Source organism: Caretta caretta, chromosome 4 (assembly GCF_965140235.1).
Source record: "Caretta caretta isolate rCarCar2 chromosome 4, rCarCar1.hap1, whole genome shotgun sequence".
NCBI classification, from domain to species: Eukaryota; Metazoa; Chordata; order Testudines; family Cheloniidae; genus Caretta; species Caretta caretta.
Window position 1 is genome coordinate 39,402,465 of NC_134209.1, and position 576,716 is coordinate 39,979,180.

At 42.1% G+C, this 576,716-nt stretch overlaps 9 protein-coding genes and 1 long non-coding RNA gene across 20 annotated transcripts; 3 read left to right on the forward strand and 7 right to left on the reverse strand.

The window, feature by feature from the left end:
* The first annotated feature begins 319 nt into the window (after window positions 1-319).
* NFKB1 (nuclear factor kappa B subunit 1) lies at window positions 320-94,798 on the forward strand. Of its 5 annotated transcripts, none has more exons than XM_048846864.2 (24): window positions 320-635; window positions 18,669-18,722; window positions 21,251-21,335; window positions 30,920-30,960; window positions 34,694-34,792; window positions 52,196-52,344; window positions 54,267-54,430; window positions 55,328-55,486; window positions 58,766-58,870; window positions 60,968-61,059; window positions 61,655-61,793; window positions 64,270-64,398; window positions 66,279-66,368; window positions 72,173-72,367; window positions 75,212-75,353; window positions 78,801-78,915; window positions 81,513-81,714; window positions 86,360-86,529; window positions 87,498-87,600; window positions 88,880-89,004; window positions 90,307-90,373; window positions 91,731-91,903; window positions 92,080-92,257; window positions 93,897-94,798. In XM_048846864.2, the coding sequence occupies exons 2-24, from the start codon at window positions 18,678-18,680 to the stop codon at window positions 94,073-94,075; spliced, it is 2,946 nt and encodes a 981-aa protein (XP_048702821.1). In that variant the 5' UTR covers window positions 320-635; window positions 18,669-18,677; the 3' UTR covers window positions 94,076-94,798. The 5 variants fall into 5 exon arrangements, with proteins under 5 accessions (XP_048702821.1, XP_048702816.1, XP_048702818.1 ...); XM_048846859.2 differs by having other exon boundaries at window positions 499-630; window positions 18,670-18,722; XM_048846861.2 differs by having other exon boundaries at window positions 499-630; window positions 18,670-18,722; window positions 30,923-30,960.
* A 19,893-nt stretch (window positions 94,799-114,691) lies between these two features.
* On the reverse strand, window positions 114,692-125,561 carry LOC125635231 (alcohol dehydrogenase 1-like). Its single transcript, XM_048846631.2, is given in 8 exon segments — window positions 114,692-115,432; window positions 115,434-115,498; window positions 115,917-116,177; window positions 116,363-116,409; window positions 116,412-116,513; window positions 116,516-116,736; window positions 123,498-123,811; window positions 125,224-125,561. Coding segments are annotated over 6 exon segments (606 nt in total). The 5' UTR covers window positions 116,574-116,736; window positions 123,498-123,811; window positions 125,224-125,561; the 3' UTR covers window positions 114,692-115,359.
* A 138-nt stretch (window positions 125,562-125,699) lies between these two features.
* Window positions 125,700-201,676, reverse strand: MANBA (mannosidase beta). 3 transcript variants are annotated; one of them, XM_048846629.2, is made up of 17 exons: window positions 201,410-201,676; window positions 187,664-187,758; window positions 187,062-187,167; window positions 184,226-184,396; window positions 180,214-180,337; window positions 169,970-170,145; window positions 166,111-166,221; window positions 158,240-158,391; window positions 156,340-156,457; window positions 152,431-152,517; window positions 151,447-151,614; window positions 142,424-142,642; window positions 140,802-140,966; window positions 140,033-140,177; window positions 132,353-132,495; window positions 129,945-130,202; window positions 125,700-127,768 (listed from the first exon to the last, which is right to left on the reverse strand). In XM_048846629.2, the coding sequence occupies exons 1-17, from the start codon at window positions 201,491-201,493 to the stop codon at window positions 127,544-127,546; spliced, it is 2,547 nt and encodes an 848-aa protein (XP_048702586.1). In that variant the 5' UTR covers window positions 201,494-201,676; the 3' UTR covers window positions 125,700-127,543. The 3 variants fall into 3 exon arrangements, with proteins under 3 accessions (XP_048702586.1, XP_048702587.1, XP_048702584.2); XM_048846630.2 differs by lacking the exon at window positions 201,410-201,676 and adding an exon at window positions 199,937-200,067; XM_048846627.2 differs by lacking the exon at window positions 201,410-201,676 and adding an exon at window positions 199,271-199,653.
* An 18,530-nt stretch (window positions 201,677-220,206) lies between these two features.
* UBE2D3 (ubiquitin conjugating enzyme E2 D3) lies at window positions 220,207-249,311 on the reverse strand. 3 transcript variants are annotated; one of them, XM_075127548.1, is made up of 8 exons: window positions 248,925-249,311; window positions 229,722-229,785; window positions 229,599-229,630; window positions 225,648-225,725; window positions 225,165-225,270; window positions 223,478-223,571; window positions 222,871-222,920; window positions 220,207-221,678 (listed from the first exon to the last, which is right to left on the reverse strand). In XM_075127548.1, exons 1-7 carry the CDS (start codon window positions 248,946-248,948, stop codon window positions 222,872-222,874), a joined length of 447 nt encoding a protein of 148 aa, XP_074983649.1. In that variant the 5' UTR covers window positions 248,949-249,311; the 3' UTR covers window positions 220,207-221,678; window position 222,871. The 3 variants fall into 3 exon arrangements, with proteins under 3 accessions (XP_074983649.1, XP_074983650.1, XP_048702590.1); XM_075127549.1 differs by lacking the exon at window positions 248,925-249,311 and adding an exon at window positions 248,761-248,810; XM_048846633.2 differs by lacking the exon at window positions 222,871-222,920 and having other exon boundaries at window positions 248,925-249,288.
* A 586-nt stretch (window positions 249,312-249,897) lies between these two features.
* LOC125635233 (uncharacterized) lies at window positions 249,898-253,998 on the forward strand. The gene is made up of 2 exons (XR_007356180.2): window positions 249,898-250,018; window positions 252,617-253,998. It is a non-coding gene; the product is annotated as an uncharacterized LOC125635233 (long non-coding RNA).
* Window positions 253,999-266,039: 12,041 nt separating this feature from the next.
* CISD2 (CDGSH iron sulfur domain 2) lies at window positions 266,040-284,571 on the forward strand. The gene is made up of 3 exons (XM_048846942.2): window positions 266,040-266,247; window positions 281,760-281,974; window positions 284,168-284,571. Exons 1-3 carry the CDS (start codon window positions 266,145-266,147, stop codon window positions 284,255-284,257), a joined length of 408 nt encoding a protein of 135 aa, XP_048702899.1. The 5' UTR covers window positions 266,040-266,144; the 3' UTR covers window positions 284,258-284,571.
* Window positions 284,572-286,438: 1,867 nt separating this feature from the next.
* Window positions 286,439-317,789, reverse strand: LOC125635345 (sodium/hydrogen exchanger 9B2). 2 transcript variants are annotated; one of them, XM_075127550.1, is made up of 12 exons: window positions 317,716-317,789; window positions 313,333-313,435; window positions 312,475-312,655; window positions 308,938-309,108; window positions 305,053-305,195; window positions 303,597-303,724; window positions 302,728-302,903; window positions 299,161-299,267; window positions 297,878-298,027; window positions 296,667-296,775; window positions 295,783-295,919; window positions 286,439-293,103 (listed from the first exon to the last, which is right to left on the reverse strand). In XM_075127550.1, exons 2-12 carry the CDS (start codon window positions 313,423-313,425, stop codon window positions 292,861-292,863), a joined length of 1,638 nt encoding a protein of 545 aa, XP_074983651.1. In that variant the 5' UTR covers window positions 313,426-313,435; window positions 317,716-317,789; the 3' UTR covers window positions 286,439-292,860. The 2 variants fall into 2 exon arrangements, with proteins under 2 accessions (XP_074983651.1, XP_048702898.1); XM_048846941.2 differs by lacking the exon at window positions 317,716-317,789 and adding an exon at window positions 317,214-317,483.
* A 3,503-nt stretch (window positions 317,790-321,292) lies between these two features.
* BDH2 (3-hydroxybutyrate dehydrogenase 2) lies at window positions 321,293-340,389 on the reverse strand. The gene is made up of 10 exons (XM_048847454.2): window positions 340,264-340,389; window positions 337,271-337,350; window positions 335,119-335,197; window positions 332,444-332,540; window positions 331,568-331,676; window positions 328,433-328,493; window positions 326,799-326,912; window positions 323,864-323,922; window positions 322,900-322,992; window positions 321,293-321,523 (listed from the first exon to the last, which is right to left on the reverse strand). Exons 2-10 carry the CDS (start codon window positions 337,340-337,342, stop codon window positions 321,470-321,472), a joined length of 738 nt encoding a protein of 245 aa, XP_048703411.1. The 5' UTR covers window positions 337,343-337,350; window positions 340,264-340,389; the 3' UTR covers window positions 321,293-321,469.
* A 3,963-nt stretch (window positions 340,390-344,352) lies between these two features.
* Window positions 344,353-417,773, reverse strand: CENPE (centromere protein E). 2 transcript variants are annotated; one of them, XM_048847325.2, is made up of 46 exons: window positions 417,625-417,773; window positions 416,124-416,218; window positions 415,156-415,245; window positions 414,954-415,072; window positions 413,131-413,250; window positions 407,886-407,967; window positions 407,617-407,684; window positions 407,466-407,534; window positions 405,818-405,869; window positions 403,803-403,890; window positions 403,403-403,529; window positions 401,948-402,067; window positions 394,464-394,622; window positions 393,656-393,800; window positions 392,431-392,522; window positions 392,045-392,101; window positions 391,795-391,962; window positions 390,320-390,394; window positions 389,948-390,070; window positions 389,402-389,536; window positions 388,458-388,635; window positions 387,489-387,643; window positions 385,095-385,409; window positions 383,127-383,438; window positions 382,766-382,924; window positions 382,074-382,286; window positions 379,103-379,261; window positions 377,511-377,732; window positions 375,780-375,923; window positions 373,124-373,345; window positions 371,775-371,924; window positions 370,863-371,084; window positions 367,676-367,825; window positions 367,185-367,406; window positions 361,222-361,422; window positions 360,989-361,135; window positions 355,824-356,036; window positions 354,201-354,410; window positions 353,306-353,515; window positions 351,737-351,958; window positions 350,468-350,671; window positions 348,937-349,049; window positions 348,346-348,443; window positions 347,187-347,349; window positions 346,422-346,681; window positions 344,353-345,099 (listed from the first exon to the last, which is right to left on the reverse strand). In XM_048847325.2, exons 1-46 carry the CDS (start codon window positions 417,678-417,680, stop codon window positions 345,002-345,004), a joined length of 7,002 nt encoding a protein of 2,333 aa, XP_048703282.2. In that variant the 5' UTR covers window positions 417,681-417,773; the 3' UTR covers window positions 344,353-345,001. The 2 variants fall into 2 exon arrangements, with proteins under 2 accessions (XP_048703282.2, XP_048703283.2); XM_048847326.2 differs by lacking the exon at window positions 390,320-390,394.
* A 2,658-nt stretch (window positions 417,774-420,431) lies between these two features.
* LOC125635745 (radial spoke head protein 6 homolog A-like) lies at window positions 420,432-435,847 on the reverse strand. The gene is made up of 6 exons (XM_048847804.2): window positions 434,913-435,847; window positions 433,403-433,637; window positions 430,884-431,642; window positions 427,674-427,815; window positions 421,339-421,456; window positions 420,432-420,778 (listed from the first exon to the last, which is right to left on the reverse strand). The coding sequence occupies exons 1-6, from the start codon at window positions 435,737-435,739 to the stop codon at window positions 420,544-420,546; spliced, it is 2,316 nt and encodes a 771-aa protein (XP_048703761.2). The 5' UTR covers window positions 435,740-435,847; the 3' UTR covers window positions 420,432-420,543.
* Between the last annotated feature and the right edge of the window lie 140,869 nt (window positions 435,848-576,716).

The following is a 576,716-nucleotide window of genomic DNA, read 5'->3' on the forward strand; positions in this document are numbered from 1 at the left end:
CATATAAATAATTAACAATAACGCTAACGGCTTGGTTTTTTTGTTTGTTTGTTTTGTTTTAAATCTTCCCCAACTCGAATCCTGGCCACAGCGGGTCTCAGAGCAGGGCCCTGCCGCAGCACTAACCCGCGCTACCCGCTGCCGCCGCAGGCATCCCGGGAGCTGCTCCGCCTTTGGAGCGCCTCTCTCGTGTGCAACCTCCCCGCCCTTCCGCGGCGGCCTCCGCTTCTCTCTCGCTCTCGAAACGTCAGTGGGAATTTCCAGCCAGGAAGGAAGTGAGAGCAGCGGCAGCGGCAGGGGAGGGAGAGGGGAGGTAACTCGCTGCGAAAGGGCAGCTGCTGACAGGTCTGTGGGACGGAGCCGCCCGGGCCGCTCTCCAGCACACGGGGGAAAATCCCCGCTGCGCTGGGGCTGCAGGGGAGGAGGACGAGGCGGCTGCTCCCGCCGGCCGCTCCGCTTCGCAGCCTGGTTTACATGGCGCCGCGCTGACTCTTGCAAAAGGCGGCGGCGGCAAGCGACGTGCAAGGCTGAGCGGCTGCCCCGAGCGGGGCTCACCCCCTGCCGACGCACCGGAGTGCGGCCAGCCTGGAGAAGGAGCGGGGCCGAGCCGGAGTACGCTCCCGCGTGAGGGTGAGTACATACATCAATGTCGGGTCTTTGTCCGCCTAGGCTGGAGCCGCCCGGGCGCTTGCTCTGGTGCCTTTTTAAACATTCACCTTCACCAGCTGCTTCACTTCCTCATTCCTGTTCGGGCTGCCCGCCCGCCCATCCGTCCGTCATGCGTGTGAAGAGGGATGAGCTTCACACCAGTCAGCTGCTGCGGGGAGAGTGCTACGCTCCCTTTAACCGGTGCCGCTGCGGAGTAACTCCGGATTGACGCTGGTACAACTGACAGCAGGTTTTGGCCTGGCGGGATTTATAATGTAAAAGAAACTGATTGGGGGAGGGGGTTGACGAGAAGGTGTGAGGCTACTTAACATGGGGAAATAGATTCAATTTGTGTAATGACCCAGCCACTCCCAGTCTCTATTCAAGACCAAGTTAATGGTATCTAGTTTGCAAAATAATTTAAGTTCAGCAGTTTTTCGTTGGAGTCTATTCTTGAGTTTTTCTGTTGCAAAATTGCCACCTTTAAGTCTGTTACTTAGTGACCAGAGAGGTTGAAGTGTTCTCCTACTGGTTTTTGAGTGTTATGATTCCTGATGTCAGATTTGTGTCCATTTATTCTTTTGCATAGACACTGTCCGGTTTGGCCAATGTACATGGCAGAGGGGCACTGCTGGCACATGATGGCATATATCACATTGGTAGATGTGCAGGTGAACGAGCCCTTGATGGCGTGGCTGATGCGATTAGGTCCTATGATGGTGTCACTTGAATAGATATGTGGACAGAGTTGGACATGTTAAGTATCCTCACAGCTGCTTGTCAACTGTCTGAAATGGGCCATCTTGATTATCACTACAAAAGTGTCTTTTCTCCTGGTGATAATAGCTCATCTTAATTAATTAGCCTCTTAGAGTTGGTATGGCAACTTCCACCTTTTCATGTTCTCTGTATGTATATAGATCTTCTTATTATATGTTCCATTCTATGCATCTGATAAAGTGGGCTGTAGCCCACAAAAGCTTATGCTCAATAAATTTATTAGTCTCTAAGGTGCCACAAGTACTCCTATAATGTTTTTAAGTTCTCATCCAAAAGACTGATATACAGTAAACGGCGTAGAGCTATTTCTCCAGGGTATATCCAGATTCATTAGTATTAGCTTTAAAAGCAAACAAAGGAGAAAAAAATGGGGAATTATTGTTAAAATAATCTGAGCAGGTCCAAAGCAATAGGTGTCCAGCAGGTGCTGCCTGCTAGGAGCACATATGGCTTGGGACACTCTACAATAATGTAATGTACTGAACCTTAGGTGAGTTTACAAAATGAGAGCTTAAGTGTGGTGTGTTTCTTATTCTGAAAACCTCATTGCTTGTATATGAGAACCTGTCAATATGATTGATTGACCCCCTTCCCTATCTCCCTCCTCCATCGATTTATGGAGTCATTGGACCAGAAATGAAGTGTTACTGGTCACTTAACTAGTCTTTCAATAAATGAATGACTTATTGTGAATGACTGTGTTGTGGATTTTCCTTAAAGGGTGACTGTCCACTTGATTTTTTTTTTCAATTATGCAAATTCAAAAATTCCAGTTTCTGTTAGTGCACACTTTAAATTTCATGCTGTGATATTTCTTCGTCAAGAATATTGTAAATAAAAAATGTATATGGTTTTTCTACTCTTTTGTTAAAGTTTGTAAAGGTTCGTAAGCTCGGGAGAAACTCGCTGTGTATAAAGTGCTTTCAAGTCCACAAAAGAAACAAACTGAAAAAGGAAAGGGAGAGAATTATTTTTTAACTTTGTAGGGGTTACTTGTAACTAGAGGAGGCACAGAATTTCAGTCTGAAAATACAGTGATTTTTCAAATGTCCCTTTGATTTTACATGTGAAATTCCTACTTCATCTGAAAGAAAAATCACGGTTTCTACTACATTGCATTGTTTGGATTCCCTTAAAAACTAGTCACTTACCAGTATGACTGGTGTAAGCATTATTTCTGATATTTTCAATAATTCCATTCTAAGTATAGGGAATACTGCAGCTAATTAAATAATTTCAAAAGCAGTAAATGGGATCTTCAGTACTAAATAATGAAAATGAAATTATCATGGATGAAAAATAATAGCTATTTAATTGTTTGTTACATTTGACCCTAAAAAATAAGAGGATTTCAGCTCTCCATTATTTTTTATTTGAGTAGCATTTGTTGACATGAATGAATGAGCATTTTTAAGTTACTCACTTCACGTGAACAAAAAATAGGAAATAGTTTCTGAAACTTACATACAAAATGGAGTCTGCATTAAGATGAATTACATTATGTGCCCTGATCCCCCAAATGCTTCTGTATATGATCATGTATTATTCAGACAAGTGAAATTAATTATGCATGTAAGAGTTTGCGGGATTGTGGTTTTATGAATTAAGCATTGCTATTAGTTTAACGATACATTTCAGTTTTCAGTTAAAAATGGTAAATTTTAAAAGGCACTAGTCCTTGCAAAAACTTATACACACTTGTTAAAATGAAAAGTTTGAGAGGAAAATATAGATAACATAAATTGACAAATTTAAGTCCTTTTTTCCTCTCTTTCTCTTCCGAAGAAGAAAAATCAAAGCAGTAGTAAAGGGTTTGATGCTCCACTCCAGTACACCAGATTTGTAGCAGTGTTACTCCACAAAACTGATGTAATGAGTGAATAATGTGACCAACTGTTTCATTTTGAATTCGGGAACTTATTTGCAGTTTACTGTGAATTTGTTTACTTTTCTAAATATTCTGCTAGCCAAAGAAGGGGTTGGGGTTTTGTTTTGTTTTTTTTCTGGTTTAGAGCCACACTTCTGTCATTTGCTGATTGGGGGGGGGGTTGCAGTATTTTGTCATCTATATCAATTAATGAGCAATAATTGAGTTGCTAAAATGCAAAAACAGTATGCTATTTAAAGACTCAAATGTGGTTCTTCAGATGGTGTAAATTGTCATAGTTCTGTGATTCATTGACATTCAAGCTATGAGGCAAAGGGGGGAGGGGGCAGTGCCTTGCCCCGACCTTAGTTTGCCCCCCACCCAGACTTTTCATAGGGCTATATGCTCCATTATGTCTTCTACTTCCTCTCCCACGCTTTCCTGCTCCCTCCCCCCCCCCCCCCGCGACTTTTCAGGCTACAATATAATAACATATAATGTTATATATACTGAAACACAACTTCCTCCTGCCCCCCCGCCCAAATATTTCTGAAATGGCGCTCCCAGAGCTATGATATGCACACTAGCAAAGGATCTGTCCACAACATTTATACACTTGAATTTTTATTTAGCCTTCTAAGAACTAGCTTTGGTAAAATGTCTGCAAGAACTGTGAATAATTTCAGACTGTAGTATTGATTTTAACAGGTGGAAAGCTTTTCTTTTCCCTTCCTGCCCAGACCCTTCCCCCCCCATATCCCTTTTAATGGAAGAAATTTACATTAACAAAAAAAGTCGTCACAAAATTAAATTAGTTTCATTAATAACTAGTCAATAGGTGCTGGAGAGAGTTAACATTATGAAACTGAGAATGATTTGGTTTCATTTTGGTGAGGAGTTGTGTAGCTCTAAAAAATACTGACTTCCTCAGTGAAGTAATTTTGTGACTGACAGGGAACCCTGGGTTATCTCAATCATTCGGTGAATTTTGAAGCTGTGTTGCACAGTGAAAAATGCCCTGGAAAAAAGTACTTGTGATTGAAAAGGAAAATGAGGAAGGATTGGGGGGGGAGGGATGGAGAGCGCTGGTTAATTTAGTACCATCTTTTAAACATTTCCTACTTCTTACAATTATATATATGTAGTTTCACAATGATTTTAGGTATTTTTCTTTAAGCTTGATTAAAGCTTGATTAAAGCTTGATTACTCTTATTTGGCTGAAACTATGTGATTTCAGTAATGCTTAGCAATAGATATCTATAGGGAAGCATCACTACATCACAAACTCAACACTTCGTAACTATTGGAATTTTCATGAAAAATCAAGTTCCCCTTTCTAATCAGTGTTGCTTTGTCCTTTTTTGCTTTCCATATGCTGCTACATATATAATGGTCCATGAGCTAACCCAGAAAATGCCCTTCAATTGTAGGACCCCATGTATGGTGTTTCTTATGTACAGTGGACCTGTTCTAGGAGCATGGGAACCAAATTGGCAGCCCTTTCTGTGTATGAGGGTTATGGAGTATGTTGTTATAATTATTAAAATTCATAGGCTAATTTATGGAACCAAGTTTTCCCTTTTAGTTACACACATATCCTACCCCACTGACTCAGAGGTTGAAAAGATGTAACTGAGAAATGAATGTTTTTATTCATTTATTGTTAGCTTTTTGTGCCAAGAGAAACTATGGCTCAGAAACCTCTGTGGTCTGTGGACACACTGTGTTATCAGACGATCATGTGTCGTGAGAGACCACTTCAGAAAAGAAATTAATCTGAACAAAACGTTCCTGCCTTATAGATCACTGTTGTTTCCCAGCTATACATTTACATTTAAAAGTATCTTGAAGGGAGAGAGAATCTTATTTACTCAGTTAGCAAGCAAGAACATTTCCAAACAACTTTCTGTCAATTTACTGATGGATTTATCCTGCAGGGGATTCCTGCTCCAAAGGTGAAAATAGTGGAGTTAATTATTTTTAAAAAATGGAAAAAGAGTTCTAGACACTCAGCTCTAGGTCACTTTCAGCCCCAGCCCTTAAAGTTCCCATATGATGGCCACTATGTGGACTGTGTGATAGGCTTAGAAAAATTTCTGCCTTGCCAAAATCATAATCACAACAGTCACTAATTATGAAGTTATTGTCCAATATTGTCTCAGTAATTATGTCCTCATTTCCAAAGGTACTTAAGCACGTGCCTAGTTTTAAGCACATGAGTAGTTCCATTGAAATCCATGAGACCACCCCATCTTTAGTTCAAGCGTGTGGTTAAGTACCTTGTTAAATCAGGGTCTGTCTTCGTTGACAATTTCATCTGAGAGGCCAAGGACTAAACCAGCGTGTTTCTGAATTATTCTGTCTCTGTCCCATTTTATAAGTAAAATCTCTAGATTAGTATTTAGCTACACTGTCAGACTGAGCACCAGTGAAATCCAGCACCAAATTAATTAAATTCTTCCTGTTGTAAGGCCCAGAATTAGTTAAGGTAAAACACTGTGGGCTAGACTAACAAAGAAATGTACATGTGGTAAGGCTGAGCATTACCATGCCTAATTTTTAGGCAGCTAGAAGGTTAGGCACTGAGGTTCCCTGTACAATTAATGGGGAGAGATGGGTGCCTCAGAATGGGATTATGCAGAAGCCAGCACGCTGGGTGGCTCGTTGTCTAATTTACCTAGGGGGAGATGCCACGTCAAGGGGTGTGTGCTAAGCCCTGCTTCTCTCTTGGAGATGGGTGCCTAAAATCAGGCTGCAGGGATATATCTCCCTCTCATTGAGATTCCTTGCTGCCAGTCTTGTCCTCAGGTTAGCCTCCTATGCTGTTTTAGCAAGATGCCAGGGACCAGAGGGAGAGACCTCCCTTTTAACGTTTAGACCAGTGGATAGGGTACTCACGCAAGATGAAGAAGACTTCCCTCCATGCCCCCCATTTCAGATCCCTCGTCCTGATGGGGAGAAAGGTGGCAAATCTCTCTTCAGAACCTCTCTCAGGCGAATGCTGTAACCACTGGGCTAAGGGATATTCTGATGTGGGTCTCCCTTAGTCTCTCCTGTTGAAGCTGTCCCACTTTGGATTAAATAATGAAAGAATCACTGGGCAAGAGAGAGTGTGTGCAAACGTGAGAAGGACGGTAACCTGGTGATTAGAGCACTCACCTGGGAGAGCCAGGATCCAGTTCCCCTGCTGCAGTGACTTTTTTTATTACTCACAATGGAATAGCTTCAACAGGAGAGATTGAGGGACCCCCCCACCCCCTCAGAATATCCTATAGCTCAGTGGTTAGGGCACTTACTTGAGGGTGGCAAAGCCCAGTTCAAATCCCTTCTCCCCTTATGTGGAGGGTGGACTTGAACTGGGGATCTCCCACATCCCAGGTGAGTATCCTAACCACTGGGCTAAAAGTTATGAGGGTGGTCCTCTTTCTTACCCTCCCCCTTCCCCATTTTGTGTGAGTTCACCTACTGGGGCCCCGATCCAGTAGACAAGGTCTGAACACGTTCACTGGATGGGGCCCTGCAGGCGAGTTAGGTGGAGGAATGCCTGTCTTCATCCAGTTTGTGAATCAATTTGGGCCTGAGGCCTCCATAAGCTGGCATGGAGCTGTGGTGTGCATGCCCAGAGGCTGAAACATAGTTCCTTGGAAACTTTTACTGCACAAATGTAGGCGGAGAGTGATTTTTCTAAGCACTAACAAGGTGTGGGAGGCAGCTGAGTGGGGGTTTTGTGAATCCCAGTGGAGCCTGATTCTGGGATTTAGGGATACATTCACAAAAGGATTTAGGCACCTATCAGCTTCAATCCAGCGAGTGACTCCTATTGGTATTCCAAAGGTTGAAGAACACATGAGGCCCTAGGTAGGATGATGTTCTTTAAAATCAGATTTCTTGCCTCTCACAGACCTCTGGATTCTTTGAGGCACATAAATAAAATAAGCAATAGAGGTACTCCAGTGATTTTCTAATTTTACTAGTGATGTTTTGAAATATTTTATGTTGTATAATATGAATTATACTACATACAATTGCGGCCTAAGCGACTGTTGTCATGTGTTTTGTTTTATGTGAATTAAATCCCAGACAGCCTGAGTTCTACCTCCCAAATCTCATTTTGAAAACAGGTTTCAGCCTCCCCAAACCCAGACTTTTAAAACTCACGTTGCTGTCCTGAGTTTTACCTATGTTATTTGCGTATTGACATTGCACCACCAACCAGTCAGAAGGTCAGCACTTCCAATTTTCAGTGGTCAGCTTTCAACCAAGGGCCATTGAGAATCCCTGGCCACCACCACCACGAAAAAGAACTGATGGAGCTCTTGCTACCTCCAGAGCCCGCTACCTCCAGAGCCCCCTCTCTCCACAATGTATGTCAGTGTTCTTGTTTAAATGGGGAATCCCACCCTGTCTGTATTACACTCCAGAGCCTGCACTGAAAGTGCAACTGGTGGTGCATGACAGTGTGTTGGAGCTTAGAAATGTGTTGGACGGAGGGGGTTTGTTTTGTTTGTTTGTTCGTTTTTAGTTACTTGAGAAATTATTCATTCGCCGTAAATGATCAAGTTCGACTCTGGATACTCATATGCAATTCTCATTTAGAAGAAGGGGAAGTATGTATGTTTCCTGGGTTACAATTTGACTGTTTTACAAAAAAATTTAATATCATACAATTACAAACAGGGCCGACCTTAGGGAAAATGGCGCCCTGGGCAAACTTGTATTTTGGTGCCCACTGCCCCCCCCTCCATTGCCTATCCACTGTGGATAGTTCTCTGAAAACATCCACTTGGTGTGCAATGGCAGTCAAAAAAGCTAACAATTTTGGGAATCATTAGGAAAGGAATAGATATAAGACAGATAATATCATATTGCCTCTATATAAATCCATCGTACACTCACATCTTGAATACGGCATGCAGATTTGGTCGTCCATTTCAAAAAAGATATATTAGAATTGGAAAAGGTTCAGAAAAGGGCAGCAAAAATGATTAGGGGTATGGAACAGCTTCCATATGAGGAAAAATTAATAAGACTGGGATTTTTCAGCTTGGAAAAGAGACAACTAAGGAGCAATATGCTAGATCGGGGGTGGCCAACCTGTGGCTCCAGAGCCACATGCAGCTCTTCAGAAGTTAATGTGCAGCTCCTTGTATAGGCACCGACCCTGGGGCTGGAGCTACAGATGCCAACTTTGGCCATGAGCGACGATGGGCAGGGATGGTGTCCCTAGCTTCTGTTTGACAGAAGCTGGGAATGGGTGACAGGGGATGGATCACTTGATGATTATCTGTTCTGTTCATTCCCTCTAAAGCACTTGGCATTGGCTACTGTCAGAAGACAGATACTGGGATAGATGGACCTTTGGTCTGATCCGGTGTGGCTGTTCTTTTTCTTATTTTACTCAGGATCAATATGCTTGAAGCACAATTTATGTGTGTAGAGCAAATATTAACATATCGCTATCTGTCATTAGGTCACTACTTCATTTTTTATTCCTTCCCTAAGTGCTAGTCATAATCTAGAAGTCCCCTTAGTAAGGAAAGTCATTAGGTTTCCAGGGATGCTCAGTGAAGTAAGATTAATGAGGGAACACTGCCCATTCTGCAGGAACAAAGCAAAACACAGGTGTAAGTTACAAGAACTACATATTCCTCACTGATTTTCACATTACATTTAGTGCCAGTTATTATTTACAAATTTTATCTTAAACAGTTGGCATCAGTCGCACAATATCGGGGCAATTAACCTTATTAGGCTCAATGGTGGAGCATATTCTGCAACTTTTATGTAGATTATTCCCAACCTGTCTTAAACCTTAAAGGCAGCAAAAAGTTTGGTTGTATTGTACATGGATTAATTATACAGATAAGACAGCCATTCCCACAGTATTATTACTGTTTGTCTGATAAATTTCCCCATGCTATCAAATGTTTAGCTCAATAAAGTAATTGTTTCTTGTAGAAAATCTATGGCCATATTTTCAAAAGAGCTCAGTCAGCACCCAGTTGCGCTCATTTAGATCTTTTAAAAAGTGTCTACATTTTCATAAGATTTCAGCTCCCACTTAAGGTACGATATTAAGTGGCCATATTTTCAAAAGTGCTCAGCATCCAGAAACTTCTGTTGAGAGTAGTTGTGGGTGTTGAGCACATTTGAAAATGTGGCCCCTAGTCTTTGTTCATCATTTTATTGTCACAAGCACTCACAGACTTTCTGTAGGCTATAATTCTATGCAGATTCTGTGGAAAGACATCCTTGATGGCTGGTAATGCATCCTTTGCTGAAAGAATTTTTAAGATGGAGTGTAAAATTATTGTTTAAAAAGAACTAAAGTATTATCTAAGATCCCAAATCAAGAGGAAAAATCATTTCCATCTGAAATTTTATCAGTTTTAAGATACACAAGGCCAAAACCTCCTGAGTCCCATCAAACAGAAAATCATAACTAGCCATAGCAAATAACAAAGATTGTGTTAGTAGAAAAACCAGCGTACGATGTCATCATTCTGGGTTGACGTAAAAAAATTAGACGATCTACAGATTTGTTAGTGGCTGGAGAAATGTAGCAATTTAAATTCTGCAGCCCCTTAACAGCACTGGAGAAGGCTGCCTCTCTGTGATACAGTAATATGCAACTATTTTTAACGTATTTTCTTTTCAATAGCATGTCTAAAACTGTACATTCAGTATAACACTCTTTTAAAAAAATCTCAAACACACCCAGTACTGAAGTCACAGAGGGGGAAAAAGACATTAGTAATATGTAAAAAAGGAAAGGATCTGCTGAGAGATTAAAAGGATGATGTCAAGTTGAGATTTAAGCAGTTTCTGTAATGTAGTTTCACATGTTTCAGCTGCCTCAGAGACCCCCGTCAATTTTTGTGATTTTTATAAACACCTTTCATGTTTTTTAAAATGTTCTTTCCCCTCTTGCTGTATAAAAGATCCAGTCATACGATGAGTGTAAGAGTGAAGTTGACTGTATACAAAATGATGTTAAGAGCAAACAAACCTAAAAATTGAGGAAAATAATTTTGCATCTAATCTCTTTCAGTTATAATAATTTAGGGGGTCTCACTTGTAACAGTAGCAGTTAGGTGTACATATAAAATGTGTAATTATGCATGCCATACTGGCGAGTGTGCATGCAACTTTCAAATTCCCAGTATTTCCAAAGCCATTCCTCAGAACAATAGTTTACCTTAATGATCACATCTTATTCTGCCATTACCTAGGTATTAGGTAATACTGCCAGGTATTAGGACTAATACAAACCAAATAGGTAGTGGGATACCTGTGGAAACAAAATGACTGCCACAGTGAAACCTTCTCTGCAACAGACTTTTTTTTCCCCTGAATAATTTCCCATTAGTGCAGCTCCATCGGTGGTAGCAATGATGGGAGTGCAAGACACAGATAGCTGCCAGCGATTCTACCTCTTTGTTGTATATACCTGCTTTAAGTAGGTTTAGACAACATGGTCTTTAAAATGCCAGCGACTGCCTGGAGCTCTGCCTGCGCTAGTGTTTCCACTGGTGGTCCCACTCATGGAGCTGCACCAATGTTGGCAAAGGGAATTTTTTCAGCGAAAAGCCTTGTGTAGATACAGTCTAAAAGTTTTACAGTGAGCTAAAGGCCAGACATGGTTAAAACTACAAAAAGCAGGTTCCTCTGTGTAGCTGTTGTACATTATGTTGATGACCTATCTTGCCCTATGAGTATCCTCTCCAGGAGTTTAGAAGGCCTGAGGCTTTGTGCATACAATAATATGATGTGCTTCTTATCAGTAGATCTTAAAGCACTTTACAAAGAAGGTTGGTATCATTATCCCTGTTTCACAGATGGGCAAACTGTGGCGCAGAGCAGTGAAGTGACTTGTTTAAGATCCCCCAATCTGCCAGAGGCAGAGCTGGGAATAGAACCCAGGTTTCCTACACTGAAATAAAACAGTTTACTATATACAGACATGGATTATGTATCAGTAGAGAAAAATTAGGACTAAGGATGATACTGAGGTTACAGAAAATAGGGTGAAGAGGAAGTCCTAGTGGAGGAGGAAGAGATACAGGATGAAATATTGTGGGAGGATTATGTAGTACAACAATTATCATTTGTATCTGCAGAATTCACCACTAGAACTTCTAAGCCCGCAACACCAATGGGCATATCTCCAAAACCACAGTCATCTATAAGCAAACAGAAAGCCTGCCATATTTTATAGCTGTGATGTAGTACAACATGATATATATTTCTGGTATCACTCTTGTGAAATAGTGAAATATGACTTCAGTTCAGCTCCCCATTCCCTGTTTTTCCTTATTTTGAGTAAGCAAAAGAAACCTGCTAACAGGATTAGTAATGATGGTTTATCTACAGCAGCTATTGGTTTACACGTTTTTATTTGGAAAACCTTTTTTATATGTAAATACTAGGGAAGGACAAACACATTTGAATAGAAAATAGAATTGACACACACGTGTGTGAGCATCCCTGGCTAGAAAACTTGCAGCAGGAGCTGTTCTTTCAGGATTTCCAGCCAGTTGAGGGTGGGAGTTGTTTGTCGTTATGCTGTATTTACTTTCTAGATTCCCCTTTCTGAAAGAAGAGGGTGTTCTTAAACACACCAATATCAGGAGAGAAAAACAAGCTGTTCTGTAAAAGTCTTGGGGGATTTAATAGAGGTAGATATCCTTCTTATAGAACTTTTAATAAACCATCTGAATAATTCTGTTGCAGAGATATTATCTTTTACAAAGTGTATATGAAGGAGACATTCTCTATTCAGGTTTCAGAGTAACAGCCGTGTTAGTCTGTATTCGCAAAAAGAAAAGGAGTACTTGTAGCACCTTAGAGACTAACCAATTTATTTGAGCAGAGCTTTTGTGAGCTGTAGCTCACGAAAGCTCTGCTCAAATAAATTGGTTAGTCTCTAAGGTGCTACAAGTACTCATTCTCTATTCAGTTACATAAATTTTCAGAGTAACCTTTATAGAATTTTACTTAATTTCTAGAGATCCCTATTAGTTTAATCTCTATTAAATTCAATAGGACATATCTATTGGACTGAATTTAAATATCTTGGCCTAGGAGTTTCTAAAATAAAATAGCAAGAAACCCTTCTAAACAGGAAGGGTTGGCATGTATGTTCTCTGAAGAGGCTGTCAGCATCATGTTAGCTTGTAATTGACTGTTTTAATGTAGTTTAGGTGGCACAGAAAATTTGAGAAGAGAGATCAGTAGCTGCTTAAAATGTTTTCACCAACTATCACTCTTCACGTGACTAGGCTTTAGATGTAAAAGCCCTAGAAGGTGTTACAGGGGTGTTATTGGCACTGTTTTTCCTTGGTCTTTCAAAACTGAGTTCTCAAGAACACTTAGACCATTTGTACTCAAACTGCATAGACTAAAAGCAGAGACCTTTCGACCATATCCCTTCTTGCAGGGTGGGATAAAAGAAGCATATGTTGTCTGGGGGTTTTTTCTGTGGTTTCAGGACCCATTGAAGTATGAGTCTTACTCATAATTTACGCTTCAAAACATGAATAGGTAGATCTCTGGGAATAAATCTAAAATTAGTTTTGTTTTAACTTTAACTTTTGGATCATACTTTTTTTTTTCCATGTCTTTACTTCCTGTTTGGATTTCCCAATTCATTAATACATATTTGCTATATACATGTTTCCAGCAAGACCCGTGTCATGCGACCAAAGCTAATAAGTAAACATGAAGTTAAAAAAAATAGAAGGGAATTTTGAAAAGCCCCAGTAGCTGCTTGAGAAGACCTTTGTAAATGTTTGCTGAAATGACTGGTAAACCAGCATCTGCATCATCATCAAGTCTGGTTCCTCCCAGACTAAGAAGTCAATATCAGGTTCTGCTTGTTCTCAAAAGGGTGAATATTTTTTAAAAATCCAATCCTGGTCAGTTTCTATTGTGTATGCCAGTATGGCTACTAATGTAGAGGATAGAAGTGTCTTTGCTCACCTTTTAAAATCCAAACCTAATAATGAGACAGCAACAGTAGCTGGGAAAATAGTAAAAGCGCTTGCTGGCATTGTCTGGAAAGGCATGTCTTGTTTTGTTTTTTAAAAGGCTACATCTTGTCACATATAGTCATCAAATACAGAGAGATATGTAAAATATACTGAACGAGCTACAGCCGCATTTCTCAGGTTTTGGTTATTCTTATTGGCTCGTACTCAAGCATTAGTTCCAAGCCTTAACACCAAGTAATAGTTGACATTATATTCCATACTCTTCCCTCAGTTAGAGCCATGCAGTCCTGTTAGCTTCAGTGTACATTGTAGAAACAGATATTTGTTACTTTATTGTTTAATACCAACAAAGCCATAAATGACTTTTCCCTGTGAACTTCCCTGAAAGTGTCTAACCCTTTCCTCTTCCCCAGTCACCTTTTCCTACATCTAAAAATAACACTAAAGGGCAACATTTTCCCCTCTGCTTCTATGAAACCTTACAGTAGCCAACCTGCTATGGAGACAAGGACGAAAAGTAGAGACACAGAAATTCAGCATGGGTCTCAGCAGCAGGGGCCTCCGGCCCATGCTCTAAGGGAGTAAATGCTGTTCCTCCATCCTCCCAGGGAGCAGTCAGAGGAAAATTCCATGAGTTCAGAACTCCAATCCCCTATGTGGGAATAACCCAGAAATGATTTTCCCCAAATTGAAGGAGTTTAAATTGTGCCGTCTTTCTCTTTCGCTAGACACCTCTCTTTCACATCAAACCCATTCATTCATCTGCTCTCTATATTGGCTTCCCACAGAATATTGAGTCAAGTTTAAGGTCTCAGTCCTTATCCTAAAGGCACTCAGTGGCCTGGGCTCAGGATACCCAAAAGATCATGTGAGGTTCCAGGATGAGGACTGTGGTTAACAACTCTCCCCCTCAGGCATATTGGAATTTTCTACCACAAAAGTTAAGGCTTGTCTGTGCAGGAGATAGAGCTTTCTTAGGGGCCAGTCCCAAACTGTGAAACTGTCCCACAGGAAGTGAGGACCATTACAAATTTCACCACCTTCCACACTGAGTGCAAGGCACGGTTCTCTGACCAGGCTTCTCTAATATAAAAACATAGCAGCATATACATTTACAGACAAATTCCCTAAACAAAAACACTATACTGCACATATAGTTTTCTTTCTAGGGAGAAGTTGAGAGAGTGAATGAATCACACATGACAGATGTTAGTCACATCATTTAATATACATGTGGAAGGTGCTCAGATACTACAGTGAGGAGGGCAATGTAAAAATTCATTGGGGAGGAGTTATTCTCAAAGTCTCCTATTTTTGGTGATGTTATTGGCTTTGCTCCAATTTCCTGAATATATAGAAAACCTAAGAGATGGGTTAGAATTTATTTAGAGAACAAAAATCTTGTATACTGGGGAAATGTTCTAAGGGCATTTGCAACATTACTTTGCTTTGAAGATGGATGAAATGCTTTTAGTTTGAAACTGAGAGTCTATTAGTCATTTGGAGGGGATTGTTTTAGACTTCTTGGGGGTGAATTTTTAGCTAGTCCCTGAAAAAGCACCCAATCTATTTACATACATAAAGCAGAATGTTTGCATGCCCAAGTCAGCATGTGTATGTACCACACTGCCTGTGTGTGTGAGAGAGAGATCATGTTGCGTTTTACTGCTACTGAGTACAAAAGAGCTTGAGTGAGAGGCACCTGTGTAGTTGGTGCCAAAGAACTTCTGTATGATGCCTCCTTATGAGCATGGCATCTGTGTATATATAGCCACAGAGTAGTCCATGTGCAGTTTGTTCTTGTTTAGCAAAATCTGTATTTTTTTAAATTACTTGTCTTCCTGGCATCATGTCAGGATCCAAATAGCTACTCATTAGTTCTAATGATAAAGCTATCCATTGCATCATTTCAGGAGATCTTTTAATTTTTAATAGCAAAGTACAATAAATGGTAGCTATTTGGAAAATACACTATATTGCCCCTGCTTTTGTTTATGAGTCATGTCTGATAAAAGTTCTAAATATGGATTCTACATGAAATACATATTACCATGAATCAGAAAAAGGAATATGAAATAACCACATTTCCTGCATGAAGTTCTCTTGTGAGAATAGGTGAGTGAGATAATTTCTTTTACTGGGCCAACTTCTGTTGGTGACAGAGACAAGCTGCTGTGTGTTGAACCAGCTGGAGCTTATGTGTGGCCTTTGTCCGCCCCAGGTAGCGAATGATGGTGGAATCAGATCTGTAGGTGATAAATGCATGGAGCTTGTGCATCATAGTTCGATCATCCTCCAGCGGCAATGAGCTCAATTGCCTAGTTAACCAGACTTGGAAGGAGGCATTACATGTCTTTCCACTCTTTCTATGTACATGTTTAGGAGTAGTGATGAATCCAACAGGACCCAGAGACTACACACTACCTTGACAATTGGCAAGCAAACACCATCGATAGAGAGAGAGGTTCACATTCTAGCCATCCCCTCAAAGTGTTTCCTTCTTCCTATCAACATCATTTCTATTTTGCTTGGCCTTGAAGGACATTTTGATCATCACTTTGCTTAGAAGACTCATGGAATCATAATTTGATTGAGTTAAGTATTCTTCGGCCAAATGGGGGAAAATGGTTTTAGACTTTCAGAAACAATTTTCATTTCACTTCTGTGAGTGGAATCTGGCATTTGTATGTACGGTTACCCACTTTGGGAAATAAGTAATTGTGCAGATGCATTTCTGGTGGCTTCCTGAATATTTGGCCTTTTGTGCTCTTCCAGTTTCTACTTTCCACTACTTTGTATCTAAATAGGAAGTCATTACATGGAAAACTAAATATTTATTTTTAGTAAGTATTTAGTCAGCTGGGTTATATTCCTCTATAATCCAGAACTGTAAAAAACAAAACAAAGCCTACTTAGAATGCCTCATTGTTTGAAGTAGCTGTACTAATTTTGAACACATTTGTTGGAATGATTAATGGTATAAATAAATAAAGTCTATTACACAAAAGAATGTTGCATACAGAGAGGCTACAGATGCTCTGTCTGCCAGGCTTTCTTCATAAAGGGTTATAATGTCAATAGCAAATTATAAAACGTAATAGAAAAGACAAGGCTTATCTTTCTGAGTTTTGTACGGTTATATAGTTGACAGACAGTGCTTTGATTACTAACATCTTGCTGTAATAATTGATCAAATACAATTTATTGTTGTATCCACTATTCATCTTTGGCTGAATTCCATTTTCAGTTATTTGATGTATGACCAATACTGCAACTAGACATTAGGTACACTCCCACTTTAAAAAAATCTCTCCAATGTTTAAGTTAGGGGAAAAGCAAGTTTGTACTTGCTGTGCTAAGATGTAGTTTTACCTTCATGAGCTCCTGTTTTCTCAAAGAAGGTTTCTGTTTTTCCCGTTTTGATTTTCTCTCCCTTTTACAATGGTGCTGGAAGGCTGAGCCACATCTCCTTTGGACCCTGTCAACACACCAGGTTTACTTTCTGCCCAAAGAAAGTATGTGAATGTTCCAGTTTTTCTTTTCAATGCCTGCCTCCCTAGTGATGTAAAGGTCACTCGGTGACTCAGTTTTCCTTACAGATTCTTAATCATTTCCCACATTTTTGCATGACAGTAGATTTTCATAATTGGTTTTTAGCTCACTGGAAAATATTGTTAATAATATTTGTGATGAAAGGTGAGAGCCATTGACTCCTGTCTATCTTTGTAAGGTTATTGTCCTTTATTTACAACATGTTTGCATGTTACAGTCAAATGACTCTTTTAGAGTTAATACATTTCATTAGCTACATTATACTGTCTACTCACTCATTTCCCTGAGAAGTTTTTTTTTAATATTTTAACATTATAAAGGAAATTTAACTACATTTAACAAAGTTAAAATAAAAAAAGCAGTCTTTTGTCACAATTAGACTAGAGAACTAGGAGCCAAGATTCCGAGATTCATTTCCTAGTGACTTGCTCTATGGCCCTGGGAATATCACTTAGGCCCAAATTTCCGAAGTGTCCACCAATTTTGGGTGCCTCTCTTTGGGAGCGCTCACATTAAGACATCTGGCAAGTTAGTTATTAGAGGTGCTGAGCACCTGCAGCTCTTATTGGCTACACTTGCAGTTGTGGGTACTCAGCAGAAGTGTTAGTTAGGCCACAGATGTCTCACATTGGGCATCCAGAATCAAAAGCATCCAAAATTAGTCAACACTTTTGAAAATTTGTATTGTACCTTCTTTGGTCCTCATTTATACTGTGCAGGGTTTCTGTGAGACTTAATTCATGAATGTTTGTAAAAAGTTTTGAGATCTTTGGAAAATGGATTCTTTAGATGCACAATGTGTGTTTATTATTGCTTAAAATATGCTAATAGCTTTGCTTAAACTGCCAAAGCTCAGAATATTCAGAGTAAAAACCAGGATAAATTGATTTAAATCATCAAGCAGAAAGCCTTGATTTAACTTGGTGATTTTAATCAGCTTTTCCATTTGTGCTTCAGTTATTTTGATAACGAAAGATGCATTCTCATTGGTCGATATAACAATTAAAACATGGCTATTCACAACTAAATAGAACCTTTACATTAATCTTTTTGCTATATAGGAGGGTACACGATATCTGCATACATTTATTTAAGCAATTATGTAGCTTAATATTTTCAGATTCGTATTAATTGTACATATTTAGTATGTTAGAAAATGGTGAATGCTATTGCTTATTTACTAGATAATTAACTTTTTGCTCATGATTTGCATCAAGTTGCATTATGATGATAACTGGAATTTAATTAAAAACACAATAGAGCATATTTATTTTTCATTTTAATATTTTAAGAGAGTATAATAAATTTGGGTCTAAACATATTTTATATTAAATTCAGATTTCATTTTAAACAGGTCTATTTTTAAAAAGAAAAACTTATAATTTAAATACCTCAATCAAAAAATCTGATTTTTTTCAAAAAATTCAATTTAAATTAAAAAAATTGATTTTTATCCACCCTGGGTAAAAAAAAAAAAAATTTATTCCTGGTTTTAATGACATTACAAGGGGAGATGAATTTTGACCCTAATACTTCGTCTGGGATTTTCAATTCAATGGGAGTTGAAAGCAGGAAACCCCAGTCTTTGTTCTGAGTCCCACCCTTTGGAGGTGCTGAGCAATTTTAAGGGTATCTGGGCAGTGGATGATGTTGCTATTGCAGTTGGATAGTTCAGAGATGGGTTGTCAGAGCTTTAACAGTGAATGCATGTGACTTTTCATTTGAAAGCAGACTAATGTTATTTTGATACAGATATTATTATTATTGTATACTGAAAAAAATGCGGTGGTCAGTGAACAATCATCCTCTTTGTGCTTTCATCATTTCAGCTCTTAAAATGGCAGAAGAAGATGCATATATCATGGGAGTATCTGATCATCAAGTAAGTATTAACACACAGTTTATATGCTCTCAATGTGTCAAAAGCATATGAGTTTATGCTGTCTGGCTATCTTAGCTATTTGTCAGGTGCCAATTCCCATAGTATCTAAACTTTCTGTAGTCTGACATCATCAACGAGAAAAATATCAGAATAAACCTGTCTCAGTAAGAAGCCCTTATCAGTAAAATGTAAATTTCTCCCACTGTAGGGCCTACCCTTTGACATTGCCTGAACGGTGTAAGTGTGGCTTTAGAAGAATTTCCTACATTTGTTTTTATTTCCTAGCTGCCCGATTCAAACTTACACTGAAATTAATTCAATGATGGCCATGACTGAAGTTAAAATAATATATAAAAATGCTGTGTTATGTAATTATCTGAGGTTTGTTGATATGATATTGACCTCAGTGTTCCTTCATTCACAGCCATTTTGGTGGGACTCCAGAACTCCCAAACTGTTCACTGATCCAAAATGACTTTAGGTCACTTTCCATATAATTAATTCAAGTGATGAAAACTGTGCTTGATTCAAAGGCTCCAATTAAAAAATATGTTAATCTCCTAAGGCTTAATGTATGTAAATGCATGCTAAATGGATTACGTTTGACATTTGGATCTGGCTTTGCCCAGGGCAAGAATACAGTATTGCCAGTCCCAAACTTTCAAAACTCAGGAGATTGATTTAAAAATAATGAGATTAAAAAATTACATTGGATGTTTTTATTTGCCTTCTGGTTTTGGAACTATCAGGTGCATGGTTACATTTTTGTGCTTTTTTCCCGAGCCATGAGATCTAGAAACATACTTTTTTAAAATAAAAGCTCAGAGTCTCACCTATTCACCTGACTCCAGAGATTTAAGAATAACACCAAATATGGTGAAACTTGCAATAAAATCACTAGAGTTGGTAACACTGAGAGTAGGACAAACTTTTCTTAGAGTACATAAAAAAAGAAACATGAAATCCTGGTCCAATTAAAGTAAACTCAGTGAGTTCAGTTGGCCGGGGTTTCACTATTCAGGTCTATTTTCCCCTTGAAATACTCATGTAATCCATCATGAGTGACAGTGAGGAATATACGTACATATAGGAAGGGGAGAAGAGATCTCATAGTTCATGAAACCTATTGAGTTTAATCCTAAAATCAGGGAGCTGATTTGTGTACATAAATGCACCCCCTGGAGAAACCAGTGTGACTGAAGTCCCCTGTCTTCATTGACGGGCAGTCACCTTCCTTTAAGAAGACAGTGAAAGCCTTCACCTACTTATCATGGGAAGGGCCCTCCCTACTCCTTGTTGACCACAGCTGAGAAGGACGATGAAACAGTCACTGATTACAATGCAGTTGACTCCTGACTCCGGTGTTTTCCCCTGCTGAGGTCAGTGGGTCTGGACACTGCTGCGGGGGAGAGGAGAGAGAGGAAGGAGAGAAGAAAAGCAGGGAAGGACCGTTGAAAATTCCCAAACCCTGTCCTTAGAGCTCAGAGCAGAGTTTGCACAGCAAGCTGCCCCTATGGGTACAGAGGGAGCAGCCTGGAACCATGATGCAGTCAGGAGACTTTTGAAGGGAGATGTGTGTATTCACCGCCAGTGAGCTGTCCCTGTGGTCCTGTACTGGCAGAGTCAACCCAACAATTTGCTCCAAACTAGTGAATTAATTGTGATGAAAATAGAGTAAGACTTGCTGCTTCTGTGTTAATTGCTAGACCAATAACAAGTACCACATCATCCAGTCCAGGAAGATTCTCTCTTCTGTCATATTAAATACCTTCTGAAGCAAATTTGGTTTTTTGTTTTGTGCTTATCGTCCAATTTGAAAAGTGATGAATTTAGATGTGGTGCTACTTACAGTAGATCAAAAAGACTTTTCTATATTTTTTTAGTATTCAATGAGAACTTTTTAAGTTGAGCCCACAGAAGCTGCTCGTTTGGTACTGTCATTTTAACATGGTGTGTCCCTTGTGAGTATGTTTTAAACGAAGATGGTGGCTAGATGATGGTTAGATAAGGGGATTGGAAGTTGGAACTTTTTAGCTCTGTCATTGACTCTGAGTATGACCTTGGGCAAGTCATCTGGGGCTAGATTTTCAAGTGCTCAGTAGCCACTATTGGGGCCACATTTTCAAGAGTTCAGCTTCGAAGTGCTTTTGAATATTTGGCCTGTGGTACATGCACACTGCCAGTTTGCACTGCTCAGTAACGCCTTTTCATGCTTGCTACAGAGCTACAGGTTACACTGGTCAAAATGCTGAGCCCTGTCTACACTACCAGGTCCACAGGAGCTAGCACTGGTGGAGTTGCACCATTACAAGAATCATCAAGGAGTGTTAGTGTGGACAAGTCTTTAAACTCTTTGAGCTTTGATTTATCCCACCTGTGAAACATGAATAAGAATGTGTACCTATCTCCGAGATATATTGGGAGTCCTAATTAATATTTGCAAAGTGCTTTGAAATCCTTAGTTGAAAGATACTGTATATGTAGAAGTATTTTTGTGTATTAATAATGATTAACTCTGTTCAATACAGATGTTTGCAATGGATCAGTTCATGGGAGTGAATGCATTATTTAATAATACAGGTTTCATTACCTCAGATTTACCACTACGAACAGGTAAGAGCCACTGCTATTTGATCATGGTGATTTGTCTTCCTAGTGTTTCTTCCAATTGTGTGTGTGTGTGAGAGAGAGAGATCTTTCAAAGAGAACTGTTTGTTTATATTTATTATGTTCTATTAGAAAACACCTTGAAGTTTTTAACCTTACTTCCTCATATTGTTGTTAAAGTGCCAGATTTTACAACACCTTTAAGAATCCCCCCAACCTCACTTCACCTGTGAGAAGAATCTGTGACTGTTCTACTACCAAGGATACTTCTGTGCCTAAATATAGAAACTAAATGTTTTAGCCAGTTAAATGTTCTGATTGACCAAACATCAATAAATGATGTGTTGAATTTTTAAAGGGACAATAGCATTTTTAGATTCCTCCAGTTGTTGTATTTCCTGCATAGTGTAACAGATACATTTTTTTGCATGCTATCTTGTGCTGTGTTTCACTTCTTGCCGTTGTTTTTAAGGGGATATGTTTCTCACTAATGAAACCTAGAATATATTCAGCTTCCTGTATCATTTTGAATCTGTTTTCCTTCTCAGTGACTTCTGTATTTCCTATAAAGTGTCAGATTGATATTAAAAGCACTTAACAGTTTCCTGAATGTTAACACAAAGTTGAAAATGCAGAGCTAAATTCTGGCATTCCCCTCCCCTCCCAATCTTTGCAAAAAAAAAAAAAAAAGAGTATTTTGAGTCAGTATGTGGATCAATTATCCTCAGTGTGGGACTAATTTAGGGGTGTTGAAATGTCTTGGCAGAGATCAGAAGAATAAACATATATTGATTAATATTACCTGGAATTTGTTCTTGGAGGTTTTTGCAAATGTCATTTATCAATATTACTTTTAATTTGAAAGTAGGAGTCCTGAGCCTCCCCTGTCTAGTCTATTGGATTAACAGATTTGGAGAAGAAAAGAACTCTGAGTCCTTATTTATAAATAATGTTGTTAGAATTTTTCTCTGACCTATTGTTAATGTCTTTGCTGCCGATTCTCCACTGCAGCTTACATGCTGTCATCATGTTCTGTTGATGATCTGTTTAAATCCACAATCTGTCAGGATATATCTGGTACTTTTGGCATCACAGGTTGCCTTGTATCACAGAAAACAAAAGTGCAGTTTGTTGGATGCATTTGCAAATTTGACAGCAATAAAGGGCATAAAAGTAAAATCCTTGTGCAGAGGGCTGTGTAAATCCCATTTAAACTCAATTTTAAGGGCTTAAGTGATGCTTCTCTGCACAGGGATAAATTTCACCCCAAAAGAATAATATATACATATTTTTGAGAATGCCGTAGAGGTTTACAATTTGTTGTTCGTTTAGCATGTCCTATTGTAAATCACTCTATTTTTTCCTGGAATGAGTATGAATACATTAGGGTCAGGAATTGCTTACAGTGCCAGTGATATTGTTTCAAGAGAAATTATTTCTCTGAGCAGCAAATCTCTTAACTCATTAGCATTCAATAAATGGATTTTGCCATCAGTTGGTATAGCAAAAATGTTTTATTAACACAGAATGGAATTTGCCACTAGGATTTAATTGTAAAGCACAGAGGCTTGCTACAGAACATACCCTCCCCCTGAATTTCCCCAAGTCTCTGTGGTCTCTAGTTTGAAACAGTTTTAAGTAGCAGGTCCTAACTCTGGCATGATCAGTGTTACACATAACTCTGGGTCCTTCTGCCGTGATATGCTTCTCACCGCATGTAGCTTTTTAGTTTACCTGATAATCTTCACTGCTGGAGCAGCCAACCTCACTCCATACAGATGAGTTAACACAACTATTTCAGGATCAGAAAAATGATTTTCAGATATCTGGGCCCTGTTTACACTAGAAAAGGATGTTTTAAAAACCATCTAGACCAGCGTTTCTCAAATTTGGCCACATGGAGCCACCATGGGGTTTTCTTGTGGCCACAGCCTCCTCGGTGGTGATTGGGGTGGGGAGGCAAAGCAGCTGCCCCTCCCCAGGGCCACCAGCAGGGGGCTGGTTCTTGCTCCCTTCTGGAGCCACTAACACTGTAGGAGCAGGCGACCAGTGTGAGTCCCTACACTCCTGGGGGCTGTAGGGCTCGGGCTTCAGCCCTGGGGTGGTGGGTGACAGGCTCTGGCTGGGTGGCAGCAGGCTCTGTCCCCCAGTCGCAGGGCTTCAGGTTCTAGCCCCAGGCTCACCACCCCCCCACCCCGCATGGCCCCTGGCTCTCCCCGCCTCCCTCCCCATCTAGGGCTGAATTTGTCCCCCAGCTTGCCTGAGCAGAGCAAATCTGCTGTGAAAAGTGATTTTAACAAATATACAAATATCACTTTTCACTGTAGCAGATTTACTAGCTAGCACGTCTTTTAAGAAAAAATCAACCAAAACCAGCAAAACACGCAAAGCACCTTGTGTTTCTACTCTGTTTAGATCCAGTAAAGAACAGAGACAACTGGGCATTATTTTTATTATTGAGTCTGAAAAAAAAAAAAAACCCAAAACCCTACATAAATAAATTACAATGATTTGGACATGTATATGTGCCTATTTATTTGTTTTTCCTAAAATTAATTATCAGAGTGGCCACCAGCAAGAGTTGGTGGCCACTCTCTGAGGCCACCAAAAATTTTGTTGTGAGAACCCCTCATCTAGACAGCTCACACATGTTAAAACTACAACTCATCCTCTAACTGCGAGCAGTTTATTTGGTGACTGCATCCTCCTCTTGCAGTTCTTTTCTTTGTGCTGTCTGTTACTGCAAGATTATTGACAAGTTTGCTATGCTTATGGCAGGGGACTGATTGGGTATTTATCACAAGCAAACATTTCAACTGAGTTTCAGAAACGCTGCTTACCCACAGCTTCCACCAAGTCACTCAACTTCTTGAGTAATGTCACCATAACAAATCATGGGACATTAATTTCCTGCTGTTGTCACTGCTGTAAGTCTGCCTTTTAGCCACATTTTAATGTGGTATTGTGAGATGGGGATTGTATTTTAACCACTGAAAACAGAAACTAATGCTCTTCTGTACGCAGTTGAGATTACTTGCAGTTTTGTAGTGGGATTTTCAAAAGTGCTTATCCTTGGTTTAATTCAGCTCTGATTGAAATCTGTGGGGTTTTTACAATTTACTTCAGTCAGAGCAGAGATAGGCCAACACAGAGTGCTTTTGGAAATCCCACCCTATTTTTGTTTGTTTGTGCGTGTGTCTGTCTAAGAAAGCGATCCTCAAACCGGCCTGAGGAGCTTCCTTGGTAGTCTTCAAAATGAAGCACTTTGACAACCAAGTAGGGAGAACTGAGGTGGGAGGTGTCCAAGGGAGAACTTCTCTCACAAAGTGGTCTGCCGAATGAAGAAGTTGGAGAGCCAAGGCGGCTAATATCTGCCACTGATGCAGCCTCAGCACTTAAATCTTTCAGGCAACCATGGACAATGGCTGAGTTACTGATTTGACAAGGAGCAGGTTTAATGTATAACTATGGGTTATAATGCCATGTGAGTGTCCTATAAACAAGTAATAAACAACTAGGGCGTTTAGGGACTTTCTGACAAGTAGTCATGCCTATGTGTGTAAATATAATGCAATGATGTACTGCTGTCCCTCCAGCTTCATTGTGGTGTATGGTAGGGTATGCCCTGTATGAATAATACACTGCACTGCTCCATGGGAAGCGTTGGGATGCATTCTGCCTTGGAGACAGGGTCTCCAGCAAATCCTTGTTGTTTAGAGAGTCGAGGGAGCACAGGCTATGACACCCCTGAAAGAAGAATAATTTACTCACCCAATGTGGCAAGCCACTCCAGTCTAGTGTGGGGTGGAGTGGCAGAGCTGTTGCTCGGTTCACTCCTTGGCCCCTTTTTTGGCAAGTTACACCCAGAGTGCATGGGCTGCAATTGCGGCTGGTTCCCTACTGCCTCCTCCTCACTGCACAACCATTCGCAACCTTTCCCCCAACATATAGGAAAAAATCGGGTGCAGCAGTGTAACAGTTTGGGGAATGCGTCTGCGTCAGCATAGGGAAAGATGCCATTTTATGACCTCTGTTTAAGACTGTAGTCTTCAGTGCGGATTAAACCTTCCATTGTATGGCAAAAGACAGACCATGCCTGCAGATCTGAAGCGGGGCCATTAACAACTGAATAACCACACCCGGCAGCTGCCAAGGACTATTATCTTACTAATGACTCTTCCCCACTGAACCCTGCTCTGTGCCCAGCAGCCATGGGGCATGTATGTGTGTGCTGAAGAATGGAAAATCCCCAGGAGAAAGCCAGAAGGAGAAAGGTGTGATAGACTGATTGTAAAAAGAGACATGTTCTCGAAGCAAGGAATCCATATCACCACCAGAAAGAGAAGACACTCTGGAGGGGAGGGGCAGGACAAACTTATCTTCTTCCAGCAGAATAGCCAAACCTCAAAAGAGTCTCAGGAGTGAGGAAGACTCTGTGGGGGAGAGGGATTGCATGGAGGTTTTGTTGTCTTACCTAGATCTATATCTCTTGTGCTCTCTATGAGTAAAGTGTGTGTGTGTGTTTAAGAAGTTCCTTGGCTTTAACTGTCATGTGGTTCCTGAAGAGACAAACTATAAACCAGAGTGCCCACAAGGTTAGACCTCTGGGGAGAGCATTTATAAGATACAGGGGCAATCTGGAGGGCTGAGGCACTGATTCCAGAGTTTAGGCTGTTGGTTGGTGGGGCCCCACTGCCAGTGGGGCATCAGACAGGAGGTGCTCACCTGGGAGTGCACATGAGTGACCCAGAACTGGAGACAGTGATCAGTCACTGCCCAGACCCAAGGAACTTAGCAGTACATGGGATCCAAAGGTTGGGTGCAATACAGCAGCCTGATCACCATCCAGAAGTCAGGGCTATCTCGGGCTAAAATTAATTGTTTCAGGCATTAACTAGCTAGGCTGTTGGCTAGGAAAATCCACCGGTCCTGCAACTCTGCCAGCCTTGCCTGGGTAGTGCCTGAATGAAACCCTCCAATCTCACAAACCTCATTCTCCTTGGCATTTCTGTGGTGGGAGGGATTAAGGAAGTGGCCCTATCCTGAAGATTGGTACTCCTCCAGAAAGTGTGTGCAGGAGCAGGCTCTGATAGAAAAAGGAGGAGTGTAGCAGAGAGAGGTGGCAAGAAACATGAGGTCTGTGACTCAAGAGTGAGAGGAAGGAAGGAGAGTGAAGAAACACAGCAGTTGAAGGAGATGAGGGAAGTAGGCCTATGACTCAGGCAGGAGGGCAGGTAGCAGAACAGAAGTTAGTCTGAACTGAGTGAGGCGAGAAGAAGGAAAAGGAAGCTAGGTAAATAGCTAGGTTCAAAATGAAAATGTTGCCAGTCTGCCCCAAAATGTATCTATGTTAGGTGGCTGTTAATTTCAAATACAAAGCCCTCCTGTTTGCAGCGGGAGTGTCAGGCAAATCATGAGGAATTGGTGATGTTAGAACTTGGCCTTCTGTGGGAGTGAAATTCATCCCTTTGAGGAGGGCTAAAGCACTACTTAAGTGGTGCATTGGCTGCACAGGGGTGAATTTCATCCAAACAGCACAGAATTCTGGGTAATATACACTAACTATAGGTTATGCATTTTGAAAATGTAGGAAAGCAAACAAAGATTGAGATGTTTAGTGTTTGATTTGCTGCTGTGCTTTTTTGTGCCCGATTAACATTTATAAATTATTTGTTTGTTAGAATGAAATGTGCAGGAGACAGAGCTTTCTTGATAGCTGGTACCAAATCATCAAAAAAAAAAAATCTCACATGAACTGAAGACCATCACAGGTCTCCACACCTTCTGCTCCAGCACACCTCTTCGGTGTGTACCTATATTCTCAAAGCAGCTTCTACATATTAAAATAATCAAAACTCAAAAACTCTTTCCTAAACAAAATACTCCACTGCACACATTCTCTCCCCAAGAGAGAACATGAGAGAAAGAATGACCTACACAGGACAAATGTTAGCCACGTTGTTTGATGCATTTCTGGAAGGAGTTCAGACACTACAATGATAAGCGTGGTTTAAGAACCTGTATAGAATAGAATATAATCCTCTCTAGCATTCAAAATAAAATGACTAGGGCATTAATGTTTGAAAGTCAATTAACATGCTTGCTCTTTATTTTTAAATAACATTTCTAAATACACATAACAGTACTACATCAGAATGACTTATTTCTGCAGGGCTTTTTTTCCCTTCAGTTAATCCGGTTCAACAATCTAATTTTTATTGGTGGTAAAAAGGTGCAACTCCAGGCCTACTTTGTTTACATGAATCATAGTTTTATTTAATCTGACTAGGCTATAACAAGCCATTATGCCAACCTTTCTATATTTCCAATAGCTTTTTCTTTTAGCTTTCTCTCAGTATTAATATGTGAGGAGTCCAAAGTCATGTTCTGCCTTGGTATTTTTGTCTACTACTATTAGAACGTAGTTCAAAAGGGACCCACTGTTACAGACAGAGAATAAGCAAAATGGTATATCACTCTGTATCTGTTAAAATTTTTAGTAAGCAAAATGTTCAGTTCTGGTTCTAGAATGCCAGCAAAATGTTTAATTGCATAGGAAGAATATAACCCAATTTCCATATTTGTTACTTTGGCCAACTTAAATATTAGTTTGTTTTATAGTTAGTTGCATGTAAAAGGAGCTTTAGATTCAAGATTGTCATTGCTGATCTTTGTAACATATCTTTGGCATGAAGGCGATTGCTGAGTCAACTGATTTTGACAAATAAGCAATGAGGGCTCCTAATATATCTGCCAGTTAGAGTATTTACCAAGATTCCCTTTTTTATTTTGAGAAGATTGTGTGATATTTTTATGTAAGGAATAAAAAGCTATTTTACTAAAATTGAATGTTCTCAGTGCCACAATCGCACTACTACAAATACATGAATCCTATAGTATTTCAACCAGTCAGTGAACATCAGGTTGCAAAAAGATTAATGGTACTCTTCTAAGATTCCCTCACTGAAGATGTCAGAACAACATGCCACTTGTAGTGGATTGTGCAGTTGTTCAGAATGTGGTCATGAATGTTCTGATGAGCTCCTGTATCTTATCATCTCCTCAGTGGGGTATGGGTATACCCATAGGATCTGCTACGTTACTGTGGTTTGGCTCCTTTGGTGGGGTTCTGGTGTCCTAGCGGGCTCTGTTAGACTTTTTGGACTTGTCTTTCTCTTGGCTGTTGAAAAAAAAAAGAAGATGGTACCCACTTGTGGCACCAAAATGATATACAACTCATTGTAGATTGTGCAGATCTTCCTGAAATTATTCTCTTTTAGTACAGACTTTGATAAACAGCTGATTGATAACATTATTAACATTTAAACGTTACCATTGGTCATATGAGTTAACACCTTGTTAAGATGAAGGGGCAGTTTACACCTCTCAGAACTGTTTTTTTCAAGCTCTCTGGAAACTCCTGAAGACATCTCTGCATCAGTAATACTTGGTTCACATTATTAAAATTATCTTCACAGCCATAAGGGCAAGAGATGAGCTTTCTCTTTTCATAACTGAGAATCTGAACGAGATGGCAGGCAAGGGGTGCTCCTTAGCTCCATGTAACTTCTTCCAATTTAAGCCCTGATTAGACCGAATTCTGCGCTCAGATGTCGTACAATGAATGCCTTCATGGAGAATTTCTCACGTAGGGCCTGCTCCAAGGCCATTGAAGTCAATGGAAAGATTCCTATTGATTTCAATGGGCTTTGGATCAGGCTTATTAGGGTCAAATTGACCTCTCTTCAGAAGACCAGCACAAGCCAATGCATCGCTTAGGTCCTCCAAACCGGGCTTGGCTTAAGTAGGATTTAAGTGGTGCATAGCCCTTGTACTGGCCCAGTGCACAGGGTGGCTTTAGCCCATTGCATCTGATTATGGACCGTTTAAGTCAGTTGGAGTCTGACATTATTAGTGGAGCAGACCCAAATACTTGATGTCAGAAACTGGCTCATGAGTAAAATTTTTGAAAGTGTATACATGAATTAGGCTCCTAAGTCCCATTTTCAGGAGTGAGTTAGGCACTTAGAACAGGATTCATAAGGGGGACATAAGGACCTAAGTCCACTTTAGTAAACTTAAGTTGAAAATTTAGATCCTCAAAAATCTGGCTCAACTGCATCTAACCCTCTAGGTGCCCAAAGTCCCTAGGTACCTATGTTTCCACTGGTAAAGTCCCCACGGTGCTTACATTTCTAGTGGTGGGTAAGTGCACAGCCACCTAAACCCTGACACCACCGAGCAGCTGGGTACCTAACTCACACTCCAGTGGGATTCATAAACTAGGCGTTCCCCAGCCTATCTTGCCTACGGGACCTGATCTGGTGGACATGCTCAGATGCTGCTTTAGAGGCTGTGCACAGGATCGGGCTCTACACAAAACAGAGCTGTAGGAGGAAGTGGTAAGGTGTGAAATACTAAAATAGTCATTAGAGCAGAGACTGGTACTTGCGTCTCCTACCTCCCAGGGGAGTGCCCTGTTAGCTAACCTCTCATTTTCTCTGATGCAATGAATATTTAATTATTTCATACCAAGTAGAATCGCTTCAACAGGAGAGACTGAGAAAGCCCCTCCACAGGATGCCCCATAGCCTGGTGGTTAGGGCAGTCACTTTGTGGGTGAGTGACCTGGTTTTAAATCTCTGCTCCACATTAGGCGGGGGGGTAATTGAACCAGGGTCTCCCACATCTCTAGTGAGTGCTCTAACCTGTAGGCTAAAGTTTACAAGCAGCCGCCTCTGTTTTTCTTGAAAAATATTTGACATAGAATATCTGCCTAACTCCAGGAAAGGGTTCACAGCTGTTCATCCCAAATCCAGGGAAATACCACCCTTCGGCCTGGAGTTGAGATCCTTAACTCCTTCGGGGCCAGGGCTTCGGCCACCCACCTCTCTTTGGCATTTCCTACTAGCCTGCTTAAGCAGCTTCCTGCTCAGCTTGCTGGCTTCTGTGAATCTCTTTTTAGGCACCTCGCTCTCCCCGAGGCACTGTGTATGCAGGCTGCATGCCTAGCTCAGGACTGTGAATTCCACTTGCTGGCAGGATGCTAAAGCATTGCAAGTCTCAGCCTTAGCTCCCTTTGGGAATCCCACCGTTCAAAGCCTAAGGCGATGTCTACACTGCACACCTACCAACGGCGCAGCTGTGCTGCTGCAGCCGTGCCAGTGTAAGGTGCCCTGTGTAGCTGCTCCTTCTCCCCAGGAGAGGGCTCTCCCGGTGACAAAATAAAACCACCTTCAACAAGGGTCGGTAGCTTCATCTATGGAAGCTTGACTCCCGCTGACGAAGCGCTGTCCGTGCTGGCGCTTTTCATCCTTAAAACTTTTGTCATTCAGAGGGGTGTTTTTTCACACCCCGAGGGACAAAAGTTTTAACAACGAAAGTGCCAGTGTAGACAAAGCCGCAGTCTCATTGAAAGTCAATAGGATGTCAGCTCCCAACTCACTTTTCAAAATAAAACTCAGGTTCTTAGGCATATTTGAGAATTTTACCCCATGACTTTTTCGGAGATCTAATTTAGCCCTCTGACTTCTTATATGTGATGCTGATGTAAATCAGAGGTGTGTTATTATTTTTCTTTTTTTTATTAGCAGATGGACCATATCTTCAAATCATAGAACAGCCTAAACAGGTAAGGGGAATACTGCATTTTGAAAATCTTTTGGGTAGCTGTGGCAGCATATTGTCTGAGTACAGCTGTAATCCAAGATGGAGGGATACTAAATAATGTTGTTATTCACCTCCATTGATATTCACCTTTTCTTGTCAACTGTTGGGAATGGGCCACATCCACCCTAATTGAATTGGCCTTGTTGGCACCGACCACCCACTTGGTAAGGCAACTCCAATCTTTTTGTGTGCTGTATATTTATCCCTGCTTACTGTATTTTTCACTCCATGCATCTGATGAAGTGGGTTATAGCCCACGAAAGCTTATGCCCAAATAAATTTGTTAGTCTCTAAGGTGCCACAAGGACTCCTCATTGTTTTTGAATAAAGTGTCTCATTGTAAAGCATTTTGAACTAATAAGAATTGTGGTGCATTATTAGCAGGGTTCTGTTTTGTTTTTTACGCTTTTATAGCAAGGTTGTTTCCTGTTTTGTTCTGTTCTTATCTCTTGTCATCTGTCTGGAAGTGTCACAGGACAAAAAAATTCTGAGGGTTATATTAAATGTATTTTATTAAAGGTAGAAAACATTTCCATCTAGGAAAGAGCCTTAAAATAGGTTATGAGAGGAAAATATCCCAATGTATGAAACAAATATGAGTCAATGAAATATTTCTGGAAAATTTGTAGGGTTTTTTTTCATATTTCTTGCTAAAATGAAAAATAAAAATAACGTATATAATGGCCCTTTTCCGCACTCTTTTCAAAACCCTTGCAGGAAATTTTAACTCATAATTTGTATAGCCCTGTGGGATTCCTTTTGTCACACGCTTGGTAACGCTGAATATCCCAAGAATAAATTAAGGGTAATTTTGGGATGCAATTTTTGTACAAGTGTAACACCGACAGACCCCAGTTGTCAGCAGGTGGGATCAAACCTGGAACCTCAGTGCATGAGTCTCTACTGCATGAGCTAGAAGCCACATGGCTCTTGCTAAGGCTGTAGTAGACTCATTAATCTCTAAGTGGTCTCGGTGCCACTAGAGGGGACAGAACACCACATCCAGGAGGTGTATGGGTTACACAAGCACAGAACAGCACTACTTTTCACTCTTCTGTCAGTATGATTTTCATCTCAGTGCACTACTTGGGCTTCATGCAGGTAAAGTGTATGGGAATTGCTGGGGATGGAAACCACCTTCCCACCAAGGGCAAAGGTGCAGAGTGCTCACTGTGATTGATACTCCAGCCTCTCTGTTGGAATTGTGGCTTCAGCCCTTCTAAGGCATTTGCACATAATCCTACATCCAGTGATTCCTCCCTTGGCCAATACAATACTGAAACCCTTTTCCTACCCCTCCCACACAGTCACATACAAGGCCAGATTGTGATGCTCTTGGGTGGGTGCATAGGGAGATGGAAGTGACCAAAGATTGCTCCACCCCGGGCATACCCCATGTAAAGGCCTGTCACAATACAATCTGTGCACTCGGGAATGCAGTGACTGCTCACTCCATGCACATCTAAAAACATACATCAGCCCAAAGGAAGTTGGGGGAAGGTGGGTCCCTGACCCCACCCCTAGCTTTGCACTGGGCTGGCCTGGCACACCAGGGGGGTGCATGCTCTGTGCACCAGGAGCTCTGGGAGCAATTCTGCTTCTCATGTGGTTCTGAATCATCCCAAACGCCAGGCTGTGCCTTAAATACATGATTGGGTCTACAGTGTGCAATGGCTGTAAAATGGCCAACCCACCCATGGCTCCCATTGTAGAGAGGCCCCAAGGCGCACCAGACAATTTAAGGTTTGTAGTGTGGCTGTGCAGGGTGAGTCATGGACAGAGCACTGTGCAGGCAGTCTCATCACTGGCCCCACATAAGTCAGTCATGGGGGCAGGACAATGCCGGGTAGGGAAGGTTATACAGGCAATTACATGGATCCAGCGGCCTTGGCAGTTTGCAGTGGCTTTGGTGTGGCTGTTCTGCAGCCCTAGCCCTAGATTCAGGAATGAATTTCAGTCCTGGCTCCCACAACCCCAACCCCTACTTGGGCACTTCACAGGCAGAAAGCCCAATTGCTCTGCCTTAATGTGTTGAAGTGAATTTTAACCTTAGTGTTTCATGAGTATCAGTCTGTTCTGTGGGTATGTAGTGAAAGTCAAACATTGTATGAGGCACAAGTATTTAAACAGCAAAGTCTTTAGCAGGATAGATATTGCGGGGGCTTTGAGGTTGATTACTCATTTTAAGAGCAATTGTGTGAGCGCTGTGAATAACTGTGGGCTGACAAACACTTATATTCAGATGAACCTGGTGTCAGATGTCTGCAGCTTGATCCTACCATGCAAATGTTGTCTGATTAAGGTTACAACCCAATAGTTGACATTACTTGGCAGGCTGCTGCACTTCCTAGAATCACACTGAACTCAAAAAAGCTCTGTCAATCACAGGATTGGGGCCAAAGAGGAGAAACCTTCCTGACTGAAAGTATAAGAGAGGTAGTGCCATTTGTAATACTACAGTGAAAGGTGTGTTAACGTTTCTTTGTAGTAGATCCTGCATGCATCTGATGAAGTGGGCTGTAGCTCACGAAAGCTTATGCTCAAATAAATTGGTCAGTCTCTAAGGTGCCACAATTCCTCCTTTTCTTTTTGCGGATACAGACTAACACAGCTGCTACTCTGAAACCTGTTATTAAACACTACTCTCTCCCAAATCCCCTCTCCCAGGTGGCTTTCATTTTCAGTAGTTTTTTTCATCCCTGGTATGTCAATGACTATAGCAATGACTTAGAACCATCTTGTTTACATTTCTCTTTGATAGAATAAATCCTTTGAAATCTTATGTTTATTTACTTCACTGGGGTTATGCTGATTTATACATTTTGAGGATCTGACCCATGTGTATAAGCTTAACCTTAGAACCGCAGATAAATTGTGTTATCTTGGTTACGATGGTGTGGTTATTGTTGGTAAAGGCTGACTTTCCGGTGGCAATCACTGTAAGCTGGCAAAAATTTTCAGTGTCCACTCATGTTTTATGTCTAGTGTAAAAGTAATCTAATCATAAAAGTGAATTATTTTGTGCAACTTTCTCAACTTGGACACTTCCTACTCCTTTCCCCCACTTACAGAAATAAATAAAGGGAAAGTGTTCATAAATACAGCACACCGGATCTCATGGATTTCAGTTCACCAGGGCTTTCTGTATTTTTGAAATTGCTTTTGTTCCTATATGGAACAAATTTCTTGGAGAACTGAAGATCCCTGGAAAACTTCTTTTAGAAATACCAAAATATGATGTTCCTGAAATGAAATGTGAAATTGATATTCTTGTTGGTTTCATGGCTGCTATTCTGTAAGAGGGAGAAGAACTCTTTCTTTCCCCGCCCCCTTCACCTTCCCTTCACTGTTGGGGCTCCTATTCTATCTCTCCCCATCTCTTGACTACTACCATGATGAAGAGAGTGTCTTCACTATTCTAAATCCTTCATCCACCTTTTGACTGGTTTCTGGGGTGAAAAGGGATCTCTGCACCCACGTCCATTTTGTATAATCACAACAGCATTGGGAGAAGAGATTCCTACTGCCACTACGTGTGTGAATAAGAATAAAACTGTTTGCCACCTATTGGAAGTATCCAGAGTGTGTTTCAGGAATTAGCAGCCATAACATTTCAATTTGTCAGTGGATAGTTGTTTTAAAATGATGATTTCCAAAGGTTTTTTTGTTTTTCTTTTTCTTTTCAATCTCCACAGAGAGGGTTTCGTTTCAGATATGTGTGTGAAGGGCCTTCGCATGGTGGACTTCCAGGTGCTTCTAGTGAAAAGAACAAAAAATCATACCCTCAGGTCAAAGTAAGTTCATAAATTATTATATTTAACAATATGATTGTGAGTGCCGTACAAGAAATCCTTACGTAGGATTCATTTGTACATCACCATGAATCTATTTGAAGTTATTGAGATGAACTATGTATTTCAATGCCAGTTTTTAAATTGAGAGACTGTCATGCACATAAATAAGGCACTAGCTGGTTTTTTGTTTTTGGCAAGTGAAAATCCATCCTGTGAATTAAAAAGAATCTGCTGAATGTCTCTGGTTCTTCACAATCCAAGTTTGTGTGTTTGAACTGCTAAGTTTTTAGGAGTGGAAATTAGCACAGGGCTTCTGAAACTACTTTTTTCCCCCTTAGAAGAAGAGGTAGGTAGTTTTTCCAGATGTTTGCTTGTGCTCACTGTTGTGGTAGTGGTTGAAAGCACATAATGCAGCTAGTGCTCCTGGGCTCAGGTTTTTAAAAAATGGCTGCCTAAAGTTAAGCTCAGTGCAAAGACAGATTGACTTCAACAGGAGTTGGATCAGGCTTATAATGCAGTATTTCCTAAGAAGCTTTGTCTTTATTATTAAAAGCCATCAACCAAAGAAAAATACCTATGCTAATGCAATGTTAGGGTTGAGATTATAACAGAACTAAAGTTAGGAAACCTCCAAGTTTAGGCTTCCTCAGCAATCATGTTCTCCTTGCACTGCAGGAGAAGGATATACTATATTTTATTTGAGCTTTTTGAGCTCATGAATTAAGAGCCATTGAGGTTAGTGAAGAAAGCATTAATTTGCTCTTCACGAGGTAATATCTAATGCAGTGGTTCCCAAATTATCCTTAGCAGTACCACTCACAAAAGTCTGTATCAATATGGCAGTGTGTACTTTCTGAATTGTTCCATTAGAGATTTCCCCATTAGGAACGAGAATTAATAGCTTTTAATTCATGAGTTCTTTCTCCTTTCCTACTCCTTAGTGTGCTAAAGATGAGTTTCTGTACTGGACTGTGCTCACCATCCATTCAGGTGCATGTGCTCTGTTCTTCTGTGAATCTTGGGAGAGACTAGGATTTGGAACAACTATATCTCTACCATGAGTTAGAATGAGCATTACTCAACGTAATCAGCTCTGGCTTTTATAGCCTCGGATATTAGTCTGGTAAATTAGAAATCATAGATTTAATGTAGCCTTGCAAAGCTATTCTGAAAAGTTACCAGCCCTGGCAAAGAATCTACTCACTTTCCCTTTCACATGGTGATGAGACTATGAACAAGGTATCATTTCCTGGTTTAAATATAAAATTACTTATCTGAGTAGTGGGATCTTTTTTTCCTGGTACAAGTCACCACCCAACAATACCTTGTGGGAGAGGCTGGCAAAGGAACGAAGTCAGTTCCTCCTGGCCACTGCCTGTTAGCGCATGTTTTTGATTCAAGTTGTGCCAGTAAAGAGAGACGTGTTTCACTCCTTTTCCCATAAGCCTCCTTTGTGTTTTGCCTCCTTTAGTTTTCACAGTTGAGCTGATCTCGATGAACCCAATTGAATATTCAGGAACAACAGTCTATAAAAAATAAAGAGGGAGTGCCAGAACCTTGGGTGTGCTGCTGCGGTAGATGTGAATCACTTCTGATGTGCACAGCTGTCTGAAAGCATCTGCAAAAGCCTTGGCCAGCTCAGCGCTGGTCCAACTGCAGTAATCTATGCTGATGAGCAATAGCCCCTACAAGCCATTCTGACAGCCAGAAATTGCCAAGACATAGGGGAACCCCTGCAATACCCCCATTTGTAGAATCATAAAATTGTAGATTTTAAGGCCCGAAGAAGGAGCATTACGTTGACATAGTCTGACCTCCTGCACAACATAGGCCATAGATTTCACCCAGTTATTCCTGTATCAAGTGCAAAACTTCCAGCTGAGCTGAAGCATATCTCTTAGTATACAGGGCTGGCCCACAACATTTTGGCACCTGAGGCGGGGAGCTCAAATGACTCCCCCATTCCCCCTTGCTGGGGCCAAAATTTTGAAAGGTCTCAATTCTGCCTTCTTCCTGTTCTACTCCTCTCATGGTACTGCTCTGCTACCTACCCTAATAAAAGAGAGCTAACAACTTAAAATGCCTTGTTCAAAAATTTTAAGTAACACTTACATTTATCGTTCAGGCGTTTGAAAGTTAACTTTCTTTTCTTCACTAGCATTTTTATCTGTTTGAATCATCAAACTGATGCTTTCCGTGCCTTCTTGGTTGCAAAGATTTGAACTGCTTCCTGAAGGTCCACACTCTGGGCCAGCTCATGCTCTTTTGAAATGGTTGCAGGACTGACCAGCCTCTCCTGTGTCATTGTGGAGCATAGATGTGTTTTTATTAACTTCAGCTTGGAGAAGCTGCGTTCTCCACTGGCAACTGTTACAGGAAGTGTTAGAAGTATGTGCAGAGCAACAAAAGCATTTGGAAAGAGGGTGGTCATTTTATTTGTGCACATATATTCCAGAACAGCCTTTGGAATTGATCCTGCTGAAATGTATCTTGAAAGGGCTTTTAGTTCATCACCTAAATCACTCGCATCAGTATCACGGATGTCGTCGGGTGTCAACACTGTCTCTAGTGCCCTGCATTGCTGGTGTAGATCTTCTTCAGGTATAGTGAGGAGTTTTGGAATATCATACAACATCCCAAATATACTGCTGTGGTCCTTGAGCTGTATGAAACGTTCTTCAACTGACTGTACTGCACAATATAGCAACCTGGTTAAAGAATTCAACTTTGAATTGTTGTTTGCGGTCTCTTATGGGATTATCCCGTGCCTCGTAATCAAAATGTTGTCATCTTTGGTGATTCTTGTATTGTTGAATGGGTGGGAAAATAGCTTCAGTGTGAAGTTCCTCTGTCAACTTCTGTGCATTTTTCAGAACATTTTGAAATCCCTCATCTGACCGGTAAGACTGTAGGTATGACTTTTGCTTTTTCCAGTTGATCCATTGCTCCAGATATATCAAGGTCAACACCTTGGAGTCTCTTGCTTACTACATTTATTTCAAACAGTATGTCATGCCACCACACTAAGCCACACAGAAATTTGAAGTTATGTATGTTTCTGGTGATTCCATTTCCCTCTGCCACTGTTCTCCCACGAACAGTTCCTGTCATAGCATTATCCTCCATAATGGCAACTATGGCATCATCTATCTTCCCAATTTGGTGTTTGATAGACTTTATCGCCTCCACTCGACTTTCCCATCATGTGGCACTCAGTGGTTTCAGTGTCAAAGAGGATGTTCCCAGATGTTGCTTCAAAATTTGCCGTTGATGAGCTGATGCAGAGAAAAATACATAGATGCTTTGAATTACATTAAAAAATTCAGCAGCCTCACTAGAAGCTGATGCTGCATCACTGACCACTAAGTTCAATGAATGAGAACTGCATGGGACAAAAAAAGCTCGAGGGTTTAACTCTCGGATCCGTGTCTGCACTCCTCTGTTCTTTCCTCTCATGTTGGCACCATTATCACAGCCCTGTTATACCAATAAAATAAAAACCAGCAGGATCTTATTAAAGGGGATAAGACAAAATGTCGCATTTATTGTGAATACAAAAAGAATCATAAGTAGGCAGTCAGTTATAGCTATAACATTTCATTCAGTTTCACATTCATTCACACATTCGTTCATACACACACACAGGTTCTGCAGCTGCTGTATAGTTACCAGTCATGAATGTAGCTTGAGTTCGTGGCTTGGGTTCATAGCTTGTGACCGCTAACTGGCCAGGAAAGCTGGGCACAAGGAAGAGCTGGGTCTCTGTTGGGCATGCACCGATGCCCTTCCATGTTGGCAGCAGAATGTTACCTTCAAAGTCTTCGATCTCACCCATCCTTTTTGTAGGCTTTAGTTGAATCCAGAGTCTATAGGTCTTGCTGTATCACGCTACCTCTGGGTCCAGTGTGATTGATCACCCGTCAATTGCAGACATGACTTTCAGCCTGGGACCTGGCTTTGATGTTTCTTCAGTTGTACTTTTCTTCTTTTCTTTTGAGGATGGACTCCTCTTACTTTGTCAGGGCTGTTGTCTGCATCCTCAGCCGTTGGGTGTTTACACTTTATTTCATCAGGACAGGCTGGGGCTGGAGGTTGATTCCATCATCCATAAATACTTCATTCACACATCTAAACTAAACTAATGAGATTACAGGCTGGTTTTGCAAAAATGAAGGTTGCAGCAAGCTTTTACAAAATGAAGTGAGCATTTTAAAATGGCGTTTGAATTACAATATGGACAAGTGTAAGGAATGGCAAACAGTGCACAGAAGTTACCATGTTGAAACAGTGTAAGTTTCAGTGATTTGAGCAGCAATTAGATTGAAAGTGAAACTCAATTAGCCAGTTATTGGGGTAACCGGTTTTATGAATGAATGTTGTTTCATTCATAAAACTTTGCTTATGAAGTTATATTAATAAAGTGAACAATTAACAACAATTTCATTGATAAGTTTTACGTGACCTCTCATGTCAGCTATCGCAATTCCCATATCTTCCAGCTTTTTAAGAAGCACATTTGTCATACCAGCTCCTGTAGTATCATCCATGTCAATAAATTCTAGAAAATGCTCTCTGACAGTCACCATTTGCAGGGACATTTTCACTACGTTCTGTTGTTGTTACAAAACGCACCATTAAAGTCATTTGTTCTGTATGGCCGATGTCAGGTGTGCAGTCCAGAATAACAGAGTAATATCTTGCTGACTCCAGATCTGCCACAATCTTCTGTTTGACTTTTGTTGCCAGGAACTGTATGATCTCATTTTGAATGGTTTTTCCAAAGTAGTGGTGTGTGTACATTTCTTGGGTGGTGACTCTTCTTAGATGCTCCTGGAGTACAGCATCAAACTCAGCCATCAGCTCCACAATTTTAAGGCAGTTTCCATTGTTTGGCACCTACAGCTGATCTGAAGTGCCACGCAGTGCTAGGTTTTGGGTAGCAAGCATTCTCACAATGGCAATGAGCCTTTTCAGAACATTTTACCAGTAAAGAGACTCCGATGCAATCTTCTCTTGATGCTGATCATCTATGGTGGCCTTTAACCTTAGTCTCATCTCAAGCTCTTTCCACCTATGGAATGCTCTCTGGTGATTTGCTGCCTTCTCATGGCTTGCCAGATTTCTAGCCAGATTTTTCCAGTCCTTTGTTCCTGTAGAACCCAGTGTGGCTGGAACACTAGACTGGAAGAGTTTGCAACAAAAACAGTATGCAGCATTCTTGGGTTTTGAGTACATAAGCCATGGTCTCTCCACTTTGTCACCATTGGGGATTTCATGCTAGTAATGTGTTGGATGGACTCTTCTGTTTTCATTGTCTTTCGGGAACATGAAGTTTTTCACTTGTTGTGGCCCATGCAGAACAAGGAAGTCCCTCAGGCTACTGCTCAGTGGGTCCACAGTCCTGGATCATCTAGACTTAAGGAACTAAACTTACCAGCAGCTGTTTCTTGCACCTCCACCACACTCTTCTCTGATCTACACTTTTCTTCAGGAATGGTTACATCCATTTGAGATGGAGATATGGATGCTGCAGTAGCTTCCAGGTCACCTGCACTCTGACTAACTGGAAGATCAGGCATCTCCTCATCACTCACATCCCCACTGGGGCCAGAAGACTCACCGTGAACGTTTGTGTCTGTGTATCTCAGGAGAGCTTCTTCCTGCTTAGATAGAAAAGCTTCCTTTGCTTGCTTTCTTTTTCTGAATGCTGCCCCAGAGGGGCATTTTCTTCTTTCACTCATGACTGCTGTTCTGTGCCAGCTATAGTGGCTCTCAACACTCAATTGAAGGGGGACAAATAAGCAGGCTGGTAGCAGGGCCTGAGTGAGGGAAGATATCAGCGTCTTAAGGGTCTAACTGGCTCCTACTAATTCAGTTGACTGCCTGTTCTCCTCAGTTGGGTTCAGGGAAGCAGCAGGAAACAGGAAGCTTCCGGAGAAGCTGGTGTTAATCAGTCCAGGCTCCTGGAGGAGCTAGAGAGGTGCTATAAGAGGCTCCTCCTCCTCTCTCTCCTTGCAGCTGCTGCTGCTTTCTGTTATTCCCCTCTCACTTTTTCTCCTGCCTGCCTGCCTGTTATGTCTCTTGTGCCCTCCTTCCTCCAGCACAGCACTCCACCATCTCTGTGGATCTAGAGCAGAGAGAATACATATGCACCAGCAGCAGACATAATTTTCTACACTCTGGGTCCTAGTGGCACCCCCCACAGTCTGGCACCTGAGGCGGCCTCCTCTGTTTGCCTCATGGTAAGGCCAGCCCTGTTGTTATTTGTCTACGCTGCAAATTTAACTTTGGTTAGCTCACCCCCATTAACTAACTCCAGTTAAAATAGCTTTGAATACATAGTGACTTGGTTTTTAACTCTGGTTAATGGCTCAAGTTAAAATCCATTGGTGTGCCTGGGGTTGAACTGGAACTGTTAACTGAGTTAAAAGCCAAGTTGCCATGTCTGCACTGATTTTTTTTGCACAAGTTAGCACTCACAGATCTGGCACTTTAAGTCTATAAGAAATAGAAATCGGTAACATTTGTATTGTAAGACAAAAACTCGTGTGTGTGTGTGTAGCCTTACATTGTATGGCATTATATTTTTATATGTACTGTTATAGTTTTAACAACAACAATAATAATAGCACTTACAGAGTATATTACATTTTCAAAGCACAGTATAGTTTATTATTTAATTATTTGTGTGTATCTACAGTGTAGGGTATGAATATTAGACATATTACAGTAAAGTTGGATTTCAGAGCTACCTAAAGCTACACTGGAGAGCTACCAGTAATACAATCTAAAAATCTACGATAATTTTAACTTGTGTCTACTTAATACAAAGAATTTAACATAGGAAAACGATGATATATAGAACTCTACCGCTGCCATCTGAAAGCTGTTGAGCTTCATATCCATGATTACAGTTTTGTCATCTGGAGAAAAAAGGAGAGAATACATACTGTGCTGATCACTGAGTATAAGGGGCTATGCACACCCTGCAAGGTGTTCTTACAAAGAAGTGGTAACCACCACAAGAATGAAACTTGATTGGCTTGTGTCATGACACCTGTTTGGCCTATGTTATCATCAGTTCATTGAGACATCTGAATAGCGTTATTCATAATTTTTCTTTACATACTTTATACATTTGGAAGGAAAGACTTTACAAGAATAGTCTACACAAAATGTCCTTCTGCCTTCTTTCATGTTTATTGCTCAGGGAGATCCTGCAACAGAATCCTTGCCGATGGACCTGTAAGTTCATGTGGACCTGTGTGTTATTCTTTGAAGAGCCTAACCCAGTTGGGGATGCTATAAGATAATGTGCTGAAAAGTGAAAATACTAGAAAGCTTTCTAATTTTAGTTGTCTGGGATTATTGTAATTTACAGCCCGATTCAGGAAAGTGTTCCTCTGGAAGTCAGTGGGATTTTAGCATGTACTTAATTTTAAGTCTTAGTAGGTGGTTTCCATGGGAATTCACAGAACAATAAAGCTACTCAGGTAATGTGCTTCCCTGATGAGGAAAGGAAAAATATATTGTTTTTCTTTGGTAGAAATTAAATTCTAGAATGATTGATTACTGATTAATATTAAGAACACATGTTAAAAAATAATTAAAGTTACTCTTTATTCCCCAATTGCTTTTAAATTAAATGATCAGTATTCAAGCATGAACATAACTTGTTATAAGTCTTTGTTTCCTTTAAAGCAAAACACATTGGACCAAATTCATCCAAGGCTGAAATCAATGAGAGTTGCATCCATTATTGCCAGGACTGAATTTGAGCCACTGACTTCCTTTAGGCCAAAATTGCCAAACTTGGTTTCTTCTTCGAGTGCCTGCTCATGTCAGTTCCATTCTATGTTTGTGTGCGCCCATGTGCACAGTCAGAGATTTTTGCCTTAGCAGTACCCGTAGGATCGGCTATAGCACCTTCTTGAGTTCCATGTTCTTGCACTGGTATATTAGGTGCTGCTGACCCGATGCCCTCTCAGTTCCTTCCTACCGCCCATGACGGTTGGTTGGAGCACCTTGTCTGGCATCACAAGAGCATTAGCAGTTCTTACAGTCTATTGTTCTGTCTCCTTTGTTGTTAGTTGATAGGTATTTAGTTAGACCTTTAAGTTAAGTGTTAGAGTAGTTGTTCAGGAGTTAGAGTGATTGGCCCAGCCAGGGACCCATCTCCGACTTCTGGGAGCAGCAGGGGGTTCTGGCCCCTTGTAGGGTCATCCGTGCCCGAAGCAGGCCCAGTGGAAAGGCCGATCGGCACTGCAGACATCAAGCCAGGCCCCGGCATCTAAGGGCAAGCCAGTTATGGGGCTGCCAACTAAAACAGCAGAGCATTCCCAATCCCTGGACCACAGGTGTTGGTCCGCATCACCGCAGCTTTGGTCCCTGATTAGAAAACACAGGTCCCTGAAGCCAAGGTCTCCGCCTGCAAGGCACAGGACACCTGAGTCACAACGCCAATCCCCGTACCCATCGTACTGTCAGGCATCCCACCAGAGTTCGCCACTTCACAGATCTCCATCACCTAGGCGGTCTCCCAGGCGTCAATCCCCCTTGGTGTGGGATCGTTCCCAGTTGCAACACCAGTCTCCAGCTGCCTGGTACCACTCTTTGTGCAACATTGGTCCTCACCCTGTCCTTACCGGTCACCAGAGAGGGGCAGTTGGCAGACTCAGGCATCTATGGCTCCTCCCTGGTCACCAGAAGGGCAATGGTCCAAGCCTGAAGGGGAGTTCAGCCCCTCATCTATAAAAGGCAAAATGCCACTGACCCACAAGAGCAGTGCGGCTCCTGCAGCGGTGGCATGGAGGTAGGGGCAATGGCCTGCTCAGTGGCAGTAGTGGAACCCATGGGGGGTACCTATTATGCCGGTCCTGTACTCCCACCATTCCTCCCAGGCTGCATCAGACAAGCTGCCCCCGGCACAGCTGGCACCTGAGTCAGCACAGTGCCAAATCCGATGCAGGGACAACACAGTGGGCCCCAATGAGCAAGAGGCAGCCGCCCCTCCCCCTGCCATGCGATCATCTTCTTCGTCTCCGGACAAAGCGGTGGCGGGCCCCTCGCTAACGAGCAGTGCCCCCGACGACTTCCGGGAGCACCAGGCCCTGCTCAAAAGAGTGGTTGCCAACCTGAACTTGGAGGTTGAGGAGTTAGTGGAGGAGTCCAACAACTTCGTTAATGTTATACCCTCCTCCACCCTGGGCTGGATCGCATTGCCCTTCCACCCACAGGTCCTTAAAATTGCCTAGTCGGTGTGGCAGACCCCGTCTTCCATTCTGCTTACCTCCAAGAAAGCGGAAAAGAAGTACTATATCCCCACAAAGGGGTTTGAGTACCTGTACACCCATCCTCCAGAGGGATCCTGGTCATATCTGCCGTGAATGAAAGGGACAGGCGAGCAACATGCCAAAAAATAAAGATGCCAAGAGGCTGGACTTGGTTGGCCGGAAAATTGATTTGACAGCCAGCCTGCAAGTTTGGGTGTCTAACTATCAGGCCCTGCTAGGCAGGTACAGCTTCAAACTGTGGGACTCCATTAGCAAGTTTAAAGAGGGCCTTCACAGGACCGAGCCAAGGAGTGAGCCGCCTTGGTGGACGAGGGCAAAGCGGTGGCGAGAGGCGCCTTCCAGATGACCTGGGACGCTATGGACTCAGCGGCCAGGGTAGTCACCTCTGCGATGGTCATGAGATGCAGCTCTTGGGTATAGTCCTCTGGGCTGTCCCAGGAGATGGAGACTACCCTTCAGGACCTTCTGTTTGAGGGAGCCGTGCTCTGACCGACGCACAGCTCTACGGCCTTAAAGACTCCCATGCCACCCTCCGTTCCTTGGGCCTTCACACCCCTCAGCAGGCTAGAAAGCCTTTCTGTCCGCCTCCGTTGAGGTCCTGGGGTGTCTCCTGGTCCATCTGCTACAGGAAGAAGGACAGAGACAAAGGATTTTAATGGCTTCACCTTTCATCTTCCTGTGCCTCTGCCCAGCTTGGTTCTTCCAGAGGCCAAGGAAGCCAGAAGCGGGCGTTATGAGGATGCACCCGAGGATGGCGCCCCAGTCACTTCCCAGGATCCTCCCCCCTTTCCTCAACCGGCTGCACTCCTTCCGGTCAGCCTGGACGTGGCTGACCTCGGACCGTTGGGTGCTCGACATAATATCTTCACCCTGCAGTTCGTGGCCAACCCTCCCTCCCACTCCCCTTCCCCGTCCCTCTTCAGGTACCCTTCTCACGAGCAACTCCTTGTTCAGGAAGTCGAGAGCCTCCTATGCCTGGGGGCAGTAGAGGAGGTCCCTCCAGACTTGAGGAAAAAAGGGTTCTACTCCCGCTATTTCCTAATCCCAAAAGCAAAAGGGAGCCTCAGACCCATTTTAGACCTGCACCACCTCAACAAGTCTCTCAGGAAGTTAAAGTTTTACACGGTCTCTCTGGCCTCCATTATTCCCTCCCTGGGTCCAGGAGACTGGTATGCTGCCCTCCACTTAAAGGACTTATATTTCCATTTTCCTGGGGCACAGGCATTTCCTCCATTTTGTGTTGGGCCACTGCCATTTTCAGTTCACAGCACTGCCCTTCCATCTCTCGTCAGCCCCAAAAGTGTTTACAAAGCGCATAGCGCCAGTGGCTGCTTATCTGAGGCTCTGAGGGATGCAAATGTATCCATTCCTCGACGACTGGCTAATAAAGGGCTGGTCCCGGCATCAGGTGCAGCGGCATCTCAATCTGATTTGCTCCACCTGTCACAACCTGGGGCTGTTGATAAACGAGAAAAAATCAACCTTAATGCCTGTACAATGCATAGAGTTTATTGGAGCAGTCCTTGACTCTACTCAGGCCAATAGAGTCTTCTTCCCCGAAGCTCAGTTCCAAGCCCTGGCAGACCTGATCTCATGCAAGCTTACCCTCTCACCACCGCTCTCACGTGCCTACAATGATTGGGCCACATGGTGGCCTGCACTTAGGTAGTCCAGCACGCGCAGCTCCACCTAGACCGCTACTGTTGTGGCTGGTGTCGGTCTATGTCCCCAATAGACACAGCCTGGACTGTGTGGTCAGGGTCCCAGTCCACATATTATCGTCACTCACATAGTGGTAAAATCCTGCATCAGGGTTGGAAGAAGCCACACAACTCCCCGAGGCCAGGAACGCTTTGGCAGATTGCCCTCAGCAGGACCTTCTCATCCCGTCACGACTGGTCCCTCCATCCGGAAGTGGCCAGCTTCATCTTCCATAGGTGCAGAACTCCCCAGGTGGACCTGTTCGTGTCCAGGCAAAACAGGAAATGCCACGTTTGCAGCGCAATTCGGGGGATCGACAGAGGCTCCGAGCCTGTTGGACACTTTTCTGCTTCTGTGGTCGGGGGCTCTGTTGTACGTCTTCCCTCCGGTGTCGCTGATTCACAGAGTCCTCATGAAAATCAATCAGGAGAAGGTGAAGGTAATCCTCATAGCACCGGCTAGGCTGTGCCAGCATTGGTTCAGCATGCTGCTGGACCTCTTAGTGGCTGTTCCATTATGGCTGCTGCTCAGGCTGGACCTGCTGTCCGAAAACCATGGCAGTCTTCTGCATCTGAACCTGGCCGCGCTGCATCTGATGGCTTGGCTGCTACATGGTTAAATGTGGAGGAGCTGGAGTGCTCAGGGCCTGTTGGGCAGCAGAAAGCCCTCCACCACAGCGACTTACCTGGCCAAATGGAAGCGGTTCACTTATTGGACCTTGGACAAAGGCAGTCGACCTGAGCGGGTCTCGCTGCAGTTGATCCTGGACTACCTTCTGCATCTCAAGCTGCAAGGCCTGTCCCTTTTCATCTATCAAGGTCCACTTGGCTGCTATTTCGGCCTTCCGTCCACTGCTCGAGGGCAGGTCAGTTTTCGCCCAGGACATAACTGCCACGTTCCTCCAGGGCCTTGAGTGCCTCTACCTGCACATCAGGGACCCCATTCCACCCTGGGACCTGAATCTTGTGGTGTCACAGCTCACGGGACCCCCTTTGAGCCTTTGGCTTCCTGTTCTCTCCTTCTCTTGTCCTGGAAGGTCCCGTTCCTAGTTGCAATAACATCCGCCCGCTGGGTCTCCAAGATGAGGGCGCTTACCCTAAACAGTCTTATGGAACCACCCTAAACGGTCTTCTGAAAAGACCGGGTCCAGCTGCGGCCACACCCGGCTTTCCTGCCCAAGGTGGTCTCGCAGTTTCATACGGGCCAGGACATTTACTTGCCTGTCTTTTTTCCAAAGCCACGTAAGGAGGAGGAGGAGGAGCATCTGCAGCATTCCCTAGATGTCAGGAGAGCACTAGCCTTTTACATTGAAAGGACCAAGACATTCTGCAAGTCAATGCAATTGTCGTCACAGTGGCCAACAGGATGAAAAGTCATCCAGTGTCCGCTCAAAGAATTGCTTCTTGGATCACTGCCTATATTCACTGCTGCTTTGATTAGGCAAAGATGCCACCTCCAGCAATTGTCACCACCCACTCAACCAGTGCGCAAGCCTCTTCGGCAGCTTTTCAAGCCCAAGTGCCTATCCAGGACATCTGTAGGGCGGCCACCTGGTCAGCCATCCACGCGTTCATGGCCCATTACGCATTTACCCAACAGACCCAGGGATGATGCAGAGCAGTATTGTAAGCCGCTAAACTGTGGACTTTGAGCCCACTTCCAAAGACACTGCTTGTGAGTCTCCTAGAATGGAATCGACATGAGCAAGCACTCGAAGAAGAAAAAATGGTTACCTACCTTTTTGTAACTGTTGTTCTTCGAGATGTGTCGCTCATGTCCATTCCATTACCTGCCCTCCTACCTGTTGTGGGTTGCCGGCCAGAAGGAACTGAGAGGGCATAGGATCAGCAGCGCCTAATATACCAGCGCTTGAGCGCAGCATTCAAGAGGGCGCTACAGCCGACCCTATGGGTATCGCTAAGGCAAAAATCTCCGACAACTGTGCGTGTGGGCGTGAACATTCCCAATGGAATGAACATGAGCAACATATCTCAAAGAACAACAGTTACAAAAATGTAGGTAACTTTTTATTTTTTAAGCTGAGCACCTAACTCTGTAATTTGGCACCCAAATAAATTGATTTTCAGAGGAGCTGAAGACCTGCAGCTCCCACTGACTTCAATCAAATTAGGAAGTCATTTATATTTAGATGTAGAAGTATGTACGCAGTTGTCTAAATTTTAGGCACCCAAATTTTAGGGACACTGTCAACTGAAAATATCACACTGTGGCCTAAAAATGTTTTACTTCTAAGTAACAGCTAAGGCTGTGCAAATCCTGCAGACACCTACACAAGTGAGTAACTTTACACCCAGATATAATGGAATTACTCACATGTGTAAAGTTACTCACATTTTGAAGTTTTTTCAGAACTTCGGCCAAATGTTGCTATAACTGAAAGAGATGTGAAAGAAGGGGTGGCTTCCCAATTTTTAGTTTATTGACTTCATGCATTTCACAGCACTTTGTATAGTTAGTTTTGCTGTTTGGTCTCTCTAATCAGTAAGTCAGTTTCACTTGCTTGTATGAGGTACAGAAAAACATCTTTAAAATAGGAAAATGTGATTTGTAAAGCATAAAAACTGCTGAGCAGACTCATGGAGCTGTGAAGCAGTTGAAACTACTTTCAACTTACGTTTTGAAATTCACTAGCTCTCAAGATGTCCCTTTAATCTCTAAAACAAATCTGTCTCTTAAACAGAAACATCAGATAAATGTGACTGTGCAGCATTTTTAACTTTATCAGATTAGGTGAACTGAACACTGCTTCCCTATGGTGGATGCACAGCAAATTCTGCAACTATACTCTTCCTGGGACTCCTTATTTTCTTTTTCTTGTCTTTGATAGTAATTGGCTCCTTAGAAACCAAATATTTAGTAATTTCCTTGTTAAACAATAGGCTTGGGTTTTTTTAACTGTACATTTAGTGACATTTAGATATTCTTGTAACAGCTGAACACATCCTTCTTGCCACATTTTATTTTATCTTTCTTGTTATGTTGGCACAAATCACTGTAGTATCTGAATGTCTCTAGATGTTCAGCACCGATACATTTTGTATAACTTTCTAGAAATAATGTACTGGTCAGTAATTAATGTCTGTGGCTGTTTTTGGAGTTCTTAGTGGAAAAAAATTGACAAATACATATGCAACTGATCTATTACCAGATGTAACTTAGAATTAATTGTGAAGTACTGTGAACAGTGTCCACAATTCAAGAAGGATGTTGAAAAATTGGAGAGAGTTCAAAGTAGAACCGTGGGAGTGGTTAAAGGCTCAGAAACCATGCCTTAAAATGAGAAACTCCAGGAGCTCAAGCTGTGTATTTTATGAAAGAGAAGATAATGGAGTGATCTGTTTATTTTATCAAAGAGAAGATTATAGGGTGACTTGCATCAAACTCTGTAAGTAGCTACATAGGGAACAAAACTTTTGACAATGGGCTCTTCAATCTAGCAGACAAAGGTATAACATGATCCAGTTGGTGGAAGTTGAAGGTAGACAAATTCAGACTTGAAATAAGGCACACATTTTTACCATTGAGCGTAAATAACCATGGGAATAACTTACTCCGAGGTTTGTGGTGGATTTTCCATCATTGGCAGTTTTTAAATCAGGAGTGGATGTGTTTCTAAAATATATGTTCTAGTTCAAACAGGAATTAATTTGGGGAAGTCTATCGCCTGTCTTATGCCGGAGGTCAGACCAGATGATCACATTGCTCCCTTCTGGCTTGATGATCTAACAATCTATATACAAGTTACGTTTTAGAGAACTTTGGCTTCTCTCCCTATGCAGATTACAAAGACTGTGTTGAGCTGAGTAAACCGTTTGAAGATTACAATCTTGATACTGCGTAGTTAAATGTTCTGCTTTCAGATGTTTTGGAAAGTCCTTAAAACCCAGCAGCGCTAGATACAGTTTCCCTGTGGTTTGAACAGCTGATACAGAACTGTCTTGAGCGATTTTGACACAAATACGGAACATGCACGTTATTTATTATTTATCATTTATATAGCAATATAGATACACAATGCACCTTATAACAGTGAAAATGCATATGTCAAAAAGAGGAAATAATGTGTCCTAGAGAGTTATTAATCATTATCGTCATCATCATCATACTTGGGACATAAGTAGCAATTTTCATTCTCAAATCATTTTGTAAATGTTAATTAATCATCATACCTCTTTGAGGTTGACAAGTAGGTATTATCACACCCATTTAACAAACGAGGAAGATGAGGCAGTGTGACTTGGTCAAGGCTGTAGGTTGATTCACTATCAGAGCTGGGGTTAGTTCATGTGAGCTAGACATATGTTTAGACCACATCACGCTCTCAAACTAGAGGCATTTTTATTGTACGGTACAGGTAAAACAAGTAGCAGACAAGTGGGTTATGAGAGGATTTTCACAGACACATGCTTCCTGGAAACTGGTTAGCTTTAAGTAGTGAGTAGGAGGGAGTCGTGTGGGAGTGCACTTGGCAAATGTTGAGACTGTTCCAAGTGTAATGGGCTGAAGAAGAGCTAAAGGAAACAAAAAAAGTAAGCAACACATGTTAGAGTGGTGAAATAATGGTGAGTTCTGATTATCAGTCTTATCAATACAAGAAGCTGAAGTAATTTAGTCATCACTCTTACTGTACAGTAGAACCAACATTTACAAACTCGTTGAGGATTGAGGAATTCATCAAATCAAAAAGTTCATAAAATTGAAAATACCAAAAATACAGTAGGTGCAGTGAGTAACTGCAGCATGGTTTACTGCATCACTTTCTTCTTGTCTTTCTAACCACTGCAAAGTGATTTCCAGTGCATTTCAGGCCTGAGAATGTGATGGGATGTCAAGTTGTTCTTCATCAACCTCACTTTCGTTATATGATTGTTATTTTTTCCTTCAGGAAGAATGGTTTGTAGAACTGGTTGTTTGTCTGACTGGTTTGTGCATGCTTATCCTTCGGTATCCTGGTTGATTAAATATACAAGTTCACCTGAGGCTAAATGTGAGAAAAGACTTCTTGATAAACTGGTTAGTTAATTAAGTGAAACTGTGGGAAGGGCGTTTAAGAAACAATGGGTATGGGTTTGAAGATTTTACACTAAGTATAATTTAAAATATGTAGATAACTGATAATCAGCTGGTGAACTCATCTTATGAGAGCTGCTAGTCAGAGATGTGAATGATGTCATGGATAAAATAAAGCCCTTATAAAATTGCTATTTGGGCAGTGCTTTTTCATTTGTACAATTTCTGTGGCATCACTTATTTTTATAACCATAATTTTTAACATTGTGTCAGAAAAAAAGATGTTGTAAGAAGCTAGGAGACAGAGTTCTACACAATTCTGCACCAGTGGTCCTACACACTCAGTTTACCATTATCCCAATCCCGCAGAAACTTATGCATGTGCTTATCTTTTTTTCTTATGTGTAGTTCAGTGGAACTATGCATGTGAGTAAAAAAAAACAAACCATGTGCATTCGTATTTTCAGAACCGGGCCTTGTGTGTGAAGTGGAAGATGGTCTGGTTGTTAGGGTGCTATCCTGAAACCCAGATTCAATTCCCTGCTCTGTCACAGATTTCCTCTGTGATCGTTGGGGAGTCTCTCTGCCCCTCAGTTCCCCATCTGTAAAATGGGGACAGTACTTCCTTGTCTGACAGGGGTGTTGGAAGGATAAATGTGTTGATTGTGAGTACTAAGATACTATGGTAATGGAGGCTATTGTAAGTGCCTCAGATCGATGCAGTTTTTTGAGCCAATGTAGAATACTTTCTTATGAATATTGAATGAATTCCATGCCAAATGTCTGTCTGTAAAACCTCTGCCAACGGGGATTATTAGAATGAGAACACAGCATTGTAAAGAAAATGCAGTCATCTATATGATATTTCAATCTTAACTTTTTGAGAGCACTTTTACATTCAGCAAAACAATGCACTTTCTTAATGCTAAACACATACCATTTCGCTGAACTTCTTAACATGCTTTAATGTCTACTGAGAATGCAATCTACTGAATGAATTTAACCTACTTAGCGCAAAAGGCCAAAGTGAAATATTTACTTTATTTATTTTCTGAAAAATGGGTTTAAGTGCCTCTCTTGAACTGTTTTTCTCATTATTTCTGTTTACACTCCTGCTATTTGTACGTTGAGTTTAATTTATTTTTGTTGCATTTAATTTGAAAAAAAATAAAAGTTAGTAAATGGATTGATAAAACTCTCCTCTTTGGTGATACGGGACAATCATTTTATCTTGTTTGTATTTTACAAAGGAAGGAATGAAAACATACGTGTTGTATGCAAATTTGTTTGTGCTCAGATATCAAAGTGACAGAAAATACCTACTTAGATTAATGATGATGTTCTGTTTTTTTAAAATATTTGTTATGCTTGTTTACAGATCTTCAATTATGTTGGGCCTGCAAAAGTAATTGTCCAGTTAGTTACTAATGGAAAAAGCGTACACCTGCATGCCCACAGCTTGGTGGGTAAATATTGTGAGGAAGGAGTATGCACAGTTAATGCAGGACCGAAGGATATGGTAGTAGGGTGAGTACACTGATATATTTGGCAAAGCTAGTGGGCAGAGAATCGAGTATAAAAACTGTAACTGGTGAGACGAAAATTGTAAAGGTAAACCATTAAATGGAGCATTAGTCCTTCACTTTCTGCTATGTACTTTGCTCATACCTTAAAATGGAAAAATAAATGTGGTCTCAGTTTATCCCTATTTAGAAGACACTGACATGTAGGAGATAGAGGGTATATTTTGGAATTATAAGAATCTGGAAAAGTTAAAGAGATATAAGCAAATAATTTTTAATATGATTTTTGGAGATCTGCAAACAGACACCTTCCAGGTGCAATCCAGATCTGTATTAAAAGTTTATTTAAAAATGTATTTAGAACTGGTCAGAAAATGGGTATGGCAGAATTGTAAAATTTTTCTTGACCTCTTGTTACAGTTTTCATTAGTTTTCCATTTTCATTTAAATTTGCCAATCATCTCTTATAGTAATCCATCAGAGCAGAAAAAGAATTAAGAAAATAGAAGTTAGTAAAATGGAAATTAAAACAAGACAAGTATAAACATAAGAACATTAAATAACTAAAACTGTTTAATCAATAAAGATCATACTAAAATAACAGTCTGGTCTTGGTTTAAAAGAGTAAATGTTAATATCACTATACGATACTCAGGCTAATGTCTGATTTCAGGTGTGTATCAGGTTTCAAGGAGGCTCTTAGTTGTGAGTTTTACTCCCATGATCTCCTGAATGTCTTTCTTAGTGAAGATGATGAAGTCTAAAAAGTAGAGAGGGGGAGTGAGACTTCTTTTAAGTGCTGTAACTTTTTGATGTTAAAGAGCAGTGTGCTAACTTGGCTTGTTGTAGGCGTTTAAATAGTTTTATCTGAAATAATCCTTTGGCATGTTTCCTATTAAACTTCTGTGTAGTTTCTTGTATGATATTTAGAAACAGCCTTTCTGTCCTCAACTGACCCATATGAAAATTGGAATATCGACTTCATTCCATGCTAGTTCCAGAACTAATTGATCATTTTTAAATGTGCCAACAGCTCTTTTGAAACATAGGTCTTATATTTTGGACATTTTCACTCAACTTGATATCTGGGGAAAAAAAACAGGGGTCCTTGTGGCACCTTAGAGACTAGCAAATTTATTTGGGCATAAGCTTTCATGGGATTCATTTATACCTGTTTACTGTATTTTCCACTCCATGCATCTGATGAAGTGGGTTATATCCTGCGAAAGCTTATGTCCAAATAAATTTGTTAGTCTTTAAGGTGCCACAAGGACTCATTGTTTTTACTGATACAGACTAACATGGTTACCCCTCTGAAACTTGGTATCTGCAGTGTTTCACTGAATGCCTAATAAAAACCATACTAGTAAATTTCTTATCCTTTGGAAATCGTTGCATTGTTTTTAGCTTGCTCCCATAATCCTCTAGGACTCTGATTTAGCTTATCTGAATAGGATTTTTGCACAGTAGTTAAAAAATATAGAAGACCACTAGGGTTCTTTAAAAGCTAACTCTTCTCCCTACAGAATTCATGAGTTTGAACATCTCTGGTTATGACATTACCAAGATAGAGCACACATAGATAATGAGAGCCAAATTTTCAAATATTGTTTCCTCGGTTGTATCCACAACATGAACACATGCACAAAATCAGTAACTGCTCATGCAAATGGTTACTTGTGTGTCAGGTTACCTGTTTTTTGCACCCACAGGACCACTGGCACACGGTGATTTAGGTTTTGCATATGCAGTGGGTGCCCACACATTTTGTAAGTACTGCTCGATCACACACATTTGAAAATTTAGTCTTTCCATTGACTTCGGTGGACTTTGGATCAACCCCAAGTGATTATGGTTACAAAGAGAGACTATGGGCAACTTCTGCATAAGGGACTAAGAAAATATTTCTTCAATCATATTGTGTAGGTTTCCAAATCTAGGGATACTTCATGTCACAAAGAAGAAAGTGTTTGAAACTCTGGAAGCACGAATGACAGATGCCTGTAAAAAAGGATACAATCCTGGGCTCCTAGTGCATCCTGAACTCAACTATATACAAGCAGAAGGTGGTGGAGAGAGACAACTAACAGGTGGGTGCGATGTTATTCATTTGATTATCATGGATCTTGAGAACATGTGTTGTTGATAATAGATTTTGCTCCAAGAAACACAGATTCTCAGCCAGGATGATGTCTTAGTAGGCTCCCTAGGTAGTCTGCCCTCAGCTGTGCGTTTTGAGAGGTCCTTTGCTTTTGGGATCTTCAGGCATGCAGAGCCAAACAACCCTCTCTCATAGATTTCTACAACATTTACTCCTGTGCACAAGTTCCACCAACAATGCCTCCATCTTCAAACCCTGTTCAGTACCCTCAGGGAAACTGAGTCACTTTGTATTACCGTGGAGTGCGATTGGACCCTTTAAGTGGTTGTAGGCAGAACAGAGATCCCTCTGGGGCAAGATCATCCCTCCAACCCCTGCTTGACACATGTACCTGCAAAACCTTGGGCCGGCATTGCTCCCAGAGAATTAATGAAGGACTGAAGGGCCAATCCAGCTCTGACTACGGGACAGCCAGAAGTTAGAGAATACTTACTTATTTTACTGCTGGTTAGTGCCAGCTTCTACAGGTGAACTTTGCTTAAATAGCTGCTGTGTCTTATCATTGTCCTTCTTTATTGTATTTCCACCCATTGTAAACTCCGCAGGGCCAGGAGTGTGCCTGTTTTTGTATGTTTGCGAGGTGCCTGGCACAATTTTGGGTGCAATAGAAATAATAATTTGCAGGCAACAAATTGCATGTCACTCCATTTATTACAAGTGCGGAATGCAGTGAATTACCCGTTTACTATTTTCCAAATAAAAATAAGAATTGAAGCTCATGGTTTAAAAAAAAAAAAAAAAAAGCAGCTTTTATCAGTGCTTTTTGGAGGTAGAATTGTTTTTCCCCTTGTTGTGCCAATTTATCTCTGCTATTGATTGGTTCTAGAGCGGGAAAGAGAAATCATCCGTCAGGCAGCCCTTCAGCAGACTAAAGAGATGGACCTCAGCGTGGTGCGACTCATGTTCACAGCCTTCCTCCCCGACAGCACTGGCAGCTTCACAAGAAGACTTGATCCTGTCATATCAGATGCAATATATGACAGCAGTAAGTACATTTGGCTTTCATGTCCTTTTTAACAGGCACGGTCTTACTTTCCTTTCTAGGAACGTAGGCCATAGGAATCGCCAGACTGGATCAGACCCAAGGTCCAGTTAGTACCTATCCTGTCTCTGACAGTAGCCAGTGCCCCATGCTTGAGGGAGGTGTAAGAACCCCACATTAGGCTGATGTGGGATAATCTGCCCCTCACATTGGGTGTCATCCAGGTCTCTAGTAGCAAGAGAGTGGCCTAAGCCCTGAAGCATGAGGTTTAATATCCTGTAATGGGGTTCTTGGTGGGCTGAGGGGCCTAACGGTTAGCATCCACTCAGTTGTAGAGCAGTGGTAGGAGAGCCCAGGCTCACCCATTCCACTAGGCTCCAACCCAGGGCCCTAGGTAGATCAGCAGTGTTTGGCCTTTGGGAGGAGCCCTCTGAGCAACCTTTTTTGGGTTGCTTCCTACCACCGCTTCCTTCCCTCAGCTTCTGTCCCCAGATAAGGAGAAAAGAACAAGGAAAAAGGAAACTAAACTGCCAGCCCCAGCTGGGCTCTGCATACAGTCCTTTTTCTTCAAGGAGGCTTCTTTAGCCCCTTTTGGCAGGCGTCTTCAGGATAGGTTTGCACTCCTCCCCATCCTCCCCCTTCTGAGCTGGGTTGCTCCCTTTTCAACCCTGTCTCCAGTTGGAGCTCGCTCTGCAGGGTTGGAGGGGCAGGGATACCTGGACCCAGTATAGTCCTTTAACCCCTTCAGCTCCAGTGCGGGGTTTGTATACCCCATCACATATGTCTTCCAAAATAATTTTACTATTATGACAACCTTTGTTATTCTTGTTATTCATATAAATGTCCAGTTCCTTTCTGAATCTTGATAAGTTCTTGACCTCAACAACTTCCTGTGGCAAAGAGTTCCACAATCTAATGGGTATCCCTAGCTTCTGTTTGCCAGAAGCTGGGAATGGGTGACAGGGGATGGATCACTTGATGATTACCTGTTCTGTTCATTCCCTCTGAAGCACCTGACACAGGCCACTGTTGGAAGACAGGACCCTGGGTTAGATGGACCTTTGGTCTGACCCGGTATGGCTGTTCTTATGTTCTAGTTGTACATTCTGGGAAAAAAGTATTTCCTTGCAGCCCTTTTGAATTTGCCATTTTATAATTTAATTGAATCTCCCCTTGTCCTTGTGTTATGAGATGGGAAGAACAGAAGTTCTTGATCTACCATCTCTAGACCATTCATTATTTTATATACACTTTTATCGTGTCCACTCTGTTCATCTCCTTTCTGAGGGAAACAATCCCAATCTTTTCAATCTCTCTCCATATGAGAGCTTTTCCCATTCCATTGCCCTTCTCTGAACCCCCTCTAATTCTGCAATTCTCCTACCTGCTACTTATGACTACCAATTTAGCAATATTCGTGCAATAATAATCCAGAAAAAGTATGTACTTTTTTTTGCATTATATTACTTGCATTTTCTGGAAGAGTAAAAGCCCCAGACTCTTCATCTGGAGGGTGATGTGAACTACCAAGTGGTGTCTTTGAGGAATGTTGTTGGTTTACTTTAGTATCTGTTATAATTCCAATATGCTTTCATTACGGTAACACATATCTGCATATTGATACAATAAGCAGAGGGGGGAAGTTACAGTACAGACTGAGGTATAGTGTATGCCAAGCCGCATTGAAAGGAAGTTGAATGTTGCTTTATGCTTTTTGTTGTTGTTTTTAAGTCTGAGCATCAGAGTCTATCTTCCATTTGTGGGGAAGGTGGACGAAATAGATGCACCTATCTCTCTCACTGTCTAGGTTTTCATGCCACTGCCAGTGACCAGAGTATCTGAGACCACCAACTGAATTCATTTATTTCAAAAGAAACAGGGATTTTTTTTTCTTTTAATTTGTTTTTAAGTGAATCTAGTGCACTGCAGTACGGGTGCAGCATGTGGCAATGCAGGCTTCTGCCATGCTGTCCTGCCGTTGTGTCTCACACCTCACCTGAAGCTGCTATCTGTAATGGTGTGAGGACAGTTCTGTGTCCAGGGCCCTTTTAACTCTTGACATATCTACTGAGACTGCAAATAATCGCCAGTTTTGATGGTGGCGATGTGGACCCCAGTCCACTGTGAACTGGACAGGGACTAACAAGCTCTTTTTAGGTAGGCCACAGAGCAGTAAAGAAACAGGAGATGTACAAGTATATAGTGATGTACACACACACACCATATCAAGCAGTTAGTGGTGCCACACTAACCGATTTCAAGAGCGCAAGAGAGAAAATGTGATGCAGTTCTCACATGGCTTTTTTTTTTTAACCTAATTAGTAACAATGGAGGGTCTTGAGTCCTGATTCCCCACTGCACTACTTGACTGGTATAGTGCTCATACAGGACTAACACAGTAGTGAACAAAGAACAGGAGACTTGCGGCACCTTAGAGACTAACACATTTATTTGAGCATAAGCTTTTGTGAGCTACAGCTCACTTCTTTGGATGCATCCCTTATTTGTAGTCCATAGTCAGGCAAAATTTCTACAGAAGTTAATGGGAGTTTTGCCTGCATAAGGAGTACAAAATCAGGCCCTTAAGTTGAAAAATTAGTGGTTCATCCTTCACTTTCACAAGACAAGGAATCCAGTCAGTACCATGTGATTCTTGTTTGAGGTTTGCCTTTTATCCCATTTCTGTGCTTTCTTGTTCACTAGGCGTGGCAGAATTTTATATTTTTTTCTAATTTTGACGTTTTTTTCTCCATTTCTGTTTTTAACTATGTTTAGGGTTACAGCTGGGATGGCAGGGTTGGGGTTAGAGTCAGGGCAGTGCTGACAGTGGGGCTGCAGGGGGCTCTCTGTGCGGCTGACGGGCCAAAGACACCAGAGTGCAAGGCGGGGGAGGAGGCTCTGGTCGTCCTGGCCCTGTGAAGCAGAGAACCCCCTGGCCAGGGAGGCCGAGCCCTTGACCACAGGGTGCTGCTGAACATGTTGCTGCCTGGGGACAGCTCCCACATTCCTGGCTGGTGTGCAAATCGGGCCGTGACAGTAGAGCTGAACAGGGCTCCCTGCACAGCTGCAGGGCCAGTGGCACCCAGTCCCTGCAGGCATGCCGACCCTTACCCATTGATACGTTTTTCGTCGATTTCAGTGCATCAGCCCAAAGTAATGTTTACTGACCATTATGGATTAAAACCAAACCCTGACAAACCAATTTTTAGCCTACAGCTGTCAGCAGAGTCAGTACTGCTGTCAGCGGAATAACATCTTGTTTCAACTCTTCCCTTTTGACAGAAGCCCCCAATGCATCCAATTTAAAGATTGTAAGAATGGACAGAACAGCAGGGTGTGTGACAGGAGGAGAGGAGATTTACCTTCTTTGTGACAAGGTTCAGAAAGGTAAGAGCCCCAAACTGTCTGGTGTTCTGAATCGGCCCCTTTGATTGGGATTATAAAGTAGCTTTGCTATGTTTCTCATGGTGGCCTAGCAGTCAAAGGTCCTGTGCCAACACCGCTCCCATTAACTTCGGCAGAATTTGTGAGTTCTCAGCATTTCTGAAAATCAGGCCAGCAGTGATTAGGGCAGCGATTAGTGATCTTACACCGCTCACCCACGAGTAATTTGTAGGGGGAACAGCCTGGAGAGTTGGGGGAAAGAAATTCACGTACCCTTTTCCCTCTCCTCCAACCAGCAGACTGACCAGGACGCCACCCCAGCCCCTCTGAAGTTTCTGTTCTAGCCCCCCAGGTTGTCAGGGTTTGTGAACACTGGATATGTGCAATTGTGGACCCATGACCACACCCCTATGGTGCCTCTAACCCCTTGTATAATGTGTAGTGGGAGCTGCAGGTGCTCAGTACTGCCAGTAATCAGGCCATATTTATGTAGATGTCAAAGGGAATGAACCTGTAAATAGTTACTACCAGGTGTCAGGCTTGTGCAATGTGAGGCATCCTGTGGACTCACAGTTGTAAACATTATTCCTGGAATGAAGTGTTTGCAGGATCAGGCTCTAAATATGGATTTGGATGCTTAATTTAAGATGCTCAAATTTTAACATATTGGCCTTTGTTTATAATATTCTGGTTTCCTATTCATAGATGGAAGTAAACAGAAAAGAAAAAGGGGGCTTGGAGTGTTTCAATCTGTAGATTAAAACAAGGACCCACAGATATACTTTATCGCTACAACAGCATGTACAGTTCTCTACCTGACTGTAGAGTAGAGTTGTTAAATGATTCAGGCATCTTCTGTTATTCCACGCTGCAGCAGAGAAGGGTGTGGGAGAAGACAGCATACTGTGTAGTTCTGTAGGGAAGAGAGAAACTGGTTGAGTTTTGGGAAATGTTTTTTTCTCCTTAACACTGTAAATCCACAGCCTTTCCAGGGGATTAAGTAAAATGCAATTTTTTTTAAAAAAAGTCTGAATAAATGGAAACTCCGAAGTGGGGTTTCCCCTTAGTCTGAGCGGGGTTTCCCCTGACACCGTCACTCTCTCAAACCTCTGTGCTCTCGGAAACTTGAATGCACACAGCAGCAACATTGGAAGGAGTGTTTCTAAATCTGAATGCTGCCAGATTGGGGATCAGGAGGAAGCAGCCCACCTACCCCAAGGCCCCTTCCCATTGATTAGGAAGATAGAGTTCTTTGCCATTAGCCAAAGGCAGAAAATGGGCGTTTCGTATTTCCCCTCCCCAGGATGCCAAGGAAAGAGTCCTCAGGATGGCCTGTTTTCCCCACCTCTCCAAAGAGGTCTATGCAGAGGGCCCCCAGCCTGACAGAAACATCTCTACCCCTCGCATTGCTTTGTGAAGGGGAGAGGAAATGCATTGCTGGAGAGCACTTAGCTCAGGACTGCTGCTGAAAGTAGCTGCTGCCACTCTAAGCAGTAGCTGAAAAGTGGCTTTTTGCCAGCAGTAAATAGAACTTGAACCTGAACAGTTCAAGTTTCATTCAGTTTTCAGAATTCAGACTGGTGGGCTGGGGGTCCTATATTTCACACCATAAGTTATCCCATCCCTACAGTTATTCTGTATTGAGCTACTGCACTAATCCTGTTTAACCATAGAACAGGAAGAAGAAGTGAACCTGATTCCCCACTCACACCAGTTTAAAACATGAGTAACTCCACTGAAATCACAAGAATTACATCAGCGTAAAACTGGTGGAAATAATGTTCATATAAATCTTCTTAAATTTATCATACTTGAGAGGGGTAAAGTTCTTGATGTTTAATGTATTCTTCTAAATGTAACACATTACCACAGAAAACAAATACTGGGTGAAATTCAGCATCAGAGAGAATTATTTTCCTTTACCAAAAATCATTTATTGTTGTTTATAGTATACAGTATGAATCAGTGCTAGGAAAAATATAATCTCCCAAAATGCACTGTTAGAACTGCCATCCACCATATTATTTTTTATTCGAAATTGATTTAACCAAAAGCTTAAAAAAAAACCTAGAGGAATTAACACTCTCGCACTGTTTGCAGATGATATTCAAATTCGTTTTTATGAAGAGGATGAAAATGGTGGTGTATGGGAAGGCTTTGGAGATTTTTCTCCTACAGATGTACATAGGCAGGTAAGTGACCAAATAGCTGTCATTTGCTAACGGCTTTCAATTCTTTAGCTAGTAGGGCCCCATTTGAACCAATGGCTTAGTCGTGAAAGGCTCTAAATCCCAATACTAATTTTCGCAGTCACTATCTTCCCTCTCTTACTTCAGAAGAATAAATATGGCCCAGATTTAATTTAATCTGTAAATCATAGTGCCGATGAAAGTTACAAACACACTAAAAGGAAATTTGAAAACTATGGTGTGAAAGTAATGGTAAGGGAGAGATGTAAGGCACGTCTTTGGAAAAATAGTACAGGGTAAAATGTCTCCAGAGTTCCTACAGGAATACTAAGGACACCATGAAAAAAAGATAAAGCAAGAGAGAAAAATACAGTACCTACATGTATTAGATAAAAGGCATTTAAACTGTAATTAGCTCCAAACTAGAAGTGAAAAATAAAACGGGAACGTATAGTTGTGGTAGCCTTCACGCAAGTGAGATTTTCCTCTCAGCTATAACTAAGTAAAATGCCCCCAAATACAAAAAGTTAGATGTAAAGCACTATCTTATTTCAGAAAACTCTATTCCTGACAACCTGATGATCAATGTTTTTCACAGTTTGCTATTGTATTCAAAACCCCGAAGTACAGAGATGTCAATATCACAAAACCAGCATCTGTGTTTGTCCAACTACGGCGGAAATCTGATCTGGAAACAAGTGAGCCAAAGCCATTTCTGTACTACCCTGAAATCAAAGGTAATTCATTGAACCTGTTCCATGCATTACAAAGGGGAAATATCCTGTTTGTGAAACAGCAGAGCCCTCACCTATTTCCTAATGTTGGGTAATGTCCTTGTTCTATGGTTTTTTACCTCTAGAAAATACTGTACTTGACTGCTCATATTGGGCAGAACTAATGGAAAAACTGGTCAGGGCAGAACTAGTCAGGGCAGAATGTGTTTACTTCGATATTTTATGTTGGACTGTTGTGCAGGAAACACACAGGTCCCTACAAGGGATTAGTGTCAACTGGTATCTTATACACCTAGAATGTATATATGCAGTAGGTGGCGCTTTTTTCCTGGTCACTTCTGAAACAATACTCGAGGTTATTGTACTGCCCGTGCTGCCTTTCAGATGAAACATAAAACCAGGGTCCTGACTAGAACTGGTGAGAAAATAGAAAATATATTTTGTATTTCTCTTTCTTTGACCAACTCTAGTCCTAAGCACTTGTGTTCATTAAATAACCCCCTGGCACCCTTTGCAAGAGGAAGGGTGGTGTGATTGGTGTGGTTTTTTTCCATGACAATATTGTAAATCTTTTAGGTGAAATGTAACAGTTGGAATCAGACCCGGTGACTATGTTGTTCAGTGTCAGGAAGCTTACCCAGTGGATCAATACTTTTTAAATCACTATGCTGTGAATTAATCTGACTGAATTATAATGTTGTTCTTCGTGTTCATGTTAGCATTAATAATAAATAGTAATAAAAATATTTGTATGATGGCCGAGCTCAGGGGTCCCAATCAGGGATCAGGGCCTGTTCTGCTCAGCACCATACTACGCAGATGTAATAAAAGGCAGTAGCTTATGATCTTAAGCCCTGATCCAGTAGCATATGCATATGTGCTTAACTTTAAGCGCAGGAGTAGTCTTATTGAAGTCAACGACTACTCGTGTGCTTTAAAGCATATACATAAGCATTTGCAGGATTGAGGATTTAGCTTGTGACAAGAGAAAACAGGTGGACAAAACAAAGACATGTGCGGGGATAGTGAGTTATTTATATTTTCGTATAATAAGCAGCAGAAAGTGATGTTTGCTGAGAAATTTCCATGTTTTCAGGTGGATATTTGAATTTAGGTGAACTCTATTTTTAGCATCCAGGAACTCCTTGACCAAATTGTATAGAAACATTTCACACTGCTCCAGATATAGCCCACCAATTTTGAGGCTGACTTTTTTGTGGTTTTTAGAGGGGTGAAAATAATTGAATGATGATTTCTGTAAATGCCTTTTCATAAACTCTATCCAACATATTATGAAGGCTGGCATTCTAGCAACTGTATGGTATTCTAGCAACTGTACTGTGCTATTTCCCTGTTGAATAGTGCTCACATGAGCTCAGAAATGTGTGTCTTTTTTGTTTCCTGGGCCAGATTCATTAGCTGCTTTTTAGGGTTTTCTCTCTTCCTGGGTGTGAGTATATTTGATGCAGGTACACTTATCTATGTACTGTATATGTCTGTAAGTGCATTCATATATAGACTATTCATTATATTGGTTCATATGTTCAGCGCTTGGGTTTGATGCATTGATTGATACTGTTCTGCATGCAGTTTCCTTACCACGTTTGGCATATGCCTGTCAGGAATTATTACATTGTTTGTTGGGGGATATTTTGTTCTTTCCTCAACAGTGTTGCTGGGCTTCCTCTTTGCTAGAATTTTTGTGTCACTTTTTGATAGCTCCTCTTTTCATGACTCTTTCATTTTCTGTATGTTTAACTTTAGAGTGCTGTTTTTTTCCCCAGAGTCTTCGGAATATTTTTGATGGAGCTGGGGACTCTGTTCTACCTTTATTTGTTGTACTTTGTGTAAGGCTAGTTCTCCTTCTACTGACCTGCATGAGTTTTTTATGTCTTGCTTTAGACTCATTTTTGTTTGTGGCCTTTCTGGTACGAAAGTATGCTTCATTTCATCCTCTGATTCATCGTTTTTTGAGCACCTTCATCCCCTCTTTCTAAAGTGTATTTGCTTGGGAGAGAAAATTGCCCTTTTGTTCCCAATGGGTAAAATTTTCAAAAGCATATAAGTGACCTAGGCTCCTAAGTCCCATTTTCAAAAGTGATTTAGGCACTTAGGCGAGTCAGCCATGTCCTGTCCTAGTCATCTTTATTTGGGTATTGTGGCACCAGATACAGCATTAGAGAAGCCATATGGACTTATGTACGTGATTGTGTCTTTGGTTCAGTGGTCTGTCTGAGAATGTCGCTCTGATTGTTACTTACTGGAAGGTTTCACCAATTTTTGCTGTACAAAAATAGTTTGTTGTTTGGAGCTGAAAAAGTTTACCCTACTTACAGCACTTCTGATTTCCCCTTAAGCTATTGTTTTTCAGTAATCCAGTCAGTACCAATGCTCTTTTCTGTCCCCAGCTGGTGATAGAAGTGACTCATCCTCTCCTTTTGCTGTTTCTCTTTCATTCTCTCCCTCACCCAAAACACAGATAAAGAAGAAGTTCAGAGGAAGCGACAGAAGCTTATGCCTAATTTTTCTGATGGTTATGGTGGAGGCAGTGGTGCTGGAGGTGGAGGGAGTGGAATGTATGGAGGCGGAGGAAGTGGTGCTGGCTCAGGTAAAGAGAAAAGATCATTGATCTGAAGCATGAGATTTAAACTGTAACATGTGTGGTTTGTCCCTCTAGGCGATGGAGAAAGGACATGTGTTTATTTGTTATTGAAATTGACATGGCGAATCTCTGTATTTCTGTAGGTATAGAGGACCTGAATCTCATTTCACTTACTCTGATATGGAACTAGTGTAACTCCATTGACTTCAGTGAAGTTACTCCTCATTCTTACTGGTGTGAAATGAGAATCAAAGCTGAAATATTTTCAGTAAATCATCTTCTTTCCTGTGGGACACCACATAACCCCCTCATTATTTTTCTTCCTTGAGGTTGTATGTCACAGATAGCTTCCTTCTGGCCAAGGAAGACTGGGCAGAAATCGTTCACAACCCATCATTGTCAATGCCAATTAGTTAACGGCAATCACTGTTGAGAAATTCGAGGAGCTAGGTGCTCCGTGAAATGCCTCTGCACTGCTGCCATTCCTGCTCCAGTTCCAGCTGGCCCACAGAGCAAGGGACCAGAATCTGATTCTATATCTACTATATGGCATTGAGGAGCAGTATGATATGTTATCACATGGTGATCATTTTTGTTTCTTGCAGGAAGGTGGTATACTGTAGAGTAGCTAGGCATCATTTGAACAGTGACGTCCTGGAAGTCATTATCAGCATAGCTTTTCTACTAGAGAAAGGGAGAGAGCAGCTGTTCTCCAACTGTGGAACATGTACCACTGGGGGTAGAAGAGTTAGTCTAAACCAGCAGTTTTCAAACTTTTTTTCTGGGGACCCAGTTGAAGAAAATTGTTGATGCCTGCGACCCAACAGAACTGGGGAGGAGGGGTTTAGAGTGTAGGAGGGGCTCAGGGCTGGGGCAGAGGGTTGGGGGGTGGGGATGAGAGCTGGGGGGTGGGGCCAGTAATGAGGGGTTCAGGGTGTGGGAGGGGGGTCTGAACTGGGGCAGAGGGTTGGGGTGCAGGAAGGGGTCAGGGCTCTGAGCTGGGGGTACAGGCTCTGGGGTGGGGCGGGGGATGAGGGGTTTGGGGTGCAGGAAGGGGTTCCAAGTTGCTCAGGGCTGGGGCAGGGGATTGGGGCATGGGGTTGGGGCACGGACTTACCTCCGGCAGCATCCAGTCAGCGGTGCAGCCAGGGTGCAGAGGCAGGCTTCCCGCTTGTCCTGGCACCGTGGACCGCGCTGCGCCCTGGAAGCACCCAGCAGCAGGTCCGGCTCCTAAGTGGAGGCGCGCAAGCAAGTGCAAGTGCGGAGCTGGTGCTCGGGGCAGGAGCAGTGCGCAAGCCCCGTGACCCCCCCGCCTAGAAGTTGGACCTGCTGCTGGCCACTTCCGGGGCGCAGTGTGGTGTCGGAACAGGTAGGCACTATCCTGTCTTATATGGGCAGCACTGCCAACAGGACTTCTAACGTCCCGGTCGGTGGTGCTGACCAGAGCGACCCAGTGCCTGACATGCCACGGCAACCCAGTACTGGGTCACGACCTGAAGTTTGAATAACGCTGGTCTAAAGAACAGTATCAGAATAAAAATCCATTATAACTACACTAATTACAATTATTCAGGCAGCATGCCAAGTTCTTTGTTGAGCAGTAGAAGTGGTATGCTACCTCTTAAATTTTGAGAACTGCAAAGATAGAGGATGCTGCTAGCCAGACGTCTAGACTTTCCTTTGATTGACATAAAGATGGGAGGTGGGGCTTTCATCCGGAACATGTTATTTTAGTAGGGCGGAAAATCCATAGGACAAAATACTAAAGGAGCTGCATGTGAAATAGTGCTTTTGTCTGAGCATGTGATTTTCATTGTATTGCTTGTTTTTGTTCTGGAGAATAATTCCAGTGATTCCTTTTCCTTTTACATTGCTGTTGTTTTTAGGGTACGGCTACCCTTCCTATGGGTATTCTGCTTATGGAGGCATGCCTTTCCACCCAGGCCCCACGAAGTCTAGTGCTGGAATGAAACATGGTAAGAAACAAAATAGCGTGGTTGCAACAGTAATCTTTAGTTTACCATCTTTGCTTCACTAATCAGCAATTACTGTTAATGACTATCAGAGTTTTGGAACTTGGTCGCTCTAAATCCTCAAACAGGATTAAAATAGGTGTGTAAACACTCACATGTGTTTACAGTAATCACTAAACGTCAGCATTAGCCAACAGAACCCCTCACTGCTGTCCCAAATACCACAGTTTCCCTCTATGGTTAGAATAGACAATAATTAGATGGCTAATGCTGACATCTTAATGGTGAACTATATATGCGATTGACTGGATTTAATGTTTATAACCAGCAAAAACTATTTTCCCCCAAGGACTTAAAAATTGGCCAATGGACTGTGGCTTTTGTCATTATAGGCCACTGGAGGCCACTTTTTTAACCTGTAGAATATTCATTTTCTCTGAAAATGAAAAATTCCAGTCTTCAGAAAAACTGTATTATGTGATATCACATGACGTACATATTACATGAGTACAAATGCAAAGCAAGACATATTTGTACATTGGGTAAGCACAATCAGTGGGGTAGATGGTGTTAAAGTGACAGAACCACAGAGAAAGGGCTGGCCCACAACATTTTGGCACCTGAGGCAGGAAGCTCAAGTGACGCCCCCATTCCCTCTCGCTTGGGCCAAAACTTTGAAAGGTCTGAATTCTGCCTTCTTCCTGTTCTACTCCTCTCATGGTACTGCTCTGCTACCTACCCCAATAAAGGAGAACTAACAACTTAAAATGCCTTGCTCAAAAATTTTAAGTAATACTTACATTTGCTGTTCAGGCATTTGAAAGTTAACTTTTCTTTTCTTCACTGGCATTTTTATCTGTTTGAATAATCAAAGTGGTCCTTTCCGTGCCTTCTTGGTTGCAAAGATTTGAACTGCTTCCTGAAGGTCCACACTCTGGGCCAGCTCATGCTCTTTTGAGATGGTTGCAGGACTGACCAGCCTCTCCTGTGTCATTGTGGAGCATAGATGTGTTTTTATTAACTTCAGCTTGGAGAAGCTGCGTTCTCCACTGGCAACTGTTACAGGAAGTGTTAGAAGTATGTGCAGAGCAACAAAAGCATTTCGAAAGAGGGTGGTCATTTTATTTGTGCACATATATTCCGGAACAGCCTTTGGAATTGATCCTGCTGAAATGTATCTTGAAAGGGCTTTTAGTTCATCACCTAAATCACTCGCATCAGTATCACGGATGTCGTCGGGTGTCAACACTGTCTCTAGTGCCCTGCATTGCTGGTGTAGATCTTCTTCAGGTATAGTGAGGAGTTTTTGGAATATCATACAACATCCCAAATATATTTCTGTGTTCCTTGAGCTGCATGAAACATTCTTCAACTGACTGTACTGCACAATCTAGCACCTGGTTAAAGAATTCAACTTTGAATTGTTGTTTGCGGTCTCTTATGGGATTATCCCGTGCCTTGTAACCAAAATGTCTTCTTCTTTGGCGACTCTTGTATTGTTGAATGAGTGGGGAAATAGTTTCAGTGTGAAGTTCCTCTGTCAACTTTTGTGCATTTTTCAGAACATTTTGAAATCCCTCATCTGACCGGTAAGACTATAGGTATGACTTTGCTTTTTCCAGTTGTTCCATTGCTCCAGATATATCAAGGTCAACACCCTGGAGTCTCTTGCTTACAACATTTACAGTAACTCCTCACTTAACATTGTAGTTATGTTCCTGAAAAATGTGACTTTAAGTGAAACAATGTTAAGCAAATCCAATTTCCCCATAAGAATGAATGTAAATGTGGGGTTTAGGTTCCAGGGAAATTTTTTTTTTGCCATACAGTACAGTACTATAGTTGGGAGGTGCCCCTGCCTTACCCCACACAGGCACAGCCCACTGGCACTGGAGACAATGAGGCAGGCAAGGATGCTGAAGGTGCTGTAGGCTAGGAAAAGCACATTGCACAGCAGCAGCGGCAGCTTCCCCTACTCTGCAAGCACCAGGGGTGGGGGGCTCAGCTGTCAGCCCGCCCACTCCACCCCTTCCCCCAAGCCCCCACCCTTAACCCACCTCTTCTTTCACCCCCTCTACTCCCCCTTTACTCTGCACGCAGCGTCCTTGCTCCTCCCCCCTTCCTCCCCTGCCTCCTGCCCGCAGCAATCAGCTGGCTTGCGGCGTTCTGGAGGGAGGAGCAAGGACACGGCACGCACACTCCCCCTCCCTCCCCTGCCTCCTGAACACTGCAAGCTAGCTGATGGCAGAAAGGAGGGGAGGGAGGGGGGAGGAGCACTGCGTCCTCGCTCCTTCCTCCTGCCCGCAGCAATCAGCTGGCTTGTGACGTTCAGAGAGCAGGAGGGTGTAGGGAGGAGCGAGGACTCGGCGAACAGCCTCCCCCCTCCCTCCCCTGCCTCCTGCCTGCAGCAATCAGCTGGTTTGCGACATTCGGGAGGTAGGAGAGGGAGGAGGAGCCTGCACGCCGAGTCCTCGCTCCTCCCCGCTCCCTCCAGAATGCCTCAAGCCAGCTGATTGACACAGGCAGGAGGCGGGGGGGAGGAGTGGGAAGACGCTGATCCACGGGGTCTGCCAGCAGGTGGGAGGCACTGTTGGGGGGGGGGGGCGAAAGGGAGCTGATAGGGGGCTGCCAGCTGTGGACAAAGCAGGCAGCCAAACGACATTATAGCGAAGCATTGCACAATTTTAAATGGAGCATGTTCTGTAATTGAGCAGGGACGTAAGATTGAAACAGCATTAAGCAAGAGGACGTTAACTGGGGAGTTACTGTATTTCAAACAGTATGTCATGCCACAACACTAAGCCACACAGAAATTTGAAGTTATGTATGTTTCTGGTGATTCCATTTCCCTCTGCCACTATTCTCCCACGAACAGTTCCTGTCACAGCATTATCCTCCATAATGGCAACTATGGCATCATCTATCTTCCCAATTTGGTGTTTGATAGGCTTTATAGCCTCTACTCGACTTTCCCATCTTGTGGCACTCAGTGGTTTCAGTGTCAGAGAGGATGTTCCCAGATGTTGCTTCAAAATTTGCCGTTGATGAGTGGATGCAGAGAAAAATACATAGATGCTTTGAATTACATTAAAAATTCAGCAGCCTCACTAGAAGCTGATGCTGCATCACTGACCACCAAGTTCAATGAATGAGAACTGCATGGGACAAAAAAAGCTCGAGGGTTTAACTCTCGGATCCGTGTCTGTACTCCTCTGTTCTTTCCTATCATGCTGGCACCATTATCGTAGCCCTGACCTCTCATGTGAGCTATCGCAATTCCCGTATCTTCCAGCTTTTTAAGAAGCACATTTGTCATACCAGCTCCTGTAGTATCATCAACGTCAATATATTCTAGAAAATGCTCTAAGAGTCACCACTGCAGGGACATTTTCACTAGGTTCTGTTGTTGTTACAAAACGCACCATTAAAGTCATTTGTTCTGTATGGCTGATGTCAAGTGTGCAGTCCAGAGTAACAGAGTAATATCTTGCTGACTCCAGATCTGCCACAATCTTCTGTTTGACTTTTGTTGCCAGGAACTGTATGATCTCATTTTGAATTGTTTTTCCAAAGTAGTGGAGTATGTACATTTCTTGGGTGGTGACTCTTCTTAGATGCTCCTGGAGTACAGCATCAAACTCAGCCATCAGCTCCACAGTTTTAAGGAAGTTTCCATTGTTTGGCACCTACAGCTGATCTGAAGTGCCACGCAGTGCTAGGTTTTGGGTAGCAAGCATTCTCACAATGGCAATGAGCCTTTTCAGAACATTTTGCCAGTAAAGAGACTCTGATGCAATCTTCTCTTGATGCTGATCATCTGTGCTGGCCTTTAACCTTAGTCTCATCTCAAGCTCTTTCCACCTATGGAATGCTCTCTGGTGATTTGCTGCCTTCTCATGGCTTGCCAGATTTTTCCAGTCATTTGTTCCTGTAGAACTTAGTGTGGCTGGAACACTAGACTGGAAGAGTCTGCAACAAAAACAGTATGCAGCATTCTTGGGTTTTGAGTACATAAGCCATGGCCTCTCCACTGTGTCACCATTGGGGATTTCATGCCAGTAATATATTGGCTGGAAACTTCTGTTTTCATTGTCTTTGGGGAACATGAAGTTTTTCACTTGTTGTGGCCCACGCAGTACAAGGAAGTCCCTCAGGCTACTGCTCAAGTGGGTCCACAGTCCTGGATCATCTAGACTTAAGGAACTAAACTCAGCAGCAGCTGTTTCTTGCACCTCCACCACACTCTTCTCTGATCAACACTTTTCTTCAGGAATGTGCATGGTTACATCCATTTGAGATGGAGATATGGATGCTGCAGTAGCTGCCAGGTCACCTGCACTCTGACTAACGGGAAGATCAGGCATCTCCTCACCACTCACATCCTCACTGGGACCGGAAGGTTCACCATGAACATTTGTGTCTGTGTATCTCAGGAGAGCTCCTTCCTGCTTAGATAGAAAAGCTTCCTTTGCTTGCTTTCTTTTTCTGAATGCTGCCCCAGAGAGACGTTTTCTTCTTTCACTCAGGACTGCTGTTCTGTGCCAGCTATAGTGGCTCTCAACACTCAATTGAAGGGGACAAATAAGCAGGCTGGTAGCAGGGCCTGAGTGAGGGAAGATATCAGCGTCTTAAGGGTCTAACTGGCTCCTACTACTTCAGGTGACTGCCTGTCTCCTCAAGTGGGTTCAGGGAAGCAGCAGGAAACAGGAAGCTCCCAGAGAAGTTGGTGTTAATCAGTCCAGGCTCCTGGAGGAGCTAGAGAGGTGCTATAAGAGGCTCCTCCTCCTCTCTCTCCCTGCAGCTGTTGCTGCTTTCTGTTATTCCCTCTCACCTTTTCTCCTGCCTGCCTGTTATGTCTCTTGTGCCCTCCTTCCTCCAGCACAGCACTCCACCATCTCTGTGGATCTAGAGCAGAGAGACTACATATGCACCAGCAGCAGACACAATTTTCTACACTCTGGGTTCTAATGGCGCCCCCCCACAGTCTGGCACCTGAGGCGGCCGCCTCAGTTTGCTTCATGGTAAGGTCAGCCCTGCCCATAGAAAGCACTGAGAAGCATCCTGTTTCTGTGAAGCAAAATGCCTTTCAGAGGTGCCTTATTGCTCTGCAGAGAGAGTGATCTGCAATAGCTCTTTAAAAGATACTGCATGGTCCTTGCTATTCTCCTTCCCTTTCCAGTGAGTTGCTCCCAGCTGGCCCTTCCTCTCCCTATTGTCTGGCTGGGTTAAGGGAGAGCCACAGTCTGGCCCAATGTGATAAACATGCATGGCCACCTCAAAAATTAAGTTAACAGTAAGGACACACTCATTCTTTGTGCCCAAAACCAGGGGAAATCACTTCAAACCCAAAAGCCCCAGAGCTTTGGTGAAAAAGACAGGTGGGGCCATTTATTTCCAACATCTGCTGGATAAATTGTACGGTCTGTTACACCAATATCAATCTGGAATAATCCTGTTGGCTTTGGTGGAGATACTGCAGATTTGTAACATTGCAATTGAGATCAGAATTCATCCCTACATTTACTGTTAGACAATTGGTTTGTTTAATTTCATACTTTAATATGGGGGTCAGTACAGTGAAAATCTTAAATAATTTCAGAGCAAGTTACATTTCTCTCTGGGTAATGAACTTGAGTGCAGTGACTCTGTAGCATTTAATGATATAGGTCCTGATCCAGTGCCAATTGAAGTAAATGGGCGTCTTTCCATTGATTTCATTGGGGTGTGAATGAGACCCACAGAGCATTATCATTTGTACAAAAGAATCACAGTATCAAAAGACTAATGCTTTTCATTTATGTTGTAAGGAATTGCAAATGACATGGCTGAACAGGATGGGGAAAGCTGCAATAAGCACGATGACAAACCAGATATGAAACATAACAAGAAAGTGGAAATCACAGAGAGGAGTGAGTCCAGAGTTTGTAGCGGTGATAATAAGGAGGAGGATGTTACTTTGTTATGTACAGCTGAAGTAGCTGAAGCAGATTGTAGGTTACAGGGTAAGTGAACCAATCAGTTTATTTAGGGTCATTCATAGGGCCAATCTTGCCATGGGAGAAGTCTGTGTTAAGGACTGGAAATGTCAAAAGTTCCCGCTCACAGAGTTTCCATCTTTGCAAGGGTGGGAGGGTTTAATTTGCTCCTACTTGGAAATGGCAGGAGATCAGTCTCCTAAACCTGGGATCTCCCAAGATCCATGTATGCCAGGGCTCTCTATGCAGAAGCCTTTGTCCCTCTGCACTGTCTCCCAGTGACTCTGTGATCCCATTGAAGTCCATAGAATTGAACAGGTTATAAATCAGCAAAAGATTTGGTCCTTAATATTTAACAGGCTTCATTATATGTATGGAAAGGTGTTATTTCCAGGTATGTAATTGTTGCATCATTGTTCCATGCAATCAATCAATGCAAATCTATTTCTAAATTGCATGCGGAGCATTTTATTAAAAGTTAAATTTAATATAAACTGCATCCATTGCCAAATAAAGAATAACTTCAACGATCAAATCAGCATTGCTTCACAGCAAAGTCTTTATACAAAAAAAAAAAAAACAGAAAAGAGAGAAGGAATGGTTGAAGGAAGTCTTTGTACTAGGATATTAGCCCTCTGGGGATTACAAATTTACACCTTTGCCTTGTCAAGCTTCCTTTTCTTGACAGTCTGATCAGTCCATATTTTGAGGGTTAGATAGCCAGATTTTTAGAGGTCTTGAGTGCCCATAACTCCCATCACAGTCAACATCTATCAAAACCAGGCCATATGTGTCTTGGATCATTCACTGGAGACGTGCTGTTGGTTGTTTGTTATAGTAGAAATGACAGAGAAGGAACTTGCTTTTCCTGTCCCATGTATAATGCGATATGTAGCTCTTTCATGCAGAACACTCCTCCTTTCTGGAATGGAAAAAGGGACATATTATGTTGTGTGCTGGTTTCGTTATGTGTCATTTACTATAACAATTCGACAGGCATTGGATTGGGAAAACAAGTTCACACAGTAATAGAGTTTCAGTATTGAAGCCTTCCCTAAGTGGCTTCTTGGCACTTGAGAGATCATGTGGTGCCCTGAAGAGAAATTGCTGCTTGCTGGCTCTGAGAGTCAACTCTTGGATTAGTTCAGAAAACAAAACTAGCAATTGATGGGTGTGCACTTGTGTGAGGGCGTGATGTTGTCTGTCTGTTTCCAATGAAAGGAAGGGCTTGGATTGTTGAATCTAATGGGTGAGTAAGAGACAGCACATCAGGAAGCTGACAATTATTTCTTTATCAATTATACAAAAAGAAAAAGGAGAGAAACAGGAACTCCAATTTGTGTGAAGAATATATGCAGAAGAATTGGGTCTGTGAAGTGCACCCATTTAATGTAATCTGCACAGTTTTGACAACTGGGTTTAAGGGAAATGTATCTTCTCTTATTCCAGTGACAATATAGTAGGCCTTTTTCCAGAGCTCATTATGACATTTAGTGTCCTGCTTATACAAAAGTCTGGAACAGAGTTTGACGAGAAAGAGACCATGTTGCTTGTGGTGTCCTATCTTGACACACAAGTAGTGTGTTGATTGCATTAGCATTAGACTCTAAATCTGTTATTTAGTGCTGAGAGGTAATAATAAGTTATAATTGTCAGGCTAATCATGTGTCTACAGGAGCCACTGTCCTGTGCAAGTTGCAATGTCAGCCTGACGTGGGTATAATTATGTAACCCCTAGTGAGTGGCCTACAAAAAGAACACAGGCATTAATACTGACCGCAGTTGAAGAGTCTCTTTTATCCCAAGTGTTACAGTGTTATTTTTTACATAGCAAAAGATCCTGAATTCCTTTCCTCAATGTACAGATGTGTGTTTTAGCTCGCAAGTGCTGTTTTCCTTGCTTGCTCATACTAATTTGTTACAAAGTCCCATGAAATCTCACTTTGGAATGGTGAGGAATATAGACTGTCTGGTACAATTGACAGTCCTCTCCAGAATGGTAAATGTGGTTTGAAACTTTGTCTCGCCTCACCCTCTTCACCATATTCCCACTCATTTGGAGCTGTGGATTTTATTTGGTCAGCAGTTTGTGACTTGGTTCCACCGATGACATGCGCAAATCTTTCTTTCCTTTTTTTTTCCTGTAGTGTATTTGGTAATTGAAATTGCTGTGTTATGTTGCTTTGACACTAATCTGAAGCTGTCGTTTAATTTTAAAATTCTCTTTGATGCATTTATGAAAGGAGGAAAGATGGTATAATCTTGCGGTTAAGGTACAGGACTGGCTGTTGAGACCTGAGCTCGATTCTTGACTCTGCCACAGATTTTCTGTGTGACCTTCGACGTCAGTTAACCTTCCTTTTCTTCATCTGTAAATTATGAAGGTGATGTGTCACGAGGCTGTTTGTAGAGCAATTTGAGATGCTGAGAATGAGCCAAAGAAACATGAAGTATTTCAAAGTTCTGTGAGCAGGTTCTCTTCCGAAACTGCTCTCAAATATAATCCACTATTATGCATAGTCCAAATTTACCCCCTTCACAGAGTGCAGCTCAAGTCTTCTCCTCAGATGTGGTTGCTCCTAGGATTTCTCTCCCCTGACTATTCAGCCCATACACTAGTTCATCTTTCTAGAGAGCCACTACCTCCATCTGTATGTGGTAATTAGCTGTAGGAGCCTCTGTGAGTCAGCAGAATGTACTTAACAGTATGCGCTTAGCATTCCCCAGGCAGAATCAACACCTGCCAAATGGTGTGAAGTGCTTCAGGAAAACACTGCCAGCCTGTTACAAGCTCCACACCTGCTGTCTTATGTCTGGACATTGCACTGAGATAATTTGTAACTCTGATGAATGCAATGATTTGTGTTGCAGATGGTCTGTTCCTGGAGAAGGCAATGCAGCTTGCTAAACATCATGCCAATGCTCTTTTTGACTATGCTGTAACTGGTGATGTGAAGATGCTACTAGCTGTTCAGCGACATCTTACTGTCGTCCAGGATGAAAATGGTGACAAGTAAGTAGCGAGAAATCTACTTTTTCAAAACTAAATCCAGTAGATGTAACTCTCAATACAGGTCAAGAGCAAAGCTATTGAATAAGAAGTTACCATGTTTGCACTGCAACTTTTCAAAGGATGACTGTGTTTTAAATGACATGGAGGGCTTGGGCTAGAGATTTCCTCTAAATTGAAGCATAACATACGGTAGAAGCTGTTCAGAGCTGACAGTCTATAGCTGCCACATGAGAAATTACACATGACTAACACATACTATCAAGTGTTTTGATAACCTAGTGGGAGGCTGCTATTTTTGTTCCAGTTTCTGTGGAAATGGATTTCAGATTACTGAAAAAGCAAGGAACATTAAGTGTTTCAAAATGATGGCTAATTTATTGTTAGAGACAGTGGTTATTTTAAAGCACTTTGATTGCCCAATTTTGGGCAATCCAATGTCTGCTTTGAAAACAACAGGAATAAGAATGAGCAGGAACTAGCAATAAAATTGTTAGAACTTTTGGTGATGAATTTTCTGGGTGAAATGAGTTGTTAGTCTCAGTCCAGTTCCCAGTTAATTTATTGACAGTTTCAGCAAAGGCGAAGAACTGAATGATCCGTGGAAAATAAACTACCTAGAGGCAGTCCTTCTGGATCAAGGTTGTGATCCATGGCGTGGGAGCTTACACTGCGGCCCCCAGACAGCTGTTTATCCCCAGACATGCTGTAGCTGTCATGGGGATAAATAGTAAATTTCAGTCTCCAGGATCTTGAGACCTACTTCCTTTCCTGAGCGCTCAGTTCCTATGCACACTTCAGAAATACCAAGTAAAATAGCAAACTCTTGATGATTTTGGCTGCTAGCTTTCCTGCAAGAGTTGTTTTACAGCACAGAACTGCAGACTCTAGGATCAATACCCATAGTTTTTCTACTGAAATCTACTGTTTACAAATCTGATTGCCTTTAATAAAAATATGTAAGTGATGAAAGTATCTTTAGATGACCCTAAAAAATTCTTAAATATGTTGAATTTGAATTCTGAGATAAAAAATAAAAACAACTTATTTAATAAATTCAGTAACATGCTTCAAGAAAGACAATTGTACTGGATACCCACAATTCCCTGGATACCTGGCGGCCTTGTGACCTTGTGCCTTTCACTGTAGTGCCAAAAGATACATTGTTAAAGCTGCCCACCTTATTAGACCATTCGATGAATTAATGGATTTTTCATGGAATGTATATTCAACTATTCTTTACAGAGTTAAATACAGTTACAGGGTAGAATAATAATATTAGGAGAAGGAAAGAGAAATAAGGAATGATGGGCAAAGGAGAATCAGTATTTTTGAGATATGAATATAGGCAGACTGTCAGCGTTATAAGAAGTCTGTTCCATTTGGCAAGAGCGGCAGAGGAGGCAGCTCTTCTATAGGAGTGGTGAGACAGTAAGAGGAGGCCAGTGCTAGACAAGTGGAGAAAGAAAGGGAAGAAGTAGCACAGTATTGCCAACCCCAAATGTTCAAAATTAATGAGCCACCCCCCCCACCTTCCAAAATCATGAGATTGGCTTTAAATAGTACATCTGGGGAGGGGGCATCATAAATATAAAGGGAAGGGTAAACACCTTTAAATCTCTCCTGGCCAGAGGAAAAACCCTTTCACCTGTAAAGGGTTAAGAAGCTAAGACAACCTCGCTGGCACCTGAGCAAAATGACCAATGAGGAGACAAGATACTTTCAAAGCTGGAGGGGGGGGGGGAAAAGGGTTCTCTCTGTCTGTGTGTTGCTTTTGCCTGGACCAGAGCAGGAATGCAGGTCAGAACTCCTGTAAAAAGTTAATAAGCAATCTAGCTAGATATGCATTAGATTCTGTTTTGTTTAAATGGCTGATAAAATAAGTTGTGCTGAATGGAATGTATATTCCTGTTTTTGTGTCTTTTTGTAACTTAAGGTTTAGCCTAGAGGGATTCTCTGTGTTTTGAATCTGATTACCCTGTAAGGTATTTACCATCCTGATTTTACAGAGGTGATTCTTTTACTTTTTCTTTAATTAAAATTCTTCTTTTAAGAAGCTGATTGCTTTTTCCTTGTTCTTAAGATCCAAGGGTTTGGGTCTGTGTTCACCTATGCAAATTGGTGAGGATTTTTACCAAGCCTTCCCCAGGAAAGGGGGTGTAGGGCTTGGGGGGATTTTGCTGGGAAAAACATTTCCAAGTGGGCTCTTTCCCTGTTATATTTGTTAGACGCTTGGTGGTGGCAGCAATAAAGTCCAGGGACAAAAGGTAAAATAGTTTGTACCTTGGGGAAGTTTTAACCTAAGCTGGTAAAAATAAGCTTAGGGGGGTTTTCATGCAGGTCCCCAGATTTGTACCCTAGAGTTCAGAGTGGAGAAGGAACCTTGGCAGGAGGTGTTTACCTTCTGGTTTCTGAACTTTTTGGGTGCACTACATTAACTGTTTCAAGCTTTTCTCCACAACCATGAGGGCAAGAAACTTTGTTTTTTAATTAAAGCTTAGATTTTCCCTTATTAGAGTAACTCCAGGAGCTGGGGGCTTAAGAAATTTTATATATTGCAAGAGACACAGTAAAACATGAGAGCCACGGAAGAGAGGTTCAGAAATTAGACCAGAGCAAGTCCAGGCAGGGGTTCAAAACAAGCAGGACAGTTTTGAACTGAATCTGGAAATGAACGGAGGGGCTATTAAGGCATTTTATGGTTTGGGTGATAGGATTGTACTTCTTTGATGCTGTTACAATGTTGAGAGACCTGGGACTTGGGAAGAAAGTAGAAAATGGAGTTATAATAGTCTGAGTGGTCTTGTGTGGTCACTTATATATTAAAGGGTTTTTCCCTTGGGCGTGACATCTCCAGCTAACTTTGAGTCTGGGGGTCCTTAGTCACCTTCTTTTTGAAAATGAAGACAAGAAGAAATGACAAAGTTGGGGAAATCCCCATAGGAAAATCTGCTGTAGTTACACAGAATCCTGTGGAAATTCTGTATGCAGGTTCTGAAAGTGTGAAACTTTTCATGTGCTTTATGCTTCTAAAACAGTGGTGGGCAACCTCCAGCCCGTGAGCCGCAGGTTGCCCACCACTGCTCTAAAATATTCCAGGCTTTTTAACATTCAGCGTCTCTGTGATACAAAGCTTGTTATAAATAATACTAGATTTGGAGTAAGAGTCTTCTTTATACAATACACTGTCTTTTTAATAACACTCTATTTTGTGCACTAAGGCAGGTATTTAAGTCTTGGATTTCAGATGTGAAACCTCATTTCCACTGAAATCAATGGGAATTAGGTACCTAAATACCTTTGAGGATCTGGACCTTAGAGCCCAGTTGAGCTGTCATGACAATAAATGGAAAAACACCTGTTGTCAATGGGATTTCGATCAGAACCTTATTAGAAATTATTTGATTTTTACAATTAGAGTGAACTTGGTTTTGTTTGGTTTCATTTCAGTGTCCTTCACTTAGCAATTATCCACCTTCATTCTGAGCTGGTGAGAAACCTCTTAGAAGTGGTGCTGGATTTTAATTCTGATGACATCATCAATATGAGAAATGACCTTTATCAGGTATGCCAGAATGCAGTGATAAGTGATACTAATCATCCAACTGGTAACAGAAATTTTCTGCAACTTATTTTTCCCTTTTATCCATCACACAAAACCCAAGTAAAACTATAATGCAAGCAGTTCAGAAGTTCGTAGATGGTGGGACACAATGACAGACTGAAAGGTGGTAACAGAGGGTGCACGCTCTCATTGGTGCATATGTGTAACTTCAGTCATTGTTACGGAATATGTGTTTATTGTAGAACAGAACCCATATTTTATACCATGTATCTTGTTTTCTGTTCAGTCCCTTTTTACCAGGCTTCTCTGTTACTAAACTACTGGTATCAATCGCCGTGTGCCAACCTTGTCAACATGTTTTGAACTTTCAAATGCCATACTCCTTCAGGCTGGAGGATCAGTTGCTGGGTCACATATAGGCATTTGTAACAAATAATGCCCTTTACAGTAGCCACTTCAAGTCAGTATCAGCACACAGAAAATGAGCTCAGAGATTCCCCTTTCCTTTCGTCGTTCACATGTGCAAAAAAAGAGATGATTAACCCCATACTCTCTTCATTTAGAGAAGAATTGTTAGGTCCTGGAAGCATGAGCCTGAGATTTTCATGTCCCCAGCCCAGAGATGTTCTAGAAAGCGCTGTGGAAATCCTCCTATAAAGTGTCTCTTTCCGTATCCCCTACTATAAACACTAAAGGTCTAGGCCTGCTAGGAAAACACATCCTACTCCCCTGGGAGAGGTGCACCCATGATAGGAAGAAAGAAAAGCAGACATGGTTCGGGCAGTGTTCCTGTTTTATTGAGCTCCGCTCAGAGCTGCACCAGGAAAGTGTTTCAGGTCTGATTTTCTCCTGCGTAGATAAACCCAAAGGGCTTGATTTTTTCACTTTCTTACACCTTTTGTAGTTATTTTCACTGGTGTAAAATGAATCTAATGTTGGTATAAATGAGTGGAGAACTCTGGCTTGGTAGTGTTTTATATCCACTCCCTTTCTACAGGTAGAATGGCGATACAAGGAACAAGGCAGTAGTAGGTATCAGGTTCTCAGCATCTACTACAATCCCTCTGTAAGCCTTCAAAGTGTCCGTAGAGCGGGTATTTTGTAAACCAAAGGCTGGAGAGGGTATAATACTTTAAATCTACAGTATGGGCTGGGACTTCATGACAATACAAATATAGTGGAAATGGATTTATACATGTGCTCCAAAATAATTAACAACTCCAGACGTGTTTCTGTACTTACGATTCTGGTGACATTCACAAACAATTCTAGCCTCACCCCCATAGTTTACATTATCACTAGACTCTTCGGATGAAATTAATCATTATTTGTGTATAGTTGAGTATACACTATTCCTTAATATAGTAATCAGAATATGAAGTTGGGTTTGGGCTTGATTTTGCTATTATATTATTTTATATTATATTATATTATATATTTTTAAAGGCTAAGAGTCTGATTTCCCTCACAGTAAGAAGGCTCGCTGTACAAATACAATAATATTTGTATAAAAGTTTCAGCATGATCTTGCTTACCCACCAGAATGTCACTGCTGTAGTATACAGTCCCTCCTGTTGAAGTATGAACACAAATCTTAGTTACAGGTTTCAGAGTAGCAGCTGTGTTAGTCTGTATCCGCAAAAAGAACGGGAGGACTTGTGGCACCTTAGAGACTAACAAATTTATTTGAGCATAAGCTTTCATGAGCTACAGCTCAGTTCATCAGATGCATCACAAAAGCTTATGCTCAAATAAATTTGTTAGTCTCTAAGGTGCCACAGGTACTCCTTTTCTTTTTGCAAATCTTAGTTAGAGGCAGTAAAAGCCTTGAAGTCTAATGTTGGTGTTGCAGCTGATAGCATTGTTATGCTAATGGAGAACATGCAAATTACATCACCTACCTAGACAGACATTATATAAATGCAACGTTCTTCTGTGCTTTGTCAGGTTTTAAAAAGAAAACAGCAGATTTACATTTAATGTACCTAGTCATTTTAAAGGATTTAGGGGACATATCCATAGAGTTTTTCCTAGGAATGGAATCAGCAGAGTGTCTCAGCTGCAGATGGGAAGGCTGGGTTTGGGTTTATACTCCCTGTGTGACACAGAACTCAGGTCCTTTTGGGTCCAGGCAAGCATAGGGACTGGTTTTAGGCCAGAGAATCCACTTCCACATGGATCCTTTCACTTCCTAAGTCCTCCACCCTGTTCAACTCCATAAAAGCTTGACTACTTGGTCTCGACGATAGGGAGTGGATTTACCTCTTAGAACCCAGTCCTTGCACACCTAAAGCTCCCATTGACTTCACTGGGAGTTTTGAGAGCCTGAGGAACAAATGATCAGTTCCTTAATCTGAATGCTGATACTGGGCTATGGGGATTTTATGACCTTTAAGTACAAGTATGAATCGTGTTCACAGTTCAGTGGAAGGAAATATATACTAGTTTGCATCGAGCATTTCAATTATCGTAGTACCTTTTTTTGTGTAAGAATAAAACATTAAAATTGTGGATCACTGTAATTTTTAAGAGGCTTCTGTGAAAATGACATATATGTTGCTCACTTTCTTGTGGTTACTTTTCCCTGCCTTTTCTAGACACCATTGCACTTGGCAGTTATCACAAAGCAGGCAGATGTGGTAGAGGACTTGCTGAGGGCTGGAGCTGATGTCAGCCTTCTGGATCGACATGGCAATTCTATCTTGCATCTAGCTGCCAAAGAAGGAGATGACAAGATTTTAAATATACTCCTTAAGCATGAGAGGACATCTCCAATGATCAACCATACAAATGGGGAAGGTATGGAAGGATCACAGCGATTTTTCATATTATTTCTTGGACAAGCATATTACCATATATACTTGTTTATAAGTCGAATTTTTTTTGTAAAAAAGGGAAGCATCAGAGAAGGGGGTCGGCTTATGAACGGGTATAAAGAGGGGAGAGGTGCGACACGGCCCCTCCTCCCAACAGAGGGGGCAAGGAGAGGCAGCACAGCCAGCAGAGCCAGAAGGGAAGAGGCGGGGCCAGAGTCTCTCCACTTCTGGCCACGCTGCTCTCCCCACCAGCCTCCAAAGCAGCTGCAGCTCTGGGGCTGGCAGGCTGCAGCCATGCCGTTCGGCCCTTCCCCCCAGAGCAGGCTGTGGCCGCACCGCCCGGCCCGCTGGAACGTGATGCGGCCGCGCCGCCCGGTCTGGCCTGGTGGAGCAGCTCTGGCCAGGCCAGAGACATCCTCCCCTTGCCCTCCTCAGCTAAGGTGGAAAGGGATGGGATGGGGAGAGTGTGGGGGTCACAGGCTAGTGGTGGGGTCATGTGGGGGGTGGTCACAGGGGTTACTCCCCTGACCCCCAGCATCTCCCCCTCAAAAAAATTTCCCCACCGGTTGCTGTCCCGGCCCGTCAGGGTAAGCAGCTGGCGCGCCGGGACACTTTGTTTACTTAGGTTTACCTCCGTGCCCTCGGACGCTCGAGATAAACAAACCATCTTGGCCCGCCAGCAGCTTATCCTGATGGCCCGGGAGCCAGAGTTGCTGACCCCTGAATTATAGGGTTGGCTTATGAATGGGTCATTAAAAATTTTCCATTCTTACTTATCCATCTTGCGGAGGTCGGCTTATAAACGAACCGGCTTATGATCGAGTATATACGGTAATTAGGCTTCCAGTTCCACAGGCAAGGCCAGTTAGACAGAATTGCAGGGTCTCAATGTTTGGGGAGATGATGGTGTTTGAGGAGGGATTTAGGTTTAGTAGGAACTGGAGAACCTTTTGGGAAGGAAGGATGGGCTCCACCTAAACCAAAACAGAACCAGATTGCTGGCATGTAAAATTTAAAAGTCATAGAGGAGCTTTTAAACTAAGGGGTGGGGGAAAGCCGACAGGTGTGAAGGAGCACACAATTGAGACAGACACATCCCTTAGGGAAGGATTTATTAAAGAGGATACTCTGTATCCTAGTAAAGAGGAGATGATAGAAGTTGATAAAGTATAGGTAGGAACTGAAGAGAAACAGTCAAACAAAAAAAAGTCCCATTCAATTACATCACATAAAGGCAGAAAATTAAATGTTGACAAATTTTTTAAGTTCTTCTATACAAATTCAAGAAGTCTAAATAATATGGGTGAACTTGAATGCCTGTTATTAAATGAGAATATTTATATAATAGGCATTACAGAAACTTGGTAGAATGATGGGACATAGTAATATCAGGGTACAAAATATATAGGAATGATAGAGTAGGTTGCATTGGTAGGGGGCCGGGTCACTCTATGTGAAAGAAAGCATAGTCAAAAAGAGTAAAAATCTTAAATAAATCAAACTGTACCATAGGATCTCTGGATAGAAATTCCAAGTTTGAATAATAAGAGTATAGCAGTAGGAATATGCTACCAACCGTCTGACCAGAATGGTGACTGTGATTGTGAAATGCTCAGGGAGAATAGAGAGGTTACAAAAACAGAAAACCTAGTAATAATGGGGGGTTTCAACTGTCCCCATATTGACTTGGAACATTTAACCTCAGGATGGGATCTAGATATAAAATTTCTAGACACCATTAATGATTGCTTCTTGGAACAGCTAATTTTGGAACCCATAAGTGGGGAGAGACAATTCTTGATTTAGTTCTAAGTGGCGCACAGGACCTGGTCAAGAGGTGACTATAACTGAACCTCTCTGTAGTGACAACCATAGTGTAGTTAAGTGCAACATCCTTGTAGGGGGGAAAATACCAATGAAACCCACCACAGTAGCATTTAACTTCAAAAAGGGCAACTACACAAAAATGAGGAGGCCAATTAAACAGAAATTAAAAGGAACAGTCATAAGAGTGAAATGCCTGCAAGCTGCATGGGAACTTTTAAAAAACATCATAATAGAGGCTCAAACTGTAGGTATACTCCAAATTAAATAAAACAGTAAGTGGACCAAAAAATGCCACCACAGCTAAACAACAGAGTAAAAGAGGCAGTTGGAGAAAGAAAGGCATCTTTTGAACATTGGAAGTCAAATCCTATTGAGAAAAATATAAAGGTACATAAACTCTGGCTAGTTAAATGTAAAATTATAATTCGGCAAGCCAAAAAAGAATTTGAAGAGCAACTAACAGAAGACACAAAAATTTATAGCAAACATTTTGTTTAAGTACCTCAGAAACAGAAAGTCTGCCAAACAGTCAGGAGGGCCACTGGACAATCAAGGTGCTAAAAGAGCACTCAAGGAAGACAAGGCCATTGAATCATAGAATATCAGGGTTGGAAGGGACCTCCAGGAGGTCATCTAGTCCAACCCCCTGCTCAAAGCAGGACCAATCCCCAATTTTTGCCCCAGATCCCTAAATGACCCCCTCAAGGATTGAACTCACAACCCTGGGTTTAGCAGGCCAATGCGCAAACCACTGAGCTATCCCTCCCCCAAAACCACTGAGCTTTGCATCAGTCTTCGCTGCAGAGGTCGTGATGGAGATTCCCACGCCTGAGCCGTTCTTTTTTTTAATGACAGATCTAAAGAACTGCCCAAGATTAAGATGTCAATACAGGAGGTTTTGGAAGAAATTGATAAATTTAACAGTAATAAATCACCAGGGCCAGATGGTATTCACCCAAAAGTTCTGAAGAAACTCAAACATGCAATTACAGAACTACTAACTCTGGTATAAAACCTATCGCTTAAATCACCCTTTGTACCAGATGACTGGAGAATAGCTAATGTAATGCCGATTTTTTTAAAAAGTCTCTAGATGCAATCCTGGTAATTACAGGCTGGTAAGCCTAACTTCAGTACCAGGCAAATTGTTTGAAGCTATAGTAAAGAAAAGAATTATCAGATACATAGATGAGCATCGTATGTGGAGAAGAGTCAACTTGGCTTTGGTATAGGAAAATCATGCAACATCAATCTATTAGAATTCTTTGAGGGGGTCACTAAACATGTGAAGAAGGGTGATTGGGTGTATCCTGTACTTGGACTTTCAGAAAGCCTTTGACAAAGTCCCTCAGCAAAGGCTCTTAAGCAAAGTAGGCAGCCATGGGATAAGAGAAAAGGTCCTCTCATGGATCAGTAACTGGTTAAAAGATAGGAAACATTGGGTAAGAATAAACAGTTTTCCTGGTGGAGAGAGGTAAATAGTGGGGACCCCAAAGGTCTGTACTGGAACCAGTACTGTTCAACATATTCATAAACGATCTGGAAAAAGGGGTAAACAGTGAAGTGCCAAAGATTGTTGATGATACAAAATTACTCAAGATAGTTAAGTCCAAAGCAGACGGTGAAGAGATACAAAGGGATCTCACAAAGCTGGGTTACTGGACAACAAAATGGCAGATGAAATTCAGTGTTGATAAATGCAAAGTAATGTACATTGGAAAACATAATCCCAAGTAAACATACAAAATTATGAAGTCTGAATTAGCTGTTACCGCTCAAGAAAGAGATCTTGGAGTCATTTTGGATAGTTCTCTGAAAACATCTGCTTAGCTAACAGAATGTTAGGAACCATTAGGAAAGGGATAGATAGAAAGACAGCAAATATAATGCCACAGTATAAATCCATGATATGCCCACGCCTTGAATACTTCATGCAATTCTAGTCACTCAATGTCTAAAAAGATTTATTAGAATGTCAAGAAGTGCAGAAAGGGACAATAAAAATGATTAGGAGTATGGAACAGCTTCCGTGTGAGGAGAGATTAATAAGACTGGGACTTTTCAGCTTGGAAAAGAGACAACTAAGAGGGGATATGATAGAGGTCTATAAAATCGTGATGAGTGTGGAGAAAGTGAATAAGGAAGTGTTGTGTACTCCTTCACATAGCACAGGAACAAAGGTCACCCAGTGAAATTAATAAGCAGCAGGTTTAAAATGAACAAAAGGAAGTACTTTTTCACACAGCGCAGAGTCAAGTTGTGGAATTCCTTGCCGTGGGATGTTGTGAAAGCCAAAAATATAACTGGTTTCAAAAAAGAATTAGATAAGTTCATGGAGGATAGTTCCATCAATGGCTATTAGCCAAGATGGTTTGGAACACAACCCCATGCTTTGGGTGTCCCTAAGCCTCTGATTGCCAGAAGCGGGGGCTGAACGACAGGGGATGGATCACTCGATAAATTGCCCTGTTACGTTCATTCCATCTGAAGAATCTGGCAGACAGGATACTGGGCAAGATGAACCATTGGTCTGATCCAATATGGCCATTCTTATGTTCTTACATTCTAATTTTTAATACATATTACAAAGATGGATAAACTTTATACTGGTGCTGTTCATAGCTATCTTCACAATTTTCCACTCTTGCTTTCTCTTTCACACACTCACAGGGAAAGAGAGAGAAAATAACAAAACATATTTGTATATATTCATTTTATATGTATTCGGATGAAGTGTTATAAAAACTTATTACCACAATGTTTCCATATTTGTCAGTGTTCATGTGTATTTTGTTCTGTAGGTCTCAATGTGATTCACATGGCAGTGATGGCAAATAGCATGCCTTGTCTCAGACAGATGATTGCTGCTGGAGCTGACGTCAATGCTCAGGAACAAAAGTCTGGGCGAACTGCGTTGCATCTGGCTGTCGAACAAGAGAACATCTCTTTGGCAGGCTCCCTTCTCCTTGAGGTGAGTGCTGTGCTGCCATAATTGTTTTTTGTAGTTCATTTCTCTTTGCTATTTAAGAAAGCTTTATGATAAATTCCTAACAGCTTATGATTTTGTTGCTTACCCTGGCTGGCAGAATGGCAAACAAATGCTGTAATAATGAACAATAATAGTGATAGTTTATTTGTTTAGCACTGATAGTGAGCTTGGTGTAGTGCCTGAGAAATTTACAGTCCAAGACCCTGATCCTGCAAAGACGTTCACATGCTTAACACGTACTGTGAATAATCCTATTGAATCGAATGGAATTACTCACTAGTGTAAAGTTAAGCACATCATCTTTGTAGGGTTGGGGCATAAGCAGACAAACAAGATAGAGAATATACTTTGTGCGTGTACACCCATGCACATATACTCAATCATATCCTCCTCCCATTCAAGAGCAAAATTCCGGTTGATTTCAGTGGACACTGGTTTGGACCCATAATAGAAATATCATAGAATCATAGAAGATTAGGGTTGGAAGAGACCTCAGGAGTCATCTAGTCCAACCCCCTGCTCAAAGCCACACAAACCTCAACTAAATCATCCCAGCCAGGGCTTTGTCAAGCCGGGCCTTAAAAACCTCTAAGGATGGAGGTTCCACCACCTCCCTAAGTGACCCATTCCAGAGCTTCACCAGTAATATTACATTGGGTGGAAAGTTTAAGCTTTTTAATAACCTATAATATCTATCTGATCCTTCTTGGACTATATACTGTGCCTAATATCTGAGCACATAAACACCATCTCTTCATGTATACCGAGAAGTAATTTGTTCATTATATTTTCCAACTCCTTTTGTTCAGGGTATGATTAAAGGTTTTATGTGCATAGGGATAGAGGTGCTTATTTGCATGGTTACAGTGTTTATGCAGACATGAGGCTCCAGCTGTATTCTCTGCCCAGGTAGCGTTACTTTTTTATTTCCTCCCTCAATAAAATTTTAGGGTGATGCAGATGTTGACAGTACTACATATGATGGAACAACTCCACTTCACATAGCAGCTGGAAGGGGGTCTACAAAACTGACAGCTCTTCTCAAAGCAGCAGGTATGAGGGGTTGGAAGTATTGTGGAGAGTACATTTCTACTCGAATGAAAATGTCACTTTTGTTGCTAATTAAGAATTTAGATTTGAAGCTTGGAGCCTTCTCTGTTGGGCACAAGGGACTCATTAATGAGTGTGACCCCCTCCCACCCTTTCAGCCAGTAGAAATGAGATGTGTTAGAGATATGAGGAACTAATTCTATGGGGTAGAAGGGGAGTTTGTTGTTAACTGTGCGGCTCTTTACCTCTATCTACTGGCTAAATTATGATGATGTTAGTACTTGGGATGGGAAATGGGCTGAATCTCACAAGCAAATAATCTCATATGAGGTTCTGAGCTGTGTTTTGTTTGTAGCTTCCTGTGGCTGAGGAGATTTTTCCCTGAATGGTTCAGTGTTACATTAGTTTGCTGCTGGAATGCTTTAAGAAAAAAAAGAGAGAGATCACTGAAATTTTACCACCATCTCTTATCCTCTGAACAGCCTGGAGAATGGCACACTTTTGGTGATGAGGATTCTTATGTTTTTGAGTTTTGATTTTTGCACCTTTCGTCTTAAACTATGATGTTCAGTGAGACAGTCTCTATTTCTCTCTGCCTCACCTCAGATCTCTAGCAATGCTAGTGTTACAGCTGTATCTATCTTTTGGAATAAAAATCCAAACCTCCCTATTAATTCAAGAGCAAGACAGAACTCTCTGCCTACCATCCTTTGATTTTTCTGTCTGATGGTCTATAGTGAGACATCCCATATCTCAATTCACCATAGACACATTTATTTTTCGTGATCTGAGCTCATGATTTGGAAGCCAGGAACTTCCAAGTTCCTATCTCAGTTCTGATGTGATCATGACTCCTTCTGTGGCCTTGGACAAAGTGTTTAACCTTTCTGCCTCCATTTTTCCCCTCTGTGTAGCTGGGATAATTCTTACCTCACAGGTCTGTTGTGAGGCTTAACTTTTTAGCTCATATTTGCAAAAGCATTTTGAAGGTGCAAAATGCTCTTTGGTGTTATATGCTTGATTAAAATATATGTATTTATTTTGCTTATATCAGTTCATCAATAGTGTATGAAATAGCACATTTTCTATTTAAAATCTGGAGACAAATTGTCTAAGTAAAATGAACCCATGATAATGTCTTTTGTACAAGGATGTGTAATGAGACCTCTTTCCACCCCCCACCTCCAAATAAGACTTAATTTTGCATAGTTGAGTATGATCTAATGTAGTGAAGTCTTTGGAAAGCCTTTAGTTGTTGTAACTGCGCTCTGTAATTCTCCAGGTGCAGATCCTCACATTGAGAACTTTGAGCCATTGTTTGACCTAGAAGACATGCGAGACAAAGACAGTGAAGATGAAGGAATCGTACCTGGAACGACACCTTTGGATATGGCCTCCAGTTGGGAGGCAAGTGATCTGTGTGGTTTATCAGTTATTTGGACAAACACAAAAAACCCACAAACCCTATCTTTTAGTTTAATCTGAAGAGGAAGGTACATGACAGTGACACGTTTCTGCAGTCATTCATTTGTTGAAGACCTTGTTCACTATGAAAATCTAGGGAACTCCACTGTTTTCACAAATCACAGCTCTTGGCACAACTCACTGAGTGCGTCCACCGCTGCAATGCTTTTGGTTCTGTTTTTTGAAGAGCATTGCTTCATTAGGAGTCTTGGGTAATTTGTCACTGCTGAACTGATGCAGGCGGCTGTGCACTCACTGTGGCTGGAGCGATCTCTGTTGTCTCGGAAGGGGTTAGGAAAAGGACAAATTAGATTAATGTGGGCTTTAACGAGTAAGAATATTAATAGACTGCAAACTCTTGAAATGTCACACTTGAGACTTCAGGAGGAAAAACAGAATATAGAGTTTGGCTGAAAGGATTGTGTATTCCAATTCACCATGAATCCTTTTCAGGGCATCAGTCCATCAGGATCCATCTCTAGTATCTGTATGGGGCAACTTTCATGAGTATTTTTGTCATGAGTTCTTAATGTCACACTTTATAGTATCCCACTTAAAAACTTTAGATAACCCCCAGATTTTCAAACTTGGCTCCCTTAAATTAGGCCCCTAAATCTGTATTTTGGCAATTGCATGAGTGAACCTTATTTTTCAGATGTGATGAACACCTGTAGTTCTCTTTGGGTGTTCCTACAGCACAGTCAGAGGGTGTGATTATATACAAAGCAGTCATACCTCCTGATGGCATTTAGACAGACCCTGTGACCTCAGTGGGAGGTGTAGATACTCAGCACCTCTGATAATCTAGCCACCTTGTTCAGGTGCTTAAATATGGGTTTAGAAGCCTAACTTTAGGCAGCTACGTTTGAAAATTTATGCACAATTTTTGTTTTAAATTTTTAGTTTTCTTGGGTGCAGGTTACTGTGCTTGAAGGATTTTCCATCTCCCTTAAAGAATCTCTGGACCTTGGGGACAGTTGCTATTTGCCAGATGAGCGACTTAAAGGGCAACAGAAGGCAATCTCTCCATTTCCCACTTGGGCAGAGGCACCACTCCTCTGCAGCACTTTTAGTTCTGTTGACCCTACAACAAGAAAGAAATGTGGCTGTTGATCTATTAATACATAAAGTATGGAGAATATAGAGCAGTGTAAACATGAGGGTTGGATTTGATGAAATGCAGGATAAAGACCAAGTTTCTTCCAAACATTGATATTAATGACTAATTCTTTTCCCATACTACAGGTATTTGACATATTAAATGGCAAACCCTATGAATCAAAGTTGACTTCTGATGACTTACTGATGGAAGGTAGAGTATTTAAAAAAGAAAAGCTGCAATAATACCCATTTATTAATTGAGGAGTACTGACAATATGCTCAGAACATAGAGGAGAAACAGCTTGCAATATAAATAATAGAACAGGGATAGCCATGTCATGCTGTCTGGAGTGCCTGTTGACCTTGAGTGCCAACCTCAGGGCAGATTGTCAAGAAGCAGAACAGAGACTCCAAACTGGCTGCATGTTCTAGAATTAGATTTCATCAACCTAGTAACAGATGTAAACTCTTGAAGCACTAGAACCATCTTATCGGGCAAGCTGAACATAGTGATAGTTGGTTGCTATACACTGAAGATCACAAAATATTCAGGTTGCTTACAGTTGCAAGAGACCTGTCTCTTTGACCCAGGTCAAATTGTATCTTAGATCTCTCACCAAAGACAGTGCTTGTATCCAACCCTGTGATAAATTAACTAAAGATATATTAACTAGGAAAAAGAAGTGAGAGAGTTAATACAAGGTTAAAAAAGGCAAACTTATATACGCAAATGAGTTACAGTCTATGGTTTTAAAAGACGATGGAGTTGTCGTAATCTGTCAGCTCTGAATGTCTTTCAGGGCTAACCCAGGTTGACCCTGGTGAATCTCTGCTTTTGTTTCATAGCTCCAGCTCTGTGAGAGTCCAAACAGCAAAAGAGAGATGAAAATTTTTCTTGTCAGCTATTTTTATTTCCTTCTTCCAGAATTCAAGCTGATTGGATGAGTCCTTTTGTACGTAGCCTTTTCTTGAGTGAGAAGACGCAATTAACAAAGTCTTTGTATTGTGATGTCCCACAATGGCCCGTATGGTTTTGATAGGCCTTCTTGATGGTTAGAAGACAGTCCCTCCTGACTGGGTTCATAGTTCCAGAGCAAACATTTTTTACAGTCATAAAGCAAAAAATTAAATATTTCTTTGTAGCATGTGATAAGGATGTTATAAGCGAGATTAGTGCATTCAGCAACTTACAGGCAATTCATAAAATCTACTCACATTGTTATAAATGCAATACCCATCTTAACCATACTAACACAAAGGTGAAGCAGACTGGTTTCCAGTGCTCAGCTGATGCCTAAACTGCTGGCAAGAGCTGGCACCTGGTCTGCCAGCGTCACAAGCCATACATCGGAAGTGCCCCTGCTTGTAGAATAAATATGGTTCTTTTTATGCTCGCTGTTATGCTACAGTGTGAGTAAATATATTGAGTAAATACTTTCACGTCTACCAATCACTTTTTAATTAAACAGTTTGCCTCTGCTTCGGGGCAAAAAATGTGACTGTGATTGCATAAATAGGTGCAGGGTTTATGTATATAATAAACTTGGTTTATTTCTCTGTTTCACCAGGAGATATGAAAAAATTGAATGAAGACTCCAAGCAGCAGCTTTACAAGTTACTAGAAGTACCAGATGTAAACAAAAACTGGTGTACACTGGCACAAAAATTGGGTCTGGGCATACTTAGTAATGCCTTCAGATTGAGTCCTACCCCAGCCAAAACTCTGCTGGATAACTATGAGGTAACTCTTTTTTAAAAGATGTTCTAAAGGACCAAGGGAACACAAGGTCATTTGTGACACATGCAACTGCCCTTGTTAATGTTCTCCTGCTGCATGGATAGATGGTGCCACACTTTGTTTTGTAACAAATCTGCCACAGTGATATGTATATTATTTTCCTTTCTGTTTTGTCATAGGTTTCTGGTGGTACAGTGAAAGAGTTGGTTGATGCCTTGAGACTAATGGAGTACACAGAAGCAATTGAAATCATTCAGAAAGTGCTCTCCATCCCATTAAACCAGTCTAGCAATGAGGATCATGCTGTGAAGGCTCCACCATCACCACCATCTGCCTTCTCCAACAAAGAAGAGATGGGTAAAATAGATAGGCATAGATAATGTGTTTTGAAAAGTGTTTTCCAGCAAGTTTCATGTGATTCTAATACATTTCAAACCAGCTACCTTTGCACAGAACAACCCTACTCAGTTGCCTGTCTGGGAAGTACTAAAATATGTAAGGATTTCTCATTTTAGACTTGCCAGGCCTAAGAGTGAGGGGAGATGAAGCAATGACTCAGGGCAAGGGTTATTTTAGTCTGTTTTCTAAAAATAGATATTTGCCATGTCATCGGTATTAATTCATCCTTGCCCGCAGCAAGGGACTAATGAATCTCCTTTGCCCATGATTCTACATCATTGTCCAGACTCCCCTGTGTTTGTACAATACCCCTCAATTTTCTTTTACTAGTTTTTTCCTATGATCTTGATTGGACTTAAGTGTTTTGGCCTCATTAACTGCTCATCAAAGTAGTTAGGCTATACAGCTTGATATTACAATTAAAATAGTTGCCAATTCTACGGATTTCAAATGCTACATAGAGATGGGTAATGCCGTCCTCTAGCCCCATCTTACCAATAGGGAAACAGACGCGTGGAGGTAAAATGAATTGTCTACGGTCACATAGTGAGTCAGTTTCAGAACAAGGAATAAAACCCAAGTTTTCTGACACCCAGTCTCGTGCCTTATTCATTGACCGACACTGCCTCCGTAGCCCATGTACAGTTTAAACTGCATGTCTATGTATATGCTATATAAGAGCAAGGTATTATTCTCTCTATGTGTTCCTGAAGAATACAAATATCAAATCTAAATTGGCAGCACCACCAGTGAAAGAGCTTTGCCACTTAGTCACATTAATAAGCCACTCCTTATTCATTGATTTGAAAATGTGTTTTAAAGAGTTAGTAATTTAAGATCTTAAAAATTCCAAAATGTGCTGAATGATCTGTTTCAATTGCATCAAGCCCTTTGTTGCCAATGATGATGGGTCTCTGTGCCATAAGCACCTTCAACTGAGGAGACATAACCCACATAACAATCAGTTATTCCTTTGTAGCTCTTGCATGGATGGCAGCTGTCGCTGAACTTTTCAGATTTCATACTCACCTTTACTAGATGCAAATTATTTAAGTACTTTGACAATCCATCCTTTGTTCTTTCATGTAAAGATGTCTTAATAGCAGAGCGGCCTCAATCTGGACACTATAGTTCAGCAACAGTTTATACTTCTAAGATCCAGATTGCCTTTATCCTGGTACTGAGAACACTCCTTTGGGCAGTACCAGTGTGAGGATAGTAGTAACTTTTATGGATCAATATGGCTGCTAGTTATTCTGCATGGAATCACGATTAAATACCAGGTGTCTAACCCTATCCATCCTCCCACCATTGATACCCATTTTTGGCCACTAAACAACCCTGCAGATTCAATCAGCATAGTGTGATAGAAGGGCAGCAAAGTAAGTAGGCTTTGGTCAGTTCCTAAGCAAAAACAACCAACACCTTCCTACTGCAGTACCGAACCCAAAAATTGCAGTATTTTGATTGTGCTTTACAAGTGCCTTTGTCTGTTGGACTGTATTTCTCATGGCTCTTGAGGACATTAAACTAGCTTACAATGTTTTTAGTGCAGGATGAAAAACAAATGTGTATTCTTTTCTGTTTTCTTTCTCAGGTGAACTTTATAATGTAAAATTACAAGACAATGAAAGCATGTGCGATAGCGGCGTGGAGACCTCCTTCCGCAGACTTAGCTTCACTTATTCTGAGTCCCTTAACAGCAAGTCATCAATAACACTTAGCAAAATGGCCCTGGGATATGGACAAGAAGGCTCAGTTCAAGGCAAAATGTAACCAGTTAGCAACATGCAATTATATGAACCAAAATGACAGTTAAAATTATGCCTGTATAATTCTCTTCAGCAGAAGTGATCTTACAACCAGAAGTGCACTGGAAAATACTTGTCTGAAGTGTTCAAGATTTGAAAACATGACTCATGAACATTGCTTCTTTCTTTGTTTCTTAAGTACATTTATTTTTGTTCATTTACAAGCTGTAGTGTTACCAGAACCAGTAACCAGTGCCGCATAGTACATAGAACTGGATGATGTGACTGATTGAGCTTTTCTGGTTGCCAGCATTTTCTGTATGGATGGACGTTGCTACTTCTTGATAATGTTGAACACCAACTCACCTTTCATAAAAGATGTACTGCACACAGACCAATCAGAGGATGCATCTTCTAGCAACCCATTCCCCAGTTTTAGCGTAGCTACATGGAACGGGAGCTCATAAACCAGTTAAAAGGATTTCCCTGATGTTAAAGACAAATTTTGGTTTTCTCAAAGTAGTCATGGTTGCAATTTAAAAAAAACTACAGAAAAGAGATCATGTATATTTCAGTGAATGTATTTAAATTTAACTCTGGTGCCTATAATCATTCAAAGCTTTAAAAAGTTTGATATTTTACTATTGTAAATATTCTTTTTAGATCAATTCCTTTTACAGAGGAAATTTGTGCTTTTTAAATGCTTATTTTTATTTTACTTTTATAATAAAAACAAAATTAAATTAAATCCTTCATCTTCATGAACCATTTTGACTTCCCTTTGTAGAGTCATAGTCATAGTCATGTGTCTTTTTATTTTTTCCCTCTGTTCACCATTTCAGTTATAGGATCTGAGAGCAGATAATACAAGATTAATGTGATGGGTTGTTTTTTTTTTTGCATTAAAAATACCTAGGAGGCTGAAAACAATTCCTCTTCAAGCATTGCCCATTTTTACTTGAGAAATCAGGGGGCCTGAGGTATAGCTGAGCAGAGGTGCCGTGTGCAGGCTGTGGTTTGTGGTTTTGGAACTATGACCTCTAATGCTAATCCTCTTTACTCCCATTTGTGTGTCTGTCCTGTTGATTAATAACAGTGAAGGAGAGTGCTCCATAGGAGGATGTGCACACGCCACAAAGTAGGGCTCACATCTGCGCGGAGCCATTCCTCGTGCTCTGAATGAGGGGGATATAGGGAGGTGCAAGCCTGCAGTCACTCAGTTCCATCTGGGCTGCAAAGCCAGCGACACCACAGCAGAAGAGAAGGAAATGGGGAGGTAGAGCCCCAGTAGGGACAAAACAGAGAATCATAGAATATCAGGGTTGGAAGAGACCTCAGGAGGTCATCTAGTCCAACCCCCTGCTCAAAGCAGGACCGATCCCTGACTAAATCATCCAAGCCAGGGGTTAGTCAAGCCGGGCCTTAAAAACCTGAGGATGGAGATTCCACCACCTCCCTTGGTAACCCATTCCAATGCTTCACCACCCTCCTAGTTTCAGAGTAGCAGCCGTGTTAGTCTGTATCCGTAAAAAGAAAAGGAGTACTTGTGGCACCTTAGAGACTAACAAATTTGGCATAAGCTTTCATGAGCTACAGCTCACTTCATCGGGTGCATACAGTGGAAAATATAGTGGGGAGATTTTATATACACAGAGAACATGAAACAATGGGTGTTACCATAGAGACTGTAACAAGAGTGATCAGGAAAAGTGAGCTATTACCAGCAGGAGAGCTGGAGGTGGGAGGGGATCTTTTGTAATGATAATCAAGATGGGCCATTTCCAGCAGTTGACAAGAACAGTAGGAGGGGAAATAAACGAGGGGAAATAGTTTTACTTTGTGTAATGACACATCCACTCCCAGTCTTTATTCAAGCCTAAGTTAATAGTATCCAGTTTTCAAATTAATTCCAATTCAGCAGTCTCTCGTTGGAGTCTGTTTTTGAAGTTTTTTCGTTGAAGAATTCCCACTTTTAGGTAATTGAGTGACCAAAGAGATTGAAGTATTCTCCGACTGGTTTTTGAATGTTACAATTCTTGACGTCTGATTTGTGTCCATTTCTTCTTTTACGTAGAGACTGTCCAGTTTGGCCAATGTACATGGCAGAGGGGCATTGCTGGCACATGATGGCATATATCACATTGGTAGATGTGCAGGTGAATGAGCCTCTGATAGTGTGGCTGATGTTATTAGGCCCTATGATGGTGTCCCCTGAATAGATATGTGGACACAGTTGGCAATGGGCTTTGTTGCAAGGATAGGTTTCTGGGATGGTGCTTTTGTTGTGTGGTGTGTGGTTGCTGGTGAGTATTTGCTTCAGGTTGGGGAGCTGTCTGTAAGCAAGGACTGGCCTGTCTCCCAAGATCTGTGAGAGTGATGGGTCATCCTTCAGGATAGGTTGTAGATTCCTGATGATGCGTTGGAGAGGTTTTAGTTGGGGGCTGACGGTGATGGCTAATGGCGTTCTATTATTTTCTTTGTTGGGCCTGTCCTGTAGTAGGTAACTTCTGGGTACTCTTCTGGCTCTGTCAATCTGTTTCTTCACTTCAGCAGGTGGGTATTGTAGTTGTAAGAATGCTTGATAGAAACCCTGTAGGTGTTTGTCTCTATCTGAGGGGTTGGAGCAAATGCGGCTGTATCGTAGAGTTTGGCTGTAGACAATGGATCATGTGGTGTGGTCTGGATGAAAGCTGGAGGCATGTTGGTAAATATAGTGGTCAGTAGGTTTCCGGTATAGGGTGGTATTTATGTGACCATCGCTTATTAGCACCCGTAGTGTCCAGGAAGTGGATCTCTTGTGTGGACTGGTCGAGGCTGAGATTGATGGTGGGATGGAAATTGTTGAAATCATGGTGGAATTCCTCAAGGGCTGCTTTTCCATGGGTCCAGATGATGAAGATGTCATCAACGTAGCACAAGTAGAGTAGGGGCATTAAGGGACGAGAGCTGAGGAAGCGTTGTTCTAAGTCAGCCATAAAAACGTTGGCATACTGTGGGGCCATACGGGTACCCATAGCAGTGCTGCTGATTTGAAGGTATACTTTGTCCCCAAATGTGAAATAGTTATGGGTGAGGACAAAGTCACAAAGTTGAGCCACCAGGTTTGCCATGACGTTATTGGAGATACTGTTCCTGACAGCCTGTAGTCCATCTTTGTGTAGAATGTTGGTGTAGAGGGCTTCTCCATCCATAGTGGCCCGGATGGTGTTTTCAAGAAAATCACCGATGGATTGTAATTTCCTCAGGAAGTCAGTGGTGTCTCGAAGATAGTTGGGAGTGCTGGTAGCATAGGGCCTGAGGAGGGAGTCTACATAGCCAGACAATCCTGATATCAGGGTGCCAATGCCTGAGATGATGGGGCATCCAGGATTTCCAGGTTTATGGATCTCGGGTAGCAGATAGAATACCCCAGGTCAGGGTTCCAGGGGTGTGTCTGTGCAGATTTGTTCTTGTGCTTTTTCAGGGAGTTTCTTGAGCAGATGGTGTAGTTTCTTTTGGTAACTCTCAGTGGGATCAGAGGGTAACAGCTTGTAGAAAGTGGTGTTATAGAGAGCTGCCTAGCAGCCTCTTGTTCATATTCCGACCTATTCATGACGACGACAGCACCTCCTTTGTCAGCCTTTTTGGTTATGATGTCCGAGTTGTTTCTGAGGCTGTGGATGGCATTGTGTTCTGCACAGCTGAGGTTATGGGGCAAGTGATGTTGCTTTTCCACAATTTCATGCACGTCGGCGGAAGCACTCTATGTAGAAGTCCAGTCTGTTGTTTCGACCTTCAGGAGGAGTCCACCTAGAATCCTTCTTTGTGTAGTGCTGGTAGGAAGCTCTCTGTGGGTTAGTATGTTGTTCAGAGGTGTGTTGGAAATATTCCTTGAGTCAGAGACATCGAAAATAGGATTCTAGGTCACCACAGAACTGTATCATGTTCGTGGGGGTGGAGGGGCAGAAGGAGAGGCCCTGAGATAGGACAGATTCTTCTGCTGGGCTAAGAGTATAGTTGGATAGGTTAACAATATTGCTGGGTGGGTTAAGGGAACCACTGTTGTTCCCCCTTGTGGCATGTAGTAGTTTAGATAGTTTGCTTCTCTACAAACAAAAAAGGACACTAAAGTGTGTGTTGTAAATGGCTTGTCTAGTTTTTGTAAAGTCCAGCCACGAGGAAGCTTGTGTGGAAGGTTGGTTTTTTATGAGAGTATCCAGTTTTGAGAGCTCATTCTTAATCTTTCACTGTTTGCTGTAGAGGATGTTGATCAGGTGGTTCTGCAGTTTCTTTGAGAGCGTGAGGCACAAGCTGTCAGCATAGTCTGTGTGGTATGTAGATTGTAATGGATTTTTTACCTTCAGTCCTTTTGGTATGATGTCCATCTGTTTGCATTTGGAAAGGAAGATGGTGTCTGTCTGTATCTGTTTTTTCATGAAGTTGATAGATTTCCACTCCATACAGCTAAATTCAGTGCCTTGCATAATGACAGGTTTCAGAGTAGCAGCCGTGTTAGTCTGTATCCGTAAAAAGAAAAGGAGTACTTGTGGCACCTTAGAGACTAACAAATTTATTAGAGCATAAGCTTTTGTGAGCTACAGCTCACTTCATCGGATGCATACAGTGGAAAATATAGTGGGGAGATTTTATGTACACAGAGAACATGAAACAATGGGTGTTACCATACAGACTGTAACAAGAGTGATCAGGAAAAGTGAGCTATTACCAGCGGGAGAGCAGGGGGTTGAGGGAGGGGGGAATTAATTTGCAAACTGGATACAATTAATTTAGGCTTGAATAAAGACTGGGGAGGGATATGTCATTACACAAAGTAAAACCATTTCCCCTTGTTTATTTCCCCTCCTACTGTTCTTGTAAACTGCTGGAAATGGCCCACCTTGATTATCACTACAAAAGGTTTCCCCCACCCCCTTCCCGGCTCTCCTGCTGGTAATAGCTCACCTTTCCTGATTACTCTAGTTACAGTCTGTATGGTAACACCCACTGTTTCATGTTCTCTGTGTATATAAAATCTCCCCACTATATTTTCCACTGTATGCATCCGATGAAGTGAGCTGTAGCTCATGAAAGCTTATGCTCCAAATAATTTGTTAGTCTCTAAGGTGCCACAAGTACTCCTTTTCTTTTCATCCTCCTAGTGAAATAGTGTTTCCTAATATCCAACCTAGACCTTCCCCACTGCAACTTGAGACAATTGCTTCTTGTTCTGTCATCTGCCACCACTGAGAACAGCCAAGCTCCATCCTCTTTGGAACCTCCCTTCAGGTAGTTGAAAGCTGCTATCAAATCCCCCTTCACTCTTCTCTTCTGCAGACTAAATAAACCCAATTCCCTCAGCCTCTCCTCGTAAGTCATATGCCCAAGCCCCCTAATCACTTTCGTTGCCCTCTGCTGAACTGTCTCCAATTTGTCCACATCCTTTCTATAGTCGGGGGCCCAAAACTGGGCACAATACTCCAGATGTGGCCTCACCAGAGCTGAATAGAGGGGAATAATCACTTCCCTCGATCTGCTGGCAATGCACCTACTAATGCAGCCCAATATGCCATTAGCCTTCTTGGCAACAAGGGCACACTGCTGACTCATATCCAGCTTCTCCTCCACTGTAATCCCCAAGTCCTTTTCTGCAGAACTGCTGCTTAGCCAGTCGGTCCCCAGCCTGTAACAGTGCATGGGATTCTTCCACCCTCTGCACTTGTCCTTGTTGAACCTCATCAGATTTCTTTTGGCCCAATCCTCTAATTTGTCTAGGCCCCTCTGTATCCTATCCCTACCCCCCAGTGTATCTGCCTCTCCTCCCAGTTTAGTGTCATCTGCAAACTTGCTGAGGGTGCAATCCATCCCATCATCCAGATCATTAATGAAGATGTTGAACAAAACCGGTCCCAGGACCGACCCCTGAGGCATTCCACTTGATACCGGCTGCCAACTAGACATCAAGCTGTAGATCACTACCCATTGAGGCCGACGATCTAGCCAGCTTTCTATCCACCTTATAGTCCGTTCATCCAGTCCATACTTCCTTAACTTGCTGGCAATCATACTGTGGGACACTGTATCAAAAGCTTTGCTAAAGTCAAGATATATCACGTCCACCGCTTTCCCTGTATCCACATAGCCAGTTATCTCATCACAGAAGGCAATCAGGTTGGTCAGGCATGACTTGCCGTTGGTGAATCCATGCTGACTGTTCCTGATCACTTTCCTCTCCTCCAAGTGCTTCAAAATGGATTCCTTGAAGACCTGCTCCATGATTTTTCCAGGGACTAACAAAGAGTTACAGGGATCTCACAGGGATAGAACTCCCACCCCCAGGTGACAGCACATTCCACCAGATTTTTTTATTTAAATTAAATGCATTTTCCTTTTTAAAGATAAACCTATTTAAAAGTACATTTGAACCTGTGACAACATATGTAAAATAATTTACATTAAATAAATTACTATTAAGCAGTACATGTTTGCTGCTGAAGTTTCAAAGAAAGTCAAACCAAGAAAATGGTGCAAGTCACTGGCTAAGCATCTGCAACCAAAGTGTTTTCAACTGCTAACCCAGTTTTTGACAACAGTAACCTCTTCTGCAGGTGCAAGGATTATGTATGTTTCATGTGAGTTTATTCAACTAGTTCAGTTCAATGACTAGTTCGTTCAAAGTTAAGAAATGATTGGGGAGTTGAAAAAGCAGAAAAGTTTATTTTCCTCTTCCTATCTATGACTAAAAACTCAATGTGAGAGGATGAGATTCTACTAGTCCTAAAATCTTGAAGGACATGGTGACTAGAAAGAATCGCTTCAATTCATTAATTGTAGATCATACCTTCTTAGTTTAATAAATCAGTTTTAAATGCAAAATGTGTTTGGATAACTTTTTTTCTTATGTACCCAGCACATTGAAGTAATAAAAAAATTAAATGCTGTTTCTGCACATTTCTATTTTGAATTCCAGTTTCCATCCAAACAGAGCTTGACATAAATCACAAGTTAAAAAAAATTAATAATCCAACAAATAAGAGATGCATCGTTCACCATTTTCTAACATAAAAATTAAGAATCTGAATAAATGTATGTTAAGGTAAATGAACGAGTATAGCTTTTGTGTATCCTCCTGGTTAGCAAAAAGTAGTACCAAATTTAGTAAAAGGCTCTATTTAGTTGCAAATCAATTTGTTTTAATGTTTACCAACCGCTGAATATCAACTATTGTTTAGCAAAATAACAAAAAAACACACATGAAAACAAGATTAAAATTCATTATTTCAATCCAGGTTTCCTGCTTGCTCATTTAAATCATAATTAAAACCCTTGATTGAAATCATTTTGCTTGAAATGGTATGGAAACACTGGTGCTGCTGGTCTCAGTAGCAAGAGTTTTGGAAACAAAACCCCAAGGGGCAAACTGAGTCCCCGTACTCAGTCCTGTGAGCTCATTACAGCTCCCAGAGTTGAGCCCAACACGCCAATGCACTATGCTTCCTCATGAAGTAGAATTAATTCTTATTTTAAACACATCTGCAGCTAACGCCATCTTCATCCTATAAACTTGATTTTTTCTTCCCCTTCCATCTTTGCAGATGGGTATCATGCATGTCACATTGTACAAAATGTTCTCTTGTTTACATTGCCGTATGGTATACGGATAGGGCACTGGTTGTTTTTTATTATTTTTTTGTAAGGGTGAAAGTTGAAAAACTCTCTCCCTCAGCTGGTGTCTGATGACATGAACAAGAAAAGCAATGCAGACGCATTAATAACCCACACTTTGCCTTTTGATCAAATCAGTTAAGGATTTGAACTGCAGCGGGGATGAAGAGGTGAGATATTTTATTTACTCATCTGAATAATTTTGTCTGATTGTAGGAATTTCCAGAGAAAGATTCTGCCATTTCTTTACCAGATAAGATAAGAGATGGATTCAAAATGGAAATTGGTTCAGGCCCTTTTTTTCCACAAACTTTCAGAACGTTTGTGTCTGGATCTGAACACTGAAGCTTGTCTCTGTCTCTATAAGGAGTTTAAACAAGAATCCTGAATCCAATCACTCCTGAAACTTGAAGAAACCTGAGATCAAGAGCTGAAGCTCATGACTCAGGTCCATCTGTCCTATATAGGGCCCTACCAAATTTGCAGCCATGAAAAATGTGTCATGGACCGTGAAATCTGGTCTCCCGCCATGAAATCTGGACTTTTGTGTGCTTTTACCCTATACTATACAGATTTCATACAGGAGACCAGTGTTTCTCAAATTGGGTGTCCTGACCCAAAAAGGAGTTGTAGGAGGGTCACAAGGTTATTTTAGGGGGATCACAGTATTGCCACCCTTACTTCTGCGCTGCTTTCAGAGCTCGGTGGCCAGAGAGCGGTGGCTGTTGGCCGGGTGCCCAGCTCTGAAGGCAGCGCCCTGCCAGCAGCAGCACGGCAGTAAGGGTGGCAACACCATCCCATGCCGTCCTTCCTTCTGCGCTGCTGACTTCAGAGCTGGGGGGCCGGAGAGTGGCGGCGGCTGACTGAGGGCCCAGCTCTGCAGGCAGCAATGCAGCAGTAAGGGTGGCAATACCACACCGTGCCGTCCTTCCTTCTGCGCTGCTGCGGGCGGCGGCTCTGCCTCCAGAGCTGGGCTCCCGGTCAGCAGCTGCCGCTCTCCAGCCACCCAACGCAGAAGGCAGTGCCTCCCCCAGCAGCAGCGCAGAAGGAAGGGTAGCAGCACCACAACCCTCCTTACAGTAATGTTGCCCCCCCCCCCCACTCCTTTTTGAGTCAGGATCCCTACAATTACAACGCTGTGAAATTTCAGATTTTCATAGCTGAAAACATGAAATTTACAATTTTTAAAATCCTATGACCATGAAATTGACAAAAATGGACCACGAATTTGGTAAGACCCTAGTCATATAAATGGTAGAAATAGAAAGACAGTGGTCTGTCACGGTGAGAATGATGAGTGCTTGGAAATTCTGAAAATCAGGCCACTTAGCTAAGAATCTAAATACTTAATTTAGGTGCCTAGCTTTAGGTAAATTTAGCAGTACAGCCCACATGAAAATTGAGGAGAAATGATCCTTATTCTCTGGACAAGGGTTACTTCTCTGTCTGCGATCAGTTTGCAAGTTGCACAACCAACAGTGGAATTGTGAAAATAATTGAAAGGAGAATGGGCTTTTTGTAAGAGATATCCAATGTCAGCGCACGGACGATTGTTCTCTCTGGAAACAGGGGGCATGATTTATGTGTACGAAGTCCATCTTGATGTGCGTGGAGCATTGTTTGGCAAACGTTAATTCTTCCATTTTCTGTTTCAGTATTCGCAGCATCCTGTTGTTTTAAGCGCCTGAGTGATGAGGAATGGGGTGTTAGCAGCACAGCGCTTCTCCTCCAGAATCACCTGTCCTTCCCCTTAGTCAAAACTTTTATTAGTGTTTTGGATTTACAATATTTGCTTCTAGAGCTGTGTAAATTGGGCCTATCTGAACCTGGAAACATCTGAATATATTGAGGAATCATTTTTGTTTTGGACTAAGAATTCAAACCTCCATCCATAGCTTTGAGGTGTGTGAAAGAGAGCAGAGCATGTAGGAAGGAGTTTATCCTGGAGATGGGTTCTCCTCCAAGTTATTCAGAATTAAACTAAATTAGCCATTCTATCAAGTAATTGCACTGGGTCTCATGGAACCTCTCCCAGTATGCTTCTCAGCTCCATTGTCTGCCTTCTTGAAGTTGCTTTTTAATCAAGACTCCTTTGCCTCTTTCTGGAATCCACAATTTGGTGAAGAGCAAGTCCCAACCAAGCTGCAACCAACAGCACATAACTTCTGTGTGTATCTCACTCGGCTTCTCCTGAAACACAGATGTAATCTGAGAAGACATTTATCAGCTGGAAAGAGTAACACTTTTGTTAGCCTGGGTTTCCCATTCAAACTGAATAATGACCTTCTGTTACTGTAACATTTCATTAAATGCATGAAACTAGTTTTCTAATTGCTTCTTGCTTTGCTTTGCATGTTCTCTTGTGATCTTTACTGCAAAGTTTGTGTAAATGTATCAGGGTCGAAAGTAAAGTTAACTAATTCATACTTTGTGTTTTTCCCTCCTAAACAGGTGGAGAGATCAAGAATATCGATCTGTACTTGTTTAGGTCAGAGTGTACTGACAGTACTGTAAAGTGACCATCGATGTAGAAGGGACACCACCTCCTTTTGCCTGTTGACATAATGCTACTATTCACTCTCAGAATATGGAGTTCGACAGCTGATCTACAGTTTCAGATGTAGACTCCTCCCCGCCCCGTGTGACCTAATCTGCCCTGCCTGTATAGATTATACCCAGGTCTGACGGGATCCCATTGATCAGTGTCATTGCACCATAGTTCAGCAATGCATGTTTATAGAGTCATAGTCATAGAAATGTAGGGCTGGAAGGCACCTCAGCAGGTAACCTAGTCCAGCCCCTGAGCCACGACAGGAGGTTGGCAGGGTGGGGTGCAGGCCCTTTGATCTTTCTGTTTAGAAGCTGTTGTCAGCCAGGGGGCTGAGCATCTCCAGTAACCCTTTTCCTCACTTGGCCTCCCAAGCCATAGTGAGGGTGAAAGCTGCTCGGCTCTGGCCCTTGTTCGCCATGCAACAGCGGTCGCTGGCTGAGAGCCTGGGGAATTAGCTCCAGTGGTTGAACGCTCACTTTACATGTGAGTGGCAGCAGGATGGAGGCCTGCATTCTCCAGCCTGCTCTGTTGCAGCAGGGGGATTGACATCGGCACCTTCCAGATTGTGGGGCAAGGACTTTCCCCCACACCCTCCAACGTAGCCAGCCCCTATCCTTCCCTTTTTTTGCCCCGTCTTCCCATTGAAGTCAGGTAAAAGAGCAAAAGCCACACTCCCCAGGCCCACAGTCACCAAGTGACCACCATGGGGAGTCAAACCCACAACACAGGCATTATTAGCACCACACTGTAGTCAGCACACAAGAAGCACGCTCCCCCTGGATGTTTGGAAAGGAGCAACAGGCAGCCAAGGGAACTTTGTGGTCTGTGGCATGACATGGGCGTGGCGGGGACAGTCTCCGGTCAGGGGTCTCAGTCCACATGATAGAGCCATTGCCTTCCATGCAAAAAGTAGTGTGTTCGATACCTGTGTTCTTCAGTCACCATGTCTCACACCACCTTTTTTGCCCCCCTGGCTATGGCAGCGAGGGAACAGAGCAAGTCCTTTGCAAAGCCTCAGCTAAGGGAGCCTCCAGGGGAATCAAACCCACCATCTCAGGAGCTGGAGTAGGCACTTGTGATTCGGTCACCTCACTAGCCTGTTTTTGGTTACTGTGCACGGGTTACAATGTCAGGTCAGGAGGCAATAGGCTATACAGGAGTAAGGACAGAAGAGTCTAGAGGAAAAGGGGGCCATAGAAGGGTGAGGCTGGAGTTAATTGTGTCATGCAGGGGGAAAAGGGAGGCTGTCAGGGTCACACGGAGTCAAGGAGAGCAAGTTTAGGGGAAACGGAGACAGACAGGGCTCACAGATGAAAAGCTAGGTCGGAATTGGGGTTCAATCAGGGACTACTGGGGGGTTACAGAGAAAAAGGCTCGAGGTAGAGCCGGACATGCAGAGATCAATGAGGATAGCTGTGCAGGCACTGGGGTAAGTGATGCCACAGCAAGCAGGGCTGGAGGTAGTGGGACGCCTTCAGGCGGTCACTCAGGATCAATTCGGAGGCAGTGGGGTCACAAAGAATGAAAACTGGAGACAATGGGGTTGATACAGAGGACACTATGGATCATTTTAGACTCAGTGTGATCACATGGCCCAGAGAAAAGGGTAGTATATAGTGGGGTTTATATAGAGATCAATGAGGCTCAAATGGAATGCGAGTGACAGAGACCAAGGTTGGGATCATGGAGAGTTCACAGAGGCTCAATTTGAAGACACAGAGTTCACATGAGGGCACAGCCAGCAGAGCTGGAGGTAGTGTGGGGTCACACAGGTCAAGGAGGATCAATTTTGATGCAGAGGGGTCAAATGAGGACACAGAGACCAAGGGTGGGGAAATTGAGAGGTCACAGATCCAATTTGAATGCAGTGGGTTCTCACGAGGTCACAGTGTGCAGGTCTCCAGGAACTATTGGGTCACAAAGAGGTCTATGAGGATCAATTTGGATACAGAGGGGTCAATGAGGACACAGAGAACAAGGCTGGGGTCATTGAGAGTTCACAGAGGTTTGATTTAAGACACAGGGTTCACATGAGGGCACAGAAAGCAGAGTTGGACATAGTTTGGGGGTCACACAGAGATCAATGAGGCTCAATTATGATGAAGAAGGGTCAAATGAGGACGCAGAGACCAAGACTGGGGTCATAGAGTGTTCACAGAGGTTCGATTTGAAGTCAGAGGGTTCATATGACGTCACAAACTGAAGGGCTGACGGTAGTCAAGGTTCATGGAGAGGTCAGTGAGGATCATTTGAATGCAGGGTGGGTCAAATGAGGACACAGAGAACATGGCTGGGGTCATGGAGTGTTCACAGAGGATCAATTAGAAGGCAGAGGGTTCACATGAGGTCACAAACAGCCAGGCTAGAGGTTGGCTGGGATCATGGAGAGGTCAATGGGGATCTATTGGGCTGCATGGGGTCAAATGAGGACACAGATAAGAAGGTTGGGGTCATGGAGAGTTCACAGAAGCTTAATTTCAGACACAGGGATCACATAAGGTCACAGACAGCAGACCTGGATGTAGTTTGGGGTCACAAAGAGGTCAATGAGGCTCAATTAAGACGAAGCGGGGTCAAATGAGGACATAGAGACCAAGACTGGGGTCAAGGAGAGTTCATAGAGGTTTAATTAGAAGGCAGAGGGTTCAATTGAGGTCACAAACATCAAGACTTGAGGTAGTGTGGGGTCATGGAGAGGTCAATGAGGATCAATTAAGATGAAGAGGGGTCAAATGAGGACACAGAGACCAAGAATGGGGTCATGGAGAGGTCACAGAGGTTCAATTTGAAGGCAGAGGGTTCACATGACGTCACAAACAGCAAGACTGGAGGTTGTCTGGGGTCATGGAGAGGTCAGAGAGGATCAATTTGGCCTCAGAGGGGTCAAATGAGGACACAGAGTACAAGGCTGGGTCATGGAGAGTTCAAGAGGTTTTCTTTGAAGGCAGAGGGTACACCTGAGGGTACACAGAACAGGGATTGAGGTAATGAGGGGTCATGGAGAGGTCCATCAGGATCAATTAAGATGAAGAGGGGTCAAATAAGGACACAGAGACCAATACTGGGGGTCATAGAGAGTTCACAGAGGTTCAATTAGAATGCAGAGGGTTCACACAAAGTCACAACAGGAATACTGGAGATTGGCTGGGGTCATGGAAAGGTCAATGGGGATCTATTTGGATGCAGAGAGGTCAAATGAGGACACAGAGAGCAAGGCTGGGGTCAGGCAGAGTTCACAGAAGCTTAATTTAAGACACAGGGTCCACTTGAGGGCACAGACAGCAGAGCAGGACATCATTTGGGGTCACACAGAGGCCAATCAGGATCAATTAAGATGAAGTGGGGTCAAATGAGGACACAGAGACCAAGACTGGGGTCATGGAGAGTTCACAGAGGTTCAAATTAGAAGGCAGAGGGTTCACACGAGGTCACCAAAAGCACGGCTTGAGGTAGTGTGGGGTCGTGGAGAGGTCAACGAGGTAATTTGAATGCAGGGGGTTCAAATGAGGACACAGAGACCATGGCTGGGACCAAGGACAGTTCACAGAGGTTCAGTTAGAAGGCAGAGGTTTCAATTGAGGTCACAAACAAGGGGACTGATAGTTGTTTCAGGTCATGGAGAGATCAGTGAGGATCAATTTGGCTGCATGGGGTCAAATGAGGACACAGATAAGAAGGTTGGGGTCATGGAGAGTTCACAGAAGCTTAATTTCAGACACAGGGTTCACATAAGGGCACAGACAGCAGATCTGGATGTAGATTGGAGTCACACAGCGGTCAATGAGGATCAATTAAGATGAAGAGGGGTCAAATGAGGACACAGAGACCAAGACTGGGGTCATAGAGAGTTCACAGAGGTTCAATTAGAAGGCAGAGGGTTCACATGAGGTCACAAAAAGCAGGGCTTGAGGTACTGTAGGCTCGTGGAGAGGTCAATGAGGTCATTTGAATGCAGGGGGTTCAAATGGGGACACAGAGACCATGGCTGGGATCATGGACAGTTCAGACAGTTCACAGAGGTTCAATTAGAAGGCAGCGGGTTCACATGAGGTCTCAAACAGGAGGGCTGGAGGTTGTCTGGAGTCATGGAGAGGTCAATGGAGATCTATTAGGATGCAGAGAGGTCAAATGAGGACACAAATAGGAACATTGGGGTCATGTAGAGTTCACAGAGGCTTAATTTCAGACACAGGGTTCACATGAGGGCACAGACAGCATAGCTGGACATAGTTTGGGGTCACACAGAGGTCAATGAGGATCAATTAAAATGAAGAGGGGGTCAAATGAGGACACAGAGACCTTGGTTGGGGTCATGGAGAGGTCACAGAGGATCAATTCAGAGGCAGAGGGTTCACATGAGGTCACAAACAGCAAGGCTGGCGGTTGTCTGGGTTCATGGCGAGGTCAATGGGGATCAATTTTGATTCAGAGAGGTCAAATGAGGACACAGAGACCATGGCTGGGGTCCTGGAGAGTTCACAGAGGTTCAAGTTGAAGGCAGGTGGTTCACATGAGACCACAAACAGGGGGGCTGAAGGTAGTCTGGGGTCATGGAGAGGTCAATGAGGATCAATGTAGATGCAGAGGGGTCAAATGAGGACACAGAGCCCAAGGCTGGGGTCACTGAGAAGTCACAGAGGCTTAATTTAAGACACAGGGTTCACACAAGGTGACACACAGTAGATCTGGACATAGTGTGGAGTCATGAAGAGGTCACTGAGGATCAATTTGGTGCAGAGGGGTCAAAGGAGGACACAGAGAGAAGGCTGGAATCATGAACTGTTCATGTGGTTTAATTAGAAGGCAGAGGGTTCACTCGAGGTCACAGAGAGCAGGGCTGGAGGTACTATGGGGTCACGGACACCAAGGATGGGCCTATTGGGCCATGTAGGTGTCAATGAGGATAAATTTGGATGCTCTCAGGGTCACAAAGAATTCAATGGGGGCTGGTCTGGAGGCATTGCAGTCACAGAAAGCAAGGCTACAGTTAGTGGAATAATTCAGAGGTCACTGAGGGCCCGTCTGGAGGTGGTGTTGGGTCACAGAGAGCCAGCCTGGATGCAATGGGGGGTCACACAGCTGTCTAGGAGGATACATCTGGAGGCCATCCGGGTCACTCCTGGGTCTACAAAGGTAAGTATCAAGGCAATTGATTTTCCTCAAGGAAGGGTTCAGGTCTTTACTTTTCTAACTTTGTTTGGGCCTTTGGCATTTGCTGGGCACATAAACCACCCTTTATCAAGGGAATGGAGATCTCTTCTTTTCTCTACTCTTGGCTCTGGTGTAGGCTTGGGACTTAATCAACTCCTCTCCACCCCCAATATTAAACCAGCCTCAGGTGAAATTCAGGGAGTTCACCACTAACATTGAAAAAAATTATGCTCTGCAGCTGGTAAAGCATCCCTACCTCAGGAATGTCCCTAATGAGTTATAACCACCAAAGTTGTAAAGTAGAGACACCCAGGCTCTGGGAAATTTTAGGGAGGATACAGAGACTCAACAAATGGTAAGATAAGCTCTGACCAGGGACTTTATTCTGACCATCTGCACAAACAGCATACCACAAATAAGTTACAATTTGGGCATGAAAGAGAAAATTAAAAAAAAAACTTGCGCAGAAAGAACACATTAGTACTAGCATGTAATTGGTTAATTTTTTTTTTTACTTAGGGGTGTGGGATAATGTGATAGGTTTAGTAAATTTGAAGGAGGTAGTTAGTTTTACCTATATAATGTAAAAGGAAAATAAAGCTTTTTGGGAATCAACAACAAGCTGCAAGACATCACACCCCCTGCACAACTGTGATGTGTACGGGCACCAGGAAGCCCCAGACAGGTGGATCCTGACAGGCCATTGGGTGAAATTTGTCCTGGAGTGGTGAGCATCATAGATTTGCTTGGCATATATATTGTATGTGTGTTGCTAATAAATAGATGTTTAGAGCACAGCTCTGTAAGGCTCTTTCACTGGGAAAAGGTCCTGCAGACTCGTAGAGCCCCAAGTCCCATGGGTAAGAGCAGGTAATTAAATTGAGCAGGTTTCTCTCTGAGCGCTGTGGGTTAGTGTAGGCGCCTTTCACCCCAAGCCCTCGGAAGGGAAAGGGTGGGGGTACCTAAATTGACCGTGTCACGCTAGAGTGCTCAGTAGGGTATAGATGGAGTGTCCTAGAATGTGTGGGTAACACTGGCCCATTGTAATGCTCCTTGCTTAATAACCACACTGTAAGTAGGGTTTGGGTCTACTTTTCCATGCTTCTTCAGCCACTGTTCACTTTGACCTGCCCAGCAAAAATGATTGCCCTGAAAACAGGGTCTTATCCCTTTCAATCTTAAATTAGTGGGGACTTTTGGTGCTACTGTTAGAGACAGGATACCAGACAGATAAGGAAGGGTAATACTTATTTCATTATTTCACATTTGATGCTGGACTGTACTGTTCTTTAATAAAATGGTAAATCTTAGCATGTATGTTGATGTTAGGATGTCTTTTTTTTTTAAACAAACAAATAGCAAAATAAACATCCATGTAAATTTTGACACAATGGTCAAAAACACAGAGCTGAGTTAAATCAAGCTCACTCATGCTCCTTTTAAGCATCTTTTCTGAATAAAAAGTGTCTCCCATAATACCAATTTTATTTTGCATTACAACATTTTTCAACATCTCAGAATCACCAACTCTTTCCTTTTCCACTGCTTGGTTCCCTCACTCCCACCACTATAGCCCAAGACTTTAATCCACCCTCCCTTCCTCCTGGCATGCTCTCTTCTTCCAGCTAGAGACATGACTCATGCTGCCTGGTATTGTGCATCAATAGCCCAGGGATCTGACAGACCCCTAAAGTAGTTTGTTTCTGTATCCCTAATGGAAATAGACCCATGGTTTTTTGGCACTCAGATGCCTTGCAGTAATACATAATGACCCATCTGAATCTATCCCCCACAGTAGCACAGATTTATTGACAGATCACAAACACAGTTTTGCTATGAAACAGCCCAGGAGCTCTTGTGAGCATTTTCTGATATTCCCAAGATGGAGCCTGAGGCAAAAATCTTTTTATTTACATAAACATTGGAGGAAGACAAGTAAGAACAACGTTACAATTAACAAACATGTTGGTTTGAAAAACCTCTTCAGCCTCCCTATGCCTTACCAACCAGATCAGTGGTTCTGCATCATTTCTGCTGTGTGACCAGCAAAATACACAGAAAATCATCCTGAGACTCACCCTATTCTGCAATCCTTTGGTGATAGAAAAGCTCATGGGATTTGGGACACCGGAAGAAACAATGGGAAGTTTTGGGGTACTGTAGGGTAGGAGAGAGGTGGCTGGGTAGTATAGAGGGATGGCTGGCAGGGATGCTAGGTTTGAGGCTGGTTCTGGGTTTGTAGCTAACATCTCCAGTACACCCACCACAGTTCAGCTTTAGGATAGTGTCAGGTTTTACCTTAGCATGTGGTATCAACACAGACTATAATCTCTGGATATAAGACCAGAGAGCAAAAGAAAAGATGCCATCTCTCTACTCATATCCATGTAGGTACGATCAATTACAAATTCAAGGCGTTTCACAGTTCCCAAGTGTTGGAGATTCTGGCTACTGCAATGTTCATCTGCATACATGATTTGGATAGCTGGAGGTAAAAAGAGGTAGGAGTGGAGTGAGGGGGGATCAAGTTCATTTAAGGTCACATGACAAGACACAGATGCACCTCTCTCACCATTTCACAGGCCTTGAGGCTACAGGATACATTTTAAAACATTCTTTACCCCCCAAAGATGCTTCCTTATTACTCTACAAATCTTTTCAGGTTTCATCAGGCCCATTTTTCACAGCTCTCGATGTCAGAATCACCCAAAGCCTTTCACAGCTCTCTTCATGTTACCATAGTAAAAAAAGAGATCACTGAAGAGTAGATACTGGATATGAAACGTTGAGATGTTAAGACCCACATATCTCCCGTTGCGCCGAACCTTAAAAGAGAAGGACACTGCCAATACTGAAATATAAAACAAAATAATTAGTTACAAATGCTGACATGCAGATAAAGACCAGCTAACATCTGATTTGTTTTTCAACAATCTTATCTTGCTTCTTGTCAAACTCTGTTAGCAATGCAATGCAATGAATGAATCCATGATACACCCAAATCTTGATTTCTCCATGCAGATCTGAACACCCCATCTCAAAAAAGATATATTAGACTTAGAAAAGCTGCAGAAAAGGGCAATGAAAACAGTCAGAGGTATGGACAGGTTTCCATACAAGGAGAGATTAAAGAGACTAGTCAGGTTAGAAAAGAGACAGCTAAGCAGGGATATGATAGAGGGCTATAAAATCATGTGTGGAGAAAGCGAATAAAACTGTTATTTACCGCTTCTCATAACACAAGAACTAGGTGGTCACTCAATGAAATTAATAGGCAGCAAGTTAAAAACAAACACAAGAAAGTACTTCTTGACGGCACACAGTCAATCGTGGAACTCATTGCCGGGAGATGTTGTGAAGCCCAAAAGTATAACTGGGTTCAAAAAAAGAATTAGAGAAGTTCATGGAGATTTGGTCCAAAAATGTCTATTAGCCAAAATGGTCAGGGACACAAATGCATGCTCTGGGTGTCCCTAAGCCTCTAACCCAGTAGGTCTCAAACTTTTGTACTGATGACCCCTTTCACATGGCAAGCATCTGAGTGAGAACCCCCCCCCCCCGTTATAAATTAAAAACACTTTTTAATATATTTAACACCATTATAAATGCTGGAGGCAAAGTGGGGTTTGGGGTGGAGGCTGACAGCTTGCAACCCCCTGAGGTGTCCCGACCCCCAGTTTGAGAACCCCTGCTCTAACCAGAAGCTGGGACTGGATGACAGGGATCACTTGAAATTGCCCTGCGCTGTTAGTTCCCTCTGAAGTACCTGGCCCTGGACACTGTCTGAGACAGGATACTGGACTTGATGGACCATTGGTCTGATCCAGTATGAGCATTCTTATGAATGAACTAGCTGCCAACTTCACCAAAGAAAATTGCTCAGAAGCATGAAGTAACATATCTTCTACTACATCTCTTTGCACTCCATCTTCCCCTTTTCTTTTGTGTTCTTGTCATTGTCCCCTTTTGGGTAGCCTTTGTCATGCATTTGCCTTCACCTGAACTTTTAATAATAGATAGATCCTAAGAAGGATCTTTGTTAGTTTCTGGCATTGGTTTGCATTATTATTATACAATGCATGGTTATTATACAATGTAACACCAGCCAAGTTTCATGAAAACTTAGCTGCCTCCCAGCAGAAATCTGATGACCATTCGCTGAGTAAACACTCATTCTGAACTCTAGCAATAACTGCCATAGTAATGGTACAAAACTGGGTTTTATTTTCTTTTAAGTCTGTGCACCTTGACATAAGACAAAATTCCATTACACAAGTTTTCCACTGCTTTAATCGTTTAAAATTCACAATATATTGAACTATACTGAATTTTACATGCAAGTGGCATTTGTTACATGTAATACTAATAAGTTAAAATCTCACCTCTTTGCTGAATGTAACAATTCAAATCCTTCATTGATTTTGTCCAATGGTAATGTGTGGGTTATTAGCACATCTTGATTAAATTTTTTCTTCATATAACTAGACACTAATTTTGCCATAGAATCCTTGGTCTTCCCACCTGGAAAAACAAACAAAAAACCCCATACACAATGCACAGTTGAACAAACACAGTTTGAATAAGTAATGGTGAGACTCCTTGTCTCATCCTGAAGCACAGTGAGGACTTAAGGCAGTGGGACAGGTGTACGTGCTGAGAGAGGTTCAGTGAGCAAAGGAAGTCAACACACATCCTTCAGCTTGTGGACACCTAGATATGCCAAGGAGCATTATGCCATACTCTCCAGTGCATACACAGGACCGGATGCCTGAGGTGCTAGAACTCACAGATTTGCCCATGTTTGTCCACCTGTCACATCCTGTGTGACACCCAGACTGTAAGCTCACAGGGGAAGTGGCTCTCTTCTTTGTAATATGTCAATACAGCTACCGGCACAGTGAGGCCTGATCCCTGACTCAGGTTTACAGCTATTACCATAATACAAACAACATTACATAATACACCAGCAAGCCTGCAAATACAGGCCAAATTTTCAAAAGAGACTAGTGATTTCAGTGCCCAACATAAGCACCCTCCCTCTGAAAATCAGGCCTCTTTAAAGTGTCTGTCTTGGGCCCTAAAAACTGAGTTCCATTTTTGAAAATGTCAGCAACTGCAACTAAATGCAATTATCTGAATGTCTAATTATTAAAACACAGCTCAATGTCTGTATATTTCCAGATACATTTGTGTCTGCATCTATCTGGTACACCTCATGATTATTTTATTAAGAAAATGTGCAGAATGCTATTTTTAGTTGTATTTCTCTTTAAAAGGCATCAGATGACAAGTTGGAAGTTCTGAAACACACATTTTATGATTAAACAAAGCATAAAACACACTTTGTAAACAGGAGATTAGTGAATAATGAATATCAAACAAATAATATTTTGATTAGAGTACATTGGCTCCCATGAAAAGACGTATATTCGTGTGGCGTGTGATCTACAACCCATTGAAATCAATGAGCCTCTTGAAGAACAACTATTCTCCAAACATTTGGGTGGGGAAAAAAAAATCTATTTGCAAGAATGTTCCTAAAACAGCACATAAAGGGGGCACAAATGTGGTTGAACGGAGCAGCCATTTGGAGTTTGCACGCTGTTTTCATGGTATTTACTAGCACAAATATTCAGATAGATATTTAATAAAATCATGGAAGGGAAAATGGAAATGTTTTATGATGTGCATAATAGATTGTACAAAATATGTGGCTGTGAATATGAGCCAGCTTTTCAAGCTTAGGCACATGCAGTTACACATGTACATATCCATATTTCTAGGCATAATTGTTTTTTTTCTTCATGCAAACTTGGGTTTTCGTGTTCTACTCTGGCAGCAGCAGAATTACCATTCACTTTTGTATTCCATTATATACAGCAATAAAATAGCCAGACTAAACATTTCACAAGCAACTGAACAGGTTAACTAAGATGGAAATGTTCATCCACTTTTGGCACTTTTGCTTATCTCCATGCGCCATTAAGACTCTCTTCCCAGGGATGTCCAGTGAATGGCAGCATAGGGTCAAAGGATATCTAAAGAATGTGTTCCAATCATCATACACCTTCCAGAGCCCATGTGGCAGGATGCCAAGGTAGCTGCCTGGTTAAAAAATGAATTAAGACATCACACAGGTTATGAAAAAAAAAACCTCCCCTCAGTATTACAGTGTAAATTTTGCCTGATGAAATAAATCTAAAGTCTATTATTTGGAGTCTGAAAATCTTTTATATATAAAAAATTAGCCTATCAAAAATACATTTTATCCAGCTCTTATTTATATAGCAAAATGCATCCTCCTCTCTGTATAAAACGCAGCCAAGACTTTGCCCTTGTTTCAGGGAGCTCTTACTTGAACTGGTCTTGAGGTTGGCCTGCAGATAAGGAGGCTCCTTGTTAGGAGTCTTGTGAAGAATACACAAATACCAAGTCCAGCCATCAGATGAAGACTACATTCATTAAGTCTGCTCTAACATTGGGCCACTAATGAGCAAAGAAAGTATGTGCCAACCTCACATACCATAGTAGCTACGCATCCAGTAACTTCAAAAGAATCGTCCACACCATGCCCAGTCATCTCAACCAGCACCTCCTGAATAGGTTTCTTGAAGTCCTGAGGATTGATGCATTCAGTGGCTCCTAACTCTCTAGCCTTGGCAAATGTATCTTTGTTGATGTCGATCCCAATGATCCGGGAAGGACCAGCTGCCTTACAGCCAACAACAACGGAGAGGCCAACTCCTCCCAAACCGAAGATGGCACAAGTTGAACCAGGTTTAACCTGCATAACAATAAAACAGGGGACTCCGTAAGAATCCATCCATAAATTGTAGTCCTGGAACACAGAGGGGAAAGTTTTCTGCTACATACAATGCATTAATATGCTAAGAAGGCAATTGTGCCATTTGTCCTTGAAAAATGTGTGCGCAAGTGCACCTGCACGCACGCACACACACACGTACTCACTTTGGGAGTATTAATGGCAGCCCCATAACCAGTGGAAAATCCACAGACAGACAGAATCCATCCCGAGGAGCAGCAACAACAATTCTTGCTAGGGCAGAATCAGGCACAACTGTGTATTCTGAGAAGGTGCTGACGATCCACAGGAAATGGTGAATCTGCTGGTCTTGTGTGGCATGAGGTTCTGTGAATCAGAGAGGCCGCCAAAAGACATCTGGACTTGTCAGTAATATAAGGCATGACTAATATTGTCAGAATCACTGAGGGTGGGACTCAGGTAATGGAGAAATTTAAACTCATTGTGTCTTCTGCCAGCAGCTGGTGTTGGGATTCAAATAAGAGCAGTGGGGGAGGCCAAGAGGAACAAGACTTTGCTCCTAGAAAAAAAAAAAAAACACGGAACAAATCTTGTCATAAGCATCTTCTGAACCACAGACTCTATATTAACCCCCCAGCAAACAAGTCTGCTGTCTTTTGCAGCTTTTCAATCAAGTTTTCAACAGACAGCATCATACATAGAATAATCTGCTTCATCTATCAGCTGGAGATTGAGAAGGAGAGGTTACTTACCTTACAGTAATTTGAGTTTTTTGAGGCGTTTTGTCTCTACGAGCGTGCCACTATAGATTTGGACATACCTGTATGCTCTCAACTGGAGACTGCAAAGTAGTATTTACGGGCTTGCACCTGCCCAAAATGACGCCTCGTGCTCTAAATGGGGACATATAAGGAGGTGAGATCCTGCCATCCCTCAGTTCTCTCTCGATCATGAAGCCTCACTCCACAGCAGAGAGGAAGGAGGGTGGGAGATGGAGCATCCATCAGGACCAAACATCTCAAAGAACTCAAGTTACTGTGAGGTAAGTACTCTCTCCTTCTTTGAGTATATATCGCTATGGGTGCTCCACCAGAGGAGTCTCCCAACTCAGTGAGGAGGTAAGTCCAGGACAGTTCGAAAGACTGCATCATCAAAGGCTGTATAATTTCTGGAAGCAAGTAAGATAGTGTAATGCTTGGTAAACGTCTGGAAAGAAGACCAGGTTGAAGTCCTGCACATTTCTATTATCATGGTGGTAAGGTATCAGTGGATGGAAGCACTCTTTTTCTTGACATCCTATAGAATTTGTTGCCAAAATGGCCCCACAAGTCCTAGTAACCCCACTAGGGAGGGGATAGAGGAAGGGTCTCCAATGATAGTCATACTTTCTGGGCCTCCAATGTCTGGTAGGATACCCAGGACCCTCTTCATTAGAGGGACTCAGAGGAGTACGACGGTATGGTGTTGGGATGTACCAAGATCTCAAGTCGGATGAATCCTCTCCTGAGCTAAAGTGATAGGGTGGGGGCTTAGGTGTCCTGGCTGGTATATGGAAGGCTAGAAACATAGACAAGTCTCAACTTACAACTGTCTGGACGATACCAGTGAGGGTGCTCTGACAAATCTCTGTAACAGTGGAGACTCAGGCTCATCAGAAATTACAAGATCCTCTGAAGACAGAAATCTTGAATGAGTCATAGGACTCTAGTAGCATATAATCAAGACTTGGGTCAGTACTGGAAGTGGGACTATCAACCTGTGGAATGGAGACTGCGGTGGTATCAGGCAGGTCACAAGATCCTCCTCACCGAACTGTGGTAAAAGACTGGTACTTGTGGTTATCGCGGTGCTGCAAGAGATTGGTCAGTACCGCTGCAGTAGGTGCTGTGGTGGTAGAGGGCTTTTTCTTATGTGGTACCAATGCCTTGGTACTGGACTCAGCTGAGGCATCCACTGTACCCTTTGAGGGACATGAGGTCTCCCAAGAGTGGGTCTTATGGGATGATCTACCCCTATTCTTTGTTTCTCTGGTTCTTTCAAGTCTTTACCTCCAGGGTCACAGATAAAGCTGTAACAGTAACTGAAGCAGCCTGTGATATTAAGGGGTAGTGGACCCCTCTAAAGTTAGAGCACGTTCCATTAAGGAGCTTTAGTCTAGCCTCCCTGTCTTTTTCAGACCTGCCTTTGAACCAGACAAACAGACAGACTTTACCCTTTGAGGGGATATGGGAGCCCCCCAAACACCACAGGAAACTTGAGCGTCCATCATTGTGGGGAAAAGATCCGTGACAGGTCTAGCAGGGTTTAAACCTTGGGGGTTGAGACATAACATTGTGCTCCAGCACAAATGAAAGGTCCAAAACTGGGAGGAGGCATCCCCTCCCCACCCAAGAGCACAAACGTGTTAAATAAATAAAATAAAGTTTAAAAAGGGGGCTTTCTTCAGTGAGCAAAAAGCAGGGAGCTGAGTATGGCACAAGCAGAAGCTGCAGGCAGTTGAGACGGAACTGAGTGGTGAGAGGCACGTGCCTTCCGGTATTCCCTTGTTCAAAACATGAGGTGTTGCTTTGTGCAGGCCTGAAAGCACTACTTTGTAGTGCCCAATCAAAAGCATGCATCCTTTGGTAGAGCACCCTTAGTGCCATGTTTTCAAAGAAGAAGAGATGGTTTCTTCAAGAAATAGCCAATTTTGTACCTCAGAGGGCTGATGAGATGGCTGTGCTTGGATTGTCATTCAGAGCTAAAATTCTTGAATATCTCCAGTTCCCTGGCAGAGTTTTTCCTCAGATTCTGTTCATTCTATTGGGATCATTGTCTGTCTTATGAATTACAAATTTAAAGAGAATCTGGAATAGTTACTAGATTCCATAAAGAAAATCAATGGGCAGGAATACACTGACCATGATAAACATTGCTTCATTTCTATAATTAGGACAGGATCATGGCAGCTACCTGAAATCAGCAGGATGCAGCATTGGTGGACTCAGTTCCATGGATGCAGTTCCTGCTGAGGTCAGAACCCAAAAGAAAATCTGCATCCTTATTTTTATCATATCTGAGTCTCTTTATTCAGAATGCAAAACGTAAGCCTTATCTATTGAATAGCTGTGATTTATACCCAGATAAAACTCCTGACACATTTCTATATGAACAGTATGTACAGTGGTACAAATCTCATTCTCTATTATTTTATATCTCAATCTAATGGCCTTTTGTCTTAAGTGTTACAGCACTTGTGGCGCTGTCTGTATAGATAAGTTATTAGTTCAATGAACTTACCCGTTATCAGTGGTCTCTTTCCACTCTAGCTGTGACAACCTTTTTCTGAGTAGTTGGTTAGAAGGGCTTTCCTGTTGCTGGCATTAGTTCTATCCTGAATTCTGCTGCTGTCTGAGAGAAATTCACCTTCATGTCTCACAGGATTTTAAGCATAAATCAAAGTGTTGCCAGACTTCTTATCAAGGTTTCTATATGTGACAGGTCACCAGGAGCAAGTCTGTCATTTGTTAGCACACCTAGTCTGTTAAATCTGATACTTCTCTGCTTTAAAACCAATAGAAGGTATCTACTCTGTATTTCCCTAAGTGCTTTGTGACCAAGAGCTGCATAATAGCTATCCATCAGAACAATGATAACTCAATGAACAGCAGAGAACCTGTCCTAGGCCCCTGTATTCAGGGACCTGAATGCCAACCATTGTTCTTACCAGTTACTCTGCAGCAGACATGTTTGAACCTGTTTCAGACTATTTAAAAAAATAGATTTCATTCCTCTTTGGCTTGGAAATGGAAACATTTTTAGGATTCATACTTCTGCATCTCAATAGCCCAAACTGAACCATTAAAGGTAAGTTACATAAAAATATAAGGATGGTCTTCCCCATCTCTGTTAACCCTTAGCATCCAGAGCAGTTGCCAGGCACACATCATCTATGACCTAAGGGGTGGATTAAAGTGGGTCCAGACCCCCCCGGGTAAGGTAGGGGACATTAGACAAAATGGTGTGGTATAAAAGAGGATAGCTAAAGTGCTGCAATATCCTAGCATAGACAGGGCAATATATTAGCTATCTCCTTGTACATCCTTTTCCCTAATGTAGACATACTCTAAGCGTATGCCTGCACTTGGAGCTGGGGTCGGTGATTCCCAGCTCAAAGAGGCATAACACAGGGCTAGCTCTGATCGAGCTACTGTGATAAAAATAGAGTGCAGCAGCCTGGGCAGCGGGACACGTACCCAGCTGAGACGACAGGCACGTACTCAGGGTGACTAGCCCGTCCCACAGATCGTGCTGGGTGGGTCTGTCTTCTCCAGCTGGCCATCGGACAAAGGGAGCCCGGTCTCGGAGGCAGAGTAGCAAGTGGCAGAGATAACTGCTGCCTCTTGGCAGGTGCTAGGTTGCCTCCCCTGGGAGGAAGGCAGCATATGGAAGGGATACGTGTCCATCCAGAAATAGTCTGTGCGGCAGGGACAAGGATTTTCTTCCCTATAACGGCGTTGTAGAGCCATCCTGTACATGTATCTACACCCTTAACAGGTGGCATTATACAACTCTACCCAGATGGGTAATCTATCGCATTATCCAACCGATGTGTGTGGCCCTTATCATGGTATCTGCCCACTACAACTGTTAGTGGATTTTCTTTTCAGAATACCCCCTGGGTGGTAGGGAAGTATTAATGGGGGCCTAAGACATAGAATACAGAAAGAAACTTGCCAGTGGTCACACTAGCAGTCTATGGATGGGGCAGGACCTGAACCTAGGTCTGAGTAGAGCTGATGGAAATTCTGAAAAATTCCGTTTAGAAAATTTCATTTTTAAATGAACATTTCAAAAATATTTCAAAATAATAGTTTAAATTTTTATTTTAATGGCTTTTCACGTTTATATTATCTTTTATTTTTCCATTATTTCATGACACAGCAGTAGTATCAGTAGTACATAATATATGCCATGTCATAATGACATAAAATGAAAATCTATTTTATAAAAAAAATTAAGGGCAACTGCTGCAGTACAGACTGAAGCATCTTATTTTTTAGATCAAAGCATCTCCTGTTTCTGCTGCAATGGAAGAGTTCAACACATTTTCAGGAAAATTTGTTTTCACAGGAATTTGCATTGAAATAGATACAATTTCCTGAAAACTTTTGGTTTTATCGAAACAGCGTTTTGTGACAGAAAACTGTTTCAATGAAAATTTTCCAACCAGCTTTGCTCCTTAGTTCCACTGCAGTGCCCTATCCACTACTATCCTTCCTACCTGTTACTTGTGCAATGCTGTTAGAATGAAAAAATCCATGCTCACGCTGGTCACGGAATCCGTGCAGCAAACCTGTCATCAGCCATTGTCCAGCCATGCCAGAAGACAGACAGCAGGCAATGTATGTGGCCTAATTAAACCATAACATTATTCACTTGTCATATCTGGGAGGACCCGACAATAGTACAGTGAAGGTCATCATTGTCTCCTAAATCTTTGCCACATACGCCCCAACCTTGGTCCCAGCCATCCTGTTGCTAGGACCTCGCTGCCCTTCCCTCATAAGAGGATTAAGAGGGCTACAAAAGGAGGGGGTCAGCTTGCCACTGTACAAGATACAGGAGTCCCGAACCCTCATTCCTCAGCTCCCTTTTGGGATGCTTTCCTCTACATCCTTTTCTAATGCACATTATCTGATAGCCATATCCCTTTCATCATGAGTACCCGCACTGGACATTTGCCACAAGTTTTATTTTCTATGTGTTGACATTGTAACATAGCCCCCCACCCCCACCTTACCCTGCTGGGTCTCAAACCTGCTGTGAGGAAGGTGGAAAAATCCAGCCTGCTTTGGCCAACGCCCGTGGGAAAAGGGTGACTAATGTGATTCCCACAGTGGATCATGAAGGAACCAGTCCTTTGTTAGACACGATGGGTGAGAGGGTGGGTGCTGCTGGCCTGATCCAGGGGCAAGGAGGCTTCTCTGGGACTGCATGGGATATGAACACCTCCCCTTCCAGTCAGCAGAAAGGGCCGTTTCCCCTCACCCAGGTGGACCAGTCACTTGCAACTCCTCCCCGCTCTGTACAGGTAACCTTTACCCCTTCCTTCACTGCTGCTACCAGTGCCGGTGGAGCCCTTAAAAGGGCAACAACCCCTTTTCTTCCAGCCAGACAAACAAGGACCCACCGCAGAAAGTTGAGGTGAGCACATCGTGAGAGAACACGGTCTGGTCTGCAGTAGCAAAATATTAAAAAGGAAACATCTCTCGCCCCCCTTCCACCAAATATATTGTGTCTCTCCAGCCAATTTATCTTTGTCCCTCTTTTCAGCTCCCACTATACCCTGCACTCCCAGAAGCCATGCTCCATCAGGCTATGCTCTGCCCACCAGTATCCCTGCATCTATTCTCTGTTCTTAATCAATTCTGTTCCCCCCAGGCTACTACTTCTCTATCCCCTCCCTTCACAGACTCCAAATCCCATTGCTGTTACCATCCTTCAGTTTCCTGTAGGACTCCAACCGCTCATCACTTGCCCCTTTGAGACCACCCACTGATCCTATGCTGCGCTCTGCACTCTCCTCCCTACAGCAAAACTGATGTGTCCTCCCTTTGCCCCCGGCCCTGTTTTATTTAACTGGGCGGGTCTTTGTACCAAAGAAGGGCTGATCTCAGACTCAGCAACTACCTCCCTCATTCCTATGGTTGGAAAGCCATGAACAATCCCGTTATTGGTGCTCCCCGGCTTCCCCATAGGAAGAGCCAAAACAGAGGAACCATCCTGCTCCAGGCTCCCTATCATGCTTATTGCCTCGTAGAACAGTCAGAGCAGCTCCACTCCTGCAGTGAGGCAGAAGTGATCAGTGGGGGATCTGCTCAGCAGCTGCAGCAGTTGAGACAGAGCAGAAGAGCTGAGTGTTTCCTGCTATATGGGAAGAGGAGCACAGTGATTAAGATCCAGGCCTGGAGGTAAGGTAGAGTTCTATTCCTATCTCTGCCATACCCAGGACCACACAGGAAGACTAAGTCAATTTGTGGCTTGTCCTATGCTAATATGCAAGAAAGGGAAACAAAGAGCCTTCCCCCCTCATGGAGAGCAGCTCCAGTCAGTCAGTATAAATCTCTGAGCGCAAGGACAGCTCCATACTTGTGTTGCTGGTGCAGCTAGCTACCTTAAAGGACGGGGAGCCACGCCTGAAACCCAGTGTGAACATCCACATGAGAGAAACTGGAACTGGAACCCAAGAGCATACTTTTTATGCTGCTCAGGTACTTAAGAACATTGAACACAAAAGGTTAAATTAGAAACCACTGGGGTGAGGGAAGCACCTCTTACCTGTGGAATCTGCAAGCTTTTCTGCTCTTCCAGTCAGTCAATTCATCATAGCAAAGCCAGAAGAGTCAGCTAGTTGTTTTTAAACAGCTTAAAGATGTACCACAATGCCACAGTAAGGGAAGATTCAGGAAATATAGGACTAAATGCTTTACTCAAGAGATCATCATCATCATGTTCTTATTACGCCTCTGGTGTTTAGGGCCATGACGAAGCTCCTCCACGCCTGTCTGTTTCTTCCAAGTCTTTCAATGGTTCCCCAGCTGTGCCACAGGTATAGATGCATTAAAAGACTGAGGTTCTCAGATACTGGGGAACTGCAGGGATTGGAGGGGCAGAGAAGTACTTAAGATAGATTTAGGCTCCGATTGTGCAAGTAACTTAAGCATGTACACTTTATGTTAGGCATGTGTTTAGTGTCTTACTGAATATGGGCCTTAGTTCAGTGGTTTTCAAACTTTTTTTCTGGTGACCCAGTTGAAGAAAATTGTTGATGCCCGCGACCCAACAGAGCTGGGGATGAGGGGGTTTGGGCTGTGGGAGGGGCTCAGGGCTGGAGCAGAGGGTTTGGGTGTGGCAGTGAGGACTATGGGGTGGGTCCAGGGATGAGGGGATTAGAGTGCAGGGGGGCTCAGGGATAGGGCTGGGGCAGGGGGTTGGAGTGCAGGACGGGGTCAGGGCTGGGGGTGCAGGCTCTGGGTGGGGCTGGGATGGGGGGTTTGGAGTGCAAGAAGGGGCTCCATGTCTGGGGAGCTCAGGGCTGGGGTAGGGGATGAGGCACGGGCTTATCTCAGGTGGCTTCCGGTCAGTGGCGCAGCGGAAGTGCTTAGGCAGGCTTCCTGCCTGTCCTGGCACCGCGGACCGTGTTGTGCCTCGGAAGCGGCCAGCAGCTGATCTGGCTCCTAGGTGGAGGCGCACAAGTGGCTCCGAGCTGTTCTTGCCTGCAGGCACCGCCCCTTCCCCCCAGCTCCCATTGGCCAGGAACCAGCCATTGGGAGTCCGGAGCTAGTGCTCAGGATTGGGGCAGCACACAGAGCCCCATGGTCCCCCCGCCTAGGAGCCGGACCTGCTGCTGGCTACTTCCCGGACGCAGCACAGTATCAGAACAGGTAGGAACTAGCCTGCCTTAGCCGGGCAGCACCGTCAACGGGACATTTAACGGCCCAGACAGCGGTGCTGACCAGAGCCACCGTGACCCAGCGCCTTACATTCCATGACACAGTACTGGACCCGCAGTTTGAAAACCACTGTCTTAGTTCATAGTGGCTGCAAATGTCCTTTTGATCAGTGATTCTGTTCTCATCTGGGCACTGTCTTCACTCTACTCCATACTGGGTTTGTAAGACAAAAATCTAGAAAGGCACTCTCAATTAAAATCTAAAAAGTTTGGGTATTCTTGTGCATACACAGTATTTTACAGGCATATAAGCAACAACGGCAGAAACCTCTGGCACCATGCGTATTATTTCATTAAAATATATTAGAAGCTCTTTCTGGGCAAAGTGTTACATTTTAGATTTAACTGGAGTGTAATCAAAACCCGGCACTAAAACTATTGCAACATTATGAAGAGAAAATACTAACTAGGGCAAGGTAGGTGTTTTGGCAACAGGCAACTGTAGCATGTTATTTTAGCATTTCTAAACATAAATGTTGCTGCAGACAATGTGGGGGTGTTTTTTCTTGTACGTAAAACAATTTTAGGGGTGGAAATATAGTTGAAAATCACCTGACAAGTTCAAGCAGATCTAAGGTGCTGCTTTCGTGATTTCTTTTCAATAGTGCTGATGTCACTGTTCCCATCTATAGCTGCTGAAAATCTGTGCTTTTCATGGAGCAAGGACTCCTCAGACTAGTTTGTTAAAGGCTGCTTTTTTTCCGGATTATTATTTTCCACAACTGATCAATAGTTAAATGTGTAACATAAGATAGGCCATAGGGAAAAAAAGTGACGTTTAAATAAAGACTGTAGTGAGCTGTAAGCTTAACGCATCCTTAACCAAATGACATTTACTTTTAAATGAATTACAGGTCAGGACTGAAAACTATATTAATTAGAAGGATTATTTAAAATTTTTAAAATACGCTCTTCAGATCATTTCAATTTGCAATATTGTTTGTTTCCTCTGAATACTGTAGGAACATAGAGCGGGCTCTTTTGTAAAATACACACACACAAAACAAAAGCCCTCCGGATTCACAGAGCACAGCACAGATCCTCTTTATTCCAACGCTTCACAAAAGGCTCCTTTGATTTCAAAGATTTCTCAGGAAGTTGAAGTGCCCTTGTTAACTCAGCACTCTGCAACAAAGTGCATTGCTCACTCGTGTTACACACTGGAATCATGTTGGGGGTGTTCCTTCAAGTCTATGACAAACACCAGAGGGCGCTGCAGTGCTGAATTCTGAACTTGTGGGGCGTGTCTGAGTGGGGCAGGGTAAAGGTACAAAATGGTGTATGAAGAACAGAAGAGTGAAAAACCTCAGGAACTTCACATAAAACCATAGTTAGATTCCTTGGGGAGGTGAAGGGCTGCTTTGCTATGGCCAAGGGTACTAGAACTAGCTGAAATTTTTCAAATGACAAATACTGTTATAATAATAAAAAAACGTTCTGTTCAGTTGCTGTCACAGCCTCATCTCCTCCTCATTTCCGTGCCTTTGTTAACAATTCCCTCTTCTCCCTCACTCCCAAGCTGTAGGTCGCAGCATGGAGAGGAAAGGCGGTCTCCCGGGGTCAGGCACAGGTGTCTAGGTAGAAAGACACTGTCTGGCACAGGTGTCTAGGTAGGGGGCAGGTAGTGATCTACACTAAGAAAAGGGATCGCACTGGCGACTTTTCCCTTAGATCAGGGGAGAGCCAGGGACCGATTGGGACTCGAGTCACTGTCTGGTCCCTGGTCTGCTCCCAGAGTGGCAGGGTTGTGCTGGTTCTTTTCTGGGGCTTGTGACAAATCCACGAGACATTAATTTGAAGTGTATCGCCTCCTCCTGAGATCCAGAGGATACAAACACCGATGTGAAAAATTAAGGCTAGAGAGATATTCAAGGCTCTAAAACTATCACAGATCCTACTTGCATCCTGGTAACCAGGAAGTGAGGCATCAAAACCCCTTGACATATATATTTTCAGTTACCTGAGAAAGCAGCCTCACCCTTGACATATGATCTATATCAGTGGTTCTCAAAGCCGGTCTGCCGTGTGTTCAGGGAAAGCCCCTGGCGGGCCAGACCGGTTTGTTTACCTGCCACATCCACATGTTCAGCTGATTGCAGCACCCAGTGGCTGCGGTTTGGTGCTCCAGGCCAATGAGGGCTGCGGGAAGCGGCGTGGGCCAAGGGATGTGCTGGCCGTCCTTCCCGCAGCCCCTATTGGCCTGGAGTGGCCAACTGCGGCCACTGGGAGCTGTGATCGGCTGAACATGTGGACGCGGCAGGTAAACAAACCAGTCCAGCCCACCAGGGGCTTTCCCTGAACAAGCGGCGGACCGGCTTTGAGAACCACTGCTCTATATTATATGTAAGTTTTTCTGTTGACATCGTTTCATTACACCAAGAGCGAGGAATGTACAAATGACAGTGTGAACTACGCATTCTGTGGTCAGTTTATCTGCTCTCTCTTAATCTTTAGTTATATTTAAGGCTAAGATTTAGTCACGGGTATTTTTAATAAAAGACATGGACGGGAGCTGGGGGGGGGTGAAGAGAGGAGACGGACTACAGGGGAAGGGCCACTGCTGTGGGCACGTGTCTGGTGCGGGCTGCTGCTGGCCCAAGCAGCTGGCTTCAGAGCCTCTCCAGCAGCAGCCAGCGTGGCTGTCCCTGGGGCCACCTGAGCAGCTGACCCTGGAGCCAGCTGCTTGGGCAGCCATGGGGTCAGCCACACTGGCCACCACAGAAGTCATGGAGGTCACGGAAAGTCACCAAATCCGTGACTTCTGCGACCTCTGTGACAAACACGGAGCCCTAGTTATACTCCTTTGAAGTTTTCCAGTTTCTATTCTACTACCACTACAGGAAGCATTTCCAATAAAGGACATGAGATTTCCTCAGTAAATGTCCATCAGTGAAGTCAAGCTGAGTGATTTTTCGAGTTCCTCAATGCGGATAGGCTCCCACGGATAAAACACCACAACTTTTCTCTTCTCAGTCATGAGAAAGCCGTTGTCATTAAACCTCCCTGGTATATTCCCTACATCCAGCCAAACAAAAGGAGCGATTGCTGTGGTCTGCAGAACAAACGTATACAGGTCACCTTGCTGAGAAATAGTGGCCTGAAAGAGGAAGAAAAATAAAGTTAGTATTATTACAGAAGTCTGTGTAGTAAAAACAACTTCACCAATCAGTGTAAAAGTTGTAGGCCAGTGTAATGGAAGGTATTTTGAAAATACATTTGTTAAAATTATTTTTCTCCTCTCCACCTCCTTTATGGAATGTTCTATATAATTTAATAGGGATAAAGCCGATAAGATTCTATACAAAGCATCCCAGAAACCTACAGAACTTAACAGAGATTTATGGCCTTGCTACAGAATACTATAGGCTGGTTTAAAAATTCTATCGAATGTTATCATTATTTACTTTCCATAAGGACAGTTCCTCTAAAAATAATGGGATAAATTCTATACTGACTTACACCCAGTGCAATCCTATCAAAGTCACAAGGTGCTAGATAGATTTATTCTCGTGGCAAAACATTTCTCTCAACCCATACATTCAGATATTAAGGTTGTTGTCCCTTCTTGCTACATCAGTAATAAAAATCCGTGGAAGTAAAAGAAGAATAAATCAGGGCAATGTAGCAGGTCACCTACTGCTAGTGTAAGAAAGGAGGGTCTTTAAAATATATTTAGAATTGACACATAAGGCATGCTGTGAGATCTCAGAAATAGGTTTAACGTTTTACTGTAAACTTTTCAGTAATAACACTCTACACAGTCTAAAAACACAACTAGATACATTTTCACTCAACATTTTTCTTTTACAGAAGCATCTCTCTTCTGAACATTAATGGTACATAAAAAATCAGCAAGTTACATATTAAATATATACTAAATAAATGTTATGACAAAAAAACTGCTTTTTTTTTTAGTTCGTAAGAGAAACAGCATACTCTGGATTTTTCTGTTTTCACAGTTAGATTTGCAGTATATTTTAAATAAGCTTTTGAAGTGAAACCTACCCCAAAACAAAGATACAAAAAGTAGCATTTGTGTTAACAAAGATATTTTAAAATGAGATTATGATCAGAAAAGTGACACTGTAAAAAAAAAAAAAAGCGCCACCTTTTTACCCAACATATCTTCTACGTACATATACTCTAAATCATATTTGCTTACTTTACTGACAAAATTAATGCTATTATGTTTTTCTCCTGCTAGACAACACAGCTATGGGAGAATGAGCAGAATTTGCATAATCACGAGACTCATAAACTAAATTCTAACTGCAGAGCTTTTATTATTGGCGATGTCAGCTAGAAAGAATCTGTCTTTTCAGATTCCAGATTGAATCTGTAGTCCTGTCTGGAAAAAAAAAAAAAAAATGGGCCAATTCTTTTCCTGTGCACGTTGGTGTGAGAGGCGAATCAGACCCACTTTTTTATTTGTTAACTGAACAAATCTGATCTGGAATCAGAGGCAACACAGTGTAAACCCATCCTGCTTTTTAGAGTGTCTTTTCTGTGACTACTGAGGAAGAGTTTTCGAGTAAGGGGGCACGGAGAGCAGCAGCAACGACAGTCAGAGTAACATGGTAGAAAGGGAGTCTGAGAATCTAAGGCAGCAGGCAGTTCTGGGGGAAATAGCCAATAAAGTAAATAATTGTACTTATCACTTATATTGCTTTTCATGCAGACACAAGGATTGAAATGATGTACAGATATTGGAAAGTAACTGTAAAGCCATTATGCAAATCAGAACTCCTTAGCTGGAGTGCAGAATTTTGTATAATGCAGAAATAACCGTACAAAGTTGCATGTCAGTCATGCCACAACATCCCTGGGACAGCAGAGGCAATTCCATTGTAATATCGTTACCAATAACTGGTATTCTGTTCGGCATTTACTGTATTACTAGCAGTTAACGCTGGAAACTGATACTAATCAGAAGTTGGAATACCTGTCACAGTGCCATTTGTTAACTGGGGACAAAAAAAGAGACGAAGACGGAGACGCTGCATCAAACAAGTGGGATGTACTCTGATCGACTGAAATGCAGCCTTCATATAAAAGGGGGGGACCTAGTGATGTTTAGGCATTTCTTCAGAAACAACCAGTGAAGGAGAAAAACTCACTTTGAACTCCTCTGTGCAGAGATTCAGAAAAGCTACTGCCAAATGATTGAAGAGCAAAAGACATCACGTTATAGACACCACCCCCACCCCTCACAACTCCACAGCAGACAAACTTGGCAGGACTAAAGAAAGTAACTTAGGACAGCTGGTGCTTACACTGAGCTGTGCTTTCTCCAATCCCACCGCATCCTTCAGCGAAGATAGAAAGTGAGAGTTGCCAGGACTATGGAGATCGCCTTTTCCCATAAGGTAGAAGGTGACAACACAGCTTTGCCTGGTACAATTCCCACATCTTTTCAGCAGGTCATTTACGGGTTCCTTGTAAATTGGGGCAGCACTCCCTGCCTTAAGGGTCACACCCTCTTTAGCAAGGGTACACACTGGCTCCATAGAACTCCACTGGTGCACACGGACCTGTGACAGAGATTAAGGGGGGGTCAAACTGTTAACAGAGAAAACAATATCACTACAAAAATATCCCTACATCCCAGATTTTCCAGCTACTCACAGAATGAGACATTTTCCTGGAAGTACATGGCACATAGCCTCAAGATGATTTCTACCCCAGACAAGAAGAGACTTTGCAAAGATTAAAATAATAACGAATATAAATATTACCCATTTTACTATTTAAACTAAGCAACAATTCTGTCTCAAATAGCCTGAACATGTTGATCTTTAGGACATGCTGCAAAGCTCTTTTCTAGCTGATGCCAGGGGTGGCTGGATTGGGGTGTATTAGGGACTGGAATTGTTGGGGTAAGGGTTTATTGCCTCCCCTCCCTTTTCTGGTTCAGGAAATTGCTGGTTATGCTTATTTAAAGTTGACCTGTATTACCTGAGACCTGCAGCGATGCCTAGAGCTTTTGTATAGAGAATTTTAATATATTTGATCAATAGAAATGACAAGCCGTGATTTTAAGTGGAATCCCTGGAATTGTGTTAACACAGTGAAATACAACTTTGCCAGAGGACCTCATTTGTATCAACAGGACCGGCCTCCTGTACAAAAACTGTGATCCATTTGGCTTACTTTTAGCATGAGGTAACTGCAAAAGAGCAGATGTGAAAGAATACATGAAGAGGCACTCGACCACAAGAGGTGCTAGCAGCCAGAAAAAGATCCTAAAGCTCCTCCTAATCACTCTTTTTCACAAGTTTAAAATGTTCTTGAACTGCTAATCAAAAAATCTATACTAGAAGTGAATACTAGACACGTGCCTCTCTAACTACACCAGAGCTTTGGAATTACAGACACAGGCTTAAACTCAAACCAGAGACAAGCAACTCCACAAAGTGCAGCTCTGCTCTGAAAAGTGGCTTTGCAAAAACAGCACTGTGTTTTTCACGTTGATTATTTTTTTGCAGCTTACAAGAGTTTTTTGTTGTTATTTGTTTATTTTTAAACTGCCACCCTTGTAAACTGAAAGAATCTGCAAGGTCTTGCGGACAGGGCAGTGGACTGAGAATCAGGAGACAAGTTCTAGTCCCAGCTCTCCCAGTGACCTACTGTTTGACCTGGGACAAGTCACTTCTCCATTCTGTGCCTGCTTACTTTCCCACCCTTTGTCTGTCTTGTCTATTTATACTGTAGATGTTTCAACTCAGGAACTGTCTCTTGCAATGTATTTTTATACAGTACTCAATACAATGGGGCCCCGATCTCATCTGGGGCCTGTAAGTGCTACTGTCATACAAATAATAAATAATAATAAACCAAGCAACTATGGAATCTGAAAGTCAAACAGGATTCTTTCTGGCCCATGCATAATATTGCCCTTATACACATGTGCATAATCCTACAACCTTCTGCGGGATCACTCAGATGTAGCTTGGGGCATAATTTTAGGATAATAGGGTTGCATAGGAGGCCTGCAATTGAAACTGAGTTACCAGTTCTGTTGATGCCTCACAAGCCACAAAATAATCCAGTGTATTTTCTCAGAGCTGCATTGGTTCAGGAAGGCTAACAGTAATTATAAATAATAATAAAATAAAATAATAACAACTTTTTTCACTAGGGTCTTTAGATCTAACTCTGAATACACCCAGGGCCTGAATCTGTAATCTGAATTACAAGATGAAATTTTTTAATTTGTTTCTTATTTAAACTTAATCACCTTTTACATCTGGACTGTATTTTTAGTGGAGTTATTATTTCTTTACCATTTAAAATTTAAGACTCAAGGTTCCTTCCAGCCTTATGTTTCTATAATTCTATGATCCTATATACACTGCGGTAGCACCCTCAGGTTAGGGCCCAACTGTGCTAAGCACTGTACAGAGATATAGTTCGTGACGGTCTCTGCCCCAAAGAACTCTTGGTCTAAAAAACAAGACAAAATAGGAGGATTAATTAACCCATTTATACCAGGACTCAGGTCAGCCCACAATCACATTCCGAACAAACTCTCAGAAGCTGAAGCACTGGTGCAGGGGAGAGCTGAGAGGGCTGGACATGGACTTACTGGATCGCTGTTCCATATCCAAGCACTTATTTATATTTGTCTATTCTTTTCCCTAGCAGGAGGTGACCTTTTTGACAGACAGAAGGCAGCACTTACTTGGAGCGTCAGCTCACAGTCTGAATGAAGATCCGACACACCGTAGATGTGCAGCACGCCGTCATCTTCATATCCCACAGGCAACAGTGGGGCAAAGAAATGCTGGGCAAAGTAATGGAGCATTTTCCACTTGCCCCCATACTCTGAGTATTAAAGAAAGCACGATTCAGACACAATCTGAGATTGGCTGTGAACATGTAGGGCATGATCCCACCCCAGTGCATAGGTTATGATACTGCAACTTCCTCTCCCCGTTTCTGGTGGGCCTGGCCCACACCAGGGTCTGGGGGAGAGAAAGGTAGGAGCTATGGTCTGGTCTTCTCCACACCTTTTCTTGCTCCCTTTGGGGGAGGATATGCAACCTGAGGGGCACAAAGAGGAAGCAGCTCCTGCACTCCCTCAAGCACAGTAATTGCAGCTGTCCCTGGATCTTGTGTAGGGCAAACGCAGAAAGATAGGAGGTACTTTATGCCCACTCTCTCCCCTTTCTATATACCCCCACAAGGGCCCAAGACAATCTGGCCTATCGTGTGGTGACCAAGAATTCAATTGTTTTACATAGGTTGACAGTAGTAATAACTGAACCTGATGTGCTGCTCAAACCCTCCCACTAAATTTACCAGAATAGCAAAGTAACACAGAAAAAAATCAATCAATAATACACTGGGCCATGTGTTATATTAATGGTATGAGAAAATCTTGTGGTTTTTTTTTTTGTTTGTTTGTTTTTAAACTAGCATGTGGGGTTTTTATTTTTCATGTCACTGATCCAGGCTTCTGATGTTTGGCCCCTGGTGAACAGTTCCCAGCAGTCCATACTCCCACTGGCTGCTGCCCTGAGGCTGTTGTCCCTCACTGGCCAGTCTGTGCTGTCCCAGCCGGTGGGAAGGCAGCGCCCTCACTTGAAGATCTTTCCCTGGTTGAAGGCTTTGCCGACATGTTTGAATTCGCCCTCCCACGTGAAATACTCTGTGACCAGCGTCTTGCACTCCTCACTGTCTGCATCCATCTTCCTCCAGGTATAGGACTCATAATGCACTTGCCAGTCAGGGCTCAATGGGAAGGCCAGCTCCTGGCCGCGGAAGACCCAGATGCCGGAGATGATGCTGTCGTTGTTGGTGCCGAAGAGGATGACGCTGGAAAAAGCGTTCTTCCGTAGTTTGTCCAGGCTCTGGAACATGCCTGAGATGAGGTTGCAGCTCATGAAGGTCTGGCTGGTGTTGCTGGGTTTACAAATCTCTCTGATTCATTTTGAGGTTCACAATACCAGTTTGAGTTCTACAAACCTTTGGTTCCTGTAATTAACATTCCTCTCAGGGTGATTCAATTTAAAAAAAAAAAAAAGAGCATACATGCTATACATAGGGATAGAAGAATCACCACTACAAAGGACTGGCATAAGTGTGTACCATGTATTTAGCATGTACAGTTAGACAAAATCTGCTGTCAGTTATGCTGTTGCAAATCCAGAGTAACCCATTGGCTTTAGTAGGGTTACTACAGACTTACACCATTGTTAATGAGAGATTAATCTGGCCTGTCCTATTTCATTTTTCATCAGAATCTCCCTCTTCCCATTCTCTTGGTCAGTTTTTGCAATTCCTCCTAAACAAAACATAAACCTGTAAGCCTGAGTCAGACTTTCAAACTTATGAATCCAAGCAGACTCAAAATTAGGCCCATCTGTAGAAGTTACCTCTATTGTTTGGGGTTTTTTAAATAAAATACTTAAACATACTGTATGTGCATGTTCCAGTTTACTTTGCCGGTTTAGGGGGAGCTGTACTTTATTACTTATTATGCTATCAAAAATTCAGCCATTCACAGATTAGAGAAACCATCAAATGTCATCTCCTCACAAATACCACCAAAATCTGGTATAAAGCTCAGCACAGTGGGTGAGCCAGCCATAGTGGAGTTTCCCCAGGTGTGATACTTCCAGAAAAGTAGTCTTGTAAGAACACTCATTATGTAGCATTCTGAAAATATGGATCTTTGTGTCAATGTCCATCTTCTCCCCACTCCTTTCCTATCTAGGTCAATATTTTAATGTTAACATTTTAACTCCATCCTTGCTCAGCCATATATCCTCTCCACTGGAATATCACTAAAAAGAGGCACCAACTCGTCTGCATAACCTTATGATGAAAGAAAATTATACCCTGTCCAATTTTGTTTTGTGGCTTTTCATCTGAGATAACATGAACAAAGCTCATGATGTTGGAAGATATTTGCAATAACCAAAAGCTTCTGCTTTGCTTTGGTGCTTGTTTAGAAGTACGTACAACTTTGTACATTTCAGTATCCTGGGCATTATCCCTGAGACAGCCTTGGTTTCTAAGTTATGACACCAAAGCGTGGCCAGTGCAGGTTGACAGCACAGGGAAGAACTCCAGTTTTACCATAATGCTGTTGACTTGCATTAAAGGGTGAAATTTAAAAAGGGTTTCTGGAGGGTTGCTGAGCCTAGTCGCTATTCAGTACCAGATATTTCATAGAGCTTCTTCAAACATACAAGTCATCAGTAACTTTATTATAAGTCATTTAGCTCAGACAGTGTGTGGGTGCTGTCTAGTACACAAAGATAATCCCAGTTCTGAACCGTTTATAGTCTAAATGGCAGACACACAGGGAGACAGGAGGCCACGGTAAAATTCAGAGATGGGGCTAACTCTGTGGTTCGTTTGATTTAAATTACACGTGCTTCTTGTGGGACTTCAGAAAACCTGAATGAACAAGAGAAAGTGGAGGCTTGGACTGGGAGTAGCTGGTCCAAAACAAAGCAAAATGTGTGGCAGCTTCTTGTCTCTAAAATGGACGCCGTGTTGTGTAGACAGCAAAGAAAAATATAATGGCATTCTCTGGAAAAAGGGCATCAGGCTTTTTGAGTTGGGGGAGGCAGTGCAGTTCTCAAGCCTTCAAGATTGCCATGAGAATCTCAGGGATTTCGGCAGTCTTTGCAACAGGTGCCTTTAGCCGTAGGTTTCGAGCAGAGTCTGCTGCAAGCTCAGACTAATTTCTGTGGCAAGGCCCATGTTTTCAGTGGCACGCTAATTTAGCAGATTGGAAATTCTGTAGCAGCTTCATTTACATTCTGAAAATTAAGGCTTTTATTGGATTAAAATATGAAAATGAAGCATATCAAAGAGCATCCCCTGACATTTAGCTCGATATTAAATTCAATTTATTTTATGCTAAGCCCATGTTTTCTCTTTTCAATATGCCACAGATTTGTGAACTGATAACACAACTGCATCACAGAAATCGTCTGGGGGAAAGCTGGTGGTTTTGGCTTAAAATTTTCAGAGAATGGGATGGCGATCTGAAGAAACTGCCAAACATTAAAATGAGAAAAGTCTCTACTAAAAATGCTGTTTGCAGTAGGATGGAGGTGGCAAATGGGGAAGCTGAAGAGGAATTAGATGCAGCAAAAGACACAGACTAATAAGCACCAGCTGATACGAAAGATGAAACAGCTGAAAGGGACTGCCAGGAACCTATTTGAACTATCACTGGAAGCAGAAATAAAGCTGGTATTTTCAATTATATTTGAGAAGACGTGACTGGTTGAATATTTGATTAGTTGGTTGTGCTTCACCCTGGCCTTAAGTTATGGAGCGAGATTTCAGCAAGCAGCATGTTAGATTCAGTGTGGCGCTTACTTAAAGAAAAATGAAGGCTTGAAAATCTAAAACTTTCAGAAAATCTCCATTTCCCCCCTACCTCTGCCACCCTAGCTTCTCTTCAGGGTGCAAGCCCCTAGCTATGGGTTGATGGGGAATAGTTTTTTAAATAATACAAAACAGCCTACATGTTGGAGCACAGTTCCACAGCAAGGGATGGATTGTACAGTTAATTCTGCAGCCAAGAATCACAGAATATTTGGAGCCATTACTATGGCTGCTGCAACTGTGACAGTGACTTTTGGTAGAATTGAGAGATAAGCCCTCTTCATGCTGGCTGCAAAGTAGACAGCTCAAGTGTTTAAGCCTGACTGTCTGGATTTACTTAAAAAGATTTCTTGATGTAAAAATGGCAGTGAGAAATCTTGGGAAGGAGCAGCCAGTGTGAAAATTTCTGGCTTTAACTATTCCTGTTGTAGGCACGTATGACATGGGGCAAAAGCTATTTAAAAACAAACCTGGGACTAGTTTTCTGTGTTTAAATGAACTGTTGTTTAAATCTGAGTTCCCAAATCTCTTCCAAATTATGACATACACAACAGGGACTGTACTTTATATCACAACATCAACGTTCAGAACAAGAGGTGATGACTCACTCTGGAATAAGACATCACTGCCCAGATCTTTCACTGTTTCCTGAAGCCTTTTCATCTAACATCTAGAAGATAGCTTTCTTCACTGTAACGGATTCTAAATTAATTGCTCAGCGCCATTTAACACAACCCGAGAAACATACTGCTGAATTCTTTCCTCACATCCAATCTCACAAATTTAAATCTATTTTTTTTAAAACCCTGTGGTTTCAGCTCACTGGACACTAAGTATTGGACCCACACTTCTAACCAATAAAACTCAGCAATCTGTAAAACTCCTGATAGCTGAATCAGATACCTCAAGGTGACATCTGTGCAGGAAGGTGCAGAAATTCCAGCTACAGCTTAGCATTCTTCACTGAAAACACACCACACAGATGCTAAAGCAATCAATGCAGCACAAGTGGCTCCAAAATCATAATCAAACATTCAAAATCTGAGGAGATACATTGACTTCTGAAGGGAGGCAGAGAGTCACATGCAGACAAGAGGGCTTCACTGTGTTTTCTTACTTTCCAGGTAAATGTTTTTAATATATAAACAAATACTTAATTCTCAATTCTCTCCCCATTTCAAGAAGGAACACACTTCCACTCTATATGGAAAATTATGTAAACCCCTCCATGGCACGCCATTTATGAAAGAACAAATCTAAATAAAGGAAGTATTCATCAGCGATGCCACTGTGCAACCTAAAGAAATGCAGAAGTGTGGTTTTGAAATGCAAAGAAAACTAATTCCAACATTTGCATTTCAAAACTCCCTCTACTGCATCGCCTAATTAAATGAAAATTAAATTTTTCCTCAATCCACTGACTAAAATGAATAAAATGAAACAAAGGGACAGCAGTATCTCTGCTGAGCTTCCTTTCTGAAAATTGACATTAATAAGGCTATGACTAATTAAACCATGCAAGACATATGCTGTGATGACGTTAGTTGTTCTGTAGTTAAAAAAAATCATCCTTATGTTCATCACATCAGATCATCTGTCAATGCATCTGTACATTGAGACATTTTACTAAGTTTTTTTCCTCCTTTTTAAGGTACTTATTTTGTAAGAATGTGTCGATTATTGCAAAATTCAGAAAAACAAACATTAAAACACTATGTTTCTACAGCATAAATTCACGAAGTTGAGGAACCTCAGTGTTAAGGCTGGACTACTGTCTTGGCTGACATCATGAGGCCAAGGTAAAGCAGCGTGTTGTTTAAAGACAGATTCACTATAGTTGTTTCCTCTGGTTTTTGAGGTGGAGGTCTTCCACACAGGAAAAGGGAAGAGAAAAACTTTAAGAAGTAAGAAGATGTCACTGTAAAACCACAAAAATTGGCAGGTGGACCCAGGGGCAGGTGTAGAAAAAACTACGTTTACCTCCTTTTCATAAACTGACCATATTCCAACATTTCTTTAACTATGAACTTCTTCTCTGCAGCATATATCAGTAAACTAAAACAATAATTAAGAAATAACTGAGGTTGAAATCATAGATAGGGCAATGGACTGGGATTCAACAGACCTGAGTTCAATTCCCAGCTCTACTACTAGCCTGCTGGATGTCCCTCGGGAAAGTCACTTTACCTCTAGTTTTCCCATCTGTAAAATGGGGATAATGATACTGCCCTCTTTTGTAAAATGCTTTGAGATGTAAAGATGATAAGCATCATATAACAAGTAGGTAAATGTATTATATACTTCCACAGAACAGTCCTTCCACCTTAAAAAACCCCTAAACCTCAAAATACGGTCACCTAGATATAAGCAGTTACGGAATGCAGCCACTTCCCTCAGACCATGCAGTTCTCCTTCACTTACTATTTATTACCCAAGCAAGTTACACATCTGCACTCAACCTAAACTAGGCCCGTTATGCTGTGAAATAAAACACATTGTTGGATATATACAGATCACATTATATGCTATTTAATTAGAACTATAGATTCTTCAACTAATTTAGTCCTAGTGTGTCTTGACATATTGCAAAGTTCCACACACATTGACTGAGAAATTAGATGTTTTTATTACTAAGAAAAAACATCATAATCTTTCAGCTTATTGAATGATTATATGTTTTTTTATATTTATGTAAATATAGCTAACCCTCATTTATTGGTATGCTTCCCTAAAAATACTGCTCTCCATATGCACTAAAAACAACTCTTTAGATCTTTCAACCTTTTCCACAATACTAAAAGGCACTTCTCTGCAGCAACACCAAACAAACAAACAAAACTAGGTTGCACAAAAACAATGAGGAGTCCAGTGGCACCCTAAAGACTAACGGATTTATTTGGGCATAAGCCTTCATGGGTAAAAAAACCCAACTTCTTCAGATGCATCGTGGGTTTTTTACCCATGAAAGCTTATGCCCAAATAAATCTGTTAGTATTTAAGGTGAACTGGACTCCTCATTGTTTTTGTGGATACAGACTAACACAGCTACCCCTCTGATACTTAAAACTAGTTTGGAGTATCGAGGCTTCGCCACTCTGGAGATGGAAAAATTAAAAAAAAACAAAACAAAAATCTTTGAGTTTTACCACACTCCTCAGAAAAACTATCCTGGATGAGCTGTGGCATGTAAGCTTAAGGAAGATCAATTTCTTTCAGGGGAAGCTAGGGAGATGTTCAAAAGTTAGGTTTCAGAGTAGCAGCCGTGTTAGTCTGTATTCACAAAAAGAAAAGGAGTACTTGTGGCACCTTAGAGACTAACAAATTTATTTGAGCATAAGCTTTTGTGAGCTATAGCTCACTTCATCGAATGCATCCCATGAAGTGAGCTGTAGCTCACAAAAGCTTATGCTCAAATAAATTTGTTAGTCTCTAAGGTGCCACAAGTACTCCTTTTCTTTTTGTTGAAAAGTTAGGTTTATAATGAGGAGCTAACTTCAACCTTAACTACAGTGCGGCTACCACTCCATAGCAGTTATGCTTGTTTGTTTTAAATATTGTCTTATACTCAAAAGACATTAATATTGCTTAAATTAAAAGACATAAAAGTTAAACTAGGGCCTGCATCACTGAAAGAATTATAGGGCATCTTCGCCTTGTGTTATAAAGGTTCTTGGATCTACATTTACGATTGGTGGTTACTGTACTCTGAAACAAACACTAACGAGTGGATACACTGAAAGGTTTGTTTTCCTCTTCGTTTTGTTTGTATTTGAGGAGGATGACATATCAAGACCAACAGCTTTGCATCCCCGCTCAGTTTTAGTATCAGGCTTATCCTGCAAACCAGTTTGCTGAGATGTATTAGTAGATGGTTAGAAATATGTTATCCAGGTAATAATGGTGAGCCTTATTCTTGAACTGGTATTTCTGATGAAAAAAGTTATAGATAATAAAAAGAAATTTAAAAAGCACAATCAGAGGTTTCATTGATGGCAATTGGAAGACTTACCTAGAGAAGCCCATGAAGGGGCCTGCCAGATATCATTGAGCTGCCAGTAGAGTGATCCCATTGTATGTCCCTCTCCATTGGTTATCTCACTTCGACTACGCCGATAGAACTCCGTTTCTGCCTTTATACACTGGGCTTGCATAACCTTGTTCAGCAAATATATTAAAAAGAGGATTATTTTTAATTTGGTTAACTATTCTCAAAACATTGTGTGTGTGTTTGTGTGGGTCAGCGAGAGAAAGACAGACAGGGCTTTTCATGCTCTCTTTGAGCTAGATTGTACCTAAAAGGCACAACTCTGACCAAGAGACAGTACAGGAGAAGTGCTGTTACAAGGGGATTTCAGCAAGGTGTTGTGTGGCAAGGAGGTATAATCTTTCCCTAGCCTGCTGCAATCAGTGTGTCCAACCTGCTCTCTGGGTCAGTGTAGAGGGTCAAGGCCCAACTTCTTCCTGCCTTTCCCATTTTCTCTGGAGTAATTTATGCTGCATGGAAGAAGTATCCCCTGAGATGATCACTAGTCCTGGTGCGGGAGAAGGGAAACAAAGAGGGGAAATTGGAGAGGCTTTTCATGCCCTGTTCTCTCCACTACAAAGGGTCAGGGACACACAAAATTTACCCACATTAAATTATATTGTAAATTCTTCAAGGCAAGGACTGTCTCTTCAGTGCCTAACATACTGACCGAGACCAGGCCCCCTAGCTGCTAATAACAACGATGGCTGTATTAGATAGAAGTATCTGTCACCAGATTGTGACACACGGTTACCTGAGTAAGGTAAATCGTATCTTTGAACCGTTTTAGAGGATCTGTGTTCTGGGGCAGCTTGAAGTGAAGTCCAGCCTGATGTAGCATTTGGTCGTTACCAGCTGCATGGTGCTGTCGATGGAGGGAGAAATGACTTGTATAAGACCAGTCCTCTGTAGAGGAAACCTTTTGAAAACACAGAAAAGTTTGAAAATGGATCATAAAGAAATGGCTAAACATGCATGCTCCTGATCTTTGGGACCAGGTACTTATCGATTGCTGAATAGCAAGAAAGGTGAATAATATCCATTTCAGCCTCTTGCCATCACCTAGAGTATTTAAAATAATACTTTATGTTTCTGTAGTGCCTTTCATCTGAGTACCTTTAAGTCTTGAAGCCCACAACACCTGGTGGAGTAACTGTTATATTCTTACAGATGGACAGACCATGGCACAGAGGGCCAAATTCAGAAGGCTCAGCACACAGGCAGGGGTGGCTCTGCTGGTTTTGTAGAACTTCACTTATTTGTCCTACAGTAGAATTTGGCCCACAAAGCTTTCACAGAGTCAGTGGCCAAGGAGAGGGGAAAGGAAGTGAGGAGGGAAAAACAGCTTCAGAGAGAGGGCTCCGGGGGGGGGGGGGTAAGAGTGGGGTTGTTGTCAGTGGACGAGCCTGGGAGCTTATATTCATAACTTTGCTCAAAATCATGGACTGACTAGGAACACCAGATTTATGACTTATTACAACAATCTAGAACCCACTAACAACCCCCTGCCCCACAGCTGTCTCCCCCTATTCCTTTCCCTCCTATGGAGGGATGTCAACAGGCCACTTCACCTTGAATGGTCCCCTGAAATGTGCGTTAACTACTTATGCTAAACAACCTGTTCCACCTTGTATTTAGCTGTGACACTCTGAGAACGTTTCCCAGACCTGAAGAAGAGCTCTGTGTAAGCTCGAAAGCTTGTCTCTCTCACCAACAGAAGCTGGTCCAATAAAATATATTACCTCACCCATCTTGTCTCTCTAACATCCTGGGACTGACACAGCTACAACAACAGTGCATATGATATAAAAGACAAGCTCACTAATCGGTCACTAGCCGGCTTGCTTTTACTACAGCAAGTAAAAATGCACAACGTATTTTTGGTTCTGATCCAATGGAGGTGGAAGCTGTGTGTAACGGTTAATCAAGAGTTAAGTTTGTGATGTGAGGAGACAGGATTCAACAATCAGTGTCTTAATACTTTAATCAATACAAGCTCCTGTGTTTAGAGAGTTCAAGAATGTGTCCCCAATTGTTTAAAACTGGAAAAGCAAATTTAAAAACATAGATTATAATAAATTATAGCAATGCTGTGGACTCTGACACAGCAAGAATGACCTATGGTAATAAATTAGGACTGTAGGTATTTATCTTGGCTATCATGAGAGGAACCAAGTTTAATGTATTAAAAGGGGAAAGATGTACATCCCAAGCTGTCTCTACTAGTCATATTAAACCTAACATTTCCTCTTAATAAGGAATTTGTGTCATTTCAACTATAGTCACGGACCCAGAGTTTCTTGACCAGTAATTCACTGTCAAGACCAAAAGGGAACAGGGAGCAGGAAAGCTATGAAAATGGAAGCTTTGCCTTACCTTTTCCAATGTACTAAAAGAGGGCCAGGACTGAAATCCATACTCCGAGGCAAACCGAGTTTTAGGATACACTGTCCAGTTCCAGCAGTCACTGAAGTAATCATAAAAGTGAGTGTCACCATAATGGGTGTCATAAGGATTTTGGGAGAGCCAGCCTTCTTTAACAGACTCCTTGCCATTTGTTGGACTGGATGTAATATAAGGACGACTCTTATCCTCCTGGGTAAACAAAACAAAATACACCATAATAAAGTGATTGGTTCTAACATTTCAATATCCAGACCTTACTTTGGGGAGTGAAACCAAAATGCCTTTGCCAAATTGCTGAGTCACTGCCTAGGAAACATTTTGCTTTTGTGCCCTGACATTCATCTCCTCCCTCACATGTAATCGTTTTTAATTTCTGGAATCAGAGGCCTAACAGGATGTACTACCACTTTCTATTTCTATGATTCCTCCTCCCCTTCATGGCCATGTAAACACTACATGAATCAGGCCCTCAGGTACCAGCCAGATGCTCCCACTGAAGAAGTGGACAGAGAGAAAACTATTCCAGGGCTCCACCGCCCCCTCCTATTGAAATCAGCAAAACTGACTGGACACATTTGTGAGGGAGGAATATACTGCATACCGTTCAAGTGGTGTCATAAATTACCTCATCTCCTCATAGTACAATAGGGATACCATTAGAGGAACTGGTTTCAGAGTAACAGCCGTGTTAGTCTGTATTCGCAAAAAGAAAAGGAGTACTTGTGGCACCTTAGAGACTAACCAATTTATTTGAGCATAAGCTTTCGTGAGCTACAGCTCACTTCATCGGACGCATACTGTGGAAAATACAGAAGATGTTTTTATACACACAAACCATGAAAAAATGGGTGTTTATCACTACAAAAGGTTTTCTCTCCCCCCACCCTACTCTCCTGCTGGTAATAGCTTATCTAAAGTGATCACTCTCCTTACAATGTGTATGATAATCAAGGTGGGCCATTTCCAGCACAAATCCAGGTTTTCTTCCCCCCCCCCCCCACCCCAAAAAAAAAATTGTAAGGAGAGTGATCACTTTAGATAAGATATTACCAACAGGAGAGTGGGTTTGTTTTTTTGGGGAGGGGGACGGGGACCTGGATTTGTGCTGGAAATGGCCCACCTTGATTATCATACACATTGTAAGGAGAGTGATCACTTTAGATAAGCTATTACCAGCAGGAGAGTAGGGTGGGGGGAGAGAAAACCTTTTGTAGTGATAAACACCCATTTTTTCATGGTTTGTGTGAATAAAAACATCTTCTGTATTTTCCACAGTATGCGTCCGATGAAGTGAGCTGTAGCTCATGAAAGCTTATGCTCAAATAAATTGGTTCGTCTCTAACGTGCCACAAGTACTCCTTTTCTTTTTATTAGAGGAACTGTACTCCTTTGAAACACAATGCCTCCCAGTTGTCCCCCTGGGGCACGGAGGCTATGCACTGCCCGCTACTGTGAGCAGTGTGAAAAACTCCACAATTTGGCCCTTGATAACTAGTACTTTATTAAGCCCAGGACAGAAAGTGGAGTCTATCCTCAGTGTATCCAACTCTAGGTGTGAATAATAAGTTGCAAAGCAGGAGGAATCCAGCTACTTCTTGCCCATGGAAGCTTATTAGCCTCATCTGCTAGTACAATGTAGGCTGCGTTCTGAGTGGAGAGGAATTTGAAACTAAAGTTCAGTTTTGAAAATCTTAGGGAAAGGGATTCTCTTGCCTCAGATCAAGGGATTTCCTATCTTTAAATGTGTCTACATTATTAGTAACAGCTATTTAAAGCACTTCTAGTGGAAAATAAACAAAATTATCATTAACATTTGTGTGGTGAGACAGTTCCTTTAAGTAAAATGATTACTTTTGCAGCAGCAATGCTAAGATTTTTCCCTTTTTTCCCCCCTTTGTTACAGACAACCTACAAGCCTCAGTCTTAATACATTCAAAATATGCTGTCATTACAGTCTGTGGCATTGTGCTTTGGTTTTGTTTGACCTGGCTGTGCATTTTAGGCCAGATGCAACTTTATGAAGGGCAGGATTTAGAGTTGTTTCAAATTACATATATTTAACCACTACTACACACTGCCTCTCGTCAGTGCCAAATACTGAAGGGTTTCTTTGAAATTATAAAACATTTAGGGACACATTTTCAGTAAGGGAAGCCCTTGGTTCTACATTCACAGTTACCACTATTAGCTCCAATATAGCAAAGCAGTTAGCCACAGGCTTCAGTTTAAGCACAAGTAATTTCATTCACTCGTTTTTAACTGTGTGAACAGTTAATCACAAGAACTGCTTATCTAAGGATATGCTACACTCTCCATCACTGAAGCCTTGATATGAAGGCTGGATGTTTTTCCAAGTGATAGATTCTAGCTTAGCCAGATGTAATTGGCTTGATGGAGAAATTGCTTGGTGAAATTCTATGGCTTGTGTTATGCCATAGGAGTTCAGACAGCAGATCGTAATGGTTTCTTCCGGCCTTAAAAATCTATCCACCTATATGCTTAAAGTGAAGCAGACACTTCAGTGCTTTACTGGATTGGAGACACTGTGCAGTCAAATCAGGTGACATACGATGCCTACCAGAAGCATTTCACTAAGCCATCTGCATGCACAGCAACACAGTTTGTGCACATGATCACAGAAATGATAGAAACCTAGAAAAAAAATGATTACTTACCTTCTCGTAACTGCTGTTCTTCAAGATGTGTTGTTCATGTCCATTCCAATCAGGTATGTGTATGGCAGACGGAAGATTTTTCCCATAGCAGCATCTGTCAGGTCAGCCTGGGTGCCCCCTGGAGTCGCACCTTCATGGCGCTCAACATAGAGCCCATCCAACCCGCCACCCCCTCAGTTCCTTCTTGCCAGTGACTCTGACAGAGGAGTAGGAGGGTGGATATTGGAATGGACATGAACAACACATTTTGGTGGCCAAACCCTCAGTGACGACATGGACAGCCCCTGCTGCTTGAGGTGGACAAGATAGTCCAATATAAGCAGTAAAGAGGCGAGCACGGGTGACGAACCGTGTTGCGCTGACCAGATTGCGAATCTCTTCCACTTGGCAAGGTAGGTAGCCCTGGTGGAGGGCTTTCTATTGCAAAGGAGAACTTGTTTGACCAGGTCTGAACAGGAGACCTCTATTGGGTTCAGCCATGGAGCTTCCATGCCATGAGGTGCAGGTACTTGAGGTTCGGGTGCTGGAGACCACCATGACCCTGGGTCAATAAGTCCGGGAAGAGCAGCAAGGTAACTGGGGCTTCCACAGACATTTCCAGAAGCGATGTGTAACAGTGCTGGCGAGGCCAACCTGGAGCTATCAGTATCACTGAAGCTCGTTCCCGTCACATTTTGAGGAGTACCTTGTGAACGAGCAGAATAGGCGGAAACGTGTAAAGGAGATGGTCTCCCCATGGGAGGAGGAATGCATCTGTGATGGAGCCCAGACTGCGATTCAGGAAGGAGCAAAATTGCAGACACTTCCTGTTGCGTTGTTTGGCGAACAGGTTTATCTGGGGAAATCCCCACTGTTGGAAGATTGAGTTCGCAATGTCTGGGCATAAGGACCCCTTGTGCCCGTGGAATGACCTGCTGAGATAGTCCACCAACTCGTTCAATATCCTGGGGAGGTACGATGCTTGAAGGTGTATTGAAGGCTCTACGCAGAAGTCCCACATGAGTGCTTCCTGGCACAGGGGAGTGGAGCATGCACCCCTGTTTGTTGGTTCAGAATATCACCGTGGTGCTGTCTGTCATTACTGATACACATTTCCCTGATAAGTAGGTTCGGAAAGTCTCAGCTCTCTGACATTGATGTGGAGAGTGAGCTCTGCCCAAGACCAGAGGCCTTGAGTCCTGAGGACTCCCAGATGTGCTCCCCAGCCCAGTGCATCCGTCGCTAGCGAGAGAGACGGCTGAAGGCTGGTGAAGGGGACCCCTGGACATAGTACCTGTGGATCGAACCACCACAGGAAGGAGTTGAGGACCTGGTGAGACAGGGTCACAATCCTGTCCAAGCTGTCCCGGCCTGGCCGATACACCGACACTAGCCATGACTGAAGAGGTTGAAGTCTGAGTCTGGCATGCTGCACCACATAGGTACAAACAGCGATGTGTCGTAGAAGTTTCAGGCAATTCCTAGCTGTGGTGATGGGGAAATACCTGAGACCTCGAATGATGTCACCCAGGGCCTGGAACTTCACTTCTGGCTTAAGTCGAGTCCAGTATTGCCCCTATAAACTCTATCCGCTGAATCAGGGACAGCGTTGATTTCCCGTTGTTCAGAAGGAGGCCCAGTTTGTCAAACGTCGCTCTTATGAAGTCGACTTGTGCCTCCACTTGAGTCTTGGAGTGGCCCTTGATGAGCCAGTCATCGAAGTATGGGAACACCTGTACCTGCCACCTGTGCAGGAATGCGGCCACAACTGCCATGCACTTGGTAGACACTCGAGGTGCCACTGACAGGCCAAACGGGAGGACTGTGAACTACTAGTGGTTTTTGCTCACCACAAACCTGAGATGGGGCAGTGTGATTGCTATGTGAAAGTATGTGTTCTTCAAGTCAAGGGTGGCGTACCAGTCCCCTGGATCCAATGATGGGATGATGGAGGCCAAAGAGACCATGCGGAACTTGAGTTTCTTCATGAAGTTGTTGAGCTCCCGCAGGTCTAGGATGGGAAATACCGGGAACGCCCTTCTGCTTCTGAGGAATCTCTTCCACTGCCCCTAGAGATAGGAGCGAGTTGTTCTGTTGTTGGTAGAACCGCTGTGTGGCACGGGTGTGAAGGCCCAACAACTTGAGGGTGGCTCGAGTCCTTTAGGCTATGAAGCCTTTTATCCATCCTTCCGGAAAACAGAGTCACACCCTCAAAGGGAAGGTCCTGTATGGTCTGCTGGACCTTGTAAGGGAGACCAGAGACCTGAAGCCAGGAGCCCCTTCTCATGGCCACACCTGTAGCCATCAGCCCTCGTGGGCACATCAGTTCTGTCCAGCACAGCCTGCAGGAAAGCTCAGGAAATGAGCTTACCTTCCTCAACCAAGGCCAAGAACTCGGCATGGGAATCTTGCGGCAGCAGCTCTGCAAATTTTGCCATTGCCCCACATGTATTATTCAGTAGTTGCTGATTTGAAATGTGGAGCTGCAACCCGCCCATAGAATAGACCTTTCTCCGAAAAGGTCGAGTCTTTTCACCTCCCTGTTCTTAAGGGAGGGTCCCTGGTAGCTTTGCTGCTCACACTGGTTGGCAGCGTCCACGACAAGGGAATCAGGCGGTGGATGTGAGTACAGATGCTCATAGCCCTTAGATGGCACAAAGTAGCACCTTTCATTGCACTTAGCTGTGGGTGGCAATGAAGTTTTGATCGTGTCCAATATGGTCTTGATAAGAGGCAGACCAATGCGTGCAGTCCAGAGGGCGGGAGGATATCCACCGTGGGATCCGCATCCTCCACTACCTCCTCTGCCTGAATACCCAGGCCCTGGGCAACTCGCCGCAGCAATTGCTGCAACACCCTGCTGTCCTCCAAGCCTGGAGCTATAGTGGTGCCTGCCAGTGCCTCATCTAGCAAGAAAGAGGAAGAAGCCCTCGTAAAGGGCAGCTGTTCCCTCCCATCAGCGCCCAAGGGGTCCCGTGAGTCCTGGGGATCCCGGGATGGTGGTGACCCGGACGGTGCTGTGCCCCTCGGTGCTGGGACAGAAGACACCTACGCCAGGGCTGTAGGTGGCGCTGTTGGCATTGCTGTTGGTGCTGGTGCAGATGTCGGTGCCGGTACCAATGAGTCTGGCGATGATGCCACAGCCGACGGCGTCGATGTAAGCGGCGGCACCTCAGTAGCTGGCCGCAGTGTGTCGGAGAGCACCAAAGCTGCAGAAGGTGATACGAAGGTAGCAGAAGCTACCAATGTTGCTGCTGAGTGCGATCCTTGGCTTCGTCCCTGGCTTTGATGGAAGGCCCAGGGCGTCCAGAAGGGCCACTGCGTCAGGTTTTGCCACTGTGGAGGCCACAGTGCCAGGTAGGCTCGTCTCCCTTGACGCGACCTGGATCTCCTGCTCCTATTTCTGCCAGAGCGATAGGAGTCGGACTCTGACTCCGAGGTTTTCGAAAATGAAGACCACAGAAGAGCTGGGCTGCAAGGCGCAGAGTGTTCAGAACTAGAGGAATGACTGGGCTCTCATTCCAGAGCTCCTGGCACGGGGGGTGCTGTGTAGAAGGCAAGCCAGCATGGCCGGCTTCCCTCTTGACTGTACTGTGGGGCGGGCCGGTGCTGCCAGCGCCGGCGGTTCATCCCTCTTTGGAGGTGAGAACGGCACCGTGAGGCACAATAAGTCCTGAGCTGCCTCCGGCTTCTTTTTCTTCTGAGGCACCGGCGATTGAGACCGGTGCCTACCCACCAAATGGACGTGAGAAGAGCCATGACGGTGCCGAGCATCTCGCGAAGAGTCCTTCCTTAGCACCTGTTCCCAGGATGATGGTGCCAGGAGGAGGTGCTGGGTGCAGAATCCCAGATCCCAGGTCTGAATGGGGCAAAGAGCTGCCTCCATAAGCAGAACTCTGAGCTGCAGTTCTCTCTCTTTCAAAGTTCTGGGGCGGAACTCATGGGTCATTTTTTGATATGCACTTGGCGCAGACCTCACACTTTTTGAACCCCGGGGACAATGGCACACCACAGCTCCGGGGAGTCAGAGGGAGAACCCTCAACAAACTCTAAACAACTATTAACTACAGAAGAACTATAAACAAATGACACAGATAGAGATGCTTGATAAAGCAAGAGCTATGGGACGTTCCAGTTAACTGTCACTGGCGGTAAGAAGGAACTGAGGGGGTGGCGGGTCGGCAAGGCTCTATATTGAGCGCCATTAAGGTGTGACTGCAGGGGGTGCCCAGGCCAACCCGACGGATGCTGCTATGAGAAAAATCTTCTGGCTGCTGTGCATGCGTACGCACACACCTGTTTGGAATTGACATGAACAAGCACTCAAAGAAGAACCTACAAATACAGGTACACAATGGTGTGTGTATTTTTCCATGTGTAGCTTACTGGAGAATTATGCCCAAAATGATAACTAAAATACATACCTTTGTATTCCTGTTAAATGTGTTGATACTAAAATAATAATAGCATTTACAGTAGATAGAAATTTTAATTACAAGACAAATCACATTTGTTAGAGTTAGATTGTATAAGTTCTCCAGGACAGTGACACATCTATCACATATTTTGTGAAGTGTCTCAGTACTCTATGTTATTGTTATTAACAAACAACAAATGAATCCACTTTGAGCAAAGAACTATTTTTGGCTAAGACACTAATCAGGACTATGTTGTTCTTGAGTCCATATTACAATTTAGATTAATATTGACAGTAATTGTAAAACATAGTTGTGTTAATATATTAGCAATGTTGTCAATACGAACTTGTTAGATTTAAGCTTTAATGCAGAAATTTGTCGAGTATATTACATCAGCCATTTTGGTTTATCAGTCGCTTCACCCTTATTGAGCAGTTTCTCTCAAAGCTTCCCCTTTTATCAGTTTCCCCCTCATGGTTTTCCTGTACCCTTAAATTTCCAGGACTAGAATGGCCCTACAAGCTCCTTAAAGCCAGTAGCATGCAATCACTAATGACAACATCTATATTGTTTTTAGATTACACTTTGATTGCCTGGGTTGATGCACGTAAATTGATGGTGGTATGCATCTACTGTAATTTCAGCATAGCCAGTAAAACCAGTTTAGTCCAAAATCATCGTATTCTAAAGTAGCCTGTGAGCCATGAAGCAACAGGGATAAGGGGGTAGCTACTGCAGGGTAGAAAATTAATATTTCTTGGTAGAGGAGAAATGTTTTAACTGGCAGAATGTCAGTTTCACTTTGCATATCTCTGTACTGCATACTCTGTATTTTAGCTAGCTAGAGAGATCAAAGCATTCATCTGTAGTTCAGGCATTACTCTCTGCATAGCTATTCAGGAATGAAATGCCATGTAGAGCAACTTATTCTTTATTGGTGTCACAGAGGCAACTTTCAGTCTACTCTCTCTCTGAAGTCAAAAACAGTGGCGTTTCATTGCAAGAAGAGAGAGAGCTCTTCACCACAAGTGGTGGCAGGTTCCCTCCTACCCCTTCAATTGTAGGAGGCACTGCCAGATGCTGAGGGGACCTCTCTGGAAGGCCATGCCTTCACTCCAAGAAGGGAATAGGTAAACCAGCTTAACTCCATCTCCTACTGAGAGTTGCTGCAGCAAGACTGGGAGAGAGGAATTCTTACTCATCCTTTTCCCTCTAACATGTTTTCTTTTTCATCAGTCTTCTCTCTCATCCTCTGATCAGCCAAAACAAAGGTAAAGTAGGATTTGATCATCCCTTTGGAATGCAGCATTTAATCTGGAATTACTGCAGTGGAACCTGATTAAAATGGAGTGAGTTTCACTACTGTTGCATCCACACTGAGAATTTTAGGCAAGTCTTGTATCACATGTAACTCTACTGGTGCCAGAAAGACTGTACATGGGCTGCAGGCCTTTTTACCAGCATGTCCTCTAAACCTGCCTTATGTTCCTACCACAGTCAGTGGAGCTGCATCAGTGGGCACTGGTGGCAAATGACAGGTCTCATCTTTGCATTCTGTGTCCTTACATAACCCACAAGAAGTGAAAGTCCAGCAATTTGTGATTTTCAATACACTCCATTCTAAGCAGAATTTCACTGTAAATAACTTCATTACAAGCAGGTATCACTGTATGACATCAAGCAAAGCTCTAAAACTTCCAGAACAAGGAGAAAAGCTGCAAAAACTGCAATGAGAATCTGTAAAACACAATCACAGCAGTCTTCACCATGGTTTTTACGTATTGTTGTCAGCATGTCCACACTGCTTCTGTAAATCTGTTCCCTTAAACAACTCAAGGAAATTTGGCCCAAATTGTAGACTTTAAAACCTTTTGCAAGACAATTTGGGGGCGGGCGCTATGCCCCTGAAAATTTCACTTACAGCAAGAACAATTTCTCGGATGTTCTTCACATAAAGTGTCACATAGTCTTTGAAATAAACTTTCATCTCAGCATGTGGTATGGAGAACCAGTTGCCTGCAACTGCTGCCTCATTTTCATTGTTTCCACTCCATAAAATGATGCATGGGTGAGATTTTAATCTCTTTACCTGAAATAGAAGTCACAGTTTCTAAATTAAAATTCAATTACTTCCCTTTAACTGGATATCTTGTAAAGTTTATGCAAGTTGCACAGAGTTCAAACAATACTGGCTGGTTTCTACACTTGCTGAAGTGATCTCAATGACAAGAAATATGAAAGATTCCAAAGGATACAGTACTATTGCAGCCAAGGGAATAAGGAACCAATGCTGCAAATTGACATGTCAGTAACTTTACTCCATGAGTAATCATACAGACTTCAAAGGAAATACTCACATGAATAAAGTTACTCATCAGTTTGCAGAACCAAGTCCTAAATTTGTACATCTTTGAAACTACTGGAAATTCACATTTTTGGTAGACTATAAAAGAACAAAATATTTAATGTTTTCATCTTTACTTTTCCACAAGGCATATAACACAACACTTTTTTCAACCCGCAAAAAAACAACTTCCCTGCCTGGCCAGAAAAATAGATTTAAAAAAAATTAATAATGAAATGATACACAGCCCAGGCCAGCAAAATATATAATCTCCTCTTCTTCTAAAACATGTACAAGTAGAGGTGAGATTAGAGTAGGAAGACAGGACAGGGGGACCCCATGTTACCCCTAGGATGACTTCTACATTCCTCTGCCCACCATGTTCTGCCTTGCTTTTCTACAGGCTCACTCCGTTTTCTTGCTTGTGTGTGTGTTTGTTACTTGAGTGCACAATAGACTGCAGTCTTTAAAGAAACTCATGTCAAACAATGAACAACAGAAATGAAACAGTCAATACAAGCATACTGAAATATGGGTCCTTGACACTACTGAACAACATACCTGATGAGTAACTTCTGCTCTTACTGATTCTAAGTAGTTCTGGTCAGTTGGGTAAAGGGCACATGCAAACATAAAATCCTGCCAAATCTACAGAGCAAGAAAAAGGAAATAAAAAACCTGTCAGCAAATATTTTTCTGCACTTAGTGAATGATTTTCAGTTCACATGGACTTCAGTTCAGATGGAATTATTTGTCTTAAACAGCAGATGAGGTAGAAATTTTTAACTTACTCACTGTACATGAATACTGGAGGTGTCACCAAAACAGATACACCCCAGATGAGCTCAACTTTCATGTGCACATACACCCCCAGAGTTAATTTCCTCAATTTTAATGTTTTAAGCCATTTCTTCATCATTATGATCTAGATTCTTCCACCTTACCCATGGTTTGCAAGTAGCTCCACTGCTCCCAATAAGAATACTTGGAAGCCATATTTTACTCAATATGAGTGAAGATGGAAGACTCTGTCCATAAGTGAATGAAGTTCTTATGGCTTTTACAGCGTGTTTGGCATACACCCATGAGTAGAGCAACAAATCCCCATTAGCTATTAGCAGAAGAAAGTCATTACACTGATGAGTTTATTTAATTTTGTTATGATTTAAAGTACAGCTACTGTAACACTCCAGACATGCTTCCCAACACAACACATAAAACACAAGATCAACTTAAATTAACACTGAGAGAAAAGAAGTGATATCTCCCATCCATCAGAGTGGGGGGAAAACCCAGACCCTCCCATAACTCAATGTATCTCTTCAGAGAAAGCCTGGATAAATAGATATATCTTGCAAGAAACCTCTAAGGTCAATGACAAAATGTTGAGAAAAGCCTTTATGTCACCTAATCTATCTATATTCCCTTACAACCAGTGCAAGATTATTCCATACAATATATTTTGTAATGTTCTGTCCAGTCCAGTTTCAACTGACTCAACTCACTACTTTTTCTTGACAATCTACTCCACAGATACCATAATCAGAAATGTTTTCCTGATATTCAAAGTAAGTTTTTCTTTGCTTATTTTTAATACAATGAATTCTACCTTCTTGGGCTACCCCAGACAATTTCTCTCCCTCCTTGATGTTTACATCCTGCAGATATCTCCATGACAACTTAAAAAATAAATAAGAAACTCCCTAAACTATTTTAACATCATTTTAATGATTAACAGCAAAAATGAAAATGAACCAATATCAATTACACATTGATTGAATTCATCACTTGTAATTTCATAGTCTCCTGATCCAAATAAGCTGTTTCATTCATGTCTCAAAAAAAGGAATTCCAAAAAAACTGAACATATTTCGGTCCAATGAGTCAGATATCCATTTCAACCTGTTTTCCTTTTAAAGTTTCCATGATTTTGAGATTCCTAATAGATCCTGTATTTTCATTTTCAGGTTACTAAGGGAAAGACCTACTGAAGAATGTTGTCACAGAAACATCGCTGCTGGAAAAGCCTTGCTCCCTACATGGTGTCTCACCTTTCCAGACAAGATGCCAGGCAGAAAGAGGAGAGCCAGCTAAGCACTTCCAGCAGTGAGAGGATGCCCTTCCGTGAATGATTCAGTGGGTCTTTCCTAAAAGATCTGAAAACAATTTTTAAAAAATCCATTAATAAATGCAAAATCACAGAAGCTTTACAACGGAAAAAAGTGCAAAAATCAGTGCACAATCATGCCTAATAAAAAAAATACAAACCTGTGCAGGCTCCATTGGAGACTGTGTAGAGACAAACACCCTTTATAAAGGCATGTCTCAAAAGTATCTAAGATGGTATTTAGCATACTAGCTCCAGTGAATTGTTACTTCCTTTTTCCTTGAGATATTATCCCATTACATGACTTGACTTTGAATCATTTTCCAACTCTTTATAAGATAGCAAGAGAGGCAAGTTAAGTAGAAGATTCATATTCATCAATATTAAAAAATTTCTTGGTTTATTTTCAGAGAAGCCTCTCTTTAAAATCAAAGTTCAATTTTTTCAGAATGATGACCTAATTTTAGGTACTTACATCAATATTTAGGTTACTAAATAAGGCCAGTGAGTTCTGCCTGGGCACGGAGCTAAATGGCCTATTTAGGTTAGAGTACCTACAAATCAAAGAGAACTGTAGGAGCTCAGAAGCACTGAAAATCAGAGCCCTTGTTTAGGTGACCAAAATAGATTTAGGTGCCCAGTTTTAGGCACCAAGTTCTAATAATTTGGACTCAGTGTAAGGAATATCTAAGAATTTTCTCTCTTGTACAGGCAAATCTCAGAGAGAATGTTTACGAAGGGACATATACACAAACAGAGGGAAGAAGACCCTGTCATATACAATGCTAATGTAATGTTTCTCTTGCGAAAATCTTACTGTTCCATTTTCCCGTGTGTTATGCTGAATGGTAGATGTAGGCACACTTCTCAAGATTCTAATAACAAACACAACTCAAGCTTCACTCACATACTCGGTTTCATCAAAAACCACTGATGTGTATTTACAGTCTTGTAAGTTGGAGCTATGGACCTAGTTTCACCGTAGTGTTTGCACCAGGTTTTCCCACTACAGTCACGTTTAAACTGACTTACAGCTTTCCCCAAAATATTCCTTTTGGGCTGAAATTTTCCATGCTTGGTCTCAGGCCAAAGTTGAAAGTTTTTGGAAAGCCTGAATTAAATCTCTTCAGCTGTTTTGAGATTAAGAGGATTTTTTTTTTTTTTTTTTTTACAGAAATACATTTTTTTTTTTTTTTTTTAACAGAAGAGAAAGCGCAACTACCTTAATAGTTGATGGGATTATTCAAAAATAGCTGGAACTATAAGCAGGGTAGTTAATTCTGATTGTGCAGGCCGTGCTCACACTGTTGAGAACTTATTCATGTACTCCCACAGGTTTCAGCAGTGCTACTCTCACATGAGTAAGTAATCAGAATGAGTAAAAGGTCCCACAATCTCCACGCGGAACAAAAAAAAGCCAAAGTAAGCCACATTTGAGGGGGGGAAAGTTATAAATATTTAAAATCGTGTGTTTGTGTAGCCCACTGTTTCATGTATGTGACAAGTCATCCTTTGTACCCAATCCACAGAGGATTCTATTTGATACAGGTTCTTATACGGCACTCATCACTGTAGTATCTGAGCGTCTTCCAGCAGTTCATCAATCAACATGACTAACGCCTGTCATGTGTAGTTCTTATCTTCTCTTCTGGAGAAAGAATTGCATGAGCATTGCAGTACTTTGTTTTGGTTAGGTGTTGTTTGGGGAGTTTTGTGACAGCTCTGAGCACCCTTCACCACAGGCTCATGCTCAAGTGGTTCATGCTTTCAGCTGTGGAGGTCTTAAATTCAATTCCTGCTAACGGGCAAGGTGACAGTTGTTAACTTTGCAACTGTGCTGTTATACACATTTCTGGTGCACAACAACAGCAGTAATATTCTGTACATGGCCTAAGGTAGGATAACTGTACCTATAAGCAGACACTTACTGCCCATGGCCTATGACCTTCCCCTCTTTTTTTTCCTCTCCAGTTTTCTTTAAACAAAACAAACAAACAAGAGAAACTAAAGAACAACATGCAAGATAAATTTAATGTTAAGGTCGAGATGTTAGAGTGCACCTGTGCAGACATGCACATGCAAAAGGAAATTCAAACGTTAACAGGTTAAGTTTTTAACTTTTGGGTACTCAACTTGTGAGACCTTAAAGGACCCTGATTTTCAGAGCACCTGTCCTATGAAAATGAGGCCCCTATATTGTTTCAAGGTGAATATCCAGAAATCATTAGTTCCTTTTGAAAATTTAGCCCAGATTACTGTACCACTATTAACTCAGCTGCCTTGCTTACACACCAGTATTTTCTATTTGTTATTTTCTTGTCAATTTGGAATACAGGAGCTGAGTTGTCTTGTTTATTTTTTACCATTATTCCTAGTTCATCGCAGATATCATAGAATTCATCTTGCTCATATACTCCTCCTCCCCATACACGAAGTGCATTCATGTTAGCATCAACTGTGGACTGCAAGATGAGCTTTAACCTGTTCAATACAAAGAGAATTAAATCAGGAGAGCTAACAGTTATATGGAATTACACCCTCCCTAAACTAGATAGCCAGGAGAAACCTACACAGGCTCTTATCCTTTTTCTTAAATATATATATATATCCAATTTATGTATATCATTAGCTGACAGGCCAAGACTAGTCACTTTGACAGAAAGACTATTCTGACACCCTAGAAATCTGTATAAATGTTCACTTCACTCCCAAAGCTAAATTCTTGCAAATAAAAGGGCTCAATCCTGCTACCAAACCAGTGGGATTACTCATGGTAGTAAGTACTACACTCAGTAACAAGTGTTTGCAGGACTGGGTCTTAAGGTTCTATCCCAGAAAGAGTCAAACACCCTGTCATAAATATAAAGGGAAGGGTAAACACCTTTAAATCCATCCTGGCCAGAGGAAAAACCCTTTCACCTGTAAAGGGTTAAGAAGCTAGGATAACTTCGCTGGCACCTGAGCAAAATGACCAATGAGGAGACAAGATACTTTTAAAAGCTGGGGGGAGGGAGAAACAAAGGGTCTGTCTGTCTGTGTGATGCTTTTGCCAGGAACAGAACAGGAATGGAGTCATAGAACTTAGTAAATAATCTAGCTAGATATGCATTAGATTATGATTTCTTTAAATGGCTGAAGAAATAAGCGGTGCTGAATGGAATGGATATTCCTGTTTTTGCGTCTTTATGTAACTTAAGGTTTTGCCTAGAGGGATTCTCTATGTTTTGAGTCTAATTACCCTGTAAGGTATTTACCATCCTGATTTTACAGAGGTGATTCTTTTTACTTTTCTTCTATTAAAATTCTTTTAAGAAACTGAATGCTTTTTTTATTGTTCTTAAGATCCAAGGGTTTGGGTCTGTGGTCACCTATGCAAATTGGTGAGGATTTTTACCAAACCTTCCTCAGGAAGGGGGGTGCAAGGTTTTGGTGAGGATTTTTGGGGGAAAGATGATTCCAAACAACTCTTTCCCAGTAACCGGTTAAACGTTTGGTGGTGGCAGTGAAAGTCCAAGGGCAAAGGGTAAAATAGTTTGTACCTTGGGGAAGTTTTAACCTAAGCTGGTAAAAGTAAGCTTAGGAGGTTTTCATGCAGGTCCCCACATCTGTACCCTAGAGTTCAGAGTGGGGAAGGAACCTTGACACACCCTTAAAAAATGTTTTATTAAAAAAAATAATTAAACACTATATTTATCCAAGTAGCTCCTTTGATTTGTTATCTTCTTTTCCCTTTAGATTTTACCTTGTTTTATATACATATTACCTTGAATTTTAATAATTTCCAACCATTTCTGAAACATATCTCGGAGTCTTTTTTCTCTCATATATTCGCATGTTGAGAAAGAGTGAAAAAACTAACAGATGCATTACAGCACCCTGAATGACATTTATAAATCATGTTGGGCCTAATTCTACCAACCTCGTCACTCTGAGTAGACACCTTACCCTACAAGTAGCCCCACTCCTAACTAACTGAGGGTAGCAGAATCAGGCTCTGAGGATTACCAATACCACCCAGGCTCCCTGAACTCATCCATCAACAACATCAGAACACTACCTTTGTGCAAGAGCCAAATCTCTTCCCCTTTATTGACCTGATTTCTACTCCCCTTTCTCGCACTGAATAGAACTCTCCACTGAAGATAGTTCCACTGTTGATGTCAATGGGACTGCTCACAGAGTGAGTGCTATTCATCATGAATAAGGAGGGGCAGAATCTGGCTCTTAGTACTCAATATCTAAAGAATATTTATTATGACTTACATATCAGAGGAAACTCTGTCTTGGAAAGAATCTGCTGGAATCCAATTGGATCCCTTAATGAAGATGGGGAGTCCGTTGATCCTGAAGTAGAAACTCAGGCCTCGTGAACCAGGTATAGGCTCCTCAACCAATTCCACTGTTCGAAAATAAGCCTGTGGAGAATTGAAACTTGTGCATTTTTAAAGCAGTCACATGCTTTATATGAAAAATATCTGAAAAATATAAAGAAAGCAATCTAAAAACCTAACCTTCAGGAATTGTCCGTTACATCTTTCGTTTGTTAGTACACTATCAAGCTATTTCTAAAATAGGTAAAGTATAACAGTACAGGTCTTTCAAATGAAACCATTGTGCACGTTTTGCTAAACCATCTATGCACAATATCAACTTCCTTTCATTTTAACAGGAGCTTGAAACAGAAAATTGCCTAAAGTTTCTGGCTTATTGAGAGAGAGAGAGCGTGCGCGCATATGTGTGCAAACTGCTCATGCTGCAGCAGACGTGCATATGGCCTGTTTGAGATCAGTGAGAGAAATCCAGAGGCTGCATTAGATTAAACATTAACTGTATTTTACCCACACTTCCTCTTCTTATGGAAGGAGACTGCAGGAGCCTAGCTGTGGAATTCTTTGCCAGACAAGATGATACTACGCCCAAGCCTGACCACTCAGATCAAAATGTGAGACCCATCTTTTTACTAAAGCCAGCTCCCCCAGTAAGGACATCTTTCCCATGCAACTATCCAAAGGAGAGGGGAGCTCCTTTGAACAGCTTAGTTTTATTTGAATAGGTGCAGTTCAGCACTAAGATACCATGGTGACCAGCTCAGACATACAACAGCTAGATTAGATAAAGCTACAGGCAAGGCTGTTCCTGACTGCGGTCATGTAGAATTACTCATCAAGCAGAGGCCCACACATCCATTAGAGCGCCCCTTTTATCCTGACATCTGGTAGATCTGTGCTTGTGGATAGAGCATTACAAACTATGCAAGCTTTTTTAATCCTTTTCCTGTAAGTGGAAGAACAGGATTAGAGAACGCTGGACTGTTTTGGGGACTGTTTATTTGGGCTAAGTAAATGCACTGTGCTGAAGAATATTTCGTTTGCACTAACAACTGTACAGTAAAGACTTCTGGGGCAATATGGAAATGAGCAGTTACATAGTTATGTTGCCAGACGCTGAGAATGGGCGACAGGGTATGGATCACTTGATGATTACCTGTTCTGTTCATTCCCTCTGTGGCACCTGGCATTGTGTCAGAAGACACAATCCTGGGCTAGATGGACCTTTTGCCGGACCCAATACGGCCATTCTTATGTTCTTAGCTATGTGACTGAATGAAGAGGTCAGAGGTGTCTCCCTACCCACAGTAGGAACAGTTGGGAGACAGCTGCCATTTTAGGTTCCTCTTCAGCTGCAGAATGTTACCGCATGAGACTGTCTCTCTTTCAGGAAGATTTTATTCTTGTTATTTCTTTGTTGTTTTCCTTACTCTGATACAAGTCATCTAGATTAAAAAGAATATATCCCCGTTGGCTCTTTGTGCATGTAACACAAGTATCACTACAGGTGTTTCTTCCTACTGCTCAGTATAGGAGACAGAGAATTATGAAATTAATTCAAATGAAGTGAGGGAAAAGTAACTGAGGAACTGCATCCAACAAAACCAAAACATTGAGTCTATGTCAGAACTTGGGGATTTCCTAGTTCTCGGGGCCTAACCTTAAATTACTAAACTGCACCTCCATCAAGGTTAAATTATTATTTGCTGTAACAATTTCAAGATATCAAACGCTAGAAATGTATTGGACGTATGTCGGGTTGAGTATGTATACTAGGAATGTAGCAGCAGGGGTCAACTTAACACAAATAAATACAACTGATACTTACCAACTGGGGTAAACATTTTAATTCCACAAATCAAGCACAGGCTGGAGTTCAAAAGGCCACTGACAATGCCCACAGTTTATTTTGTGAAATACTTTAATCTTAGCAATCATACAAATACTGAAGGGGGGGGGGGGCACAACAGTATTTCATATGGCAAGAAAAGAAACAACACGCACTTTGCGCTCCTTGGTTCCTATTTGGTGCTCAAGTCAAGTTGTGCAATGATTAAATTTTATCCTCATGCAGACAATGTGTATGACAAACCAAACTTGTGGTCACAGATCATCTGTCACATATTGACCCCTCCTATGTCAAGCTAACGACCAAAACGTACACAAGGAAAAATAGAAGCGGAAGCCTGACCCAAATATTACAGTATGGGGCAGAATCCTAAACGACTGTTTCATAGGTATACAAATAGTAAGCTCTTTGGGGCAGGGAAAGTCTTTGTTGTGTTTGTACAGCACCTAGCATACTCCTGCTCCATGACTGGAGCTCCTGTACGCTACAGCAACACAAATAATAGACAATAGTAACTATAATACTGTACAGAAGCAGCTGTGGATTAAGGCTAAATGGGGCTCAGATCCAGTACGACCAAAGAGTCCCCAATTACACAAAGGTCTCTCCACACCAAACCAACTTGTTCATGGCACTCTTGACTCCCTACTGCCATTGCGCCTAAGTCTCCAGGATGGATCCTAACACACTCCGTGGCAGGCTCCTACCTCATGGATCCTTGAATCCAAACTTTAAGAGTCCATGGGTTTCCCACAAGCCCAGGGTCCAGATCCACAGTTTCTGCCTTAATCCACCTCTGTACAGAAGGCCAAGTTCACCACTGGCTGAACTAAATGTCAGCCCCATATCTTCATGGTTTTTGGGGAAGGTCATCTGTCTCTGTGACTCATGAACCCCTCAATGCCAACTGGCCAAGAAGGTTAAAGAATAACCTGATATGTATATTTTGGTTCCCCTAAGAACGTCATATGAGATCTTAAGCCAGGATCACACTGGTCATTAATATAATTGCGAAATGTATGGACAGATATTATGTAAAGAGTTAAGTATGTATACTGACAATGCATCCGATGAAGTGAGCTGTAGCTCATGAAAGCTTATGCTCAAATAAATTGGTTAGTCTCTACGGTGCCACTAGTACTCCTTTTCCTTTTGACAATGTGTTGTAATGTCTGTATCAAGGCAGAGTTGGCAAACAGGTTTTCTGTCAGACAAGAGATGTTTTTTCACCTGTCTCTCTGTTGGTATTTAAATTAAGCATTGTAAGTCAACACAATGGCTGCACATCTACATACCAAATCAACAGAGGGATGTGAAATCAAAAGGGAAGAAGCAGGAAAAAACAAGCAAGGAGAGCAGGCAGGGGAGGGTTACTGTCCATGAGGACAGACAATTAACTTGGATAGAAGTAGAAGGCAAGGAGGCACCCCTTTATCCTAGGAAGTAAACAGGCAGTGCATTTACATTCATGAAAACGAGATCTTAATCCAAGCCTTGGTTGAAACACTGCAGAAGACATTTGAGGTGATATAAACTTATTTAGAATGGAGGTTAGCTAGTTAAAGTTTAGTCTGTTGTAATTTTGTTTCATATGTGACCCTTTTGTTTCCATTATCCTTACTCACTCTCTCTCAAATCTTGAATCTTTGATAATAAATGTATGATTATCACCACTATATATCTCAGTGCTGTGGTATTAAACAAGGTGCTGATCCTGAGTTAGTATGTATACTGTTTCCTTGGGAACAACAGACCTGGTATTTCTGTGAGTGCTCAATGGAAAAGGGGTTGGACTCTACAGGAGAACACTTCAAAGGGGCTCAAGGGCTGGGATACACCTATTGTTAACTTTCAAGGGAAAGTAAGGGTTGGCATTGCCCGGAGGAGATTGTTTGGGTGGCTAAGACAGGTGGTGTCAAGAAGCTGACACCCAGATAAGCACAAGTAAGTCCGCTTCTCAGTGGAGGTAAGGGGGTAACAAGATGACTCAAAGTCCTTGGCCGCTTGAGAACTACCACAGTCTCTCTCTCTGGCTCTCCTTTTATGAGGAACTTAGCCTTAGGACTGACACATTCTACCCATTCCTGGAATTTGTTGTTTCCCACATCTATGCTTCCTGAATATAAAATGATAAACAAAAGTTTCTCTCACACAACTGAGCAGCTTGCATCACCATCAAAATCAATCAGTGACCAGACTATGGGACAAGCTAAAGACTTTTGAGTCTTTGTCAAGCAAATCAGATCAGCTGGAGGAACCAAAAAAGTCAGAATATGCTGATGTTCTGTTTTTGTGGAATAGATTTGGGCATTTAGAGGTGGGAAAGATACAATGGAAGAAGAAGAAGCAGCCCAGAGCTGAAAATCAGGAGAGAGAGCTAGAGCTAGGATACCTAAATAAATGAGCACAAGATACTAGAATACTATGATGATGCATGCGGTGTAACTGCCAAGATGGATTAGACAGTCAGACAGGAAAGATCTGTTGGAGTGATGCTAAAAATCTGGTGGTTAAAAAAACCCAAATATTAAAAACAGCAGCAGGATAGAGATAAAAAGCTCCGATAATGAGGCAGAAATGAGTGCAAGGAGGGAAAGAGAAAGATCTCAGAAAACAAATACACAGAAGGGAGGGCAAGAGGTCTCAGTAAGACTAAAGAGAGAATTAAAGAGGCAAGAAGTTGTTTGATGGAGCCATGGGAGGGGAGAAAGAGGCTATGGATAACCAACAGAGCTGGACAGAGGCACTCCCACATTCCAGAAAACACTTAGTCTTTATGCTGGCTTTTGGCTAGGATTTTATTCTGCAATCTTCTGAGAAACAAGTTCCAACCCAAACAATTTAAATTATAGAAAAGGAAAAATAAGACTCTGAGCCTGGTTCTTGGCCATGTTTTCAGTTGTTTATGCCATACTTGCAGCCTAAAGAGGCTGGAAAGCAGACAGATCCTATCATCCAGGAATTCCTCTGCCTCAGAGGGGTTCTCTCCTCAGAGCAGGATTCATGTGATGACCCTATGCTGCCCTCAGTGAAGGGGCAGGACAGAGGCAGGAAAGGTATATCAAAGGAGGGAGAAGGAGGCTGTAGGATGCCACCGAACAGCCTTGGAGGTTGCACTAACTTACTTTGGGAGTTGCACCAGCCCTAACACAGGGGAGCTGCAAAGGTGGTGTAACGTTACTCCGAATGTGTGTATGTCTCTCTCCCTGCCCAAGTCAGGTGGATGTGCAATAAGTACAGAAAAGTCATTTCTAAATACGTTAGCTTAATTTCACTTACAAGCGCAGCAATGGAATGAAACTAGAAACTTCACTACGATTTTTAGAAATATATCCGTCCCTGTTAGTATCTCCAGAACCACTCTTGAGTCTCTGGATGAATGTTGCCACTATTCTACTCCTTCCCAGCAGAAATCCCAGCTTGCTGGCACAAGAGCAAATCCTCCTGGGATGCGCTAGAATGGGAAGAGATTATATGGAGCCTTTCCTCCTTGTGCAGCTGCAGGGCAGGATTTTACAGAGTGCCAGGGAGGAAGACCAGCTACTTTGTGAGCCAGTACAATATGGCCCAATGTGGGGGCTGCCTGCTGGCTAGGGGCCATAGCCTATAGGCCACACCTCAGCAGGTATTCTGAGGTGCATTTTGCTTCTTAAAAAGGAGCAACAATGTCCCATGTACTGCAGTCAATCCCAGTGACCATTCTGCCACGCATCAACATGGGGGCTCCTGAAGCACCTGCCCAATAGGAATCACCTTGCTTCCCCAATACTATGTGGCTTGGTCACAAGATTATACAGATGTTATTTCCTACACCACGGTTTTCTAAGCCTAAAATCACTTTCCAAAACTCCATGCTGAGTTTATCTTGTTGAACATAAAAAACCCCAAACCTACATTTTGAACTATACTGAAAACATTGATCATGAATTATCTTCATCACTCTGAACACAAATTTTGGGCCCAATCCTGTTAACACTTAGCAGGACTGATCATGATGGAAGTTAACTACAACGAGAAGTGACTTCAACAGGGCATCTTGTTGGATCATATTAAAGAAGTTCTGTATTAAAATCACAAATGAGTTTGATTCCCCATAGTTTAAATTCCAGGGTATTTCTAATTAAGAGGTCTCTTGGTTTTTGATACTGTTTCTCTCCCTCTATGCGTGAAACTTGTAAGCTGCTAATTGTGTTGGTACATTCTAAGACAGAGTCTGTTCTCAAAGCAATTCTTTGTAACAACTACTCACACAGAGAGAGACTCAAAGCAATACTCTGTAACAACAGAAACAACACCCAGAGACTCCCCACCCTTTTGTTGTAGTCATCTCGCTTTGTTAACAATTGTGATTAAAATAGAGATAGAGGATGTATGTGGATGGATGCTTGGTGTGGATAATAAATGAATGATCAGGGAGGTGCCAGCCTAAGAATCCAGTGTCCATCGGCCGAAGAAGGCATCAAGTGGAAATAACCAGAGGACCCCCGGAAGGCAGACTGGAACCACCCAACAGCCTCAAGAATGGGAGAACCAAAGAACAAAATAACATCTGGCAGCACAGAGCCGTCAGGAATGTGCCATCTGCTGATTGATTCAGCAACAGCATGATGAAGCAATTCTCATAGACTGGCATAGGAAGAAATTCCTATAAAAAATGGACTCTAGAAAGTGAGAACTTTGGGGTCTGATTCTGCAAACCAACTTCCAGGAGCATCAGATGAGCATCTGACAAGGCCCTGCTCCCTCCTCATGTCCAGGCCACCTGGCCAGTGGCTTGGCATGAGCAACTCTAAGGCTGGTAACTAGGATAACAACCTTGCAGAACCTGTGTGCGTGTGTTTGTATGAATGAATGTGTGAATAAATATGAAATTGAATGGAAAGTTATAGCTATAACTAACTGCTTACTATGATTCTTTCTGTATTCACAATAAATGTGGCACTTTGCCTTTTCCCCTTTAATAAGATCCTGCTGGTTTTTATTTTATTGGTATAACAATCTCACAGCAGTAAGTACTACAATGAACAGCATTTGCAGGAGAATAGCTTCTGGACTAACTTTCAGTGGTGCAAAACACATAAGTATCATCTAGCAAATGTACAGATTTATTTAGTAGTTTCCTTATGTTCATAGCATGTAGGACCCAGTCTAATTTTGTCTGAATTTTTGAATAGGTTGAAGATTTGTGAGTGGTTCTTTAATGCCCCAAATCTTCTGAACATCCTAGTAAGTAATGAAAAAGCTTTCTTCTACAAACAGGTACTTTACAGAATCTATTACATTGGGTAAAATAAAGTACCTAATTGCTACTTAGACATTCAAATTTGAGATACTGCTTTCCTCTGAAAGCTGGGAAGCATAAAGTTGTGGGTTTTCAATATGTTCGGTGTGCTCTAGTAATTGAAGTTACTTCAGATTTGTGCCTCACAACACATCCCAAAAGTTTTATACATTGAAATTCCAAATAAACTTCTCTTTTTAAAAACAAATTAAATATAATCATATACAAGTTTTTTTTCAATGTGTGTTACCAAACCATCAATGGTAAATTTCATGTTCATTACATAATATAATTTATTACACCTGAAGATGACAAACAAAATCCCACAATGCTTAAACAAAGAGCTTTTTGTTTGGTTGGTTGTTTTTTCCCCCCTAAGTTTGAGAATTTTAAAAAACAAAAATAACACCTTTTCTTTTTTAAATTTCAAATTAGTTTGCAAGTTGTCCCCTAGCCAGACTGGAAGTGCAGGTTTTGCACATGTGAAAGCTGACAGCATGTTAGTTACCTTATATCTAGGGCTACAGAAAATCCTGTTTCTAAATAATGGTCTTGGGTAAAAAATGACAACCCAGCAGAACATTTTCTAATACTGCTTGAGAGCTACTGGGTTATTCAGTGATGCTTCCTAACATTAACTTCCTACATGCCATATAAATCGAGAGGATTTATGTACCTTCGAAAATTTCTCAATCTTGTATCTTGCCCCCATGTTGAAAGTTGTAGTCATGTCATATCCAGTTTGGTTTCCATGGCCACTAGGCCACCAAGTCTGCACTGTAGCACTCTTAAGGAGGAAGGAAACAAAAACAAAAAAACAATTAGAAGCTAAGGTCAGAACAACTTGTGTGAAGTTAGGCATGTGTCTCACAGTAACAACTGTGCATCCAGTAGGAGATTTTCAAACACATAAATGGCAGTTGGGCCCCAAGGTGGAAGGGGATAAAATGGGATCCAGCCAGGGCCACCCCTCCCCACAGCACCAGAACTGTACAGCCCCCCCACCAACACATGGCCTTGGGGGGAAAAGTGCAGAGGAGCCAGTCAGAGACTCCAGCTGGTCAGAGCAGAAGCAGCCAGAGCAGCGACTTCCGGAGAGTCAAAGAATTTTGCGGTTTGGACTGGACTTTCTCTGCTCTGGGCTGATCAGCTGTTTGCTTCAACCCTCACCCTCTCCCTCCCTCATTCTCGCTTCATACCTGCTTGTGTGTTCTACCCCATCCCTCACTCTGTATCTGTCTGGACTATTTGAGTTGTAAGCTCTTCAGTGCAGGGACTGTCTCCTACTCTGTGTTTGTACAGCAACTAGCACAATGGGGCCCCATTCTTGGCTGGCCCTCAGGCACTATTGTAATAAACATTATTAATAAATAAAATAACAATATAATAATAAACAATAATGATAATACCCACTGAATGGGAATAGGAGTTAGGCGCCTAATTGCTGTTTGTACCGTTGAAAACCTCCTCTCTCATCTATTGTGTGTGAAACTAAATATTTACCTGCAGCCACCTCTTCAAGTATCATCCTGGTCATATGTTGGTTGCACTCACTGGGTCAGTTAAATTGAGCTTTTAAATAAAAGAAGAGGATCCATCCCCTTCTCAGGCTTCAGGCCTTTGACTCTTTCCTCCATATTATTAGTTTTTATTGATTTAATTTCTGGAAACAAAAAAAGTAACTTCCCCCCTGTGATTTAGTATCATCTTGTTTTCCCAATAGAGATGGAACAAGGTTAACAGCATCCATTTCATATAGTTATATCTTCATGCCAACTGCATACTATAGCTGCCCAGTTCTATAACTTTCTATGAGCAGCATTCACCAGTTCAGTTCACATATTGGGGAAAGAAAGCAGTAATATGTGCACCACACAAACAAAGAATATGTCAATGCAAGAAGTGCCAGGATCTTTTTGCATAAAACGAGGCCAAAGAGCACCTCAGTAATATGATTTGCTGTAGCCATACCCAGACATAATAAGTTATAGCCACTTATTTCAGCTTCCATGATCTGGAATTATATTAAGCAACAGTGTCTGAGTACTAAGCGGGAAATTCAAAGGATAAAAACTGAAGCATAAAAATTGGATCATGCATCATCAAATATGGAGTGGCTTTAGAAAGCTAGACACAAATGGAGCTTTCTTATTGGTTGGTAATGATGTCATACCCATATCCATCTATAAGCAGAGAAGCAAGCAATTTCAGAACAGCAAGAAACACTGTGCAGTGAATTTCAGGGTGATTATTGTACATCTCAGGTTGTTACAGTCCACTTGAGCAGTCTCGGCCCTAGATCATCATCTGATGTGAGCTCTCATTGGACTAGAAATTCATTTCTTGCCAGGCCTTGCTGTTTGTCACACCATGCAAATCTGTTGCACAGAGTATGGGCTCAGTCTGGCTCACAGATACTTAACAGCACCTTGCTGTGTCTCTTGTAAAATCAGCTGCTGTGAATTCATGCAGCAAAAGCCCTTTATTTACAAAGAATAACAACACAGTTGCTTCTGCTCTGAGGGCACCATTTCCTCACAAACTACTCTCAGGCTCATGGTTGTATTTTGTTAACCAATTTCTTCCCCGGGGCAGGGGAGGAGGGAATGCACCAAAGCACAAAATCATGTTCAGTTTCATATCACACTGTATGTATTACTGCAGACTAGAAAGGCTTGCTAAAGGCTAATGTTTTTTTTAAACAAAACCCTCTGGCCTGGATATTTGTACTTCTTCATGTAACCTTCTGCCAGCGGTCAATAACAGTCTCTTTTTTAAAATAATTAAGACATCTGAATCAACCTTGGCCACACACACCACTCTCCACTCCCAGATTCACCTTAATAGGTGTTTCTTCTCCATGCACACAACACATGGGAGTCCTTCGGAATATAAACCAAATACCTTTTAACAGGGAAAAAAAATCTACAAATTTAAATTACACAGCAAAATTAAATTAACAAAGCCAGAAAAATGTATGAAGGGTATGGCAGAGCCCCCATAGTCTCAGAGGTTAACAACTGGGTTTGTCAGGAGTCCAGGATTCTTGTTCTCAGCAGAGTCCACACCCACAAATCCAATTAGACTCAGTGGTGGTCAAATGGGAGGAGGCTCCCCTCAGCTTATTTGCCCCGTTCCAAAGAAGTCAGCATCACCAGCTCCTGCTCTGGTCAGCTATTGCCAGACCCTGGTTCTGGTCTGCTGCTGTCCAGTTCAGTTCTGTAGAGGCACCTCCATTAGGTCCAGATCTCAGGGCAGGAAAGAACCACGACTCCATTTTGCTCTTCCTGGGCTCATTGCCCCATACAAGCCCGTTACTTCTCAGCATAGGCTGACCTTTTTCTCTCTAATAATTTCATAACTACATTTACAGGACAAATTTAATAGAATTCCTAAAAACATAAGCACAAAAAACGCTATGGAACTACATGGAAATGAAATCAGTGAAATCACTGTAAATTAACCCTGCCAGTAGCTAGCCTTTCACCCACTGCGAGGTGGGGGATGGGAGAAGTGTCGGAGAGAGGGAGCTTCTGTTCATTCTAACTCTAGGGCTTATACCTATTCGTCCATTTTCAGTTGTGTTTCTCCTCTCCCAAGGAATGCTTCATCTCTCTGACACTCCATGTGCCTTTAAGGATCCCTCAACTCAAGGGACTAAATTCAGAACTAGTGAAAGAGGTGCAACTTCACTAATTTTGCACCCTCCTCCCGGCTAGCCAAATTCTATACATGACTTGTTTGCCCTTAGTTACCCAAAGGTATCTTACTGGTTGTATGAGGAATGCTTTTCCCTCCTCCTCCTCTAAGGGCCAAACATATTGCATCCTGACTATGACAGGTACCTATCTGTCCAGAAAACAATGGTCTGGGACAGGAAATAGTGCTATCATATAAAGAAAAGGAGTACTTGTGGCACGCACACAAAACCTTATGCTCAAATAAATTGGTTAGTCTCTAAGGTGCCACAAGTACTCCCTTTCTTTTTGCGAATACAGACTAACACGGCTGCTACTCTGAAACCTGCTGTCATATAGAATCACAGAACTGCCATACTGGAGTAGACCTGAGATCCATGTAGTCCAGTATCCTGTCTGACAGTGGTCAGTACCAGATGCTTCAGAGGAAGGTGAAAGAAACCCACAGTAGGAAGATGTGGGATAATCTACACAATCTGTACCAACATCAAAAATGGGTTTGAGGATTAACACCAGCACAACGATTTCCAGGCCAACAAAAGCAAAAGATGATGTCACCGCTCTCTTTGTCTCTCACTTAGTAGGAGTGAAATGCCACATACCCCATCCGCACTGCTCTCTGGTGTCCTAATTGTGAGAAGTTGTGAGAAGGTCAGTTGTGAGAAGGTCAGAGAGCTGTTTCCCTGCTCTGAGAGGCGTCAGGCAGAGTCAATACAGCAGAGATGAGGAAAGTGAATGGGAAAATTAAAACTGTGCTGGAGACATCTTGCATTTTCCTTCAAGCAACTGGAAGGAAACATTTTGTTACTTGGGACTGTTCAGGATTCACCCCCTCACCTTATTGATGTTTACGAGCAGCACAATTCTGCCTTCTCCAGGAGGAAGTTCTGTAGTATACGTTTGCTGTGTTTGCAACTTAGGAATGTTCACTGTCACGAGACCAACAACTGGCTTTGAGCTGACAACATCAAAAACAGACTCTATTTCGAGACTCCACTGCTGAGCACTCTTCACTAAGCAAAGAAAAAAAAATGTATTTATTTGTATTTCTTTACATACTAATTCACATGTCCCTAGTCTTATTAAAGATACAATTACACACATACACACACACAAAAGAAATGCAACAATTTTGTTTTTAAGTTTGCTTTTGAACAGGACCTACGCTTCACTGTTTAGTGTATTTGACACCAGTGTTTACGTTTGCTCATTCAGACGAGGACTATGCACAGTGTAATGGAAATTCGTAACTCATTTTTCCCCCCATTCCTAAACCACATACAACCTTTGAAAGTTCTGTACAACACAGAGCATGAACCTCTCATTCTTTATCATTAAGAAGGGACTTTTCCCACTCAACTTCCAGTCATTATGTTTGCTTTGTCAGTATTCATATGAGCACAGGTCTCTTTGAGAAAGGTCACAATCACAAGGCAACACAATCACTTTTGTCTATTGAACAAAAACAGTATTAATAATAAATAAGCCAAATTCATCCACCATTAATGTTGCCAACTTTCTAATTTTTGAAAACCAGACACTACACCGCTCCCAGTTCTGCCTCTTCACCCCCAAAGCCATGCCCCTGCTCTGCCTCTTCCCTCGAGGCCACTGATCTCCCTTTCCTCCTTGCTCGATCCTCTCCACCTCCCTCCCTCAGCTGTGATCCCCCTGCTCTGGGGCTACAGCCCTGACGTGGAGTTTGCCCACCCATGAGACGCCGGTAGGTGATGGCCCTGGCTGAGCAGGGGCTGGTGCAGGTTGATGACCTGCCACCCGACCCCCGCACGCAGCACCCAGACTTTTGGTGTCTGGTACATATGACCAGACACTGTACAGGTCCCCCATCGACCGGACTTTCTGGTAGACAACCAGATACCTGGCAACCCTACCCCCCACGTTAATGGATAAAATGAACTGAGTTATGCTGGGGATGAATTGGGCCCACTATGTCTAAACCGGATGGATCCATATGTTTCTCTTTTGTCACTGAAGCGTGCTAGAGGAAACATGCTAATGACTTGTCTGCGATCTCTCTGCACTTATGCCAAAGTGTTCTCTTGCTTAAGGAATAATTCAGTAACAAGGTAATCTGGTGAAAGGGGTATCTCCAACTAATGTTTGCTGAAACTTCCTATTAATGTGTTAACTTTGGGTAATTAAACTATAACCAAAAGCTGGCCAAACCTTTACTTTGCATAAAACAGCTAACTATGCTTCCTGGGGGTAGGGTTCTCAAGTTTAACCCATGAACATCTATGCAGCCCCTTTGGAATCCTGTTAAGGAAGTCTATCTGACTGCCTGTGGTTAATTATTCCCCCACTTCCTCACAGGGGTCATCCCTCTTGGAGTGGGTATGGGGCAGCAGAGTCTGGTAATGGCAGATGGAGGTACCCGGTAGTGTTCCTGTAGTAGTCTCAGCTGTGGCAATGTATTTCTTACCCTTCTTCTTGTAACAAAGATATTGGCAAAACACAGCTGAATACTGTGCATGCACAAAGGCAAACCAAAACAGGAGAGACTTAGTATATTTTTTTTTATTATTATTATTATTTACAAGGACATTTGCACTGGTCTAACCAATTTTCCTGCTTGTGTTTCTTCCACTGGTCATTCTGCCCGTGGAATAATATAATAATGCAAGAACCACTGAAGAAACAGGACTATAAAACCCCCTTGTTTAATCTCCATTGTTAACTGTCAATTTCCTCTCTGTGTGTATTATATATCTACTTCCTTCTGATAGTTAAGTTGTAGTATCTCCATTTTGATTTGGGATAAAAGAGAAAGTAGTTTCCCTCAAAACAAAATTCATCCCTGGTATAACTTCACTGGCTTAAGAGAATTCACTGGGATGAATTTGGCCCAAAGCTGACATCACCCCTGCACAGAGGGCATGATTTCCAGAAGGGCTGAGCACCCAAAAATTCACATTGAAGTCAATGAGAGCTGTGGGTGGGGAAAGTCAAGGTTAGAGACACTACATAAAAGGTCAAAACCATCAGCTTTCCCCCAGATGCACTTTTTCCCCTCCCTTCCCCTGCCGTAAGAGGCCAAGTCCATTCCTGAACTCCAGGCATTAGATGGCAAAAAATGGGAACAAGGGCTCCTTAGAGATCCAGTGGTCAGGAGGCTATGACTCAACAATCTGGCAAGCAACACAAGTGATTGTGCTGTTTCAACACAGCACAAGTTGCTAATTCATTGCTTTTTCTTCCAAATTTCAGTCTCTTAATTTTAATGAGCTCGGTCTCCAGGTTGGACTCCGAAAGCTCTGTCTGCTGAATGAGAGGGCCCTCCTGCCTTATCCAACAACCCATCCCCCGGCTGCCAGCAGGTGGAGTTGTGAGGATGTGGGAGGAACCAGGCAGCACTTACGTATCTGAACTTCCCAGAAGCTGTACTGAGTCTATGCTGAGGCTTTTCATTGAAATTCCGACTACGTTAATTCTGGCTGAGAGCTGGAGTTATTTCTGGAAGCTATAAAAGCATCCAGGGAGTGACGTCTTCCTCTTTCATTTAGATGCCACATCTTTCTTCGTAAAGCGTGAAATTCAGCCCAGCGAAGAGGGCGCGCACACTACCCACCCGCCCGATGTTAAGTGGGTCTTGCGTGGAGTGGAGGGTAGCGTGGGTGGTCTCTAGTGGCATGCATTAGACAGTTGAAACAGAAAATAAGCTACTTTTGTTCAGCTTCCATGATCTTCAATACAAATGAAAGACAAACAAACGGCAGAGCCAGGCAAGGAAACCTGTTAGGTGGCAAACATGCAATATTCAAACTGTAGGTTGAGAAACACAATCCTTGCACATCATAGTTGCTTTTCTGTCCCAGTCTCGTCCATGAGCCCTGAAATTTCAGCACTGTTTAAACTGTGCCGACACTGCACTTATCCACTCACGACAGAACGACAGCTCCAGCAGCAGTTCTATCTGTTTGGGTTTTTTGAAATGAAAGTGTGAGAGTCGGGGAGAGAAGAGAGCAATTTATATGGGAAAAGACAGTTCCCTTTTCCATAACTGGTGTTCTTCGAGATGTGCTGCTCATGTCTATTCCACAATAGGTGTGTGTTCACGCCATGTGCACCGGTATCGGAAGTTTTTCCCCTAGCAGTACCCGTAGGGGAGCGCCCCTAGCAATCCCTGGAGCGGTGCCTGCCTGGTGCGGTATAAGGGGGGCTGCGCTCCCCACACCCTCAGTTCCTTCTTGCCAGACAACTCCAACAGAGGGGAAGGAGGGCGAGATGTGGAATAGACATGAAAAACACATCTCGAAGAATACCAGTTATGGAAGAGGTAACTGTCTTTTCTTCTTTGAGTGATTGCTCAGGTGTATTCCACAATAGGTGATTCCAAGCTATATCTGTTGGAGGTGGGCAGGAGTTCACAATTTTCCAGGACGGAGTACAGCCCTGCCAAACCCGGTGTCCTCCCTGGTCTGGGAGACGATCGCATAATGCGAGGTAAAAACATGAACTGAAGATCACGTGGCTGCCCTACAAATGTCCTGAATGGGGACATGGGCCAAAAAGGCAGCCGACGAGGCCTGAGCCCTAGTCGAGTGTGCCCGCACAATTGATGGCAGGGGAATTCCCGCCAGGTCATAGCAGGCACAGATGCACAAGGTGATCCAGTTGGAGACACGCTGAGTGGAGATCGGCTGAGGCGATGAACAGCTGCGAGGACTTCCTGAATGGCTTAGTCCGCTGCAGGTAAAAGGCCAGATCCCGTCTCACATCCAGCGTGTGGAGGCGGCACTCTTCACTGGATGCATGGGTCTTGGGGCAGAGGACTGGCAGGAAAATGTCCTGACCCATGTGGTAGGCAGAGACCATCTTTGGGAGGAATGAAGGATGTGGGTGGAGCTGGACCTTATCCTTCTGGAATACTGTGTACGGGGGCTTGGAGGTCAGGGCCCTGAGTTCCGAGACCCACCTAGCCGACATGATCGCCACCTGGAAGGCTACCTTCCACGAGAGGTGCGACCAGGAGCACGTAGCTAGCGGATCAAACGGGGGGCCCGTGAGGCAGGCCAGCACCAGGTTCAGATCCTACTGGGGAACAGGGGGCCAAACATACGGGAAGAGATGATCCAATCCCTTAAGAAATTGGACAGTCATAGCACGGGAAAATACCGTGTGGCCCTGCACTGGTGGGTGGAAGGCCAATATGGTGGGTGGAAGGCCAAAGTGCACCTTGATGGATGAGGGTGCCAGGCTCTAAGGTGAAGGAGGTAGTTCAAAATGAGCAGGACTGGGGCAGCCCCGGGGGAAACACCCTGCTCAGCCACCCATCGGGAAAACCGAGACCACTTTGCCAAGTAGGCTCAGCGTGTGGAGGGTCACCTGCTTTCCAAGAGGATGCGCTGAACTCCTTCCGAGCACGTCCTTTCCTCCCAGCCTAACCATTGAGCAGCCACGCTGTGAGGTGGAGTGCCACTAGGTTGAGGGTGAAGGAGGCAGCCCTGGTCCTGGGAGAGCAGGTCTGGGCGGGATGGCAACAGCCATGGCGGGCGACTGTCAGGCTCGTGAGGGTCGCATACCAATGTTGCTTGGGCCATGCCAGGGCAATCAGGAGGACCTGGGCCCTATCCGTCTTTATTTTTTCCAGGACCTTGCCTAACAGCGGGAACTGGGGGAAGGCACAGAGGAACCGGCCTACCAGGACAGGAGGAAGGCATCGGAGATAGTGCCCCTTCCCCGCCCTCCCCCCCGGAGCAGAACCGGGGACAGTGATGGTTCTGCCGAGTAGCGAACAGGTCCACTTGGGGACTTCCCCACTTTTGGAAAAGTCTGTGCACCACCTCTGCGTGAAGAGACCACTCATGCGAAGAGAAGAAGTCCCTGCTCAAGCAATCTGCCCACGAGTTCCAGGCACCCGGTAGGTGGTAGGCTTGTAGGCAAATGTCGTGGGCTATACAGAAGTCCCATAGCCTAAGGGCTTCCTGGCAGAGGATTGGGCTCCACCTTGTCTGTTGATGTAAAACATTGAGGCCATGTTGTCCATGAGAACCCTGACCACTTGGCCCTCCAGGTGCAAGCAGAAGGCCATGCATGCCAGCCGGACCACCCTGAGCTCCTTGATGTTTATGTGGAGGGCCAGGTCCTGTGCAGACCACAGACATTGGGTCTGAATGTTCCCCACATGGGCTCCCCACCCCAGGTCTGATGCATCGGACACCAGCTCCATCGATGGGGGCCTGCCTCTGAACGGCACCCCATGGAGCATGTTCCCCGGGGAGGACCACCATCATAGGAAGGCGATCACCGGTTCGGGCACAGTGAGGACTTTGTTCATCCTGTCTCTAGCCTGGGAGATCGCCAAGGCCAACCATAGCTCGAGGGGCCTCATCCTGAGTCTGGCGTGACGGACCACACATGTGCATGCCAACATGTGACCCAAGAGCTGGAGACACGCTTTGGCTGCTGTCACTGGAAACCTTGTAATCGTGTCAATGAGCCCTTTCAGGGTCTCGAACCTGTCTGATGGGAGGGAGGTTCTGGCCAACATGGCGTCCAGGACTGCCCCAATAAATTCTATGCCAGGAGTCAGCAACCTTTTAGAAGTGGTGTGCCGAGTCTTCATTTATTCACTTTAATTTAAGGTTTTGCATGCCAATAATACATTTTAATGTTTTTTAGAAGGTCTCTCTATAAGTCTATATATTATATAACTAAACTATTGTTGTATGTAAACAAGGTTTTCAAAATGTTTAAGAAGCTTCATTTAAAATTAAATTAAAATGCTGATCTTACACCGCCGGCCCGCTCAGCCCACTGCTGGCCTGAGGTTCTGAGTCAGGGCTGGGTGTGTGAGAGGGGGGTGCAGGGGTCAGGGCAGAAGAGTGTGGGGGGGTCAGAGCAGAGGGCTGGCCTGAGCAGCTCATGGCAGGGGGCTGGAGGGGATATGCCAATTCCACCCCCTTCCCCAAGGTCCCCAGAGCAGAGAGCACGCTGCTGCTCTGCTTTTCCCTCTCCCCCTCCATAGAAAGGGCTGTCAGCTGATTGGCCTCAGGGAGGGAGGAGAAGGGGCAGGAATCCAGCACGCTGGGGGAAGAGGAGGGGGAGGGGGAAGCATGCCTGCCCTGCAAGGAGAGAGCGGTGGGCGGAGAAGAGCAGGCCAGTCAGGATTTTTAATGGCACGCTGCTGTCTGCCAGAGTCCCCGGCAGACAGCAGCGTGCCATTAAAAATTGGCTCGCGTGCCATCTTTGGTACGTGTGCCATAGGTTGCCGACCCCTGCTCTATGCGTTGCACTGGGACTAACGTGGACTTGGTGTTGTTTACCAACAGGCCCAGAGTGGCGCACATGGACAGAAGGAGCGCCATGTGATCCTGCACCTGCGACTGGGAGCTGCCCTTGACCAACCAGTCATCCAGACAGGGGAAGATCTGGACCCCATGGCGCCTGAGGTAGGCCGCCACCACCGTCATACTCTTTGTAAACACCCTGGGGGCAGTGGACAGGCCAAACGGGAGGACCGTAAACTGGTAGTGTTCCTGCCCAACCATGAAACTGAGGAAGCGTCTGTGCCCCTCGAATATACGAATGTGGAAGTACGCATCCTGCAGATCGAGGGCAGGTTACCAGTCCCCAGGATCCAGGGAGCGGATGATGGAGGCCAGGGATACTATGCAGAACTTGAGCTTTACCACGTACTGGTTCAGGCCTTGCAGGTCCAGGATGGGCCTGAGCCCCTCTTTGGCCTTTGGGATAAGGAAATAGCAGGAGTAGTACCCCTTGCGTTCGAACTCCGCTGGCAGCCTTTCCACCGCTCCCAGGCCAAGGAGCCACCCCACCTTCTGCTCAAGCAGAGCCTCGTGAGAGGAGTCCCCCAGGAGGCATGGGGGCGGAGGGTGGTTGGGTGGGGTGGAGGTAAACTGGAGGGTGTAACCCCGGGAGATGGTGTTGAGGAGCCATCGGTCCAAGGTCAGCTGTGACCATTCCGGGAGGAAAGCACCCAACCAGTTGGAGAAGGGAAGCTTTATTGTGGATTGATCCCTGATGAAAACTGGTAGGGCTCCCCCGAGCGTCCCATCAAAACCGCCATTTCCCTGCCTGTTTGCCCTTCGGGGACACACACTGGGGGGCAGGCCAAGACTGTCTCTGCGGGCGCTTCTTATAGTCCCGCGACTTTTTATAAGGGGGCTCATATTTAGATTGGGTGGCCTGGGCGGGAGCCTGCTGCGACTTAAACTTAGGTTTAGCCAGAGCCGGAACATAGAGGCCAAGAGTCTGAAGCGTGGTGCGAGTGTCTTTCAGGCCATGAAGTTTTATATCTGTTTGTTCCGCAAACAGAGCTTTGCCATCAAACGAGAGGTCCTGCAAGGAGGTCTGCGCCTCGCTGGACAGCCCAGAGAGCAGAAGCCACAACGCCCTTCTCATGGATACCGCTGAGGCCATGGACCGCACGGCTGTGTCCACTGCATCCGACGCTGCCTGCAGAGTTGTCCTGGCAGCCGCTGTACCCTCCTCCTCCAGTGCTTTGAACTCCTTCCTGTCATGCTCTTGGAGGGAATCGTCGAACTTGAGCAGGGAGCCCCACAGATTGAACTCATATCAGCCCAGGAGAGTCTGATGGTTCACCACCCATAACTGGAAGCTCGAGGACAAATACATTTTTCTCCCAAATGAATCCAGCCTCCTTGAATCCTTATTTTTTGGAGTGGGGCTGGTTGGCCCTGCTGGTCCCTGTGGTTGACCGACTCGACCACCAGGGAGTTAGGAGCCTTTGGTGGGCACAAAATACTTCCATTTCACTCTCTTAGAGATGGGGGCCAATGAGGCTGGGGTTTGCCACCGGGCATTTGAAATTTTTGCTACCCCTTCATGGAGAGGCAAGGACACTCTGCCCGGTACCGTGGCGGATAGGACATTAAAAAGGGAGTCTGAGGGCTCCTCCACCTCCTCTGCCTGAAGGTTGAGGTTTGATGGCACCCTTTTCAATAGCTCTTGGTGGGCTTTAGAGGTCTCCTGCAGGACGGAGGGAGAAGTGGCCGTCATCACCTCATCAGGGGAGGGCAAGGAGGCAGGTGCGGTACTTTGCATGTCCACTGGCACCAGAGGGTCCACCACCTGGTCGCTCTCTGGGCACGGCACCCAGAATATACGCCCCACCGACTCCTTCCTCGGAGGCCGGGAGAGGGAGGCCAATGGCCATTCCGAAGCTCTGGCCACCAAGCGAGCACCCACCAGGGGCTGCGTCGGGGGCCACGGTGCCCACTGGTACCAGTGGGCAGCCACGGGGCCCGGTGACACTGCACCTGCTGTGGCACCGGCGGAGCAGGCTGTTCAGCCTGGCTGGCCTGGCCCATCGACGGATGGCTACGAAGGGAGGCCAGGCTGGTGTATGACCTGCCGCTGTCCCTTGACCAGGAGGATCGGTGGCGCAGGGAGCGGTGCTGACTCCGAGACAGTGACTCCAATGTGGAGGAACGACACCACTGGTAGCAGCTGCTCCGCGATCGGCCCCGGCGGGCGGATCTGCAATGGCGAATCGCCAGCGGTTGACGCCCGGGGCTGTGGGAGCGGTGCCGTGGCGGGGTCCGGGAGCGAGACGACAAATGGGAACGGCGTTGATGTTCGTGTTGCGACCAACTACAATAGCCCCTCCGAGACGAGGACCTTTGCCTACGTCTGCCTCGGTCCCATCGGTGTCCGCTCCTCGAGGTGGAGCGGTGCCCAGAGTCTCTGTCAGACGGAACCCAGCCAGACAACCTGGTGGGAGTCGACGGTGGCCCACGTGGACTACGCACAGAAAGGTTGTTGAGTGGCGAACGGCATCGGGAACATTCCCTCGACCGAGACCGGTACTGAGTCAAGGGCGACTGCAGAGATCCCAGCAGCAGCTTGCCTCTGGACTACGGGGCCAACATTGGTGGTGCTCCTGGTACCGGCATGGACATCACGTCCCGAGCCGCCTGCAGGGCCTCTGGCATGGAAGGCATCCGGACATCCGGGGAAGCCTGCTCCGAATGGGCCAGGCTACTCTGCTCTACTTGAGTCGGAGGCCTAGAGGCCGATGGGGATCGAGGTCTGCCCAACACGGGTCTAGTCTCTGCCCCAGATTTACTTCGGTGCCGCAGCGGAGAAGGCCTCTTCTCAGCCTTTTTGGCGTGCCCCGTGGACGGGGAGTGGTGCTGACTAGTAGATGGCGCTGGGGGATTGCCGCACACCGACACCACAGTGCCTGGTGTGAACTCGCAGCGGCATACCAGAGTTGGGGTCAATGTCAACTCCATGAGGATAGCCCAGAGCCTAATGTCTGTCTCTCTCTTGGTCTGAGGCTTAAACGACTTGCAAATCTTGCAGTGATTGCTGAGATGGGTTTCACCCAAACAGCGTAAACAGTCCGCGTGCGGATCACTCACTGGCATCGGGTGCCTACAAGTGTCACACGACTTAAAACCTGGGGCCCGGGGCATGCCTGGGTGCACTAGCTAAAGTAAACTAAAACTAATGGAGTACTAACTACAGGTACCAACGTTGCACGAATAAGAGTTCTGGGGACAAGCTACAGCAAAGCTGGGGCAGAGCAGTTCCAAAGCACCTTCACTGGCAGCAAGAAGGAACTGAGGGTGGGGGTAGTGCGCAGCGCCCCTTATACCGCGCCATGGAGGCGCCACTCCAGGGGTTATTAGGGGTGCTCCCTTACAGGTACTGCTAGGGGAAATAATTCCGACACCGGTGCACGTGGCGAGCACGCACGCCTATTGTGGAATACACATGAGCAATCACTCGAAGTTTAATGGAACACACAAGCTGGTGCAAAAGTAATGCTCCCAAACAACAGAACAGGACAGAGCTAAAATCATTATTATAAACCTAACACACGTTTTTTTGATGCACTGCTGGTCTCTTTAGGCAAAACAGAGTTTGCATTCTGGATTTTTAATAATTTTACCATTATTATTTATATTTCAGTAGTGAGATCTGGACTCCATCGTACTCAGCACTGTCCATACAAACAACAAAAGAACAGTTTTTATGTTCCTATTCCAGTGTACTAAGTAACTGAACTTAGAATAAGAATGCTGTATTTCTCAAGTGAAACAATAAAGGGCAATATCATCATGCCTTACCATAGCTGGGGGTCAAAGTGAAGTAGATCAGGTGACAAAGGTTATAGGCTTCAATTCGAACATCTTTCCAAATTCCTTGAGTGGGAAAAGAGGGACCCCAGTCCCAACTGAACGAACATTGTTCCTGGAATACAGAAAGATGTATCGCAAGTATGTATTTTTCAGCAATGCCCCTCTGCCATGTACATTGGTCAAACTGGACAGTCTCTACGTAAAAGAATAAATGGACACAAATCAGATGTCAAGAATTATAACATTCATAAACCAGTCGGAGAACACTTCAATCTCTCTGGTCACGCAATCACAGACATGAAGGTCGCTATCTTAAAACAAAAAAACTTCAAATCCAGACTCCAGCGAGAAACTGCTGAATTGGAATTCATTTGCAAATTGGATACTATTAATTTAGGCTTAAATAGAGACTGGGAGTTGCTAAGTCATTATGCAAGGTAGCCTATTTCCCCTTGTTTTTTCCTACCCCCCCCCCTCCAGACGTTCTGGTTAAACTTGGATTTAAACTTGGAGAGTGGTCAGTTTGGATGAGCTATTGCCAGCAGGAGAGTGAGTTTGTGTGTGTGTGTATGTCCCCGGGAAAAAAAAAAGGGGGGGGGGTGAGAAAGCCTGGATTTGTGCTGGACATGGCCCACCTCGATTACCATGCACATTGTAGGGGGAGTGGTCACTTTGGATGAGCTATTACCAGCAGGAGAGTGAGTTTGTGTGTGTATGGGGGTGGGGGGGGGGGGTGAGAAAACCTGGATTTGTGCTGGACATGGCCCACCTTGATTATCATGCACATTGTGGGGAGAGTGGTCACTTTGGATGAGCTATTACCAGCAGGATAGTGAGTTTGTGTGTGTGGTTTTTGGAGGGGGGTGAGAGAACCTGGATTTGTGCAGGAAATGGCCCACCTTGATTATCATGCACATTGTGAAGAGAGTTGTCACTTTGGATGGGCTATTACCAGCAGGAGAGTGAGTTTGTGTGTGGGGGGGTGGAGGGTGAGAGAACCTGGATTTGTGCTGGAAATGGCCCAACTTGATGATCACTTTAGATAAGCTATTACCAGCAGGACAGTGGGGTGGGAGGAGATATTGTTTCATGATCTCTGTGTGTATATAATGTCTGCTGCAGTTTCCACGGGATGCATCCGATGAAGTGAGCTGTAGCTCACGAAAGCTCATGCTCAAATAAATTGGTTAGTCTCTAAGGTGCCACAAGTACTCCTTTTCTTTTTGCGAATACAGACTAACACGGCTGCTACTCTGAAATTTTTCACATAGGAACTGTTATTGTTCCAGACAATAAATAGACTCTTTATAAAAATTATCTACTGTATCTAAACAAAATATTCCTATACACCAAATAAAAAGTTCTCCAATTTCCAATAACTCAAGAAGAATGTACAGTATCTTTTCCTTACCCCTTGGCTAAATTCTGCTGAGAGTTAAAACCATACAAAATCAGTGGGAGAGCAAAATCAGACCTGCCCCTTCCCTTAAAAAATAATAATAATAAAAAAAAAACAGCAAAAAATTCAATAGCAGCAGACCAGCAGTTACTCTCAAAACAGTTCTGACTTATCCACAGTCTTAAGGTCAACCTTTAATTTTAAATGTAGGAGACAAAGAAAGAAATAGCACATTGATGGATAAAGGTGTTTACAATAATTTAAAGGGACACTATCAACCTAAATATCACAGGAGTATGAAAATGTTATGTCTACTATTGTTACCAGTAACACAGACTAGTGTAACTGAAAGAGATTAGAGATTCAGTGTGTTTGTTTGGTGCGTTTTGTGTATAATTAGGTTCACTCTTTCTCCCTTTTGTTTGCATGGTTCTTTCATACAGCAACAGGAAGACGACCAAAAAAAAACAAACAAACAAAAAAACCCACATATTTAAAAAATAGGAAAATGTCATTGTGACTACACACATTGGCAGAATTAAATACTCATGGCCAAGCATAGCACCTGAAACTACATTCAATTTATTTTTAAAAACTGACTAGATTTTTAGTCTTAAAGGGATGCTGTTGACATCTATTGAGCTGACCTTTAAGCTCCACAACGTCCTCCCCCTCGTGCAAATACAATAGATCTTGTTAAAGTCCTGTACAGTGACCTACCACTCTAAATTTAGAGACCAATAATTTTCAGCTGAAGCATACTAATTTTGGCAAGCAACAGCGTGTTAGTCAAGCCTATTCCCTGCACCACAGGAGTCGGCTTGCGTGTCTATCAAGTTGCAAAAGCTTCTTCTAGGAAGAAAGCAATGAACCAATTTCAAATTTAACAGCAGGGACAACCAGTTCTTAGAAAACAGTCCTGACTGGGAACAGTCTTTTTCTTTTTAAAAACTGTATCACTGATAGACCTTCAGGGTTCATTAATATAATCCCTTATATTTTCACTAGCTATTGTAGAAAGCCAACATCTTAAAGTATTAAAAGGTACATTTTCAGTGTGGGCTTGGGGTGATTCGGCCACAAGACTCCCATGAAGATCTAGATGAGTTTAACATTCCTAATACTGAACCTCATACACAAATACATAGCGTCCCATGACTTTACAATGGTAAGACTCAAACGAACTTTTAAAATGTTGTGTTTATTTACTTTCAAATGTGGCAGCTCTGCTGTTATACCCATATGTTTGAAATGCAAGCCGTTTTAGGAAACATTCCAAGCAATCTGCAAGTAGAGAAATGAAATGCCTTTGAGGATAAAAATCACTAAGGGTACTTTCCACAAGTCTTACGAGTTTAAATATATAGCCCAGCGAAGTATAAAAATCATTCCTCGCAATTTCACCTCTATAAATAGGACTACAGCTGTTCAAGTCCTTCCCCTCCAGACTGATTTCTAACAAACATATGGACTCTGCAGAATTAAACAACTCTCCAAGTTTTAATTAACCTTTATGATACAAGTGAACCCCCTATGCTTCTCCCCACTTACGTATCAAATTCAACCATAGCAAGGATAATCAAGGTTGGCCCAGAGACTAGTGTTTAGTTCTGCTATAGTTCTAACTGCAATCCGTAGGGATTGTAATGTCTTCTTCAGCCCCACGGAGAGAAGGGAACAGAGTGCTTTGGGGAACCAGGCACCAAGCCCTCTGTTGACAGGTTCCAGAGGAATTACATTCAGTTACAGGTCAAAAGGATTCTGGGCATGTTGTTTGAGGTAATTGAAAATGGAGGATCTGCAGGTCTCTGTTGAGAATACAGGGAGCACTTAGCAGGGAAGGCATTTAAACTGTGACAAACCAACAAAAGAAAGGCAATTCTGAAACTTGTTATTTTCCCAGTTGTGCCTCCTTACCGCAAGGCTCTTTCAGAACAGCATGAGATCCTACACAGAAGATATTCTGCCATAGGTAGTTATAACAGTGTGAACTAAAGACTTACAGTTTTCCATCTTTGGTAGGTTTGTTCTAGTCTGTAATTTTAACTTAATACATATTTATATATATCTATATCTCCAACACTCTTCACAACACCACCTTAAGATGAAAGTGGGCTCTCCGTTAGATAACTCTTGTCGGTACATGCCAGAGCGGCGCAGTATAAATAGCACAGCACATGAGCAATGAAAAACACTCACAAAGCTGCTTGGCTGAGATTTTCTACAGCCTTGGCAATAAACTCTGGCACTCAGAACAGCTAGCTATTGTCATTATTCCTTGCTAAACTCACCTAGTGGATAGATTGATAGTGACTACACAATCTGCCCCCCACAGAAACACCCTTCTGGCTGTCAGTCTGCTTGCTGACATCTTGACAAAGATAACCTTTTAAAAATTCTTGTCACACAGATAGCTACCCTGGCCTTTTTATGCCTCTTACAGATTAGATCTACATTTTGGACTATGGGATTTTTGTGCTATGAAAAATATGCCCTAGTTATGAAATTACATCACAGGTTTCAGAATGCATTTATTATGACAGTACATTGTGCATTCCTGCATCCAAGCCTCTAGTCACATACACATGATCTTGCTCTTACCTTTCTGATGAAATTAACATGGCACTCCCCTTTCTGCACAGGTGGAGGGCACTGTGGAGGCACACTGTATGCTCTGTGAGATCTGCTCTGCTCTGCTGCATATGAAATGGCTGATAAGAAACGGACCTCAATAAAATTGACCTCCTTGATCACACTGGTAATATCAAAGCTCTGCACCAGGAAAAAACAAAAACAAAACGATATACCACTGAAATTTAGCTGTGAGCTTTATAAAGATTGGCATATTCCTTTTCAACTATATAGATATTATTTGAATATGTTTGTGAACTAGTCTCTACAGGTTGCAGGACTGAAGGAAAAGAGAATTGGAATACTTCTCAAATTAAGCGAAAAGGCACACTAAGTCCTGCACGTAGCTCTCTCTGGGCAAACCCCTCAGCCTCATTGCAGTCAATGGGAGTCTATGGGTCTGGCTATGTAGCCCGCAGAAGTAAGCCTCCCAGCCCAGGTTGACAGATTTGAGCTAGCACTCTAAACCTAGCTAGGCAGACAACACTTTGAAGATGTAGCTTGGGCTGTGAAGCATGGGGTTGGTAGGTGAGCTTCAGAGCCTGATTTTAGGTAGACTGAGTACTCAGCTGAGCAAAGAACTCTCCGTAGGACTTATTCATTGACCTGTTAGACCCGGGGCGGGCAAACTATGGCCCGGGGGCACATCTGGCCCTCCAGACATTTTAAACTGGCCCTCGAGCTCCCGCTGGGGGGTGGGGTCAGGGGCTTGCCCCAATCCGCGCGGCTCCTGGAAGCAGTGGCATGTCCCCCTCTGGCTCCTAAGCATAGGGACAGCCAGGGGGCTCTACACCCTGCCCCTACCCCAAGCGCCACCCCGCAGCTCCCATTGGCCCTGAACCACAGCCAATGGGAGCTGCAGGGGCAGCGCCTGCAGACAGGGCGGCGCACAAAGCCACCTGGCTGCGCCTCAGCGTAGGAGCCGGAGGAGGGACATGGTGCTGTTTCTGGGAGCTGCTTCAGGTAAGCGCCGCCCACAGCCTCCCCCCTGTTCCCCTTCCGCACCTCTGCCCCAGCCCTGATCCCCCCCTCCCCCGCCCTCTGAACCTCTCGGTCCCAGCCCAGAGCACCCTCCTACACCCCCAACCCCTCATCCCCAGCCCTACCTCAGAGCCCGCACCCCCAGCCGAGCCCTCCTGTACCCCAACCTCCAATTTTGTGAGCATTCATGGCCTACCATACAATTTCCATACCCAGATGTGGCCCTTGGGCCAAAATGTTTGCCCACCGCTATGTTAGACCCCCCCTCTATTTGTGGATGGACAGAAAGGCACATATTTAGTTTTAAAACTCTTATGCTCTCACCACTATACCCACCCCTCAATTTAATTTCACCTGGTAAAATGAAGATTTCAATTGGTTGATATTAGTGTTCTGTCCACACCATTCGTTTGTGGCATGCCTGCTATTTGTTCTTAAATTTCTACCAAGCAGAAGTGCCCTTGCCCCTCTCCTCAATCAGCAGCCACAGTCCTTGACCAGGCAGCAGACCACCACCCAACAAATTACAACATAAGCAACCTCCACAGAATAGATTTACCACTCAAGTGTTTTACAAATGGAGCCACTGAATAGAGTAACTGCCAGAGTCATGAAATCCTTGACTCTGTCCTAGTCAGTTCAATTCTACTTTACGCAGTCACTTCACAAAGCAGATGCTACTAGTGGCCTACCAAAATGAAGATCCAGAAATAAATACTGAATAATACTACTTTGCAATTCTACAGCATCTCCCATCTGTAAACTGTTTTGACACCTCCAACATTAACTAAACCTTCACAGCACCCCTGTGAAAGAGAGAAGAATTAATATTCCTATTTCACAGGTGGGAAACTGAGGCACAAAAAGGCTATTTGATTTGTTCCAGGTCATGCAAGTCTGGGGCAAAGCCAGGAACAGAATCCAGATCTCCTGAGTCCCAGTTCTGTGCTTCAGCCACAAGACCCTCTTTTCTCTAAAGCCATGAAGGTAAATGTTGAGACATGAAGAAACTAAGGATCTCTGTGTGGCTCAGTTCCCCATCTATAAAATGGAGATGGGCTTTCCTTTTTCACAGTCTTTGTCTGTTTTGTCTATTTATACTATTTATACTCTTTGGAGCAGGAACTGTGTTTTACTAAGTGTTTGTATAGGACCTAGCACAACCTTATAATTGAAATCTACAAAATTATTTAGTACAATTATGGCAATCCTAAAAAAGGTCTGTGACTATTTAGTACCTGATCCTGACATACTGATACAGACTAGGATCAAAGAGACAACACAATGACATCAAAAGGCCTGGGAATTTAGATACTCTATTAGAATGAAAGAACAAAAGAAAGAAACTGCAGAAAAACATTTATAAGTAAGCTGTACACTGCATGCATTTACACTTCAGCATTCACATGTAAAGCAGCAGCATTCTAATACCAATTAATAAGCAGATTTACAGCTAATATAACTGATTTAAACTTAGAGCTGTGACAGTTCCCAAGAAGCAGGACTCATATCATTAGGTAAACTGTTCCTCTTGCCATACTTCTTCTAGATTACAACATGAAATGTTCTTCTCTAGGCCTGATCCTGCTCCCACTGGGAAGCCAGTGCACCTCCCCTTCCCAGCAATGAGGTGGCTTTCTGTATGGCTCTCAGATAAAGACATTTCAAACCCTATGATATATTATCAAGTCTAGTCAAATACATTTTACTCTGGACTGAACACATTGGGGGTATTATTGTGTACTTGTCGAGGTACGAACCGCTTGGCAGAAAAGTGCTTTGAGACAACTGTAGAATTGCCTTTAGAAATACCAGCATTACTCACATATCTGTTGAACATGTTGTCCGTTCTCCCAACAGTGACATTATTGATCAGGATTTGTGCTACTGTATCTACTCCCTCGAAAACCAAATTCACTTTCTGCCATTTGCTATGAATGATGACACAGGAATGTAAAATTATTAGGGTACTTTGAATTAACTACACATGGAGAGAGTCAATACTGAAATCTATGTCCCCAGTATCCTAAATAGCAGCTGTTTCAATGGGTTACAGAAATACTTTCCACAGTGTAACCATCTTTATAATTTCAAATTAAAATGACAGCTGACATGGATCAGACTCACAATACAGCACAACATCCCATGTCCAATAGATATCAGATGTGTGGCTGCTTGCTTCCTATCAGCTTTATTATTGCCCTTCAGCAGTTCGGAATTTGTACATCATTTTTTGACAATGGGGAAAAAAATCTTGAAAAAGAAAAAGAAACCCACTAAGTGACATTTAGCAACAGGCTGCTTGAAGCTTATATCCCATTACAGAATTTGGTTTATTACATCTGAAAGTAATCGGTGGATTTGGGGCTGACTGCTTAGCAAACATTTCTGCATGGAAGATAACATAAAACTATTCTTATTGCGTACCTGACATCAAAAGGGGCTTTGAATGTCCTGCTGTAAGTCCAATTATCCAAGGAGATCCATCTGTAGGCCAGGTCATTAAACCTATAGTAAGGATCCTATTGATAGACGAACAAAAAACATTGCAGTGTTACACAAATAAAATGAATACTGTTATCTAGTAGGTGAGTCATTTTCAGATATTCTGCAAGTGCACAATCCAATTATCTTAATTTGGTTAGCTTTAGGAGCTCAGATATTTCTTCCGCTTCTGAAGTGATATGTGAAAGCAACAGCTTTAGAACATTTTGACAGTAACTACATATAGGTTAAATTAAATTCTGCTTGCTGTACTCATGTTTAGAAGTAAGGGGAGCAGGATTTGGCCCTTGTAATGCTGAGCTGGAAACAGAAAGAATTCAACAGAGGTAGCAATACAAAAGGAGAGAGAGAGTAGCAGAACCACCACCACCACGACAGAGCATAGAGGACAGACGAGATCATAAGGGCCAGGGAAATAGAATCTTCAGACCTCTAGAAACTACAGCGAAAAAACCTGTACGGTTTTAAATATCAGCAACATCCCCAGAAATCCACACCTATCACTCCTGATATGACACGAATATATTCCACTGTTTATATTAGGGGAGGGAAAAGTGGAAACACATTTTGGTTAGTTGAGTAAAATTAAAATGTCTACCTCTGTTCTTCCCCCCAAAAGACAGTTATGTGAGAACCTCACTGTAATTATAACAAATGTGCTTATTTTCCTTTTTGTCATACCGCTCACTCAAGAATTATAAGCACATTCCTTACAACTCATTCCCACTCCCTTTTCCTTGATGTTCCTTTCCTTATGTTGGGTCACTTTGTACCTCACCTAGACTGCAAACAACTCAGGGCAGGTGTGTGGACCTGATACTCCACTGCCTTGCACCTTGTGCAGCCACTCACACCTGGAAAAAGTGAGTGTCAGTGAGGAAGTCTGACTCTTTGGTAGCATTTTACCTCCACTTTGCACAGATGTAGATGGTAGTGCAGAGCCCGGTCCTCTACTTGTCAGTAAAACACTACACACAATGGCCCTGAAGAAATAATAGTAACAATGATATATTAAGGGCCCAATCCTGCAACCCTTACTCCTGCAAGTAGCCCCACTGAAGTCTGTGGGACTACCCAAATGAACTAGTAGAAGAGTTGCAAGAGTGGAACCCAGCTCATAAAAAGTCTCACTGTGGTGTCTGAACATGAGTAAGATGTTTATGTCAGACAGTTCAGTGTGTATATCAGAGGCACCTACTGAGACAGCATCTCATCTTTCTCCAGCAATTTCTCAGCTGAATTGGTTTCCTAAAACAAATAGCTGTAGATTCTGCTGATGTACTTTACCCAAAGCTTAGCTGGAAAGAGCACAGAGGCAACAAGACTCACTACGTAACATTAGAAGCTTTCTAGAATGTTAAGAGTTATTCCTGGGGCCTGAATGCCCAGATTCAAACTGAGAGAAAGAAAATTTGGTCAGTCCTTTTATTTTCCTTGCTGCAACTCAATTTTTCTCATCTCGTATGTCAGTATCAATATTAATAGTCCTTCTGCACTCAGATTTCTTTGAAGGGGCTCTTCTTGTATCCCTTTTACAACATATAAGGCTAGATTGTGTGATTTACACACAGTATTGTGTTGGGCACAGAAGAGTCACAGCACCTGAGGGAACACCAGGAGAGGATATGTCTCAAGTAATATATTCTCTTCTGGAGCCTCCCAGCAGGACATACGCTACTTCATGGGCCTGTGCAGAGGGTAGGGCATGGCCCTGCCTCCTTGCTACCCCCTCTCAGGCAATTTGTTTGCCAGGGAGAGTAAGCAGCAAGCAGGAACTGCTATTGTGACTGTCCCTCGTGCAGGCCATACAAGTGTGGAGGCCTTCTCCTGTAGCACATCTCTGATCACAATCTGGCTCAGGCTGAGAAGGATGCCTATTGATGTGCACCAGGGACATGTCTTACTGCTTTCAAATGTGAAAGATCAGCAAGCAAGCTTTTGAGGGAGACTACCAGACCTGAACCACATCCGATTTGGAGTGCTCTATTGTGTTATTCATCACTTTGTCATCTTTAAAGGGGCAATACCAAGTTAAAATAACATTACACACACAAAACTACCTCCTTACCTGTGTTCTGACAACATTTAACATTCTAAAAACTTTTCAAAACCCTAGAGTCTGGTCATTTCCTTGAAATAAATGTGCATAGGGAACACCCTCTCCAATATTTGGACCTGGCGCTGCTGAAGCAGAAAGCTGGAGGAAGACAGGATGGGACAGGGAGTTTGTGCATTACTTTCCTCCCACAAAGACCTACTTGGCACCTGAAAAGTGTTATCCAGAAAAAAACGTAGTTGGTTTCTGGCCCCCACTCCCTCCTCTTCAATGGAGACTCCAGGAAGAGGAAGTGCTGGCAAAACAGTGCCAGGGGAGCCACACAGATTGGGAGTTAAAAGAAGGCAAGTGCTTCACAGCTGGTGTAGAAACATCCACATAGATACCCCGGCCTCCTGAAGATTCTGGGGCTCTGTGGGTTCAGGGTCAGAGGGCAAATCCTTATTTATCTATGTTTATTTGGGTGGAAGGGAGAAGATCTAGTATTCCCAGAACTATTTGCCAGTTAAGCAATTTGTTGTCTTTCTGCACTTCTCAGTTTATTCACTCAAACTAAACAAGTCGGTTTTGTTTATTATCAACACAATGCTGCCGACCATGCTGCTCTGCAGGTAGCTCAAAACGTTTTCCCGCAAACGTTCCCTCAAATAAAAAACAGTGAATTCTAAATTGTGCCTGTATTCACATCTCTTCATGTTCACTTTCCATTACTGTTTTAGTGATGGAGTTTCCTGGCAGGAATGCTCATAGGAACAAAGAGCTTTAAGCAGAGATCAGAAAACATTCACAAATAAGGTCCGAAAATCTTTGGAGTTTTCAAGAACAGGTTGAACAAAAACCTATCAGGCATGATCTAGGTTTACTTGGTCCTGCCTCAGCACAGGAGGCTGGGCTTGATGATCTCTTGAGGTCCCTTCCTATGATTTCTATAATTCTGTGTATAAACACTAGCAATTGCACTCAAAATTTGATCTAAGAATTATGCTCAGCCAATCTGAGTATAGAAAAATACCACATGACCTACATGTTCTATCATAACTATCCAACACATCACATTTTGGATATCAAATATAACGAACTGCAAGTGAACAATCTTAAGATCAATAATAATTCATGTAAGCAAATAATTTTAAACAAATACATTCAAGAAAATAGCAAAAGGCTCACAAACATTAGAGGCTCAATTCAGCACAAATGATGTATTAATTACTCAGCTGCAGACACAGAAGGGGATGTTTATATCTGAATAGTCTGGTCTTAATTTTATTTGGTGTACATTGCAGGAAGCAATTTATATTATCAGCTTTTGTAAAACCTTTAACAAAAAATAAAGCTTGGGCCGAAACTACATGGCAATGATCCCTTCAATTACAGGAGCATATGTAGTGTACTGATGAGCAGATTTTTTCATGCAGTTTTATGCGTCCATGCATGTGTGCACACATGCACGTGCGGTCTGAAGCCCGATGCCATCAATGTCACTTTCTAGATAGTTTAAACATGCTGCAGTTCAAATCAGTTTTCCACCCAGAACAGCAATTACTAGCTCAAGATTATTTCATTTGTTCATCCAAAACTTCTTTCAATGATCAATTCTGCCCCATTGCTTTGGTTGATTATAGCATCATGTCCTAGGCCTGAGAAAACCCACATTAAGGAACTTGTTGGATCAGGAAACAGAACCCACAGAACTCCACTTGATAGTGACCAAAGATTGCTACCACTGGATGACTGTACAGCATCTTACCTGAAGTGAGTTGGTGTTCCATTTCCTAGTAATTACAGTAATTTTGTTGCCTGGCCTTTGGCTGGAGAGCTCTTTGTGCAATGTCAAAAAGTTCTTTTCATTTGATTCCACCAACCACATCCATATCCAATAAATTTTGAGCCTTCCTCATGTTTCTTAAAGATGATGTGTGAATTTTTTTTAAACTGATTTTGAACCCAGAAGATATTTTGTTCATTTGAATTTTTGCTATTTAGTTTTCTGAGGGTGTGGTTTGTTTTGTTTTATGTTACTTTGGAACTAACAGGAATGTTGTCTCGTCATCCTATAATCTACTGGAGGACGTCCTGGGGGTCTCAGAGTAGTATATTGTTAGCTCTCACACATTATTGAAGGAGTGAAGGTGTTGAGTGACACCTTGTCTCCAGAACGTTTAATAGTAAGTGAAGACGGTTTTCATAAAAATCCAACAGTTTTAAACAGTATGACTAAAAATCCTTTCCCCTCTCAACTGCACTGAAGTCCTGGAAGGGCATCATTTCACTAACTCTTTAGCCATCATAGTGTCTTTCAGGTTAGACAGGATCTGAACTTCAAATATAACAAACAAGTAGGAAAAACCCACAGGTTTGCTTTTTTTGGGGGAAGGGGGAAGGGAGGGGTGGAAATCAAGCCTTCTTTATACATTATAAAGAATAAAAGGGGACACAAAAACATTTTTTTCCTTTGCAGGTCACGTTTAAGTCTAGGAAATAGCCAAAATCTCATAGCTTGTCTTTATTATAGAAGCAGAATATAGGCTCTAAACTTCTGCCCCTCTCCCGGTTCTGACAGATCTTTACAATACAGTTGACAGAATAAAACGCACCTATAAGTATATTTTATTTCATATCTTTCTAATTTTTGTTGAGTGCAAGCCTGATCCAATGCTCTTTGAAGTAAACAGAAGTGGAATTTGGCGGAGGCCGTAAGAAAGCAAAAATGACTACTATATATTTTCTATTGCTTGTCTCCTCCAGATGGCTACACTGATTTTTGATTCCTCCCTGTAATACAATTCTTGTATTTCATTATATATTCCTTGTGATTTAAACAAAAATAATGAAAAACAGAAGTAGGTGTCTTTTCTATTGCAATAGTTTTGCTGTGATGCAATTTGAAACTGCTTTGCATGTTCACATTACATAAACTCATTTTGCAATAGTATTTTATGTGGAATACAGTAAGAGAATTCCACTGAAGGTAGGTTTTCAGAGAACATTACTGTTATAGAAGAACACGAACATGTAGAACATGAATTGTCACTACATCAAACTTCAAGGTGTTCTCATTTTCAACACCTTCTGAAACAATGGAAGTCACATTGCTAGAATATTTATCTACACCCAGAGATACCTTAATTTCTGTTTCAGAGTAGCAGCCGTGTTAGTCTCTATTCGCAAAAAGAAAAGGAGTACTTGTGGCACCTTAGAGACTAACCAATTTATTTGAGCATAAGCTTTCGTGAGCTACAGCTCACTTCATCGGATGCATTCAGTGGAAAATACAGTGGGGAGATTTATATACATAGAGAACATGAAACAATGGGTGTTACCATACACACTGTAACAAGAGTGATCACTTAATCAAGATCAAGGTGGGTCATTTCCAGCAGTTGACAAGAACGTCTGAGGAACAGCGGGGGGAGGGGGGTGGAATAAACATGGGGAAATAGTTTTACTTTGTGTAATGACCCATCCACTCCCAGTCTTTATTCAAGCCTAAATTAATTGTATCCAGTCTGCAAATTAATTCCAATTCAGCAGTCTCTCATTGGAGTCTGTTTTTGAAGTTTTTTTGTTGAAGAATTGCAACTTTTAGGTCTGTAATCGAGTGACCAAAGAGATTGAAGTGTTCTACAACTGGTTTTTGAATGTTATAATTCCTGATGTCTGATTTGTGTCCATTTATTCTTTTACATAGAGACTGTCCAGTTTGGCCAATGTACATGGCAGAGGGGCATTGCTGGCACATGATGGTATATATCACATTGGTAGATGTGCAGGTGAACGAGCCTCTGATAGTGTGGCTGATGTGATTAGGCCCTGTGATGGTGTCCCCTGAATAGATATGTCGACCCAGTTGGCAACGGGCTTTGTTGCAAGGATAGGTTCCTGGGTTAGTGGTTCTGTTGTGTGGTGTGTGGTTGCTGGTGAGTATTTGCTTCAGGTTGGGGGGCAGTCTGTAAGCAAGGACTGGCCTGTCTCCCAAGATCCGTGAGAGTGATGGGTTTTCCTTCAGGATAGGTTTCAGAATAGCAGCCATGTTAGTCTGTGTTTGCAAAAAGAAAAGGAGTACTTGTGGCACCTTATGCTCAAATAAATTTGTTAGTCTCTAAGGTGCCACAAGTACTCCTTTCCTTCAGGATAGGTTGTAGATCCTTGATGATGCGTTGGAGAGGTTTCGGTTGGGGGCTGAAGGTGATGGCTAGTGGCATTCTGTTATTTAATTTGTTGGGCCTGTCCTGCAGTAGGTGACTTCTGGGTACTCTTCTGGCTCTGTCAATCTGTTTCTTCACTTCAGCAGGTGGGTATTGTAGTTGTAAGAATGCTTGATAGAGATCTTGTAGGTGGTTGTCTCTGTCTGAGGGGTTGGAGCAAATGCGGTTGTATCGTAGAGCTTGGCTGTAGACAATGGATCGGGTGGTCTGGCCTGTTTGAAAGCTGGAGGCACGTAGGTAGGAATAGCGGTCAGTTTCCGGTATAGGGTGGTGTTTATGTGACCATCGCTTATTAGCACCGTAGCGTACAGGAAGTGGATCTCTTGTGTGGACTCGTCCAGGCTGAGGTTGATGGTGGGATGGAAATTGTTGAAATCATGGTGGAATTCCTCAAGAGCTTCTTTTCCATGGGTCCAGATGATGAAGATGTCATCAATGTAGCACAAGTAGAGTAGGGGCATTAGGGGACGAGAGCTGAGGAAGCGTTGTTCTAAGTCCGCCATAAAAACGTTGGCTTACTGTGGGGCCATGCGGGTACCCATAGCAGTGCCACTGATTTGAAGGTATACATTGTCCCCAAATGTGAAATAGTTATGAAAAATAGTTCCCTCTCCACTCTCCTGCTGGTAATAACTCATCTTAAGTGATCACTCTCATTACATTGTGTATGGTAACACCCATTGTTTCATGTTCTCTCTATATATAAATCTCCCCACTGTATTTTCCACTGAATGCATCTGATGAAGTGAGCCGTAGCCAACGAAAGCTTATGCTCAAATACATTTGTTTGTCTCTAAGATGCCACAAGTACTCCTTTTCTTTTTAATTTCTGTGAAACGAATGCAGTCAGAACACCTATAAATTTTTCCAAAAGCCCATTTTCACATATTTATAGCTTCATGTGGATTTTAACTCATGGTAGTAATGAAGAGATTGTATTCTTGGAATATTAGTTTTGTAAATTCACCCTTAAGCCATTCATGTTTTCAGTGCTTATACAGACAAGACATTTAACTGAATATCACCTTACTCATAAGATGTGTTTCAATTGAATATTAAGCCAAAAGCTACAGAATAGAAAGACAAAGATAAGTTGGGAAGCTGACAGAAATATTAATATATGCTGTTGAATATTGTTTTTATACAGACACCCCCCGACTTACACAAACGTTCCATTCTGGAAAGCCTTGCGTAACTCGAATTTTGCGTAAGTCGGAGACATATACTCATACGTTACGCAAAAGTTTCCGCAACTCGAAAATCCTATTTCTGGCTTATGGAACTTTTTCCGTAAGTGCGAATTTGTGTAAGTTGGGTCTTGCGAAACCTGGGAAGCGTATTCTATTTTAAAGGCTACTAATACTTCTCTCCATCTTCAACTCCATATCCATTCACAAGACATTAATTAAAAGAGGTTGTATAGAGCAGTGATATTTAATCTTTTCATGTCTAAATACTGTAATCCCCCCTTTCCTCCCTGGATTACTCCGGAGCAGGCAACACTGACCTTTGTGCCTGGGCACCTGATGTTGTTGACATTAAAGGAGATCCTGAGTATCCCAGTGGTGATGTTGAATAGGTGGGAATCCTTTATCCACCCCTCTGCTGCAGTCCCTTTATTCCTAAAGGAACTTAAAATTGGCGGTGCTTCCACCTGCCTGGATCCTGTACACACTCAATGGCGTACCTTGGGAACCTCCCGGAATGAACCCCTTCAAATAGTACTAATAACCTGTGGCTTGTGTCTAACTCAAAAATACCAATTATAAATAATATACATCCAATATACTTAAATTAGAGTTAACACACCTTTACCTAAGAACTTAAAAAAACCGGGTATAACTGACTAAGATTAAATGTCACTACTAATTTAAATCCCCAGGGAGCAGTTGAATAAAATCAATTAACAAATATAGTATACAGTAATAAATGAAACTTATCTAACTGGCATTTACACTGCCACCATTTACCCCACCCTGGAGCGTAGACTCCTCTGGATTTCAGAGTCCTAGCCACTTGCTTGCGTGGGCGCACTTGAAGATCTGAAACTGGAGACGGCACTCTGTTGGTTCTGTGTATCAGTCCAGCTAAGGCAAGAAGTTGCACACTCCCTCTGAAGACTGGAGTTGTCCCCGTCAAATGTCAGCAGCTCTGGGTCCTGGGAAAATCACTCTGCCTCTCCTCAGACTCTCTGCTGTGCCCCTTCCCTTGCAAGTACTTTCCCAAACAAGAGTGGGGGTTTCTCACAGTTCCTTCACTGCAGGCCCACCTTAATCAGCTGTAGGCACAGCATTAGTCTCTCCCCTGGCTCCAGTGAAGCCACCGCCAACCACCTCTGAAGCTCCCTGCTCGATCAAAATCCCAGCTGGCTTCCCAGCAGCAGCTCCTGGTATGGACAGAGCTCCATACCAGCAATCTGGCTTCTCTCCCCAAAAATGGAGCCCTCCCCACTCCCTGCACAACCTAGTCACTAAGGCTAGACTGCAGCACTCTGGATCTTCCCAACTGGAACACTCCCAATAAAGTTCAGAGGCCCCTCTATTCAAGGGGGCCTACAATACCAACTAAAATCTATTTGAACATATAGAGCCTTCAGTACTAGTCAGTTTCACTCCGGCTCTCTAATTTGTCAGGACAGTTTTAACCCACACACTGCAGTAAACATCTGAATAGAAAACTATATTTATATCAGCCAATTATTTTCCTCAATGAATGCCATTTAATGCCTAGCAAAATGGGGTCCTGGTCCATGACTAGAGCTCCTACACATTACAGTAATATAAATAATAACTAATAATAGAACCACCTGATGGATGACATGATTGTTCTTTGAGTGGCTCTGAAAAATATCAGCTATGAGAAAATGTCAAATGCAACAATTTAGACAAACTGGTAATTAAATTCCTGGTAAAAACAGATTTCATTTTCAGAACTGCACAAGCATTACTTGTGACATATAGACACTTGAGCTCAGATATTTATGGAATTCTCTGCACTACAGTGCTCTGCAAATCAGAGAAACAGCTAGTATAACAAAACAGAAACCCCATGTAAAGGCAAATGGCTGGTAAAAAAAACTGGCTACAAGAGCCCTGTCCATCAGTGCCAAGAATTCTGTAGGAGCCACCTGCCAGCAGAAATGGCATCATACAATATTTGAAGTACACATTATAGAGGATCACCATTGCTAGCATAAAGCTTTCATGAATAAGTTACATGCGGATACATTTTGCTTGGTTGATTAAGACCTAAAAAATATTTTGCTGACTATTCTCTTTAAGCGTGATGACAGAGGACATCAATTCTGGGTGAGGGAGGAATAAAAGAGAAAGAAGAACGATCCAAGGCCCTTAAGTCCATGTTTGGACACCTTAAGAAAAGGTGCCCTGACTTTTCGAGGCATTAACCACCAATGAATGTCACTGAAGTGAGCAACAGGTGGTCAGTTCCTCTGAAAAATCACCCCATTTTTTCCCTCACAGTGTCACCCAGACCTTACACATATCTGGAGAACTGTCCCTTGTAACCTTTTTTTTTTTTTTTAAATTGCTGGCCACAATGAATGGATCACATCACAAACAGCTGAGTTCCAGTGGATCAAAGGTTTCCCCTCTCCCCCAACCAAAATAAGCCATTTTAAATGTCCACATAATTTTTTCACAAATTTAACTAAACCCATGCAAATCTGTGAGTAGACAAGCCATAAGGTTGTAGGCTAACTGACTATGAAGGCTGATTGAAGTCAACAGGGCTCCACCCATGCACAGGGGTTCTGCCCTTCTGCATGAGCTTGGCCTAAGCCCCAAATGCCCGGCTCCCGTTCAAAACTGAAATTATTGGCCCATTTACAGCAATTCAATTAAATTAGTGACCACACTTCCTCATTTCAAAAAGAATAGTTAAACGTTTGAGTCTTCCATTACAACAGTACTTCCTTACATGTATGACTCAACGCACTGGTCATAGATAACTTCCATTGCCCTTGAAGGACTTAGTCTCAGCATTACTGCTGCTCCAGCAGAGATAAAAGTCCATCAATTATACACCCCCATTTGGGTGAAAGAGGCCAGATTAACCCTAAACAAAAAACATGTGGATTGCGAGTGACACTGGGTCGTCTTCTGCTCTGAATCGATGAAAAAGGAGTTTTGCCATTGATTTACAGAACAAGAATTGGAACTCACTGTTACAGGAATGGAGCTCTCCTAAACCTGAAAGCTGAAAGAACCAGGAAAGGATAAAAAAATACAAGTTGCAAAAACTCTGAAAATCTTTTGATATGAACAATTCTCTAAAAGTAGTAAAGTATTTCATGGTACAACAAAAAAGCCAGGACTTGCCTCTTCTACAATACTACAAATCTATGCATGCCATCAAAATTCTGCAGGACCTTGAGGGGTTTGTTTAGTGGACTAAGCATCAGCCTTGAAATCCCCTGACTCCCTGCAAACACAACTCAAAGTTCAACAGGGTCAGTTCAGGATTTCATCCTTCTGTCGTGGACAAATTGAATAAATGTGCACTCCACTGTGTGGGGCTTTAAACACTTCCATTCTGTCTGTACCAAGTGGACATCAAAGGCACTGCAAGAGTGGGATGCTTTTCACAAGACAAGAAGTTTGTGTTGGTGTTGTTGGCCACATTTTTTGCACTCCCCCAGACTATGCAGGATGCTGTGCAACCAACATCCAATTTGGACTACTGAGAGATGGTTGCATTTCAGCGGTGCTGTTCATAGCAAGATTTGGCCTCCTTTGACATTAAAGATGTGAAATAAACATAATATATTGTTACAGGAATAGCCCCAGATGCTGCAGTCACGCAAGTCAAACTTGCAGTGTTTGAGACCATTGTAGTATCTTTCTCAGAGGCAGGGCCTTAGGGCTCCCTTTCAAGTGCTCCCAGGCTACTTGCCTTTTATTTCACGTTTTTACATTGGACAGAACGCAATGAGCACCCAAATCACCATGTTTTATTCATTTCTTTTTTATGTACGTCCACCAGAACCACCCGAGCACTGCCCACTCCGAGGCCCCGCCCGCACCCGAAACCCCGCAGCACCGGGCTAGAGCAGGAACACGACGGGGAGGGAGACCCCCCCGCCCGGTGCCCTGTTCCCAGCAGCCGGATGGGCAGCCAGCCAGACGGAAACACCGTCTGCGCGGGGGGGCGTTCCTAGGGACAGTTCGCTTTAATCCCCGGGCCGGGCCGGGCCGGGCCGGGCCCCTGGCAGGACAGAGCCGTAGCCCGGCCGGCATCATGCAGTACCTGGATGAGGCCCTGGCGGAGTAAGGCCGTGTGAACGCAGCCGGGCACCTCCCCTCTCAGCACCACCGAGCCGTTCCCGTTGCCCAGCCACCAGCTCCCTCGCAGGCTGTGCACCGCCGGGCCGGGGGGGCTGCCACACAACGCCCCCCGCCCCCAACAGGCCGCAAGCAGCAGAAGCAGCCGCATCCCGGAAGCGACCGCGAGCCGCCACCAGTCGGGAGCCCAGGCGGGGTGAGGGGCTGAGGGCAGCAGGCCCAGCCGGGCTCCGCCTTCTGCCGGCAGCGCGAGCGCTGGGCCCTCCGCTGGGAGCCGGGCGCCTGCGCCGCCTCTGCAGGCCGCTGCGCCCGGGGGGCGGCCCGCGAGCATCCGGCCCCGGCCCCGGCCCCGGCCCCGGCGGAGCCGCGCGGCGCTGCGGGAGGGGCGCCACGCACTGGTTGGGTTAATGCGCTGGGCCTTGGCAGCCCGGCTGCGCTCCGCGCTGGGCGCGTTACTCTGAGACGCGTTTAGGAGCAAACGATGGCCCGCAGCTTGCGCCGGACTTGGGGGGAATTACAGCTGGTGGCACGTGGAAATATGCCCAGAGCCTGGCAAATCGTTTCCCTCCCTCCAAGCCCTGCTGCTCGCAGGACACTGGGACTGAGGCGCCAGCGCTGATCGGTCTCTGACCTCTCCTCTTCAGGATCGAAAGCGGGGGTGCTGCCAGGTGGGGGTGTTGACTGAGAGTCCAGATGGGTGGAAGACACGCAGCAGGGTTTTTTGGCAGACGTTAGGAGCAAGTGGGTGAGCTCCATACCATACAATCTCATTAGAATACCGTACGACTCGGGGGCAGTAGTGAACTTTGGTTGAAAAAGAAGCTAAGGCGCGTGCTCGACCTTACAGGCCAGACAGCATTACTTTTATACCAGGAAGAGTGGTTGAAACAATAATTATAAATGGAAACAAATCAATAAAGGACAACCCGCCCTGGCTTTTCTAACATAAAGGCCCCTTCCTCTCATTTACTATAATTCTTTAACACAATAGTTGATATAATTTATATAGGCTTTCAAAACGCCTTTCACAAAGTCCATCACAATAAACAGTTACAGAAACTAAGCCGTCATAGAAGTGGAGGAGTGGAAGGGGCATGGATCAAAGCTAACAGAATATTAGAGTAGGAATAAATTATCAGTTTTACGCAGCTCAGTATTGTTCAATACATTTAACAGAAGTCTTGAAAAGGGAGTCAACCATCAGGTAGCAAAATTTGAAGAAGACAAAATGATTTAAGTTTATTAAGACTATAGAAAATTTATGAGGAATTTGTAAGTTACCAAATGAAGTGGGGGACTGGGAAACACTATGGCAGGTGAAATTCAATGGTGATCAGTTTACATAGACTTTATAGGGCCTTGGGTTCTCTTCTCCACCCTGGTTTTGTCAAATTTTGGTCAGCTAGAATATTTTCCCTACCCCGGAGCACGTGCCCTTGCCTGATGTTCTCCATCCAGCCTGACTTTTGCTTTAAAAGAATTAAAAAAGCTGTGAAATAGAGATAAAGCTCAGGTTCATGGCAAAGCATAATTAATAGAATGGTTTGTGTTACAAAGTAATGTATTCTTATTTATACATTTATAAAAGGGAAGGAACAGATAATCTTGAGCCAAGAGATCTGGGTCCTGTTTTCAGTCCCGTTGTGTGAGCCTGGATACCCTTGGTAACTGATACAGGCTTCCTTTGTAATCTTACTGACCTCTGTCTGCATTTTCCCCATTTGAAAATAGGACAAATGGACCAGCACAGGCAGCAACAGAAGGTAACTTGAGTTTCCCCTTTTTAGGGGCATCTAGCCCGTTTGGCTGCTGAGGCAGGTTACATTAGTCCTAAGGGCTGCCCTAACTTGTGCTGCTGCTTCAGTGGCCCCTGTGGACCATTTCAGATTGGGGGGAGGGATAGCTCAGTGGTTTGAGCATTAGCCTGCTAAACCCAGGGTTGTGAGTTCAAGCCTTGAGGGGGCCATTTTGGGATCTGGAGCAGAAATTGGGGATTGGTCCTGCTTTGAGCAGGGTGTTGGATTAGATGACCTCTTCAGGTCCCTTCTAACCCTATGATTCTAGGGGAACAGAATTACCAAAGCATACAACCTCCTTTTCTCACCTCTGACCTGTCCCTGACCCCTCTGGCAGCAATGTAGAGTTCTCCTCTTCCCTGGCAGGCGTGTGGTCCTTTGCATGGTCTCATGGTCCCCTGGGTGGGCAACACCAAACTGGCCTAGAGAGGCCACAGGCAATTGTGAATCCAAGCCAATAACTTCAGTGGTCCAGAAGGATTTGCACTGGTCCTCTGCACCAGAAAGATTCACATCATGACAAGTTTACTGTGCTCCCTGAGATCCTCATATGGACAAAGCCACAATAAGTGAAAAATATTGTTTAAATTCCACATAACCCCTTTCAAAGTGTACAAACAAACAAAAGGCACTTGGATCCTAAAAACTCTATGGTTGGTTGTAATCAGTACTATCACCTCCAGCTCAGGCTGCTGTATTTCTGTAGTAGCCATGACTCAGACCAAAGCTGCTCAACAGAGATATTAGCAACTTAAAGGAAAACTTTTCTAGTGTATGCACTCAGCTGTGAACAGACTAGAAAGCATTTTTTTCCCAAACTGCCAATTTCTTTGAGCTGACAGTGACTTTCTTCTAAGACACAGCTTAGAATGAAATTGAAGGTGCTCATTTCAGCACACTGAAAATTTTAGATTAGGGTTTCCAGTGCCTTTAAAAATATACTTTTAGTTGATTAAAATTAGTGTAATTATTTTCCTATGCCAGAGTACATGTTGATCTGTGGGAGCCCAAGTTTGTCCACAAGTTCTTTTTTTTTATTTCATAATCACACAGGTTGGAATCTTTATGAGGCAGGTACTTGGCTGCATCAGGCATGCCTATTTAATAAAACATTATGAAGAGCAAGAAGGGAGGTTAGAAGTGTTTAAAAACTAAAACATTTTAGCAAGTGCTTTTAATGGAGGCATTTATATGTACATACACACACACACCCCATTCTGAAAAATATTTAATCAGAACAGATAAGTTAAATGTATTTTTAAAAGTTGATGTAGATGCATATAAAGGTGGTTTCATGTGCATATATGTAGAACCTACAAGACATGCAAAGACACCCCCTCCCCCCAAGGAGCCTTACACACCTGCATATATAATGTGGAGGAATAAAAGCTGCCTGATCATGGGGGACTTCAAAATTTGAGTAACAGATGCTGAAGGTCTCATAGTGCCAGTGGTAAAGCATCCTTTAAATTTCTAAATATTATAGATGAAAATTTCTTAACTCAAAAATGTTGCATCCAAGGTGGGAGAGTTCTATATTTATCAGTCAAGACAAAGTCTAAGAGGAACTAATCACAGAATTAAAAATTAATGGTAACAAGTACAAGTGATCATGACTTGATCACATCTATAACGTGCAAACAGAATAAAGTCCAGAGCAGACACATATACACCCAGTGCTTTAAAAAGGTCAATTTCACAAACCTGAAAACAATTATGAGTCATATCATCTGTGAGGAAAAATTTGAACAGACAAATGTGAATGACAATTGGGAATTGTTTAACAACACTTTACTAGATGCTCCAAAAGCCAGTTGAGGAAGGCGGCCATATTGGTTAAAAAAACAAGACCTGGTTTAGAGGGATAATGAAGACAGCAAAATAAAATAATAAAATAAAAAAATAATAAATGGAAGAAAGGGAAAGCTGATAGTAATGAATATAAATCAGAAGCAAGGACTTGTAGAAAATTGATACGGGAAGCAAAGGGACACAAATCTGTGGCCGGCAGAGTTAAGAACAATAAGGACATTAAATATATTTTGAACAAAAAGAATCCTAATAATGGTATTGGTCCATTACTAAATGAAAATGATAAAATTATCAATAATACAGAAAAGGCAGACATGTTCAATAAATACTTCTGTTCCGTATTTGGGGAAAAACGGATGGGTCACAAGGCTATTAAACTGCAGCTACTAAAGTTAGACATTTTAAAATCAGCAGGTCCAGATAACTCATATGTAAGAGTTTTAAAAGAGCTGGCTGGAGAACGCGCGAGACTGTTAAAGACGATTTTCAGCAATCGAATATTAGAATATTGGGGGAAACTCCTGAAGACAGAAAAAAAGCTAATAGTGTGGCAATATTTTAAAAGGGGATGATTTAGGTAATTATAGGTCTGTCAGTCTGACATTGATCCTGGACAAGATACTGAAGCAGCTGATATGGGACTCAAATAATAAAGAATTGAAGACAGGTAATATAATTAATACCAATCAGTTTATGGGAAATAGATCCTGTGAAACTAAGCTGATTTTCTTTTATGAGATTACAAGTTTGGCTGCGAAAAGTAATCGTGTTGACATAATAGACGTAGACTTCTATAAGGCATTTGACTTGATACCACTTTGATGCCATTTTGATTAAAAAACTAGAAGGATATAAAATTAATATTAAATGAATTAAAAGCTGTTTAACTGATAGGTCTCAAAATGTAAATGTAAACAGAAAATCATCACTGAGCAGGTGTGTTTCTAGTGGGGTCCCACCGGGATCTGTTCTTGGCACTACTTAACATTTTTATCAATGACCTGGAAGAAAACAAAATCATCCCAGATTAAGTTTGCAGATGACACAAAAATTGGGGGAGTGGTACATAATGAAGAAGACCGGTCACCTGTATAGAGTGATCTGAATCAATGTATTTTAATATGGCTAAATGTAAATTTATATATCTAGGGGAAAAATATAGGCCATACTTACAGGAAGGTGACTCTATCCTGGGAAGCAGTGACTGAAAAAGATTTGGGGGCAGAGGTGGATAATCAGCTGAACACAAGCTTCCAGTGTGACACTGTGGCCAAAAGAGCTAATGCAATCCTTGGATGCATAAACTGGAATCTCACGTAGGAGTAGGTGTGTTATTTTACCTCTGGTGTGACTGCTACTGAAATACTGTGTCCAGTTCTGGGGTCCACAATTCAAGAAGGATATTGATAAATTGGAGAGGGTTAAAAGACATGATTTATAATAAGCTAAATAGACTGCGCTCTTTGAGTCTAACAAAGAGAAGGAGTGACTTCATTTCAGTCTATGAGTACCTACATGGGGAACAAATAATAAAGAACTCTTTAGTCTAGCAGAGAAAGGTAAAACACAATCCAATGGCTGGAAGTAGAAGTTAGACAAATTCAGACTGGAAGTAAGGCTCAAAATTTGTTAGAACTGAGAGTAATTGGAAAGTTGTTCCAATGGTTAAGGCTCAAGACAGATTTCCATCGCTGACAATTTAAAAATCAAGATTGGATGTTTTTCTAAAAGATATGCTCTAAGAATTATTTTGGGGCGGGGGGGGTGGAAGTTCAATGACTTGAGTTATACAGACTAGATGATCACAGTGGTCCCTTCTTGAATTGGAATTTATGAACAGCATGACATTATCTTTGTCCTCCGTTCCTCCACTCCCACCCCAATGTGTGTTTCTCACACTTCTTTATGGTCTAAAATATAGACTGTAAACTCTTTAGGGAAGAGAACATGTTTTTATGTCCGTAAATCTCCTATCATATCTTTGGACACTGAATAGCTAATAAAAATACTAATAATGACTATACATTATAATGCAGTTCTTTATCCTTATGCATTCAAGTCAAGTAAAAGCTGAAATGAAGAACGGCCAGTCTGACTGTCAAGTGGCAACATGTTGTTGCAGCTGCTATGCAAGATTATTGAGTTTGAAAGTGAAGTGCAGGTGAGAAAGGGATAGGAACACTATAGAATTCCTTTAACACTCTGCCTTTAATTCAACCATCTTAGCACATGTTAAAGTGTATGCTACATTGTTTATGTTAGACAGAACATGTTAGAATGCATTAGCAAAAAACATACCTTTACATCTTAGTCTACTGCAGAGTTTCTCAACCTTTTCAGGTTGGCTCCCCTTTATTGGAAGTCAAGTTTTGCAACCCCCTTTCATTTACTATAAAAATAGGAGAACAAATGTACCAGTGATAACCGTATAAAATTTATTTGTATGTGTATTTTGAGAGGTCAACAGAGAATACATGATTTTGAAGGTTATGGGTGCGAGGAGCAATGGAGCAAAATTTTCTTTGCTTTAGATTGTAATAAAATTCTCAATACCTCAAAAGACCTCTGATTGCCTGGGGGATGCCACCCACCAGTTGAGAAATACCAGTCTAGACAAAGCCCCCCTAGACAAAGGTCACTTTCATACCTTTCAGAACTCCATTTGCGGAGTAAGGGGCTACCCAACATGACTGAGGGTATCTGAATCAGAGATCTTGCTAGACTCCGAGGTACAAGCCATACTGAATCCTCTTTAGTTACCATTTCAAGTCACTCCAGAGCTTGAAGGAAATGAACATGTGGATTCAGCCACTTCTTAGCAAAGATGTGCATTGTGTGTGTTCTCTTGTAAAAAGTGTATCAACTGTGAAATGGTAAGAGACTATGCAGCTCATGGTTTTGGTAATGGGATGTAGAGCTTTTCACCTCTAACCTGCTGTTTCAAATCCAGCCCAGGTCAGTAATGACTAAAAGTTATCCTCTAATGGTTGTTCAATGACCTATGTGCACTAATTCTGGTGGTCACAATCCAGTTCCCAGTGGTCAGGAATCCACATTACTGAAAAGGCTTTCGCAACAACCCTTTCAGCAATCTCAGCAAAAGGGCCAATTGATTGCCTTAGGCTCCTTGCAGGATCAGGTCTTAAATGAGTGCTTATCTCTAGAGATTAAACCTACAAGACCAAATACATTGATGGTATAGAAAGCATGTTCTGCCTCTGCCCAAGCTTACTTTGTTCTAAAGATGAACAGTGGAAGTAAGTCTTCAGCAGTGTTCCCTCTAATTTTTCCCACACACGTGCACAATGAATTTTGTTATGTGCACCAATATGGAGGTGATGTGCACATAACAAAATTCCTGTGGCAGGGGTGGGGCTGAGGGGTTCGGAGTGTAAGAGGGGGCTCAGGGCTGGGGCAGAGGGTTGAAGTGCAGGGGGGTGACTTCAGGACTAACATATTCCCTATGTACTAAATTCACAAACTAATTAAATCAAATTAGTTAAAATATTGAAACAAGGCAATGTTGCTTTAAAGAGATCCTATTGGATATTATTTCTACGCTAAAGCAGGGTTTACGGGAAACTGAATTTTGACTCCATTACAACTGCAGTACAACTGCAAGGTTTTTGTTTTGTTTTGAAGTTGTTCAGCAAGTCATGTGGTAGTTGTTCCCGATAAGAAGGAAATTGCATTTCAAGAAGTTTACTGTACTTCCGTGTTTTGTCTTTTTTTTTTTCTTTCCCCCTCCTAAAGGCAGGCTAAAGCTGCACAAAGAAAATACACTGCTGTAATTAATTATGCTGAGAACATGTTATTTCCTTATTGAAGGCTTATAATGAAGTTAAAATGCCTCCGATTTTTTTCTTCAAATAGTTTTTACTGTGCCATAAGAGTTTAAAGCTAAAACTACAAACTTCTGTACCTATAGAAAGAAGATCTTCTGAACTAATGCAGTTTTCTCTTCTTTGTTTTTTGGTCCCTGCTCCATCCTTTTCTATGATGACACAAATTTTGGATTTTACAATGTCAGTTTTATGAGACTTAGGTCAAGAGATATTCCTCATCAATTCTGAGACAAAAAGCACATGGGCAGAACTCTGCTCTCTGTTATTCTGAATGTATTTCAGTGTAACTCCACTGACAATGGATTAACACAGCAGAATTTGAGCCAAGATCTTTTGTTCCAGAGCAATCTCTATTGTTATCATTAACATGCTGCTGTTGACTCCTTCCAGATCATGAATCGTAGAAAGGGGTAAAAATTCACCCTGGTACAGGGTATCCATGCAATACATACTGCATCAGCTAAGGGCTTGTCTACCTTAGGAATTTGTGTATTGATGTGGCAGCACTGGTGAAAGCTCCCATGATAATGTGCTGCAGTGCTGTAAAGTGGAACATGCACTGATTTGACTTTGACTTACCCCAGTTCCATCTTACTGAAGGAAGCCCCACTTGATACCAATGCAGTACATCAATACTCTGCCCTGGCGGATCGTGGCCTGGACGTGGCTTGAGTGTTCCCATAATCCTGAGAGCAATGCAGTCAGGAGTCTTGCATTCCTGGTAGGGTCACCCAACGCGTCATGGTGAAAGGTGAGGTTCCAGATGACCAGCGATCCGACCCTCCACCCCCACATCCTCAATGGCAGCGCAAGAGGATGGAAAGAATTTCTCTCAATGGTTGTGAAAGCTGCAGCAGGATGGCAGTCTCCCATCATCTTGGGTTTCCTTGCCATTGGATTAAGATCTTCATCCTGTCAAGGACCTTGTGCACCCTGGTATGCAATGGTGTCTCCACATTAAAAGAAATCATGCACAAATGTCTTCCATATTCATGAAGAAGTCCTATGGTGATCAGTGAGTGGCAATGGGAGGAGGCAGCGATGACCAGAAGCTCCTAATCATGGACTGGCATGCAAGCAGCGGCTGTTAGAAGGCTGTTTTTGCATTTGGACAGGAGTGCAATTCAGCAGCTGCAACTGAGCTGCTCTTTTTAGGACCCACTGCACATCCCACATGGGGAGGGAGCAACAAAAGGTGCCCTAAACGTACTCTGCCTCGCCTACCCCAACTGGATAACCATGTTCAGAGGGATTAGCTAACTGCGCTCAAAACTGAATGAAATTTAGAACCTGGAACATTCAAACCCTGATGGACAACCCAAATAGTAACCAGCCAGAACACAGAACAGTGATTGTGGCAAGAGAACTCAGGATATAGGACATCAAAATTGCTGCACTGAGCAAGACCCAATATGTAGGAAAGGGACAGCTAAAGGAACAAGGTGGTGGTGGTGACACCTTTTTCCAGACAGGAGCGGGCGATGATAAATGACAAATCTACAGTACTGGTTTCACCATCAAAAGCAAAATAATAAACTAACTCTCAGAACTACCAGTTAGCAACAATGAATGACTCATGACTCTCTGCCTTACACTTGCCAAGAACCAGCATGCAACACTCATCAAAGCATCACTCCAACTCTTAATGCTGATGATGAAACCAAAAGTGGTATTCTATGCCAACCTTGACCAAATTCTCTCCTCCATCTCCAAAGAGGACAAGTTTATACTCCTTGCTGATTTTAACACAAGAGTTGGACATGACTTGGAACTTTGGAATTGCACGATCAGAAAGGAAAGTGTGGGCAAGACCAATTCCAATGGAATTCTTCTAACCAAATGCACAGAACACGAACTCTATATTCCAAAGAAGCAAAAGAACAACTACAAAACATCACGGGAAAAAACCCTATCCAAGCATTGGCAGCTGATCGACTAGGTTATTGTCTGTGCTCATGACTGTGACGATGTCGTATCATCAAAGCGATGACTTGTGCTGACGATTGTTGGACAGACCATCGCCTCATCCACTCCATTACTTCCATCAAACTTGCTTCAAAACAACGATTGCAGAAGAAACCAGCCAGATGAAAGATCAACATTGAGAGTCAAGGACCCAACCAAACCTGGCCTTTTCTGGCTGTGCCTCACCGAGAAACTCTGTACATGGCCTTTATCAATCTCATAAAAGCATCTGACTCCATCAACCATGAGGCTCTGTGGCAAACTCTCTCAAATTTGGATGCCTGCCAAAATTTGTTACCATCCTCTGACTCCTCCACGACAACATATTTGTGATGGTCGTCAGCAATGGATCCAAAATGGACCCATTGCGAGTTAAGAGAGAAGTAGAGCAAGGCTGTATCATTGCTCCAACCCTCTTCACCATCTTCTTTGGTGTAATCCTCCTCCTCATCGCTGACAAGCTTCCCTCCAGACTTGACATCCAATACAGATGGCAAGCTCTTTAACCTCAATCACCTCCAGTCCAAGCCAGACTATTACTAAATCAGTCACTGAACTCCAATATGTAGACAACTGCGCTTTGTACTCCCACTCGGAAGAAGATCTTCAAAAAACAGCTGAGGCCTACAATCAACTAGGCTTCACACTCAACACCAAGAAAACTAAAGTTCTCCGTCAACAGGCTCCAAATCCCCAAGATCCTGCTCCCGCAATCAAGCCCAACAAAGCGACCCTGGAGAATGTTGAGCACTTCTCCTGCCTCAGCAGCTGTTGCCAAAAGTTGACACTGACAAGGAGATTCAACGCCGATTCCAATGCACCAGTGCAGCTTTCGAACACTGGAGAAAACATGTCTGAAGATTATGACATCAAGAACCAAACCAAGCTTCTCATGTATCTGGCTGTTGTTATCCCTGCTCTCCTGTACAATGCCAAAACCTGGGTTGCATGCAGAAGGCGTCTCAAGGCTCTTGAACAATACCATCAACTGTGCCTCCACAAGATCTTCCGAATCAAGTCAGATGACTGATGCACCAACATCAGCGTTCTGTGCCAAGCCAAAACTTCCAGCTTGGAAGCTATGATCACCTACCACCAACTCTGTTGGGCTGGTCATGTTCTCGAATACCAGACAAATTGATTCCCGAAGCAAGTCATTTTCTCACAGTTGAGCCATGGCCAGCAGATGAGGGGAGGGCAAAAAAGCACTTCAATGACACCCTCAAAGCCAACATGAAGAAGTGCAACATCGATATAAATTTATGGGAAATCCAAGCCTCTGACTGATTAAAATGGAGAAGGACCTTGTGGCAAGGATTCCACCATTTCAAGACCCCAGGGAGACAACAAGCAACAGAGAAACAGGAACGGAATGAATGTGCCGCAGCCCAACTCAACAGTCCATATCCACCCCTTCCACCAGGAAATGTCTGCCCCAACTGTGATAAGATCTGTGGATGCCAGATGGGTCTCATTAACAACCTGCAGATCCACTAGCATAACTGGCTATCATTTCTTAGAAGACAATCATTCTCAAACTCTGAGGGATCACTTGCTAACTACATCTACACTGTGGGGGTTGCACCAGTGTGGCTACATCTGTGCAGAGATCCCTAAGGTAGACAAGCCTTCCAATTCATGGTTGATCGTACCAGAAGGGTGAAGAGCAAAAATGCTTCAAACACTCCCATCAGCAGAATCTTACTTCATGATGCATAAATATTAATAACTTTGAAGACACAGCCACAGACAGCCACAGACAGATCTGAACGGAGAGCAATCATCAATAAAGGTTGCAAACACTTTGAGGAAAACAGACACAAAAAACTGATTCAAAAAAGGGTCAAGTTTCATGCCAAGTCTTCAGTGAGAACCTGCACGTTCCTGTGTTATATCTGTTTGCAGTCTTGCTCCTTATGGACCAGACTATACAGCCACATGAGAATACACGTGATGTCGTGACGTCATTGACTGATATGACAGACAGTGATACTAGTAATTACACCTCAATTTGTGATGTAGACATATATTTAGTTACCATTAAAGTTCCAGTTACAAATTAGACCAAACTAAAGTCCTACCTACATTTAAGAAATTTGCACTGGCATAAGTTAGTCTGCTGCAACCCCCTAATGTGGACGTAGTGCATCAATGTAGTCTGGTGTTTATACTAGTGAAAGTTAATTCAGTAAATTGCAAATCACATCAATGTAATTATACTGGTAAAAATTTCTCACACATAGAAAGGAGCTAAGGGAATAGACTTATTGGCTCTTAGCCATATGTCATTAAACAGTAAAACATTGGTCAAGCTCTTAAAGCCATGATATAGCTAGAATTGTGTGTAATGCACTTAGTATATTAATAGCATTACAAAAAAAAAAAGACATCCTTTTACGTATTCACATGCGTAGGAAAAGACATAAGTGTACTGATGTTATAGCATATACAATAATAAAATTTGGAAAGACACTTCCATTCTAAACATCTTTCAGTTGCTCATAATGGTCTAAAAAGTATTTCCTTTTCAGTTTAAACTCCATATTTGGGCTCAGGCCAAAAGTTACCATGTTTGTATATTTCCAATAGGCAAATGTAATTTTTGTGGTCAATTATAAATAATACAAGAGAGGAATTTGGAAAAAACCTGGTTTCTTCAAACTTACTTGTCACCAAAACAATGAGCCTCAACTTAACCTACGAGAAAAAGTTGTGGAACTTTATTTTTTTAAAATAAAAAAAAAAATGTTTATTTACAAATGCATTGCCTTTTGGCCTGCCAGCTAAATTCTGCATCCTCGGTGTAGTGGATAGAAACTTTCATTTACTTAAAATATCATCTGCAGCTTTGACAATTATAAGAGATACTAATAGTGTAGAAGACCACTGTTTTCCTACTGATCGGAGAACAATTATCTGAAATGGCAAAGGCTGCCTTAGACAAATAGTAGAAAAACATTTGACATTAGCCAAGCCTACTGAAGGTGTTACACAGAATTCTCCCTTTTATTTTAGCCCTGAAAACTTGCTCAGATTTATGTGGCCACTAAACCTCACAGTTTGTTTTCACCAATTCAGTTCTAACACATTTTGGCCCAGTTCCACAGTTGGGCTAAGTTGCCATAGTGACAGTGATTTTAATTAAGCTCTGCTGATTTACAGCAGCTGCATCTGGCCCTTCACATTTAAATTTTGATTGTGTGTTTTGGTCTCTGTTAAAATCTCCACTAAACACCAAGATAGGCTGAAGCTGGTTCAAGTATAAATTTTTTTAATTACAATATTGGTAAATATTTGGCCAATATTTCATTTAATTTTATTGCACCTATGAGTATATGTTTACAGAATGCACCAATTAGTGAAAAGATCATTAGAAGGATTTCCCTCAAAAGGACTTCCTCAGTCCTACATAATTAGCTCATAATCTTAACAGGATATAAACATACATAAAACATAAGGTTATAATTCAAAGTAGACAACAAAAGTAGCCCTAAAACATCCCTGTTTTTCAGTAAAAGTGAAAAGACCCAACATTCTGGTTATACTGGACCTCTCAATCTTTTGTTAAAAATTTATTATGGGTTGTTATGTTTGCAAATATGATGTTCTTTAGGTGTCTGGACCTGCCCTTGAATGGTTCTGGACAGACCCAGATCAGTCAGTGGACAATTTGATTAGAAGGTTTCTGAATTCCCATTTGATTTGATAGGCAGCATTCCCCAAAGGATCTGGCCTATTGAATGCAGTGTTGTTGTAGCTGTGTTGGGCTTACTGAAGTCATTCATCATACGTAGTGACATCAGTTGTAAATATGAGGTAGTTTCCCCAGTACTCTGATATACAATTGTATATTCCCATGCTCCATGGACCCTGCAAGTTCGGTCTTGGCCATGAAGGATTGTGTAGATGACAGGAGCATCTGGATCCATCAGAGCTTCTTTCACCATCCTGTCAGAGCAAACTTTTGCTAGTAGATAGAAATCGTCAGTTTGCACGCCTGCTTATTCAGAGAGTCTTAGGGCTCATAGTCACGTGCAGCTGCACCACTGTAGCACTTTAGTGAAGACGCTTCTATGCCAATACAAGAGCTTCTCCCGTCGGTGTAGTTAATCCACTGCCCCAAGAGGTGGTAGCTATGTTGCCGGGAGAAGCTCTCTCCTTGCCATAGCACTGTTGACACGGAGAGGCTAGGTCAGTTATAACTACATGGCTCAGGGGTGAGGGTTTTTCACACCCTTGAGCGACATAGTTATACCAATATATGTCTGTAGTATAGACCTGGCTTAAGTCACCTTAAAAATCTTGGTGCTACTTTAACCATGAGCTTTCATAAAAAGACGTGACATACACAAAGGGTTTGGTTTTGTTTGTTTTGATTATGTAGTCTCAGCCCTTTTTTAAAATCACACATTGACCTCTCCGCACACAAGCTATGATTATTGCAATTACCTCAGCAGAGCTTATGTGCTAGTTGAAGCTTTTTCAGAAGGCAGCAACATAGCTGAGCAACCCCAGCCCACTTACCTCCAGCATAACCTTAGCAGTCCTGTATATGAAGGGGAGGAACTACCATGTAGAGCCACTCAGACTGAGCCCCAGCAGCATTCCTTCTCAAAGCAGCTGTCCCTTCCTTAAGCAACCAAGGTTGTCCCTCATTTCCCATCTCCATCTAACCATTAGGAGCCCTAGCCATTTCAGTAGCACGCACTCAGAGTACCAGGAGTAGCTGCCACTCCAAAACATAATCTAGTCAAGACATTCAACTGGAGCAGTTTCCCAGCCAGCCCCTGGCCGCCAGGACCAGTCCAGGCAACAAGTAGTGTCCCTAAATGGCCCCCTCAAGGATTGAACTCACAACCCTGGGTTTAGCAGGCCAACGCTCAAACCACTGAGCTATCCCTCCCCATCTTGGTCTTCATGTGTTTACATAAGGCTGCAATTACTAAACTGATATATCACTATATTTCTAAGAGATTGCTTACACTGAAATTGAGAATGAAAGCGGTATAAATCCATCTGCTGATTTTCATGTTAATATTCAGAATACTTTTCTAGGTCAGATCAGAGCCTTGGGAAGAAAGCGAAATACAGAAGGAAGCTTGCAGATGGACTGCATTTTCTTTCCTAAGAGAATTTACCTGTAATTTTTTTGTTCTACATGGTATGTTTTAAGTTTTTGCTTCTTTCCCACTTTATCAGACAAAGGCAAAGTGTGTCTCTACTCCAAAAGTGATACCTTCACAAAGCCTTGCTGGGGGAAGAGGAGAGACTTTATGGAGAGTTCCATTGGTAAGTTTAATGGACCTCCTACTTCAAACCCTGCAATAGAAAAGTAACAGAATTGGTAGATTTTAATAGGATCTCCTTTTCTAAAATATCTTTGAATTGGAATTAATCTTTCATGTCTAGATGTCAGAGCCACATTCCAATTAAGGCCCGGTCTACACTCAAAATTTAAGTCAATGTAGCTACAGCACTTCAGGGTGTAAAAAATCCAAACCAGATTGCCACTGCTACGCTGACCTCCACCCCGTGTAGGTACAGGTAAGTCGACAGAATAATGCTCCCATTGACTTAGCTACGGTTGCTTGGGGATGTAGAATTACTGTAACACCAAAAAAACCCTTCTGTCACTGTAGTCTGTGTCTACACTATGGCACTACAGTGGCATAGCTATGGTACTGTAACTTTGTTGCTATAGCATAGACAGCCTATGACTTGAGTAATCTGTGTACTTAAGGCAGCAGAATCCTATGGAGTTGATCTAGAGCACCACACGAAGGGTTTTATTTGCCAACAAGTCTGTTAATAGTAAGGAGAGGTAGGCTATATAGAAAATTCTGGGCCCTTGGGATTGATATGGCATTCTGCAGCTGCCTACCTAGAGGAATGGGAGACCTAGAACAAACCAGTGCATTGAGTTCAGAAGTCATGCATATTAAAAAAGCCACGAATGTGGGCAGGGAGTAGAACTCTCAGCCACAGAAAGGTTTCTACATGTTTATTTTTTGTGAGGTGGGTAGTACTAAAGTGTCTGGAGCCGGAGGAAAAACAGATTTGTGAGTTAGAGGTAGATGAGCCTGGGCTTCTTTTTCTATCTCAGGAAAGTTGAGACATGTAACCACATTCTCTATGTCTGGACTGGTAATTATACCAGTATCAGAATTCCCCAGGATGGAAATATGGCCTGTTACGGCCCTTACTGCTACAAGAGGTATGTAGACTCTTAAATTGATATAAGGCTACTTTCCCTTGCCCATTCCCCCTAGTTGGGCTCACATTTTGGTATTAGGTCCAGTAAACACCCCTCTCTTTTTTCAGGGGAAAACTATCCCACCCCACCCAAAGGTATTAGGCTGTCCAAGTTCTGCTCCCAACTGTCTCTTGCATAGAGCAGGAATGAATGGAAGCAGATCTAGAAAAGAATTCTAGCTGTCTACCTCAAGAATATTGAGCAGCTGCATTTTCACTAAGAGCAAACTGTGCTGTACAATTTTCAGCTCCTAGGTATCTGAATGCATTTTGCTCACCCCCACTGTAGGCAATCCCAGAATCTGTATAAAGTTTAATACCTAGCTGCATGAGATTGTGAGCAGGAGCTAGAAATCTCCCCCGGGACCCAGGACTAAGATTATATTTAAAGCATGGATATACTTCTGCTCATCCACAGTAGTCACTTAGAAGGCAGCCCCACACTCTACATCCAGAGGTGAGCCAGTAGAACTGCCATGGCTTGTAAATGAATCTTTAAGAACCCATGGGGAGACTATGACTTGGAGATGCAGTCTGACAAGGCACAGCTGTTGAACAAGCAGCATATGCCAATCAGCATCCCTGAGTCTCCAAGAATGCTTGAATAATTTCCAACGCAATGCTGGACTTCATTTCATGTTGGTAGAAAGCAATAAACTGGTTTAGTCTTTTCAAAACCATGACAACACCCATTGGCTAAGAAATGGATGCGAGTCTTTATTCATTTCTGGGGAGTAATATCACCTTTATTTTAGAGGACATTATAGTCTATTAGTCAATGATAGCCAATCTCCAGGAAACAGAACAAGTGATTTTAGGGGCAGATGGGGATGTTTGAGGAGTTTCTCAAGTTACCACATGTAACAGATCTTACCCAACAATCTAAAGAAATAAGGTTCCACTGCTGTTGAAAAAGCAGTAGGTGGCCTCACTGAAACTAAGATTCTGTGTAGCAGAGACTGGAACCCTTGCTTCTGCAGCTAGCCATTTTGGTCTGTAAAACCCCTTTTTTGTTAGTCATTTTACAAACAAAAACTTTGGCCAGACTCCCTTGTACTGGTCAGTTTACCCCTTCTTTCTTGGTGCAGTTGTGCTCCAAAATCTGTTTTTTCATGTTTGAAACAAGTTGGGTTTCTAGCTCTCATGGTTGTGAAAATTACGCTTGATAATTGTTTTCAAAGTTAACTGAACATAAGGCTAGACAGCATGAAAGAATAAGAGGCCTGAATGGCTCTTTTCTCTAATAAGTAACTTATGAAACCTTTAAAAAAATCACAATTTAAATAGCCTTATTTCACAGATGATCTAAGCACACCATGTTATGTTTAATCGCACAATCCTCAAGTGCCTGGGTTGCCACAGCAGCAGTGTATCTTCATCTTGGACTTCCTCATGGAGTTGTAAAAACCAAGTTATGGTGAAGGTTCAACAAGGCCTCTGGAAAGGAGTAAAGAGTGTCTTATATTCGCTCTTTCCTCTCCCCAAGTACCAGTAGAAGCTTTGATATCTAGGTACAAAATTGTGACCTAAAAGAGACAGTGGGAAAAGGTAAGCTTGAAGTTTTTCCCAAGACAGTTATAGCAACATTTGCATTTATACCTGATTTTAAGTATTTATAGGTGTTAAGGAAAATAATTAGTAATGGCACTGCCATGACTCAAAACGATTATAATGCATTTGTTTATCACATGGAGCCCTTTGATGGTAGTTTATAAAATTCTTCCAGTGACCTTTTATTGAGTTATTTAGGGACACAATATGAGGTGTAAGAACCTCCAGCTTAACTAATTTTAATACTCAAAAGCCCAGCAGATGGAGCAGTATGTCATTAATATAAACTCCCAGAAACTTTGAGTCATATTGGAGAAAGGAATACATCATTGCAAAAAAAAAAAAAAAAAAGGGGCAAATAATGAGTATATACTGTAGGAGCTTTTCAATTGGCCATTTTCACTTTTTGGTAAGAATGGTTACTTCACCTTAAAGGATGAGTAGCTTCCAAAGTGACATGGCCGAGTAGGATTTTCAGGACTGTTGGCAGTTAGGTAAACAGTGGAGCCTAAAAATCCCAACCTTGAGATGTTTTGTACAGAGAATCATTTTGGCTGAAGCTGATTTATATAAAATTTTGCACTCACTGCCTTTATCAGAAGACTTGATCAGCATTCACAACTCACTGAAGTCATAGTAGTTCAGAAGTTTTGAAAATAGCGCCCAAACTAGTTGCCTAAAACACAAAGTCAGTGGGTACAAATAGAACAAGTTCTCCTGAATCCAAAATCCACTCTATCACCTATAAAGACTGTCTTAATGCAGGAGCATATGCAAGCTTTCAGCCTGCTTGGGATTTTGACAACCTCAAACACACTGTAAGCATGCACCACCAAAAAACTTTTGTGGCAATCATAATTATAACATAAAAAGATAAACCTTCAAACCAGAATAGTGTATATTGAAAGTGAAAACATTCAGCAGAGCGCTGAACCCTCCGCTGTCAATACCATCTTTTTAGACTTAACGAAAGGAATCTTGTTTTTTTGGCATACTCTTTGCTTGTGTATTAGCAGTAAAGAATTTGTACTTTAGGAGTTATCTAACTGGCTGTAGATTGTGACTCATTCCATTCTGGTGCTAAGTAAATGTATTACATATATATCACTTGAAACACTAGTCTTAGTTCATTTTTCTTTATGTATAGTAAAGATGCAATCAAAGCGGGGGGGGGGGGAGGGGGGGGGCTGAAGCTCCCTTAAGAAAGTTCTCAGATAACCTTATGATCACAACAAAAGATCTTCATTTGTGCCCCAATCTCCACCATGGTCTCCCTTAGCTGTCTTTCACTGTATTGGACATACTTGCAGATAAAGTTTCTTTTGAACCACTTACCACATCCAATGGATCTATGGAATCAAGTCTTTCAGCTATCTGTGGTCTTAAGAAATGGTGATTTCTTCAGTACCAGGTTGGATCCACTGTGATTAATAATTTCCAATGTTGGCAATTGAGTAGGAATACCAGAGAACATGAAGAGATTTCTAGCTTTAGATGTTCTAACATTAAAATGGGGAGATAGTATCTGAATTAAGACTTTCCTCATTACATAAAGACTAGAACATTTTTAAACATGTTTCTAATCACCAGAAAAGTTAGAGGATCATATTTTAACCTACCACTCTAGGTTTTTCAATTTCCCTTGTTTCCTGACAAGCTTTTAAAGACTAAAAGCCTAAGTTATTCACTTGTTTTTTTGCTTCTCATATTCAAAATAACTGACATCAAACCCCCTTTGATCATTATACAGATTTATAGGATTTGGGACATCTGACTAGTATTTGTTTAGAGCCTAATCTAAAACCCACTGAAAGGTGAATGCCCTTTATAGATTTATGCTTATCATGCAAGTTATTGTACAGTTTAACACAAACTGCGTTGTCAATTTCTTCCTTCAAGATGTCATAACACTGACAAAGCTCTGACCCATACTGATTTGATATTTTCTGTTATGCCATGATGACATAGTGGATTAATTGGTAGTTGTATTAGAGAAAAGTAATTTAGAATATTTAAGTCTTACACTAATTTTTCCCTATTCAATTTAAGCCAGTGAATTGTAAATTAGCTTCAGAACATAGGAGCTACTTCCATTATTATATGCACCATCCTTGACTTAAATCTTAGAGCTGGCTGGGAAACTCAATTTCACTTCTGCAAAAAGTTGAGATTCTGGAAAAAAGCTTCATCCCGATAGACAAAAGCCGAACTCTCAAAAGTTCTATGGCGAGAAGTGAAATTCTGCAATATTTAGTCTTAGAAACACCACAGAAATGTTCCTGCTATGAGAATGTTTCAGTATTTCCAGAACAAAAGATATGCTCCCTGGCTCTCATGGAGAAGTTGCCAAGGAGCTAGGCAGGTAAACTGGCAGCAAACGAGGCAGGTTTCCATCCTAAGTTTAGTTGAAATTGACATGTTCCCATGGAAATGCACTGTAAAGTCACACTTTGAACACAGTTCAGGCAGTACTGTCTGGCACATCCCATGAGTGGGAATCACTGAACACCTGAACTTCTCAGTTTCAACTAACTGGCACTGACCAACAAAAAAATGTCAGAAAACTTCTGATTGACTAAAATATACAGCCAATCTTGATTCTGCATAATGCTTCCTCACTCTAACATACCGAATCCAGCTTCAATTTGTAGGTGCCTTTGCACATGAATAACTCAGGTAGATTGAGGACCAAGGCATTTTTTCTTCCTGTGGCAGTAAGAGTGACCTCACTATCTCAACTGGACACTACTCTTCTCTTCCTAATCAGGTTACTTCATAGCCTTCTGGCTTGATTTTCTGCTCAAGTTAGATGGCACTGCTCTTACAGCAATCAAGAGTTTGCTGAACCTCATACAATGAATAGATTATGCATCCTTCTACATTTAACAAACTAATCTGACCTGCATAACACAAGCTAGAAACTTCACCCATGAATTCCTGCAACAAGCCCATAGCTTGTTTGAAGAGGAGTACATTGTACCTGGGAGAGGAGGCAGTAAATATATCAAATGGACACTCAAGCAATAAAGACATCTGAGCAACATCTGTTTCACATTTCACGAACGTTATGTGAGCACACTGTCGTACCTCTCAATCTTAAATTGCAATGCTCAGCAAACATTGTATTTTAAAAAATTCACCTGATCCCAAAAAAACTGATATAGATACACCCTGTAGAAATGGGAAAGAGCTACAAAAATCCCATTACTGAACTAGTAATAGGTCCATGCTTAGTCACCAATGACCTTTTCTTAAATATGCTTTCTGGAATATTAGGCAAACTAGACAGAAGTGCAATTGTGATTTCAAATACTATTTTAAAACCAGAACAAACCATGTACCAAACTACATATTCAAATATTTTATAAAAGTTAAGGTTTAACATTTATTTTACATCTAGCTTTCCATATCCATGTGGAGACAAGGAATTAGAATGCACATAAACTATAAGCAGTGCAAAAAGTGGTGCCAGAGAGAAATCACAGATGCACAAACTGATAGCACAGGACTAGGAAAAAAATGAAGCTATGAACAGTAAGAATGGAGACAAAAAATAAGAAAATCCATGGAAGAAGATGGCAGGAAAGAAAAGAGCAGGATGATTAATAATGCCCTTGTTGCTGCAGAGGAAATAAACTAATGGCACAAGACAGTGTTTCTTGTCAAATAAAAAAATCCAATAGCAATGACTCTTTATTCATTCACGTTTAGTCACCTGAAATAAATGTCTGTTGTATTAAAATATTCATTAATGTAAATGGCAGCATGGTAGAACAAGTCTTTCAATGGATAACAAACATCCCACATAGTAAAGTCACTTCAACACAGCCTCATGACAACTCCCACATCAAAACAGTACTTTATTTTGCATTTTTTGCCCCGTTATTACTCCCACAATAAGATCTTTCAGCTATCACATGTACAAGGTGAAGAAAAGCTTCTGTTAGCAAACAGGGTGCATCTGGAAATGCCTCCACAATACACCACTTCAGATCTGCTGGGTTCCAAGTCCATCCCTGAACTCTGGGCTCCCAGTACCAAGTATAGCACACTAAGGCTACACTACTAGGTTAGCTTATTAATTCTGCATACATCAGGCTGATCAATGTGTCAGCCTGCAACAGACCAAGTATTATAACTGAAAATGGCAAAAAAGAGATTCACTCTATTGAACTTTACATCATTATCTGATGTCAAACAATGAGGCAAATCCCAATGGTATATACAAAAACCAGCTTTGCTTTTACAAAAGATTGTTTCCCATATTGATTAATCCAGGCAGCTAACTCATTGGTTTATGCAACTTTATTGAAGAAAATAAATCAGTTACTAACAGAGCTATTAGTTGATCACTCATCCATTGACAACTTGCTTCATTTATTCAGTGCTATATTAAACAGTGTTCTGGAAGATAGATTAACTAATAGCTCCAAGCCTCCTAACAAAATTTAAATGAATTACAAAAATGTTCTGAGACCCTATTTTGGAATACAAGGGATGTTTGACTTCCAAATTTTCATTCTCTGTAAAACAAGAACTGGTCATTCTTTTATTGACATGCATAAGATACATCACATTTTCTGTTCTGATACTATAGATTCTGTACCAATTCTTCAGCCATGTCAGTTATGAGCATAAGCATATAATAAAACCTCAAATCTCTAACACTGGAAGGTTTAAAACAGGATGGATGTTGCTACTGCAATGTTACTTCCTTTGATGTAAGAAAACTGAACATCCACCTCCCCTCCCCTCAGGTGATATCTTCAGTATCTGTTAGAGCAGTGAGGAATGGTTTTAGTCTCATAACCAAGTTAGAATGAAGACATTGGCCACATAATACACATGCTCCTTTTAAAAAAATTTCTGAATGTTGGGCAATTGTTCTTGTGTAACTACTTTATGGATTCTAAAAGCAGTTATTGTCCAAAGCTGGAAAAACTAAAGTCTTCTCAGATGAGCATGTGCATGAATGGAAGGAGGTAAACAAAAAATAAAAAAGATGAGGTCTGATAGGGGAGCAGCCGGATAAGAAAATCAAAAAAGGAACAGTAATTTAAAGTTTATTCCAGCTATAATGCAGGTTATTCTGACTTTAAGGTATCATCACATGGCATACTTCTGAGTCCATTCCCGAGATATTCTGTTGTATCTGTTAATAAAGGAGGAAACACATTAAACAGGTCCAGTTAAACCACAAAGTGGTATTTAATATACTATTTTTAGAAGAAAGTTTTCAGTAATTTCTTACTGAAGAAATTCACTGCTGCTTCTTTCAACTGGCTGTTCCAGTTCTTTCTATACTTTCATATGTGGTCTTTTATTGAAGAAAAACAAGTCTTACTAGAAACTTAGAACAAAAGCCTACATTTTGAGACTATTTGAAACACACTTAGATTGCACAGAAGATAGGTAAGTTGCTAGAAGCATGTTATGAAACTGATTATTGCACCGGGGAGGGGGGGGAGGGAGGGAGAGAGGAGTAAAAAGGGTTGAAAATTAAAAATTCACTTTTTTGCTAGATATATCAGGTTGTTTGGAGCCTGGTTTTAGAACCAAGTCTAAAGAATACTGCATGCTATGATTAGAGATGATATACTGAACCCTACAGTCAATTATGTTATTGGTGGATTTTCAGTTATGTCCTGACAATTTCAGTTGGAGAATAATGCAAGACCCCATTTTTCACACTAGCATACTGCCCAGGCACAGAAGTTTTGACTGAAAAATAATGATAATGAATTCCAGCCAGCGTTTGCTTTTAGAAAGGGATATTAAAATAGGCCATGAACTTTTTGTACAACACACTAGTCTACAGGAATTGGGCAGATACAATTAGTTTACTTAACAGCATGCTTGTCAGTATTAAGTTAATTTCCAACTATACAAGCATAAAGAAAAAAACCCCCAAAACAGTACTTTTAGCAGCATATTAAATTTTGCCTGTGCACACAGTCTGAATCTGGACCACCTAGATTTTTATTTACAACATGGTGGTTTGACTACACAGACCAGTTCCCTCCTCCCCACTCTCTACAAAATTTGGTTCAGTACTTACCAGGACAGAGGTATAAGACATCTCAGAACCTCAACAATTCAAATAAAATCAGTTTCTTACTACCACTATATTTGTTTTGCCATGCAAGAATATTATCTGTTTGTGAGATATAGTAATTGGCCAATACATTTCACACTAATCACAGATCAAGCTGTTAAATATTCAGGTTCAGTAACTGATAAATCCATTATCTTTGTTAGTTAATCCGGTGCCTTAAAGCATGCAGCACTCAAGTGCTGACAGTTCCCATTTTGTTAAATGCACCGTCAAGTGCAAATATTCTTACCCTACAGCATAGCGTATTTCTCTGTCCACTCTCTTGCTAACCTATTGTACCTAATTGGACAAGTATATTTAATATTACTATACAAACTTCAACAGCTATTTCACTGAGTTCTATCTGAGTACAACTGTAAAAACCACGTTTGAGACAAAACAGTTTCTACACAGATAGAAGATCATAAAGCCTTTATCCAATGGGAAACTCCAAAACAGAAAAAGTAGGCAGTTATCAAAAGGCGACACTGGAGTATTTACAAGGGTAATTTCTCTCCTCAAACTTTAGAGGCTTTATATGAACTGATACTATTTCAGACTCTCACATGAGACTGATTAAAAGTAGACCAATAATTTTAGATAAACTTTCAAATAGAAATCACTACAACATTAGTGAAACACCTCCATGCAACTTCAAAGATAGCACACGTTTCTTCGTATTTGCATGTTTCCAAAGCCAAAAAATACCAGTTACTTCTTCCTAAGCAACAAATTCAGTCTAAGATGGAGAGATCACAAGTAACTAACTCATTCATTCCCCACCTTTGTTTTCTAACACAAGAAGAGTGTGTTTCACAGTATATTAGTAAATTATCTTTATATAATTCTGTACTTACTTGTCTCTGTCTGTTTTATAGATACGTGCAATCTCTGGCACTAGGGGGTCATCTGGATTTGGATCACATAACAGTGAACAAATGGATAAGAGAACTGCAAAATAACAGAAAAGATTGCTCAACAGTGAAATCCAAACAAAGATCTCAACTAAATACAAAGGAAATACAGTTATTTGCTTTGTTAGGACAACCTCAGTATGCTATAAAGAAAAGATTTGTTAGTCGTCTGTTTACGATGCATGCTGAGTAAGTTTAAAGGTAAATTTGGTAGCCCATTTCTAAATGTGTGGCTCACAATCATTAAAATATATTTATAGGGTGTCCCTCTATAGCACACTCTAGCAGCTCCCAGTGTCCCACAAATATACATAGAGAAAGGTAATGCTGTCCAAACTATAACGTAACAGAGTGGCAATCTACTGAGCCATGTTATATAGCTGATCAGCTCTTTCACAGCTAGAAGTCTGTGATAAACAGATTAGAATCAGATGGGATTTCTTTTCTGCAATAGTATTAATACATTAGTATTCTAGGCTGATCAAACTAGATACATACTGATAAGATAAAAGGAAATACTAAAGTAAGACTACCATGGAGAAATACTGTTTGAAGCAACTTATTCTTTACATTCTTCATTTCCCATCAGTGGTTTTTAAAAAACAGTGTAAAATTCAGAACAAGCAAGCTAGGGGTATAGTGTCAACACAACATGCTATCATGTGGCGGATCCAAATTCAGACCCAAGCTTGGTTCTTGTGCCTTGAATAGGCAGGAATCACTAGTTCTGTAGGTAAAGGAACCCTTTGCTTATTCTGACTAGTGCAACTGTGATCTCAGGGGGATCTACCAAACCAAAAAAGGGAAGTGAGCTCTGGTGAGCTTTGCTTGAAGTCAATTAGTTTCAAGAGTTGAATTCATTAGAATTAATGAGAATACTCACATTTACAGGAAGTGGAAGTGAAAAAACCTTAAAGCAGTACTCACTGATCACAAATCTAAAACATGGTTACTAAAAATTCATATATGGAAATTAATACTCCATGCTAGCAGCTAGCAATTAACTGTAAAGCATTAGACTGATCACAATCTAAAATTAGGAGTTTTCTATGTGCACAGATGGACCAACTTAAGTTACAATTTTAGACCAACCTACTTAAATGAATGCAAAAGGTTGTGTAGACACTTATTTTGGTTTAAAACCAGGTTTATTTCAGATTAACTTCATTTAGGAATAGGTTAAAACTGAAATAAGCCACTCTCATGTAAGTGTCCATATAGGGATTCAACTGCACTGGTTCATGCTGGGGAGAACCTTTAGTAATAGCTAAAGTAAAACTGCACAAAGGTTTTTTTGTTTTTTTTTTTAAATAAAAGGTGAAATCAATAAGCATGCAACAATGTAATCATTGGTTTCAGAGGAACAGCCGTGTTAGTCTGTATTCGCAAAAAGAAAAGGAGGACTTGTGGCACCTTAGAGACTAACCAATTTATTTGAGCATGAGCTTTCGTGAGCTACAGCTCACTTCACGAAAGCTCATGCTCAAATAAAATAATGTAATCATTGCCACATACGCAAGATGTCCTTCTCAGGCTACAGTATAATGGGAAATGAATGGAATGCCAAACAAAACTAAGCAAAAATATTACAGTGTCAAAATGAAGATAGAAATTGTAATGTTTTCTTCACCTTTAGAAATAGTTAAAGCAGGAGACCACTGTGATCTTAGAATATCGAGACAAATGCTGCCATTACTGTTAATATTTGGATGATAGATTCTTGTTGTAAATGCAACCTATAACAAAAAATAGAGAAGTATTTGTGTTTCACATATGCTAAATTGCATAATTAAGAGTTACACATAAGCACAGATAAGGTGCACCAGAAAGACTTACTGAAACATGTATTGTGGCTCTTTAGCCACCAAGCATTTGAATCAGATATTCAGCACTTACATGCTACTTTTTTCAATCACTGTACAAACATGAGTTATCAACACTTTATATAGATAAGTATCATCTCCACTTGTCTGGTAGTGAAGTTAAATGATTTGTTCAAGACAAAAAAGCTAAAGTGAAGCAGGGCTGCTTTTAGAACTCAGATGTTCCCGATTTCCATTCCTATGCTTGGCTCATTAAAGAGCATTAGTCTCACAAAGAAAAGACTACTTGCCTTAGGTGGTTTGAAAGGGTAGTCTGTAGGAAAGTGAATTGTCAAGAAGAATACGCCGCCTTGATATGGACTGTCATTCTGTCGAAGAAACATGTCCACTGTAATTATACTCCCGAATTAACTTTTGTGAGAAGATCCACTACTTACTTAGCAAGGCAAATCATTCACTTAAACACAAATAAGATGTTTAATCCACAATGTAAGCACTGAATTTTGATCATACCTGGGCTTAAAATTGGTGGAATGAGATAACTGACTGCAGTAAGTCAAGTTGGTCACTGGCAATGAATTTCCTCCTAAAACAATTGTGTTCTGTAAAGCCTTAGTTTAAAGCAGGGGTTCTCAAACTGGGGGTCGGGACCGCTCAGGGGTCACAAGGTTATTACATGGGGGGGTCACGAGCTGTCAACTTCTACCCCAAACCCTGATTTGCCTCCAGCATTTATAATGGTGTTATATATTTAACATGTTTTTAATTTATAAGGGGGGCGGGGAGGAGGTTCGCACTCAGAGACTTGCTATGTGAAAGGGGTCACCAGGAAAAAAAATTGAGAGCCACTGGTTTAAAGCAAGTGTGTCACATGCAGGCCAGAACTGGCCCTGACAGCTTCTTCCCTCTGCAATTTCAAATGTATCCAAACTGCAGCAGCTCAGAGAGTCAGAAGAAAGCTGGAGTGAGAGGAGCTTAGGTGGGAGTAAGTGCCTGATTAGCCACAAGTAACTGAGCCCTACTCCCCCGGCCCTTGTAGTAGTTTATAAGCCAGTTGCTGTCCTTCCCAGCCTTCTGCACATTCTGTTCCTGCCATCATCACTGCTTAGCCTTCCAGTCCTTTTTCTCACCACGTGTCTTGATCCCTGCCTCTGGGTTGCACATAACCATGTTCCTGGAAAATGTATTTTCTTCCCCTGCTCAGGGAAAAAGCAATCATAATGATAACCTCAAGGGGGGAAATTCTCAGGTTCAAGTGGTGGTGGAATTACTGCCCAAAGTAGGGCAACAGAGAATACTCTCAAAAGGTGGAGATTGAAGCAGTGACTTGAAGGCCCCCCCCCCCCCCCCCACGGGAAGCAGTACATACAAAAAAAGAGGAAATTTTAGAAAAAGTAAAAGCTTTTATTAAAAAGTCTTTTTAAGTGCAATATTTAACTTTGCTGGCTAAAGAAGCACATTCCACGATAAGAACTACAAAATTTGCCTACTGCCTTTTTAAACCTCACACACACACACAGGATTGAGCAAAAAAGTGTAATTTGATTCGTCACAATGGGTTTCACATATCTGGTATACAGGAATACTGGAAGTTGGCTTTATTCGGTTTATCTATTTTTTAAATATTATATCCTTTAAGACCAATCTCTTGTTTATATACAGACTAGCCACATCCTATTTCTTAAGCTTATATATACTTTAATATCTGCAAGTGAAGCAGTGTGGCAAAAAGCCAATAGATAAGTCAAGGGGCAAAAATGTAATGCTAGAGTTGATACTTCAATGAGACAGCCTGGGCAGAGATTCAGCGTATCATGTAGTATTCACTGAAAAACTGCTATATTGGCAAATGAGAAGTTCAAAAACTACTTCAACCCTTTTATTGTATACATGCTGGAGGCAAGTCTTAGTGGTTATTAAAATGAAGCAACAGAACTGGTTAGAACAAGTGTAGAAAATACCTCTCTGACAATGAGAACTCAATCCTTACTATTAGACTGTGTCAGTAGTGGATCTCAGATGTGGAATATGTTAAGCCATCTACACTACCAATGCCTAGGCTGTCATGAAGGTATGAGGCCTACAACACCAGCAGACCACTAAGCTATTATCCTAAAGCAAGGATAATTCTATCTAAAATACTGCTCTAAAGTATGCACTCATGCTATTCCAAAGGGCATAACTAATAAATGCCTTTAAACTGATAGCACAAAGATTAAGTGGGAAAAGAGGATAAACAACTCTGAATGAGCAGGGAGAGGTAGAACAAAAGAAAATATTTCTGTATTTGAAGTCCAACTATACTTTTAGTGTTCTGTGACCATGCAGAGTCAATCATATAAGTATTACTCAATGACATACAATGGAGATCTTTCCATACTTTTGGAAGTTTACTTCAAGTATTAGTATAGCTATTAAGCAAACATTCTGGTCTTTCTGGAGTGCATACTTCGTTGCATTCAAAGGGATAAGCTAGAAGAACAAATCCAGCATTTGAACTCTGAACTGAAGACAAAAGGATTCTTTAGTATGCCACCCAAAAGAAGCTCTCCACTAACTGGTATCAAGAGAATACCTAAACCACATTGGATACATGTGTAAGGTCAAAGTAGTACATTAACACTGACAATTAAATTCTACTCTAACATGACTAAGGCCTAGTCTACACTTCATTTAGGTCAATATAGCTATGGCACTCAGGGATGTGACAAATCCACACCCTTGAGTCCAATAGCTATGCCAACCTAACCCCTGCTGTAGACCCAGCTAGGCTGATGGAAGAATGCTTCCATGGACCTAGCTGCTGTCACTCAGGTAAGCGGAGTGCCTACAGTGACAGAAAAACCCTTTCTACCGTTGTAGTCTGCATCTATAACCCAAGGTTACAGCAGCATAACTATGGCACCTCAGCTATGCCACTGCAGAAGCAGGAATTTAGAGATGGCCTAAAAGTGTCACTGAAGGGGTTCCTTGTTTATTGGCACTTGACTCTTAAAATTTAAAAATCTGAGCAAACTTTGAATCAAATCAACTGCCAGCCTTGAGACCGCCTGGAATCTGAAAGTGTCCTAGTACCTTCTCATACCCCATTAATAGTGACACTGCAGGTGAAACAAGCCTTCAGTTACATACATGCAACCCCATTAGCTTTCAGTGTGGTTGTACAGGTGTAACCAAGACCTGATTTTGGCGTGCAGAATCTTATTGCTCATTATGCATAACAGAGAGAATGTAATCCAATGTTCAGATTCCAGGCTGAGTATGCACAGCTGGGAATTATATCACTCCACCTGTAAACTGAGCAAGTTTGGAGTTGTTCTAGATATAGAACCTTAATCATGTTAAGAATCTCTTTTTAGAGTAGAAATGCACATTAATATAATTGTCTTCATTATAAAAAAAGCTGCTTCCAGATCCCAAATACAAACCATACACCAGTGTACTAGTTTTACTGAAGGAAGAACTTTGTTAGAAGGCATCTAGCCACAGCTCCCTGGAAGACTACTTAGGGTATTTTTTTTTTTAATAGCTTTAATCCAAATATGCATGTTTTTGAAAAGCTTGATAAAGTTATGTTTGGCCATTTGATATGCTTTAGTATTTCAGTGTTGTTTCCTAGAAGCTTCAACTACTTGGTTAACTGAAGTACTAAGAAGTCTAACTTGTAATGCACTTAATCCTCAATAAGGGCAAGGGGCTTTAGACCTTGTTCCTAGTCAAGTTATACAATCACATTAAAAAAATTCATAGTAAGCATGCACAGCATATTTTCCTCCTGTATGCACTCAGAACACTTTGCACTTCAGAAAACTTTTCTATTTTTACAGAAATGCTTGAAACCATGGTAAGCTCCACCAGTCCAAACTTTAGTTTTCCTCATCTACACGAAGGGTTTGCACCAGGGCAAACAGCTATATTGACAGCTGAAATTCTGCATGCAGACACGGCCCATGGGGGATCAGAACTACAGAAACCGTTTGGCATACAAACATTCTACATGACAAAACCTTGCACTGCGATGCAGGACATTTTCATTCAGGTACATGTCATGTTACAGAAGTGACACACCAACAACGAGGAATCTACATAACTAAACTCACTTTTCCCCTCTCTGTTCTCAAACTGGCATTTTTGGGAGTGTCTAAATTAAAAGAGACTGGAGAAATCTGAGGACAGTTCTTGCTGAATAAGAATTATGATTTCAAGTTAGCATTAACATTCATGGGAGTCAGAATACTTACAGGTCCCATAATTGTGGCTTGCCAATGGAACACTAAAAAGGAAAAAGTCAGTATTATTACTTAGGTACTATACTCTTTTTGAATTAAAATCAGAACAAAACATTAAAATTTAATACTACTTACTATCATCTCCAACTGGACCTGCAGAACACTGTGCTGGAGGGTCTCGGGCTAAGTCACTAAGTTCCTAAATACAAAACATTGTGTTCAGAGAGAGTGAGTGAAGTGTCATTGCCACTGTCCAATTGGATGTACAGAAAATCCTTAAATTGTTTTTCCTGGATAGAGAGAGAGAATGACTTGGCAAACCTATCAACAGGAGCAGTTGTGGTTGGTATTAGGAATGTCGTCACTGAAGAGTAACAAGACCTGCTAGCCCTGGCAATTTAAATAAGTTAGTAAATTGAGTGCTGATACTTAGAAAGTCAACAACAGAATTACCACTTGTAGCTTTTAGATACCCCAATGCAGGAAAAAAAATAGCATGGAGAATTAAATGAAGCCCAACAAATTTTTAAGATTTCCTTCCTTAAAAACACTTAACACCATAAGGGGCAAAGAACAGATAAAATGTCTTCACACTGTGCAAAAAAAACCACTGAATTTTATCATTTCTATTCTGGACAAACAGAAGCACAGCCGTTTCATTTCCTCTTCACCATGATGTAAAATAGATCCTACATATGGTCGTGATTTTATATATATATAAAAGAGAGAGAGAGAGACCAACACCCACCAACAGATCAGTCTTTTCAGTTCACCTTTTAGAGGACAAAGGTTACAAAAGCAATACAACATGCTTTAAAAAAAAATGCAATTAACACTAACAATTTCACTGCAGTATGTTTTTAAAATTCTGAGAAATCTGAACAGCAGACATGGTTTCTCAAGTGGCGTCACAAAAGGGAATGAAAATAGGGATTAGAAAAAGATTTTAGTCTATTTATAGCAGCTGTGAAATCAAAACAGTAAAACCGGAAGTCTCAATCTCAGATTTCTCAGCTAAAATAGCAATTTTCTTGAATTTCACTGAACAGTGTCAACTGCCATTTATGTAGTCAAAAAGTCAGTTTACTTACTCTTAGTATACTAAAAGATTGCGGAGGGATTTTAAAAAAAATTCTTCACCGCTAACCTCTAAGACATCAAGAAGTCATGAGTGCAAGGAAAGCAAACTAGCCACCTCTTTCTATAACGCATTAGTGTTAGAAATCACATGTATTTCACTACAAGTTACTAAAACCAAGCACTTTGCTATATGTCAAAGGTTTAAGAAACTTAGACTTGAGTACTGTGATGCACAGACATATGCAAATTTTGACGAGGCAGCTTAACAGCTTTTATAGCTGAAGTAGCTTTCACATTCATCTTAGTCTGTGGTGAGCTTACAAACACTTGGAATAAAAATATTTTTGACCAATTATGGTTTTAGCAAACTCACCACCTGCTAATACTTTAACAGCAAAGAGAAAAAATGCAGGCCAATATGGCATTAAAATTTTTTCAGGATTTCAATTTTCCTGTACCTTCAAACAAGTGTATCACTCTATGTAGGATAGCAGTTATTGGAAGGCACACAAAAAAAGTTAACCTATTTTTCTGTACTGCCTCACCTCTCAAAGTTTCTTCAAAATACTCTTATAAGCAGTAATTTTTTTCTGCTCCATTATGAAGTCCTGACAACATAAACCAGTTCACTTTGTACTATTTCCTTCAACACGGCAGAAAACTGTCTAGCAAAACAGATACAGTGTAGGTGAGGTAAGCCTTTTACTGGACCAACTTCTGTGGGGGGAGACAAAAGCTTTTGAGCCTCCACAGAGCTCTTCAGGTCTGGGAAAAGAAAAGCTCCATGGAAGCTCAAAAGTTTCTCTCTCTCTCTCACCAATAGAAGTTGGTCCATTAAAACATTACCTCACCCACCTTGTCGCTAATATCCTGGGAGAGAGACAGCTATATCAACACTGCATATAGCAAAATAGAGGTAATCAAAGTTTATCCCCTTCCCTCCTAAACATTTAATTTAATCTGAGGTGTTAATGTCAAAGCTTAGTTCAGACCATCTATAGAGCTAATGTAAAGTATAGCAATCAACTGCAGTCTAGGCACTTTAACAAAAACAGCACAGGCAAGTTCACTATTTACCACCCCTCCCATTCTTTTACAATAGGTTATCTGACTTCACTCTAAATCAGGACATGTTATACTGGCTAGACTGGAATATTCCGTTATCCTTTATTTATGGTACTTTGCCATTGTAACTAGAAAGGCAAGTGAGGCATCTCTAAGTCAATCTAAGTCAGCCTGTATTTGTTTGCTTTTGCAACAAATCAGACAAATTATGGATCAACAAGGCCTGAATTTTATAGTTGGAGACTTCAAACATTTTGTATTGCAATGTTTCTCCTGCAGTTCAGTTTTGCCAAGCAATGGCAGAGTGAAATTAACAGTATTATGGAATATTTTTCTACTGCTATTCTGACATAGGGGCAGCTATTCTTTCTAAAGAAATCAAGATAAATCCCATGTGAAATGTCTTTAATTACTCAATTTGTGCATTTTCTCTATTAAATGGCAGAGATTCTTCAATTTTAAGAGGTTTTAGGTCTCTGCATCATCTAAAGATACATTTTCTGGTACATCATAATGTTGATAAGATCCTTATGTTGTTACAGGGTTGTTCTGTAAGGACATTCCCAACGGGCTAAGAAGTGGTTTCATTTTAATTCTTGAAATGATACTAAGGAAAGGAGAAGGAACGCCCTAGGTTCAACGTGTAGTCTCAATTCCTCTAAAAAGGCACGTGCGGATGAGAAATGTGATTACATCCATGTACATGAGAACGGTCACTTTTCTCAATGTCTAGCTAAAATCTGTGGAGTTCCACTAGAGAACCCCTCTATATACTAAAAGTGTCATAACAGATGATGCATCTACAGTGAGTAGAAGCAGTCTTATTGTGTTTAAAAATTGAGATACATTTATATTTACACTGTCACTGGGCTATCCATTTGATCTGGGAGAAGCAACGGATCTGTTGATATGTTGTGCTTTTATCAAAAAACTGTCAGCAGCACCTAGAGTTTGCAAAAACACACACAAAAATAAGGGAGATGGTACTGAAGGAGGAAAAAATTGAGGTTCGCACTGCAGCTTTACTAAGGTTGTAAGAGGCAAATCCCATGGACCAGGGAGAGTTTCAAAGGATACTGGAGGTCTTCAGAGCAGTAAGTTCAGACTAAAAAGCAACTGAGACATGAGAGATCTCTTTTAGTGGAAGAGGGATTTTCTAATAAATCTAGTAAAAGAAATGCCAATACTTAAGCTAGGGGTAGAAACACCTGACTACCAGTGAAAGAAATCCCATCTAAAAAAGAATGAAGCCGAGGACAATAGTTCAAAGCAAAGTGTATACGTAGACAGACAGTATGTGTATATATAGTTTAGCTAATATTAACAGTTTGAAAGTTATAGCATTTGAGTTTCAGGACTCTTTACTCCTCAAGTCACACTCACCACAAGCATTTACTCCAATATGGAGGCACCCACTTTACCCATTAAGAAAATGGTTTTAGATACTGGTTAAAATGACTGTCAGTGTATAAGTAGCCTCAACAGTCTGAAGGTCTATGGTTTTGGCTGGCCTACTGTGGTGATTAGATAAACCACGTCCTGATTTTAAACAAATTTAATGGGTAAAAATTCCAGTGCAGAAAGCATCATATAGCACATCACATTTCAACTGCTATACTAACATCAAACTTCAAAAGCCTCAAATACAAGATTAGGTTAACACGCCTGGTGCGCGCCTCCATTCCCTCATTTGGAAAGATGCATTTTTCATTCCTCGACTAGCTAGAACTAAATTTCGCAGCAAGGCCAACTGATTTCAGACGTGCTCCAGCAAGAACCTGAGAATTCTGCACAAGAGTCAATGTCAAAAATTTAAGTACATTTTCACATTTAATTACATTTAATATAATCAACCTAGTTGTTAGAACATAGATATTCAGGCCTGCCTGTAAAAGTCTATCCTTTAAGAACTTAGGTGTATTTTTTAATCACTTAGCTAGTTACAGGGGTATAAAAAACAAAGAATCAAAATCACATTCTGCCTGTGCATACATGGGCCATCTCTCACTTTGGCTAAGCAGGAGCAGCCATAAGATGGGAAGCGTAGGGTCACATCCTCACATCCCAAACCAGTCACACTGAAATAAGGTGGTATTGGGCTGTTAGGAATACAATCCTGTCCTGATAATGCCCATCACCACCAGATAAAAAAACAGATCTTAAGATGGTTAAAGAAAAGTAGGTTTGATAGCATCCCGTCTGGCAAGAAATCACTTATCAATTATTGTTGTTGCAAACCCTCATTTCTGTATTGTTTTATCGTTATGGCCTCCCATTTCTATTCTTAATCTGTCTAGTTCTCTAATTGTTTCTCTGTTGTATAATTAATTTTGCTAGGTGTAAGTTCATTAGGGTAGTGGGATATAATTGGTTAGAGAATTACATTACAATATGTTAGCATTTATTAGTTAGGTTGAGGTATAGTCGAGAATATTACTATAAAAACTGGGGTCAAACAGGAAGTGGAAGGGAAACAGGAATCGTATTTGTTAAGGGGGGAGAAAGGGGAACAGGGACGCAGGCCAAGGCTCTGCGGCATCAGAGCTGGGAAAGGAACATTAGGGAACAGACTATTGGAGTACAGAGATAAGCCCGACTGGTGTGAAGGTTTTCGGAATATGTTTGTGACATGAAGTGGGAATGTTCTTAATGTTTTTTCTGAATACTGTGTGGGTGCCTCAGTTTCCTCTATGCATTTCTTAATTATCTAGGTGGTGGGATACGGGTGTGTGATTGTCACAGAGCCCGAGAGGGCAGGTGTGATGCCATCTACACAGACACTGGGTGACACCCTGTCTCCCGGCAACTGATGACCTGGGCCACTCCCCTGCAAGGTGTCTACTGAAGGTATTGGAGAACAAAGATCAGGTGGCCTCCTGGCCCGAAAAAGAGAAAAGGCCAGAGGAGGGGTTGGAGGGAGTTTCAGTTTGGAGCTGGCTGGAGAGATGGGGGGAGGGGGGAGGGGCTGGGCTCCCCACCCCCCAAGATGAACCTGACTGAGGGGTCCTGTTTTCTGTACCTACAAGCTCTGTTCCTGTTGTCTAATAAACCTTCTGTTTTACTGGCTGGCTGAGAGTCTCAGTGAATCACAGGAAGTGAGACTGCAGGGCCCTGACTCCCCCACACTCCATGACAGCTTGCTTGGAAACTAACCCCAATAAATAGTGTTTCTCTCCTGCTGGTAATAGCTCACCTTACCTGATCACTCTTGTTACACTGTGTATGGTAACACCCATTGTTTCATGTTCTCTGGGTATATAAAATCCCCCTACTGTATTTTCCACTGCATGCATCCAATGAAGTGAGCTGTAGCTCACGAAAGCTTATGCTCAAATAAATGTGTTAGTCTAAGGTGCCGCAAGTACTCCTTTTCTTTTAACCCCAATAAACATTACATTGTCTGCACTTCGGACTTCTGGTCTTTTGCTGCTTGCTATCTGCATGACAAGAACCAGGGAAGTGGGAGGGTGAAGGGAAAGCCCTCTAACACTAGTTTCCCCAACGTTTATAGTAATACTGAATTCTATATTATGGTATTCTCAAATTTCATGTGTTCCTCATTTATGTTACAGCTACATTAAAGAAGTTGTCAATGAAAAGAGGTATTTTGCAGATGGGTAGTTGAAAAGTTCCATGCTTGCTTTTAGAGATGCCTATCGCTATTATCTAAGCGCCTCCTCCTCCAGACAACCAGAAAAATCATGATGGCATATAGAACCTGGAAAAGTGTGAGGCCATTTGGGTTATGGCATTCAAGAAACAATTAAAGTTTTTCACACTAGGGAAGGCAAACATCTGATCTTTCCCCTCCTCCTTTGAGGGAAGGGCGTGGGCTAGGGAAGAGAAGGAGAAATAAGGAGAAATCAGAATAAATTTTAGCTTTTTAAAAAGCTGCCAGGCCTTATGAAGCACCGTTCTGTAGTAATTTCTGTCTGCAGAAAAGGGTCCCTGTTTACTCTTCCAATATCTTGTTTGTGTCACTCTCTGCTTGATCCCTCCAATTTCTGTTCCTTTCTCGTTTCCCTTTGGTCTTGGTCTCCTCTTCCTTTTTTGGAAGGCATATTTAAGAATACTCCATTAGGATTCCTCAAAAAATCCTGAGTGGAGATTCCATTTGATGGGGAATAGACCTGCCTCCATCCTGAGTCCGCTAATGATACCTTTTTTCAGTTTACAGGGACAGTTTTGAGAAACATGACCAGTATTTCCAAGCAGCTGAGACACTCATCTACAGAGATCTCAGACCCAGCTGGGAAGGAATAAATGAATGACCAGTCTTGGTTCAGAACTTGGATGTACTACTACTAGATGGAAAGATTAGTCTTGTGATAAAAGCACAGGACTAAGAGAATCTAGTTTTCTGTCTGGATCGGCCATGGACTTCCCGTGTAGCTTTGGGCAAACCACCTCTGTATCTCAGTTTTCAAATCTATAAACATGTGATAGCTATATTAAGGATTAAATGTACAGCATTTTAAAGCACTAATTAAGGATTAATTACACTCCAGTGCTCCTGTTAGGGCACTATGGGGTGCAGTGTACTTAAGAAGCAGCACAAGTAATTTGCCCCTGTAGGGAAAGTTATGAACATGGCAAGGTAGTTGGGAGAGTGAAAAAAAGACACCCTCAGTTATGATCCTCATGACAGATTTTAACACACAAAATCAGCATTTACTAAGAGTTTCTGCTAAATTTTTGGCCTAAAAGTTTTACAGTAACTTTGTATTAAGCAGTAATAAGGGAGAAAAGAAATGACAGCATTTCCCTAATATTCCATGTGTATATGAAAGCTACCCAGTGGTTTCAAGACAGGAAACATTTATCACTGTACTATAAAAGTTAATTGCTTATTATATGTGTGTAAAATGGCCAAGTCATTGTTGATGCTGGGAACCAAAAGTGAATTCCTTGGGTTTTGGATGTAAAGTAAACCAAAATTTTAATACTAGTACAAAAAAAAATTAAACAAAAACTACTGTATTTGAGCACATTTATAAGTGTGCATCACATGTAATTTCAAACACTGGACTGTGCTCCAAGTACACACCACTCTACAGAGTATAAATTTTGTAATAAAAAGACTAACTCAATTGAGATCCCTTTTTCAGATGTTATTTAAAAGGTTTGAGAGAAGACATCTGAAGGGAGAGCGAAGACCGCTCAGAGGACCAATGGCACAGCACTTGTGTGCTAATACAGGCCCATACATTGAGTACAGTTAAGAACATTTCATAAATATAGCAGCTAATATAAGAATGTTTAGAGACCTGATAAATTAAGAAGTTAGAATCTTGCAAGACACCTTGCATAACAGGCTATCTGTTCACCCTTCTCTCCCTCACAATTAGAGTTTACATTCCACATCATAGCTGCTGCCCCTCCCTGGTCCAAGTTGAAATACTATCTACTAATTCAACATGAATGCCAGCTGACTTCACCCCATGGATTCTAGTGGGCACCTTTTTCTCTCCTACTGTCAAAGTGTAATAATCTAATGGGGAGTTTAAGACTTGTTTTTGAAGATTAAAAAGTTAAAACAGATTTATTCATTAGAAAAATGCACTGCAGTCTTCTGGTAACTAGTTAAAAAGACACAATAGAAGAGGCTGAATTGATCTACTAAAGTTTCAAAGAAGAATTTGTTTAAACTAAGAATGAGAAATTACAGATCAAAATGTAATTCCAGGAATATTTAAGCCCTAGCAAAAAGGCATTTTAAAAATCACAGCCTTCTCATAATACATTAACTTGGCACTTAAAATGTCAACACCCAAGAATGCATTACAACATTAATCTCCACTCACTGGTTGAGACTTGAGGACTACTCTGTGAAAGGAAGGATTGGACATGTCTAAAAAGAGGAATAAGAATAAAAGAAAATGTAAGTCCGTGTTTTGAGATTAAAAATGGCAGTGTCATCCAGTGACTAAGTTAAATGCCTTTCCCATAACATCCACTCATAGCAGCCATTAGAGTACTAGAATTAGAGCAGAAGACCAGATTAAAAAGCCATAATAGTTCCAGTGCTACTCATACTTAGATGGGGTCTCAAATGCAAGTATAACTAGCAAAAAATATATACAAAAGGCCAGTTACTTGGAAAGTAATAAAATATAATGGAACAAAATCCATTATACTTATTACAAATAAAAAATTAAAAACAAAGGAGTAGACAGATATAAGCTGTGACCTAAGAAACAAGTAAGTCACAAGGGTTAATATTTACATTAAAAAAGCATTAAATTATTAAGAAAGTAAACATGGGCTAAAGTGACCAGAGCAACCAGGCAAGGAATAAAGCCATTGTACAAAAACAGGTACAGAAAACACTGAAAACAAGCCCGAGGATCACTGATATATCTAAAAACACCACATTTTCATTCTTATTAGTTTGCCAATACATTCCATACCTTTCAAGTATGTTCCTGTTTTGTCTTTAGAACCTAAGCTCTTCAGGGCACAAACTAAGTTTATGCAGTGTCTAGCAACGTGGTCCTGATCAGGCCTGGTGGATGCTACCATAGTACAATTGTTACATACAAAAAGAAAAACCCCACTTTAAAAGAACATTAAGCCTATAATTCAAATAGTCAAAAGTTAGGAAGTGTCAGACTTCAGGTGCAACTTTAATTCAGCTACAGTACCTTGTACATGTGCATGAATTATGTTAGTCTAATTATGATCACAAACTATTTAATTGACAGGATCCCTGCCTCAATCAGTGCACAGGATTGTGTAGTTGAAGACCTGCCTCATTTGTTATAGAAGTTAGAATGGGTACAGAGAATAAGGCGGGGATTACAGGAAGAGAAAGGTCTCATGGTTATGGCAGTTGAATGGCACTCCAGAGAACTGGATTCTATTCCCACTTTTCCACACACAGTTCCTGATGCTGGGCAAATTACTTAAACCAAACTTCATAGGTGACCACTACCCGTTTTCTTTATTTTCTGAATGCCTAACTCAAGACACCTTGAGCTTGATTTGCAGACGTGGTGAGCACTCAACTGCAACAGAAGTCAGCTGCAGTTGTGCTTTCAACATATCCAGCACTACAAAAAAGCTAAGTAATCTTTTTTTCAAAAATGGCCATATGCATCTCAAATTAGGCATGCAATATGAATGTATGCTTTCAGGCTTAATCTCTTCGCTTCAATTCACTATACATAAAATTGGTTTATCCCTATCTCACAAGAGTGTTGTGAAGACAACTTCATTAATGTTTGAAGCACTCAGATGCTACGGTAGCAGACACCAGAAAAAGCCTAGGAGGAAATTAATAAATCTGAATTCAGTGCAGTTTGGACGGTGTGCAGAAAATAAGAACTAGGACCACATTTCTTTTTATCCTTATCATTCAGTATATCGAATGGCTACCCATTCAGTGAGTACTGTCCATCCTGTGAATCTAAATGAACATTTCTCTAATTTGAGAAACTGCAACCTTCACATACAAGAAAATCCCTATACTAAAAACATTTCCAAGTTTTTTTTTTAAAAAGTAAAAAACCCCAAACTGTATCAGGTGGAACATACTGACACCCCCCTCCTGCCACAGGTCATCAGCAGATCTGGAACCTTTGAACCACAGCATAGACCACCACCTGAGGTTCCAGTAGAAAGCTGTTATCCTCTTTCAAGCAGCCATGGGGGGGGAGGGGGGGGGGAAACGAATAAGACTCACTTAGCCATGAAACACACTGCTAGTTTGCTACAGCGGAAGACTGTTCAAACGCAGGAATTCATGGTTCAATTCTAGTTTCTGTAGGTGGTTCTCTCTACTCAGACTCTTCTGTTCCCATCCCCCAAGCCTCCTTGTTTTCCTCTGCTCCTATCTCTCCTCCCCGCCCCCCACCCCCCCCAGATCCTATTGTCCCCAACCCTCTGCATTTGAGTCAAGTTTTATCCTCCCTTCTCCATGCTGCTTGGGAGCCAGTAGAGGGAGCTTTGACAACACAGGATAGAGTCCCCGTGTTCTCACACTGATGCCCCTGCAACTAGTTAAGTACAACTGAAATAGAGAATCCTGCTCAGGCCCTTGTGTCTTGGGCTGGAGGATGCTCAGTGCCAATCAGAGAAATTTTCTGCCAAACAAACAAGCCTTTGTTAAATGGAATAATTGTGATTTTTCATACTGGTAGTTCAGCCAAGCTTAAATAAATTTTCCACAGAGACAGCAAATTTTCAATTCCCTGTAACAAAGCATGAAGACACTACAGCTTCTCAGAATATTCTGAAAATGTTTTATAATGGGAATGTTAGGCAACGTAACTTGCATTTTTTAGTGAACACACAACCACTATTTAGATCGGGGTAGGCAACCTCTGGCACGCGTGCCAAAGGCGGCATGCAAGCTGATTTTCAGTGGCACTCACACTGCCCGGGTTCTGGCCACCGGTTCGGGGGGCTCTGCATTTTAATTTAATTTTAAATGAAGCTTCTTAAACATTTTTAAAACCTTATTTACTTTACATACAATAGTTTAGTTATATATTATAGACTTATAGAAAGACCTTCTAAAAACATTAAAATGTATTACTGACACACGAAACCTTAAATTAGAGTGAATAAATGAAGACTCGGTACACCACTTCTGAAAGGTTGCCGACCCCTGATTTAGATTCACACTAAACCTCATGTCAGCATGTCACTTGATTTACTTACCCAGGATTATTTTATTTTAAATTTTGAAGTATTCAAGGTCAATTTTTGAAATTCTTAGTGCAGCTTTTCATTCATGTGAGGCCTAGCTACCACTTAACAAGTGGCTGATTTCTTATGAACCCTGGAATGAAAGCTCATGTACATGGGAAATTTTGCCATTTGAAATGGATAACTATACTACTGCTACAGATATATTGTTGTAACTTCCAGCGTGTAAACGTTCTGGAAGACTGTCCACACAGAAAGTTACACCAGTACACCTGTAGGAATATATATTTTACTCCCGGGAGGTTCAGTCAGCTGATATATCAACTTGAAATACCAAATTCCCCACCCTCAGGCAGGACCATCCCTACTCTCTGAAAGGCCCTCTGATCTGCTATTGTGAAGGGATCAGAAAAAGTTATACTGTAGGCTTTATGCAGGACAGCATCTTCACATCTCCCAAGTGTCTTCACTAAACAGCTGAACTTCTGGTTTCCTCTCAAACCTTCCACTTAGACCCACCCCTCTTGGGGGAGGGGGAAGAGAGAAGAGAAGAATTTGACAGCTGCCCAAATGCTCCTCAACACACAACTATGTTTTTTTGATCCCTCTGCTTTTTTCATCTCAGCTGCAGATTGCATCATGCTCCTTTTGCCACATATAATGCTTCAAGCAGCAGAAGAGTGAAACTAACCAGGTGTAAGGAGAAAAACCTGTTTCTCTTCTCTCCTCACCCATAGTAGTCAGAGACAGTTATGCCCCTGCTGCTTTTAAGGGAAGTGAAACACGTGTTGGAGCACAGACTGCAACACCAAAACAAGGTAGCTGAGATAATATCTTTTATTGGACCAACTTCTGTTGGTGAGAGATGCTCTTTTGAGCTTACAGAGAGCACTTCAGATCTGTGTAAGCTCAAAAGCTTGTCTCTCTCATCCGCAGAAGCTGGTCCCATAAAAGAAACTACCTCACCCAACTTGACTCTAATATCTTGGGACTGACACAGCTACAACAACACTACATACAACAATGCAACCAAATTTTGCCATTTGAAATGAAAACTCCACAACATGAAGAAAAATGAAGCACAACTTAACAGCGACATCTACTTCATGAGTAAATGCAATGAACAAAACATAACTCTTGACCTCTACAGACAAAACTAAAATTGTGCTGAACAGCTCTGCAGACAGACTTCTTAAAAACTGAGGAATCACTTACTGCACCTCACGTACTCCAGAAAGGATCACCTCAGACAAGAAACCACCACATGTACATGGGGAAGAAAAAAGGATCAGGAAAGTCACCTGAAACTCATGCAAGAAATCCAAAACAACTATCAAGAAAAGCTGATGACAGCCATCCAACACAAAAACAAGAAGCGGAACCAACTACTCTACAACCTACAAAACTCCACCTCCAGGAGAAACCATGGCACCAATACCTACTAAATGAACAATACATGATGCCCAAACATCTATCAAGACCACCACTAATGAACTGAATTATCTGCACTCTCTAAGGGTATGTCTACACTGCAATTGACAACCCACAACTAGCCTGTGCCCTCAGACTCATAGGGTTTGGGATAAAGGGCCCTTAACTGCAGTGCAGACATTTGGGCTTATCTGGGCTTCAGCGGCAGCTCTGGGACCCTTCCACCTCACAGGGTCCTAGAGCCCGGGCTCCAGCCTGAGCATCTACACGACAATTAAACAACCTCTTCGCCCAAGCGCCAGCCAAGGGTCTTTAAATGCAGCGTAGACATGCCCCGAGGGACTGAACTTCTGCTCTGTCACAGAACTGGATACCAGACTAAGAGCAGGTCTAAACTACAATCGATGACCTACGTAATTACTGCAGGGACTGATGTCTACACTACCCTCTTTCTGCTAGTGGTGTGCATCCTTACCAGGAGCACTTCTACCGACTGAAGAGGTACAGTCTCGGAGGGAGAGAAGGGTGGTTCTGAGAGCCAGGATTCTCACCTCCCTGCTCCTATGTGGGAGCAGGGGGGAAGCTACCTGAGGCTTCCCGCCTCCAGCAGGGAGATCTGCACCCGGAGTCCAGTCAGCTGCTGACCCCAGGGGACAGCAGGGCTCCCAGAAGGGAGCCCAAATGGCAGGCCAAGCCAGAAGCCTGGGTGGCAGCCTAGCTTATAACAGAGACCCAGTAGCAGCATGGCTGGGAGCACTATAGAGGCTACTGTGAGAGGCAGTAGCTATGTCAGTGGGAGAAAGTCTCCCGCTGACATAGTGCTGTCTAAACCAGTGTTTAGGTCAGTGTAACTTGCCTTGCTCAGGTGCGTGGATTATTCACACCCCTGAGCAACGTAAATTATACCGAAGTGGTAGCAAAGACAAGCCCTGAGTAAGTTTCCCAGACCTGAAAAAGGGGTCTGTGTAAGCTCGGAAGCTTGTCTTTCACCAGCAGAAGTTTGTTCAATAAAGAATATTACCTCACCCACCTTGTCTCTAATATTCTGGAACTGATATGGCTACAATAACACTGCGTACACCAAAACAATTCATTCTTGGCCTTCACAGTTACTTTCAGAGGCCCACTGTCCTTTAAAATAGGCAGGTGGCATTTTTTGTTAATTGTGGCTTTGAAAACAGAGTTTCTGTTTAATCTCAAAAAGCCTGGACAGATTCTTTGTCACCACCACACTATACAGCTAGACCCCATTTGCCGTGACCCTAAAAGCCAGCTCAGAGTCTAACCGATTCCAAGTATAAAGAAAGAATAACACATACTGGAGGATCAAAGTGACTGGAAGGCTATCAGTGCAATTTCTAGCAAGCTGAAAAGAAAAGGTTTAAAATTAGTTGTGTGCTGACCATTACTATTTCATGAAATCTGGACCTTAATTCACGTTTTAGAAAATATTTGCAGTTCACTCAACCAGGAACACACTGGAATCCAAGAATTTTAAAGGTAATCTACAAAAGTATTTTAAAACATTTTCCTTTTCAGATGTTTAAAGGTTGCCTGAAATATTTATTAGTCCTGGTCTACATTACAGGGTTCGAGCGACAGAAGCTGCCTTGCGTCAACCTCACTAAGGAAAGGTCTTCCCTTAAATTTGGCTCCCACAAAGGTAAGTGCCTCTCTATGCCGAGTTAGTACTATACCCCCATGTCCCCACGCGACACAGAGTCACAGCTGACGCAATTAGGTTAACACAGTGTCAGCATAGACACTGTGCTGCTTGCGTCAACTATTACTGGTTTTCAAGAACTGTCCCACACTGACAATACAATTGATACACGTGCTCCTGGTAAGGATGCACACCACTGACCCAAGCAGCCAAATGTGTACACACACACAAGCTATTTAGTATCTGCAGTAGCTGTATGCTGACATAAATTAGCTCGACATTTTGTAGTGTAGACATGGCCTTAATCTTTAAGCTGAAATATCAGAAGTGTCATGGTCTTGCTGGAGAACCTGTGGGAGTTCTCAGGAATATTTATTGTAAGATGTAACGCATCAAGTGAAGGGGCCAGAGTAACAAAGCCTTCATTTATCCAAAATACTAGCCACTGTAGTTAATGACCTGTTAACAAAAACAGTGACAGAAAATCCCTTTCCCTCTTCTTTATCAACTTTCACTCTTTGCTCTTGCAATGCACCCTTTCACTAATTCTCCAGCAATAAGCCTTTTCTGAACTGAAGTATTTTACAAAAGAGGCATTACCACCAATGTAGCTGAAAATATGGTAACATCAGAGGTAATTTTTTTTTTTTTTTTTGGTAAAATCCCTGGTGTACATAATGGCCATAGTCTTCCAGCCTAGATAGGGCTGGAATGTCAAAGCTAATAATGAGAAGAGAAAAAGTCTAAAAACCTTTCAAACTTCTGTCATAAAGCAGCAAAAAAGAAACAACCTCAAAGTTTGTGCTCCAAAGATGACCTACAAAGAGATATCTTATTGTTATCAATTGCTTTTTCCAGGATCTCTTCTACTGCTTAATACCATTTTCTTACAACACCACTTATTTGCCCAACCTTTTAACGAGCACAAATTCCCCAATTCCTGTAACAAGCTCAAAACCTTGCCTCCAAATCACATGATAAAGGCAAACAGAGCAAATCATTGCTCAAGCTATAAACAGGACAACAAGGATTGCTATAGAGTGGCAATTCTCACCTTATTTGGAAGGAAGCCATTTTAAGAAACTTCAGCGACTACTTTTAATACCTCAAATAGTTATATGGTACTAAATAAAGTAACTAAGAACTACGGGACCTCTTTTTCAGCTTCACATATTGAACCATCGTGGCATCTCAGTATAATTTTTCTTAGCATTTCTTACTGAAGACCAATCCAATTGATGCACAGGAAAGGTAATTTATTGTAAGAATGTTCTAGAGGTGGGAAAATCTGTTTAAATTCTGTTGAAACATTTGATTAATTTAAGGGGACACGTAGTTGCTTCTGAGTTTGAATTGTTACAAAATCTAAAGTTACTAAAACTAAAAGATTAGACAAAACTTCTATCTCGTCTCCCCCAATTTGTGTACTCCACATATATGTATACAGTGCTATCAGAGTCAATTTCACTATTTGCCTTGCATAACCAGTTTTCCTTTATTTGCTGTTTGAGAACCCTACACAACAGAATAAAAACTTAAATTAGGAAAATGACAGAACAAAAATATGTTAGAGGGGCTCTAGAACAAGACTAATTTTTAAAGCATGATTTCAAGTTACTAACCCTTTATCAGTGGTCAACAAATCTGAAAAATATTCTGCTTCATATATATATATTTTTTTAAAAACACACTGTCACTCACTAGTGTCCTCTGGGCATTAAATGCAGTGTACATCCTCCATTTGAATCAGTTTTTTAATCCTGCTCCTGCGCTCTCTCCAAAATTATTAGACTGAAGAAAAAACTTTTCCTGCACAATATTATGGAATCTTTGGTCCCATGGTGCACAAACAGATTATAAACGTTTCAATTTCCTTATTTTAAGAGTAGTTGCCATTAAAATGGTTTGATGTAGTCAGATTCCCATTAGATCGGGGTGGCCACCCTGAGCCTGAGGAGGAGTTGGAATTTACCAACATACATTGCCAAAGAGCCACAGTAATACGACAGCAGCCCCACATCAGCTTCCCCTTCCACCCACCAGCAGCTCCGCTGATCAGCACCTCCCTCTCTCTCCCCACACCTACTGATCAGCTGTTTTCTAGCATGCAGGAGACTCTGGGAGGGAGGGGGAGGAGCGAGGGCATGACAGGCTATGGGGAGGGGGCGGGAAGGGGTGGAGTGGGGTCAGTGCCTGTGGCAGAGCCAGAGGTTGAGCAGTGAATACCCCTGGCCCACTGGAAAGTTGTCGCCTGTAACTCCAGCCCCGGAGTCGGTGCCTATACAAGGAGCCGCATATTAACTTCTGAAGAGCTGCATGTGGCTCTGGAGCCACAGGTTAGCCACCCCTGCATTAGATCAATACCATCCCACTTCTTTGGGCAGAAACTGACAAAGTATTTTGCATTGGGAAATAATCTCAAATTGCCACTAAACTGAAAGCTGCCTCGTACCTACAGTACATTGGTAGTAATGTAATGTGCTTATATAAATAAGTGTGAAAAATTAATGCGGTCAGTTATAACATTTTCATCTATTTCTTCCCAAATACCAAAAGTCAGTATTCTGTTTTAATGTTAATTTAACCCTCAAACAAGAAATCAGTAGTTTCAAGGTTAAAACTGAAGACTCAATGACTTGAAGATTCCTTCCTAAAAAGTTACCCCAAAATACATAGCCCAATGTTGTCAGCTATTCTAAAATGCAGCTTCAAAATGGTTGATGAAGTGCCAAGTCCATATTAGATAGCCTTTGTAAATAAATTTTAAAAAAAGTAGTCTTATCCTGAATCCCAACTTCTTGGAACTAATTTCTATACATTAGCTAGACCTGAAAGTCAATTTTTACTTACCTGCCAAGCCCCAAGTTTAATGTTTTGGTTCACTTCAAAGAGCATGGTCCATAACAAAGGAATCAAAACAGATCAGGGATTGAAAGAAAATGCCTCCCCTTTGGGTGTTTGTGCTGTCATCTGCTGAAGACAATGAACTCTGACCTTGGCACGTAAAATTTCTACAGACTTACAAGTTAGACTGAATCAGGTATATACAATTACAGTGCTCTGAGGTCCTGGACTTGCATTTTGCAGCCCTGGACTAGTGCCAAGCACATACTATAAGGAAGCATGGAGTTTCAAAGTCTGATCTGTTGCACCACAAAAATCTAGAATCTGATGTCTGGATGATCTTGCCATTTAAAAGCTGGGGATCCCAGCTCTTCAACCACTAAAGCTAGAGACGGCTGCTTTGTCACTGGTGAGACAGATCTTAAATTCACCTCATTTGTTTACGATTTTATTTTCTTATGCTTCGATTTTAGCATCAATTCTCCTGAGAGCACTAGAAAGCACCTCAAAATCCCAAATTACAGATAAAAGATTAATCTAACTATAATTGTCTCAGATGACAACTGCTGAAAATCAAGTCACAACTGTAAACAGAACAAACTGAGGCATACTTGCAGCCTGGTTTGGCTACACTAGTCAAAAATTGTTACCATTTCCAACCACTAACCCTGGACAAGAAAGATTTTAACCCCTGGACATACACTTGTATTATTAGTCATGTTTATTACAACAGTGCCTAAAAACCATCTAAGAATGCAGCCCCATTTTGTTAAGCACTGTAGACAGTCCCTACACCCCAAAGATCTTACAATCTAAATAGACTTCTTGGTACAAAATTACTTTTAAAAATGTGCTAAGGCTCCAAGTAAAATATCAGGTTAAGTATAGACTATGCATCTGAAAGTTTGTCTTGATTTATGCTTGACAAATTCCTCGGCCCTACAGAAGTCTGAGTTCAGGATGCATTTCACTTGCATGAGTTGGTGACAAAGCGTACCAGGGAGTCTCCCAGCTGCATTTTAATTTAAGTTTTATATCATCCACTGTTACAGTGGAAACAAGTTTTGGTAGCAGGTTTACCAGAAACTATTTTGAAAGTGTTTTAAGAGTGTCATTTTAATTCAAATCTACAATTCTCCTACTTATAACAGTTTTGAATTTAAGAGTTGTGTTATTCTTGAGTGCAAGCAATAAATTAAGACACAGTAACCACATTATGCTCCTGTTAGATAACCAAACTAGTAAGTCAAGCCACCAGACCTCCTCCACAGTAAGAGTGTCAAGTTACTGTAATATTTAAGAAAAAAATATGACAAACCCTAATCATTGTATCCAAAATTGACATTTTCAGTGTATGATTTAAGGGCACTATGAGTTTCTGGCTTGTTGGCAAGCTGTAAAGTGACCAGGAGAAAAATAATCCATCCAGTCTCAAAATATTTAAAATGCCATAATGCTTGTAAGTACAGATCAACACCAATTTAGAGCTTAAGCTATTTATCTTTAATCATGCTTGTCATTAAGACCCCAACAGTTTGGGAGCGTGGATGCTGCACAATAACACTAAACCTTTGTTCCACAGGAACGTCACAACTGAAATTAAGATTTACAAGTTATCTAAACCCCACCCTCTGCCACTAACCTTCCTCTCAGGAAAGGCTAGACTGCCTTCACCCCAACATTTTTTCTGAGTTAGCTGTAAAGTTACTCCACCCTGCTGGATTGTGCAAGGACGAAATTCTCAATACATCACACAGTCTTCCGCCCCCAATAAAGCAAGAGATGAGGTAAAAAGCCATTCCTCTACATTATGAAAGTAGTGGGTTTGCAGGGGGAAGGGGAAATCTAGAGGAATAGGAGCAGCTGCTGCTATATAGTGTGACTTGACGGGAGCGTGGACGTGTGTGTGTGTCATGTTATTGCAGAAACCAAGAGACCCGGAAAGAGCCTGAACTAGGCAAACCCGCCGCCATCTTACAATGCGGGAAAGAAGTTACACGGCAGGGAAGAGAAACCAATCGGGCCGGGAGGCGGATTCCCCCCTTGGGAAGGAGCGACCCAGCACCGACTGTCCCTGCGATGTAAACACAGCCACAGCACAGCCGGGGAATCAGTAACAGCAGCAGCGGAAGCGATGGAGGCGAGAAGCCGACACCATCTCCGCGCCGGGTGACACTGACATTTAGAGCCCCTGCCCTGGCCCTCCGGACAGCCCACAGCGTCCCCGCGGGGCCACCGCGACCTTCCCGGTGACTGCGACAAAAGGGGCTCCCGGGCGACATCGCCCGCCCTCCCCACGCAGCCAGCCCGAGCCCCGGAAGGAGATCAGCCACCCCCCTGCCCGGCAGGCCCCCTGCTCCTCACCGCAGACGAGGGTCACCCGCCCCGGCCGGACGCCCCCCTCACTCCCCACCACAGCCGGGGGCACCGCGCACGCACCAGGCAACGCTGACCCCTTCCCGTCCGTGCGGGACCCAATAACCCCGAGCGACAGCAACACCGCCCCAGGGACTCGCCCCCGCCGGGGCCTGACGCGCAACCCGGCGTCGGGGAGGGGGGATGGGGGGCAGCAGCGCCGTCTCCCCAGCCCGCCCCTCGCTCACCTTGTTGATGCGTTTGAGCGCCATTGTGTGTGTGTGTGCGTGTGTGCGCGCGCCGCCGCCGCCGCCCGCCGGGCCTGTCTCTGCGCCGCGGTGACTCCGGGCTCCGCTCGCGCTGAGGGGGGAGGGGGGAGAGGTGCGTCTCTCCTTCCTCCGGAAACAGCCAGGGGCGCCCGCCCGCACGGAGCGCAGCCGCCCAGAGCCTCCTCCCGACGGGCGGGCCCGGCCCCTTCCCCGGAGATCGCTGGCTGCTCCTGCCGCCGCCTGTCCCGCCCGGGAGAGAACAGACGATGAGCTGAGCCTCCGCCGCCACGGAAGAAACCGAGCTCAGCCCCCTTGCACACCCGCCGCCGGTGGCGAGGCCGAGGAAGAAAGGAGGGGACAGCAGGCACCGCCCCCCGCTCCCGGGGGCGGGTCACTGAGGAACCTCGCCTGCACCCCCCTCCGACTGGAGCGGGGGAGGGACGTGCTAACCGCCGCCGCCTGGGAATCCGCGCACGCGCTCCCGAGACTGATGGGGGGGAAGTCCGGGGGACAGGCTCAGACTCGTGCAAGCTGCGCGCATGCGCCTTCTAGTGCTGCGGGGGTGGGGAGGGAAGAGAGGAAGAGCGCATGCGTTCCTGTTCCGGGGAGGGCAAAGAGGTGCCGCTTCGCCAATCAGGAGCTCGTCGTTCCCTCTTCGCAGACAGTGTGAAACGGGAGCTTCCGGTGCATTAGGCAGGGCCCAGTGGGCGGTTTGTCCGTCGCTCTGCGGGCTACGGAGCAGCTCACAGAGCGAAGGGTCTTGCCGGGCCTTCGATGCTCCTGCGTGCCCGGCTCGTGATCGCTCGCTCGCTCGTCCCCGCCCCGAAGGGGTTCGTCTGTGCGTGTACACAAAATGGCCGTTGCGGCCGGATCTGCGTTCGTGTTTGGCTAACCGCGTCCTGGTATCCCTCCGCTCAGCCGCCGTGAAGGGGAAACAAACCCCAGCGCGGCTAGAGGAGGAGTGGCAGGAACGCCCCTCCCCTTCCTGTTGGTTTCCCTGTGTCCTGGGTGTGTTTCCGGGTCCGTGTACGTCCTGTATAGGCGCGGCAGGTTTGCGCCTCGGTGGAGTGGAGGTCAGTCGTGTCCCCAGCTGGGTTCACCTGGCCCAGTTACACTGGGGCATAGTTACGCTGCCTTGCTTGTGCTAGGATTGTTGGATGTACAGCCACATCTTCAGCAAAGGACTTCAAAGGGAAACTGCAGAACTAAAATTAATTTGCAAATTTAACACCATTAATTTGGGGTTGAATAGGGCCTGGGAGTGGCTGGCTGACTACAAAAGCAGCTTTTCCTCTCCTGGAATTGACACCTGCTCATCAATTACTGGATGTGGACTACATCCAGCCTGATCGAATTGTCCCTGTCAACGCTGGTTTTCCACTTGTGAAGTAACTCCCTTCACTTCATGTGTCAGTATACAATGCCTGCATCTGTATTTTCCACTCCATGCATCTGAAGAAGTGGGATTTTTACCCACAAAAGCTTATGCTCAAATAAATCTCTTAGTCTTTAAGGTGCCACCAGACTCCCTGTTTGGTGGATACAGACTAACACTGCTACCCCCTGATTCAGAAACATCTTGGTTAGGGTTGCTAACTTTCTAATTGCACAAAAAATTGCAACAACACCCTTGTTCTGCCGTGAAGTCCTGCTCTTTCCCCAAGGCCCCACCCCCTGCTAACTCCAGCTCCCCCATCCTCACTCATTTTCACTAGGTTGAGGTGCAGGAGGGGGGTGAGGCTGGAGATGAAGGGTTTGGGGTGCAGGAGGGGGCTCTGAGCTGGGGCGAAGGCATTCAGCATGTGGGAGGGTGTTCTGAGCAGGGGTAAGGCCATAGGATGGGGTGCTGGGCACAGGCTCCAGGAGGTAGTTTGGGTGCAGAAGGGGGCTTGGCTGGGGATTTGGGGTGCAGACTCTGGGTGGCGCTTACCTCAGGTGGCTTCTGGGAAGTGGCCACCATGTCCCTCTGGCTCCTAGGCAGAGGCGTGGCCAGGTGGCGTGGCTCCTGCAGCCTCCATTGGCTGCAGTTCCCGGCCAATGGGAGTTGTGGAGCCAGCGCTCGGGGCGGGGGCAGCACATGGCGTCCCAGTGGCTACCCCTATGCCTAGGAACCAGAGGGACACGCCCACCGCTTCCTGAGAGCCACGCAGAGCCGGGTAGGGAGCCTGCTAGCCCTGTGCCAACTGGACTTTTAATGGCCCAGTCTGCAGTCCTGATCGGAGCTGCCAGGGTCCCTTTTCGACCAGCTGTTCCGTTAAAAAAACAGGTGGAAACCCTATCTTGCTTGCTGTGACAATGGCTCTGTGGCTCCTGATCCTTGCATGGCCTTAGTCCTTCCGTGGCTCTCAATTCCCATTCCCCCTGGGCCATGTCTGACCCCCTCCCCATTCCTACCACTGCTCAGCAATTAAAAAGTTAAAGGTGACATTATTAACTTTATAATTAGCTCCTGAATGAGAATAGGCGTGGACAAATTGCAGAAAGTCCAGCAAAGAGCAACAAAAATGAATAAAGGTCTAGAGAACATGACCTATGAGGGAAGACTGAAAAAATTGGGTTTGTTTAGTTGGGTGAAGAAAAGATTGAGAGGGAACATGATAACAGTTTTCAAGTACATAAGAGGTTGTTACAAAGAGGAGGGAAAAAAAATGTTCTCCTTAGCCTCTGAAGATAGGACAAGAAGCAATGGGCTTAAATTGCAGCAAGGGCAGTTTAGGTTACAATTTGTCAGGGTACTTAAACACTGGTATAAATTACCTAGGGAGGTTGTGGAATCTCCATAATTGAAGATTTTTAAGAGCAGGTTGGACAAACACGTGCCAGTGAGGGTCTAGGTAATACTTAGTGCTGCAATGAATGTATGGGACTGGACTAGACCTCTCTGGAGGTCCTTCCAGTCCTACAATTCTATGATGGAAGTTCACACATCAGGACTATTATTTCAGGCTGTCTGCAGACCAAGGCAAACAACACTTTTGGAAGCCTACCTTTTTGATAACCATGAGGACTAGAAATCTTATTTAAAAAACAGTTTAGATTTGGGAGAATCTGACTCTGCCACTGCATTCCCAAATGTGTCAAAAGGGCAATGTGTTTGACACTTCTGCTCTGCAGTGAGTGACTCTTAAGTAAATTAAGTCCTGATGTCTCCAAGAAACAAAATAGAGCTTGTTTTATGTGATCACAATTTATCTTGGACTCCTGTATGATCTTCAGAGAATGGGGTCAGGAGAAAGTCAAGACTCTGGAGAAGGCTAGGTGCATGGTGCATATAAGAGGCTCCTCTGAGAATGGAACATGAGGTCCCTTTAGGGTGACCAGACTCCCAATATTAGGGGCTTCATCTTATATAGGCAACTATGCCTCCCTCCAAAAAAGTATTCCAATTTTTTGTACTTGCTATCTGGTCACCCTAGGGCCCTTGCAGCAAGAGCTGGGAGGATTCTGGGAATGGTATAAGAAGCCCTCTGTAGGAGGTCAGGTATGATGCTGAGACTTGGCTTATTCATTTTACAAGACCATCAGAATAGTAAAGCCAAAAATACAATTGTATGCCTGCCTCTTTAGGGGGAAGAGCTGTGGCTCAAGCAAATATTTAAGAAAGAGTCTACACTCTTCCAAGATTTTGAAAATGACACCTACTTCAAGCCTTATGTCCATTTCTGTTCTAGGAACAGGGGGTGGTACCTGGATCCTCAAGCACTTAGAGTCATTCTCTCTGGAATTAACTTGATTATCACACTGAGATCCATGGACTACTGTAATTCTCCCAGAACACTTCTAAATGACCCATGAAACTGCTGCTTTTATCCTGGTGGAGTAACTGGTCAGTCTTAAACATTGATGCTTCCTGTCTAAAGGTTGATAAAGCCTTTTTTATATAGGTAACTCAGAACAAGGCTGCTTTCTAACTTTGTATTAGATGCTTCTATTTGTGTAAATTCAATCATACTTAGATTTTTGAGGCAAGAACCTCACCCCATTTTGGTGAAGTAGCAAACATGTAAGAGGACAAAATCAAACTGCAAACTGACCTGGAGAGATTAGAGCAGTGGAGTTTTCAGGAAATTATGGGAGGTTTACTATTAACAACTGTGATGTCCAGAGAAAAGAAATAACCAGCATAGATACATAATTGAGGAGCATAACCAAACAATCATATCCATTTCAGTGATTTGAGTTTGTTTTCATTATGTTGTCTTTAGTATTGCTCTGTTATTACTTTTCTGTGTACCCAAGGAGTCTAGTTACTGCAGAAGAGATGTGGGCCCAGGAGGGAAAGTGTCCACAAGAAAATCTCAATCTTTAAAAATGTTTCCCAGTATAAAAAAGTTTGAGAAGAACTGGGTTATAGGGCAAACACATTGAAAATAATATTCTGCCTTATAAAATTAAATGTTTTTTAATATGGGACTGATATGTGGCTGTTAAGGGATTTTAGCAAGTGTGGCCCTAAGAAAAAAATGATGTTTTTCTGTGTGATAAATTTTACCCATTCTAAGCATCTTCTTTGCTCCTACTCCTTTTGTTACCCAGATGCTTGCATCAGCACTACACCATATAATCATTATTACTGTGGTCCAAACCACATCTTTCATTAATGTCTCTACATTGTTTTGGGCCATCACTATAGAATACCTTACTGTTACTTATAGCTTGTTGTAATCCTGAAAGTGAATAATTTTGGAGAAATAAGTAAAATTCCAACTATCCATTTTTGAAAAATTTTCACTAATTAACAGTTTTTAGACACTTTTTAAATGTGGAATACTCAAAAATTGTTCTATTTTGAAATCTGAAATCTGATTAGGCATCTTTGAGGATGTCATGCTTTGCTATTTTATAATAAAATGGTTGAGAAATACATTATAAATGAGTGAAAATATAGCATACATCTCTGTAATTTTTCTTGCTCATGTAAGTGTGCAAGAATAGTTATCCTGGTAAACATCTTGTTTTTGTGTGCTATTTCAAAGATCACACATCAAAATAAAAACATATTTGAAAGTGTGATCTCATGTACTTGTGATAAAATAAAAATAACTGCTGAGTGGTTTCATGTGTGGTCATTGGTTTGTCATAGATTATCATTTCTGTAAATAAGAATATATTGTCATGTTACGTGAATATACATGATGAAATAAAAAATAGGTAGTTTGTATGCTCAATAGTTTTTATTTAAAAGCAATTAAATTAAATACATTATAGTATGTTAATGTAACATGATACTTGAGATTTTAATTCTAAAAAGGCAAGGACATTTAAAGTTATGTTATTAATTTATTTAGAGTTATAAAAAAATAAAAACAGGGCACTGCCCAAGGTTTTAGCTCCCCTGCCATAAATTACAAAAACATATAATAATAAACACTGGAAGAAGAAACTCTCTCCTACCAGTCTGATTTCTCTCAAATCTTTTAGCAATGTTATATATATATATATTTATCAGCTTTCAAAATTATCATGAATATTCAGTAACTCTTTGATCTCAACAAGAATAATTAGATTAGTCTTTACTAACGTGCAAGTAAGGGTTTGCAGGTTCCGGCCCTATTATAAAAGCCTGTGCAGAGCTTTGCAATGCTGACATAAAGTAATGAAGATAACACCAAATGAAGTAATGGAAAATACTAGTGAGACAAGTTATGATTGCTGTAGGAACAATGAATATGGATTTCCTGATTTACATACATTTAGCATTTCAACCTTAATATATTTGCCCTGATCTGCTGAGGTAGTACTCAAGTGCATTGCAAAATTGGCTCCTTGAGTGTTTTCTGGTCAGAGAATTTCAGGATTTTATTTTAATTGCATTTACACTGATTTTATTCCAATATAAAGCCACTGACTTCAGTTTAGTTATTCCTGATTTAAGAACCAGGCCCAGCGTGTCCAAAGAGTTCCATAGAGCTTTCAGGCCAGATTATGCTCTCAGCTACACCAGCATAAATGTAGAATAAATTCAATTATTTCAGTAGAGTTACTGAAGGTTTACACTAGTGCAACAGAGATCAGAATTTGATCTTGCATTCACACTTGTGTAAATCCAGAATAAACCCATTGAAGTGAAGGGAGTTATACAAATGTAAAACCAATGAGAGATCAGAATCAGGCCCTTTGCCTTTATATCCACCGGTTCCAAATCAGCATTCCTCAGCTTGGTATTTGATTCAGTTTAATGAAGCATTTGTGATATTTAGTATCTTGTTCTGCCTTAATCTAGGATTGTTGCCATTTGGTTTAGAGTGTGAGGATAATTTCATTGGTAGTTTATTCAAATGCTTCTTACCAGGTATCATGGATCCTACAGGCCCGGTGCTCTCAAACAGCTCTGTAATAGCCCCCAGGAGAACTGCCTTCAGAGGTCAATCCTCAAGGGTTGCATGCTTTCTCTGTGGTAAGTCCTGTGGCTTCACTGGCTCTGGGGACTGAACCTCAGAGCCTTCAGCACCCTTCCTTCACACCGTGAGATCCCCTCAGCAAGTCCACCTGAATTGGACACATGGGAGAGAGTTACACACGAAGGGAGCAATGCACCCCAACTTAATCTGGAGCGACTCTCAGCCAGCATTGTAAAAACAGTTTTGTTTTGTTTTTTGGTTTGTTTTTAAAGATATACGGAACATAGCGTAGGAAGCCCTTAGGTTAGCATAGGAAACAGGAAGCTACAGCGAAGTCCAGCTGGGTCTGTACAGAGCCCAGGGCTCTCTCTCAGCCCACAGTCGAGAAGTGTCTCCGCTTCCAGCAACCCACACTATACAATCCCCCACCTGGCCCCTCCTCAGTCCTTTGTTCTTCTTCCTGGGCAAACTTGTCAACTGGCTAGCCACCTTAGTTTTTTGTTCTCCAGCTGGTCCAAACTGGCCGGCTTCCTGAAGAGGCAGTCCATGGTCATTAGTTGATAGGTACCTTTGTCTTCTGTGAGATCACAGATGAGTAACAAGGGGGTTAATCCCTTCCTCAGGGTCAGTGCTGCCAGACCTGGCACTGGGAGTGAGAGCCTGAATCAGGAATCTCTAGAGCACTATTATTAAAATCAACAGCTTAACATAAAATGACTTATCCTAATAGCACAATGCTACTGGTCATACTTATCCAGCAGTTACTTTGAACTGAGTTTAGGTGCGTTGCGGAGATCATATACTCAGGCTTCAACAGAGAAAGCTAATACTTGCTTGAACTATTATTAGTCCCTGCCATTCAAATCACACTGCACTGCAGGAACTGGCATTCTCACCTTTGATGTCCCATATAATGCTACAATAATTGGCATTTTACTTCACAGGGAACTTTAAAATTAAACAATGGTACATATTATTGGTATGGTACAGTAGGTACTAAGGCATTTTATAAACAGAGCACCTACTTTTAAAATATAACAGTTCCATTGTAATAATCCTGAACAATAGCCAGACTAAATAGTAATATAATCTTGCTCAGGTTTTTCAGGTAGGAATTCTTCTCTTATTATATTCTAAAATAATGTAACAGTAATTTTATAATTTTCTACTTAGAATATATCCATTATTTATATTACAAATAATAACGTACAATAGTTTTTTGCTATAGCCTCTCAGTTATGGAGTTCAGTAAGGAATACTGGATATTTGCAATGAACATTAGTGGAAGTCACTGGATACAAATCCAATGGGACTCATTTTTTCATTTTATAAGAATGTCAGAGATTCTTTTACTTCATATCATCTTAAAACAATAGGGCTGAAGAACAATTTTTTGTTCTATCATTGGAATGGACCAGTTTGTACTAAATGAACCAGGGGGTTATCTTTTATTTTTCACAAAATATCCTACGGAGGAACTTTCCTATTGTCCCTATGGAAACCATTATCTTCTACTTCAACCTGAACACTGTGCTGTCCTAGAACACTGTGTTACACACTCAGTGAGAACAGGTGTTCGCATGGCACTGTTGTAGCCAGTGTTGCAAGGTATTTATGTGCCAGACGCGCTAAAGATTCCTATGCCTCTTCATGCTTCGGCCATCATTCCAGAGGACATGCTTCCATGCTGATGACGCTCATTAAAAAAATAATGTGTTAATTAAATTTGCGACTGAACTCCTTGGGGGAGAATTGTATGTCTACTGCTCTGTTTTACCTGCATTCTGCCATATATTTCATGTTATAGCTGTGCTGGATGATGACTCAGCACATGTTGTTCGTTTTAAGAACACTTTCACTGCAAATTTGACAAAATGCAAAGAAGGTACCAATGTGAAATTTCTAAAGATAGCTATAGCACTCGACCCAAGGTTTAAGAATCTGAAGTGCCTTCCAAAATCTGAGAGGGATGAGGCGCGGAGCATGCTTTCAGAAGTCTTAAAAGAGCAACACTCTGATGTGGAAACTACAGAACCCAAACCACCAAAAAAGAAAATCAACCTTCTCCTGGTGGCATCTGACTCTGATGATGAAAATGAACATGCATCGGTCCACACTGCTCAGCTCGTTATCGAGCAGAATCCATCATCAGCATGGACGCATGTCCTCTGGAATGGTGGTTGAAGCATGAAGGGACATATGAATCGTTAGCGCATCTGGCATGTAAATATCTTGTGATGCTGGCTACAACAGTGCCATGAGAATGCCTGTTCTCACTTTCAGGCGACACTGTAAACAAGAAGCAGGCAGCATTATCTTCTGCAAATGTAAACAAACTTGTTTGTCTGAGCGATTTGCTGAACAAGAAATAGGACTGATTAGACTTGTAGGGTCTAAAGTTTTACATTATTTGAATTTGAGTGCAGGTTTTTTGGTACATAATTCTACATTTTTAAGTTCAACTTTTATGATAAAGAGATTGCACTACAGTACTTATATTAGGTTAATTGAAAAATACTATTTCTTTTGTTTTTTATAGTGCAAATATTTGTAATAAAAAATAAAGTGAGCACTGTACACTTTTTATTCTGTGCTGTAATTGAAATCAATATATTTGAAAATGTAGACATCAAAAATATTTAAATAAATGGTATACTATTATTAATAGTGTGATTAATTTTTTTAGTCGCTTGACAGCCCTAATAATTATCCCTTCTAACTGATCAATCTTATACTTCTATAATCCTACAACTTAACTCTATTTAACATACAATGACATGACATGTTAATTAAACATAACATCACAATAAATGAATAATAAACTGAAGTCATTACACTACTCAGTATAAATGTTTCCTGCGAAGTGCAGTTCAATATGTTATTTGAGAAGCCTCAGTTGGAATACTGTGCCAGTTCTAGGCACCACACTTTAAGACAGATGTGGAGGAACTGGAGAAAGTCCAGAGGACAACAACATAAATGACAAAAAAGGTTTAGAAACTTGACCTATGAGGAAAGGTTAAAAAACAACTAGGTATGTTTAGTCTTGAGAAAAGAACACTGAGAGGGGACCTGATAACAGTTGTCAAGTATGTTAAGGGCTGTTATAAAGAGGACAGTGATTAAGTGTTCTCCATTTCCACTGAAGATTTGGCAAGAAGAAATTGGTTTAAACTGCAGCAAAGGAGATTTAGATTAGATATAAGGAAAAAAACTTTCTAACTATAAGGATAGTTAGATACTTGAAAAGGTTACCGAGAGGTTGTGGAATCCTTGTCACTGGAGGTTAAAAACAAATTAGACAAACACCTGTCAGGGATGGTCCAGGTATATGTGATCCTGCCTCAGCATGGGGGAGATGGACTAGATGACATTTTGAGGTCCCACCCATCCCTACATTTATATGATTTTAAAATTATCTTTTGGAGGTGTGAGTCTTATTTGTTTTCTGACTTATTTTATTATTCATGTCATTAAAACACGACTATTGGAACAAACTGCCAAACAGCAATTCAGTAACCAAAGTATTTTTTAAAATAAGGTAAGCTTGTTTAGTTATAAATACTCTGTGTCTCTTGAACTAACACTGAATTTATCAGGGAACGTTCTCAAATGTTATGGGCTAAATAACAACACTGCTGCTAATAACATATGTTCGTAAATTAAAGGACATTACTATTTACAACAATATGCATATTTTAGTATTGATTATTCTGGTTCTGTTCTACTAAGCTAAGTATTTGGAATATGCATATTATTATTTCTACTACAGTAGAACCTAGAGATCCTATCCACCATGAGAGCTCCATTGTGTACAAACCCATAGTAAAAGAAGAGTCTTTGCCCCAAAGATCTTACAATGTCATAGGCAAGACAGACAAAAGATAGCAAAAAGAGTTAAAACATACAAGCAGAAGATTGGAAACTGAGATAAACAGATTAAGGGTTTGTCTACATGGGGAAATTTACCAGCGTAATTATTCTGGTATAATTATACAGCTATAGTTATACTGGTATCATTTCCTGTGTGGATGCTCTAATTCCAGAATAAGAGTGCCTCTTTCTGGTTTAGTTTATGTCACCTTGAAAGCAGTATAATCTAACCCAGAAAGAAGCACTCAAAGGGTATGTCTACACTATGAAATTAGGTCGATTTTATATAAGTTGATTTTTAGAAATCGATTTTATACAGTCAATTGTGTATGTCCCCACTAAGCACATTAAGTCGGTGAAGTGTGTCCTCAATACTATGGCTAACATCGACTTACAGAGCGGTGCACTGTGGCTAGCTATCCCATAGTTCCTGCAGTCTCTGCCGCCCATTGGAATTCTGGGTTAAGCTCCCAATGCCTGATGGGACAAAAACATTGACGAGGGTGGTTTTGGGTACATGCTGTCAGTCGCCCCTTCCTCCCTCTGTGAAAGCAACGGCAGACAATCGTTTCAAGCCTTTTTTCCTGGGTTACCCGTGCAGACGCCATATCACGGCAAGCATGGAGCCCGCTCAGCTCACCACTGCTGTTGTGAGCATTGTAAACACCTCACGCATTATCCTGAGTATGTGCAGAACTGGGCTAAGAGATGCCAGCATGAGGACGATTGTGATGAGGACATAGACACAGACATTCCTGAAAGCACGAGCTGTGGCAATTGGGACATCATGGCGGCAGTGGGGCTGGTTGATACAGTGGAACACAGATTCTGGGCCCAGCAAACAAGCAGAGACTGGTGGGACTGCATAGTGTTGCGGGAATGCGATGATACACATGCAAAAGTTTCGCAGCCACTGTGAAAGGCCACTTTCCTTGAATTTTGTGAGTTGCTTTCCCCCACCCTGAAGCACTAGAATACCAAGATGAGAGCTGCCCTGACAGTTGAGAAGCGAGTGGTGATAGCCCTGTGGAAGCGAGTGGTGATAGCCCTTGCAACACCTGACTGCTTCCGGTCAGTCAGGAATCAATTTGGAGTGGGCAAGTCTACTGTGTGGACTGCTGTGATCCAAGTAGCCAATGAAATCACTGACGTTCTGCTATCAAGGGTAGTGACTCTGGGAAATGTGCAGGTCATATTGGATGGCTTTGCTGCAACGGGGTTCCCTAACTGTGGTGGGGCAATAGCTGGAACACATATCCCTATCTTGGCACCGGGCCACCTTGTCAGCCAGTATATAAACTGCAAGGGGTACTTCTCAATGGTGCTGCAAGCACTGGTGGATCACAAGGGATGTTTCATCGACATCAATGTGGGATGTCCAGGAAAGGTGCATGACGCTTGCATCTTTAGGAACCCAGGGCAGTTTGAGCAGTTGCAAGAAGGGACTTACTTCCCAGACCAGAAAATTACCGTTGGGGATGTCGAAATGCCTATAGTTATCCTTCGGGACCCAGCCTACCCCTTGCTCCCAAGGCTCATGAAGCTGTACACAGGCAGCCTGTAAGGAGCAGTTCAACTATAGGCAGAGCAAGTGCAGAATGGTGGTAGAATGTGCCTTTGGATGTTTAAAAGCTTGCTGGTGCTGTTTGCTGACGAGGTTATACCTCAGCACAATCAACATTCCCATTGTTATTGCTGCTTGCTGTGTGCTCCATGATATCTGTGAGAGTAAGGGGGAGATGTTTATGGCAGGGTGGGAGGTTGAGGAAAATCGCCTGGCGGCCGATTTTGAGCAGCCAGACACCAGGGTGATCAGAAGAGCACAGCTAGGCGTGCTGCGCATGAGAGAAGCTTTGAAAACCAGTTTCATGACTGGCCAGGCTACGGTGTGACAGCTGTGTATGTTTCTCCTTGCTGCAAACCTGCCCCCTTTGTTGATTTTAATTCCCTGTAAGCCAACCACCCTCCCCCCTTCAATCACAGCTGGCAAAGGAAATAAAGTAACTATTGTTTTGAAACCATGCATTCTTTCTTTATTAAAAAAAAAAGGTAGCCCAGGTGGGGTGGGGTGTGGGAGGAGGGAATGACAAGGCCACATTGCGTATTGCGGCCACACTACCAATCCAAAATGTTTGAATGACAGCCTTCTGCTGCTTGGACCATCCTCTGGAGTGGAGTGGCTGGGTGTCCAAAACCTCCCCCACTGCGTTCTTGGGCATCTGGGTGAGGAGGATATGGAACTTAGGGAGGAGGGCAGGTGGTTATACAATGGATGCAGCAGGGGTCTGTGCTCTTGTTGGCTTTCCTGCATTTCCTCCAGCAGATGCTTCATCATGTCCGTTTGCTCCCCGATTAGCCTCAGCATCGCCTCCTGCCTCTGCTCTTTGTGCTCACTTAATGCTTTCCTGGCCTCTGCCACTAAATGCCTTCATGCATTAAGCTGTGCCCTATCAGTGCGGGAGGACTGCATGAGCTCGGAAAACATGTTATTGCAAGTGTGTTTTTTTTGCCTTCTAATCTGCGATAACCTCAGGGACAGAGATGATAGGGGGAGCATAGAAACATTTCCACCGGGGGGGGGGGAATAAAAAGGAGAGTAAAATTTATGATACGTTTCTGAGAACAAAAAGGAGACTCTTTCACAGTGAATCAAGCACAAGAGACAGCACATGTGCTTTAGGTACAAGGTCACATTTTGCCTTTTACACTGAGTGCCTGCCGGTATGGTGACACATCACACACGGCTGGGCAACAGAATTTGGTTTCCTAGCAGCCATGATAAGCCTTTTGGTACGCGGGGTTGGCTTCTTCCACCTTCATAACATGTGGGAATGGTTTCAAACTGCAGTGCCATCCTTTCCCATAGCAAGCAATGCCGGCTGGGTTTCACATTTAAAAAGGGGGGGCTGCGGTTTTCAGTACACACCTCCCCCCACCCCACTGCACGGCTATTCTCCCTTCACCCCTCCCCCCACCGCGTGGCTATTCTCCGGGATGATCCCTTTTAGCCAACAGCAAACAACCCAGCATGAATAGGGTCCTTTTACTGTTCCCTGACAAAAATTCCCCTATTTCAACCAGGTGGCCATGAATGATATTCTCCTGAGGCTAACACAGAAAGATAAAGACCAAATGTTGCTTGAATGTGACCAAAACCCAGGACCATTCGCTGCCATGCTTTGTGCTGCAATGATTCCAGACTACTTGCCACTGGCTTAGCTTAGTAAAGTGTCCTACTGTGGCAGCCCTCCCCAGAAACCTTCTGCAAAGGCTTTCAGAGTACCTCCAGGAGAGCTTCATGGAGATGTCCCTGGAGGATTCCCGCTCCATCCTGACACGTTAACGGACTTTTCCAGTAGCTGTACTGGTCGTGAACTCATCCCAATTCAGGGCAAATCAAACACTACTGCTTTTAAACCCTGTACTGTAGTTACAAATGTGCACTCACCAGAGTTGCCTTCTCCAGCTTCAGGGTTAGGGATCCCGCCTTGGGAGTTGCCTTCTCTGGCTCCAGGGTGACGAAAAGGTTCTGGCTGCTGGAAGAATGGATTCACTGCTTGCCTGCTACACATTCTCCTCCTCCACAAAATCCTCTTCCCTGTTGCGTGAGACTCCCCCCTTGCAGGTGTCCATGGACAGCGGTAGGGTCCCCCCAAGAATGCCATGCAGCTGATCATAGAAGCAGCATGTATGGGGTTCTGACCCGGAGCAACCGTTTGCCTCCTTTGTCTTTTGGTAGGCTTGCCTGAGCTCCTTAACTTTCACGTGGCACTGCTGTGTGTCCCTGTTGTAGCCCCTCTCCACCATATCCTGTGTGATTTTGGCATGCATATATATATTAGCATTTCTTCTTTTCGATCGGAGTTCGGCCTGCACAGATTCTTCTCCCCATCCAGCAATCAGATCCAGTGTCTCCCTTTCAGTCCATGTTGGAGCTTGTTTGCAATTCTGGGGGGACTGCATGGTCACCTGTGCTGCTGAGCTCACCACGCTGACCAAACAGGAAATGAAATTCAAAATTTCCCAGGGCTTTTACTGTGTACCTGGCTAGTACATCGGAGTTCAAAGTGCTGTCCAGAGCGGTCATATTGGAGCACTCTGGGATACATCCCAGAGGCCAATACCATCGAATTGTGTCTGCACTACCCCAAATTTGACCCAGCAACGTTGATTTTAGCGCTACTCCCCTTGCCGGAGAGGAGTACAGAAGTCGATTTTAAGAGCCCTTTAGGTTGACAGGATTGGTTGTGCAGACACATTCATTTTAAAATTGACCTAACATGGCTAAATTCGACCTAACCCCATAGTGTAGACCAGGGCTAATAATTCTTGAAAAGCATTCACACGGGAAGTTATACCAGTATAACTACAGCTGTATAATTCTACTGGTAAATTTTTCTTTGTAGGCAAGCCTTAATACCATGATCCTACAAAGAGCTCCATGCAGGTAGACTCCTGCATGGAGCCCCATTCACTTACGCCAGGCTCTGAGCCTAAATCTTCCCCCCTAAAGTCACACAGGAAGTCTTTGGCAGACCTGGGGACCAAACCCAGATATCCTGAGTCCCAGTTGGGGGGGGGGAGGGAAGTGGTTTGAGCATTGGCCTGCTAAACCCAGGGTTGTGAGTTCAATCCTTGAGGGGGCCATTTAGGGATCAGGGCAAAAATTGGGGATTGGTCCTGCTTTGAGCAGGGGGTTGGACTAGATGACCTCCTGAGGTCCCTTCCAACCCTGATATTCTATGAGTTCACTACTTCATTCCAAAGACAATCCCTCACCTTCCAACTGAATATAGAATCCCACTCAGACTTTATTTTCTTTATACATTTTTCCATAAGTGCATGACTCCATGCTTTAAAATAACAAAACCACTCAACACAAATTTGTGTATATGATGTGTATACAGACAGGTGAGAAGCAAAAAGTGCAGTATGTCTAATATCTCTGCAGTGAGTAGAATGCACAGTACAACAGGACGCAGGAGTTTCAGAGAAACGTTAGCAGTGCTCTCCGTTGATCACAGTCAGCATCAAGAAGAGATAGAGCGAAGAATGGGGGTGAGGGGGAGCAGAAAGGAGAGTAAAGATACAGCATGACAACCCAGTACTGACTTCAGTTTGAGTGTTTTGCTTGATTTGAAGCTGCAAGTGTAGGCCCCGAGAAAGTTCCTTCATCAAAAAGTTGCAGTAGGAAGGTTATACCACAACAAATCTGATTTTTAACCTTTTTCAAACTGTTCTAGCCTTTAGCTCTTTCATTATCTGCATAACAGGATCTTATCCAAAAGCAAAGGAATCATTTTAGGATCTAGCCATAGTCAAAGTGAGAGCTTCAGGTCAGGTAATGAACTCAAGGATACACTCAGAGCACAGGAATAAACTAATCACCTGAAAAAAAAAATGATGGTGATGTGGTGGAAGGTGTTAATGGTGGCCAAAGATGGGAGCTTAGGAAGGACAGTAACAGGACCCCAAAGGATACAAACAAAATAGGTTTTGCTTGCTTAACACAGGCTGTCCTGTTTAAAAGCATGCTTGGCTCTGCTTTTAGTCTGCTTTAGCTCTATCTTATGGGTTATTTTAAAATATTGTTTGATGGTCACTTGTCATTGGAAATAGACACTCTGAAGATTAAAGGTGAAAATGACTCTCGGATGAAACCTGAAAGAATTTCAAAGTGATCTAAAGGTTTATCTTGAATAGGATTTAAAGCTGTGATGTTAGATATTAGCCCTAGTTAAACCCTAGTCAAGACAAGACAGGTTGTACTTTAGTACCTGCTAATCTAATCAAGTTAAATTGCAAGAAGGTGCCTAGGGTTTAACTTGAATAGGCTAATGGCTTGTCTACACTGGCAATGTTAAAGTGCTGGTGCGACAGGGCTTTAATGTGGCTTGTGTAGTCACGGAACAGCACTGGGCTCTTAAAGAAAAGAGCAAAACCCCACCTCCACAAGGAGCACAGCTCCCAGCACTGCCACATTACAGCACTGAAACGTGCAGCGCTCAGGAGTGTTTTTTCACATCCAGATCATTAATGAAGGTGTTGAACAAAACTAACCCCAGGACTGATCCCTGGGGCACTCCGCTGGATACCGACTGCCAACTAGACATCCAGCCGTTGATTGCTACCTGTTGAGCCAAACAATCTAGAAGCAGCGAGATCACGGTGATGGCTGGTTTGTCTTAATTCCATTTTTCTCCTTACATTCGGGTTTTTATATTACTCTATCACTGCCCTTAACTATGTCTTTTCTTTCACCAGTTTCATATTATTTTATAAAATAGTATTATCTCGCCTTGCCTATTCCCTTTCTACTTTTGCCTTTTTGCATTTTAACCCCACTTTACTAACGGAATCTACCTCACGCACCTTCCAGACCTTTGCCTATGCTTAAGCCCCCTGCAATATTCTGCACAATTGTGCTAATCCAGTCCCGTGATTTGGGAAAGTGGGGTGGCATTTCTGCCCTCCTTGAGCGCCTCCCGCCCCGTCACACGGCGGGAGCCCGCTGCCCTCTGCGAGGCCTTCCCCGGGGCGGCGCTCGGGGAGCTCACACCCGCGCCCATCCCGGCCCCACGTCGGGCCGCAGTCCTGCTGCAAACGCTCCCCGGGATGCCCCGCTGTACGCAGGCGAGTAGCTCGCGGGCACAACCTCGCTCGTGCGCTTAACGCCCGCTACGTCACCGCAGGAGCCTAGAGCTCGCGGGGCTCAGAGCCAAGCCCCAGGCCCGCCGCCAGCCCGAGCCCCCGGCACGCTGGAGCAAGAGAAGCACGCGCCGCCCTCAGCGCTAAGGGCAGGCGCGTCACTTGCCCAGTGCGCACGCGCACTAGCCTCCAGCCCGCCGGCGGCGGCCCGCGCCGTCCGCACATGCTCAGTAGCGGACACCCCCCATTCCCCCCTCCTTGGAGGAAGGGCACCGTTGTGGCATGACAAGGGGAGGGCGGGGAGGCCGCCGCGTAGCGCCCATCCCCCCACGTCGCCATGCCGCTGGAAAGCTTGGCTCGCATCATCAAAGTGCAGCTGCCTGCCTACCTCAAGCGCCTGCCCTTGCCCGAGAGCATCAGCGGCTTCGTCAGGCTGACAGGTACCGCGGGCTGGCCCCCCTCTGCTAGCCCCGCCAGGATCCAGCCTCCCTCCGGCCCTGGCCTTCCCCTATTCCCTCCCCCCCCAGCCCATTCCTTCCCCTTCCTGCCTCATCCTATTCCCCCTTCCCCGGCGTCCCCCACCTCTTCCCTTCCCAGCTCCCCAGCCAATTCCCCAGCCCTCCCTCCCCATCCCATTGCTTTCCCCTCCCACACCTCCCCTGCCCGGAGCTCCCCTTTCTTGCCCCGATGGGTGTCAGGAAGGAGGAAGTGAACCAGCTAACATAACTGGCAGGAGAGTTGCTGGTCTCCTGCTGGTGGGTGAAAGTTTGCCCTTGTGTGCCTTAGTTTCCCTCTGCCTAAGGGGATGACTGCACTTCTGCCTTGTGTGCTTCACCGTGGCAGACAGAGAAGCAAGTCTGTGGCTAAAATAAAATAACCGCCAGGGGTAAAATATTTACTCTTGCAAAATGTTACTTCCCCCAGATCTAGTGAGAGTTGTTCCTACCAGTCTTAAGAATGACACTGTTGACTGCCAGGCCAGCCCAGCGCTGCAGTCTCTTCCCTGGATCGAGTGGTGTTCTTTATGCTTCCAGCAACAAGATTTTGCAGTCTGAAAATGGGTAATAAATCTGATTATGTCTGTGGCCGGAATAGACTCTCCAGCTTGCTTCTCTATAGCTATATGGGCTGTGCCTAGCTCATAGGACAGAAAGCAAGTTTTATCATGAGACATGACTTGAAGACCTGCAGGGAGCAGCTGTTTTGAATAAGAAGGGGATGGATGTTTTACAGGTCTTTCCTAACTGTAACCATACTTTGAAATCTTACACATCACTTTAGTAGCTCTCCCTCAGTTCAAATTGTAATCACAGCTTAGCCTGGACTAATTAACCATGTTGTAATTGGTAAGTATAAGACTTGTACTTTTAACCTAAAAAACAAATCCACATTAGGTTAAAAAAAAGTCAAACAGGCTTAACAAGTTTTTATCTGTTCCATAATTACCAACAAAGATTCTTAAACCAGTGTTAAACTGAACCTACTTTAGAAATATCAACTAACATACTTTGTGCCTGATTTTCATTTTCACTGAGGCCCCTTTCCATTTTGACCGATTCTCATTACCCCTTACCATGAGCCTTAGACTAAATTAATATCACGCTTTTTTTAAGGCTCCCCATCTGTAGTTCGGTTACAGCCAAGTTAGGGGACCTGGTTAACTTTGTTTTGTAACTAGCCTAACCCAGTTGCCGAACAAAAAAACCCCACCACCTTGATTTCTTAAGAACAACTGTTTGACAGAGCGCCCTTTAAAAAAAAAAGTTACATACTATTTAAAGTATTTCTCTAAAATGTTATAGAAAGGATTTTCTGCTCACATGGTGACTTTTTTTAAAATAAGTGTCTCCTTAGCAAGGGAAAAAATAGACTACATAAGGGAAATAGGGAAAATAACCATACAAAGTGCTGCCAATTGCACGAAGTGAACTAACTGAAAAGAGATTTTTTCCCCTCCTAACTTTGTCCGTGTTCTCTGTACTTACTACAGTTATGGTTTCCAACAGAATTGGTATTTTTTTCAGGTTTGTGTCCCATTAAGATCCCAACTATGTTACAAATTAGAACTATTTGAACCTAGTTTCTAGACTCAGTTGTAGTGGGTTTAGGACCTCAAGTATCATATTGTTTTAGCTAGCACGGTTTATTTGGAGACATAAAAAAAATTAAACTGTTCTGGCAGGGTAAAAGGTCCTTTAAGATGCAGTCAGACTAATTTGTCCATACTGCATCAGCAAGCTGTACCATCTTCATGAGTGTTGGAAAACAGTTTATCTACAACTAGGCTTAAGTACTATTTTCCAGCACGTTTACACTGTGTGTTTACTTAGTATCCCATAATATCTCTGGCTGTCTGTGCCAGGCTGGACCCTACTGAGCTCTATGCTTCTCCTCAAAGTTCTCTTGTTTGACTGACATTGGTAATCATTCTGTACCGAAATGATGGGCTGGATTCAATTCCCATAAAAGTTGATGGAAAGTCTCCACAGTTTCAGTAAGAGTTGGATCAGGTCCTATATAATCGTAACATTTGATATTTCCTGACTTCAGTGCTTGATCGGGCAACTGTAATATTGCATTAACATAAGAATGATGTTTTAAAATTTAATTCTCTAGGGTTTTTTTTTTTTAAAACTTCTTGGATTTAGGATGTCTACACTAGCATATTTGTCAGTATAATTTATGTTGCTCAGGAGTGTGAAAAAACAACAACACCCCTTTGAGGGACATAATTTACACGGACAGAAGCGCTGGTGTGGAAGCGCTATGTCCAAGAGAGACACTCTCCTACTGACATAGCTACCACCACTCATTGGAGACGGTTTAATTATGTCGATGGGAGACCTCTCTCCCATCAGGATAGAGCGGCTACACGAGCGATCTTACAGTGGCACAGCTGCATGGATAGAGCTGTGCTGCTGTAAACTCACTAGTATAGACATGGCCCTAGCCTCTTCATACATTTATGTAACTGAGGAGGTATGAAATCTACCTGTATATTCATACACATCACATCTATCGAAGTGCACAACTGACAGCATAATGGAATACACTACTTTTAATGCTCAATCCTGCAGTTTCAAACATTATAACTATTAAACACGAGCTTTTAAAAACTTAGCAAAGTACTTACTGGTCACTCAGGCTAGTTAGCATACCAACTTTGAAGCTTCAGTCATATGAGTTATTCTGAAAAAGGTAATCAAAACATTTAAGAGTGAGGTGGGGAGCAGAGCTATTTACTCTCAAATCAATTAGCTGAAAGGATTTTGTTTAAACTTAGAATAAAATAAATCACCACTTCTGGGAGGGGCTAATCATGTGACATTTCAGTCCCAAAGGTGAATGTTTCAGAAAGCAATGAACATAGGTAGAAGAGGGGATTAGAATGGAAACTGCTGTGTGATTGCTGTAGGAATTTGGGACAGTTTTTTAGCTGAAAAATTCCAGAAGTCCTACATTCACTAGCTCTGGTACTTAATGATTTAATGAACACTTGAACAATCAAGCATAGTGAAACTATGGATGCAGATACAAAATGTAGTCAGAAATACATAGCTACACGGCTAACATTCCAAATCTGGACACAGGATTCATTTCTGCAGTATTTAATAGGCTGATGTCCATGGTCACACTTAAATGTCTTTTCTCTACGATGTAATGTATACATCATGTTAATAGCACTAAATTGAGAAAAACAGCCAAGAATGCTATGCGTGCAAGGTTGAAGTGTTTCAGTCTTATGGCACACAGTAAACAATGTCTTTTTCAAGAGCATCCTCCTTGAAATAATATGCTCTTGGCTCACAGCCCCTTTTTTCTTAGCAGCAGCTTGACATAACAGCACATGATTGGTAGTATGACTTTGCTTGTGACCCCAATGTTGGATACCATCAGAGATGAAAAGACATGAAAGTATTCTAGGTTAAAGATGCTGAATCTCTCACCACCACCACCTGTTTGCTTGAGAGCATGCACGCTACAGATTGACTGAATTGTGATAAAGGACATTTGAGCAGAGTTTTCTGGGTAGCGTCTTATGGTTGAACTAAGCCTCTTACATTTGCAAGCCTACTAGTCTTCAAAGATTTACACTAGCTTTTGTGGCAGAGCTCCAACCTTGTCCCCGTGGGTCCCACGCTGCCAGGAGGTTTATGCTAGTTTCAGAGGCTCACTGCAACCCTCCACATAGCCCTTCTCTCTCTCTAGGGCCAGGGATACAGTCTACTGAGCCCTTTTCATCATAAGCCAGCAAGGTTATCAGTGAGAGAGCTCCCACAGTCTCTGTTGCTCCTACAGCATCATGCCAAAACAATGTAGCCTCCTGTCCTGACAGGGGCCTGTTTTCTCCTCCCAGGAGGTGTTTCTGTAGTGGTAGGTTGAGGGGAACCTAGGCCCACCCTCTACTCCGGGTTCCAGCCCAGGGACCCTAATGGTAGCAGCTGTTGGCAGCCAACCTTTCACTACCAGAGTTGCTACATTTCCCCAGGCCACTTCCCTACAGCTCTCCTGATTCTCCCTTACCAATTACTTGAGGATGTCTTTGTTAACCAGCCCTTCAGCCATATTTGCTCTCCTCTACCTGCCTGGGGTGAGCCCTTTTATAGTATCCGAGGGGCCTTAATTAGAGTCAGGTGGTCACATTAGCTTAATGGCCTCACCTGACTCTTTGCAGGTTAATTGGAGTCAGGTGTTCTCATTAGCCTGGAGCAGCCCCTGCTCTGATCAGTCAGGGAACAGAAAACTGTTAATCCAGTGGCCAGTATATCTGTCTTCTACTACTCTGCTGTACCCAACTGGCCTGGGTCTATCACACTTTGTAATTTGCAATTCTATTCATAGGAGTTTTGTAGATTTGTGGTAGTGACAAAATGCTTTGCACTTCACCATAGAACCTTGCCATGGCAGCAACATTGGTGCTGAAATGGCAGAGTTCTGCTGATTCGCCCCTTTGTGGTATGTATAGGCTTCTGTGATATTGATAATTTAAACTGAAATGACGTTCACCTCCATGTAAGCTCTTCTTTAAGGACAGTGCCAGCAGTAAATGCCGGAGCTGTGATACCTTCTGGAAAAGATTAGGGAATTCAGTTCCCACTTATATCAAACTTCATATAAACCTTTACAAATATTTAGCAATTATTTTAGTAACTTAGCAGTTTTATTTGCTGTCTATCAGGTTTTTTAAACTGAGTATGGTAAGGTTGTACCCGCTTACTAGAGAAGGGGAGAGGAGAAAAAAAGCTGCCTTTATGCTTCTGTTACGGAGTTACTAGGCAATGCTGTGGAACTACTTTAGACTAAGCCAGTTAGGACTTTGGGGGAGCCTTTTTTTGTGAGCAGACTGTTTTTAGGGCAAGAAGCTTACACAGCTTTGACCTTTTTGGGTTTGACCTTTGAGCATTTAGGGTTTTTGTTTGTTTGTTTGTTTTTAAACTGTGCACTTTTTATAGTGAGTTCACACAGGCGGGGCTCCTGGGGAAACCAGAGGGCCGTGCCCCTGCCAACTTTGCATTTAGACGTGACTTTTAGTCAGCCAGTAAAACAGAAGGTTTATTAGATGACAGGAACATGGTTTAAAACAGAGCTTGTAGGTACAGAGACCAGGACCCCTTAGTTAGATCCATTTTGTGGGGCAGGGAGCCCAGAGCCCCCTCTGGCCCTTCCTTCATTTTTTTAAGCGAGCTTTAAACTGAAACTTTTTCGCCCCTCCTCTTGTCTTTTATCTGGGCCAGGAGGCCACCTGATTTTTTTTGTTTTTCAACAGCTTAAGTTGGCACCTTTGCAGAGAAGGGGCCCAGGCCATTAGTTGCCAGGGGACAGCGTGTTGGCCACTGTTTGTGCAGACACCATTACACTGGCCCTTTAGGGCTTTGCAACAATTACACCCCCTTATTTTACCCCATAGATACTTAAGAAATGCATAGGGGAAACTAAGGCACACATACAGTATTTAGACAAAACATTAAGAACATTCTCATTTTGTCACATCTTCTCCCTAGGAGGAGGGAGTTTGGAAGGGGTGACAAATGACCACCACCTGAATTTTGCTTTTCCATGGAAAGGGCTCTAATGGGAGTGGGCAGTGGAGGGTTTTGCCTGTCATCTCTACATTCTAATGGGGTGCCTCAGCTCTTGTGAGAACAGGACAGTTTGGTGACTTACAGAAAGGGTATTTTAATGCTCCTCTCAAACTGACTACGCGAAGGTCTAAAGGCCCCCTCCACTGAAATGTTGGAGGACTTTGATCCAGGCCCCCAAGAACACTGATTGAAACTTTCAGAAAGAAAGAGGGTTTCTTTTTTAAAAACAATGAAGGTTGGAAAATGTTTAAACTTTTGCTTTACATCTTTTTAAAAAAATTAAAAAGACCCTTTTGAGTTATCTTTCAAAATTTTTATAAGTCAAAAATCTTAAGTCTTGTTTGGTTTAATAATAAGAATAATAATTAATAATAAATAATAAAGCAAACAGCAGGGCCTATGAAGAGAGCATCTAAATAGGATACCTGGGAGGGAAGAGAGCACTGGGCTCCTCACCAGAGCATTGCATTTAGACCCTACTCTCTCGGGGAGAGAGGACACCTTTAGTATGTTACAAAATGCTTTTGTAAATTAGATGCTTTAAAGAAAATTAAAGCTATCTGAATGATTGATAGAACATACGGGTACAGTAGAACCTCAGTTATGAACATCTCGGGAATGGAGGTTGTTTGTAACTCTGAAATGTTTATAACTCTGAACAAAATGTTTTGGTGGTTCTTTCAAAAATTTACAACTGAACATTGATTTAATACAGTTTTGAAACTTTACTATGCAGAAGAAAAATGCTGCTTTCCCTTTTTTTTTTTTAGTAGTTACATTTAACATAGTACTGCACTTGCTAATATTTTTTCCTCTCTGCTTCTGCCTGATTGTGTACTTCCAGTTTCAAATGAGGTGTGTGGTTGACTGGTCAGTTCATAACTCTGGTGATCATAACTCTGAGGTTCTTCTGTTCAGCGCTCCAGGGAGTTGTGGGCATGCATATGTGGAATTCAGCACAAAACAAAACTCAGCCTGGTAAATGGAGATGGTTGCATATTGAATATGAAACTGAGCACATAAAAATTAGACCTTAGAAAGCTACATTAATACAGCATATTTACTTGGTTTTCTGACATGCTTTTAAGTCTTTGGCTCTGATCTGTGCTGACCGATCCTTTTACCCTTGTAGAGTTACATTCACTTCAGTGGCACTGCACATGGGCAAAAGGGTCTGCCCGCCCAGATCAAATGGCAGGAACCTTAAGTTTTTCAAGCAGCAGCTGTAATGTGGGCATGTTGAATAATCAGTTTTGAAGTACTAAATTTATACAGCAACACACTCTACTACATTGCTTTATGGAATCATTTAATGATGGGACATGTTTGCCTGCTTCTTCCAACAAGCTGCTCAACAAGAATACAGCCAAATCAGTGGTTATATGGTGCCAAAACTGCTCTTGAACTTAGTAATCAGCAGGAATTTTCACTTCATTTTTAGCAGACGCTGCTCTTTGACTAGAGCTCATTTAAAGATACCTTCAAAGTGTTTCCCTAACTCTCGAAAAACTAACCATTTGAAGTGTGAAACAGCCATCTGGTTACTTCTTGAAATATCTCTTCTTTTGTTGAATTTTTCCCCCTGAAGGACTGCAATTGGAGACTAAGGACTTGTCTGCACTAGGAAGTTGTACCACTTTACAATCCAACAGCAAACCAGAATAGTTATTGTTTCCTGGTTTGTAGAATTTATGTTCTGCACGGTGCTTGCTCTAAGCACTGTGGCAGCTGTAATTCAATAAGTTACTGATTAAGAACTAAAAGATTACTGTATACTAATACAACCATGTTTTGTATAAAGCAGATTAAATATACAAGCATTTTCTAGGACATTTGCTACTCTTTGTATTGTATTACAGTCCGTTTGTTGTTCTCCTGTCCCTAATCTACCTACTTTTCTCTGTGCTTATGTCATGAGCACCTAGGAGAAGGGTTTGTCCCATCTTGAATGTCTGGGAAATGGCTAGCATTGGTAGCTAGTAGGCGCTAGTGGTTAGTTGTTAGCATTGTAGGTACTACAATAATCAAATCATCCCAACATTTAGATAATTGTTGTAGGTGTGTTTATCATTTTACAAAACATTTGTAGACAAGATCACTGCCTTGAATATTATGCAGTCTAACTCAAAAGTATTCACAGAGTAACAACTCAAATTCAAGACAAGGAAGGAGATATTTATAGAACTATCAATTGAATTGTGGCCAGTGAAAGATTACTATACAGCACAGAAGCATAGAGTCAAAATTTTATTTATTACTAATATTTACTACTATAAATTAAAGAGAATGAATGTTCTTTGGCAACCACAAATGAAAATTTACAAACTTTGATTTAGTTTGTTTCCTGGTTGTGAAAGAAGGGAATTGAGTGACCTTAAATTATGGTATTTAAAGATATTATTTGTACTGAGTGAGCATCTGCTTGGCCATCAATCAAGGATCAGGGTGCTGTGCTAAGCACCATACTCACTAAGCACGCATTTGTTTGAGTGTCGATCTTGTAGTCTCAAGCAAAAGCAGGCCTGACCCCAGAGTCAGGGTGGGCAGTAAAATAATATTTCGTTATTAGAACTTTTCTTCTTTTGCATCCCTAAGTTTAATTAGGAAAAACTGACCCTGAGAGTCTTAAAGTTCTTGCCTTATCAATCACAGAGAAATGAGGGGGAAAATACATGGTGGAGAGCAGCATCCTACATACAGCTTTGTATTTTAGGCTGATAAAAATCCTGAGCCCCCTCTACCCTAGAAACTGAACCATTTTTTGAGATCTGAGGTCAGTCATGGCCTCTCTCTGACTGCTTGTGTTGACAGGGACAAACTATAATCAATGCAATATACAGAACCAGAATTTACCCCGAAAGTACAAGCATCAAGGGTTAGCAGGGAGGAAGGGAACAGTATTTGGCATTGGGTTTCAGACATGATCTTAGTGTTAAAAAGAAAAGGAGTACTTGTGGCACCTTAGCGACTAACCAATTTATTTGAGCATAAGCTTTCGTGAGCTACAGCTCACTTCGTCGGATGCATTCAGTTGAAAATACAGGGGGGAGATTTATATACATAGAGAACATGAAACAATGGGTGTTACCATACACACTGTAACCAGAGTGATCACTTAAAGTGAGCTATTAGCAGCAGGAGCGGGGGGGGGGGGGGGGGGGAAACCTTTTGTAGAGATAATCAAGGTGGGCCATTTCCAGCAGTTGACAAGAACCTCTGAAGAACAGTGGCGGGTGGGGGAGAGGGATAAACATGGGGAAATAGTTTTACTTTGTGTAATGACCCATCCACTCCCAGTCTTTATTCAAGCCTAAGTTAATTGTATCCGGTTTGCAAATTAAGTCCAATTCAGCAGTCTCTCATTGGAGTCTGTTTTTGAAGTTTTTTTATTGAAGAATTGCCACTTTCAGGTCTGTAATCGAGTGACCAGAGAGATTGAAGTGTTCTCCGACTGGTTTTTGAATGTTATAATTCTTGATGTCTGATTTGTGTCCATTTATTCTTTTACGTAGAGACTGTCCAGTTTGACCAGTGTACATGGCAGAGGGGCATTGCTGGCACATGATGGCATATATCACATTGGTATCAAGTATTCTTACAACTACAATACCCACCTGCTGAAGTGAAGAAACAGATTGACAGAGCCAGAAGAGTACCCAGAAGTCACCTACTACAGGACAGGCCCAACAAAGAAAATAACAGAACGCCACTAGCCATCACCTTCAGCCCCCAACTAAAACCTCTCCAGCACATCTTCAAGGAACTACAACCTATCCTGAGGGATGACCCTTCACTCTCACAAATCTTGGGAGAGAGGCCAGTCAGTCCTTGCCTACAGACAGCCCCGCAACCTGAAGCAAATACTCACCAGCAACCACACAACAGAACCACTAACCCAGGAACCTATCTTTGCAACAAAGCCCGTTGCCAACTGTGTCCACATATCTATTCAGGGGACACCATCATAGGGCCTAATCAAATCACCCACACTATCAGAGGCTCGTTCACCTGCACATCTACCAATGTGATATATGCCATCATGTGCCACCAATGTCCCTCTGCCATGTACATTGGCCAAACTGGACAGTCTCTACGTAAAAGAATAAATGGACACAAATCAGACGTCAAGAATTATAACATTCAAAAACCAGTTGGAGAACACTTCAATCTCTCTGGTCACTCGATTACAGACCTAAAAATGGCAATACTGCAACAAAAAAAACTTCAGAAACAGACTCCAATGAGAGACTGCTGAATTGGACTTAATTTGCAAACTGGATACAATTAACTTAGGCTTGAATAGAGACTGGGAGTGGATGGGTCATTACACAAAGTAAAACTATTTCCCCATGTTTATCCCTCTCCCCCACCCGCCACTGTTCTTCAGAGGTTCTTGTCAACTGCTGGAAATGGCCCACCTTGATTATCACTACAAAAAGTTCCCTCCTCCCCCCCCCTCCCTCCCCCAGCTCTCCTGCTGGTAATAGCTCACCTTAAGTGATCACTCTTGTTACAGTCTGTATGGTAACACCCATTGTTTCATGTTCTCTATGTATATAAATCTCCCCACTGTATTTTCCACTGAATGCATCCGATGAAGTGAGCTGTAGCTCATGAAAGCTTATGCTCAAGTAACTTTGTTAGTCTCTAAGGTGCCACAAATACTCCTTTTCTTTTTGCGAATACAGACTAACACGGCTGCTACTCTGAAACCTATCTTAGTGTTGTCACACCCTTAGTGTTCAAAAGTTTCCATCTCTCTTATTTTCTTGTCGTGGCTGCCTCTTCCCCCCAGTCCCGTGTGTTTCTTCACAACAGTCATGCTGAAATGTACAGTACAGTCATGATTATTATGTTTTTTATGCTGGCAGTATAAATATATACAATATATAGACAACCTTTATCTGTACATCAAAATGACGTGCTCATGAGTGAGGTAAGATAAGCATCAAATTCCTTGTAGGAATTATGTACTGATTATACTTTAATTTTTCAGTGGAGGGCCACAGGCACAATTTTTGTGGGCTTTCCATCTAACCTCTATACTAAGGGGGCTATTGGTAACCTAAGTAGCATCCCATACAGGAAGAGGCCATTCTTATGAAGCCTCTTTTACAAATGTTTGAGCCACCTCTGTTCAGAATATATGCTCCTGTAGTTGCTGTGAAAGTGTGTGTGGGGTGAAGGGGATGGGATAGAGAAGTCAGGGGCACATTGAGAAGTAGCCTCCACAGACCACTTGAGTGAATCTCTGACCTTGTCATCTTACATAGTAGGATGACAAGCTGCATGTGGATCTAATAGGGGATTTGGGGTTTCTTAATTTATTATTTAAAACTGTGATCCAACACTGACAGGACTGTGTTCTCCCTGCCCCACCTAACTTGCTGAGTTATCTCGTGGGAATCTGAAAATTAGAGGGTTTTTTTGTGTTTAGAGTGCATGGAAGTGAGAACTCATTGACTGACTGAATCTAAAAACAGGAAGCAGTACAATCATCTGTTAGAAAAGGCCCCTGCTAGTTAACTTTGAGGCAAACATAATTCAGGAAGTAACTTCTGAATTTGCATAGAGCCTGGAGTCACTGCAAATCCAAATGCAATAGCACGTTGCATGCTGAATGGTGGATAGTTCATACACGTTTAGTGTTTTAACTTACTGATGAGCTGCTCTGTAGCCAGTTAGACTAGAAAGTGGTATAATAATTACAGTAGTAAGTGAGCACCTACTAGTGCATACGTGATTTAGTTTTTGAAACAGATATTAGAAAGTAATTAAAAAAGGCAACAGAGCTACCTCTACTGCTCAGTTTTAATATGAACACTAGTTTTTGTACTCAAGAACCACTCTGGCTGACACACTCCTTCCACCTGACTTTTTTTCTTTTCTTTTCCAAATGAGAGGGAGAGGACAGAATATTAGCTGTGGATGCTTCAATGTACGCTGTGGCCATTCACTTTAGTTAGGCTGTCAGTGTCAGGGTTCTCTTTCCGTTCACATCTAATAAAGGGTCTTGTTATTGTTAGGGAACTTAAAAAGTGTGAGTATGAAAAAAAAATGAGTGGACATCTACTTCCCAGAAACTGATAAGGGGAAAAATAGAGAGGGTGGCAACACCCTGGTAAGATGCCTATGCCCCAGCTTCTTGGGCGAGAGTTGGGATTCCTGTCATGTTACTCCTAAACACTCCCCAGGGCCTCCACTTTTTGGACTGGTCTTTGGCTAGCAGAAGTATAAGTTTGAAGATTCACCCCTTTCTGATTGTAGACGGAGAAGGAAACTCTGGTCTCTTCCTTCTTCCCTTCTCTTGTGTTCTTTGGCGGGACAGAGATTTGTCTTTGTTACTCTACCCCCTTCCCACCCTCTATTTTTTGGATTCCCTCATAAATAGCTCCAGTGATTGCCTCTGATGCTCAGCTTTCCCAAGCAATAGCACTGTGAAATTGGCTTGATTCTTATGTTTGTGTTGTCTACAGAATTCTGAATAGCATCAGTGAACAGAATATTGTTAATTTTGTTGCATCTGCTTCAGAAAGCTATGTGTAGCTACAGAAGCAATGGAGCTGCTTGTAGGCTAAGAAAGACATTACTGCATGAGCTCAAATTTGAAATGTGTTTTGTAAGCATTGGGGCTAGAAAGTTGTTTTTAAATGAAAGTCGGTCTCTCTCTGCATGTCAGTTTTTCAAGATGTATTAAAGGGTATCCCTGTGGAAGTTCTGTGGCTATAGTTTGTCTCATGAGTCCTAGATAGGAAGCCCAAAACTGTAATCGAGGTGGGGGAGATTGGAGCCAAATGGGTGGAGGTGGCAGAAAAGAAAAAAACTGGTCACAGTTGGAGCGGATACCAGAAAGGACAACCTCAGACCACACCCTACCACCGGGGGCAGCCCAAGGACCCAACTACCCCCCAAGGAACCCTCCAGACACCTTATTGTCCCGCCACACCGTTCTCCAGCAACCCACCTCACCCCAGTGACACGTCAGCTAATGTTTTAAATGTAACACGATGTTTTAAATGTAACGAGCTGGGGCATGTAAAGGCCAACTGCCCCAAGAACCCCAACAGATTACAGTTCATTTCACCAGAATCACACCAGAGGTCCTCAGGCCCAGATACCTCCCAGATACCCTCAGAGCGGAGGGAAACTCTGAGTGTGGGTGGAAAGAAGGTCACCGCATGGAGGGACACCAGAGCACAAGTGTCGGCTATCCTTAGTGGACCCAAATTTAATGGACCCAGAGATCCAAGTGACAATTCAACCCTTCAAGTCCAACTCTTTCAGTTTGCCTACAGCCAAGTTGCCTGTCCAGTACAAGGGCTGGTCAGGAATGTGGACTTTTGCAGTCTATGATGATTATCCCATCCCCATGCTGTTGGGGGAAGACTTGGCCAATCATGTGAAGCTAGCCAAGAGGATGGGAATGGTCACCCACAGCCAGGCTAAGCAAGCCGTCACGCCTAGCTCTGTTCCGGAAACTTCTACCAGGACCCGGTCAGAGGTGATGGAACTGGACCCCGTGCCAACGTCTGCAACAGCAGTAGTGGATTCAGTCCCAGAGACCCAGGCAGAGTCGGTCCCAGAACTGGAACCAGCGGAACAACCAACACCAGAGGGCCCCACTGATCCTGAACTGGCAGCAGCCGATAACCCTACACAAGAGGCTCAGCCGGAGCCTAAACCCCAACATAGTGAACCAGCGGAGAGCGGTTCACAGTCAACGCAAACAACCCCATCCCCTACATCGCTTCCAGAGGGACCAAGCCTAGGTCCACAATCCAATGAGGAACTGATGTCTCCAGCATCAAGGGAACAGTTCCAGACTGAACAGGAAGCAGATGAAAGCCTCCAGAGAGCTTGGACGGCGGCATGAATTTTGTTTTGATTCTCTGGAAAGCCTCCAGGTCCCTTATATACTGCAGAAGTCATTGGCTAGTGAAGCTAAAAACCCTCCACATTTTGCTACCACAATACAAATAATAAATAACAGCTTCCTATCCTGTTGTTACTGGTCTTTTCTCTGTGTTTCCTCTCTGTGTGTTTGTAACCAAGTGGGCTGAGACTTTGTTCCTCAGTCATGCCTACTAGATGAGCTAAGTGTTCTGTCTTTGAGCTTGGCTTGAGGTTCTCCGTGCTATATTAAGATGCAAATCACTGTTCAAAAATCTATTTAATGCCATTTGATTCTAATGGCATTTTTAGATGAGGCCCCTCTTCTCTCTGTGTGTTTAGTCTTATTGAGTGTGCTACATGTTTTGTAAGTGCCCTACTTTGGTCTGTAGTGCTCCCATGTGTGCATCTTATCTGTCCTGGAGCTCTGACTAGATCTTACAGATTTGGGGAGGCCAGGAGACTCACCTTCTCTGCTAGTGGGTCTACTGAATGTGTTGTTTGAAAAATTCTTTCAGAGGAGAGAATCTTTTCTTATGCCAACTGCATTCTTACTAAATGTACCTTCACAAGTTTAAAAAAAATGTATTAAAATCCTTTAAGTGGTGGTTTGATTTCCAAATCTTCATGTTCTGGAACAAAAGCTTTCCATACAGCATTTTGTCATATGCGTAACACCTGCTGCGTCAGCACACAACATGGTTAAGGCATAATTCCTAGCTGCAAAACCTGACCACAGGATCACTTACTTCCTAAGAAAGTTCTTGAGACCTTATTTTCAGGATGCATTGTTTCTGCTATTGGCAATTGAAAGAATAGGTGAGGTGATGCCAGATTATCCCGGAACAGTAGTTGAGTCCACAAGGTACCACTACTTACTTTAATCAGGTACACTTGAAAGGCTTGCTTCTCCGACTAGGTCATTGGTTCTTGCCATACATACTCTGAGCCCAGTCTTTTGAGGTTCGGGGCACCCAACTCCCACTGGGTCAGTCAGAATTGGATGCTCAGCACCTTGCAGGATTAGACCTTCTGATGCAATTCAACTCTGGACAAGCTGACTGGAAAGAGACTTCTCTACTGAAATATTAATGCAGATTTGGATTTTAAACAAAGATTCACTCAGTTCTTCTGCCAATTTCCCTGCTGGAATGAAGGTACTCAAGACTTCATATAGCCATCACATATGCTAATGACAGAACATGCAAAACTATCAGATACCATTAACTTGGGTTTGAATAGAGACTGGGAGTGGCTGGGTCATTACACATATTGAATCTATTTCCCCATGTTAAGTATCCTCACACCTTCTTGTCAACTGTCTAAATGGGCCATCTTGATTATCACTACAAAAGTTTTTTTCTCCTGCTGATAATAGCTCATCTTAATTAATTAGCCTCTTACAGTTAGTATGGCTACTTCCACCTTTTCATGTTCTCTGTACGTATATATATCTTCTTACTATATGTTCCATTCTATGCATCCGATGAAGTGAGCTGTAGCTCACGAAAGCTCATGCTCAAATAAATTTGTTAGTCTCTAAGGTGCCACAGTACTCCTTTTCTTTATGCTGTTAACAGTTCCTCTTATATTTGTTAGAAAATGCTCCAAGGCTAATTTGAGGGAGCAGGTAAAGCATTAGGGAGCCTTCATTTAGTGTTAATCATGGTTTGATCTCTCCACTGATTCCCCTTCCTCTACTGCATCAATCTTAAACCACGAGTGAGAGCCTGGCCCCATTGAGATCAATGGGAGTTTTGCTCTAGACTTCCATGGAGCCAGGATTTTACCCTTTGTTCTGTCTCCAGAAACCTATGTCCTCCTCCTCTATTTTCCATTTTCACTAGTCCCCTCCATCTGTTAGCCTCGATTCCCTGCTCATTCTAAATCAAACAGGAAGAGCTGCTGCTGTGCCATTTGAGTGTAACTGATGCTGTTCACAATCCTAGTGCTCTATATAAGTCTAGTGTGTTTTTTAGTTTCAGAATGGCTGCGGTTATTGCCGTTCCTGGGTGTCCTGGCACTACTTGGATATCTGGCTCTTCGTCCATTCTTCTTGCGGAGGAAACAGCAGAAGGATAGCTTGATTAACCTCAAGATCCAGAAGGAAAATCCCAAAGTAGTAAATGAAATAAACATTGAAGATCTGTGCCTCACTAAAGCAGCTTACTGCAGGTGTTGGCGTTCTAAGACGGTAAGGTACTTTATAGCAACGGTATAGGGCTATGGAGTTAACTTTTTATTATTGCCAGTTCTGCTTTCTGTGAATTGGAGCACATTACTCCCACCCTGATGCTGGACAGGTTCATGGGTTCTCTAAGAGTTGTGTAATTCTTTTTCTCCACTCTAAACCTACATATGCAGGAGAGCTTAGACACCTACAAGCCACTTGACTGTCTGTTCTGCGCACAATAAGTAGAGCGGCCACCCTTTAGTCTGGTGCAGTGATTCTCAAACTTTTGTACTAGTGACCCCGTTCACATAGTAAGCCTCTAAGTGCGACCCCCCCCCCCATACATTAAAAATACTTTTTTATATATTTAACACCATTATAAATGCTGGAGGTAAAGTGGGGTTTGGGGTAGAGGCTGACAGCTCACGATCCCTCACGTAACCCCCTGAGGGGTCCTGACCCCCAGTTTGAGAACCCCTGGTCTGGTGAAAACTAAAGTAAATTTTGTCTTTTTCCTTTATGTATTTTGCTCTATTCCTGGAATAAACCAGGGCTGGACAGAAAACAGTTCCATCTCATGAAAAACTTCCAGATTTTTAAATTCATTTTTGTTCAGAAATTAATTTTTGTTCCACCTCAAACAAGACCTTTCAATTTTTTTAACCCTAAAAGCGATTAACGTGGGACTCACAGGCCAAGTGACTGCCTTCACTAGCAGTCTATTCAGAAGTGGATTTCTCTCATTTTGACCTTATTTCAATCTAGACCTGTGAAACCTTCCCAATGAAGTGTTAAAACTGATACTTTTGTACAAAACGTTTAGAAGAAACAGCATTTTCCAGTGGGGAGAAGGGGGGTTTCATCAAAACTTGACCAACTCTGGAATGATCTCTATTCGACATTGGTGAGGCCTCATCTGGAGTACTGTGTCCAGTTTTGGGCCCCACACTTCAAGAAGGATGTGGATAAATTGGAGAGAGTCCAGCGAAGGGCAACAAAAATGATTAGGGGTCTGGAACACATGAGTTATGAGGAGAGGCTGAGGGAGCTGGGATTGTTTAGCCTGCAGAAGAGAAGAATGAGGGGGGATTTGATAGCTGCTTTCAACTACCTGAAAGGGGGTTCCAAAGAGGATGGCTCTAGACTGTTCTCAATGGTAGCAGAGGACAGAACGAGGAGTAATGGTCTCAAGTTGCAGTGGGGGAGGTTTAGATTGGATATTAGGAAAAACTTTTTCACTAAGAGGGTGGTGAAACACTGGAATGCGTTACCTAGGGAGGTGGTAGAATCTCCTTCCTTAGAGGTTTTTAAGGTCAGGCTTGACAAAGCCCTGGCTGGGATGATTTAACTGGGAATTGGTCCTGCTTCGAGCAGGGGGTTGGACTAGATGACCTTCTGGGGTCCCTTCCAACCCTTATATTCTATGATTCTATGAACCTTAAAGTACATTGGGTGCCTCTGGTTTTAGCTGCTCCTCCAGTGGGCTATTTTGTCATGGAGAATGTGTTTAAAAAACAAACAAACAACTCTTTGTAATGTTTTAGGCTATTGTACGGAGTTTAATTCTTCAGCAGCAGTGGTCTTCTGACTGACCAGTGTGATATACCTGATGGATGATAGGGATTGCTTGGATGTTGGAAAAGAACAATAGGAGGAAACTTAAAAAAAAAATGTTTTCTTTGTAAAATGCTCTTAAGCTCCACCCTGATGCAACATGCTGTCTTTGGCACATTTAAATGCGTACGTATACTTCTGTGCAGAAAAAAGGTATCTAGTCTAAAGCTGCCCAGACTTTAGTACTGAGAGCTACCTTGTCAACTGGCTGGAAGTGAAAGGACTTTTCATTCATCTATTAAATATACAATAATCATAAACTTGTATCCCTGTCTCCTCTTGTATCCCTATCTTATCTGAGAAATTAAGATTAATTGCTACTTATTTATCAATCATTTCTGCAGCTGGGTCACATTGTCCCTTATCCTTTCGCTTTAGGGAAGGAGTGGCAACAGCTCTAATTTAAGGGATGAGGTGTTGCATTTGCTTCTTAAGTTATACTCTGAGCATTTCTGACCTATAGACTTTTTTGTTGATGTTTGCGTTGGTGGGGTCTTGATCTCACTCCAACTATATGGATTATCCTCTACACAAACGACCACCACTTGTCTTAGTTGCTTGCTGTATAGTAAATACACTAATCATTCTTGTCTTTTCCAGTTCCCTGTCTGTGATGGCTCTCACAACAAACACAATGAATTGACAGGCGATAATGTGGGTCCACTAATACTCAAGAAGAAAGAAGTATAGAGAATCTCTAATTCATTAAATCATGACTGATGTGAAGTCATTTATACACTCGTAGTTGCAGGACACAATGTATTATGTACGTCTAATGGTTGCTGTAGATTTCCTTTTGGTTTAACCTATAGTTATAGGCAAGTGCTAAACCTAGGTCTGTGATTTGATACTTTGTATGTTCTGAAGAATCATGTCTTATGTAAAACTGTAAAGTAAACATCTTTGTAAATAAGCCTTTTTATCTGAACAGTGACCACTCCCAATCTTACAACTTAATCTTTTCAGGATGAACGTGATGTAATAAAAGCCATACTACTCTTAAATGGCCAGATGTGTATCTTTCCATTGCTTTTATTAGAGGCTGAGATGCTGTTAAGAACGACCGAAGACTGCTTTTCAGGGGAAAAAAAAATCCTGTTTTTGTCCTACTTAGTGGGTCTGATCTTCAGCTGGTGTAACAGCTCCACCACTTCAATTGAACTATTTTAATTCACACCAGCTGAGGATTTGGCCTAATTTATGTGTAAATGACTAACTTCCTTTTACCATACCAGTCCTTCCACCCTGACCTTCTGCACAAAATATATTGTAAGATGGAGCCATATCAGAGGAACAAAAAATTGTTCCAAAGAGTATGGAAAAAGAAAATTAATAGCCAACATTATAGTAACATAGGTTGTCTGTATTCCGATGGCGGGAGGGAGTACAGATGCCCACATCAGTTGGTCTGTGCAGTAATCCTAGACTGTCTTCAAATTAAGTCACTGTTGAGGTTAGGCAGCAATACTTACAGTGCACCCTTATTTCAGGGCTCTAAACTTAGACTTCAGCAGTTGTGAAGCAAGGACAGGAGTTTGCCCCTTGCAGATAATTCTTATACTCAAGATGATGCACTTTTACCCAATACAAAAGTCCCAGCTCCTTGGATGGAGTAGGATCTGCTGATTAAATCACAGAACTGGATTCAAGGTGTGATCTTTATTCCTGTCTTTACTACTCCATCACACGGCCACCTAGGATAAGTCACAACCTCCCTGTGCCACAGTTTCATTTATCAGTCTTCAATTCTTACTTAGCCAACAATGCTTATCAAAAGTTTTGATCCTTCAGTGAAAGGCACTATAGGTCAGTTTTCAAAGCCTAATTTAACAGATGACAGTGCCACAATCTGCATTCTGTAGAGTTAGACCTTAAGGCCCCCTTTATACTAGTGATTTTTTTTCACCATTAACAACAATTTAGCTGAACCAGTGCTAGTAATCTTGGAATCCCCTGCTGACTGCCAATACCATCCTCAATCTCATGTCAACACAGTCCTGAGAAATACTGCATTTAGACAGCAGCTTATCTACACTACAGCTTCTCTAACAGTGGACATTTTTTCCAATGTTTCTAATGTAAGCTTAGGCCCTGTCTATAACAGGTTGCATTTCTTGATTTAGTGTGAGGTGCTAAAAGGGCCTGGCTGTAGTAGAATATATGGCATTTTATAGGACAGTGTTTATAAAATGTCAGGACGCTATTGTGTTAACATACTTGGTCTACCAAACCATGTAATGGAACTGGAGTACAGACCTACTGTAAGGTTTTAATACTTTTCCAGAATATAGTTTGGTCTTGTCCTGATAAAGGCAAGATCAAATTGTGTCAGAGTACGGTGTAGTTAGAACTTAAGATATTTCTAGTGTAGAGGAGCCTTAAGATTACTATGTGTATTGCCCAGCTACTCAGTTAAAAATTACTATTGCGTCAATAGTGGAGAATTATTATATAAAAGTAATAAAATAATTTGAACTGAAATCTTTAAATTAAGATTGGGCTTGAACTAGACTATCGCTTTTAGAGAGACATCTAAATTATTGGGCTTGATCGAAGAATTACTGGGTGAAATTCATGGCCTGTGTTGTTTAAATGGTGTTTTCCACCCTTAAAATCCACAAGCTATCAAAAGAGGCTGGTTAAGTTATACAAGTCCATTTGTAATTTCAGCTTTTATCTAGTAACTCAAAACTTTTGCATTCAAGTAGTTTGATTTACTTATTTGTGAGAAGTACATTGTATGCATCTTTGTAATGAAGATCGGGGTAAAGTGCAAGAAGCACAAAGTTAGTTATTTGCCAAAAATCTGGTTTCAGAGTAGCAGTCGTGTTAGTCTGTATTCATAAAAAGAAAAGGAGTACTTGTGGCACCTCAGAGACTAACCAGTTTATTTGAGCATAAGCTTTTGTGAGCTACAAGATCTGTTGGTTTTCTCTCAAAAGGCTCACCTGAAGGAGTAGCAAACAACATGCACCTAATGCAATCACACATTAAAATAACTTAAATACATGACAAAGTACTTTTGCCTCTTCGCTGTCAGTTGAGGTTGCTGAAGTATCTTTGATATTTAAACCAGTTACAAGTCTGCCCGCTGAACACGTATGAACTGTTTGTCTTGATTTTTCTTTATAAAGACAGAGCAAGACAGAAGTATTTGACAAGCCACCACTTTGCTGCTTCCATCAGCACGAAGCTTTATTGAGTATTGCACCTGGAACACATGCAGTCAGTGCATATGAAAGCAGTAGTCAGTCATTTCTTTTCTACTTCCTTTTCTGGCTGCTTCTGTTGCCATTTTAATTCAGCAAGATACTTATAAATTTAAGCTCTGAGGAGACATGACATCCATAAATCTTAATGGATTTTGAAATGCAAGAGACTGGTGAAGTTAAAGCTGCCTCATCTGCCCTGGTTCAAATCCCACTGAAATCAATAGGTAGGCTTCAGTGAGTTTTGGATCAAGCTTGTTAGAGAAGAGACCTTCAAATCAAAAGTATACATGCTTGCATGTATTCCTGAACATGCAAACATGTCATTTGGCTATGCATTTGCAGAACCAAATCTAAAATAAAGAAAGTCCACAATATTTGAAGATAGTCTTTAGACAGTTTTGGTGTGAAAGCGTCATTGTTGAAAAACCTAAACCAGGAATGATTTCACATTAGTGTATCAAGTTAACAGAGGGCTTTCTGTTTCAACCTATCACCACCTGGAGGTTGAAATATAAATGCACCAGTGCAACATGAAGGCTAATGGTATCAAATGCATCAGCAGGCTCAGGAAGCCTGTATTGAAGGGGACAACAGTAGCACTGCCCACATTACACCTCTTGTGCTTTTTAGTTTGTTGCAGCTAGATCTCTACAACTCCAGCTTTGTTCTATTTCTTCAAGACATTTTTTAAATTAGAACCATTGGTGTTGCCATCTACCCAGATCCATCTGTTCCTGTACCTGATTCTGCCTCTTGCAGGGACCAGTAGTGGGCTCTTCAGCTGCAGGCAATGCAGACCATAAAATGCTGTTTCTGGGCAGATGGGGGTTGGAGGAAAAATCCTTCTTGACCCTTTGACAAACAGTTTGCATCCCCAAGCACGAGACTAGGATATTCTTATTTTAGCATGCGTAACTACAAACATGAGTTATACATTCTTTAAGTCTACCACACATAAGGGCACACATATAAAGACTGTCCAAGTTATCTTCACAAGGGAACTGATCTTGGACCCCTGAAGTCAATGGGAGCGGGATGAGGATCAGAAGTAATAGATCAAATCTGACACCTTAATGCAAAGATAGGAAAAGCCACCTTTCCGATTTCCTGCTAGAATATTAGGTGGTTAGCTCTGTCCATTATTACAGTTGTCATATTTGAACATTGTTTGCATTCTCTTCTACTGAGCTTAGATACCTTACAAATGGACTAAATAAAATAATCCTCATAGTAAAATTAAAATGGGTTATTATTAGCAAAATGCTTTTAATTCTAAATAATGTAGTGGCATAGCATGTGATATCTTTAAATATTTAAAAAAAATACAAAGGTTATAAAAATGACTTGTGCTTCTTTGGTAAAAATGTTTAAAACTTTATAAATTTTTTAAAATAAGTTGTATGCTTCATAATCTGTTTCTTGCATCAGTCACCCCCAAAAGCTATCAATCTGACAGAAAAAAAAAAAAAAAGGACAAGTAATTCCTTATATTGATATCACCGCCACAACTACAGAGCTTTGTAAATGCCAGAAGTCCACATAGCTGATCGCTGTTTTCCTGTGTTCTGTCCTAAGGTAGCCTGGAACACATATCACCCACTGCAGAATATCAAGAGCACACCACGCTGTCAAAACATCAGTTTTAGGGGTTTTCTTATTCGGCTTCTATAATTTTACCCGCAAATGTTGCTTTTACACTTTCATATAAGAAGTTTGCATCATAAAACTCCATTGTATTTTCTTTTAATTGCGCATTAATTTTGTTTACAGGGAACACAAGATGCCACGGTATGTTGTAAAAGGCTTTACTGACCTAAGCTTGCATGCATTACAAGTGGCTGAGCAATGAGTGAGTTATGCAAATAACTCCAGCAATGTCAATAAAACCTTGATACCACATCACAGCATTATGTACTCTGTAAATGTGAAACTACTGTAGAAATATTGAAAGGATTTTAAAAACTATTATTGGAATTATTTCATTAATCCCTTTGTTGGTAAAAACCTATAGTTTTAGCCTGTGCTTGAGGCCAATTCTATTCAGCAAAGCACGTAAGCACATACTAAAATTAAGCATGCACTTAAGTGCTTTGCTGAATGGGGGCATTAGTTACCATGAGTCCAGTTATACAGGAGTCAGAGGGAAAGTGCATGCTTAGAACATGAGCCTATGTTCCACCTTTTATCTCCTTTCATTTCACTTGACACTACTCCTGGGGAATGCCACAAGAAGGCAGAGACATGTCCCTCCACAACGCGCCATGACTGACTTTGTGACATGGTTTTGCAGCAGCAGTTCATACTCTCATGTCCACTGCTGCCAGCCCAATGCCAGTCTCAGATGACCAGCAGCATATCAGGGCCAACAGCTACGTCCTTGCAGAGTGGCAACAACTCTGAGATAGAGAGTCAGGCATGCTGACAGAAGCCCTCACATATATCTACCTGTTTTTAGCCACAGATGCAGATACTGGACTAGGTTTAATGCACTCCTGACTGGAATGGCCAAGGGGCTGACATGGTTTAGAAATTTTTGCTTAGCCCACTCTTCACAGTGTGACTGCGGGGCAGCAATGCAGATGATCAGACATATGGTGAAGGAGTGCACAATCAGAAGACTGGAAAGTGGACTGACTGCAACACCTTGTTGCCCTCAATGATGCAGCAGTTAAATGGATAAACAATCTAGATAACTTGTGACACATCCTAAAGAAGAGGGAAAGTGAAATTATAACTCCTACATTTAACAACTATCTTAAGAAATATCCTAAATAGCCTTTTGCCATATTTTAAAAAAAAATCATGACTTCGAGGTCCAAATATCCGAATATCTTACTAGGGCTAGAAACAAAGGTTATATCCCCTTTGGAAAGCAGGTAGTCTCTTCCTCCCCTCCCCCATGACAACGTTTTAAACTCCAGTTTTGCAAGGTCATATTTGTATACCTGTCACTGGTCCAGGATTTAATACAGCCATCATGGGTCAGTTTAGTTTTAGGAAAAACTAACTTTTTTTCTTTGAGGAGGAGGAAACATTTAGCTGGCAGTTTATTTTTATTTTATTTTTTTAAATAGACAATATTGGGGCTGAATGTAGCTGCTCAGATATTCAGAAGGTTGGAAGTGGGTCCCCCTAAAGAGAGATAAATTAAAGTGCAGTGAGGTTTGTCAAAGCTGCAGGAGATAAATGCAATTTATCAGATGGCTCTGCAGTTTATCACAGACATCTCCACACAGGTGATGTGCATATTAGAGACTTCAGTACTGATTCTATAGTCGTGATTTGCACTTAAAGCTTAAGGACTATTTCTTAATTACATTAATTCTCCAAATTTGGCACACTAACCCTTTGAGTAAGAACAATTCTATTTGCTACATATCTTTTAAAGTTAAATATTAAGTTGATTTTTCTCTCTCCACTTCCCTGTAAGACGTACAACCTTAACTCCAAGCACAGACATGAACTACAGGAAAAACCACCAAATTTCCTAATTTCAATCACTAAATAATACACCTACAAACAACTTCCAAATGTGATAAACAATTATTAAAACTACTGCTATTTAAAAAAACAGACACACACACAAACATAGCCATCAACTACAAATCCACAGCAAAGACGCTACCCATCTACTAAAAAGCACAGCACCAATTCATCATTCCAAACAGTTAGAAAACATGAATTTCTAATAATTTCAAATGTGGTCAGAGTTAAAGGTCACACATTTTGTGCAAAAGAGAAGAGGAAAGTGTTACGAGGTCATATGGAGGTGGTGAATTGAAACTGTAGACTACATAGTTTAAATGAAAACTTGATTAAGTTTTCTGGCTTTTTTATGGTTGTATTTATGTTATGCGCACTCTAGCAACCTTAACAGGATTTTACTGAAGTTTTTTGTTGTGTTTGAGTATATCACACCCACACATACATGTACGCACACACAATGCTATATCTTTTTTTGTTTTGTTTTTAAAGAAAAGATTTTTTTCCTTTTTAAACTTAGTGTTAACAACATAAGCGCTGGACATAAAATTGATTAAACCCCTACCAATATTAAGGGGAGCCCAAAATCTCTGGGTACATCAAGAGTATACAGTACTATAAAAACAATTCAGTATTGTTAGTAAAAGCAGGCAGCTGAACACCAATGTGGAGTTCAAATCCAGTGCTCCCTCAATTAAAAAATAATATAGGATGCTCTCTTCCTGAAAGATGCTTTAAGGACTCCATACCTCTGACTGGAGTAGGGGAGCAGCTCTCCCTACTCCAGTCAGAGGTATGTTCATCAACCACTCTGAAGTTCTGCTGGGAAAAGGGGCACTGAGAACAGAACCTCAGGCACTGTTTCACTGCAGCAGGCAATACCACACACCTGATTGAGGGCGTAAGGCTGGTGGCAGGTCCAATGGAAGGAGCAGATTTTGACCTTGATTAGAAAGGAGTGGTTGTTGGAGGCTTGCTTCCAGCTTGAGAAGTGGGGAGGAAAGATACAATTTGTAACAGGTTATTTTGGAAATCAGATCTGAATGAGATTGTATTGAATGTGTGGGAAAGACTGACGCAACAGTAAGAAGCCTAGTGTTTGTATTAAGCAAAATTAAGGAAAAAACCCCACGTGTAAGCCTTTTGCTCCCCTGGTGAGATATTTCTGAAGGAGAATCAATCAAGATGTACATTTCCAGGTATTACTGCACTTCTAATCCATATGGAACCTGCCTTTCTATTAAGATCCACATCACCCCATGCTAACAAACCTTGATAAGTATATACCTCGCTTGTAAAAACTGTGTGGGAGGGAGAGATACATGCAAATATTTCTTTCTTCTCCTTTTTCCTCTGGTGTGCAGGGCATCCACCAGCTTCCACCGTTCATTTTGGTCTTGTGCTGGTCTGTTCAGGCTTCTGAGCGTCACGCTGATGGATCTGGCTCCTCTCTATTGCTCCATGCAATGCTTCTCTAGGTCACTCTTTTTCTTTCCATAGTTGCACTTGCCATGGCAGTCATGGAAAGCCCAAGACCCTCCAGCCCGGGGCGCTAGCCAGGAGGAGCCAAGCCCTGCATGTGCCAAAGCCCGGCACAGCACTGACACAAGGAAGCCTCTCCACCCCTCAGCTAAGCTCTGGAGTGGTGTGTGGGGGGGGAAGTGATTTCCAGGCTCCACAGCAGCCTCCCTACCCCGGGTCCTGCCCCCAGGGAGCGTGAGGCTGCTCCATCCCCTAGGCATCATCCCTGCTGAGCCACCTCTTTGGCCAGGTTCGCTCGAGTGTCTGGACTGAGTTGTGTGTGTGCAGGAGGGAGCAGAAAATGAAACATCCCTAGTAGGAGCCATCCCAACCCTAAACAACCCCTCCAGTCAACCCCCATGCCAGCTCCAAACTCAGCCTTCCAGCAAGGAACTCCCACAAGCACTACCCCAATCCCCAGTGCACCCACTCACCACCCAAATGCTCCTGCAGTTTCTTGCTATGACTGAATCACACAATTCTCTGCAGCTACGAAGGACTGCAAGAGACTTGGGTGGATCACAGCACGAAAACACAGGTTTTGGGGTTCCAGATGGGACAAGGTTGACAATCTCCGTCTTAGGTGCAGGATTGTTCCATGCACTGTCCACCAGTTGTCAGGTGCATGTTCCTGTCAAACTTTAAGTGGCTCCAGGGATGGGGCTCTTACATCCTTCCCCAATCTCTAATCTCAACATGAGAAAGTTATTCCTGACGTTCACTCTAAATTTTCTTCTGTTCAAATTTCATCTCATTACTTCCACTTGTACACCTTGAAAAGTTCTTCTTCTGTGGTGTTTACACCCACGCTCATCAACTAACCAAAGACCAATTTTCCTATCCCATCAGTCATCATCTAGGCAGCCTACATACTGTGTACATTTATTTCTTGTCATCTTTCCTCATAAGGCTCTATCAACAGTTTAAAATGTTTTGCAGAACATGGGGGCTGCTGTTTTAGGACCAGTAACTGATTGTTACCTATTTCAGTTTCTTTCCGAACAATACAGACGTTGTGTTTACTAAGTAACTAGTAGCAGCAGCTGTGAGACCAATATACTATCCACCGTTTCTTTCCTATGCGGGCCCAGGGATCTCTTCTTCTCCTCCTCCTCCTCCAACACCTTCCTCCTCTTCACAACTGCTTATCTGAGCCTTCTGCAGAAGTCTGGGCCCTGCCAGGCCAATAACCAGCGCTCCAATTGGAGCTGTGATCAGGATTGCCAAGAATGCCACTGTTAACACATCCATTCCATACTTTTCCAGCTGTTCATCCTGATGACCTCTGGCTGTATCTAAGGCAAGGGAACCTATCGCTGCCTACAGAGAAAGAAAAATGTTGTTAAAGAAAACACTGAAATGGAACAACAACATTTGCATTTAAAGAGGTAAATGAAGGGTCTAATCCTACACTTGCAGTTCTCTGTGAGTGCACATGCGCACATCCATTGCATTGTTAGCTTGCATACATTCTCACTGTCAGGGGGATGTCTGCTTTTTACTCAAAATAACTGTCATCTATTTACATTTCTAACACTTCCAACACCATAAGATTTAAGCACCATATACAAGGTTAAGGGTTACATCATAAGAATGGCCTTCATTCTTTGTTCTACTTTAAGCTGCCTTTTCAAGAGGGTTTGCCCTTGGTGATTGTCTTCCATGAAGAACATTGCTGAGCCTCATGTTACTCCATTATGAGGGAAGGCCTAATTAAGCCTACATTTTCAAAAATGACTAGTGACTTCTGGGCGCTACCATTTTTGATGCCCAATTCAACCCTTTTAAGGGGCTTGATTTGTACTTTAACTTGGGCACCCAGAATCACTAGTAATTTTTAAGATTTTTGGTCATGACTCTTGGAATAGGCCTTAAAAGGTGCAAAACTCAGGCTTGTCTCATCTCTGGGGATTGCAGGTCCCAGAGGCCAGGGCCTTCCAAAGAGACAGCTTTGCCCTCAGCCCCTGGAAACTTCACCTTGGGACTGTCAGCCATGGCATCTCCTGAGGATCACAGCTGCCAGCTTCAATGGTGGACTGTCACAGAGTAGGTTTTAAACAGGTACAGCCGTATACAAAGCACCTGGAAAACACTTCAGCCCCAACTAATTAACCACATTATGCAAGATAGGCCTATTACACTTGAACTGAAATTGAGGCTCCGGACATTTATTTTGGGTCCAAACTGATATTGGACACACATGCTTTTTACAGTTATATGCTTTTCAGCCTAGGGCCTCTGCTGTAAAACAGTTTGTTTTACCACCCACAGTAAGCTTTATAGATGGTTAGACTTTCCTCATGACAACCAAACCTCTCTGGAAGGGATGGAAGGAGAGGTGCATTCCCTTGTTTAATAGTTTGCTTCCTGGCTGCTTAGAAAGCTACAGTGAAGTCCAAGTTCAGGGTCAGATGCATATTTAGCCTAGCTTTTCTGCTGCTCAAATGATGTCACTACGTACTTTCACTTTTAAAGGGCAGATGAAGGAAAGCAAGGGTTGGAAAAGCAGCACTCAGAGGAATCTAGTCCTGACTGCTGAGGTACCATGTGTCTCTGCTCAACTAGGAAACAAGCTATAGGATGGCAGAATGAAAGACACAGAAAATGCCTAGAGGATGAAGGAGACAGAAAGGGTTGAAACAACCACCATTCACCTTACTTTGCCATCTCTCTCCATCTCCTAGATTGTCAAAGGGGATTTCTACTCACTGTAATCAGTTTCTTTTTTTAAAATGTCCACCTATCTAGTCTGCCAATATGTTTTCTTTCTGGTCTGTTTATTCATTTCTGTTTGCAAGTGATCAGGTCACTGAAACCAGAATCAGTGGCATGAGAGGACAGGAGTGCAGGACCTGTGTGGCAGTACTGGAACACCTTCTCCAATTAACCAATATCCTTCTTGAGTTGTAGGCACCAGAACTGGGCACAGTATCCCAGCAGTGGTCACACAAGTGTCAAATATCAAGTTCAAATAACCCCTCTGCTCCTACACGAGATTCCCCAATGGATAATAGGGCTCCTCATGCATTTTACAAAGACATACAGCAGCGACCCTACGTCCACGCACTTGAAATTTCAAGTAGTAAAAAGCCCTTGCCGTTGTGTCTAAACTGTGAAATGTACATTTATTTAATGTGTTATACTTATATAGGTGTCTGCCCTGGAGGATCACATAAGCACTTTCCAAACATAAAATGCAAATAATACATAACCTTCTATTTAGCCATTCCTTTGATAGGCCTGAAAGCACTTAATGAGGATAGCCTCTGACTGAACTTGATCTTGCAGAACATCACAAGATGCAAGACTTCAGCAGGACTTGAGGACCCTCAATTGATTTCAGTGGGAATTATGGCATCTTGTAGGAGGTATTTACCCTTCTTAGCTTTGGCCCAGTATCCATGTGATGCAGGTAAGTATTTTACAGATGGGGAAAGTGAGGCACAGAGAAGTTTAGTGATTTGCCCAAGGTCACAGAGTAAGACCTTGGCAAAGCTTGACTGCAAGTAGTCCCCAGTTTTAACCACTTGGTCATGCTGCCTCTCCAAAATGAAGCTGAAGAACACAAGTGGAATTTCTGAGCCAACTTGTGGCCTCTGTCCTATTGACAAGAAAGTGATGTTCTGCTCTAACAGTATGTAGAGAGACTGAAAACTCTGTTGCCAGCCTGGGAAGGGAGCCACAGGATACTGGAGAGGAAACTTAAGCTATGTCTACACTGCCCTGGAGCTTGAACCACAGGGGCGTGAACAGCAGCATGCACCCAAGTATTGTGTTGCAACTCCCCTGCCCATTTCAGTACGGAAACCCAGAATTCATTATGTCAGAGTCCCACACAGATCAGTTAATGGTCCTAACCCTTCTCTCACTTACACCCGCACAAATCAGTAATAAGTCTACTGTGGTCAATGAATTTTGACTGGTTTAAAACGGGTGAGAGAGAAGAATCAGCCACAGTGTCTTCTATGATCCTGTCATTCCTCCTCTTGCATACTCTACCTGGACAGTCGCTTTGGGGATCCATGCCAATGAGACAAATATTTTCTCCTTGAAGTTAAAGCCAGCAAAAGACACCATCAGGAATGTGGCAATGATTCGTACTATTAAGGCAATACCCAGTGTGGCAACACAAAGCCCTACAGCAGAGAGAAAAAGAACTTCTTGAAATGGCGGGCATATTTGAGGAAGAACGAGCTTTTAAAATTGCTGATTAACAACATTTCTGTGTCAATTTTTTTAAAATTAGAAAAACAAGGTACAGACTATTAGAAATGACCCAATACCGTATGTTTAGAGGTATTTTATAAAGCTAGATTTTTAGTGAATCAGTAATAATGTGGTGTCTTAAAGTGTGGAGGATATACTTCAGACAACAAGGACCAATGCAGCAGATAATGCAAGACGTTATCTTGAAAGAGCCATTGTCACTTAAAACCACTTGCGATGCGAGTGTGCATTTGTGAAAATGATGTTTTCAGCATACAGGGCCCAATCTGGCACTCCTCTCTCAGGCAAAACTATCACAGAAGTCAAGTGTTTTGCTGGGGTAAGGAGCTTCAGATTTCCCCATAATGTAGTACTTTGCTTAGAATTAACTCTGCAGTATTGACTGGAAAACTCAGACTTTATTCAGAACTTGAGGAGATGTAGGCAGGACTTGAGCAACCCACCACTGGCAAACTCTATTTGCTATAGAAGTAAGATGCTCACAAGAGGATTTGCTGCAGTATGTCTAGGGCAGGTAAAACAAAGGAAACAAACTTGTATAGCTATGCCATAACCTGTAGGCCAATAGTCACTACAAGCTGTTTTGTAGTGATTCCTTTGGCAGGATAGCTAGCAAAAACTCTAGTCAAAACTATTTGTCTTCCGAGTAGTCTTACCGACAGTTTCAGGCCTGAGAGACAAAACGGATATTTCTGCTCCAATTAAACCAAAGAGAAAGGGTTGAAAGATGTCCCATGCGACTGCAACAATTTCTTCCACAGCCACCTATAAGGAAAGGGGTGCAATCTGTAAAGTTACAAAAATTGGACCTTGTGGCCTCAACATTTGATTTCATCACAAAATAAAATGAGATTGACTGAGATATTGTTCTGTGTCCATTTTTGTCTGCATTGTATTGCAAAATTAATATTTTTAAAAAGGAAAAAAAAATTATGCAATGGGGTTGCCAAGATGCAGACATAGCCCATTATGATTTGAAGGCAAAATTATTTTGGTAAAGCAAAATTGCACTATGCCTGTACAAGTCATAATTCTAGCAATTACCTTCCTTTTACTAAACAGAGGGAGCGAAAGTGTGTTTGTACTGCTCAGCCCTTTGCCATGTGCTTTCTTATACAAAGAAGGGTTTTGCAGCTAGAGGAACAGGGAAAAGACTCTGTACTGGAAATTAATTTGATGTTTCACTCACGACAGTACATATTGTACTATTAGCAGGATATTGTGCATCTGCAGGAAGAAACACCAAGTCCCTGTTTCCTTATATCTTTACATTTCCAGAGACTTGTTTCTTCAACACAGCCAGAGAAGATCTTGTATCTCAGCGAGCTTTTCTCTCTGTGTATTATGTCTCATATAACTGCATCTAAACTTACATGCACATATATAAATCACTTTCAAACTACATAGCCCCGAGATGCTGAAGATAAAAACTGCCAGATGGGATCACTATTAAGGCACATCAGCGTTTACGCCTAATGTCTTTGCCAGTGTGTCCATTTAAACATTCCACAGTGATAGCTGAAGGGTTTTACAGGTGTTCTCCATTATTATCCTATGCATACTGACTAGTGGCAAACGCAACCACATTTGTTAGGCACCAATCTGCAGAAATACTTTATTTAATAAAACTCTTTTTAAATGACTGAAATAAAGGGAAGCGCTCTTTAAGAAATATATCCACCATGCACTAATAAGTTGATTCTAGCTTCTCTCACATGAGCATGGGCATTGCCTTATAGCCAGGTGACCTTACTCCTGCCCTTAAGAGGTTCTGGTCAACACCCTCCAGACATCCAAGATCACAATCTGACCCTGTGTATTTAAAGTGACTTCAGCTGGCCATGAGGCATGGTATCTAAATATTCACCTTTTCACTGGACCATCCCATGCCTGCAATGAAGGCCAAGACCAGTGTGCAGAGTCCTCCTGATCCTGGGAAACCAAAGTACAGGCTGCCAAAAACAGCAAACATGGACAGGCCCAACACAAAGTATGCTCTCTTCCATACAAGAGATGCCTAGAACCAGGGAAAGGAATAAACAAAAGTACATTTTTATTTAAAAAGATTGGAAAAAAGCTTACTTAGATTCATTAAAACAACAATAAGAAACCGCACCAAGATGGAGGAACCAGAGCTTCCAGGAATGATGTAAGCTATGAGGATGTTTTGTTTGTTTATTTTCTTTTTTACTTCTATTCCTATGGAACTTTAATTTCAGATGTTCAATATTTCCTTTGTTCTATCCATCAGAAATCTGTGTGTGCAAAGGGTTTTTGTACCATAGGATTCTAAACATGAAGTTCTATACAAACAATCTTACTTAATGGCAACCACTGAGTTAGCAGCATTTAATCATCTGGTTGTTTCCGTAATGTGTTCTTCATGTCAATAATCAAGAGACAAAGGATGAAATCCTGGCTCCAGGTGAGTCAATGGGCGTTTTGCCATTGACTTCAATGGGGCAAGGATGTTACCCAATATCTTTTGGGCTATTTTATAATCTCATATTCCTCTAGTCCAAAGGCATTATGCAAACTGTAAACAAATTTCTGTCTACTTAATCTTAGAGCCAACTACAGAGGTCTTATGTATTTTAAAATAATGTAATCTTAATTTTTATTGAAGGAAACAAATACACAATACTCTTGAATGTTAAAATATTATTAAGAGTATAAGAAACCAGTTAAACCCAGGAAACTCAGCACTATCATTGTCACTTTGCTCTTAGTTCAGCATATTGTGCCCATTGCAAGCAACTCACATAAAAAGGAATGTTCTCTTGTACATATGTGAAGCACATCAATCTAATTGATGTTCACATTATTGGCTGAAATCGGGGCCAGGTTCTATTCCTGCTGAGCGTGAAAACTCCCAGTGAGGTCTAAGGGTCTAAACTCCCAGAACACTGGAGGATTATGAAATCACACATCATTACCCTAACAGCAAACAAGTAATCCATTATAACAAATAATAAAAATTCACAGGATTCACAACCGTTGGTGCTAGACACATTCCATTCTCTATGAAGTCATATCCATACCCATTTAGAGTTAGGAAATGGATTGTATAGTTCTCCTGCTAACCAGTCTCTACTCTTAGCGAGATACCTTAGGTGCTATCTTTTCAGAAAAGTTTTTGGGTTTTTTTACCTGATCATTACTTGGAAAATATTGAATAAATACTCCTAGAAGCCCACCAGCTACTATGCCAACTGCAACCTCCAGGACCCCTCGGAGGACATTGTAAAGCGTGGAACCTGTTCGTGAACAGTAAGAGAAGAGGGCTTAGACACAAGTATTTATGCACAACCCCTCTGATACCACCCACTAGTCACCATCCCTTCTTCAAGAAAAAATACAGAAAGAAGCAACCAAAATGTTGGACAAGAAATAAGGGGATTAGCGTAGCCCCCAGATTCACGGTAATGTTGTAGTTTTAAACTATATGGTGAGAGCTTCTGCTCTTCTGCACAGAGGCGAGAAAAGGAACAAGAATTCAAGGGCTCACATGCTATGCATGGGGATGGAAGTATGCTGAACCGCATGCTCTCTCTGCAAGATTGCAGATATTCATCTGCATATGGTTGAGACTTTGGTCTTTTCTGTGGGGGTAGATCAACCCCAAGGTAGGGGCAGAGCTGAACATGGGAGGCCTCCCTCAGGCCCCTTGGAGGAAATCAGTGTGGGAATTAACAGTGCTCACGACGACATTGATTTTCCCTTCTGCTTTCTAAGAAAGAGATTCACGTGCAATCTGAATGGAGAGAATCATTGGCAGCATGGCTTCTGAGTGAGCAGTGCTGTCAGGGGAAGGCACAGAAGAGGATCAGCACTGACACGCCAGGTCTTCTCACAGGTGCCCCACAATCTGACATGATGTCCCCATGAACCCTTGGATACCATATTATTTCTATATGACATATTCTGCCTCCTATGTGTGGCTGTAAACGCTTCCCCACGATGGATGGTATCTGGAGCTCTGAGTTCATACTGGGAAGATTTAGAGACATTTTCACCTTGTAGGGTTTTTTTGGGCAGGGAAGAATTTCACCTACACAGTATGGAAGTCACATGCATGTCCTAAGAAAGTTAAGTTACTTTTTGAAACACAAAATTACTAAAATATTTGATTTGCAAACACTTTCACCAGATCAGCCATTTGTTGATTTCTAGCTACAAATATTGATGATATAGTATTTCTTAGGCCATGTCTACACTACAAAATTAAGTCAACCTAACTTACATCGGCATACAGCCGCCACAGTAATTACATCACTTGTGCGTCTCTACACTTTGCTCCTTGTGTCGGTGGTGCACGTCCTCACCTGGTATCAATTGTACTTTCAGGGGCATTGTGGGACAGCTCCTGAAAGCCAGTAACAGTCAACGTAAGTAACACAGCGTCTACATGGCCACTATATAGATTTATCTACCTCGACTTTGACGCTATGCCACTCATGGAGATAGAGTTATTAAGTTGGCATAGTGTGACACTTACGTCGGCAGGAGCAATATTTAAGTGTAAGCACTTGCATAGTTAGGTAGATGTAAGCTGCCTTACATCAATTTAACTCTGTAGTGTAGACCAGACCTTAATGTTGGCTTATGTTTCCCCTTCACCGCTAAACCTCCTCACTTGAACAAGTCACTATTCTTGTTGCCACTTAAACAGGCTGCCACTTAGAGATGCATTCAAAAATTAGTTCAGTTTATAAAGCACCCAAATTGGGTTCATCAAAAGCGCTTAGTGCTGACTTAACTCTGCTCCCATTGAAGTGAGAGTTCTACCACTGACCTTGATGGGAGCAGAATTAGGCTAATGCCGAGTACTCGGAAAATCCCACTCCTAATTCACAGCCCTAAAACATGACTTCAGGTTTGTGCTCTAACTCTGCCTTATTTACTAGTGAAGATAAACCTTAAGAGACAACCTGATTTATGACAGTGGCCTGGTTAACAGGTTTTCTCATGGGATGAGCAACAGGGAGAAAGGGAAACGTACACAATCCTTATAGGGATGAGATGGTGTCATAAATATAAAGGGAAGGGTAAACCCCTTTGAAATCCCTCCTGGCCAGGGGAAAGCTCCTCTCACCTGTAAAGGGTTAAGAAGCTAAAGGTAACCTCGCTGGCACCTGACCAAAATGACCAATGAGGAGACAAGATACTTTCAAAAGCTGGGAGGAGGGAGAGAAACAAAGGGGTTTGTGTCTGTCTGTAGTCGTCTTGGCCAGGGACAGAACAGGAATGGAGGCTTAGAACTTTTAGTAAGTAATCTAGCTAGGTATGTGTTAGATTATGATTTCTTTAAATGGCTGAGAAAAGAATTGTGCTGAATAGAATAACTATTTCTGTCTGTATATCTTTTTTGTAACTTAAGGTTTTGCCTAGAGGGGTTCTCTATGTTTTTGAATCTAATTACCCTGTAAGATATCTACCATCCTGATTTTACAGGGGGGATTTCTTTATTTCTATTTACTTCTATTTTTTATTAAAAGTCTTCTTGTAAAAACTGAATGCTTTTTCATTGTTCTCAGATCCAAGGGTTTGGGTCTGTGGTCACCTATGCAAATTGGTGAGGCTTTTTATCCAACATTTCCCAGGAAAGGGGGGGTGCAAGTGTTGGGAGGATTGTTCATTGTTCTTAAGATCCAAGGGTCTGGGTCTGTAGTCACCTAGGCAAATTGGTGAGGCTTTTTACCAAACCTTGTCCAGGAAGTGGGGTGCAAGGTTTTGGGAAGTATTTTGGGGGGAAAGACGCGTCCAAACAGCTCTTCCCCAGTAACCAGCATTAGTTTGGTGGTGGTAGCGGCCATTCCAAGGATAACGGGTGTAATATTTTGTACCTTGGGGAAGTTTTGACCTAAGCTGGTAAAGATAAGCTTAGGAGGTTTTTCATGCAGGTCCCCACATCTGTACCCTAGAGTTCAGAGTGGGGGAGGAACCTTGACAGATGGCCATATAGGCAATCCTTACCCTATCATCAACAATCAGCAGCTGCAAATGATGACAGGTGGTAGGAAATTTAACACAGTGTGCAGCAAATTAGTGACAGTGACAAGAATAAGAGCAACCCACTTCCAACACGCCACTTGGAAACTCTTCCCCTAAGACAGTCAGAGAGGCTTTCAGGGCACAAAGTTTGCAATTATAATCTGGGAAGTTTTCTATTGTATTAATCAACTGAGACATTTCCCCACCAATACTTGTTTTGGTGAAAACCAGTTATTTGATTTTTTTTAAAAACACAGATTTGACTTTTTTTGTAAATATCACAGTTTGTCTAATATCTGCAAAGAAGAAGATGATCCACCCAAATGACTCTCTAACATTACATGGGAAGCAAGAGTGAGGGAAAATGCTGATGGAATTGCTTGTCACACCTACGTGTTCAGAATTATAAATTAATAAAAATAATGGGGACAGAGAGTCTTAATAACTTCCTGAAGGTCACACAGCCAGTCAGTGGAGGAACTCGGAACAAAACTCAGGTTTCCCAGGTCCCAGCACATACTAATATGCTTTACTGCATATCTCATTAGCATCAGCCACTTGCTCTGCACATGGGTAATTTCACACATAATTATTATCTGAGTCTCCAGTATATAAACCGAACCCCTATAGATTTATCACTAATTGACCATAACAGACGGCAGATTCCTTATCATATTTTTGTATTTGCCCTGGATTTTGCCATCGATGGATTAGGTAGTGTACCTGAAGAGAAGGCCATGCCCAAGCATGTGTTGAAGCCAGTGATGGCCAGGATGTCATCAACGCTGCCAGCAGCCATTAGCAAGGTTGGGACACCCTTTTCAACACCATACCCTCCTGCTTGCAAGATCAGCATAGAGGGGACCACAACAGCAGGAGAGACAGCACCTAGAACAAAACTAAACACACAGAATTTCATTCATCCCTTCTTAAAAATAAAATACTCAACTGGAAAATCCCCTTTTAATTACGTCTGTGTAAACCTACAGTCCACTTTTGTCACGTGCCCAAGTGGGTGACATTAAAATAAGGGGCTTGATGGAACAAGATGAACAAACTCCCTGTCACCACAAGGAGTAGAGGACATATCCGATTCTAACAGCATGGCTACGCTATAGGTAGCTCTTTAAGGGGAAATTCTGAACTCCAGTATTTCTACGTACTAACAGAATGCCTGCTACAACATTTCTTTTTGCTCCTAAAGGCCCTCTGCATTCCAGACAAAGCCCTCAGGATTCTACCACCCCATTGTTCTTTTGTTTATGTTAACTCTTCACGCTCAAGGGCCCACATCACAACCAGCATCCCTGCCAGTCTAATGCAGTGAGGCTAGATTCCCTTCCTTGCCTATGAACACCTTCCCCTCAAACCAGCCATAGGGCATGGTATAGCTTTCACAGCATTACACCACTGCAAAACACACAGGCAACTAGTACTGAACCCATGTCTTCTGCCTGGCAGTGCATGAATGATGCACTGGGCTAGCTGTAGCATTCTTTAGTTCAAGGGAAGATCCTAGCAGGGAGATAGGCAGCATCAGCTAGAATTAAGCCATTTTGAATTTTTACAGAGGAGAAAAGAGAGTAAATTACCCTAATATAAATCCCCATTGCCATGGCAAATGCATCAGAAAGTGTGCAAGAACAGCAGCTGCGCATGTCTCAGTGAGGCAGGGCCCGAAAGAAAGCCTTAAACAGACGGCCTTTAACTTCTTCAGAGCCTGAAATAGAAATATATTTACACATTAACAACATAACCCTTCAATTTCATAAAGAGGAATGCAGCTAAAGATCTGCTCTGGTTTATTACTGAAGTCCCAGTGACATGGTATCATACAGTACAGTCTATTGTAAAAGCTAGGACTTAGGACATTTAGTGGGTTGAGCCCATCTTTGAATTAGTCCTAGCTTTGGTCTCCTTTGGTCTGAAAATGACCACATCACGGAGGGAAAAGAATTCAAATGCTGAACTTGACAGCCCAACTGTGTGTAATGATGTGCCCAAACACAATGTTTAAAAGCCCTCTTGAATGTCTTGATAAAGAATAGGATGCTACATTGAAAAACCGACATTTTAGAGTGTAACAATAGAAATGATGCAACCTGAGATTTTCTGGGACTGACTATAAGTGAGTATTCTCAAGAAAAATCTTGTGTCATGTCATGATGGACACTTCCTATCCAGATCTTATCTTGACTAGGAAAAGTGTCTGAGTTTACATAGGCTTAGCTAACACGTGCAAGTTACGCCTGACATATCCTCTACTTCTGTTCAAGTGTAGGAACAGGACAACACCTTATAGCTTGATTTTAGCTGGTCAAGTTGTAAACCAGGCAGGAGCCCCCCTTTTTTATTCCCCTCTTTTATTAGCATTGGAGATATCAAGTTTCGTAGTGGCTGGGGACGGGATCATAGAAATATCATGGGATCTATTATTTATTAGGACCGATGTCTGCTATCTTTTCATCTAGGACAGCTGGACTCTTCTTTACAGTTAATATCCTCACATAAAAGAATAAAAAAATATTACTTGTAGGGTTTCCTTTCACCAGAGTGTCTTATCATAAAGGAGATTCTCTTCTCTTCAGTGTCCTGGATCCCTGCATTGTTTATTTTACTTTTTTCTCCCTTTGACTGATCTCTTAGCAGAACAATAGACTTTACAGGAAAACTTACTACACAAATGGAACAATTTACACAACTTGGCAAATCAAGATAAAGTGCATGTAACTGAGCTGTCTGGCTCACAAAACAGAAATAATTTTATTTATTTAGTGGGGAAAAAAATATCACAAAATGGAACGCTCACCAATCCTATATATCCGGCTGAGAGGGTACAGATATTCTTAACCTTCACTAATATAAGAACAATATCGTATTGTATTTTAAACCACTTCTAACAGAAACAAGGCTATAAAATGCAAAACTTATGAGATTTAATAGTTTGGTACAGTACTGATTTCAAGCAAACAGCTGATCAAATATTTTGATACTGTTAGTGGGTTGTTTGTTTGTATGTTTTTACACCAGAAACATTAGATACCGTACCTTTGGATCAAGGCCAAGCCCAGCTCGGACCAAGATAATGGAAAGGGCAATATTTCTCAGCGCTGCAGACCACTTTGGATTTATCTGGACTATGTCACTGATGAATGGGGTATTTCGGATGAGAAAACCTGCAAGCAACATCCCTAAAAAGAAAGCAAGCAAGCATTTCTTGATTGAGTTGTTATTATTGTATTTCAGTAGCGTCTAGAGTGAAGTCAGAATTTTTTGTGGAAAACTTCAATGAGAAAATTAGGATCTGCTATGCTGGGACAGGAATACGTCTCTCAAGTGTTAGTGGCCTACTTGACAGATGTTACTCTAGAACCAGAGAGATTAAAATTGAAAAATTAGAGGACAGGAAGCAAAGAGGAAACTGAGGAGGAAATTAAGAGGTAAAGGGTATTGGAAGTGATGTGGTTTGACTGACTCATACCAAACTGGTGGTAGATAATATTGTTATTGGTGAAATGTTGGCGGATATGTCCTATATTAAATGTAAATTTGTCATCAACAGTAAACTAAGTGAAATTTTAGTCAGCACATAAATTTAAGAAGTTCTGTCTGAGGTGGTCATAGCTACGTAATTTGATGGCTCTTGCAAAAATGTTTTTTTCTAATTTTTCTAATTTCCAAAGGGAATTAGCAGTTCCACTGATCAACAATGCCCCATTTAGGCCTTTTTTACATTACTGTTATTACTTGCATTTCCGTAGTGCCTAGAAGCCTCAACCAACAATGAGCCCCCAGTGTACCAGGTGCTGTACAAACACATAGGCCCTATTTTCACTAAAGATTTTTGTTGTGCTGTAATTCACTGATTATTAAGTAACTCAAGTTGGCTAACATCACTAAAAATGAAAATGTAGACACTCCACAACCAGCTGGTCATGGTTCATTCCACAGCACAGCCCAGGATTAGAAGCCACATCTGATTCTCAGTCCGGTGCCCTATCCAGTAGATCATACTGCCGCCCTGTCAGGGGGTCAGTGCTGTCAATATGAGTTTTATAATCGTATCTTATGTCCTGCAATCATGTGCTGAGAAATAGGATTAATAAAAGCAAAGAAATCTAAAGTCATGCATCATATGAAATTAAGAAGTGAGATACACAAAACAATCAGATGGGCAGCAGGAAGAAACATACTGAGACCTGATTTAAAACCCTGTTTTTCTTAAACAAGCAAACCCACTGAGCACACATGGTACTGGTGACAGACATCAGAATTAAGACCTGCCATCCAAGTGCAGCCCATTCTAGACTACATAGCCCACCATGAACGTAGGCAGCTTTATGTCTTTCATAGAATCTCAGGGTTGGAAGGGACCTCAGGAGGTCATCTAGTCCAGCCCCCTGCTCAAAGCAGGACCAATCCAAAAACTAAATGCTTAAGTGCTGCATTTTTTTTTAACAGAAGAAAGGAAGCTTTTGCTGCTCATTGGGGGGTAGTTTAATTACGTTGATGGGAGAGCTCTCTCCCGTTGGCATAAGGCGGCTACACATGAGATCTTACAGTGTTCAGGTGCATCAATATTCCCGTGCTCCTGTAAGGTCTCTCGTGTAGACATAGTCTTTGACAAGTACTCAACAGCCAGGAGCTTCCATTGGTCAATGGGAGCTGAGCTTGTCTGAAAATCTGACCCCTTATCCATGTGCCTAAAGGGGAGTGATTGGGTGCAGACTGAGCTCCTTTGAAAATCTGGCCTAAAATATATAGTATGTGTAAAAATTAAATCACAGATTTTTAAAATTCTTATGAATGCAACAGTCACATGGGAGCAAACAGCTGAAGTTCCTCCTATCTTCTATTTGAGCCACAAGGAAAATTCAACCTTTTGCAAATGCTTGTTTTGCAGTCTCCAGTTAGATGGTTTTGCTACTTGAAGTGCTTTGCAAAAAAGGTATTTTTAAACACAGACTTATCTTAGGGCCTGAACCGGCAAACATATAATTTTGTAGCAGAGCTTAACATTTATCTTACGAAATATAAAATCATAAGAAGATTTTGGGAGGGGGGGGTTCAATACTGTGCTCATGTTGCTCACAGACTGCCTGCTGTGCACCGACAGGCCTTGGCTATGGCTTGTATTTGACCTGGAACAAGTCTACCTGATAGCTACTGTTTGTTCTTCTTCCCACGCCCTCTAGGAGAAACAAAGGCAGCACCAAGATGTATTTGTGCTTCACTGTGCAATCACAGCAGCCTATGGGTTGGCACACTGGCTACAGTTTCTCTGTGTTTCTTTTGCCATGTTAGGGTCACAGGACCTGCATAACTATGGGGTTCATAGCCCCTTAAGACCATCTCTATTGCGATACTCTCCTTTAATCTATGCAGGGCTGGCATAAAGACCCCCTTCACAGCACAGAGAAGATCTGCAATATGACCCCATGTAGTTGATCTGCTGGCAATTGCACCACCCAGCCTCACTGTAAGGGTTAAGTAGTAGGAAGTCATCTGCATTGGACCGAATTCCTTCTAAAAGGGATAAATCAAAGGCAAGGACGTCCATGAATGAATACAGGTCCTTGTATTTTTATCACCATTTTTCATGCGAAAACAAAGAACATTTAATATTCCCTTCTCCCTCCTTGATTCCTAGAGTTTTTCAGATTTTCCTCAAATATTAGGAACCTTAAGCATGAAGATTGTCAAAAGCATCTCATCAGGCATGTGCTATCCTGCTTATGCTTCTGTTCTTCAGCATTACCCACCTGACAAGTAGTTTTGTTCCCAAATCATAACTTTTGAGCAAAGGAGTAGTTTACAAAAAGTAAGAAGAACTGAAATGGTCAGAAACAGTAGCTCAAACTTGCTTTAAAAATAAAAAGGGGTTGACTTTGCAAAATTTTCTTTCTCCTTTCTCTTATCCATTTGAATCTCTTCCTACTTGTGAATCCAAATTCTTGCAAAACAAGTTCACTGTCTAAAGGTTGCTATACCTAATGCTATATGCCACTTCATACAACATTGCACTTCTATCAATGCAGTTCTCTCAAAACTGAAACACTTCATGAAATTGTATTGATTTCACCGACATTTAGAAAAAAAACAAAACAAAAAATTCAGACAAAACATCCCATTTCACAACATCTCATTTTTACATCTTTGGAATGAAACTTTTCAATTTTTTGTTTTGAAACCACATTTTGTTTTGAAGTTTTTGTTATTCTGTATTATATTATATAAAGGAAAAAAGTCATAATGGAAAGAAAACGTTTTGATCAACCCAAAAAGGAATTTTTTTTTGGAATTTTTCTTCCTGGAGAATTTTGAAATGTTTGGGTTTCATTATACTTCGAAACTAAGGCACATTTTAAAATCATTTGTGATAGGGGATTGTTGAGTCACAGGTGGGAAAATCTGAGCCCAGGTCAGCAACCATGGTGACAAGCTTGAGTCAAGACAGACAAAGGGGGAAGAAACAGTCTGCTGGGGGAGGTGGGGGAAGGAAAGAGATTCTTAAAGTACTAGAAACTTCCTTTTGAGATATATGCAAGACAGCTTAATAGTAACACTCTTTGTATCATGAATTCATTATTATCCTGAAACCTGGTGGCCTAGGGGTATGGATCTCACTTTCAGTCCCAGAAATCCTACATTCAAATTCCAGGGTAGCCACAGTGGCAGGAATGAAAGTTATAGAAGGGATATTAAACCTTGTGCATTATGGCTTACAGCCAATCTTTATTAGAGATGAGGATGAGACTGATGTGTGGGCAGATTACCCCACACCTTCCTACGAAGTATTTGGTATTGGCTACTGTCTGAAGCAGGACACTGGACTAAAGGGACATTGGGTCTGATCCTGTATTTCAATTCCTATGTTCCTAAGCAAAACTATGCAAGAATAAAAAGAGAAAGAATATATCACACAATACTTACCGAGAAGAGGAGGTAAAGGAGGAAGTGTTGGTATTCTAATGAGCCCAAAAATTTTACCTCCAATGACAGAAAAAAAAAAGAGAAACAGAATTCCAAATATGTTCCCGCCCGGAAGACACTCACTGCCTGTGATGGACCACACCACAGCCCAAACAAGTATTACTGTTGTAACTGGAAGAAGACAGGAAAAATATATTTAATAATCTCTAAGGAATAGCTTAGTTCACTTTAGAGTTACATTTGTAAATGACAGGTTTCAGAGTAACAGCCGTGTTAGTCTGTATTCGCAAAAAGAAAAGGAGTACTTGTGGCACCTTAGAGACTAACCAATTTATTTGAGCATGAGCTTTCGTGAGCTACAGCTCACTTCATCAGATGCATACCGTGGAAACTGCAGCAGACTTTATATATACACAGAGAATATGAAACAATACCTCCTCCCACCCCACTGTCCTGCTGGTAATAGCTTATCTAAAGTGATCATCAGGTGGGCCACTTCCAGCACAAATCCAGGTTTTCTCACCCTCCACCCCCCCACACAAATTCACTCTCCTGCTGGTGCTAGCCCATCCAAAGTGACAACTCTTTACATAATCAAGTCGGGCTATTTCCTGCACAAATCCAGGTTCTCTCACATCCCCCCCACCCCCATACACACACAAACTCACTCTCCTGCTGGTAATAGCTCATCTAAACTGACCACTCTCCAAATTTAAATCCAAGTTAAACCAGAACATCTGGGGGGGGGGGTAGGAAAAAACAAGAGGAAACAGGCTACCTTGCATAATGACTTAGCCACTCCCAGTCTCTATTTAAGCCTAAATTAATAGTATCCAATTTGCAAATGAATTCCAATTCAGCAGTTTCTCGCTGGAGTCTGGATTTGAAGTTTTTTTGTTTTAAGATAGCGACCTTCATGTCTGTGATTGCGTGACCAGAGAGATTGAAGTGTTCTCCGACTGGTTTATGAATGTTATAATTCTTGACATCTGATTTGTGTCCATTTATTCTTTTACGTAGAGACTGTCCAGTTTGACCAATGTACATGGCAGAGGGGCATTGCTGGCACATGATGGCATATATCACATTGGTGGATGTGATGAAGTGATGAAGTGAGCTGTAGCTCACGAAAGCTCATGCTCAAATAAATTGGTTAGTCTCTAAGGTGCCACAAGTACTCCTTTTCTTTTTGTAAATGCTTTTTTGGGGGGAGGGAAAGTATTATCTGCTTGATTTTAGAAATAAAACATTTAATGTCAGTTTAGTTACAACAATCTTTGATGTTCTTTGAGCTGGAGCTCTGATTTTGTTGGTGCTAAAATATGACATTAAGTCATAATAGTGTATGCACCGTACTTAGGACCCTTTGTTTTCAGTTTTTATTTTATTTATTTTTTCCTGGGAATTTATCAGTGTTTATTACCACAAAAAAAAACAAAAAAAAACCCCAAACAAACAGGTGAAAATCAATGCAAAAATTATTAATTATTTTTCTGGGTAAATATCGGGATTTATTTTGGTGGATGGAAAGACAGGGGAGAACAGTATTCAGTAGATTAATGCTTTGAATTCCGTTCATCAATGTGGTTTGCTGCAGAGCTAAAACAGAACTCAGAACACAACGCCACCTCTGAGTTTAAGAAAACAATACATCTCTAATCCCTAAATACAACTTTTCATTTGAATAAACAGTTTACTGTTGTAGACTTAGAATTATTAGCCTATAAATATTTATATGTAATAATTGAGCCACACCGTTTGCAGTGCATACACTCAACTGCATCCTTTTCTCCTGCTTTTGTTTTTTTAAAACTTTTGAATACTTCCTTGTGTTCTGAAACATATTCTGACAGAGACTTTCATTTTCTTCCCATTTTAGTATGTCGGATCTTTAGATCGTGATCTGCTAACAGCTTGAAATGTTACGTGGTGGGCATGAGATTCATCAGTATGTTCAGATGGGCACACACTTCGGAGCTTGTGTGCGTGCCTGTTGGTTTACTGTGTGTATCTTCTAGACTAATACATAACCTTACTTCAACAGGCAACTTTGCCTATACACACAGACTAATGTATTATCATAATACATATATCTCATGCAGTGTATTATATTTTCCTAATAAAACAAGTTATTTTTTATATATTTGAATGATACAAAAGTAGGGTGAAAATTGGAAACAACTGAATAATACCTTTTGTAAAACTTGGGAATTTTTTGGTAAAAATCAGTTTAAACTGAAAACGAAGAGGCTTAACTGTACCGCAAGGTGCTGAGCGAGCATCTGTCCCTGATACAGAGAAGCACTTAAGTATGTGCTTAAATTTAAGCAGGTGAGTAATCCTATTAACACACATCTTGCCTGTATTGTGACGTCTTCAGCTGCTTGATGAATGCACCAGTAATCTCCTACCATACACTCTGGCATGGCTTACTGCTGTTAGAGTATAGCTCAAGTTTCATTTTGAAAGAATAAAAGAAAATTGCAGCGGGGTAGTTTTATGCACTGGATTCTTCCACGATGAAAACAATCCCTAGCAATGGGGTATGCACAGGGGGTCTCCACACAACCTAACGCAGGGCAGAGAGTTTCCCCTGATACATCAGTCAAGCAGGAGAAAATACAGATAGTTCATAACCTGAAGGTATCTTGTTCTTCCAGGCTCGCAGCTCTGATCTGCAATCAGCCGGGGAGAGCAAGCAAGCATGGACACAAACAGAAGATGGAAGAGGAGAAAAAAAAAAAAAATCGCAGAATGATCCATCCCTGCCCTCTTGCACCATCTCCACACAAGCATTCAGGGAAGTTACTGCATTTTAGAGTTGGAGATTCTTCTTCTTGTGACAAGGCCCAGGCAGCCAGGAGAAGGAGGCAGTGGGGTAATAAATGTATGAGCCTGTGAATCCAGAGTGGCAAAGCATAGGATAGAAGGCTCTCACATACATGAGTGCCTTCATTTGGGAAGCTCTGCAATCCTTGGCCAGCCCGGAATTTTTATCTTGGACTTCTATAACAGGCCAACCTTTCTATTGAATGGGTCAATCTGCCTTGGGGCCAGGATCCTAGGCTTGCAAAATCTTAGGTATGTAGTGCTGGACTGAGTCCTAAGTAACAGAAGAAGGTTCTTCTGCAAACTAGTGTATTCATGACCTAATTTCAACACAAGCCATTTATTTTGCCAGAAATGTAATTATTTATAATCTTCTTTACAGTTCATTTGTGGGTGAGAACATTCAAACAGGATGAAGAGCTCATGTTTCTGATGAAAACAATTTCTAATATGAAGATAAACCATAAGACAGAAGGAGCTGGGGGTGGGGCAGGAAAGGCACTAAAAATGCAAGTCCTTGTTCTACATAAAAATTCTTCCATCAGTGCACCTAAAGATTTGCCTGACAGGTCAAAAGTAACAGTCCCTTCATGTTTCTTTACTGTTTACAGAAAAGCTGTCAGCTACCACATCTAGAAAATGAAATGTTGGCGTGTCTACTCTTATGTCAAAGAATTAAACATTTTGCATAGCCTGTCCCTTACATACCATTTGTCACTGTTCGGGCAAGGAGGCCTTGAGGAGGACAAGCAAATATTTGCCTCAGTTTCCTTGGAGGCTTTGACTCTGTCAGCGGTTCCTGAAGTTGCCTTGCACGGTTGTGCAATAGAGCAGTTTCTTCCGTTTGTGCATTTCCATCTGCACCTTTGCAGTCCAAGATAGTTACCTCCTGAGTTAAAAAACAATAGAGCTTTCTCTGAAGCAGCATTGCGTACATTTGCAATGAGCTACCCAAGGACTACATTTACTAGAACATTGCTAACTGTAGATCAGGGCTTCTCGATAAATTTGTACATAGCGTGGAGTCCAGTTTAAGAGAGATTTGCTTGTGGACCAGCTGCCCTTCCATTCTGCCACCTGCCAGTCCCAGTCACATTTGCATAACATCTCTGTGGCAACTACAGAAATTTACTACATGGAAAAACCAACATTAGGAGTGTAGGTCATATTTTCAAGCTGTTTTTTAATGCAACTTTAGCAGCTGAAAAAACAAGTAAGAGGCAGCAGCTGCTGCCCAGTGAACTGCCTGTGGTCCACTGTTTGAGAATTACTGCAGTAATCTTAACTCCACCTGAAAGATTTCTGTGTGGGTGATGGGTCTTTGTAATATGTAAATTAATTCACCTGACACTTTAAACTGAAGTCAGGACCACTGATTTCGGGCAGCTAAACCCACAAAGGAAACACTTTATAGAATATACAGTAAATGTCAGAAAGGCCCAAATTGAGGGGGTACAAGTTCCCCTTGTAAAAATCTTCAGTATTTTAATGAAGTTGGAGAAAGGAGAGCTGCCCTGGGTAACCCTGTACTAGGAGAGGCCTGAATACAGATACAAATGCAATTACCTGAGTTTTCTGATTCATGGGAATTGTGCCATTTCCCACCTGTACAGACAGCTCTGGGTCTTCACTCTCCTCCACAATATCCTCCTTCACCATGTTGACAAACCTACAACAACAAAGATTTTGAAGAATAAGCAGAAGCAAATCACACCACGTATATTCGCCTGTTTCAAGACTTTTTTAAAGTCATATTTCTTTCTTTCCCCATACAAAAGAGAAAGCCTCATAGACACCAATAACTCTGTACATTACATATTAGAAAGTATGTAATGAAGCTTGTGTCCATGAGCATCTAGTTTATATCTATTTATTCTGTTAAAAAAATTACATTAGAAGAACATTGTTGAAGTTGCAAAGTCAAGACCTCAGAAGTGGAAAGAGTCAGAACTATGTTTGTCTGTGCAACCTTAAGTCATCCCCCTTGTGTGTATGATTCTGATAAGTAATTCTCCCCGCAACTCCCCCGCCCCACAGGACCAAGAGGAGGAAGAGAATCAGATTTTCCTGTGTCCTGTCTGGACTTCTAGTTCTGCATGAATCACGAGTATATGATGCAGGGGGCTCAATGGGTCCTGCAAACATGCGCAGTGCAACTGGAGCTTTCAGAAAGTTAAAATCAAGCATCAAACTATTTTTAATAATGTGCAGCTACAAATGGTGCTTTTCCACAGCCTAACACTTGGCCAAATTTTGGTTGTATTTCAAGGGGGTAGTGAAGGGAACTTCTGCCAACTGTTAAGTTCCCTACCCCAAACCATGTCAGAGCTATTTAACAAAAAAAGTCCTTAAGAATGACAGAAACCCATCTGAATTAAGATCTCAACTATCTATTGATCTGTCTGGGTTTTTATACTGTCCTCATCAAATGTGGCATCTGAGCATCTTAATACAGTAGTTACCTAATTACCAACAAACCAGCCTGCAGGATTTCTTAATTTTCTGCAGCACTCATTTTATTAAGCATGCCATCTCATGCACCTCTCGGAACAGCCACCAGTCAATAGGCTGGCACAGTTAGCTTTTGTGGGGGGTGGAACATTCCATTAGAATGTTCTCTCCTTCAAAACAAACAACAAAAAGAGGACACTGACTCTGATAGGAGCGACGAGAATTCTCCCAGTGCTTTCAACAAAAACAGACGGTTCAAAATAACCTTGTCCGCTCTCTCAGTCTCTGCTGGTATCTTGACACCTTCCCCCCCTAACCCAAGAAGGGGTGGGTGGGAAGGTGTCTCTGCATCACTGATGGAATGCAGTAGATATCATCACCCCACTCCAACCTTCAGTGTCCAACAGCCAGTCTGTTGGGGTTGCTCCTTAATCACTTAGGAGGAATTCCAGTTCAGCTAAGCAGCACGCTACCTCCCTTCTCAGAGGCTGAAGACACTTGCCTCAAGGGTCATTTGGTCCCCTGCAATTCCAGAGAAGAAGACGACAAACTCAGGCAGCATAAACGTGTGCTTGTTTGCACTGTGTTTTAGGGCAGGGGCTGGCAACCTTTCAGAAATGGTGTGCCGAGTCTTCATTTATTCACTCTAATTGAAGGTTTCGCATGCCAGTACTACATTTTAATGTTTTTAGACGGTCTCTTTCTATAAGTCGATAATATATAACTAAACTATTGTTGTATGTAAAGTAAATTAGGTTTTTAAAATGTTTAAGAAGCTTCATTTAAAATTAAATTAAAGTGCAGAGCCCCCTGGACCGGTGGCCAGGACCCGGACAGCGTGCGTGCCACTGAAAATCAGCTCGCGTGCTGCCTTTGGCACACGTGCCATAGGTTGCCTACCCCTGTTTTAGGGTAAAGGTAGGAACATGACGGAGCATGGCTCTCCCATCGCACCCCATGTGAAGCCCAGTCCTGCCAGAGGACCTTTTCCGATGAAGTGGGAGACCTATCACGGAGCTCTGATCCCCTCTTTTACACCCCTCTCCCTGGCGAGGTTCTGTGGGCTGAAGTCTCTTTCTACTTAGCCCTTAAACATGGATATAATAATTAAAAGCCCAGTCCTGATCCCACTGAAGTTAGTGAGAGATATGTCAGTGCATTCACTGGAAGCAAAATCAGGCTCTAATGCACATTTACCCTATTTTCAGTTATCTAAACCAACGGGCGTTCCACACACATCTGAAGATAAGGTTTGAATCAAATTGTTTGCTAACATTGGTCTCCAGCACGCTGAAATTGTACCCACTCTCTGTTAACAGCTACTTTCTGCACGTCAGCCCTTGGGGCGTGAATGGCAGTTTCTAGAAATCTATCAAATTGTTTTGGCTGAATTTCTGTCTCAGTCGAAGTGCCACTCAACTCAAAACTCCGGCTGGGCTGGAACGCAGACCTTTGAGCCAAGAATTAGCCTTCCTCATGGTACAACGCTATAAATGAGTTTGTAACTCCCAGACTCATCCATCAACTCTCATTTGTCATGTTAACAACCCTGGGAAGACTGACTTGATGAACAAAGACAGATTGTTCTATTACTTTATTAGGAAACTGGGTGTTTGTGTTGAACTAGTCAAATAGGAAACCTACTTCAAAGGCAGCAAAGACGTACCTGAAAATATATGCAGTTTTTATATGCCTTAAAATAAAATAACATTTTTGCTGCACCTTTGTTTTCTTTTTCCTTTTGTTTCCATATTAACCCATTTTTTTTAGTTTAGGATGCTGGCTTCCTCCAGCGTCAGCATTTGTGCCACTTTCTTTGGTCTCTCTCTGTAGACCTGAGTTGTTGTGGACTCTTTTGCATAATTGATGTTTCTGTTTTTATTCTTATATTGGGTGAAATATTAGCCCCACTGAAGTCAATGGCAAAACTTCCATTGATTTAAATGGTGCTAGGATTTAATCCACTAGTTTTAATGTTAAATTAGAGAATATTAAGTAATAGCATTTTTGGAAATAGGTAAACTTTACCAATTCCTCCCCTCCTCTCCCCTTCGATAATTTCCACCATAACTCTTCAGTGACGGAATTTACTAATATTGCTATTTTCCACTAAGGCAGCTTAAAGGCTCTGAATTCAAAGAGAAAAGAAGACATTGGCACTGTGATTAAGGCCTCAACCTGGCAAGGTGGGTTGTATGCATGGGCTCCTGAGTCCAAGGCAGCCCTGTGTACTTTGCAGGAGCAGGATTTAAGTTACTATTAGACAACATGTAGATGCCCTAACTAACGTTAACGATGACCCTGGAACAGTTTCTAGCAGACAGGAGTCCACCTCCCGATGACTCTGTTACAACATGCCAGGCTGACAGTGCTCTCAGGGGAGAAGCCAAGAATTGATGGGACAAGGAGACTGAATTACTACTTAGAGGTGATCCCTCCAAACTGGAACCGAGGCACAATGGATAGCTCCCCAGGCTCCCTGGCTCTCAATCCAGTATTAAATTAAGTACAAGGCATTCCCTAGTATGGAGGCACGATTTCAAAACCAAATTAGGCTCCTTCAGTTCAGTCTCGGGCATTGAATGAATGAGCCATTGCCAGAAATCACAGAAGCAGGATCCAGGCGCACACCGTCTGGTCTTGAGAGCAGCGCCTCTCTGATCCAGTCCCCCTCTGGGACACACACTCCCTCTGGTGAGGGGTGCACGACCCCAGCATTTCATCCGGGAAGGGGGAAGAGAGGGAGGGACGGTTGCCGCGGGCAGCCGGTGCGTGTTTTACCAGCGCTGCTGCCCCGGCCGCTGTCAAGCCAGAGAAAGCAGCAGACAACTCACAGCCATGAACCAGCCTCGCTCAGGGCCGGAATAAAAACCCAGTCATCCCCGGAGAAGGCAGCCAGGCAAAGGCACCGTCCCCAGCCGCTCTGCTGAGCCGGGTACGTCCCCCCGCTCTCCGCTCAGCCCGAGGGGCGCCCCCAGCCCGCTGCAAACACCTACCTGGGAGCCCGCAGCAGCTCCTGCCGCCCACTGATGCCGGGGCGGCCCACGCGGGCAGGACTAGCGAGGGGCCGGGCACACGACGGTCCCCGCCGGCCGCGGCTCCTCCTCCTCCTCTCTGGGCCGGGACCAGCCAGCAGGCGGGGGGCGAGGGAGGCGGAGACCCAGAGCTGGTGCCTGAAGCCCCCCACCTCACCCCGCCGCTGCAGGGCTGGTCGGATAACGGGCCCTGCCCAGCCCCGCCCGGAAGAGGCGGAGACAAAGCCGCGGACGGGTGAGGCCGGCTGGGAGCTGCGAGGTGAGTCAGGGTGGCTGGCAGCTGCGAGGCGTCCTGCCCCCGCAGCATCCCCCAGGGACCAGCCGCTGGCCGGGAGGCCGTGGCTCTCTCTCACCCGGGTAACCAGCTGAGCGGGTTCTCTCCTCCCAACCCCAGCCCTGTGTCTGCCGGAATGGGAGTCAGGCCTCTGGGAGGGGACGCGCGGGAAATGCACATGTAACCCACCTGCGTACGGTACAGCGAAGCGGCTAAGCCCAAAGAAAGCGACAGAAGCGGGGGTTGGGGGGAGAAGAGAGGGCTTTTCAGTTGAACCCTGCAGGGCGTCAGTGGGAATGCAGGAGAATGAAATAACTGCAGGCAAGGATCTCAAAACACTTTCCAGAGACTGTAAAAGCGACAAAGAGTCCTGGGGCACCTCATAGACTAACAGACATATTGGAGCATGAGCTTTCGTGGGTGAATGCATAATGCATCCGCCAAAGTGGGAATTCACCCATGAAAGCTCATGCTCCAACACGTCTGTTAGTCTATGAGGCGCCCCAGGACTCGTTGCCGCTTTTACAGATCCAGACTAACACAGCTAGCCCTTACAGAGACTGGCTAGCAGAACCTCACCTCCACTCGGTGTGACGGAGTGAGACCCAGGAGTTCTGTGACTGTCTCAAAATCACACAGCAAATTAGGTGTCAAACGGCTAGGACGCTCAGCTAGATTTTAAAAAGAAAATAGGTTACAACCGGGCTGTTCGTCACTCTCATGGAAAAATTAAGGCAGGTCATGCATTTTCTGTCACCCTTGACTTTTGCTTAAATCAAGTTTTCCATGGAAAGCGTCTGTTGAACACGGAACATTCCGACTAGTCAATTTTGGGTCTAAACATCTGGGTTTTCTGTTCTGATGAAAAGTCAAAATTTTCCATGGGGGGGAAAATGTCTGCATAGCTCCATAAAAATATAAACATAGCTCAGGTTTAAGTGATGAATTTTGGAACAGGCATGCACCCATGTAAGCCTAGAAAACTTCAGATTTCATAATATATTTCATATTGGTGGTGACTATCTTATCTGTGAAAGATACTTCTAGCAAAGACAAGGGACTGGGACTTGGACTATCTGGATACAATTCCAAGTTCTGCTACCAGGTTCTCATATGACCACTCTCTCTACCTCAGTTCATCATTGGTCAAATGGGGATACTACTACTTCTCTACCGCACAGGAGTGCTTCCAGGATAAATTCATTAATATGCAGCTGGTTTCAGCTACTACAACACCAGGTGGCCTAAGGACATTGATTGAGAACTCCAAGAGTTCAATGACCTCTGCATTTGTCAACAGAAAAAAAAAAAAACCACACACACGAAACTTAGATTTTTTATTTTCAGATTGGGCAACATGAGCTTCCACAATGCTGAGCTAAAACAGGAAGCTCGCTCCTCTTCTCACACAATATGCCATGACCACTATCACAGCACAAGGACTTTGGCCTTGATGATAAATTCATAAACGGTGGAAACACTGTTTTGCCATACTGAATTTGCAACAGTTGGGTTCAGATCAGTGAAGTCTAACCCAGTCACTTTGGTCTAGGTTGTTTTTTTGCCCTAATTTTAACCAGTCCCCCTTAAGAGGTCTTTTTAATTGGAGACTGGAGGAAGATCTGTCAAAACCCCACTTCATCTGTACGCTATATCCACACAAGCCAATGGGGTTGTTTTGTGTCAAATATTTCAAATATCTGCTGTGCAGAAGATCAACCATGATTATAGAAAGTATAAACCTCCTGTCCCCCTCCTGCCTACTAAGCATTACCTATTTTCCAATTAGATCAAAGATCAAATAGTATATTACCGCAGTATGTCCCTTTGGCAGCCATTCCTATCTTAATGCAGGTATGACTCCATGCGTATAAATCCCTTCCCACCAAATTCCCAGTCAAAATACCCGGTTTTTGAGACCGTGATCTTTACGCACTGCCAGCTGGCACCATGCAGGGGAACTATCCGAGTCTTAATGACTAAGGAACCTAACCTTAAAATTTAAGGGGAAAAATATCAAGTGAATTTAGTGCTTATAAGAGATGCCACTTCAACATACTGAATTCCTCTAACTTTAATTGGACCTGCACATTGCTCAGCACCTTTCAAAAATCAGGTCTCTTATTTTGGTGCATGAGTAAAGTTTAAAAGGAGACGTAGGCAATCATCACATCCACATACCAACACCCTCCCATACCTTCGCCCCCGATAGATTTGTATCGGTGCATAGCCATGCTTTCTGGAGATTCCTTTTCAAACCTTTGCAGCAGCAATTTTTCTTTAATAATTACAGAGCAATTATTTCTTAAGCAGCTACATTTATAGGCATTCATAGCTGAAATAGTGTAATGGCAGGGTCGATTTTTTTTACTTCGATTGTAAACTCTTTGGGGCGGAGAGTATCTTTTTGTTCTGTGTTTGTACAGCACGTAGCACAATGGGGTGCTGGTCCATAATTAGTGCTCCTACGTGCTCCCCCCCCCAAATCATAATAAATAATAACTCAGCTACAATGGAATGAGTGTCATTTTTGCAATGTGACTGAACTGGCTGTTTTTAGTAGTATTTTACCATGCATTCCACTGGCCTTTCATAATCAAGGAAGTTTCATGCCAGTAGGTTCAAGCACGAGAAAACCTAATTTTGGCATAACACATCCTTTTTTTACCCTTGACAATATCTCCATGATCAGTGGCAGAATCAATTAATTCAACCTTTAGTCCTTGTACAACTAACTCACTGTGTTCAGTAAATTGTAAAAGCAAATTTACTGCACTGAGTTTCTTGTGGTTTTTCTTCCTAAAGCGATTAACACAAAGTTCTGCCATTGCATAGTAACATGGGTGTTTTGTTGAGGGCCAGCAGGGGATAGGATACAGGGAAGGTATAGAATGCTCTACCGTGAGTAGTAACGCAGCCAAGCCTGTTTTTTGGAAACTAAGCCATGGCAGTAATGAAACAGTTCTTCTCTTTGCTGCTAACATCAACTAGCTCACTTGGGTTCCAGTAACACATATTTAATGTAATTAGTGGAGAAAATGTTTTACTGATGGCAAAATCATATCATGAGTCTGTATAGTAACACACCACAGGACCCTTGTCTTTTAACACTGCTTCAGGTTCATTCCCATCATTTCCACTACATGTAAAGTTTGTCCCACAGCCTTTTAAGGTATTTGGAATACATTTACTTTTCCTCTCTAATGTCTCAGGAACTATGAGCTGCTTTCTAGCAGCTCTTAGGGTTGTACAACATGTTATTAATGATGGTGAACAGGAAAAGGGAATAGATTTAAATCTTTGGAAAATGAGAGATGGGTTCTAGCATTTGATTTGCAAGAATTAATATGTAATTGCAAGAAATAAGAGCCCATTACCCCCAGAAACACTTTGGTCAGCATTTCATGTAGTTCAGACTTTTAAATCTGCATATTCCCACGGACTCTGCTTTGGGCTGCTGTTGCACAGTTCAGGTCCAGCTCAGCAGGCTCAAATGCAGCCTTTTCCCATTTCCTCCATTGCCCAAGGCTACTAGGAAATCCAAACAAGAATGTTTCACTTCCAAATGAGACAGATGCCAAGAGTAAGTGGCATCTAACTCTTTCCATTGAGACTCACATATTGTTCTACATATAATATTGTTGGCACACCTTAAACATCCAATTGCTGTTCTTCGTGTAGTTGAGCTTCCACAAAAAACAAAGTTGAATAATGCGTGCTTTATTGCTACTGTGTAAAGTATGCAAAAGAAAATCAGACAAAGTAATTTAGAAAAAGAGGTACTGCATGGCTGTGCAAATACACTGACTTTTATTTGAAGGTCAATCATTTTAGTCATTAAAATGGTGCAAATTATATTAACAGAGAAATGTGATAATCTCTTCATTATTTGCCTTTTGTACTATGAATTTCCATTGAAAACTTCAGATGAAAGTTTTGTAAGTCACAAGCTCCAGCCTCCATCAATGATAAGCTCATTGCCAGTCATGTAGGCAGACTGAAATCATAAGAGGAAGAGTAACTATCATTTATTACTAATAAACAGAGGAAAAGGCTAACAATTATTGCAGTTAATTTAACAAAAACATTTCCCTTATCTACAAACAGTCCTTTAATCTCCACAAATACAACCGTGGCTCTGAAAATTTCAAAGGATTTAGAACCTTAAAAACTAAAAGCTTTTAGCCACCACAGTGGGCAGTTGCAAAGTAACAAATCATTATCACGCGGCTTTAGGAATTCTGACTCTTACAGATGGTTGGCACAAATGTGTCATGGAGGGACCACATGAATGCTCAGAAGGTGGAGTTATGACATTTGGCCTGCAGCCATATCACTTGGCACTGAGAAATCATTAATTCTCATAGGCTAAGCAGGGTCTGACCTGGTTAGTAAGTTAGAGGAGAGATCTACAAGAAAAACCCAGATGGTGGAAGAAGAGGTGTTGCTGGTTGAGTAGGAGGTGCTCTTTCCTCTGGATCAATACCAAACCATATTGAGTTCAGATCGAATACTTAAGTCCTGACCACATATGGGCAAATATCCTATTAATAATAAGTTCTACCAATAATATCAGACTGATAGGATTAGACTCGTGTGGCCAATATGAACCTTGAGAAAGTGACAATTGATAGAAATATTTGGACCCAAACACTTTCCTCAAGCTATTCTGTGGGACTCAGAAAGATTGTCCTAACTACTGGGTAATTTCCATGGCATCTAGTCCTATTACGTGTGCTGTTAAACTAGTGTTGGTGCTATTTGTGGCCAGGTTTGGGTCCACTATGTGCCCTGTGCCACTACTATATCCTCTGGAGGTAGCCTCTCTAGACAGGGGAGGGTTTGTAGTGCAGATATTTGTAGCAGAATGACATGTTCCTGCATCTTCATTTTACACCATCACTTGCTGGTGACTTTGATTGATTTGAGGATGATTATGGCCCCAAAGCTATAATTATTATTTGTCCTTCCCTGAGAGATCTAACTGTCTCACCCAAACATTTTGTTGTTGCGTACTGTATTCAGGTTACAGATCCACTGACTCTACTGTATTGAAGGTGCACTTGTGGGGGCAATGGGAAAGGACTCCATACCTCCCAGAACTGTGCAGTGCACAGCCAGTTTGTTCAGAATTCATGCAAGGTCCAGAATATGGTCCTCCGTAAATAACGACTTAACCTTCACTTTCATGGCCCGGAATTAGTTCACTGTTTGTATCTTGGGCTAGACTCAAAGTATGTCAGTCTTCTATTACTGCAGTAATCTGCCTCCAACGCTGTGTAAGGGCCTGCAAAATAGCCTCCCTCTACTGAGAAGCCACAAGATGGGGTGGGATTCTGTGGGTCACAACAGATTTTGTTGTACAGTACTTACTTCATCAGAGGCCAGATATACAAAGATGTGGGCCACTTCTTCAGCAGTAGCCATCCTACCAGTCTTCTGTCTAGCCAGAAAGTCTTTCAGGGCCTAGAGATACCAGAACATTTCATGCTTCACCGCTACACACTGAAATATGTAGCCAGGATGACTTTGTGCTACATTAAAAAGCTATGTGGTCAGATGGCCACAACCTCATAACATGATTACTGTGCAGATAGTACATATGATGCCCAAAGAAAACACTGGCCGGGTGACTTAGGGTACATCTTCACAGGGATAAAAAGCCTGAGTCAGCTGACAGAGGTTCACAGGGCTTGGGCTCCGGGGCTGAAACACTGCTGTACAGACTTTTGGGCTTGGGCTAGAGTCTCAGCTCCAGGACACTGTGAGCCCGTCGTCTGACCTGGACCAGCCATGGCTGTGGGTCTTTTATCCCTGTGCAGACAATACCATTAGTGGTCTAAGCTTCAGAGTTGCAACACACCTCAGGACGCTGGAACCAGAGGTTTAAATTCCAGTAAGGTCGACTCAGCCGTTTCTCCTTCTGCAGCAGACAGAATTCTGTGCAGAGGTCTTGCAGATGAGAACCTAAGAACTCAGCTAAGTGTTTGCCAAAATCTTCCTCTTCTTCACTGTTGTGTAGTTTACTGCACATCAGTTTGTTGCTGCCATATGCCCAAGAAGTGGTTGTATTGTACTGGCGCTTAGACCTAGTATATGACTGTAAAATATTTGGGAAGGCCACAGGATGAAATGCACTGTGGTTTTCTTTAGCATAGTGTCATGGAAGGACCTGCTGATGCCACTCTGGGCACCAGGTGACCAAGCAGCCAAAGCACAATCACTGCTGTTGCTAGTCTTGAATGCTGAGATTTAGGCAGAAATGCTATTCAATTTTTCCCAAATTCTTTAACATAATTTATATTTGTGCATGAACACAGCTAAGTAGCCTGCTTACCTGTTCTGGGTGAGGCCTGGCTTGGATTCTCTCCCGTAGAGATGGAGTGTCAACAGTTCCTAAGCAATGTTCAAAATTTAAAATAAATACTCCACTGCACCGAACATGAGCAGTCATGACAAAGGACTTCATCACCGTTAATCCTATTATTTATACACTGCTATGGCTGTATATGACTTCATAACAAGATTGGGATAAAGTTTTCAAAAGAGTCTAAAAGATTCAGGACTCCAAATCCCACTAACTTTCAATGAGAGAGGGACTCTTGAGTGGCTGAGAGTCATTTCTGAAAATGGAACTTACTAGCCTAAGTCACAGAAGTGCTTTTGAAAAAATGTTACCCACAGCTAGCAAAGAAATGAGCAACATCCGTTCCGCAGTGTGTTTACAGTCTAAGCATATGAATGGAAATAGCAAAATGTTAAAACTGCCTCACTATTCCAGATAGTGACAAAGAGAATCTTTATACTGATAGTAATCTACGCAAGAAGACACGAGATGATTTATTACCATCAAGTATTTTTCTGGCAGCTCACTTTCTTAAGCAATTTTACTGTGCTGATCATCACCAGGGATAGGTGATGCAGCTTTGTTTGATGCCACTGAACGTTCACAAATGAGAATACAAATCAATAGTTCAAAAAGAGATTGCGGCATTCTCTTGGCTTAGAGAGATACTATCGTTGTACAACGTGGACTTCTAGTTACCTATCCCAGAGTATCCTCCCATTCCATTGCAGTGACTAGGCACCTATGCGGAGAAAGATCAGCACAAGACATGGGGTTTCACTTTGAACGGGGGGGGGGGGTGGGGTGTTTAAGGTGACCACTATCTTGAGATTAGCTTTTAATTGCAAAGAGTTTCGGAAATGGTCCTTGATTTGTGTAGTATTTTATTTCTCCCCAATGTTGTTGTGAGTGGGGAGGAATGGAATTCAGTGGGAAATCAGTGTTGTGATGAAGTAGCCAGGCAATACTTGAGAACTCTCTGAGAACACCTTCAACCTTTATATTCTAGGCATGTGCTTCATCTCTAGTCAGAGATGATTCTTGGCTTGTGCAAGCGGTTGTATAGATAGAAATTCTTAATTCTGCCAGGTTTCAAACACTCCCCATTGAGATCTTCTGCAGCAGCAGGACTAGCTTTCTCCCTTGGCATTAGCAAAGAAATTAGTTTTTGCTCAGCTTCTCATGTAACGCTGACAGACCCTGGTTGTTGGCAGGCAGGATCTAACCTGGGGCCTCTGGAGCTTAGTGCATGAGTCTCTACTACATGAGCTAAAAGCCAGCTGGCTGTTAGCGAAGGCTGTAGAGCAGATTCATTTTATCTCTCTCTCTCTCTCTAAGGGGTCTCAGTGCCACTAGATGGGACAGAACACCACACCCAGGAGGTGAGTGGGTTATACTCTCACTTACATAATTCAGGTGTTCTTTGATGTGGGTTTGTTGCTCAGCTTTAATGGGCCTCTGTTCCACACAGGCACAGAGAGGAAAACATTCCACAGAATTACCAGTGCTTTGATTTCGCCAATTAAAAATAATTTTAAGGGGGAAGCAGTCCTCCAAGATTGCCTCATTCCTCCTTTCTGTTGTCCCTCTCCCCCAAAGTACCACTCCCATCCCATTATGCAGTCCTATCCCCTGTGTCAAGGAGGAAGGATGAAGCACCTTCTTGAATCTGTGTTGGTTTCTTCAGTTGGCTATACAAGCACTTTAGACCAATGTAAGGTGCTCCTTCCACACCAAGGACTGAACATGCTGCCTCTCCTAGGCTCTAGTAAGTGTCTTATCTGTTTGTTAATTGTTAAAAGGTGATGCTGGTGGGATGTGAAGAACCATGCACAATTCATGGTGTGCAAAGAGTTCTGCAGGTTTTCTGATTTCTCACCCAGAGTTTCACCCAAAGTCCTATATGAACAAACCCCCAAAGCTCAACAGGAAACTCAGATGGAACCGCGAAGTTTATGCCTGTTTTCAAGTTGAAAAGACATTTAGTTTTGCATGGCTGCAGTGGAAACCCTAAACTGGCCTAAGGTCACTCAGAACAGTACCAGTATTTTACAAATGGTTTGTGAACCTTTGGGGGACTTACTTACACAGGCCCTGAACACCTACAACTCCAAGGAAAGTGAGAGGGAACTGCTGATGCTCATCACCTATTAAAATCAGGCCTTTTGTCTGATTTTGCCAGTTTGGGGTTTAATGAAACCCCACTGAAAATTACTATTAAAATATATATTTGCAGCTCTAGTTTTGATGCTTTAAAAATAAAAAGCAGGTTAGATTTTGTAGGTGTGCATGGACATGCCTGTGGTATGTGTGCTTTTGGATGCCGCTGCCATACTAACTTCACTACACTCTCACCAGGCATGCAAGCCCCACCTCACTGGCTTTTACATCACCCAGACCTAGTCACATCCAATTTTGTCTCACGATAGCAAGACATCAGGAATGAGGCAATCATACTTTCAGCATTCCTAATCAGCTACTGAAAGCACCATTTCCCCCTTCGTCCCCCAATCTGGTTCTCTAAGTTGGGACTTTCATGTCCAAATAACAACTGGTATAATACACCATCAAGATACTCTGGGGATATGTAGGTGTGCTATTATAGGCCACAGAGATTGGAATGCTATAAAAGTAGCAATTCTTAATTTTACATTTCAGGAAATGCCAGAAGATGCTGGAAAACAGAACTCAGCTAAGTGTTTAACTCAGCTTAAATGTGGTTTCTCCCTTGACTGCTGATGCCTTCAGCAGCTGTTTGCAGGTGGTTGGGCTGTTTTCAAGTTTCATTTTCTATCAACAACCTCAAACTAAATCTGGAGCATTAAATAGGCCAGGTGGTGTGTAGTTTTGAGCTGACGCTAAAGACAAACCTGAGTTTTTTCAGTGTCAGCTCTAAGTTTACAAAATGTTGCCAGGACGTACTTACCCGGACATATGCAGTTGCATCTGATGCCTTGTTCAATGAAGTCAGCAGCTACGGACTTGGTTAGACCAATAACTGCTGCCTTTGAAGTGCTATAGACACATCGGTTTACAACTCCTGAAAGAAGAGGTTAGTGTTAGGGTAACATGAAAATAAAAATCACACTAAAAACCAAAGAAAATGGTTACATTCCCATATGGATCTGCTTTTGGGCTCTAGCATTTTCTGGGCGGCATCTCCTTGAGCAGAGGATGAATGACAAGCTGGCTAGAGTGCTGACTGCAAGACAAAGGAATCTGCATGAGTAGAGTGCCATTCGAGAACCAGGATACAGCAGCGTACTGACCAACAGCACTGAATGAAAATGTCTGAGGGAAGTAGCCTCGGAAGTTTATTTTAAAAATTGCATGAAGATTTATAAAGGAAAGGGAACGATCTGCCCCTCACACACAGAGCTCTTGCTGGGTAGCCCTTATGCAGTTGGTACTAAGGAAGCAGTGAAAAACAAGAAAAATTATATAATGTGTTATGGTACCATTAAATAAGGCAATAAGTTGCATCATTCCCCACCCCTCCCGCCCCATCTTGTGCATATTCATTGTGATATGATCTTTAATCACATGACCACATAGGGTTTTTTCCACAGTACCGCTACCTCATTCACGGCACAGTGGATAGTGCTCACTGGGTGGGCAGCTATTCACAATTCCTTTTATCCTGATCATTCAGACCTGTGGCCCCATGCCTTAATTACTGCATACCATGCAAACCTGCACTGAACACAGAATTATTAATTTACTCATGGGCTTTCCTATGGTGCTCTCATTGTAGCAACTTAGCTCTTTATAAAGATTAATCAATATTTCTTTGCACAAAACCCCAGCAAGGTGGTATCATCATCTCCATTTTACATATGAGGAACTAAGGCACAGAGATTAAAGCCAAACTGTCTAAAGTGTCACTTAAATTTTGGGTGCCCACTTGGAGATGCCTAGGGCCTGGTTTTGCAGAGTACTTGGCATTTTATAGCACATCCTATGTTCAGAGCAGAGCTCCCCTGGACCTCAGTTGCAGTTGTGAGTGCTTAGCACTTCTGCAAATCAAGTGTCAAGTTGGATACCCATAAAATGAGCAACCCACAGTGGCTACCTGCGCCCAGCATCACACAGGAATTCTGTGACAGACACCGGGTAGAATCCAGCTCTCCATGGTAGCACTCAGCTTCCTAAACCACAGAAGAATGCCTTTGCTTCCTACAGTCCTCTCCTTCATTCACTACAACCTTCAACTTCTGCAACAAAGGAGGCAGGGGCCCTACAGACAGCAGCCTCCTTTGCTTGCACAGCCCTGTTTCATCCCCAGACCACTGTCCATTCTGTTCACTGAATGAGGTGGGAGTCCTGTGAGGAAAAACTGCATGTGATCACGTCATTAAAGGCTACATCATAATGCTTATGCACAAAGGGGTCAAAAGGAGCTTACACTTCTGTATTCAGTCCCATCCCTCCTAAAATAGGTGCTTTCAAATTTGGACTAACAAAATATTATTCCACAGGTTCAGAATGTCAACCTTGGACACGACCTAGGAATATTGCAGGCATGTATATGGCAAAACAATCCTCTAGGAAGTCTGTTACCTTTAATGCTGGATGCCACAGAAGACATGTTGATAATGTTTCCAGATTTCTGTGCAAGCATCTGCAAAACAACCCACAACTATCATCAAGCCATTCAAACAAAAGCTGTTCTGCCCTATATATATTCTGCCACCATTCCTCACAGTAAGTGGTATTTTCTTCCACAAGCAATTTCTCAGATTTGCAGATCAAAATACTATCCCAAAGGACGGTGTTTGGCTCCTGCTTCACAGCTTTGAATTAGTAACCCAGTCAGATCAGTCTTAACCATGTTACATTTTGAGCTCTCTCATTTTCATCAATCGTAATACCCACTTTTTATTATGTACTCCCGTAGCACCTCCCTAAAAACAATGAATTAAACCTCAGAACCCTCCTTTGAGCTAGGTATGTATTTTAGAGATGGAGAAACAAAGGATCAGTGACGGCAAAAGTCAAATACAAAATCTGTACCAGAGCAGAGCTAGAAACAGAATCCACTTTCCCTGATTCACAATTAACACTAGAGCATCCTCCCTCTCCTGAGCTTCATCTCACTAGAGAATTCTTGGTTATTACACTGCAGTGACCTCTCTGCCAATCAGAGTGGGGGAATGCTGTACAGTTACTGACACAACTGTACCCTTTTCACAACTAAAATGGCTCAGGGCAATTAGTAGCCACAACATAGGGATCTGCATAATGGATGGGTCTTTCTCCTATGGAATAGCTTTGATAAAAGCTGGGATCTAACTAGATGAAGAGGCTTTCAAGCGAGGCAGTTATTTCCTAAGAAAATGACACACCTGGGACAATAAAAGCTTCTCCAGTAGCAAGATTCACCAGGCTAGGGGCCCATTCAAAACTTGATGAAAAAGAATAAAAACAAAAGTTCAGTATATTGCATTTCAATACATCTAATGAGGTTCGAAATTAGACAAAGGATGGTCTTATAGTAAAGCATTGGACTGGGACTCGGGAGAGCTGCGTCCAATTCCTGGCTCTGCTACAGACTTACTGTGGGACCTTGGGCACGTCATTTAATCTCTCTGTGCCTCTTCCCCCCTCTATCAAATGGGGATCATTATAAATCCTTTCTCCCACCCTTTGTCAATTTAGCCCATTAACTCTATGGGATAAAGACTGTCTCTTATTACTTGTATGTTCAATGCCTAGCAAAATGGAGACCCGAACCTTGCTTAGGGTCTGTAGATGCTACTGTCATAAGTTATATTCATCAGTGATATCCATGATAATGAAGATATTTGAAACAAAACATACTCTTTTTGATTCTGAAAGAGGAGGAGAAGCAAATTTTGGAAGGCGATCCAGGTTCTGCACCACTCTTTCAGATGATTTGAGCACAGAGCAGGATAGGAGGGGATTCTGTTTCTCACCTATTCTCTCCACAAGGCTGAGGCTACTTCCAGGAGCTCCACTATCTTCTCTGAAGAGGCTGGAAGCTGCTGAGCCCTGTGGGACTGATGCCAGCTCCACTCCCCAGTTTCAAGGAACAGGGCTTTATGCGTTTTTAAAAATGGAGGGTGAGGCTGGGGATACGGAAAACACTCCCGCTGCTTGCTGGGCTCCCAGATTTTTCTCCCAGTCAGTTGTCAGGAAAGGTTAATTTTCTGGGACCTTTCCTGTTCCAGTTTGCATGGTGGGGAAGAAAAAGGCAGGAGAGCCTTAGAAACTGATCACTGCTGGTTCTGCTCATCCCTGGGTAGTTATTTACTTCCTTACTATTGCACTGGGTAAATTTAATACAATTGTTTCCATTTGAAACATTTAGTTCAGTAAGCTATTGTATACTATAAATCCACATACATGCAGCAGGGCATGTGCTTCTCAGCCAAAACACTCCCCCTGCTATAAACATGTTCAAGCATTCACCTACACTTTGTACCCCAGCATATTCAAGGGGTGGGTATATTCATTGCACCTTGTAGCGAGCTATTGCTTGTATAATCCTACAGAATTCTAACCACTGCCGTCTGATTCACTGCTGCCTTCATAACTCCCTTGCCAGGTGCCCAACAAGGACATGACTACCATAGCTTCTCAATCCACTCATTTCTCAATTCTTCTCTCTCTCCACCCCAACCCTTCTTGTTCTTGGGGAAGTTTTAGCCCCACCCCAGTGAATATTCCACTCAGCTATATCTGTTATTTTGTGGGTAAATTGGCGTGTGCACCCAGGGGATAGGTAGGGGAGGGAAAGGCGGAACCTAGACAGAATAAGGAGATTTCTTCCCCAATGCCGCTTCAGAGCACCAGACTCAGGTGGTGTTTGCCAGTTAGAGCGAGTCTCTCCCTAAGTCAAGTAATATGCAACAATTTTAAAAACAATTATTTTGGGGAAGGGTGCCCAACTTGAGATGCCTTAAAGGCACCTGATTTTCATCCACGCTCTGACCATCATGCCCTTTTAGGCATCCCCCATTGGGCACCCCAAATCAAGTAGGCCACTGTAATTAGCACAATACTCTCTGGAACTGAGGGTCTGAGGAAAGCAGGGATTGGAATTGTATCATAAGCACCGCAGGGCTGCATCCTGTTCACTTTGGTGACAGCCATCCTTCCCTGTAAACACCTCAGCCTGTGGCCCAGAACGTGGTGGTTATGGGACAAACAGGAAGTATCCTCAAGCTATGGTATAATGGTACAGGTGAGTTGTTTATCTAATGGGAGGGGTACTCCCCTATTGAAGTAGTGTGTTGTCGATGATATTGAACAGCTCTGCAAGATAGCTTCCTGTTGTGGATGTGGGGCAGAAGTCACACAATTACATCTGAATCTTTACAAATATTTTTGCAGAGACGGTGTAGCCTTATTGTCCGCGTGCATGTTGTAGAGTATTGCTTTCCCATGCGGCCTCTTACTGCACTGCATTTGAAAATGATTCTAAATACAAATTGTACAGTGTAAAAAACTTGAATTAACCCTCTCCATATGCTAGTCTGAAAGGTTAGACTCTGAACCAGGACTGAATTAAAGCAGTCCTAGGCACAAATATGATATGAGGGCCCTCCGTGGCCACACCCCCCATATTTTCACCCACCATCACACTCTGATAGTGCCTATGACTTAATACTGCCCAGCTTGAAACACACCCAATGTCTTTTACACTAAAGAGCATTGTAGACAGAGCCTTACCTTGGGAAGGAATGCCTTGATCATTAGATACATGCTGCGAACGTTGAGGTTCATTGTGAAGTTCCAGTCTGTCTCCTCACATTCCAGAATGGTTCCATGATGGACAAAACTGGATTAAGTGCACAAAAAGCAATGGATTATTTCCTGTGCCTTTTCTGTATAATTTATATTTTTTCTCCTGCTCTTCTGGAATAACTACCCCTCCAATCAAGCAAGGTTGGACAAGACTCTTCAGAGGTTATAATGCACATACAGGTTGCACAAGTTTCCTGTAACTGGTATATGTAGTTCAAGACAGTCACAATAAGCCACCATATGCATATATAAAGGTTTGGTAATAGGCAGAACTAGTAATAAAAAAGGGTGTCACTGAAATCATCCATGAAAATTATTGGTCAAAAATTGACATTTGAAAAATTTCAGTGAGTGCTATAGTACTGTATAAAGATATTTTTATTTAGATTTATCTTTTCCAAGTTAAAAAACAATGTATGATGTGAGCTCTCCAGTCTGGAGAAGATAATGCCTTTATCACCAACATATCCAATGTAGTGATGATGAAGGGTGCCCAAAAGAAAGCCCTGGAAGCTGAAGGCCTCTCTCTGCAAAACAGGAAGAGCACAGACAACATTGCACTCTCCCCCCACTGGTCTGCCACTAGCAGTGAGAAGGTAATTCAGTCTCCAGAGCCATTGAGTCTGTGGCTTGTCTACTTAGCTCACCCTCAAAAAGGCCAGTTGTGATGGAGGATTTTGTTATGCAGACACCAGAAAAGCCTTTGTGGAAAGGAGAGGATAGACATAAAATCAAACAAAATGCCTTTGGGGAATAAACACTGGAAGGAGAAGGGAGTTTAAAACAATAGGCTCTAGTTACCCTGCAACATTGCAGAGGACATCAATCCTTTCAATCTCCTTGGCCAGATTTTCTATTTGTTTTTTGCTGGTGACATCCAGCAACCGCGTTTCAATGCCTATAAAAACAAAATGGTTTTACTGTTAAAAATTAATAGCCTGATTTTCAGAGGCGCTGAGCGTCTGCAGTTCCCCACTGATGTCAGTGGGAGTTCACAGGTACTGAGCAGTTCTGAATATCAGACCATAACATGGGTACCCTTGGGTAATATGGCCTTTTACCCCCACCACCCCAAAGCTCCACTGTTTCGTTAAATTGTCCCAATACTGAATTGCTACCATAAGAAGAGCATGGAGTGCTATTCAAGAGCCAAGAGGGGAGTCAGAAAAGACCACTGATGTTATTGTAAGAGAAGAACCACCACATGAGCAGGTGTCTTCTCAGAAGTGGAGCTAATGCCAATCCACTCCCATTTCACAGAAACTCAGCCCACTAAAGCACTCATCACCGTACTGAATTACGACCATTACACGACCACAACAAACTCTCATTGGCCAATTGCAGCCACAGCTCAGGTCACAGTTACCTAGTAATCATTGTGGGTGTCACATAGACTCCAGATCACAGCACATGTGGTATTTTATTTGGAACCAAGAGGACTACGAGTCAGGCTTGTACAACTCATTAATGAGGAATACGTGACTTGTGTAAGTCATTAGTCATCTTGTTACCTGGACGGGGTGAATCATAACTATGCTAAATGGGATAGTGGGAAGCACATATGTTTGATGGTCAAAGCCCTCAGGGCATGCACACAGTGTGGGAATATTGGCTAGTTTTAAAATGTATGCAATGTGACGTTGATGTCTTCGGAATAAGCCTACCAATATTTAGAAACAAAAAATGTTTATTTTGGAAAAAATATTAATCCACCTTCCGAGCTGTTTAAAGAGGCTGCTTGTGGCCCTTTCCTGTGTGATTTAACTTTATCTCTCACATCCACAGGCAAACACAGTTGATTCCAAAATGGAGATTGCTCTGACCCCCTTCTAAACACTTTAGAGTAGAGCCAGCCCCACTGTAACATAGTTACCATAAGGTAGAAAGCATAAAATGCCATCTGCTGGCAGAAATGCAAACAGCAAAAAAATGAAATCCTAAATTCACAACTGATCTCCAGAAAGGCATACCAGAGCCTACACACTATTCCAGCACCCTCATGCAAACAACTCCCATTAAATCACCATGATTCATTTCCTGTGCACTGTGATGAAAATACATTATTTTGTGGTTTTATCATCCACACCTATGTACACAGAGTTTAATAGCTACTGTGATGTTAGCCTGGTTGAGTGGAAAAATGAAAAGATCATAAATCATTCTCCACTGGAAAAACCTGCACGTCTTGAAGCCAAACGGACAAGTTCATGTACATGTTCTAACACACCTCTGGTAATTTCTCTAGGAAATATGTTAGCAAGAAAGCTAACTTCTCCCTGACAGGCTGACTAACAGTGGAGTCGTCTCTTCTGTATTAAGTTGAAAGTCTGACATATTCTAATTCCAGTCCTCAAAGGAAGAGTTGGGATTTAACAAGTCATGTGTCTGAAGTTCCTTTTCCCAAGACTTAGAGGGGTAGGGACTGCATAGAACTTTGATTCCACCTCCCGGTGTTCCTGCCAGCACAACTCTGTCTGATGTGTCAGAGAGTAAAAAACCCTACTGAGTTTGAGAAGTCATGAAATTCTTAGAGGATCAATTGGAAATTCCCCAGAATGCTGTGAGTCACCCAGAGGCTGTTTGCAGTGAATCTGGCTAAGAGATTGTTATTCGGCCTTCTCAGTGTCAGGAATGTATGTAAGGATCAGAGATCACTTTTATTCACTAAGTTAATTTGGAAGTATTTTCGTTCTGTTTCATTGTGTATACAGGATTGATTTCACCCATAGTTTTTATGTTAGACATAAAAATAAACTTGTGTTAACGATTTCCCTGCCTTGTGTCTAACTAAGGAACAATGAGGTGAGTTTGTGACCATGAGTAGCTGATACATACGAGTATGTATCAGCAGGGAGAGAACTCTTAGTCCTGAGCATTTATGCAAATATAATAGGGGGTGATTTAGTGACAGTGTAATTCACATTTAAAAGATATACCAATTCACACTAGTGAACAACTACGATGCCATTAGTGCCATTAATTGGTCAAACTGAAATGCAGAGCACTAAATCTGATTCTTATGTAGCTAATGAAGTAAGTTCTATAGCTCAAATGATAGAATTTTGTGATTTTAGCACTAACATCCCAAAGCTCAAGTCCCATGACTGAAACAAGAGGTAATTAGATTTGTCAGTCAGCCCAATGGCCAGGACAAGTCAGTGAAACAGATGCTATCGTAAGGAGCGGCAGCAGTTAACAGCTTCACTAGTGCCTAGTAAAATCAGATGGATGGGGTTACCCCATGTACCTAGTATATTCTTTTTGAAATGCTGAAGTTTCAGTGGAAAACTTGCATTCCTACACCAAGCCTCCACATTCTGCTGCAGCAGGGAAAAGACCAGATGCAACACGAAGGAGTAACTGACATTATTAGTTTCTACTGCCTTTAGAATTCTGTATTGTCCTCCAATGAAATTTCTACAAGCAGCTTACAAAATACAAGAGAGTTGGACTTAAGTCGGTTGTAAAGCATTTACCTGAATACCCCTCCAGTTCTTGCAGCTTGGGCTCACTGATGTCGGTAGCAATGACCTTTGCTCCTTCTTTTGCAAAAGCCTGAACACCACAAGCAAAAGGAACCATTACCATTTAGATATTTTAGGTTTTACCAATAATCAAGGCTGCCTTCTCCTCTCACTTCCTTCTTGGACTGAAAAAGGAGCTGGCTGAAGGCAGCCAGTCTCTTGCTTTTCTTTTTGTGCATAAACAAATTCCGTGCATCTACACCTGGCTACCTAGCCAAACACCCGGGTTCCAGCAGAGCGTACACAGGAGAGGGGGGAACAGAACGTACGATTTGGGTTTATCCCCCGAAGCAGGAATCTGTAATTAAAGCACTGGGTCCCATTACTTAACCCAGTTGAAGGAACAGATATACACAAGAGTGTGATTGATCCATTGGTCTCAAGTAAGGGCAGCACCTGTACTGGACAGTAGGTTCCAAACGTGGAGGGGCTGATCCTAAGGTGCTGAAAATCAATGCAGCACTAAAGACTTCAGTGGAGCTATGCCAATTTACAACCGCTGGGGACCTGGCCCACAGTTGATAGAAAGTGAGTGCTTTTGTATAGTGCTTCACATCCAAATCATTGAAGAGTGCACTACATAAAGAAACAACTTATTAATGGTTCTGCTCACTACATTCAACAGAATCAGGTAGCTATTCCTGAGAGATACCCCTTAATACTAGGGACCCTCATCATCACCTACGTGATGTCTATTGGGAGAAAACTACTTGTTCTGCTCCTCAGAGTGCGTTGTTGACAAGCGATTGCTATACAACAGACTTACCTGCTGATCACAGAAGCAAGAAGCTCTCAGAGACAGACACACTACCCCCAGTAAGTGGCAGTAATGCAGTTTCTGAGCGTACCTATCTACAACTATGGTGTATCTTTAGGAGGTCAGGCATGCCAACTCCCATCTGTAGCTTATTGCATATTTACAAAAACAATTATTAGGAAAAGGAATCTGTTTTGCAAATTAGCTATTCCCAGTGAAAGGGTATTTTAACGCAAGTGACAGGATTAGCAGTCCCCTGGCAAAGCCTGTGAAAATCAAGGTTTGTGACGACTAGGTATCGTTCATTGCCTGTCTCATGCTAGCTTTCCTAGTCCCTCTCCGTAATTTAGTACGGGCAAAGTCATCTGTGGAGAGTAGAGCTGATCAAAAGTAGAGAAAAATCACAGAAATTTCAGAAAAAAAATCCATAAATGTTTTTCATTTTGCTTTTCAGAATGGTTTGGACTTTTTGTTTTCTCAATTCTCCACTGGATTTTTATTAAATGAAAATGTTCAGGCTTTGGAAAAACATCTCAATGTGACCAAGCTGAGCAATCAAAAACTACCAATAGAGCAACAGACTAAATCTTTCCATTTAAAGTTTGCCAAAAAAAATTCAAAAGCTTTAGATGGTCTCCGAAAAAAGAGTCTTTAAAAAAATCCAAGGCCAAACGTTACAGAAATAGGTCAGGCAGAAGTTTTTGATCTTGCTCTTGTGAACGGCTTGGCATCTGCACATTCCCTTCATCACCCACAGATCAACGAATGACATTCGGAACCAACTGGGATTGAGTTAAATGAATTAACAAGGTACACGAGGGGCCACCACATTCCACCTGGTGCTGTTGCCACAGGGATCCTTCAGACAATCTACTAATTGTCTGACCTCCAAGCTGATACAACAGGAAACCCTGGGACATCACCTTCCCAAAACAAAGCAGCTGAGATATTTGATGAAGGTCACTGATGGCATAGCCGCCTCCCCGAGAAGCAGCAGCTGCAGCTCTCTTCAAAGCAGGAAGCAACTCATGGCTAGATGCCAACACCGGTATGTCCAGCCAACCCAGCTGTGAAGATCTTCGGGGAAGGCTATTTATAGAGCACCAGGGAATTTTGACAATGTGACTCTTGAATGAATTTTTCCAGAATGGAAGCAAGGCTCTCATGGTGTACCAGTAACATTTTTTTCATGTGCTTTTCATGGAAAAGTTGAAGGACTTAGCTTTTAATTTAATTTCCAGTTTGATAAAAGACAGCTCAGTATAGGTATCATTGAGCTAATCAAAACAGCAAAGCTAGCAAGGAACTAAGAGGGGGGAAAAGAAGAATGAAGCTTTCCAGACTTACTATAGCAGCTGCTCGTCCAATCCCTTGTGCGGCTGCAGACAGCAATATTACCTTCCCATCAAGCCGACCCATGCTGCCCCCTGCAGGTATTTAAACATGTTCTGTGACATCTCTCAAAAGGAAAAGGCGTTAATACCAGCTCCAGGGAATCAAAAACAGATGCAGTCTATAACTGAACAGGTGACTTGGAGCATCTATCACTAGAGAGAACTGGAAAGTATCTTGTTCTTCCCACAAGAGAAGAAAAGTTTTCAGTATGGCTGTGTCATACATTGGCTTATAAAATGAGAACTTTTAAAGCAAAAGCTTTAAAACAGGACTTGCCTGATCCCTGTAGGCAGATTGGAGTCTCCAGTGCCCCTTAGCAGAGTGTGACATCATCAACAAAATGCCTGATGGGCTACCACACTGAGCAATTGGACACTGTACAACAAATATAGGCATCACCAAACAGGATGTGCAATCAGTCTGAGCTGTGAACTGTTTCTCAAGAGACCAAGGATTTGAGATCAGAGTTGAAAACTGAGGGAGAATTATCATGCCAGACCTCCTGGTTATCTCAGCCATGGCTTTATTTTAGAGGTGTCCCTTCAATAAAGGGAAACTATAATATGTCATAGACATTTTGTCATTAGTTAATATCAGCAGGACAAATTCAGGGTGGGATTTTTAAAGATGCCTAAGTGATTTGGATGCCCCGTATCCATTAGAATTTAATAGGAATTAGGAGTCCAAATCCCCTTGGTGGGTTTGAAAGTCTCAACCTTAAAGTTGATATGAATAATATACATACTTTTGAGAAGCAAGATGAAGTGAGTCTGCATGCCTGGATTTCAGGATAGTATCAAATTAATCTGAAATGCAGAGTTTTCAGCACTTCTGTAGGAAGTGACATGTTTTAGAGAGTTGTAGGATATTTTAATTGAAATAAATCTATCAGAGGTTAAAGTGAATTTTAATGCTTATTACAAGCAGTAAGCGTACTTATGACCAGCCAGCGTGGGTGGGACGTGTGTGTGCAAGCTGCCCGATGTCCTGGGACTCTTTGCAGTTCTGGGAAGACTTACCAGTTATACCAAGTTGGTGGCTTTTATAAATTCCAGGTTTCCAAGGCTAGAAGGGATCATTTTGATCATGTAGCCTGACCTCTTGCATAACACAGGCCATAGAACTTCCCCAGAACAATTCCTAGCTCATAGGCCGAGTGAAGCAAGTCTGTCTACAGAGGTGTAATGGGATACCTTTTGAAAACCACAACTGATCAATTTGAAAATTGCAGGGAATGTTCTAGGTATCAATGGGCAGAACACTATTGAATTGTGGTGAGAATCCAAAAACCAGAAAAGCCTGATTTCCACTGATTTCACAGATAGCCCATTTGGTGCTGCAGGCAAAGCTCTCTAGTGCCCTCTGTACTGCCTATACAGATAACAGACGGCAGCTTCCTAGAAGGTCTGTTTTGCTTACACAAAACAGAGCTGTACACCCAGCCAGGCCCCTGGGCAGTGCTGGGGTCCTAAAAAGAGAAGTCCCAGAACTCATGGAGGTACTGGCCATGCACACCGCGAGGCAGGGGCAAAATCTCCTCCCATTTCAGTGTTACCAGTTCAGCAATTTTGTCACTCAGTCCAGCAACGTTTTAGGTCTGCTTGAGATTTTTCAAGCTTTTCCTCAACAAGTCACTAAACTGTGAGCCTTAATCAAACCTGGTGACATCCTGGTGACGTTTGCTACATCTATTGACAACATTTCTAAACTGGCAAGTGAGAGCTATGAGGGGGAGGGGAGGATGCGAAGGGGGACTGAGGGTTAAGCAAGGGGAGGGCAGAGGATATATTGCAGGTTAGCAGTAGGGGGAAGGGAAGGAATATATTTGGGCTAAGAGCTGGGGGCAGAAAAGGGGAGATATTGGAGTCTGGGGCATGAGGATATTGGGACTGAGGGCAGGGGGATATTGGTTGTCAGGGGAGAATAAGTGGCTTTGTAATTGGTGGGGAGAGAGTGATCAGGGACTCATGATCAGCCAGAAGAGTGGGAGCGAAGGGGGCCTGGACAGCAGGCCCTTGTGCTCTGTGTGGGGAGACTAGAGGGTCCCTGCTCCCTTGCAGGGAGCTAAGTAGCTTCTGTGGGTGTAGCTCTGGGCAGCTCCCGACTGCTGGCCCCAGAGAGCTCAGCTGTGGGATGCTTCTCCAGGATGTGCAGAACAGCCCCAAATCCGGGCTTCCTGTATCTGGAGATGCAGATACTGTTGTGAGGGAGGGGTATGAGCAGAGGGAGCGATGGTGGCTGAGCCAAGTCCAGACTCTGGAGGGTCCCCTTTGGCCCTGGCTCCCTGCTCTGGAAGGAGAGAGGGCTGCTGGGTAACCAAGCTGCCATCACTCCTTCTGGAATGGGCCCAGAGGCAGCATGAGGAGACGGTGCCTCTGCCACCCAGCATGGACCATCATCTCTCCCTCCAGAGCAGGGAGCCGAGCTCCGGCCCCGGCTCTAGGTTCCAGAAGGAGAGAGGGTGGCTCAGGAACCCGAAGTGTTGGAACACTGCCCCAGCTCCTCCAAAAATGTCCCCGAAGGTCGTCCTGGAGCGTCCCGGAACGACCCAAGCCCTGCCTCTGGCTCCCTCCCACTCCGCCAGCCCCCACCACACTTCCCACTCGCGCTAAAAAGGAGCTGGAGAAGGCACAGAGCTCGGCCGGCAGGAGCAATGAAGCCTGCAGCCCTGCCAATAACGTGGCAGCTTGGCAGACGATATGCTCGTTAGGAACGACACTGATCGTGTCCGCTGCGTTTGCTTTTGATTTAGGTCAGATTTTACACCGTGACTCCCGCTCTCAAGGCTTCGCGCACTCCGACAGCTGCCCATTTCCCACCACGACAGCAGGCAAGCATATAAAGGCACAAATCAGTTTCTCAGCCTCGTCGTCACGGCTTTCCGGGCTGCTATTCCTGGCGACACTAACAGGAGGAAACGTGCGAGGCTGAATAAAGCCACCCACCTCAGGATCGCCACAGAGATCAGGCTTCAGGCTCTACCGACCCGTGTAGCGGAGCAAAGTACAGGCTTTCAGTGTGAACGCTGGGCGCTATCCTTCCGCGGGGGAGCTGCTGGCCAAGACAAGACCGTTCCCCGCCGGAAAATTCAGATGCTGCCATCTAGCGAGGCTGGGGATACAAAAGCAGGTCTTGTCGCTCAAGAGAAGAAGTGAAGTTTGTCAGCTTGCCCTGGCAACGACTCTGACCAAAAAACCCAACCCAAACCCAACAGTGACTGAGTCGGTTTCCCCCCAGTAATTTGTATGGACTGTATTTCAGTCAGCAGAACCCCAGAGAGAAAAGAATACACAGTGCACAGGTGATGACATTTTGCTGATAGAGCAACAGGAGGAGTTGCAGCAGAGGGTGCTGCATGGATCCCAGAAGAGCCAGCAAACACAATGGCGAGCCCGGTTGGGATGGCAGGAGGCACAACCGCGGGTGTTTCCGGAGTTCGTGAAGGAACAGTTCCAGGTACAGCAGCAGTTAATACAGAACGTGACAAGTCCTGCCTCTGGGAAAGAGAAGCTGGGGGCGGCGGGGGCTGGGACTCTGTGGATGATCCCGACATGTTCCTATGGCCTTTCAAAAGAATTGTGACTGGTGCGGGCTTGGTTAAAGGATTACGGGCCCTACGGTTAGCCCCTTGTCTCGTGGCAGAAGCCCAAGCTGCTTATAGGTCATTGAGTGAGAAGCAGGCCAAGAACTACAATGTGTTAAAGGCTGCCATATTGGACCATGTAGGCTTGGCAACTGAAAGATACCAGCAGAAATTTGGGACAGCCAGGTGGACTTATGGGGTAAGGCTGAGAGAGTTTGTGCAGAAGTGGAATGACTGGGCCAACTGATGGCTAAGGCTGAGAGAATAAAATGTGGAAGCGGTCCTGGAAACTGTGATATTAGAGCAGTTTATGCAGTCTCACCTGGATACCACTGAGGCCTGGGTGAGGACACACCAACCAGAGACAACGGAGGCAGTGATAAAACTGGCAGAGGGATACGTTGAAGTGGATTTTTCAAGGAAAGTGGCTGGTCTGACAAGTGGGGGAAGAAGGAAAAAAAGAGGAGATCCTCAAGCAGTAAGACCCTTGAGCGTGAGGCAGGAAAAGAGGAAGGCCACGTCGGCTAGCAGGAATACAACCTACTATCAGAATGGGGGGAAAGGCCACAGTAAGGAGGGGTGCCCGTATATGGAATGTGGACTGAGGGAATATTGTGGTTGGACTGGGCTGATGGGGAGCACTAAGGGAGAAAAACAATTTCAGGAAGGGTGAGCTGAAGACCAGAGATGGGGGTTATTGATTCAGTTGCCAGTTTTTTTCCGGGGCTGGGGAGGGATGCAGAGCCTCTGGAGTTTGCAGAAAACATACCCCATAGATTATGAGGGGTTCTCTCCTCCTTGGGAATCATGCTCCTAGTTGAACCCTCACACATGGGTGCTCATACTGGCATTTCCTAAGTTAATACTTCAGTCTGCAACCTCAATAATGACCTTTTAATGTAGCTTTGTATGTGTAATTTCCTAGGTTTTTTTTTTTTTTTTTAAAAAAAGCAAATTGAAAAAATTCCAGTATGTGGCATCGCATTGAGCCGTGATTCATCCGCAGGATTGGAACCTGCTACTGGCGCTCATGGAGTAACTGAGAACAGTAGTAAGTTGCCATCCTCTACGTGGACCAGCACTAGAGGGGTTGAGACACTTTACCAGAGGGTTTCACAGCCATTTATGGAAGCAAAGAAACAGCAAGACTCAAGCATGTGTGTTCCATTCCAGACTCTGGAGGGGAGTAATAGTGTGTACACATTCTTTTGCTCCCATCCTCCTTTTCCCTGCCCTGGCTCCTCCTCCCAGGCTCATTCTCCTCACTTAGCTAGTCCCAGTCTCCAGTCCTCAGGCTTCTCATCCCAGTCCCAGACTCCTTGCATTGTCTTCCCCCCTTCATCTCACTCCGTTGTTTCCAATCTTACTGCCCAGCTCCTTGTCCCTAGCGTCCTTGCCAGCCATCCAAATCTCATCGCCCATACTCCCCGATAGTATGCTTGCTTGACTATTCCCAGCTTCAGGCCAAGCTGATTCTTTCCTCCCTGTTCACTTGATCCCCTCAACTCACCCCAACACTCACATCCCCACTACCTCCTGGATCTCTTTTGGGGCCCATGTCCAATTTCAGTATGGCCTCCAGCTTAACTCCACGTCCCAATCTTTGCACATCCAATCCCAGTTCTCTTCCTCCTGCACTCTGGCTTCTCATCAGATGTTTCCCCTGTCTCCTGGCCCCCTAATCCCCAGTCAACTTGCCCAGCTGGTCCCAATCACCCACTCCCTATGCTAGTCTCTTCCTCTCCAGGCTCCTTGTCACACTCTATTCACCCTGCCCATGCAGGTTCCACTCTTGTCCCCTCTGCATTCGATTCAGGTGGATTTCTCCTCCATGCTGCTTGAGCCCAGAAGGGGGAGTACTGAAAGCACAGGAGAGAGAGGCTCCCTGCTCAGTTCTGGACCCAACATGGCCCAGAATTCCAAATGCAGGGGGAGTCCTGCTCAGCCCCAGGCTACAACATACAGTACACAAAATCTTTGGGAAAATTAAGTTGTGAAGCCCTAGCAAATCTCTATGGAACATGTGCAAACTGCAGTTTTTCAGACTCTTAACTTGGCCAAATTTGGGCAGATTTTCATATGGATGGCGAAAGGCACATCCCTGATACATAGGCCACCTCTGCCAAATTTCAACTCCTTGCTCCAAAGCATGGGGATGCTGGAGTTTCTAAAAAGAAAAGGTTGCCTGTATTTTTTAAATGGGCAAAAACATGGGTTGATGAGCTGCTTGATTGGCCGGGGGCTGCTGATTACCTCTCCACCCTAGAGCAAACCAAGGGCTCCTGGCAGATCCCCTCCCCAACAAACAAAGCACGGAAGAACACTTCACACCCTGGAGGCTGTACCAATTTATAGCAATGCTCTTCAGCCTACAGTGGGGCAGTGGCGACCTTCCAGTGCCTAATGGACTGGGTACTACAGCCACATGAAGTGTATGCTGTGACATACATAGACTACATCATTTACAGCCAGGACTGGGAAGACGATCTTAAACACGTCACAGCCATATTGTAGATGTTGAAGATGGCAGGGTTGACAGTGAACCCAGCCAAATGCCGTCTGGGGCAGCAGGAGGTGACATATCTGCGCTACTGCATGGGACAGGGAAAAAAATGGTCCCTGGTCAACAAAGGACAAGCCCAGGCAAAGTGCGTTGTTTCCACGACCAAGCAGCAAGTGCACCAGGTTTGGCCTCACAAGGTACTACAGAAGATTCATCCCAGCGTTTGCCATGATCGCAATGCCCCTAAATGACCTGGTGAAGAACAGCGCTAGAAGGTCCCGTGGTCAGCAGCCTGTGAAATGGTCTTCCGGGAAGTGACAGAAAGGCTGAGCCAGGAACGCGTACTCATCCATCTGGACTTCACCCCTGAGTTCACCCTTCAAGATGGATGCCTCAGAAGTGGGCCTGAGTGCAGTGTTGTCCCAGAACATTGATGGGGAGGAGCACCCCACAGTATACCTCAGCAGGAAATTGTTTCCACGGGAGATTTCCTACTCAGCCATAAAAAAGGAAGCCCTTTCGGTGAAATAGGATTTGGATGCGCCGAGCTATTATCTGCAGGGGAACTATTTCAAACTGGTGACTGTGCCCTGGTACATTGGCCAAACACCATGAAAGACACCAACCCTAGGCTCATGAGATGGTATCTCTTGCTACAGCCTTATAGCTTTGAAATCCTTCAATGGGCTGGGAAAGACATTAAGAAGGCCAATTTCTTTTTGGAGAAGGACTGGGAGGATTTACCTGATAAAGCCCCACAGCAGAACCTGAGGGGGAGGGTGTGTGATAGAGTATATGAACCCCATACTTGCTGCTAGGCGAGACTCCCATCACTCAGCTGTGACCAGTAGGCAGGAGCCTCCTGCCACGTCCCCCAATGACACAAGAAATGGCAATAGTTAGCTTTGTTGCCTAGTACAATGACCAATTCTAGTTTGATTGCCTGTATGCATATAACAATCTTTATTGACAAAAGATAAAATTATTCAGACCAGAATCAACTGTGGCAGATATGAAGTAGAGACTTTTTAAAAACACAGCCTTGATTGTGAGCTCATAAATAGAATATTATATAGAAACTGGTTAAAAAAAAGCTGAATGAGAATGCTATTCCCCATCCAAGAAAAGTCAACATATAAAACTTGAAGTAACACTGAACACTAGAAAAAGAGTAGCAGAAAAAGTTCCCTCCACTTTCCTTATGGACTTCCAAGATTAAATTGATTGCCTTTGGGAGGGTTGTCTTGGGAGTGAGAGGGGAAAGTTTCACACTGATAAGTTTCACAGTAGAGATTCTCTGATTTGTGATCCATTCCAGTTTTCACTTCCTCTTCAGCTGGCTGGCTTCGTTATCTTTGCCATCATAAGAGGAGCAATGGAGAACTGCTACAGGGACACCATCAGCTGGATGCAGGCAACACTACTGTCACATTTTTGTATTCCAGCTTTTCCAGTTATTTGCTTAGTTCCTGCTCCAAGAAAACTTCTTCCCACTGGCTAGAGTTAAAACATACCAGCTACTTCTGTAGCACGTCTTCTCTATATGCAATCTCTGACTTTTTCCACTAGCAAGAACAGTGAACAATAATAGGCCGTTTTACTGGGTTGTGCAGTCAGGTGCTTTATCTTTTTCTGATGCTCCAAACCAGTGCTTAAAGCGATCTTCTATACACTCTGTTCCTGCAGGTCGCATGTCTATATAAGAGAGAAAATAGAAAGACTTGTACTTTAGCATGTGCTAAACTGGGAAAGTTACAATTGCTTTGCCTTGTCTAGACTTTTAGAAGGTGTTCAAAGGATTGAGCTAGACTACATGATCCAACCAATATCTTTAAATCCTAGTCTAGACAAGCGCTTCTTTGATCTTAGCACTTGGGCTGGGACATAGAATTCTGTGCGGACCTCAGACATGGGGAGATTTGCTAGCAGAAGCATCAGGAACAAGTTAGATCACACACACTGAACAGTGGTGACAATGTCAAAACTTGCTCCAGCGACCTAGTGCTTCACCACACTGCCGGGGAGCATTGATGGTTTTTCAAACCGCTAATAGTGGCTGCAGTGGTGCTGTTAAGATGTAATGCAGGCCACCAGTAAAGGCTTCCCCCACAAAAAGTGCCTGCGTGGAGAAGAGCAGAGAAGCCATTATTTGCCGGCCAAGGGTTGTTGAGACAGGCAGGAAAGAAGAGAAGCAGAGCAAAGGAGGGTAGAGGGAATGGGAAAGGAGACACTGCCCAGGCTGCCATCTTTGCAGCTGGAGGTGGAGAGACTAGTGGCTTGGGTGCAAAACTTGCTCTTGAAACTAAAGGTTAGGCCTTGGAGACAGAAATTTGGTTAAATGCTGCCTCTAGAGTCAAGCGGGTGAAACTAGCTCATAGCTCTCTGCATTGGTGGAGGGCCAATGCTGGAGAATTCACTCGGGCTGGCTAGAAGACAAGAATGCCATTTTGTGCAAAGTTTTGAGGTTTCAGCATCTGGTTTTGTTCTAGACTGGGATGAAATACAGACCTTTTGAAACTTCTGGCAAAAAACAAGAGAGCAACCTACCCCAGAGTAGCCAATATTCCAGTTGTTAGGGAAGTACCTATGATACGGGAAATCCAGGGTCTTCTATTTCAACAAACTAGCACTTTACAACAAAGAACTGTTTAATCCAAAAAAATCCCAACCAGGTCTAGAATTCACCCTTTCCAAACCTTTCTGAATTAAAACTATATAAATTAAATAATGTAAATAAAAAATACAAAACCCCTCTCAGAGCCCAATATATCCACTGTACAATTGCACAATATTTCATTTGTCCATCCTTACTATTAATCACTAAGTTCAGTATATACTGCAATAAAAGCTACCCCAATCTTTTGAATACTCACTCAATTTAGGTATTCAAGTCCCCAAGTACATATGAATTCACTGTAGTGTGTACCTACCCTAGACCTTTCACAGGTCTGGCTAGCCAACCCCTTAACGTTCTACTGAATAGGTGTTCCTAACAGAAACATTATTGCATTACGCACCTGTAAGTGTGCCTAAGCTTGAATTATCAAAGAAATTTGGACAAGTAAGAGGCAGTGTGTTTGGTGAATCCAGAGGCAGAATTTCTCGTGAAGAAACTTCCTTGGAGGGAGAAGGCATTTGCTCTTTAACTGAACGAGGTGTGGTCTTCCTTGGAGACCTCTGTATCTTCTCCTTAGTGGTGTCTCTACAGGATTCTGCTCTCATTTTTAGTGCTCTCTCTTTCCATTTGGTTAGTTCTTCTTTCAGCTGAAGCTCATTGCTTAAAAAGAGAAAAATGATAAGAGTGTAAACTACTGGAAGCATGACAATGCAAGTTCCCTCACACTGCCATATCAATGTGTCCTGATCCTGACTTCAAGGGACAATCTCTAGAATCAAAGCAGTTAAGTCTCCATACCCATTCAACTGTCTGCTGCAAAACTGTTAGACAACCAATTACTGCCAACTCATGTAAGCAAGTTTATATTAAGAAGGGAAGCCAACTCCTTTCCTAAGGTGTAAGGAAGAGACTGAATGATAAAACGTCACCACTGGTGGTGTCCGAATTCAAACCGCTGATGTGTGAGAGGCACAAGTCCCCAGCCACAAAGAGAAGAAAGTTCATCAAACAAATGGATCTTTCAAAATTTCTCATTTCTCGGATTCTCCCCAGAAATATGAACTCTTACTGCATTTGACTGTAAATCAAACAGCAAGTATAGTAATGTATGCAGTTAAATCAGAAACTAGAGTCTAGACTCTGATGATCAGCTTTTTAAACTTACTTTACTAGAAGGTCATTGTTTTTCTTCAGCTGCAGGTTTTCTTTCTGTAATTTAGCTTGTTCAGATTTTAAAATGAGCATGTGTGTGCTCTGCACAATCCCACTGCCACCACCACAAGTCAGGGGTATATGGGATTCCTGAGGAACATCTTTTCCTGATATTACTGGGAAAAAAATTATTTGAATATATATTAGAAGCTGTTTGCTATATCTTGGACAATACAAAAAATCAAGTAAAGTTGACCTTCATAAAGTAAATAAAGAAGTGTTCTATGACTAGAAAATTATATTAAAATTCCCTTTTGGGATTAAGTGTTCACTGTATGGGTTACAAATACGGTTACAACAGCTTCAATCTTTCTACACAGGAATTCAAACAGACTGCCAGTTACCTAGTATAAAATTCAAACAGTTCTCTAGTAAATCACATGATCTACTGCATGTAACTGACAAATCCAAATACAGTAATATAATATCAGTTGTGGTTAGAAGAGATAACCATAATACCTAGCTCATAGAATTATTCAGCAGTAGATCTTAAAGCACTTTACAAAAAGAGGAAAGAATTGTTATTCCCTTTTACAGGTGGGGAAGTTGAGGCCTAGAGAGAGGAAGTGATTTGTTCAAAGTAACCCAGTGAACAAAGCCAGAAACAGAACCCAGGTCTTTCCAGTCACAGCCCAGTGCTCTATCTACTAGGCCACACTGTCTCACATCTTGATATAGTGAGGATTCCCTTTTGCCTCTAGTTTTGCAAAAGCTATACAAACTGTACCACTCTGTCCAGGAGTGTTTGATGAAGGTGTGGGGCCAATTACAGAAATAGTCAGACATGTCATTCAGATATGACAAGCAAAAAAAAAAAAAAATTAAAGGTCTGCACTTTCATACCTCGTCGCTGCTGCAGTCACACATGGAAGAACTCTACGTGCCAAATTACTGTGATTTCCAGAGTTAACGAGTGGGGTCTGAAGAGCTCTCTCACTACACCTCACCTACCGTATGTCCCAAAGAAAGTACTGTCCCTCCTTAAACCAACTGTGGACCAAAGACTAAACATTTTCCTATCTAGTGCTCTATGCACAACCCACAGCCTCAAATCTATGTTTTGTTTGTATAGATATTGTGAAAAAAATCCCTTGTATGTATTTTACATTTACCAGTAACATCTTGTTCTTGCTGTGCTCTTCTCAGTTCTTCTTTTAATTTTCTTAACTGTTCCTCTTTGTGTTCTGCAAGAGCTTTTGTAGTAGCAATTCTGCATAAGGAAAAAGAGGAAGCCACTATTTTAGCAGTTTGCCATTGTGTAATTCTGCAACATTTTGCAGTTTTAATTTGTTTGTTCCTCTCCAAATGAGAAATCAAATAGCAACAGGATCCAAATATACCGATAAAATAGCCAAACATATCAGAGCTAAGAAACTAGAACTCTTCACCACGGAAGCACAAAATATTTAATGTACACAGCCCGCCACTCCGCATGCCTTACGACAAAATAGCTCTATAGTTTCTGGGTAGATTAAAGACACTCAGAGCTCTCTTCGAAACAATGCCTGAGCACCAAATATCCAATCAGGTTTGTATTTTCAGTGCAGTTTCTACCTATTTCTGGGAAATATCTGAAGTGTTTAGGTAGGATGTTTGAAACAACCTGTATAAAAAAATACTTTTAAACATCAGACCTTATGCTTTCCAAAAAAAGAACTGGAAAATTTCAGGATATCATACTTCAGTAAAAAAATTAAACTTACTCCTGTTCAAAAATTCTGGATTGTTTCATTCTTTCCATGTCAGCTTTCACCAACTGAGTTTTGAGATGATCAATTTCTTCTTTATATAACGTGGCACCTTTATCTAATTTCGCCTAATATGTTGGATGGGAGAAAAGAGGAGATCTAGTGATAAGAAAGTTAGATCTGTTAAAGTTAATTAGGGATATTTAAATACCATCTTGCAGAGGCAATACTCTTATTCTAATGATATAACTTTACTCCTGAGGGCATTCTGCGCCAAAAAATTAAAATCCTGTGCACAATATTTTAAAATTCTGCAAAAGTCTGCAAATGTTATTTGTCAAATAAATGTGGAGGCTCCAGCATGGCACTGGGGAGCATAGGCCACTGGCTGCACAGAATTGTGAGATCACTGCTCCAGGGACATGGACTCAGCAGTGAGTCTGCACCCAACCCTGACACACTGCAAGGACCTGGCCTGCCCCAGAAACACCCCAGGCCCTGCCCCTCTGTGCCAGGTGCATCAGGTGTGGGCAGGCAGGCTCAGCAAAACAGGATCCAAATGTGGAGGGGCTTAGTGTGGGGGGATCCAGGTGGGGGTTGAGAGGATTCTGTGTGGGGCAATCTGGGTGCAGAGAGAATCTGGATGCACAGGGGTTTGTTGGGGGGTTCTGAGTGCAATGGTAATGAGACTCTTCAGGGGGGTCCAGGTGAAGGTGGTTAGAGCTCAGTGCCACGGAGTGGGGGTGCCTGGGTGTGCGGGGGGTAGAGCTCAGCAGGGGATTTGAGTGTGGGTGGCTTGTCAGGATAGTCCAGGTGCAGCGCGAGTGGGACTCCTCAGGAGAGGGTCTGAGTGCAGGGGGGTCTGGAATTGAGGGGGTCTGGATGCACAGTGGTTGGGCAGATGGGGGAGCAGCTCCCTGTACAGGGATCCCTCCCGCTGCAGCTGAGGAGCGATGAGTTCAGGAAGCAGGGGTGTGGAAAGGGAGTTTACAGAGCTTCCTGAAGCCAGGAGAGAAATCTGGGGGTGCCATGCAGGGGAAGTAGTAGTCCCATCCAGCCCAGCCCAGGTGCTGAGCCTGACACAGGGCAGGAGCCACCAGCTGGGTCTTCCCCAGTTCCGCCTCCTGCCCTACAGTGATTTACCTCTCTGCCGGCTGCCCTGGGCACCCGAAACATACTGCTGGGGAGGGCTGCATGACCACTCTTGTGGCTTCCGTTCGCTTCCCATCAGAAAGTCATTTTTCTGTGAGGAAGCAAATAAATCTGTGGGGGGCATAAATAAATTCTGCGCATGCGCAGTGGCACAGAATTCTCCTAGGAGTATAACTTGGGTTCCAAGCTTGGTCACTTGCTGCTGCACCGAGAATGTCTGAAGATACAGGCTAAACCCTAGGGAAAGAATGCGTCACTTCAATACCATAAAGTGCAACAGATTGGCTTCCACATGTTGGCCCTCAAGAACCTTCTCAGATTTCCTCCTAGCTCTCAAGTGGAAAACAGGAGTGACATTTTGCTTAAACAACTGAAGTTTTACAATGAAACATACCTTGAAAGTCTGTTTCTCTGTTAACGCATTTCTAAGACACTTCTCTGTCTCATTCAATTTAGCCTGAAGTTGGTTAAGTTCACTTGCAGCAGCTTTAGTTTTAATCTCTGTTTGTAACATGGATATTTTCTCTTCTTTCTCCTTGACATTTTTTCCTGCTTCATTTACTGCATCTTCCAACTTTTGGATTGTTGTTTTCATAATCTTGAGAAAAATATCCAGTTATTAGAAGTTATCCTAGCAATTACAACTACATTTGGCAGGCTTATCAGCTGTATTAGAGGTCAAGGAAATAAAATAGTCTCATTCTGTTGGCTGAAAAATGTAAGAAGGCTTGTGCTGCCTACCTGTGGCAACTACTTCAGACTCCAGGGCTGTCAGCATAACATTTTTCCAGATATTCCGGAGTGCTCAAAACTTTAGAAAACAAGTGCATCTGACAACTGATTATAAGCGATCAGCTACTCAATTGTCCCACACTAATTTAACATTCTTGAAGATGTACCAGATATCTTCATTTCTTCACTATAGTCAAGTACCTAGTCATTTCTACTAAAAGTTTATGAACTGATGTATCACCCATGTCATTATCTAGTTTCCCAGTTCAGTCCTGATCCAATAGGACCTTTCTGAATTATTTAAATTCTTCAATTTTGGTTTTGAGTTCTGTGCCAATCTCTAGTCTAACAGACATAAGGATTGTATGACCACATGTAGCCTTACAGGCATCGCACTGTTAGGCACAATATTTTAAATATATTTAAACACATTTGAAATGCTCTCAGTTGGTTAATAGTCATATACACTATTGTAAATCTAACCTGTACCTACAGCGTCAACTCTTCACATTCTAAATAAGACTGCTTTAATTTATTTTTGGATAATGAAACAGCTACAGAAAAGTTAAGTGTAGTCTGGGCCAGTGGTGTGTACAGCAGTTTTACATTCATAGAATCTCAGGGTTGGAAGGGACCTCAGGAGGTCATCTAGTCCAACCCCCTGCTCAAAGCAGGACCAATCCCCAATTTTTGCCCCAGATTCCTAAATGGTCCCCTCAAGGATTGAACTCACAATCCTGGGTTTAGCAGGCCAATGCTCAAACCACTGAGCTATCCCTCCTCCTAGATATTAATTATCTAGTCTCTTATTTTCTTAGTTTTTGTTTTTTTTAAACTCAGTTTAAAGTACCCTGTGAAATTTCTCTACTTCGTTTACAGATGGTTTTGCATTTCTGCTGATTTAAATTGATTAACATATCAGATTATATACCTTTATATCTTGTTCTGTGGCTTTTAATTGGTTACCAAGTCTATAGTTTTCTTCTTCTAGTGCAAGATTAGCAACACCACAAGGTGCCAACTGTTCCTTAACTGTCTTCAGTTGCTCAAGTAACTCCTCAGTTTTCCATTTTCTTTGTTTCAGTTCAATTTCTGAGTCCTTGCAATAGTTGGCAGTTCTGGTATCCATCTCCAACGACGTTTGAAGGAGTGTCTGCAAAATTAAATAGTGCCATGCATGTAATTGTAAAATATTAGCTTAACCAGCCACAAATAAAATACCATAAAGATATATGCTAAGAAACCAACCCAAATATTTAATTTGTCAGAGTACATACATCCACTTGTATGGAAATGGCAAAATAATTATGCAGGAAACTGACTCTTTAAAAAGCAGTTAAATGTATGCATGTAGAATATATTAATTTCTAATATACACGATGGGAGCTAGTCCTGAAAACCTTCCTGAGGTACAAACTGGACTTCCAGATTTGGATGATTCGCCTCAAGAACCATAAAAAGTAGGGGTGGCACCGTGGCGGGGAAGGAGAGAGAGAACTGCTTCATAAGAGAACCCAGAACGTCCTGTCCTTAAACTTTTACTCCCACTAACATAGTTTGAGTTTTCTGAGGTAGGAAAGGTATGGAAAAGAGAAAAAATTGAACAAAGTTTTACCAGATTATTGTATCAAGTCTTGAAGTAGTGTTGGAGAAACAAGAAAATAGTATCCTAGGTGAAGAGTTTGAAGTCTCAGCCATATTAAACCATGACATTTATACAGATTGCGTATTTCTAAATGAAACGGTCATCGTTTTAGTTTAATTTTGCTGAAATAGCTTTACGTGTAAATTCATTTTTGTTGGGCTCCTATACAGAGTATAGTATTACACTGGACCACAACTTATAGAACATCTTTTCATGCTGCATTAAAAACTTAAGTTTAAGACACAAAGTCTGTTACAGTTTCAGACAGAAGACAGTTCAGATGGGATGTCTGACAAAAGTCTTCAGCAGGCTAGCTCCAACAGAGAATTGGTAGTATTGCGGACATATGCCCCATTTCGGGCTTATAGTGCATAGCTACGGAAACATCTCTGATACGTAGAGATGCCTGGGCGTAAGTAACAACAGGTGCTCTAAGCACTGACTGTTTGACTTTTTTTTAAAAATACCCTTCCCCACCCCAATTACAGAATAAAAAGCACAGAAACGATGAGAAGAAAGTTCATGGGAGGCAGGGGAGAAAACAATTTTCTGAATGAAAAATCTTTAGGGCTCCATCTGGCCTGAAGGTCAATATGGACCAAGAACATGCAGAGGTGTGAGAAAAACCAAAAGGAAGAAACAAAAACCCTGTAAAAGTTCCAAGTACAGCTTCACTTTACAACTTAGTACAATATGAAGATACTACTGGAAATCAGATGCTTTGCCTATATACAATATACAAGTACTTGTTAACACATGAAGACTCCCAGAAAAAAAAATCTGGTGGGTTTATAGATTTCAGAGCTGTGTTAAAAGACAAGTTGAATGATGTACTGTTATAGCAGGAACTTTTACCTTGACTTTAGGTGTCCAGAATTTAATCACTTGTAAAAGCCTCTCATTGTCTTGCTTTATTCCTTCTTTAAGTTTTTCTACATCACAATGATTTCCTGAACATGTTTCCAAAAACTGCATTGCTTCTTTTCTAGTATTCTCTTCCTGTTGTAACTCAGTCTCTATGCTGAGAAGCTCAGTTTCTGTTTCTGACATGTCTCTGAGAATGTGCTGCATTAAAAAAAAAAAAGAAAAAAATGAAAACAAGCGATTTACCAATTTGATTGCACTACATTAGTTTTCATTGACTGAATGGCTCAAATAACTTTACTTGCAATATTGTTATAGTAATTTTTTAAAAAATTGTTAGTAAACACTGTATTTGTTGTCTTACACTAAAATGTTGTATATGGAATATTTCTTAGCTTCTAGTTACGCTATATTTGAAGTATAGGTTCAAAGTTTATTTTACATTCGACCCCCTTTGTTAATAGCATAAAAATATCCTTAACTTAATGGACAGTTGTGCCATTCAACGGTATATATATAGTATTTAAAATAATCAAGCAAGAGATTTTTACAAATGGAGTTGTAGGTGATTTATAAGACCAACATAGAGAGATCCCAGGCTGAATATCTTGCATATAAGCAGCTCACTTATTGTGTCACTTCATAAATTGAAAATTTAATTCTGATCAGATCAGAAAATTAAGATAAAACAGATCAATTATATTTAAAAGTGAAGGTTACTGTCAATTATTTTCCTATAGCTTACAAAAGCGCGAGTCACCTGCAAATAAAAGCAACTCCACAGTGAAGTAGCACATTCATGTTGTGATATTTCTCAAAATATAAATATTTCCCAAAATATAAATATTGATGTCTATTTCAGTCAAATCAATATACCGAGTGCTACCTCGATGTGGATGTCCAAGTTCTGCTGCAATTCGTGGATATTTAACTCTTGGGAAGCTGTTTCATCCTGTTTCAAACAAGTTTTCTTGAGACACCGAATCTGAGACAGTAGCTCATCCTGTTTTCTCTTCTCATCAAGCAATTCCATTTCATGGTTGTTTATGGTAGTATAGTGTTCTGCCTTCTTCTGGCAAACACGGCTGAACAGAAACTGTTGAATATGAAAAGGTCAGCATTAAGGATACCTTGCATTTAGCTGTGTAGACAGCTGTGTAGCACTTCATGCATACGCAAAAAATTTAAAAACAATGTATAGTAAGAGGCCTCATAAAAAACCCTCTTCTCAATTATTTCCACATTATGTTTGTAAAGAATATATTTTTCACAGCTCTAGAAAAGCTCAAAGATTTCAGGGCATTTGGACTAGACTGACTGAGATACTAAACTAGTGGTGGGAACATATACTACATAGCTTGCAATCCAACAAAGAGCAGAATTTGGACCCAAGCAAATTAAAATATCTTGATTTCAGAGGACTTACTCTAGATTTACACCAATGCAATCAAGTGAAAATCTGATGTATTCATTTTATGACATCTAGTATGGCCTCAATCTGCCAGGTTTAAAGTTTGTTATTTTTTAAATGGCTGAAACTACTACATACACACAAAAGTCCCCCCAAAGTAAATAAACGAAGGAAGACTATAAAAGAAAAAAAGGACCAACAATTATTATGAACAATTTAACGAGAACTTAAACATACGACTCCAAAAATGCAAATGCTGATGTGAAGTTATGAGATCACACTCTATGGAACATTTGTTTAATTTCTTAGCTAACAAACATTTACAAAAAGTGACAGCTGTACATTCTCAGGCCTAGTCAATATTTTGTTTTCTTTGAACTACTGTCCCCAGTAACAGAAAATTGCCTGGAATCACAACTACAAAGACCCAGAAGAGAATTAACATGTTAAACTACATTTACTGTACCTATTGGCATGATAGAACCTGATCTACTCATATGGTAGAGCTCCTCTCTTCCCCCATTCCTCTTCATTTTAAGTGATTAAGAATGAATGCAGTCAATCACTCAACTGCAAGATGGGTGAGTGTTGCAAGTATCCAGAAACTTTAAAGCTACCCAATAATGGTCTCAAATCAACACCTGCCATGGGACAAGGCTATGCTACAAAAGCAACCTGTATTTTGAAGAGGTTTACATAATGATCCACAATTCTACTTCTGGAGCATCTAGCATACGGATCAAGTTTTCTTTAACCAGTTACAACATTTTAAAGAAATGTTAAGGGTATTAGACTATTCAAAGTAGCTGAACTATATTCAGAGTTTAAGGCCAATTCTATGGTTTTTAATTGGCCCTGTTATATAGGGCTTATGCAGCAATTACATATCAGTTTACATTGCACACACTATATATGTTCTGCAACAACTGCATACAGCAGAACAGGTTCAGGAATGAAGCTCAAACCCAACACTGCATATTAGTTAGGAATTTCTTCACAACCATAGTGCTCCATGAGCATTTGTGTTAGTATGTTGGATAAAATGTAAAAGCAGAGCTACATGAAGCCCTCCACACAACCACTGTTTGAAATTTATACCTTAAGTTTGTTCAACAAGCTCTGGAGATGATTGCTTATTTTCTCATTTTCAGTTTGAAGCCTTTTGACTTGTTTAGCCTGTTCAGGTGAAAGGTGTGTCAGCATCCCAGCTATTAGTGCTTTTTGACTGCTGAGTTCACTTTTCAGATTTAGAGACACTGTAGCGAGACACTCATATTTCTTCTCCATCATTAGGAATTTCTCCAGAAGCTCCTGAGATAAGGAGAAATGGAATCAGCCACAATAAAGAATAAAGCATCCTGGAAGAATATTTTACAAAGTGATCAAGCTTTAACAGCCCATCAGACTCCATGTGTTCTTTAGGGAATTTATTGGTTTTATAATGTTAAGAGAAATAACTATGGAGTAAGATTCCAATCACTACTCACCACAGAAGGAAATGGGACACAAATTAGGTTAGACAATACAAAGGCAGAGAGTTTGGTAATTCTCCAAAAAGAGCCAGAGCCCCAGACTCAATTATATGCTTTCAAATGAGCTCAAGTTGTTTCCATGACTTAGACTCAAAAAGATCTTCATACCTCTACTCGCCCCCCCTCCCCCATGCTGAACTATCAAATATGTTCGATATATTTTTCAGTACACAGTGAACATTTCAAGAATGTGCACTGAATCAAAGTTTACTAACTGGCATTGTCTCCTTCCATGTCTCTGGTTACTGTAAGTTATATTTAAACAAGATGTTAGATTCCCCAATACTTCAATCCCCCAGAGAAAACAGGAATTGCCATATCAGACCATTATCCTGTGTCTAACCTGGCTCGTATCAGACACTCCAGTGGTATGTGCAAGAAACCCTAAAGCAGGCAGTTATTAAATAACTTGCCCATAGGGAAGTTTCTTCCTAATCCCTATTAGTTAGATGTTGGTTTATGTCATAAAGCATGAAGGATATTTCCCTTTCAAATCTTTAAACAAAAATCTTTACTACTTTAACACTGGATGTTTGCACTAACCATACGAACATCCAACCCTTTGACTACTAATGAACTCCTGGCCCCAATGACATTTTGTGGAAATGAATTGCACAGGCTAATTACATGTAGTGTTAATTTTATCAAAAAAGAGATTGTATACCAATACTGATATCAGATATCCAGTGTTGTAATCGTAGAAAAATTACTAACATTCTAGAAGAGGGTACAAAAAAGTCTTCAGGACATGGATGCTAGGAAGAAGCTTCTCCTGTCGGTCAGGTTATTCAATAACTACCTACCGCAGGTTTCAGAGTAGCAGCTATGTTAGTCTGTATCCGCAAAAAAGAATAGGAGTACTTGTGGCACCTTAGAGACTAACCAATTTATTTGAGCATAAGATTTCGTGAGCTACAGCTATCCTTTCCTCAAAACAGCTGGAGACTGTCAGTCAGGGTCCTGGACTAGCTGGACCATTGGTCTAACCCAGTATGGCAATTCCTATTTTCCTCATCAGTTAAAAATTGATTGTATTTCAGTTTCATTAAATGTTTCCTTGTTCTTGTATTATGAAAAAGAATGGGATGAATAGAAGTACCCAAGTTTACTTTATTTACATAAATTAGTTACTTTCTCTCTTTGGACCAACTTATTCATCACAGTCACAGTATTTCATTCTCACACTCTTCATATGGAACTTTTTCCATTCCTCATTCTCATCACCTGTTTAGGCGCTTGTTTCTATTGTATCTTTCTGAGAGATGGGGTGACCAAAAATGAACATGAAGTATTCTAATGAGAGTTCGTACCACTGATTTATGTGATGTGTTCTCAAGTTTTCAGTGTCTATCATTCTCTTCCTTACAGAACCTAAAATGATGTTAAATGTGCAGCAACAGCCAAAAAAGGAGAGGTCTTCATTGAGCTGTCTACAATTTTGCCCAGGTGTAAATTAACTGACATCTGAGGAAAAACATCATGAGTGCATGAGTAGTTCAAATTATTCCTTCCAATGTGCACCATCTTGCATGTACACATTCAAGGTTTTGAATGTTATCTATGTCAAATACATGTTTTACAGAAGCCAGTTCTATGGTAGTTTGAGGAACCACATGAGTGCTACTGCTGAAACCAAACCATCCGACACATAGTTGGCCAGCAGGTGGGATTGTTGAGCTGCGTTAAGAACAGTACTGGAAGGAACAGCAATCAGCAACATGAGAGCATCGTCACTGGAACTCAACTGTTTCAAGCAAGGTCAGGGACCAATAGCATGTGTGTGTCTGAAATCTGGTGTAAATTGGAGAAGCCCTTTGGGCCTCTCTAATGTAGTTCAGATTAACCCTGTGCACAGTTGCAGCAGAATCAGGGAAGTACAAAGGTAAGCTATAAGCCACTTAAGCCATGCATCTTCGCACCCCTGATCTATGCACATCAGCAATGCCCCAGAATCTGTCCAAGGTTTTGTACAAATGCTCCTCTCACTAGCAAGGTTTTACAGAGATTAGAAGATTATTCTGTTTTGAAAGGAGAAAGGCTTCATTAAATATGAGCTATAATTTTCAAATAAAGCTAGGAGTTTTACAGAACATCAAAGTCAGAGTGCTTGTATATCAACTTTTCAGTAAAAACTATTATGAAACAGTTTTGTTCCCATAATTAAGATCAGACATTTTAACTGCAAAGTTCAATTCAAGAGTCTCTCAGATTACCTGCAGACAAGCTGTTACCAGTGTTCCCAAATGGTTTGTGAGCTTTTAGCCACTTCATTTTAGGACACATGTACCCCCCTCAATATTTTTATAAGGCTAAAAACCCTGCTAAAAAGGACAATTTAAAATCACTTCGGATAAACTGGTTATTGACCTTTCTGTAATGGTTCAAAATGTGTTGCCTGTGTCCACTCCAACATAGCTGTGTGCACACCCCAAGCACAGTTGCCAACATTTTTTCTCTTCGTGGTATCAGTTGGCTCCAGCACCTTCTGGTGCTGTGCACACATAGTGCTGGTATAAAAGGCCCTGCCAACCTGCTCCCTTTCAATTTCTTCTCACAGACCGCCTCCGATGAGAGGGGACGGAGGGTCATTTTGGAATGGACATGTGAAACACATCTCAATAATCTTTCTGTAACTGATTGTTCAATAGTTGTTTGTTTTTTTCCCCTTCAAGTGCTTGCACATATCCATTCCAATGTAGGCGACTCCCAAGCAATTGTACAGGAGGTGAGTTTGTAGTTCAATGACAGGCTGACTGCAAGACTGCGCAGCCAGAGCCGGCTTCTTCTCTAGCCTGCTGGGTGATGGCATAATGGTGTTCTGTCTGATGTCCAGGGTGCGCAATGCTGCCTCCTGTTGGTTGCTGTGAGACTTTGGAAAGAAGCAAGGAAGGTGAACGGGTTGATTAAGATGGAAAGAGGATGGTACTTTGGGAGGCGGACATGGCGTAACTTGTCTTTATGAAAAATTGCATACAGGGGGGTATGCCATAAGGGCTCCAATTTCGCTGACCTGTCAGGCAGAGGTGATAGCAACAAGAAGTGCTATGTTCATAGACAAGCAAACACAGGAGCATGTTGCCATTGGTTCAAATAAGAGAACATAGGACGAGGCCGGCATTGGTGCCCTGTGGCAGGGGAACCACCAATGGTTCCAAAAGAGTCATTACATAGGTGCTGGTCCCCATGACGTGGTGGCCAAATGTTTGGAGCCACCCCTGTACTTGGGGCTGCGGTTCCATAGGGATTGCCTGAGGAGCAGCGTGGCGGCTGTGGTGATGCGGGGGGAGTAAGATCCCACTTCCAAGTCTGATGAAGAGAACGAACTGTGGTGTAGAGACCAACGCGGTGCCATTCCCTTTAGTGCTGGCAATCAACGTTGAGGGGAAGATCGTGATGAGGCTGCCAACAGGGGTTTTCCTCTAGATGGCAGCCGCAGTACTGGGTGAAATCCTAGCGACAGCTGTTTGCCATTCATTGTCACCAGCTGTGCCAAATCCTGACAGTCTGGAGATGCTGGTACCAGTATGGAAAGCAGGTCCCTGGCTGCTGCAAATGCCTTTGGAGTCAAAGGTACCGCAAACTGGCTAGAATGCTGTCTGTCTGGAGGAGGTGGCTCCTGCCCTGGTGTCAGTGGGGCTTGCAGTGGCACTGGAGCTGAAGGCATCTGATGTTGCAGTGCCATGGAGGAAGAGCGGCCAGACGTGGGTCTGGCTCTCTCCCAGTCCCCCTGTCTGCTCACCTTCAGCACCAGAAATCGGCTCTTCTCTTGGCGTTTACGGTGCTTTTTCTTAGGCACCGGAGAAGATTAGTGCAGAGATTCCTGACCCATGCCAAGTCAGAGCCTGGATCTGAGGAAGGTCTTAAAGTTGCGCCCATGAGGAGGACCTTCAGTTTTGCTTCTTGGTCCTTTTTGGTGTGGGGCTTGAAGTTCCTGCAGATTTGGCAACAGTCTTTCCTCTGAGATTCCCCCAAGCACTTGAGACAACTCGAGTGCAGGTCACTAAAAGGCACAGACTTATCACAGGAAGCGCAGAACTTGAAACCCAGTGACCAAGGCATGCCCCGGCATCAGGATGTGGATGATCCCACTAAGCATGGGGGGCATCTACAACTAACTACTATAACTATTTACACTGAAGAAATAGAAGAGTCCCTAGGAGAAAATTTCCTGAGCAATGAGGAGTTCCAGCAACCATCACGGGCAGTAAGAAGGAACCGATGGTAGCAGGTCAGCAGGGCCCTTTATATCGGCGCTAGGAGCATGTGGCACCAGACGGCATTGGCACTGAACCGACAGATATCACTAGGGGAAATAATTCCAGCAACTATGCTCAGGGCATGCACATACTTACATTGGAATGGACATGTGCAAACGCTCAAAGAATTATACGTTATGTTTAAGGACACAATTTAGTTGCAGATTCAGTAACATTACTGGACCTCTGTGACTTCTGACTTCACCTGTTAGTGCCTGCAGCCAGGGCCATGTACCCCTTTCCCCCCGGCCCGATCCTACCCTCTGGTTATTTTTAGTAAAGTCAGACAGGTCATGGGCTCCCATGAATTTCTGTTAATTGTCCACGACCTGTCTGACTTTTACTAAAAATAAAAGTGACAACATCTTAACCTTAATTATGTTGTAGACAGACAAAGCTACTGCTCTAGAATTCTACCAGGGAATGAATAGTTCTACAGTTTCACACATCAGTTACCTAAGTAACTGATATTTACCTTTACTTCCAAGGCTTTTGCTTTCATGCTATCTGCATGTCTCAGTTCTGTGACATCTGGTTGTTTTGCTTGAACTGCCACATCATTCAGATTCTTCTGTTTCAATTCATATAGAGCACATTCAAGTTTTGCATTTGTTTCAGTGCACTGAAAAAATAAATGCACAAGTATAAAACTCTAATTTTACAGTCATATGACTTCTATTAGTAGCTAATAGTATTTGGGACACAAACCATGTCAATATTTTTTTGCAGTTCAGTCTTGAGCAAGTCTCTCTCAGACTTTACACCTTCAAGTATTTGTTGGAGCTCATCTTTCTCTTGATTAATTGATGAAATCTGATCTTGAAGTCGGAGATAGTGATTAGTTCTTTCAGCCACTAACTGGTGTCTTTCATGCGAAACACTGTTTAATGCCTCAGTTAACTGGTTGACCTACAGAAACAGTTAAACAACATTACTATGAATTGGTCCAATTATGTATACTTTCAGTTTTAGAGTAGAGCATTCACTCAATTTTGTCAAATACCGCATACAAACACCCATCCAACACCACCTTTTAAGTTGCTCCTTCCCAGGTAGGAATTAAAGATAATTAGAAACAAAAGACATTTCAGAATTAAACCTTCTCCTTCTCATAGTGATATAAGAATTGGAGCTGAAGTAATCATATCAATTTTGTGGGTTAGCATTTCCCCTTTGGAGACCTAGACTTAAATCCTGACTTGGGTCACCAGTGAAGAGGAGGTTAAAAAAACAAAAACACAAAAACAACCGACCTTCAGTGTACTGGATCTTCGTCTACTGCAAACTCAGAACAAATAATGAAAGGAAATAAGAAAGGAGAAGGAGGGATAGATGATTGTATAGATTTTTATAGTTGGTTTTATTGGCCTATCTACACCAGATATTCCACTGAATGAAGCCACTACAAATGAAAAACTATTCTGTGAGCTGTGTGTCACCTGAGGAGATAGCACAAGTTGAATAGCTTGAATGTTACAGGTCAAAATGGAAGTGAAGAGGCAAAAAAGTGTATGGAGAAGCTATACTAGTGTTGCTTTGACTATTCCTGGCTCTTTGGTCCTCCCATGGAGTACCTGTGTGACGTTATAGGATTGAAATGAGACCATGTATATCATTGATGCTACCACTGTTAGACAATTGCAACAAATCTTGTACAAAGTATGTATGTCATATAAAAACTGTTAATAGAAAAGTTATGACTTGCTAAATATTATCTATTTAAATCCAGTTATCACTGTATCTGAAGTTATGAATACTGGCTATGTACCTGCATCACAATTGTCTTTTATCCTGGGGTAACACCCACAAGATAGTTTATATCCAGTCTAGACAGCACATTGTTAATGGACTATTCAAGTTTCATGGCCCATCAAAGACACCTTGCTGTCAATGGGCCATAGAAGAAACTCATTCTGCCCAGATGGCTCTTCCTGCAGACGGCCTCAGCCTCCAAGGGGCCAGTGTCTACCCCCTGAGAGTCATCAAGCTTTGCAAGGACATGTGATATACTCAAGTGACCCTGGACTCCACCTTGTGCCAGTAACTTTCCACAGACTGGACTGTGAGCTTTGTTTGAAATAGAAAGTTTCCAGGCACATGGCAAAGGGTATAAAAGACTCCAGGAATAACTCCGTTTTGCCTCTTTCCTGCCCTGATTCTTTGAACTGTGGATTTACAACATTGGACTGCGGACCTTCCAATCTTTTGGAAGTTGCCAGAGCAACTTTACAAGTCGGCAGTCTAACATCACTGCTATAAACCTGATGTAAGGATATTGCCATTATTGAATCATTTTAACTCTCCTTTTCTTTTATTAATAAATCTTTTGATTTTATTTACTAAAGGATTGGCAGCAGCATGATTATTGGGCAAGATCTGAGTTATATACCGACCTGGCCAAGTGCTTCATCTTTTGAGATTGGAAGGACCCTATATTAGATGAAATTGGCTTTCAGTAACCACTCATCATAAAGTCCAGTGGTTACGGTAGTGAGCCAAGGGCTGGGATGCCTAAGGAGACTGTCTTTCTGACTTCTTAACCAGTGTGATAAGACAGAAGTTTACTTTTGTTACTGGCTTAGAATAAACTAATGATAAAATAACCACCAGTTCGGGGTGAGTCTGCCCTATTTCTCAGCAGTTTGTCCTGAATCTGGCACTCTCAGTTGTGACCCACTGAGGCACTGAGACACCGTGATTAATAGATTTTTGAAATGCGTGAAGGAGGAAAAACAAAACAAAAAAAAAATATCACATTTTCCTCACAGTGCCTTCTTAAATTTGAATGGGTAAAAATATAGAAATATACAAAAATGTATTGATCTGCCATTAACATTGGTATAGTTTTGCCTTCACAAGGAAGTACAATAACTCCTCACTTAAAGTTGTCCCGGTTAACGTTGTTTCATTGTTATGTGGATGATCAATTAGGGAACATGCTCATTTAAAGTTGTGCAATGCTCCCTCATAACGTTGTTTGGCAACCGCCTGCTTTGTCCACTGCTTGCAGAAAGAGCAGCCTGTTGGAGCTAGCTGGTGGAGGCTTGGAACCAGGGTGGACTGGCAGACCCCCTATCAGCTCCCTGCTCCCCTACATTCCCTGTGCAGCAGCCACCCAAGCAGGCTATCAGTTGCTAGGCAGTTCAGCTGTCCCTCCCCACACTGCCTTGGAGATGCTCACGGGAGCTCACGGGGAGAGAGGTGCTAATGTTGGGGTAAAGGAGTGGGAGGGGGACACCCCATCTTCACCGAGCAAGGGAGGGACACAATAAGGCTCACGATGGAGGGAGCTTGCTGGCAGCAGCTGCTGTCTCAACTTGCTGATCTACTTAAAAAGGCAATGTCCTCAGAGTGGGGTCAGCGTACTTAAAGGGGCAATGCGCGTCTCTCAGACACTCGGTGTGTCTCTCTCTGTCATGCTGTCTCCCCTCCCTCAATTTGTGCTGCCTTGTAAAGTGTGAGGCTACATTAACAACAATGTGTTAACCCTTGAGGGCTCAGCCAAGTGCTAGCTCATCATTTAGCAGTAAGGCATTCCCTGGGAAATATCCCACCCTCTTCCATCCTCTGACTTCACCACCTCAACCAAGCTTCACAATCATCTTTGCAGTGTACAGTATTAAATTGTTTGTTTAAAAGTTATACTGTGTATATAAAATACAGTCTTGTCTGGCAAAAGTTTTTTTCCCTGGAAACTAACCCCCCACTATTTACATTAATTCTTATGGGGAAATTGGATTCACTTAACATTGTTTCGCTTAAAGTAGCATATGTTCAGGAACATAACTACTACGTTAAGTGAGGAGTTACTGTATACTTGTGCTTTGGATTAGAACAGTTCTTAGCTGCAAGCATCCTTATTTCTAGTAATGTCTCCTCTACCTCCCTGATAGGTTGTCCTCTCCTCACCTACTGAGTGCAGCTCAAAATATTTGAAAGTTGACACCGGGGACATTAGTCCTACCAACCTGACAAGTGATTCCAAAGCTGTATAAGATTCTTAAACCAGAGGAAAAAAATTGGAAACTTCAGTCTGTTCCTAGTATGAGGTCAGGTCTCAAAATGCGATTCCCCATCCCCCAACGTATCAACACCACCCAGAGAAAAAAGGAATTAGCTTAACTTGAAGTCTTTATTGAGACAGCTTTCAGAGTAGCAGCCGTGTTAGTCTGTATCCACAAAAAGAAAAGGAGGACTTCTGGTACCTTAGAGACTAACAAATTTATTTAAGCTTTCGTGAGCATCTGATGAAGTGAGCTGTATTTATTTATGCTCAAATTTGTTAGTCTCTAAGGTGCCACAAGTCCTCCTTTTCTTTTTATTGAGAGAGTTAACTGGCATTGGGCAAGATGGATTGGTAGACACATTTTACAAGAAGTTAGTAAGAAAGAATTTTTCCACTCATATTAACTCCACTAGTCTTCCAGCATGGGGTGTAGTGATGGGGGCGGGGTGGGGGGAGGGAGGAGGAAGTGGAAGGAGGTGTAAAGAAGACCTAGAAAGTGATCCCTCAAGAGCCATGAGGGATTTAATTGAGGCCCACCTGATTAGAGAACCCCTCTCACAAAAAAGAAGCACCTGCAGATGTTTGAAGGTTGTCCTTGTAGCACCAGACAGCCACACTGTGGCCTTGCATCATTTCCACTAAGTCTGAATTACATGTCCTTTGTACAGTAGCCTTTGCTGCCCATTGTTTCCTGATGCTTTGTATGCTTATGCTAAACAACACCCAATCCATCTGCCAGTCAAAGTTTACCAATGGCTTTACCTTTTGCACTGTAGGTGATAAACAAATACTGATTTCTTGTACTTCTTGGTATGACTGAGTTAAACATAAGGGTGTGAAGAGTATATAAAATGTGTCAAACTTTTGAGGGGATTTTGGACCAAGTAAAAACGGTAGGCAACTTGCAGTGAAGTGCTGGAATATGGGACTCTAAGCAGTCTGGCAACTAAGATTTGAGGGTCTGCAGTGACTCTTTGCAGGCATGCCTCAGAGTGTGAACAGTGCTCAAACTTTGCTTTCCTAGGCTGGCCTGCCATTTTAGAGTGGAATAAGAATCCAGTTTTGATTTAATTTAATCTTCAACTAACAAAATGCCAATGGAAAACAGCTGTAATATTTAGACAATGTAAAGAATTATACAAATGCTAAATGTTCTACAAACAAGACTGACTTGTATCCCAGGGATATAATGAGAAGTACTCATCACTATTTTACAGATGGGTGATGTATGGCAGTGGGACAAGGCAAGTTGCCCAAGGCCCTACAACAAGTCAGTACCACCCTGAAGTTCCTGATTCGAGTCACATATTAATCCTATTGATCATGTGTTCTCTCCAAGTGGTCTTTAAAATGTCTTTACTTTAATAAAAATAAAAGGCATTTATAGTGCAGTATTATAATTAATCCTCCGAGACACTGCAAATAAGTATCTACATAATACAACCCAACTGACTTAAAATAGACTTCATTAGGTGGACTGGACACCTCAGAAGACTAAACAGGATTCCAGCATGCCTGCTATTATTGACAGAAATCAAGGTGATGTCATTAATGATCTGAAGTTATTACTGAACACCTATCTGGTGGTCTGACCCTAATTCGGGACAAACAGTATCCACACAATTTGTATTCATAGATTAAAGCCAAAAAGGATCATTGCGATAATTTAGTCTGAACTCCTGTTTAACACCGCCCATAACAAAACTTTCAAAATAAGTCAAAGTATATATTTTAGAAAAATACCCAATCCTGATTTAAAATTTGGCAGTGATAGAGAATCCACCAGGATCCTTAGTAAATTGTTCCAATGATAAATAAATCTCACTGTCAAAAAAGTTATGCATTATTTCCAATCTGAATTTGTCTACCTTCAGCTTCCAGCCATTAGATCATGTCACACCTTTCACTGCTGGACTAAAGAGGCCATTATTAAATATTTTTTCCATATGTAGGTCCTTATACACTAATTGATTCACCCTTTAATCTCCTCTTTGTTAAGCTAAATAGATGGGCTCCTTGAGTCTATAACTATTCTAATTGGCCATCTCAGTAGAGGGCCCGCAATGAATGTTTGCGCACGAAAACTGAAATAGCCTAATTTTAAAGGATGGTCTCTCCACAACAGTGATGGGAAACTTCTGCCTGGCCAGTATGTGTTTTGTAGATGAAAGAGAGTGCTTTAGCTCCTAGTGCTACACATCTGCCACTTATAAACACTAAACTCACTTAATGAAAAGAAATGAAGTGAATATAAAACTCACTGGATGTTTTAAAATCAATTTAACTTCTGTATATTGCCCTATTCTGCAACTTAAGTGAATACCTGAAAATACAGCCTCAAACAAAGTATTTCTGAAAGATTATTCATAAGCACATTTCAACACACCTTACCATAGCAGTGTATAAACTTCAAGTTCACGTTTCATTGTAATGGACGCGCCACATTTCCACATACCTTAAGCCTACCACACATTTAAGTTATCACCAATCCTTTCACACATTGAGCCCTAGATAAAGATGAAAGCATCTATTGTGATCTTAAAAGCACAATTACTATTAACATAGGTATTGGTGTCAGATGCCTCTAGGCCTATCAGGAGGGCTACAAGAATCAAACACTACACATTTACAAATATTTTTACACTTTACTCAACACTTGCTGTACCTTCTCCATGTTTCCATGAAGGTCCACCTCGAGTTTGTTCTTCTCTGCTCTAACAGTCTCCAGCATGTGCTGGAATTTGTCTCTTTCTGCTGTTAATGAGGAACTCTGTTCCTCCAGTTGCTGAATACGTTCATTCTCACCCTCTGTCTTTTCTCTCAGTTCATTCAGCAATTGATTCCTTTCGCCAGAGGCTAGGTTTAATTCTTCATTCAACATTTTTATCTATAAAATCATCAAAAAAAGAATACATACAACTTTGTAAAAACCAAACCAAGTTACAGTATCCCCCAAATTTACCACTCTAATAAGCTACAGGAAATGGCACTGTGAACAAATTCAGGCAAACATTCAGTCATAACATCTAACAATAGGTAGAGTGAACAGGAGTTTTATCTCTATTAAATTATAGGAAGTAACTTAGTGGATAAGTGTTCTTTATCCTGGAAAGGAAAGCTAGGCAGCAGTCCTTGCTTTCTTGGCATCATACTTGCCTTCTCTTTTAGTTGTGTTGTTTCTTCTGTTAGTTTTTCTTCAGTCTTCAACAACTCCCTTTCCCTCTCTACCATCAAGTTCTTCTGGGTATCAACCTGCTTTTCCAGCTCCTCATGTAGATTTTCTATTTCTGCCTGAATTTTTACAGACTGAAACACAAGAATTACATGATGATATTTAAGAGACTTCCTTGTAGTCTACCAGTATGGAACTACAAAGATAAACAATTGTGCTCATTTTAGGGGTTCTGAAAGAGAAAAGTCAGCATACTCATTAAGTCTGCTGTTTGGAAACCCTGAAAATTCAGTTTATTCTCAACTGACACCTCCCACCCTAAGTTCCTCTAGGAATTCCAAAAGGACATTGACTCATTTTGCAAATACAATCCTAGCTAATTTTGCAAGGCAAGTGAGGACAGGGATAGTGACTGGAAAAGAGTATGCCTAGACTAGGAAGGATGATAGATAAGAGGTTACTTATCCAATTGTTCTCTGTAAGTATCAGAAGAGATAAAAAAAATTCTTGATAATTTTCTGTTAGTCGCTTCTCTAAATTCATTACAAAAGTGGATAGTACCGCTTACACGTGGAATTTGAAGGTTGTTACTGGAAGCTCTAGGACTAAGTCTTGGCCTTCAACTCAGTCACCAGCATTTGTAGGGCAACATCTTGAAATTAAATTAACTAACCTTATGGCATCTATATGTTTAAGTCTGAAATAGTTATTTCAGCACCTCACTGTATTCCGGACATTTGCCTGACCACCCAGCTGGGTTGAAGGAGAGAAGCAGGATAAAATCATATACGAAATTTCTCATTCTGATGCACAATTTCTCTTTATTCATCACTTATGGGAAGTAGCAAGCAGTGATTCCCAGAAATGGGGTGGGAAGGTTAACAGGCATTATGGTGGAATAACAGGTAGAAATAGAAGTACATACACATACATACATAGCAAAACCTTTATAATTTAAGAAATAATCTGTGAATGAATCCAGTAGCCCCTTCCTAACAAAGGATGCATCTACAAAGGAATTGAAGTGTACTCTGTAAAGTCTTTCTTGGACCATGCTCCGACACCCCCTACTTCCAAAATGCCACTAGGGACTCTATATAGGGAGTCCTGATTCCAGGGATGTTCTTCCAGATGCTTACAGATCCATACCAACTGGTGTAGGATTTCAATTTCTCACCTGCAGCGATGCCCAGGCCCTGGCCTTTTGGATAGAATGAGATCAACGTGCTACAATTGTCACATGTGCTCAATAGGTTTGATATATATTTTTGGAGCTCTAAGAAGGCCCTCTGATGCCACAAACTTCCAAAGGGGTGCAAAGGACTGGAACAAAATGGGAGAAATATTTCATAGGAATTGTGGAAAGAAGAATTTATTTTGGGTCAAAAGATTTCTGGAGCTATGACAATCTTCCTCACAACAGAAGCAGTGTGGTTTTGATATAGATAGAACTTATTCTACACCCTGCCGTTAGGACTAGAGAGGCTAGGCATACGCTTGTCTAATCCATCATCTTGACAACTGATTTTATGGGGAGTCTGATGTGCCTACCTAAAAGAACACTGCTAGGGCCTGTTACCCACCTTCTATAGTTCTTGGTTATGGGACTCCAATCAACCATCCCAGAGAAACTAGTGTAGCTGACATCACCAGAACTTGTTTATTACAATAACATATACAGGCGAGGTTCCCACTGAGCCAGGCACTGTACAAACAAAGATTTGTTTCTCCTTAGCCTAGGAACAAAATACGACCAGTTCAATGAACAAAGTTTCCTGATTGAGCTCTGTCTAGGTAGCATAAAGCAACAGTGAGCCAAAGCTAACAACATTCTTGTGTTCAACCTCCCATTTTATTAACACTAGGTAGCACAGACCCAGATGAAGAAGGGGTCCCTGCTTCTAGAGATCTGATCTTTTCTGCAGGTGCAATGGATGTTTCTTGACTGTCTATCAAACCCAAACAAGTCTCTTCTAGGCCAGTGGAGGAATTCAGCTCTCTTTTCTCTATCCTTTATGTGAACTGCCTTGAAAGGCAGCAGATTTGTCTTTGCCCTGTAAATTATTTCCATTTCTAGCAAGAGGCTTTGAACTGTGGTTACACCCTGGTTTTGGATAGAAGATAAACTGTTCATGCTTTGATATGATAAACTAATCTCCAACAGGATGTAGGAGCAAACATGTCCTAAAGGCAAGTTATTCCATAACTGCCCCCTAAGTCATCGTTTCTTGTACCTTTCTCTGAAGCAATAGGTACTGGCCACTGTCAAACGGCATACTGAATTCCACTGGCCATTGGTTTGACCTCATCTGGTTATGTCTATGTTTTTATTCATACACACATCCGAGAGCAGTTAAACTGATCTAAAAGGATGTGTACTTGAGCTTTTGTACGTTAGTCTTCCAGGCGTGCTCCCCATCCTGTGACACTTGCTTCAATAGTAAGTTATAAGGGAATGGAGAGTCAATTGGATTGGCTGTCAGCATGTTAGTTGTTTATACCTGCCCACAAAGTAACATTTGGACGCAAAGTGTGGGTGACACATCTAGTTTTGCATTGCATCTGGCAAGTGAGCGCGTGTCCTGAAAAGAACATTCTGAAGACACACCCTGATGAGTCCCATTCATAGGGCACTGATGCACAGCACCAGCAATCCCAATTGCTAGAGACAATTGGTTATGGATGTCCACTACCAGGAAATAACTGATGTAATGAACTATTGGATCTTTTTGGTAAAAATTTTACTACCATGCTAAAGATGTACAGAATCATGCCTGTTTTCACCCTGGGTGAACTGCATAGATGAGAAGCATTACCTGTTGGTCATGAATAAGGAGAGAAGCTGTGCAGCTGCAGAAGTGTTCATAAACATCGTTTCAACACAAACCTTAGCGTATCACTATATTTTCCAGTCTATGTCTCACTATAAAGGATTTTCCACAATTTTACATACCTTAAGCCTGCCACACCTTTAAGTTTCCACCAATGCTTTCAATTAGGTATTGAGCCCTAGATAAAGATGAAAGCATCTCTAACTACTGCATTCTTAAAAGCACAATTACTATTAACATAGGTATTGGTGTCAGATGCCTCTAGGCCTATCGGGAGGGCTGCAAGAACAAAACACAACACACTTAAATGTTTTTACACTTTACTCAACACTTGCTGTACCTTCTGATTGCTTTCATGAAGGTCCACCTCGAGTTTGTTCTTCTCTGCTCTAACAGTCTCCAGCATGTGCTGGAGTTTGTCTCTTTCTGCTGTTAATGAGGAACTTTGTTCCTCCAGTTGCTGAATACGTTCATTCTCGCCCTCTGTCTTTTCTCTCAGTTCACTCAGCAATTGATTCCTTTCACCAGAGACTAAGTTTAGTTCTTCATTCAACTTTTCTATCTATTAAAAACATCAAAAAAAGAATACATACAACTTTGTAAAAACCAAACCAAGTTACAGTATCCCCCAAATTTACCACTCTAATAAGCTACAGGAAATGGCACTGTGAACAAATTCAGGCAAACATTCAGTCATAACATCTAACAATAGGTAGAGTGAACAGGAGTTTTATCTTTAGTAAATTATAGGAAGTAACTTAGTGGATAAGTAAAGAAGTACTTGTGGCACCTTAGAGACAATGGGTGTTACCAAAGCAAAACTATTTCCCCATGTTTATTCCCCCCCTACTGTTCCTCAGACGTTCTTGTCAACTGGTAGAAATGGCCCACCTTGATTATCATCACTACAAAGGGTCCCCGCCCCGCACTCTCCTGCTAGTAATAGCTCACCTTTCCTGATCACTCTCGTTACAGTGTGTATGGTAACACTCATTGTTTCATGTTCTCTGTGTATATAAATCTCCCTACTGTATTTTCCACTGAATGCATCCGATGAAGTGAGCTGTAGCTCATGAAAGCTTATGCTCAAATAAATTTGTTAGTCTCTAAGGTGCCACAAGTACTCCTTTTCTTTTTGCGAATACAGACTAACATAGCTGCTACTCTGAAACCTGTCATTAGTGGATAAATATTCTTTATCCTGGAAAAGAAAGCTAGGCAGCAGTCCTTGCTTTCTTCGTATCATACTTGCCTTCTCTTTTAGTTGTGTTCTTTCTTCTGTTAGTTTTTCTTCAGTCTTCAGCAACTCCCTTTCCCTCTCTACCATCAAGTTCTTCTGGGTATCAACCTGCTTTTCCAGCTCCTCATGTAGATTTTCTATTTCTGCCTGAATTTTTACAGACTGAAACACAAGAATTACATGATGATATTTAAGAGACTTCCTTGTAGTCTACCAGTATGGAACTACAAAGATAAACAATTGTGCTCATTTTAGGGGTTCTGAAAGAGAAAAGTCAGCGTACTCATTAAGTCTGCTGTTTGGAAACCCTGAAAATTCAGTTTATTCTCAGCTGACACCTCCCACCCTAAGTTCCTCTAGGAATTCCAAAAGGACATTGACTCATCTTGCAAATACAATCCTAGCTAATTTTGCAAGGCAAGTGAGGAAAAGGATAGTGACTGGGAGAGAGTATGCCTAAAGTAGGAAGAATGATTGGTGAGAGGTTGCTTATCCGATTATGGTCATGTCTATGTTTTTGTTCAGACACACACCTGAGAGCAGTTAAACTGATCTAAAAGGATGTGTGCTTGAGCTTTAGTAAGTTAGTCCTCCAGGTGTTCTCCCCATCCTGTGACACTTGCTTCAATAGTAAGTTGGAAGGGAATGGAGAGTCAATTGGATTGGCTGTCAGCATGTTAGTTGTTTACACCTGCCCACAAAGTAACATTTGGACGCAAAGTGTGGGTGACACACCTAGTTTTGCATTGCATCTGGCAAGTGAGCGCATGTCCTGAAAAGAACATTCTGAAGACACACCCTGATGAGTCCCATTCATAGGGCACTGATGCACAGCACCAGCAATCCCAATTGCTAGAGACAATTGGTTATGGATGTCCACTACCAGGAAATAACTGATGTAATGAACTATTGGATCTTTTTGGTAAAAATTTTACTACCATGCTAAAGATGTACAGAATCATGCCTGTTTTCACCCTGGGTGAACTGCATAGATGAGAAGCATTACCTGTTGGTCATGAATAAGGAGAGAAGCTGTGCAGCTGCAGAAGTGTTCATAAACATCGTTTCAACACAAACCTTAGCGTATCACTATATTTTCCAGTCTATGTCTCACTATAAAGGATTTTCCACAATTTTACATACCTTAAGCCTGCCACACCTTTAAGTTTCCACCAATGCTTTCAATTAGGTATTGAGCCCTAGATAAAGATGAAAGCATCTCTAACTACTGCATTCTTAAAAGCACAATTACTATTAACATAGGTATTGGTGTCAGATGCCTCTAGGCCTATCGGGAGGGCTGCAAGAACAAAACACAACACACTTAAATGTTTTTACACTTTACTCAACACTTGCTGTACCTTCTGATTGCTTTCATGAAGGTCCACCTCGAGTTTGTTCTTCTCTGCTCTAACAGTCTCCAGCATGTGCTGGAGTTTGTCTCTTTCTGCTGTTAATGAGGAACTTTGTTCCTCCAGTTGCTGAATACGTTCATTCTCGCCCTCTGTCTTTTCTCTCAGTTCACTCAGCAATTGATTCCTTTCACCAGAGACTAAGTTTAGTTCTTCATTCAACTTTTCTATCTATTAAAAACATACAAGGAATACATATTGTAATTTTGTTTGGTTTACAAACTTTCATATAAATAGTACCCCCCAAATTTTACCATTCAGGTAAAAGTTACAGGAAGCAGCATGGTGAACAGATGTAAACATTCAGTCAAAGTCTAAAAATAAATGTTACCTCTCTTTTTCTTTATAAACACATAATCAAGTTGCTACACCAGATTACCCTTTGAAATTTAACTAGGATTGATAGCCCAACAAAAACATTTACACACAGTGGGCAAGGCGTTTTTCTGTGACTTAATGTCTTTGCCATATTCTGAAGGAGACAGAAGGTTGGTGAGGTAATCTTTTATTGGATTGACTTCCTTTGTGGGGGGAGAGACAGACACACACACAAGCTTTTGAGCTTATACAGAGCTATTCTTCAGGTCCTTCAGGTTCAGAAGTCAGTCCAATAAAAGGTATTACCTTGTTGGGAGAGACTTGGACTTGACATGACCCGCCCCCAGTCATCTTGTATGCTCAGCCACTATAAATTAGAAACAAAAATCTATAGTCACGAAAATTTGGCCTTGGCTTAGGCAGATAAAACAAAATGCCAGCTGCAACATTACTAAGAGGGATAGATACAACTTGAGTTTCAGCAAGTTTTTTACTGGTGTCTGTGAGGGTTTCTTGGTGGAAGTTGCTTTTGAGGATAAGTAAAAAGTATGAGGTGTAGCTGTTGCTAGGGAAATAGCCCATTAGGGGTTATTTTGAGAAATTAGAGAGAATATTTGAAAGAGTAGGGAGTCACAATCTACTCCTGATTAAACATTCCTACCCTGAGAGTGCATCCCACCAACAAGCATACAAGTCATAAAAATAAGCAGACCTTGAGATGTTTTAACAAACTTTGAAAAATGCAAAAGATATATGGGTAGGCAGGTCCTAGGCACGTGAACCTCTGTATAGTCATATTATGTAAAATAATTGGTTCGTATTTTTTAATAGGTACGTTTTGAGTGAAATAATTGGTTAAGGTACAGATTAAAAAACTCTCATTTTAATTACACAAGAATCAGAAGAAAAGTTTGTTGGAATTTAACTCTGGGAGACAGCTCAAGAACAAACTGCTAGACCTCTGATACACTGCATGACACCACACTTGTGCAGAAGCCGGAGCCCCAGACAATTTGATCCTGACTGGCCATCAGGAGAACTCCGTCCGCTTTACGGAGTTGTGATCACTGGAATGCTTGGCATGTGCATTCTGTTGCTTAACTGCTAATAAATATAGATTAAGGGTATTACTGTGTGAAGGCTCTTTCATTGTGAAAAGGTCCCACTAACCCATAGAGGGCCACTGGACCTGCGGAAAGGAGAGGGCTCTAAATTGTTCAGGTAACCACCTCACCCACCTTTTCTCTCTAGTAACCATGTTGGTTCCAGGATATAACACCACTGCATATTCTGAAGGAATGAAGTTTCAGAATCGAAAGGAAGGAGAAAAAAAGAGTCAGATACCCAAGTTCATGTTCAACTGTTTTATACTGAACTGATCTTTTTTGGAGTGTTTCTCTCCTGTCCATTGTCCTAACCACATCTGACCTCTGAGGAGCTAACTAGAAGATATCACCCTTGCTGCAGGATACAGTCTCCAAGTAGGAAGCTGCCAAGTAGGTATACTTCACTACAGTTACTTTTAACTCTCAGCACCATGACATTTTTACCTTTAAAAAGAATGAGGGCTAAGTACTTCCTATCTCTTGTTCTACAAGGTCCTTTGGAAACAAAAGTTCCCTTTTGAAGGAATGGATGTATCTTTTGTGAGCATGAGTACTGATGCACTGGCATCTGATTGCCTGCACTATAATTACAGTTTTGTTATGCTTTTGTTCAATCTTAGTCTTATCTTTGAGGACGTAGTCAGAATAGAAACTACTAGGTGACACAGGATGAGAGTCCTTAAACACCAGGAAGATATTTTCCCTGGGATAAGGGCCATTCTTTTGTCTGGTTTAACGTTAGACACTACTTTTTTCCTCTCTCTGAAACTTCTTGTAAGCAACAGATTTATATTTTTATATATGGCTAAGAAACATAAGAATGAAAGTTTTCATTTTTGTGCTTCTTAACCAAGTGCCCATAGTTCATGTCATTTGTGGGTGACACCTCAATCATTTTCATGACACACTGACAGCAAACTCAGGATTTGGATCTTCCTATATGAGCAAGCAGGAAGAGTTGCCAAGGTATCAGGATGAAGACAGTTGTGAGGCAGATATTCAGGACTGCCCAGCATCCAGCCAGCTCCCATTGTCCTGAAAACATGCCAAGGACTTTTGAACCTCGCCCATAAGAAGTTCTTAGTAATAGCAAAGATAACCAAAAAGCTACTTGTCCGGTATGTTGGGTAAGTGTTCTTTATCCTGGAAAGTAGTCCTTGCTGTCTTGCTACAGTACTTGCCTTCTCTTTAAGTTGTGTTGTTTCTTCTGTTAGTTTTTCTTCTGTCTTCAACAACTCCTTTTCTCTCTCTACAATCAAATTCTTCTGGGCATCAACCTGCTGTTTCTGACATTTCAGCTCCTCCTGTAGATTTTCCATTTCTGCCTGAATTTTCACAGACAAACACAAGACATTACATGATACTTATAAAGTGACTTCACTGTATTCTATCAAATTGGAACGGTAATCACAACTGTTCAAGGGTTCTAAAAGAGAACATACCTATTAAGTCTGTTATTTGAAAGCCATGAACATTCAGTTTAGCCTCTATCGATACCTCCCACCTCTAAGGATTCCAAAAGGACATGGGTGGCTCTCTTTCTGGAAATGTAATCCTTGCCAACTTCAAAAGGTAAATAAGAACATAGATGTGCAATTAAGACAGACTAGGAGTACTTGTGGCACCTTAGAGACTAACCAATTTATTTGAGCATGAGCTTTGGTGCATCTGATGAAGTGAGCTGTAGCTCACGAAAGCTCATGCTCAAATAAATTGGTTAGTCTCTAAGGTGCCACAAGTACTCCTTTTCTTTTTGCGAATACAGACTAACACAGCTGTTCCTCTGAAACCTGTCATTAAGACAGACTAGTAAATTTGGGTATGAGGAGGTTGCCTTTCAGATGGTTTTCTGAATATAATAGAAGAGATTGCTGAGTCCATGCTTAGTGACCACAGCAAGAATTTTCTCAAGCTCAATGTTCTAAAGCTGGGTAAGTAGCAAAGAATCCCACATGGTACACTTCATGGAACAGGTATGTATGTACTTACAATTGCTGTTCTATTAAGATCAATATCTGAATGGAAGAATAATTTGATTACTTGGGTCTATGCACTTGCACCTGTAGTGTGTACAAAAGTATTTCAGTGCTTTAAAGCTTGAAGCCATTAAGATCCATCAGGAGTTCTAGTCTGCTACCCTACTGAAATACTTGGGATACTCCAATTCCCCAAGTAGTCAGGGTACTAGCATTCCTGTTATAATCAGTGATTCCAGTTCAGTCTTTGGTAAGTTTACTTAAAACCTATATTCCTGACCAGAGTTTATTGAACTTATAGAAAATAGCTTCACCCTGCAAATGATGAAAATCAGATTCTGAAGTTAATGGGAGCAAAATAACAAGCCTTTCACGAATACCTGCTTCCAGACAAGGTAGGATTGATGAAGCCAGGTACAACACAATCACAGATAAAATAGAGCATCAGCTTTGGCATCTGCTGCATACATATACTGTGCTTTGAGAGACCATGGCATTGTTTTACTTCTAATATAGAGGGGGGAAAATGTGTTGCCAATTGGTTTCCTTCCTTGGACTAACCTCCCCTAATCCAACTCAACCTGGACTGAATTATCCAGGAGCTCAAATCTCCTGTTACCGTTAAACATGGATTGTTCTACACAGTTGTATTCAAAGTTAAATGCAGAATCACTGTTGCTATATGCTGTTATAGAAACTAAGTGTGTACTTCTAAAGTTTTAGGAACATTTGTTTAACAGGTAGAAGAACATGCCTAAACACTGCTGCCAGAGTCAAATCTTCATTGCCCTCTGGTGACCGCAAAACACAACCTGTGGTAATTGTGGGAGCGAACCTGGCCAAGAGTCAGTTTCAGGAATTCAACTGTAAAACAGTTTAAACCACTCTGAACATTTGCAAGTAAATTTAAGCCCCAAAGAGAGGTTTGATACATACCCTCTCTTTGTTTTCCTCTATGTCCGCCTTTAACTGGTCTCTTTCTGCTCTAACACATGCTAGAATTTGCTGAAACTCATCTCTCTCTTGAGTAACTGAAGAGGCCTCCTGCAGCTGCGGACATATACGTTCATTCATTGTTTGTTCTATACGTTCTTTTTCCGCTAGTAGTTTGTCATGTTCACAAGAGACAAAAGTCAGGTTTTCAGATAGCTGAATGACCTAAAAGGAAAACAAGAATTGGAATGATCATCAAGGGTATAGCACACAAAAAAAAGCTTCATTAAATTCTGTGATTACTTTAAGTGAGAAAAGCTTTTTTTCGACCTAATATACCGATTCTGTTATGAAAAATCCATGTTTGGTGCACACTTCATAGGAATGATCTACCGGTAAGTTCACTGGCTTGTTACCAATAGTGTTTTTTATACCCTATTAAATGAGACATTTCCTTTATTATTAACCTTTGATAGTAAAATAAAGCAACATTTGACAGACTTCATCACAGCCCAATAAAAGTTTTCAATAGGATTTATTTGAGTAATTTATGGGTGAAAAATCAACAGTCCAATTTTATGGTCACATGAAAGTGGTTTATGGTTAGGCTTAGAAGAATTCAATTTTTTATATTGACAGAAGTTTATTTTAAGCATGTTTTCAGTTTTTACTGATTTAAATTTTCATAGTTTCAGGAAATTGTGGGGTATGTGTCAGACAATAGTGTGGAGGATCAGTTATTTAATGACAGACGTTGAGATTCAAAAAGCTAAATCTTGAAACTTAAAAACAAGTTGCCAACATCACGTCAATATATACAAAGTAAATAACCTTAAATCAAAGTAATAAGTTCTCAGGCAACATTCGTCTTACTTTACTTAGCTGTAAATTTTGATTATTGAAGGTTTTTTTGTTGGTTGTGTGTGAAATAGATGTTTACTAACATTTACTGATAAATATCTAATCCATCCAAGCCCATTTATAGTTTTTCACACTACTGTCAGGCTTTATGCTAGTGAATATTCAGATATTTCAGATTTCATTTTACCACATTAGATGTATGCATCAGAATTTAAAAAGCTCCTAGAAACTTGAGATTGTCTGTGATAACCTTAGAGTTTGAGGGTCAAAAAGGACTTTTTAAAGTAGTTTAAAGAATATTTATAATATGTAGGCAATTGATCTAGAACTACATCAAAAGATTTCCTCCAGATAGTTAAGAAAAAAATCTAAGCCTTCTCATACATATTAAGGGTGAAATCCGGGCCCTTAGTGAAGTCCATGGGAGTTTTAACATTGACTCACATGGAGCCACAATTTCACCCCAAAATTGTTAGTTACATTTATTTACTACAATTCCTACTCAATTTGTAGCTGTGAGGTTAGTTATATTAGGTTTTCACTGCCCTTTACATTTTTCAGAAGTATTTTGTTTTGTTGGACAGCACCCAAAGTACCATGTTGGGAAAAGACATATTTTAGTGAAGTTACAAACTGAAAATAGGATTCCACAGATCATAAATTTGCTATATACAAGTCTGCAGAGAACACAGAAGGCAGTATTAAACAAATTTTTAATATAAGTTACATCTTACCTTCTGCTTCAGATCATTAATTGTTTTCCCTAGCGTCTCTTGAACTTTGGAGAGTTGAGTTTCCTTCTCGGAAATATTTCCTTTCAACTCCTCAATAGTTTCCTGATGCTGTTTGAGAGAGCTGTAAGCATTTCTCAGTTCTTCCTGCATCTCTGCATTCTTTAAGCATAGGACATGAAAAAAAGATTTGTTGTAAGTGAACATTAAGTGTCTGTTCAAAAAAAACTTACTATCCCAGTGTTCATAAAGATACTTTAAATTCTTTTAATACAGTTTTAAAATTGGACATTTCTTACTATTGTAATTGATTCCTGGATAACCTCTCTGAACTGGTCCCTCTCACTTTGGAGAGTCTCTCGTGTTTTCAGATCATCTCTTTCCTGTGCTACAGTTTTCGTTTCCTGACAATTTTTGTTTCCTGAAGTTTGAGCGCTCTGAAAACTTTTTTCCAGATTTATTGGTTTTCAATTCCTCTATTTCATGCAGCCTCTTCTGAGTGCCTCTACTCTTCTTTCAAGCCAAGTATTTGTCCCTGCTAAGAAGACTTTTGTTGCAGCTGTTGGGTTTGTTTGATTTTTTTGTTTTATTCAAAAAGAAAAGTCAAAGCAATTCTTTAACAACTCATTTGGAGAGGTCAAAGATTATAATATTTGTATATTGGATGGACTATTTGTCACATTCAATGCCATAAATGAAAGTTAATCAACATTTTGAATCTCTTAAAGATATTAAATCTTTATTGCCACGTATTTTTCTTAATGGAGTCAAGACATTTATTCATAAACCAGGTAAGTTTTTCTATGACAACTGTTCCATAAAGGAAAAATCTAAAATTACAATTTTTAAAAACAGGTTGGCTGGTCATGTATTTCTGGCAATACTGTATACACATTTACATCTCCCAGAGATGGATATGATATAGATGGCATCTCATTCACATCCACTTATACTTTACTGTAGAGAAGATGAGTGATAAGAATGGATTTATTGATGAAACAGTTTAGTTTTTTAAGGTCTAGAACAGGGCAAAAAAACCCACTAGTCTTTTGGGATCCAAGAAGTACCCAGAATACAATCTTTTCCCCGTGAGCTGGCTGGGGACCTCCTCTGTTGCTCTCAGTTTCAGAGACCAAACTTTGTGAAGCAATATGTTCTTATGAGTTGGGTCACAAAAGGGATAGAGGAGGTGGGTTGGGAAAGTAGAGGGAGGTGAATTGGATAACATACCCTCCATTACTGTGCTGAGCATCCACTTGTCTGACAATCTTTCCAAACTTTCAAAGAGGGATAGGGGCTTCCCAAAGGGAGAAAAGAGATGTGGTTGGGGTACTATCCTCAACTGAGCAGTCAAAATTATTGCTTCATAGTCAAAAAATGTCTGGTGAGAATTGCCTCCTGAAGATGATGCTGACTTGTGACATCAAGGAGGCCTAGACCGTCTCGTGGCAGCATCCTGTGACCTCTGCTGAAAGGAAGATCTAAAGTAAGCTTGAGGTCCAAACAGTTTCCTCTTTGTTGTTGGGGTGCAGACCCCAATGGATAGAGTCACTTGGGAGCTTTTAAGGTGGGCATGGTATCATCTGTTTTCTGAGATAAGACCCTTCAAAAGGGAAAATCTTCAATTGTATTTTGCCAAGTGCTTTGAAATTGCAGCTCGAGCATTGAAGCTTATGAAGGTGGGTGTACTTCAAAAGCATACAACAAAACCAATGAACAAGGTGGCTGGAACGTCAGAGAGGTGATTGGAGCTGGCAGTGCTAGCAAAGAACTGAACTGTTCCTACAAATGTTGAGGGCACTGACGGTGCTGCCAGTACCAAACACATTGCAGCTGCCATTGCGGGTGCAACATGAAGAGTCCAGTAAGGTAAGGCACAGAAGATTCGCGGCATTCAGTAAGGCCTATGGAGTCAGAGGCACTAAGATAAGAAGGTGTTCAGACAACATTGCTAGCTGTGCTGACAGCTTCTCAATCGGGGATGCTGAAGAGGGACCTCATAAAAGGTGAAGACACCAGTCTTAAAACAGCCCCCTGAAGGAGGCAAAGTGTATGGTATTGCCCCAGGTGGAATTGGTGAGTGACTACGCCTATGAGAAAGCGTTGATACTGCACCAAAGGACCTGCTGGAAGCCTTCTTATGAAGTGAAGGCTGGGATTCAATTGCCTGTCAGAGTTGGAAGGATGCTTGGAACACTTTGAGGCGGTCATTGAAGAGGACAAAAAGCAGCACTTGTCTCCAGATTTGTGCTTTGAATCCGGAGCAGCTGCAGGGGCACTGCTGAGTTAGTCTTCATGATCAGGGTCCAGTTCTGAAGAGGGATGAGTTGCCCACTTCATAAGAGGAACTTTGAGGTAGAAATCCCTCTGTTTTTAAGTTCTGGTAGGGAAGGAGGTACAAATAAAGCCCATCTCCCTCACATGCCCCTCACCTTGACAAATTAAGCAGCTTCTGTGCTTATCTGTGACAAAAGGCCACACACATAGGCATGCTGCTTAAAGACTTGGGATTTTTTCCACACCAAACCCAGCAGACTACCTAAACTAACTTTGCTAACTTATACCACTGAACTAACTATCCACAAAAAAACAAGATTAATTGAAAGCTGGTGAACCAAAGCCAATAGTTACTGGGAGGACCAACTTTCCCTATGAGCAGTGAGAAAAAACAGAGGGAGGTGGCAGACATGTCCCTTTTATGCCCTTGGCTCAGCACATGAGCAGAGCAGGGGCACCTCCATAATCTAGTGGAACTGCTGGCAAAACTCTGACTTGATGGAATTGGGCACATGTACACTTACACTGGAATGTATATGTGCACAATTACTTGGAGAACAGTTAACTCCTTTAGAAGGAGAAAAAGGTCTTGTGTTTTGAATGCTGTTATTACTCTTCAAATAAGAGATTAAATAATATCAAACATTAGCTAAATTTGGAAAATAATTATTAGGAAATCAGACTTCTCAATAGTTACCGGTGAAGTGCATTCCTCACACTGTTTCTTTTCTACTTGTAGACTCTCCAACTTTTGCTGCAATACGGTCTTTTCTTGGGTAAGAGACAGGATTTGTTCTTGTAGCAAAGGAAGTTGATCACTTTCTTCCTGGTGTTTAATATAGCCTTTTTCTTCAAGGAGTTGGTCTCTCTGTAAAGTGACTTGTTTTAGCTCTTCAGTCAGCTGCAAAATCTAAAAAGACAGGGTATCCAAAAGAATACCATTCACTCAAAGACTTAGAGAAAAAATTAAACATGAATGACATTTATTCACTCTGCTATTTAATACCAAGGCAGGAATTTGACCCCAATGAATGATATAAAGACCTGGACCAACTTTCTTTTACACCTCAGTTGCTCAATCACCTTCCACAGCCTTACCTCACAGTTTAGCTAACAGATGTCCTACTACTACTACTACTACTACATCTTGTTTGAAGACCTCATGATTTGAAGAATATGGGAAGAGCCAGAGGAGCAAATAGTAGAGGTTCAGCTCCTAGAGGGAGCTCCCTTCTTGATCCCGGTTACTGACTAGAAGGTTTCAAGAACAATGGTTAAGATGAGGAGATTGTGCAAGATAGGCATTGGCGGCCTATTTTCACATATCTAAAATTTTAAACCAAGTTGTGAATTGACAGTGTTATTTTCAAATTTGATCTGACATCTTACCTTGAGCTCTAGTTCACCAACAGTTTCTCCTAGAGAATCTTCAGCATTTAGAATCTCAGATCTTTTCTCTGAAATATCTTTCTCCAACTCCTCAATAGTCTTCTGGTACTGCTTGAGAGAGCTTTGCGCATTTCTCAGTTCTTCCTGTGCCAGGATGTTCTTTCACACAGAAGGAGAATTATACACATCAAAATGAACTCACGACATATCAGTAACTATTCTGATGGAAGAGGTTTTATTACAGGTTCCTTTTCCATCTTTTCCTCCACTATTCCTTATCTTTCAATACTATTTCTAGGCATTTCTGTAGCGTTCCGCACTGCTGCACAATTATTCATTTTGATTAACATCAGTTTCTTACCATTGCAATTGTCTCCTGTATATCCTCCTTGAGTTGGTCTGTCTCACTTTGAAGAGTTTCTTGTTTTTGCTTCAGGTCATCTCTTTCCTGGATTAGAATTTTGACCTCTTCTTGACTTTCATGGAGTTTCTGAGCAATTGCCAGTTTCTCCATCCTCTCGGCCTCCATTCTAGATTCATTAGTTTTTGATATCTCTTTCAGTTGCTCCATTTCACTCAACTTCTGCTGAGCTTGACTGAGCTCTTCTTTCACACCAAGAAGTTGTTCCTGCTCAGCAGTCTTTTCTTGCAATTCTTGGATCTTGCTGGAGAGCTTTAATGTAAGGAAGTCCAAGCATATTAAAGGTTATAATGGAGAGTCAAATACTGTGTTCAAACATTCTTCCCCAACCCTGTATGTATTTGCCTTTTAATAGAAAGCATAGCTTTCATTAGCTGACAATTGAGTCCTGCCCATCCTAGTTCCTGGATTACATTCTTGCCCAATCTAAATTAAAAAAAAGTGCATTCCTATACATGACATCATGCATCAATTTCAGTGCCAGAAGTCCACAATTTAGGGCATGGTGTCTGGACATATTAGTCTGCTGAGCTTTTTTTGGCTATATAGAAATTACATCTATACATATCTTTATGCCACTGACCATTCTTTTGGCAAAATTCCCCCTCTTTCTACGATAGCATACTTTTAGTAGTATAATAGGATTATGGATTTTAGCCATGTAGGGCACTAAAGTATGCACTCATTCTCAAGTTTGAGACCTTAGTTTCTATTTTTTTTTTTAACTGAACAAAAACCAATTGTGTAGCAGGTAGAGGCCCAATTCTGTGAGGAGCTAAGATGGCTCCACTCTTATCAACTTTAGTGGGAGTCAGGGTGGAGGCAGGGAGGATGGGAGACAACTGCTTAGCATATTGCAAGATGGCCTGTCCACACAATCACGTTAAAGATGAAAATATTTTAAAGGAAAGACTGTGGGAAGGGACGGGAAGAAGAGTATGGTATATGAAAGAGGAAGCAGATGTTTCATCTCTGCCACTCAATCTGTGTGACATCATAGTCCTACTGCACAGTCCTTCCCATAAACTTCAATGGGATATTGACTAACAGACTGCTTTGTAGTGAGGGCTTACAGAGTGTTTAATATGTAGTAAAAAAAAAAAAAAATCCATTCACCATGAAATACTGCCACAGTGCTAAAATCATGGTGTTACTACACATCCATGTGAGCACCCATCCACTGGCATTGGTAAGCTGCACTATTGCACACTTATCTTTTCATGACCTTGTTTAGATGGGCTGGTTTATCAGTCAGGTGGCTCCAATGGCTAATCCTGCTTGGATCAAACCCTTGCAAAATTGTTTGTATTAAGAGGTGAGGAGTTTAATAAAGTAATAGGCTGTAGCAGTAAAGCTTTACTAAGTTCATTTTCTGCCTCTTATCCTGTGCACAAATCCAAATGTGAGGGAGAGGAAAGACAAAAAGTTTTACCCTATTCCCCAGATATCTGAAGAACTTGTTTGGGGAAGGAAGAAAGAGGTATACAAGCCTGGTGATCTATTTACAAAACAAAAACAAACCCAAACAACTGTATAGAGTGTTTAGGAGACAAATCCAAGTTGTTGTTAGGTAAACAAAAGAAAAAACTCCATATTTCAAACCAAAACATCTTGTCTATTGATCACAATATACTCTATGGTAGGCCTTCAGCTAGTAAGAAAATACTTTCCAGATTATTACATCTATTTTATCCAATTTTAGTGTTCAAAAATAGCCACAGTACCAGCAGGTCAGGTGCAGTAAAGGCCTTTGTGAAATACCCAATTATTATAGAATCTTCTGTCACAGACTGTGGAAGCTATTACAGATATATTTGTGCAACTTCAGTTTAAGAGTTTCTCAAGGAGGACTTTACTATGAGTGAGTTGTTCAGTGACTATTCCATAGAAAAGGTGGAAGGCACTAACCTCTAGTCTCACATTGTCCACAATAGTTTTAAGCTTTTGGGCTTCGTCAGATAGCTGTTCTACTTGGTGTTTAAGTTGCTCACTTTCTCCAGATGCAGCCAACAATTTTTGCTCAAGTTCTTCATGGTGGCCTTTGAGCTCTAGGTACTCCTGATCAGCCTTTACATACTTCAGTTGGGTACTGGCTAGGTCTTCTTTTGATATTCTGATTTCTTCAGTCATGCCTTGAAGTCTAGCCTCCTTATCAGCCACTTCAGAGAGCAGCTTCTCTCTTTCTGATGTTAATAAACACAATTCCTCTGATTTCTCAAATATCTGCCAAGGGAACCGGAATATTAGTGCATGTGCTACAGTAGCTACATCCCCATATGCAAAGGCAAGAAATGAAAATAGGCTGATGAAAGCTGGATTAGATCCGTAAGTGGTTAGGAGACTACGTTTTACCCAGGCAACAGCCAAAACTAAAAACAAAACAAAACAAAAAAACACAAAAAACTGAGCGAGAACAAATACAAGAATGGGGTCTAAAACCTGCTGCTTTCAACTCCCTTCTCTAACCCCCTATAAATTCCTTGGGCTGCCCCCAGATATATATTTTAAATATCTTTAAGACATGTCTCTCTTAGGGTATGTCTATACTACCCACCAGATCGGCGGGCAGTGATCGATCCAGCAGGGGGTTGATTTATCACATGTATTCTAGACCCGATAAATCAACCCGAGCGCTCTCCCGTCAGCTCCTGTACTCCAGCACCACGAGAGACGCAGGCAGAGTCGATGGGGGAGCGGCCACAGTCAACTCACCGCAGTGAAGACACCGCAGTGAGTAGGTCTAAGTACGTTGACTTCAGCTACGTTATTCACATAGCTGAAGTTGCGAAACCTAGATCGATCCCCCCCCCCCCACAGTGTAGACCAGGCCTCAGAAATTTAGGCTGATATTCTTAATTAGAGTCTCCTCTATAAATATTCTGTTAAAGAGATATGCATACGACAGATTTTATAGGTACAAAAGCCTATTGTTATTCTCTAATTTGGAGGACTTTTTGGTAATCACTGTGCTATTAAAGTTTGAAGACTTTTTGGGGTGGGTGTTTGTGATCAGGATTCTACGGAGGAAGTGCGCCTTGGATATTTTTAAGTCCATATTTTGGCATGTAATTTTAGTAAGTGTTTGAAGATAAAGAAGTCCTTAGAAAAGCCATGTAAAAATAAATTCCTTGAGCTATATTTAAGGGAAGGTTAAGCAATTGAAACCTGCCCTGAGACTTTGCTTTAACTTCAAAAATTAAATATTTCATTCTTATCTAAGACAGTGGAATCCTGTTCAGGGCCATGAATGGCATGTCTAAGTTTAGGGTACTAAGCCAAAGCTCCAAACCCCACCTCAACCCTGACCTGGCATGGTCACCTCTAAGTCGGATTGGGCAGTCCAATGGTTTTATGGATTACTTACAAGTCACTAAAATGTGTTTTAGAACTTGGAAAAAACTGGATGACTTCACATTTAAGTTTTGAAATATAAATATTAAATAATTTTTTATAAAAACAACCAAACGTTATCTATTTGGTTGATTTACCTTTGTTCTAATCAAGGTTTGGGCAATTTTTGACAGTATGACTGGATATCCAGTAACCTTCCACCAATGTACCAAGCCTCTAAAATTCAGTGTAAAATAGTAAGAGAACATCTGAAAAAAGTAAGGCTTGTCTTAAGCTCAAGAGCCTCCCTAGAAAGTTTCAAATAGTTATCACCAATGTATATGTTAAGGCAGTCAGCACATCCCTAATATTTTTAAAATGTATGCAGATCATTTAAGTAGCAGCATGCATGCACAGATGACTTGTTACTTTAAGATCTTAAGAGAAATATACATGGGAAGGGGTGAGTGTATGGGTATAGAGTGTCACACTTCATAGCTTCCATAGGAGGAGATTGTTGCACACCACAGAGCCTCCTTGCATCCCTCAGTTCCACCCCACAAGCCTGTGTGCTGCTTTCTATCCCCCTCCATTTCAGGAACATCTTGTAACTCTCCCACATCTCTTCCTTTCAGGGGTTCTGTTTCCCCCCTATTCTCTGTTCTTCCCGTACCCAGGGTCCCCCCAATGCCAGCAGGTCTGTGCACACTTATTTCCACTTCTCCCCATTCCCCCACTCCTCACAATGGGCTCTATATGTCCCCTCCTTCCCCAAAGCTCCCCTCCTGCAGGGGGGTCTGTATGCCCCAGTTGTCCCCCATTCTCCCTTTATGTCATGGACTATATGCATGCACCCATTCCCCCACCCCTTTTTTCTGTCTGGGAGATTACATACAGACAGATATTGTCGAATTAGTGTACGGCCTTCATAATCTCAGCATATTATTAGAGCAAGAGGTTTTGAATTTTTACCTGTTTCTGTAGCACCTCAACTTTATCAGGTAGAGATCTGAATTCTGATGATGTATCTACTTCCTTTCGTAAAACTGTGTTCTCTTCTAACACTTTATCCAATTCATTTTTTAAATCAGCTATCTTTCTTTCCAATTCCACAAGAGACAACAAATCTAGAGTTTGAAAGATTTACATTAATAAAGAGCTCCAAAGATCCACTTTGATTGTTTAATAGGTAGAAGATGCACACATTGGTTGAGAGAACATTACCAGGTTTTAAACAGATTTACTTTTTGGACTGATTAAAATGAGACCTGTTGATAATGAAGGAGGAAGTCAAGCTGCCAATTAGTTATTTTATCACTACCTGTTTGGATCAATCCCAGATTATTGTAAAACAGCTTCTCCCAAATATAAAAAAAAGTTAACTTCACTGTTTATTGCAGTATGTAACACAAAAATCCCGTCATGAAGTGAGTGGGAAAAGCTGAACATAAGAATGTTTTAAGTAGTTGAAAAAAGAAAAGGAGTACTTGTGGCACCTTAGAGACTAACCAATTTATTTGAGCATGAGCTTTCGTGAGCTACAGCTCACTTCATCAGATGTTTACCGTGGAAACTGCAGACATCTGATGAAGTGAGCTGTAGCTCACGAAAGCTCATGCTCAAATAAATTGGTTAGTCTCTAAGGTGCCACAAGTACTCCTTTTCTTTTTGTGAATACAGACTAACACGGCTGTTCCTCTGAAACCTGTCATTAAGTAGTTGATGTGTATCAGAAAAAACAGTGGTCCCAAGCTGGTGAACAATGAAGCTTCTAAATGCTTGAATGAAGTAAAGCTCAATAGCTCTTGCTCTATACCTTCCCCTCCCCTCTCAAAAACCCCCAAACTATTAACGTACACTTTTATAGGTCACTATGTCAAAACACTATGAAAGGGGGAGATCTACAAAGTCATTCAGAACATCTTTTTTTTGTAACGGTACCTTTTGGAACTTTACCCTCCAAGAGCAAGGTTAGCTTTGTGTTTTCTTGAAAAGCAGATTGTAGCTCTTTCTGTAAGTCAACTTGCATTTTTTTGTAGCTCACTTTTCCTGCTTCTAATTGACATTGATACAATTGAACATCCTTTTCCATTTGCTTGTAACCATTTAAGAGCTCATTCTGTAGGAAAAAAGAGTAAGATTATTCTAGTCACAGAAGTACTGTGACAAATTAAACTAAGAATTTAGTAGTAAGCAAAGCTCCTTTCGCCGTTGCAATCTCTCAGAATTGTCCCAGTATTATCCTCCCCACATATCTAGCTGGTCATTAAAGTCTTGTTGCTTCTTCATCAACTCTTAACAAATATCAGGTCTTTCTTTATGTACTAGCTACTAATGCTTGCCTTCCATCTGGATTACCGTAGCCTCCTCTCCAGCTTGATACCTGTATCAATCCCCTCGACTTTGTCTGAAGCATTCTGAGCAAACTGATCTTTCAGGCCCAGACCACCTCAATCCCCTTTAAAGTCACTCCATTTGTCTATCCTGCCCCTTACAGTATCTTGTCCTTATCCTCAATTTCAAATCTCACACCTCTGACTTCACCTTCTTATTATTCCTCCCCTTTGCTCCACCACCACCACCAGCCTACATCTCCCATTCTGTTCTTTTGCTTTCTTTCATCCTCTCCCAAGCACGGAGCACCCATCCAGCCGCAGTGTGCCAGGCCTCTACCCTCCATAGTCAAATCCTTCCTGAAATCTTACTATCCAGCAGCCCCATGATTATAAAACACAAGTACAAGGGAGATTAAGTAGTAACTTCCCCTGAGTCTTATCTTTCCAGATTTGTTCCTTGACTAGTCTCTCTGGAACAAGGAGAGCCTCTATAACAGTTTCTTATACGCCAGAAGCATATCACTTATGCTGAGATAATAAGTTACTTGCCATTTTCTCTTTTAGCTCTAGATTTTCACTCCTGAGAAATGCAGATTCTTTCTTAGCATCCAGGGCTACAGTTTCAGTATCAACAAGAGACTTGCTCATTTGTTGAATTTCATCAAGTAGTTTATCAGAATCTCCCTGTAAGAATGAGACAGATATTAAACACAAATAATCAGAAATTATGATAAAGCAACTATGATCTTGTTAGGATTCCCACGTAGCCAAATAACTATCATACTGGTTTTAAGAGTCCTGGAGAGTTTGTTGTGTTTAAGTGCCACAATAGCGGGAAATTTTTCCTGCAAAAAAATAGAACACATAGCAGTTTATCTAGTAATCGTCCTTAAATACATTTACTGATATATGCGGTATGAACCGTATTTGCCCAGCAAAAATTCAGATGTGTTGACTAGTAATAAGTTGTCAGCATAATAATCAGCTCTTATATAGTAGTTTTTCTAAGCTTTTGTCTTTTCCTTCTGGAAGGAGTTCAGGCTCTCCTATTATAACCGAATTAGCTCTAAAAATCAGAGGAGAACTCAAGTTTACCATTGAAAAAGACACATCTTTCTTCCCCGTGCCTGCCTTCTGTAGTTCTTCCACATATTTCTGCAAATCCTTTACTTGATTTTCTTTTTCTTTAAGCTGTTCCAATTTTGATTTTAGTTCAGTCTGAAAAAAAGAATTAGAGAAAAGCAGCATAAGTAGGTGAACAATTTAAGTATACAATTTGGTTTTACAGGTAACTTCACTAACAAAAAACAATTATAAACACTTACACATAAGTAAAACTGACCAGAGCCCAATTATTTTATCTATTAAAAAAGTTAGAAGGTTAAGATCTGATATATACAAAATTATGTATTTCATTCTATACAGTCATCCAGTTTTGTTACACAGAAGACCATCAGCCAAGCTCACCTCCAGATCTTCATTGTATACTTCAGCATTTTTAACTATATTCTGTAAGTTGGTAATTTCATGTATTAGTTGTATCTGTGGAGCAATTGAAGCAAAATTGCAGAGCATATTAGAAAGCACCCATCCATTAATTTTAGTTGCCATCACCATGAAAATAAGCAAGATCTACCTTAAATTTTCCCCAGGGTTTGGCAAGACAATATGTTGTTGTTTACTATAGTTAAGAAACAAGTTATTACATCCGCTTTAAGGCAGGAAGAAAAGTTGCATAAAGTCACAGCCCTTTACTTTAGCTTCCCAATAGTTTAATAAGGATTTCAGCATACCTCAACCTGCCATAGCCCAAACACAGGATGCAATGTGATGCAAAATAAGCGATTCATGCAGGAAAAACTTAAAGTGAAATTCAATCCTTAAGATTAAGTAATTTTTTTTTTTATAAGATCAGTTGCTATTGAGTTTGGGTTCCCAAGACTGCAGGGAAAATTTTAGATATGAGACTGTCTCCTCAAAAGACTTATCATTACAGCATTGGTTCACACTTTTAGTAAAAGCTAATTCAGCAACTTTTAGAGAAAATGCAGTTTTTATAGCAACCAGTTTATTGTCAATGAGCAGCTCATTCTTCACTCCCTCCTCCCAACCACAAATTGTTCACCTCAATAAATCAAGAAATAAAATCCTCAGAGCATGTTTTACAACTGTCAAAAGATGCTTTTATTAGCAGTCAGCTGGCAAGAATCAAGCAAGATTTATTTTTGACCTTTAGCATAAGTGATTTTATATTTTCATACTTGCCGTGAATTGGAAGCCAGCTCCTTCTATACTATATAATTTCCCAGTACATTGAAGTATTTTTCTTAGGTTTCTTTGCTGACATAGTATCATGCAGCAAAAGCAAGCATTTCAATTTCCCACAGATATTACTGCTGAGTCTCACAGTGACATTTAATTCATAAAACAAGACTTGAATAGTTATAAGTCAGACCTATAAAAGTAGTGCATTTAGAAATGCACTAAAGCAAGATCTTCTGTTCAAGATGTTTGAGTTAAATATTTAACTTTATTAAATCATCAACGTTTAGAAAGCAGTTTACTAACTTTAATGACAACAGCACTCTTGACAAAATCCAAAACAATGTGAAGTGCAGATTAGTAAATTCAATTTTTACTGTGGACATTATCCAAGTTACGTATTTAGTTGAAATTCAGTTAAGGAGTGCAACCCTGAACTTGCCTGCATATTGAGGTCAGAAAACTGAAGCAAATTTTTCCTCCATGACCTAGCGTCCAAATTCCACAATCCCTAAACTAGTCTGGACATACTTTGTAAGATCCTTGGTAGTCAATATGACTTTCTAAAAACATGCCTGTTATTTGGAATAAGGTCTTATATTACACACTTCTCTGAAAAATGAGGTGAAGTCTGTTTTCCGAAGTCTTATCAGGCTGTAACTTTCATGTTAACATCTTACCTCATAGTCTTTTTGGGTTTGTTTTTCCAGTTCCTCAAATTCATCTGTTTCTATCTTTTCCTTCAGTTTCTCCTTCAATTCACTTATCTCCAATTTCAGCTGTTCGTTTTCTAATACTAGGTTGTCAAAGTTAGCTTGCAGGACATCCACCTCATTTCTAGCAATATCCTTAAAAAGGAAGAATGATGTGTTATAACAGGGCTTACTTGCATTTTAAGCTAATTTCTATTAGGACACTGACCTGACCTACCTTTTCTAGTGCTAGTGTTTCACAGAGTTGGACAGAATCTGCAAAGTCTTTTTGACTCTAGAAAAAGAAATGCTTTCTGTTAGCCATTTTACAAGATCCAGTGATTTTGTTTAAAAAAATTAGTACTGTATGGGTAGCCAGAGTTGAAATAAATAAAATAAACCCTCAAATTCAGATGTATTTATTTTTAACAACCACACTCTGAAGGCTGCTAAGATGAGGAGAACAACATTGGTTAGTATAATGTTTAGAGATATAGGAAGCATAATTGATCTCACACAAGAGGTCAGCCTGGCCAGAGCAGATTGCAGAATGAAAAAATTATAAAAAACAAATTTCCTCAGTTGTGTATGATCTTGTATTAAATTATCAATCTTGAAAGTTACCCAGTTCATATTCGCTCCAGAATTCCATTCGCTTTCTGAGATTGCATCAGGGGTAGGCAGATAATCATATTCAGAATACTCTGAAAACATAGCTTGGGGAAAAAAAAAAAAAAAAAAAAACAAGAAAAAAGATAGGTGCATTTAAAAACAAAACAAGACACAGCAACTTGTCCATGATGGTAAAATTTGTTTTCTCACAAAAAGGATTCCATCAGTCCATAACCAACTACTGGGTAGCCATATCTGCAAATACTGCTAACTGGAAAGAAATTTTCGCTCCTATGTGATCCTTCTATAAATGGCCTGGAACTATGCCACACAATTCAGTCTTCAATACCCAACATCCTGTAAGCTAACAAATATTAACATAAGGAGAGAGAATTCATTGGATTTTCCTGTTATGAAGTGACAAGAATTACAGGTAAGGAAAAATATTGCCTTTAGAGGAAACCCAAGGGGGAAAAGAATTATGTAATTTTAAAATGGTGTGCTCATCCTAGAAAGGGATTTTGTGGGGAGTGGAGAAGCAGGAGGGAACAAGTTCCATTGAACAACAACTCTGTCCAAGTATTCTTATCCCCAGCTCAGGCCTTCTGGAAGAAAGGGGTGAACCTCTGCCCTTCTAATGAGGCTTGTGGGGTTTTGACCACTGTGGTTCTGTTGATTTTGACAATGGCTTCACCCATTCTCACTGACAGGTTTAGATTTTTTAAAAAAAGAACTCAGCAATTTTGATAGGGACCCTTCGTTGTAAAGAATGATTTGTCAGTATGTGAAATATATAGCTAATCTTCAAATGGACCATTTTGGGGTGACTTTTCTTGGCGAGACACCATGGGTCTAGGTTTTTACCCTTTTTCTGAAATAGGTAGCAACTGAAAATCTGAGACAGGGCTAAGGAATTTCCTTGAGCCAAGTATGAGAACATCACTGGATACTTTTACCATTTATTTGCCCCACTGGAGTGCTGTTTTTACCCCTTTGTCAGGAAACCTAGAAGCAAGTCTTCTAGTTCGCTATTATTCACGTGCAGTATCTCTATTTTAACTCATTCGCATTGTATCATCCAGTACAGCTGCTATGCTAAGAGTAAATTCTTTTACTCCATGTTCCATTTATATTGGAGAGATCTCTCCCCATCTCAAGGTCTTCATTTGGATAACCAGTGGGCACCTTCTAAATCAAGTTTCCTTGTTAGTGTCTTCTCCCCCAAACATGTACTCACAATCCTCCATCTCTGGAAGCTTCTCTGCCAATGTTTTCATTTTTTTGGCATCAGTTGGCTTTAGCTTTTCAAAATTTGCAAAATAGCTGATGTCCCCTTGATTTATTTTCCCAGGGGCCCAAGTAACTCTTCTTTTTCTTTTGGCCTTAAAAGGGGGAGAGGACACAAATGAAGTCATGTTAGAATAACAGTCAAGTGAAGCATTAATAATAAAGGTTACTTTCCTTCATTTTACACCTCGTTGTTCCCATAACAGTATAAGCAGATAACTAGAGGGGATGGTTTTGCCTGTATTGCAGTTTTTCCAAAATTGAGGTTCAGCTGAACAGTTTGTTTTCCACAAAACTTCTTCTGCTTTAAGTTTTGCACCAGATATCAAGGAACTTTACAGACAATGGACTGAACCTCACAACAACCCTGTTACTTAAAAAATTATCCTCATTTTAGACTAGGTAACTTAGGAAGAGATTGTGTAATTCACCCAGATTCGAATAAATTCTTATGACAGAGGCCACCAAGCCAAGACTAGAACTCAACTCTTCTGAATCCCAGTCCTATGCTTTACTCCCTGGGCCATCTTCTGCATCTTATTATAGCTGGTTTACTGCAAGGCCAGCTAAATAGCCTGACACAGTAGTGAAGTGTCAACCAAAAGTCTAAAAATTAGTCATTTCATAAGCTTTACAGAAAAGACCACTTTTCATAATATTTCACAGATCTAAGGAAAAACGCACAAAACACCTTCTCCAGTTATAGGTTAAGATTTTCCAGGTGTCCTGTGTGACCCTGAATAGTAACTCAGTCTTACTTTAAGATCTTTCTGGGATGTAAACGAGGAGGAGGTGACAAGCATTTCAGTTAGATTGAGTATTCTATTTTCTTGTATTTTCTGAAGAGAGTTTTTTTCTTCTAACAGCTGGGCTAGTTGGTCTTTCTCCATCGCGTGGAGATGAGTCTTTGAAGACACCTACCATTAAAAGAAAAAAGAAAAGAAAAAGAAAAAAAGAGTACTAGCTTTGTTGGTTCCTTCAAGTAACAACTATTTTATATAGACACATAACATTAGCATGTAAGGCCCCTCCCCACCTTTTTAAAAAACTTTAACTGGGAGCAGCTTTCCATATACTTTGTCAGTTTTCCTGATGGAATAATCTAGCCTGTAGTTTACTTTTAAAAATCTAATATTTATGAGAGTTGAACAGGGAAACCCAGTGTTTCCTAGCAAAGAAGAGAAGGTTACTCACCTTGTGCAGTAACTGAGGTTCTTTGAGATGTGTGTCCCTGTGGGTGCTCCACTTTAGGTGTTGATGCATCCCAGCGCCAATCAGAGATTCATGGTAGCAGTGTCTACTGTGCAGGCATGACCCGCACAGTAGGCATCTTCTGGTCCTGTTGGTGCCACGTCTAGTGTGCGCATGATCCGAGCCCTCCAGTTCCTTCTCTACCACAGAGTCCCAACTGCAAATTCCAAAGTAGAGGGGAGGAGGGCGGGTAGTGGAGCACCCACAAAGACACACATCTTGAAGAACTTCAGTTACTGCACAAGGTGAGTAAACTTCTCCTCTTCTTCAAATGATGTCCCTGTGAGTGCTCCACTTTAGGTGACTGTAGAGCAGTGCACCATAGAAGGCAGAAGGGACTTTGGGTTCGTTTGAGTCATTGAGGTGAGTACGGTTAGGCCCACTATGGCATCAGCCCTGGAGTCATGAGTGATTGCATAGTGCTCAGTAAATGTGTGGATGGAAGCCCAAGTGGCAACTTACAAATCTCTAGTATTGGAACATTATGTAGGAACGCTATCGAGATTGAAATGGATAGTAGAATGTACTCTGATGTGCACAAGAGGGTCTGTGTTCCGAATATGATGGAAATTCGGAGGCATGTGGAGATCCATTTAGACAATCTGAGTGGATATTGCGTCTCCTTTCGAGTGCTCGGTAGCAGTGTCCAACTTGTTCTGAGCAGGCTAGTTCATCATGATGGAACCATGTACGAGCTACACTTGCAGGTGGAGTATCTCTGGATTTGGGTGAAGAGTGCGACCGTTATGCTGAGACAGCAGTTCCGGACAACTAGGAAGAGCTCGAGGGGCACACATCGCCATGCGCATCAGGTAAGGGTACCGTGCTTGTCTGGGCCACGTCGGAGCTATGGAGGATAATCTTGGCCATGTCTGTTTGTATCTTGTGTATCACACGTGATATCAGTGGAATCGGTGGGAATGCATACATTAGTTGTGCATCCCATTTGATGAGAAAGGTGTCCCCCAGTGATTGGGGTCCTGTCCTGCTTTCAAGCAGAACATTGCACATTTGCGGTTCATTGTGGATGCGAACAAGTTGATGAGTGGAGTGCCCCACCAGCAGAAAATGGATCTCAAAACTCCCCCATTCATCTCCCATTCGTTGTCTTGGGAGAAGTACATGCTGAGTGTGTCCGCCGTTGCATTCTGACAGCCAGGCATGTAGGAGGCTGAAATGTTTATGTTGTGTTGTATGCATCAGTTCCTTAGCTTTGGTGCATAACGAGTATCAACAAGCACCTCCTTGGCGGTTGATGTAAACATGCATGAAACGTTGTCTGTCATAATGTGTTCTTTATATGAGGTAGGATATGCCTGCAGACATTGCAGACTGCATATAGCTCTGGTAGATTGATGTGTAAATGAGTGTCCGCAGGAGACGGTTTACCTTGAACTGTGTGTTGATGCATATGGGTGCCCCATCCTATCAGCGAGGCATTTGTGGTGATCACAATTGATGGAGGTTCCTGTTGGAACAGGATGCCCATACAAACATTTTCTGGTCTTGTCCACCAGCGTAAAGAGTCAAGGACACTGGGTGGTACTGTAAACTGTTTGTGTAGGCTGTGCTTGCTGGGTATGTATATCGTTCTTAACCAGCCCCGTAGGCACACACATGTAGTCTTGTGTGTCGCTCCATGAACGTTGTGGCTGCCACGTGTCCCAGCAGTTGCAGGACAGTATGAGAAGGTATTTGAGGGCTGACTCATACCTCTGAGATAATGTATGTCAGAGTTGTGAATCTGGTCAGGGGCAGGGATGCCTTGGCTTCTATGGCATCGAGATGTGCCCCAATGAAGTCCAGTTGTTGGACTGGGATTATAATGGATTTTCGTTCATTTATCTGTAAACCTAGATCCCTGAATAGTGTGATAGTGGTTTGGACTGTGTCCATTGTTTATTTTTGAGTCGGTCCTTTGAGAAGGCAATCATCCAGGTAAGGGAAGATCACTATTTCCTGTTTGTGTAAATATGCCGCAACTACCAATAAGGTTTTGGAGAAAACTCTTGGAGCAGTAGATAAGCCAAATGGTAGTACTGTACTGGAAGTGTTCATGTCCTACTGTGAATCACAGATATTTTCCGTGAGCGGGATGAATGGTGGTATGGAAATAAGAATAGTTGAGGTCAAGGGCTGAAGACCAGTCCCCCTGTTGCAGCACTAGAAGTATTGTGCCAAGTGTGACCACTTTGAACTTTTGGGAGCGTATGAACTTGTTGAGCTTCCTGAGGTCCAAGATAGATCTCCCTCCCGCATTCTTCTTCTGGGTCAAGAAATAATGGAAGTAAAATCCCTTCCCCTTGTATTGTGAAGGCACTCATTCCTGGGCACCTCTTTGTAGAAAATGATCGACTTCTTGTTGTAACAGGTACCGTGAGAAGGGTCCCTGAAGAGGGATGGGGGGGGAGGGTAGGTGGTCGGGATGGTATACCCCGAACGGATTATTTATAAAACCCATTGGCCCAATGTTACTGAGGCCCAGATTGACAGAATGGGCAAAGGTGATGACCAAAACATGGGAACAGAGCGGGCACAGGCACTGCTTGGTGAGGGAGGTTGTTCAAACCCTCGACCAAATCTTCAAAATTGTGGTTCAAAATTTGGCTATGAGTTAGTTGACCCTCATTTACAATGGCCTGAAATGTGACTGTTTCTCCTCGGGGAGCTCTGCTGTGAATGAGCTACATTTCCCATAGTTATCATAATCTTATTTTGCCAACAAGGCGGAATAGTTGGCGACTCTAAATTGTAACGTGCCTGTAGAATAAACTTTGTGCCCAAACAGGTCGAGCCTGTGGTGTCAATCTAAACTGGGTTGGCTTGCCGCATTGGTTAGTGGCATCGACTACCAACAAATTGGGAGGTAGATGGGCAAAGAGGAAGTCTCCACCTTTTGCGGGGACATAATACTTTTTATCTAACCTTCTGCATGTTGGCGGAATTGAGGCCAGTGTCTGCCAGACTGTCTCTGCCGATTCCAAATTGGCATCATTGATGGGGAGACCAATCTTGGAGGCAGATGATGGTTGTAATATTTGTACCAGCTTGTGCTGGTTCATCTGCACTTCTTCCAAAAGGGATGTCCTGACTTTGGGCAACCCATTTAAACAGTTCCTGGAACTGTTTGAAATCGCCTCCTGAAGTAGGCAGCAGTGGCATAATCGCCTCACCTGGGGAGGAGGAAGAATTGTGCAGGAGATGTAGTCTCCTGGTCTGTGCCCATTTCTGTGTCATCCCCAACTTTCTGAGCTGCTGTGGGGTAGGAGATGCTGGGTTGGACAGTAGTTCAGCTCCATGAGCCGTGGGGAAGGCCATTGGCAGGTACATCCACGGCGGTGTGCACCATAGTTGAGCCATCTGTTTGTAATAGTATCTCAGCCGCATATGGCTCCAAGGTGGTTGGCATTCTTTCGCTGAGGAATGGTGCGGTGAGAAAGTGCCTTGTTCCTGCACCTCATCATCATCTTCACTAGATGAGTGCCGTTTCATGAGAGCTACTGGGGGAGCCTCGGTACCAAGCATTGGGGAGTGTGGTGCCGACGAAATCATCAAGTCTCTCTGGTGTGGCAGAGACTGTGTCGGTGCTGATGTCGGAACCGTTGGTGCCGCAGGGTCCACTCTCATCCGTGCCAGCCAACTGATACTGCCTCTGTTTGGTCGGTGTGGTTGGTACAGACGGTTTTCTCCACTGGAGCTGCCTGTGCTGGGGACAGAGGCATGGTGCCTGAGGAGACACTTGGTGCAGAGTCCCTTACAGGTGAACTCGGTGCCATGGAGGAGGCATGTCTTTGTCTGTGCCTTGACTCTGTCTCCTTTGCTAGGGCCTCAGCGGTTCTGGAGGTACCCAGAGCGTCACAGGTGCTCTACCTGAGCATATGTCAACAATGGGGGTAGTGACCTGGCAGGAGACCACCGCTGTTTTTGCAGTGCTTTCTGCAGAGATGTCTGAGCCCTCTTCCTTAATCTTTTGCACGGTAAGTTTCCTTTTTCTGTTGGAGGAGTGCTGGGAGAGGCAGTCTGCGTGTCCAATTCAGGTTGGAGGGATTTCTCCATAAAAATCATTTTTCGCCTGAGATCCCGGTCACGTCGGGCTCTAGCTTTCAAATTTCTGCAATGGGTGCATTTTGGGGGGATATGCAGCTCACCAAGACATTGTACGCACGAATGCCCGTCCAAAACGGGCATTGCTTCGTGGCAGAAGCCGCAGCGCTTGAAGCTTGGGGAGCCAGGAATCTTAATGGTTAACCGTCCCCAGCGGAGAGGGTAACTAAATAATTTTTAAAATAATAATAATAATGAAATTAACAGTAACGCTAACTATAACTAGCTATTTAAACTGGGGCTGTCGATTAATCGCAGCTAATTCATGCAATTAACTCAGAAAAATTAATCACTATTAATCGCAGTTTTAATCACACTTAAATAATACCAATTGAAATGTGTTAAATATTTTGGATGGTTTTCTACATTTTCATATATATTGTATTCTGTGTTGTAATTGAAATCAGTGTATATTATTATTACAAATATTTGCACTGTAAAAATGATAAAAGAAATAGTATTTTTCATTTCTCCTCATACAAGTATTGTAGTGCAACCTGCCATGAAAGTGCAACTTACAAATGTAGATTTTTTTTGTTACATAACCGCACTCAAAAATGAAACTATGTAAAACTTCAGAGCCAACAAGTTTCACTCAGTCCTACTTCTTGTTCAGCCAATTGCGAAGACAAACAAGTTTGTTTACATTTACAGGAGATAATGCTGCCCTCTTCTTATTTACAATGCCACCATAAAGTGAGAACAGGCATTTGCATAGCACTTTTGTAGCTGGCACTGCAAGGTATTTAAGTGCCAGATATGCTAAACATTTTTGTATGCCCCTTCATGCTTTAGCACATCTGGCACATAAATATCTTGCAATGCCGGCTACACAGTGCCATTAGAACACCTGTTCTCACTTTCAGGTGACACTGTAAACAAGAAGTGGCCAGCATTACCTCCTGCAAATGTAAACAAACTTGTTTGTCTGAGCGATTGGCTAAACAAGTAGGAGGACTGAGTGGACTTGCAGGCTCTAAAATTTTACGTTTTATTTTTGAGTGCAATTTTATGTACATAATTCTACATTTTTAAGTTCAACTTTCATGATAAAGATTGCACTACAGTACTTGTATTAGGTGAATTGAAAAATACTTTTTCTTTTTTACAATGCAGATTCTTGTAATCAAAAATAAATATAAAATGAGCATTGTACACTTTATATTCCATGTTTTAATTGAAATAAATATATTTGAAAATGTAGAAAACATCAAAAATATTTAAATAAATAGTATTCTATTATTAAACAGTGTGATTAACGTGGAGCACCCACAGGGACAACACTTAAAGAAGAAACAAATTCCTCCAAATGCTAGACATATATGACACTGAATACAAGAGTTTAAGCTAGACATTTCTTAAAGACATACCCATGATTAAACTGTCAGATATTCAGAGAGATGTTCCAGATCACTCCAGCTCCATAAGAATAAGTGTGTACAGTTTTAAGTGGCATTTCCGGAGAATTCTTCTCTGAGAATTAGTGTCATGGCACTACCATGACTGCTCTAAATACCACAGCCATGCAGAAAAATAGGACTGTTTCCTCAAAATTTAGAATAAAAAGAAATTGATCATCTCAGCAGAGAGTGGGCAAGACTTGTATGCTTCTGCAGGTCTGTGGGTAGGGTTTTAAAATTTGGGTCTCTTAAAACGGAGGACTTAGGTAGATTTAGGTAGGAAGTTTCCCACATGACCACAAGCTTCTGTTTTCCCCTAAAAATTCTGCATAGATTTTATAGGCTTTGAGGCATAGCATGTTGTTATTATTCTATATATAGTTTTTAATGCTTTGGATTTACATTTTGGATCTTAAAGTAACTAATGATTCTTTAAGACAGCTATGCAAAGAAGTAGAGTCTTTATTTTAAAAAGGAAGTACCAGGGTGGAGCTAAACATTGTGCTCTTTCTCAACCTCTCAAGGCATATTCAGGATTTGAGAGCAAACTTCCATTCTACATGGCTTTTCAGGGTAGAAGACTGGAACAAGGCCTTCTGATAAAATCTGAATCTTTAAGAGTGACACTATCAACCTGAAATATAGTCATTATAAACAGTTTCAGGTACGACAATTATATCTGAGTTGTCCTATAAAAGCCCTTACAGTCCGCATGTCTTATATTAGGTGTACAAAACAGAATGAGAATGAACTGATTGTACAGCAGAAACACTGTAAGAGTAAAGCCAGTTGAAGAAAGTTTGCTGTTGCCTCAATTTATCAAGGGAATGTCTATTCTGCCTTCTCGTATCAGGTAATCCATCAGCCAGAGATTATGGGGTTGCATTAGTGGATCTGCTGGGCATGAGAAGTGATATTATTGTTTAGAAATTTTCCTGTGTTTTCAGTGTATGTCATGTATAGTCAGGAGACATGGAACCAAGTGCACCGGGGGAGACAGGGGGTGGAGGTGGCGGCGGCAGCATGAATGTCTGAAAATTTTCCAATCTCAGTTACGGTAATCTTAGGAGTTTTTATAATAGTAGGTTATGAAATTCTAGGTTAGTGATTCTTCAAATGCAAAAGGAAGAAAATTCTAGAAGTGTGATAGCTAAATGAGAAAAAACACAGGAACTAGAAGTGGGATCTGCATGCCTCTATCCATACACCTATGGGCACATGGGATCTTATTCGGTTAACGGCACTGAATCTGTGAAGTTTCACATATGGATATATGGAAGTAACGACATACCCATAACCACCATGAGCTGTGTTGTTATACCACGTTAACCTCACACAATTCAGCTTGTTGTATGAGAAGTGAGCTATGGTCCAAAGTATTTTAAAAGCAAGTGCAGTTTATCTTCAAGTTTAGTTGCCTTTTATTTGGCATTTTTGGTCTTTCTATATTAAATGCTATATGATTAGCTTAATATGTTCCAACATACTTCTTCCAGCTGCCTTTTCAAGTCCACTATTTCCTTGCGATATCGTTTCAGAAGGGCATCATCATCCAGGACTTCATTGACTTTTGGAGTATTCCTCATTCTTTTGGCTGTATTGGCAAACTGGAAGAATGACCATACAAGACAGTGAAGCTTCCCATTAGCAGAAGTTACAGAATAAGTAAAGGTTTCAGAGTAACAGCCATGTTAGTCTGTATTCGCAAAAAGAAAAGGAGTACTTGTGGCACCTTAGAGACTAACCAATTTATTTGAGCATAAGCTGAAGTGAGCTACAGTACAAGTACTCCTTTTCTTTTTGCGAATAAGTAAATAAATCTTTATAGTTTTCTATTAGAGAGAAAAGTCATAACAGGATGACTAGAAGGCAAAATGAATATTTACTATTTGAGTAGCAAGCGCCAAATTAGTTAAGGCCGCAATTCAACATTAAGCCTTGTTATTTTCCACTTACTCATAACTTGTTCTTTTTTGGGGAGGGAAGAGGGGTGGTGGGGAGGATGTGTGTGTGTGTGGAAAGGAAGGAGTGGGGCTGAAAGCTTCCATTGCTTGGTATCAGCCCAAAGATGAAACAAAGAGGTTATCCACCTAAATTTGATTTTGGAGAGCACAAGAAATACAACAAACCCAACCCTACAGATGAGTAAAAATTGAGTAGTCTTATAACTTCAATGGGACAACTCATTCGAGTAAGGGTGTAGGTTCAGACCTAAAGCACTTTTCCAATTAAAAATAAATTTAAAAAAAAGCCAAAACATTTTGCACCTAGCTCAGAGTGCCTGACCTTAAGTTTGAACTTCACATATTATGAATCCTGAAGCAGTTGCTTGTTAAATTCAGCTATCTTTTGTACATCCACAGCAAGAAGTTCACATTTGGTTTAGTTCTGGTTTTCCTATATTACTACAGAACTATGTAGGTATTTTCTGCTGTTCTGTAGTCCCAACCTCCAAATGTGCCTTAATTTTGGAAGAAGTCAGATTGCATGGGGGGGGGGGGGGGGAGAGACTAACTTTGAACCCCCCAAGAAATCAGAAGTGAAAATTATTCCAATAGCAATGTTAAAAGGGACACCAACAATTTGAAGTTGTCAGCTTTTTTCTTTTTTTTAAATTGTTGACTAGATTTCATATATGAAGTCTCTGAAAAGGGGAATTTATGAGAAAGTGGAGACTGTACAGATTATACAGATGGAGGAAACAAGGAGAAATGAAAAATGTGCCTGTCAGAAGAAGTAAAGTCCATACAACATATGTCAGAAGGTGCCTGGGTAAAGGCTCACAGTATCAAACGGTGCACTTCAATGGCTCTCAAGTCCACAGGAGGCCTCAAGAAAGATGAAGTAATCAATTTTGTTAAAGCTGAGAAACTTGGGTTTCTGACCTAGTTAGCTAAAACATGTTAACGCTTGGAAAAAATAAAGGAACGGAATAATTTTACCTGAAGGGTGCTAAGAGTTTCATCAAACGAAACTGGCGTAATTGTGCAAATGATAACTGTCTTAGCATTTCCTCCCAAGGAGTTCTGGAGAATTCGTGTCAACTTGCTGTCTCTATAATTTATGAAACTGTTGTGGAGGGAAAGAGAAAACACCAAACAAACCATGAAGCAAAGACTAGTGTTCTTGTACTGGTGAATATAACGATATCAGTTGCAAAAACAGATTGACTTAGCAACATCTGGTATGAAATTGCAGTTCTCTTCATGTTTTATATGTCTGATGTAAGGAAATAAGGACAAATCAATATTAAGAATACGAATGGATCTGAAGGCTTGATAACTAGTCAACTATGTAGAGAGTTACAACTATCTTTGTAGTATCTTTTCTGGAAATGCTTACCCAGATGGGTCATCACAGAGTTTCTTGATCACTTGACCCAAGATGAACAGACTCCTGTTTATGTTACATCCTTCTTTGAGTCGAAGACCTAGATATTACATAAAAACACTTTGCTTTTATTCACAAAAGTCCACTTTTATCCTACATAATAGTCAGAGTAACTGTTCAGAGAAGGTTAAGCAGTCTTAGGTACCTAGGAATTGCCATAACAGAGCAGACTAGTTGTCCATTTAGTTCAGTATTCTGTCTGACAGCAGTCAGTACCAGATGTTTTAGGAATATATAAAACAGGGTCGGCCACCTTTGAGAAGGGGTGTGCCAAGTCTTCATTTATTTACTGTAATTTAAGGTTTCACGTGCCAGTAATACATTTTACATTTACAGGGGTCAGTGGACGGAACCCCAGACTGGTAGCGAGCTGAGTGGGGCCAGTGACCAGGACTCCGGCTGGCAGGGGCTGGCGGACAGAACCCCAGACCAGCAGCGGGGGCTGAGCTACTCAGCCCCCGCTGCCGGCCGGGGTTCCGTCCACTGGCCCGCTCAGCCCGCTGTTGGACTGGGGTTCCGTCCATCCAGGCTGGCAGCAGGCTGAGCGGGGATGGCGGCCGGGACCCCAGCTGGCAGCAGAGTGCCACTAAAAATCAGCTTGTGTGCCGCCTTTGGCATGCATGCCGCAGGTTGTTGACGCCTGATATCAAACAACCCCCCCACCAAAAAACAACAAAAATACCCACAACTAGCAGCCAACTAACCTACCACACCCCACCCCACTTCCTAAATGGACAATTAAGGAATGAACTTCTCGTAGGAGGAAACATTTCTTTGTGACCCTAGTCAGTGTTTGGCTGATGCCCTCAAGATTTGTACCCATGCTAAAATCTGAATCCCATCTAATCAAACTGTGAATACTCTCATTATGCTTAATCTCAGTGAGTTTTTGGTTGCATTGATAAATCCCACAGGTTAGTTATAGGTTATGTAAAAACAAAAGAAGTATTACATTTTAAATTGATTTGCCTTTTAATTTCTTTGAATAACCCCTTGTTCTAGTATTGTGAGAGGGGCACTACTGTTTACCTGGTACCATTCATGATTTTGTAAGCATTAATCACATCTCCTCTCTAAACAATCCCAATCTATTTGCTCCTCAGCCCTTCATATACGAGTTCCTCCATGCCTCTAATAATTTGTTATGTATGTCTGAATCCTTCTATTTCTCTTATATTCAACTGGCCAGCTAGGATTGCACCCAATATTCCAGGGAAATGTGTACTATTATGTTAGTTATAGCACTGTAACAATTATAACAGTCTTTATACCATTCTTAAGCTTTATAAAGATTTTAGTTTAACTGCAACTTCACAGTGAGCAGAGTTTTACACTGAATTGTCTACAATGTGCTTGGCTTCTTTTTCCTGAATGGTTCTATTTAAATTTAGAACCCAGCACTTCATGGACAGATAATTTCTTCTATGGTATAATACCTCCCGATTGTTAGAATGTTAGCCAGCATTTAAATAGCAGGGAGATGGGCACTTGGGTGAGTGTCATGCTGGGGGGGAGGGGTGGGGAAGGGGATCCTCCTCTCTGGCCCCCTACACCAGGGAAGCTTGTCTGCTGCATCCCCAACTCCTCATCCCTGGCCCAGCCCCACACCCCGCACCCCAACCCTCTGTCCCAGCCCAGAGCCTGTACCCAGCACCTAAACCCCCTCCTGCACCACAACCCACTGTCCCAGCTCAGAGACCGCACCCCTCCCGCACCCACTCTCCCAGAGCCTGCACCCCAAACCCCCTCCCAGAGCCCGCACCCCCTCCTGTACCCCCAACCCCAGTCCAGAGCCTGCACCTAAACTCCGTCCCAGAGCCCACACCCAAACTTCCTCCCAGAGCCTGTACCCCAAACTCCCTCGCAGAGCCTTAGGCAGGAGTGTGTGCGTGGGGGGGAGAAGAGAGGGACTTGGACCCATTCTGGGCACCACCAAAAATTATACAAACCTGCCACCCCGTACCTACCTTCTGATCCTGTTTGGCTAGCTCTTTCACTGCCTGCCAGATCTACCAAGTTCTGCAAATTCATTAAAGATTTCATGAGGCACAGTTTGCAGATAAGTCAGTTTTAAATGCTCTCAATGCTAAATCTATGCTAAGAATTTCAATCCAAGTTCAGTTAAGCCTTTGACATTTCTGTAGTAATATACCAACTGCACAGTGAGACCAATATTTTCTTAAGTTGCATGGGGAAAATGGCTTTAAAATATCACTGTAGACTCCATTACCAATATTGCGACCACTATTCGTAAACTAGCATTGCAACTTTTAAAGTATGTACTCTTCAAAAAACATTTCAATTCCCATTAAACACAAGTTTGTCTCACAAGCAGTCACCTCCTTCTCTTCACCCTGAATAACAGAAGTGCACAAACAATCTGCCAGGTCCTCAGTTTCCATTAATACATAAGCATTACCTTCATCCTCCTCTGAATTGAGCCTACACCAACTGTTCATCTCCCCCTACCCAATTTAAGAGGTCAGTGGAAGAGGTCAAGTACCAAAATACCAATATTTGCTCCTAATCCCTTATACCTGTATGTGGTGCAACTAGTAGGTAACAGGGATTATGAGCTTGCAGTATCATTTGATGGTGACTTGCTTGATGCCTAGCAACCAGCCGTCACCTTTATAGGCCTCCAATTTCAGGAGAGAGCTCAAAAACTGAAGATATACTTGACCGAACTCCACCAAAGAGTACAACCCAGCCACCAATAAACACCAGGTATCAAAGGCTGCTGACAGACCCACTGCTTTGAAGGAAATAGGCTATCATCTGAAGATAGCCCACTACTGATCAGACTAGTCTGATCAAGATGCAAATAGTCAAAGTTTGATACTGGAGAAATTAGAGATGACTAGTGAATACCTCCGTTAATCAGTTCACCAGAAAGTAGAGAGCAGGCAGTAGTTTGTCAAGATGTTAGAGAGGTTTTAAATAGGAATTGCACACAGAATCTAGTTCTCAGAGTCCTAAATACAGACCGATAGACCAAACATTCATTCCCTCCTTTGGATCCCTGCCATACTGCTAATATCAATACATCAAACAAAGGGGAAAAGGGATCACAGCCAGCAGCTATTGAATCTGTCAGCAAGAGTGGCTGCAAGCCCCCATTATGTTCCTCTAGTCCTGAGGACACCTGGCTCCTGAAATCTGCTCTATTTTGCACCAACTGACAGAGGTTCTTATGAAGAATTATGGCAACTGTGTGTTCAACCAGATTTCCCCACGTCATACCCCTTTCTGTCCCAGCAGCCAGAAGGGGTTAGGTAGGAGTTTTAAGACCCTTAGGGGGATTTCCCTTCCACTAGGGAAATCCCAAGTAGTGAGTAAACTACCTTCAGGGATACTTTGCATCACAGCCTCTGTCTGCACAATATCAAGTAGACTTTTATATATATATTGTTATATAGTCTTAAAACAGTACAATATTTCTCCTTTACCCAAGTTTTTCCATTCAGAGCGTTTCATTCTCAATATGATGGGAGAGAATTTCTGATTTTAGGATTTCATTTTAGTGGTGTCCAATATTTTAGCTGTTTTTAAAATTGTAAGTTTCCACATTAATGCCTACCTAGTACCCGACAACCTTTTTCAAATGTAACTTACCAGATGAGATACCATTACTGCTCCATCACAGTTCGTGTTGGCAGGATCATTTTCCCTACTTTCTATAATCTAAAAGAAGAAAGCCTTATAAGATTATTGCACATCTTTTCAGTTAATACATAACAAAAAACACGACTATACAGCCACCTACCATTCTGAAAATGGTGTGAGAACGGCTGCTGTGTTCATTCATTTTTGTTTCTCCATAGTGTCGTTTTTCTGTCAAAGTAAAGTCATGGTGTTTGTTATCCAAAAACCCCATATGCTCCAGACAATATTAAGATTGTAAGCAAAAGTAGTCTAACTGATAAACTAAAATAATAGTTTTTATGAGATTGTAGTTTTAGCCTTGTATTAAATTTAGAAGAGTGGTCATGTGTTTTAAAATTGCATCAACAATGGAGAGGCTAATCATCCTACTTTCTCCTTTTCTGAGCCATTCCATGACTTGCTCTGGATTAACAACCACCTCTTCGATCAGATCTTCCACGTAGATGTTTCTCTGCAAGAGAAACAGAATTAAAGACAAATTTCACCCAACTGTAAAATAAATGAGAAATAGATGTGCATACTGTATTATGCACTGGTTTCAGTTGAATGTATTAATAAAAGCCGCACAGCAGTGTGAAGACAGACAAATCTATCTGGGGAATAAAGTCAGAACACTGCCAGTAAAATTTTTAACCTACATATCTCAACTGTAACTTTAAGGAGACAATATCAAACATTTGAGATCAACAAAATGATGTATTTTAAAATGTATATGATTTGGCAGGGAAAGGTCCTCGGGCTTTTAGATCTTTCAAGGAAATTTGTACTTTTCAAAGGTTTGAGAAACAAAAATTCCAAAAGCACTATTCATGGAGAATCTACATTTTGTGCCCCACACAGATTAGAAGAACCCCCCCCATTCCAAAAGCTTTGCTAAAGCAGTTAATGTAACAAATGGTGCTCATTAACAAGAACAAGCAAAACTTTAGTGTAGTGAAATTGAAGACAGCAACAGGCTACTTCCGCTCACACCATATTGGCCCCAATTCTAATTTGATAGTTCTGTGATGTAGGTGTAAAAGTGGTGGATGGTGTATCCCTTTTGAATGTATTATGATGGTGAAGTGTGTTAAAGCAACTCTCTGAGGAAATGGTGTAGGTTCTTTTTTGTGCTGACTGCAGATGCATTTTTGCAACCTCGACAATAAATTAAAGTGCGAAGTTAGATTTTGTAGAAGTGTTTTAGACACTCACAGCCCCCACCCCACCCCCAAAAGCTCCCACATTGCTCAAGGTTATATATTTTAAGAGACTAAATATATTTCCAATGCTTAGGAAAGAGAAAATAACAAAGCTGATTACAGCTTTGCAGTAGTTCTAGGCACAACGTGAAGCTTGCTTACTTCTACTTGCACTCTTCAAAAGGGATTTTGTATATTCATACTCATTGGATAAGTCAGCAAGTGCAGCTCAGATAGTGGAACCTTCTTCTAGCAGTGCCAGTTACTGCATTCACATACCCATCCTACTTTTCCCTTAGTTTTTCAAGAGCAAATATCAAAGGGCGCATGGCCCTATAGTATATGCCATCTCAGTTCCTTCCACCACCTCTTCAAAATCATGAGCTCAAAAGAACCAGAGGAAAAGGAGGTGGCGGCTCGTGAGGCATGAAAACAGGCAGAGGCCATCTTGGACTCTGCTATAAGTAAGTAACTTTCATTTCTTCTTTTAGAGTCTTCTGTGTATTCAGCACTCATGGGTCAGAGTGGCAAGCAATACCTCATCAGCTGAGGTTAGAACTCAGGGTCCTACTTGAATAAGGGTTGAAGTACTGCCTATCAAACAGGGCATTTGTTCTGGACCCGAGGTTCTAAAGCATTGTATTTTGTAAGTATATACATAGAGCTTAAAGTGGCAGTCCTACAGGTTGCTGTGAATAGAACATGTTTAAAGTATGCAATGGAGATAGACATTGCTGCAGTAGAATATGATTTAATCATAGCAAGGACCAAAATGACATCCAGTTTATATCTTTCTTCTATATATTGTTTGCCTATCACTTCACAACCATTACCTTAGGTGGATTAAACAATCAAAGGTGATCCTAAAAAAGAAGATGGGGGGGGACCTGTGAAATTCCTTAGCCCTGTTTAAATAGTAGGCTAGGGCCCTCTTAGGGCTTCCCTATAAGGAGACTTGAATATGCGGCCAGCAGATGCGTAAATTGACAGCGCTCTAACCTGCTGCACACTAACTAGCCATAAAGACCCTGCTCTGTACATTACAAGTTCTATACTGTGCTTTGACATACTGCTGTTACAGCAGGGTAAAGCACACTATAGGACTTTTAGTGTACAGGAGGAGGGTCATCATGGCCAGTTACGTGTGCAGCAGACTAGAGCGCTGTCGATTTATGCACCAGATGGCCACACACAGTCTCTGTGGAAGCAAACCCTACAATGTTGAGAGCATGTAACTTTCATTCACCCTTATTAACGTGTGATTGAGGGAAGATAATTGGCAAATTTATAGTTTGGTTAACGTGGGGCAAAAAAAAAAAAAAAAAAAAAACACACAAAACCCCCTCTATAGTACTTTGGGTAAGACTCCAGGGTTAGGGTGAAAAAGTCCACCTTTTGTCTTTGTGAAATAGTGAACGCAAATCTGCCATCAGGACACGTGACTCACTCACTCCTCTGGTTGATGTTATGGCAGTTAAGAGTTTTAATTAGGGCTGTCAAGCAATTAAAAAAATGAATCGTGATTAATTGTGCTGTTAAGCAATAATAGAATACCATTTAAATATTTGTGGATGTTTTCTACATTTTCAAATATATTGATTTCAATTACAACACAGAATATAAACTGTACAGTGCTTACTTCATATTTTTTTATTACATATATTTGCACTGTAAAAAAGAAATAGTATTTCAATTTACCTAATACAAGTAAATACAAGATAGTACTATCGTGTTATCTCTGTCAGGAAAATTAAACTTAGGTGTAGAATCATGTACAAAAAACCCTGCAGTCAAAAACAACACAACATACAAACGTTAGAGCCTACAAGTCCTACTTCTTGTTCAGCCAATCGCTCAGACAAAACACGTTTGTTTACATTTGCGGGAGATAATGCTGTCTGCTTCTTGTTTACAATGTCACCTGAAACTGAGAACAGGTGTTCACATGGCACTGTTGTAGCCTGTGTTGTAAGATGTTTACATGCCAGGTGTGCTACAGTTTCATATATTCCTTCATGCTTCAACCACCATTCCAGAGAACAGGCGTCGATGCTGATGATGGGTTCTACTCAACAATTCAAAGCAGTGCAGACTGACAGTCATTTCATCATCTCAGTCAGATGCCACCAGCAGAAGGTTGATTTTCTTTTTTGGTGGTTCAGCTTCTGTAGTTTCCACCTCGGAGTTGCTCTTTTAAGACTTCTGAAAGCATGTTTCATCCCTCTCAGATTGTGGAAGGCACTTCAGATTCTTAAACCTTGGGTCCTGTGCTGTTGCTATCTTTAGAAATCTCACATTGGTACCTTTGCATTTTGTAAAGTCTGCAGTGAAAGTATTCTTAAAATGAACGTGTGCTAGGCCATCATCCGAAACTGCTGTAACATGAAATATATGGCAGAATGTGGGTAACACAGACAGCAGGAGACATTGAACTCTTGGCAGCAAGAATTGTGTCACAAATTTAATTTAATGCATTATTTTATTAATGAGCATCATCAGTATGGAAGCATATCCTTAGGAATGGTGGCTGAAGCATGAAGGGCATATGAACGTTTAGCATAAAAACCTTGCAACTTCAGCTACAGAAGTGCCATGCAGATGTCTGTTGTCCTTTTCAGGAGACATTGTAAATAAGATGAGGGCAGCATTATCTTCCCTAAATGTAAACAAACAAGTTTGTTTTAGCAACTGGCTGAACAAGAACTAGAACTGAGTGGACTTGTAGGCTCTAAAGTTTCACACTGTTTTGGTTTTGAGTGCAGTTATGTAACAAAAAACAAAAACAAAACCACAACTACATTTGTAAGTTGCACTTTGACAAAGAGATTATGCTGCTATACTTATGAGGTGAATTGAAAAACAAAAAAAGTATCGATTACTGTACACTTTGTATTCTGTTTTGTAATTGAAGTCAATATATTTGAAAATGTAGAACATCCAAAAATATTTAATTTTTATTTATTTTATTTTTAACAATATTTCAATTGTTTTTCTATTATTAACAGTGTGATTAAAACTGATTACTTGCTATTTTTAAAAAATTAATGTGAGTTAATCGAGTGAGTTAACTGCGATTAATTGACAGCCCTAATTTTAATAGATAAATGGAATAGTAAATAGTCAGCCATAGGTTCAAATGGAGGCTTCATGAGCTAAATTAGAACTGAATTCCATCTATTATCTAGTGTTGTTGAACCTGATGGTGCATAAGGAGGTCTCTGTAGAAAAGTGAGAGAGCTCATCCAATCTTCTCCACTTCTTGGGAGTAGAAAAGGGTAATTTGCAGGAGCTTTCCTCTTTAGCTAGGGAGAATCATTGTTCCTGTACGTGACCTGACCGCAAATCTATACAGCGAACTTCCGCTATCACAGTAATGATGCTGGGGGGAAAAAAAACAAAAACTGTAGCCACACCCAGACCCTCCCACTGTTCCCCAACCAGCTGCACCTGGACCCTCACCCCATCAAACCCCACTCCCTCAGTCCCATTCCAGCCCCACCCCCCAAAACCTGAGACCCAAACACTTTCACCCGGATCCCCTGTGCCACCCGCACCCAGAATGCCCCACACAGAAACCTCTCATCCCACACCTGGATCCCCCTACATTAAGCCCCTCCACACTTGGATCTGGCTGGGCTGAGCCTGCCCACCCACACCTGGTGTAGAGGGATAGGGCCACAGGGCGTTTCTGGGGTAGGCCCAGCCCTCGCACTGTGCAAGTGAATCCTCACTGCTGAGTCTCTGTACTGCGGGCTTCAGGGTGCTCTCCAATCTCAATGCAGCCAGTGGCCTATGCTCCCCATTGCCAGGCTGGAGTCACATTTATTTTTTGACAAATAAAATGTGCAGAATTTTAAAATACTGCGCACAGAATTTAATTTGTTGGTGCAGAATTCCCTGAGGAGTATTTAAAACCAGGTCTCTTCACCTTTGGATCAGCCATTAAATTGGAAGCCAGAATGAAGAATAACTTCAAGTATCTCATAAAAGGCACTAAGATTATTTAGAGGGTTCCAGATCCAGAGAGGTTCACATGTATCTGCTGCTGCAGTTGGAAGGAACTGAGGCAGCAGATGTCACATCTCACCCATAAAATGTTCAGGAAGGCTGGGGGGGAAGGGGGGGGAGTAGAAGTGGCCTGTGAGCACTCTAACAAGCATTGCCAGAATGTTCCACCATCTGAGTTGCACTGGCCAGTTCAACCCAAATAAGAATAGCCACAGGAACTTCAAAGAGCCATCCCTCTGCTAGGGCACCTAAATCCAGCTCTGCAGCATCCTTATAGTTTAATCAAGATTACACAATCTGGCAAACATTCAGCCATGGACTCCATTTAGATCAGCATCTCATGATTTGAATCTATGCCCACAGAGGTGGTTTGTTGCATCAAATAAAGAGAAAAAAAGTGTCTTATGTCACCTTGGTTTACTTACATTAAAGTCCTCTCGAATTCCTAGAGGTTTGTTTTTCCTGCTGTCACAGAGCAAGTCTGTTATGGTTTCATTGTATATTTCCATATAGGAAACTCTCAACAGAAACTCTCTACCTGGAATCTAAAGAATAAAGACAAGCATCATCAGATCAGAAGTTGGAGGGGGGGAAAGGTGCTTTCATGAAAGAATGCTCAGCTTTTTACATCATCTTGGACTACATCTTTACATAGCTTGTTTCATTGACTTTTCCTTTTCTCTTTGCAAATGTGCACACCATCTCCCTTCTGGTACATAGTCCCATAATTACTTGCAAGGAGAAGTAGTTAGGTACTTTATCTTTAATGCAATGTGTATTTTACCCCTTTTTGAAAAAAAAAATCTGGTACTCTATTTTTGCCAGGTTTCATTATCTGTAAGATGGGAATAAAGATACTAACCTTCTTTGTAAAGTGCTTCGAGATCTACTGATGAAAAACACTATTTAAGAGCTGGGTATTCGTTCTCCCCTCTGCACATGTTTCCCTGCTGCTAGACTACCTTCTCCTGCTCTTTCTTCTAAACCTAATCCCCTGTTGAGTGACTCTCCTCTCCACATCTCCTTCCCTGTTATTTGCATCCCTTCTCTCCAGCCATCTTGTCCTCCTCTTCCTCCATTTGACTGAATGTACCTTCCAGCAGCCATCTTCCCTCTTCCGCTCTCCCCCACAGACATTCATCTCCTGTTGATGGCTAACAGCTTAAGTCCCACTGGTGCCCTGGTACCCATGACAAGTTTCATCTTTTCCAGGCCCTAAGGCTCTTGGCAATGAGTGAGGAAGTAGCATCCTGTACCATGTTACCCACTAGCTCTTCAAACCACAAGCAAGCATCATGTTTTGGGAACCAGTTTTTTAGTTTATATCTTCCCCTGACTCCTCATAACGTGGGTGCTCTTATGCTGTCAAATTCACAGACTAAACCATTATTTATTAATGCCCTCTCCCACAATCCATAAACGGCACCAGGAATCTCTTGCATCACACTGAGGCCCAATCCAAACAGCTTCTTGTGTCCAGGCCCCACTGACTTCAGTGGGACTCCACACAGGTGCAGTTGTTGGCCTGCAGGCTGTAGGTCTGGATGTACATGCTTAAGAAGCAGTACTGTTTGCTTCATGAGTATAAGGGGGGCTGCCAGTGTGGCACATCTGAGTGAGAAATAACCATGGCCACCCCCCATTAGCTTCCGAGAGCACACATGGCACTATAAGTTTTTCTTCTTGGCCTGCTTTTCCAGTGCATGCACACCCTAAGGTATTCTAGCTGTGCTGCACAGGAAGTACACCTGCAGTTTTCACTATTTAGTCATTGCACCTCCTCACAAACCTTCTCTCCAGCACACTTGTGGCCTGTGTTCTGCAAGTCAGACCGGACAACACTAATGGTCCCTGCTGGCCTTCAATCTAGGAGTCTCTTTCATCTTTTAGAAAAAATTTCTTTAAAGAGGTGAGTTTAGAGTGTACTAATCTGATCCTCATGAGACCCAGTCTTCATAACTACCAGATACAGAACTTGATATTTTATTTAAAGTTTTAATCAAGGTTCAGTGGGAAACAGATATTGAAATATAGAGCTGGCTTCGGGATCTGCATGGATCGCACCCCTGCTACTAGTGTGAGGGGAGGGCTTTCCCAAATTTCATGCAAGGATACGTATCACAGCAAAGTACTGGAACACATGCTACCACATGTAACTTGTTTCCGTTTGAAGTTCCTTGTTATCAAGTCCCCTCCCTAATATTTTTGTATAGGATCCAAGTGACAATAATTTAGCTGTATTACTTACTTCACAAATAATTTTGAAGACATCCTGAACTGCTTTAGGTATAATGCCCATAGACTTGTCACTCCCCATCATTGTATACGTTTTTCCTGAGGCAGTCTGCCCGTAGGCAAAAATAGTGCCTAAAAAGAGGAACAAGTGTTAACTGACCACTACCCAACACTTTCTACAAATAAGGTACATGTAAAAACAATATGAAACTTACCATTATATCCTTGGACAGCAGACTTTATAATTGGAACAGCTACACCTTCATATACTTGTTGGGTGCTGTCATTCGTATGAAAGACGCAATCTTAAAAAGAAATTTATTTTTTTTAAAAAGCTGCACAAAGAGTGAGAAAAAATGAACTTCCCTCACACTCAATTTTGGCAGCTTTTCATCCAATAGGACTGAGACCTTGATGCCCCAAAACCAACTTTTCTGCAGGATGATGCCCAAATATTTTATGCAGGATATAACTGATTGTCTAAAACCAAACTGAAGAAAAATAGAATATAACAATGTAATATGTAAAGTGCGGGAAACTTGGATATAGAGTTGAAAAGATGCTATAAACAGTTAAATAGTATAACCATGATAATTACTAGGTTATTTACTATGATCTGAAGCAAGGAAGGAAGTCATTTAAGTCAGACTTGAAGATCTGATCCAGCTCTTGGTTATGCCAGACTTCCTAGGGCAAATCTTAGGGCACAGCTACACCACCTCCCTGAATGAGATTAGCTAAGCTGACAGAAGCACTCTTGTCAGCACAGCTGCATCTACAGAAACAGCTATGTCAGCTCTAAGGGGTGTGATTCTCCCTCCCCCCCACACACACACACACACATTGCTAGCAGACACAGATATGCTGGCAAGACTGTAGCGTAGACCAGGCATTACTCTAGCCCATGCCACAGTTCTCCATCTCTAACATGGCAATTATACTTCCCAACACAGGGGTTGTATTATTTTCATAGAACAGATCACCGTAAAAAAAGTCACATCATTATGAATAGTAAACACAACACATGAGAGTCACTGGCCAGCAATCTTCAAGCAACCTTGAGAAGCATGCTGTACTGCAGTCAGAGGGGTGTTGAGGATAAAATTAACGATTGTGAGGAGCTCAGATACTACAGTGATGAGGACCATATAAGTGCCTAAATAGATGTTCCTTAAGGTCTTACCATAATTAAAAGTTCTTGTACCATCCACTTGTAAAATTGTACAATTTTCACTTTTCCAGTGAAGCTGTACTTTATCTCCAGATGCTTCATTTTCTCTAAAAAGGAAGAGATGTTTTACTAATCTTATTAGAGATCAGAACAGAAAAAATATGTACAAAATGAAGTGAACATATTTTCCTTTTAAAGAAATTCCCTTAGTGCTAGGTAAGTAATATTCAGCTTAACTGAACATATTTTCATCAACAGAAGATTAAAGGCATAAATCATTGTCACCTACCTACTTCATCCAATCAAGAATACACAAGTTCCACATTTGACTCTTTGCGCATCTATGACCCTGTTTTCCAGCACACAAGCTTATAACATGAATAAATTGCTGCAATTCAGACTCTTCTCTCAATAAATTAAAAAAAAACAACACGAAACTCAGAGATGAAGTTTATCCAACATCTACGAGCCCAAAAATCAGTCCACTAGCCAAAAATATTTCTAACAATTTGTAATTTAAGGAATAAGACAGCCATGCTCTGTAATTCACAAGGTCAACTTTCTATTTCATACTTTTGTTAGAAGTTTTATTATGCCTGCCATACTTTGGGTCTCATCTTCTCTTCTTTATTCCACAACTTTGCCCCCCCCCCCCCCCCGGACAATCTCTTTTCTTCCTGCTTTGTGGTCAGTGTCTGCTTCCTCATTTTCTCTTCTCCCTACAGACCCCGACATCCCTTTCCAGCTTCATGGCACATTGCTTTCTTTGCCTCTTTACCTAGGTTTTGCCTCTCCCACTTCTCCTCCAAGCATCATACTTGGTCTCCAAATCCCACCTTATCTCATCAATTTCTGCCCCTAACACATAGGAGGCACCAAATCTATTCACACCCCTTTTTACAGAAGGCTTGAAGAGTACACCAGACACTCAGCGAGCTAAACTAAAAGGAGGGCCTCCCCTTTATCTGGGGCAATGCCCAGGTGAGGGGCCAACCCAGCAGGCAAGCTGCTGGGAAAGCCCCGGCTCCTGGCAGCTCAGCTAGCAAGTCTTCACGCCGTCGCGTTGCAAAAGCGCCCCTTCAAGATGTGAGCCAGCGCTCAGCAAAGTGGCAGTTGAGAGCCCCGTATAATAGACCCCAGCCCCAGCTGTAACTACCCCCGTCCCCTATGGGAGCGTTTGCTCAGTGCCACAGCGCTAACACCGGCTCCCCCACGGCCCTTCTCACAGCACATCGCGGAGCGCTTGACACGGGCGCCCAACCCCCCTCCCCGCCCCGGGGCGTACCCGGCCCGCAGGGCTCGGGGCACGAGCCTCACAGCTGCGCGCGAGCGGAGCCTGGGGCAGGGAAGGCCCCGCCGGGGGCAGTTCTAGGCAGGGCCGAGCCCCGCTTCCCAAAGGGAACCGAAGGGTCCCCGGAGGGGCGGGCGCCGAGAGGGGCAAGGCGGGGTCCCGGGGCAGGGCCGAGCCGAGCCCAGGGGGCTGGGGAAGAGGGCTCCGGTTCCCTGCAGTCACCTGGCGATGAGCGGCCGCATCCGCACGCAGACCGTCACGGCTCCCTCGTCCGCCATCGCCCCGCTGTGCCTCACGCCGTTGGAACAAACCGCTGCCCTTCTCGGCTCCGCAACCCCAACCGCGTCCACCAGCTACCGCCTGCGTCTCCAACTGCCGCCAGGGTTTGAATTCCTCTCGGGCTAGTTTCCTATTGGTCCTTCCCTGACAGGCACTTCCGGAATCCGGACTATACCACTGTCAACCATGCTCATGGGGAGGCGCGTGGAACAAGCCCCGCTTAGACAGTCCCTTTATGAGGTTTAAAGGGCAGGAACGTTCCATGCGGGTCAAACAGCTACGTTCTTACAGTCCAGGAAACGGCTGTGGCTCGAGAAACTCCAGCTCTCAACGTGCAAAGCTGCAGCCTTTATTCCGACCCCTCCCACAGCCGGGACCTATGGCGTGCTTTTACTATATACTGTACAGATTTCATGGGGAAGACCAGTGTTTCTCAAATTGGGGGTCCTGACCCAAAAGAGAGTTGTGGGGGTGGTGTGGTGTTCCACAAGGTTATTTTAGTGTGTGTGTGTGTGTGTGTGGGGGGGGGGGGGGGTTGCAGTATTGCCATCCTTACTTCTGCACCGCCTTCACAACTGGGTGGCTGGAGAGTGGGGGCTGTTGGCCAAGCACCCAGCTCTGTGGGCAGCACCCAGCAAGCAGCAGCACAGAAGTAAGGGTAGCAATACCCTACCGTGCCACGCTTACCTTGCGTTGGTGCTGGTCGTGGCTCTGCCTTCAGAGCTGGGCTCCCCCTTAGCAATTGCCGCCCTCCAGCTGCCCAGCTCTGAAGGCAGAGCCACTGCCAGCAGCAGCGCAGAAGTAAGGGTAGCAGCACCGCAACCACCCCACAACTTCTTTATGGGTCAGGATCCCTACAATTACAACGCTATGAAATTTCAGATTTAAATAGCTGAAATCATGAAATTTACTATTTTAAATACTCTATGGCCGTGAAATTGACCAAAACGGACTGCAAATTTGGTAGGGTCGTAATCATTTATGTTAATGTAAGTTTTGCCATTGGTTGCACAAAGAGCAGAATTGAGCCCTAAATTCTTTTGCAGTAATTTTGTTATAGACAGTAAGCCTTTAGTAATTAACTGTCCAGTTATTATGATGTCACAAATTTAATATTTGATCCTGCAAGCCATTCAGGTCAACAGAGCTCAGGTATTTTTACCACCTCCAGTATTAGATGATACTGGTATACAAACATCAGAGTACTTTTGCTGCCACTGGTGTATGGCCTATAAGTGTATCCTTTCAATAGCGTATGTATAATACAGATGTCGATGATCTGGTAGTGAATTACAGGTCCTAATTTTTCTAATGTAGGTGCAGCCCTAAAACTGCTTCTTTTGAACATAGTCACTTTTGAAAATTCCCAGTGTTCCCTGTAACAGAGAAATAAGCGGCAAGAAAATGCCAGTACATCTCACACAACAGAGATTTTTCAGAATATTGTCATTAATGAAAATGTGGTGTGAAAAAACAGAAAACCTGCTACATCAGCAAAATTGTCTCGGAATAGTGTTTTCCAGAGTTTGACAGGAGACCCTAATCAGCTTTTATGATCCATTTTTCATAAAGAAACATGTTAATAAAAATGGGATATATGCAACTTATTAGAGATTTTCTGAAACTGTTGTAAATATATGCATAGATCAAGGTAAATAGCTATTACAAATGTGGATCAAGCATTGGGTTGCTGAACACACCATCAGCGAGTGCTCAGCACCTTGAAATATTTGGCTCCAAGCGTCCAATTTTGACTGATTTACACACATAATTTTTTGCCGCATATGACTTTTAAAGGAATATTTAGAATGTTTCTCAATTTACATTGCTCAACACATTTTTTAGAGGGACAAATCTATGATTTTTTCATTGGGAGTGATGGGGATGCAAGAAGCTCACAATGACATTTCTAAATTTCTCAAAAAAGTGGAGACTTTGCTATATTATTCTAGGAAACTATATGGTTTCCCCTCCAAACCCACCCCCATTTTATATTATTAATAGCTGTTATTTATAGAATGTCATTGGTGTACATGGTACTGTCCACACATGTAACATGTAATACCTGTCCCAAATGGCTTACAAACTAACTTAGATAAAAGTACAAGAGAAGAACTAGATGTAGCACCAAAACCAGTATGATTGCTTTTTGAGTTTGCACCCGTCTTATTAGTTCCAACTTTGGTGGGTTTTTTTCCTTTCTTTACTTTGATATTATAATTTATATTGGTATTTAAGTGCAGGCTACGTCAAAGCCTATAAGGAGAGGCATGAGAGCAGGGTGAATGGTAGTGATGGAAGGCTAGCTTTGAGACACATGAAGGAGACCGAGTTTGCTTAGTGTACTAGAGAACGAGTACTTTAATTCTGACCTAGAGGAACCTTGCCTTCCTGTGAGGGCAGTTCCATACCCATGACCATTCAGTCCATAGTCCCTCTGATGGGTCTGTTACCAGGTATGGCAAGGTGGTAGAATATGAGGATGAGAATTGTCTATTAGGAAGTGGATTGAAAATACCAATCTAGGGGAGGGCTTTCTAACAGAAAATGGCAAAGGTTTCCACTACCATTTTAAACAAAGGATTATTAACAAGGGCAGCAATTTAATCCCACTGAATTCTCAGCTACATGTTCTGCCCCAGAGTCCCTGCTGCGAGCCTTAATATTTAATAAGTGAAGACACTTTTCTAACGTCAACGTATTTATTCTAAATACGGAGAGTCTACTAGAGCAGAAAAAACAAAGGCATCTAGTTTAAATAAACATTTATTTTTAGATTGACTTGGTTAATATACTAAATATATTAAAATGATGTATTATTTTTTAGAAGAACTTTTATACAAATCTGATTCTTGTAGCATTTTAATCATCCTCATCTTCCTCTTCTTCTTCCTCTATCTCATCCATTTCCTCAGCTGCAGCCAAAGCTTCTTCCTGTGCAGCCTTGAGTGCCTGCTCCTCTTCCACAGTAGGGTCATTCATTTCAGTGATTTCTGGCCCACTTGGGTACTCTGTCTGCACTGGTGGGGGCATCGAGGGTGAGTAGTTATCTGGACTGTATTTGTGACCCCACCCCAGATAGATATTATCAAATTTCCTGAGGGAAAAAAGCAAGAGATCACACAACTTCCTGGCAAAAAACCCCTGAGGGCTCTGCCTATTCTTAGGCTTCCCCACTTCACTGAACAAAAACCAATACGGGACATATTTTCTATAGCTAGCATATTCAATAATGGCATCTGCACTTAACTAATGTAAATAATGATGAATGTATCATGTGGCTATTAAAGATCTCATTGCACTTTTTTGCAAGAATAGGGGTGTTAAGCCTGAAGTTTTGGCCAAATACTAATTGGATAATTACATTCTATAAATCTGATTTCCACTACAGTTCCAGTGAAGATGGTATTCTTCACTTCTTGCCCTAAATTATTGTTATTTTTGCTGTGCACTGTTAAATGGCCTCCATGATCAACTCTCGAGGTGGCTACATTTTAGTAGTGGGAGAAGTCAGTGGATTAAAAATCACCAAAACAAACATTTCAACTGAATGAATTAAATAGGTTTCTGTGATTAACCAGTTTAAGATGGAATAGGAGTGAATATTGTGAGATACCAAGGTTAACCAGTCTAGCTATATAAGTAAGAGCTACCTACTTGCCGATAGCATAGGAGTACGCTCCAGGCCACAGGTTGGATTGAAGGACTGCAATGGCATATTGAGGAACCAGGTTTGTGGATAACTGAGATGTCCAAGGAGGAATGTTCTGAATTTCTGCCAAAAAAACCAACAACACACACTTACGTGAATTACCTGACTCATGAACATCTATGAAATATTTGGTAGTTAGGTAGAGGACAGGATTTCGTCTCTATACAGTTGTTCTCAAAACCCAAGCAATTGATGTATCCTAAAAAGGGATTTTAAAATGGATGTTAAAGGAGTTGATAGACAAGGGGCAAGAGCTTTAAATATTGTGGAAGCCTTGTAATATAAAGTCTGGTGTGGAGTCACTGGTTGATAGTCACAGAGTTATTAATTCAAGGGTGTAGTAAGAAGAACAGGAGAAAAGAAGGTTACACACACAGCTCCTGAAATTCAGTGGTACTTAATTCAATACCAGTTCCCCAGGCAAAGAACACTGTGGACCCCATACTGATAAATTTGGGAGACCCAGATCCAAATAATACAAAGACATGACCTTAATCTAAGAATGGAGTGGTTGTACCATTGTCCATGACTTGCTGCAGTATTGTGCTCTAGGATCTAAACTTTTATGTAATTTTTTTTCTCGCATAAGATAATGACGAAAACATCAACTCAATGTAACTGATGTAGTGTTGTCTTCCTGAACCTGCAGAGAACCTGAGACAGTAGCTCTGAGAGGTGAAATTCCCTCTTTCCTCTCAATGTGGAGGAAGCTTGGAATTTCTTCAAATCAACTTTACAAAAAACTATCTGAAATTTGTACCCCAAGCAAGGGGAAAAACTTGTAGGGAAAGGCTTCAGACTCAGCTTGATGAAGAACCACCTCAAAAAGGTTATTAGGAATAAGTAGGGAGTCTACAGATAATGGAAAAAGGGATTGATATGCCATGGAAGCTACATCATGGAGGTTAGAAAATGTAGGAATAAAGTGAGAATTGCTAAAAGTCAAGCTGAATTAGCTCTTTACAAGGAAATTAAAACAAATAATAAGAGGTTTTTTTAGTTATGTAAATAAAAAGAGAATAAGGAAGGATGAAGTTTGGCCGCTATGCAGTGTGGACGGAAAGGAGATTAAAGACAGTCCAGGTATGGCCCAAAAACTAAATGAATACTTTGCCTCAGTTTTCAATAACAATAATAACATAGAATGTGTGCATGAAGGCAGTAAGGCTGATGGAAATCACTGTCTCGAAATGGAAATTACCACACCTGAGGTGGAAGAAAAACTTAAAGATCTAAATGCAGTCAAATTGAGGTGACAGGAAAATTTCCATCCTAGTATACTGAAAGAACTGGCACATGAGATTGCTATTCTGGTAGGGAAGGTCTTTTAAAATATCTATATATTTGGGGGTAGTACCACATGACTGGAGAACAGCTAACTACATACCTATATTTAAGAAAGGGGGAAAAAAGTGATATGTGAAATTACAGACCTGTTAATCTAACCTCAGTAGTAAGCAAGGTTTTAGTACAAATTTGTGAATGAAAGAATAATTACATTCACATGCATATATGATAAAGGGGATGTAGTGCAACATGGGTGTGACAGTCTGTACCCCAAGGCAGTGCCCTGTAAACCCCATATTCATCATTTGTATATAACTGTGATATGGCATATAAAGCAGGCCATATGGGAAAGGTTACGATCTGCCGAAAGTCATTGTTCTGTCTAAATATGTATATCATTAGTGCATATGAAGTTATGAGATTGTGTTGTATGGCTGTCACTAAAACATGCTGCAAGTTGGGAAGCACCCAGATACTAGCTCCCCAAAGACAATAACCAGAGGGATAACCAACGCCCCAATAACCATCAGCAGCCATTGTCCAGCAAGGGAGCTACAATTCAAAGACTCACCTGCTTAAGGCCAAACCAGGGGAATTGCTCAACCTTGCCTGGTGACTCAGCAATGCCCACCAGACATGCCTGGACTTAGACCAATCTTATTCAATATTTTTATTAATGTTCTTGGCACAAAAAGTAGCAGTGTGCTAATGAAATTTACTCATGATACAGAGTTGGGAAGCATTGTCAATACAGAGGAGGATCAGAATATTATACAGGAAGATCTGGATGACCTTGAAGACTAGTGTAACAGAAATGGGATGAAATTCAATAATATAAGGTGTAAGATCATGCACTTATGGTCTAATAATAAGGATTTCTGCTACAAGCTGGGGGCTCAGAGGAGGAGAGAAACCTGGATGTGTGGGCCATTCACAGGATGACTATAAGTTAATGGGGCTGTGAGAAACACAAATACGATCCTAGAATGTATTAGGCGAGGTATTTCCAGTAGAGATAGAAACAGATTAATGGCATTGTACAAGGCATTGGTAAGACCTCATTTGGAAAACTGTTTACAGGTCTGATGACCCATGTTCAAAAAAGCAGAATGTAAACTGGAACAGGTGCAGAGAAGAGCTACTAGAAAGATCATGGGAATTGAGGGCCTATTTTATGAGACTGGAAGAGCTTGGCTTTTTAAGTCTAGCGAAACAAAGGCTGAGAGGGTATAATGATTGCTCTCTGCAAATAAATTAGGGGGGTAAATACCAGGAAGGGTGAAGATCTATTTAAAATAAAGGACAATGCTGGCACAAGAACAAATGGATATAAACTGGCCGTAGACAAATTCAGGCAGGAAATTATGAGATTTCTAGCCATCAGAGGGGTGAGATTCTGGAACAACCTCTGAATAGGAGTTGTGGGGGCCATGGGCGCTGACTTCCCCTCTTTCCCCTGGGTGCTTGACCCCCCCCGTCTCCGCCCCCACTCCACCCCTTCCATGAGGCCCTGCCCCACATCTTCCCACCCTGCACAGCCCCCATTCCAACCCCTTCCCCAAAGTCCCTGCCCCAACTCTGCCCCCTCCCTGCCCCTATTCCAACTCCTTCAACAAATCCCCACCCCGGCCCTGCCTCCTCCCCTGAGCACGCCACGTTCCTGCTCCTCCCCATCCCTCCTGGAGCATGCTAATGCTGCCAACAGCTGTTTGGCGGTGGCTGGATGGGAAGCATTGGGGTGTAGGCGGAGAAGCGGGGATGCGACGCGCTCAGGGTGGGAGAAGGAGGAGGTGGGGCAAGGGGTGAGGAGAGATTGGCTGCCGGTGGGTGTGGAGCACCCACTAATTTTTCTCCGTGGGTGCTCCAGCCCCAAAGTCAGTGCCTACGGTGGGGGCAAACAATTTAATTAGTTTTAAAAGGGAGCTGGACAAATTTATGAATGCAGTTGTATGACAGAGTTGCTTGTAATAGTAGGGAGTAGGGCTCAGAGCCCTGGGACTCACTTTTAGTTTATGTCTTTTGTTCCTAAAGCAGGGGTGAAATGGGGTATATGAACCCCACACTGAGCATAGAAAGAAGTGGGAGGAGAGCTTTTCAGGTAAGCAGCTTGAGCACACCCCGTGCAGTTGCCATCATAGAATATTAGGGTTGGAAGGGACCTCAGGAGATCATCTTGTCCAACCCCCTGCTCAAAGTAGGACCAATCCCCAATTTTTGCTGCAGATCCCTAAACGGCCCCCTCAAGGATTGAACTCACAACCCTGGGTTTAGCAGGCCAATGCTCAGACCACTGAGCTATCCCTCCCCCCATCGCTGCCAATCATGGAGGCAGGCACCCAAAGTTGCAGCCCACAGAAGAAACAAGGACTGCTATAAAGGGAAGAGTACAGAGAAGGAAGAGGAGGCAGAGGGCCCTGGGGCAGCACAGGGGTAATGCCCCTGCACCAGACTGCCTCCACAAACACAGCCAAGAGACTGAAGCAGACTGCTAGACTCAATTAGAGATGAAGGTCCAAGAACTGCCCTGACTGGGGGCAAACTGAGGGGGGCCAGAGAGAAGCAGCAGAGACCCCTGAAAAGAGCACACCAGGAAGTGGTGATAAGGGTCAAAAGTAGGGCTGTCGATTAATTGCAGTTAACTCATGTGATTAACTGAAAAATTAATCATAATTAAAAAAATTAATCATGATTAATTGCAGTTTTTAATCACACTGTTAAACAATACGATACCAATTAAAATTTATTAAATATTTTGGATGTTTTTCTACATTTTCATATATATTGTATTCTGTGTTGTAGTTGAAATCAAAGTTATATTATTTTTTATGACAAATATTTGCAATGTAAAAGTGATAAACAAAAGAAATAGTATTTTTCAGTTCACGTTATACAAGCACTGTAGTGCAATCTCTTTGCTGTGAAAGTGCAATTTACAAATATAGATTATTTTTGTTACATAACTGCACTCAAAAACAAAACAATGTAAAACTTCATAGTCTACAAGTCCACTCAGCCCTACTTCTTGTTCAGCCCATTGCTAAGACAAACAAGTTTGTTTACATTTGCAGGAGATAATGCTGCCCTCTTATTTACAATGTCACCAGAAAGTGAGGCATTTCTCTTTTGTAGCTGTGATTGCAAGGTATTTACATGCCAGATATGCTAAACATTCGTATGCCCCTTCATGCTTCAGCCACCATTCCAGAGGCCATGATTCCATGCTGATGATGCTTGTTAAAAATATAATGTGTTAATTAAATTTGTGACTGAACTCCTTGGGGGAGAATTGTATGTACCCTGCACTGTTTTACCTGAACTCTGCTATATATTTCATATTCTAGCACTTTCAGATGGTAACCCAGCATATGTTGTTCATTTCTTAAAATGAACACTTTCACTGCAGATTTCACAAAACTCAGAGAAGGTACCAATGTAAGATTTCTAAAGATAACTACAGCACTCAACCCAAGGTTTAAGAATCTGAAGTGCCTTCCAAAATCTGAGAGGGACAAGGTGTGGAACATGCTTTCAGAAGTCTTAAAAGATCAACACTCCGATGCAGAAACTACAGAACCTGAACCACCAACAAATAAAATCAACCTTTTGCTGGTGGCATCTGACTCAGATAATAAAAATTAATATGCGTCAGTCCGCACTGCTCTGGATAGTTATCGAGCAGAACCCATCATCAGCATGGACGCATGTCCTCTGGAATGGTGGTTGAAGCATGAAGGGACATATGAATCTTTAGCACATCTGGCACGTAAATATCTTGTGACGCTGGATACAACAGAGCCATGCAAAAGCCTGTTCTTACTTTCAGGGGACATTGTAAACATGAAGCGGGCAGCATTATCTCCTGCAAATGTAAACAAACTTGTTTGTCTGAGCTATTGGCTGAACGAGAAGTAGAACTGCGTGGACTTGCAGGGTCTAAAATTTTACATTGTTTTATTTTTGAATCCAGTTTTTTTGTACATAGTTCTACATTTGTAAGTTCAACTTTCATAATAAAGAGATTGCACTGCAGTACTTGTATTAGGTGAATTGAAAAATACTATTTCTTTTGTTTTTTTACAATGTAAATACTTGTAATCAAAAATAAATATAATATGAGCACTGTACACTTTGTATTCTGTGTTGTAATTGAAATCAATGTATTTGAAAATGTAGGAAATATCCAAAAATATTTAAATAAATGGTATTCTACTATTGTTTAACAGTGCGATTAATCACAATTAATTTTTTTAATCACTCGACAGCCCTAGTCAAAAGGGATTCCCCCTACCCAGTGTATTTTGGGAGGGTTTTTTAATCTCCTTTCTCTGAAGTATTAGGGATGGCCACAGCTGGAGATGTGACATGGGTGGGGGGGCACTGAGCATTCTCTCTCTCAGGTGCTGGGCTGGCTACTTCTTGCTCACATGCTGAGGGTCCATCTGATTGCCATATGTGGGGTCAGGAACAAATTTTCTACCAGATCAGATTGACTGTGACCTTGGGAGTTTTTTGGCAGCATGTGCGTGTGGGTCACTTGCCAGGATTATCTGGATATATCTCACTTAATCATTTTCCTGCCATTGGTCCTCCTAGTCTCTGCCTGTGGCACATAGTAGTCTAGTCTCCTGTAGGTTATACTATATTGGTCGCATTTCAGATGCTGCGTTTAGTATGTGAATCCTGGCTGGGGTTGGTGCCCTGTGGTATAAAGGAGGGAAGACAAGTGATCCCTTCTGGCCTTAAACTCTATAGCTCTAGTGGAATTGTTAACTCTGAAACCTAATGGTGACAGTTTAAATGTCAACACTGATAACTATTTCCCTGTTGATCATGTTAGGAGAAACATACAGTTAATGTGATTATCTCACAATCCCAAGCTAACTCCAGGGACCCAAAACTCTAGAATGTTTATTAGAGAGCTGCTAAAAACTCCAGATGGAGGTTCACTGTAAAAAAAAGATCAAGGATTCAAAGAAGTCTGAGTGGCCTGTACCTGCATCTTCAGAGAGTGGAGTCAGAAGAGGGGGTCCCACTTCTGGCCGTGGTTCATCTGGCTCTTCTGCTTTTTCCTCTTCCTCACCTTCTTCTTCTTCTTCCTCTGACTTTTGAGAGGGGTTAATCCAGGAACAGCGGCCCTACAATTGACGTACCAAGAGTTATAAAACAGGTGCAGCAATCTTTGAAATGCTGTGATGTGAGTTAAAACATTCAGTTCAGAAGCACTACGGTGCCTAAACACCATGGTGATGGGTGGCATATAAAAAGAAAAATAGATAAATAGATGACATACAAGTATACTTGGCAGAGGTCTCCAGGCATCCCTTATTCAATTAGCTGCTTCAGAATTCATTCCCTTATACTTCAGTCATCAGATTTCAATCTGCTTTAGAGTTCTCAATTTTTTAAAAAGGTGCACTTAGTGTTCGTGAAAGATTCTGGACTTAAACCGAAAGACTAAAATTCTATATTCATTCATAGCTAGATGGTGTTGGTAGGCAGAGCCCAGCAAGGGCTTCACCACCCCAGGGGCTTCTTTAGGAGGCACCATGCATCAAAGACACACCTTGGAGGCACAATTCGCTCCCTGCTTCCACCTTCCTCCAGTGAAGGGATAATAATTTGCTGCTGGCCTATACCAGCAGCAAATTATAATACCTTCTGGCCCAGCTGTGCTGTATTACCCATCCCTCCCTGCATAGGGGCATGAAGTAAGCAGGCACATAGCACCCACATACTCCTGCATTTCTGGACCTACGGTCCAGGTTGCCTGCACAACTGAGTAAGGAGTGTTACTTCTCCATCCTCCCCTGTGGAGGCATGTTGTCCAAATTATAATCCAGAGCAGAGAAAGCATAGGCAGCAATGATGTCTGTATCTCCACACTGTTTTGCCAGAGTGCCTCAATCCTGACCAGGAGGGACTATTTTCTATGGATGAGAGGATGGTTCATCTATGGATGGGTCCAGTCAATCCTTGGCCTTGTTGCTGATACTGCCAACTGTGATGGTACTATTCCACTGTGAATACAAGTGGCAGAGTTGATTAATAAAGTGGAACTTGATTAATAAAGAATTCAAGGAAGCTAATGTAATTAATGCCAATCAACATAGGATTATGAAAAACAGATCCTGTCAAACTAACTTGATATGTTTTTTTGAAAAGATTACAAGTTTGGCTAAAAAAGGTAATAGTGTTGATGTAATACATTTATGTAAGGAGTTTGGTTTGGTACTGCACGACATTTTGATAAAAAGGTTGTATGATACAAAATGAATATGACACACATTAAATGGATTAAAAGTTGGCTTACTGACAGGTCACAAAATCTAACTGTAAACAAGGAATCTTCATCAAGCAGGGGAGTGCAGGGATTGGTTCTTGGCCCTACACTATTTAACATTTTTAATCAGTGACCTGGAAGAAAATATAAAATCATCATGGATAAAGTTTGCACAAAAATTGGGAGAATGGCAAATAATGAAGAGGAAAGGTCACTGATAAGAGCAATCCAGATTGCTTGGTGAACTGGGAGCAAGCAAACAATATGCATTTTAATATGACTAAATGTAAATGTATACATCTAGGAAAAAGGAACATATACTTACAGGATGGGAGAAACTATCTTTGGAAGCAGTGACTCTGAAAAAGATTTGGGGATCATCGTGGATAATCAGATGAACAAAAGCTCCCGGTGTGACACTGTCACCGAGAGGGCTAATGTAAACCTTGGATGCATAAACAGAGGAATCTCAAGCAAAAGTAGAGAGGTTGTTTTACCTCTGTATTTGACGCTGGTGTGACCACTGCTGAAATATTATGTCTAGTTCTGGTGTCCACAGTTCAAGAATGATGTTGATAAATTGGAGAGGGTTCAAAAAAGAACCACAAGAATGATTAAGGATTAGAAAACATGCCTTATCGTAGTAGACTTAAGGAGCTCAATTTAGCTGAACAAAGAGAAAGTTAAGAGGTGACTTGATCAGTCTATAAGTACTATATGGGCAACAAATATTTGATAACAGGTTCTTCAATATAGCAAAGGAATCACACAATGCAGTGGCTGAAAGTTGAAGCTAGACTACTTCAGACTGGAAATAAGGTGTAAATTGTTATCAGTGAAGGTAATTATCCATCAGAAAAATTTACCAAATGTCATGGTGGATTCTCTGTCATGGGGAATTTTTTTAAAATCAAGATTGGATGTTTTTCTAAAAGATATCCTCTAAGAATTACTTTGGGAAATTCTATGATCTGTGTTATACGGGGAGGAGGGGCTGACCAGATGATCAGAACAGTTCCTTCTGGCCTTGGAAATATGAATCTGTCCATTATTTTGCATAGGTTACTTGTTATGTCTGGCCAACAGCTGAAAAGAACAACTCAAAATGTCCTTAAGATTTTAAATATCTATTGATTTTATATTTAAAGCCATCATTCTGTTGCCAAGAAATAAAAAAACAAATATTCACCAATACTCAATGTCTGACTCTATAGTATTATTGTTGGGCTGCTAGAGGGCAGTCAGTCACCCAGCAAGGAAAGATCAAGTTAACAAATACTCTTCCCAGACCTGTGTTGACATTATTAATGCTGCTAACTTTTAACAAGGAAATAAACGCCATGTCACACACAGCTTTTCCTTCAGAAGAAACAAAGGGACCACATTAACAGAGTTAAGTGTTATTTTCAAGCTTCTGTAATGGCATTACTTACAGTGTAAACATCAAAAATTCAACTGGAGAAAATATTGGACAGTGTTCCCTTTATGTACAGTTATGAACAGCCTACATTGGTATTAGCACTCTAGCTAGTAAGGCATACCTAGTCATTGCCAAGTCAGGAAAGAAACTGTCGTGGCCTTTGGAGAAACAGAAACTAGACAGAAAGGATCAAAGTCCACCAATGCTCAACCCCATATTATCACAGGAAATTGATTACTGAGGGATACACTCCCTTATCCCAACAGGTTATTCCTGCACATTTATCCAGAGGAAGGCATGCAACTTCCCCCCACTCCCTGCAAAAAAACCCCACAACCCTAGAAAGTTGCTGCCAATATGCATTAGGATATTGCAATAGGAGACAATTCTAGCTCAGCCCCAAATGTGGTGAACAGTTCACCCTATGCAGATTACTTTCTGAGGTACCATTGATAACTATGTAATTGGTATCCAAGATCAATACTGATTACATAGAGCATTACCTGCATTAGAATATTCTGTACATGGTGCACCCAGTTGGAAATGGAATCCACAAGTTCCATCACACTAATGGTCTCAAAGTCAGGATTTTCTTCATATGTGTCTCTTCCTCCTCCCCCCTCCTCCTCTTCATCCCCTTCCTCCTCTCCAAACTGGTAGAACCCCAGTGGGCTGATCTGGGTCCCTGCTGAGATCCGAGCGATCTGTGCACGCAGGTAATTGGCCTCATTCCCTGGGAAAGGTGGATAGCTCACAATAGGAGCATCCAGCCTTCCAGTGAAGAACTTCTTGATTTTCCTGGAAGCCACAATTTGCGCTGGTGTCACTGGAGGTAACTTCACCCAGGGTTTACCTGGCTCATTACAGACAAAATAGATAAACTTATTGGTGCCAGTCCGGTTTTCTTCTTTTGGGACCACTGGTGGGGGTTTATAGGTGGACTTTGGTGGCTCATCTTCTTCTTTCTCTTCATCTTCTTCTTCATCTTTGTCCTCACTCCCCTCTTTCCCCCCCTCCTCAATCACTTCTTCCTCCTCTATCTCCTCCTCCTCTTCCCCCTCACGGTACTCCACTTCAGCCACGATATAGTTCATCTCCAGGCCCAAGATCTTGCCCCAGAAGCGACATGTCTGGATTGGCTGCATGCTAACGAGCTGCTTGAGGGCAAGGAATATATGGTAGTTTTCCTCCATGCTCAAGCCGACTCCAGCCTGTTCAAAATAGAAGGCTGTCTCCATCACATTGGGTAGAGGGCTATCTGTCTAGGGAAGAAATTGCCGGAGTTAAAGCTGAGGTATAAATAAAGGTATTTTTAAAAGGTTAAGTATATTACTCACTAAAAGTAATACTTAGCATTTATATATTGTCTTTCATCCTTTCAAAGTGCTTTATAAACATTAATTAACTAAGCCTCACAACATCCCCAGAGGAAGATAATAATATACCATTTAACAGAAGGAGAAATCGAGGCAGAGAGCTTAAACAATATGGAGCTTTCAGGTAGCAGAGTCTGGAAAAGAATCCAAGATTCCAAACTCCCAGTGCTCTCTTAACTACTTCAAAACATTCAGGGTCAGAACTAGTTACAGGTGGACAGTATGAGCAATCTGTACAAGGGATCTCAGTGCTTGCACTCATATACTAGTACATCAATGCCACTAATTGGCTGGGAAGCCACCGATGACCAGGGACAGTGAGGCTATATTTCCTCATGTGCAAGACAGGTGCATTTTGCAAGAACAGAATAATCTTTTTACATACTCAGCTAATTTGGTTGGATTTCAAAAGCCTGAAGGAACCAGAGAAATTCCATATATAGCCAGCAATCCCTCCCAAATATTAGTGTCACTCTTTTGGATACCTGGATATAGAGGTATTCTAAGCATGCATTATTTAAGATTGACTATATTATATGTGGGATTTTCCAAATCATTCAGCATTGGAGTACTGCTCACTCAGAAATCAGTGGTAAACCTTCCATTTGCTTCAGTGGGAACAACAAGCCTTTCTGAAAAGTCTCCCTATGTCTTGCCATCTTTACCCCTTTACCATTTGGAGATTCATCCCCAGCCACTTACATCAGATAGAGGAGCAAAAAAAGTAAGACTGGAAGTTGTATACTGTATTATAGGGTGAATAGTTTGGTGGAGTGACTATTGGTTTATGTGGAATTTCTCTGACACCGTCAAACTTTTAAGTATCAACCAATTAGGTTGAGGATATGAAAAATGCAATTTCTTCTTCCAAAATACATTGCTTTTTCTCACAAGGACATGTTACCACTTTGTTCTTGGCTATCGCTGACCTGAAGATGTCTGGTACAGCATGGACAAGATGGCTTAATGTCTTTCTATCTTTAATGTTCAGTTGCAATGATTTACTTGTACATATAATGTTGACTTGCTATGAAGGTCAACTCCAAACAACTCGTATTTGCTTTCTCAACCTAGTGGTTCTACCTTTCACCATGTAGTGGTTCTAACTTTCACCACAGAGCTCTCTTAAAACCATTTGGGAACTTAATATTCAGCATATTAGAAGTAAGGGGACACAAAAAGTACCTTGCTGCTTTTATATGAAAAATACCTTTTCAGTTCTACACTTCAGTTCTTTAGGCCAAATGTCACCATAACTTTTTTCTAACTGGGACACGGACCAAAACTGCAACTGGAGTAAAAGGGAGTTAAAAATTCTCCATCCTTTGTCTCACAGTAGTGGCTGAACACAATGCTCTTAACCCTGTTCCCCATGCATCCCCATATGAATTTCATTTTAGGTAAAATAAATTAGTCAGTCTAGATTACGTAAGGAAAAGAGAATGCTGTAACTCTTCTTTTTCATCCCTCATTTCTAGAGGGACAAGAGGTGGAAGCCCCACTGAAGGGATCATTTAAGATTGTGAGGGGCAAAGCAGTGAAGATTAGAATATACTGTAGGGAAAAATCCTAACTTGCCAGGGGATGGGCAAGATAACCTCATGCCTTTTCCATCTTTAATCTCTGTTTCTACAACAGTCACTCACTATTTCCTCTTCTGGCTCTTGATCTCCTCCCTCTCCTGTCCCCTTGAGGAACAGAGCCTTATATTTCTCTGCCAGCTCATATGTTGGAAGCATTTCATGCTCATCACGGAGGGTGTCCATTTTTTTCTGGAACTGAGCCCATTTCACATCCTTACTGATATTCTCAATGATATCTACTGCATTTATAGGGCGTTCATCCAAGATCTTGGTCAGCATGTGAGCAAGATGATCATATCTGTCAAATCAAAAGAGATTGAAAACTCCAAGGAAGAATATTACTGCCCTACTATATCAAATACTCAGCATAGTTGGTTTCTTATGTCAAAGATAAAGGCATATGTCCTGGGATAACTCCTAACGTCCAGAGCCATCACTACAGTAATTAGCTCTAATATTGAAAATGTCAGCTGAGTGTTATGGAAATTAAGCCTGAGATATATACCTGGTAATATTCATAAGGAATAGCTTGTTTGTAGTACCTCTAATAACATGTTCATTTTCCATTTATAGCTTTTCCCACCATTTCTCCACTTACAGTTTGAAGCTGGATTTAGAACTCCTAATAGGGTCTATCTCCCTTTAATCAGGGGTGGGCAAACTTTTTGGCCCTAGGGCTACATCGGGGTTGCAAAACTGTATGGAGGGCCAGGTAGGGAAGGCTGTGCCTCCCCAAACAGCCTGGCCCCCGCCACCTCCCAATTCCCTCCCCCTGACTGCCCCCCTCAGAATCCTCCACCCATCCAACCCCCCTGCTCCTTGTCCCCTGACCGCCCCCTCCCGGGACCCCACGCCCCTAACCACCCCCCAGGACCCCACCCCTATCTAAGCTCCCCTGTTCCTTGTTCCCTGACCGCCCCGACCCCTATCCACACCCCTGCCCCCGACAGGCCTCCCGGGACCCCTGACCCATCCACTCCCCCCCACACTTCTTGTCCCCTAACTGCCCCCCCCCAGATCCCACCACCTATCCAACCCTCCCTGCTCCCTGTCTCTTGATCGCCCTCCTCCCCAAACCTCCACCCCATCCGTCCGCCCCCTGTCCCCTGACTGCCCCCTGGGACCTCCTGCCTCCCCCCGCCCCCTTACCACACCTCTCAAAGTGGCAGGACAGGCTTGTTGGAAAGCCTGGGAGGTAGGTGGGCGGGAGCAAGCTGTGCTGCTCGCGCAGCAGAATGGCTGCGGGGAAGAGAGGACAGCGGGGGAGGGGCCAGGGGCTAGCCTCCCCGGCCAGGAGCTCAGAGGCCAGGCAGGATGGGCCCGTAGGCCGTAGTTTGCCTACCTCTGCTTTAAACCCTCTAAATTCCTTTTGGTAGGTCTGATCTTGAGTGCTGCTGAGAACCTATGACTACAACAAAAGGATTAACCCTTATGTCCTTGATTCTCCCCACATGCTTTCCCTTCCCTCCCCTCCTATACCTCCTTACCTCTTTGTCCTCTCCACTCACACTGTCTTCTCCTCCACTCATACCTCCTTCCCCTGCCCATGTTATTCCCCTCTTTTCACACTCACAAGTTCAGGCCAGACTTTGTGCTGCTCTTCATTAGATAGGCCTTTGCATTCTGGATTGCCAGTGCTCTAGGTTCAGGATCAGGTATTTCATCCTCATATGGGCTGTATCCTGGCTGATAAAGGCCATAGCCTGGTTCGTGTGGTTGATAAGGGCCATGTCCAGATACAAAAGGCTGATAGGGACCAAGCATAGGTTCTTGTTGCTGATAAAGGCTTCCTCTTGGTTCCTGTAGCTGATAGGGGTCTTGTCCCAGGGCATGTGGCTGATATATGCTTCGTCTCGGCTCTTGTGGTTGGTACGGTTCTAGTCCTGGCGCATGTGGCTGATAGATGCTTTGTCTCAGCTCTTGTGATAAGGGTCCCACTTGACGGGCTTCATAGGCAGATTGTCCTGGTTGGTGAGGCTGATAGGGAGCTTGACCTGGTGTGGTATCCTGGCCCGGCTGGTGAGGTTGATAAGGGGCTTGTCCAGATTCATAAGGTTCATAAGGAGATTGTCCTGTTTGAGAGGGTTGGTAGGGGCCCTGGCCAGGTGGGGTCCCCTGACCAGGCTGGGTCAGCTGGTAGGGGCCCTGGCCAGGCTGGGTGGGCTGGTATGGCCCCTGGGCAGGTGGGGTCCCCTGACCAGGCTGGGTCGGCTGGTAGGGGCCCTGGCCGGGCTGGGTGGGCTGGTATGGCCCCTGAGCAGGTGGGGGCTCCTGGCCGGGCTCGGTGGGCTGGTAGGGTCCCTGGCCGGGTGGGTGGTCCTGGCCTAGCCGCTCGGAGCTCTGCTCCGAAGGGGGGGACCCCTGAGCCTCGGGCGGGGGGTCTCCGGAGGGATCCGCCATGCCACTGGCTGCCGGCTGGGGCTATCGGTCCCTCAGCACCAGGGTCCCGCCGAGCCCCGCCGCCGCCGCCTGGACTCCCGGCTTCTCCTGTCTCCAAGCAACAGCTCCCAGCCCCTGAGCGGAGGCGCGGGCGGGGCGTTGCCACGGTAAACTCGACTCCGTTGCCAGGCTGACTTGATTGGGCGCCCGTGCAGCACGTGCCTGCACTCGGCGCGAGAGCGGGGCGTGGCCGGGCTCCAGGGCGAGCCGGGTAGGCTGGCTGTCAGAGAGGGTGCGATGGCGGGGGCGGAGAATCCCAGCGCCAACTCAAGTCGCTGGTGCCCCCGTCTCCCCCGCGCGTCTTTGCGGGTTTCACCCACGCTGGGCTCGCTAGGGTGTGTGGTCTTGTGTTATAGTTTGTTTTTCAAGATGTACTGAGCATCTTTGGGGAGGGGTGGCCTTGATAATACAAGGCAAAAATGGCGGGAGGGCTAGCCCTGAAAAGTTGACAGCCTAAGAATGCGTATATAGGGACGTACACATACAGTCTGAGTTTGCGGAGATGTGGCCAAGCAGCACTTTGATCACTCCACTTCTCTGCTCCTGTGCTGTACCACTTGATCCCTGTCAAGTTGCCTAGCACAGTGTTTCCTAACGTGTGGGTTGTGCCCTCCTGAGGGTTACAAAGGACTAGCCTCAGGACATGAAATGATCTCTCAATTTGTCCGCAGAGCCTCAGATTTCATTTTTAAAAAAGGCCTGGGCTACATGACCAAGTTGCATAAGTTTTACTTAAACTGAGTTTTAAATTGATTAAAACTGGTGCAAATGCCTGTTTAGATATTTCATTTTGGAAGTGGTTTATTTAGGTTTCTCTTAAATTGATCCCTAATTGGATTTAAAATAAAGGGGAGGGGGAGGACTTGTTTAAACCAAAATAAGACTGTCCAAAGGGGGTCTGCACCAGTGTAAGTAAACTGATTTAAAAGCACACCTTAGAATCATAGAATATCAAAGTTGGAAGGGATCTCAGGAAGTCATCTAGTCCAGCCCCTGCTCAAAGCCTCAAATTAAACTAGTACAAGATTCTCATGTTAAAAGCCCTGAATCTCTAGCAGAGACTGCACCATTCATTTTAATAGTGCTAATGAAGATACCAATATGATACATTAAATGTCAACATTGTTAACTATTTCACTGCTCATCAGTGTACGTACAAAAGACAGGAAGAATCTACATTTCTCAAAGGGGTGGCAGGGAGGGTGTTTCAAGCAAATGCCCCCAGGTTGTTGAAGAGGCAGACCAGGGCTACATTACAAACTTTTGCAGGCATAGCTATGTTGGTCAGGGGCATGAAAAGGGTTGATCCCTGCCTCTCTCACCTAGTGTAGATGTAGTTATACTGGCAAAACTGCATGTTTGCTGGGTGTAGCTTATTTTGCTGATGGGGGTGGGAGGGAAATAAGTTATACAAGCAAAAGCACAGTTTTGCCAGTATTACTGTGTCCACACTAGGAGCACTTTACTATACTATATACGAACCGGTGTCCTTTTCCTTTGCCTTTCATTATCCACTACTACCCTCATAACCCAATCAGGTAAAAATTCCCACTACACATACCAGATACAGATGTTATCATCTGTAGGAGGAGAGCCTTCCTTGGGAGCGCCTTGTAAGATCTGGCAGAGCAGAGCTCTCCTCCTACAAACCTTATATACTAACTCAATTTAAAATTTGGATGTTCACTTAAAATAAATCCCCGGGAAATTTGTAATACGAAAAAGAGAGATCTGCCTCCCCATTAACCCACCATTTTTTTTCTGTTGAGTCCAGCTTATACCCAAAAAGGAATATGACACTTTCCTTTTTAAAAACATACACCTTTTTAAAAAGCCCGAGTGTTGCAACGTTTGGAAATAAATAGTTAAGAGATCCAGCTAGTTTCCCACGATCAAGTAACCTTCCATCACTTGTTCTTACCCCATCCATCCAAAGTCAACACGGCCTTCAAAACATTTGGAAACATATATCCAAAAGTAAACTCTTTGGGGGCAGGGACCATCTTGGTACAGTGTCTAGCATAATGAGGCCCTGATCTGGGATGGAGGCTCTGGGCACTACTGGAATTAAAATAATTATAATAAATAACAATATTTACTGGTTTCAGAGTAGCAGCCGTGTTAGTCTGTATCCGCAAAAATAACAGGAGTACTTGTGGCACCTTAGAGACTAACAAATTTATTAGGGAATAAGCTTTCGTGGGCTATTAACTGATTAGTAATATTTGTGAATATTAACTGATTAGTAGGAGATTACAAAATGTTATGTTTTATTAAGGGGATCTACTCCAATAATTTAGCCCTGAAGGAATTTTGATTTATCTGATCTTATACTTGTTACTGATCCAGGATAGCACATTAGTAGGGCCCTTCATTTTTAGTTTTTATTTTATTTAATTTTCCCCAGGAATTTATCGGTGTTTATTTCTACAACAAAAATGGGTGAAAATCGGTAGAAAAACTATTATTCTTTCTCGGTAAATATTGAGGTTTATTTTGGTGGATGGAAGGATGGGGAAAAAGTATTCAGTAGATTAATGTTTTGATGAATGGAATTCAATGTGGTTTGCTGCAAAACTAAAACAGAACTCAAAACACAATGCCATCTCTGAGTTTAATTAAACAATATATCAATAATCGCCAAATAGAACTTTTCATTTGAATAAACAGTAAACTGTTGAGACTTAGAACGGATCTGGTTTTGTTCAATATCTTCATTAATGATCTGGAGGATGGCATGGACTGCATCCTCAGTAAGTTTGCAGATGACACTAAACTGGGAGGAGTGGTAGATACGCTGAAGGGTAGGGATAGGATACAGAGGGACCTAGACAAATTAGAGGATTGGGCCAAAAGAAATCTGATGAGGTTCGACAAGGACAAGTGCAGAGTCCTGCACTTAGGACAGAAGAATCCCATGTACTGCTACAGACTAGGGACCGAGTGGCTAGGCAGCAGTTCTGCAGAAAAGGACCTAGGGGTTACAGTAGACGAGAAGCTGGATATGAGTCAACAGTGTGCCCTTGTTGCCAAGAAGGCCAATGGCATTTTGGGCTGTATAAGTAGAATTGCCAGCAGATTGAAGGACGTGATCATTCCCCTCTATTTGGCATTGGTGAGGCCTCATCTGGAGTACTGTGTCCAGCTTTGGGCCCCACACTACAAGAAGGATGTGGATAAATTGGAGGGAGTCCAGCGGAGGGCAACAAAAATAATTAGGGGGCTGGAGCACATGACTTATGAGGAGAGGCTGAGGGAACTGGGATTGTTTAGTCTGCAGAAAAGAAGAATGAGGGGGGATTTGATAGCTGCTTTCAACTACCTGAAAGGGGATTCCAAAGAGGATGGATCTAGACTGTTCTCAGTGGCAGCAGATGACCGAACAAGGAGTAATGGTCTCAAGTTGCAGTGGGGGAGATTTAGGTTGGTTATTAGGAAAAACTTTTTTCTCTAGGAGGGTGGTGAAACACTGGAATGCGTTACGTAGGGAGGTGGTGGAATCTCTTTCCTTAGAGGTTTTTAAGGTCAGGCTTGACAGAGCCCTGGCTGGGATGATTTAGTTGGGGATTGGTACTGCTTTGAGCAGGGGGTTGGACTAGATGACCTCCTTAGGTTCTTTCCAACCCTGATAATCTATGATTCTATGAACTATTAGCCTATAAATATTTACATTTAATAATTGGGCCACACCATTTGCAGCACATACAATCAACTTCATCCTTTTCTCCTGTTTTTTTTAACTTGCAAATACTTCCTTGTGTTCTGAAACATTCTGATACAGATTTTTATTTTCTTCCCATTTTAGTATGTCAAATCTTTAAAGCGTTATCTGCTAACAGCTTGAAATGTGTATGTGGTGGGTGTGAGATTCATCAGTGCATTCAGATGTGCATGCACTTCAGAGATTGTGTGTGCCTGTTTGTTGTGTATATCTTCTAGACTGATACATATAGCCTTATTTCAACAGACAGCTTTGCATATACATGCAGACTAATATATTATCATAATACATAAATCTCATGCAATGTATTGTATTTTCCTAATGAAACAAGTACTTTTTAATATATTTGAATGAGACAAAATTAGGGTGAAAATCGGAAACAACTGAATAATACTTTTTGTAAAACCCAGTTTTTTCTGTAAAAATCAGTTTAAACTGAAAACAAAGGGACTTACACATTAGTGATGGAGGAATTCAACATTTTGAAGGAAAAGGTTATTTTTTCTGACAAGGTGATTTTCTTTATTCATTCATTTATTGCTTTTTACAAAGATAGCGGTATGAAGGTGTTGAGAGATTTGGTACGTTAGAAATAGTACAGCTGGATATGGATTAATGGACAGAAAGCAGATGAAATGTTCAAAGTTCCATGATAAATACATAAGTACAGGTACAATTTTTCACATTGGAATCACTGCCACTTATCTGCCAAATTCTGTTCTCAGTCACACTGACTTAAATTAGGACGTAATGCCATTAGGCCTGATTCTCTCCACATTTACATTAGTGTAACTCAAACTGGAGTACGATATACTGGTGCAAGTTACTTTTTACTCCAGTGGAGAGTGTCAACAGTAGGGATTTATAGTAGTGCAAAGAAACCTATCGTAGACAAGGCCTGTAGTCTAGAAATGCTACTGTAACTCTAAAACTGTGCGCCCAATTTTAAACATGGACAAGTAGTTAGACACCCAAGTTGTCCCTTTTCGTGCTGAAATGGGCACTTAGTTGAGTAAGAAGGGGAACTTATGATTGTAGGAGCTGTTATGAGCATCTAGATGTGCAGTTTTGGTGTTCTTTTTGGTTGTCCATGGTTGAAAATTGGGCTGTTTATTATTTGTGTATCATTGGTCCACACTAATATCTGCCACGTATAGGCACTTCACATATTTTTCACTTTTGGATGTGTGAAAATGTTAATATATTTGATAGTATGAAAACTCTGTGATACATAGCTAACTGGAATGCCTGTCTCTGTTTAGCTGCCCAAGGAACAGAGTTCTCACTTATTTGTTTGGTTTTCTGGTGAGATCTTCAAGCACCGTATATCGCCTTTCAATCATGAGCCATAATGCCAATGATCGTGTTAAAACATTTTGTGTCTTGAACATTGATGATACAAATATATTTTATCTTTCTGATGAAGACATCACAAGAATAAATCATCAACTGCTTGACTTTGATTTAATAAGGAATGTGTGACGTTAATTTTCCCTCATTGTTCTCAGCAGGTACAGCAGAAAATGCAGTTTAATCTTCCAAACAGATTCAATCATCCTTCACTGGTGCTTTATCATACTCTTGCTATCAGACACCAACTGAGTGTGTTCTTTTTGGAGGAAGAAAAGATTGTTTTCTGAGAATCAGCTGGCTGTCAAAACTTTATATGATCCTGAATTAAAAACTGATCTTCATTATACCAGATTGGGGGTGTACCAATGAAAATGACTTGTTTATATCAGTCCAACATGCTGTTATTATTATGCCTTAGTGCAGGGGTAGGCAACCTATGGCATGGGTTCCGAAGGCGGCACACGAGCTGATTTTCAGTGGCACTCACACTGCCCGGGTCCTGGCCACTGGTCCGGGGGGCTCTGCATTTTAATTTAATTTTAAATGAAGCTTCTTAAACATTTTAAAAACCTTACTTACTTTACATACAACAATAGTTTAGTTATATAGTATAGACTTATAGAAAGAGACCTTCTAAAAACGTTAAAATGTATTACTGGCACGTAAAACCTTAAATTAGAGTGAATAAATGAAGACTTGGCACACCACTTCTGAAAAGTTGCTGACCCTTGCGTTAGTGTGAGCAATTGCATCTTAGCTTTAGACTTTCCCTGCAGAGCGGAAAAAGACTAATGCTGTCAAAATAGAGAGGAAGAGCCTGTTTAGTTCTGCAAATCTAATAATCAAAATCATTTTTATTATAGGAAAATAATAAGTGAAATATGCCTTTGAAGCCCTCTAGTGTGTTGTGTGATACAGTGCTAACTGTATGCAGAGTTCGTGTCACAGAAATAATTTCTTCTGTACCAAGTAAATGTCACTATAATGCAAAAATGAGCTAATTCCTCATTACATAATCTGAGTCAGAGTCAGTTATGATAATGGTCTAAAAGGGTCCAGACAAGATATACAACATTCTTTTTAGCCATGCTCTTCTCCCCTCCTACAACTATAAAATATGAAAAATTTACTTAAAGATGGTAAGATACATATGACTTATGTGCTTATGTTTTGGACTGTTTAGTGTTTGATCCTGTACCGTGGAAGTCAAGAAGAACTTTGTTTAGACTTCCATAGGTGCAGGATCAGACTTTTACCGATTATGAGCCCATTTCAACAGAGAACTTAACATGTTTTTAAATCCCACTAAAGTCAATGGGACATAATCATGTGCTTGACTTTAAGCATGCATTGAAATCATTTAGTGAATAGGGACCATGTGACATAGCATATAATGAAAGTACTGTAAATTAATTATAGCCTTTTCATTCTTTTATATATATTATTAATACTAAAGTAGTATCCAGAAATCCCACGTAGACAGAGGCCATTGTTCTAGGTACCGTAAAACATATGGAAGAAATGATCCTTGCTCCCGTGATTTTATGATCCAAGGCCCTGACCTTGCAAACATTTAAGCATGTGCCTAACTTTATTCATGTGAGTAGTCTTATTAATGTCAATAGGACTACTTGTGTGAGTAAAGTTATATTTGCCTAATTTTTTGCAGGATTTGGGCCACAGTAAGTGGGTGAAACAAGCAAGTGGAGGGGGTGAGGGAAAACAACCCCATCTCCTTAGCGGCTAAAGGTGACATAGGCAAAAAAGTGCCATGGGCAACTGCAGTTTTGGAATATCCCTAGAACAAGCTTTGGTGATAACTCTTTAAAGGGGTTCACTAAGGATTTTAGTTGATCCATTACCGTCACCATCGGTGAAAGTCACATGTCACTTAGGAGAGAAGAGCAGTACTACGTATATATATATATATATATATATATATATATGAATGCCCTAGTACAGAGGTGGGCAAACTATGGCCCGCGGGACTGTCCTGCCTGGCTCTTGAGCTCCCGGCCGGGGAGGCTAGCCCCCGGCCCCTCCCACTCCCCCAGAGCCTCAGCTCGCCACACCGCCAGTGCTCTGGGCAGCAGGGCTGTGAGCTCCTGCTGGGCAGCGTGGCGGTGTGGCTGGCTCCGGCCGGGCAGTGCGGCTGCCAGACATGCTGCTCTGAGCAGCGTGGTAAGGGGGCGGGGAGTGGGGGGATTGGATAAGGGGCGGAAGGTCCCGGGGGGCAGTCAGGGGACAGAGAGCAGGGGGTGGTTGAATGGGGTGGAAGTTCTGGGGGGACAGGGAACAGGGGGGTTGGATAGGTGTGGGAGTCTCAGGGAGTCTGTGAGGGGGTGGGGGTGTGGACAGGGGTTGGGGTAGTCAGGGGACAAGGAGCAGGGGAGGTTGGATAGGGCAGGGCGTCCCGGGAATGCATCCGATGAAGTGAGCTGTAGCTCACGAAAGCTTATGAGCAAATAAATTGGTTAGTCTCTAAGGTGCCACAAGTCCTCCTTTTCTTTTAACTAGATAAGTGTCTACACTTAGAGCAATGCCGGGTAGAACATAGGCGCCGACTTCCCCTCTGCCTGGTGGGTGCTTGACGCGGCCCTGCCCCTGCCCTGCCTCTTTCTCGCGCTTGGAGTGGGGTGAGAGTGGGGAGAAGGAGGCGAGGAGGGGGGAGCTTGGCTGCCGCTGAGTGCAGAGCACTCACTAATTTTTCCCCATGGGTGCTCCAGCCCTGGAGCACACACGGAGTCAGCGCCTATGAGGTAGAGCACACTACAGCAACATATATTACTATAGCTCACTATTGAAGTGGTCTTTCACAGCTCTCTGAGCCAAATGGGCTCCGCGTTGAGCTCTTCTTACAGACTTGGTAAACTTTCCCCCACTTTGGACACGCAGGACACAGCAGGTATCTGTAACTATTGGGATTTTTTTTCCCTGAGGTCCAAACTCATGAGCGGACAGAGCCAGTGACCTTTCAAATGACCAAAGGCACATTCAATGGTCATTCTGCATCTGCTGAGCTTGTAGTTGAAGTGCTCCTTGGTGCTGTCAAAGTCACTGGTATATGGCTTCATGAGCCATGTGAGTAAGGGGTAGGCTGGGTCTCTGTGACAGGCGTCGGTCGGTCCTCCGAGCCCCTAGGGGCGATGGAGAGCAATGGTCTCCGTGGCAGGCCTCGGCCCCACCTCCCGGGCATTGGGGAATTAGCGGGAAGGTGTGTCAGCAAGGGTCAGTAGCGCTCCCCTCAGGTAGGGGAGCACCAGCAAGGGTCAGTAGCGCGCCCCTCCGGCCGGGGAGCGCCGGGGTAGGGGAACGCAGGCCCACCCAACTCCACTGCGTTCCAGCCCAGGGCCCTGACAGTGGCGGGAGGTGAAGGTCCCGCCACTGGGTCAGCAGGGCAATCCGCACCCGCTGACCAAACACACCCACCCCACGGTGTAGTTGGGCCCCTGGGCTACTTCCTACGCGGTCTCTCTCAGGCAGGTCGCTCCGGTCCCTCCATCTCCTCTGGGTATTCCGCTGCGGGCAGCTCCGGATCCTCCATCTCCTCCGGCTAATCTGCTGCGGGCAGCTTCGGTTCCTCCGGGTATTCTGCTGCGGGCCACCCCTGCTCCCCCTCGGTATCGGACTCACGCTGGCCTGGGCTGCAGTCAGGCCCCTCCAGGTCCTCTGGGTACTCAGTGGCCGGCAGCCCTGGTTGCCACAGGCCTTCCCAGGGCTTCGCCTGGGTCAGCAGCAGGATCACGAGGGGGCAGCCAGCAGCCTGTGTCTGTCTCCCTCCCTGGTGCTCTCCTCACTGGGCAGAGGGCCCCGCCCTTTGTACTTCCTGTCCTACCCTTCCCCCTCCGGGGATTGGCGGAAGCTTGGCCTGGCCCCGCCCACTCAGGCTCAGAGGGTGGCTCTTTACCCTCTGGTTCGGAGGGGAGCCACCCTGGCTCCCTACAGTCTCCCAGTATCACTATTGGCATTTCAGCATCCCCAATAGTAATCCGCCAGTCTGGAAAGAAAGTCCCTTGCAGCTTTCTGAACAGTCCTGTATTCTTAAAGATGCATGTGTCATACACCTTCCCATACCAGCCCACGTTGATGTCAGTAAAGCATTCCCGGTAATCCACCAGTGCTTATATTACCATAAAAAGTAGCCCTTTCTGTTGATATACTCTGTGACAAGGCGGTCTGATGCCAAAATATGGATATACATGCCATCTCTCGCTGCACCACAGTTAGGGAATCCCATTGCTGCAAAACCATCCAGTATCTCCTGCACACTACCCAGAGTCACAGTCCTTTGTAGCAGGATGTGACTAATGGTCCCGCACACTTGCATCACAACAGCCCCCACGGTGGATTTCCCAACTCCCAATTGATTCCCGACTGACAGGTAGCAATCTGGTGTTGCAAGTTTCCATGGAGCTATCACCACCCGCTTCTCCACTGTTAGTGCAGCTCTCATTTTGGTCTTACTGCACTGAAGGGCTGGAGCAAGCTCTGCACACAGATCCAAGAATGTGGCCTTGTGTATCTGAAAGTTCAGGACCTAGCCCACTGCTTGTCATCCCAAACCCGCATGACAATGCAATCCCACCAGTCAGTACTAATTTCTCAGGCCCAGAACTGGTGCTTCACCATCTGCAGCTGCTCCATGAATGTTGCCAACAACTTTGAATTGTTTCTATGTCCTACAGCAACCTAGCCTCCAAGGACCTGGCATGTTCCCCACAGCTCCTCTGGCAGCTCTGAAAACACTACAGGATCAGGTGCCCCGTGCTCTCAATGTTCATCACAATAATGCAGAGCTGTGTACGAGCCATGCTTCTGACACAGATGGCGGAGAGTGAGGAGGGACGTGTGGGCTCACAGGAATTTTGAGAAGAGGTGCAAAACATTATGGGATGCTGATGAAATTATGGGATGGAGAACTCTGGATTATGGGACACTGAAATCATGCTCCCAGTCACCCCTGCATGACTCATTTTGGCCCCATGAGGCATTGCAAAACCTACCCAAAACACCCTGCACTAGATAGTGGCATAGCTACCCATGGTAGACTGCTCTCTGCATCGATGCAAGCGCTGCTAGTGAGGATGCACACTGCCCACACAAGAAGCATAGTGTAGACATGAAAACACAATTTAATTACTGCAGTGGCTGTATCCCAATGGAACTTAGGTATACTTTTTTTTTAAGTGTAGACTTGCCCTTAGTCTTACTTATCTGTACCCCGTATCACAGAATGATAAATGTTTCCATTGTAAACCTCTATAATTGTGTAACTCAACAAACGGGAAAGAAGCATTAATTAGGGTAAAGTGCTGGGTCTGCAGACAAGAGGGTCCACTGCAACCAAGGGAGCCATTGTGTAACATCAAAGGACAAAAATTTGGTTGATTGCCCTCACTACTCACATGAAGAGGAGTCAGGCACCAACATTTGTTCTATCAGTTTTCACTCTGGAGAAAGGGAATAAAAATGCTTGACCGGAAGAAACTTTATTCCTCTGCTGCTTGAATTCTGAGGGTTAAGGATTTCTAAGCGTAAGCGAGGAGTCCCCAGCTATTTAAGTCCCTATGGGGACTTATAAAGCATGTATATTATAGCAGCTACTGTCATCTTTTAGAACCTAAGACTGTACCTAATTTGTCTGTGTATATTTACCTGCTTTAACCTTGTAAATAACCCAAATTTCTTTTTCCTAGTTAATAAACCTTTAGTTAGTTTGCTACAGGATTGGCTACAAGTCTTGTCTTTGGGTTGAGATCTGATTTCAGCTGACCTAGGCTAAGTGATTGGTCCTTTGGGAATGGGAGTAACCTGAATATTGTTGTGATCCTTGGTGTAAAGTGACCATCTCTCACAAAATCCAGCTTGCCTGGGTGGCAGGATAGACTGGAATGCCAAGGGGACTCCGTAAGACTGTTATAGTGCTTTAGGAGTTCACACTTTTTACTGGGTTGGTGAAATCTAATTATAGAACATACACCCAATTTGCAGTTTTTGCCCTGCTTCTTGACAGCATGCCCTGAGGTTGGCACTCACAGTCATCAGCCATTCCAGAAAGCGTGGATCTGGGTTTAAATGCATAAGGGTATATCTACAGTGGATCTGGAGGTATAATTTCCAGTTTGGATAGACATACATAGAATTGCGGGCTAGAAGGATGAACTAGCTGCTCAGGGTATGTATCTAGGGTTCAAATAGGGTGGCTGGTCCTCCCAGCTGCTCAAGCTGCCATAGCTACACTTCTATTTTTAGTGCATTAGCTTGATCAGAGCTAGCATGGGTATGTCTACATGAGCTGGAAATTACACATCCATCTCCAGTGTGGACATATCTTAAGACACTTTTGAAAATGGAACTTAGGTTCCAATGTCATTTATGTGCCTTGGAAAATTTTACTCTTTACATTTTGAATAATGTAAAACTAAGGTCTTGACAATCGGTTCTCATTATAGAATCCATGACACACATTGTAAGAGTGGGGGTTTTAACCCTAAAGTCCTGGCTAGCTACTATGTTAATTATATTCTGCATAGCTATATTATTCTGTAGTTTCAACCGAAAAAATATTCTTAATGTCTTACTTTAAACTGTTGTGCCGTGGTATTGTGCTCTGTTAAAACAGTTGCTGTGTTTCACTCCAGAGGAGGCTGTATTTCAGAGTTGGGCAAAGTAATCCCTTTATAGTACATGTCTGTGTACACAGATATTGATCTATCTGTTGGTAAAGCACTTTGGGGTGAAAGCTGCTTTAGAAATGCAGGCTCTCTTTTTATTTACCACTTTCTAACCTTCCAAAATCAATGTGAATGCTGTATACAGAAACCTAGCTTTTCACTTTCTTCTCTCTGTCCAGAAACAGGTAAGACTTCTTTCTTCTGGCCTTCATTAAGGGTCACCCAATGAAAACTTTAACAGGCACATATAAGTTCCATGCCCAATTATGTGCATGGCGGTGACTTTTACCAGTAGCATCTTTTCAAAAATGTTGCCTGGTGCATCAATATGTGTTTCTCTGTCATTTTGAGGGGATGATTTTTCCTGTGACTCAAATTCTTCTCTGATTATATAATTCTTGTCTATGTTTTCCTTTTACATGTCTAAGTCAGTGGCCGTATATACAGAAGCAAATAGTGCTCTGTGAATGTTAGATGTACATCATCTAAAGAGAAAATACTGGAGCAGTTTAAAACATGGCATGACATTTTTTTTTTGTTAATCACAGCTAATCAGAAAGGTATTAACAACTGATCAGTGTCACTGTTCCAGTATTATTTCTTCTTTTCAAATGGACTGATGTTCTCCTCTACTTTAGGTTACATGAATTTAACTCAAGTGACTGAGGCAAATAGTAGTCCTTCAGTGGCCTTAGGAAGATAGATTGCTGCTAGCAGTCAAAAACTCAGTCCTATGAAGCAGTGTTATTAGAAAGCTGGAAGGAGCTCTCCCCTTTGTAGGGGGCTGACAGGAAGCACAGCTGCTGCCGAAAAGCGATTAATAATCCCATTTTAGAGATCTAATGTTGGCTTTTGTTCTTATTGAAGTCAATGGAAGTTTTGCCACAGATTTCAGCGGTAGTAGTATCAGGCTCTTTACCATTTCACCGGTGTTTCCCCCATATATCAGGTTAGGCAACAAAGCAAATGTAGGACTGTATTAAAGGGGAGTGCCAGCTCTGCTATAGTGAAGGTGAGCATCACTTTCTGTTTAAATGTATATAAAACCTGTAATTTGCATCCAGCTGCGTCATAATAGAGAATAGTCACTGAGTGTCTTGGAGAAACATTCAGGATAAATAAATATAGATGTGCTGTCAAAGAGACTGGCAAATCTTCAGGGCCAATTTCATTTTAATTGGTAAAAATATTGCACCATTTTTGGATTTAAGAACCATGCAGGCAAAACCTAAATTGTGTGCAAAGGTCTGGTTAAAATTATATGTCAAAACAATGTATTACCATGCTATGGTTGACATTTTGGTCTCACAGAATGAAGGACATTACATTCATTATTCCTATAGCAACCAGAACTTGGTTATTGAGTATACAGCATTTGTATTACAGCAGGTAGTGATACGCTTTCTGCCATTATGGGCATAATGTGTTTAACTTATAATTGCTGTGGACAGCATGATTTAGAGTTTTCTAATTTTTGCATATATGAAATACTATAATTTTCCACTAACAAGTTTTTCTATATAATTTTTTTGCCTTTTGCTGCTGGTGGCGTTTTGCTGTTGTTTTTAAGGAGAACATGCAAAAAAAAAGGCGTAATTTGATTCTGCAATTGTACATAATTCAAAACAACACACATGCTATTCAAATTTCATATAGTCCGGGACTGTCCCACGTCATCATAAAAATCTCATCCACTCATTAATTTTAATAGCATTGGAAAGTGTATTGCCTGCTAGTCCTTCTGCTAGATCACAGCAGTTTCAAATTTTGTATGCTGTGGAGTGAGCAGTACCTTCTGCAGTGTACAGATCTAGAGTGTGAGAATTTGAAGTGCATGTGTGGTCTAATGACTGAACATCCAAATAAGTACGTTAAGGAAATGTGCATGACATAAAGAGACTCAAGGATTGATGGCTGGAGGTATTTGTATGAAACAGACTAATGGCATATAGCTTTATCCAACTGAACTAGTTTACTTTGTATTTCAGTGTGTGATGCTCTAGATATTCATGACATAAGTATATACATAGCATTGCATTTCCACACATTGTTAATTTAAAAGAAATGGCTGCTGGATTCCAGGTTTTTCCTCATTAAACACTCCCTACATCCCAACTAAAAGTGGTGCTAGAGAACCAAGACATGAAATCCCTTCTCCCTAGATTGAGTGGTGTTATCTTTTAATCTCTTAATGTATGTTTATTGTCTTTCTGTATATCTAAAATTACAGATGATAAATGTAAAAAAGTGTTTCTGCTCTTGGTTGTTTGCCTCTGTTCTCTTCTGATAAACTTAGATTAATACAAACTGTTGTTTGGTTTTTTTAAAATTGTTATGTGGTGGAGGGAAACCTTTCAGCTTCCAAAATTAAAGAATGAGAAAGATGAGTCTTTTGAGAGTAGTTTTGAAACTGATTGAACAGATTCTTTATAATAGAGCTCAGGCAATTGTCTCAAAGCCACTATATATAAATATTGAGCAAAATTCAACTATTTGAAATTATTATAAATTTCAGTCAATTTGTTATCCCTTAAGATATCTTTATTGTTTGAAGACTTATCTTTGTAGACAAAATGGGCCTGATTCTCCACTCCCACGAATCTTGTATAGTCAGTTACACCTGTGTAAAACTGGGGTGCAATGCTACCATTTGAGAGGGTAGTGTTTTACACCCACTTTTCACTGTGGTAAGTATCTATGTAAGGAGTGAAAAATCAAACCCAACATATTTATGATTTAAAATTACAAGAAGAGATCCCAATGGGCAGGCACATGATGCTGTCTGACAAATGTTTATAAACTGTTATTCCAAAATGAAATTCCGTCAGACATATAGATTGTATTTGTTCTCACTGAGGACTATTGAAATTATTAGGTTTTAGGTATTAGAGGTTGGGGGTGCAGAGGGTGCTCTGGGCTGGGACCAAGGGGTTTTCTTGGTATTCTTGTCAGCAAGTTAAAGAAGTATGGGCTGGATGAATGCACTATAAAGTGGGTAGAAAGTTGGCTAGATTGTCGGGCTCAACGGGTAGTGATCAATGGCTCCATGTCTAGTTGGCAGCCGGTGTCAAGTGGAGTTCCCCAGGGGTCGGTCCTGGGGCTGGTTTTGTTCAATATCTTCATAAATGATCTGGAGGATGGTGTGGATTGCACTCTCAGCAAATTTGCGGATGATACTAAACTGGGAGGAGTGGTAGATACGCTGGAGGGCAGGGATAGGATACAGAGGGACCTAGACAAATTGGAGGATTGGGCCAAAAGAAATCTGATGAGGTTCAATAAGGATAAGTGCAGGGTCCTGCACTTAGGACGGAAGAACCCAATGCACAGCTACAGACTAGGGACCGAATGGCTAGGCAGCAGTTCTGCGGAAAAGGACCTAGGGGTGACAGTGGACGAGAAGCTGGATATGAGTCAGCAGTGTGCCCTTGTTGCCAAGAAGGCCAATGGCATTTTGGGATGTATAAGTAGGGGCATAGCGAGCAGATCGAGGGACATGATCGTCCCCCTCTATTTGATATTGGTGAGGCCTCATCTGGAGTACTGTGTCCAGTTTTGGGCCCCACACGACAAGAAGGATGTGGATAAATTGGAGAGAGTCCAGCGAAGGGCAACAAAAATGATTAGGGGTCTGGAACACATGAGTTATGAGGAGAGGCTGAGGGAACTGGGATTGTTTAGTCTGCAGAAGAGAAGAATGAGGGGGGATTTGATAGCTGCTTTCAACTACCTGAGAGGTGGTTCCAGAGAGGATGGTTCTAGACTATTCTCAGTTGTAGAAGAGGACAGGAGAAGGAGTAATGGTCTCAAGTTGCAGTGGGGGAGGTTTAGGTTGGTTATTAGGAAAAACTTTTTTCTCTAGGAGGGTGGTGAAACACTGGAATGCGTTACCTAGGGAGGTGGTAGAATCTCCTTCCTTAGAAGTTTTTAAGGTCAGGCTTGACAAAGCCCTGGCTGGGATGATTTAATTGGGGATTGGTCCTGCTTTGAGCAGGGGGTTGGACTAGATGACCTCCTGAGGTCCCTTCCAACCCTGATATTCTATGATTCTATGGTTCAGAGGGTGGGAGGGGGATCAGGGCTGGGGCAGGGGGTTGGAGTGTGGGAAGAGGTCAGGAGTGCAGGCTCCAGGCAGCACTTACCTCAAGCAGCTTCTGGAAGCAGCGGCATGTCCCCTCTCTGGCTTCTACATGGAGGCACAGCCAGGCGACTCTGCACACTGCCCCGTCCGCAGGCACCACCCCTGCAGCTCCCATTGACCGTGGTTCCCGGCCAATGGGAACTGTGGGGGTGGTGCTTAGGGTGAGGGCAGCGTGCAGAGCTGCCTGGCTGCCCCTACTCATAGGAGCCGGAGGGGGGACATGCTGCTGCTTCTGGGAGCCATGTGGAGCCACAGCACACGCAGAGTGGGGCAACCCCCAGCTGAAGCACTGGAGTGGGGCAAGCCCCGGACCCTGTTCCCTGGCAGGAGCTCGAGGGCTGGATTAAAACATCTGAAGGGCCAGATGCGGCCCCTGGGCCGCGGTTTGCCCACTCCGTCCCAGAGGATTGGAAAAGGGCAAACATATTATCTATCTTTAAAAAGGGAAACAGAGAGGAGCCATGGAATTATGAAACCAGTCAACCTAACTGATACCTGGAAAGCTATAGGAACAAATTTAATAAACAATTTGTAAGCAGCTAGAGGATAATAGTGCAAGGCATACCCACAGCCAGACCAGGGCTGCTCACTCAACTGCCACGACGCATCCCTCCAACACAGCCTGTATTGACTCAGCCGTAGGGTGACCAGATAGAAACTGTGAAAAATTGGGACAGGAGTTGGGGGTAATAGGCGCCTACATATATACAAAAAGACCAGAATATTGGGACTGTCCCTATAAAATGGGGACATCTGGTCTCCTTATTCAGCCCTCAGACATGCTGCAGCACCTATCCCTGGGCAAGGTCTAAATTAGAGGACCCCCAGGCACAGGTATTTCACTGACCCCCACCAGAGCTGCAAGTTAGTCTTTGCAACAGCAGTAATTGGCCAGAAACCTTCCTGATGCCTTGCAGTGTTATAGACTCCCTAGGTTTCCAGCTTGCCCTTGATCTGGTTCCTGTTCCTGCTGCAGCCTTGCCCGAGCCTTGTTCCAACCCACATCAGCCTTGTGTGAGCCCTACTCTGACTTTGCTTCAGCCCTGCATCTGCCTGCTGACCCTTGGACTGACTCCCACCCAGCTTCGACTTTCAGCCTGCATCCAGACTCCAACTAAGATCCCTGATTTGGCTTGACTATGGACTCTTACCTCTGTCCTGACCCACTGCCTGTTCCCTGGATTAAGTGCTGCCCTCGGCCTGCTCCTGACTCTATGGCTTGCTCCAACCACCAGGGATGACTGACTAGAACCCAAAGCCTGACAAATAGGGTTATAAGGAATAGCCCACATGGATTTGTCAAGAACAAATGCCAACCAACCTAATTTCCTTCTTTGACAGGGATATTGGCTAGTGGATGGGGAGAGGGAAGATGTAGACTTAGAATACCTTCATTTTAGTAAGGCTTTTGACACAGTCACACATGACATTCTCATAAGCAAACTAGGAAAATGTGGTCTAGATGAAATTAATATAAGGTGGATGCACAGTTGGTTGGAAGACCACTTAAAGAGAAGTTATCAATAGTTTGCTGTCAAACTGGGAGGATGCTGTGACAGATTAACAATATCCTGAACAAATCTTATGAAATTAAGTTAACCCTTATTGAATTAGGGTTAATACATTGGGGGTACATTGTATTAAAAATGCAATTATGTATGTGGTGTTGTGACATTATGTGTATCTTTTCTAGGAGGGAGGTGGGATGCTAATGTACTTCCTTTGTCATCAGCCTTTGAAGCCACTGGAGAGATACGCAAATACTAGTTCAAACTGGATTCTCTAGAGACCAACAGAAAAAGAGAGGACTTTGGATAAAAGCCTGCATTTTAAACTGATGCAGGGCTTTCTTCCTGATCCAGCAAATGGACAGGATTAGAATTCAAAAACGATCTTGAAAAATTGGAGACTTGGTCTGAAATCAACAAGATGAAATTCACTAAAGACAAGTGCAAAGTACTACACTTAGGAAGGAAAAATTAAATGCACAACTGGAAAATGGGGGGAAAAGTGGCTAGGCGGTAGTACGGCTGAGAAGGATCTGGGGGTTATAGTGGATCACAATAGAATGAGAGTCAACAATGTGATGCAGGTGCAGAAAAGGCTGATATTCTGGGCAGTATTAACAGAAGTGTCATATGTAAGACATGGGAGGTAACTGTCCTGCTCTACTCAGCACTTGTGAGGCCTGGAGTACTATATCCATTTCTGGATATAGTTGGAAAGACTCCAGAGAAGAGTGACAAAATGACAAAAGGTATAGAAAACCTGACCTACGAGGAAAGGTTTTTTTTAAAAAGTAGGCATGTGTAGTCTTGATAAAAAAATATGGAGGGAGAGTGGAGACCATGAAAGTCTTCAAATATTGTTAAAGGCTGCTATAAAGGGGGTGGTGAACAATTATTCTCCAGGTCCACCGAGGGTGGGACAAGAAGTAATTACTTAATTTGTAGCAAGGGAGACTTAGGCTAGATATTAGGAAAAAGTTTCTAACTATAAGGATAGTTAAGTGCTGGAACAGGCTTCTGAGGGAGGTTATGAAATCCCTATCAGTGGAGGTTTTGAAGAATAGGTAAGACAAACCCATGTTAGGGATGGTCTAGGTATACTTGGTCCTGCCTTGGCACAGGGGACTAGAGTTGACCTCTCAAGATCTCTTCTAGCCCTACATTTCTGTGAAAGTCAGCAAGGTGACCAACTCTCATATGTGCCTTTAAAAATCTTCCTCCTTAATGTCTCATGTCTTCACTTCCAATGGATATAAAGCCCTTCTATGTGTAGACCAGGCCTCCAAAAAGAAAGAGCAGAGGTCTTCTGGAAAAGAGCACTCACAGGTCTTCAATCTAAACCAAAATTTTCTTTTCATTTTTTTAAAATAGAAGCCCTGTTCATACCTTCATTTAGTCTGAGCTCTGTGTTTCTATAGTCCCATCTTTATCAACAGTTTCTTATATTTTTCATAAAAGCAAAAACATACTGTCAGTCAAGAAGGTGCTTTAAAAGGTGTTCCTGCCCCATTCTCTACTCCCGTTTCTGCACCAAAAACAGAAACACTGTAATGGAGAATTGGAACCCCCCATCTTTTAACAGACTGAATGCAATGGTACAACTCAGATGTAGGAACCCATTGACTATAGTTCTGATAGTACCGTTGATTTGTCCAGCAACAAATACATAAGAGCTATATCATATGTCAGTGGTTCTCAACAAGGGGCCCCTGGGGGGCCATGAGCAGGTTCAGGGGGTCTGCCAAGCAGGGCTGACATTAGACTTGCTGGGGCCTAGGGCGGAAAGCCAAAGCTCCAACACATGGGGCTGAAGCCCAGGGCCCCGAACCCCACCATCCAGAGCTAAAGCCAAAGCCTAAGCAACTTAGCTTTGTGGGTCCCCCGGTGGCATGGGGCCCTGGGCAATTGCCCTGCTTGCTTCCCCTAATGTGTGCCCTGGCTTTTATATGCAGAAAAACAGTTGTGGTGGCACTGGTGGTCCGTGGAGTTTTTATAGCATGATGATGTCTTTGAGATTTACCTTTGAAGAATCTCAGTCCAAACAAGCTATAATAATAATAAGCTATTATTAAATAAATAAATAATTATTATTATAAATAATAATAATAATTATTTATTATTAAATAAATAAATAATTATTAAATAAATAAGCTATTAGCAGCAGGACAGTGGGGTGGGAGGAGGTATTGTTTCATGATCTCTGTGTGTATATAATGTCTGCTGCAGTTTCCACGGTATGCATCCGATGAAGTGAGCTGTAGCTCATGAAAGCTCATGCTCAAATAAATTGGTTAGTCTCTAAGGTGCCACAAGTACTCCTTTTCTTTTAGTCCAAACAATGAATCTTCAGTTGATCAGCTATTGCATTATGCCTCACCAAGTTAACATAGCCTTCTCCAGACTGACATTTCCTTATCTGATGTTAGTTAATCAGTGAAGTTCTACAGGAGCCAGTGATGTATCCACAACTTTGAGCAGTTGAGGATCTAGCTCAGAATTCTCAGTTCTTATCAGTCAGCATGAAACAATCTCGTATTAGTTATATCCCATACATGGGTGTAACTATCAAAGCTATCAAAAACTAGAATGGTAGTTTCATATCCACTTTTGCACAGGTATAAATAATTACACAAGGTGCAAAGCAATAGAGAATCTGGCCTTGTGCCTTAAAATCTATTGCCATCAAAATAGGATGTTTACAGGTTGAAACTTAACTACATGAATAGGAAAAGAGGTCAGCAAGCTTATCATGCCCAAACTATATACCATTACTAATCTCCCAACCTTGCAACTAACAATAGCTTCTATAAATCATGAGGGATGACACTGGAAGCATATTAACTCATTCAACTCAAAATTGCTGTATGGTGCTGCAATGGCTGCTGCTTAGAAAGGAGTAGAGAAAACATTAGTGTAATGATTTAATTCATTCATGTCACTGGTATTTAAAAGGTTTCCCTGGCTGTGGAATCTCCAGCTAATTATTTGGTTTAACTTATGTACCATTTGGGAGATCAGCCTTATTTCTTCCCCTCACTCACAAGAGATAACATCCTGTTAACATTCCTCTTTCTATAGTGATGTTAACATCTATTTTATGATAAGCTTCCTGGAACTTTTATTAGCATCCACCAACTTTGTAAGTGCTGTGTCCATTAGACAGACAGACGGTGAAATTCAGCCTGGTTCAGAGGGCCAGCACAAGGTCTATACACCACTCAAATTCCACTTAAACCCAAAATATAGGACTCAAGAGACATTTTCGTGGTACATAGGCCTTGTGCTGCCCCTCTCTACAGGAATTAATTTAATCCCTATTGGTTTGTACATTTAGCCAGATTTTAACCCTAACAGTATAGTTTGTAATTTTGTGATCTGAGCACTATCCTTGAACAGGCAAAACCAGTAATGAATCTACTGACCCCCATTGGCTCTGTCTTCACCTGTCTGACGTCTAGCACTGAACATGACAAAAATGGAAAAATGCTATTCATGGAAGAAGAGTCCTGATGCTTAATAGAGATATTGGGAAAGTTCTTGTTAAAGCTTCTGCAGTGGTGTGGACTGAACTATGAAATAGGTATGTCTTGTAAAATGGAATTCATTATTCAGAAAAATTATGTAAGAGCCATGAGACATTAATCAGAACATCTAGAATGTGTGTGACATATTATGAAAGAGGGACAATATGGTGTCATGTGTCCCACTGTCCAGAGAGGGACCATAGCCACAAAGCAGCATTATCATTCCATTTCCCATTAGCCCCTGCACACCCACCTTCCACTCTCCTCCTACACCACCCATCCCACCTCCCGTTCCCTGTCTCGGAAGAGCAGGTCGAGAAAGACTGCCTTAAGTGTATCCATAGGTCACCCCAGTGTTGGTCTTGTGGTTGCACACTCTAGGGTGTCTGATAGAGGTCCACACCACGGAAAGCAAGCAAGCAAGTACACAGTCTAGTGGATTCCTGTTTCCCAGGCAGCACATCATCAGGAGACACCCTCTCTCCAGGACAATGAGCCTCCCCAGCAGCACAGAATCGGAGCCCTTCACCGCCTTCTTCCTATGTATGGCCTCCCCAAATCTTCTGGAACCTCTGTGGCCTCAGCTTCATCCCTTTATGCACGACCTGGCACCTCACCATCTACATCTGGAACCCTGAATGCATGTGCTCAAGTAAAACAGAGCACGCTCCCTGGAACACCATAGTCCACACCAGCCCCATCCGGCACAACCCCTGCACCATCCTCTTCCTCTGCTGTTTCCCTTGCAACCCTGTCTTTGAGCAGCTCCCTCCCTCCTCCTCCTTGCTGTCCTCACCTCTACAGATCTGGTAAGTGAACCATCACTGTTGGGGGACTGCAGAGACAGCTCCCCCAGCAACACACAACGCCACCAGAATCTAGGCTGGTCCTGTCTTGAGCCCCAGATGGGCCTGGGAAGCCACAAAGTCCAGCACTTGGTCCCAGTCCTGGTGAAAGAGGAGGCCCAGCTCCAGTGACACAAGACTGTTTCTGCCTTCTCATTGACCAGAACAAGACCATGGTGTGGAAAATAGCAGGGTTCAGAAAAGCCTTGACTGGGATCTACAGCTCCAAGAGGCATGCGTGAGCAGTGTCCTTCAAGGCGGGGTTTATGAGGTGATTTCAGTTCAGAGTCAAAAGCTAGACAGCCAAAAACAGTGCTGAATTGTACTTATGCCTAGAGCCCTGCAAATCTGTGGATATCCACTTTATATCCACAGACCATGTTTGCGGATGGTGGATTTTGTATCCATGCAGGGCTCTATTCATGCCAATGGTCTCCTGTCACCACCCCTCCATGGTCCTCCATTGTACACCCTTGACAGTCTCTGCCTCATCTCCTCCTATTGTTCATGCAGCACCCCCATCCTTTTTCTCTTTGACTCCTTCGGTCAATCCATGGCTTGTTCCCCATTGTGCAGTCCTATCTACCCCATGTTTTGTACCCATACATTCAGCCCTTTTGCTCCCAGTGCGATCTCCTCATGGCCCAGCTCCCAAACTGCTTCCTGACCCATGATGGGGGACTCCCTCCCCTTCTCCCCCTTTCTCCACAGAAGGCAGCAACTCTGCCCCAAACATCAGTATTCCTATTCCGTCTCCTCAGACCCCCATCCCCAGTAAGTTGGACCCTTGACACCCTTGTATGCCCTGTCTCTGTGGAGATTCTCCTCCAGTCACCATCACCAGGACCATCTCACTGGCCTGAAGCCAACCCCATTGCCCTCCACACAGCAGAGTGCTCGGAACATGCGGAGACAGCCACCAACAGGCTTTGGCTCTCCACTCCACCAGCAAAATGAGGAAGAAGGAGGTACTGAGCAGTGGTGGGTTTCTGGTTTTAACTCCTTCTTCACTGATAGCTTTGCCTGCTGTATCTATTTGTACAACACTTTTAAAACGTGCACCATTAATGTTGTTCTGTTTTTACCCTTTTTCTGAGCTTTCTTTCACCATTAGTCTTAGCATTATTTTAACTTTATGAGAATTATTTTACAGTTACTGTTGAAGCCTTGTTTTACTGTTTTATCTGAGCCCTTATTTTATCATTTTTAATTAGCCTTATTTTAACATTTTATCTCTGAGTGGAGGATCTATGCCATTTTATCCAACTGCATCAACTGCAGCATTTTAGCTCTAAGCAAACAGCTTTTACCTTTTTAATTTGGGAGCAGTATGCTTTTTATTCAGACTATGTGACCATCTGGCATTTTAATGCAGCGCTTTTTGTTACCTTGTATTGTTTGAATTCTCTTTTATATTGTTGCATGTGTTATGTTTATTGTTGTGATCCTGCCTTGTTGATTTTTATGTACCTTTTGTAATTCTGTAACACACAGACACAAACAAAAAACAAAATTGCATTGCATTCAAGAGAAGCACATTGTGGCACACACCTTGGAGTTTGTCTCTCTTTTTTGCGAAGATTTGTTTTAAATGTACAGGTACCTGGTGATGGTCTAGACCATCTCTTGCAGGAGTTGCTCCCAGATTCTCCTTCCTATGTTGACAAAGGACAATTGCCTCTGTGCACACATCCATTGTGGATGCCTGTGTCACCCCTCCGTCGCAGCCACAGCCTGCTGATGCTCCTCCTCTTCCTTCTCCACTTCCTCCCCTCACTTCTGTGTGTAGCCCCTAAGGAAAAGGATTCCCATGGGAATAGCAATATTTATGCTAAATGCTGGGGCTCGACTGTAGTGTATCACTAGCGGCATGGAGACACCTGCACCATATCTTTAAGCTTCCAAGGATTCTCTCCATCACCGATTGAGTGGCAGTACAGTTGCAGTGCTCTTCTGTCTGGGTTGAGGGGTTCTCGATGGGGGTGAGGAGCCCTGGCTAGTGGGGGTTTCCTTTGTCACCTATGAGGACATGCACAATAGTGGTTAGATACCTGTCCCAATGGTAGGCCTGGCCATGGTGGGTTTTGAGTGGGGAGTGGTGACTTTAGCAGGTAATGCCTTGCACATAGGTAATGGGCGAAAGTATGGAGTGTGGACTCCAGGTTGAAGAGTACATTAACTCTACTGATGTTTATATACCTTACTTCAGTGGAGATGGGGCTGCTTAGAAGAGGTCTGAATTAGGCTTAAAAAGATCTTCCCCTCCCCCCCCCCCCACTTTCTTCTTCTGTAATTTGAACCAAACCCTGCTATTTTAGGAATAAAATCCTGGTAGAAAAAGTTTGTGAATTCTTTATTCAGTGCGATTTTTTTAGGTTCTGTTTCTAAATATGGTCTAAGTGAATCAAATCTAAATTTGTAAATGACATTTAAGAAATCAGACTGGGTTTTCAGAGTGCTGTGGCATCACAAGTGACCTTACTCTTCTGAAATGTGGCTGTCACTGAGAGAAAGTTCAGACAAATGGTCACTTTAAACATAGGCTTACATTTCAAATATATTGCACAGCTCACAGATACCAAGAAATGCTTCAATGTGACATCAGAACACATGAGGACAGAATTGGCCCTAGGCTTTTTTTTTTTTTGCCTTCAATGATGTCTCCACATTATTTTCTCTGTGTGGTAGTCTACAGGTTACATTTCTTGATATCTATGAACTGTAAAGTATATTTTAAACAAACTTTTGTTTCAAATGAACATCTGAATCTCCAGTTGGCAAGAATTATATTCCTGAAAAAAAACATCTTTTCAGCATGGTAGCCACATGAAACTCTAGTCAGATCACAAACCAATTTCAGTCCTGATTTATAACATAATAAAAATAAAACCCCAGAATTTTACTGTTTAAACAGTGAACATTGTATTCTAAGGTTAATAATAAAATTCTTCTGCTAGTTGAACATGAATTAAAGCAGAATTAGAACTGAAATTGCTACCTTGCTTGTGTCACAGAAATAGTACCACTTTGAGCAACAGGATCATTACTTGAAAGATCCACATTTAATCCAAACCCATTATTTAGATACTATAGGTGGGTTTAATATGGGGAGAAAAGCTTCATTTAAAGGCAAATTCATAATGCTGCCCTTCTCCAAATGGAGGCAATCTTCTCTTTAAATTATAAGGCCAGATTCTCAGCTAGCATAAATCAGCATAGCACCATGAATATTAATGCAGTTATACAAATTTATGCCATCTGAGAAACTGGCTCATTATCTTATACCTCACACTACTCACTCCCTGAGAGCAGTGGGGCTTTATCCTATTTTTTTCGTCTTCCTCACTCCTCTTTGCCTTTTCTTGTGATTTCAAACTGGGGAAACAAGAACATTCTGAGATGAGCAGAAAAGATTCCAAAAATGTCAACAGTTGTTGGGCCATCTGCTAACCTGACAGCGTCTGACTAACACTTGAGGGAAGTCAAGCCATTTTTGCTGTTGATGTGTTAGAAAAGAGAGGAAACTGCAGGCACAGCACATTGAATGAATAGTCCAAGGGAGGATACACTTGAGATGCAGAGCAGGGTCACCACTGAATGGAGTCTCTTCTTCCTCCTCCTTCTTCTAGCCTTAGTTCCCCTATATGGGGTCACTCTTCAAGTCTTTCTTCTCCATTCCAATTTGTCTTGAAGCAGTTCCTTTGTAGCCCGGTGGGCCAGCTTACCTCTTTTAAATTCACTGCTTTGTATTATATTCTGCTTTATTATATTCAGCTGCTGAATTTCATCAGTAATGCAAGGAACCTACAGGCTTATATCTTGTAAGATATTGGCTTTAGCAGTTAGCATGAGGCTTGAGGCCTACAAATTTTGGCCTAGATAAATTTAGGTAACCCATATGTTTTGGAGAACTGGAAGTACAGTGTAAGAGGGAATTTTGTCTATAATGATATCAGCCAACCACAGAAACATGAACTAACCAGTTTCTGGAAGGTTCTGGATGAAACATCCGACTGCAAGAGCACCATGGCAACGAACTGATGTATATGATAATGGGGTAAAATCATAAATATACTAACTAACCTATAGAAGAAGAACACCTTAACGTTGGACAGCGGAGGAAATACAAATAAGAGAGAGGGGAGAAACCCCCACTGAATATGCATTAGACATGGTAACATCAGCATAACATATTATAAAAGTGGCATCCCAGCCTGTGGGCAGGAAGAGAGAGATACATAGCCCTTGGGAAAGACCAGAATGATGGCCACTGGTGAAGATGAGGAAGGTGATGGTGATGGAGGAAGGTGATGGTGATGAGGAAGATAATGGCTAATATTTCAGGTTGTCCTGCAGGGGATGGTGAGAGTATGGATGTTCAGATGTAACTTTCGGTATTACCTCTATCTACCTTACTGAGTTAGAGTGTGTGTGATTTTGCTAAATGTATTAAAAAATTATTTTTTTGTAAATATAAAAGAGTTCTTTTCTGCATGGAGATTCATGGGAGGGGATGGGAGTGGCATACAGGAGACAGTTACAGTTCCCCAGTTCTGTGGGCCCTTCTGTGCTGGCCCTGGATCTGGCAGAAATTAAAGCAGCCTAAAGGCTATTCTAATTTACATCAACTGGTGACAGTCCCTCAAGAATTAGACGCCAGTTAAGAATTGGCAAAGCATGGCTGTGTTTTGTTCCTGTCCACTCCTAAAGGGGAATAGGGGTGCAGCAGTTGCAACAGGAGCTGGATATTCTGACTTTACACCATCTGAGAAATATCCACCCACTTCCTCCCCAGCTGGCCAGTTGTGACAACATTCCAAGTCCTTTGGACCACTTGAGTAGTGCAAAGGATGGGGGAAGAGAATTTGACCCATTGATTGAAGCTATATCAGGCTTAATGGGTAGAAATTACTCCTCCACTGCCAGCACGCCTTGTAGTAGGGAAAGGATGATTATATTGCTTCATGACACTTCCCTGTTGAAATTAGGGAAACATAAATGTAGGCTCTGAGAGCAAGAATTTGCCTTGGAGACCAATGTACAGCATTTCTGTGATACTAAATAATATGCTTCTAATTTGTCTTTGTTCTAGGAGAAATTTAAGTCTCTAGCAGTCTCATTTTAAAATCTGTGTGCATGTGCAACCCAAAGATTGAGCACAGTAGACACAATGGGACTAGTAAACATTCAGGCTCTCAGGCTTTGCTTGATTACTGCACCTATCTTTAGTCAGTGTATGTTAGTGATCATGATTTCTCTTAGAGAAATTAAAGATTATACAATATCATCGGTACATGGTTCTTTTTCACTTTGGATTTTTCTTCCCATTTCAGAGGGATTATTATACAGGACTGACTTCACACACTTAAAATAGTATTTCTGGTCAAACTTTGAAACTTCTAAAGCTCTCTCTTTTCCTACCCTCCTACATTTCAGGTGGCATCTTAGATGGTGACCCTGCAAGGTGCTGAGGATTGACTGAGAGTGCCTTTAACTCCCATTTACTTTAACTTCATATTGAAAAGGTATTCAGCATTTTGCAGGAGGATCTCAGTTTTTCCTGAAATATGCAATGCAAGATTCAAAGATTTAGCAACATTACATGTTAGAATCCAGTACTATGAATATAATTTAATGAAATTTTTCTGGTGTTCTCTGTGGTATTGTTGAGAAAATGACTAGGTCAGCATCCTACATACGGGTGCTGTGTGAATATATTCCACATGTCTAGGGGAAGAGGCTGAAGCTTCAGGAATGTTTTCTTCAGTTAAACCATATAAAAGGTTAATAGAAAATCTCCTCCACCTAGTAGCACCTGTATAGTTGCTTTACATAGTAAATAGCTTGTGAACTGATATCCATATTACTCACAACTCTTGAGCTTTTGGAAAATTCAGAGAAAGGAAAATAAAAGGCATTTGATTAGCCAAGCTAATAGTGAATTATATTTGAATGTATTATTCTCTCTGTTTCAAGATTTTCAACCGCTTGGCTTTATTTCTTCACCTCCTATTATTCAGGGTTTTCTCTGACAGCAAATGTAAAGCAGTAATTTGTTTATTTGCAGTGTGCTTGTTCTTTCATGTTATGTTCAAAATGTCCACAAAAAGTCAGTGAAGTCTACAGTTTCATATGAGGAAATCAAGGATGGGGGCTCCTTGCTAGAATTATGACACTAAATTGAAGGGAAGATTGGGGTAGTTTCCATTGTTTTTGATGGATCTAGGAATACTGCTCAATCTTTCCAGAAAGAGATGATTTATCCAGGAGGTTCCTTAAACAAAAATTAGAGAAGCACAATTTTTAATCAAGTGTCAGATATTTTTTAAAGATGGTCTTAAGGGAGGATCATCCCAGACACTTCTACAAGGTCTTAATGACTACCTTCTTCCTTACTTTTCAAGGTGCATAAGCTGTACACTGCGCTAAACTATCAATATACAGTACTCTATATTTTAGAGGAATATATAAACTTTCCCATAAATGCCTTTACTTGAGTTCATTTGCCAAGTAATGTTGCCTTCTTCCTCTGTTACAGCTACAAGAAAGCAATTTTGTAAAAATGGGGAAAACAAATGACTATTCCATGTTCCTCATGCCGCTTTTCCATGCCTGGACATTTTTGTGTCAACCCCTACACAACATTGGCAGCATACCACAGAGGATTATGTATTTTCACAAAATACTAGTTTTAGTTATGGCCTGTGTTACAGCCAATTAAGAAATGGCTAGAAAGCGGATTCTTCAGTGGCCAGGCTTCACAGGAGAAATGATAGAAAAGATATCATTTTATGACTATGTGTATGACTATATATACACACAGCATTAGATACAGATTGAACATTGTCCATATTTGCAATAAGCATGGATATGAAAATCCTGCACAGAGTTCTGACAAGACCAAAATCACCTAAGTCTATATTGACTTCGGTAGGAGATGTAGTTGCTCAGCACCTCTGACAATCATGCTCATGTAGGCACCTTAAAATTGAGTTAGTTGCCTAAAAGTTATGCATCTAACCTGATCCACAAAGGAACTTCAGCACAGCAATGCTCAGTCTTGTAACACCTAATTTATAAGTACGCAGAAAAATACGTGGAATCCACAAAGCCGGAATTAGGTGTTCAGGCTCCCTGTACAATACATGGAGAAAGACAAGCACTCAGGAACAGGATCAACAAAAGTCAACATATTGTGCGGAAAGCCACTTAAGTTAGGCAATAGCAGATGCTGATAATAAATTCCAAGGCTAGAAGGGACCATTATGACCATCTAGTCTGACCTTCCGTACAACACAGGCCATAGAATTTCCCCAACATAATTCCTAGAGCATTACTTTTAGAAAAAACACCCACTTTTGATTTAAAAATTGTCATGATCCTTGGTAAATTGTATCTAGCTTTGACTTTCAGCCATTGGATCGTGTTATACCTTTCTCTGCTAGATGGAAGAGCCAATTATTAAAATCTTTGTTCCCCCTGTAGATATTTATAGACTTAAGTCATGCCTTTACCATCTCTTTGTTAAACTAAATAGATTGAGCTCTGAGTCTAACACTATAAGACATGTTTTCTAATCCTTTATTCATTCTCAAGGGTCTTCTCTGAACCCTCTCCAATTTATCAACAGCCTTCTTGAATAATGGACACGAGAACTAGACCAAGTATTCCAGCAGTGACTGCAGTTCTAAATACAAAGATAAAATAACCTGTCTGCTCCTACTTGAAATTCCCCTGTTTATGTATCCCAGGAGAGCATTTAGTTATTTTGGCCACAGCATCACATTGGGAGCTCCTATACCCCCAAAATCTTTTTCAGTCACTGCTTCCCAGGACAGAGTCCCCCAAGTCTCAGAGCCCGGGTCAATTGACTTGGGCTCATGGGGCTTGGGCTGCAGGGCTAAAAACAGTCATGTTCACATTCAGATTCAAGGTGGAGCCTGGGCTTTGAGACCTATCCCCATTGTAACGTTTCAGACCGCAGGCTACAGCCTGAGCCCAAATGTCTACATTGCAATTTTTAGCCCTGAAGCCTGAGCCCTACAAGCCCAAGTCAGCTGACCCAAGCCAGCGATGGCCATATAACAGGTCTTTTACTGCAGTGTAGATGTAGCCTTAGGCTCTTAAATCCCAACTGAAGGGAGGTGCCATGTTTTGCTTGGGATCCACAACCATAAACCCTCTTCTGGTGCTAGTTCCCCAAGGTGTTCCTTGCAAGAAATGCCAGAGGGGGAGGTAGATCGGGGGGACTGGACACTGGGACTCCTACCTCTCAAGTGGGTGCCCTAACCATCAGACAAGAGAGTTCTCTCTCTCTCTCTGGCTCAGTAACTATTTAAGTCTTTATCCAAAGCTTCAAACAGGAGACATTGAGAGACCCCATTAGGATATACCAGAGACCAGTAGTTAGGGCACACTCCTTACTCCCCATCTGACAAAGCAGAGAAAGGGACACAGGTCTCCCACGCCCTAGGTGAGTGCTCTAACAGCTGGCCTAAAAATTATGGGGGTGTATGGTGGCAGCACCACCACCAGCACCTCCTTGTCCTCTTCCTCTCCTGCCAGGATTTTATATGCATCCCGCTATGTAGGCTTGTGCCTACTGCATCAGGCCCACAGGCAAGATAGGTGGAGGAACACTCATCTCCACCTGGTTTGAGGATCCCGTTGGGGCAAAGGTGTGAGATAGGTCTCCAGGGTCCTGTCTGAGGCAGCAGTGTGCACACCAAAAGGCAAAAACTCTGGTACTTAAGGGGCCTTTACAGTGATAGCTTAGATGCCAAGGGATTTTAGCTGCTTACAGAGTTAGGTGACAGCCCAATAGGGGTTTCGAGGATCTCAGAGGCACCTCAAGTGGAGAGTTAGGCAGCTGAGCCTTTTTGTGGATCTGCACCCCCCGTTTTAAAATGTTGGCCTTGAACACCCTCAGTTTCACCATCTGTAAAATGGGGATATTTATAAGTAGTTTTTAAAAGCAGCTTGAGTTACATAAATGCAAAGTATTATTATTGTCTCACTATTTTTGAGGATTAATTAATGCTGGTAAGAGATTATGGAGACAGAAGTGCTAAGAGCTAAGTAGTACAAGATTATTACATTAGAATTAAACCAACAATTTATTCCTTGCTCTTTTTGAACTCAAGTCTCAGACATAAAAACCTAACACTGTTCCTAAACAAGTCCACTCTGATAATTGTTAACCACAAAGTATTACTACAGAAATTGAATATCCTCTCCCCTGAATTACTAGATAAAAACTAAATACTTACAGAAAACCAACCACCCTCTCTCTTATTTGCTCCATTGATTTTAATGCAAGACAGAACGGACCCTAAAAACATTTAAAGCAATGTGTCAGTATCTAATCATTAGGGTGACATTCACCCCACCTGCATAAACCCCAAGTATTCAAGATACATGATCTTTCTCTCATAGGCTGATACAGAAACGATTTTTGTGATGTGCTCCCATAATTTTGATTAGGTTTGAACGTAGGTTTTGTTAATATTTCCTTAGCCAGATATTGAGAGTATATTTAGCAGAGGAATCAGGGATAAGAATGGAATATCCTTTAAAAACACCACCACAAACTCTGCCAACCAGAAAGCAGCAGTTTTTGAGTAAAGTTCACCAGAGGGCTATCTTCTCACAAAACCACAATAAAATGCAGGTTTGGGGCAAATGTTTCCTTTTCCCTTAAACTAATGAAGAATAAACTTGAGGGATGAATATTTTTTTTAATCAATCTCTGCTACCTCCCTTCCAGCTGTTTGCCAAAAAGAATCTGCCAGCCAAATCGTCTGAAATCATGTAAGCTGCTTTATGTGCTGTGAAATTTAGTTCACTCGGGACTCTTGTTTGTTCCCCAAACTTATTTTATTAAAATAGAGTTGTGGTTCTAACAATAAAACAAAAAAAGAAAGGAAATGCAAATCCTTAGCCCTGTTTATAGCCTGAAATCATAAATATGTTGCAGTAGAAGGTCAGGTATTGAAGTAAAAAAAAAAAAAAAAAAAAGCTGTCACATGATGCCCTGCTGGGACTAGCAACACAATCTTTGCTATTGAATGTCTTCAGCAGTTTTGAATTACTTTCTTCTTTACAATGTCAGGTGTTATTGGACCTTAAATGCTAGAACCTAAAAGTTAGGTGGTATCAAAATGGTTATTGTAGATTGGGCGAAAATAACCATGCCTCACTAAACAATGTAATTTAGTACTGATGAAAATAATCTATTTATACATTTGCTATACTACTCAAACATTCAAATCTAAGTTTAAAGTTATCGGTATATGCCACTGAAAAATGAAATGAAGACATTAGCTTTCTGATCATAATCTACCTACTATTCAGCTCAGAGGTGCAGACAGACCGTAAAACAGCTCACTGAGCTCTCATCTCAAGCAGATCAACCAATCTTTCAGCCTCACAACTATTTACTGTCCACCTGCTTCTTTTCACCTCATTCACAGACAACTTATTTTATGTATCCCAACTTAATGGCCAATTAACAGCTCCATCCTCCCTTATTTATCTGTTCAACAATCAATCCTAATTAAAACAAACAGCAGGATTCTCCATCTCTTTCATTACACTTTTAATAGGTCCATTTAAGATAAATTCAGAAATAGCCTAGCTTGTCCCCATTAACTTTAAGTACTGGGGCAATGTCCTGTATATGAATCTCTCTCCTTCTGTGTGGGAGAATACAGTAACACACCGGACTAATGCTTCTTAATGGCACGTTATTCTTATTGCCTTCTTACCTGCTAGCAGGTGGTACCTAATACCTAATAATAGTTTTTAAGTTTCATACCATTTCTGCTGATCAAAGATTGGCATCATTAGACCTATTTCACCTTCCTTTGTTAAAATGGCCTATAATTTCTTCTGTGTTTATAACCGCGAAATAAGTTAAACAAGGAGTGGGTGAAACACAGAAACCTAAAGCAGTTGGTTAATGGAAACATCACAGACCCGATTAGCCCACCTCAGGGTATTTGTTGTCTTAAAACTACTGGCAGTGCAGCTTTTCTTTAATGTACTGGCAGGGGTTCTGGAACAATTTTTGTAGTGGGGGTGCTGAGAGCCATTGAATCAAACTGTAAACCCTGGATATAATGGAAACCACTTCAAGCCAGGGGGAGCGGCATTCTTAGTTCCAGCACCTATGTGCACTAGATAAGTTCCTAGCAACAGTAGTAACAAGACAATAGTTACACAAGAGAATGTTTGTTTTGTTACAGAATCTATAGCAAACTAATTCTGTTTTTTATGTGCTGTTTTAAGACCAATTTTTCAGCCAGCCTCAATTTAGTTGCTAAATTTGCAGAGGAGTTGAGTGGCTATTTACAAATAAACACCTGAAATATGCATCTTGGCTAACTGTGTGTTTGACTAACATGGGAGCCCCATCCACTTGCTAGTAGGAAAAGGAGCTTCATTTCAGCAGTAATCCTCAGGCTGGTTGGACAAATCCGATTCCAGATTTAAAACGTGTGCAGTGCTTAAGTGTAGTCATGGTCCTTTCAGGTTGGCCATTGTGAAAGCAAAAGATAAAACTAAATAAATGTATGCCAAGCTCTGACACCTTATCTACCTACCAGCGTACAAAAAATATTCTAACATTGCCAGACTCCTGTGTACAGTATTCTTGCTAGCTGACTGGATGTATCATGAATGGTTGACATTATAAAATCTGTCAGCCTCATTAACAGGCAATTATACAATTACATTCCTGGAAAGAGTAGATAAGATTCTCTTGTCAATTAAGCAGACTGGCTGTACACCTTGGATAAATACTAGTCAACTCATCTACAGTTTGGTACGAGGTAGAGGGATAGTTAAGGACAGAAAGCTCACAGTAATGGGTTGTTGTAATTGAAGAATTCAGTTGTACTCTGACTGGTAAAGTCAATAGGCTAGCTGCTAGATTGTACCCTTTGCCCAAAGCCTTGTGTAGGCAGTGCAGAACCACACCACTCCTAGAAAAACCACCAGGAAGGACTGTGTCACAGGAGACACAGTTTCACTCTGCAGTGTTCAATGTACACAATGAAGGAGATGTATCTTCTGCACCATCTGTGATGTTGTATGATTAAAGGTGATCATTTATATAGTTGATCTTACCACTGTTATACAATTACCATAAATCTTGTACTAACTGTATCATGTAAGCTACCAAAGGAAAAGTTAGAATCTATCGAGTATGTTTCTCCTGGTTAAATCCATGCGTCATCTTTGTATCTGAAGTTATGAACATTGGCTATGTACTTGTATCTTAAACCTGTGTTGTATTTCTGGCTGACGCCCACCAGATGGATTTACGTCAGGGCTAGCTATGTACTGACGACCCATCTGACACAGCTTTTGCAATGGGCCATTGAAGAAACTCATCCCACCTACTAGGTCTTTCTGAGGATGCCTCAGACTGCAAGGAGCCAATGGCCACCCCCTGTGATTCAGCAAAAAGTAAGGGCATGTGATATGCTCATGTGACACTAGACTCGAGCTTGGGCCAGTAACTTTCTACAAACAGCAGCAGTGGGCTTTGTTTGGGATAGTAACACGGCAGAGGATATAAAAACCCTTGAGATAGCTCCATTTTGCCTCTTTCCTTCTCTAAACATAGATAGCTGGGTTTGCAATGACCGGGAGACCCACATGGTGACTTGCCTGCCTGGTGCGAAGGTTGCGGATCTCTCGAGACATCTAGATAGACTTATGTGTAGTGCTGGGGAGGAGCCAGTGGTTGTGGTACATATAGGTACCAACGACATAGGGAAGGATAGGAGAGAGGTCCTGGAGGCCAAATTTAGGGTGCTAGGTAAGAGATTGAAGTCCAGGACTGCCATGGTAGCATTCTCTGAGATGCTCCCAGTTCCATGTACATGGTCAGTTAGACAGGCAGAACTGCAGAGTCTCAATGCATGGATGAGACGATGGTGTAGGAAGGAGGGGGTTTAGATTTATTAGGAACTGGGGAAACTTTTGTGAAAGGGGGAGCCTATACAGGAAGGATGGGCTCCACCTAAACCAAAATGGAACCAGATTGCTGGCATTTAATATTAAAAAGGTTGTAGAGCAGTTTTTAAACTAAGGGCTGGGGGAAAGCCACACGTGCAGAGGAGCACGTGGTTCGGACATCCCGTAGGGGAGGATCTATTAATAGAGAATCTCTATGTCCTAGTGAGGACAAGAGGATGGAAAATGATAAAATACAGGCAGATCATGATCAGAAACAGTCAAATAAAAAAGAGTCGCATTCAATTACATTGTGTAATGGCAGGCAGCTAAAAGGAGACAAGTTTTTAAAGTGCTTATATACCAGTGTTAGAAGTCTAAATAATCAAATGGGTGAACTGGAGTGCCTCGTATTAAATGAGGCTGTTGATATAAAAGGCATCACAGAAACTTGGTGGAATGAGGATAATCAACGGGATATATTTTGTACCATGGTGTTACTGTATCGGAAGGACAGAACAGGTCATGCTGGTGGGGGAGTGGCATTATATGTGAAAGATAGCATAGAATCAAATGAAGTAAAAATCGTAAATGAATCAACCTGTACCATAGAATCTCCATGGATAGAAATTCCATGCTCTAATAACAAGAATATAGCGGTAGGGATATATTACCAACCACCTGACCAGGATGGCAATAGTGACTGTGAAATGCACAGGGAGATTAGAGAGGCTATTACAATAAAAAACTCGATAATTATAATGGGGAATTTCAATTATCCCCATATTGACTGAGTACCTGTCACCTCAGGACGGGATACAGAGATAAAGTTCTTGACACCTTAAATGACTGCTTCTTGGAGCAGCTGATCCTGGAACGCACCAGAGGAGAGGTAATTCTTGATTTAGTCCTAAGTGGAGCACAGAATCTGGTCCAAGAGGTGAATATAGCTGGACCACTTGGTAATAATGACCATAATATAATTAAATTTAATATCCCCGTGGCAGGAAAAACACCACAACAGCCAAACACTGTAGCATTTAATTTCAGAAAGGGGAACTACACAAAAATGAGGACATTAGTTAAATAGAAATTAAAGGGTACAGTGCCAAAAGTGAAATCTCTGCAAGCTGTGTGGAAACTTTTAAAAGACACTATAATAGAGGCTCAACTTAAACGTATACCACAAATTAAAAAACATAGTAAGAGAACCAAAAAAGAGCCACCGTTGCTAAACAACAAAGTAAAAGAAGCAGTGAGAAGCAAAAAGGCAACCTTTAAAAAGTGGAAGTTAAATCTTAGTGAGGAAAATAGAAAGGAGCATAAACACTGGCAAATGAAGCGTAAAAATACAATTAGGAAGGCCAAAAAAGAATTTGAGGAACAGTTAGCCAAAGACTCAAAAAGAATTGCAAATTTTTTTAAGTACATCAGAAGCAAGAAGCCTGCTAAACAACCAGTGGGGCCACTGGACAATCGAGGTGCTAAAGGAGCACTCAAGGACGATAAGGCCATTGTGGAGAAACTAAATGAATTCTTTGCATCGGTCTTCATGGCTGAGGATGTGAGAGAGATTCCCAAATCTGAGCCATTCTTTTTAGGTGACAGATCTGAGGAACTGTTCCAGATTGAGGTATCATTAGAGGAGGTTTTGGAACAAATTGATAAATTAAACAGCAATAAGTCACCAGGATCAGATGGCATTCAATCAAGAGTTCTGAAGGAACTCAAATGTGAAACTGCAGAACTACTAACTGTAGTCTGTAACCTATCATTTAAATCAGCTTCTGTACCAGATGACTGGAGGATAGCTAATGTGACGCCAATTTTTAAAAAGGGGCTCTAGAGGTGATCCCGGCAATTACAGGCCTGTAAACCTGACTTCGGTACCAGGCAAACTGGTTGAAACTATCATAAATAACAATATTGTCATACACATAGATGAACATAATTTGTTGGAGAAGAGTCAACGTGGTTTTAGTAAAGAAAAATCATGCCTCACCAATCTACTAGAATTCTTTGAGGGGGTCAAAAAGCACGTGGACCAAGGGATAGTGTAGATTTTCAGAAAGCCTTTGACAAGATCCCTCACCAAAGGCTCTTATGCAAAGTAAGTTGCCATGGGATAAGAGGGAAGGTGCTCTCATGGATTGGTAACTGGTTAAAAGATAGGAAAGAAAGGGTAGGAATAAATGGTCAGTTTTCAGAATGGAGAGAGGTAAATAGTGGTGTCCCCCAGGCGTCTGTTCTGGGACCAGTCCTATTCAACATATTCCTAATGATCTGGAAAAAGGGGTAAACAGTGAGGCGGCAAATTTTGCAGATAATACAAAATTACTAAAGATAGTTAAGACCCAGGTAGACTGCGAAGAGCTACAAAAGGATCTCTCAAAACTGGGTGACTGGGCAACAAAAGGGCAGGTGAAATTCAATGTTGATAAATGTAAAGTAATGCATATTGGAAAGCATAATCCCAGCTATACATATAAAATGATGGGGTCTAGCTGTTACCGCTCAAGAAAGTGATCTTGGAGTCATTGTGGATAGTTCTCTGAAAACACCCACTCAATGTGCAGCGGCAGTCAAAAAAGCGAACAGAATGCTGGCAATAATTAAGAAAGGGGTAGATAATGAGACAGAAAATATCATGTTGCCTCTATATAAATCCATGGTACGCCCATGAATACTGCATGCAGATGTGGTTGCCCCATCTCAAAAAAGATATATTGGAATTGGGAAAGGTTCAGAAAAGGGCAACAAAAATGATTAGAGGTATGGAACGGCTCCCGTATAAGGAGAGATTAATAAGACTGGGACTTTTTAGCTTTGAAAAGAGATGGCTAAGGGGAGATATGATTGAGGTCCATAAAATCATGACTGGTGTAGAGAAAGTAGATAAGGAAGTGTTGTTTACTACTTCTCATAACACAAGAAATAGGGGGTCAACAAATGAAATTAATAGGGACCAGGTTAAAACAAACAAAAGGAAGTATTTTTTCATACAACACACAGTCAACCTGTGGAACTCCTTGCTAGAGGATGTTGTGAAGGCCAAGACCATAACAGGGCTAAAAAAAGAGCTAGATAAATTCATGGAGGATAGGTCCATCAATGGTTATTAGCCAGGATAGGCAGGAATGGTGTCCCTAGCCTCTGTTTGCCAGATCACTTGATGATTCTGTTCATTCCCTCTGGAGCACCTGGCACTGGCCACTATTGGGCTAGATGGACCTTTGGTCTGACCCAGTAGGGCCATTCTTATGTTCTTAATTCTCTAGACTGTGGATTTACAACTTGATCTATGGATTGAAGACCTTCCAATCTTTTGAAAGTTACCGATAGACTTTACAAGCCAACAGTCTGTTCCATCACTGCTACAATCCTGATATAAGGACTTTGCAATCATTTGTATGTATATGATCTATTAACCATAACTTTTTTCTTTTATTATTAAATTTTTAGCTAGTTTACTAAGGATTGACTGACTGTGATATTTGGGTAAGATCTGAGATTTACACTGAACTGGGGATATGTGTCTGATCCTTAGGATTAGAAAGAAACTCACAAATGGTGAAATGGGTTTTCAGTGACCTCTCACTGTATTAGACTTGGTTGTCTAAATGGGAGGCAAGGGCTGAACTGCCTAAAGGGGACTGTGTTTGGCTTCTGGTTAACCCGTGTGATACTACAGAAGATCTTTTGTTACTGGCTTGGTGAAGGTGACTCTAATTATAAAACAAACCACCAGTTTTTGGGGATGGTCTGTCCTATTTCTTATAGCCTGCCCTGAGTGTGGCAACATCAGTGTGGTCTACACCAGGCCCCCACTCACACCATCCATTAGTAGGGATGTGCTGCCATACCCTTTGAACTTTGTAATGGCAAACATATTGACAACATTTATACTGGTGAGGCAGTAAAGTGTACTGAAGGAAGTTCTGAGGGACATCTCTCTCCCAGTAATAATCATCATGCAAAGGCCTTTATGTTGCTTGTGCTTAAACAATGGGGGATAAAAAGTGGTGGCAGGGGATGAGAGGGAACATGGCCCAGTTTCCCCTTCCTCCCCAGAAGCTTTCAGCTCCACAGATTTTCAGATCTACTAGTGCAAATTGTTTCTTCCCCTCAGGCAGAGAGAAGGGAATTGAACCTGGGTCTCCCACATCTCAAGTGAGTGCTAACCAGTAGGCTAAAAGTTATAAGGTAGTCACTGACACAGGCCATTTTGTATGGAGCAAGGCAGGTGCCTAACTCATTCCCTTCAGAAGTGGCCTAGGCACCTAAAGCTACCTGACTCCAGGCACCTGGTTTCTGTTTTTGAATTGCTAAGCGGTGCTAGGTGCCTCCTTGCAACTTGAACTTAGGTGCCTATCTCTGGGAGAGGGACAGAGCTTAGCATACCATCCCTCTGGCTGGCATCTCACACTGGACAGCTTAGGCAGCTCCCTGCCTAGTATGTTGGCTTTGTGGCTCACATTGCATTCTTAGGCATCTCTCTCCACATTCATTGTCTAGGGAGCGTAGGCACCTAACTCAACTTTGGGGGGTTGTAGTGTTGTTCCTGTGATTTTCTAGGTGCCTAAAATTAAATGCCATAATGCTCTGCATTGCACTGCCTAAGTCCCTCTGTGGATCGTACCCAAAAATCAACAAAGTGATGACTAAATACGGGTTTCACTGGAGAGGCAAATCTGATCACTCCCTTGGATTCACTTCTTATTGGCAGCAAGTGCCCAAACTCAGTTAAAAAAATGGGCAAAAAATGCAAAGATTTTCCATGAATATTCATTCGAATTTTGAATGAGTTTATTTCAGACTTAATCTCGCTTTTCTGTGAACATATTTGTTAACTTTTACAAACATGACTACTAGTGGAAGTGAACTTTAATCTTGCACATTTGAATTTTAAAATAGTTTTCTGCAAGCTTTCACATCAGAAATCTGATGAGCTACATTCATCCAATAAGGGAACAGAAACATGTGAGACTTATTTAATCAATCACAACTAGACAAGGCTACGGCGTTGAATTGCAAATTGCAACACAATGCATTGTTCTGAAGAAACCATTATCTTGTGGACATCCCATCAAAAACAAGAGGTGAAATTATTAAGAAATGATTTCTTATGAGTTACTTGCTCAGCTATACTTTTAAGCTTACAGTGTATTTGGGGACATAGAGCATTCAAATATTGGAAATGAAGTAAAAACACAGCTTTGAAGGGGCTGTAGGGACTTGTGCCTTAGGCAGTGTGTATCCAAAATGGCAGCTATTTATGCTGCTTTGGTGACATTGTGGCTTCCAATACCTATGGGACAATATGAAAAACTAGTCCTGTTCTAATGAACTGGCTTTTATGAATGAGGAATGTTGCTTTCTAGCCGCTGTAACACAGAAGAATGAGAGACCTGCTCCTCCACAGCTAAGAGCTTTCCTTTATCATACTTAGTAGAGGTTTGTGCTTTTGGAGCTGAAAATGAAGGGTTCTTGGCCCAGCTTTCCCTGTGGGTGATTTATATGGTAATGGTATCTCTTTTCTGCAGCGCAAATTCATTACACTGTGCTGGTATGTCACTTGGTAGGAAAATTTATTTTTGTACCTGTCAAAATAGTCTCAAATTCCATGAACTGGCCAAGATACACAAATGTACAGATACACAAATGTTATAGTTAAGGCTAAGATTTTGTCATGGTTATTTTTAGTAAAAGTCATGGACAGGTCACAGGCAATAAACAAAAATTCACAGAAGCTGTGACCTGTCTGACTTTTGCTGCTGCGGCTCCCTGGTTTCCATTGCCACCATGGTGGCTGGGAGCTGCGGGGTTCTCCCCCCCTCCCACAAGGCTGTCCTCGGTTGCTGGAACCTTGAGGAGAGCCCCTGAAGAGGCTGTCGCCTGTCACTGGAACCCTGCCGGGGTCCCACTGGCTGCTAGCTCTAGTCCTGCAGACCCAGAGGCTGAAGCAGAAAATGGGGCTTCCCTTCTCTGACCTCCGTGATGTAGCCTTAGTTATAGTAAACTAATTCAGGCATTACTGCTATTTGCTGTAGATGCATCTCCTTGAAGGAAACCAGGCATGTTTCCTGACTTTAAGCAGAAGCACCCACAAGTCCCCACATCCCCTTGCGGTAGTCTGCTACTGTGCTTTTCTTTGATTTGACATGTAATGAGGTTTTTAAAAAAAGAAGAAAAACTTCTCCTTTGACTAACAGATGTTGTTCCGGGCAGGTGGGCCAATCAATAGCAGTATTTTGCTGATCAGTGAAATTTAGATGGGTATTTAATTTTTCATAGAAGAGCCTAAAAAATCAAATTTATAGCATAAATTGAACTTCTTTCCAATAGCATTCCAGCCCTTCCTGTCAAAAACAGATGTTGCATTGAGCTTGCCAGTTTCCTTGGCATCAAGTAAGATATACTTTTCTGCTGCAAGTCATGAAGCACTGTGGCTGATGGATTATTATGTGAATGGTTGTTTATCGTTCTTATTATTTTGGCCTCTGTTTAGAGTCAAAATGTACCAAAATAATATTAATTTCTTGGTGCATGAATGGGGGAAGATTCTCAGCTGCTAAGCATTATGCCATATGTGACATCAGTGATATATGGCAGTAGCCCCAGACCGCTGGTATCTTGTAGAGGGAGAAGGGGTAGACAAAAACCTTTGGAACAGACTCAGAATTGATCACTTGATCATCTCGTCTGACCTCCTGTATATCACAAGTACCAGCATCATCCAGCACCTCCACACTAATCCCAGAAATCGAAATAATACCAAAGTGTTACAGTTCACAGAAGAATAGAATTATGTACCACAGACAGGGAACAGGAGGGCTGAAATGTACCAGTGCTCAAAGCCCCCACAATGGCAGTGAAATCATTAAATGAATTATACCCAGATAATCCTGGCAAGTGACCCATGCCCACATGCTGCATAGGGCTTGATCCAGCAGTCCTTACTAAGGCCAAATTCTCATTTAATATAAAAGAACTAAGCTCTGAGATTTATCTGTGATTTATCTGTGATACCATTGAATATGTTCAATCACAAAGAGTACAGCTGATCTTTAACTACAAAACAAACAAAATGTTCTTGGGAAACTTGGGAAACTTTAGTATGGCTACACACAGTAAGGAAGTGGCCTTAACTGCAGGTTTCACCACATCAGTAAAATTATATTGATTCTATTATGTATTATGTATTGATACTATTATGCAATATATACATCAAATATAAATGAGAATGGAAAATTGAATAGAAACCTGAAACAATAAATGCAAAGTTCAGAGAAATGGGAAACAGCTGATAGCTAGTGCTTTGGGAATTAGAAGAAGAGTAATGTAAACAACTGATTTTGCTATATTACTTTAACTTCTGTGAGCTGTTCCACAGCTTGTAGTGTTGGGAACTGTACCTTTAAATGGTTTAGCTTCCTAGACAGGAAGTCTGGGGGAGGAAAGTTGCAGCAGCTCACCTTCTGTTGTGTTAAGATAGTTGGGAACTGCAGCCCTGTATAAAGAGGATAGGATCTCTTTCAAGCACCTGGGGCCCAGAGTGATTACTGAATGCCGCACAGCTCCCAGTGCTAGATTCCAATATTTAACCAATCCACCCACTTGATTTTTTCCTCTCTCTCGGAGTATGGATGCTGTATCTGTCTCAGAACTAGACAGATGGAAATGGGGGTGCCATTTTCACATCTAATATCCCTACTGATATTACTACTTGCAAGCAAAGGTCTTTTCCATTTACTTCCTATTAGTATAGAAAAGTAGAGGACTCATTATGCAGTGGCTTGCTCACTTTTGCCAACGTTCTCCAAGCAGATATTTCAGTGTAAACATCCTTTCCTACGGCATGCACAGTAAGGAAGAATTCTTGATTTGCTCACTGGGAGGACAAAACAAGCAGGCCACGCTCATGGAGACAATTCAAATTTCAACTCTGTACAGCAGTCACAAAAGGCCATGCAGTCAATTCAAACCAAACAGAAACATAAACCTTCCCTGTCAGGGCTTTTTCCCTCCCAGGCTCTTAGCTGGCATGGCCCTTCTCCAGAGGGACTTTTTTATAGGCTTTAAAAGTCAGGGATTTTCCCTTCTCCAGTCTTTCTGGAGTTAATGTGGCCTTTCCCCAGAAGAGTCTCTTTCAGTCTTTTCCAAAATCCAAAGAAAACCAGTATATGAAAGTGAAGACACTAAAATGAGCCAAGAGTGGGTTCCGTCCCTTCTTTCTACCCTTTCTAGATCTCAGTCTCTTCCCGCTTGGGAGACAGCAGAGTTTGTATACTCCCTTCTGACAGCATACATGCCAACAGTTCCTAGTTGTCTTTTAAACTACAAACCTTCAGTGCTGAGGGGAGTTCCTGCCCTTCCATCACCTAGGGACTACAGTTCTGGGACCTGAACACTGGCAATCTTCCTGGCTTAATTCCCAAACTTCCAACTCTCCTCCCAAGACCATTCTTTTCCTTGACCATGTCTTCCCTTTCTCATCACTGAAAGGGTGGCAAATCCTGGAATGGGATAGTGCTCAATCTATAGGCTTCTTTTGTCACACCTAAAAGGCTCGTAATTGCTCATTTATATGAATATTTTGTTTTTTTTTTAAATTATCAAGAGTTCTCTTTTTATAATAAAGTATTCTACCCCTCCCCACCCCAAAGATAAGAATCAAATTCTTCTCTGTTTACATAAGTGTACGTTAAAAGTAACCACACTGAATCCATTGTAACTTAGAGAATACTGAATGGCTAATACAGAGTTGTTTAATACTTCTGCTACTTAAAAAATTGTCAGCTCAGCATAAACCAAAGACATTTCTCATTTGATTAGGCTGCTACTTCATTCTGACAGTAGGACAGACCAAGTTTGTCCCAATTATGAAGCAGTTGTTTGCTGCTATTATTTATTTTATTATTATTATTGGAGATGGGCCAGTGCTGCAAAATTTGAATCCAGAGCTACTAGGATTTTAGTTCAGTCTATTATAGGAGATTGTGGGTTAGCTCTAAATTCAAATCCTGAACTGGATTCCAACCTCCTCCCAAAGTTCAGGATCATTTTGATTTGTCTAATGTATCTAGATTTGTGCTATTTAAATACCGAGGTGTTCAAATAACTTAACACAGCAAAGTCCTTTGGTATTTATAATGTCTTGTTTTCATTCTTCTAGCAATAAAGAGTCACTTTTCATTTTCTTCCTTTTGTGTAACTCCCCGCCTTGCCCTTCCCCTTCTTTCCTAGACTGGGAAGAGAGTGTTTTCTGTTATTGCTTCTACCTTGCTGTTTGGTATTAAATCTTTCTAGGAGCCGAAGCTGACAGCTGAGTCTTATATTATTTCAATCTTTCAGGCTGCAAGTATCTGCTAAATTTCACCACTTCCCTGAGCAGAGGTGGGAATTAAACATGTTTCCGGTAATGTAACTTCAGTGTAGTAAGTGATGGTGTAATAAGAATGAATAAAGGCTGTAAACCCCACTGCATCTCATCCCTTAATCCAAAATGAAAGATCCCAGGTTTACCTGACCAAAGGTTGAATCACATCCAATCACATAAGAGAAGCAGCTCAAAATGACAAGAGGTACAAATGCTGTCCTTTCTGTAAAGTGTATTTTGAAGGAAGGAAGAGATTCCCTCTGTCCCCCATTCCATATCAATTGCTAGAGCTTGGTGGTCAAGTGGGCCTTTTATCTCTAAGGGAAAAAAATGCTCTGTACTCATATCCAGATGTACTTCAGGTTAAAAATTAAGATGTATTTGGGGGTTTCATCCTCATTGACATTTGTTTGTTGCAAAACTACCCCACAATTAGACATAGGCCTGTACTGCAAAACTTAGAGCTCGGTTTGGATCTTTATTTTGATCACACCTCTCCTGCAGACCAAGGCATAAGTATGTCCAGAGTCAGGGGTCTGGTTTAGGCCCATCTCTATCCACAATAGGATGTGTTTGTCCATCTCTTCTCAGGAGACCCCTAGGAAGAGAACTGCATGTATAGGGGCAGTAGTACAGCTGTGTGAGGATGTTTATACAATAGGTCATGTACTCCTTATACGAGGTAGGTTGAAAGGCTGCTACTAGCAGGTCAGGTTTCTGTTCCAGATTGAGCTGGTTACAGAGCTTCCATCATGGAGATGGATACAAACCATGTGTTCTCTTTTAAGATCTTTGATGCACTGTTCGGTTACACTGTTACCAGCTCAGATATAATATGTTACACATGGTGCTACCGAGTGGCTGAATATTATAATATAGTTTTAGCATTCCATCATACAGTGCTTGACTGCAATGCCTCGGTCATGTTAAGTAGGAACTGCTGCAATGGGGTGGGGGACATGGAGGTGGGTGGGTGGAGGAAGCAGGTTAAATGTGGCCCAGCTGGGGTCACCCCTCCCTCTGCAACCCCTTGGACTCAGAACGGTGCAGAGGAGACTCCCACGCTCTGGGGGCAATAGGACTGACATAGCTGGTGCCTCCTGTTCCCCCATCATGTGATCTTGGGAGGTGGGTGGGGGAAACCGCAGAGAGAAGCCAGCCAGCAAGTGACTCCAGTTGATAGGAGCAGAAGCAGCCACCTCTGGACATTGACAACTTTGTACAGGACTTTCTCTGCCATGTGTTGATTGGCTGTTTGATCCAACCCTCTACCTCCCTCACAGTCCCTTTCCCTCTGCTTCACTCCACACCTACTCCTCTTGCCCTCTTCTCACCTGCCCCAACTTCCTTATCCCCCTTATGTCCCCTCTTCTTTCCATTTAGCTTATTCTCCAACGAAACACTCCCCCCCCCCCGCAAAAGAGCTAACATGATGTTTGCTGCTGTAACACTGTTCACACTGCTTTCATGCACGGTCTTGTCTATTTCGATTATAAGCTCTTTGTACAATGCCTAGCATAATGGCGGGGGGCACTCTTGGCTAGCCCTTAGGCACTACCATAATAAACATGACTTATAATGTTGGTTCCTCACTTTTATGAGTGCTAGGATCCCAGTCTTGCTCTGAAGAAAAATAAACTACTGAGATTGAAAAATGAATTAAGCCAAAAAACAAACAACTTTGCTATAAATACAAATCAGGATCATGAAGGAGTTATATATACACAAGTACCATGATTGCTTAAGGCACTGGTTCCTAATCTTTTCTGTTTCAAGTTCCCTATGTGGATTGACACTTCCCCCACCTCCTCCTGTATCCTCTCACTTATGCTCAGATGGTTACCACATCATCTGCTTTTCTATCCATTTTCTTTCTCTCATTTCTATTTTCAGTTTTTTCTTTCTGTGGGCTTCCCTCCTTTATTTCTCTTCTATTATTTTATGCTGTTTGCTCTTCATCGTGGTGGTTCCTCATCTATTCCCTTACTCTCTAGATGCCTGTAGTGCTGCTCATTGCTTCTGACAGTGCATGTCCTTTACTGGGAAAGTTTGTATGTTTCATTGTTAATGGGACAGTCTTAATCTCTCATAAGATATTTGGGTGGAGCAGACTGCGTTTTACACCACCTGGAAAGTCCTAGATTTCAATTAATCATTCACAATATTCAGGATTTTTATAACTGCAGGTTGTTTAAAATGTATTATGTCCATGCAGAATGTTTTGGATACTTTTGTTTCAGAGTCATCATGAAGTGAGTGTGTGTTTTGTGCCACCCACCTGTGCTACTATGTAACTCCTCCAGGAAGTATAGAGATACCACAGTTCCTATATACTTTAGATGCAGGCTTTGGTTTTCCAGGGCACACTTCTTTTTAGGGCAGAAACCAAGACACCCAGGACAGGTTCAGTGCAGGTTGCAGCTACACTGAGTAGTGAGAAGTTTGTCGCCACATTTCTATACATAGTTCCTGTTCATAAAAGAGTTCATCTTGAAACCAGTCCGCTCATCATTAAGACATAACTACGCAGCCCTTAAAGGCTACTGGGACTGGGCTCTGTGCACTTTTGTAACTCATCTGAGGCTGTAGAACAGAGGGCTTGGGGGGCCAGTAGGCTGACTAACTATCATGTACTAGTGTCCTTTGAAGGAGGAGAAGATAGATAAGTGTTACAGACCTGTCCACTGCTTTACCCACAGGAGCACAGTTGCATAGTATTGGATGGAGTGGATCTCAAGTTAAACAACTTTCCCCATTCATACCATTTGTCTCTCTCTCCTTAGATTGCACTTCTCTTGGACTAAGTTTTTATCTCCAGCGTCTTCAGTGCTCTGCCTTGGGCAATGGATCATCACTTAGGCCATAGTTTTCAATAACATGATTACATATTCTCAAAACACTACAATAGAATCATACCCCTCAAGCTGGGTCAAAATATTTGTAAAAGGTCACTTAAAAGTACAGAAGCAAGCAGTGAGTTTTAGAATATCCGACAGTGAAGTTAAGAGCATAAAGTATCACTACTTGCACATGAGTTTTGCTTCCACAGCTACTTGTTTCAGATGTTTCTAAGGTAGGCACTCCAGTGGAGTTATCTTAGCACCATTCTGCATGTTTATAGCCTGTCAGTGAGCAAGAGAAGCATAGGCTAGGGCTATTGAGCATCCTGGCCCTAGTCTAGTAAAAAAACGAAATACCGCACACACACTTTAAGTTAATAACTTAAAAGTCAATGGTCCAGAACCCCAAAAAGGTACTTAGGGAGTTAGGTATCTAAATACCTTCTAAGGATACCATGACTACTTAGGTACTCAAAGTTAAGGGCTTGTCTCATGGTAGGGTAATGTGCTGTATGGGAGAAATTTCTAAGCGCACGTGGACCCAGCTGGTGAGCTTTAACAGTGTGGTTTGAAACAGTATTATGTTAAAGCACACTAGGGAACCCTTAATGCACCAGCAGGGGCCTACACAGACCAATTAATACACAACATGTTAGTGCATGTTAGAATTCACACTCTTGCAGAACACATAAACACTTGTCTACAGGATAGAGTAAAGGATGTCACTGGATGGGGTCTAGAGAGAGCTCAGCAGCTTGCAGGATTGAGCTCCTGGTGACTTTATCTGTTTGCTAAGCATTGGCTGTAGTTTATTCCTCCTTAACCTTATAAAAAAAGGTCTGAGCAGAAGACTGATTCACTAAAAGGACAGACAAAGAGAAAAATAGCTTACTTCAGGGTTATTTTTTTTAAAGACCTTGTTATAGAAAAATCCACTTTCATTTCGGAGAATTTGTTAGAGTAGCAGGAATCTTGCTCTGCCCTTGACCATATTTCCTGTAACACATGTTTTTGTACTGCTTTTATTTTTCTCCTTTTCAGGGTAATAGATTTTGACAGCTGAAAACTCTCTGAAGGAAACTGATAGCGGTATTCATTCTCCACTCCAGTAATAATTCTTCTGCTGAGTGATGGAGAAGGCACCTGACTACTTTAGGCATGCAGATGGCATTCATGCAATTTACCTAGCCTAGACTTACCATATGGTTGAAGAATTCAAGGCACAAAGGAAGTGAGCTATGGGTTACTTAAAAAAAAAAAAAGAGTGTGACCTTATTGCACATTCTGGAGCTAAATATCCCTGTCACTCTATTTCATCCACAATTCATTTCTGCTGGAAAGATGGATGGCATTTCAAGATGAGTCTCCCAGAAAGAATGCCAGCCCCTCTATCAGTTTCCATGCATAGAATTAAGAGAAAGCCAGAGGAAGAAAGGAAAGAGGTTTCAGAGTAACAGCCATGTTAGTCTGTATTCGCAAAAAGAAAAGGAGGACTTGTGGCACCTTAGAGACTAACCAATTTATTTGAGCATAAGCTTTCGTGAGCTACAGCTCTAGTTCTGAACTGATCTCCCATTATGGGATCTCTGTGCTGCTGGAACTGTATTTTTCCGGTGAGACTTAAAAAAAGATTTTGAAAACTTGTGGTCATTAAAGACGTTATAACCCATTTTACAATAGGGCTGTAAACACCAGCAACCTGGCAAAAATCCAGTTTGGGTTGTAGCATTCTCCTCAACTAATTTCCCCTACTGTTAACTGGATACAGTAATATATTCAAGTGAAGCAGAACAGGGTATCATTGCTGGGTACTGTTAAAATAGCTGCCATTTCACCACAGAGGTGGCTTCAGTTCACTGGTTTGTGTAGCAATACTTCTGTATAGATTTGTTACCAAGTTACTGTGAAAGCTCTAAACTTGAAGCCAGCTTCCCAGCCCTTTCTATGGCTTTATGTGCAACTCTAGAAGTGTAAAATGTCCATAAAGACAGCTTAATTGGCTTTCTTTGGATTCCCCTGGCTCAAATAGGGACCTTGGCAAGATTAAAGGGACAATGACTGGAGGGACCTTATGTTCATTGATTCCCAGTTGCTAGAATGACCACTTGGAGCCATATGCAGCTGGGTGCTATTTAGAGCAGACTTCTGGCTAAAAATTGCACTAGGAATCAAGGCAGCCTCAAAAACAAAGGCACAGGATACAAACAATCAAAACTACACACTAAAAAAAAGAAACAAAACAACAACCCAGGGCTAGGGAGCCACAAGGATAACAAAGCCACCTTTGCCTGTCCCATCCCTTGTCCAGTGAGTGTATAATCCCACTAGAACAGAGAATCTGGACCTTACCTCAGTGAAAGGGATTATAACTGGCCCTTATGTAGGTGCTTCAGGAAGGGAGTGCTAATCATTCCTGCTGCTCTTTGGGGTTCTGCCATTTTCAATGGCTGAAACACAGAGCTGTGTTTCCTTTGCACAATCTATTCTAGCACTGCAGAGCAGTTTTTATTTGGATCTAGGTAAAATGGGTGGGATCTGTTGTGTGCCAGAGATGGCCTGGTTAGAGCTTCCACCCCAGAGATACGTGAAGAGGTGTTCTGTTTAAGACACCTTAATGCACTGCCAGCGATGTCTGTTCTTAGCTTGTATGTGTCAATTATGAAGTAGCACCATATGTAACTAAAATAGTTTAGCATACTATTAAAATGGGGAGATGCAAGTTTTACATGCCTACCATTTACAAAATTTGTATGTATCAGCCTGTTAAGTGCTGCTGAAGTGTACTGGTTTTCTAATTACACAACCCACATATGCATAACTACTTGGTCATCTGGCTGTCCGTTAGTTGCAACAATTAGCTGTGGTCAGTTTGGAATCTTTGAGTCGTCTTGCTCTGAATCTGCCATCTGTAGAGTATGCTCTGTTGACTGTTCTTTCTGAGGAATGAACTGATATCAGTGGTTTCTGGTGAACTCTCCACTCTTGGTCTCAATCACTTATCGTCAAAGTAATGAATTATTTTTCTTTACAACAGCTGGAGTTCTCCAACCTTTTTCCTCTCCCCCCCCATCCAATTTGATACAAATTGGTTCTAGAGCCAGCAGTTCTGAGTGAGATCTGTTAAAAAAGTGTTCATGAGCTTTTTACCATTTTAAAGGATTTGGCCTCTTCAAGTCTGGACACTTTGGAGATGAGTCTTTGGAAAAGACTAAGAGTATTTCTGAGTGGTCCTCACACCAATACTTGTGCTGGACCATATCCAGTTGCTGCTGTTGATCTGTAGCTCAGAAGAACAAGGAATGGATCTTCCTGCTGTAGGATTTTCTTGGCTGGCTGTGCAGTTCTCAGCCTCTCCATTCATTTTTGGGTAATGTGGGCTCCCGGTAATATGATCAGAATCATATTTGGTTTGTAATGACTTATTCTGCTGTGGTGGAATTGTGATCTGTTGTCCATCATAGTTGTTCTGGAACACCAGAATAAGAAAAATGCACTTCAATTTCTCTATAACACTGCCACATGTTAGTTTTCTCAGCTACATTATAGCTATATACCTGGAAAAAATAGACAATGACAGCCAGATAATGATGTCCTCTGAATATGTGTAAGTTTGCAGCTAGTTTCTTCCAAGGTTTATCTGGTAGAAGTGTTATTCTATGTGGTTCAGTGTTGTCTCTTAAGGTTATTTGTACTGGATCTCCTTTCAGAAGTCCAAATTCTACAAGAGGGGCAGTGGTTAGCACATACTTCTCTTGTTGGCATCTCCTATTAGCTAGCTTAGGCAGCTCCTTGCTGAGTGTTGGCTTATGTGGATCCATTCTTAGGTGATTCTCTCTCCCCAGGCATTCTTTAGGGAGCTTAGGTGCCTATCTTAGACTTTGTGAATAGCAATGTTGTTCCAGTGATTTTCTAGGCACCTAAAAGACTGGTGCAATGCTGAGTATCACAGTGCCTAAGTGCCTTTGGGGAACTGGTCTGATGGGTTCAATTTTATGGAGATACTAGGCATCTTCAATTCTTAGAGCTCAATGGGAGTCCAGTGTGCTTGACAATTTGCAAAAACATCAGATCTTTATGCTGAGCAACTGCAGCTCCCATTGACTTGAATGGAATACGGTTGTTCAGCTTTCAGGGAATGAAGCTATTAGATTATAACGTTGAAGGAGGCAGGAATTTTATCTTGTAGTTGCCTGTAAAACACCATACAAACCTCTGGCACTGTAGAAATAGTGACCCAGAATTTCATGAATTTCTGTTTTAAAATCTATAAGTTCACAAATCAACTGCTTTAACGACCCAATAAAACAATGCCATTTAATAAAGATGATGGGATCATTAAATTAAGTGTCTCTAGTACATTGTCAGAGGCAGTTGACAGTGAGAGCATTAGAAATAATTTAAATCCTGTCTTTGTGTATAGGGACTTATCTGGAAATTCATTATTAATCTAGCAAGTGTTTTTAACATGACAAGTCAATTAAAGATGTCACATGAGACTATTAAAAGGAAAAGTCAAAGTCAAGATTGTCTTATTTCTACTCAATGTGGGTCTCAACCTGCAGTTTAGCTGTTAGAGGACAGGCATGAAGAAGGGAAGACAATGCAAAGGGAGCAAACAGATTCAGGGGTAACCTATACCATTACAACAACATTTCTATAGCACCTTCCATCGCACTATCTCGAAGTGTGTTACAAAGCGCGTCAATACTTGTGCGAGGTAGGTATTATTACACTCTGCAGACGAGGAAACAGCCCGGTTACCTCACTTACCCAAGGTTCCATACGATGTCTGTTGCCAGACTAGACCCCTGAACTCTTGACCTTTAACCCTCTTCTCCTCCGTGTTGGTTATTCAGGTCATTAAAAAAAACAGCAACATAGACAGACAGTTTTTTGGTCTCAGGCTAACTGCAATTGCAGCCCTCCCCCCGCTCACCCCCAAAGCCATCACCATTAATAGATTTTTATTCATAACTTTTGTAGACATGTCTGAGTTTCTAAACACGAGTAAAGACTTTCTTAAAATGAAAGTTCCCAGAAAAAGTATGTCCTGGATGATATAAGGACTAACTCAGTCCTTACTTTCAAAGTACTCAGTGGCCTGGGCCCAACATATCTACCAGATTGTTTAAACTCTAAGATAAAGACCCTGGTCAACAACTTGCTTCCCTGGCACAAGTGCTCTCTTAATTGTTAGGGTAAAACTCATCTGTGACGGAGACAGAACTTTCTCAGAGGCTGGTCTGAGACTGTCAAACCAAAAACCTCATTGCCTTCTGCTCTAAGTGCAAGGTGAACTTCAACCCACCTTCTCTAACATTAATGCACAGTAACAAGTACATAAGAAACCTTACTGAAACAAAAAACACACTCCACTGCATACACAAGTCACCTCCGGAGAAAATATAAACCACATGACATTTTAGTCATGTTGTTTAACGCACTACTGGAAGGCACTCAGACATAGATCCACAGGACTTGGGAGGCAGCTGAGCAGGAGTTTTGAGGAACTTGGTGGTGCCTAACTCTGGAGGTGTCAAAGTCCCCAAGGTGCCTAAATTTCTGCCTCTAACCAAGCGCATAATGTCTGAGCCTATATCCCTGAGCACCTCTGTTCTACCGAAGCCCTAGTGGAATCATCAAATCAGGAGAAACTAGGCATTGCCCCACCTATCTTGCCTGGAGGGCCCAAACGGTAGGCATGCTCAGAGCACACCTAGCTTCACACAAAGCCAGGAGAAAAGTTATGAGGGAGACCTTTTTAACTCAGCGGCTGGGGAACTCAGCCAGGATGTGAGATACCCTGGTTCAGTTCCTCCCCCCGGTTCCTGATGAAAAGGGATTTGAGCAGCGAGCTCCCAGCTGAGCGCCATAGTCATGGGATTAAAGAGTTAATCTCTGGACAATTTAATTATTTATATATAATGGAACAGCTTCAACAGGTGAGACAGAGAGACTGACAGAGTATCCCACAGTCCAGTGCTTAGATCATTCTCCTTAGTCCCATGTATGGAGGGTCAATTGTGTGTATTAAGGAATATTTCACTAAAAGTGTACAGGCTATGAAGTTTAGTTATATAAAAACCTGATCAATAGCACATTTTCAGCAGATACAGACTGATGCTGGCATGTTAAAAAAAACCTTAGGTATCCATTTACGCTTGCAATTATGTAGTAAGTACCTGCACAAGTGTAGATGTATGCAAATAATTTTAAAAAGGCTGTCTTCAGTCTCTACTTACTGAAAGTATAGTTTACAGGGGATTCAAATTAGCAGATAGATATCAATTACCTGTCCACAAAAACATGGGTGGCCAGAACACTAATTTCCCTCTTTTGTTTATTATGTGGATGTATGGGACGCTTCAACAGGCAGTTAGCTGTTCAGTAAGTGGAAGCTGAAAGCTTGTGTTGTCACAGGGTGGACTTTGTAAAGTCATGTAGGTAAAAAAAGCTGAAAGTGGCTCAGAATTTGATAATTGAACATTCACTGAATCAATCCCAGTGATGATTCAACCTGGTGATATTCTGAACAAAGCTCTCTGCCATGCTTCTAGCTTTCTTCATGGGTTCACACTGATTCAAAAGACATTCTAGGCTGCAGAGTGTTATATAGATATTTTGTGCAGACAAATATGGAAGTACTGGCTTCCTGCTGAAGAACTACCATGGACTATGAAAATTATTCTCAAATCCTGACAGTCAGTGGAGGATGGTGCTCAGAATAAGTGCCGGTGCATGGCAGATATGTCCTCTCTACTCCCATGTGTGCATACACAGATGACTGAATTTGATAAATCAAATCAACTCACCAATTTGGGGCTCTATACCCCATGAATAAACAAACTCTGTCTCTCCCGCTCCCCAAAAGTCACCTGTAACTGCACCATTACTCCCCTACTGTTCCTGAAAGCAAGCAGGTAGGTCCAGTCCGCTCTGTTCAATTGGTGTGGTATATCCGCATTGCCCCTCATTAGCAGTCACTACTGGTGACAATTTGAGTAATTAAGCTTGCCCATGCATTTGTTACATTGCCTGTGCAAGTTTGCACACCTCAACATCTGACATGCTTCAAAGTTAGATGCACAGCCGTCATGAGAAGACATGGAATATTTAATTGTATATTTCAAGAACTGCAACCAAATTTACACTTATGAGTTTTTAGGTAGCTCTGAAAATCTAAACCCTAGGCATTTGGGTATCCAGTTTCCATGAACAGAAATTAGGAATTCAAATCGCCTATATGGCTTTGAAAAAAAAAGTTACAACCTCCATGTTTATTACTGAAGAGTCATTTTATGCGCATTCCCCACTTCCCTTTTTGCTTACTTTCAAAAAGCACAGTGCATTGCAGGGGATTTCGATAATGTATTGAAAACAGATTGAGGTGAGGTCTCATATATAGAAAGCAATATTGGAAAATCTGGATTTTCCAAGGGAACATTCAAATGACATTTAGAAGCACACTTAAAACATTCCACAAAGGGAGCTAACACTCAGCATCCACAGTCTCTAATTTATTACTACAAGATGCCAGGATCTTAGCAGCATTGAGAAGAAATTGGACACTTACGACTAATAGAATATCCAGAGTTTCATTAGCGAGGATTAAAAACTAAGTCTGAAAGGAATATAAAACCTCACATTTTAGGGCATAAGGCAACCCCCAGCAGAGAGGTAGGAAAGAGCCTTCCCCCATCTGCAGGTTTCCTGGTAGCAAAGGGATCATCTGTGTTACCCTGAGTATTAGGGGATGAAGAGATGCTCTGCCCCTCCCTATTCCTTGCTTGCCAATAGGAAGTTTCCCCACCCCATCATACCCGGACATAGGTTCTGGAACTATGGGTGCGGGGAGTGCTGCAGCACCCCCTAACTTGAAGTGGATTCCATTATATACAGGGTTTACACTTTGACTCAATGGCTGCCAGCACCTCCACTATACAAACTGTTCCAGCACCTGTGTAACACAGACAGGTGCTGGTCATCGGTGGGCGGGATCGAACCTTGGGCTTCTGGAGCTTAGTGAATGAGCCGCTATTGCATGAGCTAAAAGCTGCCTGGCTCTTAACTAAGGCTGTAGAGCAGACTCATTAATGTTTAAGTGCCACTAGAGGGGACAGAACACTGCACCCAAAAGGTGTGTGGGTTACACCTGCACCCTGATACAGCTGAACAAAGCAGCATGTTCCCAACCTGCAGTTCACTGAGCAGAATGTTATGTTTGTTGCAATGAGTGGTTGCTTTACAAAAAGCCTATAACTGCTTACTGTAGAATTTCTTGTACCTTCCTCTGAAGCATCTAGTATTGTCCTATCTCAGGCATGATACTGGACCTCTGATTCAGTATAATTCCTGTGTTCCCAGTGTTAAAAAATGTATAAGTTAAGAGTGAACAAAAAAAAAAAAATGATGAAGCCCAATTCATGGACTTGTAAATGTGATCTCACTGAAGAGATCTTGTGTGCACACACTGGTGATTATACGATTTTCCACACTAGATGCATGAACAGAGCTACTGATTTTTAAGTCCCATTAAATCAAACTACTGGTTGAAGTCACACATTCCAACAGCATACAATGACTTACTGTAATACTATGCAAATATTATATTTCTGACTGCAAAGGCAAGACTGTCTTAATGGGTCTGGATAAATAAAAGATGAATCAATCTATTTAGGTGGCTCTCCAGTTTAATCACAGAAGAGATCAAAGACAGATGCTATCTTGATTCCAGCTGGACGCTCATCCTGGTGCATTAATTACTGCCTCACCAGAGCCCCCTGGGCAAAGTGGAAGTTAGCATGATGCATGTGCAACACAAAGAATACCTACAGAAAAGAATCACAATAAAAGATCGGTGAACTGGAGCTAAAAATTCTCTCTCTCTACATAAAGACATAGCAGGCTTTGACGTCAGAAAATCCGTTGCTGAATAAAAAGCTTATAGTTATGGAAAGACTTTATTAGTCTCAGCTAGGTGCCAGCAGACAAATCACAGAGACAACGGTCTTTGAAAGGCAGAGCTTGTCTTTAGATGAATGGTTATAATGAAACCATGGGTACTACAGTTCTCTGAAAATATCCATTCACATAGCAGGGCTCCTTTGTGGCTTGCTTATGCCCAGACAGGCTCTACTGAAAATGAATTATGCAGCACTCCCCTTGACAAATACAGTATCATAATCAACCAAGAGTCAGTCGCAACATCTTAAATAACTGGCTTCTGCTGTGCTTAAGAAGTTCAATAAATAAATGAGCGGAAGCGTTTGCAAAATCCTGTAAAATCAAAGCCTGGGTATGTGAAGCAATCAGGTCATAGTCTCCTGGGAAATGACGGAAGTGTTCACAAGGAATGTTAACATTCTTAGCCCTGGTCTACACTAGGACTTTAGGTCGAATTTAGCAGTGTTAAATCGATGTAAACCTGCACCCGTCCACACGATGAAGCCCTTTATTTTGACTTAAAGGGCTCTTAAAATCGATTTCCTTATTCCACCCCTGACAAGTGGATTAGCGCTTAAATCGGCCTTGCCGGGTTGAATTTGGGGTACTGTGGACACAATTCGACGGTATTGGCCTCGGGAGCTATCCCAGAGTGCTCCATTGTGACCGCTCTGGACGGCACTCTCAACTCAAATGCACTGGCCAGGTAGACAGGAAAAGAACCGTGAACTTTTGAATCTCATTTCCTGTTTGGCCAGCATGGCAAGCTGCAGGTGACCATGCAGAGCCCATGATGGACTCCCAGAATCGCAAAAGAGCTCCAGCATGGACTGAACGGGAGGTACGGGATCTGATCACTGTATGGGGAGAGGAATCCGTGCTATCAGAACTCCGTTCCAGTTTTCGAAATGCCAAAACCTTTGTCAAAATCTCCCAGGGCATGAAGGACAGAGGCCATAACAGGGACCCGAACCAGTGCTGCGTGAAACTTAAGGAGCTGAGGCAAGCCTACCAGAAAACCAAAGAGGCGAACGGCCGCTCCGGGTCAGAGCCCCAAACATGCCGCTTCTATGATGAGCTGCATGCCATTTTAAGGGGTTCAGCCACCACTACCCCAGCCATGTTGTTTGACTCCTTCAATGGAGATGGAGGCAACATGGAAGCAGGTTTTGGGGACGAAGAAGATGACGATGATGATGAGGTTGTAGATAGCTCACAGCAAGCAAGCGGAGAAACCGGTTTTCCCGACAGCCAGGAACTCACCCTGGACCTGGAGCCAGTACCCCGAACCCACCCAAGGCTGCCTCCTGGACCCGGCAGGCAGAGAAGGGACCTCCAGTGAATGTACCTTTTAAAATACTATACATGGTTTAAAAGCAAGCATGTGAAAGGATTAATTTGCCCTGGCATTCGCGGCTCTCCTGGATGTACTCCCAAAGCCTTTGCAAAAGGTTTCTGGGGAGGGCAGCCTTATTGCGTCCTCCATGGTAGGACACTTTACCACTCCAGGCCAGTAACACGTACTCGGGAATCATTGTACAACAAAGCATTGCAGTGTATGTTTGCTGGCGTTCAAACAACATCCGTTCTTTATCTCTCTGTGTTAGCCTCAGGAGAGTGAGATATCATTCATGGTCACCTGGTTGAAATAGAGTGCTTTTCTTCAGGGGACACTCAGAGGTGCCTGCTCCTGCTGGGCTGTTTGCCCGTGGCTGAACAGAAATTAGCTACGCTGTTAGCTACGGGGAGGGTTGAGGGGGTAGCCACGTGGTGGGGGGAGACAAAATGCGACCTTGTAATGAAAGCACATGTGCTATGTATGTAATGTTAACAGCAAGGTTTACCCTGAAAGCATGTAGCCACTGTTTTATAAAATGTGTCTTTTTAAATACCGCTGTCCCTTTTTTTTTCTCCACCAGCTGCATGTGTTTCAATGATCATAGGATCTTCTCCTTCCCAGAGGCTAGTGAAGCTTAGAAAGAAAAAAAAACGCACTCGTGATGAAATGTTCTCTGAGCTCATGCTGTCCTCCCACACTGACAGAGCACAGACGAATGCGTGGAGGCAAATAATGTCAGAGTGCAGGAAATCACAAAATGACCGGGAGGAGAGGTGGCGGGCTGAAGAGAGTAAGTGGCGGGCTATAGAGAGGGCTGAAGCTCAAATGTGGTGGCAGCGTGATGAGAGGAGGCAGGATTCAATGCTGAGGCTGCTGGAGGATCAAACCAGTATGCTCCAGTGTATGGCTGAGCTGCAGCAAAGGCAGATGGAGCACAGACTGCCACTACAGCCCCTGTGTAACCAACCGCCCTCCTCCCCAAGTTCCATAGCCTCCACACCCAGACGCCCAAGAACGCGGTGGGGGGGCCTCCGGCCAACCAGCCACTCTGCCACAGAGGATTGCCCAAAAAAAAGAAGGCTGGCATTCAATAAATTTTAAAGTTGTAAACTTTTAAAGTGCTGTGTGGCATTTTCCTTCCCTCCTCCACCACCCCTCCTGGGCTACCTTGGTAGTCATCCCCCTATTTGTGTGATGAATGAATAAAGAATGCATGAATGTGAAGCAACAATGACTTTATTGCCTCTGCAAGCGGTGATTGAAGGGGGGAAGGGAGGGTGGTTAGCTTACAGGGAAGTAGAATGAACCAAGGGGCGGGGGGTTTCATCAAGGAGAAACAAAGCGAACTTTCACACCGTAGCCTGGCCAGTCATGAAACTGGTTTTCAAAGCTTCTCTGACGCGTACCGCGCCCTCCTGTGCTCTTCTAACTGCCCTGGTGTCTGGCTGCACGTAACCAGCAGCCAGGCGATTTGCCTCAATCTCCCATCCCGCCATAAACGTCTCCCCCTTACTCTCATAGATATTGTGGAGCACACAGCAAGCAGTAATAACAGTGGGAATACTGGTTTCACTGCGGTCTAAGCGAGTCAGTAATCTGCGCCAGCGCGCCTTTAAACGTCCAAATGCGCATTCTACCACCATTCTGCACTTGCTCAGCCTGTAGTTGAACAGCTCCTGACTACTGTCCAGGCTGCCTGTGTACAGCTTCATGAGCCATGGCATTAAGGGGTAGGCTGGGTCCCCAAGGATAACTATAGGCATTTCAACATCCCCAACAGTTATTTTCTGGTCTGGGAATAAAGTCCCTTCCTGCAGCTTTTGAAACAGACCAGAGTTCCTGAAGATGCGAGCGTCATGTACCTTTCCCGGCCATCCCACGTTGATGTTGGTGAAATGTCCCTTGTGATCCACCAGAGCTTGCAGCACTATTGAAAAGTACCCCTTGCGGTTTATGTACTCACAGGCTTGGTGCTCCGTTGCCAAGATAGGGATATGGGTTCCGTCTATGGCCCCACCACAGTTAGGGAATCCCATTGCAGCAAAGCCATCCACTATGACCTGCACATTTCCCAGGGTCACTACCCTCGATATCAGCAGATCTTTGATTGCGTGGGCTACTTGCATCACAGCAGCCCCCACAGTAGATTTGCCCACTCCAAATTGATTCCCAACTGACCGGTAGCTGTCTGGCGTTGCAAGCTTCCACAGGGCTATCGCCACTCGCTTCTCAACTGTGAGGGCTGCTCTCATCTTGGTATTCATGCGCTTCAGGGCAGGGGAAAGCAAGTCACAAAGTTCCATGAAAGTGCCCTTACGCATGTGAAAGTTTTGCAGCCACTGGGAATCATCCCAGACCTGCAACACTATGCGGTCCCACCAGTCTGTGCTTGTTTCCCGAGCCCAGAATCGGCGTTCCACAGCATGAACCTGCCCCATTAGCACCATGATGCATTCATTGCCAGGGTCCATGCTTTCAGAGAAATCTGTGTCCATGTCCTGATCACTCACGCGACCGCGCTGACGTCGCCTACTCGCCCAATATCGCTCTGCCAGGTTCTGGTGCTGCATATACTGCTGGATAATGTGTGTGGTGTTTAATGTGCTCCTAATTGCCAAAGTGAGCTGAGCGGCCTCCATGCTTGCCTTGGTATGGCGTCCGCACAGAAAAAAGGCACGGAACGATTGTCTGCCATTGCTCTGACGGAGGGCGGGGTGACTGACGACATGGCTTACAGGGTTGGCTTACAGGGATTTAAAATCAACAAAGGGGGTGGCTTTATATCAAGGAGTATTTCAGGCAGGACTTCACAGAGGGTTCCAATAAGAAATGGTGCACCTAAGTAATTGTTCTTATTGGAACAAGCAGGTTGGTCTGGCCTCTGATTGATACATGGCTAGATTTACCTCGCTGCACCTTCTCTGTGAGTGACTGCAGCGTGACCTAGAGGAATGAGTCCCCTAGACGGGGGGAGGAGGAGAAGCAAATGAGTACAAAACAAATCTGGTCTATTTCTTATTTTGATCCACTCCATCTATCTTTTACATCTTTGGCTGGCAGCAGACGGTGCAGAAGGACTGCAAGCCATCCACATCTTATGGCTGCTCGGCAGAAGACGGTGCAGTAGGACTGCTAGCCATCCCCATCTCTTGCCTGCCTGGCAGAAGACGGTACAGTAGGACTGCTAGCAATCCGTATCGCCTGCCTACTCACCATAAGATGGTTCAATAGGACTGACTGCAGGACTAAAGAGAATGACTGGGTCAAGTCACTCCAAATTTAGTCCCTGCACCCATGTCTGCCCAGGCGCTCCTGGCCGACGTGGCCAGGAGCACCTCGGACATGACGATGACAGCTACCAGTCCTACTGTACCGTCTGCTGCCACAAGGCAATGGGTTGATGCTGCTGTGTAGCAATGCAGTACCACGTCTGCCAGCACCCAGAAGACATACGGTGACGGTTACCTGAGCAGGCTCCATGCTTGCCGTGGTATGGCGTCTGCACAGGTAACTCAGGAAAAAAGGCACGAAACGATTGTCTGCCCTTGCTTTCACGGAGGGAGGGAGGGAACGGGGGCCTGACGATATGTACCCAGAACCACCCGCGACAATGTTTTAGCCCCATCAGGCATTGGGATCTCAACCCAGAATTCCAATGGGCAGCGGAGACTGCAGGAACTGTGGGATAGCTACCCACAGTGCAACGCTCCGGAAGTCGACTCTAGCCTCGGTACTGTGGAAGCACTCCGCCGAGTTAATGCACTTACAGAGCATTTTCTGTGGGGACACACACACTCGAATATATAAAACCAATTTCTAAAAAACGACTTCTATAAATTTGACCTAATTTCGTAGTGTAGACATATCCTTAGAGTCAGAAGTTGTTCTCCTCCTCTCTCACCATATACCTAGGCATTGATCCTGCAAACATTTGTTATTGCACTATGGAAGTCAGAGAGGCTGCTCATGGGCTAAAGTTAAGCTTGTGCATATGTGTCCATAAAGTAAGGTGTTGATCAGACAAACTCCTTAAGGCAGGGAGGATCTTGGTTATACATCTGTACAACATCTTGTCTCACCTAGTCTCTTGACTGAGACTGCTCTTTTTTAGGTACCTATATAGCTCCAGTTACCATAGATGTGAGGGTTTCAAACTTTAAATATATTTATCCTCATAAAACACTTGAGGTAGATGCAGGACCAGATTTGCAATTAGGCACAGTAGGCACGTGCCTAGGGGTGCAGTCATTCTGGAGAGGGTTAAAAGTTTCATCTTACACAGAAAACACAAAGGTCAGCTGTAGGCAGCGGGAAGGGAGGGGGGCACTGAAGATATTGTGCCTAGGGGTGCGTCAGGTGTAAAGCCGGCCCTGGGTAGATAAGTACTATCACCCCCATTTTACAGATGGAGGACTGAGGCCTAGATCTTTAGAGGTATTTAAGCACAAGGTCAGACAGGATGCCTAACGAGCAAGGAACTGAATCTAGGTCTCATGAATCAAAGGCTAGCACCCTAGCTACTGGGCTATTCTTTCTCTCCAGAAGATCAACAGGGATCATAACACTACTTTGTAAGACTCATTTAAAATATATTACTTTTTCCAAATAAAATTAATGTGATGTATGTATCAGTTTGCCAAAAACCACACATCCCAACTCATGAGCAAGTAAGAGGCTCATTAATTCCTCCTCCCCCACCCCGAAATAAAGTTTTCCTCATCTATTTTTTCCATAGATACCATGGTGACAGATGGTAAGTACTCCTCCTCCCAAAAATGTTCACCTTTTGGGCTTTTTCTGGAAGAGGTTATTTGAGAGCTAATGAATTCAGTCTACATTTTTAGACTACATGAAAAGTTTGACATGCCATTCCCTATAAAAATAATGGATAATAATCTTTCCTAGTGCAAGTGGCCCAGCATGTTTAGAGGATTGATAATGGGATACAGAGCCTTTTACCTATAGGTTATGTAGTTATCCTACAGCACCCAGGATTATTCTATGGCATATAAAGTAAGAATATTAAAAAAATATTGCAGAACCAGTGAGCACTGGAGAAAGACTTCACATACTCTGTTCACAATAGGAAGACTCCATGCTTCAGTGTTCACAGATGGTAGATGTGACATTATCAGTGGGGAACCATCTGAGAAAGCTCATTAGCAGGGATGCTGGCTAGCATCTGTGGGCAGATGTTACTGCATAGGCCAAAAGGAATGAAGTGGTAATTTTTTTTTATGTAGATCCAAAATTCTCCCTTGACTGCCTTTTTTTTTTTTTTTTTTTTTGGGGAGAGGACAGCAGTAAACTTCCTGCCCCAATACACATCTCCCCCCTCTCTGGCAGATACAGGAGAATGGAACTGTGCCAGCCAAATTGTTCCTTGAATTTCAGTGAGTGAGAAAAATCTGCTCCCGTATCAGACCATTAGGGATGCACTGCATGGACGTTGTTGTGAACCCTATCAGTACGGAAAGCTATCAGGTAGAATAGAGACTGTGACCCTGACCCTGCAAAGGAAGCCACAAACTGCCTAAATGAAGTATTCCACAATCATGATTAAGGGTAACATGATGTACTAGTCCCTGAAAACGTCCAAGGTTAATGATACCACATTCCCCATGATGTGGTGGGTGCAGTTGCTGAGGGAAAGGGAGAGGTCTTTGTGATGGTATAGTAGAGAAATTCTGGCTGCTAATTCTGCTTGAGGCCCAAGACTGGAGTTACAAATGTCGGGTGGGTTGGAACTATTATTCCCCTTCTATATGAAGAGACTGCAGAGACGTGTTATTCAACAACAGCCAGCTGTATTCCTGGCAGAGGTAAGGCATGCTAGGAGAAGGTGTTCTCCAAATCTGGTCTACTTGTAGATGAAGGAAAGACTTGGACAAGGCTGAAAAGTCTCTCCAAGGAGTTGGGACAAGGAACTCTGTTTGCTTTACCATTTGAAATCTCAATGGTGAGAGATTTTGGAGCATCCCCCCAGTGGAAGGGCCAGACTGACTACCGAATCTAAAGTTTTGTGAAAGAGCCCAGTGGCATGGCCCTTTGTTTGCTTTGCCGTGCCACAGGCCACCTCCAACTGTGGTGTGAATTTGGTGGTGGCTACAGAACTCAATAGGACTGAAACTTGTGGGCCAACCAACACTGAATTGATTTTTCTTCCCGGATTAATCACTGTGGCTACTTAGAAGTGAGGCTACAGGGACTCCTCCTGCTTTCACATACAAGGGGCTCACATTCACGTACCCTCATTTCAGTCAACTCCGAAGCTGTACTACGCTTGGAGTGAAATTCACCCCTGTGCAGCAGTTCAATACAGGTCCATACAGAACTTAGTTTAGTGAGATTTATCTTGAAGACTTGTCCATTGCCTTGCAAAGGACCTCTGCCCAGGAGTGACATTCACCCCAAGTGAAATCAGACTGTTTTAGCTCATTCACACTTAAGGCTTTGAAGGTGAGAGAAGAAATGGAAACTGCACTGATTTTTTAAATACAGGAGTCTTTTCCTCCTCCCTCTTTCTGTACTAGTTTGATGGCACAAGCTTGGGCTCTCCTAGGAAGAGCATTGCATAGGATCTACTCGCAAATTGTTTGAAGTCTTTGCTCTCAGGAACTGGTGCTTTCTCATCAGATGTGATTATGGAGGACTTTTAAAAAAAATGGCCTGCATTTCATAGAATATCAGGGTTGGAAGGGATGTCAGGAGGTCATCTAGTCCAACCCCCTGCTCAAAGCAGGGGAAGAAGAGAATTGGGAAATAATCAGGAAAGACTGGAAACAAGCTTTGAAGACCATCTTTTCAGTATGGCTAAATCCATGTATTCAGAAAATCATATTCCAGTCCCCCCAAATGGAGATTAAAACTCCCTCATTTTTAAAGCCAAAAAATGTGGCCATCTTATTTTTCTTCTGTTTTCTGAAGCATCAGGATGCACTCAGTTCATGCTCAAACACTTCTCTGTAATCATGAGGGCCAGAAATGTAGCTCCCCTCCCAACTAAAGTAATATTCTCATGCAATCTCTCGAGTCCAGGATCAGGGACTTTGAGAACCAGCTCCCGCATCAAATATTGCGAGACTCATGATGAAATGGCAAGAGTTGGCAACACTTGTCTTTTGTACAAAAGAGGGCAGAAGCAGGGCACACTACCAAACATGCTCTACCAAGATCACTGTCTGATCCTAGTGCATTTGCAGTTCTAAAGGCAGTTTGAGAATTGTGTATTTACCAGCTTTTAGAACTCTAGGGCGTTGATATTGTCTGTTAGGTCCTGGGGACACCTGTTAGACAGGACATTGAGAGAGATTCGCTTAGTTGCCAGGAAATCATGTTTTCATCTACAAGCCCTGTCTGTACAACAAAACTGATCAGTTGCTGAAAACCAGTGGTCAGCAATGCATTGAGTTCCCACCATAGGCTGGGCTATCGAGTTTCTTCTGAATCATACCACAGAGAGCGGAGGGGGCATGGGAGGTAAGGTGAGTCCATGGTACTGGGGGCATTCTACTGCTTAAACTCACTTATGTCCCAGGATCCAAACAGACCTTGGGACATCTGCATGGGCATGTGTAGCAGAGTCAAGTTCAATCTCAAAGCAAAAATTGTTCCCATATTCCCAGCTCATTGAAACAAAACAACTTGTGGTGGGGTGGCGGGGTTTCCACAAATCCAATGAAAGTCTCAACTGACTGCAGTGGGCTTTGGATCAAGACCAGAAATTACTTGCCTCCCTAGTTCTCCCTAACTGTTTCCAGTCCCAATCCCAGAGCAGCCTACTGTAGTTTAGTGAGGGTGCTTTGCAGTCTGATTACAGTGATGCTTATGTATAATCACAGGGATGTTGTGTGGTTTAGTTTGTAGAGTGTTCTGAAGATGGAATACTGTACCCAGGTTTCACATGCTGTTTTATCATGAGGCTATTTTAAAAACTGATGTCAAACCCAAACATTTTAAATTAAGCGTGAATGTTGATGCAACTAGTCAACTGTTCGGAGCTTGACAGTATTTTGCAAGAGGGCTGTATTAGGAAGGCTGTTCTTCCTAATCCTACACAATCCTGTTTTAGACTCAACCCTTAGTTTTCTTGATCAAACAACAAAAAAATTACATCCTTGCAAAAGGGATGCAGTGGAGAAATGAAAGGAAGATCAGAAAACAGGACATTAGCTCAACTGCAAAAAAAAAAGAAAAAAATAATGTGTCTTCAAGATTTTTCATTTAGCCAACCTCTCCAAAAAAACCACACAACACAACTGAACCATCAAAGCAGCAAGTTCTCAAGCTCCTTAATTTTCAGTGGAGTTAAGTAATTTACTGTTAACAGCATCACAGCCGCTCCAAGCAAAGACATTCATTATTCTCTTATTAAAGAGAGTCTCTTTTGCATTCTCCTTCACCAGCCTAGACAGCTCCTCAGGCTGCAGACAGAACCATCCAGAGGCTTAGATGTCTTCAGAGGACTCAAATAATCTAAAATTATCACATGTTAAAAAGTGGGAAAGTATTAAGAGGCATTGTAGTAATATCAAATATTAGTAATAGGCCAACTACTTATATTTTCAATGTACATTTTCTGTTTTATCTGGCTATATGTGGAAGGTGGTGTTCACAATAAAGAGGTTTTGTTTATTTGTTTTGTTTTTGTTTTTTTTAAAAAAGAGACTTTATGAGAGGACAGAGTGATTCTATTGAAAAAAGGGACCACACTTAACTTTTTTTTAAAAAGTAGTCACAAGCGAACATCTTTGGAAAATTTCAGTGACAAAGTCTCTCTCCCCGCTCCTCCCTGCAACATGCACACACAAAACCTACCCAGACAGTGCCAGTTAAATGCAGCATCCAGGTACTTTTTAGATCACAATACAGTCACATGTTAAAGATGAAATCCATTGTGAAAGATCTTGAAATTAAAAAACCAAGCAGAGACAGCCACAACCTGCTTCCTCCCACTATGCACAGAGAAGCAGACATCACTACAGGCCGGTAAGAAGCAGTCTTACAGGCATCTTGGGACACTGCATACAATACTTTTCAATTCTTACAGTTTATAGACACATGGCTTTCAGCCTACCTTGAGCACTGCAAGCCTAGCATGACCACAGAAAGTCATCTGGAAAAACTTGAATTACTAACAGCAGTGTGCTCTCCTACACATGCCTGTATGTGCAGTAGCATCACCAAAGCGTCTCTCATTTAGGGCCAAAGGATTGCTGCTAGTGGTCAGCTGCTGCAGCTAGTGCAGCGGGTTGCCTGTTTCTCAGGTTGCAGTTACATGCAATTCTACATTAAGCCCACAGTAATCCCTGATTAGAGTTGAGATATTGAAACTGCAGCACCAAAGAAGTGTATAATAAACTGTGTTCCACAGATATATTAAATAATGTTAGAGAAGTAGATAAATATTATTATAAGGAAATGTAAAAGAACTTTTTTGCTTTTCTGTATGTGTCTTGTTGACACAGCTTTCAAAGGTTGTGAGGGGAAAAATCAGAAAGTTGGTTTGTGTGTTATCTATAGTGGATTTTTGGTGTGGGTAGATAACAGGGCAAAGCAAACTACGTAAATGTGTGCTTTACTAGCTAGGTGCAAGCAAGACAGATTATGGACGATGGGTACTGGCTGGACAGAGCTAGCTAGCATCACGGACGTCATAAGCAGCAGATAAACAATAAGACAACTGTTCTAAGAAATAACAAATAACTGAAAGCAGTGGTTATTAGAGGATAGATAAGGAGGTACTAATTAGAGTTTTAGCAGAATAGGTAAAATGTATTAGGAAATATATTTAGAATGGAATGTTTATAGATGAGGTAGTTTTAATAATTTGCACCTGCACAATGTTACGAGAGAAGGTATAAAGGAGGTGTGTTTAACAAAGGGAGGTGGAGTAATGCAAGATTTACACCAGATTAAATCAACATGGATCTGATGACAGAAAGCCTACCTACACCTTAGCATTGGGTAAATTAAGGTGGCAATCTATTGCCCTAAAACTATTTTTAAAGGAAATCATTAAATTAGTTAATCTTAGCAATTGATGTGGATGGTGCTTTTCACCCAACAAGATGAAGAAAAAAAGGCAAAAAATTAAAAAAAAAACCCATTCAAAATATTGAAGTGTATCTGTTGGGGACAGACTCTTCATAAAAGACTTTTGGCAAAACCTTTGTTAAAACATAATGAGTTGAAGCCACTGTTTCACACTGTTCCTAGTTGTCTTGTTAGTTTGTGCTGTCCCCCACTCCCTGTCTGTTAATCTGTTGTCTCTGGTCTTATACTTAGAATTCTAAGTTACTGGGGGCAGATATCCCTGACTGGAGCTCATAAGCACTACTGCAATGCAAATAAATAATGCTACTCAAACCACACACACTTCTTTCAATGTAATGAAACTGCTAGCTGAAGATATACATTAAGAATCCTAACATATGCAGCCAACTGATTTTAGAATTCCATAAGCCATGTAATAATACTTAACTCTTGTTTAGTGCTCTTCATCAGCAGATATCAGAGTGCTTTCAAAAGTATCATTGTCCCTATTTTAGAGATGGGGAGAAGGAGGAGATGACATGACTTGCCCAAGGTCACTTGCTGGCCAATGGCAGAGCTAGGAATAGAGCCAGGTGCCTGAATCTCAACCCATTACTCTGTGCCCTAGAATTATTGACAGTCATGTTACGCAAATTGAGATTGACAAGAGCAGATTTTTCCAAAGCACAATAAGCATAGTTTGCTAGACAGATAGGTGGATGGAGCACATAAAATATTACAGTGAACTGTAATTATCACTAACAGAGAACTATGCCCCAGAATTATAATAGGATAAATCTCAAGGTAGTTTATAAGCATTCATTATGTTTAATTTTATGAGAGTCCCTGTGAGATAGGTAAGTGGTACGTAATAAATTAGAGTTGGAAAAAAGCAAATCATCCAGTCCATCTTCCTGCCAATACATGATTGTTCTGAAAGTACATTTACTAGTGAAGTGTTTAGTTATAGAAGTCTCGCATAACAGGCCTTCCTCTACTTTCAACAGCCTATTAAATGTGTCCAGAAGTACTTCCCAATATGCAACTTAATTTTTCCCTTTCTATCATCCCACATATTCAACTTATGCCTCTGTATTATACTTCCTGATTCCTCACTGCACTTGGATACGTCCTTCAAATATTCGTAGGCTGCTATCATATCCCTTCTTAATCATTTAGCCAAGCTATATCACATTTAGCTCTTTAATTTTTTTGTCACAAGTCACTCTCTATATTAGTTACTCTTCTCTGAACTCCTTTCAGCTGGCATTATCTGTCTGGTATGGAGGTGCCCAGAACTGAATGAGATATTCCATATAGAGGATTGTTAGCTTCCAGCTTCATGCTATGATGCTCAGACAAAACTGCAATGGCCTTTTTTGCAGCTATATTACATTGCAAACTTATGTGTATTTCGTGGTCCAATGTTACCTTCTCTTTTTTCAGAAGTACTGCTTCCCCAAGTTTCTTCAAATAACTGCATATCTACATTTCAGATATCTTTGTCCCAGATTCAGTTTGGAAAAATGCAAGCCTACCAATCCCATTTTGATCTCCAAGTCCCTCTGCCCTAACTGGTTTTACAACTCTTCCCCCTTTAGTATTGTCAGTGCATTTCAGTATTATGCTGTTTACTCCATCTTATGGATCATTAAAAAGATATTTATTAAGACTGGACCTAACAGGTTCTTCATAGACCTGGTCAAATATGTTAAGAGTTTGTGAAATTTTCTGAAGTTTTCTTTTTCCACAGTTCTAACTAAGTTGATCTATTTTACATTAAAAAAATTCTTGGTTTTCAGTAAAAGAATACTCAATCATGGTTTCAAGAAAGTTTTCAGGAAAAATTCCAATTAGAATGTGTGAAAATATTTTAAAAAACCCAAACAGTTTTGAAAACAAAAGATGTGGTATAAAAGAAACCTTTTTTTCTTTTTCCCACAAAAAGACTTCAAAGGGTTTTAGCCAACTTTAGTCCTTAGTATCTTTCTAGATATCTTGCCTCAGCTTGAGGCATCACTTACAAATAACCTTAATTTTTGGTTCCTATAGATTAGCAATGCTCAAATTGTGGTTCATAGGCAGTTTGTCATCTAGAGAGAGCTGGATGCTCATAGGGTGCTGGCTCATTACTTGCAGCTGCCACATCATATTAAAAAGGCAGCTAAAATACATTCCTTTCCTAATATCACTTTTTTTTTTTTAAATATATGAATGGGGACTGTACTTGCTCCAGACAGGCTATGCAATCGCTAGTGGGCAGATGCACAATCTTTCTATTAAGTTGTGGAAAAATTTGAGATATCCTGTTTTACCCTTTTCAGTCTGCAAGACCTATTTCTAATCCAGTATTAATATTTCAAGTAACATGTGGCATCATAATATAAAAGACTTATTAAAATCCATATAGAGGACATCTACTGCATTACTTATGTTCATTCATCTTGTAATCTATTCAAACAAAAAGCAGTCAGTCAAATCTATCAAGTCCTATCCTGGATAAAATTCATTTTAGGAATTTATGACCCCCACTGCACCATAGTAACTAGCACCTATTAATGTATTTAGGTAAGCTGAGGCAGGACCAAGTATGGGGAGATGGACTAGAGGACTGCTCAAGGTCCCTTTCAGCTCTACATTTTTGTGGTTTCTATTTATTCGCACAACACTCCTGTGAGGTAGGGAAATGTTATTACCCCCATTTTACTGCTGGGCAACTGAAGCCCAGATCCTCAGAGTTATTCAGGCACCTAACTCCCACTGAAATCACAAAGATTTTCCCCAAGGTCACACAGGAAGTCTGTGGAAGAGCAGGCAACTGACCTTGAGTCCGAGGCTAACACTCTAACCATTAGGCTGTCCGTCTCCAAGCTCATGGCTCTGTACCCTCTCGGTGCTTAGTGGTCTCTCAGTATTTGTTCCCTTATTCCCCATCACCATCCCTAGTGAAATTAGATGCTTACAGGATTATAACTGCCAAGTCACTTTTGTTTCCTTTTTGAAAATTGCTACAACAATTTGCCTTTTGCACTCATTTGGTACCTCCTCAGTCATCCAGAGCTTATTTATACACAGATCTATGCTATCACATCACAAGCCACTAAGGTGGAAGATAGCAGCTTGCTAACAATACCGAGCAACACCACACATGAAGAACAGTCCGTCCGGTTGCAGATACAGAGGAAATTGAGATATAATAGAATTACTTCAACCAGAATTTGGCTAGTACGCTGGAGAGGACACCCCTGCACTCGTGGAGGGTGCTATGTTTAGTGTTTAATGAGTGAACAGTACCAGGTTTAAGTCTCACCTGGAAGGTGAATGTGATGAAGGAGGTGTAATCTCTGCAGTAGGGCTCAGTTCTGTGTTGATTCAGAGGCAAACAAACAAACAGATACCCAGGCAATGGTTATAAGGAGAATATAAAATCTGAGACAGGTAGAGCACCACTTAAGGAAATGAAAGATTCAGCATCACCATTCCTGTCTATAAAAAGGCAAATAAGGAAAACCTGGGGAATTACAGCCCAGTCAGCTTAACTTCAGTACCTGAAAAGATAATGGAGCAAATAATTAAGCAATCAATTTGAAAAATACCTAGAAGATAAGGTGATAAGTAACAGTCAGCATGGATTCGTGAAGAACAAATCATGCAAACCAACCTAATAGCGGCTTTTGATAGGGTAACAAGCCTTGGGGGGAGGGGGAGGGGAAAGAACAGTGGTAAATCTTGACTTTAGTGAGGCTTTTGATACTGTCTCGCATGACTTTCTCATAAACAAACTAGGGAAATACAACCTAGATGGAGCTATGATAAGGTGGGTGCATAACTGGCTGGAAAACTGTTCCAAGAGAGTAGTTATCAGTGGTTCACAATCAAGCTGGAAAGACATATCAAGTGGGGTCCCTCAGGGTTCAGTTCTGGGTCTGGTTCTGTTCCATAACTTAATCAATGATTTAGATAATGGCATAAAGAGTACACTTATAAAGTTTGTGGACGATACCAAGTTGGGAGGGGTTGCAAGTGCTTTGGAGGATAGTATTAAAATTCAAAATGATCTGGACAACCAAGAGAAATGGTCTGAAGTAAATAGGATGAAATTTGAAGTACTCCACTGAGAAAGAACAATCAGTTGCACAGATACAAAATGGGAAATGACTGCCTAGGAAGGAGCACTGCAGAAAGTGATCTGGATGTCATAGTGGATCACAAGCTAAATATGAGTGAACAGTGTAATACCTGCACCTAGTAGCTACCCGAGCTGGAGGAAGTCACTGAGAAAGACTAAATGGCTCGGGTCACATAGCGTGAAGCCAGTACTGGTAGACCACTATGGCTCCTCTGTCTCATCCCAGGGGGACAAGTTGTTCTTTGGGACAATTGTTTGCTCTTGCTTTCGACTAACATGAATAACTTAGCACTCAACACCAGGGGGAAAGCCCCTGCCTTACTCTCAGCTGTAGATACCTGGCTGGTGTGATCTTCCCTTGGTGCGAATATGACGGGCTTGTGCCAAAGCCCCCTGGGGACACATGTCCTTTTATGTCAGCAGGCACATCTGCAGTATACCATGACAATGCACTCAAACATAGCTGGGATCTTTGCCAGTCCATCAAAATTGATGCCTGGAATGTTGCAACTCTTCACAGGCATGATGATCAGGTCGCTATCTCACGTGAAATGGACTATCTTGGTATATCAATCACAGGCCTAACGGAAGTAAGGCTGACATCACAAGGTGGAAAATTCTTTGCTTCTGAATTCTGATAGCCCCAACTGTTGGATCATATTAAAGAAGTTCTGTATTAAAAATCACAAATGAGTTTGATTCCCCATAGTTTAAATTCCAGGGTATTACTAATTAAGAGGTCTCTTGGTTTTTGGTACTGTTTCTCTCCCTCTCTGTGTGAAACTTGCAAGCTGCTAATTGTGTTAGTACATTCTAAGACAGAGTCTGTTCTCAAGGCAATTCTTTGTAACAACTACTCACACAGAGAGAGACTCAAAGCAATACTCTGTAACAACAGAAACAGCACCCAGAGACTCCCCACCCTTTTGTTGTATTCATCTCGCTTTGTTAACAATTGTGATTAAAATAGAGATAGAGGATGTATGTGGATGGATGCTTGGTGTGGATAATAACTGAATGATAAGGGAGGTGCCAGCCGAAGAATCCAATGTCCATCGGCCGAAGAAGGCGTTAAGTGGAAATAACCAGAGGACACCCGGAGAGCAGACTGGAATCCACCCAACAGCCTCAAGAATGGGAGAACCAAAGAACAAGATAACATCTGGCAGCACGGAGCCATCAGGAATGTGACATCCGCTGATTGATTCAGCAATATCATGATGAAGCAATTCCCACAGACTGGCATAGGAAGAAATTCCTATAAAAATGGACTCTAGAAAGTGAGAACTTTGGGGTCTGATTCTGCAAACCAACTTCCAGGAGCATCAGAGGAGCATCTGACAAGGCCCTGCTCCCTCCTCATGTCCAGGCCGCCTGGCCAGTGGCTTGGCACGAGCAACTCTAAGGCTGGTAACTAGGATAACAACCTTGCAGAACCTGTGTGCGTGGGTGTGTGTGTATGAATGAATGCGTGAATAAATATGAAATTGAATGGAATGTTATAGCTATAACTAACTGCTTACTAGGATTCTTTCTGGATTCACAATAAATGTGGCATTTTGCATTTTCCCCCTTTAATAAGATCCTGCTGGTTTTTATTTTATTGGTATCACACAACCACTTACATGAGATAGCGCTACTAATGCAAGTTGAGGCCAAGTCCTCCTTGACAATCGGGACGCCTGTGTCTTCTCAGCTACTTATTGCTAGGGCCCTACCAAATTCACAGTCAATTATGGTCAATTTCACAGCCATAGGATTTGAAAATTGGTAAATTTCATGTTTTCAGCTGTTTAAATCTGAAATTTCATGGTTTTGTAACTGGAGGGGTCCCGACTCAAAAGGAGTTGTGGGTGTGTGTGTCTCGCAAACCTATTGTAGGAGTGTCATGGGATCGCCACCTTCAGTTCTGTGCTGCCTTCTGTTTTCCCGCACCCAGAGCAGCTGTGCAGGAGATGGAAAAGTCATGTCCTGCCCCTGCCCTGCTGAAGCTAGGAACCCCTTTTGCTGGGGCCCTCCCAGCAGTACAAGGAAGATTGGACACAACTCCACAAACCTCCTCCAGCTGCAGGAATCTCTGGGGCTTCTGCCTGGTCCCTGAGAGTGTCCTGCAGCAGGGGGAGGCACCCGGAGGTGGGTCTGGTCTCCTCCGCCTAGAGCATCTATGCAGGAGATGGACAAGTCCTGTCCCTCCCCTGCCCAGCCGGAGCTAGGAACTCCTTTGCTGGGGTGCTCCTAGGAACAAGGGGACATTGGATTTCATAGGGAAGGGCTTTATTTCACAGTCCATGATGTGTTTTTCATGGCCGTGAAATTGTTAGGGCCCTACTTATTGCATGTCTTAAACATCGGCACAGTTACCTTGCTGTCATAGTAGTCTGTGTTCCAACAGAGGAATCAAACATAATTTTTACGACCAATTGGAACCTCTAGTACGCGCAGTCCCTTCATGATCTCATGATCCCTTGATAATCTCATGATCCTGGGTGACCTAAATGCAGTTACTGGCTCCCTGAAAACTGGGTCAATGGTCATTATGGTTCAGGTATACCCAATGATAACTCTTGCTGCTTGCTCGCATTCTGCGCTTCCCAGAATCTTTCCATTGTCGGGTCATGGTTCAAGCGGCGATGCGTATACCAGATGTCATGGATCTCTCATGATGGCATCAGTCAGAAGCAGTTGGACCACATCAGAACATGTGACAGGCCTATCTTCACCTCCTGCAGAGTATATCGTGGTGCGGAATGTGCGGTGAACACAGATCACCACGTAGTGGTTGTCTGCATGATGTTGATGCTCCAACGAGCGGGTAAACTGCCTGTGATGATGACGAAGTTTGACATAGACACACTTCTCCGCATTCCAGGTTTAGCCAGCAGGTTTTGTATTGACGTGGGTCCACATACTATATCTAAGACTTCCAAAGGGGTCAGCACATCCATTCAAAATTTAGTGGTCCAGAAATGAGAAAAAAAAAAAAAAGGTTGAAACCACTGCATTAGAGATTTTCCCATCCAATTTATGTTGGGAGAAGTGGGATCACAGCACAAAGTGATAGGACTGCAGGTCAAGTATACAGTGCTATGACAAATATCAGTGTAACTCATCTTAGTGAAGATAAATGTTTGTCTATCACTTTTATATTTCACAGATGGGCAGACAGAAAAGATATGAACTAAGCCTTATGAGCTGGTGAATAAAACTTCAACTACTCTTCTAAATGTGACAACCAACACTGTGTGGGAAGTATTGTCAAGGTACTTTATGAACACTGTTAAGGGCACTTCAAGGGGGTCCTCAAGGATTCTAAAAATACTTGCCACTTCAGGCTTGTATTAAACTTCCAAGGTTACAGCTTTTTTCTGACCTTGGATGGGTAAATGCTGCCACCACCCAAGTGCAACACCCCCTTGAGAATCCAGGAAGGCGCACTTGGGAATTCCTTCCTGTGGGGTACCCTCAAGCTCTTTTACTCCCCCTTCCGGTGGAAGAGCTGAGAAGAAAAAACAAAGGAAATCAGCTGTTACCACCAGCTAATTAAACAACATATGAACAAACCTTTTAGGTCACAAAAATCCAATCCTGTTAAAAGGTAAATTTTATTATAAACAAAAAGAAAGAAAATACATCTGGAAACTCAGGCTATTGCTAGATTTAAAAAAAACCCACTTACAAGGATTAAGCATCAAGAATAACATTCTTGAGGTCCAGCTTAAAGGTTACGAGCAAAACAGAAGCATTTGGGGTTAGCTCAGAGGAGTCCACAAGCCATAAAGAAATAAAGAAAGATAAACCTAATTGCGTTTTCCTAGCCATTTTCTGATTTACTTACTTATCTGGGATTTCAAATTAGTCATTTCTAGGTAGGATACTGACGATTTTTCATACCTGGCCCAAGTTTCTTACAGCATAGTTGCTCTGTGTCTGCTTCTCCCCGAGAACAACTACTGACAGACAAAAGGGGAGTTTTGTTCAATTTTAAGAAGTTCTAGCCTTCCCGTTGGCTCTTTTGGCCAGGTGCCCACTCACTTCCTTTTACTTATACATCTCAGTGAGATTTTTAACCCTTTACAGGTCAAACAAGTAGAGAACAGCTACCAAGAGGGATTTTATAGCTAACTGGCTGGCTGGGTCCATAAAAGGGAGCTACTCCCTCCCCCTTCATGTATTACAAACACCCATTCAAATCTATGGTAATGCAATAAAATTTTTTGATATAGGGTATTAAAGAAATTTTGGTTGGGTAAGTGCAGCAATAGATATTGGCCAAGTGAAATTATGAACACAGAGTTTCAGTGAAAAGGAAGTTTTAGCCACACACTCTGGGTGGTTTCAGAGTAACAGCCGTGTTAGTCTGTATCCGCAAAAAGAAAAGGAGGACTTGTGGCACCTTAGAGACTAACCAATTTATCTGAGCATAAGCTTTCGTGAGCTAAAGCTCACTTCATCGGATGCATACTGTGGAAAATACAGAAGATGTTTTTATACACACAGACCACAAAAAAAAAAAAACAACCCACCCTGGGTGATGATTTGAAACCTACAAACTAAGTTGCAAGCTAGAAGTAACAATTCAGTCTGTTTAGAGAAAGCTGGCTAAGCTGTGCTTTATCCACGTTTAGGGTTGACAGTTTCAGAAACAAATGTTGAAAGCACTCTTGAAGTACATCCAGCAACAGCAGGGGCTAATTCCTGGGCCTAGTTTTATAGGACAGTTGTTTACATAAGACTACTGGCAGCAATTACAAGAATAAAACAAAAATCTGTCTTTCTTCTGACTATGCTTTTGCCAGAAAGGACTATGGTGCCCCTGAGAATATTACATAGAAAGAGTGTGAGAGAGACTATGGAGTAGTAAATTTAGCTTTTAACACAAAAGTTGGCTACCAAAGCAACTGTTTAAGGGACTGACTAAAAATGATTGCTTAGTGGAGGTGATGTTCTAACAGAGATGGAACAAATTTGCATTCAGTATGTCTGGAGATTTTTAGAATAGAGAGGGTACCTAATAAGGGCGGTGCTGTGGTAGCCCATATATTCCATCTCAATACATACAACAATGGTGTCTTACACATTTCAGTGTAGATACTGTAACTTAAGGTATGATATCAGTCATCACTTGCCATAACCCTTTTATAGCCAACAAAAGACTCAAGGAGAGGAAATTAAATCCATGAATCTCAGCTGAATAACACAAGCTTGGACATTCCTTGAAAAGGCCAGGTGGTATGAAAAGATGGTCTTTTGAGGGCAGAAAAATGGATGATATAAAAATTTAGGATGAAGTTTGCCCCTGTGCAGAAGTCCAGCACAAGTTTTAGATATAACTTCCCGCTTACTTAAGATCTCAAGACTTAACTGGTGCATTATCCTGGTGCTGGCCTTGTGCATAGGTGTAAAATTTCACCATCAGTGCAAAAACCTGTCCTCTTTCAACACTGGGCGGGGGGGGGGGGGGAGGGAGTTGATGGAGACAATGGCTACTTAGCCCTGCAATCCATCTGTATCCTCACTCCATGTGGGGGGAGCTATATTTAATACAGTCAGGCTGATGGGTGTGCGCATGGGCCCCCCCCAGCCTTCTGTTCCCAGGCTCTGCATGTATATAGAGCAGAGGAGCTGGGAGGCACTGAGATGGACACGTACTAGCGCCTTATACAATGCTTTTTGGAGTTAAGGATAGGACACTTTGGTCTGCTCCTCCCTTCTCTGCTAAGGCTTCTTTTTCCCTGAGTAGTTTGGTGGTCTTGAGCTCTTCTGTCTCAAGCCCTTGGTCAGTACTATCCATGACAGTATGGTGAACACACAGAACTCACCTCAGTCTGCTATCTGACAAAACATAAAGGCTCACAGGAATCCTATAGATGGGACACTGAACAGACAGCAATCAGAAGTAATATGGGTGGGAAAGTACAATTATCTAATTTCTTTGCCTTCCATTTCATAATTTCTACTAAACTAAAGTTTTACCTGATGGATAAGAGGATGTAATGGTGGTGGACAAGACAGAGGTCTCAGAACACAAATGGCAACCTGAAAGAAAATGCCACAACACACCTGATTCTAGGGCCTGGGCGACCTAGAAGATAAACTCATGGTTGTATCCTTTTGTGCTCTTGTTATGAAGTTAACAGCTCTTCTCATAGCTTGGAGCAAAATTAGAAACAACAACAGATGAGTTAATGAGGCTAAAGAGGAGAAAAACCTATTTCACACACTAAAGATAAAGACCAAGAAAGATGACACATACACAGCTTTGATTTGCAAAAACAGACCTACAAGAAAAGCTATTCACTTATTACAGCTCTCGTAAGGTTTCGATGGGGAAAAAAAAAGACTTTAGAAGATTGGCTGAGATAATTCTGAGCTTAAAATTTAATAACTACTAGGCAGAAAGTTCCCCTAAAAAAAGCCATTTCTAGGAGCTCAAGCAAGAAACCTCAGTTCAGACATTTAGCAACAGTGATAGAATCAGTAGAACAACTGAAAGATATTCTCCGTAGCATGGTCAAACTTGATTTTTTCTGGACTACGAAGTTCAAGAAGAGTTCATATTAAAATTAAAAGGGCTGATACCAAAGTCTACTGAAGTCAGTGAGAGTTGTTCCAAACAGACTCTTTATGGAATTAGATTCTCTAACACAGTGGTCTCCAACCTTTTTACACACAAGATCACTTTTTGAATTTAAGAGCAACTCAGGATTAACCCCACCCCTTCCCTGCAGCCCCACCCCGCTCACTCCATTCCCCCCTGCTCCATTGCTCACTCTCCCCCACCCTCACTCACTTTCACTGTACTGGGGCATGGGGTTGGGGTTCGGGAGGGGCTGCAGACTCTGGGCTGGGGCCAAGGGGCTTGGAGTGTGGGAGGAGGCTCTGGAATGAGCCTGGGTTGGGGAGCCTGGGTGCAGGAGGGGGTGAGGGGTGCAAGGTCTGGGAGGGAGTTTGGGTGCAGGAGGGGGGCTCTGGGCTGGAGCAGAGTATCGGGGTGCAGGAGGGGCTCTGGGAGAGGGGGTCAGTTATAGGGCAGGAGATTGGGGTGCAGGAGGGAGAACGGGGTACTGGGTTCGGGAGGGGGCTCAGGGCTAAGGTGTGGGCTCCCGCCAGGTACACTCACCTTGGGTGGCTCTCGATTGGCGGCGCAGTGGGACTAAGGCAGGCTCCCTGTCTGCCCCTTCCACGCCACTCCTGGAAGGGGCCAACATGTCCCTGCAGCCCCTGGGCAGGAGCACATGGCTCCGTGCACTGCCCCTCTCTGCAGGCACAGTCCCTTCAGCTCCCATTGGCCACAGTTCCCCGTTCCCAGCCAATGGGAGCTGCGGGGGCTGTGCCTGCTGAGAGGGGCGGCGTGTGGAGCCATGTGTGCTCTCTCCCCCAGGGCAGTCTCCCCCCACTGGCACTGCTGGCTGCTTCTGGGAGCGGTGTGGAGGTGGGTCAGGCAGGGAGCAAGCCCCGCTGCACTTTTAGCAGCCGGAGATTGCAATCGACTGGGCGAGTCTCCAGGATCAACCAGTTGATCACGATCGACCGATTGGTGACCACTGATCTAACATGTCTCCCGATGGCATTCTAGTTTCAGTTCAACAGCAAAGCAAATATTTTCATCAACCTCAAAGCACTGCTGTATTTTGTGGAATTCGAATAACTATGCAAAGGAGAAGGCCCTAACGTAAGGCAACTACAGTTGCTACGATGGCTACAGGCAGAGATGAAAGTAGGCCGGTACAGCCTGGTATGGAGTGGGCACTGGTACTGGCCTGTACACAGCCGATATTGAAACGCTGCTGCGGCAGCACTTTAAGCCCCTTTTGTGTGTCCCCCCCCAGGGCGCCGACATGGGGGGGACAAAAAGGGCAGCTGCCCCAGGGCCCAGTGATTTAAAAGGCCCTGGGGTTCCCAGCCACTGCTACCACAGCAGCAGCCAGAGCCTCGGGCCCTTTAAATCACGGCCGGAGCCCTGGGCGGTGTGGGCCAGGCAGCGTGGAAGGGCTGGCTGGGGGAGGCTGACCCCCAGCCGTGCCCCTTTTGCCCAAGGCCACGCCCCTTCCATACCGATAAGTCTTTTATGATACTTTCACGCCTGGCTACAGGGAATTTTTTCATGGGAATGGCCAGTTTACCATCTATTACATTCAGTAATTTGTGCATGCAATAACTGATTCCACATGCAGTTATGGTAAATGGCCAGAGACATCAGGCACATTTATTTGTATATTTTTATGTGCAGCTCTAGACTTCAAATTGAAAATCAGATCCTTTTGTTAAGCATATCTCTTCATCCATTTAGGATGGCACATTGATAGTTTGTAGTTTACTGGTGGGAAATATAGTATACCAATCCATGTGAGAGAGGGGGGATTAAAGAGGGGGCTTTTGGGCACTTCCATAAGTATTTACTACCAATACTAATAATAGAAATGGGATGGAAACCTATAGTGAAAACCAATGTAAAAGGAGGAGAAATAGGAGTGAGACAGACAGTGCCAAGATTGAAATGATACAACAGTAAAAGATATGAGATAGACAGCAAGAGATTAAATGGAGTCCAATAAAGGAAAACTGAGTTTCATCTTGTGGAATGTCTAGGGATTCAGCAATCCAATTAGCAGTATCATAGAAATTAAAACTCTGGGCAGAATGAAGGAAGAGGTTTCCATCCAACAGACCCATATGAATAATAACAACCCTTGCAGATACTGAATATAGCTCAAGGTTTCCTATCAAACGTTATATATAAAATTAGTAAAGTATTAGCTTCCAGTGGCTTCAGATGTTTACTTATGAAGCCTTTCTGGAAGCTAGACTGCGGGTTGAGTGCCTTTGAATCACATAGAATGGTTAATGCCACATTGGAGAGTCATAGGTAGGGCCCTACGGAATTTGTGGCCATGAAAAACACATCACGGACCATGAAATCTGGTCTTTTGTGCACTTTTACCCTGTAGTATACAGATTCATGGGGGAAACCAGTGCTTCTCAAACCGGGGGTCCTGACCAAAAAGGGAATTGCATGGTGGGGTGGGGGAGGAAGAGAAGGTTATTTTAGGTGGATTGCAGTTTTGCCACCCTTGCTTCTGCGCTGCCCTCAGAGCTGGGTTGCCGGAGAATGGCGGCAGGTGCCCAGCTCTGAAGGCAGCGCCCTGCCAGCAGCAGCACAGAAGTAATACGGGTGGCAATACCGTACCATACCATGCTTCCTTCTGCGCTGCTGCCTTCAGAGCTGGGTGGCCAGAAAGTGGCAGCGGCTGACTGAGGGCCCAGCTCTGCAGGCAGCAGCGCAGAAGTAAGGGTGTCAGGACCATACCGTGCCATCCGTACTTCTGCGCTGCTACCGGTGGTGGCTCTGCCTTCAGAGTTGGGCTCCCGGCCAGCAGCCACCGCTCTCCAGCTGCCCAGCTCTGAAGGCAGGGCCACTGCCATCAGCAGTGCAGAAGTAAGGTTAGCAGAACTGCAACCCCCCCCCCACAGTAACCTTGCAACCACCCCACAACTTCTTTGTGGGTCAGGATCCCTACAATTACACCACCATGACAGTTCAGATTGAAATAGCTGAAATCATGAAATTTAGGATTTTAAAAATCCTCTGACCATGAAATTGACCAAAATGGACCAGGAATTTGGTGGGGTCCTAGTCATAGGAGATTCTTGCTTCTGTGATTAAATGTATAAAACTGAACGGATGCATGCTAGTTCAGTGGGAAGAATCATTTTTTCATATTAGGCTCCCTACTTGTCATTATGGTCAAATTCTACCCTTGGATAATTACAAATATTTAGATTTTTTGGAACAACTCATCTTAAAATAGATTTACTACAGACAGCCATTCTTCTTGTCTCTTAAGACCTGCAGTTACTGTTAGTTTACATATTTAAACTGTTGTGAACCTATGTATCATAGCTTTTGTTTAAAGTATTATTAACCCGTGCTACATGAAACCTATAAGCCAAGCTACTGTAGCAGCCCTAAAAATAAATTTGCAGAAAGTATATCCAACTGATTCATTTTGCTCATAATTCATAGAGGGCTGAGAGGATTCTGGAGTTTCAAAGAAAGTGTGCCATTTGGGTCGGCCTGTATCAGTTACCTCCAAGCCAGCCTGCTTTTGCCTGTAACAGGATCAGCTGCCACCCAAACACCCCCTCATAGCTAGCAGTCACTCTGCACCGCTCTGTTACCCTTCTTAGTTGCTCAATAACACCACTTTACAGTCCAAAAATAGTTGACTCTCCTCTTCTGAGATTCAGTTTATTTAGTCTTTACACACATTGGCTTTTCTGGCCCCACTCCCAGTTCACTCTCTCACTCCCCTCTTAGTAGGGAGTCCCCAGCCCTCCTTCTCAGGGTAGGGTTTCAGTTCACCATCTCTCAGGCTTTACCTTGCTGGAGCTCAGCCTTCAGGCTCTGACTTCCAAACTCCTCAGGTGCCAAGCTGTTCCTCCCATCTTACTAGGATATTCCCAATCCTCCTAGCTGGGGCAATTCCCCTAGGCTGAGGGTCTTCCCTGTGGGAGCCTTTCAATAGTCTCTGCTATAGCTTACTAAACTTCTCCTTCTCCCACCAGCCTTCTGCTGCCCTTTATAGGGGAATCAGTTGTCTTGCATGGGGCTCCATCCAGGCTGTCAATGTGACACAGGTGGGCTGGAACACTTCCTTCAGTAATGGGTGTTGACTGGCCTAAGCCTCCAGCCCTCAGGGGCAAGCCGCGCTGTTGCAATAATATTATTGACAATTTCAGATGTTGCATTTGGATCAACTGCTTTTCATAAAAGAATGTGCAGCAAATCCTGAAATTTCTCACTCCTTATTCAGACAAAATTCACTGACCGCGAGGAGGATTTTTTCTGAGCTACTTCTAAATAAAGTATTAGGACTTGGTCCAGTATTTTAAAGCTGGTTTCAGAGTAACAGCCGTGTTAGTCTGTATTCGCAAAAAGAAAAGGAGTACTTGTGGCACCTTAGAGACTAACCAATTTATTTGAGCATAAGCTTTCGTGAGCTACAGCTCACTTCATCGGACGTATACTGTGGAAACTGCAGAAGACATTATATACACAGAGACCATGAAACAATACCTCCTCTCACCCCACTCTCCTGCTGGTAATAGCTTATCTAAAGTGATCACTCTCCTTACAATGTGTATGATAATCAAGTTGGGCCATTTCCAGCACAAATCCAGGTTTTCTCACCCTCCCCCTCCCCCCCCACCACCACACAAACTCACTCTCCTGCTGGTAATAGCCCATCCAAAGTGACCACTCTCTTTACAATGTGTATGAAAATCAAGGTGGGCCATTTCCAGCACAAATCCAGGTTTTCTCACCCCCCTCCCCCAAAACACACACACACAAACTCACTCTCCTGCTGGTAACAGCCCATCCAAAGTGACCACTGCCCCCACAATGTGCACGATAATCAAGGTGGGCCATTTCCAGCACAAACCCAGGTCTTCTCACCCCCGCCCCCCACACAAACTCACTCTCCTGCTGGTAATAGCTCTTCCAAACTGACCTCTCTCCTTACAATGTGTATGATAAACAAGGTGGGCCATTTCCAGCATAAATCCAAGTTTAACCAGAACGTTGGGGGGGGGGGGGGTTGGAAAAAACAAGGGGAAATAGGCTACCTTGCATAATGACTTAGCCACTCCCAGTCTCTATTTAAGCCTAAATTAATAGTATCCAACTTGCAAATGAATTCCAATTCAGCAGTTTCTGGCTGGAGTCTGGATTTGAAGTTTTTTTGTTGTAAGATAGCGACCTTCATGTCTGTAATCGCGTGACCAGAGAGATTGAAGTGTTCTCCGACTGGTTTATGAAGGTTATAATTCTTGACATCTGATTTGTGTCCATTTATTCTTTTACGTAGAGACTGTCCAGTTTGACCAATGTACATGGCAGAGGGGCATTGTGGGCATATGATGGCATATATCACATTGGTGGATGTGCAGGTGAACGAGCCTCTGATAGTGTGGCTGATGTTATTAGGCCCTGTGATGGTGTCCCCTGAATAGATATGTGGGCACAGTTGGCAACGGGCTTTGTTGCAAGGATAGGTTCCTGGGTTAGTGGTTCTGTTGTGTGGTATGTGGTTGGTGAGTATTTGCTTCAGGTTGGGGGGCTGTCTGTAGGCAAGGACTGGCCTGTCTCCCAAGATTTGTGAGAGTGTTGGGTCATCCTTCAGGATAGGTTGTAGATCCTTAATAATGCGTTGGAGGGGTTTTAGTTGGGGGCTGAAGGTGACGGCTAGTAGCGTTCTGTTATTTTCTTTGTTAGGCCTGTCCTGTAGTAGGTGACTTCTGGGAACTCTTCTGGCTCTATCAATCTGTTTCTTCACTTCCGCAGGTGGGTATTGTAGTTGTAAGAAAGCTTGACAGAGATCTTGTAGGTGTTTGTCTCTGTCTGAGGGGTTGGAGCAAATGCGGTTGTATCGCAGAGCTTGGCTGTAGACGATGGATCGTGTGGTGTGGTCAGGGTGAAAGCTGGAGGCATGTAGGTAGGAATAGCGGTCAGTAGGTTTCCAGTATAGGGTGGTGTTTATGTGACCATTGTTTATTAGCACTGTAGTGTCCAGGAAGTGGATCTCTTGTGTGGACTGGACCAGGCTGAGGTTGATGGTGGGATGGAAATTGTTGAAATCATGGTGGAATTCCTCAAGGGCTTCTTTTCCATGGGTCCAGATGATGAAGATGTCATCAATATAGCGCAAGTAGAGTAGGGGCATTAGGGGACGAGAGCTGAGGAAGCGTTGTTCTAAATCAGCCATAAAAATGTTGGCATACTGTGGGGCCATGCGGGTACCCATAGCAGTGCCGCTGATCTGAAGGTATACATTGTCCCCAAATGTAAAATAGTTATGGGTAAGGACAAAGTCACAAAGTTCAGCCACCAGGTTAGCCGTGACATTATCGGGGATAGTGTTCTTGATGGCTTGTAGTCCATCTTTGTGTGGAATGTAGAGGGCTTCTACATCCATAGTGGCCAGGATGGTGTTATCAGGAAGATCACCGATGGATTGTAGTTTCCTCAGGAAGTCAGTGGTGTCTCGAAGGTAGCTGGGAGTGCTGGTAGCGTAGGGCCTGAGGAGGGAGTCTACATAGCCAGACAATCCTGCTGTCAGGGTGCCAATGCCTGAGATGATGGGGTGCCCAGGATTTCCAGGTTTATGGATCTTGGGTAGTAGATAGAATATCCCAAGTTGTGGTTCCAGGGGTGTGTCTGTGCGGATTTGATCTTGTGCTTTTTCAGGGAGTTTCTTGAGCAAATGCTGTAGTTGCTTTTGGTAACTCTCAGTGGGATCATAGGATAATGGCTTGTAGAAAGTGGTGTTGGAAAATTGCCGAGCAGCCTCTTGTTCATATTCTGACCTATTCATGATGACAACAGCACCTCCTTTGTCAGCCTTTTTGATTATGATGTCAGAGTTGTTTCTGAGGCTGTGGATGGCATTGTGTTCTGCACGGCTGAGGTTATGGGGCAAGTGATGCTGTTTCCACAATTTCAGCCCGTGCACGTCGGCGGAAGCCTCAGAAACAACTCTGACATCATAAGTGCCACAAGTACTCCTTTTCTTTTTGCGAATACAGACTAACACGGCTGTTACTCTGAAACCTGTCATTATGCAAGGCACTGCATTTAGCCGTATGGAGTGGAAATCTATCAACTGCATGAAAAAACTCGTACAGATACAGACAGACATCATCTTCCTTTCCAAATGCAAACAGATGGACATCGTACCAAAAGGACTGAAGGTAAAAAATCCATTACAATCTACATACCACACAGACTATGATGACAGCTTGTGCCACACGCTCTCAAAGAAACTGCGGAATCACCTGATCAACATCCTCTACAGCAAACAGGGAAAGATTAAGAATGAGCTCTCAAAAATGGATACTCTCATAAAAAACCAACCTTCCACACAAACTTCCTCGTGGCTGGAATTTACTAAAACTAGACAAGCCATTTACAACGCATACTTTGCTTCTCTATAAAAGAAAAAGGACACTAAACTTTCTAAACTACTACATGCTACAAGGGGTCACAGCAATGGTTCCCTCAACCCACTCAGCAATATTGTTAACCTATCCAACTATACTCTCAGCCCAGCAGAAGCAGCTGTCCTATCTCGAGGCCTCTCCTTCTGCCCCTCCAGCCCCACGAACATGATACAGTTCTGTGGTGACCTAGAATCCTATTTTCGACGACTCCGACTCAAGGAATATTTCCAAATTCTGAACAACATACTAATCCACAGAGGCCTCCCTACCAACATTACAAAAAGAAGGATTCGAGGTGGACTCCTCCTGAAGGTCGAAACAGCAGACTGGACTTCTACATAGAGTGCTTCCGCCGACGTGCACGGGCTGAAATTGTGGAAAAGCAGCATCACTTGCCCCACAACCTGAGCTATTATTACAGTTTTGTCCTTCAAAACAAACATCTATTTAAGGCTATATCTGAATACATTCAAAATGGCTGGGGGGGGGAAGACAGAACTGTGTGCTGAGTGCAAGTGCATTGGTATCTAACTAATCATGCTGATCACTGCTGGCTTTTATCTACATATTTTCCTTCATTGTTCATAAGGAAACTCAGTCTTAAGACCCGTGGATGATAACTATACATTAGTATCAATTAGAAGTTGAAAGGACACATCTCTTTGATTTATCATTAAAATAATTAAAGAACTTGAGTAGGAAAGCTTCTCTTCTCAGTTTCTCTTTCCAATTTTCTGTGTTTTGAATTGAAAAGGCCCTGCACAAATTTGTCCCATCTAATGATTCATATTTTGATATAGAAGGACTCTGAATATTTTCTTATAAAGAAGCCCTAAGGTACAGAAACCATTTTTCCCCTTTGTTGTGTTGATTCCTAGCTATCATAAAGGATTCCATTTCTATTGCTTCCATTGATTATGGACTCTCCTTGGGCATAATTTATTTCTTTCATTGTCCCCTTTCGACTACAGACAGAGGCAGCTCGGAACATTGTAAATTAAACATTGGGGCGTCATAAAGAAATTTCAGAAACTTCCATGCAAAACTTAAAAAAGTATTTGGGTTTGTTTCAGGTATGAAAAAGTTTGAATACATTTTAAAATGTTGTCTTTCAGTTCTGCATTTGTGAGATCTGCCTATCTCTTACCTCGACATGACAGTGATGAGTGCTCTAAAGATACGTTAACCAGGGCTCAAATACAAATGAAGCACACTAGCTCTTTCAAGCCCCCATCTTGTGACCCAGCTCTTATTTAAAGAGAAGAACAAGTCCTAGATTCACAAATGTATTTAGTTTCCCAAATTCCATTAAGTTAATTTGTGTGTGTGTGTGTTTGTCCCCCCCACCCAGTCTCTCCTTAATGTGTGGGAACTCTACAAGAAAGAGCCCGCAATGGGAGGAAATGGCACATTGCCAACAGCCCTGCTAGCTCTTCTTCTGCTTGCACCTGGCCAGACAGGCATCCAGACCCTAGAAATTTCTACCAGGCCTTGGTCTTGACTTGTTTGGAATGTGCCCTGCATGTCCCCACCAAGAAAAGCCAGGTAGGGGGAATCATCTAGTATGAAAGATGTCTTTGGTGGAGTTCCTCAGGAAGCAGATATGAGAGTTGCAGGAGGAGGTGGCTCATCCAGGAGCACAAGGATTTCAACAGAACACGGAGATGTCAGGTGTGATGCTGTATGATTGAATATGACCATTTATATCATTGATATTGTCACTGTTATACAACAGCAACAAATCCTGAACAAAGCATGTCATGTAAGGTGTCAATGGAAAAGTTATGATTTGCTAAGTATGATTATCCTGTTTATATGCACGTATTATTTTCATATCTGAAGTTATGAATGTTGGCTATGTACTGGCATTATACATATGTGTTGGATTCCTGGGTAACAGCCACCAGGTAAAATTTACATTAAGGCCAGAAAGCTATGTATTGATGGCCCATCAAGGACATTTAGCTCTCACAATGGGCCATAGCAGAAACTCATTCCACACAGATAGCTCTTTCTGTAGACACCTCTGCAAGAATATGGGCAATGGCAACGTCAGTCATCAAGCCATGTAAGGACTTGTGATATGCTCAGGTGACCCTGGACTCCATCTTGAGACAGTAAATTTCCAAGCACATGGGAGAAGATATAAAAGACCCCTGAGATCTACATTTTGCTTCTTTCCTGCCCTGATTCTCTGGACTATGGATTTACAACTGAAAGGAGCATTTTGAACTACGCACTGAGGCCCTTCCAATCATTTGGAAGTTACCAGAGAGACTTTCCAGGCTAGCAGTCTATTCCATCACTGCTACAAACCTGATAAGGACTTTGCAGTTATTTGTATGTATATGATCTATTAACCATTAACAACTATCTTATTCTTTATTTTATTATTAAACCTTTAGTTTTTAGTCACTAAAGGATTGGCATTAGCATGATTATTGGATAAGATCTGAGTTATATATTGACCTAGCTAAATGGCTGATCTCTTGAGATTAGAAGGACCCTATGCTTGATGAAATTGGTTTTCAGTAACCACTCATCATAGAGTCCAGTGTCTGGGTGGTAAGGCGAGGAATGGAATGCCTAAGGAGACTGCATTTTTGACTTCCTGTTAACCAGTGTGGTGAGATAGAAGTTTACTTTAGGTTGCCCATCTGAAACAGTATTTCATACCTTGAGGTTTACTTATCTATAAACACAGCTCTAGTCCACCTACTTGCATTCATTGATACAGTAGCAGACCTTTATTTGAAAGGGATGTGAGACCATTCTTTTTAAGCTGACGAGTACCCTTTGTAGTTTTTTCTTTTGCATTTTTGATAAGATATTGGGCCAAATCTTCAGCTGGTGTAGGTTACAGTAGCTCCATTGAGCTTATACCAGCTAAGGGGACCCAGTAAATTTAGATCATTAATGAGGTGACGACCTTTAACTTATTTTCATCCTAGTTGGACCTACTGCTGTAGCAAACTGATTGTACTAGTCTTACTTTGTCTGACTTGGGGAGCACAGTGTTTTTCACATTGTTCTTGGCAATTTTGCCCATTGACAATAGATTTTAATCTGTAAAAACCCTTCACCTAACAATCTTTATTAATAAAGGGAAAGGTCAATAAATAAATTGCCTTTATAGTTAGAGGTTGGAGTTAATGCCAGCATCTCACTCTAAACAGATACGTGGCCTTTGATCTTTTTCATTAATATGAAACCTACAAAGAGATCTCAAAAGAATTGAGCAGGATTTTATTCAAAATGCAAAAGTTGTAAAAATTAAAGTTCAGTCAATGGAATATGCAGACACAGCGATGCCTAGAAACTCATGAACAGGAAAATCTCCTGGTAGAACCCATAATCCAAAAAGTAATCCTAAAGTTCAGGGATTAACATGAGGCTTTATGTCAGAGTTTTACAAGAAGATTGATGTAACTCACATGTGAGGGTGTTGAGGGGATATAGGAATCTCCTGTTCCTTGTACGTACATTCTGGATCACCAAAGAAAGTCACACGAGGTCTCACATGAAAGCCAGTATCACACTGGTGATAAATATCATTGTGAAATGCAAGTACAGATACTATGTAAGGAGTTATGAACTGAAAATATGTTCTTAAAGTCTGTGTCTGAGGGTTGGTCACCAGCAAAAGTCTTCTGTCAGACAAAAGATGTTTAGCCATCTATCTGTTTACATGTAAACTGAGTATTGTATTGTTCACAGTGGGTCTTCCATCACCAGTCTGAATTGAATGCAAATAAAAGATTGTGAAAAAGAACTTCAGAAAGAAACTAACAGGAAGAGAAACACAGTAAGGAGAAAGAACCTTATCCTGCACTTCATAGGTTTTCTTCACTGTATTTGGGGGGCAAAGATGACACCCTGTTATACTTCACCTGGGAAGTAAATGGACAGCAAGTTTGCTCTGTGAAAGTGGGATCTCAGCCAGACTTGGGTGAAAATAATGGACAGAAAGTTGGATGAGATAAGCTTCTTTAGACAGAAGGTTAACCTGTTAGTTTAGTATCTAGAAAACACGTTATGATTTTGTTTGATATGTAACCATTTATTTCCAATATTCTTACTTGCTATCACTTGAATTTATTATCAAAGAATAGAGATTAATACTTTTCACTATAAATATATCTCAGTGCTGTGGCATTTTGCAAAATGCTGGTGCTGAATAGAATCTTACAAGCTGGTGTGTTCTGTTTCTTTAGGAAGATCAGACCTCCTAACATCATTGCATCCGATGAAGTGGGCTGTAGCTCATGAAATTTGAGCTTATGCTCAAATAAATTTGTTAGTCTCTAAGGTGCCACAAGTCCTCTTTTTCTTTTTGCGAATACAGACTAACATGGCTGCTACTCTGAAACCTCCTAACACTGTGAATGCTCAGTGGATAAGGGGCTGGACACTGCAGGGAATGTACTTTGTATGGGAAAGTTGGTGTGTGCCCATCACCACCTGTTCAGAGAAAGCAAGGCCTGTGGTGGCCTGGAAGGCAGTGCTTGTGCTGTCAGAGGCTGATGGTTTCAGGGAGCTGATCCATAGCAGGCACACGCAAGACTGCTTCGCACCAAGAGCAGGTGGTAGTGTGGTGCCTTACAACCCTGGGGAATGTCACAACAGGAAATCTTCTTTACAAAAGAATTGAGAGTTGGAGTAGAAGTTCTGGTAGGTAGCTATGACTATATAGGTAGCTAATTACAACTGCAATGTGATCCACTGCAAATTTCTTCTAAACAAATATGGCTTATAGGACATATAGGCATAGCATTTTAGGGCAGAAGGGTTCTATAGTCTGACCTCCTGTACGTCATAGGCCTCCAATACCACCCAGCACTCACTCACTACACCCAACAACTGAAATCAGACCAAACTATTACAGCACACAGGAGAATAGACTATTATGTGCCAGAGGCAGAGAATAGGAGGGACTGAGGTGCACCAATGCCTGAGGCCACCGTGAAGGTAGGGAAATGATTAAATGAAATATACCCAAATAATGGTCCCACACCAACGTGAAACAGAGGAAGTTGAAACCCCCTCAAGGTAACAGCCAATCTGACCTGGGGAAAAACTTCTTCCTGACCACATATATGGTAATCAATTAGACCCTGAGCATGTGAGCAAGAAAGTCAACCAAGTATCACAGAGGGAGAATGCTTGGTGCCATCTCACAGCCTAGCCCTCCCCATCCAATGTCCCATCTGCTGATGTGGCCATCTCTGATGCTTCTGAGGAAGGAGATACTCCTCTCTCCACCCAGTACATTGCGGGGTGGGTGGGTAGAAATACCTTTCTGACCCCTTCAAGTGGGAGGCTGAAACTCTGAAGCATGAGCTGATAAAATATGTGTGGCAACACTAAAATTATAAGATTCCCCTGTATGATGTTATTAACACATGTTCCAAACACCACAGCCCTGCCCAGCCAGAAGTCAGGTCTGTCCGGAGGGGAGGGATAGCTCAGTGGTTTGAGCATTGGCCTGCTAAACCCAGGGTTGTGAGTTCAATCCTTGAGGGGGCCATTTGGGATCTGGGGCAAAAATTGGGGATTGGTCCTGCTTTGAGCAGGGGGTTGGACTAGATGACCTCCTGAGGTCCCTTCCAACCCTGATATTCTATGATCCTAAACAAAGGAGGAAATGCATGTTTGTTTACTGCTTAAATGCAAATGAAGACAGAATCAAGCAGCAAGAGAAAATACAGGAAATTTAAATAGGTGAAAAAATCAGCAGGGAATATTCTTCCACATAGACTCTTTGTCTCCTAGGTCTCAAAGGGAAATGTTTTTCAGGAGAATGACAAACTATCAGGAGGGACAAACACCCCAAGGCACCCCTCTCTCTCTTCCTACCCATCACATTCACAGCACCTGAAGAGACAAGGGAAGCAGCCATTAGTCCCTGGGGGAGGGGTCCTGACCTAAAGAGTTTGGTCAGTAAGACTGCCAAAAGCATGTGGTGAGAAATCTAATATAGTTTATGTTAGGCACCAGTAAGTATTTTATCTTTATTTTTCCCTTAACCATTTCTGACTTTTATGCCTCATTACTTGTACTCACTTAAAATCTCTCTTTGTAGCTAATAAACTTGTCTTGTTTTATCTAACCCAGTGTGTTCAAGTTGAAGGGTATGAGTAACTCCATTTGGGGTAACAAGTTGGGTGCATATTATTTGCTTAAAGGAATAATGGACTTAACATATTTGGACTGTCCAACGTAGGGCGGGGCAGTACAGGATATACATTTCTGGGGGAAGATCTGGGACTGGGGGTGTGTTGGGGTTACGCTGAAGCATAAACCAGGCTGGTAAGAACCAAGATGTGGCTGGCTGTAGCGCACACACACACACACACACACAGCTGGGAGTGAGTTACATGATGGAGGATGTTTGTGAGCAGTCCAGCACAAGGCATTTTGAAGGGCACCCCAGGTTACACGGCAGGGGTGACACAGCTACTCATTGGTTTGGATTGTATCCTGGTATGTCACAATCACTAGTTAACCATCATAGAAGTTTAAAATTCTTCTATAAATTGTTTATTACTAGTACAATTAATTCTCATTTTAGGGACAGTTACAGAACAATAAGATTAACGAAGAAGCGCCATTCACAACGTTCTTAGGCTACATTTTTTGGACATGGGCTAAATCAATTTTTCCAGTGATACCTTGTCAGGAGACTGGGTTGTGTGGGTGGCCGTGCCTAGTGTTTAGAGTGGGAGCCTATAGCCCACAATAGGAGTCCAGCATCAGAGCTGAAGTCCAAGGCCAGGTGGCAGAGCCACGAACCAAAGTCAAGGGCCAGAGACAAAATGACAAGTTGGGAATCAGAGCTGAGGGTCAGAGCCAGATTACCTGGAGTGAGGTGAGGCTAAGTCCAAGTCAGCAGCAGGATTGGCACAGGAGCTATCACAGCCATGGGCAAATGCTTTGAGCAGCCACTGAACTACTGCTGCTGCCAGGCTAATGGGCTGGCCTTCTGCCCTGTCCAAAAAAATCAAGTGGGCCATTCCAATGGGTTGTCTAACTGAGGTGGCCCATTAGGCTGTCAGGAGACTGAACAGGGGCAGTTATTTACTCCTTATTCCTGACACACCATGACCTTCAAGATCATTTAATCTTATGTCAGATCAGACTATTTTTCTGCAAATAATATTGTCACAAATATAAAGAGAAAGACACCTCACCATTCCCCTCTCACTGAAAGAGGCTGAAGAAAATTTATGTAGTTGCTGATTGTCACAAATCTTGACACCCTGTTGAATTCTGTACAAATGGTCTAATAAAGTCCAGGAAGGGTTTACAGTGGAGGAAGCGACTGTTCTTTGGAAAAATAGTAAGGTGGGAATCCTAAATCTCTGGCTTCCTTTAATCAATATTCAGACTTCTCATGAACTTCACTACTCTTCTAATGGGTAGAATCTACAACCTGTGCTGACATGAGTTACTCCACTGAGATAATCTGGAAGATTCATGTCAGTAAGAGCTGCAAGGTCAAACTTAATACTTTCTCTCAGAAAATGCATAGTGAAGGACATAGACAAAACTTGTATATAAGCACCATGCCCTGAGTTACCCTACATGATCAATATAAATTATAACCCACCAGTTTAGCTTTGGTCATTTTATTCACACACCTTGCCCTACTTTAATCCATACCATATGCAGCTACTAAAGTAGTCTTTCTTGCCTGTCAATTTGATCATGGCATTCTCTGTTCTGAATCCTTTCACTGGCTCCCTAGGTGTTATCCCATCAAATGTAAGCTTATCACCACCTTGGAAGCTCTTCATATCTCTGTCTCTCCATGCACACCTTCCTTGTCTGGCTTCACATTATCCCTTCTGTTCCCTAAACGATTATATAATTTATTAGTGTTTTATTAATTAATTAATTATTATTATTATTATTATTATAGAATTGTCTGTATAATGTTATGGAACGTGCATGAAGAATGGAAATGGAGTCTGTTCTGACAATACCAGTAGTTCTTGTCTGTAACAGAAGGAGGTGTCCCAAAGTTTACTTGCAAAATTGTTGGTGACTTTGTAGTATAAGTCATGCTAGACAGGACAGTTTAATTAATAAATGATACTATGGGGGTAGCTAAATTCAAATTTGAGTTGGTAATATTATTTGGATTGTTACGGACTGAGATGAATATTTCGTGGAGGACAGTTCATGTATCTAATCTAGCAAGCACATAAGTAGTTTGTACATATTTTTTAATTTGGAAATAGCAAATTTATCTTGTAGATAATATTTGACACTTATATAGTAACTTCATTTGGAAATGATTCAGAAACTATAAACATACAGTGCCACCAATATATAGCCACTGTTGAGTCAGAGAGCTGCTAACAAGCGTACCTTACAGTAGCATCAGTATAGGAAATTTGGGGCAAGAGGTTGTAGAAGAAAAACACTACTCTTCTGAAAATGTGATAGGAGCCTTTATAGCTTCATATGGACCTCGGTTATTAAGATTTTATCTGAAAGATCACAGACAATATTTACTTGAACTATATCAGAAGAATGACAAGGGAGGGAAGAGTCAACTCCTCTGGTATGTAAAGTAGTGGTTCCAGATGGTCTATTAATTCCAAACCTGTTGCTTAGGGCACTAAGCTATGTCCTCCAGCTCAGATCTCTAAGTGAGAATAGAGACCCTTTGATGCCATGTCATTCGGAATACATATCCTTTGCTACATCCCTCAGCTAACCGATGCCTTTACGCAGTCAGATTTTCCATGTGCCATAAATCCTTTCTCTTTAAACTATTATTTTTGTAGTCAGTTAATAGATGGAAGACAGTGGCTGAGCCAAGTTCTGCAGCAAGAGGGCATGTTCACAAGAGTTCTAGGAAAAAGCAAAACCAAACTCTCCCTGGAGTTTCCAGTTTCTTCACAGGGTTTCTTATTCAACCGAAAGAATAAAACCCAGCAAAGTCTCTGGTCACAGTAGCTGAACAGGCTGTAAAAAGCAAATAATATAAAACAGCTTAAAGGGGGCAGCTGTTCTGACTCCAGAGCTCCCCGTCTTGACTTCCTACTAGCCAATCCCCTTCCTTCACACAAGAGGACAGTCCTTTTAAGGAGGGTCAGAGGCCCAGTATGCTAAGCTGTACCTGACTGCATGAGGTTCGGGAGGAACTCTTTGGCGACACACTGCTGGGATTTAGCTCCTCCCACTGCTTTGTCGCTCAGTAGGCTCACTTGCTTAGGGGGCACTAGCATTGCCACTTTTGGTTGGACGTATTCCTGGAGGTTTCATCACATGACATAATCTTTAATTAAAGATTAATCTTTAGTTCCTGGAGACTCCAGGACAATCCTGGAGGGTTGGCAATCCTAACGGGCAGCATTGTGGTGGAGGAATAACAGGGCAGGGAACTCCTTGCTGAGGGCACCAGAAGTCCTTTACAACCCATCACAGAGGCATTCAACACTCCACATAACAGCCAGCTTATTTTTTAATATTTGTGCTCTGGGTTGAAGGGCTTTGGTGTAGGGTTTTGTGCAGGGTTTTGTGCTGTTATAGGTTGTAGTGCAATTTTTAAAAAAGCCCATATAGGTAACAGAGGGTACAGCACCAGGAACTTCAGGGATTTATTTCATAGTCACAGGGCATAGTCTAAAAAATGTCAGAACAGATGTTTAATATTTCACTGCTATCTCTGATTCATTGCACATATATTTAGGCTCTGTTCAGTTGGCACTAGAGTACTGAGATTGGTGACATGACATATAATCTGACTGGTCGGCTAATTGAAGGTGATAGGAGTCTTGGGTTGTCAACATTACTCAAATCTTTTTATTAGCTGAGTCTCAAGGCTTTCTCTTCTGGTTTTATCAGGTAAATTATGTGACGGAAAGTGAATAAGATCATATTGGGCCTGACTGTGCAGCACAAGGCATTTAGGGCTAGACTGACAAGGAAGATTCAGTGTTACAATGCTTAACTTTTAGGTTGCCCGTAATACAGTGGCATTCATAACCCTGAGTTATGTATCTAAGATAGCCAGTAGGAAATTCTGAGGAGAGGGGAGTGATTCAGGCTCTGCATCTCAAAGGGATTTAGATGCCTATCTCCACTCAGGATTCACAGTTGCGAATCTTCTCCTGGAGTTAGGTGTGTAAGACAGCTCAGTCCTTTATCAAGCAAATCAGTGACAGTAGTGCAGCAGCTCTTTCATCCAACAGCCCAGAGCACTCCCCTGGGCTTTGGGAGACCTGTCTTTAAATCCCTTCTTTGCCCAGTATGGAGAAAGGATTGGAATCCAGGTTTCCTATAGCTCATGTGAGTGCCCTCACATCTGGGCTATCGAGTAGTCTGGAGTTCTCATCCCTGCAATAGTACTTGTGCTGTACTGGCTTCAATCCCTTTGACTTCAGTTGGCTTTGCCAGTGTAAAATGAGAGCTCAGTCTGGCCTTTTAACTCTGGGACATACTAGGCCATCAATTTTCAAGCAGAATTTCCTTCTAAAATCAACATGGAATGTTGCCTAAAAACCTGATGGGGGGATATGTTCCTTCATTTTCTTCTCTTTTCATGCACTAATGTATTTATACTTGATTGAGTATATAGTATTAGATTTAAAGCCACTAAACATATTAATGGGACAGGCACACTGACTAAACAGTTAGTGGTGTAAGACTGTACTAATTTCGTAGGAATAAGAAAAAGGAAAAACAAAGAGCTATTAAGGCAAAGAGGATGAGACATCTAACAGTAGCCAGTTACTAAATAATCACCTTAAAAAAAAACCTACAGCTGTCTCTCTTTGCCAAATTTAAAGTACCAGCTCCAGAAACAGCTGCCAGAGAAAAGTTCCTATAAAAGGGTAGCTCGAATTTGAGGACAGTCAGTAGGGGCATGTTAATTATCAAAAATCAGTGAAAGAATAGCTTTGTATGCCTTGTGGGGAGGTAGGGGGGCTGGTTGTAGGTAGGGAATTTTATTACTGTATTACAGTGGATATTAGTCTTGCACAGGTGGTGGTAGAAGATATACACTATTGTAACCCTGAGCCATGTCATATGAGCGGATCCTGGAAGTAAAGTTCATTCTCTTATCAGTGTTTCAGGGATAAGAGGAATAAGTAAGATTAGAATAATAGTTAATAGGTAGGAAATAGCGTGCTTATAATTTCAGTACCATCAACTGCAAACATTCCAAAATCACGAGTCAGGCCCTGCCCAATCTCTTGGGATTGGCTTAAAAATCAAGAATTTTGAAAACCATTTGCCGCCTTCTTTGAGTCTTTAGGGAACACTTTGGTCACATTGTCAAGTTCTCTCTGCAACGAGGAGAACTAGAAATTTTACTTTTTTTTTTTTCTTTAAAGTGAAAGCTGAGAATCCTCCATAATACATGTCTCCAAGAGTGAGGGCTTTCAGTAAAGCACCAAATATCCTAAGATAAGGATAAAATTATGAGAGATGGCAGCATTATAATTAAATCTAAAATGCATGTGTTTTAAATACTTACAAGAACATATGTTTTCAATCTGAATTACTATTGTTTTACATAAATGAGAAAGGCAAGCTTCTCTCTGCCACCAGGAGTGATAGAAACTTTAATAAAATAATAAAAGCAGATATTCTTATGGAATCACTTGACTCTAGGTGATGGGACTTTAAAACACACCAAATATCATGAGGCTTATGATTAAATTACAAAAGTTTTAGACACTGCTATCAGACAGCATCATGTGTGTATGTCTTGCTTTGCAACCCGCTGTATCTCAACTGAAACTGCTCTACAAAATTGAGGACTTCTCAGCAAATTGGCAAACAAAATCCTTAGGGAAATAAAGATGCAGAAAGCAGGCATAACAGCTGTATGACTACATACATCACAGTATAGCTACTGATTAAGGTTACTTCACATTAGAGATGAGTGATAACCAAAACTTTGACACTTGTACTATAGAAAAATTCAGATCCAGATTTGAATCCTGACTTTACGAACTGCCCCTTCTCTTTAAAAGATGAAGAGAGAGAGATGGATAAATTTGGATCTCAGTATTGTAGCTCAAGACCAGCTCTAGTTCATGCTAGTTTTGGGAAACCTTAAACAAAATTTAGAGTTTCACTTCAGTTTGGACAAGTTCTCAAAACTTTATCTAAACTTCCTGAGTCTGTAAGACTGAGCTGGAGATTTAGCTGGAAATGGCTTTTCAACAAAATGTCCAATAGCTCTGTGTTGCTCAAAAGCTTGTATCTTCTACCAGTAGAAGTTGGTCCAATAAAAGAGATTTACCTTGTTTCCTCAATAGCTTCCATGTCAGCCAGGCCAGAAAAAAAAAAAGGGGGTCTTTCCCATGGCATTTTGGCACTACTGCTTCAGAATAGAACCTGGAAATGCAGAAACATGTTGGGGGGAGGCGGGGCAAGATGGGAGAAATGAAGTTGCAAGATTGGACCCTTACAATTACTACTACTGGTTGATTAATGAAGAAAAAACAGATTTGCAAATATATTAATAAACTGACAACTTGAATTTGATGTGCTGCTATTTCTTTTTTGCAAATATTCAGATGACCGCTGGTACTCATGAAAACATTTGAGAGCCCCAAAAGCTTCAGGATTTCCCCTCAGAAATGCATGATTGTTTTTATTTGTTATTCATTATCACATGCCACAAATAACCAATAGTTGAACAACTGTTCATCTGAAAACTATTTATTCAAATAGTTCTCTCTCTCATGTCAAACAGTAGTTCTGAGGTACTCCAAACAGATATCAGGAGTCTATTGTACCATACACACAGATAGCACAAAGACAGCCCTTGCCCCAGAGAGCTTCTGATCTAGGTTTTAGACAATACATACACGGACAAAGTAGAGAGAGGGAGGTTGGAGGACAAGGTAGCAGCGGAGACAGGTGTGATTGTATAACTTAGTAGTCAAAGTGGCTTCAGTAGCCACCAGCCAAACTGTTGGTGAATACTTCCAAATCATGGCTACATTTGTAGCCATCAGAAATGCAATTCTTAAAACTACAGAGAGAAATGGAATGATGAATATTATTCAACCTGCTCTGGAGGTTACAGTAAACTGCTCCCCTCCCCCAATAGTTAAATATCTTTATTAACATGTAAATAAACGAGTGCCAAAAATTATCTTGTACACAGGTTAACAAGTACAAAAGAACCTGTAAGGCATTTGTTTACACAGGTCTTTAGGTAAACACTATAAAAAGACTTACAGTTTCTTTGAATGAGATTATTTAAAGTTTGTTTTAATTGTTGTGAGGCCATTACAATGAGCACCACATCAAATAGGTAAATAAATACGAGAGAGAGAGAGAGCGCGAGCGAGCGCCCCAAGGTGGGTGAAGTAATATATCTTTTATTAGACCCACTTCTGTTGGTGAGAGAGACAAGTTTTCGAGCTTACACAGAGCTCTTCCCCAGACCTGAAGAAGAGCTCTGCGTGAGCTCAAAAGCTTGTCTCTCTCACTAACTGAAGTGGGTCCAGTGAAAGATATTACCTCACCAACCTTGTCTCCTTAATGTCCTAGGACCAACCTGGCTACAGCACTGCATAAATAAATACAAGCAAACAACAGCAGTGATAAAAGTGATTAGAAAGTCTCCTTTCATTTCTATTTATATCACTAGATTACTACCTGACCCTGTGGTTTCCTTTCCTCAAATATGCAGAAAAGATTACTGTGGTCCAGAAAAACCTCAAGCTTTCCATGAACTTTCCATTCTGATATAATTAGAAATAAGACACCTCTTATTTCTACTTTTCAAATGATCTCCATGACTTACATGCCTGAAGAAGTATCTGGGTTCCAGAATTTACAAGATTATTTTCTCCTCAGATCTTGGATTTTCTGAACATAATCACAAATTATAGACTTCATAGTGTCCATGGGCATAATAGGGAAGAATAGTTTTCTCCACTGCAGGAATTATTCAGTGAAATTCTGTGGCCTGTATCATGCAGAAGGTCACCTACCAAGCACAATAGAGTCCTGTTCCATGACTGTGGCTACTAGATGCAAAGGTGATGATATGTAAATAGCTAGAGTGGGGCTCAATAAATTGAATTAAATAAATTAATGGATTCATTAAATACATCTGGACTCCTTCAAACAATGAATTAAAACCTGCTGTCTTACTGTAGTCACACAGGATCCAATTCTACTGACACTGCTGTAAGCCATGAGCAACTTGATTGAACTCAATAGAGTTAAAATAGTGTAAAACTAACGGGAAAGGAGAATCAGCCCCACTGACTTAATTAGGACAACCTATGTGAGTAAAGGCTGCAGGAGCAGCTCCCATGTCCTTAATTAAAACTTACTCTTCAAGCAGCAAACATATTTCACCAGGGCAGTTATACACATTGTCCTTTTATATAATTTATGTTGTATTGTATAAATCATTTCTTTTGTATCCTTTCTGGATTGATTTTTATGACATTTATAATCATAAGTTTAATTTAAATTTAAAACAGCAACAAAAGTGTAATGACTTTGTTGCACCCTGGGGGAAACTGCAGCTGTGCTGATACTGCTAATGGAAAATAAACTGCCACAGGAAAGCTCCAGCCTGGTGGCTCGGTCGCTGCTCTGCTTTCACCAGCCTGTTCTCTTTCTAACATCCTAAGGATGAGGTTACAGTGAAACAAGTGATTATATGTTAAAACAGCATCTTCCTACTCACTCGGTCTACTCCCAAAGACCTATCTTTGTACCTTACTCAGGCAAAACTCCTGCCAAAGTTGATGAGTCTGTATTTGTGTCTGTGAGTTTTAACTGCTTATTGGAGTGACTAATGGCCCAGTTATCCCCATGTTGGTTATTCTCATATAGGACTCTAGAAACTCTGAACATGAATTTGTGAAGTTTCCATCAGAGAGGAGGAAGGATTTGAGACCCTCCTCCTGATCCATGGAATGTGAAGGGTGCTTAGTCTCCTGAAATTCATGGATCTCCCAAGACGTGCTAGAGGGCAGGATCATTGAAGGAGGACTAATCCCTCTGTATTCCCGCATCATTTTCTGCCCATATGGTAGCATGGCTTCTGCAGGGGCTGTGCTCCCTGAATTGTTGCTACTCCCATGCTCACCCTCCTCTCCCACTATCAACAGGGTTCTTTCACTTTGCAGAGCAAGAAGCAGAGAAAGTCAACCTGGATGGGATCAACTCCAACAGTCTAATAACATAAATAAAAAAGTGTGGTCTTCCAAAGTAAACTGGGTTCAACCAAAAGAGGCTGAGTGATGGGGACACTGGGATTATAAAGTAGACCTTTACCAGAAAGATAATAAAAGCTCAGTAAAGTGCTTTGATAGTGGGGCTTGATACTGATCCCATTGAAATTAATGGCAAAACTCCCACTGACTCCAAGGAGAGCAGGCTCAGACTCATCGTCACATAAGTGAATGTGTCTATTCATGTGTGTAAGAGCTGCATGCCATATCAGGATATACAATATCTTTCAGCCAAGCCTTCTCCTGGGAAAGGGAACTAGCAAAGATGAATGAGAACTCTGTAAATTGATGGTGTTTCTGAGGATCATGGTAACGGCTTAGTTGCTGCATTTTGAAGTGTTTGATGTATTAATATAAATTTTTATTTTTGGACCACCTGTGCGTATTGTATTACTAAGGCCTAATTTATGAAGACCAGAAACAATATGTTAGGATGATAAAAATCAAGCTTGACCACAGCTGAAATACAAGGGTCAAAGCTAAGATCTGATGCAATACAAAATTGATGGCAACAGACTGAAGATTACAACAAAATTTGAGCGTGGGCCACTGAATAGAATATTGTTCAAGGACAATTTATCAAGAAACATCTAGTTGCCCAAACAAAGCCACTCAAGTTTTATTCATATTATCATCATCACTTTTCAGGTACTAAAAAGTGAATGTGTCAATTAAAGAGACTCAGTTCCTGATCCTTATATAATTGAATTTGAAAGCAATCTGCAGGAGAGGAACATTAGACAGAACACGAGAGCACACAATGGTTTTGTACCCTGTAACAATGGTTTATTCAAGTAGGTTTTTTTCTGTTTAGTGATAAAGTAAACACATATAACCCACAGAGAAGTGACTTCAATAATAAAATGTTGAGATGAAAGGATACTTATCTGTTTAGAAGATAGCTATTCCTTATAGAATTTGGAGAAAAGATCAAAGTAAAATGAAGATAGTACAATGTTGATTATCCTCATGAGGGTGGTAAAATTCATTCCAATAACTGATGCTTCAGATGAACAGTGGCTTGAACAAAATCTATAAGAAAATCTTACTCCTACAGAGTTTACAAAATCTGCAGTTTTTCTCTTGTGAAGCTCACGAAACACTGAAGGTTTACATGCTGAAAGGCTTCAGCACATTAACTCTTCTGTTTTCTGCATAGAAAACTTGATACATGAAAGTAAGACATATCTGGCCTTAGCTATATTCTACAGGAAGAGGCAGCCAGGTTCAGTTATTAGAGCAGGGAACTGTATTCCTGGATTCAAATATTGGCTTTGCCTCACTGCGTGATCTACCTTGGGTATGCAGTGTTGTTGTAGCCACATTGGTCCCAGGATATCAGACAGACAAGGTGGGTCAGGTAATATCTTTTATTGGACCAACTTTGATGTGAGAGATACAAGCTTTCAAGCTTACATAGAGCTCCTTTTCAAAGGTCTGTGTAAGCCCGAAAGCTTGTCTCTTTCACCAGCAGAAGCTGATCCAATAAAAGATATTACCTCACCCACCTTGTCTGTCTAATATCCTGGGACCAACCCTCCTTGTCTCTCTAACTAGCTCTATAAGACAGTTATAATAATAATTCCCTCATACTTCTGTATCTCACACAGGTATTATTATTCTGATGTTACAGTAAAATTTAAGGGGCCCTGACTAAGATCACAGCACTGATATTTTTAAAGTGGGTTTTGCTCCATTACTATAGTCTACTATAATAAAACTCTGAGCCCTCCTCCTCTGTGAGCACTTGTGCATGCTACCTGTGAAATGCCACTCTGGCCCTTCATTACCGTTTTTCTTTATTTGTTTTCCTGCCTGGAGGAAATGGACCAGATACTAACCCAATCTACATAACTGTGAAATTAAATAACTTCACATAACTCAGTGGGGTTACTCTGGATTTTCAGTGTTGTACATGAGAGCGGAATCTGTCCATAAAAGATGAAGTCCACACTTAAAATACTTTAACCTGCCAAGTCTAAATAAATTTGTAGAACATCAAATACAATAAAATACATCAGACTAAAATCCATACAGTGTATGTCTTAAAATATTGTACTCTAAGGAATGTAACACAAACCCATAAAAATAACTATAAACTGTATTGTAAATCAATATGGAAAATAAACCAACCCAAACCCTCTATGGAAAACACTTTTACTGAATCCTGTTTCGTAAGTGGTTAAATAAACTGTTTGCTACTAAAAAAGCTTGACTGGAATTGAGGACACTGAACTATTCCAGCCTTTGCGGGGAGGGATTAGCTTGGGATATAGTATAAACCCACCAAGACAGTAAATGAGATATTCATAAGGAAATTTTTTTTTTAAAAAAAGAGAAAGAAAGTAATCAACACTAGCAATTGAAATGCAGCGGGTTTGATTAGTGTTTCTTCTATCAGAAGCCTGTCCTGCCCATTATTTTGGATAACATTAGCATTTACTTGACAGCACATATCCATACAAAAAGGTTTCTCTTCTTCCACACAGAAGGAGTGGGTTGCCTTGAATGCAAAGTGATGTTAGGAAAGTATGAAATATTGAATTTCAATTTTCTCAGCAAGAAAGAGTTGACCAGCAAGGGAATGCCCTTCTCTTCCATTGCACCATGTCGCTTAGAGATTACATTGAGCTTTTGGGGGTAGCAAAGATATCTCCATCTTTGAAAGAGTGGAATTGTTCACTTCCTTGTCATTTTGAGGCCAATATATTCCTTAAAAGTATTGCTTAAAATAATATTCTCTCAGAAATGAATCCAGATGGAAACAGATGATACACTTCCAAAGACATAGGTTATTGCGCAGCAGTAATCATTTCATATAATCTAGCAATGTAAAGCAATGAAAATCTCAGACATACCGTAAATGGAGTTCTATATGTGTAGAAGTATGAACTCCTGTGATAAACGTACTGTACAGTAGGAAAGAAAGGTGAAAGTGGTTTGTTTAGCCCTTTTAGTTTTAGTAGCTATAACCTTTAAAGTACAGTATATACTGCAGGGGATTACACAGCGTAGACATGTTTACATCCCCCCAGAGTTAGCTGTTTAGTACACAGATACGTACACAAATTGTCATTTTGTTATGTTCAATACAGCTTTTTTGTTAGTGAAAAAGAGAATCCAGCAAAGTATTTAAAATGTATGTGCGTGCACATATGCAGACACAGAGAAAGCCTCCAGAAAGTGGTGAAAAGTGGTTTGTTTGGCCCTTTTAGTTTTAGTAGGTTTGTTTTAGTGGTGAAAGTGGTTTTTACCACTTTTTAGTGGTTTTGTTTTAGTGATGAAAGTGGTTTGTTTGGCCCTTTTAGTTTTAGTAGCTATAACCTATGTAGACATATGCAGACATGTGGCGACACAGAGAAAGCCTCCAGAAAAAACAGTACCCCCCAAAAAACAAACTGCTCTAGACTTTGATAAAATTAGATAGCATATTGCAAAAGTTGCTAATAATAGGTTCTTTATTATTTATTCAGGTGGCTACATAAGATTATTATGAAAGTTGAGATTGGTAACATGAAGACTTTATTCAATACTCCGATATGAGCAAGAAAATATAATTGCAGTAACAGAAAAGGTACAGTAAGTAGAGCAAAACAATCCCCTGCATTGTTCATTCTCACAATCTTATGGAGATGATCAGAAGTGAAAAAGGAAAACATAGTAAGCAGAGAGCTGCATAAGTGGGAAGTGATGATCCAGTTTACAGCATATCCCACTTTTATGCACCTTAACCATATACCCCCTCATATCCGGAATGATATCTGATATGATCTCGGCCCTTTGCCAATGTTTGTTATTCCAGGTGACCATAATTAGGGTTCATACTGTTATCGTAAACTGTTTGCATCAACACATTTCCCAATGGCTTTGATATGTTAGTGTGGTTTTGCTCCAAGGTTACAAACCAAAAGCCCCTCAACCTTTGTTATTAAGGCATGAACTGTTCTTTTGATGTTTATTTGTCTGTCACAAAATACATCTTGCTAAATCTTATAACCCTAAATCAAACACTCATGCTAAGTACCAGGCCCTGTAGCCTCAGTCTTATTGCAAATCCTATTTTAAAAGTTTATACATAACTGTACTAAAAATACAGATGAAAATCGGTTAGGACAGCTCTTGAATGCAGGGTATTTTCCACATCTTAATGCAGATTAGAGTCCAATAAATCTCAAAATTCAAGAAATATAAAGATTTTAGTTAAATATTCCGAGGAATGTAAACTTCCCTCATTGAGTTTTCCCACATCTGAGATATAGGCTGGAAATAAAACTAGAGAATCTTCTCCTAATTCTAAATAGTCTTATTTCAAAGAAAGAAAGTTTCTTTGATGAAGAAAGCAACACTTCGGAAGATACGGATTTTTGATCGCTAAATTCCTGTGGGATCTTCCAAACCAAACTAAACTAGTATTCTTACATAAGAACATAAGAACGGCCATACTGGGTCAGACCAAATGTCCATCTAGCCCAGTATCCTGTCTTCTGACTGTGGCCAATGCCAGGTGCCCCAGAGGGAATGAACAGAAGAGGTAATCATCAAGTGATCCATCCCCTGTCGCTCATTCCCAGCTTTTGGCAAATAGAGGCTAGGGACACCATTCCTGTCCATCCTGGCAAATAGCCATTGATGGACCTATCCTCCGTGAATTTATCTAGTTCTTTTTTGAACCCTGTTATGGTCTTGGCCTTCACAACATCCTCTGGCAAGGAGTTCCACAGGTTGACTGTGTGTTGCATGAAAAAATACTTCCTTTTTTGTTTGTTTTAAACCTGCCACCTATTAATTTCATTTGGTGACTGCTAGTTCTTTCATTATGAGAAGGAGTAAGTAACACTTCCTTATTTACTTTCTCCACACCAGTCATGATTTTATAGACCTCAATCATATCCCCCCTTAGTCATCTCTTTTCCAAGTTGAAAAGTCCCAGTCTTATTAATCTCTCCTCATATGGCAGCCATTCCATACTCCTAATAATTTTTGTTGCCCTTTTCTGAACCTTTTCCAATTCCAATATATTTCTTTTAGATGGGGCATACATGGATTTATATAGAGGCAACATGATATTTTCTGTCTTATTATCTATCCCTTTCTTTATGATTCCCAACATTCTGTTAGCTTTTTTGACTGCCAATGCACATTGAGTGGATATTTTCAGAGAACTATCCACAAGGACTCAACGATCTCTTTCTTGAGTGGTAACAGCTAATTTAGACCCCATCATTTTATATGTATAGTTGGGATTATGTTTTCCAATGTGCATTACTTTACATTTATCAACATTGAATTTCATCTGCCATTTTGTAGCCCAGTCACCCAGTTTTGAGAGATCCTTTTGTAGCTCTTCGCAGTCTGCCTGGGACTTAACTATCTTGAGTAGTTTTGTATCATCTGCAAATTTTGCCCTCTCACTGTTTACCCCCTTTTCCAGATCATTATGGATACGTGGAATAGGACTGGGCCCAGTACAGACCCCTAGGGGACACCACTATTTACCTCTCTACACTCTGAAAACTGACCATTTATTCCTATCCTTTGGTTTCCTACCTTTTAACCATTTGCCAATCCAAGAGAGGACCTTCCCTCTTATCCCATGACAGCTTACTTTGCTTAAGAGCCTTTCATGAGGGACCTTGTCAAAAGCTTTCTGAAAATCTAAGTACACTATATCCACTGGATCCACATGCTTGTTGACCCCCTCAAAGAATTCTAGTTGATTGGTGAGGCATGATTTCCCTTTACAAAAACCATGTTGACTCTTCTCCAACAAATTATGTTCATCTATGTGTCTGACAATTTTTTTTTTACTATAGTTTCAACCAGTTTGCCCAGTACTGAAGTCAGGCTTACCAGCATATAATTGTCGGGTCACTTCTGGAGCCCTTTTTAAAAATTGGCATCACATTAGCTATCCTCCAGTCATTTGGTACAGAAGGTGATTTCAATGATAGGTTAAAGAATACAGTTAGTGGTCCTGCAATTTCCCCATCTGGTCCTGGTGACTAATTACTGTTTAGTTTATCAATTTGTTCTAAAACCTCCTGTAATGACACCTCAATCAGGGACAGTTCCTGAGATTTGTCACCTAAAAAGAATGGCTCAGGTTTGGGAATCTCCCTCACATCCTCAACCATGAAGACCGATGCAAATAATTAGTTTCTCCGCAATGGCCTTATCCTCCATTAGTGCTCCTTTAGCATCTCGATTGTCCAGTGGCCCCACTGATTGTTTAGCAGGCTTCCTGCTTCTGATATACTTAAAAATGTTTTTGCTATAACTTTCTGAATCTTTGGCTAACTCTTTCTTCAAATTCTTTTATGGCCTTCCTAATTATATCTTTACACTTGATTTGCCAGTTTATGCTCCTTTCTATTTTCCTCACTAGGATTTAACTTCCACTTTTTAAAGTTTGCCTTTTTGCTTTGCACTGCTTCTGTTACTTTGTTGTTTAGCCACGGTGGCTATTTTTTGGTTCTCTTACTATGTTTTTTAATTTGGGGTATACATTTAAGTTGAGCCTCTATTATGGTGTCTTTAAAAAGTTTCCATGCAGCTTGCAGGGATTTTACTTTTGGTACTGTACCTTTTAATTTCTGTTTCACTAACTTCCTGATTTTTGTGTGGTTCCCCTTTCTGAAATTAAAAGCTACAGTGTTAAATGCTATAGTGTTCTTCAATCTCACAGGTACTATGATGGGAGCCATGTAAGTACCTAAACAGCTAATTTATTCCATATTATTATGAAATAAGTTGTGTGTGCTTTTTTTGGGACTTTGAAGAGCAAATTGGCTATCTACATATTTAATGGTCTTTTGAAAGGCTTTTAGTAAGTGTGACCCAAGAACCTCTTAATGCCAGCTGGCCAGGAAGGGCAGAGACGTTACAGGAATCTCTTGAGTCTGCTATATATATTCCAGCTCACCAGAGAATGTCACATGAGGTCTCAAATGAAAGCTGGTGTCAAGCTGGTCATCAATATCATTGTGAAATGCATATATTGATGTTGTGTAAGGAGTACGTGCATATACAGAAAATATATTCTTGAAGTCTGTATCAAGGTATGTGTCATGAGCAAAGGTAAAAACCATGTTTTCCGTCAGACGAGATGTTTATCCATCTATTAGTTTACATGCAAATTGAGTATTGTCTTGTCCACATGGGTCACTTATCACTCTGAACAGAATGCAGGTGAAGGATTATGTGGACCTCAGAAAGAAACTAACAGAAAGAGAAAAGCAGCAGGGAGGGAGGACGGTACATCAAAGGTTTGCTGAAATGTATCTGGGGCGGAGGGAAGAAGAGATGCCTGGGTATCCTTCACTGAGAAAGTAAATGGACAGCAATCTTGCTTCATGAAAAAGGGGTCTCAGCCAGGCTTGGTTGAAAATGCTGGAGAGAACTTTGGTGAGATAAGCTTCTTTAGACAAGAGAGTAACTTCTAAGCTAAGTTCAGTCCCTAGAAAGCATGTTATGATCTTTTAAAATATATAATCATTTGTTTCCAAAAATTTTACTCACTATTACTTTAACCTCTAGTCTTTGATAATAAACATATTCTTGTTTTCATTATAGATATATCTCAGGGCCATTGGGTTAAGCAAAATGCTGGTCCTGAATTGAATCTTACAAGCGGGTGTGTACTGTTCCTTTAGGAAGAGCAGACTTGAAATAAAGGGGGCTGGACACTGCAGGGAATGCTCTGTTTATGCAGAAGTTGGTGTGTACCAGAACAAGCAAGGTCTGCCAGGGCCTGGAAGGCAGGGCTTGTGCTGTCAGAGCCTGGTGGTTTCAGGGAGCTGATCCATAGCAGGTACACACAAGACTGGTTCACACTATTGGCAGGTGGTGGTGAAGTGCCTTATAACCCTGTGTACTGCTGGGGAGCACCACATTAAGATGTAAAGGAGGGTCAAATTTCTCATTCACAGTTAATTCAAGTAAAGGAGGAGAACTATCATGATTTGCTGCCACTCTCTATAAGCAAGGTCATAATACCGACCTAATTTCCTGTAGCCCAGGCCTTAGTGTATGTAATCAACAGGCTCAGCTCTGTCAAATTGCCTCTGCACCCATGTTCAGCTTACCCACTGGGAAGAATTCACAGCACTCCACTCCTTGGCAGATACCGACATCAAGGGTATGTTTTAGGCTTACTTGCATAGCTGGAAGCTTATTTCATTTTTTAAAAGAAGTATTACGGTGTTCTAAGATAGCACAGCTTCTTAAAACAGCAAAACCATGGCAGAGTATCAGTGTGCAATCTGTTCTAAAAGCCTTTGATAGAAGACCTAGCAGATGACTTTCCTACATCCATCCTTTTTTTATTTTTTGCCTAGTTTGAGACTTTTTATCTGCAATCTGCTCTGGACAACCTGACAAACCTGAGATGCAGCTGTCACATATTCAGTTTTGCTCTCCGCCTGGATGAGCGTCCAGAGCATTTCAAAACCCATCCAATCTGATGCTGCACAGCTATGGAATTCCAGATAAAATCTAAACTTTTTAAAAATGTTGTTTATTGCTATTTAGCTATGAAGGCCTGATTCTGCAAGTGGCTGACGTCCTCCCCTCCCACTGAGTTCAGTTAGAGTTGAGAATGCTCAGCACCTTGTGGGAAGCATCGACAGCATCTGATCCATCAGCTGGAAACTCCTTGTATGGATTAATCACAACTGGTTTAATATCTGCTACTCACAGATAGGCAAGAATGAATTTTGTTAAAAGTCCAGCCCCTAGAAGGAAGACTTGAGGTCTGGTTTAATGAATACTACTACTAATAATAGTGTTAAGGTGCTGCTGTTTTGATTCACATATGGTTCTGCCCAGCACTTCCTGAGAGCAGGAGGAGGATGTCTATATAGCCATGCATCCCTTCCTGAAGAACTTAGACCCACTGTTCCTCTTACCAACCTAGCTGAGATTTTACCCCCTATTCCAGCTATTCCAGAGAGGGGAAGTGGTGATGAATAAGTCCAGATCTCCCTTCTTGAAGTGCACAGAACTCACTGCTCCTGCCACGAGTTCACTGGCGCCATGTATATTCTGCTGCCATTCCCAACCTCGGTAAGGTGACACATCACGTCTAAGCTATGTCTACACTAATGTGCATACCTGAATATTGGATTGTTCCAACCAAACCCACCCAGAGAATCTACATTTTGCTGGACACATGCAGAACACTGTCCACACGCGTCGACCAACTTCTATACTTTTGCTCTAGGTTCATTCGGTTACTGCTACCTCATCAGGGGCCATATGCCAGAGTCCTTTGCATCACACTGGAACTCTCAAAGACTGCTTTCTGGTGTGTTATTGGCGCTGTTGGAGGGGAATTCCTTCCCAGAGCTGTGACCAGTTGCATTTTTTGTCCCTGTAAGGCTGATCCACCTTTGAAGGCCATAGCAGTATTTCACAAACTTGAATGGAAAAAGGAAGTGGCTTTTTGGTCCTTTGGTGGGGATCCTGCAATCTATGCCAGGGAGATGTTTATGAGAATGGTGACTCCCGTACATATTACTGAATGGAAGGGTTTGGTGCACTACAATGGCTGCTCAAACAGGTTTTCACTCCCAGTGTTCTGGAGTTCATGTTAAATGACAAAATTTGCTCAATTAGGTTTTGAGGATTGGGAGAAAATTAGAATAGGGGATCAATATAATTCTGATCTAGGATGGAGAGCTTTCATCCAAAGGAGATCTGAACCACAGAAGCTCCCCACCATGCCCTGCCCATCCTTGAAAGCCCTGCCATTGTGCCTGACTGATGGCTGTAAAATGAACAGGAAAGGAGAGAGACACTGCAACTTTACTAACTGTCCTGGGGCCTGGCATAGCACTGCAAAACTTTCCCTCAGACAACTACAAAGGCATAATGTACTGTTTTCTGTTCTCCCATGAGACTTGACGGTTACCCGCCTTTTCTGCATGGCCCCGAAAGCCTGCCTGTGTGCTGGGAAGGAAAAGGAAAAGCAGGGAGAGACTAAAACTTTACTAACTTTCCTGTGACCCAGCAGTACTGTGGAAACCTTTCCTTCAGAGAGCTTTGAAGAGGTGCTGAACTGTGTTCTCTTCCCACAGCAGGACTAAACTTCAAATTCCCTGCCCTCTTCCTACCCCCTCCCGACACTCACTGCCTAATAGGTGGCCAAGAAATGGACAGACTCAGGAGCACGCTGAGTTTTACTTTCCAAAATGTTGACAGAATGTGGTCGTCCAGGCAAGCCACATACCCCATAATTGTGGTTCTTCAGATATAAGTAAAATTAAGGTTTGAGGAATCTTTCTTACTGGAAGACCATTTTGGGGTTGGGCATAGGAGGGGCTGGTCAGAGGGGGGAAAGCTGGAGGAGGTTCATATGGGGATGGGACGTGACAATGGTGTGGCTTCAACCCCGCACTGCTCACACACACAGCAGTGCATGGCCTATAATCCAGAGAGAAAAAAATCTGCACATAAATTCAAATTCCCTGCATTTAAAAAGTTGACATTTACAGCCACAACAAAGGGAGGAGAGCCATTCTAACTTACCAGCCTGGGTTCTGGTCCCTATTGAGGTGCTGGCCCCTCCCTCGGGGTTTCATTGAGGTCTTCTTCAACAGGACCTCTGGGTATAGGTGCAGAGTCACCTCTTCCTTGCCTTCCACGAGTTCTCAGGGTCTGCGATGTTCTCCACTGCCTCTTTGCCATCACAGTCGCTCACTGTCCTGTTGGACAATAAGCCTGGCTGGGTTTAGCAACACACTGTGAGCCATAAATGCTGGGGACCCTTTACAGCAGACCGTTCAATTCACAGAAGAAAGGTCACGGTGGCATGAGCCCTCCTGGACTGAGTGTTGCAGTCATGGGCCTTCCTGTACAGGCACCTCAGGTGCTTCATCCATTCCCTTCACTGAACAGGTATCTGGTAAATGCCTGATCCAGCTTGTTTGCCATGTCACAGTACAGGTGGATGTCCTGGCTGCTCCTACCAAAATCATGCAGGATGCTGTGCTTTGCCCAGACATTAAAACACGTGTACACTCCATGGGTCAGCTAGCTGCTCTTGGAGCTGAGCTGTTTCCACCAGTATTACTGAACTTTCCACATGGCAGGAGAATGCTGGTAAGATGTTGTCAGTGCGACAGACTACTCCTGTTGCATGCAGGCGCAAAGGGACCTTTACAAATTGTGTGTCAGGAAGAAATGGGTAGAGTGCATTGTGTGAGTGGAGGGCGACTGAACTTCAAGACCTGGTACTTTCCCCTTATCCCCATCCACACTGCAAGGTGGGCCAGGTGCAGGGCTGTGCCACACCTAACGCATACACCTATCCATATCCCTCAGGTCAGCTAGTTATTATTATAGCATCTACTTACCCTGAGACACCCCTGTTTCAGGAGTTTGAGTGTGGACCATAGTGGGGTTATGGCACAACTGTGTGCCTGGACATGTGTCGAGAGCCCAGTGTAGGCATAGTCCTAGTGGAGACTTAGAGATGACAGTCTCAAAAGTTTCCTGCTGCTTAACTGTGGCATGATTACATTTTTAATAGTTTTTCCTATTTTACTTGACTAGAACTATTATACTAATTGTCCTCCATTCCAACAGGGTAGGGGTGTGTGCGTGTGTGTGTGCGCCCATGTTTGTGTACTTACTTAATAAAAAAGTTTTTTTCTTACTAGTCTAGGCAAACAGAAGCTTTATTGGAAGTCTTAGGGGCTTAGTAGATTTTATCTTTTTAGGTGGGAGGTAGATTAATTCTTTTTTTGTTTGTTCATATGGGTCCAAAGTGGAGAAAGAAAGACAGAATAAACCACTGGAACTTCTTCTGAGATTTCACTTTATTAACAAAGAAGGTCACTTCTCATAAGAGTTCTTCCACAGAGATGCCAAAAGCTCCTTTACATCTTGTTGCTTGTCTTCTGTGACTTCTTTAAGGGCAGATAAATCTGTAGAGATTATTATTTTTAATGTGTCTCAAAATGTGCTCAGCCCTTCATGTAGTTCCTGCTTCAGTGAGTTCATGATCTAATTTTAGAAGTAACACAATGAGTAAGGATAATACAGATGCAGGATGAGGAAGGGCAAGCTGATTTCTTTGAATATTGTTTTAATGGCCACAAAGGGTATGGAGAAGGGGTCTGATTGCATATTAAAAATGGGAAACAATATTTTGTGTTGAATTCTCCCCCACGCTTGTCTGGCAGTCTCTCCATCTTGAGCTGATAATGGTTCTTCTCCTCCTCCTTTCTATTCTCTCTTACTGCTGCTGATCCCACTCTGCTCCCTCTTGCCCCTGGCCTGCAAGCTGCTGAGTTTCCAGGTGCTCTTTGTCCCTCTCCGGCTGCAACCTCTCCGCCCTAACTGTTGAACTGTCAGGAATCAGGACCTACAGAAAAGCCAGTCTCTGGGCAAGCTAATGAGTGCAGCTTGCCTGTGGTTTAGTGGTAGTTCCTCCTTGTTCCAGTCCCACTTCTTCCCTGCCTTGGACCCAGCCCTGTTCCTGCCTTGGACCCAGCTTTGCCTCACTCCAGGTAACCAAGCTCTGACCTTCGGCTCCAATTCCAGGCTTTGGCTGTGACCCTTGGCTCTGGCATTTGGCTTCTGACTCCAGTTCAGATCCTGAGCTCCTATTCCTGGCTACTTGTTTCTGCTCCAACCACTGGACACAACTACCCACATCCCAGTCTCTGTCATGAGCTGCCTTTCTCTGCATAACTCAACCAGCTGATTTTTCTTCACCTGTTTATAATTCATTTTCCCTAGTCCCGCTCTTCACCATCCCTTTCCAGAAAAGGCTATTGAGACTTTCCTGTGCGCTTTTCCCTTCTACAGTACTTGTTTTCACTGCTGTTGGCCCTTTTGCAATTCACACTCTTACCAATCCCAGAAAACACTGCTACCATATATGTCAGAGTTCAGGACTATTACACACCTGTATTTCCCCTGAGTTGTTCAGCAAGGGCACACACTCTCAGGCTTCCGGTTCCATAGCCATTGCCTTTCTTGGGTGGAGACCTGTGCATCTCTTTCGCTCTTGACTGGTGTATTGCCAGGCTGAGCAGTTCCCTGCCTTCACTGTGTTATTCCCAAGAAAAGACCGTCCGCCTAAAATTGGCCTGCTTTCTTTCTCTCCTCAGAGACAGGGTGTAACTGCCCATTGTTATAAGTTACCAAAAGTTCTTTCTAAGCAAAGCATTTTTTATTTGTAAGGTAAAAGCATTACAGAGAAAACATATTAAACAGTAAAATAACCTAAACACATGCTATTAAGCTTACTAGAGATCAGCTTCCCATCTCCATGAGGGCTCTTGTCAGTGTCAGTCCTTCCAACCCTTCTTTCAGGTCTGGGGCCCTCCACAGACAGGAGGTCCTGGCTGTTTGCTGGATCAGGACAAAAGTCCCGAGCCTGTTTAAAACCTGGCTATTTAGTCAAAAATCCTTTCGTCATCTGTTGGTCCCTCGGGAATCCAGTTTGAACTGATATAGGCAAACTTCTCCAATGGGATGGCTTCAAAGGGCTGGTAAATGGCAGAGTTACATTAGCATCCCCCTCCTCCTAGAGAACTAACATACAATGTCACAATAACACAAACAATTGCATTTTTAGTACAATGGACCCCAAAGTATTAAACTCAATTCAGTAAGGTTTCCTCCTTAGTTTCACAACAAGTTTTCAGTGTATGTTTTCAGCCCCAATTCTTGGCGTTGGAATCTTTCCCAGATTAGACAAACTGACAAAATACCGAAATGTTTCTGTATCTATTTCTTTGTAAGGCCTACATTTCTTTATAGGTGTCTCTGCTAGATATCCTGGCTGGCTCATCATATTTCCTACTTGACAGACTTGGATGTCAGCAAAAAATAAATATCCTCTAGATCTTGTTCCTTCTCTTCTGTGACTTCTTTACGGGCAGCTTAAAGTTTGCTAGCAGATGACAGAAGCCTTCAGGATCAGTTCTAAATTTGGTTAATTTGTCTCTCTCCATTCTAAAATCTATCAGCACCTTATACAGGCCATTATTATACAGCAATAAGATATGTTTGCACAGGAATTACTATACTTGGCCATAGCATTAAACGTTCATCAAGCACATTGGACTGGAATGTATGGGTGGTACTAACTACTCAATATTTCCTTCATATACCTATTGTACTTGAAATCTGCCTGAAAGGGCCTGAATCCATCAACAACTCACATGTAAACTAGACTGTACTGAGTGATTTATTTGCAGCTTAATTTACACCAAAGGTTAAATAATACATAATTTCTTGAAGGCAGAATATAAATTGTAGGTCAGCTCATATAATCACTTTCAGGAAATAGGCTGCCATTCAGCAGAAATGTTCTTTTAAAGCATCCATATTTTTAAAAACTTGGACTAGTGCCCCAACATAACTCTCCAATTACAACCCAAAACAGTACTCTCCGCCCAGTACGCCAGAGTACCCCCCAGCACGGTACTCCAACCATCATCAACATAATACATCTGTCCAGCACCACTTACTTACAGTCTGTACCCAGCACGCCCATCGTTTATCAAATATGCACCCATCATAGGGTGAGATTTTCACAAGTGCTCAAAGTTTGTTGAGTGTTGCTTCCATTATAGTCAATGGCACACCTCCCACTGATTTCAATGGGAACAATTAGGCAAATGCTCAGTGCTTTTAAAAACCCCACCCATGATTTCTTGGTGCACTGATTACATTTAGAAAAATCATCACAGAATTAAAGATATGCAGCCATAAAAGTGTGTAGGAAGCAGCTACAAGAGCATGGGATGTAGGGTCTGTCTTTGGTACCCTGCTTATTCTGCTCCTGTTTATTCTGTGGTTGGGGGAAAAAACTCGCAGCAATCTCCTAGCAACAAGAGAATAAGTTCTCTGAATAAGAATAAACCTCCTAAGGTTTGATAGCAAGTCCACATCAGTGGCTTTTGCAGGTTGCTTTAACAAGGAGTGCAAACCTTGCCTGCTGCTGAAAAATGAGTAGCAAAGTGAGAGAGTAATGAGTTTACTGGCTAGTAATTAGAACGAACAGGTAGAGGAGGAGGGTTTGTGCATTCAAACCTGAAGGTAAATTTGACGTGTTTCATTTGTAGGGGTATTAAACTCAAATACTGATGCAAAATTCCTCCACAGAACTCTGGGGAAGTAAAAAAAGAAGATCCCAACTTCCCACTTCAAGAGTTACAATATCAGGGCTCTTTCATAGATGAATATCCCTCAGTGGAACACCTTTTACCTTCCCATTGTAAATACTTAAAAGGAACAACCCACCAAATTATCATCCAGTACATGTAGCTTCATACCAGCTTGTCAGAGTGCTGCACAATTACCACAGCCAAGATTTTACCCAGGCCCCTTGCTCAGTTGTTCTTCTAGTCAAGCCAAAAGAGAATGCCTTGCTTGGCTGCACCACCAGGAAATGTGCTAAGCTTGTCACATCTGTAAAGCACTCTCTGAATATCTTACCAATGAGTAGGCAAGGCGGCTGCGATGGGGCGCTCTACTCATTGCTCGGCAGTGCCTCCTTGTGGCTCATCTGTAGAATTAGCTCTGCCACACCTTGCTGCAGTTATTTAGCACATTGCTCCCCTCACCTATTCCATGGCCTCTTGTGTGCCAGGAGCTGCAGCAGTTTCCTCTTCATGGCTTAGCCCTCTGACTAAGTCACATTGAAGTTCTTCCCCCTTCTGGGGCATCATAAAAGTCTGCTTCCAGACTGCTTCCAGCCATCCCCAAATGGGCTATCCCTTGTGCGTCACTGCAGCAGTGAAGTGTAGGGGAACCTGGGTCCACTTTCTACACCGGATTCTAGTCCAGGGACTTTCAACTCAGCATCTCTGGGCTTTTACTCTCCCAGGCTCTACTGCTCCTTCCCTGGGCTTCTTCCTACACTGTCCATACAGCTCCCTGCTCTTCCCCTTCGTATCAGGGAGTATGACTACAAGTCCCAACAGCCTACCAACTTCTCTTTATAGATCCCACCCAGCTCCTCCCTCAGCTGGACTTCATCAGGCAGTTAGGCTGTAGTGCTCCCTGAATTTCCTCAAGGTGCAGCCTAAGGTTAAATGGCCTAATCTACCCCTTCATGCCTTGTGTGGGGTGGACACTCCATCACAGGTAACTGAAAAATGAGGACAAGTCCTTCTGACAGTTTCTAAAAATGAGGACAAAACTTAACTAAATGTTTCATAGAAAGCATGCACAAACCTTAATGGATTGTCTGCATCTTGTATTTTTTCCCTGCCTGGGAGCCTCTAGCAGCTTCTTATTGTTGAGGAATTCTTGAAACATGTCCTTGTACTCAGCATTTTCAAAACTGCAGCTAATCTGTAGTTTGGCTTTTACTGTGCCATTTCCAATCAATTTCTTCCATCTTGCCATGTGGAATTCATTAATGAAAATACTATTTCAGTATATGTATTGCTACATTAAATGGAAAATATGTAAGAACCTATTTTTTCCAAATTCTTGAAGTTTCTGCTTCCACTTGGATTTATCATCTTGAAAATCTTGAGGTATTTCTCTTCAACACTTGTGCAGTCTTGAAATTCAGTAGACGAAATGACTTCTTTGATTTTATAAAATTCTTCATCTAACTTGTCCATGTCAATAAATGTATCAATTTTGCATGCTTCAAAAGCTTCTATTAATTCTTCAAAAGGCCACTCCTTTGCCAATGATAAGACAGGAAGTTTCTTTTGCACATTATTTTCAGTAAGGTCATATCTGTTTTGTAAATACATTTGAGCTCACTGATAAAAAAGCAGAAAATCTGGTTCACGCTTTCTTTATTCATTTTCACTAAGATTCTTCAGTATGGAACTCACAATATAACCATAACTTTTGTAATTTATTCTGCATTCTAGTTTCTTGTCTAGATTGGACAGCAATTTGAACAATGATGTTACTGTGAACAAGTTTGACTCTGGAGCGCCAATACTGTTTACAAATATTTTTAGACCATAGCTCAAGAATCAACAGTATAATTCAACAAATTCATTCTTGTTTCCTTCATCTCCAAAACTATCCCATATTACTTTAGGGCACTCGTCTTCCCCTAAAGATTGGAAATAATTTATAAGCCCTTTCCAACACATTGCCAGATGGTCAGGTGACAGCCAACGTGTGACTATGTGACATAGAATTTTACTGTATTCTGCCCTGGCAAATTTGCAAAACTCTTTAAGCTGTTGAACTCCCAGTGAGTGAATGCTGAAATGGCTGTAAACTTTTAAAACTAGATGTTTTGAAGGTCTCACTAAATCTGGGTATGACATGGGCTAAACAATTGGCAGCAGTGTTTCTGGTTCAGTCCCTGTTTCTGTTTCAGTTTTTGGAAAACACTGTTAAATTTAGAATAATTAACATTCTCATTGTCCCCTGTGTATACTGACACAGTCAATAATTTTAGACCAAATCCATCAATCTTATTGGTAGTGATTGGTTGAGAAGTTTCATGACAGTCTTCGTAAAAATCTAACAAGCAATATAGAATGCTTGTAACACAATGGAAATACCTTAGAACAAATGGGAAGAATTTCATGGAAGGTTTGCTGGAGGCAGCAGTGGCTATTGAATAATAATAAATGTCATTCTATTTAGGACAATCTGTATGCTTAGAAAGAGAATAGGGGGCTAGCACATTTTCCACAGGATACACTTTTGGCAATTTCAGAATCCCTGAAAATGGTTCTATTAACTCTTACTGTGTAATCCGCACTTCAGTCAGAATGGTGGTGTTTAAAAGCATGCAGTGTTTTGGTAAGTTCTGCCGAAGTAACTCTGTCGTCAAGGCATATGAAATTTGGAAAAAACTTTGAACATTTTGTAACATCTGGTGCATTTGATTTATATTTGGCAGTTTCAGAGTGATGTATTATATTACTTTTACCACAAACTGAAACACCCGTGTCACACTTACAGCAGCTGCAAAATACATAGTTTTATCTCCTTTCCTGCTTCTTTTAATGAATTTAAATTCTTCTTGCCAGGTGGCTGAGAAACCTACTTTTTCTTTTTGGCATGGTGATTCCTGTAATAATCATAATTTTTACATGTAACAGTCCTTCCCGTTACTTGTGGCAAGAACAAGTTTCATGGAATGATGGGATCGTGAGAAATACTGGAAGGAACCACATCAGATGGGTGGAGATTGTGAGCAGTGTTACCACATCCTGAAGTACAAAATATAGTGTATATATAGTGTTATAAAACTGACATCGTCCCCCAAGTTTGTATATGTGGAACTTCCAGCTCTTGCAGCCCTCTTGGGGAGCTCAAGTAATGTGGGTCACTGGCACTGCCCAGCAATCTCAGGGAGCTCAGGTGTGGTGGTCACCCTAGCACAATTGACCCAGCCGGGTTGAACATAAGGATGGAGATAGAATGGACTGGAAGCCCTTACAGCCTAGGGCCAATGAGCAAGGTTCCTGGAGGGGTGATAGGAGAGAAGACAATGTCTGTTCCCAGAGCGGGAGGGGCTGGGGAATGAGAGAGAAACCTAGAGTCAGTGTGATCCTGACCTGGGGAGAGAGAGAAGGCCTAGCCAGACACGCCTGAGCTAGAAAAAAAAGGCCTGTTCCCTCACTGGAGCAGAGAGGAAACACTAGGCACTATTCATAGAAGAAGTCAGGGTCCTACCTCCAATAAGAGAGGGGCTTTAGCCACCTTCAGTGGGGGGTTGATTATATTTTGAAGTTTTATTAATCATTTTCTAAATTACAAAACCCAAAGTGTGTAAGGGAGGATGTTTAATCGTCTTCCTCGATTATGCAAGGAGGACAGAGGACAAATATGTCAAAAGAAGGACTGTCCTCCTTACTATCAGTTATTATCAGCACTTGGATGATGAGAGGTGGATAAGACATCTGGGTGGACAAATGGAACTAGGTTAGGGTTTTTTAGGAGGAACTATCTAGAGGCAAGGGCAATGTAAGAGGACTGTTTGCCCCTTACATGGGGTTTTTTGGTTGGCCCTCTCCCAATACCAGGAGAAAGGGGAAGAGTCAAAGCGGAGCCAGGATCCTGGTACTGACAGGGACTCTGGCCATTCACAGAGCTTCAGACCAGGGCCTTTGGGAAGTAGCCAGCACCCCAAGTTAGTATGATTGACCAGGCAGCTAGGCCCATCAGGGATCCCAAGCTCAGATCCTAGCTTTGTGCATGCTGGGGGAAGAAGAGACAGAGAGAGCAGCCTCAAGCGGGGTGAGGAGCTGTGGTTGGAAGCCTGGAGGAGAAGAGCAGTCCTGGAGGCCGGAGAGGAGCTGAGCAAACCAGTAACACATGTAAGAGAGAGCAACGGAGGGCGGGGAGGGGAAGGGAAGGGGAGCGTCAGTGAGGAGAGCAGAAAAGCCACTGTGAAAAGGTGAAAGAACCAGCAGGGCAGGGTATGAGTTGTGGGAGCCCTGTAACACTCCCACCCCATACTGCCCTGAGACCAGCCGTGCAGGGAGCTGTAACTTGCACCAGCCTGGGGGAGTGCCTAGAAGCCTGACTCCAGGGAGAAGGTGGCAAGTCCTGTGGGGTAACTTCAGCTGGTTCTGCAGAGGCCTTTTCAGTCCTGTCCTGAATCAGGGACCTGTGTGAGCTGTGCACAGCCTTGGACAAAGGTGGCCCCACCTCACAGTCCAGAGCTCATAGGATGATGATGATGATGATGATGATCTTTTATTTTTTTCTCTCCTTTTTAGTTGACCCTGGACTATGGGGCTGGAGGGTGAGTGGGCTGCTCCCTCTGGTGAGTACGTGGCCAGTGTGTTCATCCACTTGGGAGGTGGGTCTTCTTCATTCACTGAAGCCTGCTGGGGAAGAACCTACTCTTTTGAGCCAGGATCTCTTTTGTAAGGGAAGATTTGGGACTTTCACAAATAGAGAACAGAAGGAGGGAGGCTGGACCCTGCTGTGATAATGTTTGTGGAACTCCAAGTGATGCCATCACCCCTTGGGTGGGGCATTATTCTCCTCACACGCCCCTTCTGGAACTATCAAACCACTACCCCAGAGAAGAGACTGCTCCTCTTTGAAGTGTGGTTTTTTTCATATGTATAACCCTTCTGCCAGGTGGAGTCAGCAACAAGGGCTGGGTTCAATATCTGGGGGTTCCTCTTAACAGTACAAAACAAAACTGGCTCCAGCCCCCACCCAGTAAGCTGTGGAAACTAACAGTGCTCCTGGGTGCCTCTGAGAGGCAGTATTTCCCCACTTGCAGGCAGTGAGTCTGTGTATAACAAAAGAACACATTTATTAAAAGGGAAGAAGGGACCCAGAATTAATCTGGGAAAACACCACAACCACATTCAAAAACATGTGACCATAAGTGAACCCGAACCCACAGTGCATAGAGCAGTTTCTTTTGTCTTAGTTTCCCCACCTTGTGGTGAGAAAATCCAATGAATTAATGTCTCTTTAACACTTCACTCTCTCTCCCTCCACTGCACCCCACTCACAGTTGGCTGTCCTGAGTTAGACCCAGAATTCAGAGGTGCATTCATGGGGTTCACCTCCCACCCCTGGTGGGGCGGAGGGTGTTGAGCAATGCCTCTTCTGCCACCTCTGCAACTGGCTCACAGCTGCTGCTGTTTGCCTGCTTCCACGACATCATGTTTTGAGGTTCCACCATTTAACCCAGCTCTCAGTGATTTCAGCAGGTAGTGGGAACCTCACAGCCAGTGCAGTCTCTGTGTTGTCTTTCACTGTCCCCACACAAGGTCTATGGCTTAGCTCAAAGACATGCTCTAGAAACCACCAATTAAGTCTAATGAGTTCTGCCATTAAATGCTGGAGAGGGGTAGTTCCTAGTGTCTAGGATCTCTGGGCAAAGTCCATACCACCAGGTAGGAACATTGTACCCACTCTCATCTTCACTGGGATTTGGCATCCCGACCCCCCTGCCTAGATAGTCAGGTTAGTTTAGGGTGACCCCCTCAATCAGGGCATGCTAAGTCCAGTTCTGCTGCCCTTTACTCGTACAATAAGGTGAACATTTCATTGCCCCTGAGTTCAAATGTTAGAGCAGTGTGCAACTCAAAACCAGCCAAAATTGATCATTTAGGCAAAGCAGCTCCATCTGCTGCACACCTAGGCAAAGCAAGCATGTCTATGCAAACACAGCCAGCTCCTGAATTCTTTCCCCCCAATGAAAAGAGGGTGAAGTGATTTGCAAGCTCCTTCGCCATAGTCTCCATTGTTCAGGCTCAGTTCTGGGGTCTCACGAGTAGCTGTGGTGTCCTGCAAGAGGAAGGTTAATTGGGTTGCAGTCTGCAACCCAATCCCAGAGTGTTCTGGGCACCAAGTAGGCAAGGCCCTGTTGGTGTAGACAGATAGATAGATCAGGGATAAGGAAGTGCCCTAGAGTTACTAGTGTCTGTCCCACAGGCGGGGAACCCCACTCAGCCTGTTCCTCCGGGTAACGCTAGAGACGGATTGCTTCTTGTGCCACTGAGATAACTTAGGATGGGGTAGGGTCCCATTTTACAATACCCCTGCCCCTAATCCTGTTACAGCAGGAAGACTTACAAAGATTTAGAATAAAGATTTAGACTCAATCTTGAGATGTGCTGAACTTTGCTCAGGATTTAGCCCCAAAACTTTTGTGGTTTCATCAAAACCTTTCAGAAAAGTTCATCTTTCTCTAACAGTAGTTCATCCATCTCTAATATTTATGTGCTTTCTACTTCTCCATACCATTGTGCTAACACCTTAATTTTGAAAGTAGAATAGTTTCTAAATATATTAATATTAATAAGTGTTAAAACAATCAAACAAAAATAACCAAATACAAAATAACTTTAGATTAACTACAGAGGTTTGTGGATGTATTTTTATATCCTCTCTTTCATGCAACATAGTTCTTGTAATTTAAGCAGTTTCAAGTGAAATAATGCCAACTAAATTCATGTAGAACATTTTTCCAAGAAGAGAAACATGATAAATTTAAGCTACAAAGTAATCATGTATAGGGAACAGACTGGAGATGAATAATATTCCACCCAAACTTCATCTTAAATCTGCAGTATCGGATTTTTAAAAAAATTATCTGATGTGCCAAAAGTTCCATCTTGCAAAATTAATCTGTAGAAAAATGATGACAAACCGTGACCTGACTAGAAGAAATAGACCAAGTTTTATCACTTGTTTACTGTCTGCCATGATTCAGCCTCAATGCTATGTGACTTTTCATCTGTGGTTAACTATTATTAACTACTGTATGTTCTGGGACAATAAATGATTCAGACTCTATTAAGTCCCACAGAAAGTAGATTTTCATTACTTGGACTTCTGTCCTCCCATTCATTTTCAAGCAAATTGTTGTCTTTATCTGGGCTTCTTCAAGTAACTTCAGATAAATATTTTCTTTGTTTGTCATTCTGAGTGGGTTATTTTCCCACTAGTTTATAATTTGCATCAAAATAGATGTTGGGCTAATCACTTCTCCCCCAAAAATAGCAGAATCAGCTATTTTATTCAAACATACAAGTGATGAAAAATGTTATTTCTGAAAATTAAACATCAGAGCAAAAAGATCTCTTTACACATCTGCCATGCAATTGTGTAGACTGCTCTGCTTCTGTTTGTGAGGATAATATTAATGTATTTGCCCACGATGTGTTGCCAGAGGCTTTAAATGTAGAACTGGAAAGCTTGCAAGAGGTGAAGTGAAAATAATGTAAAGAGCTCAAATCAGGAACAGTCTATATATATATACACACACACACATGCAAAATAATATTACATTTTCATTGAAAATTTTCTTATGCAGTAATATATTCCCCTTACACTAAATTAACAATGGACCTGCACTAAAGAATTCAGATCCATACTTTCCCACAGTTCAATGAGCATTCTGCATCTGGGCTTTTGGTTCAGGCCCATTTATGAAGCAGGGCCTAGTCTAAAGTCTGGATTTGGCTCCAAATTTCCACCAAGTTTGGGAACTGGGGATAGGGTGGGAGTGGGAATCAATGATTGGGGGACAGTGAGGACACGTTTTGCTCCAGGATCTAATTTAGACGAGAGAGAGAGAGAGAGAGAGAAAGAGAGAGAGAGAGAGAGAGAGAGAGAGAGAAATTAATACTACCATATGGTATTTGCACCAGATCCTCAGCTGCTATAAAGCAGCATAGCTCCACTGATTTCAATGCAAACGTACCAATGTACACCAGAGGAGCATCTAGACCAAGTACTATATGTTATAAAACATTTATTATATGAAGTCTGGATGGTAAAGATAGAGTTACAAAGTCAATGGGAGTTTTGAGTTTGCAAGGACTATAAAACAGAGCTCTAATTTTGTAAGTGATCATTAAGGACTCTTAAAAGGAGTCATCAAAACACTGAAGTCTGGTTAAATGAAAATTCCATAACTGGCTACAACAGCTCAAAAAGAAAACCTAAAGAGCAGAGCTGTGATGGCTGTTAGAAGTTTATACTTTTTTAGGTTTCAGAGTAACAGTCGTGTTAGTCTGTATTCGCAAAAAGAAAAGGAGTACTTGTGGCACCTTAGAGACTAACCAATTTATTTGAGCATAAGCTTTCGTGAGCTACAGCTCACTTCATCGGATGCATATTGTGGAAAGTGTAGAAGATCTTTTATACACACAAAGCATGAAAAAATACCTCCCCCCACCCCACTCTCCTGCTGGCAATAGCTTATCTAAAGTGATCACTCTCCTTACAATGTGTATGATAATCAAGGTGGGCCATTTCCAGCACAAATCCAGGGTTTAACAAGAACGTCTGGGGGGGGGGGGTGTTAGGAAAAAACGAGGGGAAATAGGTTACCTTGCATAATGACTTAGACACTTCCAGTCTCTATTCAAGCCTAAGTTAATTGTATCCAATTTGCAAATGAATTCCAATTCAACAGTTTCTCGCTGGAGTCTGGATTTGAAGTTTTTTTGTTGAAGAATTGCAACTTTCATGTCTGTAATCACGTGACCAGAGAGATTGAAGTGTTCTCCGACTGGTTTATGAATGTTATAATTCTTGACATCTGATTTGTGTCCATTTATTCTTTTACGTAGAGACTGTCCAGTTTGACCAATGTACATGGCAGAGGGGCATTGCTGGCACATGATGGCATATATCACACTGGTGGATGTGCAGGTGAACGAGCCTCTGATAGTGTGGCTGATGTTATTAGGCCCTGTGATGGTGTCCCCTGAATAGATATGTGGGCACAGTTGGCAACGGGCTTTGTTGCAAGGATAGGTTCCTGGGTTAGTGGTTCTGTTGTGTGGTATGTGGTTGCTGGTGAGTATTTGCTTCAGGTTGGGGGCTGTCTGTAGGCAAGGACTGGCCTGTCTCCCAGGATTTGTGAGAGTGCTGGGTCATCCTTCAGGATAGGTTGTAGATCCTTAATAATGCATTGGAGGGGTTTTAGTTGGGGGCTGAAGGTGACGGCTAGTGGCGTTCTGTTATTTTCTTTGTTAGGCCTGTCCTGTAGTAGGTGACTTCTGGGAACTCTTCTGGCTCTATCAATCTGTTTCTTCACTTCCGCAGGTGGGTATTGTACTTGTAAGAATGCTTGATAGAGATCTTGTAGGTGTTTGTCTCTGTCTGAGGGGTTGGAGCAAATGCGGTTGTATCGCAGAGCTTGGCTGTAGACGATGGATCGTGTGGTGTGGTCAGGGTGAAAGCTGGAGGCATGTAGGTAGGAATAGTGGTCAGTAGGTTTCCGGTACAGGGTGGTGTTTATGTGACCAACGTTTATTTGCACTGTAGTGTCCAGGAAGTGGATCTCTTGTGTGGACTGGACCAGGCTGAGGTTGATGGTGGGATGGGAATTGTTGAAATCATGGTGGAATTCCTCAAGGGCTTCTTTTCCATGGGTCCAGATGGTGAAGATGTCATCAATATAGCGCAAGTAGAGTAGGGGCTTTAGGGGACGAGAGCTGAGGAAGCGTTGTTCTAAGTCAGCCATAAAAATGTTGGCATACTGTGGGGCCATGCGGGTACCCATAGCAGTGCCGCTGATTTGAAGGTATACATTGTCCCCAAATGTAAAATAGTTATGGGTAAGGACAAAGTCACAAAGTTCAGCCACCAGGTTAGCCGTGACATTATCGGGGATAGTGTTCTTGACGGCTTGTAGTCCATCTTTGTGTGGAATGTTGGTGTTGAGGGCTTCTACATCCATAGTGGCCAGGATGGTGTTATCAGGAAGATCACCGATGGATTGTAGTTTCCTCAGGAAGTCAGTGGTGTCTCGAAGGTAGCTGGGAGTGCTGGTAGCGTAGGGCCTGAGGAGGGAGTCTACATAGCCAGACAATCCTGCTGTCAGGGTGCCAATGCCTGAGATGATGGGGCGCCCAGGATTTCCAGATTTATGGATCTTGGGTAGTAGATAGAATATCCCAGGTCGGGGTTCCAGGGGTGTGTCTGTGCGGATTTGATCTTGTGCTTTTTCAGGGAGTTTCTTGAGCAAATGCTGTAGTTTCTTTTAGTAACTCTCAGTGGGATCAGAGGGTAATGGCTTGTAGAAAGTGGTGTTGTACACAGATACAATGACTGATGGTTTTAATTTCAAACTTCAAAATGTATAAGGTACTTTCCCGCATGAGAATAGCTTGTTCTTTTGTTATCACGTTTACATAGGCCAACAGAAATAATGGCATTATTAAGTGAAGATCTCTGACCCTTACCAGTAGAACTGATGACATTATTAATTATTTAAGGTTGATTCACTGGAAGACTTTTAGAGAGTGGTTTATGTCAATGCCAATATTCATGGCTAATTTAGTCATGTTGTAATATTAATTACAAAAGTGCGGACAGAAGACACAGAGATAAACAAGCTAGACTTGGCTAAACACAAAGATAGTAGGATTAAAGCAATTTAAAGTGGTGTCAGTTTAAATGATTACATTGCCTAACTCCCTCTTACTGTATGAAGTGTAATCTATTTCTCATCTTCTCCATAAATGCTGAAAGTCCTAAATCATGTTGTCCTTGAGGACGAATGGAAAGCTGCAGCAGTAACTGGTAATATAGTCATTTCAGCCCTTGTATTCCATTCCTTTGCCTTCATTTCCATCGGCTAATATTTTTCTATGCTTAATATACAGTGCTGCAGAATTCCATTCAATATTATACTTAAAGTATGCTCCCACTGTAAATGTCTATGAAATGGCATTGTGGGATTTCATATTTATTGTATCCCAATAATTTTCATACACAGTGTGCTCAATTTACAAGTAAAAAGACTTTATTTTTTCCCTGCCTGTCAACTTCACAACTTCAGCCTGGGATCTGAAGTCAAACTGAGACTTTTCTTTCCTGTGCTTCATCACTAGTAATGAAGGTTGAAGAGACCAAATATGGCCCACAGTGAAATCATTGCATTCCCATTCCCTTCTAATTATGTCTCGGCTGACATTTGTATCGTCTAATATCCTTCAGTAGGTTTCCACATATGTAACAGATTGAAATTTAATATTGCAGAGGAAGAATATGATCCAACTTATTTCCTATTTATTATATATTGTGTTTTTAGGGGTAATTAGCGTGACTAGTAGGGCTAATAGGCTTTGTTCCCTTAGTAAGCAGATAATAACCAATACACATGTGGAAGTAAGACAATACTATTTGTATCTACTCACCTTCTCACACACACATGGTAGAAGCACATATTTAAAGATTTTAAAAAGAAAGATGGGCCCAAACCAAATACCCTTAACTTTTGGAAACTTTAGATTCAGAGCCAATAAAAATAAGTAAGCTATGAAATGTCATGGTTCACCTTCATGTTCACTTAGTTAAACATGTATTCTTAGTTCCAACCAACCCAGCTGGATATTTAATTTAGGTGAGTGACCTGTGTTTATTTAATCTGAACCATCCTGATCTTTCATTTTGGGTTAAACACAAATTAAACCTATTTTGACATTTGAAAAACATTAACTATTTTTGACACTTAAGTTAATAGATTCATAGATTCCAAGACCAGAAAGGATCTTTGTGATCATCTAACCTGACCTGATAAAATCATGACTGGAGAAAGGAAATAAGAAGTGTTATTTACTCCTTCTCATAACACAAGAACTAGGGGGCCACCAAATGAAATTAATAGGCCACAGGTTTAAAACAAACAAAAGGAAGTATTTTTTCACACAACGTACAGTCAACATGTGGAACTCTTTGCCAGAGGATGTTGTGAAGGCCAAGACTATAACAGGGCTTAAAAAAGAACTAGATAAGTTCATGGAGGATAGGTCCATCTATGGCTCTTAGCCAGGATGGACAGGTATGGTGTCCCTAGTCTCTGTTTACCAGAAGCTGGGAATGGGCGACTGGGGATGGATCACTTGATGATTACCTGTTCTGTTCATTCTTTCTGGGGCACCTGGCATTGACCACTGTCAGAAGACAAGATACTGGGCTAAATGGACCTTGGTCTGACCCAGTATGGACATTCTTATGTTATGTTCTCCTTTATAATACAGGCTACAGAACTTCCCCAAAATAATTTCTAGAAAATATCTTTTAGAAAAATTGCCAGTGATAGAACACTGGTTAATCACACTCACTGTTAAAAATGTATACCTTATTTTCAGTCTGAATTTGTCTAGCTTCAACTTCCAGTCATCTTTTTCACAGTCACCGCTTCCCAGGATAGAATCCCTCATCCTGTAAGTATGGCCTACAAGCTTTGTTCTTGGAGGCATACATTTATATTTAGTCATCCTAAAATGCTTATTGTTTGCTTGCACCCAGCTTACTAAGCGATCCGGATTGCTCTAAATTAGTGAGATGTCCTCTTCATTATTTACCACACCCCCCAATTTCTGTGTTATTTGCAAACTTTATCAGTGATGATTTTATGTTTTCTTCTATGTGTGATAAAAATGTTAAATAATGTAGGTCCAAGACCTGATCCCTGTTGGACCGCACTAACAACACACTTGTTCAGTGATGAGCCCCCATTTACAATTACATTTTGAGACTGATCAGTTAGCTAGCTTTTAATCCATATTAATTTTATATCATTCTGGTTTTTTAATCAAAATGTCATGCCTTGCAGAAGTCTAAGTATATTACATCAACACTATTATGTTTATCAACCACCCATGTAATCTCATAAAAAAAGATACCAAGTTCGTTGGACAGGATCTATTTTCCATAAACCCCTGTTGATTGGCATGAATTATATTACTCTCTTTTAATTCTCTTTAACCATTCCTATATCAGCTGCTCCATTATTTTGCCTGGTATTAATGGCAGAATGACAGGCCTATAATTACCGGGGTCATCCCGTTTACCCTTTTAAAAATGACACATTAGTTTTCTTCCAGTCTTCTGGAACTTTCCCAGTGGTCCAGGACTTATTGAAAATCAAAATTACTGGTCCAGCAAACTCCTCAGCAGCTCTTTTCAAACTCTTGGATACAAGTTATCTGGACCCGCTGATTTTAAAATGTCTAACTTTAGTAGCTGCTCTTTAACATCCTCCTGCGATACTAGTGGAATGGAAAGAGTGTTATCATATATAACTACATCATCTCTTTTTTCCCAAATACAGAACAGAAATACTTACGGAACACTTTGCTTTTCTGCATGATTATTGATAATTCTACCATTCCCATCTTGTAATGGACCAATACAATTGTTAGGATACTTTTTGTTCATAATATACATTAACAACTACTTATTGTTCTTAGTTCTACCATATTTCTCTTTGTGTGCCTTCGCTTTCCTTATCGATTTTCTACAGATCCTAGCTTCTGATTTATATTCATTATTATCAACTTCCTTTTTCTTCCATTTGTTATATAATTTTTTATAGCTGCCTTCATTTCCCCTCCAAACCAGGTTGGTTTTTTTTAACCAATTTGGCTTTCTTACTTGATTGTGGGTTTAAAGTATTCTTAAACAATTCCCAATGATCGTTCACATTTTTATTTTACGTTCTTTCTCCCAGCTGATTTGGCTCATAATTATTTTCAGCTTTGTGAAACTGGCCTTTTTAAAGCACCAAGTATATATATATCACTGATCTGGACTTTATTCTGTTTGCACATTATAAGTCTGACTGAGTCATGCTCACCTAAACCTAAGCTGCCATTAATTTTTAGTTCTGTGATCAGTTCCTCTTTATTTGTCAAGATGGGGGTCTAATGTTTTTACTTCCCTGCCACTGGACTTTCTGATTCCAGGTTGAAGAAACATAGGACTGGAAGGAACGTTGATCGATCATCTAGCCCAGTTCCCTACACTGAGGCAGTACTAAGTATTATCTAGATCATCCCTGACAGTCTAACCTGTTGTTAAAAACCTCCAATGACGGAGATTCTATAATCTCCTTAGGTAATTTGTTCCAGAGTTTACTACCCTTTTCCTAATATCTAATCTAAATCTCCATTGCTGCAATTTAAGGTCACTGCTTCTTGTCCTGTCTTCAGTAGTTAAGGAGAACAATTTATCACCCTTCTCTCTACAACAACTTTTTATGTACTTGAAGACTGTTATCATGTTCCCCCTTAGTCTTTTCTTCTCCAGACTAAACAAAGCCAGCTTTTTCAATTTTTCATTGTCGGTCATGTTTTCTAGACTTTTAATTATTTTTGTTGCTCTCCTCTGGACATTCTCCAGGTTGTTCACATCTTTCCAAAGTGTCTCACCCAGAACTGGGTACAATACTTATCAATGCTGGGTAGAGTGGAAGAATTACTTCTCGTGTCTTGCTTACGATACTCCTGCTAATAAACCCCAGAATGATGTTCCCGTTTTTTTGCAATGGTATTACATTGTTAACTCATATTTAGTTTGTGATCCACTGTAACTCACAGATTTTTTTCTGCAATACTCTTTCCTAGGCAGTCATTTCCCTTTTTGTGTTTGTGCAATTGATTATTCCTTCCTAAGTGCGGCACTTTGTATTTGTCCTTTTTGAATTTCCTCCTATTTATTTCAGACAATTTCTCCAAGTTGTCAAGATCATTTTGAATTCTAATCCTGTCCTCCAAAGCAGTGGTTCTCAACCAGGGGTATGTGTACCCCAGAGGTATGCAGAAGTCTTCCAGGGGCTAGCTACATCAACTCATTTAGATATTTGCCTAGTTCAGTGTTTCTCAAACTGGGAGGTCATGACACCCAGAGGGTTATGGAATGGATTGAGGGGGGTTACAAGTGCAGGGCTGGCATTAAGGGGTGGCAAGCAGGACAATTGCCTGTGGCCCCACACCGCAGGAGTCCCCACAAAGTTAAGTTATATGCTTCAGCCCCAGGTGGCGGGGTTTGGGCTTTGGCTGCAGCCCTGGGCAGTGAGGCTCGGGCTTTGGGTACACTGAAATGTAAGTACAATATTTATATTCCAATCAATTTATTTTATAATTCTATGGCAAAATGAGAAAGTCAGCATTTTTTCAGTACTAGTGTGCTGTGACAGTTTTGCATTTTTATGTCTGATTTTGTACCCAAATAGTTTTTAAGTGAGGTGAAATATGGGGGTACACAGAACAAATCAGACTGTGAAAGGGGTACAGTAGTCTGGAAAGGTTTAGAACCACTGCTACAAAGCACTTACAACCCCTCCAAGCTTGGTATCATCCGCAAAGTTTATAAGCAGCAGAATAAATTACACGGGTTGTTTTTATGGTACTTACAACAAGAAATACTAGAAATCTCACCAGAAAGCCTGTTCTCCTGAGATTTCCAGCTCAGCTTCACCACCCAAGAACTTGGGACAGTTTGAATTAAAGAACAAAAGACTTTGGGGCTCTCAATCAAAACAAACCTGAACTCAACCTTCTGGGGATAATCCGTCGTTAATATTTAATATCCATCTTCAAAACACAGAGACATGAAGAATGATGCGGTAAATGGATTAAAAAAAAATTCAAGGGAAGGATTATGCTGTGTATGTGCTTGGAAGATTACTGCACAGCATTAAGGGCCAGATGTAAGGTCCATTTAGGCCAAAGGAAAGATTACCATTAACTTCAGAAGGCTTTGTATCAACCCCTAAACTGGTATGTTCTCTCAGTGTGCAATCGATCACGGCACTCAAGAGGTTACAGTATTTAGGATGAGTACTCGAAACCCCACATTTGATAATGAGTCAAGTGCTAGTGTAATTAGGTTTTCAATTTAAATATAGAGCTACCTTTTAAATCTCAAGTAAATATTTGAAGCAGAGTATTTCCTCTAAAGTACATTTTGTGTTCATACAAGTTATACATTTGTTTCCCAAACAGCTTTTATATTTACATAGTATCTTTATAAAACAGCTTGCCATGAATCTGAATAAAAGTGTTTGTCGGTAGGTCGGTTCAATGGGCCAGAATTTATCCACAGGAGACAGCATGGATTGTTCCATCTTACACATATTGGCAAGCCGCACTTCCATATGTCTTGATTAGCAATATTAGGCCAAATTCATCCTTGTGATTTCATTGACTCCAGTTTGCATCACTGGCTTATTCTATATAACTCATTCACTATACTATTTGTTTTTGTAAAACATTAAACAATTAATAACTAATTAATTGATGAAAGAGAAGCCATAGAAAAGAAGAAGATACAATAATCAGCTGACACTGACTATAATTTGTTCCACTGAAATCCCTTAATCTTCTCAGGACAAGACTAGAACCAAAAAGTTAAGTCCAAAAAACTCCTACTTGCCTACATAGGCATATAATATTTCATTAGTATGAGCAATAATCAAATTAATATTGGTTTAAGAAAAAACACCCAAGGGGAAATAGTAACTACCCCAGCTAGCATCCTTCCAGAAACTAAACTGTTCATATTCAGGTAATGTGGAATTAGATATAATGGCATCTCAGCTATCCAGGTTAACAAAATCCTGATCATTTTACTTTTCTTTGGACCATGTTAGAAGGTCATCTTCATACTTTAAAAAAAGTGTGTGTATATATGTGTGCGCATACACACATGTACATAGTTCTTCAACAATATATCAAATTTGGCCTAAAAAAGTGATACCCAATGAAATAAACCCAAACAAAGATTTCAGCCAGCTTTTCTTGCATTACTCTGTAGCCTAGGCAAGAGCTGCACATATATGATCTCCCCCTTATATTCTGAAGACAATTGCACATCAACACTTCCTGCATAAATCTAACGATCAGTAATGAACACAAAAAAAGATATACAGAAAATAGAAATGATAGGTATGGCAGTGGGTGTCTTATTCTTAAAGTGATTCTCAAGTATTTAAGCATTAGGAAAGGAGAAATAACTTCGATATGTTCTAATATTTACAGAATTCATTTATCAGAAGAGTCTAATTCCTCATCTTTGGGTAATCCTAACATGCAAATGTTATGTGCCTTGGTATTGTATTATAATAATGGTTCTTTACATGGTAGGACAGAGTTATCATTAATAACACAGCTGGTTAAAATATTTAAATCATTCTCTATTTGAGGTTCTGCTGTGTTATATTCTAATTTACTGGCACATTCAAAAACAGATTCTTTTTGACACTTTGCTAAATTATAGGCAAGACTTTAATTAAGAAGGGACTTTTTCGTAGTAATCAGAGAGAGGTTTTTAAAATCACATAAGGGATTTAGGTGCACAAGTTATATCAATTTTAATTGACTTTTATTGGCAGAGAAAGAAATGGAAATAAACTTCCCTATAACAAATTTTCTCTTAATAGTGCAGCATATGCATTTGGGGACAGCAAATTTAAAACTCATGAAAGGTGTTTTCAGAAAGACTGATGCCCTCTGACAAAAAAAATGGTAAATCTATGCAACATCAAGGCAAATTTCCACTGTATGGGGACAACATAGTGTTTCTACTATGCCCTGAAGGGTCATTCGGACTTTGGTATCACATCTGACATTAGCAGTAGTGAACTAGTTTGTGGAAATTGTGAAGGTGATTTACATGAAGTGGATGCACCTGGACTGAGACTAATAGAAAGCACAACAACTATGGTACAACTGGTCAGCAGCGCTCCCTTAGAACTTTTGAATGGAGCAATGCATATTTGGGCCTATGCACCAAAAAAAAAGGAATCTCTTTGCATGTTATCTCTGGAGCTAAACACAGCAACTGTTTAACTGTGTCCACCAATAGAATTTAGAACAGGAAGTGAATAATATCATATCTGATTGAAATTATTTAGGGAATTTATATAAGCAGAATGGAGTTACCAAAATCATTAATGATCTGGATGATGGGATGTGTTGCCGTGCGCACTGTAATGAGAGTGATGGTGGCGCCCACTGTTGCATGTTCTTTGTGTGTGTAGAGTCTCCCCACTGTATTTTCCACAGCGTGCATCCAATGAAGTGAGCTGTAGCTCATGAAAGCTTATGCTCAAATAAATTTCTTAGTCTCTAAAGTGCCACAAGTACTCCTTTTCTTTTTGCCACTACAGAAGGGATGTGGATAAACTGGAGAGAGTCCAGCAGATGGCAACAAAAATGATTAGGGGTCTGGGGCACATGACTTATGAGGAGAGGCTGAAGGAACTGGGCTTATATGGTCTTCAGAAGAGAAGAGTGAGGGGGGATTTGATCGCAGCCTTCAACTACCTGAAGGGGGCTTCCAAAGATAATGGAGGTAGGCTTTTCTCAGTGGTGGCTGATGACAGAACAAGGAGCAATGGTCTCAAGTTGCAGTGGGGGAGGTTTAGGTTGGATATTAGGAAAAACTATTTCAGTAGGACTGTGGTTCCTAAACTTGTTCTGCCACTTGTGCACGGAAAGCCCCTGGTGGGGCGGGCTGGTTTGTGGCCGCGGTTCGCTGCTCCAGGCCAATGGGAGCTGCTGGAAGCGGGGCCCAGTACATCCCTCGGCCTGCACTGCTTCCAGCAGCTCCCATTGGCCTGGAGCAGCGAACCGCGGCCACTGGGAGCTGCGATTGGCCGAACCTGCCAACGCGGCACGTAAACAAACCGGCGCGGCCTGGCAGGGGCTTTCCCTGCACAAGCAGCGGAACAAGTCTGGGAACGACTGCACTATGAGGATGGTGAAGCACTGGAATGGGTTACCTCAGGAGGTGGTGGAATCTCCATCCTTAGAGGTTTTTAAGGCCCGGCTTGACAAAGTCCTTGCTGGGATGATTGAGTTGGGGTTGGTCTTCCTTTAAGCTGGGGGTTGGACTAGATGACCTCCTGAGGTCTCTTCCAACCCTAATCTTCTATGATTCTATGATCTTACTGAAAAATTCGTGTATATCTAATGATGTCTTTAAAAAAATCTTTAGGAAAAAGCATTTTGAAGCAAACTGTAAGAAAACTTTAGCAAGAGCAATTGACTCTTTTTTCAGTTTTTCTGTGTCCATTAAAATCCAATGGGAAAACCTCACAAGGCAACAATTCTTACACATCTTACTAAGGCTACAATATAAACATCTGTGGTTGATTGTTAAGGAAAGAAAGTAAGTTGAAAGCTGTGTTTTGTCTTCATGTGCAGAGTTGTTTTATTATGGGGAAGAGCCCCTGTTAGCAATTGGTATTATATTTAAAAAAAGACACACACCTGTGTGTGATTGAACATTGAGGCAGTGGACCTGTGTTTCAAATTGTATTCAGTGGGTTTAGATTGACAAAAAATAGGCATGTCAAAACTTTAAGCAAATCTTATTTGTTAATAACTCTAAACCAAGCGAAGAACATTAGACTAAACACACACATTCATCTTCTGAGTAGTTCCTCAAATATAGGGCTAAGAAGACCTGAACATGTTTAATATAACAAGCAATTTGTGGTGAAGCAGTCACAATGTGTTATACCACAGGGACCAATTAAAGTATGTGTCTCCAGGTATATATGTAGATTTAAAAATGTAGAATTAAATCCTGCAGTATTAGTCATTAGGAGACAAATCTTACAGTCTGTGGCAAGCCCAAGTGCAGGTGGATGGTGCAAGAACTCTCTGTGAGGGTCAGAGAGAACCATCATGAACTCTAAAATAACATTCCATAGAAGGTAAATTAAAAGAACCAAAGCCTTTGATCCCAGTTTAGGGGCCAAATCTACAAACACTTATTCAGATGGATAATCCCTACTCATATGAATAATTATATTGAAATCTATTTATCCATGCTACTTGCATGTGTAACAGTTGCAGGATTGGTTTTTAGTCTGCAGCTCTAAGGATAGGGTAATTTTTTCCAGCTATATTGGTGCTGGAAGTCATCTTTGCTAAAGAATGACACAAAAGAGAAAAGCAATATAGAAAGGCTGAGACTCACTGATACCAAAGAGAAAGAGGATATTATCCTTGATGTATCAGTAAATTCCAAGAACGTAACTCCTAGTTTATTCTAAGAACATTTACTTACTTGTACGCTGCTCAGTACACATAAAATAGAGTTCAGTCAACAATACATTAACATCCAGTTCTACTGGTGGCTCAGGTCTTTAGCTTATTTGACACTAAGAAGTTGTACCAATAATCTCAAATACAATGCTTTATTGGCCTGCCTATGCTGAAATGCATTAGACATGACATTTTTGTGTAAACTGATGATGGCAAACTGTAAGTAATATGTACTTTGCTTTGCCCTAAGCTGAAACAAAAATCAGAAGTGTTCAGTGTGTCATGAACGTTTCCCAGTTTCAGAGGTTTATTTACAGTCTCATGACAGTAATGAGTGCCCCCCACGCCCCACCCCCAGCGCAGCTACTTCAATGGAAGTAACTTAGCAATTTCCATTCACACTCTTGCATGGGCTTTGAATACAGCATATAGACATTCCTGAAGTATTTATCATTCAGCCTTTCACATCTCTATCAAAGATAAGGAAAATGATTTGCGAGAAAGATGCAGCACACAGAAGATAACAATTCTGATTGTAGATTCAATGTAATAGAGTGATGTCAGCTAAGAGAGAAGGCTATTTGTAAGGCTGTTTGTCTTGGTAATTAAAAATACTCTTGGGGATGTGAAGATAAATGACATTCTCCCTGGTTTTAGTCCAGTGTTCCTCAAGTACAGACACTAAAACATGAAGGGGTAAATTTTCAAAAAGTTTATGCCACTAAAGTGGGCTTTTAGGTCTGTAATAACAGGCCTCAGCACTCTATCCTCTGGATATATAGATTACTCATCTAGTTCTCATATCTATCAGCATGTTCGCCCCCTTCTCTCGTGCATATTTTTCCCTCTTTTTCTCATTCAGAATATTCGCCTTCTCTGGAAGGTATTTGTGACAGTGTGTGCTGAGTCAGGAGCTAATCCCCACTAATGTAGGCTAGTTGAGACCTAATTGCAAGGACAAACAACTGAGTAGACCTACAGCTGAGGGGCTAATTAGACAGGGATGCAACCATATCAGCTAGAAGGGGCATATAAATTGAGAGGAAGGATGCCCTGGAAGAGGAGGAGCTTTGGTCTTGAAGATAGGCAGAGTCTAGGGATTGCTGCCGCTCTCTCTGTTTCCTTCTGCAGAAATAAGTGGGGGAGCTGTAAATAGCACTTGTAAATAGGGGCTTGTAAATAGCACTACAGCAGAGGCTTGCTGGAACAACAAAATACAAGGGTGGTGGTGAGACCTGAAGTGGTATGGTTGTAATTAAGACCTGAAAGGACTCTTAGGGGAACAACCTGTGACATTTATTGGGGGCTTGTGTGGGATTAGTGTCCCTCATCTATGTGAGAAGCCAAAGAAGGAACCAATGTTAGTATGGGTGACCTGGGAGGAATGGAAGAAATTCTGAAATCAATGGTAAAACAGCCAAAGGAGCCACAACGGTTCAACAGTCCCAGCAATAGAACAACTGCCCAGCATGGTGCGGCAAGCCGTGCAACAGAAGTCTCTCCAGGAATTTATTAAGGAGCAGATGGTAGCACAGCATCAGATGCCAAAGAGTCTGAAGAATCCTGTAGCTTGGGGTGGCAACAGAACTCAGAGAATCAGACTATGCAAAATGGCTCCGACAGATGGCCATGAGGCCTTTCTCTGATTTGTTGAGAGGGTAATTATAGGTTCTGGCTGGGATGAGGCATTGTGGGCTTTATGAGTGGCTTCCTATTGAACAGGTGAAGCCTAAACAACCTGTATGTCTCTAAGCAAAAAACATTCCAGGGACTATGATATAGTCAAGGCAGCCATCACAGATAGAATGGGTCTGTCATCAGAGAAAGAATGTCAGACATTTCGGGCAGCAAAATGGACAGATGGAATAAGGCCCAGAGTTTTTTCAGAGACTGTCAGACTGGACTACCTGTTGGTTGAGGATGGAGAGTCAGGAGCTGGAGGAAGTGATGGATGATCCTAGAAGAGTTCTTGGAAAGTCTTCCTGAGGTGGCAAGTGTATGGGTGCTCTGGCGCCAACCCTTGACTTTGACAATACAGTGAAGCTCATCAAAGAGTTCCTGGAGGCCGACCTACCTAGAAAGACAGTCTGTCCTTGTGGGGACTAGAGATGCAGAAGAAGTCTGTAGATGTCCAGGGAGGAAAAAAGGACCAAGAAAAGGCAGCAAGACCCTCCGGGTCCTCCTTTTCTGAACACAGATGGGTGGTATGTTACCAATACAGGCTGCCAGGACACAAAGAGAGACTGTCTGTATATGGATTGCAGGTTGGTGGAATTTCCCAGGGAGACTGGGAAGCCCGGGGAACAACGCACACCTGAAAGAACTCTCAGGGGACCACCCTGTAACAGTATTCAAGGGGAGATTCCCTTTGAAGAGTTGAAACTGGCATCCTATTCACCTACAAATGGCCATGATAAACTGAAGTCTTGTTGACTCTCATCTTCTAAGCTATTATTGTTTGAGGAAAAGGATTTCTCAATGTCCATCCCTTCAGAGGTAGTATCTTCATCTGTTTCTGCATCCTCATTCTTCCCCCTCCCCTCCTTGCACAGTGTTTGGGCATTGGAATCCTACCCATCTGTATTTATATCTTTAAATCAAATAAAGAAGCAAACACTACAATAGATGAAATCTTGAGGATGGACTTGTGAACAGAGGATAACATCTAAACAGTGGTTACTTGGGAACTTACAGATCGTTGATGTATATCACAGAAGAAGGCCAACTACAGTGAGAAGATAAGTCCAGGGATGTGAAAGGGACATTTTTCTTATAAGTTTGAAGTGTTCTCTGCTCCACACTCATAACACTAACTACAGAGCAGCTTCCATGCCAGGCACTGTGATAGCTCCGTAGTGTAAAGAATAAGGATTTTCCCTGGTCTTCTGATACACTTTCAAGGAAACCTCATTGGAAACCTCTCTAATCAAGGTAAAGGGTTATAGTTTTCCCAACATGCTGCTCCATGAACTTGAAATGGGATTCACTGGCTCCTTTGAAAAATTGCTGCAAACTAGTTGCTTTAAACTTTCTTCATAGATCTAAAAATCTTCCTAATACATTTTCTATTCAGCCACAGTTCTGTTAAGGACATTAGCAGCAATTATACATATATACTTGTGTATCAATGCTGCTGGGGATATGTTATCAGAGTGCCTGGCATGGAAGGTGCACTATATCTATATGTTTCAGAGTGGTAGCCGTGTTAGTCTGTATCAGCAAAAACAACGAGGTATCCTTGTGGCACCTTAGAGACTAACAAATTTATTTTGGTATAAGCTTTCGTGGGCTAAAACCCACTTCATCAGATGCATGGAGTGGAAAATACAGTAGTTATATATATATACACACACATACACACACAGAGAGAACACGAAAAGATGGCGGTTGCCCTACCAACTCTAACGAGACAAATCAATTACAGTGGGCTATTATCAGCAAGAGGAAAAATCATTTTTATAGTGATAATCAGGATGGCCCATTTCAAACAGTTGACAAGAAGGTGTGAGTAACAGTAGGGGGAAAAATTAGCATGGGGAAATAGTTTTTAGTGTGTGTAAAGACCCATCCACTCCCAGTCTTTATTCAGGCCTAATTTGATGGTGTCCAGTTTGCAAATTAATTCCAGTTCTTCAGTTTCTCATTGGAGTCTGTTTTTTAAGGTTTTTTGTTATTGAAGAATTGCCACTTATAGGTCGGTAATTGAGTGTCCACGGCGGTTGAAGTGTTCTCCGACTGGTTTTTGAATGTTCTAATTCTTGATGTCTGATTTGTGTCCATTTATTCTTTTGTGTAGAGGCTGTCTGGTTTGGCCAATGTACATGGCAGAGGGGTACTGCTGGCACGTGATGGCATATATCACTTTGGTAGATATGCAGGTGAATGAGCCTCTGATGGTGTGGCTGGTGTGATTAGGTCCTATGATGGTGTCCCTTGAATAGATATGTGGACAGACTTGGCAACGGGGTCTGTTGCAAGGATAGGTTCCTATGTTAGTGTTTTTGTTGGGTGGTGTGTGGTTGCTGGTGAATATTTGCTTCAGGTTGGAGGGCTGTCTGTAAGCGAGGACTGGCCTGTCTCCCAAGGTTTGTGAGAGTGAGGGATCTCCAATTATAGATCTCCAATTTTTTTCTCTTCCATATCTCTCCAAACTTTTCAGGTTACATTTTTAAATATATTGCATCGGGGTGACATTCTGGCACCATTGAACCCACTGGAGTTTTTCCATTGACACACATAGAGCTAAGATTTCACCCCAGCTGTCTAATTCTCCAAGGGAGGAGTTAGTTTTTCTCCAGCACATTGGAGGTGGAGCCCTTCCTGGCTTTGATATGGCTCCTGAGATTGTGGTCACAAAGCCCATTCTCTGCTGCTTTTCAGTATTCAGGGGTAGGCATGCTAATAAAGAGAGTAGAAAAATCTGTGTACAGTCACAACATTAAAAGTGTTGAGAAGTTACCGGACACCTCAGTAAGAGGTACAAAACAATGACTAACCAATTTATTTGAGCATGAGCTTTCGTGAGCTACAGCTCACTGCTGTAGCTCACGAAAGCTCATGCTCAAATAAATTGGTTAGTCTCTAAGGTGCCGCAAGTACTCCTTTTCTTTTTGCGAATACAGACTAACACGGCTGTTCCTCTGAAAACAATGACTGATTCTCAGAGAGCAATTGCCTATTAGGCATACTTGTGAGTGAAGCACTTGTTCCCATGCAGGAAGCAAAGTAAACATCAACCTTTTAGAGGTTCAGGGAGCAATTAAACAGTAATAGCTTCTTCCTGCCAGAATAAAATTTCTGCACTGTGGAATGCCTAATAGTAAGGCTGTGGGGTTATGTTTATTGCAGAATATATGATATGACTGCAAATATCAAGGCATTCCTTTTAGGCACTAAAGCTGTTGGCCTTTGGGGTATATATTCTGGAGGATATAATACTGTTTAGAATGGGTGTTGTGTACACACTAGAATATTTCAGCAGCAATTTCAGGAGTTTGTCCATACCTCCAATGAGTAACAACAAATCTAATACACACAGAAGTGGCAAATAGAGACAGAAGACGTGGGAAGGAG

What these genes read in the sequence shown, in the direction of transcription:
- NFKB1 (XM_048846864.2), top strand. Translation starts at nt 18,678, where the DNA reads ATGGCAGAAGAAGATGCATATATCATGGGAGTATCTGATCATCAA. An exon ending in ATATGGCCTCCAGTTGGGAG is followed by an intron (nt 89,005 to 90,306) that starts GCAAGTGATCTG and finishes CCCATACTACAG; the next exon opens with GTATTTGACATATTAAATGG. An exon ending in TGATGACTTACTGATGGAAG is followed by an intron (nt 90,374 to 91,730) that starts GTAGAGTATTTA and finishes CTGTTTCACCAG; the next exon opens with GAGATATGAAAAAATTGAAT.
- BDH2 (XM_048847454.2), bottom strand. Translation starts at nt 337,342, where the DNA reads ATGGGTCGGCTTGATGGGAAGGTAATATTGCTGTCTGCAGCCGCACAA. An exon ending in TTGGACGAGCAGCTGCTATA is followed by an intron (nt 335,198 to 337,270) that starts GTAAGTCTGGAA and finishes TGTGGTGTTCAG; the next exon opens with GCTTTTGCAAAAGAAGGAGC. An exon ending in ATGCAACTGCATATGTCCGG is followed by an intron (nt 323,923 to 326,798) that starts GTAAGTACGTCC and finishes AACATTGCTTAG; the next exon opens with GAACTGTTGACACTCCATCT.
- MANBA (XM_048846627.2), bottom strand. Translation starts at nt 199,636, where the DNA reads ATGCTCGCGGGCCGCCCCCCGGGCGCAGCGGCCTGCAGAGGCGGCGCA. An exon ending in AAAGCCCCTTTTGATGTCAG is followed by an intron (nt 187,168 to 187,663) that starts GTACGCAATAAG and finishes CATCATTCATAG; the next exon opens with CAAATGGCAGAAAGTGAATT. An exon ending in CTTTTAGTACATTGGAAAAG is followed by an intron (nt 140,967 to 142,423) that starts GTAAGGCAAAGC and finishes TGTTTTCAAAAG; the next exon opens with GTTTCCTCTACAGAGGACTG.
- UBE2D3 (XM_075127548.1), bottom strand. Translation starts at nt 248,948, where the DNA reads ATGGCGCTCAAACGCATCAACAAG. An exon ending in AGGTCCAGTTGGAGATGATA is followed by an intron (nt 229,631 to 229,721) that starts GTAAGTAGTATT and finishes TTTCCTTTTTAG; the next exon opens with TGTTCCATTGGCAAGCCACA. An exon ending in ACCCTTTCAAACCACCTAAG is followed by an intron (nt 225,271 to 225,647) that starts GCAAGTAGTCTT and finishes TTTTTGTTATAG; the next exon opens with GTTGCATTTACAACAAGAAT.
- CENPE (XM_048847325.2), bottom strand. Translation starts at nt 417,680, where the DNA reads ATGGCGGACGAGGGAGCCGTGACGGTCTGCGTGCGGATGCGGCCGCTC. An exon ending in AAACACTAGCACTAGAAAAG is followed by an intron (nt 391,963 to 392,044) that starts GTAGGTCAGGTC and finishes TTCCTTTTTAAG; the next exon opens with GATATTGCTAGAAATGAGGT. An exon ending in AAACCCAAAAAGACTATGAG is followed by an intron (nt 390,395 to 391,794) that starts GTAAGATGTTAA and finishes ATTGCTCCACAG; the next exon opens with ATACAACTAATACATGAAAT.
- LOC125635745 (XM_048847804.2), bottom strand. Translation starts at nt 435,739, where the DNA reads ATGGCGGATCCCTCCGGAGACCCCCCGCCCGAGGCTCAGGGGTCCCCC. An exon ending in TACAGAATATTCTAATGCAG is followed by an intron (nt 427,816 to 430,883) that starts GTAATGCTCTAT and finishes CGTCAATTGTAG; the next exon opens with GGCCGCTGTTCCTGGATTAA. An exon ending in TACTCCTATGCTATCGGCAA is followed by an intron (nt 420,779 to 421,338) that starts GTAGGTAGCTCT and finishes TTTTTCCCTCAG; the next exon opens with GAAATTTGATAATATCTATC.
- LOC125635345 (XM_075127550.1), bottom strand. Translation starts at nt 313,425, where the DNA reads ATGGTGAAGGAGGATATTGTGGAGGAGAGTGAAGACCCAGAGCTGTCT. An exon ending in TGGGATGGTCCAGTGAAAAG is followed by an intron (nt 296,776 to 297,877) that starts GTGAATATTTAG and finishes CTTTCCTTATAG; the next exon opens with GTGGCTGTGGAAGAAATTGT. An exon ending in TCTCAGGCCTGAAACTGTCG is followed by an intron (nt 295,920 to 296,666) that starts GTAAGACTACTC and finishes TCTCTGCTGTAG; the next exon opens with GGCTTTGTGTTGCCACACTG.
- CISD2 (XM_048846942.2), top strand. Translation starts at nt 266,145, where the DNA reads ATGCCGCTGGAAAGCTTGGCTCGCATCATCAAAGTGCAGCTGCCTGCC. An exon ending in CGGCTTCGTCAGGCTGACAG is followed by an intron (nt 266,248 to 281,759) that starts GTACCGCGGGCT and finishes TGTGTTTTTTAG; the next exon opens with TTTCAGAATGGCTGCGGTTA. An exon ending in GGTGTTGGCGTTCTAAGACG is followed by an intron (nt 281,975 to 284,167) that starts GTAAGGTACTTT and finishes TGTCTTTTCCAG; the next exon opens with TTCCCTGTCTGTGATGGCTC.